The sequence below is a fragment of the Canis lupus genome, chromosome 33 (genome assembly GCF_048164855.1).
Source record: "Canis lupus baileyi chromosome 33, mCanLup2.hap1, whole genome shotgun sequence".
In the NCBI taxonomy this organism is placed as follows: domain Eukaryota; kingdom Metazoa; phylum Chordata; class Mammalia; order Carnivora; family Canidae; genus Canis; species Canis lupus.
The window spans coordinates 34,347,350-34,924,065 of record NC_132870.1 but is presented as its reverse complement, the minus strand read 5'-3'; the positions used below and the strand labels follow the sequence as shown (position 1 = coordinate 34,924,065).

At 34.5% G+C, this 576,716-nt stretch overlaps 1 protein-coding gene and 2 pseudogenes across 1 annotated transcript; 1 reads left to right on the top strand and 2 right to left on the bottom strand.

Annotated features, from left to right (window-relative positions):
* Window positions 1-35,972: 35,972 nt before the first annotated feature.
* On the bottom strand, window positions 35,973-37,324 carry LOC140623605 (tubulin alpha-1A chain-like; annotated as a pseudogene).
* Window positions 37,325-196,771: 159,447 nt separating this feature from the next.
* Window positions 196,772-482,495, top strand: LOC140623592 (bifunctional heparan sulfate N-deacetylase/N-sulfotransferase 4-like). The gene is given in 15 exon segments (XM_072810036.1): window positions 196,772-197,291; window positions 229,733-230,315; window positions 230,317-230,947; window positions 338,852-338,939; window positions 349,182-349,336; window positions 377,112-377,297; window positions 379,214-379,342; window positions 441,508-441,690; window positions 458,242-458,338; window positions 463,492-463,615; window positions 465,499-465,673; window positions 471,721-471,891; window positions 472,821-472,930; window positions 476,425-476,527; window positions 479,067-482,495. Coding segments are annotated over 14 exon segments (2,610 nt in total). The 5' UTR covers window positions 196,772-197,291; window positions 229,733-229,977; the 3' UTR covers window positions 479,187-482,495.
* LOC140623961 (cytochrome c oxidase subunit 7C, mitochondrial pseudogene) lies at window positions 399,142-399,509 on the bottom strand (annotated as a pseudogene).
* Window positions 482,496-576,716: the final 94,221 nt, after the last annotated feature.

The window sequence follows — 576,716 nt, the reverse complement described above, 5'->3', positions numbered from 1 at the left end:
CACAATGATTTTCAAATTTTAAATGTTGCTAATAGAAATCCAAAGGGTATAAATACGTACTGAAAGTACTTTTTGTTTATAAGGTGTTAGGATACTCACTAGAAAGATTACTTTTAAGCTGGAACAAGTAGTTAGCAATACTGCAGCAGTTAAGAACATAGCTTCTGGAAATTTATATTGGATACAAATATTAATTCTGCCACTGTTATGGACTGAATATTTGTGTTCTCCCAAATTCAAATGGTAAGACCCTAACTCCCTAATGTGGGGTCATTAGGAGTTGTGGCCTTTTGGAAGTGATTAGGTCATGAAGGTAGAGCTCTCGTAAATAGGATTGGCATCCTCATAAAGGAGACCCCAGAGAGCTTCCTGCCCCTTCTGCCATCTGTGGACATAATGAGAAGATGGCCATCTATAAACCAGTAACTGGGCTCTCACTTCACCAGATAGCTTGCCCCTTAACCTTGGGCTTCCCAGCCTCCAGAACAATGAAAAATAAATGTTAAGCCCCCCACCCCATATATGGTATTTTTTTTTGGTAGCAGCCCAAGCAGACTAAGACAGCTGCTGATCAGTTGGGTGATTGTCAACTATTTCTTAAGTCACTGTGCCTCAGTTTCCTTATCTATAAAATGATAAAATGATAATAATTGTTTCATCAGTTTCTTTGAGGATTAAATTATTTAACGAATGTAAAGCACATAGAGCAATGCCTAGAAGCCAGTAAGGGGAAAATATTATTATGAAATAGAAGAATCAAAACAGAGAAAAGCAGGTCATTTGAAGAATAGGAATCATTGCTCTTTTGCTGCAGCAAAGTATGAAGTCTTAGTAATAAATGAACCTGGGAGTACAGGGAATATGAGGAAGATGTTGACAATCAAAACTTAATTGAATGTGCAAAGAGAGCTAGTGAAGGTATTTAAGCCTCAAATAACAAGGTGGTAGTAGTGATTGTCATAGGACTGTTAACCTCATTTAAAAAAAATGATAATTACAAAATGAGTTTTTTTTCAGTCATATAGTTTGAGTATAATAACTGATTCTTACAAACAGACTAAGATACAAAAGGTATATAAAATATAGGGTACCCTGCAAATCAAACTGCAAAATCACAAATAGGAGTAAATTGCAACATGTTTCTTAATATCAAAATCTCTAGCTCCGGAAGAAGTAATTCAACATTCTGACAATACAAAATGCAAAGATGCCCAGTATAAAAATATATGCAAGACCCAAATGCTTACAATCTGTAAAATCCTAAATTTAAAAGATGATATCATTTCAAGGGGCATAGAATACCTAACCTAGCCTTTAGGAAATCCCAGATATATTGGCAAGAAGGTAATGAGTTGAGACAATCATAAAAAATAGAAAACAATCTTTTAACAATAGATCTTCTAAAATTCCTGATTAAACTTAAAAGACTGTTTATTTATTGAATGTCATTTTAAAATTAATAATTGAATGTTTTTCCATATCCTGAAGGAGGACTAGGTCCACATTAACTATAGTCAATAGGAACATATATTATTTATTAGTCATATTGGATGTTCCAATCATTTGGCAGCCTTCAGGCATATTTCTAATGGAAAGAAGGATACTACAGGGTTTCAAAACAGTCTTAATTTGCAGATTTAAGTATAGAAATTCAAAGCAAAGTTGCCTACAATGGTTTTATTTATACATTCATCTAATACTACTTAAAGTAGAACTTGTAAAAATACATTTATTTCTATGTTACTGTTCATATAGCCAATTTAACAATAATAGGAGCTAAGAAAATTCAAGGACCAATTACATCCTGAATGTCAGTCACCTGGGAAAGCTGTAAGTTATAGGCCTGCAGGGTAAATGTCAAGTGAATGTTTGGAATGTAGCCATATCTGATTAGCAAATCTGTTTTCAGCATATTCAATTGCTGGACATATGTAATTTTCCCCATATTCCTAAAACATAATGATAGAAAATAAGGTATTCTACAAATCCTAGACAATTAAGGCAATGAGGGTAAGGATTCAATTCCAATTAGTAAGCACTTATACCTAAAATTGTGAAATCAACGGGCTAAATTTTGTCAAGATTTTATAAAATATCCTTTACAGCTGCATCAGATCTATATTTAAATATTCTAATTTTCTCACATATGCTGACCATATTTATGATCAGATACTTGCCATACCTACTTAGATTGCAAACTGCTTATTGATATGTCTTCTATTCTAAACTGGATTTTTAAGATGTTCACCAGTTAGGTCATTATTACTGGAGTCTATAGTTTCCCTTTGCCTTGTGCCTTAATTCTTAAGAGTCAGGAATTCTTAATTAAATGAATTAATGGATTGATTAATAGATATCTAATTCTTGCTTCTCAGCATGAAATATGCTTGCACAATAGACAACTTCATGAAAAATATCTAGAAACTTTTCTAGACTTAGAAAGGGAGAATAGGATTGTTGATGCATTGAAGGGATGTATACTGATAGGCTTTTCACGGGAACCAACATAAGACCTACGAATAAGATTGGTATTGTTCAAAAGTGACACTATTAATTTTGTCAAGAAATCTTGATAGGCTTCAAACAAGCAGTAAATGATTGGCTCTTTCCTATTGACAGTGATAATAAGAAATATTAAAATATATTAACTCTAGCAGTCAAGATTTAACCATTTGTATGCTGTATTGCAAAATTATCTTTGGTGCAGTGTTTTTATGAAGATATTAGAAGTGTAAAAAGATTGCTGTCACTCCATGAAAATACCTTGCAAAGGGCAATCTAGTTATTTATGGATTATTCTAAACTGTGAATCTCTAAATGGTAATCTAGTTCCTGACATTAAATTCTCTAATGAATGCTATGCAGTTTTATAACTTCTCAAAAGGCTAGTAAATTTATATTCTTATATTTATGATTTAGAAAAAATGGAACAATGCAGAAAATGTATTTAGTATGATGATAATATTTTTATACAGGAATATTTTCACTATTGTTGCATAATGTAATCATCCAGAAATAGCATTTGTTAGGGTATTTCACAAATATCTTCAGTTTTTTCCTTAAAAGGGGGAGAAAGAAGAAAAAGAAGAGGAAATGTAATAGCAGTGACATTTCTAGGACTTCACTCCTCCATGTACACTGAAAAAGTGGTTGCTGCCCTGAAGTCATGGGTGGGCCCATGAAATATGCACATCACATCTTGAAACATAATGCGTACCCTAAAATAAAAGTCATACCTTCCTCAATCCTCTGTCTTATTTTAAATGAGAAAATAGATTTAATTTTTGTAGTCTTCTATTTACCCCAAATGAAAGATCTTTTTGAAATAAAATTATATTCAAGTTTTTCTATTTTTCTCCAATCTATCCTTTAAATATTGTAAGGTAACAAAGGCCATACCAATGACTATGTCAGGAGTATCCTTTGTGATTACAAAAGTCACTTCTTAGTAGTAATATAGGTAAGCTACCCCTAATGTACAATATAATACATTTGCTTGAAGTATCTAAAATCAATACAACTTTATTTTACATATATGAAAACTAGCAAATAAGAACATTCGCAGAAGAAAATAAGCTAAGAATGATCAGTTGATGAGTTAGGAAAAAATCTAAATTCAACCTTAACAAGACTATCCATGATTCTTCTCAGGTCCCAAAGGTAATATTTATAAATTAGTTCTGCCAAGATTCTAGCACTTGATAAGAACTATACAGCTTTACCTCAGGAGGAAATAGAGAGAGGAACATGGATTTTTAAAAAGAATCATTCAAAGGACTGAGCACAGATCAAAACTGAATAACAGAATTTTATTCATATATTTAGAATAGAAAAAAAAGGTTTCAAGAAGAAGTAACCTCAAAAATTATCTTGCTTTTTCTTCTAACAGATCTGGCACTGTCACAAATAAGTCATTTTCAGAAGATGAAACTGGCCTAATTTACCATAAAAGAGAGAGAAGGAAATTTATCGGAGAAGTCTTATAATATACTTAACCTTTTCATAGTTAACATAATATGCCTTCATATATTATGAAATCATATTTATGATTTTTTTTGAAAAATTGAAGAAATATGCATCATTCTTTCTTCTCCATAGAGGTAAATTATTTGTACATCATCTTTATTAATTAAATTCAGTTTAATTCTTACTCCTCTTAAATATTTTTAAAGTCCCCTTCAATTTCTGTGCCCTGCCTGCATGGTATGTGAAAGGTTCTTAGAGCATCAATCTCCTAACTTTACTCATTAAAAAGTAAGTTACTTTTGAATATATCTTAGTTATTTATAAATAAGATGCTTATAGTAATATATGGCATACATAATATAGCTAGATAATAAGGAAAAGAATAATGGGATGAGACAAAAATAAATGTGATAAAATTCTATTATTTTCTTCTCACAACACTGAAAACCCCCCTTTGAGTGTACATATTGAAAGTAAATAGGTCATGAATATTCATGTATTTAAGGATGCTTTAAATCATCCTATCCTTGGGCAGTCCAGGTGGCTCAGTGGTTTAGCACTGCCTTCAGGCCGGGGCGCGATCCTGGAGACTCGGGATTGAGTCCCACGTCAGGCTCCCTGCTTTGGAATGGAGCCTGCTTCTCCCTCTGCCTATGTCTCTGCCTCTCTCTCTGTCTCTCTCTGTGTCTATCATAAATAAATAAATAAATCTTAAAAAAACAGAAATTAAATTTCAAAATATAGACATTATTACTCTCCTTCAAATCTAACTTTCTATAAGTATCTTCTCATGTTGCCCAAAACTAGTAATAATATTTTAAATAGTATCCTGTCACTGGTCAAAGTAACTTAATAAAATTAAAATAGATCTTAATTTTATTTTACAAATCAGTGTTTAACAGGTACAGATAAGTGAGTTATTTGTAAAACAAAACTTTTTAAGTTACTCATTTTCTTCTTTTTTAATTTTCACATTTTCATTAAATACAATCACATCTTTAAGGAAATAATAATGTTCTTTTTATAGTCACAATGAATTGTGTATACTCTCATTTTTTGAAAATTGCGATAAACATTTTTTAGTGGTTAAATATGAATGAATCTCTCATTTCTAAAGAAGATTATAAAGGTAAATTAAAAGCAGAGTGAAAAGTAGTCTCAAGCATATGTTCGGCATGCATTCACCCTATCTTAAATAATTTAAATTATATGTATAAATTTTTATTTTATATAGTATGCTATATTAAGTACTTATGTTAAAAAAAAAAGTACTCATGTTATATTTTGAAATTGAAATACGTTATTGGCCAGAATTCTAGGCCATTTGGATTGACAACACTTTTCTGATAAGTGTGTCTGTTTGTTGATGTTGTTGTTGTTGTTGTTGTTGCTGCTGCTGCTGCTGCTCCTTTGGGAGCCAAAAGTCATTCAAATATTAAGTTTTTAAGAGATATCTATTTAATACCTTAACCTATTGCTTAAACCATAAGCATGAATAGAGCCTGAGGACAAATGAAATACAAGGCAAATATTCAACACACTGTACAGATAAGTAAGCCAGGTCAAAGTATAGCTATTAATGACCAATACCAATCCTCATTCATAAGTTACATGTTTCTTATTTCCACACCTGTAAATGTATGAATTCTAAGCAAATTTGACAGGTAAAAATTCTAAAACTGGCTGAATTATTCATCTCAAAGTATGCTAAGGGTTTATCATAAAAAATCAATTATTTAACGATTAACTCCTCCCTCAACAGCTTTGTCCTTTGCCATTACCTGCTATTGTCTTGCAATAATGGGTAGTAGAAAATATATCTTTACTTTTTATATACAATATGTTAGCAAGGACCATAGAATTCTTGAATGTTCATATTTGAAGGTTTTCTGGAATGGAAGAATTGTGTGAATACAGTGGCTGTTGATGATGAGAAAACAATGCAGTGGCAACAACTGTTGTTTTTAATTATAATCCTGAATTTATTAAGAAAATGTATTTTAAAGGCACCTGGGTGGCTCAGTGGTTGAGCATCTGCCTTTGGCTCAGGTCATGATCCTAGGGTCCTGGGATCAAGACCCATATCAGGCTCCCCGCAGGGAGCCTGCTTCTCCCTCTGCATATGTCTCTGCTTCTCTCTCTGTGTCTCTCCTGAATAAATAAATAAATAAAATCTTTAAAAAAAGAAAAGAAAAGGAAAAGAAAGAAAATAAAATAAAATGTCTCTTAAAATATTTAAAAGAGAGAAAGCAAACAGAAAAGTGAATGATAGTAAGGCAAGTAAGGAAAAGGCATAGTTAAGTCTTTTTATTTTAATTTTATAAAATGTAGATTTATAAAATTAATTACAAGCTAGAATTTTACCTACTTGGAAAGTATTTTTAAAGTGCACTTTTGCAATCTTCTTTCTACTGTTGCATCTAATAAAGCACATGGAAGAATAATTATATTTTATACCAACATATCTATTACAACCTTCCTCCTTGGGGCGCCTGGGTTGGGAGAACAACTCTTGTTTTCCACTCAGGTCATGATCTCAGGGTCATGAGGTCAAGCCCCATGTTGGGCTCTGCGCTCAGCATGGAGTCTGCTTGAAATCCTGTCTCCCATGCCCTTTACCCCTCCCACTCATGCACTCTCTCTTTCTCTCTCTAAAATAAATTAAACCTTAAAAAAAGAAAAGAACTTCCTCTTTACAGAGTCCTTATGAATTCTTGCTATTACCACTACCTTTCCTTGAACTATCCTTCTTTACCACCTATGTTGACATTAAGAAATACTATTAAACAGGCATACCTCAGAGATGTTGTGGGTTTCCACAATAAAGAAAGTATCACAATAATGGGAATCTAAAAACTATCTTGGTTTCCTAGTGCATATAAGACATTGTTTACATTAGACTATAGTCTATTAAGTGTGCAATAGCATATGTCTAAAAAAATGTATATACCTTAATTAAAAATACTTTATTGCTAAAGATTGCTAACTATGATCTTAGCTTGCAGTTAGTTACAATCTTTCTGCTGATGGAGGGTCTTGCATCAATGTTGATGACTGCTTATCAGTGAGGGGGCTGGCAGCTGAAGGCTGTGGGTGGCTGAGTCAGTTTCTTATAATATGACAAAAATAAAGTTTTCCATATCAATTGACTTTTCCTTTCATAAATGATTCTTTTGCAGTATGCAAAGCTATGTACCACTATTTAATAGCATTTTTACCCACCGTAGAACTTCTTTCAAAATTAGAGTCAATCTTCTCAAACCCTATTGTTGCTTTACAAACTAAGTTTATACAATATTTTAATCCTTTGTAATTTTAACAATCTTCACAGCATCTTCAACAAGAGTAGATTTTGCTTCAAGAAACCACTTTCTTGGATCATTCATAAGTGACTACTCATCTGTTAAAATTTTATCATGAGATTACAGCAATTCAGTCCCATCTTCAGTCCCTAGTTCCTCTGCCCAAGTCTTGGACTCCTCAGTCACTCATAAGGATTGGAATCAACTTCTTCCAAACTCCTGTTAATGTTGGTATCTTGACCTCTTCTCATGAATCACAAATATTCTTAATGACATCGAGGATGGTGAATCCATTTCAAATGTTTTTCAATTTACTTTGCCTAGAGCAGTCAGAGAAATCACTGTGAAAGTGATAGCCTCACAAAACGTATTTCTTAATAAAAGACTTAAAGTCAAATCGCTCCTTGATCCAAAAGCTGCAAAATGGATCCTGCACTAGCAGCTATGAAAACAGCATTAATTTCATTGTATATCATCAGAGCTGTTGGGTAACTAGATGCATTATCAATGGGCAATAAATATTTTGAAAAAAATATTTTTTTCCCCGAGCAGTCAGTCTCAACAGTGGGCTTAAATGATTCAGTAAGCCATGTTTTAAACAGATGTGCTGTCATCTAGGCTTTGCTGTTCCATATATAAAGAACAAGCAGAATAGATTTAAGGGCCCTAGTTTTGGGTTATGTTTATGTTTTTTGCATAGTAAATGAGCACTGACTTCAACTTAAAGTCATCAACTGCATTAGCACTTAGCAAGAGAGTCAGCCTGTACTTGAGGCCTTGAACCTAAGCACTGACTTCTCTCTATGAGTCCTAGGTGATATCTTATAATAAAAAGCTGTTCTATATACATTGAAAGTCAGTTGTTTAATGTAGCTATCTTTATTATCATAAGCTAGACCTTCAGAACAACTTGTTGAAACTTTTATATTGGCATTTCCTGCTTCACCTTATATTTTTATGTTATAGAGATGGCTTCTTTACTTAAACATCATGAACTAACCTCTGTTAGCTTTCAACTTTTCTTCTGCAGCTTCCTTACCTCCCTCAGCCCTTACAGAATTGAAAAGAGTTAGGGCCCTGTGCTGGCTTAGGCTTTGGATGGCAGGAATGTTGTGGCTGATTTGATCTTCTGTCTAGAACACTAAACTTTCTCCGTATCAGCAATAAGGCTGTTTTGCTTTCATATCATTAATGTGTTCACTGCAGTAGCACTTTCTAATTTCCTTAAAGAACTTTTTTTTTTTTTTTTTTTTTTTGGTACTCACTAATTTGGCTAACTGATGCAAAAGTCCTAGCTTTTAGCCTATTTAGGCTTTTGAAATGCTTTCCTCACTAAGCTTAAATATTTCTAGCTTTTAATATGAAAGACATGTGACTCTTCCATTCACATGAACAATTAGAGAATATTTTAAGATTATTGATTGCTCTAATTTCAATATTGTTGTATCTCAGGGAATAGGGAAGTCTAAGGAGAGGGAGGAAAATAGTGGAATGGCTGGTCAGTGGAGCAGTCAGAACAAACAAAATATTTATCTATTCCAGTCACCATCTCATATGGACATGGTCTGTGGTGCCCCAAAACAATTACACCAGTAGCATCAAAGATCACTGATCATAAATCACCATAACAGAATATTAATGAAAAAGCTTGAAATACTGTACTACCAATACTATGACAGAGACATGAGGTGAGCAAACACTGTTGGAAAAATGGTGCTGATACACTTGCTTGATAAAGGGTTGCCACAAACCTTCAATTAAAAAAAAAAAACATTTACAGAGCACAATAAAGCAAAGTGCAATAAAATAAGGTTAAAAAGCCTCTGCTTTTGAATCATAGATTTGAATTACAGTCTTCCCTGAACCCTGCAGCCCACTGAAATCTCTTCTTCCTTAAAACTTCTTTATCTCTTATTTCTATACCAGGCAAATACAGCAAAATGTACTTAAAACTTGTTTTAGATTTTTAATGTCTTTTCATTTGTTTTTAAGTAAAATTGAAGTTCTTTTAAGGTAAGTATGTCATCTCACATTTGCATGCGTATATGTGTATATGTATATACATATAAGAGAACTGGATCTAAACTTTGCTAAAATAAATTTTAATTTTGTTTTACTGGTTATTAGTTTTTGACAAATAGTTTCACATCTCTGAGCTCTGGTTTTCTCATCTATAATTTCAGAATATGTGGCACATTGGTGGTTCAGAGGGTCAAGTAACAAGGTAATAGATTAAGACAACATTTTACTTTATGCAAGTGATGAATCACTAAATTCTATTCCTGAAACCAATAGTACACTATATGTTAACAAACTAGAATTTCAATAAAAACTTGAAACAAACAAAAAACAAATTTAAAAAAGAGCACTTTGATATTAAGTAGATTATCAATAAGCTATTGTCAAAATTCACATCTTACTGTATATTTAGAACATGGTAAATTGTCCATATATGTACGGAAAATATATAAATAATAGGGTTTTCTGTTTGTATACTACATTTATATTTTAAACCTAGGATTGATATATATATATATATATATATATATATATATATATATCTTATTTGATGCTCAAACTTCATAAGAAAGGTTAAGACAGCTATTTTCTCCATTCTGCATAGTGCAGTTTTGAATTTCGTGTGATGTAGTGTTTTTTCCATACACTTTTATAGAATGTGAAAACTTAATTCCGTATCTTCTGATTCTTAAATACAATATTTTGTTACTTACATGTTGAATTAAAGTATAAATGACTTTTATTTGACTATGTAAAACTTGCCCATTTCTTCATAAAATGAAAAAGTCCTATGAATGCAAAGCAGTTTGTTCTCACCCACTGTGAGTAAGAAGCATACCTTTTAGTTCATTAATACTGTAGTTCCCAGCCTATATTTGACTCAGTTGGCATCAGTAAATACTTACATAGCATTTGCTGGAAAACTTAATGAAAGCTCAATTTTCTTGATTTATTTGAATTCACTAAGAGAGAAGGAAATATATTATCAAAGTAAAATCTTATCTAAATGCCAAACTTAATTAAAATAGGCTGCCTTGATCTCTCTATAAATCATATAACTTCATATATTTTGCTTATAATTTAAACAAATAATTGGAACTGTATTTCTGCTTATTCAATATGTAAGCAATTTGTATGGTACAACATGGGTAATTTGTAGAAGGTATGATGTTATTTTGTTAAGAAGAATGACTATATGTTTATGGGTTTTACTTTTCATTTACCTTACTTTGTTGCAAAATTATCATGACAACCACCTAAAACAAAATAAAGGAGAAAGGATTTCAGCATTTGCCATCACTACTATAAGAATGCAGGAGAAAAGCTAATGAGAAGCTGAGGTAAAAAACTGCCTTCCTGGTTCTGGATGTGGCATTGGTTTCTTGTATGTGGTAACATTACAGGAGTGGATGAGTATAGGATTATGAAGAGATTTATGAGGTTAAATATCCCTTTTTTTCTCATTTAGCTTGAAGATGATATTATATTTTCACAATATAATAAGAAATTGTAGTTATTAAATTATACATAGTTTAAAAACCAAAAACTTATCTATAAGGTAGAACTAGTCAAGTCCATAATAATTATGCTGTTTATCACAACTAAGTTATCAACGTGCTCGCTCCAGCAGTACATATACTACTAAGTTATCAAGTATATAGTTTGATTTCTATGAATGTATATGTGCACATTCCAATCCTGCATTTTAAAGTCAAAATATTCTTCCAAATGCTGGACCATTGAATAATGAAGAACATAAGTATATCCTCCTTGATACTTGCCTGTTTCATTTTAAGCATTCACATATCCTTGCATAATTATTTATGTGTCATATATTCTAGATATCCATGTTTTATTTTTTTTCATCTAAGTCCTCTGGTTAATCAGGGCAACAATTAAAATGGGTTATCTAGGACTGAATACAGAAATACAAATGTGCAAGTACCACCCAGAATACACTGAAATTATCACTGTTCTTGACTCCTATACTGTAATATCAGATACTGTTCATTGACTTTCAATTTGTTAAGAACTCTAACTTTACTATTAGTACCTGTCACATACAACTCACTGCAAGGAGTAAATCTTGATCTGTCTAAACCAATTAGAGTGGTGTGATGAGAAATGCTTAACAGTCATCTCCATAGACTAAAGGAGAGGAAAAAAAAAGACTAAAGGAGAGAGAGAGAAATAGAGAAAGGGGAAAAGAATCCTGATTTGTAGTGATTGTTTTGGTGTAAATATCTCCACCATGAAATATTCTAAGCTACTAACATGATGTCACTGAATATGGAGTTATAAATTGATGCACACAATCAGTCTCATGAACTCGTTCAAGCCATGGACCAATTGATCTCTCAGGCTGGAGCTGGTTCCATGTAGGAACCTGGTTTTAATTTAGATGTATAATCCAGCGTTAGCTAATAAAATGGAAGTAAGGATCTCCTTAACTACCCTACAATCCCACTCACCTTCCCAAAAATATCTAAAGTACTTTGTTCCATGCTTACCCATCCAGATCATTATGAAAATCGAAAGACCGAGAAGATAGACACAGATTTACATTTAAAACATGCATACTTGTAACTGAGTGAGCTTCCATAAATAAGATCTATTCATATTCCATTGAAAGCTATTCATATTGTCCTATAAATTTTATTTTTAAAATTAACAATACATCTTGAATACTGAAGATTCTTCCATATTTAGCAATCTGATGTTTAAAAACATTTTATCTTCAAAAACCTGCTTGACTTCAAGCACCTTATTTTTATTACCCATAAATTTTAAGTTATCTTTAACTCTTTATTAAAAAAAATAACTGTGCACATTTGCTTCCTATTTGCTATTGAGGGTCTTGCTTTTTCAGTTAAGTTGTAAATATGTTTGGTATCTAAAGGATATAAACTCTCCAATATATACAGCAAATACTTTTGCTCAGTTTATCTTTCTTTTTTTTTTAAGATTTTATTTATTTATTCATTAGAGACACAGAGCAAGAGAGGGAGAGCCAGAGACATAGGCAGAGGGAGAAGCAGGCTCCATGCAGTGAGCCTGACGTGGGACTCGATCCCGGACCTCCAGGACCACAACCTGGGCCAAAGGTAGCGCCAAACCGCTGAGCCACTAGGGCTGCCCCCAGTTTATCTTTCTTAGAAAAAGGCACAATAGTTAAAAAAAAAAAAAAAAAAAAAAAGCTACAATAGTTAAATGTTGCAATTTTTTTCTTATTAGGTGTCTAGCTTTTATGGACCTGCTTCTAACATGAAACAAGTCCTACATACTAAAATAATAAAAATAGTAACATGGATCCCCCAGCAATTTTATAAATATTTATATTTTTAGGGCTTGAATAGTTATGCAAAATGAATATTCTCACCCCATGATCTCTATTCAGGAAGGGGATAGGGAAGTGCTGAAAGTTAAGGTGAAGCACAATCTTGAGGTAGGGATGGGGATATTTCCTGAATTTGTGCTTGCTTTGTTCTATCCTGAGTCGTCCTTCACATCTAACAGTACCTCATATAAGCTGTATCAAATTGGCTGTGATAAAAAATGTTCTTTTTCATTCAAGTGTATATAGCACCTAAGGACATTCAGTAATGTACAAGGGAGGCTGGAGACCATGAAAATAAAACTCCCCATCTTCATGGTCTTTGCATAAGCTTAATCTTGGATTTCATTTTTAGGTGGAGACTCCCCAGTGGTAATTGTTTTCTCCATGGGAAGGTGATCTCAAAAACTTTTTTTTTTCTGTCTATTTAAAGATGTTAACATTGCTGTTTCTCCCACTTAGTCAGCATATACCATTTATTCTTAGTATTAGAGCTTGGGAAAGAGCCTAAAACCCACTCTGCTAACCTCAGGCTGATTTGTGCTTTTACTCCAAATTAAACCACCACATCTACTTATTGCACAAAGGCATAATCAGCTATGGCTGCTGCTTCTCCAATAACAATGTCATGGTTATACTGTTCCAAAATAAAATTTCTACCTTCCTTTGCCTCTAGCTGTCCCCATTGTTTGAGCTTATTGATTCTTCTTCAGTTGTTCATACAGAGTGTTGTTTTGGCATAATGCCTATTGACCAAATTGCCATATTAACTCCTCAAGTTCCCTCTCTTAGTTTTTATTCTTAACGCATTCACTTAAAAACAAGAAAGAGAAAAAGGAAACTTCTATGAATATCAAGATACTTTTCTACACCTACTTTTGGCTTTAAGTAAAAATGTTAATAGTGAAGAACTGCCATAAAAAAACAATTAAGTTTTTTTTAAAACTTAAAAAAATGTCTGTAGCTTTTACTTTTAGCACATCATACACATTTTTAATGCCCTTCTAGTTTCATGAAGCCTTGAGTCCTTTTTACAGAATAAATGAATGTGATTAAAAAAAAAACTATAGGGGCACCTGGGTGGCTCAATCAGTTAAGTATCCAACACTTGATCTCAGCTTAGGTCTTGATCTCAGGGTTTTGAGTTCAAGCTCTGCATTGGGCTCTATGTTGGGTGTGAAGGCTACTTAAAACAAATTACATAAGGGCGCTTAAAATTTACATAAGTGTATATTTTATTGTTTTCAAAAAATATATTCGTAAAATGGCTAAGGCAGACAGGTTCTCTTGAATCACTCCTGTTTGGGCTTAAAATAATCTCTAAACTGACAGAAATGTCCATTTGCCCATCATGTATGTGCTTCTATTTTCATTTTAAATGAAATCCCTTCCAATAGGCCTTTTTTGAGTGATCCACTGAACAGTGTTCTCTATTTATACTTAGTACTGATGACATACAGAGTCAGTACCATTGGTATAGTGGAAACAACATAATACTTTTTGAGCACCTACTCTTGTCAGACAAACCTCTAGGCACTGGATCATATATGTAGAATGGATATAGGTCATGAGCTCTCCCTCACACTACTTGGGGTATATGCTCTTTTTAAAGCTTATACAACCTTAAAATTTAACTTTTTTCCTGTAGGAATATTTATCTTTCCTAAAGAGATTCTATGACTTCTTATTCTTTTTAGATGTTACAAAAGGCATCACAGAAATAGGGTCCCCAGGGTAGACAGGGTACCTATTCTTCTTAATCTCCTAACTACCACAGTGCTTAATATATAGATAAACATTTAATAAGCGTTAGTAACATAGGTTTGTTTGTATGCTACAAATGCTCCCTACATCAGCCACATAAAAGAACGATTTATGCAGGTCTTTGTAAGAATGTCCTTGGAGATCTTTTAAATAAAGTTTCAGTGGTTTGCAGGAGGAAAATGTGATCAAGCCAGTAAATAGGATGTGATATGAGGGTGCTGTAAAATAAGTATCAAAACAGGAGTGAAGTCAGTAGCCAAAGAAATCAATCCAAAGAATTAAGAACACAGTAAGCCAAAATAAATGTGCTAATCAGTGTTTTGAGGCTATAAGAACTAAAAAGAAAAATACTGGTTATGATTTAGTAGCAGGATTAGGTCCTAAAAGAGACTTAAACTCATAGGAATCATAAATGTCAGCTGGTGCTTGGTGTTACCTATACTAATCCTGACGCATCTGTCTTTCATTCTTCCTCCCAAGTTTCTATTTATTAGTCAGAAATCAAATGGAATATAAAAAACTAATTTGAGGATACTCAACTACGAAGTGGTATTTACATTTAGAACTTCTTCCAGAGTTCAAGGAACTCCATGGGAAGTTAGTGCATCTTACTACACAGACCTAGCCCTAGATACAAATTTGAGATGATGTAGATAGAGTGAGCAGTAACTAAGGGAAAGCTGAAAGAGGCAGAGAAGTAAAGATTTGCTGTTTCTCCCCTCTGCCAACAAAAAGGACCTGTTGGGCTCTATTTATTGCATCTTCCATGTAGTCTTATTCTGCCCTTGTGCAGAACACACAGTGTTAGTTTACTTGTAAATGTATTATTTTCTTAATATGAGAACCAAGGTATATCAAAATGACTTAGAACAATGGTTCAAATGAGGACCTTGCTGAAATTTTCTTTCTGCCTCCAGCTCTAAAAAGCAATTAATGTTCTTAAAGCTTCTAGTAGGCTCTGCTGACAGCCATGGTATTGATTTCAAAAGGAGGAAAATTAAATCTGCTATTAAGTGTACATGTACTAAGCTATCCCAAAGTAGAGATTATCTTTGGAAAATCTTTGCATTAATATTATTTTCAAACATAATGTCAGGGGAAAATATGTGACAAATACGTTACACAGCATACAACATAAGTATAGTTAAGAATGTATAGCACGCAGAATTTCTCTATAATTTCCTATGTTAAATAAGTGAATAATTATCTTAGATATTATATATCTAGTTTGTATTTTTCACTAAAGGAGCCAAAAATTAAGACTCTGAATATAGGCTGATAAAAATATCTATCTCTTAACATTAAAGTATGTGAATATAAAGAATAAAACTAGAGGTTGTCATACTAAACAAGCAAGTAATTTAAATATATCCAGACACTTTAACTACAGATTTAAAAATAGCCAAATATGTCTTATATCCACATGTGTTATAACCTTAATTTATATTGTTGAGATTCTTACCTAGAATGTATTAGACAAGATACTTAATTACAATTAGTTCTCTTTACCTCAGTCCACACACGCAAAAGGTGAAGAATTTGTGCCAGAATGTCTCAAAGACTCTTTCCAGCACCACAGTTCTGGTGTTCACCATTCCCTACTTCTGTTTCAGTTTTCCAATATGTTAGTGTGCAATAGTGCAAAAGAGGTCATCTTATAAAGAGTTAAAAGGACAGTAAGACTCAGCCCTGCCATTTATAGATCTGTGGAATTGGTTCACTACTTGAACTTTATATGCCTAATTTGAAAAACATGGAATTAATATAATACCTACTCCTTATGTGAGTAAATTAAAGAATATATACAAATTACTTAACAGAATGGCCGTCATTCATTATATGCTGGATATGTGTTAATTACAGAGCTAAGAAATTATAGGCTTCATATGGATGCCAAGTCGAAAAAAAAATTGTCAGGAGATATTAATGCTTTTGAGTTTCAAATTCACAATAATTTAATGCTCTAAACATGCCAAATTAAAATTTTTAAATAATCATCTACTTTATATCAACTATAGAAACAAAAAGGTTCATAAACTTATGACTGATAGATTTGAATGAACACATACACAAACACACACACATACACACACTTACACACTGACATCATACAAAGTTCCTAAGAAGAAGAGATGAAAAGAGAAGAAAAATCAAGGAAAACAAAGTAACAAATTATGAAAACAAAAGGGTGCCAAATTCACCACAGGAAAGGCTTAGTATATTAGTAACTAATGGGAACAAGCATCTAGTAGAAACATTTCTAAAGAAAAAGAGATAAAGTAGTTCAAAGAAGTAGGTCAAAGAAAAAGACAAAAAGATGTTCACCTCAAAAATACATTAAAAATGAAAAGTAAGACAAGACTGAATAGCCAAAGAAATCTTGAAAAAGAACGCAAAGCTGGGGGCCTCACAATTCTGGATTTCATGCTTTATTACAAAGCTGTAGTCATCAAGACAGTATGGTACTGGCACAAAAACAGACACACAGATCAATGGAACAGAATAGGAAACCCAGAAAGAGACCCACAACTATATGTTCAACAAATCTTTGTTAAGCAAGAAAGAACATCCGATGTAAAAAGTCTCTTCAATAAAAGGTATTAGGAAAACTGGACAGCAACATGCAAAAGAATGAAAATGGACCACTTTCTAATACCATGCACAAACATAAATTCAAAGTGTATGAAAGACATAAATGTGAGACAGAAAACCATCAAAATCCTAGAGGAGAACACAGGCAATAACCTCTTTGACATTAGCTATAGCAACTTCTTACTAGATATGTTTCCTCAGGCAAGGGAAACAAAGGCAAAAATGAACTACTGGGACTTCATCAGATAAAAACCTTCCAAACAGCCAAGGAAACCATCAACAAAACTGAAAGACAAACTTTGAAAAGGGAGAAGATATTTGCAAGTGGCATATCTAATAAAGGATTAGAATATAAAATATATAAAGAATTTTTTAAACTCAGCACCCCAAAAAACAAATAATTCAATCAAGAAGTGAGCAGAAGGCATGAACAGACATTCTCCAAAGAAGACATACAGATGGCTAACAGACATATGAAAAGATGCTCAACATCACTTATTATCAGGGAAAAAACAAATCAAAACTACAATGAAGTATCCCCTCACACCTATCTGAATGGCTAAAATTAACAAGACAGGAAACAACAAGTGTTGACAAGGATGTGGAGAAAAGGGAACCCCCTTACACTGTTGGTGGGAATGCAGACTGGTATAGCTATTCTGGAAAACAGTATGGATGTTCCTCAATAAGTTAAAAAGAGAATATCCTAAGACCCAGCAATTGCACTACTAGGTATTTACCCAAAGTATACAAAAATACAGACTCAAAGGGGCACATGGACCTGAAAGTTTATAGCAGTATTATCAACAATAGCCAAATTATGGAAAGAGCCCAAATGTCCATTGACTGATTAATGGATAAAGAAGAGGTGGTATATATATATGTATATGTATGTATATATGTATATATATATATATGAATATTGCTCAGCCATAAAAAAGAATGGAATCTTGCCATTTGCAATGATGTGTATGGAGCTAGAGTGTATTATGCTAAGTGAAATAGGTCAGTCAGAGAAAGACAAATACCATATGATTTCCTTCATATGTGGAATTTAAGAAATGAAACAGATGAACATAGGAGAAAGAAAAAAAGAGAGAGAGAGAGAGGAAGCCAAACCATAAAACAGAATCTTAACTATAGAGAAAAAACTGAGGGTTGATGGTGGGGAGGTGGCAGGGGAGGGGCTAAATGAGTGATGGATATTCAGGAGGGCACTTGTGATCAGCACTGGGTGTTGTAGTAAGTGATGAATCACTAAATTCTACTCCTGAAACCAATATTACATTATATATTAACTAAATAAATTTAACTAAAAACTTAAAAAAAAGACAGCAGTAATATTCTATTTGTACATTTCAAATTGAGATAGATCATAAACTTATAATGATGTGCTACTTAGTATGGATATAGAGGAGAAAACAACAAATAACTATCCAAAGATTATAATATCACATGTTGCTTACTATAACAAATATAAACAAGTTTAAAGTAATATATAAAAAACGAAGTAACGTATGTAGTTTATATAGTTATATACCGAGAGTATTAGTTTTAGAACTCCTGAAATAAATTTGGATAATTTTCATGTTAAATTTGATGGTAAACTCTGAATCTAAGAAAAGAAATAGATAGTCTGTGTATTCCCATTGGGCAAATCTGGGTAATTTTTTGATAAGCAGCAAAAGCTCTAGAAACTATGCTTTATCTTTTACTCAGAAATTCTACTTCTAGGAATGTATTACATAATTATTATTGTCTTCATAATGCCTAATAATTATTGAGCTGTGTCATATTAGAGAGATGTTAACCCAATCCTCACAACTCAATGAGACAACAAGCATTTTAATCTACATTTTCGGTTAAGGAAACTGGGGTATAGAGAGATTAAATAACACAGCCCAAGCTATTTAGCTTGAAAGTGGCTGACCCTCTATTTCCACAATCTGCATTCTATCCCCTAAACTATGTAATTATGTCCAAGAAGAAGTATTTCATTATTATTTTAAAATCCTAATTGGGGAATAGAATAATGCCATAAAAAACTGAGTAACATAAGACTATTTCATGACATGGCAAAATAAAATGAAGGATCAAATTTAAAATATCATAGAACTACGACTCTATTTCTGAGTGGTGGGCAGAATAAATAGACAACAAACAATAGTGTTCATTTCTGTTTGTGAGTTATAGGTAATTTTAATTTTTGTTCTTTTTGTTTCTATTTTTTTTTAAATTTTACTTATTTATTTTCCTTGGCAGGCACAAGAAAGGGGAGGGGCAGAGGGAGAGGGAGAAGCAGATAACCTGCTCAGTAGGGAGTCCCATGTGGGGCTCCATCCCAGGACCTAGTGATCAGGACCTGAGCTGAAGGCAGATGCTTAACTTGAGCCAGCCAGGTGCCTCTGCTTATATTTTCTTAACATATTCTACAATGAAACTTTGTTATTGTAATATAAAAATGTGTTTCCCTGCTTGTTTTTATGCTGGCCCCTTTTGAAAGCCTTGAGGAACTTAACAAATCAGTTGTATCTGAAAGGTTTATTTATTTTGGCTAAAGCATTTTCAGTGAGTGGGAAGTAGACACTTGATTGCTACTATAAGTGGGTAGATAAGGAATAATCTATTATTTTAAGTAAGATTCACATGATCAAAATTATCTTCACTTTTACCTCATTTTCATTGATTTTTGTGTCTGTTTTGTGTCTAAAATGTGATTTTCACATTTAGAAAAGTGACTTATGTTGAAGCTACCATAAATTACCCAATATTACCTTAGAATATGAATATTTGTAGGATTTCAATAAGCCAAGATTCAAGAATTTGATTAAAGCTATTTAAAAAGTTGTAACACATTGAATATTTCTTTCATCTATTTTTCAAACATTCGACATCTAAATTCCTGCTTTGATATTCTCAGATATTAATGTCTTTTATTTTTTCCCCTAATAGGTGAGTTTTGAGTTTGTTTTTAATACCAAACGGTGAACAAAATTTCTTTCACTTAAATATCAAAGACCTTAAATAAACATATGTGTTTCACCTTCTATAACTGTTTAACCCCCCAGGAAAGGAATGCTGATACTAAAGAATTCTAATTGTGACTGTAAATTCCCTGTGATGTATTCACTGAAAAGCAATAGTAGTACCTGCAAAGTTTCTTAAAACAAACTACGTAAATGTTTAATGTAACTGGGAATGGAGCAGATTTTTATAACACATGCTATGGTTCCTTCTAACATTTCCTCTCACCCAATTGTTGCCAGAGAGACAAGTAAAATACAAGCTGCCAAATATACAGTTTGTTATTAAGAATTCTCTGAGTCAGAGGTGAAGTCTATTAAAGTACCATTTTAAGTATCATTGAAATAGGCAATTTTTTACCAAAATAGGAGTTTGCTCCCACTCTACTGTTCATCTACTACAATCCTATCTATTTAGTAAATTGTTTGAAGTGAATTAAATTCATCATTTTTTATGGTATTTCTTGTCTTCTGTAGGCTGGATTTGAATTCTAGTGTAGATGTTAAAGTGTAGACTGTTACGTGCCACAACCAGAAATTCTGACTCAGTAGGTCTGAAACATATAGCCAAAGAAAATACTTCAAAGAAAAGTGGTCCAGAGAGTACAGATACAAGACTACAAAGACCTAAACTGACTTAATAGCAAATGTGACTTTGACCTAGTTACTTAATCTTTTTAATCTCAGATTTTCATTTTTAAATGGATATGATGATAGTATCTATTTCATCTGGTAGTTATGAAGATTAAGGAACTATATGATAATCACCTAAAGAGTGATAGTCTTCCATATAACAGCATAATTACTCAAAAATGTATTATCTGTACCCTTATTATTTTTGTTATTCACAAGTAAAGCACTTCTATATAGTAAAATCTTCATTCACTTTTTAAAATTTTGACTCTATTTTGATTTGCATTATTCTAAATTCAAGGTTAAATTCTGATTTGGTAATGATGAATAAAGATTCGATTTTATGTTATTTTACTATGGGTAATTCTCATTTAACTTGGAAATGCTAGTTTCTAACCCTGTAATAAATTTTATTTTTGTCTTGATGTGCAGTAAAAAGTTTTACACAAGGACAACTCTGCTATGAATTTTCTTCTATCTAGAAAATGTGCATTTTAATTTAGTAAAATAAAGAAATAAAACCAGGAAAATCTGATTATCTGAAGACAATCCTGAGGAAACAAAGTATTAAGCAAACGCTAATATGCAACCTATAAGAAAGATAATAAAACCATGCATTTAAAAACAGCAAGCATATAAAAGTAGCACTGCATTGAACATACTGGATATTATAAACTTTATTATAAATCAAAGACTAGCTTTATAACTTTGCCTGGTAAAGATATGTCTTAAATGCTAGAGGTATGAAGTCTATAAAATTAAGGCAGAATCACAGCAGATCAGAATGGCAAAGAGAAAAATCATCATCCTGAACCATAACTAGTTATGATTTCTCATTATACAAATGTGCCTTGAATTTCCCCATTACCGGAAGGTTATTACACCCAATAACTATTGACCTCTAGGTCACAAATTAAAATCAACCAGATCTACAACTCCATTTAAATTATAATGTACCTCTCATTTCCTGGAGGAATCTCATCATGGAGATCATAATTGCAAATTGGCCACCATACACATTAGAAGTACTTAGATTTATTTTAAATTAAAAAGTAGCATCTAGTATATTCCATCAACATAATAGAAGGTTGCTTATAACACATTTAAAAGACTTAAGTCTGAGCATCTACTTACTTACTCTTACAAGTATGTAAGGTATATACTTTTAGATGAATGTGCATAGAAAACAAGTATTGTAACAAATGCAATCACCTTTATTCTCTTGAAATAGATTCTTAATTAAAGTATAGTAATTATAATAGTTCTACTTTCTATAAAATCTGTCTTTGGCCAAAAGAAATAAAAAGACCAAGACAAATTTTATTAAATAATAATAAAAATGAGGCCTTCTAATACCTCTATTTGCTAATGAAATTTTATGTGATTTGATTTCTTTAGTAATGGTATATCATTTTAAATCCAAAATAGTTACTTCTTATAACTAAGCAAAACAATGAGACTTGTACTAATATTCTAGAAACAGTTTCCAGGTGGGAAATTAAAGAGCCCAAAAAGTAGAAAAAGCTACCTGTTTTACAAGAGTTCCACAAAACAAACATCCAATGAGGGTAATTACCTGTTGCTGTCTTGAAATATCTTCAAAATAGGGACCTTTTATCTATTATACTTTAGCGTAGGCCTCATAGCTCATATATCAGGTAATATTTTCTAGCATAACTTCATCTTGTGGGAATGTAAATTTATTGGGTTTCACCACAATGTTAGAAGGAATACAAAAAATTATTTTGCCAACTTCAATCTAACCTAGGCAATTTCCTTTTTATTATTTATTTGAGAAAGAGAGTGAATACAAGCAGGGGGAGCTGCAGAAGCAGGCTCTCCCCATGGAGCAGGGAGCCTGACACAGGGCTCAATCATAGGACCCTGAGATCATGACCTGAGTTGAAGGCAGAGGCTTAACGTACTAAGTAAGCCACCCAGGTGTCCCTAACCCAGGCTGTTTACATTGCTTACTTCCCCCCCTTACTGTGAACACTGTGACATCATGACAGCTCCTAATGTACCTAAATTGCTGGTGAATTTAACATCAATTACTGGTGTCAGGTTCACATACACAATGTATTTAATAAGGTTTTAGTGTTTGTTTTTTATCTAAAACTGTAAGATACAGATAACTTTCAAAAAACGTTTAATAAATGAATTTGAGGGCAGCCTGGGTGGCTCATCAGTTTAGCGCCACCTTTGGCCCAGGGTGTGATCCTGGAGACCTGGGATGAAGTCCCATGTCGGGCTCCCTGCATGGAGCCTGCTTCTCCCTCTGCCTGTGTCTCTGCCTCTCTCTCTCTCTCTCTGTGTGTGTGTGTCTCTCATGAATAAATAAATAAAATATTTTAAAAATAATAAAATTAAATGAATTTGAAAAAATTTGTTATTTTAGATTTAATATGTAATAAAATGCCAATTGTGATAAAATCAACTTGTAAGTTCAGTATACATTGCTTTGATTGCATGAAGTAAAGAACTTAATTTAAAGATTAAGGAAAAAAACACTGCTAAGATTATATATATATTTTTTAATATTTTATTTATTTATTCATGAGAGAGAGAGAGAGGCAGAGACACAGGCAGAGGGAGAAACAGCCTCCATGCACCGGGAGCCCGACGTGGGATTCGATCCTGGGTCTCCAGGATCGCGCCCTGGGCCAAAGGCAGGCGCTAAACCGCTGAGCCACTCAGGGATCCCTGCTAAGATTATTGTGTAATATTATATATTACTTGTTCTTACAAGTTTTAAATTACTCTTTTTAAACCATTTTTTAAAAAAATATATTCTTTTTGTTATGATTACTTTGGTAAATAGTCCTATTCATTAAAAACAAACTACTACTATTGTAGCTCAGTTTTAGTCACTCCTTATTTGTGAGGCATATAATTAATGAGTGTTAATATTTTTAGTATGATTCACTGGAATTCTCTCTGTGCTACTGGATCTCTTCTACAGGCATTTAAACATACTGTATTTTTTCCTCTAAGTTAAATATATATATATATATAGAGAGAGAGAGAGAGACAGAGACAGAGACAGAGACAGAGAGACAGAGAGACAGACAGAGAGAGAGACAGACAGAGAGAGAGAGAGAAAATATCCTCTTTTTTAAGGCCTAACCAAACCTTTGCCCCCTGCAACTATGATTCTATGGATTTAGTCTTTATATTTTAACTTCTTGAAAATATTGTATTTGGGATTAGAATTAACTTAAACTAACAAAAAAAAATACATTTGCTTTTAAAAAACTGACTTTGAGAAAAAGTGGAACCAAAATCCTGATTGCCATCAGGACTATCTTACTGCCTTTTTTCAGCTTTTCTCTGTCTGCTGACTTCTATAGTTATCTTCCTTTCTCCATACAAGATCTGCTCCTAAGGTGATCTATGCACATATATATATTTTTTAAGATTTTATTTACTTATTCATGAGAGACATAGAGAGACAGGCAGAGGGAGAACCAGGCCCAATGCAGGGAGTCCGACATGGGACTCGATACCGGGTCTCTAGGATCACGCCCTGAGCTGAAGGTGGCGCTAAACCGCTGAGCCACCAGGGCTGCCCAATTCATGCACATATTTTACAAGAACAGAAAAGAGTATCTTTTACTTCAGCTCCAGTTAGTTTTAACTCTGATTACCATCATTTGATTCACATGTCTATTCCTTATACCAATAACTGTGACCAAGGGAAAGGAGCATTTATGATTGGTCTAAGTTAAATCAAATGCGCATTCTTGTGCTAGAAGCATAGGGGAATGGAGACTGGGAAGCACTAGCCTTCAAGCCTTCTCTTTTCTACACATTTTCCTTGACAATTTGTCCACTTTAAATATCATCACGAAATTAGTAATCTCAAATCTGTATTACTAACTCAGATTTCACTATTAATCTTTAAATCAATATTTAAATGACTTGTGTTCATCTTGATCAGAAAGTTCCCATGCATCTCCTATCAGCATGTCCAAAACCCCATCCAAACTTGCTTCTGCATCAGCCATTTCTTGCTCAGTAGATGACTTCATGAGTCATCTCGGTTTTTTTTACTAGAAACACAGTAAACCTCTTTGAAAACTGTATTTTGTCTCTTTATTAAGTCCTACTCAATAAATATTCTTTAATATTTCTCATCATTCACCTATCTACATCCCTGTTAGATATTCCTAGTTCAGACCAGCACTCCATCCAGATTGGGCTACAAAATGAATCACTTACTGATCTTACCACCTTTAGGCATAATTACCTCTAATGCTTTCTACAAATTGGTATTTCATCAAGGCAATAATTATAAAATATCCACACAATCATGAACTTCATACAACTAAATACTTATAAAAATGTCATATTTACCTCATGCTAATTAATAAGATTTAATCCATCCTACATACTATCTCACCATAGGAGCACAAAATTTGATGATGTTATTGGAGGATATCTATTCTCAAATTAAAGAGAAAGTCCTAGAGATCATATAAAATGTAACACTGGACAGAAATAGGTTCATATTTACTCCTATTAATAGGCGTACATTCCAAACCAATATGATTTTTAAAAATTCATATCTTTCTGAAACATCTCTCTCATCAATCCTACCATCTACATTGCAGGTATTCTTTGAACATTTCAAGGACAAGTCTGCTTCCTAGTTTAGAGGGATGCGATCAGCGTCTCTCCTTGGATAGATGCTTCTGCGTCCTTACATTCCAAATCTCAGCCCCATTTCTCCCACACTTGTCCAGGAGCCTAGGCTAAAATCTCTAATATCTCTGAAAGGTCTTAAGTCTGTTTTGTCTGGAATAAAGAATGTTTAAATTATTGATTAAATGCCAGTATTTAAACACAGGTGGTTTCATATAGAAATCTGGACTTACAATTTCTTTTCAAAAATTGAACATCTGGGAACGCCTGGGTGGCTAAGCAGGTTGAGCATCAGGTTTCAGCTCAGAGCATGATTCTGGGATCCGGGATCGAGTCCCCCATCAGGGTCCTTGCAGGGAGCCTGCTTCTCCCTCTGCCTGTGTTTCTGCCTCGCTGTGTGTGTCTCATGAATAAATAAATAAAATATTTAAAAAAATTAAAAATAATTAAAAAATAAAAATTGAACATCTGGATATTTCTTTTCAGGTTAGACAGTGCCTATCAATTTTTACTCATTTTTTATACTTACTTGCCTTTGTTGGCAAAATGTTTTGAATAGAAATGAACACACCATGATATTCAACTGTAAATGTTTCAGTGTGCATCTCTTAAAAAAAATAAAACAAATCTAAGAGAAATTTTTCTATATAACCACAATATCATTATTACATCTAAAAATTAGCAATAATTAATCACAAAATATACATACTATATCCAAAATCTCCAATTATTATTCTAAATATATTTTACAGTTAATTATTTAAATTGCTTATTCATTTCTTAAGCATGACCAAGTCTACTTATTTAGCTTATTTACACTATTCAGGTTGGCATTTGAGTTTGTGTATGTGATTTAAACTTCAGAATGGAAGAAGATATTTGCAAAAGACATATCTGATAAAGAGTATCCAAAATCTATAAAGAACTAATAACTCAACACCTGAAAAACAAATAATTCAATCAAGAAATGGGCAGAAGGCATGAACAGACATTCTCCAAAGAAGACATACAGTTGGCTAACAGACATATGAAAAGATGCTCAACATCACTTATCATCAGGGAAATACAAATCAAAACTACAATGAAGTATCCCCTCACACCTCTCTGAATGGCTAAAATTTTAGTATATGTGCTGCCGAAGCGAGCACTGAATGGCTAAAATTAACAAGACAGGAAACAACAGGTGTTGATGAGGATGTGAAGAAAAGGGAACTCCCCTACACTGTTGGTGGGAATACAAACTGGTATAGCTATTCTGGAAAACAGTATGGAGGTTCCTCAAAAAGTTAAAAAGAGAACTAAGACCCTGCAATTGCACTACTAGGTATTTACCCAAAGGATACAAAATACACAGACTCAAAGGGGCACATGGACCTGAAAGTTTATGGCAGCATTATCAACAATAGCCAAATTATGGAAAGAGCCCAAATATCCATTGATTGATGAATGGATAAAGAAGGGGTGGGATGAATATATATAAATATAATAGAATATTACTCAGCCATAAAGAAGAATGAAATATTGCCATTTGCAGTGATGTGGTTGGTGCTGGAGTATATTATGAAGCAAAATAGGTCAGTCAGAGGGACATTTGGGTGGCTCAGTGGTTAAGTGTCTGCCTTTGGTTCAGGTCATGATCTGCTTGGTCCTGGGATCAAGTCCTGCATCAGGCTCCCCATAGGGAGCCTATGTCTCTGCCTTTCCCTCTGCTATGACTCTGCCTCTCTGTCTGTGTCTCTCATGAATAGATAAATAAAATCTTTAAAAAAATAAAAAAAAATATCAATCAGAGAAAGACAAATGCCATATAATTTGAATGTAGAATTTAAGAGATAAAACATGAACATTAGGGAAAAAAGGAGAGAGACAAACCATAAAACAGACTCTAACTATAGAGAACAGAGGGTTGATGGAGGGGAGGTGAATGAGGGGATGGGTTAGTGGGTGACGGGTACTAAGGAGGGCACTTGTGAAGAGCACTAGTAGTATTACGTAAATGATGAATCACAAAAATCGACTACCAAACCCAATATTACACTGTATGTTAACTACCTAGAACTTAAATAAAAACTTGAATTAAAAATATATATTAGGAAACAATTAATTTTAAAAATGCCTTAACTCTTCTCTTTGAACTAAAGAAACTATTAAGACTTCAAAATCTAAAAATCTGACTAATTTAGGTTCCTATTTATTGTGGGGATGGTAGAAGGAAAGTAGAGTTGGAAAGAGGAATTAAAAACAAATTTAAAAGTTCCCATTTTTCATGATTCTTTTTATAGCAATAAGCATAAATTAGTAACTCTAAAACATTTTCTGACACATATCAATCTTTTTTTTTTTTTGACTGTTTATTTTATGCTCATATTGACCTAGAAAGGAGGGAGATAGACTCTAGACTTGGGAAAAGGAAAATCAGTCAAAAAAAAGAGATGCAGAGAAACTTACCCCAAGTCCTGGAAGAGGAAGAAGGAAGGCTTCCATCCATTCTGAGCCTTCTCATGGGTCTGAGAATAGAATAAAAATCTCTGAATGTGACTTAAACGTCACATCATAATTTGTCTTCTGCTTATATACCAATTCTTTTGCTGTCATTCCACCTAGGTTGAATTTTTTACTTCTTGAATGTATTATGTTCTCCTCAACTCTGAACATTGCCAGGAACACTTTCTCAAGCCTGAAGTCTTAGATGAAATGTCACTGACATTGGAAACCTCCCAACTGCCCGTCTCTGGGTCAGTAACCCTCAAATGTACTTCCTCAGAGCCCTCTACCTCCACTGACAGTTACTGAACATGGTCCACCATGATGATTAATTATCAGTCTTATCAATAAGACTGCTTGCTCTGTGAAAGCTAGAGCCACCTCTAGCCCATTGAGATTTTATGTTCAGCATCTTGCATGGTCCTGAGCATTTAACACATATCCAGTGAATGAATGAAAAAAAATACAAATGTATAGTTTTATTCTAAGACAATTTTTTGAGCATTTAAGATGGGTTCCTCAGATATACTGTAAAATACATTGCACACACTCCAAATCTTCATCTTATTTTTTCTTGAATGGTGCTTCACTGCCATAAATAAAGGCTAGATTTTATAGGAGAGGGAGGGAGAGAACTTAAAAGAATGATATCTTAGCAGATCATTAATGAATTCTAGTTTTGTTTTTGCACATTGTCAGCTGATTATGTATTTCCTGACTATATTTTTCTCTTGTTCCACCAATAAATCACAAGAATCAGAGTTCATTCCTTCCATATATCTCATCAAAGGGAAGAAATTTTTAACAATATTATTGCTAAAAGATTTATTTGGGACTACAAGAACTTAGAAACAGTTAAGTGGCAGAAATATAGCTTCAAATAATTAAATTCAGCAAAAGATTACATAAAACAATCACCAGCACAAAAGCAAAATTTATGTCAAGCCAGTACATAAAACAATTAGTAAATAAATAAGCAAAGACTATAAACATGTCAAACTCTGATCAAGAACTCAAGCTCTAGCTCTGGTCAAGAACTTCTGTATTTGGTGATGTCCTTGCCCAGAAATATGAGATCTTGTGCAAGTATCTTACATGTTTTGGTCTCATTTCCTTCAGTTGTAAAATAAGGGTTTGGTAGATACACTTTATTCTATATTGAAACATCTATATTTCATTTCCTCTATCTGCTTCAAACTCAGTATACTGGAGACAGCACATTTATTTGACTTAATGGTTAGGAAATTTTCCCCTTTTCTTAAATCCTCATATACAGAAAAAAATATATACCACTCTTTTTTTCTCATTGTCTCATTTGAAACCCATACATACATACATATGTACATACAAATGAAAATGCTGAAAGCATTAAAACTTTTTACACATGAAAATGCTGAAGCATTAAAACTTTACACATGAAAATGCTGAAGCATTAAAACTTTAGTAAACTGCCTAAATATATGTTGACTATTAAGGGATAAAGAAGCCAGGAACCCACGTCTCTGATTCCTAAGCAAGTATTCTTTTCATTCCAACTCATTACATAATCATGTCTATTTCTGAGGCTTCTAGTTTGTAATGTATAATTTAACAGTTTTTACCCCAGAATGATCTATAGAATGTGTCAAATATGAATGATCAGCCAGTTCCTATATTTGGCTGGCTGTGAACAATGAATGATGCCCTAACAACTGGCAAAGAATTAGGAAGAGTTTACTAGCTGGCACTAAAAATTAATTAAGATTAGGACACATGTATACTGAAGTGGTTTTAAAATATGACTACAAATTCTTTGATACCTTTCCCGGTCAGAGGTGAAGTCTAATTCTCTCCCCTTGAATACTGGCTGATCTTGGTGATACATATTCTAACAGAATACTGAAGAACTGACACCATGACTTCTAAAGTTAAGTTGTAAAAGCTTCTACATGGATTTCTTTCCTAGAATCTTGTTCTTAAAATCCGCCTCTAATGCTGTGAGAAAGTCCAGGACACATGTAGAGGACATGTGGAAGTGTTCTGGCTGACAACCCCATCTGAGGTCCGAGCTGACAGCACAAACTGCCAGACATGAAAGTGAAAACGCTTCCCAGATAACTCTAGCTTGGCTACCAATCTTCATGAGAACCCAACTGAGAGTTGCCTAATTAAAACAAATCATCCTCAAATCATGAGATTTTGGGAGTATGTTATGCAACAAAGATAATTGAAACATACACATTTTATCTAAAATTAGCTTTTTTATTTTTCTCTCAATCATGAGCACAAGCAGACAGATATTAACATTAATCCTCACCTTCCCCTATAACTTTAGGTTCCATATAGTGTATATAGTGATACAATAAGAGCTACTATAATTAAGAATTTAGACATTGGAATCAGATATTCTTGGGGTATAGTTCTGACTCAGGTATGTCTGTCTCATTGTGTGATCTTGGAAATATTACATAATCAAAGACTCAATTTCCTAATATTCAAAATTTATAAAATGCCAGAACTCATCTGTTTTTCTAAACTTATAATTAATATTAGTCATACAAAGTGTCTGACATAAATGCTAAATCTGTCAAACTGTTGATTAGAGAATTTACAGTGTATTAACTTTGATCCCATCTTTAACACTGTAGCCCTATATACAGGCTTGCCCCCGTTCTCATATAGTCCAAAGGCCAGCTATAGATGCCCCTACCAAAAAACCATTGAAGTCACTTTCAGAAGGATTTTTTTAATTAAATTTGCCAATATAGAGTGTAACACCCCAGCTCATCACGTCACATGCCCTTCTTAATGCCCATCACACAGTTACACACTTCCCCTCCCACCTCGCCTTCAGCAACCCTCAATTTGTTTCCCACAATTAAGTCTCTCATGGTTTGTTTTCTTCTCTGATTTTTCCCCATTTAGTTTCCCCTCCTTCCTTTATGGTCCTTTACACTATTTCTTATATTCCACATATGAATGAAACCATATGATAATTGTCTTTATTTAACTGACTTAGTTCGCCTAACATAATGCCCTCCAGTTCTATCCATGTTGAAGCAAATAGTGGGTACTCATCTCTTCTGATGGCTGACTAATATTCCATTGTATTTATAGACCACGTGTTCTTTATCCATTCATCTGTCAAAGGACACCAAGGCTCCTTCCACAGTTTGGCTATTGTGGACATTGCTGCTATGAACATTGAGGTGCAGGTGTCCCGGCATTTCACTACATCAGTATCTTTTGGGTAAATACACAGTAGTGCAATTGCTGGGTCATAGGGTAGCTCTATTTTTAACTTCTTGAGGAACCTCCACACTCTTTTCCAGAGTGGCTGCACCAGTTCATATTCCCACCCAGTGCAAGAGGGTTCCCCTTTCTCCACATCTTCTCCAACATTTGTTGTTTCCTGTCTTGTTAATTTTTGTCATTTTCACTGGTGTAGAGTGTATCTCATTATGGTTTTGATTTGTATTTCCCTGATGGCAAGTGATGCAGAGCATTTTTTCATGTGCTTGTTGGCCACATGTAGGTCTTCTCTGGAGAAATGTCTGTTCATGTTTTCTCCCCATTCCATGATGGATTATTTATTTTTAGGGTATTGAGATTCATAAATTCTTTACAGATCTTGGATAGTAGCTCCTTATCTGATATGTCACTTGCAAATATCTTCTCCCATTCTGTAGGTTGTCTTTTAGTTTTGTTGACTGTTTCCTTTGTTGTGCAGAAGGTTTTTAACTTGATCAAGTCCCAATAGTTCATTTTGCTTTTGTTTCCCTTGTCTTTAGAGACATGTCTTATAGGAAGCTGCTGTAGACGAGGTCAAAAAGGTTGCTCTCTGTGTTCTCCTCGAGGATTTTGATGCATTCCTATCTCACATTTAGATATTTCAACCATTTTAAGTTTATCTTAGTGTACAGTGTAAGAGAATGGTCTAATTACATTCTCTGCATGTGGCTTTCCCATTTTCCCAACACCATTTATTTAAGTGACTGTCTTTTTTTCCACTGGATCTTCTTTCCTTGCTTTGTCAAAGATTAGTTGACCATAGAGTGGAGAGCCCATTTCTGGGTTCTCTATTCTGTTTCATTGATTTATGTGTCTGTTTTTGTGCCAGTACTAAGCTGTCTTGATGATCACAGCTTTGTAATGAAGCTTGAAGTCAGGCACTGTGATGCCCTCAGCTTTTTCTTATTCAACATTCCTCTGGCTTCTTGGAGTCTGTTGTGGTTCAGTACAAATCTTAGAATTATTTGTTCCAACTCTGTGAAAAATGTCCATGGTATTTTTATAGTGATTGCATTGAATGTGTATAGTGCTCTGGGGAGCATAGACATTTTCACAATATTTATTTTTCGAATTCATGAGGAGATTTTTAAATCTAAAGAGAAGGTATACAAATGGAAGAGTTGACTATATGCATCAAACTTAACTTGATTTTCACCATAGCCAATTTATTGGAGGACAAACTTACAAAAGCATTTATGTTTATTTCAAGACTAAAAAGTAACACCTTTAATAATACAGAAACGATAATAATGACAAAGTACACTAAAATGTTATTTAGCACCATACAAATATTTTCTTTTCACACTTTCCAAATGTTAGATAGAATGTATATAATAAAATATCCATTTGGAAGAATCAATTTTATGGAAACAAGTCAAGTCTGGAACTAGTTTTACTTTTTAATACTCACCCGATGTGAAAAAAAAAAGGTAAGAAAGTTCTGAACAAGTTTAAATATTTCCATTTACTTATGAAACATCTTGATATAATGGGCAAAACCCCTAAAGAAGAACTTTACAAAGCTCATGTCATGAATGTACAAAACTCTCACCAGATTTTCTTTACTGAAGGAACATTCAAGCCTATGAGAATTGAATTTGCCAACTTTATTAAAAATTGAGATGATTTAGGGATGAATTCCTTAACTCATTCATATCGATTAGCTTGCACTCTCAGGTTTAATTGCTCTTGGGATGAAATAATGGAGATATTTGTAAAAATTCATATTTGCTATTCTTCAATTTTTAAAAGCATATTTTAATAGCTACTTATACCTATTCAAAGTTAAGAGAAAATATTTTTCCACATCAAATATGGCATAGGTAAAGGCATTATTTCAATCCTTCCTAAAATAGATCTGCAAAAACAAATGCTTCATGAAAGCAAGAGGTTAACTTTGCTGTCCATGGCATGAATAAAAAGTATTCAAGGAGTTTTATCCTCAGATAATTGAATTGAACACACAAATACTGCTTTTATCCCATGGATTTTCTAACAGGCAAGACAGGCCCAACAACTCTATGCTATTCATTAAAAATAACAATCACCTTACATTACTGAGTAAAAATTATTTGGTAGCTTGGATAAGAATGCCATCTCTCAAAGGCAGAGGAAATAGATTCTAATAGATCCTAAATTACTTTTTTCCTTTGAGGAATTGGGAAGAAAAGTCTTTTATCAGTTATGATAGTTATAAATGTCTGGCTTGTATACAGTGGTTATTTAATAGTACTAAATTTTGGAAAACATACTTTTCTGGATATTTTCAGTGTTTCCACTGATTCCTTTGAACTACTACTTCTTATCCTACACTTAGGATCATTGCTTTTTTTTCCACAAGACTCAACTCACTCAGTTTCCTTTCTTGTACTTCATGTCTCTGATTACCATGCTCCATTAACATTTAACATAACTTATGTATAAATTATGATTATATTTTACACTCTTGTAGTATTTTTAATCATCTCCCACTTGGATTATGAACTCCATGAGAGTGATATTTCAACTTTTTCTTTATTTTTTAGCTTTTTCTAAGGACTTAAATATTTTTTCAGTAGGAGGATGAAGATCATTTGTGAAGTCTGGAGGAAGATCTACAGTGAAGAGAAGAGGACATCAGAGTATCAAATGACTCTCTAATCCACAGATATAAATCAATTATATATTGACTATATATATTTGGGAGGTTACCACAGATCAAAACCGAAATCTGGGCAGGTCATGGAGTATGCAAATAGATTTAGGCCACTTTCCCAGGAAAAAGTTAATGAGAAAGATGCTAGATTGAATGCAGAGAATAGTGAAATATGATCTGGTAATTAAGTAAACACAGGCCACCTTCAATAATAAAAGGTAAACTTAAAACACATTCTAGAATATATGATCTCAGGATAGATTTCAACTAACAATTAGTTGAATGCTTTTTATATTACCAAATGTTAAAGCAGGTATACAGAATTGTTAAAGGACCCAGCTGAATTTAGGATGCCAGCATAGTCTATAACATTTACACTAGAATATTTATGATAAAGTTTATAGGACATTATCTAAAAGGTAAACTTTATTTGCAATTAGCAGTAATTCTTGGTGGGGGGCAGAGAATTTATTTTATTTTATTTTTTAAATTTTTATTTAAATTCTGGTTAGTTAACATACAGTGTGATATTGGTTTTAGAAGAGAATTTAGTGATTCAGCACCTACATATAACTCCTAGTGTTCAACAAAAGTGCCTTCCTTAATACTCACAACCCATTTAGCCCCTCCCCTGCCCAGCTCTCCTCTAGCAACTCTCAGTTTGTTCTCTATAATTAAGAATCTCTTGGGGATCCCTGGGTGGTGCAGCGGTTTGGCGCCTGCCTTTGGCCCAGGGCGCGATCCTGGAGACCCGGGATCGAATCCCACATCGGGCTCCCAGTGCATGGAGCCTGTTTCTCCCTCTGCCTGTGTCTCTGTGCCTCTCTCTCTCTCTGTGACTATCATAAATAAATAAAAATTAAAAAAAAAAAAAAGAATCTCTTATGATTTGCCTCCTTTTTTCCCCCACTTCCCTTATGTTCATTGGTTTCATTTCTTAAATGGTGTGAAATCACATGGTATTTGTCTTTCTCTGACTGACTTATTTCACTTAGCATAAGACACTCTAGCTCCACCCCTATTGTTGCAAATAATAAGATTTCATTCTTTTTGATGGCTGAGTAATATTTCATTGTGTGTGTGTGTGTGAATGTGGATATATATATATATATATATATATATATATATACTCTTCTGTTTTTAAAGTAACCTTATTCAGTTGCACTGGTGCAGAGATATGAATTTAAACAAGGCTATGGTTTCACCAAGAATTTGCACAAGTAAAGAAAGAAGGTATGGAATTGAGGGAATATACAAAGAATTGATTATATTGATTAAACAAATTAAGAAGGCATCAAGGAGACCAATTACATGGGGGAAATCCATGATGAGAAGCATTGTATACATCTCATTCAACATGTTAAAGAGTTAACTGCCCATTGTCTGTGGGTTGTCCTGCAGAAGGACCATCTCCTGAGACATTGGAGTTTGATGAGTATCTATCTGAACTCCAACTGTGGTCACTTTCTCTGTTAAATGCCAAGAAGCCTCCCTAAACCACAGTAGAAGTAAAGTCCTTAATCCCCAAAGGTATAGAGACACTAATGGGAAAATATCAGTATAGGTACTTGGGCAGGGCTAGGAAATGCTCTGCCCCATCTACCCCCTAACACCTGCTTCTAATGTTTTCTGACTCATTTTGATAAGATTATGCCATGTGACCTAATGATAATTTAATTGTTCAGTAGACCGAGGAAAAAAATCAGAGAAAATGTCATTCTGTATTCAACTTATTTCATAAATCATAATTGTCAAGAAAATAAAAACTGAATAGAATTAGACTTTGAAAAGACAATTTTATAGGTTCTAAATGGGAAAAAAAAGACATTATCCTATAGCCAAATTCAAGAAAGATTGATCATCAAAGATAAAATTTTGACATTGATAATTTAACCAAAAATTAAGGCAGCACATACACTGAGTTGTTAATCAATGGGTTTATATCTCTATAAAACGTTCTTAAATGATGGAAAAAGTTAAGCAAAATACAAAAAAAATTGCATTAAACTAGAGTAACATTGTCTGGTAGGCTAAAGAATAGAATTGATCTTTGAGAAATAACAATAAAATAATTACTTAGGACAGAACATAAAAGAAAACAAAGAGACTGAGGTGAGGTAAATAAAGAACACCATGTCCTTTTTGTTTGTTCGTTTGTTTTTTATTTCTTTATTTGTTTTTAAAACAGGGAATACTTTATTGAAACCCATCAGAGAAATGTAACAAAGTGTTTTTTTTTTTTTTTAAGTATTGTGTTTTAAAGCATAGGTCAATAATTGTATATGAGAGTATACACTGCTTACATACAAATTAACTGATCAGAGCCCAACTTTTCAATGTTCAAAACAGAATACGCTTCCCTGTAAAAGCAGCACCTTTGTGACATTTTTAACTTTAGTATTCCTCTCCTTCTTTTTCACCCTCTCCTTCAATAGAATCCACACCAACCTCCTCATAATCCTTCTCCAGGGTAGCCATGCCCTCACGGGCCTCAGAAAACTCTCCTTCCTCCATGCCCTCACCCACATACCAGTGAACAAAGGCATGCTTGGCATACATCAGGTCAAACTTGTGGTCCAGGCAAGCCCAGGCCTCAGCAATGGCTGTGGTGGTGCTCAGCATGCACACAGCTCACTATACTTTGGCCAGGTCTCCACCAGGTACCACAGTAATAGGCTGAAAATTAATGCCCACTTTGAAGCCAGTGGAGCACTAGTCCACAAACTGGATGGTACGCTTGGTCTTGATGGTGGCAATGGCAGCACTGACATCTTTGGGAACCACGTTGCTACTGTACAACAGGCAGCAAGTTATGTATTTATCATGGCGAGGGTCACATTTCACCATCTGGTTGGCTGGCCCAAAACATGCATTGGTGATCTCTGCTACAGAAAGCTGTTCATGGTAGGCTTTCTCAGAAGAGATGACAGGGGCATATGTGGCCACATGGAAGTGGATGTGGGGATAGGGCACCAGGTTGGTCTGGAATTCCATCAGATCAACATTCAGGGCTCCATCAAATCTGAGAGAAGCAGTAATGGAGGACACAATTTGACCTATCAACCTATTTAGGTTAGTGTAGGTTGGGCGTTCAATATCGAGGTTTCTACAACAGATGTCATAGATGGCCTCGTTGTCCACTATGAAGACACAATCAGAGTGCTCCAGGGTGGTGTGGGTGGTGAGGATGGAGTTGTAGGGCTCTACTACAGCTGTGGATACTTGGGGAACAGAGTAGATGGAGAACTCTAGCTTGGACTTCTTGACATAATCGACAGAGACATGTTCCATCAGCAGGGAGGTGAACTCAAAACCAGTTCCCCCTCCAAAGCTGTGGAAAACCAAGAATCTCTGAAGACCCGTGCACTGGTCAGCCCGTTTCCGAATTCAGTCCAAGACAAGGTCAATGATCTCCTTATCAATGGTGTAGTGCCCTTGGGCATAGTTACTGGCAGCATCTTCCTTGCCTGGATGAGTTGCTCAGGGTGGAAGAGCTGGCAGTAGGTACCAGTGTGAACTTCATCAATGACTGTGGGTTCCAGGTCTATAAACACTGCGGTGGGCACATGCTCGCCAGGGCCTGTCTCACTGAAGAAGGTGTTGAAGGAGTCACTCCTCCCTCAATGGTCTTGTCACTTGGCATCTGGCCATTGGGCTGAATGCCATGTTCCAGGCAATAGGGCTCCCAGCAGGCATTGCCAACCTGGACACCAGCCTGTCCAACGTGGATGGAGACGTATTCATGCACAGTTGCTGCTTTGTGGCTGCTGAGCAGATGGCAGAGAAGAAGAGGAGAGGTTGTTGCTTCTTACAGCACGACTCTTAGGTAGTTGATGCAAGAGAACCTGTGCGTCTTTTTTGTTTTTTGTTTTTTTCCTACAGAAAAATTGTCTGTAAATGGTAGGTTCCCATCTGTCTGTAATATTGTGGAAAATCAGATTAGTTTACATTCTACTGTATAACTTCTAAGAACACAATCAGTTTTGAAATATTTTTCATGTATACCCATTCCAGTTCATTTTCATGGCCATTATTTTGGCCCAGATAGTGATCACTTAGTTCTTAGCAACAGAAATCAAGTGGAATTTGTCTCTTTTCTCCACAAACAGCACTTCTTCACTAACACAAGAAATATTTGTAAATAAATGCAGATATTTAATAGTCTGGACATGGGACATGGGCTAATTTCCTCACGCAGCACGATGAAAACCACCATTCCTTTCTACATGCACAGTATAAATTGTTAATTGTCTTTGGTCAGCTGGCAAGGTCCCCCAAAAGGTTTCCCTTTTAAAATTGCTTTTTCTATTCACTCTTTTTCAATCTATATTATTCAGCTAGGGAACTACCTTTTGGCTTCCTACCATTTTCCCATAAAAATCTATTACTCAAGCCCTGTAGAAAGTGTTGCTTCTATTAGTAAGGTAATGTTTTCAGGACAGTATCTTTTCAAAGGAGATAATTTATATAATTGTCCTAGACTGTCAGTTTTGTCAACTGCAGGAATGCTTCATAATTATTTGCCAGTAGAAGATCCTGAGAATTATGTAGAGAAATTTTGAAATGAGCAAAATACACAAGTCTCAGAGAACACTGCTATTTAGATTATTAGCTCAAAGGAAAACCTTGGAAAAGTAGATTTATTACCATGCTCTCATTACTAGATGGATTGGAGATAACTGTAATTCATCAGACTGAAAATGTAACTTCTATCAGCTAATTATGCAAATAACTAGTAAGATTAACTTGCAGGTATATTCTTTGAAATATTCAAGTTTGATGGCAAAGGAGGCATAAGCATTAATAACCACTCATTATTATTACCAAATACACCTATTTTCCTGATATATGACTAAATAATTAGGATATTAAACTATGAGAGATATAAAAATATTAGAAATGTAGCAATATCTTTTATCTTTTGAAAACACTTTATGTAAGCAGTATAATTATCATTGTCTGCTAATAACAGTATTGTCATTTTCTTTTTATCACTTACCTTGTTCTTAAAAAAATTTTAGAAGGCATGTAATGTTTCTTTAAATAAACTATAACTCAGTGAAAGTGACATTATAGCTGACTCTTTTGTCATCTCAAAGCTCATATGATTCCTATGTACACTTTTCTTATTAGTTAGCTTTATCCTGGAAAAGAACAACCAATTCATTGAAACAAATGAGTGAAAAATTGCTCATTCTTCCTGAACTGTCAACCAAGGTTCTCAAAGTTTAGAAAAGATTAAAACAAATAGGCATTAAGAAGAAAAATCAGTTATTATACTTGAGATTTAGATTCAAAATATTTCAGTATTTTGCAGACATTCAATATATTTCTCTACCTAAAACTTATGGTTTTCTGTCCCAACAGTGTATACTTTACTATAAGTTATCGGAAACAATACTGTTGATTATTATAATGATGATAATGATGATGGTGTATTATTCAGATGTTTCCAAATTTTCTCTATATAAATCTCTCTTGTCAACAGAAGTTGAAAAACTATACTGCTGCTCAAATAAAAAAGTTTTCATTTGGTTTTGCATAATATTGAAAATAGCACACAAGTCTGTAAATGACTGTATTATTATTGTTTTACTTTTTTAATTTAAATCCAAATTGCCAACATATGGTATAACACCCAGCGTTCATCCCATCAAGGACCCTCCTCAGTGCCTGTCACCCAGTTACCCCATCCCCCCATCTACCTCCCCTTCCACAACCTTTTGCTTCTTTCCCAGAGTTAGGAGTCTCATGGTTTGTCTCCCTCTCTAATTTTTCCCACTCAGTTACCTTCCTTTCGCTTACAATCCCTTTCACTATTTCTTATATTTCACATATGAGTGAAACCATATAATGTTTGTCCTTCTTCAATTAAGTTATTTCACTCAGCATAATACCCTCCAGTTCCATCCATGTTGAAGCAAATAGTGGGTACTCATCTCTTCTGATGGCTGACTAATATTCCATTGTATATATAGACCCACATCTTCTTTATCCATTCATCTGTCAAAGGACACCAAGGCTCCTTCCACAGTTTGGCTATTGTGGACATTGCTGCTATGAACATTGAGGTGCAGGTGTCCTGGCATTTCACTACATCAGTATCTTTGGAGTAAATCTCCAGTAATGCAATTGCTGGGTCGTAGGGCAGGTCTACTTTTAACTCTTTGAGGAACCTCCACACAGTTTTCCAGAGTAGCTGCACCAGTTCACATTCCCACCAACAGTGCAAGAGGGTTCCCCTTTCCCCACACCCTCTCTAACATTTGTTGTTTCCTGTTTTGTTAATTTTTGCCATTCTCACTGGTGTGAGGTGGTATCTCATTGTGGTTTTGACTTGTATTTCCCTGATGGCAAGTGATGCAGAGCATTTTCTCAAGTACTTGTTGGCCATGTCTGTCTTCTTTGGTGAAATGTCTGTTCATGTCTTCTGCCCATTTCACGATTGGATTTTTTGTTTCTTTGCTGTTGAGTTTGATAAGTTTTATAGATCCTGGATACTAGCCCTTTATCTGATATGTCACTTGTCACATATCTTCTCCCATTCTGTAGGTTGTGTTTTTCTAGTTTCATTCTTCTGCACACGGATGTCCAATTTTCCCAACACCATTTATTGAAGATACTGTCCTTTTTCTAGTGGATATTCTTTCCTGCTTTGTCGAATATTAGTTGACCATAGACTGGAGTGCCCATTTCTGAGTTCTCTATTCTGTTCCATTGATCTGTGTGTCTGTTTTTGTGCCAGTAGTATGCTGTCTTGATGATCACAGCTATGTAATACAACTTGAAATCTGACATTGTGATGCTTCCAGGATTGGTTTTCTTTTCCAATATTCCTCTGGCTATTCAGGGTCTTTTTTGATTCCACCTAAATCTTAAGATTATTTGTTCCAACTCTCTGAAGAAAGTCCATGGTATTTTGATAGGGATTGCATTGAATGTGTAAATTGCCCTGAGTAGCATAGACATTTTCACGATATTAATTCTTCCAATCCATGAGCATGGAAAGTTTTTCCATCTCTTTGTGTCTTTCTCAATTTCTTTCAGAAGTGTTCTGTAGTTTTTAGGTATAGATCCTTTACCTCTTCAGTTAGGTTTATTCCTAGGTATCTTATGCTTTTGGTGCAATTGTAAATGGGATTGACTCCTTAATTTCTCTTTCTTCAGTCTCATTGTTAGTGTATAGAAATGCCACTGATTCTGGTATATTGATTTTGTATCCTGCCACATTGCTGAATTGCTGTATGAGTTCTAGCAATCTTGAGGTGGAGTCTTTGGGTTTTCTATATACAGTATCATGTCATCTGTGAAGAGGAAGAGTTTGGCTTCTTCTTTGCCAATTTGAATGCCTTTTATTTATTTTTGTTGTCTGATTGCTGATGCTAGGACTTCTAGTACTCTGTTGAATAGCAATGGTGAGAGTGGACATCCCTGTCATATTCCTGATCTTTGGAGAAAGGCTTTCAGAATTTTTTTTAATTTTTAAAGTAATATCTACACCCAATTTGGGGCTTAAACTCAGAACCCTGAGATGAACAGCCACATGCTCTACCTACTAAGCCAGCCAGGCACCCCTGTAATTTTTTTTTATTTTTATTTTTGAAACTTGTTTTTTTCCTGTTATATCAAACGTGAAATACAATAGAAAAATAAAAGTTTTAGGGGTGTAGCAAGCAAATGAAGCAGAAACTCCCAAGAAAATCGAGGTAAATGAAATAGGTTCATACTTATGGTACATATTTGATTTTGTGTCATTTTTATAATTTTACTTAAAGCTTTTAACATATTTCTGTAATATTAAAAAATCAAATTTAATTAAATTTAAAAAATTAAAATAGAGACTGTGGAGTTCTGCTTAGAGACATTAAACATTGACAGAGAATACTAAGTATTTAATTTACCTATTCTTGTTAGGTTTAATCATTTCCTAATACTCAAATTTCAAGGTTACCAGCCATCAAATCCTTTTCTATAGCCTTCAGGACTCTGTAACTAGTAATCCAGAATCTTTATTAAAGTATATGTACCGGGATCCCTGGGTGGCGCAGCGGTATAGCGCCTGCCTTTGGCCCAGGGCGCGATCCTGGAGACCCAGGATCGAATCCCACGTCGGGCTCCCGGTGCATGGAGGCTGTTTCTCTCTCTGCCTCTCTCTCTCTCTCTCTCTCTCTGTGACTATCATAAATAAAAAAAAAAAATAAAAAAAAAATAAAGTATATGTACCATTTTTTGTCATCTGTATTCAATTTCCCCCTATGCAGATTGGAAGAAAAAATGTAGCATCATGTAAAAAAAAATATATTGTTTTAGTTTTTCAAATGGAGACATGGCAGGCTGAATATTTGAAAAGGAAATGTATTATACAGAAGGATGTTGAGCTGTGTTCTCCAGTGAAGTCTAAAAGTTCACAGAATTTTATGATTGCTATTCTGCTAGTGCTCTTTGACCTTCACATATAGTTTCATGATCTTTTCATTAACCACTCATCCTCTTTTATTTTCTTTTGATATGAAAGTTTTTTTTAATTAATGTGAATAAAACACCAGAGGAATTATGCTTTGGTAATAATAATAGTGAATAAATATAATCTTTATTTTTTAAAAGTGCATTGTTGGTCAACAGCAATAATTATTATTCATTAAATATTTACAACGTGTTGGCCACTTGAATAAACACTTAATATACATCATCTCATTGTCCTTTCCAGAAGAAATATTTCTCATTCTACAGATGGAACTGAGACTGAAATTACAGGTGTTATAGAGTAGGCAATGAAGCTAAGATTTGAATATCAGTTTGCCTGATACAAAAATCCATATTTTGCCAAACAATCCTCACTATATTTTTCTTAGTAATCTTATATTTTGCTATTAATAAACACGTGCAATTGAAGTATATTCATTCATAATGGAAATGATTAGCTTGGTATTATTTTATACAAGAATAAAATTAAAATTGAGAAAATTTAAGTTCTCAAACTTTTAGGTAAGTATAGTAACACCAAATTTCTTTTCACTAGCTTTAAAAAATAAAATCAATCTTATACTCCAATGTAATTACCATCTTAAAAATATATTGCCAAAACATTTTTAGCACATACAAAGAAGGAAGATGAAGAGTATAAATTACAGGCACACAGTGATTATCCCAAAATCCTAGTGCTGAAAAAATGAAGCTTAATACCAGTTAAGCTGTCACTAAGTCAGAGTTATAAGTATAGTCAGGTAAAATTCTTATAATTGCTTATAATTTTCAGAGTTTTGAAAACAATTTCTTGGGCAGATGTTTTTACATTGTCATAAATGTTCCTGTCTCTATTAAGTGTTGAAGATTTTCTCTGGTTTATACACTAACATATTAATCATTTCCAGTCTTTCAAGATGACTACCTGGTAACATTAACATACAGATATATAGTGATCACTACATTATTATGAATTCCTTTCACCTGATACACTTGAAAAAATCAAATTAGTCTCTGTTACTTAGTATGGTGCATTGTTCAAAAAATGAATTTATCATTAAATCGCTGGCCTTGAAAATTAAGTATTAATTGAAATTTGACTATTAGAAAATTATCTCAGAGAAACATCATTTAACATGTAATTCTCTTAAATTTATGACATTATGAATGAAATACTGGGCCAAAGCTTGTTTATGCCAATGGCACAAGTTACTGTCATTTCTATTTCTAAAAGCAGTGAATTCTTATCAAACCTCCCTTGTCAAATTTTATTTTAAATTATCTTTCAACCAAGTATAAGCTATTTAAGAGTTAATTATCCAATTATGGCTACTCTGTACCTTTATTTTTGTCTGTTTCCACGGGGCTTTTTTTTTTTTTCCTGTGTGGAGATCAAAATTCCAAAGTCTATAGACTATGGGAAAATAAAATTACAGTGATTATTCAGTTTTATTAATTATACCTAGTTTTAATGAAAAGTTTATGACAGAAATTATTGATAGTTCTGAAACATAAGACTGGAACCTTGTAAATTTAATTTATTCTGGTTATTTATGGGCCAGAATAATAAAGGATTGTGTGATGATATCCTAAACTAAAAAGGTAGTTAATCCAAAGGAATAAATACTAGTTAATTAAGAAGGAATGATAAATAAACTATTCTCTATGCTATGATTTACTCATCACCATTAACTTCAAAACATAATCAATATAAAAGGACCTAAACAGTAGAAATCTAGAAGGTATCTTATGTAAATATTTTTATAAAATACATTTTTTCCAAATTAGTTCAAAAATAAAGTGACCTAAATATTTCTAAAGGAAGCAAATATTAGTTCTGTTGAATCTCCTACTGTTTTGTTTGCTGGGAAAAAATTTTTTTCAATGTTCTAAAAATAAATAAATTCTACCTATAAATGAAATATCAACACTGGTTATTACTTGAACATTTTATAAGTTTGCTGATCTTCAAGGTTTTTTTTTAAAGATTTTATTTATTTATTTGTTTATTTGTTTATTTATTCATTCATTCATGAGAGAGGCAGAGAGAGAAAGGCAGAGACATAGGCAGAGGGAGAAGCAGGCTCCATGCAGGGAGTCTGATGTGGGACTCAATCCCAGGACTCTGGGATCATGCCCTGAGCCAAGGCAGGTGCTCAACCACTAAGCCACCCAGGCATCTTTATTTTCACTTTTAAAACACACACACACACACACACACACACACACACATATCCCAATAAACTCTACCCCTTCAGTCTCAACTTAAAGTCTTAAATCCCTACTTTTCTTCTCACACCACATCTGTTTCATCATGAAATCCTATTGACTGTAATTTCAAAACATATTTAGCTTTTCTTATCACTTCCATCTCATGACTTTGGTTTAAACCATTATCACTTCTTGCCTACATGATGGCACTATTTTAAAAAATAGTTTTCCTGCTTTCAGTTTTAAATCTAAGGAGCTTGGAACTCACCACTCTATCCTAACAGATGAAAGCTAAACACACCAAAAAATCAACAAGTCTTCTTGGATTTGTAAGAGAGAAGAGGACCCAGGGAAAATCATGGCCTCAACTGGACTTCTTAGTATTTATCCAAAGAAGTTGAAAGCTTATGTACACACAAAACCCTGTACAAGTCTGTTTCCAACAGCTTTATTCATAGTTGCCAATGCTTGGTAAGAACCAAGATGTCCTTCAGTAGGTGAATTTATAAACTGCAGTACATCCAGGAAATGGGATATTATTTAGTGCTAAAAAGAAATGATCAAGTCATAAAAAGAAATGGAGGAACTTTAAATTCATATTTTAAGGGAAATACTCATTCTTAAAAGGCTATAAACTGCATGATTCTAACAATATGACATATATTTTTAAAGACTTTATTTATTTGAGAAAGAGAAAGAGAGAGCATGAGTGAGGAAAGGCAGAGAGAGAGAGGGAGAAGTAGATTCTGCTGAGCAGGGAGTCCACTATAGAGCTAAATCTAAGACCCAAGGATTATGACCAGAGCCAAAGGTAAACAATCGAATGAGCCACTCAGGTGCCCCAGTGACTTTTTGAAAAAGGCAACAATGGAGATTATAAAAAGATCAGTAGGTATCAGAGTTTAATGGGAAAAACTAATTTCTTATGCTTACAGAGAAGCAAAAATATTATGACTTCTTTACTTATCATGAACCTAAGGTTTTGAAGCTTCATTCATGCTAAAAATGAAAAATATATCTAGCAACCCAAGGTAGTTCTGTTATTTATGGAGGATTTAAACTTTTTGAAGAATTGTTTAATTCAGGTTTCTTCTCACGATTTTCTGCCTTCTCCTCTTCTTCCCAAGTGTGATCTACATTTTGTATAGGGCTAAGAATGCTGCAGTGAGTGTTAAATCTAACCCTATGATAAGAACCTGATGAGTCAGCAGGTATTTGGTGGTCTACAGTCCATGTTGGTAGGATTCAAACGTACAAATTTCACTGCACTCTTGGCATTTGTATGTCCTATCATGGCTATTGACCACCAGATTGTTAACCTCTGGATCCCCACACAAACTTAATATCTTTTGTGAGTTTTCCCTCAAAGGGAACACAGAGCTTTAACTCTGTTGTGCTCTAGTCTTTCAGCCAATGGAAATGTAGTTCCTTTGGGGTAAAAATTAGCTAGTACACATATGCAATCTTCAACTCCTTTATTTTATGTAAACTATTTATTTTTACTATCTTGGGCTATGATTTATAGAATGCTCAAACATCATTTTTTTTCTAAAAAGCCCAGTTTCTGCATTTTTAAGTCCTGATGTTCAAAACTTTTAGTCATTTGTATGAGTTTAAAAATGTGTCTATTAAGGAAAAAGGTGAGGACTAATTTAATTATCATCTAAACATTGTATCCAAGCTGAGTAACTTTAAAACTCTGTTTAATAGAAACTATCAGAATCCCACACACAACATGGAATTTTAACTTCATGATAAAAATTAAATGATTTTGCTAAACACTATTTGTTAATTTAAGAAATAATCAGTATGCAGCTACTGCATACAACAGTGTTAGTCAATAAAGTACTGCCTTCGTCAGAATTGCATTCTAGCCAAGAAAGACGGAATAAACAAGATAAATAAAAACAAGTAGGGTGACAGCTAATAAATAATGAAGAGCAGCAGAGAGAATAGGGAGGGTTTTTATTCATGGTGGGGGTATTTAGGTGAAGATATATCTGGTCACATATTTAGATAAAAGAGGGTTTTCTAATTATTCAGGATTATGGAATTTTAAAATAACAATTAAAAAGACCTGTGAAAAAATTACCTGGGATAACAAAATTTAAATACAATAAATTTTGAATTCATGATATCTGCCTCCAGTCTTCTACACAGTTTCAAGTAGAGGAACACTAGAGTTCTTACCTTCTTTGGTATGAGAGAAGATAGACAAGGAGAGGATGAGGACAGTGGAAAACCAACCACAGGACCAGGTAATTTAATCCAGACTGAAAAATGGCATCTGGTTGCTCCAAAGCATGGGCCACAGGGGAGATTCAGCAGGCAAAGCCAGAGCAGCTGGTTTTAATAGGCTACTTAGTCCATTCCGTCAGCCTCACAGTGATACATCCCTGAAGGTTATGCTCTAGATCTCTTTGGACCCATCATGCTGTGTTATGTTGAAGCTTTACTGGACTTATGTTAAAGCAAAGGATATATTTTCATTTACAGCAATATGGAGAATTTATTAGAAAATAAAAGAATTTATTCAGGTTAAACTATTATTGTATGCGTGTATATAAACATACATATATGTATACATATATACACACACAGACTCCATATATACACATACACTTGCACACACTATACATGAACATATATGTATTTGTGTGTGTGTGTGTGATCTGCAATGAAACAGCAAGATCTAATCACAAGAAACAAAAATATTTCTAGTCCTGCTGATGAGTCAGTAGATGAAGTATCAGGAAGTAATTCTTTAAATATTTTTTAACTATCCATAATTATACATCACAAATCCACATATGCTTCTTTGGCCCTGTACTCTAAATTTTGATTTTTCTCCTCCTTATTTTCAATTCAAGGAGAAAAAAGCAAAATGACTTGGGGTGGGAATGGCAAAAAAAACAACCAAAAGGGAATTATTCTTCTCCTTCAAATTTGTATAAAATTTAAAACTAGAATGTTTAAGATTATCTAGTTTAAATCTATTAAAAAGTAGATCTTTTGTTCCTGGAAAAAGAACGAGAAATCATAGAGGTCCTAAGGTTATGAAGCAAAACACTGGCATTTGATGTGAGAAACAAAGGTAGAAGAAAAATTAGTAAATTTCCTTACTACCTATAGCTCATTGACATGTCCTTGAAACAGGCAGAGTGACATTCCTCTAGGGACTCAACTGCCTCGATGTTACTACTTTGCTAAGGGCAAAAGGCAATCTTAGCCTGACCCCCAGGACCCTGTAAGTCTATTTTAACATATAAAAAATTCCTTTAGAAATTTCCTTTATCTCTAACCACACTCCCAAGGTATATCCTGGCAATCATCCCCCAAGCATATGATCCACTGATATAAAGGGTCTCATGACTAAGGTTTTATTAGACACTAATAAATGACCTTTTCCCAACAATAGCTAGCCCCCTCAAGGTCCTGAAAACCTTCCTTCCAAAATTCTGTAGAGACTTATGTTATCGCTAACCCCTGCCCAATCTGGAAGTATGTAATGGGCCACTCTTCATGACCCCGATGCAGCTCTTTCTGCCCATGGGTCCTGTCCCTGTGCTTTAATAAAATCACCTTTTTTGCACTAAAGACATCTCAAGAATTCTTTCTTGGCTGTTGGCTTCAAACCCTAATGTCTTTTCCAACATCAGTATTCAAGCCAGGATCCACATTTCCTGATTCCAAAACAAGTTCTCTTACATCATACTAACTATTAAAAAAATAGAATTTAGAATGTTACCTTCTTTATAAGCAAAATACAGTAATTAAGTTAATAATTATAATTTCTCTTAACTTTAAAAAGAAATAACTCAATGAGAGATGACCCCTCTTTTCATATAATAGGAAGACCAGCAACACAATTTTCAGGACCCGGAGCAAAATGAAAATGTAGCCCTTTGTTAAAAAAATATTAAGACTTTCAAGATGGTGAAAGCAGAGAATGAAACTAAGCATAAATCCATTGTAAGCTCAGAGTTCTGTGGAATAACACAATTTATATTATATCTTGAGGCTGGTCCTGTATATCAATATTGAGGAAGGCATCAGAAAGAGGCAAGCATATATTTGATGAAAGATGGTCAAGAGTCTGAAGATTGAGAGGGGGCACCAATCAGACTTGGTGATTGGGCAAATACATTTTATGCATGTTATCTTTTTTCTCAAAACCAACGAATCAATGTCCTCCAGCCTCTCCAGTCCCTCTGAGGATTTGGTGAGGAGGCCAGTTAATCTCTTTCTCAGGAGGAGCCAATGAGCCTATATTTCTCTTCATCCACTGTCATCCAGTAGGAAAAAAATACACAGAACTTAACTCATGGTGTCCTGGGAGCAGTGTTAGGAGACAAGTGTACGTAGTTGTCAATTTCTACTCTGTCCACTGTATTCGTTACACAGTTTTACAAAAATGTAATTTCTGGACAGGAAGGCACATAATTCAGGCCACGTAGGTAATCTATGGAATAATAAAAATATTTTTATTCATTTTGCTTATATAGGGATTATAGAAAGTTGGAAAAAGTAAGCATTAAAAAGGTAAACACCAATGCTAAAACTGTATGCTATTCAAGAAAAAATTTCCTCAAACTACTTACATTTTCTATAATTTTATTATTTTATATACATAGTCCCTTAAGGTATAACCTTTGGATAAATAAAGGGAAATGCTATTATAATAAGAATGACTTGACACGTTACCACTCTTGATGCCATAGCTCTGCTAAGATTTCCCTTACAGATTTTTTTTTCATTACTTTTTTTTGGACTCTTTCTTTTTGATCATTTTACATAGGGAAATCTGGTATATCTGTCCCAGGAAGTCATCCATTATGAAATGTAAATATTAGTGTGCTTTATGAGAGTAAAAATAAACAATAAGAGATTTAGCAGCCATTATCTTGGCTTTTACACACAAGACGATTAAGAAACTAGAAGGAAATTTAAAAGGAACTGAAAATACTGTGCCTAGAAAAAGCTCAATAACAAATTTTCTAAGCACCTGTCTAAAGAACTTGGCTTCTGTAAGTATAATAATAAAGTAGATCCAGAAACTTAATTATCATTAAAATAATTCAGAGTGTAAATTCTTTAAAGACTGAACCTTACATTTTTGATATGCAGAACACTGTTATCATCTGACAAAAGTTATGCTCTCCACATACAAATTAGCATATCCTCATAAATACTAAAACTCTTTAAGTCAAAGACCAGTCCATGGCCCAGAACACAAACCGTCAACTTTCTTTTCAATAGATCACTAAAATAACCTATTGCTCTAGTTTAGCTAAGTTCATTAGACCTTATTATTAAAGGAGAATACATCTTGATAGAATCTTTGCAGTTTCAGAAAAGGAAATGTTAGCAGAGCATATAAGGTTTTGGAATCTGGGCTCTGGTGGTTTAATAGTATCAGATAGGAGAGACTGGGAAAGTATGTTTTCAGGACTTTGTAATCTGGGCTCAAGAGAACTATTTGGATGTAATTGTTTGTGACATAATAATTTAGAATCGGTCGGTTGGTAAAGTGAGTATTAATATATAAACAGTTATCTGAGTATATGAGTAATCTATTGTCCTAATGAAAGACATATTTACCTAGATGAATAAACTGGAAGTACAGTTTGACTTTTCTAATAGTGCTAAGATAACTGAATTACGTGAATAATTTAGTCTTCAAAATAGTTTTAAGTGTTAAAGTATCATTTTCATATGTTAAAAACAGCTTCCATTAATAGAATGTGCATATTAATTATTTAACTCATTAATGAATTAATATGGTGACTCTACAGCATTTAAAGAACCAAAATATATAGTCCATTATGAAAGGCATTTTTTAAAAAAGAACATTATAAAAAGGTTGCAGCATTAAATACAAACCTAGTAATGTTTATAGGCCCAGAGTTATCTTTTCTACCAAAAAGAAATTTATAAGCAGACATGCAACTTCATAGTGACTGGGCTCTAATAAAATAGCAAATAGTGGGTAAATTCTCTTAATGAAATAAATACATTTTAGGTGTTCTTGGAACTGTCATAATATGAGCACTTAGGTGGCTCAGTCTCTTAAGTACCTGCCTTCAGCTTGGGTTATGATCCCTGCATCAGGCTCCCTGCTCAGTGGGGAGTTTCCTTCTCTCTCAACTCTTCACCCCACTCGTGTTCTCTCTCTCTCCACACTCTCTCTTTCTCAAATATATAAATACAATCTTTAAAAAACTGCCATAATACATATTTTTAATTTTCATGGGTATTTATAGTTTTTCTTTAAAGTTTCTCCATTTTGATCAGAAATAATCTTAAGTGGCACTCAAATTTAACAAGAAGGCTGGTCACATTTTGGTTTGTTTTGAATGTCTACAACTAAAAGGATTAACTATGTAAACCTCCTTGAATGCAAACTGTTAAGACCATAGAATTCATTTCTATCCTGAACTTCTATTAAGAAATACAGTATTAGACTTTTTAAAAACCTCAAGTATTACACCTGCAGTACTTGTTGATTTTGAAGAATTTCTGTATATTCAAGGTGTTCAACACATACTGAGGTTTTTGGCTTGCCAGTAAAGTGTCCAACGACCTTTAGGTATACAACAGGTTAGCAGGCCAGTTTTCTGTCTGTTTTTCTTTTCCTTTTTTTTTTTAAGATTCTATTTAATTATTCATGAGAAACAGAGACAGGCAGAGACATAGGCAGAGGGAGAGGAAGGCTTCCTGTGGGGTGCTCAATTAAGGACTCAATCCCTGGACCCCAGGATCATGACCTGAGTCAAAGGTGGATGCTCAACTCAACCATTGAACCACCCAGGTACCCATCCTGTTTTTGTTTCAATTATATTACCTTTGCAAATCAAAATACAACTTATTATTTAAAGAAGGGTTTTCAGTTCTGATTCAATAGATTTATTATGAAATACGACAAAGAGTATATCTTGGTAGTATAATTGATACTGGTTAAATAAGGGGAAGGGACAGATTTTTTTTTAAAGATTTTATTTATTTATTCACGAGAGACACAGAGAGAGAGAGGCAGAGACACAGGCAGAGTGAGGACCAGGCTCCACGCAGGGAGCCCAACATGGGACTCCATCCTGGGTCTCCAGGATCACTGCTTGGAGAAGGTGGTGCTAAACCGCTGAGCCGCCGGGGCTGCCTGGGACCGATTCTTATTGACTGTATGCAGACAACTACATTGCCATAAAAACTAAGGATATAATTATAATAAAATATAAACAAAAATATTTGTTTCCGAAATCTGAAATCAAACACAGTGGGTCATGAGCAAAGGAATGATAGACTCAGTGGTTGCAAAACAAATATTCCTATACCTTCTAATTGTTCTACGAATACTGGTGGTTTTGTTTTTGTTTTTGTTTTTCCTCCTTCTAGAGCCAAACAATTTTTTGGCAGAAAAAAAGCCAGAATGTTAAAGGGCAAATTCAATGTGATTGACTCAATTGTACAAGAAAATCAGGAAGTTAACTTAATGATTAACTTCCCATTGAAGCTGAAGTTGAACTTGAATATTTCTTTTAACTGCCTGCGGGTATAGAGCTTTGTAAAAGATTGGATTTGTAACCAGCTGTGAGTTTTCAAGACAATGTTTAGGCTAAATGAATTAGCAAATACCTTCAGCCAGACAGGTTAATGTATGTGTCTAGGAAGACTGCAGCATGTTTAATAAATACATCGTTGTTTTTTTTTTTTTTTTCCCCCTCTACTACATTTTGCTTGTTTCATTGTATCTGACTTCTTTTTGGAAGGAAAAAAAAAGTGCATTTCTGAACTAGATACAATGGCTCAGTAGAATTTTTGATAATATATGACTTAAATACACCCTATAAGTCTCAAATCTAAATATGAGATAATGCCCATAATTTCTGTAAAATGTTAGTTCTCAGACTATTCCAATGCTTAAGGTCAAATTAACTACATATGTTTAGGTGATTTTTATATGACCCTATAGAAAGTAGACTTAGGAGCTATATTTAGTAAAGCATAGCCATTGATTTTCCAAAGCCATGATAACCTATTTCTCAAGTTAATGATATTTTACATCTTCCCCCTAGCCATTTATTTGGTCTGCACAGATTGACAGAATTTTAGGACTAAAACTACTTTATAAATCATAAAACCCAAAGCCTTTCATCTACATATGAGGAAATAAGACCCAAGGGTTTACATGACTCATTCAAGATTCTTAGTTAGTGTGTAGAAACTTGAGCCTGTGACTCCAGGCTCTTAATCCAATATTCTTACCACTGTTTCATTCTGCTGTAATGGAAAGATTACATTAAAAACTTTTGCTCAGGTACATTCATAAAGAGTATCTTGACATCACAAATATTCAATTTAATATCATTTTATCCATTTGATTAAGAAATTAAATGAAAGTTGACTTTATTTTTCACATTATCCAATATTATAGGTGCTAGTCACCTGTAGCAACTGAGCACTTGAAATGTGTCCTGCTTAAGCAAAGATATGCCATTAAGCGTAAAATACACACTGGAATTTTAAGGCTTAAGATAAAGAAAATAATATAAACAAACTCATTAATAATTCTATATTCTTTATTTAAGTAATATTTTGGGTATATGGACTTAAATACAACATAATAAAATTAATTTCATCTGTTTCTATTCTAATTTGCCTACTAGAACTTTTAAAATTACATATGAGGCTCCTATTATTTATCTGTTGGGCAGTGCTGCTTTGTCCAACGATAAATTTTGACACCAAATTGATGAATTTAATTTTGTTGACATCTGAAAATTATACCTTTATATTCAACTAATTAAAATTTCTATTTAAATAACTTTTTTGGCAGGATGATCCATTAGTAACCATTTTTTTAAAGATTTTTTATTTTATTTTATTTTATTTATTCAGAGAGAGAAACAGAGAGAGGCAGAGACACAGGCAGAGGGAAAAGCAGGCTCCATGCAGGGAGCCCGATGTGGGACTTGATCCCGGGTCCCCAGGATCATCCCTGGGCTGCAGGCGGCACTAAACCCCCGCACCACCGGGGCTGCCCCCATTAGTAACCATTTTTAAAAACAGTTTTATCTGAAATGAATGACTTTATAAAGCACTAATATTTACATTGGCATTTAACTATGTTCACCTTCAGTCCCTTATATTTTGTTATTTTTACATGTATGCATTAAGTCTTGGTGTAGCTATTGCAGTTCACATCCCTCAAGAGAAAGGTCCAACAATCATTTGTTTGTGGCTCACATTACTCATATAAGAGGCCACAGGTGGTAGATAATTAAATATTAACACCATAAGCTGCTGTAAACAGAATGCAGAGAAGCTAGTTGCGGATAATACTAAATAAGTATCAATACATTCTGACTCAGTCCAGTAGGAGAAACAGATTTTGGCTCCGAATATAATCTAGATGTTATTCTTTTTAGTTAAATAGAGTAGAATGAAATCGCTCCCCATTATGGTAGTAAGAACAGAAAAAAGGAGATTAATATAACCTACAGATGTTGAATAGAAATATATAAGCATCCATGGATACAGAGGCTACTTGGTAGGATTGTGAGGCAATTTCCCCTCGATCTCTCAGTTTCTGCACTATCTGTTTCTAATTCTTTCAAGACCGTTTTTATAATGAACAGTTCGGAAGACACTGACTGTTTCCCTCTAGAGTAAAGAGAATGCAACCCTACTGCTTATTACAGTCAAGTTCCCTAAGACTGTGGTTACTCTCCTCCAAGTGCAGGTATTACTTGGTCTTCTTAGTGTTTCCTTGCCAGAATTGGCACTTGGGGCATTGCCCAATGGAAGTTGATACACTGGCCAAAGACATTGCTGTAATAAATTCCTTTGCTTCTGACTTGATAGTTTAATGTTTTTGTTTTTTAGAAACTATGAAACTGTTTGGTAGATTAGGTTGTTAGCTTGCAAACTGAGTAAATTCTCAGACTTCCACAGTTCTTGTCAGGGAGGTAGTATATACACACTCTTATTTTGCTTTTTTTAAATACTGAAGAACTTAAGACAGCACACATGTGCTTAAAATAAATTGTGTAATTTAACAAAGACTCAATAATTTTCCAAAGATTATGAAGATCTTTTAGAGGAAGACAATATCCCAGCATATGAATAATAACAAAAAAGAATTTCCTCAGAACTGAAAAATATAACAAGAAAAATTCAGATAATAACTAAATAGAGATCTCTCCTTTAACAAAACTGGCAAAAAGATATCTCCAAATCTTTCCCAAATAAAGTACTTAAAATTCATATCAATCTTTAACTCTGATATTTTTATTCTACAGTCAAATAAGTATGTAACATTTATCTCTATATTATATAACAAATTTAAGTATATATTAAATAAAACATGCATACTTATATATTAAGCTATATATAAATATATAAAAAACACATATACTTATATATTAAACTATGTAATAAATATAAATGAGTAGCTTTATGTGATAATATGAATTCCGTAATTCAAATAGGTAGTTCTGTTATATCTGTTACAGTTTTTAAGTCCTGAGGTAAATAATTTTTTGCAATATGCTTAAATAGAGATATGTGAATCATGTGGACTTCAAACATCATAGTCAAGATTCTGATGCATAAAATAGGCAAAACATTTAAGTAACACTTTCTTTATAGATGAGACAATGTCTTCGGCCATGAATACCATATCTCAGTAGTATGAAATGACAATAAGCAAAATATGTCTGTGTTGGTCATGGTAAGTATTATTAATTACTATAAAAAAAACAGCTCCAGCATCTCAGTAATTTAATGTAGTCAGAGATTATTTTTCACTCACTCTGGAGTTCAATGGCAGTTGGCTTGGCCTTTGGGAGACTACTTCACAGATAATTTAAAAAATAAGGCTCCTCCCTTAAGTGGCTTTCAAAGACCTTGGGATAATCACTAGATACTTGCATTCTGCCAGAAAATGAAGATGCTGAGATAATTTGAGAGACTATGTGAGAAGCCTGGGTGGCTCAGCAGTTTAGCGCCTCTTTTAGCCCAGGGCGTGATCCTGGGGACCCAGGATTGAGTCCCACCTTGGGCTCCCTGCTTCTCCCTCTCCCTCTGCCTGTGCCTCTGCCTCTCTCTCTCTCTCTCTCTCTCTTTTTCTCTCTCTCTCTGTCTCTCATGAATAAATAAATAAAATCTTTAAAAGAAAAAAAAAGATGTATTGAAACCAGAAAGTTATGTATAGTTCCAAAAACAAAACTCTTAAAATAATGCCACAAAGGAGGTTTCTTTTGTTTTGGTTTTGTTTAAGAGCTATGATCAGTTCTTTTTTTTTTTTTTTTCTTTTTTTTATTGGTGTTCAATTTGCCAACATTTAGCATAACACCCAGTGCTCATCCTGCCAAGTGCCCCCCTCAGTGCCTATCACCCAGTCACCCCAACCCCCCGCCCAACTCCCCTTCCACTACCCCTTGTTCATTTCCCAGAGTTAGGTGTCTCTCATGTTTTGTATGACCAGTTCTTATTATTTTTTAAAGATTTTATTTATTTATTCATGACAGACACAGAAAGAGAGAGGCAGAGGGAGAAGCAGGCTCCCTACAGGGAACCTGATGTGGAACTCGATCCCGGGACTCCAGGATCATGCTTTGGGCCAAAAGCAGGTGCTAAACCACTGAGCCACCCAGGCATCCCATTAGCTCTTATTATTATTTTTTCCATTAGCTCTTATTTTAAAGTCTTCTGAGAGTCAAAGGAGTTTCATCTATATTTATTCATTTGTTGTCAAAATATACTCATATTTGAACAATTTTTAGAAAGCAAATATTTCAAGCATTCCAGCAATTCTCAGATATACAAACTGATTTAAAAAATCAGTACTCTGTGGTTTTATTTTGTTTTGATTTATCTCTGAAGAAAACAAACTATTTTACATTAGGAATAGCATATCTCTGGAGAAATCACTTAGTAACTACCTTTGCAATTATTTATGATACAAGTATAAACCCACATTCTACAAAATAAATTTTAATAGAATTTGTATTTGTAGCATTCATTTATTGTATGTAGCAATGTGAAATTTAGAAGTAACATTTTAACAGGCAGATGAAGAAAAGTGTTTATGATGGAGAGAAATGTAGGAGACAAGAAATTCATGACTAAGAGCAAACCAGAAAGTGGTAATTTATATAATCCTGTACAAACCAGTAAGTGTCAGCAGACCTCTGAACAGTGAGCAATTAACATGTACAAGGTAATTTTAAGATTTTTTCCATGTTTTCTTCTCTGATAATAAATTTGCATTGTTTTAATAATGACTAAATATTGATTCAATATACAGAAGGCAAGGAAGCTGAAATATTTCATTATTTTTATTTGAAGATAATACTAAATTACAACTTGGAAACTGTCTATGGCCCAGAGGGAGTCACTGCTTTTGGGTTTCACTGATAGTCAAAAGAAATTAAACATCAGATGTAGCTTTATAAAAACTAACAAATAATTGGACTTATTTCAGGAATAAGCTATTGAAAGCAGTATTAAGACTAGATTTTGAAATCTTAAAAAAGTTATGCCTAGGAATTGATGTTTACGTATATTGAAGTTATAGGAATATGTCTTTGGATATTAACTATGCCCAATATAATAAATATATCCTTATTAGTTTTTATAACTCTGCCCATGCAGAAATCAGAGCAAAAGTCAATGCTCATTCTCAAAACCAAAACTAAGTACAAGGTTAGTTTGTTTTGGAGAAGTAAATCACTGGATTAAAAAATACAAAGGTACTTCTGTATAGGACTTTTTGTATGAAAACAAATATTCTGTATTAACCAATAGAGCACTAACATCCTCCTCAACTTGAATAACTTTAGACTAGGTTTCTTCCTGACTATAGTCCTCTGATCTCTCTTTTTTTACTTTAGAAAACTTGTCATTGAAAATTATTCTTGTGCCTCATGAGATGTCTTCTACAACCTAAGGATGTCTTTCTCAAGAACCTGGAAGTCATCTCTTTGAAATGTAATCCAAAAAGATAGGGTCCCTACTTCCAGTCTCTGTGGGAGGGTAGGACGCTAACTTTGATGAGCTAATTAGCAAAAACAGACAGCCTCATCACAGAAACCAACTTCCATCCCTAGTGTATTCCGGTACTTTTATATTAGCTCACCCCATCCACTAAAAATCCCCTTGCCTTTTGTTTCAGTGGAATTGAGTTCACTCACTCTTCCCTATTGCAATAATCTTGAATAAAGCCTTCCTTGCCTTTTTAACTCTGGTGCAATTTTTTTTCTTTGACAGTTCAAATCCTCAAAAATAGTTCAGTATTAATGCATTATTCCCAAATGCCCTTTCTGTTGTTTATGCCCCCAGAATTGGTTTCTGGGATGAAGACTTATGTCAGGCTCACTGCTCAGTCTCCTTTTCCCTCTGCCCCTCCACCCCCCTTCCTGCTCTCTATTGCTCTCTCTTAAATGATTAATTAACTACATCTTTTAAAAATTGTTGTTTTCTAAAAAAATGTGGGAAAGGTAAAATAGATAACATAAGGCAACAACTATAGTTATGTTTTCAATATATTCTAAGAAATTATTGAGGATAACTTTAGCTAGCTGCCTTACTATGTGTATGAGATTTGAGAATCCTATGCTACAAATAGTATGATTAAACCCTTACTTTTAACACCACTATTGGCAAAAATCTCTAGGTAATGTTGAAATTATGTATTAACAATAAGAAACTAAAATTCCAAAAACACAGTACTTGAGAAGTACAATTTTACTTAAGCAATAGAATTGTATTTAATTGAAAAAGAAAAGATACAGATTTACATAGTATTACTAACTAAATCTCAAGATAAGAAAAAGTATAAATGACACAGCTGATTGTTTAAAATAGAGATAAGGCTAACAATGTCTGAAGAACCATCCAGAATGCAATTTGCTGGAGAAGAGCCCAGAGCCACCTGATAGGACAGATGTAATTGAATAATCCTTTCTCTAGTTTTTTTATAAACCATTATTTTGAACAAGTCTAAGCAAGTTTTTTCCCCCCATAACTTTCTAAGTTTCTAGAAACATTGTGAGATAAAAGAGTAATAAAAAGTAAAGGTGTTAGTAAATTAGCCATTGACTTTGCTTAATTATAAAGGATTCCAAAAAGAAAAGGAAATAAAATAACCATAAAGTCAATATCTACTTAATTAAAAAATGCTAAAGGGGTTTTTAACTCTTTGTATATAGTATTTGCTCTGGTTTTCACATGATGAAAACAGTAATAGTTCCTTGTTCTGGGCCACTAAACATTGATTGCCAAGTGTTTGACTAACAAAGGGAGCAGTTTTAGGATGGCAGTAAAGAGGTAAAGAATAAGTAAGCTATTAATAGTCATTCTCTGGAACAAACATCATTCTGGCAAATTCAACCTAAATCAGAAAAATGTGCAACCAAAGGGAAAGGCAAGAAAACACACATGTCAAAACACAGAACTCTGACATTACAGACTAAGCAGAATGAATGAATTACTACTATAAACAGTGATGTGATAGCTCTCATAAGCATAATGCTGAGACAAAATAAACTCAAAAGTACATTTGTTCTAAACAGATATGGAGTCATATTGTCAGCAAAAATATGCACCAGAATATCAGCGCAGCACAATTTATAAGAGCCCAAACCTGTAATCAACCAAATGTCCATCAATATTAGAATGGATAAACCAATTGTGCTATCCATGCAATGAACTACCATACAATAAAGGGAATGAATAAACTACTGCTACATACATGATGTCAATTGGATGAAGCCGGATACAAATGAGTACATACTTCATGATTCTATTTGTATACAGTTTATAAGGGGCAAAATTATTCTAACATGAAAGAAATCAGGACAGCAGTTACCTCTATAGGAGAATGACCTAAATTGTACAAGAGGGAACTTCTGTATTGTTAATATTTTCTTCTTTCTTGGTCTCAGTGAGGTTACTTGAGTGGTTTATTTTGTGAAAATTTGTTGAATCAAGCTCTAATGATGTGTACACTTTTATGTTTATTTTTTTCAACTTTAATTTCACTTTTTTGTACACCTTAAATATATAATGCTTTTATTTAGCATAATTTTAGAATAATCTTAACTTGAAAGGAGATGTCTTTTCACAAAGCCAACTATGTAGGGGATCCCTGAGTGGCTTAGCGGTTTAGCACCTGCCTTTGGCCCAGGGCACGATCCTGGAGTCCCAGGATCGAGTCCTGCATCAGGCTCTTGGCATGGAGCCTGCTTCTCCCTCTGCCTGTGTCTCTGCCTCTCTCTCTCTCTGTCTACATCTATCATGAATAAATAAATAAATCTTAAAAAAAAAAGCCCACTATGTGTTACAAAATGGGTTTAAAAATAGGAATTAGGGGATCCCTGGGTGGCGCAGTGGTTTGGCGCCTGCCTTTGGCCGGGGGCGTGATCCTGGAGACCCGGGATCGAGTCCCACGTCGGGCTCCCGGTGCATGGAGCCTGCTTCTCCCTCTGCCTGTGTCTCTGCCTCTCTCTCTCTCTCTCTCTCTCTCTCTGTGACTACCATAAATAAATAAAATAAATAAATAAATAAAAATAGGAATTAATTCAACTTTTATGATTAAAGAAAAATTATTGTTCGCTTAGCCTCGAATTTTTTAAAGATAAAGACAAAATTGTAACAAAGCAAAAGTTAGAATTTTACAATTCATCAGAAAAATACTTAAGAAATTTTGAGGTTGTCTTTACCTCTATTTAAATGCTATTTTTGAGTATTATACTTAAAGATCCTAATTGTTGATTGCTTATCTTGTGCTATACAGTTTAATAAGAATCACAAATATTATCTAATTTCCATTCACAATATTTCTAGGCTATATATTAAATAAAGAGGTGAAGACTATAATTAGATTCTTTTTGATACTGAAACCAGTCTATACATGTACTAGGGGAATACGTACCTTACTCAACATTTTGTCTGCCTCTAGTACTTCCATGGCACATAACAAGTACTATATATCTACTAAAAGCCAACTAAAATAATGAATGCACTAAATCATTAAATACTTCACAAATTTTTGGAAATCTCTTTACGGGAGGATATAAAATCATAGCATCTCTAGTGTTTCCAAATGAAAGAGTTAAGGGTCTTGGAGGGGGATGATTGTTTATTCTATTGAAATTGCATCATCACTGGCTGATAAGTTTAGAAAGGATTGAGGTTTACCTAGATCTTCTATGTAAGAATCTCAAGATCTCCAAATAATAACCATTAATACTGATTAACTTTAATTTTCATAGCATTTATAGCCTTTATTAGTCTAACCTCACCTTTTTATTGAGCCCACTGAGAGATGAAATGCCACTCACCAGTTTATTTTTCAAGCATAACTGTATATATAAAATATGATCATGCCTCTAGAGAGAGGCATTTAAATGGAAGTCAATAGATTAATTTCTCTCTTTTAAAACAAAAGGAGCATTTAAGAAACAAAACAGATCAACACAGGGAAGGGAAATAAAAGAACAAAAGAAAGGGAAGCAAACCGCACGAGACTCTTAACTATAGAGAACAAACTGAGGGTTGGTTGCTGGAGCAGAGGTGAGCAGGAGTTGGGGTAAAGGAGTAATGGGTATTAAGGAGGGCACTTGTGTTGAGCACTAGGTGCTATATATAAGTGATGAATCTACTAAATTCTATCACTGAAATACTGCATGTTAACTAGCTAGAATTTAAATAAAAATTTGAAAAAAAAGCAAGGTAATTCACATTGATAAAATATAGTCATGATTATATAAAAAATAAAATAATAAAACAGATCAAAAGGCTTGTTGTCAAGAAACTTGCTAATAATTTCCTAAACTTGTAGACAAGAATAACTCCTGATTTATGTTGAATAAGGAGAATTTGTAGAAAAAAATTAAAACAAAAGGAGCATTTCTAGTTTTATAGAGCAAAGACATGGACACAAATGACAACACAGTGAACATGTCTTAAATACTTCACTGTATTTAGAAAATAAAAGCAAGAAATTAATTAGTATTTCCTAAAGTCTGATTATTCTAAAGACATAAACACTTGCATTTCCAGGAGCATTAGCCACAATTATTTTGCCTTTAAAAAAAAAAGTTAGCTTCAGGAACTTTCGCAAAACACTTGTGAGAAAACGGTGTAAAAAACACATTAGTTATTTCCATTGGAAAATTTGCTAAAACTGCTAAGTTAATTTATTAGTAATGATGGAAATGCCACAGTACTTTCAGACATCATTCTTTTCTCAAAGTATCGTTCAGGCATTTGATGTTACCAGAATCACGGATACCAGGAAGTCATGAACACCAGCTGCCAGATGTTTTCATTTGCACTTGAGAGCACCTGAGCTTCATGGTAACAGATTTTTAGTAACATATTCTTGAGGAGAACTTTGTTTCGCAGAATCTATTTTCTGAATTTGAACCTGCAAGTGAAGTATTGATGGAATCCTCCATAACTGAACATTTTTTGAATATATACAACGAATAAAAATGTTTCTGTGTTCCTTTATTTTTCTCATAATATTATGTAAACAACAAGCCACTGGAATCTACACCTTTAAATAAAGAGATATCTAGTAATGCAACATTATACGCAAGTATACTTTCTTTTTTTAATAATAAATTTATTTTTTATTGGTGCTCAAATTGCCAACATACAGAATAACACCCAGTGCTCATCCCGTCAAGCGCCCCCCTAATTGCCCGCCAGCCAGTCACCAACACCCCCCGCCCTCCTCCCCTTCCACCACCCCTAGTTCATTTCCCAGAGGTAGGAGACTTCCATGTTCTGTCTCCCTTTCTGATATTTCCTACCCATTTCTACTCCCTTCCCCTCTATTCCCTTTCTCTATTATTTATATTCCCCAAATGAATGAGACCATATATTGTGTGTCCTTCTCCGATTGACTTACTTCACTCAGCAGTTCCATCCACGTTGAAGCAAATGGTGGGTATTTGTCGTTTCTAATGGCTGAGTAATATTCCATTGTATACATAGACCACATCTTCTTTATCCATTCATCTTTCGATGGACACCGAGTCTCCTTCCACAGTGTGACTATTGTGGACATTGCTACTAGAAACATCGGGGTGCAGGTATCCCAGCGTTTCATTGCATCTGTATTTTTGGGGTAAATCTCCAGCAGTGCAATTGCTGGGTCATAGGGCAGATCTATTTTTAACTCTTTGAGGAACCTCCACAGAGTTTCCAGAGTGGCTGCACCAGTTCACATTCCCTCCAACAGTGGAAGAGGGTTCCCTTTTCTCTGCATCCTCTCCAACATTTGTGGTTTCCTGCCTTGTTAATTTTCCCCATTCTCACTGGTGTGAGGTGGTATCTTGTTGTGGTTTTGATTTGTATTTCCCTGATGGCAAGTGATGCAGAGCATTTTCTCATGTGCCTGTTGGCCATGTCTATGTCTTCCTCTGTGAGATTTCTCTTCATGTCTTTTGCCCATTTCATGATTGGATTGTTTGTTTCTTTGCTGTTGAGTTTAATAAGTTCTTTATAGATTTTGGAAACTAGCCCTTTATCTGATATGTCATTTGGAAATAACTTCTCCCATTCCGTAGGTTGTCTTTGAGTTTTGTTGACTGTATCCTTTGCTGTGCAAAAGCTTCTTATCTTGATGAAGTCCCAATAGTTCATTTTTGCTTTTGTCTCTTTTGCCTTCGTGGATGTATCTTGCAAGAAGTTACTGTGGCCGAGTTCAAAAAGGGTGTTGCCTGTGTTCTCCTCTAGGATTTTGATGGAATCTTGTCTCACATTTAGATCTTTTATCCAGTTTGAGTTTATCTTTGTGTATGGTGAAAGAGAGTGGTCTAGTTTCATTCTTCTGCATGTGGATGTCCAATTTTCCCAGCACCATTTATTGAAGAGACTGTCTTTCTTCCAGTGGATAGTCTTTCCTCCTTTGTCAAATATTAGTTGACCATGAAGTTCAGGGTCCACTTCTGGGTTCTCTATTCTGTTCCATTGATCTATGTGTCTGTTTTTGTGCCAATACCACACTGTCTTGATGACCACAGCTTTGTAGTACAACCTGAAATCTGGCATTGGGATGCCCCCAGATATGGTTTTCCTTTTTAAAATTCCCCTGGCTATTCGGGGTCTTCTGATTCCACACAAATCTTAAAATAATTTGTTCCAACTCTCTGAAGAAACTCCATGGTATTTTGATAGGGATTGCATTAACCGTGTAAATTGCCCTGGGTAACATTGACATTTTCACAATATTAATTCTGCCTATCCATGAGCATGGAATATTTTTCCAGCTCTTTGTGTCTTCCTCAATTTCTTTCAGAAGTGTTCTGTAGTTTTTAGGGTATAGATCCTTTACCTCTTTGGTTAGGTTTATTCCTAGGTATCTTATGCTTTTGGGGGCAATTGTAAATGTGATTGACTCCTTAATTTCTCTTTCATCAGTCTCATTGTTAGTGTATAGAAACACCACTAACTTCTGGGCATTGATTTTGTATCCTGCCACACTGCCAAATTTCTGTATGAGTTCTAGCAATCTTGGGGTGGAGGCTTTTGGGTTTCCTATGTAGAGTATCATGTCATCGGCAAAGAGGGAGAGTTTGGCTTCTTCTTTGCCAATTTGAATGCCTTTTATGTCTTTTTGTTGCATGATAGCTGACTTCTAGTACTATGTTGAATAGCAGTGGTGAGAGTGGACATCCCTATTTTGTTCCTGATCTTAGGGGAAAGGCTCCCAGTGTTTCCCCATTGAGAATGATATTTGCTGTGGGCTTTTCATAGATGGCTTTTAAGATGTTGAGGAATGTTCCCACTATCCCTACACTCTGAAGAGTTTTGATCAGGAATGGATGCTGTATTTTGTCAAATGTTTTCTCTGCATCTAATGAGAGGGTCATATGGTTCTTGGTTTTTCTCTTGCTGATATGATGAATCACATGGATTTTTTTATGAGTGTTGAACCAGCCTTGTGTCCTGGGAATAAATCCTACTTGGTCATGGTGAATAATTTTCTTAATGTACTGTTGGATCCGATTGGCTACTATCTTGTTGAGAATTTTTGCAGCCATGTTCATCAGGGATATTGGTCTATAATTTTTCTTTTTGGTGGGGTCTTTGTCTGGTTTTGGAATTAAGGTGATGCTGGCCTCATAGAATGAATTTGGAAGTACTCCAGCTCTTTCTATCTTCCAAACAGCTTTAGTAGAATATGTATGGTTTCTTCTTTAAACGTTTGATAGAATTCCCCAGGGAAGCCATCTGGCCCTGGACTTCTGTGTCTTGGGAGGTTTTTGATGACTGCTTCAATTTCCTCCCTGGTTATTGGCCTGTTCAGGTTTTCTATTTCTTCCTGTTCCAGTTTTGGTAGTCTGTGGCTTTCCAGGAATGTGTCTATTTCTTCTAGATTGCCTAATTTATTGGCGTATAGCTGTTCATAATATGTTTTTAAAATCGTTTGTATTAGAAAAATTAAATAAAATTGTTTGTATTTCCTTGGTGTTAGTAGTGATCTCTCCTTTCTCATTCATGATTTTATTAATTTGAGTCTTCTCTCTCTTCTTTTTAATAAGGCTGGCTAATGGTTTATGTATCTTATTAATTCTTTCAAAGAACCAACTCCTGGTTTTGTTGATCTGTTGCACAGTTCTTCTGGTCTCGATTTTGCTGAGTTCTGCTCGAATTTTAATTAACTCTCTTCTTCTGCTGGGTGTAGGATCTATTTGCTGCTTTTTCTCTAGCTCCTTTAGGTATAAGGTTAGCTTTTGTATTTGAGTTCTTTCCAGTTTTTGGATGGATGCTTGTATTGCGATGTATTTCCCCCTGAGGACTGCTTTATATATCCCAAAGATTTTGAACAGTTGTATATTCATTCTCATTAGTTTCCATGAATCTTTTTAATTCTTCCTTAATTTCCTGGTTGACCTTTTCATCTTTTAGCAAGATAGTCCTTAACCTCCACCTATTTGAAGTCCTTCCAAACTTCTTGTTGTGATTTACTTCTAATTTCAAGGCATTATGGTCTGAGAATATGCAGGGGACGATCCCTATCTTTTGGTATCGGTTCAGACCCGATTTGTGACCCAGTATGTGGTCTCTTCTGGAGAAAGTTCCATGTGCACTTGAGAAGAATGTGTATTCAGTTGAGTTTGGATGTAAAGTTCTGTAGATATCTGTGAAATCCATCTGGTCCAGTGTATCATTTAAAGCTCTCGTTTCTTTGGAGGTGTTGTGTTACTATACTATCGAGTATAGAAAGCGCTAGATTGAAGTCACCAAGTATAAGTGTATTATTATCTAAGTATGTCTTAACTTTGGTTATTAATTGATTGATATATTTGGCAGCTCCCACATTCAGGGCATATATATTGATGATTGTTAAGTCCACTTGTTGGATAGATCCTTTTAGTATGATATAGTGTCCCTCTTCATCTCTCACTACAGTCTTCGGGGGAAATTTTAGTTTATCTGATATAAGGATGGCTACCCCTGCTTTCTTTTGAGGACCATTCGAATGGTAAATGGTTCTCCTATCTTTTATTTTCAGGCTGTAGGTGTCCTTCTGTCTAAAATGAGTCTCTTGTACACAGCAAATAGATGGGTCCTGCTTTTTTTTCTCTTTCAGAGTTACTATTGAAAGACATGAGTTTAGTGTCATCATGATATCTATTCAGTCCCTGTTTTTGTGGATTGTTCCATTGGACTTCTTCTTAAAGGGGAATTTTAAGAGTCCCCCTTAAAATTTCTTGCAGAGCTGGTTTGGAGGTCACGTATTCTTTCAGTTCCTGCCTGTCTTGGAAGCTCTTTATCTCTCCTTCTATTCAGAATAAGGGCCTTGCTGGATAAAGTATTCTTGGCTGCATGTTTTTCTCATTTAGGACCCTGAATATATCCTGCCAGCCCTTTCTGGCCTGCCAGGTCTCCTTGGAGAGGTCTGCTGTTAATCTGATTATTCATCCCCATAAAAGTCAGGGATTTCTTGTCTCTTGCTGCTTTAAGGATCTTCTCTTTATCTTTGGAATTTGCAAGCTTCACTATTAAATGTCGAGGTGTTGAACGGTTTTTATTGATTTTAGGGGGGGATCTCTCTATTTCCTGGATCTGAATGCCTGTTTCCCTTCCCAGATTAGGAAAGTTTTCAGCTAGGATTTGTTCAAATACATATTCTGGCCCTCTGGCCCTTTCGGTGCCCTCAGGAACGCCAATTAAACGTAGGTTTTTCTTCCTCAGAATGTCACTTATTTCCCTTAATCTATCCTCATGATGTTTTATTTGTCTCTTTTTTCCTCAGTTTCCCTCTTTGCCATCTACTTGTCTTCTATGTCACTCACTCGTTCTTCCACCTCGTTAACCCTCGTCATTAGGTCTTCTAGTTTGTATTGCATCTCATTCAATTGATTTTTAATTTATGCCTGATTAGATCTAAATTCTGCAGTCATGAAGTCTCTTGAGTCCCTTATGGTTTTTTCTAGAGCCCCCAGTGGCTTTATAATAGTGCTTCTGAATTGGCTTTCTGACATTGAATTGTAATCCAAATTTTGTAACTCTGTGGGAGAGAGGACTGTTTCTGGTTCTGTCTTTTGAGGTGAGGTTTTCCTTCTAGTCATTTTGTTCAGTGCAGAGTGGCACAAAATAAGTTGTATTGGGAAAAGGAGAAAAAGAGAGAAGTGAAAGATGGAAAGAAAATGGAAAAAAGAAAAAGGGAAGAAAAAAGAGAAAAAGAAAAAGAGAGAGAAGAAAAAGAGAAAAAAAAGAAAAAAGGGGTGGGAGCAAACAGAAATCAAAAGTAAAAAGAAAAGAAAAACAAGGGGGAGCATCCTCTGATTTTGAATACTTAAATCCCTAGCCTTCCCCTGGAACTTTCCAGGGCTGCTTGGTCAATAATTTGTTTTTCCCCTGTGGGTCTAGTTGGTCTTCTGGGGGAGGGGCCTGCTGTGCTTTTTTCAGGTGTTAGCACTTGGGGGAGCTGCTCAGGCTCCTGCCTGGTGCAGGGCTCAGTGAAAGTCCTTTAACCTGTTTGTCCAGTGAGGCACTGTGAGGCTCAGTGGGGGGTTGTTTACCCCGTGAGGCCCCAGGAGGAACAACAGTGGCAATGGCCAGCTCTGGAGCCCTGGAGTCAGCCCCCGCAGGAACTCCGGAGCTCTCGGTCTGCAGGGCCTGGAGGCTCCGGGGCGGGGCCGCTGATCTGCTCAGCTGGGGCAGGAGCGTCCTCGCTGTCCTGGGCCCTCCCGGCCTCTGCCTGTCCCGGGGGAGGCGGGATCCTGGGCTGTGTCCCGGCGCCCAGTGCTCCCGGCCTGCGCTGTTGGATTCGCGCTCCTGCCCCGCAGCCCCCTCCGCGGAGCCGCCCCCGAGCCCCCCCGAGCTGCTCCGGTCCCGCAGCCCCCTCCGCACGGAGCCTCTTCCTCTGCCCGAGCCCCCCGAGCTGCTCCGGGTCCCTCCGTGCGCGCTGCAGCCCTTAGGGAGCTCGGCGCATCTCCCGGGGCGCAGGTGCCTGTTAGTGTCCCCGGGAGCCCGAGGGCATCCCCGCCCTCCTGGGTCCTGCTCCACCTCCCCGCGAGCCCCTTTCCGCCCGGGAAGGTCGGTGCAGCTCCTGCTCCTCCGGGACGGGGCTCTCCTGTCCTGGGGACACTCGCCCCGGCCTCAGCCCGGCTCCTCGCGGGGCCCCTCCCCCTCGGAGGCCTTTTGTTTCTTCCCTTGGAGGCCTTTTGTTTCTTTATTTCTTTTGTCCCCGTCTTCTACCTTGATAGAAGCTGAACTCTTCTCACTGTAGCATTCCAGCTTTTCTCTCTTTAAATCTCAGGCCGAGTTTGTAGATTTTCAGGATGATTGAAGGTTATCTTGGTAATTTGGTAGTTACAGGGGACTTGGGGACCCTACTCTTTCGCCATCTCGCCCCGCCTCTCCCAGGTATACTTTCTTAGGTCAAGTCACTTTTGTTTTAGTTAAGAGATGCTAAGACGTATTCCAATGTCAAAATACATAGTTAGTGGCATTTGATATAATCTCTTTCATCTTCCCACGAAACACATGACGACAAATAAAAACAGAATTCTTCAAAAATTATGAGCTATCTTCTGTCAATTAACTTGTCAGAAATAATAATTGGCTTAGTGTTTGTGAGAATATGTTGATTTGAATCAACAAAGGAAAGTATTTTGCAGAGCCATGAATATCCTGTATAAAATTGTTTAGGGCCATGTTGCATTTTGAGACAGAAAATACTCTTAAAATATTTTCTAAAGAATTAGCTTGTCTCATATAAGCTACAGGTCTTTGCATTTCTTTGTTGGTGCTATAATATAGTGATATCCAATGGGGCTCTGAAAATATCAATACTAAACACCACTGTTTGAAATTTTATATAACCAATGGAAGTACTTTCTCTTTTCCTCCCAAGACTGTATGTTTAAACTCCCACAAGCAGCTTGAGAAATTACACTTTCCTCCAATTCCAAGAATTGGAGACTGAAAATGCCAAGAGACTGTATCAGTTGTCAGCTGAAAGCATTGGCATTTCTTTATTCTTAGGTCCGTCAAGGTTCATGAATAATACCTGAAAAATGCAAATCAATAAAAATAGAGTTAAGAAAAAATGTATAGAAAAAGGGATATTTGTCTTTCCAATGTGGTATGTCTCTATTGGCCTCAACACCTTTTAGAGGGAGTATCCTGCAGTGGCTTAGCATGACAATTTTGAAGGTAGTGCAGCTGTGACCAAATTTTGAGTCTCTCTTCAACTGATGAGTGATCTGATTTGCTAATTCTCAATTTTATCATATTTTATCATATTTTCAGTTTGTATGATATAAGAAATCAATGGAATAATTAGTATAAAACATTTAGTTCAATACACATAGTAAGAACACAGTAAATGTTAGCTATTATTATGACTATTAGTAACAGAATTATAACAAAGCTCCAAATTATAATATTGAATTTATTTAGGGTTTGACAAGAATATTCATTGTAATATTATAATATATATCAAATGACTTTCTTTTCCCCTCTGTTATATTTCTCAATCACTGGCCCCTATTCTTCAGTTAAGAAACATTTCAAGTTCTCTCACCTCTAGATTATTATGTGCTTGTAGCAAAAAAAAAATAATAATTTTCCATTAAATCAAAATTTGAAAATATGAAATTTAAATTGAACATTTTTTTTCTTTTTCTGTAATTTGGAAGTGGGAGGTTCCAAAAATTCTCAATATAATTAAAAAGAAACACAATAATAGGACCCAAGATCAGGCAGCCCTGGTGGCACAGTGGTTTAACACCGCCTGCAGCCCGGCGTGTCATCCTGGAGACCCAGGATCAAGTCCTGCCTCGGACTCCCTGCATGGAGCCTGCTTCTCCCTCTGTGTCTCTGCCTCTCTCTCTCCCTCTGAATAAATAAATAAATAAATCTTAAAAAAAATAGGACCCAAGACCTAATAGACAAATGGAAAACTATTCTCCCTATAGGACAGTATGGGAAAGAAGACAGAAAAGCATGAGCAGTAAACAAGAAGGTAGTTTCGCACATATCTAGGCCAAGGTGGGAAAGTATATGAAATCTCTGTTTTGTTCAAAGGATAGAATCATGCTTCTTATATTCTTTGAAAAATATCTGCAGTAGTAATCTGATTTTTTTAAAGTTCTGATATACTTAGTTAATACACTAATACAGAGGATGTAGCTCACACACCTACATTTCAGATTCCGGCATCCTCCATTCCAAAAACTACTCAGCTATCCTTAATAGAAATTTCCATTGAGGCATTAAAAAATCCTATCAGCACACATCATATAACTGCCTTCAAGAAAGCAACAGGACTTCAGAAAAATTTGCTTATCCACTCTTCCATTGTTGTGAAACATCATCCTTTATAAGAAGGATAAGATTTATCCTTCATTTAAAAAATAAATTGTCCCTATCGATTTTCAATAATATTTCAAAAAAAAGGAGAGAGAAATAGAGGGAGGAAGAAAGGAGAAAGACCTGGCAAAATTGAAGAAATATTATTTGCCCATTTAGTTAAGTATTATTCACAAATTAAATGATCTGAAAATAGTTAATGTACTCCATGTAAGGTGGTGGATAATAATATTGAAAAGTAAGTTTACACTGTACACTGAGTTGGATCTTGTATTTACTAACTGCAATAGTGGGAAAGTTACTTAAAATCCCTAAGCTTCATTGGTCTCATAAACAAAACAGAGTTAATACATACTTCCAAAGTTTTATGTAAGAATTAAATTATACACAAAATGAAAATTATATTGTAAGTAGTCAATGAACTGTAGCCATACTCTGAAGCTCTACAGTCACAGGTGTTGATCATGGTTTTAATTCCTTTTGTAAACAAACAGTTTGAATTTCCATGCTCCTCTAAAAGACAGATTACCAAAATATTGTACTGTTACAGTTGTTTTTGTTACTGAAAAGTGAAACAGTTTGTTTACATAACTCCCTTCCTCCATTAGATATAATAACTTAATAAATGTTTCATTACTATTTACATAAACCAATGATTTAGTATGCATCCCATTTTTGCTGTATTGCTGATTAAGAAACTGAAAAACAGAGATGTGATATTTTGATACGAGAGTTCTATTTTCCTCTGCCTAAATTATTCCCAGATCTCAAGTTAAATGAGTAAGACAAACCATTTTTACTTGTTCATCTCACTAGAAAGTCATTCAATGAAGATAGTAATGTACCACTGATTTGGAAATATATAATAATAAACATTTTAGGGGAGGGTCTGAGAGGGAAGAAAAAAATAAGACTAATTCTCAAATAGCTCCAAATCAATTCTATATCAGTCAATCAAAGGCTGAAGAAAATTACTGTTCCCCTTATTGCAGAAGAAACACTTTGAAGGTTAGAAATACAAGAAACCTAAAAATCTTTATCAGGACCATACCACAAAAAAAGAGGAAATGAAACAAAAGAAAGTAATAATTAGATACTGGGATAAACCCTAAAGAGGCAAAGGTAGATCAAACAAACCTTCAAAGGGAGAATATAAAATATAGATATGTTTATAAAATAAAAATATAGTTTTCTGCTAAAATAATTAATTATATTGTTCTGTCCTACTTCTTTTATTGATTTACTTGTAGCTTGTTTTCATTATCTAATGAATTTAAATTTCTTTTCTTAGGAAGAGCAAGAAAAGGAAACAAGGATACCAGTTTAAAGGGTACTGCAATGCTTTTGATTCTGGAACAAGATGAACTAGATGCATGTCTCTCTATTCTCCCTCCTAAGTACAGATAGTAACTCTAAATATTATACATAAAGCAAACATAAGAAGACTTTAAAAGGTGGCAAGCAGAAAGCTGACTGGCTAGGGATCTCAGCATCAGAGCAACACAGTGGTAAGTCTACTCAGCTTTCTTTTTACCTGTTAAGCCCAGACCTGATGCTAGAGAAGCCAGTATGCTAGAAATCTCAGGGAAAAAAAAATCATTCAGGAAAAGGCTCTCTTTTTAATTTTTAAAGGAACCGCCATATTATTTCTATTGCTTCTGCTCTAGCAATCCTACTTCTGGATATTTATTTTTAAAAAAATTGAAATCAGTATCATGAAGAGATCTCTACATTCCCAAGTCCACTGCAACACTATTCACAAAAACCAAGTTGTGTAAACAAACTAAATCTCTACTAACAGATGAATGGATAAAGAAAATGTTATTTTAAATATTATATGAATATTATTCCACCTTCAAAAGAGAGAGAAGGAAACTGTAATATGCAACAACATGCATGTACCTGGAGGACATTATTCCAAGTGAAATAAGCTAGTCACAGAAAGACAAAAACTGCATCATTTCACTTATATGAGTTATCTAAAATAGTCAAACACATAGAAACTTAGAGTAGCATAGTGGTTGCCATGAGTGGGGTGGGAGAGACGGAAATGGGGATTGAGTAATCAATGGACATAAACTTTGAGTTAAACAAGATGAGTAAGTTCTCTATTTACTTTGGCATTGTAGCTATAGTTAACAATACTGTATTGCACACTTAAAAATGTGTTAAGAGGGCAGATCTCAAAAAAAAAAAGAGAGAGGGCAGATCTTATGTTAAGTGGTTTTGCCACAATGACAAAAAAATAGTACTTAAAATTTTAAAAAATTAAAGTCTTCTCTCTAGAGAAAAGGATCAAGAAAAGGTAGATTAGCAAGACAAAAATCTTTTAAATAATTATTCTACTTCAGCCACAAGTCTTGGACAAAATGGCGAACTCACCTTCACACATTTCAGCAAAGGCCCTTACCCCTTACTGAGGTGATGTAAAAGTCAGATAAACCTTGCTGGTTTATTTCAGATAAACCTACCTGACATTTCAATTCCATGAGGCAGAAAAGAGGCCACCCCACACAGTACTGATGGAGGTCATATGGAAACAGGAACAAGGTGTCCATCTTCTCTCAGCCAGGATGGTCTCAGTGGAGGCTAGAGGAGAATTTGAACTTTAACTCCACCCAGCAGTATTAAGGTATTCTCCCAGCTCCCTGAAATATCAACAAAGGCTGGTTAGGAAACCTTGACTTTTATTCCCACAAAGTAGTAATGAAGCTCTATCTTCTTTACCCTATGAACGTGGTGCCAGTTTTAAAATAGATGATTTAAATAAGATCCAGAGCCTCATAACAAAATACCCAAAATATTCAGTATATGACATAAAAGCCCTCATCTTAACAAGTACCAGGAAACCTCAAAATGAATGATTAAAGATTATGGACAACAATGAGTTAACAGAAACACTGGTAATGTCCAGCAGCCAACATAAAAATAATCCATGTCGCAATTTTGAATACTGAAAAAAATTAAAATAGTCTCCACAATGCAAAAGAAATAGGATCTAAAAGAGAACCAAGTAGAAATTTAGAAGTGAAAAATACAACATCCAAAATAAAAAGTTCAAAGGATGGGCTCAACAGTAGAATGAAGATGAGAGACGAAAGAATCATTAAACTTGAAAGTAGAACAATAGAAATTATACAATATTAACAACAGAAAGGAACCTGAAAATAAATGAGTAGGGCCTCGGGACCTTTGCAACTCTAACCAAAGATCTAACATTTATAGAAAAAAAGCCCCAGAAGGAGTTAAGACTGTGAGGCTCAAAAAGAATTTGAAGTAAAAATGACTAGAAATTTACCAAATTTGGCAAAAGACATAATCTACAGATTAAAAAAGCCGAGGAAATCAAAAGCAAGATAAACCAAAATAAATTCATCCTGAACCACAATAATGAAACAAGGATGTCTTTATATATCTTAAGAACATCAAAAGAAACATAAAGTAATATTATAAAATAAGTCTATATACATAAATTTGACAACCTAAATGAAATGGAAGACTTAATACAATAGATATTTCCCCCCAAATGAGATATTTTAACACAATTCCAATCAAAATCTCAGTGTATTTGTATATACAAAATCTCATTATATTTGCATATACTGGCAAGCTTATTCTAAATTTATATGAAACACAAAGGAACTAAAATAGGTAAATACTTTTTATAAAGAATAAAGTAGAATTAATCAGTAAATCTAATTTCAAGACTTATTAAATAGTTATAAGCAAGAATGTGGTATATCAAAGGTTTGATACATGTATCAATAGAAGAGAATAGAGAACTCTGACTATGGGATACTATTTAGCAATAAAAAGGAGCAAATTATTGAAATATACAGTTTATATAGATCGCAAAGTTAAATTGCTCAGTTTGTTCACTTAAGGCCAACGTACAAAGTTCACATACTGTATAGAGATGAAAACCACATTCATAATTGCCAAGGGCTAGGTATGGTGTGGGATGGGTGTAACTATAAAGGAGTAGCACAGGGATGAGTGGGCAGCTCAGCAGTTGAGCTTCTGCCTTCAGCTCAGGGCATGATCCCAGAGTCCTGGGACGGAATCCCACATCAGGCTCCTCGCAGGGAGCCTGCATCTCCCTCTGCCCATGTCTCTGTCTCTCTCTCTCTCTCTGATGAATAAATGTCTTTAAAAAAAAGGAGTGGCACCAAAGATCTTTATAGATGAAATAGTTTGTGTCTGATAATATATGGATATTCTGAATATTTATATAAACATGTGATAACATTGCATAGAACTATGCACACATATTTACCAATGCTAATTTCCTCATTTTGATGTACTATGGTTGTGCAAAATATAACCAGTGAGGGAAATTGTGAGGGTACATATGCATAGGAACTCTAAGTACTATTGCTATTAATTTCCTACGATCTCTTTTTCAAAATAAAAAAAAATAGATAAATTATCTTCTCACAAACTACTGAGCTTTTTTCAATAATAGTAGTTATGAAATTTTAAAATTCTCTATGACATACAAATACATTTTCTTCACTGAAGGGTAAATCTCAAACATACGAGCACTTTTCTATTCCATAACATATTGTGACTTACTACTCTGCAATCAGAATTTAAGCTGGTGAGCTAAGAACCAAGGTTCTATATGTATTTTGAATTAAGATGAAAACACTGATATTATTCTTAGGCATTCTTACACATTAATGAACATTTTAGTGATATGCCTTGAATACAAACTTCAGAAAAGAGGGCACCTAGAGAGAGAAAAAAGTTAGTGTTTTCTTTTTAAGTTTATCTTGATATGAGATGATATTTCAATTATTTTAAATTTATTAAGACTTATGTTAAACCCAAGAACATGTAGAGAATGTCCATTTTGCATTTGTAGGATTCTACAATTACCAATTAAGTTAAGGTGGTTAATAGTGTTGTCCAAATTATTTATCTTTATTATTGCTTTATTTATATTCTTTTGTCTAAGTGGTCTCCCAATTGTTGAGAAAGGGGTCTTAAGTTTTTCTAATATGTTTTTGAATTGTCTATCACTTCCTTTAATTATGCTAATTTTTGTTTCATGTAATTTTAAGGTTATTAGAAAAACTAATGTAATAAATATTATGCCTTTCTAAAGAATTAACCCTTTTATTATAATGAAGTATTCTTCTTTATCCTGGTGATAATCTTTCTCTTGAGATCTGTATTATATCATATTTTTTTTAGGTTTTTTAAAAATTTATTTTTTAAAAGTTAATATATACATAAAAGGAAACTGAAAAACACAAGAAGCAAAGAACAAAGTCATCCATAATCACAAGCAGTTTGCAGTTTGACTTCTAGGTCCCGTGTGTGTATCTATCTACACAAGTAAGCATTTTAAGTAAGATCGTACAGTTATGTATCATGCTTTTACACACCATGAATATTTATCATGTCAAAGTCCCCAAACTATGAGTATTTTGATAACCAAAAATACACCAACTCCATCTGAAAAAAAAAATCATATTAATATAGCCACGCCTGCCTTTGCATGCTTTGTGTTTATGGCAAACCTTTTCTTACCTGTTTACATTCAAACTATCTTCATTTCTCTATTTAAAATGTGTATATTGAAGATAGCTTATAATTTCATCTTACTTTTTTATATTTAAATATCTGACTTTTAAATGGAATGTTTAGTCCATTAACATTTAATGTATTTAGCGATATGTTTAGATTTAGATTTCCTACTTTTGAAGATGTGTTTTCTGATTACCAGCTTTGCATTTTGTTCATTTATTCTTGCCTTCCAGTTTTTTGGATTATTTTTAAGCAATGATTTGGATAAGCTTGTCACTGTTTTAATCAGTATGATAATTCAGAATAAAGTTGAAGAAGTCAAACAACTGTGTATCTGGCACCACCAATTTCAAACAGGGTTAAGTTCACTCATTCATTCTTTTAGAAAGCATTTCATATTTTTTCATCTTCTTGGAGTTAAATGGGAATGCTTAATATGATTTTGTATTTCATGATCAATTTTATTCAAATTCCCATTAAATTTCTCAAAGTGCCCTTTTCTAATATCATGTCACATATCTTCCTGTTAAATACTTAATTTATTGGCAAAAGCTGTATAAGTGAACATTTTGGACACTGACTCCACACCAACTGGATTCAAATTCTGGCTCTATAATTAACTAGCCTTGTGAATGTTGTTATTTCACCTTTTCTGGCCTCAGTTTCCTTCTCTGATTTATAGACCAGGGTATAGTTGCAGAAATCATAATCTGCTTACTATTTAAGAAGAAAAAAAAATTAAAAAGAAAGAAATCTATTATAGGGTTTTAAATGACATAAAGAAGTGCTCAGAAACTGGAGAGCTTAGTTTGACCTCTCAAGAAAGCCTTCCAAGACACTCTTGTAAAGCTGGCTTGGTGAGGGAGCTAGCCATTGTGACTAGCTTGGCAACATTCAACTTAGGGGCTGTTTGGACACTAAAGCCACTTAACAGAGCTTTTACAGAAGAAAATTTAAGTACTTTCCTCAGAAGGTTCAAGAGAGTTATGCTGCTGCCACTTTTAAGTGGTTACTTTACTTCTCACTAGGCTATGTGAGCTTGAGGAAATCTTTATAATTTATACTTTATATTTTCAAGCTTGAATTTATAGAAATTTAAGCTAATATAAGGGAATAAAAAGGTAATGAGAGTCAATTTGCCTTATCTCTTTCCTATGTATACTGGCCATACTACTACTACTTAGTTACTACGGTTGTCTAATGACAGCAAACATCCTAATGTAGGTAACATATAAGGTATATTGCCTGGCACATTGTTTTTGCCAGAGTCTTTTCATTTTAGATTCAAGAGATAGTACCTTTCTTATTTCTTTTATGGTTGCACAGAATTTTCAAAAAAGAAAAATGGGTTTCCTAAAAGTATAAAGATACATTGAAGCTTAAAATAAAGACCACATTTTTACAAACTCAAGTAGATTCATTGTAGGCTTAATTTTTGAGATAGAAACATAATTTATCTATATAGTTTTTACTCTGGGAACACTTCATAAGGAATGAAATAAGATAGAGTTTTCTAAGGTCCTTATATTTTTGGATGCTATTAAAATATATATTCTACAGTCTAGTAAATATAACTTCCAAATAATAATCTATATAAGAAAATAAAGTTCAGTTTCCAAAGAAATAGATAGAATTACATAGAAAGAATAAAATGAAAGGTACAAATGTACAAAACATACCTAACAGTTTTGGTCAAGGCTAGAAGTCAACGGAAAGAAGCAAATTTCAATGGACAATTAATCTTCAATAAATTTTCATTTAAAAGCAAAAGATTTTCTAAAAGGGATTTTAAAAATTAGGGTATGATGTTTATGAGATGTTCCTAAAATAAGTAAAAGAAAACACTGAAAGAAAAAAATGGAAGATTTTTTTTTTCCTATATGTACAGGAAAATAATAACAAAAAGAAAGTTGGTATTTATTGTTATATAAAATAACTCAAGAGAAAGCAGCATTAAGGATATGATTAAAGATTCAACTCAATAAGCAAATATAACTATTTTAAACTTTTCTTAGTAAAATTGCCTTATCTTATATATAATAATATGCAAAACAGGAAGAAATGGACAAATTCACCATTTTTACAGGATCTTTCCAATTAAGAAAACTCAAGGTAAAAAAAATTAGGAAAGTAAGAAGCATCTGAATAATAAAATAAGTATGAGTTATTGGACATATACAGAACCTTTGACCTAACAATAAGAAAATGTAAATTATGTTAAGCACACGGGCCATTTATAAAAACTCACTATAAACTTGGCAATAAAAACAATCTAGAAATGTTCAAAAATCATTGTCACACAGAACACTTACTCTGTTTGCAATGCAATTAAATTCAAAGTCAATAATGACAATATAGACAAAGAAAACAACCATCCCCTATGAATCTTAAAATCATATTTCTACCTACCTCTAGTTTCAAAAAAGACATTAAAACAAAACAAAACTATACATTAAAACTTGTAGGCTCAAGCAAAACAGTAATAAGGCGGGAATTTATAGCTTAAAAGCTATACATTAGAGAACAGAAATGTTAAAACTAAATAAGCTAATGATCCACTTAAGAGGTGTGAAAGAATTCTAGAATAAACCCAAAGAAAGTAGAAAAAAGTGATGATAAAATAAAGGTACTTCCTATTAATAATGTAATTTCTGTCAAAAAAAGTAGAAAATAAAGATAAAAATAGAGATCTGAAAAAGCAAAATCAGTTTAAGAAAATAATGAAACAATTGAATTTCTCATTCAATATTTAATAAAATATGAACAAGCTAAAAGGAACAAATTAAAAAGTAGCCTATGAACAAAGCAGATATTATTCAACTAAAAATAAGTTATGCTGTAATTAACAAATAATACCAAATCTCAATAGTAAACAATGGGAAAGAATCATTACTGTTCTGGTTAAATTCCTCATGCTGTGTTTATCAATTTTAAACTTTTGTTCTGGAACTTGCTAGTTTCATAGCTATGGAATTAAAAGTATAGTGATCTCATGCTAACTCTTAAAACTGTTCATCACACATTATATCTTTTCATGTTCAATTGACCTAAGTAAGTCACATGGCCAAGTCTATTGTCAAATGGGCCAGGAAATTAATATATTATAAATGATACAATATAATATTAATATAATATAATAAGCATTTCTACATATATTGAAACATATAGAGAGTCATTCCTCTGGGGCATAAAGAGGAAGCTGGTAGGAATTAGGAGCAATTGTTTTGAACAATTATTACCAAGTAACAAAATAATTAAGAAAATACTATGAAAATGTATATAAAAAGCAACTTGAAAATATAAGTGAAATGTATATATTCTGATAGTATGTAATTTAAAAAACTGATTAGATGAGAAATAAGTCAGGCTTTTTACATTGGGTATCATAGGCTAGCCCCCAAAATGGGGTTTTGCTTTTGTTCTCCACTAGGATCAAGCTTTTGTTCCACACAATAGTGCCTTTTGTTCTTCTGTTTAATCCATAATTTGGCTCTCTGCTCAGATACCTGCACTGGAGTTCTATAAAACAAAATTGCCCATTTTTTATTGCTGTTTCCTAAATGTGTATTCCTTGAAAACTATGAAATCAACAGCAGCATAAAGATAAAAACATTAAAAAAAAAAGTTAATTGGTGGAGGCTAGGGACAGTCACAAAGAGACGGTCTTGCTTGAGCTGAATGGAGGTACATACACACACACACAAAAAATTATTTAGGAAGGAAGTAGAAGATCATCACTAGCTGGGGGATAAGAATGCATAAGAAAGTTTAGAAGGATAGGTGCTTAAAATAAAATACTAAGATTTTGATCCTCGACAATCTATTTTACTTGGATTAATAAAGAAACTGTAGTATGACCCTGATTAAATAGATTCACCATCTAAAATTAAAAAAACTACCAATATTTTCTAATACATGGTTTTATAATAAGTGTATTATTTAAACTCAATATACTGTCTCTACCCATTAATTGGGGCAAAAAATAATAGCAGTAAACTAATGATTAGCTTAAATTATAGGATATACCGTTGTCATTCTGATAAACTTTTACATGTTTGAGAGAAAAGAGCTAAGCTCTACTTTAGATAAAATGCACTCCAGACACACCTGTGGAAATATAAAGGAATCATGCATTATAAATTTACAGAAAATCACCATTTGTGTAGAAATGAGCATAGAAATCTTAGTCACACACACACACAAAAAATCTTAGTCACCAGGTGGTCACAGTATTGCCTTCAATAGCTTGTGGATAAGCTCTATTTTCTCTGCTTTTAGGAGTCTCATATTACTAAAAAATAGGAAATGAGCATGAATATCATCTCTTTTTTTCTTTTTTCCTATACCCATGAAGATCTTTTTGTTTAAGACAATGATCAGATACAGTTGAATTTTTTGTCAAGCCTTCACATGTAAAAAGACCTGGTAGTCAGAGACCACAAGGTTTAAAAATAATAGGTATATGTGCACACGCTCACTCAGTTCACACTACCTACCAGGAATGGCGGATACTCCTTAAATAAGCTGACAGTTATTGTAAAAAGAAAACACATTTAGACTCTCAGAGACATGAAGTTGTTAAAGGAGAAATTGTCTTATAGAAGGAGATATGGAGTTGAGTAAGATTTGGTTTGATTTAAGAGAATTAATTTGGGAAATGAGGATATCACAAGGTCCTGGATTCTTTTTTTTTTCTTTCTTTCAAAGATTTTATTTTATTTTATTAATAATACATTTATTTTTTATTGGTGTTCAATTTGCCAACATACAGAATAACACCCAGTGCTCATCCCGTCAAGTGCCCCCTCAGTGCCCATCACCCATTCACCCCCACCACCACCCTCCTCCCCTTCTATCACCCCTACTTCATTTCCCAGAGTTAGGAGTCTTTATGTTCTGTCTCCCTTTCTGATATTTCCCACACATTTCTTTCCCTTCCCCTATATTCCCTTTCACTATTATTTATATTCCCCAAATGAATGAGAACATACAATGTTTGTCCCTCTCCGATTGACTTACTTCACTCAGCATAATACCCTCCAGTTCCATCCACGTTGAAGCAAATGGTGGGTATTTGTCGTTTCTAATGGCTGAGGAATATTCCATTGTATACATAAACCACATCTTCTTTATCCATTCATCTGTAGATGGACACTGAGGCTCCTTCCACAGTTTGGCTATTGTGGACATTGCTGCTATAAACATCGGGGTGCAGGTATCATTGCATCTGAATCTTTGGGATAAATTCCCAGCAGTGCAATTGCTGGGTCATAGGGCAGGTCTATTTTTAACTCTTTGAGGAACCTCCACACAGTTTTTCAGAGTGGCTGCACCAGTTCACATTCCCACCAACAGTGTAAGAGGGTTCCCTTTTCTCCGCATCCTCTCCAACATTTGTGGTTTCCTGCTTTGTTAATTTTCCCCAAACTCACTGGTGTGAGGTGGTATCTCATTGTAGTTTTGATTTGTATTTCCCTGATGGCAAGTGATGCAGAGCATTTTCTCATATGCATGTTGGCCATGTCTATGTCTTCCTCTGTGAGATTTCTCTTCATGTCTTTTGCCCATTTCATGATTGGATTGTTTGTTTCTTTGGTGTTGAGTTTAATAAGTTCTTTATAGATCTTGGAAACTAGCCCTTTATCTGATATGTTATTTGCAACTATCTTCTCCCATTCTGTAGGTTGTCTTTGAGTTTTGTTGACTGTATCCTTTGCTGTGCAAAAGCTTCTTATCTTGATGAAGTCCCTGTTGTTCATTTTTGCTTTTGTTTCTTTTGCCTTCGTGGATGTATCTTGCAAGAAGTTACTGTGGCCGAGTTCAAAAAGGGTGTTGCCTGTGTTCTCCTCGAGGATTTTGATGGAATCTTGTCTCACATTTAGATCTTTCATCCATTTTGAGTTTCTCTTTGTGTATGGTGCAAGAGAGTGGTCTAGTTTCATTCTTCTGCATGTGGATGTCCAATTTTCCCAGCACCATTTATTGAAGAGACTGTCTTTCTTCCAGTGGATAGTCTTTCCTCCTTTATAAAATATTAGTTGACCACAAAGTTCAGGGTCTACTTCCGAGTTCTCTATTCTGTTCCATTGATCTATGTGCCTGCTTTTGTGCCAGTACCACACTGTCTTGATGACCACAGCTTTGTAGTACAACCTGAAATCTGGCATTGTGATGCCCCCAGATATGGTTTTCTTTTTTAAAATTCCCCTGGCTATTCAGGGTCTTTTCTGATTCCACACAAATCTTAAAATAATTTGTTCTAACTCTCTGAAGAAAGTCCATGGTATTTTGATAGGGATTGCATTAGAAGTGTAAATTGCCCTGGGTAACATTGACATTTTCACAATATTAATTCTGCCAATCCATGAGCATGGAATATTTTTCCATCTCTTTGTGTCTTCCTCAATTTCTTTCAGAAGTGTTCTGTAGTTTTTAGGGTATAGATCCTTTACCTCTTTGGTTAGGTTTATTCCTAGGTATCTTATGCTTTTGGGTGCAATTGTAAATGGGATTGACTCCTTAATTTCTCTTTCTTCAGTCTCATTGTTAGTGTATAGAAATGCCACTGACTTCTGGGCATTGATTTGGTATCCTGCCACACTGCCAAATTGCTGTATGAGTTCTAGCAATCTTGGGGTGGAGGCTTTTGGGTTTTCTAAGTAGAGTATCATGTCATCGGCGAAGAGGGAGAGTTTGACTTCTTCTTTGCCAATTTGAATGCCTTTAATGTCGTTTTGTTGTTTGATTGCTGAGCCTAGGACTTCCAGTACTAAGTTGAATAGCAGTGGTGAGAATGGACATCCCTATTTTGTTCCTGATCTTAGGGGAAAGGCTCCCAGTGCTTCCCCATTGAGAATGATAATTGCTGTGGGCTTTTCCTAGATGGCTTTTAAGATGTCGAGGAATGTTCCCACTATCCCTATGCACTGAAGAGTTTTGATCAGGAATGGATGCTGTATTTTGTCAAATGCTTTCTCTGCATCTAATGAGAGGATCATATGGTTCTTGGTTTTTCTCTTGCTGATATGATGAATCACATTGACTGTTTTACGAGTGTTGAACCAGCCTTGTGTCCCGGGGATAAATCCTACTTGGTCATGGTGAATAATTTTCTTAATGTATTATTGGATCCGATTGGCTACTATCTTGTTGAGAATTTTTGCATCCATGTTCATCAGGGATATTGGTCTGTAATTCTCCTTTTTGGTGGGGTCTTTGTCTGGTTTTGGAATTAAGGTGATGCTGGCCTCATAGAACGAATTTGGAAGTACTCCATCTCTTTCTATCTTTCCAAACAGCTTTAGGAGAATAGGTATGGTTTCTTCCTTAAATCCTTGATAGAATTCCCCTGGGAAGTCATCTGGCCCTGGACTCTTGTGTCTTGGGAGGTTTTTGATGACTGCTTCAATTTCCTCCCTGGTTATTGGCCTGTTCAGGTTTTCTATTTCTTCCTGTTCCAGTTTTGGTAGTCTGTGGCTTTCCAGGTATGCGTCCATTTCTTCTAGATCGCCTAATTTATTGGCGTATAGCTGTTCATAATATGTTTTTAAGATAGTTTGTATTTCCTTGGTGTTGGTAGTGATCTCTCCTTTCTCATTCATGATTTTATTAATTTCAGTCTTCTCTCTCTTCTTTTTAATAAGGCTGGCTAATGGTTTATGTATCTTATTAATTCTTTCAAAGAACCAACTCCTGGTTTTGTTGATCTGTTGCACAGTTCTTCTGGTCTCGATTTTGCTGAGTTCTGCTCGAATTTTAATTAACTCTCTTCTTCTGCTGGGTGTAGGATCTATCTGCTGTTTTTTCTCTAGCTCCTTTAGGTGTAAGGTTAGCCTTTGTATTTGAGTTCTTTCCAGTTTTTGAATGGATGCTTGTATTGCGATGCATTTCCCCCTTTGGACTGCTTTTGCTGCATCCCAAAGATTTTGAATGGTTGTATCTTCATTCTCATTAGTTTCCATGAATCTTTTTAATTCTTCCTTAATTTCCTGGTTGGCCCTTTCATCTTTTAGCAGGATGGTCCTTAACCTCCACGTGTTTGAGTCCTTCCAAACTTCTTGTTGTGATTTAGTTCTAATTTTAAGCCATTATCGTCTGAGAATATGCAGGGGACGATCCCAGTCTTTTGGTATCAGTTCAGACCTGATTTGTGACCCAGTATGTGGTCTATTTGGAGAACGTTCCATGTGCACTTGAGAAGAATGTGTATTCAGTTGAGTTTGGATGTAAAGTTCTGTAGATATCTGTGAAATCCATCTGGTCCAGTATATCATTTAAAGCTCTCATTTCTTTGGAGATGTTGTGCTTAGAAGACCTATCAAGGGTAGAAAGAGCTAGATTGAAGTCACCAAGTATCATTGTATTATTATCTAAGTATTTCTTCACTTTGGTTATTAATTGATTTAAATATTTGGGAGCTCCGACATTCGGGGCATAGATATTGAGGATTGTTAAATCTTCTTGTTGGATGGATCCTTTAAATATGATATAGTGTCCCTCTTCCTCTCTCACTACAGTCTTCGGGGTAAATTTTAGTTTATCTGATATGAGGATGGCTACCCCTGCTTTCTTTTGAGGACCATTCGAATGGTAAATGGTTCTCCAACCTTTTATTTTCAGGCTGTAGGTGTCCTTCTGTCTAAAATGAGTCTCTTGTAGACAGCAAATAGATGGGTCCTGCTTTTTTTTTTTTTTTTCTACTATTTTTGCTTTATTTTTTATTTTTTATTTTTTTTATTGGTGTTCAATTTACTAACATACAGAATAACACCCAGTGCCCGTCACCCATTCACTCCCACCCCCCGCCCTCCTCCCCTTCTACCACCCCTAGTTCGTTTCCCAGAGTTAGCAGTCTTTATGTTCTGTCTCCCTTTCTGATATTTCCCACGCATTTCTTCTCCCTTCCCTTATTTTCCCTTTCACTATTATTTATATTCCCCAAATGAATGAGAACATATAATGTTTGTCCTTCTCTGACTGACTTACTTCACTCAGCATAATACCCTCCAGTTCCATCCACGTTGAAGCAAATGGTGGGTATTTGTCATTTCTAATAGCTGAGTAATATTCCATTGTATACATAAACCACATCTTCTTTATCCACTCATCTTTCGTTGGACACCGAGGCTCCTTCCACAGTTTGGCTATCGTGGCCATTGCTGCTAGAAACATCGGGGTGCAGGTGTCCCGGCGTTTCATTGCATTTGTATCTTTGGGGTAAATCCCCAACAGTGCAATTGCTGGGTCGTAGGGCAGGTATATTTTTAACTGTTTGAGGAACCTCCACACAGTTTTCCAGAGTGGCTGCACCAGTTCACATTCCCACCAACAGTGTAAGAGGGTTCCCTTTTCTCCGCATCCTCTCCAACATTTGTTGTTTCCTGCCTTGTTAATTTTCCCCATTCTCACTGGTGTGAGGTGGTATCTCATTGTAGTTTTCATTTGTATTTCCCTGATGGCAAGTGATGCAGAGCATTTTCTCATATGCATGTTGGCCATGTCTATGTCTTCCTCTGTGAGATTTCTGTTCATGTCTTTTGCCCATTTCATGATTGGATTGTTTGTTTCTTTGGTGTTGAGTTTAATAAGTTCTTTATAGATCTTGGAAACTAGCCCTTTATCTGATATGTCATTTGCAAATATCTTCTCCCATTCTGTAGGTTGTCTTTGAGTTTTGTTGACTGTATCCTTTGCTGTGCAAAAGCTTCTTATCTTGATGAAGTCCCAATAGTTCATTTTTGCTTTTGTTTCTTTTGCCTTCGTGGATGTATCTTGCAAGAAGTTACTATGGCCGAGTTCAAAAAGGGTGTTGCCTGTGTTCTTCTCTAGGATTTTGATGGAATCTTGTCTCACATTTAGATCTTTCATCCATTTTGAGTTTCTCTTTGTGTATGGTGCAAGAGAGTGGTCTAGTTTCATTCTTCTGCATGTGGATGTCCAATTTTCCCAGCACCATTTATTGAAGAGACTGTCTTTCTTCCAATGGATAGTCTTTCCTCCTTTATCGAATATTAGTTGCCCATAAAGTTCAGGGTCCACTTCTGGATTCTCTATTCTGTTCCACTGATCTATGTGTCTGTTTTTGTGCCAGTACCACACTGTCTTGATGACCACAGCTTTGTAGTACAACCTGAAATCTGGCATTGTGATGCCCCCAGATATGGTTTTCTTTTTTAAAATTCCCCTGGCTATTCGGGGTCTTTTCTGATTCCACACAAATCTTAAAATAATTTGTTCTAACTCTCTGAAGAAAGTCCATGGTATTTTGATAGGGATTGCATTAAACGTGTATATTGCCCTGGGTAACATTGACATTTTCACAATATTAATTCTGCCAATCCATGAGCATGGAATATTTTTCCATCTCTTTGTGTCTTCCTCAATTTCTTTCAGAAGTGTTCTATAGTTTTGAGGGTATAGATCCTTTACATCTTTGGTGAGGTTTATTCCTAGGTATCTTATGCTTTTGGGTGCAATTGTAAATGGGATTGACTCCTTAATTTCTCTTTCTTCAGTCTCATTGTTAGTGTATAGAAATGCCACTGACTTCTGGGCATTGATTTGGTATCCTGCCACGCTACCGAATTGCTGTATGAGTTCTAGCAATCTTGGGGTGGAGACTTTTGGGTTTTCTATGTAGAGTATCATGTCATCGGCGAAGAGGGAGAGTTTGACTTCTTCTTTGCCAATTTGAATGCCTTTAATGTCTTTTTGTTGTCTGATTGCTGAGGCTAGGACTTCCAGTACTATGTTGAATAGCAGTGGTGAGAGTGGACATCCCTGTCTTGTTCCTGATCTTAGGGGAAAGGCTCCCAGTGCTTCCCCATTGAGAATGATATTTGCTGTGGGCTTTTCATAGATGGCTTTTAAGATGTCGAGGAATGTTCCCTCTATCCCTACACTCTGAAGAGTTTTGATCAGGAATGGATGCTGTATTTTGTCAAATGCTTTCTCTGCATCTAATGAGAGGATCATATGGTTCTTGGTTTTTCTCTTGCTGATATGATCAATCACATTGATTGTTTTACGGGTGTTGAACCAGCCTTGTGTCCCAGGGATAAATCCTACTTGGTCATGGTGAATAATTTTCTTAATGTACTGTTGGATCCTATTGGCCAGTATCTTGTTGAGAATTTTTGCATCCATGTTCATCAGGGATATTGGTCTGTAATTCTCCTTTTTGGCGGGGTCTTTGTCTGGCTTTGGAATTAAGGTGATGCTGGCCTCATAGAACGAATTTGGAAGTACTCCATCTCTTTCTATCTTTCCAAACAGCTTTAGGAGAATAGGTATGATTTCTTCTTTAAACGTTTGATAAAATTCTCCTGGGAAGCCATCTGGCCCTGGACTCTTGTGTCTTGGGAGGTTTTTGATGACTGCTTCAATTTCCTCCCTGGTTATTGGCCTGTTCAGGTTTTCTATTTCTTCCTGTTCCAGTTTTGGTAGTTTGTGGCTTTCCAGGAATGCGTCCATTTCTTCTAGATTGCTTAATTTATTGGCGTATAGCTGTTCATAATATGTTTTTAAAATCGTTTGTATTTCCTTGGTGTTGGTAGTGATCTCTCCTTTCTCATTCATGATTTTATTAATTTGAGTCTTCTCTCTCTTCTTTTTAATAAGGCTGGCTAATGGTTTGTCTATCTTATTAATTCTTTCAAAGAACCAACTCCTGGTTCTGTTGATCTGTTCCACAGTTCTTCTGGTCTCGATTTCGTTGAGTTCTGCTCGAATCTTTATTAACTCCCTTCTTCTCTTGGGTGTAGGATCTATTTGCTGTTTTTTCTCTAGCTCCTTTATGTGTAAGGTTAGCTTTTGTATTTGAGTTCTTTCCAGTTTTTGAATGGATGCTTGTATTGCGATGTATTTCCCCCTTAGGACTGCTTTTGCTGCATCCCAAAGATTTTGAACGGTTGTATCTTCATTCTCATTAGTTTCCATGAATCTTTTTAATTCTTCCTTAATTTCCTGGTTGACCCTTTTATCTTTTAGCAGGATGGTCCTTAACCTCCATGTGTTTGAGGTCCTTCCAAACTTCTTGTTGTGATTTAGTTCTAATTTCAAGGCATTATGGTCCGAGAATATGCAGGGGACAGTCCCAATCTTTTGGTATCGGTTCAGACCCGATTTGTGACCCAATATGTGGTCTATTCTGGAGAAAGTTCCATGTGCGCTTGAGAAGAATGTGTATTCGGTTGAGTTTGGATGTAAAGTTCTGTAGATATCTGTGAAATCCATCTGGTCCAGTGTATCATTTAAAGCTCTCGTTTCTTTGGAGATGTTTTGCTTAGAAGACCTATCGAGTATAGAAAGAGCTAGATTGAAGTCACCAAGTATAAGTGTATTATTATCTAAGTATTTCTTCACTTTGGTTAATAATTGATTTATATATTTGGCAGCTCCCACATTCGGAGCATATATATTGAGGATTGTTAAGTCCTCTTGTTGAATAGATCCTTTAAGTATGATATAGTGTCCCTCTTCATCTCTCACTACAGTCTTTGGGGTAAATTTTAGTTTATCTGATATAAGGATGGCTACCCCTGCTTTCTTTTGAGGACCATTCGAATGGTACATGGTTCTCCAACCTTTTATTTTCAGGCTGTAGGTGTCCTTCTGTCTAAAATGAGTCTCTTGTAGACAGCAAATAGATGGGTCCTGCTTTTTTATCCAGTCTGAAACCCTGCGCCTTTTGATGGGGTCATTAAGCCCGTTCACATTCAGAGTTACTATTGAGAGATATGAGTTTAGTGTCATCATGATATCTATTCAGTCTTTGTTTTTGTGGACTGTTCCACTGAACTTCTTCTTAAAGGGGAATTTTAAGAGTCCCCCTTAAAATTTCTTGCAGAGCTGGTTTGGAGGTCACATATTCTTTTAGTTGCTGCCTGTCTTGGAAGCTCTTTATCTCTCCTTCCATTTTGAATGAGAGCCTTGCTGGATAAAGTATTCTTGGTTGCATGTTCTTCTCATTTAGGACCCTGAATATATCCTGCCAGCCCTTTCTGGCCTGCCAGGTCTCTGTGGAGAGGTCTGCTGTTACCCTAATACTCCTCCCCATAAAAGTCAGGGATTTCTTGTCTCTTGCTGCTTTAAGGATCTTCTCCTTATCTTTGGAATTTGCAAGCTTCACAATTAAATGTCGAGGTGTTGAACGGTTTTTATTGATTTTAGGGGGGGATCTCCCTATTTCCTGGATCTGAATGCCTGTTTCCCTTCCCAGATTAGGAAAGTTTTCAGCTAGAATTTGTTCAAATACATATTCTGGCCCTCTGTCCCTTTCGGCGCCCTCGGGAACCCCAATTAAACGTAGGTTTTTCTTCCTCAGGCTGTCGTTTATTTCCCTTAATCTATCTTCATGGTCTTTTAATTGTTTGTCTCTTTTTTCCTCAGTTTCCCTCTTTGCTATCAACTTGTCTTCTATGTCACTCACTCGTTCTTCCACCTCGTTAACCCTCGTCGTTAGGACTTCTAGTTTGGATTGCATCTCATTCAATTGATTTTTAATTTCTGCCTGATTAGCTCTAAATTCTGCAGTCATGAAGTCTCTTGAGTCCTTTATACTTTTTTCTAGAGCCACCAGTAGCTGTATAATAGTGCTTCTGAATTGGCTTTCTGACATTGAATTGTAATCCAGATTTTGTAACTCTGTGGGAGAGAGGACTGTTTCTGATTCTTTCTTTTGAGGTGAGGTTTTCCTTCTAGTCATTTTGCTCAGTGCAGAGTGGCCAAAAGCAAATTGTATTGGGAAAAAGAGAAAAAGAGAGGAGAGAAAGAAGGAAAGAAAAGAGAAAGAGAAAAAAAAAAGGGAAGAAAAGAAAAAAAACGAGAAAGGAAAAAAAAAAAGAAGAAAAAGAGAAAGAAAAAGAAAGGAGAAAAAAAGGGGGTGGGGGAAGGAAACAAATCAAAAAGCAAAACAAAACAAAAACAAAAAAAAAAAAAAAAGAACCACAGGGGAGTATCTTCTGATTCTGTGTTCTTTAAGTCCCTTGGCTTCTCCTGGAAGTTGTCCGTCTAGCTGATCTTCTGGGGGAGGGGCCTGTTGTGCTGATTTTCAGGTGTTAGCAGTTGGGGGAGCTGCTGTGCCCCTGCCTGGTGCAGGGCTCAGTGGGGGTTGTTTACCCCCTGAGGCCGCAGGAGGAACAGCCCCAGTGGCGGGGCAGCTCTGGAAACCTGGATTCAGCTCCGGAGCTCTCCGTCTGCAGGGCCTGGAGGCTCCGGGGCGGGGCCGCTGTTCTGCTCAGCTCGGGGCAGGAGCGTCCTTGCTGTCCTGGGCCCTCCCGGCCTCTGCCTGTCCCGGGGGAGGCGGGATCCTGGGCTGTGTCCCGGCGACCTGTGCTCCGGAGCTTGCGCTGGTGGATTCGCGCTCCCGGGCCGCGCAACCCCGTCCGCGGAGCCGCCGCCCGAGCCCCTCCGAGCTGCTCCTGGAACCGCGCAGCCCCCTCCGCACGGAGCCTCTTCCTCTGCCCGAGCCCCTCCGAGCTGCTCCCGGGGCCGCGCAGCCCCCTCCGCGGAGCCGCCGCCCGAGCCCCTTCAGCTGCTCCGGTCCCGCCGGGTCCCGCCGTGCGCGCTGCAGCCCTTAGGGAGCTCGGCGCATCTCCCGGGGCGCAGTTGCTGTTACTGTCCCCGGGAGCCCGAGGGCATCCCCGCCCTCCCGGGTCCTGCTCCACCTCCCCGCGAGCCCCTTTCCGCCCGGGAAGGTCGGTGCAGCTCCTGCTCCTCCGGGACGGGGCTCTCCTGTCCTGGGGACACTCGCCCCGGCCTCAGCCCGGCTCCTCGCGGGGCCCCTCCCCCTTGGAGGCCTTTGTTTCTTTATTTCTTTTCCCCGTCTTCCTACCTTGATAGATGCGCGAACTCTTCTCACTGTTGCATTCCAGCTGGTCTCTCTTTAAATCTCAGGCGGAATTCATAGATTTTCAGGATAATTTGAAGGTTTTCTAGGTAGTTTGGTGGAGACAGGTGATTTGGAGACCCTACTCTTCCGCCATCTTGCTCCTCCCTAAATGTGAGCTATTTTTAAAATTATTTCCAAAGCATTAATTCCGACAGAATTTTCCTTGGCTGAGGACTCCAGGACGTGGACTCGCAGTTGCGCAGGGAGCTCTCGGCGGCGGGATATACGCAGGTAGGTTTAACTGCACGTGAGAGCTCAGAACCCAACACACAGCCGTCCTGGTCAGGAGGTGCGCGGGCAGGAAGACAAGTCACACGCTGCTTGCCGGGAAACTGGGTCAGAACCAGACAAGAAATACTCTGAATTCCTGCCCAGAAGGCCTGGGGTGTCCAGGCCGTTTCCACTCTGCTCGGGTCCTGCTTTTTTATCCAGTCTGAAACCCTGCGCCTTTTGATGGGGTCATTAAGCCCGTTCACGTTCAGAGTTACTATTGAGAGATATGAGTTTAGTGTCATCATGATATCTATTCAGTCCTTGTTTTTGTGGACTGTTCCACTGAACTTCTTCTTAAAGGGGAATTTTAAGAGTCCCCCTTAAAATTTCTTGCAGAGCTGGGTTGGAGGTCACATATTCTTTCAGTTCCTGCCTGTCTTGGAAGCTCTTTATCTCTCCTTCCATTTTGAATGAGAGCCTTGCTGGATAAAGTATTCTTGGTTGCATGTTCTTCTCATTGAGGACCCTGAATATATCCTGCCAGCCCTTTCTGGCCTGCCAGGTCTCTGTGGAGAGGTCTGCTGTTACCCTAATACTCCTCCCCATAAAAGTCAGGGATTTCTTATCTCTTGCTGCTTTAAGAATCTTCTCTTTATCTTTGGAATTTGCAAGCTTAACTATTAGGTGTTGAGGCATTGAACGGTTTTTAATGATTTTGGGGGAGGGCGGGATCTCTCTATTTCCTGGATCTGAATGCCTGTTTCCCTTCCCAGATTAGGAAAGTTTTCAGCTAGGATTTGTTCAAATACATATTCTGGCCCTCTGGCGCTTTCGGCGCCCTCGGGAACCCCAATTAAACATAGGTTCTTCTTCCTCAGGCTGTCGTTTATTTCCCTAAATCTATCCTCATGGTCTTTTAATTGTTTGTCTCTTTTTTCCTCAGTTTCCCTCTTTGCCATCAACTTGTCTTCTATGTCACTCACTTGTTCTTCCACCTCGTTAACCCTCGTTGTTAGGACTTCTAGTTTGGTTTGCATCTCATTAAATTGATTTTTAATTTATGCCTGATTAGATCTAAATTCTGCAGTCATGAAGTCTCTTGAGTCCTTTATGCTTTTTTCTAGAGCCACCAGTAGCTGTATAATAGTGCTTCTGAATTGGCTTTCTGACATTGAATTGTAATCCAGATTTTGTAACTCTGTGGGAGAGAGGGGACTGTTTTCTGATTCTTTCTTTTGAGGTGAGGTTTTCCTTCTAGTCATTTTGCTCAGTGCAGAGTGGCCAAAAACAAGTTGTTTTGGAAAAAGGAGAAAAAGAGAGAGAAAGAAGGATAGAAAAGAGAAAAAGAAAAAAGAAAAAAGGAAGAAAAAAAAGAAAAAAGAGAAGAAAAAGAGAAAGAAAAAGAAAGAAAGGAAAAAAAGGGTGGGGGAAGCAAACAGAAATCAAAAAGAAAAAAAAAAAAACACGGGGGAGTATCTTCTGACTCTGTGTACTTTAAGTCCCTTGACTTCCCCTGGAACTTGTCCGTCTAGCTGGTGTTCGGGGGGAGGGGCCTGTTGTGCTGATTTTCAGGTGTTATCACTTGCGGGAGCTGCTGTGCCCCTGCCTGTGCAGGGCTCAGTGGGGGTTGTTCACCCCGTGAGGCCGCAGGAGGAACAACCCCAGTGGCTGCAGCAGCTCTGGAGCCCTGGAGTCAGCCCCCGCAGTAGCTCCAGAGCTCTCGGTCTGCAGGGTCTGGAGGCTCTGGGGCGGGGCCGCTGATCTGCTCAGCTGGGGCAGGAGCGTCCTCGCTGTCCTGGGCCCTCCCGGCCTCTGCCTGTCCCGGGGGAGGCCGGATCCTGGGCTGTGTCCCGGCGCCCTGTGCTCCGGGGCCTGCGCTGTTGGATTCGTGCTCCTGCCCCGCAGCCCCCTCCGCGGAGCCGCCCCCGAGCCCCCCCGAGCTGCTCCCGCCCCGCAGCCCCCTCCGCGGAGCCGCCCCCGAGCCCCCCGAGCTGCTCCCGCCCCGCAGCCCCCTCCGCGGAGCCGCCCCCGAGCCCCCCGAGCTGCTCCGGGTCCCCCGTGCGCGCTGCAGCCCTTCGGGAGCTCTGCGCATCTCCCGGGGCGCAGGTGTCTGTTACTGTCCCCGGGAGCCCGAGGGCATCCCCGCCCTCCTGGGTCCTGCTCCACCGCCCCGCGAGCCCCTTTCCCCCGGGAAGGTCGGTGCAGCTCCTGCTCCTCCGGGACGGGGCTCTCCTGTCCTGGGGACACTCGCCCCGGCCTCAGACCGGCTCCTCGCGGGCCCCTCCCCCTTGGAGGCCTTTGTTCCTTTATTTCTTTTTCCCCGTCTTCTACCTTGATAGAAGCTGAACTCTTCTCACTGTAGCGTTCCAGCTGGTCTCTTTAAATCTCAGGCCGAATTCGTACATTTTCAGGATGATTTGAAGGTTATCTAGGTAATTTGGTGGGAACAGGTGATTTGGGGACCCTACTCTTCCGCCATCCTGCCCCTCCCTCCAAGGTCCTGGATTCTATTGTTAGTAAATGTCTCAGCTCTCCAGAGTTAAAAGTCATGAATACTATTTATCTTTCTTGTCTGTGTTTGAGAAGTAAGTGAATATCTCACCTTCATGTACAGATTGTAGCAGCTTTGATATTTAGCAAGAGCTTTTGCCTGGCTTTCTGACAGTCTAAAAACAATCCCTCATTTGTTTTTTCCTTTTTCTTTCCTCTCTCCTAAAGAACCAACACAGACCTGTAACTAATCCATAGTAGTAAAATTTAGGTGTAAATATTTCCTTTTGTCAACACATATTATTCTTCAGTGTATTCTCCTAAGAAATGAAAGTTATCTGATTGTAGGGACTGTGCCTTTCTATTTATTATGTTCAGGACTCAAAATATATACCAAATATGAGCACTGAAGATTATGGTAATAATGCCTGGAAAATTCTTCGAATACTCTAATGAAATTCATTATTGGATTACAAAATACTTAATTGAAGTCATCATCATTACAATGGTTGATTCCTTTGATGTATTGCCTCTGGGCATGATTAAACATTTAACAATATCGGTCTTACATCCTAAGATGTGAAAAATGCCTAATCATTTGTTCAATAGTATAAGGATTATTTAGAATCAGAAAGCTAAGAAAATGCTGTCTGCATATAAATTAGTCAGACAAATTTATTTTCTAATCATAATAGCCTTCTTCATTTCAAAGGAATATATACATAAAAAAGAAAGAATATGTGCATTTTTTAAAAGCATGCAATTAAATTGCTGAGAAGAAGAGCAGAATAGTTTAACAAGAAAAGCACAGATTTTTAAGTCTCAGAAGACCTGAATCCCACTCTCAGATCCTCTACCCTTGCTGAGTGATTTTCAGAAGGGCATACTGTCCTTCTGGGTCCAGATCCCCCTCTTGTAGATAACAATCTCTAACTTTTCTCCCAGCGGTAACCTTCTATGTTCTTCATGTAATACTACAAAACAATGCCACCTCAATATTGAGCTAAAGTAATATAACACAGGGTATTTATTTCAAGGACTATTACAACATTCCTGAGAAAAGTTAACCTCAATGTGATCATTCTTAAACACTATTCATAATTTTAAGAAAGGTTTTAGGATACAAACATCAAACTAATAAAAATAGTGACTGACTGAGAGAAAACCTCAATGTGATCATTCTTAAACATTATTCATAATTTTAAGAAAGGTTTTAGAATACAAACATCAAACTAATAAAAATAGTGACTGAGAGAAAACCTCAATGTGATCATTCTTAAACACTATTCTTAATTTTAAGAAAGGTTTTAGGATACAAACATCAAACTAATAAAAATAGTGACTGAGAGGAAAGGTTAGGAATTACCAGTGTTTGAACATTAGATACATACATTTTATTTCTCATAATATGAGTAACTAACACTTACTGAGCATCTACTATGCTAAGCATTGTTCATACGAAGTGTGTACTAACATTAAAAGCAGTTTATAGAACTGAGGTGCATACAGATGAAGTAATTTTTCCAAGTTCAAACACCAATAAGTGAAAGTCAAGACCAAAACTCAGACAGTAGAGCTACAGAACCCACATATTTCCCCTGAACTATGATACTATTCTTAATGTGAGTGTCTGCCTGTACTCTCCACACACAATCAAAAGCCAGGTAGCAAAAACACGACTGATCATTACACTTAACAAAAAAAAAAAAAAAAAAAAAAAAAAAAAAAGGTACTTATTTGTTTGAATTTTGCTCCAGGCAAATTATTAAGGTTTATGTTACCCTCCCATTGTAGCAGTACTTATATAAATACTAATGCCCATAACTCTAGTATTTAAGTTAATAATGAACAAATAGTAGAGATTATGTAAAACACTGAGATCATTTTTCTTTAAACAAGAATTAACATTTCATAGGTCTTTGATATTTGATCTAAGTTTTCACTTTAAAGATATACATTTTCTATAAAACACTAATAAGATCTGAGAATATAGCTTCATTTAGAATCAAGTTATGTTATTCCTTTATGTCTGGTGCTTAGCAGTCATAAGGATGGTAGCAGTCATAAGGATGGTGGTCATAAGGATTCTATGAGCCTCTATCAATGGTTATGGAAATTTTAACCTGCTCACTAGAGGAAGTTACCCATCTGGAAAGAATTATTTCATTTAAGCTTGTTCTCAGTTTAGCATGGCACTTCAGATTTCTAGAAGATATTTGCAGGCATATATCCATGTCTAAAGGGAGTTATAGTTGGAAATTATACAGTGTTATTTCTATATTTATCCCTAAAGATTATGAATTTCTACATTTAAGAATGTCAATATAAGGATTTAAATATACCTACCTAGATTAATATATAAGTGGGATTTTAAAAACTTGATCATAGTATATTTTTAATATTTCATGACAATTACAATGTCAGAGTTTCTCTTTTTAAATGAAAATAGAAGTTTCTCAAAGGTGTGATTAACCTTCTATTACTGGTCAAAGTTAGAGAAATAAAAAGCTATTATTATGTTCTAAAACAGTTAGGTTGGAATTATAACAGAAATAAAAATATAGTTTAAAGAAGGATTAAAAACTAGTTAATGACTCCATCTACATTTATTGGTGGGATATACATCTACATTTATTTTCCTCTTTTTACAGATATGTGTGAATGAAAAGTGGAAGAAAAATAATTTAAATTTACTTTCTCAGTATGTCCACCATTATTATAATTTAGCAACATCAAATATTAATATACTGTTTTTTTAAATAATTGAAAAAGGAGTATTAAGAGTCACTCCTATAAAAAGGTCTCAACAATAAAATCATACCAAGGTTAGTCTACAAATTATCACTGGTTTGTTGTGATTCTTCAGGCACTTGTGAGCTCTTACTGTCAATGGAAGGAAGGGCAATTGTTAACACTATTACAGAGGGAAAATGATTAACACGTTTATGTGTATGCGACTTATACATCTCATAAACTGTGCTGCTAACCTCTATTTCCATACATTCATTATTTGCAGGGTAAGGTTGATATAAATTTTAATCTTATCAAGAATACTGTCACAGAGGAGCTAGTGGATGGCTCAGTCAGTTAGGCATCTGCCTTCTAATCAGGTCATGACCTCAGGGTCCTGGGATGGAGCCACGAAGTTGGGCACCCTGATCAGCTGAGAGTCTGTTTCTCCTTCTCCCTCTCTGCCCACTCATTCTCTCTCTCTCTCTCTCAAATAAATAATAAATAAAATCTTAAAAAAATACCATCACAGAAATATCTATAGTAGTGGTTGACCAAATATCTGGGTACTATGGCCTACCCAAGCTGACACATAAGCCATCATTGGAAATATCAACTGGAGTTGGAGACTCATGAAGTATATGAAATGATGCAATTTGTCAAAAGTATTAGTAACTAAGAGGAGCAGGTTTAAGAGAAAAAATAATGTTGAATTTGAAGGTCTTACAGGACTTGCTACAGGGCCGGTAAAACCATATTAAAACCCTAGTAATACTGAATGACATTACTAACACATGAAAAGCTTCCAAAACAGTGGAAAAGAGGCAGAACAGCCTATAAGGGACACTACAAATGTCTCATTAGAGAAACAGCCATGGCCTAAGGTTGAATGGTGTTGTAGGAGTGTAAGTGGTCATATTGCTACCAGGACAGCAGTCAAATAATGTAAGTGGGAAATACATCCTAAGGTTTAGTCACATGGAAATCATTATGTGAGGAACTGAAGGAATCAGTAATGTAGCTGTTTGGTTTTGTTTTGTTTTGTTTTTAAAGAATCAGAATGGTATAAAGGAATGTGGGTCACAAAGAAGACTATAGGTTTAAAGATGGGAGTTACTCAACAGTACTTGCAAAGTAAGGATAATGTTCCAGTAGATCATTAAAAGCTAAAAATATATGATATTGAGGAAATTTTTCCTACTTCCCCAACAACACTATTCTGTTCCTCTACTCATGACTTTAGATCACACTGATATGTGTTGAGTCTTAGCTCTAATCTCTTTTACCTTGATCACGATAAAATTAAAATTCTTTAAGTATGAATTTTATGTCTCAGAGTGGCACCAGGCTTGGAACTGAATGAGTGATTAATTAATGCTGTTCTTATAATACCACAGCTATAATAGCTGCTGTTCACTGACAGTTCTTGAGAAGCAGAAAATTAAGAGGCTACATCAAAGACTCCTCCTGAGTGCTGAGAACAGGTTAGAGGTTCATCCTTATGTCATCAAGAAATGCATCAAGCTCCAACTAAGATACAGACATAGACTGGTGAATTAGAGTATGGTTCCAGTCCTTAAAACATATGTGTATTACACATAGTCATTTCAAAAAGTAGTGAATTACAAACAGGTAAATTAATAAGTTTATATAGGTGGTATGGAGGAAGTAATCAAGTTTCTTCAGGAAAAAAAAATAACATTTGGGTTGTGGCACTGCTAGTTCTATTAAATAATTTGTTCATTACTAAATATAAGAAAATATTGGCATTAATTATCTAACAGTACAACAATCTCCCCCAAAATATTTCAAAGTAATATATAGTATTCACAATTTTCATCTTTACCTTAGCTATTTAAGAGTTTCCTTATCTTATAGAATCCATCTTTTAAAAAAGAAAAAAAATCTGGGCTTCACAAAAGGGTGGAAAATTTGATGAAAATAGCTCAGTCTTTTGTAACCAAATCAAAATTATAAAGTGAAAAAAATTAGTAAATTTAAAAATATATATTTAATAATATCAATAATTGTTAATAATTGAGTATTTAGAAGATAGAAATCAGTGTTTTCATGTATAAGATGGAATTAGTTTAAGTAAAGGTAATAATAAAAATTAAAGTAACATTTAATTACCATTGAATATAACTGTATGTAATTAATAGACAAACAGACTTCATTTCGGTATAAGAATAATTCAAACACAAATAAAGTGACATAAACTATAATAGTCCCCTGGTCCCCATCATAATAGGAATAGGATATGGAATGATACAAAAATTAAATGCTATATTCTGTTAGTAAGTTATAATACCTATGGAGGTATTGTCTGTATTATAACATCCATCAAAGACCAGAAAAAAACAGTCTTAGACAACAGAAAAAAATCAGTATCAGACTTTTGGAGAAACTTCCTAATAATATAAAAATATCTAACAAATAATTGGAATTAATTAGCAAGGGGTAAAGTAGCCTTAGAATTTCCCAAGTCTCTCTCTGCTAGTAACTGCCTGCATAATTTCAAAGTAGAAGTATCAAAGGTAAAAGATAACATTTACCTGTCTACTGGCCTTACAGTTATTTCTACATTTGGAAAAGAATAAGTCTGTATAGTTTCAAGTCATATTTTTGCACCAGAATAATTACCAAGTAAAGTGATATTTAACCAAGCTTCATTTTAAAAGTCTACTTTCACTGGTATAGAATTAGATTACATAAGGTTCAATATTTTATTTTCTTCAAATCGTTAGTTCAAAATCCTCTCTCATTATATGTAATTTATTCCTTTTTTCTTTCATCTCTTGAGATTCTTGACAATTTAGTATCCAAAATCAAATTATTTTTTGAATATCCTATTTTAAGTAACTCAAATATGTAAATAGTAATATTTGTAATATAAATATATTTTGCTACTATGCATAACAATATTAATGAAACAAATTAATAAAGTACAACATAGAAGACAGAAATACCATCATACACCTTTACTATTAATCACTGACAAATCTTTTATGTATACCACTATAATCAAATTTATGAAATTATTTCTTTCAAAAGAATGCCCAGTCTAGAAAGAGTTACAGATGAACCAAACTTTTGTTAACATAATGATAAATGTCTTGATGAGAGTAAAGAGGGAATGAAATATATGAGGTAACAGAAATAATGTAAGATATAAATTCATAAAAAAATAGCTGTTTACCTAAATTCAAATCAATAATTGCTGAAGCAAACTATAAGTACATTCCATCTAAAAAAAGGAGTAAATAGCCATGAAAATATTAAAATTTAAAACAAAGCCAGAAGGATTTAAATCTGATTGTACCACTTACTAGCTGTGAGACCTAGAGCAAAATGTCTAACCTCTCCAAGCCCCAATATATAATTATATCTTCACCTGTTGAAAAAAATCAAAATATAAAATAAAACCTACCGCACAGAAAGTCTTTGACGACTAATACCTGGTATACAATAAAAACGGCTAAGTAAATGACTTGCTATATAGAATTATGAGAAAGTTGCTTTCTTGCCCTTTTCTGATTCTTCATGTCTCTCCTATCTCAAATGCAAAAGTATAGCAAAAAAAATCAAGACAGGTGTGTGTGTTTGTGTGCCTGTTTTTGTGTATATTGATAAATATTTCTAGACCCTGTGAAGCTGGTTGGAGTTGGTAGCCTTTTATATTTTTTAGTGAATCATCTGAAAGTGTTAGACATTTTAACAAGTGAGTTGTACAGGTATATATCCCAATTACCAGTATATCATACAGGAACTCAGTAGAACTTTTACATATTCAATCAAATTCCCTAAGAAGTATGGAAAGCAAATTGATATAAATTGCATTTCTAGCTTTTGAAAATGTAATAAAAGACTAATGAATACATGCCACAGAGATTCACAATATAATAACAGTACTTCCAGTAACAATGCACTATAAGAGGTAACTAAAGTCAGTTTGTGCATGAATTTAACAATTCTCTTATGTGTCTAATCCTGCTAAATTTAATATCATTACAAATATATTATTCAAACAGTGAAGGATTTGGATTCCCTAATCTAATTCCCCCATGGTTCCTGAACTACATTTGTAAGTACTGGGCCTTTCTGTTTTTTCCCTAATTCATTTATGATGTAATACATAATAGAGTTCCTTAAATTTCAGAGATAGGAGAGTATTAAAAGCAAAGGTTGTACTGGTTTGGGTGGAACTACCTCAAAGGAAGAAAGAAATTTTGTTTTAAATGTATACTGGTGACCAACAAATAGGGAGCAAATATTACATTAATATAATACTATAAATAAAAATATATGATTATATATATATATATATATAAAATCATATATATAAAATCATTTATATACATAAATATATATTAATATATATATTAATATATTTATATATTAATATATATATTTAATCTATTAAATAATATATTTAATCTACAATAGTCACAGAGAGAGAGAGGCAGAGACACAGGCAGAGGGAGAAGCAGGCTCCATGCACCGGGAGCCCGACGTGGGATTCGATCCTGGGTCTCCAGGATCGTGCCCTGGGCCAAAGGCAGGCACCAAACCGCTGCGCCACCCAGGGATCCTTGATTATATACTTTATATAATCTATATATAATCAATTATAGAAAATAGTTGTGTGAAAAAATCATGAGCTATTGTGGGCATCATAATTGAAAGAACTATTTTTATTCATCAGGTAAATTTGTGATATAATTTCTTCACAAAAATATGTATCTCTTATAACCATGCAGAGTTAGATTTACTCTCAGAGGATATCTTAGTCTGGGAAATCCTGAACAAGTGCTGGGAAATCTGAAACAATAACTTAGAAGCAGGTAGTTTTTTTTTAAGTTCATCTCAGGGAGTAGGAGTTAAAGACATGAACAGCTGAGGAGAGGAGAAAAAAAAACAGTAAAAAAACAGTGAAATAATGTACACTGCTATGGACAACTGAGGTTCAGTTCCAACAAAGATATTCAAACTAGGCTACAGAATGTCTCCTGAAATTATTCACCTGAGTTTAATGCATCTGTTCCTATCACCATAGTGGTTAAGGGCTGTTTTCAAGAGCACTAATTGCTTTTTTTTTTCAGATTATTATTCAGAATGTTGGAATAAATCCCATTTATGTCTACAGCTCTGGAGAAGCCTTAAAAAAGTTATTATTGGCACCAGATGTATCAAAACCCTTGCAGAACTGTCCACAAAGTCTCATCTAGAATTGTGTGTGAGACAGAAGATTCAGAGGAAGGTAAACCAGGCATCTGATACTGTCTACCATTTGCACCATTTTAGTCTTTTTTGTCACTGTGTTTTCAAATTAGTGGCTGACCATTTTTTATATGCAGTACAACAGACTATATATCATAGCTACTGAGACAAACTGTGTTCGCCAGTGTGTTATATTTATCATTTTCCTCTTCCACCATACATTCTACATTTTTCTTACCTTGAATCAGCAATTCAGCTGTTCTAGATTTCATGGTGGGTTGATTCCTCCTTAAAGAGTCCTACAAAGCTCAAAACTCTTTATTGCTTTACCTTGTTAGAGCTATGGTCACTGCAAAAGCATGCAAATACCAAGAGACAATCTAGCACATCCCCTGATCACTGGATACATCCCACCCTGCCACCATTATATACCAACCATTCTTGCCAAATAATCTAAAAACTTTCAGTAATGTGTCATGCCTCTGAATTTTTGTAGAGTTTATTTCCCATAGGCAGCCATCCACATCTTAGCGTAACGTATTAAATATAATACCATTTCCTGCTCACTGGGTCCAATTTTCATGATATAATTTAAAAAGTGAGCCACTGTAATGTTCTGCATAATGTCAAGATAATCAAGGTACTGCAAATTATTTTTGAGCAGAGAAAAGAAAATAATGTTAACCTAGCCTTAGGTCAAGATAGCATACTCCTGTGTTCTTTTCACAAAAGGCAAACAACTTCAGGATAGTGAAAAGAATGTGTTTATCATATTATTAGTAGCATACTCAGTGTCCAAGGCTGTCTTGATACATTTAGGTAAAGATACCTCTTTGACGGCTATGAATGTGACTGAAGCTAACAACTGGTTAAAATTATGATAATCCACTACCATTTGTTACAATCTATCTTATTTCTGCAACACCAACATAGTTGAAATAAACATAGATATATCAGAGACCACAATTTCAACTTCCTTAAACTCTATGATGGTAGATTAATCTGTTCCTGAGGTATGTCACTGCTTCTTTATTTTACTATTTTGTCTGGTAGGAGTGGGACAGTTTCAGTGCCTTCCAGTTGTGTTTTCCTAGGATAATGGCTTTTACTTCATTGGTCAGAGAGATAATGATTTTTGCCAGCTGCTAACCCATTACAAATAGTCAGCTACTTGTATCATTTCTAGTAAGAGTAATCTTTACATATAGCCCTATAACGAAGTTCTTACCTTAAATTCCAGTTTCTGTAATTTGGAGCCTATCCTGTCCACCCATGTCTGAAAAGCAAGTCTAGGTAAACTCACAGATGTGAGTATAAAGGTAAAAGACATTTCTGAAAGTTAGGATATCCAAGTTTTAGTCTTGGATCTCCTCCAAACACAGATGTTTACTTTCAGGCAGATCACTTAAACTTTCATTTTAGAATTTTAGCTACCAAAAGAGGAGGTTGGACTAGATGATCATTTAATCATTCATTGTAATACATACCTCACAACAATGTGATAAAAGAGGTTTTGTCAAATACCTACAATATTAAAGTCAAATGTCTAAACACTGCTAAAGTAGAAAAGTGTTGCTATATATTTAAATTCAACCATTGCCATATAAGGGATTAATATTAACAAATAATTAATATTGAATGTTTATGGTATTAGATGCTTTACTTTGATTACCCATTTTATTCTCTGACCAAAACTGACATTGACGTTTTTTATGATTCCCCTATACAGATGATAAAATTGAGGATCAGAGAGGACAACATGTCCAAGATTAATCAAATAGCTAGTAATTATGGATTTGAACCAATGCAATCCATCACTAAAGACCATGCTCTGAACCCCGGATTATGCAGTCACTTTTAGTTGTCTATTAAATAGCCTATTATATAGTCTATTAAGAAAAACTGGAAATGTCCAAATCTGTTTAAGGAGTTTTTTATTTGCTCAACTCTGCCAAAGTGATGACTCTGGTAGTTCTAGTAAGGGGAAATTTTTCTTAATTTGTTATTTATCCAGTTAGTGTTCTTTACTGTGACCATTACTAAATACAAATATTGAAAAAAAAAAGTGACATAAAATATTTCCACAGAACTTTCTGGAGCTTTGTGGTGGAGATCTTAACTTCTCTTTTTTGCAAAAGTAGGAGAGCCAAAGAGAGAAGGGTAGGTGGGGGAAGGAAGCAGTTAAAAAGAAGATCTTTGCAACCTCTCCAGAATGTCTTGATTACTTCTCATCTGGTCTAATTTTTCCCTGATGAGAAGCTGTGCTTGAGAGTAATAAGTACAGCATGAACTAAATACATCACACTTGACTGTCTGCATAATGGCAATGGTGGAAAGGAATCAAATGGATTTAGGTTTCATCAACCTGCAGCTATTGATTTTTCAGCTTTCCATGAACAGCAGAATGGAGTTAGCAAAAACCACTTTTTGCACTAAAAAGAGTGAACAGCAAGGGAATACCAAGCCATACTTGAATATAATGTGCATTTCTTAAACAGATTGCAACTCGCCTCTGACTTCTTCAACAGTAATTGCACACCTCTACTTCACAAATAGTACAGACAGGTGTTTTGTTAATGCTACACTACTAATAAATCTGAAGTTACACCATTCATCATATATTTAAATTTCATTAAACACCAGCAGATCTTACCTTTCTTTATAAAGATACAAGGACTCTGAATGCCTACATGAATATTTTTAAATGCCTCACTGCTATCAAAAAAAAAAAACATTAGGTATCTAAGTATATGTATGTATGTATATGTATACATAATACATATTTTTCCATTATAACATATTTTGAAAAAATAATTTGGCCATTTTCTGTGATTTTTTTTTAAGACACTGTATGTAAGCCAACAGTGAAATGGATTTGTGTTTTTTTTTTTTCATTTAATTTTTTTTTTTTTTTTTTGGTTTTGAAAGGGGAAAAGAGCCTTTTGTTTTTGTTTTTGCTTCTTTGTAGGTAGAAAAATTGTAGGTAAATGTCATTTAAAATATGCGTGGCTTTGTGAAATTCACCTCTGTCATTCCTTAAATCTTTTTTTTTTCTTTTCCATTAAATCCAAATTATTTCATTTTAAGAAACAAGCAGGGCCATTCATCTATTAGTTTCAAGCTTATCACATGAAATTAACCAGGATGTGAAGTAATTAGAAATCACCTCACCCTGGAAAATGGGATAATGACAGAGTCCTTGAATCAGTAAAGGTTAAAACTGCATGTTTAGAGCACCTTTGTATAAATCTGAGATAGGCTTCTGATTAGAGATATTGTATGAATGGCACTACAATTAAAATTATACTTAATCTAGCAGAAAGTTTATCTTAAGCACTGTGGCCTTAGAATTGTATCATGTTGGTATAATAATTTGACAAAAAAAAATACATAATGCCCTTTCCTCAACTTTTTCTTGAGTTCAAACATTTTTCAAGAAATCACTTAGTATTAGTCATAATATTAACATACAATGCATATAAATTATCAGGTACAATGCACTAATATAAAGAGTTGTGGCAATTATGAGCCGTTTAAATAGGAAAAGAGGACATCCCTGGGTGGCTCAGCAGTTGAGCCTTTGGCTCAGGGCATGATGGAGTCTCGGATCCTCCTTCCTGCGTGGAGCCTGCTTTTGCCTCTACCTGTGTCTCTGCCTCTCTCGCTGTGTCTCTCATGAATAAATAAATAAAATCTTTTAAAAAATTAGGAAAAGAAGTTAAGCCTAACCACCTTATCACATGGCCAAGTAAATACAAATAAAGGACGCAAAACCTGAAACTATATAAGTAAAAGCAAATTATCAGTCTATATTCTTAAATTTGGGGTTGGGAGTGTCCATCTAAGCATAATAACAAATACAGAAATAATCAAGAAACTGGCTCAGCTACCACAAGATAGACACTCTCATTATATTTTTTTTTAAAGATTTGTAGGGCAGAGGGAGAAGCAAGCTTCCCACGGGAAACCAATACAGGACTTGATCCCAAGATCCCAGGACCACAACCTGAGCCAAAGGCTGACAAACATTCAACCACTGAGCCACCCAGGTGCCCCGACATTCTCATTATAAAAACTTATGTGGAATAATACATAAAAGCTATTCTATTCTAATTAATAGACTAAAGGTATCCATTTATTAGAATAAAGGTACTGGATTTGTGACAATCTCTAGGGACATTCTAAATACAATTTACTAATCTTTAGTTTCCTGATATTAATAACATTCATATATCTCTACTAATATCTTCTTCTTCCCCAATAGAAACATGAAAGCATTTCTTACACACATTTTTCAATTCCTGAATGGTGGTAGAGGCCAGAAGGAATTCTAACTAGCTTTGCTACTATCATCTATCTTGGTAGCAGCCTCCACCCCAAACCATTCTGTGTACTACTGGTCTAGCTACATAGATTTGCACATGAAAAGATTCCACAAAAAATTAAAATAAAAAAATTAAATAAATTTTTAAAAAATTAAAAAAAAGATTCCACAACATGAAATAAAGGAGGATTTCAGTCGAATGCAACACAAGAAGCTTATTAAAATTAGTAAACTTTTAGATTTCTGGAAATGTGTCAAAGTAGAGATAATAATGAAAAATTAAAGTAACAAACTGAAATGAAAAAGTGATTAGAATACATATAGAGATAATGTGCGAGCAAAAAGGTAATTAACACTCCCAAAGCCATATTCAAATCAAACTTCAATTCATAAAGAACTAAACACTCCAAAAAATAAAATCAGAAAACTGAAAGAAAATTTGAGAACTTCTCATAGTATATGAAGTAAAGAAACAAGAGGATAAAAACAATAATTAGATAAGAAGTTCCTAGAAATAGAGCAGAAACAAAATCAAATTAAAACAGATATTTTAAAAAATAGTGATTTTAAATTAAGTAAAACTTGTAAATGGTAACAACTAATTGGTATTTCACAAAACAAGTAAAAATAGGTCAACACCCTTGAAATAGGTAGATTTTGTTTATTTTTTAAATCAAATAATTTAGAAGCACTGAGACAAAACCTAACTAACCTACTAAAAAAGAAAAGCAAAAGAAAAAATAAGTAACTTAGGAAAAACAAAAATCACAGTGACCAAAGATTTCTCAACAACAAAATTTAGTGGTGGATGGTTATTCTTGTTTTCTAATATCGAAAAAATTTTCTAGGGCATCAAGGAAATAAGGTAGAGACCTGAAACTTGAAAAGATAAGATAGCACATTGAGGGCAACCTGGGTGGCTCAGTGGTTTAGCACTGCCTTTGGCCCAGGTTGTGATCCTAGAGACCCGGAATTGAGTCCCGTGTTGGGCTCCCTGCTTCTCCCTCTGTGTCTCTGCCTCTCTCTCTCTCTGTCTCTCATGAATAAATAAATAAAATCTTAAAAACAAAAAAAGATAGCACATTGATATTAATACTATGTAATTCATAAAATACAATTCACAAGTGATATTTCAAAAAACACAACTAAAAATCATCACATGAACCCTTAAATAAGTTTTGTCTAAATAACTGGTATAATTTTATAATGTAAATATTAAATGTAAACATTAAATCTGATAACATCTGAAAGTGAAGAAAACCACAAAATTGCTGAGAAAAAGAAATCTAGTAAACTGTAATTATGTATATATGTATCACATACATACACTTATGTATATATATGCATATATATGTGTATCTCTCTCTCTCACATACACATACGTAGGAAGAGGATGGAAGAGAATAACAAAGGGAAAAATTGCTCATCTTACTCAAGTTACTGCTAGCTACTTCCAGGCAAGGTCTTGTTCCTGTAAAGTCTCTGGAAGACTCCTTCTTTTTTACCTTGATCACAAATCTTTCATGACTAGAACGTAAGCCATTTAAAAAGACAATTAGGGAAAGGCCAAGATAATATTATGGACATTGGCCCCCTTGCACTTAACTAACAGCAACCATGACATACTTCCAGATTTATTTTTCATAAGAAAAATAAACTCCTACTTCTAAAAGTAAATGTAATTTGATCTAAGTTACTTATAGTCAAATGCAATTTTGGGACGCCTGGGTGGCTCAGCAGTTGAGCGTCTGTCTTCAGCTCAGGGCGTGATTCCGGGATCCAGGATGGAGTCCTGCATTGGGCTCCCTGGGAGGAGCTCGCTTCTCCCTCTGTCTGTCTGTCTCTCTCTCTCTGTTTCTCTCACAAATAAATAAATACAATATTTTTAAAAATGAAATTTCAACTCCTAAGACATCACTAGATCTTTCCTCATTCTTAAACTCATAATAAAAATTGAATTAGCACATCACATTTAGCAGTGAGTGTAAGCAAAAATGACCACTAATGAAATTTAAACATCATGTACACTACCTATTCTTTCTAGATTAAAAAAATATATATATAAATAAAAAGTCCATAAAATAATAACAAAACACTGAAAGCATCAAGAACAGAAATCACAAAACAATATAAAGCAGTTTATTAAAAAAATGAAAGTGGAAACTCATTAAAAAGGTTTAAAAACCTTTGTCGATGTTAAAGATCTATATACCCATTACATACAAAACATATAAAACTGAGAAATAATAAGTAACATTTGAATAGTTTCATCAAAGAAATCCAACAAATTAATGTAAGATTAGTTATAATAAACAATGAAGTGTATGTCAAGGCAAAAGCATTAAAGAGAGCAATACATACAGGAAAAGGATTTGCTGAACTACCTAATTTTCAATACATATAAATCAGAAATTCTTAGAAATATAAATATAAAGGAAGTACAAGAAGCACTAATAAAAGACCCATAATCTTTCAAAATAAATGAATATATATATATATATACATATTGCCCTCATAAAAATGTAGTTTACACACAAAATGAGTAGAAAATATAATAATTGTTTTTGCCTAATCCCATTGCCATAAACAAAATGGCAATATAGGAGAATTGATAATACATTTAGTATATCTAAATATGTAAGATAGCTCTTATTTTTAAAACTTACTTCCTAAACAGATTAAAAAAATAGACCATGAAGAAAATCTCAATAAACGCCAACGAATATAAACTTTATCAGTCACAACTTCTTTCAAAAAGTAATAAAATTATAGTTAATTGACAAAATTTTTATTAAAAAGATTCATTTGAATAATAAAAAAAAATAATCTAAAAACTTGGCTCAATTAGGATAGTCTAGATTATTTTTGAAAATGAGAATTCTTTCAAATGTCTTAGGATGTAGTCACAATTGTTTTCTGAGATAAAGTCAAACACTCACTTTAAAAAATGGACAAAATTGGTCAGCCCTGGTGGTGTAGCGGTTTAGTGCTGCCTACAGCCCAGGGTGTGATCCTGGAGACCCAGGATCGAGTCCCATGTCAGGCTCCCTACATGGAGCCTGCTTCACCCTGTGCCTGTGTCTCTGCCTCTCTCTCTCTCTGTGTCTCTCATGAATAAATAAATAAAATCTTAAAAAATGGATAAAATTATTAAACATTAAATTAAAAAGCTGAAAATTTTGATAAATGCAAAGAAAGAAAAGTGGAAGAGATAGACAAGTTAAAGAAAGATTTTATAAATTAGAAAAAGTGAAACAGAAAATAAACTACTTCCATATATATTTCTCTGGGGGATAAAATAAATATATGAAATTATTGTAAGTTTAATTGCGTCACTACCCAATTAGGAAAGATTATGACTAATGACACCACAAATAAAATTTTCAAATGCAAATCGTACTAAAAATAAGCCTGGCTCCTAACCTCCAAAATGTTAGGGAGTATCGCTCTTTTAATGGCTACTAAGAAATATGTCATTAAGGTGTTATCAATAGTCCCTTTTCAAACTAAGATGGCACTGGAATCTCAAGGCCATGGGCTACCTGACTAGGCTCACAGAAGAGAACACTTTTTTGGGCTCATAATATTTATAAAAAAACATTTTGTTTGCTATTATAATAGTTATGCCTACCATGTTTGTTCTAAATATGCATTCTGATAATGACAATTTACCAAGTACCCTGGTCAGTTTCCTATAAAAGACAGCCCATAAAAACCCTCAGTGGCAACCCTGTCAAGACCCCTCTCACTTTTGAGAGCTTTCTCTGTATTTTTGCTTAATAAACTTCTATCGCTTTGCTCACTCTCTGTTGTCCGCAAGATTCATTCTTTGACTCAGTGAGACAAAAACCAAGCTCTCCTGTATCAGTATTGGCATACAAGCAGACACATTGAGCAGTAGAACAGATCAAAGAGACCAGAAATAAATCCACACATAAATGGGCAATTAATTTATGATAAAGAAGCCCAAAATGCACACTCAGGAAAGGACAGTCTCTTCAATAAATGGAGCTGATAAAACTGGACAGCCATTTGTAAAAGAATGAAACTACATCAACTATCATACATCATACACAAATTAACTCGAAATGGATTAAAGAGTTGCATGTAAACCAGAAACCATAAAACTCTTAGAAGAAAATACAAGCAGTAGACTCCTTTACTTGGCTATGATTTTTTGGTTCTGATTCTGAAAGAAAAGGCAATAAAAGCAAAAATTAGCAAAAGAGACTAAACCAAAAAGCAAAGGAAACCATCAACAAAATGAAAAAGCCACCTACTGAATGGGAGAAGATATTTGCAAATCATGTATCTGACAGGGGTTAATATTCAAAATATATTTTAAAAACCTCATACAACTTAATAGCAGAAAAAAAAACAAACCCCAAAAACATATTTAAAAATGTGCTGAAGCTGAATAGACATTTTTTCCAAAGAAAACATACAGATGACCAACAAACACATCAAAAAATGTTCAAGGTCACTAATAATAAGGGAAATGCAAATAAAACCACAATATGATATTACCTCACACTGGTCAGAAAGGCTACTATCAGAAATAGAAGAAATAATGAGAATGTAGAAAAAAAAAATCCTGTCCACTGTTGGTGAGAATATAAAAAGGTCCAGCTACTGAGAAAAAAAAAAAGTATGAAGTTTTCTCAAAAAGTTAAGAATAGAACCTCCATATGACCCAACAATTCTACTACTGGGTATTTATCCAAAATTCCCAAAAAGCTTTGAAAAAATATATGCAAGTTATTGCATCATTCATTGCATTGTACTTTGCAATAGTCAAGATATGAAAGCAATTGAAGTGTCCATATATGGATGAATGGCTCAAGAAGATGTCACACACACACACACACACACACACATGCACACAAACACAGAAATGCTATTCAACCATAAAGAACAAAATCTTGCAGTTTACAAAAACATGGATGGACTCTGAGGACACTTTGCTAAGTGAAGTAAGTCAGAGAAAGACAAGTGCCATATGTCCTCATTTATATGTAGAATTAATAAACAATAGCAAAACCAAGTTTACAGATACACAAAAAAGATTGGTGGTTGCCAGACATGGGGGAAGGGAAGGGACAAAATGCATAAAGGAGGCCAAAAGGTATAAAGTTCTAGTTATAAAGTTAAAAAGTCATGGGATACAATGTACAGCATGGTGACTATAGTAAATAATACTGTATTGCATATTTGAAAGTTGCTGAGAAATATTAAAAGTCCTCATCACAAGAAAGCAGTTTTTTTGTAACTATATAATGATGACAAATGTCAATTAGACTTCTTGTGGTGGTCATTTCTCAAATATACAAATATGTTGCAAGCTTAAAACTAATGTTATATATGTCAATGATACTTCAAAAATTAATAAATATCACTACTATCTGTTAAAATTTGATATACACTGCAAAATACTACCTGCCAGTTCTCCTAAGAAAGAGCTAGATTAAACCAAAACTCTGTCTTGCTTCTCTATTGTTTGAGTGTCCTACCTCTGCAGGACTCATTTTTTTTAGCCTAAAGCCATGATGCAAAACATTTTTTTTTTGCAAAAAAAAATTTTAAGTAATCTCTACTCACAATGTGGGGCTTGTACTCACAATCTTAAAATCAAGTCACAAGCCTAGCAAACCAGGCACCCCCATGATGCAAAATATTATCAACTTTACCTTTCAATGCATTAATTAAACGTTTTTATTTTGTCCAAGCCCTCTTTTTTTCTCATTACTCTTTGGGCAGAGCATTTATTTTAAGGATAAAATGCATTCTCATATCTTTATATGGCAATATAATAATTTAATTTAAAAATTTTAACTTTATTTTCTACTTTATGCACTAGTTTCCTCTTATAAATTTTTTAATTTGTTAGTTATGGTCACTCTCTTTTCATGTTAGTGGCTTTCCTCAAACATGATAGTCCTTTACTGTTTGGTCCTATTACATTTAACATCGAGACATTTGAAATTGACAGGAAGTTCTCTATACAAAATTTGTTAATTGGAGGCCTTTATTGTGGGAAGAACTGCAGGGAGTCTGTCTTTCATGGCACCTTCTCATTTCCTGTTGCAGGGTACATACTGGACTACAGTGTTTATTCAGAGGGGAGATGGGAGAGGCTACTGCAGTTCTACTTTTTACTAAATCCTGTTCATGGTGCCAAGCCTGGCCCTGTCCTTTTCTGTGCTGATAGTTCCCAAGTTTTATGTTTCTCTAGAAAACAAACCATGTTTGGGACCAGAGCATGTATTGGATTTAAAGTAGAGAGTGTAGATCTGATATCTACCAGAATTTGGTAAGGTCTTCAATTAATTTTTAGCTTCTTCTTGTCTGTTTAAGGGAATAGCTGGTAGCACCTTACTGTAGAATCTTTCAAGAGTCCTGTCAACACTGAGAGAGGATCACATGGGGGTCCTCCTTGGAGGATAGACATGGAACTGTAAGGCCATTAACTTTTATTAATGGTCTTATAGTCTCTTCTGAGTGGAAAGGCAATTCATATAGAGGTATTAGAGGCTAAGAGTACTCAGGTAAAGGAGAGCAGAAGGCAGTAGGAAGAATCACATCAGTCTAACAGTTTTTCATTTTAGATATCCTATGACTTTAATTGTTCATTACTCTTTTGCGATGAATCTTTTAGTGAAGCTTTTATTTTGGAATCCTGAACTCTTTTGGAAACTTATGCATGCCCATTAAAATAGGTATCTCATTCTATTTGTTTGATTTGGGAATTCGTACTTTCAAGTGCACTTCTCAAATGAATGATCTCATCTAATTGGAACGTTTATGTAAAGGTCATTGTAATTCTGGTACCATGGTTCTTAGCAAAATAAGCAGATGTGCCCGGATGAGGTGCAATCAATTCTTTGAAACTTGAGTATTCCATTTCTTTAGCTCAGCTTTGGGCTTCTTGGTACATACCTAAGACAGACGTGCCAGTGGGTTGGGGATTTCATCATATTTTACAGTATATCTGACAGCACAGATATTTTCTTGAGGTTAACATGTGACCTACTGTCAATCCAATCCATTCTGTGACCAATTTATCCTAATATAGGAGTCTTATAGGTGGAAGTGCTCTAACAACTTTTAAATGCTCAGCCTCTGGCCACCAATTTTGTGGCTTTGGCTTCTGAGATTTCCATTAGTAACAAGTTATTCCTTTCAAGAGACGAAGTCCTTACAGTGAGGTTTTAATACTCAGATTTATGCCTACTTAGATTCTGATGTAGTATTGATCAAAGCAGTCCAAATTTCCTACCTTATTTGCGAAAGACCTCCCCTCCCCTTGCAGTTCATACTGGGGACTTACTTTGAGGCTTGAAGGCTCCTAACAGCTGCCATTTTGCTTTCTAAGATTCAGGAGTGCCCATTATTTTCCCTTGTTGAAATAATTCTCCTCAATAAAACTAGACCTAATGTTTCTGGTGGCCTGCATGAAGTTCCTAAGACTTGTCAAGTCCTCCCTGAGGAGCTTACCTTATTGATGAGGTCAACCACAAACCCAGATAAGTCTTGCTATTAAAATCTGGATTCTCTCACACCCCAATTTTTCACTCAGTAGATCAAACAAACTTCAAACGTTCATAATGCAAAAAAAGTGGTAGTAGAGCAGGGAAAAGCTTACCAGAGATCCCCGTAGACAACCGAACCAGCCTATGGGATGGTTCCTTCACCTGCGTCTAGCAGCAGTGCTCAAGTGCTGAGACTTCAGCAGCTGTCTTCCCACCTCATCTCCAAAACTTTCAAGCGACGACCAAACAATTTAGTAAGGAGTTTGACGCGCTTCATTCATTGGAAAACAACCAGTGGGTTGGGGGAGTGTGGTGCCTCACACGTCGAAGGGCAGGCTTCCAACTCCTACCAGAGGATTTGCGGAAACGTGCATTTTGTTGAGCCTCAGAAGAGGGAGGCCGCGCTGAACAGAGCAGAAGCAATTGGCTGCGAGGTCCTATTTTCCAAGGCAAGGCAAACTAACTGAAACCGAGCTGGAGGTTTGGGATTAGTGTGTGTTCGGTTTCCTTGAGAGTGACGCTTTTCCATAAAGGCAGGCTGATTTAGGTTTGGGTTTGTGACATGGGCCACTGGCGCCGCCTGCGTTTTGTCAGCTCCCCCCCCCCCCCAGAGTAGCTTCATCAGTTGTAGGGAAGTGACCTGGGAATGAAGAGTTCAAATAGTGATTTGTACACCATCTCCTAATTTCAGCTCCCCATCTTATCCCTGCTTCTTCAGTAACTAGTTTCCAAGAACTGTGGAATCTGTCATTTTTCATGTCAGCCATGCCCCCTGCAGGCATTGTGTTTAAATGGGCTAAGGGAGGAGCTTTGCTTCTCTCCACTGCAGAGATTTGCTCTCTTGTGCTCTTTGACCTTATGGGTCTTTATACACTTAGACTTGCTACTTTAATGAGTTTTTATAAAGAGATAAATGTTTGTGATCCGTCAATCCTCCTTGTCTAACCAAAAGCTTCAGAGGCAAGTTAGTGAGTCAGAAGGATATGATTCTTAAAAATACTGGTTTTGTGATGTTTGAATATGCATGACCAATACAATTGGATGAATGTATTTTTAAAAGTATTTTTTATGCATTTTATCTTATATAATCATGGATTTAGTTAATGTGAATTTATGAAAGACCCTATGTAGGTCAAGAAAATTTTGTCTTGCCTGAGGCTTTATTATTTAATCCATCTTTTATTAAAATATAGCACCAAAATTTGGAAAATAACTATATCATAAGATTTGAAATGACTCATAATATTTTTTTCATTTTACCTTATTGCTGTTATAAACTATATGTTCTTATTAATTAATGTTTCCACCCTTAGGTAAAACGAAGAAAAAAATTGCAATTGATGCTCAGTTTAGCTGATTTAAATTTAATTGAAAATTTAAACCTATGCACTATAATAATTTAATTTAAAAATGATTTTGGCTCCATATTTATATAAAGGAAATATAAAGGGAAATACTTTCTGAGTATATATTTTTTTAAATTACTATTTTTTTTTCTAAGTGACTGAAGCCATATTTTTTTCTGAGAGCAAATAAGCTTAGACCTCAAAGGATTTTCTTCGGAAGTTAAAAGATCCACTTAGGAAGTGAAAACCCACAATGCTCTAATGGAATTTAAACATAGCAAAACCTCTTCTTCCCCCATACTATCATTAACTGGTATGAGGCTTTTCTGATGAAGTTTAAAAGGCTTCTTCAGTAAATTCCCACAAGCAAGCCAAAGTAAGGACAAAATAGTAATCTGAATCTTGGAGCTTTAGTTTCTTGTTTGATTTTCTTAATAGTTCTGTCTTACTGTTAGCCAGTTTATTGTTTTCTGTAATTTGATTCTGGAGGTAAAAACAATATTGTTGTTTGTTTTAATATTAAAAGTCAATAAGGAGGGAAACAAAAAATGCAGAATATGAAACTTTCTAAAAGACATTTCTGGAATTCACTGACAAATAACCTTTTCTCATTATTATATGCAGGAGTGCCTTTCCAACAATAAAGATCGCATTTCTGAAATTATTTGGTGGGAATATTTTCAGTTGTGAGTCTTAAGAGTTTTGGGGAATATTTTGTTAAAATAGAGCCAGATGCCTAAAATAAAATGACAAAGACAACATATAAGCATGGAAAGATCAATAATGTGTTACATTTCCTTAAAATATTAAGAATCAGAATAATTTAATTTGTAATTACTTTTCTTTATTCACTATAAACTTTACAGGATGATCTTGCCATAAAGCATTCATAAAATGCTAGAAGCTTTCTTTTTTCCCAAAGAATATGAATATTGGAACTTTCTTTTAGTCATATTTTATTTTCTGAAACTATAGCTCAAAATCTTAGACTGCAGCTATTCTGATCCCAGAACTGTAAAGCCTTTTGAAATAGAAAAAAGGTGAAATAAAATTTCATTAAGGTATTAATAAAGAAAACTAGGTAGGTAGCATTCAAACACAGTTCCACGCAGAGAATAAATAGCTTGAGCTATACTATGCCATAACATTTTCTGCTGTCTCTTACACATAGACTCTTCCCAAGACTCAGTTCCTAAGACTAGTTTAAAGATGTGACTTTTCTTCTACTCAACTTCCTTTAGTTCTCCTAGGGTTTAATTCTCCTACTCTTTCTACTTCAGCTTCTTAAGTCTTTCAAGAAGGTCTAAGGTACGTTGTGGTAATAACAATCCTAAATTTTCATTGGCTTAACTGTATATATATTTATTTTCTTTCTCACACATCATTGAGGATGTAGAACACATCCCAGAGCATCTGTACTGATAGTTACTCAGAATTCAAGCATGCCTCGAATTATAGCACCTCCTCATCAACATATGTTTTCACAATCCTGGTGCAAGGAATGGTCAAACTAAAGAATTTGTCACTGACCTCCAACAGAAGATGCCTCACCTCTTTTCACATTAGATTGGCCAAAACAAGTCACATGATCACTATTTAATTCAAGGAAATAGGGGAAGTGCAATCTTTTCCTGCCCAGAAATACAGAAGGACCGAATTTTGGTGAACATTGGTAATATCTACGAAGATTCTTTTTTTTTTAACTGCTTATAAATAATATTAAGATTTATATAAGTTAGAATCATAATTTTGTGGTTGGCTTAAAAATACAACAAAATAGATATATAGAGTTTTGCATCAAGGAAGAATTATGGTAACTATAACTTTATTCATACTCCTGCCCTCATGCATTTATAAATTCTTCAGTATTTTGTAGGCCCATAGCACTTTCTATAAATAAGAAACCTGGAAGAATAACTATTTAAATTCCATCAAGAAAAAATATTTTCCTCATGGAAACTAAAGTAAAATTGTATCAAATTATCTCCTTTGGTCTCATGGTAGCCAATCATTTTACACTAATGACTACATTACATTTTTCCTTGACAAAAGGATTATTCCAGAAATATTCCAGCGTTTTTTTTTCTTCTAAATTCTATTTTTTTCTGAAATGTAATAGATTTGGAAAAGAACCTAGTGCTATTCCAGTTTAAGATCACAATGTCTTCATTTTAATTATGCTTCATTTGTATCAAATTTAGAGGATTAAGAGTTCCCTATATAAACAAACTTTTAAATAAATGATTGACTTACCTTCTTGCATCATCAAGATTTCACTATTTATTGGATTATTCATATCAGCCTATAAAACTGCTCTGTATTCCAACATTATAATATCCTTTGGTCCTCACTTCCCTAAAACTAGTATCTAAATTTCATGCTTTTCTTCATACCCAAACTTCAAAAGTTATTTATAATCACCACTTCCTCACCTTTGATTCACTATTTTTAATGGTATCTGTTATTTTGTTTGTTTTCATTTTTATAAATATAGAAAATACAAGGAAGAAAGTAGTATTTTTTATACCTCCCTTAACCCAAACCAAATATTATTATTATTTTGTTGTCATTGGTATTACTGTCACATTGTGATTTAAGAATCTATGGTTTCCACACCACTGTGCTGTTCTTGTTTTGTATCCAATCAGGTTTCAGTATTTGTGTGAATTTATTTTAGTGTCCTGGGTCTGTATCTAAGCTCTCTCCTCAGTTCCCTTTGTATATGTGTTTGTTTATACTTGAATTAATTACTATATCTTTATAGCTGCTTTTTACTATCTGGAAGGACCAGTCTTTACATATTTTTCTTTTTCTAGAATGCCTTTTACCACTTTGGTCCTTGGCTCTTTGATATAAATATTAGAATCATATTGTTAAACATAAGATTAATGGAAACAAACCAAATTAAGAATTTTCCCAGAATTACAGTCTATCAGTTTAAGTTTACATCATAACAGTGTTGAGTCAAATAGTTCTATTTCTACCACTTTTTTCAGATTTTCCTTAATGACTTACAGTAAAGTTTTATAATTTGCATCCTTTAAGATTTACACATTAAAAAAGATTTATTTCTATTGTTTTCACTTTTTATTTATCTTAAGAAGTGTGTTATTTGCTTTTAGATTTTAGAACTGAACTGAGTATTTTAAGACTTTATTTATTGGAGAGAGAGAGAGCATGAACAGGAGGAGGTTCAGAGGGAGAAGGAGAAGCAGGCTCCCCCCTGAAGAGGGAGCCTGACTTAGGGCTCAATTCCAGGAACCTGTGATCCTGCTCTGAGCTGAAAGCAGATGCTTAACCAACTGAGCCACCCAGGCACCCCTAAATATGAGGGTTTTTTAAATTTTAAACCTTGCTAAACTCTCATTAATTCTATCAATTTATCAGTAGATGCTGGGGAGATTTTCTCTGTAGAGAATTATATCTTACATATATAATTAAAAACTTTTCATTCCTTATATCTACTTTGTTTTTCTCTTGTCTGCACTGACAAGGACCTCATCATTATGTTTTATTAGGAATACTGATGGTAGGCATCCCTATATTGTTCCTGATGTTAGAGAGAATACTTCTTTCATTTTTTTTCCTCGATCAAGTGTAATATGTGCTAATTATTTTTGTATGTGTACTTTACTAAGTTAGACAAATAATTTCTATTTTTTTTTGCTAAAAATTTAATAAAGAATAAATGTTGAATTTAATTGCACATTTCCATTGTTTATCAGGATAGTAATAAGATCCTTACCCTTTCATTTGTAATTTGTTAAAATATATTAATCACTTGAAGAATTTTGAATTGTATTATTTTCATTGGACTTGATGCCAAGTAAAGATTGGCTTTTGATTATGAATGCACAGGGGAAGTTTTTCTCTCCACCCATTATCAAGGTAAGATTTTTAAGTTTTCAGTTTGTCTTTTTACGTATGGTTGGATTTAATTTCCATTAAGCTGTGAAGATTCTGTTTTATGTGGAGTCTCCAATCCAATTCTGCATCATAGATTGACTAGAAACGCCCTCCATGCCCTCCACACTTTATGCATTCTTTAAAGCAGAACCTCAAGATACCAGTTTGGCAGGAGCTCTGGCTGAAAACTAGCTTTGATGCTCTTGAAATAAACTTCCAGGCCCAAAATGGAACCACTTCTGCCCTGGATGCCATATCAGCAAACCAAACCTTAGAGAACTTTAATGCCCTTAGAAACACTCAGTGTGACCACAAACTTGGTATATCTGGTCAGTCAGTCCCGAAGTCAAACCTGAAGCCAATTTCAGGCATTCGCACCCCAAACAAGGCTGACTATGTGGACCCAGTCAATCAGATATTTTCTATTTCTCTCCTCCTTCTTCTTTATTCTTTATCCTACAAATGCTTCATGCCCTCTGATCCATTTTGCAGTTCTCTAGAGGGAGACTATCTGCTTCATAAAGTGTTAAAGTTTGTTTGTATCACCTAAGTTGTTTTATTCAATAATATTTTTAACAGTTTTTGGTGACTAGGAATGGGATCCAAAGCTGACTGCAAACACCATTGGGCCAAGGATATCCACAGGAGAGGTGCCTGCTGATCCCTTTCAATTCATTGTTCCTTCTGTTCTTATCTAAGGGTCTTGGGTAAGTCATCCACAGATTTGAAGTATATATAATTGGAATTGTATAGTACAATTCCTTTTTATGTCTGATTCTTTCACTCAGTATCATGAATTTTATAGTCAGCCTTGGTGTTCTGTATAGCAGCAATTTGTGTATTCTCATTACTAAGATAGAGACAAAATATATTTATTCATTCTTCTGTCAATAGTCTTTGGGCTGTCTCCAGTTACTAGCTTCTATGAAAACTCATACGTGTTTTGTTGAATATGCATATACTTAACTGCTGAGTGTACTTCAAGGAATGAAATTGCTGTGTCACAAAATAAGTGTCTATTCTGCCTCAGTAGGTACTACCAAACAATTTTCCTATTTGTTTTTACTATTTTATACTCCCACCAGTGGTATATGCAAAGTCCAATAACATCAAGTTCTCAGTGAAGCTGGGTATTAACTCTTTTTGATTTAATATTCTGGAGGCTGAGTAATAATTGCAATGCATTTTAATTTGCATTTCTCTGTGGTTAATGAGGTAGAGAACCTTTCTTATGTTGACTGGCCATTTGGATATCCTCTTTTGTAATGCTTATTCAAATTACTTTCTAAGTATTCTGTAGAGTTATCTATTTTGTCCATTTGTACAATTTCTTATATATAGTTTATGTAAGCCTCTATTAAATGTACACATTGCAAGTATTTTCTCCTTCTCTGTGTTATTTATTCACTTTCTCAAAGATAAACAGAAGATCTTAATGTTAATGTATCTGTTTATCTTTTTTTTTCTCTACAGTTAAAGTTTATTGCCTAGTTAAAATGTCTACCTAACTACCACAAGGTCATGGAAAGATCTCCTATGATTTCTTGTGTAAGATTTCTTTTTTCTCCTTTGATATTTGCATTTATTTTCCATCTGGAATTATTTGATATAATGCAAAATAAAAGGTAAGACTGATTTTTTTTTCTTACATATGTATCCAGTTGACCCATAGCCATTACTGAAAAGATCATTCTTTCCTAATTTTACTACAGGATAAACATTGTTGTATGAGGTCACTTGATGTTTTTGAGTTTGTTTCTAGTGTTTTACTCTCTTTTCCGTTGGTCCATTTTTCTATAACTATACCAAAACACATTGTTTTCATTATGGTATTTATGCCTGTCTTGATTTTGCTTGCACAAGTCCACAGGCTTTGTTATTTTCTTCTAGATTGTCTTTCCTAGTTACTTTTTGATATGTTTTTCATAGTTAGATGCAATTTGCATGTGCTAAAATGTAAAAATCTTATTTTCAGTTTGATGAGTTTTAGCAATTGTACATATTCATTTCAGAATCATCCAAAACAAGCTATAGAACATTGCCATTACACTCCTTGCATTATTTTGATGCTAATTCCAGGTGCCATAGTCAAAAGTATTTTAGTATATATCTATAAAATAAAAGGGTTCTTAAAAACTAAACCATAATACCATTTTCATTCCTAAAAGTATTATCTATAATAATTCCTTAAAAATATATAATTTCAAAGATTTGATTTTCATTTAAAAACATATCCTGAAATTATTAACTATAATAACTCCTTAAAAAGATCTAATTTCAAAGACTTGACTTTGAATTAAAAACACACTTTCTTCACTTAGAGGTCATGTTCAGAGAGTTACAGCCAGAAAGATCCTGTACAATAACACAATCAACTTTTCTCGAGATCAGTTCAACTGTGGTTAAAATGAAGACCTGCCCTGCCCTGCCTCAATCATAGCATGAGATAGGAAAGACAAAATATATGAAAACACTGACAACCATAAATTGCTATGTATGTATATCAAAAATTGTCTCCACCAAACCTTTCATTTTATTAAGCTGAGCAAAAACCAAGGAGGTTCAGTTTACAACCTTGAGTTTCTCCTCTCCTTCTTTCTTTTTTTTTTAAGATTATATTTATTCATTTATTTATTCATGAGACACACAGAAGGAAGGCAGAGGCATAGGCAGAAGGAGAAGCAGGATCCTTGCAGGGAGCCTGATGTGGGACTTGATCCCAGAACTTCCAGATCACGCCCTGGACCAAAAACCACTGAGCTACCCAGGTGTCCCACCTCTCCTCTCCTTCTTTCTTGATGAAGCCACTTCTCTCTCCTTGGGCAGAGGCCTCTCCTTTGGTTATGGAGAACTCCTCTTCTGTGTCTTGTGGCAGACTTCTCATGAGGACATCTATCTCTCTTTTTTCCTTGCCTGCTTCCTGAAAATTGATACAGTCAAGTTCACCATATTTCCCACATATCATTTTCCCATTTTTTAGCATCACTATATTTTAGTGATATCAACATTTGCTTCCTTTACCCAGACACAGAACTCTGATAGTATTAGTGAAGGACAAGGAGAGGGTGTTCCTTTCCATACAATTTATCCCTTTGGGCTTTTTTGTTTTGTTTTCTTTTGTTTTTTGCATTTCTCGACTGTGTGTTGATATCTTTTGTCAAACTTGGAGTATTCTTAGCCATCATTAAATGTTATTCTGGTTTGTTCTCTTCTTCCTTTTCCCCATGGAACTCAAATTGGAAGTACATAGAGTCATTTTTTTTCTTTCTCCTCATGTCTCTCATCTCTTTTTTCTGCTTTCTATCCTTTCACTCTCCACAGAGTTTAGTTGGGATATTTTCTGTTGACCTTCACTTAAAGTTACTAAACCTCTTTTGCTGCATCCAATTTGTTGTTAGACTTATCTGTTTCTTAATTTGTTATTGAAGTTGCACATAGTAAAAATTATGTGATTCTTTTATGTTTATAGGTTTCACTTCTCTAATGAAATTCTTCATTATATCATCTATTTTCTTAAATTATATTTAAAGTACGCCCTTAGTAAATACAATGTCTAGATCTTCCTCAGGCCACATTTTGTTGCCATTTATTCTTCTTAGTACATTGAGTACTTTTTGATGATTGTGGATATTTTGCATTAATAATTTTAAAAACTGAACAATGTGTATTTTGACTCTGAAGAGGATTCATGTTTCCTTCTGTTGAATAGGTAGAGTGGGGCTGAATACCTTAATCCAATCAAGAGCTACCCATGATGTTTTTACTAAAAGCCCCTCTCCTTGCTATGTCTTTCCATTCTACTTTTAGTCTCTTCAACATTTTAAGATCGCCAACAATTACATGTTTTTGAGTAATTATCACTTTAGCTTCTTTGCTTTTTTCTCTCTGCAGCTTAAGAATTCAATAAATCCCCCAAAGAAAAATCACAAGATTTTGCCTCATTTTCCTATGCCTCAATTTTGTGAGATCTTGGCCTCTGAAGTTTTAGCTGTCATTGTAGTTTTAACCTCTACTTTTTCTCCCCAAACTTATGAAATTGGTGAAAGCTCTGCTAGTTTTTCATTCTCTTAGTAATAGCACTGTGTCTGACCTCATAGCTTTTTTACCTTCTCTAAGAATTGGCAAATGCACTGTGCTTACAACAGCTTAAAGAACATTAGTCTACATCTCTTTGCTTCCCTCAAATCCTTGCTAGCAATTCTAGAAACAGATTTTTCTTTTGCATTTTAGCTGGCTTTATTTCCTCTAAGACCTTTTAAGATTATTACTTTTGGTTTTTTTATGGACTAATCAGTGTGGTAGAGGTAGGAAATTTAAATTGTTGAATAGAAGTGAGGATATTAGGTATTCTATTGCCAACAAAATGAATATAATTCCAGAAAAAAATTACGGCTTCCTATACTTATTTTTACCTTACTTATTTCTTGGCCATGTTCTAGATAATTGAGATTGATATATAAAAAATACACCTATTAAGTCAACTTGTAAAATTAATAAATAGAGATTAGATAAAAAATAATCTACCCCAGAAAAATACTTTCCTTTTTTGATTTGTTTTCATTTGATTATATTAATATATTTTGAATTTCATGTCAACACTATTTAAAATAATTACATATATTTTAATAACATAATTCAGTACTACTCCCCAGTTGTTTTTCTTTAAATTTCTAAATTTTTTTCTGCATTCTCCAAATTCTGTCTTGATCATAGCCTCGCATTATAGCATTCTCAAAGTTCCAGAATCTGGCATAGATATTTAGGTCATTTATTCTGACTAATTTTCTCTGCTTTTCATTGGCCATCTGTTGAAGCATGGTATATTGTTTTAGGTCAAACTCAAACTTTACTTCTTTTTAGAACCTTTACTGTCCTTGTATAAGAAATATAAAGGGCATCATGCTCATATACATGCTTATACATTTTTACTGAATTTGGGAGAGGGTATATTGTTGGACACGATTTTTTAAACTAGATCAGCTTTTTTATGGGACCCTCATAGCATGATCCCCATAGAAAAAAGTTTTCAGCATAGTACAGGTGTTTAGATAAAGCAAATTTACAACTACTCTCATTATTTTCTTCAACTATCTTATATTCAATTCTTCGGCCATACTGCCACATTGCTCTAAATTTCCAAATATCTTTCATAATATAAAATTCCATCTACCAGCCCTAATTTGTATGATAATCTTTGCCATTTATTTTCTCAATTACTTTCTGATGGGTCTTTCAACATCTATATGACTTCCATTTTAATATCCTGTGATACATCTTTTATTTCTTTTCAACAGGTTAAACACATCAGTCTCTTTCCTTTTGTCAGACATATGAGTCAAAACTGTAAATCAAAACAGAAAAGAAATGTCAGATAAAGAGGTTATAGTAACATAAACCATACTTTATAATAAACATGATTGAGAATAGCAACTTAGAGCAAATAATTGACTGAGAGATAAAATGGAACAACAGTCAAATAAGATTACATATTATGCTATAATAAATTGTTCTATTTTAGTGTATGTGAAATTATCATTAGCATTTCAGAAACAAGTAGCACTATTTTAAACCAGCAGGGTAGCATAAATGACATCTGTTTACAATGCTTGGCATATGCATCAATAGATGCTCAACAAATTTCAGGATGTTATTTCATTCTTCCCTAGGTAGAATTAAATGTTTTATTAATTTATGTTCCTAGCATTAAATATCTTCTATTATGACACCAGCCTGGAAAATCTGTGAATTCAGGAGTCACAACCGGCATATTCTCCCCTGTATCCAAAGTGTCTGTCATGGCATGTGTGTCCCTTAAGTATTTGCTGAATAACATACAGCATTTCTTCACTAATTAGGAATTCCCTAAGCCTAGAAAGGGCTTGATAATAATGAATATACAACTAATATTTATCAAATTCATTATTTCAAATCACAACATCTATTGAGCCTTATTGTCTTCCATAAACCATGCTAAACTGAATTGGAATCATGAGAAAACTGAAAATATATTCCCTATGACCATCCTGTTTGCCTATTCTCTTCCTTCCTAATGCTATCATTTAACATTTTTGTATTTCAAGAGAAATAGTTATTGGAGACAGAAGTTTAAGAAGGCTATGAGACAGTACAAATCCCTCTTGAAAACCATTTAAATTTAAGACTTTTATTCATCTCTTATTCATCTAGTGTGTGTGTGTGTGTGTGTGTGTGTGTGTGTATCATGTCTTCTTTCTCTGTTCATCTATCTGTATCACTTGGGTTGCTTCCATATCCTAGCTATTGTAAATAATGATGTAATAAACAGAGTGTTGCATATGTCTTTTTGAATTAATGTTTTTGTTTTCTTTGGGTAAGTACCCAGTAGTGGAATTACTGGATCATATGGTATTTCTATTTTTAATTTTTTGAGGAACCTCCACACTATTTTCTACAGTGACTGTACCAATTTACATTCCTACCAGCAGTGCATGCGGCTTCCTTTTCCTCCAAATCCTCTTCAACAGTAGTGTCTCACTTGTCTTTTTTTTTTTTAAAGATTTTATTTATTTATTAGAGAGAGAGAGAGAGAGAGGCAGAGACATAGGCAGAGGGAGAAGCAGGCTCCATGCAGGGAGTCTGACGTGGGACTGATTCCGTGTCTCCAGGATCAGGCCCTGGGCTGAAGGCCGCGCTAAACCGCTGAGCCACCGGGGCTGCCCTCACTTGTCTTTTTGTTTCTAGCTGTTGTGATAAGTATAAGGAATATCTCATTATGGTTTTGATTTACATTTTCCTGATGATTAGTGAGGTTGAGCATCTTTTCATGTGTCTGATTGCCATCTGTATGTCTTCTACATTAGAATACTTTATATCTTTAATTGAGGATAAGATCAGTGCCTGGTTATCCAAAACATGCATGATTATTACCTATATACAATGACTATGCAAAGAACATCCTTTAGGCTTACATACACAAAATATGTAAAGTGTGTTATTTTTATTTAAAATAAAACACCAGGGGATCCCTGGGTGGCGCAGCGGTTTGGCGCCTGCCTTTGGCCCAGGGCGTGATCCTGGAGACCCGGGATCGAATCCCACGTCGGGCTCCCAGTGCATGGAGCCTGCTTCTCCCTCTGCCTGTGTCTCTGCCTCTCTCTCTCTCTCTCTGTGACTATCATAAATAAATAAAAATTTTAAAAAAATTAAAATAAAACACCAACAGTGTAGGCTCCTTAGAATTATATGCTTTTAGTTTTATACAATAAATTCATGTCAAAACATAAACTTTCACCACATTTTTAATTAACAAAATATGATATTCTTTTGTTGATAAGCTTTTCCTTTAAGCAGAGGAGTGGTATAAACATGTCTACATTACAAAATAACTCTTGCAGTCTTGTAGAGGAGAAATTATTTAAGTGGAAATTGAGAGCCAGAAATGAGGTGGGATTAGAAAGATATTTCACGAGCAAATCAGATAAAGTTAGTGACAGACCAGATGCTAGGGATGGGGGGATTGAAGAGCAAATAATAGGTTTTTAACATTGCAGGAATCAAGAAGAGCACAAGAATGAGTTTAACTAGAATAGAATCCACAGGTATAGACAAATCAGAGGATATAACATGCCTCCAATCATCAGAGTTGAACTAACATGAAAAAAGTAACCCAAAATACTAAAGGGAATGAAAATACATTTTTTGTAATTATATATAAAACTTGAGATTTTCTACTGCTATTTTTGTTTTTTAAATTATAGTAAAATCCATACTATTGTAGAATGCCATTAATTAATTTATATTTACTGAATTTCTACTTTTCCATTTAATATCCCTTTCCAGTCCCACTCTGGTTAGAACAAACATAGTCAACAGTACCAGAGGAATTAGAGGCCCTGTTCTTCAGGGGCACGTGGAGTCCCTTATTTTGTCAAATTCAACAGATCCTCTTGACTGTTCCTTGACATGTGTGATTAATTGCCAGGAGTCACTTTATTCTCAGCATCTCCCTCACCCGTGTTGCTCAGGCTCTGCTCTCCAGCTGCCACACTGCATCTCTCAGAAGAATTGAAATATGCCTTTATATTTAAATTTAGTCCTTGTGATCAGACTGAGCCTGTCACACACCTGCCATCCTCACCTAATAATAGGCAAACCTGAGTGAGTACTAGGACTCCTAGTGTATATTCAATGCACTATCCATTGTGAGAAAATACTGATGTGTCTCCTGGAGCCTGCATTGATGCATACATTTGTTTTCTCTCATGCCCACTCTCCTTGCCATCTGACAGTTCATTAAACCTGGTTTTTGGTTAGGTAATGTTTGCTATGCTTTCTTATATATTTACGTCAAATGGAAAATCTTCAAATTGAAAAACAAACTCCAACTTTCAAGATTCTTGTACCTAAAACTACATAAACCAAAAAATAGACAACAGAAAGGTAGTGAGAGTGAAATTAATAGTTACTATTTTAAATGGTATCTCGGAGCATTATATTTCCTGTATTTTGAAAAATATATGTATTTTAAATTAGCCAAACTGTCATGGGACAATTTCAAGAGCATGAAAAATGAAGTATTACTAGGATCCAATCAATGCTTTAAAAATTATTTCTATTAATGACAGCTTAAATGGATGTTTATACAATATGAAAACACAATGTTTTGTATTTGGCACAGATACCCTCATTTAATTCCAAATGGAAACAATATTCTTACTTTCCAAGATGCTAGTGAAATTTCCAAATTAGAAAATGGTATTCCTCCATTTCTAAACCCAGAAATGATACCTGATACCATCAAGCCTACTCATTTTGCTTACTTTTTAATATTGAGTTCAAGAGAAGGCTAAACATAGAAGAGGCATCTTAGCCTCCATGTTTTACATTTATTTCCTTTTAGTAACCTTTCGAAATTAAGTTTTGCACATTCATTCCCTTATGTATATTTCCTACCATATATCCCGGTGAAAGCCATGGTGTCAGTGACAACACCTATCTTTCTCTACAAGAACACCTGAAATTCTCTCTTGAAAGAAGCTACTCTGAATTCTGTGCTACAGTTCCCTCTTGTAGCTCCTTTTTTTCTGCTCAGCCACTACTGGGGCTAAGTAGAGGAAGATTTTCCCCTTCCCGGCTTTCATCATTACACAGATTCAGATTACTCTCAGGAAGAAGACCAAAAGATCAGTGTTGAATAAGCTGCATTGAGTACTCTGATTAGACTCAAATATAATGTTCAAGAGTCTATTTGAATCTACAAAATATATTTTTTAATCCATGGTGCTTCTTTCAGAATAGATAGAAAGCTCAGATCACTTCCTATTTTTACATTAATTAGAATAAAGTAGCCTCTGCCAAGCAAGATTATTCAGATACCTTTCCCAAATTTCAGGTGCATTTTTTCATGTGTTCATTCATTTATCTTTTTATTTGTTTATTAGTTTATTCAATCATTAATGATTTTTTCCACAAGCATTGATTTTAAGTGTGAATACAAAAATAGTCAGTCTTTGGAAATGATATATATTGGCATAAAACCAATTATTGATAATTCAACTTATATTTTAATAGACCAATCTTATAAGCTAGTTGAAAATTTAATGAATTATGAATATTTCTAAAGTCCATCCTTGAAAAATGTCTCAACTTAAGAAATTTGACTCTGTAAACTAAACATGTTTTTTTTTTTTTCTGATAAAATAGTTAAGAAACTTCATGTTAGATATTGATCTTTTGGATTTTCCATTCATAACACTTGAAAGATATGTTTGGTAGCACTTTGTAATTCAAAGTTATTTATTTCGGGGATCCCTGGGTGGCGCAGGGGATCCCTGGGTGGCGCAGCGGTTTGGCGCCTGCCTTTGGCCCAGGGCGCGATCCTGGAGACCCGGGATCGAATCCCACATCGGGCTCCCGGTGCATGGAGCCTGCTTCTCCCTCTGCCTGTGTCTCTGCCTCTCTCTCTCTCACTGTGTGCCTATCATAAATAAATTTAAAAAAAAAAAAAATTAAAAAAAAAAAAACAAAAAAAAAAACAAAGTTATTTATTTCATTGAACAAGTGGGGCTCTTGTGGCATAATAGAACACAAATATATTTTTCTTCTTTTTCTATTCATTTAAACCTGTTCTGTGAGAATAGAACTTTCCTGTCTCAGATGAAATATTTGACAGGTTCTTTAAATCTTTGGTTGGACTCAGTTTTCATTTAAATGAGAAGGATCTCACTTGAATAGTTAAGAAGACCAGTTCATCGTAATAATTAAAAACTAAGAACTGAATTCAAAATTAAATCTTATTCCTCTCAACAGAGTGAGATTTCCAGAGGGGAAGCTTAGAGAAGGAAAGGGCTGAATGCATGGTTTCTTTTCTATTTCCTGCCTAGGTCACTACCCTCCCTTCCCCCCCACTCCTCACTAGGCTGTGGTGGGCTGTTTTACAATTAAAGGACGTGGGGGGATCAGTGAGAAAAGAGGTAAAGGGCAGAATTTTGTTACTTGACAGTTATTGATGTTATTTGGCATTGAATTTCTCTGTACTTTGCAGGTCTTTAAAGCTCTTTCTTTAAGCACATTCACAGTGCATTTTTACCTGGCTAGTCATTTATAATTCCCTCATAAGTTCCTGATTTTGTGATGTTCAGTTCACTCAGCCTTTCTCTGTTGGAATCCCCTTCTTAACCTTCCTCCTGTCACTTTTGGGTGAAATTCCTTTAAGTTAGCTTTAATGACTGACACCTACTATAAGCTAAATGCTTGTGCATCCTTTATTCTGGTAAACTCTGGAATTCAGTTTATTCCTCTTAATTTGTAATTACAATAACTAACCAGTTCTACTCTTTTCCCAGGCATGGGTCTGACACAAATATCTATGTCCCATCCGTCTAGGGTGTTGTAACAAGTCAATACTTTTTTTTTTTAATCTTAGGGCAGACTAAAGTTCCACTGATAACCAACAAATTGTTTTCACATATTATGTTTGATCAAATTTAAGATTGCACTGACTTAAGATGTGCAGGTAGTTTATATTCAGCCATTAAAAGACAACATCAGGTGAAATACATGCCATGATTCTAAAGATGTTAGAATGTGAACAATGGTTTGTGTTAGAAGGGCTGAAAAATGGTTTTTGGCTTTCAGAAGTGGAGAAATTACTGCTGACAATAGATTAAACATAGTCCCATTGCTGTTGTGGGAAAGCAACATTTTATTGCCACTGTGGTCTGTGGATTTTTCTACAGATTTTGACAAGTTTGACATAGAGACGCTAAGAGAAGTAGCCAGCAGTAGAAAGGAGTTAGAGGTGGACACAGCTGTGTCCCCTAGACTGAGAAGTGAAAGATCTCTAGACAGGTGCTGATGGGTTCACAGTTCTCAAGTCAGCCTCTTGCCAAAAGTCATTGAATCTTCTTCCCCCTCAAACCTAATGGCTTGGCTCACTCCTTACACTTCCTCATTATCTTTTCTGCAACTTTTAAAAGTCACTTTTCTGTCAGAAGCCAGGCAGGAGTTATGGGAACTCCAAGGAACTGCCTCATGGTGACTGCCCCTGAAGAAATCTGGGTGGTTTCCATTCTACCTCCATCCTGAAAAGGGGAAGTTAAAAGGACTTCATCGGGGCATACATCTGATACTTCCGTACCAAAGTACTCATTTTTGCATGGTGAATTCATGCCTGCATTTCAATTTCTAAATTTTAAAGTATACTTATGGAAATGTTGAATCCTTTCAATTGTTTGTTTGGATATTTACTAATTTTCTGGAAATTGATAATTTTGGAAGAGGTGCCCTGTTTTCATGGGTCTATGTCTTCTTAAAACTACTCCATCTTGCATTAGAAGAAATTATCATGTCAATCTCAAACATGTTTTAGTTGCTCCAACTTCTTTTTTTAAGCTAGAGGATATATCACCTCTTTCATAAGTCCTACTTGATATTCCACTACCTAATTTTGGAATATAATAGTAGTGAGCACATCCTAGGGAGAGGGATAGGTTCTCATCCAAATGTGAAATAAAGTCTAATTTCAATAGCTTTGTTACCTTTATAACATTCCTTATGCAGTGGTGCATAAGGGGGCATTCATGTTTTTTTATATGTTGAAAATACCAGTACATTTATTAAAAAACAGCATATTAGTGATTTTTATTCAAGTTCAATTTCTAAAAAAGGGAGTTCTTACAAACAGTTTCTCCATATTGATTGGCCTTTGACAGAGTTCTATATTATAATTCCAATATTTTCATGCTGATAATGATAAAATCCTAAAGCCCAGAGAAACACCTTCACAAATAACTATTAAATTGGGTATTAATATATTTATATTACATAAATACAAACTAAATTAATTAATAATACTAAAGTAGAAAAATGTTTTTAAATTGTCCAGATTTTGGCTCCACAAGACCTTATAGAAATCTGCTGCCCTATGTTGAACTAATTGAAAATTAGAACAAGTAGTGAATGTAAATAATAAAAGCTGTCCAGAAATTTCATAGGTTATGATAATTTATATATAAATGAAAATGCATAAAGTACAAATTTATCCCAGGAGCATGTTAGAAGTAATTTGCAAGCTTTTTATTTTTATTTTTATTTTTAAAATTTTTTAAAGATTTTATTTATTTATTCATGAGAGACACAGAGAGGTAGAGAGGCAGAGACACAGGCAGAGGGAGACGCAGGCTCTATGCAAGGAACCCAATGTGGGACTCCATCCTGGGACTCCGGAATCACACCCTGAGCCAAAGGTAGATGCTCAACCACTGAGCCACCCAGGCGTCCCTTTGCAAGCTTTTTAAAGAAAATTTTCAATTACCTTACTGCTTTTTTGATTCCTCTATTCAGGCAGCTCTCCTACTTCCAAGACATATAGCTCTATGCTCTCTCATAGATATTCAATAAATACTTGCTTTTTTTGATTCTCCTTTAATTAAAATGAGGAAGAAGGCTCAAGGAACCTTGGTGCTTCTGAGATTAAGGGTGATATTGGGGAGAAAATGGCTAAAATGACAATAGAATGTTTTAGTCTTTTGTAAGCAATGGGTTAAGGGGATTTTCTACCACCAAGCTCAAGATACTTTATCAGATTGTGATTAATATTGTATGTACTCATTCACTAAACAATTAATTACCAGTTCTTTAATAGTTTTTGAGCTGGGTGCATATACGCATGCATGTGTTGTATAAACGCACATGTTTTGAAGAAGAGAAGTTAAGAGAGGAATGATAAGAGGATGTAAATAAAATCTCCAAGGCAAATTTAGTCAAAGTGAGGGGAAATCAGCCACATAAATAATTAAAATATGTATATTAAAACAGTGAAATAGAAATAAGTAACATGTGCTTTGGGGGCATAATACAGGGTCAAATGAACAAAATCATCATGACCCAGTAGAATGCATCAGTACCCATGGAATATATTCCTATATTGTAGGAATTTGAGAATGGCATTAACTGTTGCCCAAACTTTTTTTTTTTAATAAATAGCTAATGTGGCAGAAGTCTGCTAAATTAGAACTGCAATCCCTATACATGAGAAGTGATCGATATGAAATCAAAAAAATTGTAGAATACCGAGCCTTAATCAAATCAGGGCACAGAACCTATAATCAAGAATTGCTGAGCAAATCAACCTATTATAGAAAAACAACATTTTTTAATGTCAAAAATTTTGAGTTATTTCAGAAGGAAAATAAGGAAGAAATATTTAATACCATTTACTCATCCTTTCAAAAACTACAATGGATATTCATAAGGTAACTGAGTAATCATTAAATGGATTGTTGGCTTCAGATAAAAAATACTAAAAATCAGTACTATTCAGTGTTTAATATGTGTCATGTATTACACCATTTGCTCCTGACAATTCTGTGAAATACATAAATTAATATCATCCTTATGTTACAGAAAAGGCAGTTGAAGTGTTTGAGTAACAACATTTCTGCATTCCTGAAGTCTGACTCCAGAGTCTTAACTTTTATATTTTATACTGTCTATTTAGAAACAGGATACACCTCATAAAGATAAAGCTGACAGTTTTGTTAAAGATGATTCCTTAGTGATCAGTACTACTAATCATCTCCTTTGATATCTTAATACATTTTCTAAAAGAGGACATATACTATGAAATCCTCAAGTTTGAAAGTAACCTGAAGTCTTCTGAAATTTAGCGATAAAATAAGAACAAAAACAAATAATTGTTTTATCATTATAACCAAGGAGATGATTTTCAAACATTATCACACAGAAACACACACTTGATTCTACAAGGTTATAACATGTGCATGAAGATGCAGAACAAAGGAGGGACAGATAGAAAAGAAAGCAAGCTGTGTAGCGAAAAACTGGGATAGAAAGGGGCTAGCAGAGGGTTGTTTTTTTGTGTATGTGTGAATGTGTGTGTACATGTGGTGTTTTTGTGATTGCTTGTTTTGTTTTGTTCCCTGCTCCTGAATTTTGCTGGAAAACTTTGATGAGACAAAATAGTGCTTAAAGATTAATTTTCTGTGGAATATGTTATATGCTATTTTAAAGATACCTACAATAAAGATATTCAGAATTCCCAGGGCTTTTTGAGTTATACTTGTAATTTAATAATTTTTAAATGTGACACCTTGGAGATTAGCCTTTATGGTGACTAGTTATAACTGGATTAAATATAGATATCTATTATTTATCTGTCTAGCTATCTTCCTACCTACTTATCTCTCAAGAGAGAAAAATATTGTTTAGGGCATACACAGAAATATTTTATATGGGAGTGACTCTAATATAAAGTATTTATGAAATTAATGACACACTTGTAAAGTAAATTGAATGAGTTCTAGATAACAATATAAGAAAATATCTGAAAAAGCATTTTAAATTGTATGATAAGAAAACAGGCCTAAAACTCAGCATCAATCTTAAAGGCCAATGAAATGATTTCACAGAAAGGCATTAAAAACTCAACAGAAAATTTTCCTCTAGTTTTATATAAAAAGCTATGTGGTTATGATCACTATGCATCAAGAAGGATATGATAGAACCACAAATGGGCAATGAAAATGAACCAATATATAAGGAAGGAAGATTATATCAGGAAATAGTAAAAGGAAGAACTAATTTAAAATGAGGAATTAAAATGAGGGAGAACATAATTCCAAAATTAATTAATCTCCCATTCTTCTAGTAAGAGAGCAAGCACCTTTTCTTTTTCCTTTGAGAGCAATGTCCCTGACACTCAATTATCAGTTCATGCCATTAGTTTGGGAAAGACCAGGGATTGGCTTATGGTGAGTCCTCCCAGAAAAATCCATCCAACTTAGTCTGAACCAATGAAAGTCAATAATGAGAAATTGGTAGAACTATTGTGAAAGATACATTCACTTTCGTTGAGATGGTTTGTTAAATTAACAAAATACATTTTAGTAATTTTTTGGAAGATAGCCCGCATTAGATTGAGCCTTCAATTGCATGGGTCTAGCTTATGGGTCAACTGGCAGTCACATCTTCTTCAAGAACTCCTCCAACATTCCAACCTTGTGACCAGCTCTTCCAATCTCAAATGCCACCCCCTCTTCTGCAGTGTATCCCTGAACAGTCAGCAGGGGGGTTTCACTAACATGGAGGTGGCTCATTGGCAGCTATTTGGCTGCACTGGAGGCAGACATCACAACAACAATATAGGAAACACAAGTTAAGACAATAATTCCCCAAATCGGTGACAATTTTTCCACCAAGAGCTTCGTGATTCAAACCATTGATTTATTAAGTCTCTTAGGCTGAGGGTTAGATCATTCAGAGCATTTACTGTGCCCTCATGTGATTTAATAAAAATGACACATTTGCAGACTGATCAAGTATGAATACAGAACACTCTGTTTGGATAATGGCACAGGTGCCTCTTTGTGAGGCAGCAATAAAGTCCAAGGCTATCCTATTCTAGAGGACTGCTTTTCTCATTTAGAGACATTTTAGTGTTTATTAAGGAGAGGTTTTGTTGGCTATCCTTTAAGGTTTGCTGGATGAACTTAGTAAGGGCTTCTATGTGTGCCATAATGATCTCAAAGCCAATGGAGGGGACAGTGGCCAAATGATTGTACAGTGGAAAACAGAATGTGCCCACCTGGCGTTGAGAAGAGAGAGGTTGGCAACTATTACTGTGGGTGAATTCTCCCCTCTAACCCAAGGAAAATGCAGGGTGCAGTGGTTGAACCATGCTGATCAAAGCCATGGCCAAAGATTTGTGCCACACAACCATTGAGAACCTTTTGGGTCCAACCAATAAATACCTGGGCAACGAGACCAGTTAGTGCCAAACCAATCACTGTCTTTTATTATGACAGAATGGCTACACAGCTCCAGTAATATCTATTCCATATTCCTGGTACAATTGGGTTGGTTCTGTTTAGAGAGAATTTTCTGTTTCTGACAAAAAGGATAAAGTACAGATTGTCCATAACCCAAGATAAGCCACATAAATCTTTTTTTTTTTTTTTTTTTTTATTTTTTTATTGGTGTTCAATTTACAGAATAACACCCAGTGCCCGTCACCCATTCACTCCCACCCCCCGCCCTCCTCCCCTTCTACCACCCCTAGTTCGTTTCCCAGAGTTAGCAGTCTTTACGTTCTGTCTCCCTTTCTGATATTTCCCACACATTTCTTCTCCCTTCCCTTATTTTCCCTTTCACTATTATTTATATTCCCCAAATGAATGAGAACATATAATGTTTGTCCTTCTCCGACTGACTTACTTCACTCAGCATAATACCCTCCAGTTCCATCCACGTTGAAGCAAATGGTGGGTATTTGTCATTTCTAATAGCTGAGGAATATTCCATTGTATACATAAACCACATCTTCTTTATCCATTCATCTTTCGTTGGACACCGAGGCTCCTTCCACAGTTTGGCTATCGTGGCCATTGCTGCTATAAACATCGGGGTGCAGGTGTCCCGGCGTTTCATTGCATTTGTATCTTTGGGGTAAATCCCCAACAGTGCAATTGCTGGGTCGTAGGGCAGGTCTATTTTTAACTGTTTGAGGAACCTCCACACAGTTTTCCAGAGTGGCTGCACCAGTTCACAGTCCCACCAACAGTGTAAGAGGGTTCCCTTTTCTCCGCATCCTCTCCAACATTTGTTGTTTCCTGCCTTGTTAATTTTCCCCATTCTCACTGGTGTGAGGTGGTATCTCATTGTGGTTTTGATTTGTATTTCCCTGATAAGCCACATAAATCTATTCTAAATCTGAACATAGCCATCCATGGCTCTAATAGTGACTATTTTTAGGACCTTTCCCATCAGCAGTTTGATGGGCTGCTTTGCAGGTTTATCAGCAGAAAAAGAATACCCATGCTCGGCATCACTGACAATGTGTGTCATAGGCCAGGTCTCTGGAACAATATTGGTAATATCAAAAGAATTTAAAGCTAGTCCTAGCTTGTTCTTTCTTAATGTACTGCTTTAGGACCTTCCAGCTCCCTACCTAGAGTGGTGACACCCACCATGGCAGTCCTGACCAGCTAGAGAGAAATGGCTTCCCACGTACCTAGTAGTTGGATTGCTTTGTTGGGCAAACATGTGGAACCGCTGTAGAAAGGCATTTCCATCAAGTGCCTACACTGCACCTGGACACACAGAATCAGCAGAAGTCGAAGGTCAAAAAGACAGCTATTTAGTGGGAACTTGTATGAAAAAGTCTTCCCTTTATGTAAGAATTACAACTGGAGCTTGATCCTTCAATGTTAATGTGGCTTCAGCTTTAGGAATTTGACCAGGTTGTACTTTTGGGTCAACTGAGGCAGCACTGGCAGGCATAAGGAGCAGGCTGAGAGTGGGATATGCCAGGCCAGGACTCCCACTTTTCTCCCCTCTTTCAATGGTGTGTATTTCATTCCAGGTATCATGTGCTTCAACCGGTCCAGTTTGCAGCAGAATAAAGGAGAGATTGAGTAGTTTCCCCTCTTCTGGGGGTGTAAACTAACACACCCAGTTTGGTGGAACATCGCTTTGCAAATTGTGACACCTACTTTTTCACAAGTGTCTAAATCTTAAGCCTCGGCATCATGTGCCCTTGAATTAGGCACACTAATTCATTATCCTCTTCTCCCTCATCTGGGGCCGTGAAGCTAGTATTGTGTGGACAATCACATGCCCTTCTCTAATCTCAGCTCTTTTTCCAATTTTCTAACTTAAATTTCAGCCTCTGGTTGAGCATTGTTTTCCAGTCAAACTGCCCACAATAAAGGCCAGTGCCCTCTGGTAACTATTTATTTTACTTCTTAGCCTAAGTGTGCTATGTGCAGTGCTCAAACAAGTGCATTAAAGCAGCTGTCATTTTCAGGGTATCCCCATACTCAATGAGATAGTCCACAAGCCATGTCTCCCCATGTAGACATGGGTGGCCAATGTGAGATTTCCCCCACAGACAATCCCTTTCCCAAAGCCCACTTCTTCAGTTTCCTGACTGGATTGCCAGTTTCACATTCACAACATCCTTGGGAATCCCTGGGTGAAATCTGAAACTGGCCCCATACACAGAGAACATGGAGAGACTAAAGAAATTCCCATTATAACATTTTTCATTCATATATGTCAGTTGCTTACTATGTGCAAAGTACATTGCTTAGCAGGAGATATAGAAATATTCCAGGCAGAGAGAATATTTCTCTTCCCATAAATCATATTCTCTGGATAGAAAATATACAGATATATAAAATATTATACATTGTTGTAACCATAAGTAAAAAGGATGATAAAAAGGTGTTACCCTGGGAGGGAGAAACATTAGATATACTGAATGATCATAGCATTCATCTTTAAAAGGTGACATTTTAGTTGAGACCAGAATAAGAAGAAAGGGTCATCATGAGATCTGGGGAAAAGACATTCCTGATAAAGCCAAGCAAAGATCTCTAGACACATAATCACTAGGAGACAACTGCTTTGCTTACAAAGTGATTTCCAATCCCTTCTTTTCTGATACAGTCTAGAATGTTTTCACCCCAAGCATAAGTCTTAGCAATACATATATTTAAAACTAATTTTTAATAAATTTAAGTACATGAGAACTATTATTTCCTGTGATTTGATTCTCTGGTTCAGTTAATGCAGCCTGAGATTACATTAGCCTTTTTATCAGTCAAGTTGCATTATTGATTCATATTAATGAAGCACCATTTTCAGTATAATTTTTAAAAATAATTTTTACTAGGCAATTAGTTTCATCAACATGGCTCTTTTTCCTTGCAGTCTTGGGAATAACTAAAATAAGGAAATGGGACTTTCACAAAAGAGTTATATTAATAGTTGTAATTAACACCAAAAAGCTTTAATTCAGTTGCTATTATGAGTCTTGACAAATCTTTCCATTTTCACTCTGCAAACAAATTCTTGATTTAATAGGTGTTTGCCTGCAGGCTGACAATAAATGGAGATGAGTAGTCTTTCTACTTAGAATCCATAGACATTGTGCCTCTCTGAGATGACTCATTCCTTGTTTTCTATAATTGTCTTTTCTACACTGCTAAGATTCACCATGCTCCCTCCTTTGGCTGTATGCAGATTTGTATTACTGGCACTCACCAGGCAGTCACTAGAACTTTCAGTAATTCTACAAAAGTGAGAAATATATGTACATTTTTAAATTTGGTAATGGTACTTTCATCTCTTTCTGGTATGGGACTATACCATATATCTCCAGCTTCATCATTTTATCTCAGAGAAGGTTGGTTCTAATTTTCAAAGGTCTAATTTCCTCTCTAACCAATCTACAAACTTCTTCCTCTTTAGGACTTGTTATGTCTCTGTGTTTTTCTGTGAATAACTTCCTATGAATAATCCACAGTAGAATTGAACATTGAGACTGACATTAACACTCCTCTCGAGGTATTTTTACAGAAAATAATTTATCTTCCAATATTTTCATTTTCACTCCTTCTCAGGACTCACGTTTAACCCTCAGAAACTTGTATTCTAACTTTTATTTTTGCCTTTGTAAGTGCATATTCAATCAACTATGTGCTGTACACTTGTATTTTTGCCTTTGTAAGTGCATATTCAATCAACTATGTGCTGATGATTGAAAATGGATGATTCTAGTTCAGAATTTTCTCCAGAATTTTTGGGACTAAGTCCAATTTCCTAAATCAATATTTTAATATTTCTACTTGGATGTTTTTCAAACATCTTGAACCTAAACCTAAAATTTTAAGTAATATTTGATGACCTACCAACTAACATATATTTTTATTTATTTGTTTGTAGCATTTAACAAATACTTACATAGAATTTACTAGACTAGGCTCTGGATGGCTGCAGCTTTCACTCTTCAGATTTCTGCCTATTCATCTTCATTCCTCACTACCTCATGTCTTAGGAAATAAATTTTTTAGAAAAGAGAATGAAAGAAAAGAAGATAAGAAGCTTCTCCCTCTGCCTGTGTCTCTGCCTCTCTCTCTCTCTCTCATGAATAAATAAATAAAATCTTTAAAAAATAAGTAAATAAAAAATAAATAGTAAAATCTCTTGTTTTTAGTCAATCCAAAGGTAATCTGACTTTAGAATGCTAACTTCCACTAATTGAACTCACAAGATACTGATAGATAAGATATACTACTAATTTATTTTTATACTGAAAAATATTAATACTAAGGTAATATAAATTAAAAAGTAACTTGAAATAAGTTATTAGCTAGGCATTTCTATAGTATAACTAATATAAGACCTGTAACTTTCTTAATTTTATCATTACACAACTGAGGCAAGATTTGGGTCTTACTAATTTTGTGTATGCACATACAAATTCATAGAATGTGAGAAAATTGAATTCCCACTTATTAGCCATAGAGAATATTAAGAATTTATATTCAATTAGAAAGAAGTTGTTCTGTATTTCTATCTAATTTTCAAATAAGTTTTGGAAAACTTATTACAGTTTGTTCTGGAATGTTTTTAAGTCTTTTACATTTGTGTGTTGTGGTATTCAGTTGTCTTCATCACATATACAGAGAATCTTTGTAATATCCTAAAATATGGATCCCAGTTGGAGATGTGGAGCATGTAGGGAGGATAATCCCTGCAGTTGCAGAAGATACGTATTTCTTTGGGGAAATAATTCACAGATTATTCCAGTTCTCTTTTCTCTCCAGCTGAAAACCAGTTACTTTGACTGAATTACAGAGCATGAATGCTCACAAACTACATTATTTGTTCATTTCAGAGAAAGAAAAGAAGAGTAGAAAAGAAAGGAAAGAGGTAAGGAAAAGAGAGAATGAGAAGAGATTTGAAGAAGAAACAGAGAGAAGGAAATGAGGAAGAGAGGGAAGTGTCAATAAAAGGAGGAAAACAGAAGGAAGGTGTAAATTAAAGCAAACAACTTGCTCTTACAACTTTAAAGTATTTAGTCATCAATAAAAATAAATTTTGTAACAAAGATATTGAAAAAGAGAAGAATTTAAAACAATCCCATACAATATATTTTATCTTTATTAAGTATATCTGAATTTTTCAAATAACCACTGGAAGATTCATTTATCTAATGGCAATCTCTTCCTTTATATCACAAAACATATGACATGCTTTGGTAAAGCATGACATATTAACATGCTTTACCAAAGCATGACAGCCCTGGGTAAAAAGGAGTGGAGGGGTTTAGTTTCCTGGAAATCAGCCTTTACTTGGTATGACAAAAATATCTAAAAATGCAAAAAAACTGTATTATTTCGTAAACAGTCTGAGATATATATTTTCAGAAAGCTAAAAACAAGAGAAACAACCATGAATCTTTATTTTGCCTATTTAGACTCTCTTTATGTCTATGATATAATGTTCCTAAATAAAATAAAAATTATTTTGTGGATAATATGTTGGCAAACTGGAAGCCCCTGTGATATTAATGGTTCTATCAGAACTTCTACTAAAAATGTTTCTGATTTTAACTGCATCAATGTATAGTTAATAGAACCCTGCACATCTAAATATATATCCAAAACAGCTTCCAGCTTGAAATTCAGGTATCACCTGTATTAGTTTAGGATTTACATTGTTAATATTTAATTTGGCATTTGCAGTAGAGATGTGCTGAGCTTTTTGGTATATATTTAGTTAAAGGAGTCAGCAAACCACAGACAGACACCTATCTTGTGGCTGTATTGCTGTCTTTATTTCAGATAAACTTTTCTCATATCAAATTAATACCAAAAATAGATAATACATTTTAAAAATTAGGTTATGGGGAAAAGTTGTTATAATGTTAGGTGTTACCATATATGTTATATGTTTTTTTTTTTTAATTTTTATTTATTCATGATAGGCACACAGTGAGAGAGAGAGAGGCAGAGACACAGGCAGAGGGAGAAGCAGGCTCCATGCACCGGGAGCCCGACGTGGGATTCGATCCCGGATCTCCAGGATCACGCCCTGGGCCAAAGGCAGGCGCCAAACCACTGCGCCACCCAGGGATCCCTTATATGGTTTTTTGTTGTTATTTAATGTATTTTTTCTATCTTAATCTTAAAATGGTGATAATATTCTAGCAGTAAATATTTAAAAGATATTAGGCATACACAAAGCTATAAATTGTTCATTTTTCCCAAACAGTATTGTTGTAATAGTGGTAATGACCACAACCAGTCTAAAAAGAAGAAAGGAAGCACTACTTTCATAAATTCATAATTAGTTCTAGCATAAGTATGAGCTTTTTATTTATATTCAGATTTCATTTTTTTTAAATCTAAAATATTTCTTTGTCTGAGATCTCTTTTGCATACTTAGTGTAGAACATGTGTTCCTTAGGTAATCTTTCTGATGAATTTTAAGCTCAAATAAACACAGCAGAGACAATACAGGTTTTCCATTGGAAAGAATATAAGCTGATACCATTAAAACTTAGAAGAGATGGGAGTAATGCACATCTCAAATGTAAAGGAACAGAAAACATTACAGAGTCATTTAATACAATTTAATATAAAATTTACTTGATATTTAGCCCAATATATCATGTTATGCTCTACAGATGTTTTAGTAAATTTTCAATTATCGCTACCAGAGCATGTTATTATATAGCCTCATATTGCATATAATAAAAGCATATTCAAGTGAAATGAATGATTTATTTGCAAAAAATTGGACTGTACCTAGAAAGGGTGTACATGAAGTAGAAGAATATGCTGAAATCTGCATGTAGGAAATGAAAGAGTGTATTCTAATCCATCATTGATTTGGCTGTGAAAACTATGAGCTGCTTCTTTTATGATGAAATGATAAAGGTTTTTTTTTAAAGATTTTATTTACCTATTTATTTAAGAGAAAGAGAGAGAGCAAGTGAGAAAGAGCACATGAAAACAGGGGCAAGGGCAGAGGGAGAAGGAGAAGCAGGCTCCCTGTTAAGCAGTGAACCCAACACAGATTCGTGGGTCAATCCCGGGACCCTGGGATCATGACCTGAGGTGAAAGCAGATGCTTAACTGACTGAGCCACCTAGGTGTCCCTAAAGGTTTTCTTTTCTTTACTTTCTTTTTTTTATTTTTTTATTTTTTTATTTTTTGGATCCAGGGAGTTTACTGCTGGCTCGTGTAGTATTGGCTTTAAATATAAGAGATACACTGATTTTTAACAAGAACTTACAGGAAGAAAAATTTGTGTGTCTGTGTGTATAATATATATAATGTATATACTATATATATATGTATACACATATATACAGGTGTACACACATATACACATATATATTAAAGATTTATTTATTTGTTTAAGAGAGAGAAGTGTGCGTATGTGGGTGGAAGTGCAGAGGGGGAGAATCTTTAAGCAGACACCACGTTGAGCATCAAGCCCAATGCTAGGCTTGGTCCCAGGACACTGTGAGATCATGATGTGAGCCAAAACCAAGAGTGGGTCGCATAACTGCATAACTGAGCACCCAGGCACCCCAGGAAGAAAAGTATATTTTAATAAAAGTTGATGGATAGAACTTTTAAAATATTTTGTCAGTGTCATGGATAGGAGCCCGGACTCTGAAGCCAAACTATCTGGGTTCAAATCTCTGTAACATCCCTTGCTAAGGGATGATTAGAGAAGTTCACCTAACTTCTCTGCTTGTTTCTCATCAGTAAATATTGTGTTGAATATAAAAGCAGTTCATAAATGAAAAGTGGCTAGCACATAGAATGTTCTCAGTGAATGCTTATTCCTGCAAAAGTGTGCCTATGTGTGTATGCGTGCCTATGTATATCTGTGTGTCTCTGTATATGTGTAACAAGAATAAAGATATTATAAAGAATAAAGATCCTAGAATATTTTCCCATTTTTCCAATGTATGAGCAAATATTAATTAGCTAATCATACAAATTGGGGGGGGGTGTTCTTTTCAGATACAAATACCCAGGAGCTGTGATTTAACCTCTGAATCTGAACACTAAGATGACTACCCATTACATAAGTATGAATGCAGTCCCATTTTTTTCCCCGGAAGAGTATTATTTCAAATAATGGAGTTTTAAGATCTTACAATAACATATTCTGTGTATTTTTAAATAGTATCAAACAAAAGGAAAACAATTTTGCAAAGCATTTTACTTTTACTGAGATGAATAGGGCAAAGAAAACTTTTTTGCTTGCTGTATACCAATTTTTGATTAAAATGATATGGAAAATACTATTAAAATTTCAAAGTTAGAGAAATGTGCATGATAAAAAGGGTTTTTTATATGAAAATGTAAAAACACTAAAGGGCCAAACAAGTATTACTTTTTTGTTCAAAATTAACTACCTGTTTCCTTTTTTTAAACCATTTGTGGGAACCTAATAAGATTTCAGTAATAAGTTTAATAGAATTTGATCATCTCTCTATATATATGAAATGACAAAATAATGAGTTACATATTGATTGTTTTTATTAAATACACATATTTCTTTCAAAATAACATTATATTATGCATCTTCTTTGACCTCAAATATTGACAATTGGCACCTGTTTGAAAAATATCAGTTTGGAAGGAAAGTCATTACAGTATATTATATGTAGTGATATATGCCACAGTAAATATTTGTACATTTTATGGAATCTTATTTTTGCAAGCATATTTAAATTACAGTTTGAATATATTGTGAAATACATGGATACTGATTGTCTTACTTTACAATTGCATGTATCTGCAATAATACTTCAGCTGATAAAAGTTATAAAACAACAGCTCAGTAGCTTAACTGTAGTAAGTTATTTATACTCCAAAAAGCCAAATGACAGTGACTGCAACCACATAATTGATGAGTTAAATGAGTTTTATGTTCCCAAAACAATTTTAAAGCTGAGTAACCCAAATTTATTAGCCATATCCAGATGGAATATAAAGTCAATATATTGCTGTTTATGTATCAAGTCAGAGAAAATTATTAAGGATGATTTCAGCCATGGATAGTAAGGGTGGGGGACCTTGGTTAAATTCTGAGGCTATAATTCAAGGAAATTTTGGTAGCTGCAAAGCTAGTGTAACAAATAAGATAACTGTGCTGTAATAGACTTTAGCTGAATTATTTTCTTGACTTAAAAAATGTACAACTGGAGTTGAAGTAGCAACTACATAAAACATTTCAAAATATAATTTTGGAAAGAAGTATTTTGCTCAGGCTTATTAGCAAATAAGATTTCATATACATGGAACTTATAAAAATATATAAATAGATATTTTAATACAACTAAAATAGAAATGAGCTATTGACAATTACATAGAAACGATTCTGTTTTAGCACCATTTTATTGTAGGAAATTGGAAAGATTTATTTTTCTGGAATGATAAAGTACTAAATGGCTTTAGCTGAGAACATAGCTTACATCTTGGTCATTAACAATTATATAAATATGAATGTAATCATGAAATATCAAAAGATATTAAAGTGATACATGCAAGTGGAAGATTAAAAATACATATTTTTATAGTCATTGGGGGTTTCATTCTAATATTAAATTATATTAGATATGCTACATGGGACCCAGCCTCAAAATCTCAAGTTATTCACTGCATAATGTTGGACAAAGATGCTTAAATCTTCAACATAGTATATCCAAGCATACTTTACCTCAAATCATACCTACATAGCCAATCCATACATAATTGTCAAAAAATGTGAAGATTGGGGAATCTTACCCTACAGCAGGCCAAAAAGTTAGCTTCAAATGATATCATGAATGCTTGGAGAACATATAAGATGCCTGGTCAGAGAAAAAGAACTATATTACATATAATACTAAAGGCAGGATTTGCATCAACATACGTGTGATAGTTTCTTTTGCTCCACAATCCCACAGGGACCAAGCAGATGAGCCCACATGGGCCTACGTACTGGATTGTGTTTCAGGAAAGGAGTGATGAGCATAAGCTTGTTTACCCTTTATTTTAAAAACAAACATTAATTATATTTTATTTATCTATATTTATTTATTTATTTTATTTATCTTTATCATACTAAACAATAAGCATGTCTTGCTTTTACTGTAGAAGACAACACTATACCTATCTTCAAAGGCTGTTCACTATACAAACTACCATGATAAGATAATTCAGAATAAAATGGCAGCCAATGTCTCACAGCAGGATATGCAGAAATATAAGGAAACTATGGGAAATTGTCTCCCAAAAATAACAACTACCATTCATTTATTTAAAAAAAAATGTATTATGTAGTATTATACTCCAGAGACTCTTCTAGAAATTCAGAATATAGTGATAAATAAGGCAGACCAGGTCCCTTCTCTCATGAAGCTTAACTCCTAATAAAACTAAAATGAAAAAATCAGAGTATTTCAGAAAGTGATTAAGTTAGTGATACTGAAAGAAATGATATCTGTAGGAAACTATATAATGGGGTAAGGGAATACTTCTTGACATTACTTTTGAGTTGCAACCTAAATTCTAAGGTCTAGAGAACTAAGAATCATGACAGATGGAAAAATTAGTAGCAAGGCCCTGAGGGTTGAATAAAAATAAAGAGAGTTATATTAATAACTTTGAGATTAGAAATATGGAAAAGTTCCTACAAAATATATATTAATTTTTTTTCAAGAAGAAATATAGAGCATAAATACCCCTATAGACTTTGAAGAAATTTGTTCGGTACTTTTAAAAAATCTTCCATGAAAGAAATGTATTTGACAGGCTAGTTTTAGGAATATTTAAAGAAATGTATCTGAGAATTCTAATATTATATTAACTTCCCAAAATAAAAAGGAATAAAAAAAAACAGGAAAGAAAGAGAAGAACATTCCCCAACACATAGTGTAAGCATGGTGTAAATTTAAGATCTGAATCAGAGGAAAAGTATATAGAAAGGATATTAATGACCAATCTTATCCAGGAACAGAGAATCTAAAATTATAAATAAAATATTGGTGAAGAAAGAAGAGGCTTTCAAGATGAAAGAAGTGGTCAACTTGTTTTATTCTATTGAAAACTCAATAATCATGATTAAAATTCTTAACAGTTCATGCCTGTGACTTTAAGCAAGCACACTGATATTAATGACCAATCTTATCCAGGAACAGAGAATCTAAAATTATAAATAAAATATTGGTGAAGAAAGAAGAGGCTTTCAAGATGAAAGAAGTGGTCAACTTGTTTTATTCTATTGAAAACTCAATAATCATGATTAAAATTCTTAACAGTTCATGCCTGTGACTTTAAGCAAGCACACTTTCAATGAAAGGGTTAAGAAGAAAACCCAATTAGCATGGTTTGAGGAAGAGATAACAGGTATCAAGTGAGATCATGCATATGGAACCAGTTCTTTCATTTTAAATTGTTAAGATGCAGTTCATATATCATGTCCTTTCTGAAACTTTTCTTAACTCTTCTGCCAGAATAAAATGTTCATATTCCTATTTTAGCACCTATCTTTGTTGTTAATAAGAAGTCACTCAGTAGGCGTTAGGAATATTGAGGGTAGTTACCTTTTCCTTCTTGTCTTTCCAACAAAACTGCATCTTTGTATATTAAAGTGATTAATAGAAATTTTACTAAGCCAAATTGAGTTAAATTGAACTATAAAGTAATAATCAAATTCATCGAATTTAATAATTATATATGTCTTATATAATGGATTCACATTATTCTTAAGGTCTAGATTCATTCATAATCAGTGATATTGTTAGCACTATGTCAACTACTCCAGATATTTTGGGGAAAATATAGCATCACATTTAGATATGTGTTCAAATGCAAGGACATTAAACTCATCATTATGATGTTTTCCTAAAGATCATGTATTACTTTGAGTTTATTTAAGCTGTCAAAATGAAACAGCTGGAAACTATATTCACACTACTTAAAAGTGTTAAAAATATAGTGTAGGGGAGGTGAGTGTGTAAGTACCTTCAGATAACATTTTATCTGAAGTTCATTGAAGCCAGTATTGAAACTTGAAGGAAACCTAAATATAGACCTGAATGTGATTTTCTCTGTCATAAAAAACATGCTTTTTCTGAACCTTTTTTTTTTCTGGGTTCTCCAGAATAGCTCTTGCTGAGATTACTTGTTCTCACTTTTGTATGATAAAATGTAAATCCATGAAGATGTGTGATGTTTATTTTGATTGACCATAACCCATAACCGTTAGAGGCAAAAACCAAGGGATGCTTATGAAGTGAAAATGAATGTAGTTTTGGTTTGACTATCATCTCCTCTTTACATTCCTGAACAAAGCTCTATGAAAGTGTAACATTTGATACACATGAAACTTCATTAGCCAAAAACAGACCCTTGATTTAAAGAAACGCATCTTATGATGTCTGCTTTTTATGTAGTTTTTACCTCACTATATATCAAGTATAAAAATGATGATGACTTGCTTGTAAGGAGATTGCAAAGGAATGCAGATTTCTTTAGCAATCTAGGGAAGTATTGTTGTGGATATAGATATGCCTTGATATAGTTTCTTCCGTAAAGTACCTGAGAGAAATTGAACTGTGCTACCTGACCTGTGCTTCCATTTCATAGTGAGTTTGGCTTGAGTTGCTTATCTAGTTTGGGATTATACATTCAAGAAAAAATATTGGAAAAATAGACTTATAGACTTAAAAATGTCTCAGTTATTATTAGTTGAGGTCTGTATTAATAAAAATTTAATCAAGTAGTGGGTTGCAAATACTAATTAAATTCAGATATACAGGTATTCTAATTAAGGTTTAAGAATGGATTCATGGTGTGCCTGGGTGGCTCAGTGGTTGGGTGTCTGCCTTTGGCTCAAGTCATGATCCCGAGGTTCTGGGATGGAGTCCCACATCAGGCTTCCCGCAGGGAGCCTGCTTCTCCCTCTGCCTATATCTCTGCCTCTCTTTCTCTGTCTCTCATAAATAAATATTATTTTTATTTATTAAAAAAATAAAAAATAATAGTAATAAATAAAATAAATAATAATATAAATAATAATAAAATAAATAATAATAATAAATAAAAATTTAGGATGAATAATTGAACTCTACCTCTGAAACTAATGATATACAGTATGATAATTGAATTTAAATATAATAAAAAATTTTAAAATAGAATGGGTCATGTGGATGAAATGCTGGAATTGACAGTAACTTGAGTCATTTTTACTTCAATCTCATTTCTCCCTGTATTTTCTGTACCATATCTCTTTTTCCTTTTTTAGCCAACCTCCTCAACCTCCTCTGTTTGCTGTTTCCAATAATATATCTTCTTGAACTCATTTGGATATGATTTTTATTCTAACACTTCCTGAAAAATAGTTAATTATTCCCACTCTGCAAAATCCAACTGCCATTTCTCATCCCTCATATTTGATTTATTACCAACATTTGACACTCCTTTATCTTTGAAACATTATATCTGCTTGTTTTCCAAATCCATATTTTCCTATGTGGTTTTTTTTTTTTCTTTTCTTAACTGGCTACTTCTTCTCATTCTCTCTTAATGGTTCTGCTTCATCTCCAGTATTATAGTGCCTCAGCATTATACCTTTAATTTTTCTCTTTTCTATCTTTATTAAATCCCAATTTTATAGTTTTAAGTAAAATTTTATGATAATGACACCCATGTTTATATCTTTGCTCTAAAATTTTCTCTTCAACTCTAGATTCATGTTCAACCTCTAAATGTTTCTTTTGATACTTACATGCATTTTAAACTTAAAATTCTTAAAACTTAACTTTTAGTTGTTAATCACCCCTTCCCATCATCACTGCCCAAACTGTCTCTTCCCATAATCTTGCCATTTCATTAATGACAGACATCCTTTCAGTTGTTCAACCCAAAAGTTTGGGTGACCCCTTGATGTTTCGTTTTCATTTCATCTCATTTCCAATTTCCAGAAAACCAGTTAGTATTTTCTTTAAATTATATCCAGAATCTTACCATATTCCACTGTTTCTGTTACTACTTCTCTGGCCCAAACCACCAATATATTTGTAACATATTATTGTCATTTCCTTGAAACTATCCTCCCTTTCTTTTTCCTGGTAATGTTTCATCTGTTCATCCACACAGCAATAAAATAATTCTGTTAATGTAAGTCACACAACACAGGACCTTTCAGTGGGGCCTCTGTTTCACTCAGAGTTAAATGCCAAAAATTTTAGAGAAGTGTATATGCCAACAGGAGATTGCCACTCCCACTAGCACCACCACCAACACCTTCCTGATTTAATTACCTACTAATAGACATTTTACCAAATTCAGTTCCCTGCTGGTTTAGGTTCATACCAGGTATGTTTCAGACCCACTCTTCCTGTACCTGGAATTTTCCTTCCCTGCAAATCTATATAGATCCTTAGTTCTCCCAGGTCTATATTCAAATGACCTTTTACTTAGTGAAGCTTTCCTTTGCTACCCTATTTAAAATGATAATGTGCTCCATCCCTTGTTTTACTTTTCTTCATAACACATATAACCATCTAATGCATTACTTACTTTACTTATCTATTTTGTTATTTTCTATTTCACCACAATGCAATCTAAGTTTATAAAATTATATTTATTTCTGTAAAATTGTGATTTTGAACATTTTAAAGACGTCTTTTTTTGGTATTCTGGTATTATTATATTTCAGTAACAAAGCAGACTTCTTCACGTCATTACTTGATACTAATTAATTTCTGCTTCTATATATTTTCATAATTCTTGAAATTAAAAAAGTCGATGTTAATATGGAAAATCAACATCTTTTAAATTTAAAACATGTCTCATAATTTCTTTTTATAAAATAGAGAAAAAAAAGAAAAAAAATAGAGAAAAGATATTTTAGAAAGGAAAATTCTTTGGCAAGTATTTTGATTACATATTGTGTATTTTTCTGTAAAATTATATAATCATCCTTGTTATTAGAATGCTCATAACACTATCTTTTCTACTATGTACTCAATATTCAGACAGTATAAATAAGAGTAACTTCTAAGTTCTCCTTGATATATTTTAGAGAAGCCCTTAATAAATATAAATTACTTATTCTGAATCAGCCAGTGCTAGTAACTGTTTTAATTAATGATTTGAGATGTAAGACAACTATGACATAGTAGAAACAAAAAGTACATAATGATGTACCAATTTTTTAAAGCACTGTGGGGATAATGTAAGTTAAATGCCCTGCTGGTCTCACTATTCCTTCTATCCAGTGTGTCTCTGACACTTCATATTTCTACTTACTTGTGAAAGATTAGGTAGCTTTATTTTGCATTGTATGTCAGAGACTCTAAATTTAGAAATTGTACCCACCTTTGCATAGATAATGCAATGAATGGTACTAAATATAATATAGTTACTTAGAAATAGTAAGGAAGAGTAGGAAATCACAGGAGCAAAGAAATCAGGTATAAAGACTTAAATAATTTCTAGTGCTTTGTTTATTGAATGGCAAATAATATATTATTCAAGTGAAATGCAAAATCAGGAAAAGAATATTATTATTGAGATTAGGATAGCAGCTATTGAATATAAAGGTAGAAAGGAAAAGCGAAAATAACCCAAGAGCTCTTCCTTTACCATTGAAAACCCAAACATTTCAGCAAACTGAATATAAATAAAAACAGAATGAGACCTATCCATTATTGTATTATTTTATATATTTACATGCTTATATTGGTATAGAATATAATACTTTTGTATATTATAAGAATAAACTCAATATGAGGAAGAAGGCAGCTTTATTATTTAGGAAGCTAAATAATGAATGTCACATTCTTAGGCATTTCTGTTCTCCTTTAGGAACTTAGAGACTGACATTAATAGTTATTTCTCTCTGTTCTTGGGTCTAGTTAAACATGATCAACTGTGCTTGATTGATTGTCTTTGATTAACAATGTCTCAATTTCCTTAATTATAAATACTTATAATAACCTTCTGCCTTAGAGGAATATTCTCCTATTTACTAAGAACCAAAGAAATCCCAAGTAAATTGATTTATCAGGATAGAAGTCAAAACCCTAGATAGAAATCTGTGTTGAATGATTTTTCATGAATGTTGCTGTTTCCCTGAAGTTATCATTATGTTTTAATTTTATTCTAGACTGAAGAGACTAGAGGATCCTTGGGTGGCTCAGAGGTTTGGCACCTGCCTTCGGCCCAGGGCGTGATCCTGGAGTCCCAAGATTGAGTCCCACATCGGGCTCCCTGCAGGGAGCCTGCTTCTCCCTCTGCCTGTGTCTCTGCCTCTCTCGCTGTGTCTCTCATGAATAAATAAATAAAATATTTTTAAAATATTTTTTAAATAGACTGAAGAGACATCATAAAATGGTATTGAAACTTCTAGTAAACATTTTATTTTCTTTTAGTTAGACTACAGTTTCATGTAGTGTAAATGCTAAGTTGTTTCCAATATGAGGAATTGGAGATAAAATGTATATTTGACACTTAATGTAACTTATCAGCAGAGGAAAACAAAAATAGGTACAGAACTACATCATTTGTCCTATACACTTGATGCAATTCTGTTCACATGTTCCTACTGTGATTTTCCCATATCCTGTGAGAAATACTATTCCTAACTTCAACACATACATACCCAAAGCTCCAAACTGACCATTCTTAATACTGGAGGCAAAGGCAGGAAATAAAATGAAGCCGGGGACAAAATGAAAACAGATGAGGTGATTGGAAGAAAGAAGAAAGTAGATGGGAAAACCCCTAAGAGTTCTAGAGAAGTCTCATCCACCAAGAGAAGCCATGGAAGTACTTTCCTTATAGTAATGTTTTATGACTGAGATAGGAAACAATAAATAAGCAGATCAACAAAATTAAATATAAAGTAGAATCAAATCTACAGACTAAAGAAAGAAACAATTTAGGAAAGAAATATTTGTAATACAAAAAGATGTCTCCAGAAAACAATTTTCATGGGAAATTTCATATGAAACTTTCAAAAAAAAAGGATACAATAACAAAAGAAAACTATAGAAAAGACTTTGATAAGGACTTTGCCATATGTATGACAATGACAAAGGAAATGTCTCAGTATTAATCAAGTAGGAAAAATGGTTAAGTAATCTTAAAAAGTTAGAAAGCAGTTCTCAGCCTCTGTCTTTCTGGCAGTAGTTTGATTCTGATTCAAGAGTAGCAAATAATATATTAGAGACATAATTTGATGGCACATACATGCTCTGTTTTTCATCTGTGATTTAGTGCTAACGGGCCTTTTTTTTGCTATTTTAATTGAGATTTTTATGACTTTTAATAAGCTGAGCATACTTTTTTATTTACCGATTCTTTATTTGCATTTCTCCATTTTTGTGTTACCTATTGAAGATCTTTGTCCAATTTTTTTATTTTTAGTATTTTTATTTTTTGCTAATTGATTTGGAGGAATTTCTTATTCTAGATACTAGTCCCATGTAATTTTTAAATGTGGCAAATAATCTCTGCATAATGGGTCTTTTCTTTGTTAATTTATCAATATTTAGAATTTTATATCAATTTTTACCTTGTGATTAGTACTAGTTGAATACTAACCAATCAATCATCTCCCTGAGATCCTATTTTTCTGATACTTTTCATTTTATTACCTTTATAGTTAATTCCATCATCATTTGATCTTTTAATCCAGCAGAAATCCACTTTTATACAATTTTTTTCTCCTTAATCCAGCAGAAATCCACTTTTATACAAAATTTTTCTCATTATGTTAATAAGGTTTCAAAACACTATTTACTACAGAATTCATCCCTAATTAATTTACTATCTATATGATATATAAATTTCCCAAATATAGAAGTATCCATATTTGAACTGTTTATCTTATTCTATTGGTCTGATCTTGTCTATTTCTAATTAGCTAAGTAACCTAGGTTTAAGCAACTATTTACCTGGAATATTTAGTCTTTGTATATGTAAAATAAGAATAATAATTCTTACTTGGGGAATAATCCAGAGTTCCTACTTTTTTTTTTTTTAAGATTTTATTTATCTATTCATGAGAGACACACAGAGAAAGAGAGGCAGAGACACAGGCAGAGGGAGAAGCAGGCTCCATGCAATGAACCTGATGTGGGACTGGATCTCGGAACTCCAGGATCACTCCCTGGGCTAAAGACAGGTGCCAAACCGCCAAGCCACCTAGGGATCCTGAGTTCCTACTATTGTTGAAATGTTCTGTCCATCCTGTTCCTGTCCCTCATTTTCTTGATCTCCAAAATTTTCTGTCCATCTCTGCCCTTTATAACTTGCTCCTAACATTTCATGTGTCCTTGCTTAGATATAAACCCTTACAGCATTTCATTATTTCATTCTTACTGCTACTATCTCTTGACAGTTTTCTAAAAGTTTTTGCTCTTTATCTTCCCAAAAAGCAGAATGTTATAAAGGCACAGATGCAAATATCTTTGGGAGCTGGGGTGGAGAAAACTAGAAGATTCTACTGCATAAGTTTCTCTCACTACATTTTTCTTCATTCTCCTCTTCGTCTTTCATTTTACTGTCAACGTCATCATTAATTCATGCCTAGCCACACTATTTTTTTCCACACTTAAATAAGTGGTTAAAAAGTTGCACAAGCAGTTAAGCCCAGATTCAGACTCTGCCTATTTCTTCCTTCTCCAGACTGAGTTCAGTTCTACAGAGAAGCAAATCAATTTTTACCAATACACCATTGCAAACCTTGAAAAAGGCTATTGTACGGTGATTGTGCAAGGAACACAGAACATTATCCAGTTAAGTTTATTAGTACAATAGTGTAGTGAAAAACTCTAATTCTGACTTGGGCTTGAATCTCATTTCTGCCACAGTCTGACTTTGGATAAAGTATACAATTCTATGAGACTCAGTGACACAACTGCAAAAGTGAGACAAAAATGACAACTACTTCGTTGGTTTGAGGTAAAATTGGAATTCAGGTGTGCATGTAAAATGCTAAGCTCTGTTAGGTCCTTAATTAGAATTCAGCAAACTTTAGTTGTTTTTCTTTGAGGAGGGGGCACAGGTCACAGGGGGTGTTTTGTTGTGTTTTGCCATAGAAATGTTATATGCCAGAGTTTCAAAATCAGAAATGTGAGTCCAGTTAATCCTGGGATATCTAATCTCTTTAATAATTGGCTTCTGCCCCAAACTACATTATGGTCCCCTCCCACTTACTAGCCATACCACTCTGGGCTTCTGCCATCATTGGATCACTGCTGCCTTTCCTTCTAACTCCTTTCAATTGCACACTCTCAGTTGTCAACTCAGTTGTTTACAAAAACCCACTAGACCCCCCGCCAGGACTATCTTTCATTGCATGCTTCGATAGAAACTTCACTTTTCCTATATGGTAATTCTTTTTCTGCATCCATGGAAAGAGAGCAACTCATTCTTATTCTCATTATTTCTGGTCAGAAAAGATATATAACATTCTTCCTCCTGACTTGTGTTGCTTCCAAACCACTAATTTTCCATTCTCATAAAAAGCAGTCGCTTTTAGGCACATGCCAAACAACTTTACGGCTTCCTTGCCCTCCTTTCATCATCACTTTTTGCATTTACCAAGGACTTTGGCACACAAAGATGATGTGATCCTCTCCTCAACTAAATATAGCAACATCTTGGCATATATTTATCTCTGGAATTTGAAAATATGATATGTCTTGTCTGTGCTCTGCTAAACATCCTGACTTCACAATTTCTTGACCTCTCAATTTCCAATAATTTTTTCTCTATATATTGTCTGTAAGCCAATCCTACAACTAAGCTCTGAATTTTTTCATTACCTATTTACCTTTAAAAATGGTTTGAATCTCAATATTTTTCTTTGAATGTAAAACCCAACAATTTTAATGCTTAAAATTCTTACTTCTAGTTCTTTGATTTCACCAAAACCATCAATTCCATCTTAATTCCAGTCCTTTATAAAATATCCGACTTCTTAATAATAAATGCATTCCAGTATGACTATTACAAATACCTAACTCCTAAGCTTTTACCCTGGTACTCCTAAGAACACAAAGAATATGAGTCACCCTTGTAAATATATGAACAATATAAATGCTATCCCAACAATGCCACAGAGGTTCATGCTAGCCCTGCTTCAAGACCATAGTCTGTCCTTGTGTCAATCCTCTGTCTAGTCTCCAAAATCCATGTTTCCTTATCTCTGATTTCTCTTCATATATATCTCCCTATCATGCTACCCCTGTTCTCTTGTCAGGAAACTTTGCCTCCAACTTCCCTGGGATCAGTGAGTCAATTCTGCCACTTAGAAATTCTCACCAATAATCTTACTTTCCTATCATCTACATTGTGCTTTCTGCTCTTAGTGGAGAAATGCACCCTTATTCTTGTTTAGGGTGATCTTTCTCTTGTGCTTTGGGGTTTGTTCCTTCAGAGATCTTGAGCTATATCCATTGTCTCCTTTTCTTATTTTCAAATTCTTACTGACTTTACTTTCAGAATATAAAACATGTTCAAATCATTGTGGGTTTTTTTTTTAAAGATTTTATTCATTTATTCATGAGAGACACACAGAGAGAGAGAGGGAGGCAGAGACACAGGCAAAGGTAGAAGCAGGCTCCATGCAGGGAACCTGATGTGGGACTTCATCCCTGGTCCCCAGGATCACACTCTGAGCTGAAGGTGGCGCTAAGCCACTGAGCCACCCCGGCTGCCCTCAAATCATTGTTTTTATTAAGAAAATCACAAAAAACATTTTTAGAGACTCCACATTTCCACCCATGTATTACTACACTATAGACTTCCTCTCTTACACCACACTTTGTGAGAAAATATAAGGTGTGTCTTCTTTTTATGGCCTGCCTTTCCATTGACTCCTCCAGAAACCAATAGAGTGTGTCACTTCCTACCCAACTGAAACTGCTCTTGCTAGGGTCAAAACAGTACACAGTGCCAAACATAATGGGACCTTTTTTTTTTTTTCTTGACCACTATGAACATTGGGTGATACTGACCATACATTCCGATTTAGAATAACTTTTTTCTCTGGCATCTGACACTCCTGTTGATTGTAGTTATGTTTTGTTTGTTTGTTTTCTCCTATCTCTAGTCACTCCTTTCCTGCCATGATTTTGGATTATTTTTCTCTTTGTCTTAAAACACAATATGACTCAACTGCATTCTTCACCCTTAGCTTTTTTTCCCTTTAGACATTTTCATTTGATGACTTCATCCAATCTATAGGGTCTCTAAGAAAAAAAAATACTAATTCACTTATTTAACAATTATTTATTAGGGAACTATAACATACCAAAAACTTGTTTAAGGAGTGGAAGCATAACAGTAAACTAAATTGAATAAAATCTCCTCCTAGGGTTTATACTGCAGTGAAGGATATAGATAACAAACAGAATTATTTTTTTCTATGAAACAAAAAAAAATGAAGTAAGATGAAAATGACAGTGGCTGTCAGGGACAGAGAAGTTTTTGAAAGAAAAACTTATTAAATCATCTTTATATCCCAGTAGTCCAGTCATGGTCCCTGGCTTCTGTATTACCTCCTATGTCCTGGGTTGTCTTTGTTGCTAACTCAGCCTGACATCTGGTGTGCCAAATGTCAATATAGAGAAAACCTTGGTAATCAATGAAACCACACACTATTATAAAGTAGGGTAAGCAAGATGCTATGTTAAATTTATAAGATCAATGTGAATTCATAATCAGAAAGGAAATTTTTTTAAAGATCCATTACTCATAAAATTGCCTCAGTAGCAGCATAAGGGACAGATATCCACCACCAACTCACCTGTGAGCCTCTAGCTCTCTGCTTATATTCTCCAATTAAGGAAACCAAGACTTCTTTGAAGGTACCTAATTCTTTACCTTGGGACTGTAATAAAATGAGGAAAGGCTGGGAATATCCTGTTGCCAAAAATGTTAGAGAAGTAAGTGAAAGGACAAGAAGGCAATTTCAACAGACTTCTATTACCCAAATTTGTACAATTTAAGCATTTAGGAATAATATTACTTGCTATTTTACTATTGTTAATTTATTTAAAATAGACTTGAGTCTGAAGAAGGCCATAGGTTGATAAATACATCCAAAAGAGTTACATTTTATAGTTTCCAATAACTACAATTTGTAGTTGTATGAAAATAAAGGCAGAGTTATGGAGAATATATACTATTATTTTTTAAAAATATAGAATCTAATATAGATGCATATTTTTATTCTACTTATTAAATATTTGTTTATAAAGTATAGCTATATACTTCTTTTGAACTGTGTAAGCAAAAAAATTATAGCCCCTTACTGTACTTTCCTTGTTTTCATGTCCTACCCAATTTTTAGGAAGCTAGACATTGATACCTCACAATTTTTTTCATGTACATTTATGTATTCAACAAATATTTATCAAGTGAGCATTATTTGACAGATACTCTAAGGCAACACAAAATCCATGATCTTATGCAATTTCCATTCTAATAGAAAAGAAATAAAACTGACAGATTGAAAAGGAAAATATGTTAGGTCATGTTAACTACTGAGGTAAAAAATAAAGAAGAAAATGGAGTCATGAAATGCCTCGAGTATGCAAAATTTAACACAGCATAGTTAAGAAACTGCTCACTGAAAAGGTGATGTGAGTAAAGACTTAAAGGAAATAAGAGAGGTAGGCTATTAGACATCAAGTAAAGAACACTCTAGGCAAAGGGAACAGCAATTGAAATGGCCCTGAGGCAAGACCATGCCTGGATACCAGGTATGAAGAATATTAAGGATCCAGGATGACTATAGCAGATATAACTTCAGAATATGACCTCATTTGGAAGTTGAATTCTTTCAAAGGTAATCAAGTTAATATGAGGACATTAGAGTAGACTATAACCCACTATGGCCATTTACAAATCAAGGAGAAAGTCTTGGAATAGATCTTTACCTCACAGCCCTCAGAAGAAGCCAACCCTACCAGCGTAAAGGAACTTTCCCTTGTCTGGGAAATTCGTTTTTGGAATGACATGAGTTATAAACATACCAAACAGGAAAACAAACTCATGTATACCAATTTTGACTAAAACAGAAGTTTTTAATGTACTAATTTTTACATTTTCTTTTATGATAATGATTATTCTAAACTTCATTTTTTCTAATTAATATCTTAAGAAGCTCATCAATTTGCCACACAATCTAATCTAGAGACAAAATTGAATAAAATTATCTGTCTTCAGCTAAAAAAGATAGTTCCCCATGTTAAAAATTAGTTTTTTAAGTTACATTTACAAAAGTGTTCATTCCAGCATAGACTCACTTCTCCCTGCTTCTCTCTGTTAAGGACTCCTGTGAATTTAGGAAATAGTGCAAGAGACAACCAAAGGAGAACTTCAGAAGTTTGGAAGAGGAAGGCAAACTGGCTAGAGACTTCAGGATTGGAGGAACAATGTAATGACAGGGTACTTTATGAGTCCCTCACATAATAGAAGAAGATAATTCAGGGCCAGCATTTATTATTAGCCTATAAACAGTGAAAAAAGTCAATCCAGATAGGTTCAGTCTTTCCCCAATTGAATGGAAGTCCTGCTGATAACACAAACAAGCCCAGCAGCATGAAAAAGGAAGATCAGTAAGAAGGTGAAGATGGGCTATTATGCACCACAGGCAAGGGATTGCTTCCCTGATAAGCTCCTGACTTTGGGGAGTATCCTCCTTTCCCCAACCAAAGTTTCCTCCTTTCCCTGTCAAGAAGTTATGGGTGGCTGGGGAGCACCAGGAAGGGAGATTTCCCCACAATTAGCCTAATTTATCCCTTTCATCCTCATATACGGGAGACTCCCCCCCCACCCCACTTAAAAACACCTGGTAGCCTAGCCTAAAGAAACTCCTCCCACCCTCCATGCAATGGCAGCAGGAACCACCAAAATTGAGCACCACTAAATCTGCTAAACTGACTAAAGTAACCACATAAAACCTCTGAAAATTAAATTATCCTTATAGCTACAGACTACAAAAGTAGTTCAGAACTTATTTACTAAAACTCAACAGATGACTGCCTGATAAATAAAAGATTCAAATAGAACCCAGTAGCTCATACTATAATAGAATGTCTAGGATACAATTGAAAAAACCATCGTTGCAAGAAATAGGAAAATGACAAATATAATGAGAAAAGATAACTAATGAGAGAAGATAACTAATGCCAACACTGAGATGAATAAAATATTTGAACTATTTGGCAAGTAATTTTAATCAGACCTCATAAAAATACTTCAATAAGCAATTACAAATTCTCTTGAAACAAATAAAATGAGGGAAGATCCTAAACAAATAGAAATTATTAATTTTTTAAAAACATGGAAATTATAGAAATCATAAAATACAATACCCCAAACAAACAAAAATCTTGTTAGATGAGTTCCATAGTAAAGAGGAGAGATGACAAGTAACAGAATCAAGAGATGACAGAGATAATAGATCAATAGAATTTAGCAAATCTGAACCAATAGAAAATTGGGAAAATAAATAGATCTTTAAGGGCCCTGTGATACAGTGACTAAAATTCCAACATTTGTATATTTCGGGTTCCAGAAGGTGATGAGATAGGAATATGGGGCTGAAAGAGCATTCAAAGACACGTGGCTGAAAACGTCCCAAATTTGGCAAAAAGACATAAACATGGATTCAAGAAGCTGAACAAACTCCAAAGGAAGCAAACAAACAAATATTTATGGACACATTAAAATGAAACTTCTGAAAACTAAAGACAAAAAACTGCCTTAACTAAAGGCAGTTAAAAACTGCTAAAGAGAAATGTCACATTGACTAGGAGTAAAACAATACAAATGATGGTGGATTTCTCATATGAAACCATGGAGGCTGGAAAGAATTAATGTATTTTTCAAATCCTGTGGCGGGGGGGGGGGGGTGGCAAAAAGAACTGTCAGCTGCAAATTCTATATGCAGTGAAACTTCTTCAGGAAAGAAAGAAAAATTGATATTCCTGGCGTCGGAGCAATTTCCAAATTCTTAGCATATTTACAATGAAAAAATTAATCTCCTTTCTCTTTCAACTTCCAAACCATGACAAGAAAACTTGATCTTTTGCATAAAGTTCAAAAAAGATGTGTGAAATTTTTCTTCCAAATAAAAGTTTAAAAAATACATGAAATTGATCATACCTTCCCCTAATAATGAATGTGTATTTTTCTGCTATTCAACTGTTACAAACAACTCAGAATTTCGGTGACATAGAACAGCAACCACCTACATCCCATTTGTGTCACATGTCAGCAATTATGAATTTAGTCCAGCAATGCTCAATGGAATTCATATTCCAGGATCTAGGCTGAAAGTGCCACTACTGTCTAGGATATGGCTGTTTTTATAACAGAGTAAGGCAAAAATGTGCAATCACTCTTAAAGATTCTCTTCATACAAAGTTATGACACATGTATTCATATTTATTTGGTTAAAAAAGGCTCATGGTCAAGTTCAATGTCAATAGGACAAGATAGTATGCCCCTCCTGCAAGAGGCACTGAAAGTCATGACAGTGTATAGAGGTGTATAATCTTTTACTGGAAGGGAATGTTAATGATATAAAACAATAATAAATTTTCCATATATAGCAATAATTTTTGTAGCAATGATTTTATAGAAATTTTTATTCTCCAGTGGTTATGAAATATTTTATAAAATCTCATTCTTGGAACTCACTATGCAGTCACAGTGCTCTAAAGGACATTCTGTCTTGCATTTCTTAGAGGGTAGTGAATTGAGTAGTGGTCATAAATACTCTTCAAAGAAAACAAACACAACCAAATAAATTTGGGAGCTGCTACTTCTTAAAGATTGCTATTAAACTGGAAAACCCTTGATCTATATATTTTAGTGATAACATTTCAAGTATCCTACTTTGATTTCTACAGTGGTCACTTAACATCTTGGGCCATAATAAATATCAAGCTTTTATACATATAGTCAACATTTTACAAAACTATAATGGCAACGTTTTTATCAGCCAGCAAATCAAATGAAGTCTGTGTCAATCCTATCTATAATGTGAATCAATCTAGAAAGAGATTAAAGTGAAAAAAGATAAAAAAGGAGCAAAAATCATAGTTTATTAACAAATAAACTGAAGTCATAGTTTATTAAGAAATACGACTAGTTCACATGTTGCCAGTAGGTAACATTTGAGACCAATCAGCATTGTTCACTATCTCAAGGAATTTTTTTTATCCATGGGAATTTTCTTCAGTTACTGCTGGGCTGGTACATGGGCTTTTTTTTTTTTTTTTACTGGACTATTGTGTTAAATAGAAGAAAAGACACAAAAAATGTACACCACTGAAGTTAAATGACTTCCTTAGTCACTAAACACAAGCTAGGTAGAGAACTGAAAATAGACCCCAGATCTCCATGATCATAATTGCATCACTAAACCACACTCTCCTTTGGTTGAAAGCCTTAGAATGATTAATAAGCTTATGGGTTAAAGTGCACAGAAGAAACTTCCTTTGTAGACCAACAATAAGGAGAAGTGTTCTCATTTTATTTTAACATCTTAGCAAACCACAGATAAATATATTAAAATCACATTATGGTAGATGACAAAGAGCTTTCAAAAATAAAGTAAGAGATTTGATACTGACTTTTACTTCAGTAGATTTTAACAGAACAATCCTTTAAGGTTCTTGACTTACATGCTGATGTTGTTGATAATATTATTTGATTTTTATAATTCATATATCCACTAATCTTATATATAAGATTATATAGGCTATTTGCCTAGGAAATTTGAAAAATTAGAAAATAATTAAATGTTACTGACTCTTCCATCTACAGAAATCAAATTATTAATGTGATATATTAATTTTAATTTGTTCCAGTAAAATATACTTTTTTACCTAATATCCACAGCAAGAAATTAATTTTACATTGTGACCTTCCCCTCAACACATAATTTAATGTAATTTTATATATAATTTACATATTACTAAAAGCTGAAGCAATAGTTACTTTTATTACTTGAATATATTTTGTTATTTTCTGTTTTATTCAATTCCCTCTCTCTGGCCCCCCCCCTTTTCTGTCTGGCTCTCTCTTTAAGTACTGGACAAAACACTTTGTATTGACCCAATGTAGTTTGATCAAATTTAAATGAATCTACGTAAAAATTATTCAAATTGGATCAAAGATTTACACAATGTATTCTTTCCACTGGTGTTACTATACATAGATAGTGAGATACTATTTTTTTTAAAACCTAGCCAGGGGCACCTGTGTGGCTCAGTCAGTTGAGCATCTGCCTTTGGCTCAGTGTTCTGGGATCAAGCCCAGCATAGGGCTCCCTACTCAGCAGGGGAGTCTACTTCTCCCTGTCCTTCTCCCTCTGACTTTGCTAATGTTCTTTCTCTCACTTACTCTCTCTCTCTCTCTCTCAAATAAATAAATAAAATCTTTATAAAAAACAAAAACACTCTAGCCAACTGATCTCCAAATTCCTAGGTAGACAAACACACAAAACTATGTATCAACTCTTCCCCTACTAGTAGCATAAAGGAAGTTTGTTTTCTCTATATCTTTTCTTCTCATTAGCTACAAAACCAATCATGATTTCACTTTTACCTTAAAAATTTCAGTGAAAGAGTTCTCACCAAGGATACAAATTACTTCCATACCAAACATTCAATTGACAGGGTTTTTTAAAAGATTTTATTTATTTATCCATAATAGACACACAAAGAGAGGCAGAGACATAGGCAGAGGAAGAAGCAGGTTCCCCTTGGGGTACCTGATGAGGAACTCTATCCCAGAACCTTGAGATCATGACCTGAGCCAAAGTCAGACACTAAACCACTGAGATACCCAGGTGCTCAATTGACAGTTTTCAATCCTGATCTTACTTGCCCTCTCAGTAGTATCTGACAGTGTTGATGCTTCCTTCTAAAACCCTCTTTTCTTTGATCTGTTATTATGCCATCCTCCCTAAAACTTCATGTTTGGTCTCTTTTGTAACAATACATACTAGGAGTTCTTCAAAGCTGAATCCTAGGCTTTTTTCCTTCTTCTTTTCCTTCTCCTCCTCCTCCTCCTCCTCCTCCTCCTCCTCCTCTTCCTCCTCCTCCTCCTCCTCCTTCTTCTTCTTCTTCTTCTTCTTTCTTCTTCTTCTAAGTCAATTTGCCAACATATATCATTAATTGCAGATGTAGAGTTCAGTAACACACATCACATGCCCTCCTCATTCCCAATCACCCAGTTACCCCATCTCCCCACCTACCACCCCTCCAGCAACCCTCAGTTTATTTCCTATAGTTAAGAGTCTTTCATGGTTTGTCTCCCTCTCTGATTTCTTCCCATTGAGTTTTCCTTCCCTTCTCCTATGATTTTCTGCACCATTTCGTATATTCTACATGAGTGAAACCATATGATAATTATCTTTGTCTGACTTATTTCACTCAGCATAATACCCTCCAACTACATTTAAAAAATTTTTACTTTCAACCTGGAGCAGAACTTAAGGCATCATTTTTATGAAAATATTAAAATTATTTATAAATTTATATTTCTAACCTGGATATTTCTTTGGAGTTTAAAACCAGTATAGTTAACTACATTATGCCATCTCTTTCACTTACCATAACCTTATTTGATATAGAAAACCACTTATTTGATATATCAACACTCTTCAATTCAACCTATCTGAAATCAAATATGACCAAATTCTCCAGTCCTATTCCCCATCAATTTTTTTATTTTCCACTATTGTTTCAGTGAATGTCACCAATATACATTCAATTGTATACATTAGAAAGTCACTATTTCCCTTAATCTTAATTCATCCCAATTAATTTTATCATTTAAATATTTTTCAGTCCTTAGGACTTTTATCCAATATGCCACTGCAGAGAGAAACCATGGTCTCTTACCTGGTCTGTTATAACAGCTTTCTAAAATATCTTCTGGATCTACTCATGCCCTCATCCTATTCATTTTCCACCCTTGAAGTACTCCAGCCAGAGTATTACTTGTAAGAATATGTATCTGAAATTGTGAGTTTTCTGAAAAAAAAAAAATCCTTAATAGTGTCCTATTGCTCTTAAAGTCCTAAATTCCTAGAGAAGCATAGAAAATCTAACATGGCCCAACCCCCCATGTAGCCCTCCAGTTATACTTAGTTTTGCTCCAAGCCCTTGTCCTTTGTTTCTCCTTGCACTTTATGCTGAAGCCACACAGGATCATTTGTAGTTCATCAAAGATAATTTGTTTCTTCTCATCTCTTTATATCTGTCATTATTAATATTGATAAAGAGGGGTTTTTGATAATGAGTTTTAATATTAACTTGTCTTACCTAATTTTTACTCAAACATATTTCACTTCAGTTATCACTAGGTCCAATCCCTTAACACAGTTCCATCAGCCTATATTTCTTTCTTTCAACATCTCTCACAAGTATAACATTCTAATTAATGTCTGCCCATTCCTACTCAGCTGTCAGCTCTACAAGCGCATGACCTGTTTCCATTTTTCCTTAGTATTGTATCTCAGAGGTCTATTAGAGGTGTTCACTATATGTAATTGTTGAATATATGAAAAAACTCTATCAAAGACAGTTACTTAGGGGAGTGGATTTCATTGTTACAAGACAACATGTATATTGCATGTTTTAAGAGTATTTTAGCCATAAATTGGCAAACATTAAATGATATAGATAAATATGCTTATGAAATTTGTTTCTTTGGGAAATTGTCAACAATTAGCTAGGAACCCACATATATAGTGTACTTTGAATAAATCTTTTTCAGGAATTTTTCTAGTTACAAATTGTTTATCTTTAAATTTTTTTCTCTTAAGTTTTAAAAATTTTAATTCTAGTATAGTTAACATATAGTGTTATATTAGTTTCAGGGGTACATTATAGTGATTCAACAATTCTGTACATTACTTAGAGCTCATCATGAAATGTGTACTCATAAATCCTCATCACCCTTTTTACCTCACCCGCTCCCCACCTCTCCTCTATCAGTTTGTTCTCTTATAGTGAAGAGTTCTTGGTTTGGTGCTTGCTCAATCTCACTCCCCTACCTTTTTTCTCCTTTACTCATGTTTTGTTTCTTAAATTCCACATATGAATGAAATCATATGTTTTTTGTCTTTCTCTTACTGACTTGTTTTGATTAGCATTATACTCTCTAGCTCCATTCATGTTATTACAAATGTCAAGATCTAATTCTTTTTATGTCTGACTAATATTCCATTGTATATATGTACCACCTTTTCTTTATCCAATCATCTATTGATGACACTTGAGCCACTTCCAGAATTTGGCTATTGTAAATAATGCTACAAGAAATTTAGGGGTGCATGTATCCCTTTGAAATCATGTTCATGTACTTTTTGGGTAAATACCCAGTAGTGTGATTACTGAATCATAGGGTAGTTCCATTTTTAACTTTTTATGGAATCTCCATACTCTTTTCTACAGTGGCTGCATCAGTTTGCATTCCCACCGATAGTGTATAAGAGTTCCTTTTTATCCACATCCTGTCTCCAAGTTTTATCTCCTCTACTTCTTAGCTCTGGTTCTTTAAGTAAAATGCTTTGGCACTGATTCTGCCATCTGTAAAATAAACAGAGTAACAATATCTATTTCTGTAGATGTGTTATGAAAAGGAATGAGGCCATTAATATGAAATGCATAGAATTGTGCCTAGCAAACTCTTACTTTTTATTCTATTATCTGAGACCTTCATTATGTACATAAGGAAGGTGAAGGTAGCAAAATTATATTATGGAATTATGATTGGTTTGTGATGCTATTCATGAAGGGACATGGTTTCCTTTTTACTTTCTTCATACTTTTCTTCTTTCTTTCCCTAAATATTCGTTGAATTCCTACTTTATATGAGGAAGCATACTCCTATAGTTCTCTATGCCAAGAAATATAGTTGCTTTTCTCATACACTACCTAATATAGTAAAATAATATAACTTCAAACTCTAAAGTTAAATCAATTCATAGAGTTGCCTTTGTATTATAAATGTTCACTTTATAATTTGGAAATTAACAGTTGATGACAGTGAATTTTATTAATTTTCTTTCAAGATTTTTCTTTAAATGTCACTAATTTTGCTTTTAACTCCTCTTTGAGTGAATTATTCCATTTCCTCATTATCTGAATCATTAGGAGAGTTTAAATGAATATGTAGCTTCAATTTTCCATTTTGCAGTATCAGTCTTTTTTCCACTTACTGACTTAAAATAGTTTTTGTTTTGCTTTATATCATTGATACTTCCAGAAAAATTATACATTATACAGTGTATTATCTTCTGTTTGTGTCTACATGCCCATTGCACTTTTATATTGTATTTTCTTAGAAAGTATTCTTTGCTTATGATTTCTATTTTATAAGATTCTTAAACTCTAAAAATATTTTTAGATCTTCCTTTAAAAATGATATCATTGGTTATTATTCATTTTTACTTAATGAGCAACAAACAGAAAAAATATGCTTTTCTGGCTGATTACAATTAAACTGAGAAAATTGAGATTTGATCCAGGTGTTTGAATCAGGAGACTAGACTTAATTTTGAGGGGTTATGCCTTGTCAAGTGTGGAGGCCATTTTGATCCTTTGAAATTAGGAGATGGATACAGAGATCAGTGGAAAAGAATAGAGAAGCCAGAAATAGACTCTCAATTCTATGGTCAACTAATCTTCACCAAAGTAAGAAAGAATAGCCAATGGAAAAAAGACAGTCTCTTCAACAAATAGGTTTTGGGAAAATTGGACAGCCATATGCAGAAGAATGAAACTGGACTATTTTCTGACCTTCTACACAAAAATAAATTCAAAATGGATAAAAGACCTAATGTGAGACAGAAATCCATCAACAGCCTAGAGGAAAACATAGGTAGCAACCTCTTTGACCTTGACTGCAGCAATTTCTTGCTAGACACAACTCCAGAGGCAACGGAAACAAAAGCAAAAATGAACTATTGGGACTTCATCAGGATAAAAAGCTTCTGCACAGAAAAAAAAAAATCAACAAAACTAAAAGACAACCTACAGAATGGGAGAAGATATTTTCAAATGACATGTCAAATAAAGGGCTAGTATCCAAGATCTATAAAGAACTTATCAAACTCAAAACCCAAGAAACAAACAATCCAGGCATGAAATGCGCAGAAGACATGAACAGACATTTCACCAAAGAAGACATACACATGGCCAACAGGCACATGAAAAAATGCTCTGCATCACTTGTCATCAGGGAAATACAAATCAAAACCACAATGAAATACCACCTCACACCAGTGAGAATGGTGAAAATTAACAAGACAGGAAACAACAAATGTTGGAGAGGATGTGGAGAAAGGGGAACCCTCTTGCGCTGTGGTGGGAATGCAAACTGGTACAGCCACTCTGGAAGACAATATGGAAGTTACTCAAAAAGTTAAAAATAGAACTATCCTATGACCTGGCAGTTGCACTACTAGGATTTTATCCAAAGGATACAGAAATAATGATTTGAAGTGGGCACATGCACCCCACTGTTTATAGCAGCAATGTTCACAATAGCCAAACTGTGGAAAGAGCCTAAATATCCATCAACAGATGAATAGATAAAGAAGAGGTTGGATGTACACACACACACATATACAAAATAGAATGCGTATGGTACATTGGAATATACATATACAGTAGAATGTGTACATACACACATAGTTACACACACAATATAATGGAATATTGCTCAGCCATTAAAAAGAATGAAATCTTGCCATTTGCAACAATGTAGGTCAAACTAAAGTGTATTAAGCTAAGGGAAATATGTCAATCAGAGCCAAATAACTACCATATGACTTCACTTATATGTGGAATTTAAGAAACAAAAGAGATGAACATAGGGTAAGGGAAGGAAAAATAAAATAAAATAAAAACAGAGGGGACAAACCATAAGAAACTCTTAACTATAGGAAACAGAGGGTTGCTGGAGGGGAGGCAGGTGGGCAGTGTTCAGGGTAATTGGGTGGTAGGGATTAAGGAGGACACCTGTAGAAATGAACACTGGGTGTTATATGCAACGGATGAATCACTAAATTCTACTCCTGAAACTAATATGTTAACTAAATTGAATTTAAATATTTTTTTTAAAAAGAAGCATTCATATTCTGATACCATTAGATTTGAATATAAACTTAATTCCCCTCTTGTTGACTTAAATTTCACTAAGCAGCACTTCAATTATATATATATTTTTAACATTTTATTTATTTATTCAGAGAGAGAGAGAGGCACAGAGACACGGGCAGAGGGAGAAGCAGGCTCCATGCAGGGAGCCCGATGTGGGACTCGATCCCGGGTCCCCAGGATCATGCCCTGGACTGAAGGTGGCCCTAAACCCGCTGAGCCACCAGGGCTGCCCGCATTTCACTTATAAACTGGCTTCCCACTCTGACTAGGAATTTGTGAATTCATAAAATATCATTTCTTTGAGTTCAGCAATCTGTGATCACTCTGACAAATGAATTAATTGCCAGGGAATTATCAAATCAGATTCATGTCTTACCCTAACAAAATTATATTTCAGTGTAAATGCTATCTTGTGAGATAGTAGCTGAACTGGGCATCTGCTCTTTGTAGAAATATTCTATGTATCTATGATGGTCTGCTCTTCATTTAGAGCATCACTGGCAAAATTATTTCTATGTACAATCTACTAAAAATAGCTAAATGACCACATTTTGTATCACTGTTCTACATTATGAGAATGTCCACTAAAATAAGAACTCTTTGTTTTGCAGGATCAAACTCCTACTTTGTACCTGGCATTTTTCATCATTTGTCTTGGATTATAGATTTAAAAATTAGAGCTCAAGACTAACAATTATGTCAATGTCATACCATAAGTATCAAATTCACTATGAAGCCAAGGACCAAACTACCTCCACAGTATCTGGGAAATATTTGAGCAAAGAAGGCCTTAGTGTGTAAGTTCATGAATTCCCAGGGAATTACTTTGGAAAACAACATTACAACATTTATAGGAAAATATGAATGCATTCTGTTCTAGTTCTTACTTCTGATTCCAAGGTGAACAAAGGGTGTATAGAATCTCATATATATATCCTTTCCAGCTCTCTCTGTCATCACTCCAGTTGTAATGAAATGTTTCTTTTCATTCTTAGTTTTGTTTATTTTCCTTAAAGATTATTTTGGTTAGCAGATTCTGAATCCTTTATAAAAGAGTTAAACAAATTTAACAACATTCATCTCGAGTAAAAATAAGCTAATCATATTGCTGGTCCAAATGAAGGAGAACTGAGTATCAAAGTGTCTGTCAATATCAAGTTTTGATGGAAAGTTACAGCTTGAAAAACAGAAGTAGCTCATTCTTAGTAAATATGTGTGTGTATATGTGTGCACTATGTGGGTGTGAATTGGGGATGGTGATGGATGATTTGTTTTGTCCCAGTGGTATAATAGGTGACAACTGGTGAAATGAGAGAATCCTATAGCAAAAGTAAAGTGATATGTTCAAATTCATATTCCGAGACTATTTTGGCTTAGAAATATTTTTTGTTTGGTGCTCATTTTTTCTTTTATGATGTAAAATGTAGGCATTGAAATAAATAATTCCACAGGTATAAATATTTGTAATGAATATATTATATTAATATATTTTTAAATATATTTATATATTTAAATATATAATATTTATAAATATTATATTTTTATATATATTTTTAAAGGAAGGATTCTGAATGCCTTCTGCAGCCATTTTTGTGACATTATTTCTGAACATCATTGTTCAGCGATATAGACAAAACAATGCATTAAATGTCAGGGCAATAATAGATAATTATTAATTATTTCCTGAATATAATTTTTCTAAAAGAAAATATTGAAAAATGAAAGAAACATGAAATCTGGAAGCAACTATAAATGAATCCTGAAAGAAATACGTCAAAGCATCCAAATAAACACTGAGAAAGTAAATGAAGGAAAATTCCCCAAGAGAAAAACATAAATCAGCCATTCTGTGTAACAAGGATTAGAAGAATATTCCAAAATTAAAACTACTAGATGAAATTCCTTTTAAGGTGATATCATCTTAGGGATCCTTGGGTGGCTCAGTGGTTTAGCGCCTGCCTTCAGCCCAGGGTGGGATCCTGGGGACCCGGGATGGGTCTCCTGCATGGAGCCTGCTTCTCCCTCTGCCTGTGTCTCTGGCTCTCTCTCTCTCTCTCTCTCTCTCTCGTGAATAAATAAATAAAATCTTTTTTTAAAAAAAGGTGATATCACCTTAAAAGTGACACAAAGATCAAGTTTCTACTCTTTGGGATTAAGTAGCAACATTTAATCTGATTAAAAGTTTGCCGAATCACTGATCTGTACAGTAACTGTAGGCTAAATATTCCTCTAGGTTTCATTAAGGCATGAGCTGGCTTAAGTAAAGGAGTAAAGGGAATAAAGTAGAGCTTTTCTTCAGGAAAGAACAAACTTAGAACGTTAAAAGTGGAGTGCGGTGTATTATATGTTAATGAGAGACATAACAAGAAAGTCAGTGAACTTCTAAGTCAAAGAAACACTTCTACTCCAAGATTTAAACGATATGACTAAAGCACAGTGAATCTTTGCCTGGAAAAGAATATAATTTGAAATAACATAAAATAGTAACATATTTTTCTTAAATATATATTACCTTTATTTTGCTAAGTGACAAAATTTGTTTTTAGTATTGAATATTACAAGTTTTTGTAAGCAGCAGATCATGAAGAATCCTTGTCTTCTAGCATGCCACTTTAAATAATAGTCTATTCAGTTAGTACAACACTGATAACAAAATTTCCTGTCCAAAATATACAACTTGAAAAATCTTATTTTTGTAGGATTGGCTGTTCCATAAAACTGGCGAGAACTCAGATTTCTTTCTTTGCCCTCACTTGGTCCTAATTAGTCATGCATATACAACCACCACAGGTATGTCAGTCAGGGACTCACCTCAGTAGAAGACTAGATCTTGTCAGGGTCCCTGTGTGAATCACAGATAGCTCTAAAACCTGCAATTTGATTTTTAATTCTGCCAGCATTCTTCTGGAATGTTATCTCATTTTTTTTCTCCCTAGTTGTTAATTAATTAGCTCGTTAATTAATAGTTAATTGACTATTACTAGTAATACACTACCACAGGATCTAGGAAAAAAGATGGATCGGATACAGACCCTGTAAACCCCAGGGGTAGAGCTGTCCAGGATAAAAGAGAAGCCCATGCAAAAACACTTTAAATGTAATACATCAGGGTGATCCCTGGGTGGCTCAGCGGCTGGGTGCCTGCCTTCAGCCCAGGGCATGATAGTAGAGTGCTGGGATCAAGTCCCACATCAGGCTCCCTGCGTGGAGCCACTTCTCCCTCTGCCTGTGTCTCTGCCTCTCTGTGTGTGTCTCTCATGAATAAATAAATAAAAACTTTTTAAAAATAAATAAATGTAGTACATCTAAGAGGAAACGTCTGATTGTCTTTCCCTGAACCCATCCATTCCCCAATGCTTACACAGACCAAAAGTATTCATCCTTATTTACCTGTTTTTATAAATGGCAGTGGTTTATAACATGAGAATATTGGGAGTACTTATTTTACTGGGTTATTTTGAAAATTAAATAAATTTATATGTAAAATTACTTAGCATGCTCTTATTGTTATCATTATTTGATATTTATTTGAAGACTTTTGATTTTGGTGTTTTATTTCTTTTGCTAAAATTTCCAAATGGTTAGTCTGTTGTTTGCACCTCCGTTTTGGTATACTTAGTTAAGGATGCTGTCGAACATACTGTAATGCACAGAACAGGCTCTCACCACAGTTGTCTATCTTCAAATGTCAATAGTGCTAAGGTTGAAAATCCTATTTTATAGTGAGGAAGGTGTATATATTTACACACATAATTTCAGATTTCTCATGACCTACTGAAAACACCATTATTCAAAAATTGTTTTGTTTTTAATTACATTAGAAGTCATCTTTTAATTAATCAGCTATGTACTTGACTTATATTCCTCAATTATAGTAATTCAAGGATAGTTTTCCAACATGCCTGATCACAATCATACTTTATAGATTTTCTAAATTTGTTCTGAAAGTTTAATACATGTCTTTGGTTTTGAATTTTATTAAATTGTAAGTTATCTTGAGAATTGCTTGTTATTTAATCATCAATTAATAGCTATTTCTATATTAATAGTATTAAAAACGTGGCTGACAGTTTGAAAATTAATGATTTGGAGTGACAATGTATGTTTCCCCTGCTCAGGAATATCATTCTTTGCAAAACAAATGAACAACAAGAACAACAAAAAGGTGTCCTAAACTACAAAGCACTTTTTTATTTCTTTAACTGTGCTTGGCATATTTAAAAATCACATTCTTTCCTCTTGTAATATTCTCAGGTTCTATGACTCTGTTTACTATCTTTACTTGCAACCTTCCCTTCCTGAACCATACAAACCAAATACACACACCTGCAACACAGAGTGAAAATTTTCTGAAGTCCTACATATTCCAAGATCAAGAGCATTAAGACCCATTCCCCTTTATATTTGTTCCACTTAGAAGAAAGTTATAGTTTTTGAGTAGATAGAGAAAAAAAAAATCAGAAGGGAATTCAGGAGAAAGAAGAAACAATCAGTCTCAGAAAGTCATTTCTGCACAGTGAAAGTAAGAGTGAGCTTCCCAGGATTTGTTGTTAGTGCCCAGTCTGCTGCACACATTATTATATTTATATTAACCTTGAATGTGTTTCTTATAGCCCCATTACTTTTGTAATTAGTATAAGTTTATCTAATATTGACAAATATTTCACCTCTGCCCTTACTCTAACAGGTTGTTGCAGTATTAATGGTCCCAGGCACTTGGAAATATATGGTGAGAATAAACTTATTATTTATATCTAAAAAAACAATTATTCCCTTATACTGTCTACATTAACATAAAGCCCACCACCATATTCCCATCCTCTAGGCTTACAAATGTGCTTTTTTTTTTTTTTTCTCCAAAAACAACTTCTATTCTTTACCAGATTATGCTGATTTTTGCCTCTTAAAATACTCCTCGGGACTTATGTGGTCATTCACAATAGTTTCCTAAAGTTTCCATCTGTCTATATCCAGGGAACAGCCAACAGTGGGAAGGAAGATGGGAAGATTAGATGAACTATAAAACTGGAAACATTGGTAGAATAAATTTCAACTTAAATGCAACTTAGAAACTCTTGTCAATTCTTGATCCTACTTTTTTCCTTTCTTTCTTTTTTTTTAAATTTTCACCTTTGAACTAATTTGTACTAAAATATTAACTATCCATTATCTCAACCATTTATTTTAATAAATGACTAAAGCTCATATCCCTTCTCTGACTATGAAAGGTTGACCAACACCAGTTTAATCCAGCTTCTATTCAGGTATTAGAACAATCTTCTAATACCATTTTATGAGATCTGGCTCTACAAAAGGACAAATAATGTCTCTTCACTTTTTTCCTTCACTTTTATCATGTAATATAAAAACCAGTTTGTGCTCAAACTTTTCATCCACATGTTTTCTGACTCACAGCTTCACCTCACAACACCTATTTCAATATTACTTCACCTGAATATGACATGCTAACCATATTCATTCACAGTTTTCTAGAATGCAATATGGTGATGCTCACAGTTGAAGAAATGGAAATTCCTGATCTTTACAGGTTCCATTTGCTAATGAGGCCCTTTCTTTTGTCTTTATGTCTCACCATAGTAGTGTTTTCTTGATTCATTTCCTCTATGATTTATTCTATGTAGATAGCATACTTTTCTGTTCTCTACATGTTCTTTTCCTCCTCAGTTTCTGTGTCTTTTGCACTCTCATTTAGATCTCTAAATCCTGTGGGTCTTTTATCAGTGAGCACATCATGTTTTATTTGTTATTTCTGCATCTTGTCTCTGGCTAGCATGGATTAAAATGACCTTATTAGAGGTGCCTGGGTGGCTCAGTTGGTTAAGCGTCCTACTCTTTATTTCAGGTCAGGTCATGATCTCAGGATGTGGGACTGAGCCCCACATTGGGCTCCATGCTGGGCATGAAGTCTGCTTAAAATTCTCTGTCTCCCTCTCCTCACTTCTAAAAAAAAAAAGAAAAAAGACCTTATTAAAGGAAAGCTAAGTAATGAGAGTTGGCATCACCTAGTGATTAGGAGTCCTATATGGTAACTAACAATGTGATTCTGAACATAGACTGCAACATTATGTTATGAACATAAGCGATATGGGAAAATCCTTAAGATTAAAATAAATAAATAATATTTTTTATATTATAGACATTTTATTTAAGAACTAAATATACAAGAAAGGCAATGGAAAAACAACTTCCAGTGTTCTAAATAGGCACAATACTGCACTGCAACTTGATGAAACAACTATAATTATATACAACTCCAATATTAGATTCAGGAATATAAAATTCTAGCACATATTTCATTGCTATTCTTGCTACAGCTATTTAACAAACCTTTATAGTGGATTATGATACTCTTTCTTTGTAATGTAGCCTGAGTAACTTCTATCCTTTCCTCATAACAATTACTACCAATTGATATGTTTGGAGACATGAAATAAAGTGTATTCACCATAAAATAAAATATTATATATATTAAAATAATTTAAAAATAAAAATATATAATAAAATATAATGGAATTGAATATAAGCCTCTGTGAGAGAAAGTCTCTCACATTCTACAGAACAAATACAAATCTTTGATTTCATATACCTATTTTCTTTTATCTATGGTCACTGGTTCTATGACCTAATCTCTATTCATTTAAATTTCAGTCCTAAATCATGAGAAATAATAAAGGCCATAGTACTTTGATGTTAGGATAATATCTAATGTTAATGATTTGAAAAGTGAATTTTACAATACTAAGAAGAATAATTTCTTAATACACAATTCTCTGGTAAAGATTTTTTTTTATTAGTTTTTTTCGGCACCTTTTTGGGGAACATTTCCAGAGCAGTGTTACATAGATTGACTGATCAACATAACAGTGCAATAATCCAGAAGTTCAAATGTCTTCTATGAACAAATAAACCTCTGTTCATAAAAAGTAACTCTCATAGCTATTGTAATAAATGTCTATGGGGCTCCTGGGTGGCTTAGTCAGTTAAGCATCTGCCTTTGGCTCAGGTCATGATCCTAGAATCCTGGGATCCATCTCCCTGATCGGCAGAGAAGTCTGCTTCTCCTTCTCCGTCTGCCCCTACCCCCTGCCTGTGTGCTCTCATACTTTCTCAAATAAATAAATAAAATATTTTTTAAAATTGTCTGTGTACCCTTTAAAGTAAGTTTCAGTGCACAACAGCCCATTTAATACTTATTAAATAAAAGGAGAGGTATCCAAACTTTTGACCCTTTAAATCCAATACTTTTTGCCATGGAAGTAACTATATTATATAACAGAGACAATTCTTTGGCAGGGAATTGATATTTGATTGAAATTCAAGTTATTACTCTTATTCAACAAAGACCTAGTATTTCCCCAAGGACTACTCTCACACAATTTGTGAAACTGTAAAAATAGCTTCTTCAAATTTGTCATCAGTTTTTGTAGAATGCTAAGAGTTTGTAGAACTTTACATATAGATCTCTTTAATGAACATATAGTTCCTGAAATATACTACTACATATGTCATTAGTTTTGATTTTAAAGACTAGAGGTCAGAATCAGTCTCTTAGAGAATCCCGTGTAATACATTTGAGTATATACAAGAGCAGAAAAGTCTATGGTCATATAAATATATGTTTTGTGTTATGATTATTTTAAAAGTTACATATGAGATTCCACGGAAGTTTGAATGTTTAAGAAAACCCTATTGATAGCATAATTTTTATAGTTCTATGCCTATGGTTTAACATTTAGTGTCAGTGGGTATCTGTCATTGTCTTCTCTGTCCTATATCTAACCTACCTTCTAAGTTTGCCATGTTAGGAAAAGATAATAAAGAAAGGAGGGGAAAAAAGGAAAGAGTACAATCCATGCAGATTTACTAAATCAGAAACCTTAATGTAGAGGCAATTTCTGTGGCTTGTGACTATGAATTTTGACTACCATATCATCTATCCAATTCTTGGTCATCCTTAAAGACCTCTCAAAGAATAGAGGAAATGAGTTACTTTGCTCATTTTCCCAATTAACATTTATAGCTCTCATCTCAGTGTTATAAAGCAATTGTTTTCAATAACTTCTCAATGCCACCTGTAGTAGTCTAACTGTATTATGATCTCCTTTACAGTGTTTGTCTCTGTTAGTGAATTTTGGGTACTTTGACAATCATTTATCTTTGTCTCCTAGTTAACTAGCATAAGACTCAGTCCTCAATGTAGGTTTTCTGAAGTGAGCTAAAATAGAGATTTGATGGTACTTTTATATTTACCATTAGTTATTTTATGCATATGTGATCAAATTTTTATCTGATTCCTTTTCAATATCTGAACACACACTAAAGAGAAAGCTTAGTGGCAGTACTTATGAGTAGTTGCAATGATGAGGGAAAGGAAGCAAAGTAGGAAGGAAGAAGATACAGATCATTTTCTTGGGAGATTGAACACATAAATTCGATTACATTAACCTCAGACTCTAACTAGCTGAGTTAATTGGTCATAAAATATTCTAGGGGTTTAAAAGTCGATAATGAAATAAAGCCTAACCTATTGGCCTGTACACATAGGCATGCCTAAATAAAAGCCTCTAAAACTATGACTCTGGGTAAAAAGAAAAAAAATTAATAAATCTCTCAAGCCCTGTCTGTATAGCTTTAGAAGCTAGTGCATAGAGAAACTAAAATAAATGAATACTCCCAGTGCCCATGTAGATGATAGAGCAGTAGTTCACATTCCACATTTCCAGTGTGTGTCATTGACCTCAAACTCCAGAGCAAAGTGTACCCCTTTAAAATGTGTACACAATGTTCAAGACTTCATTTGTCATTATGAAATATGTGATTTGATTTGTCACTGTGTGTAGCCTGAGATATCCATAAACACAGGGTTTGTTGCTTCAGACATCATCATATATAATGAACACAACTTGGGACTCTAGGGTATATTATTTGTATAGCTTCATGTGCCAGAATTTATAGGGTATTCAGGATATCCTATACTCACATATTCTTGTTCCCATAATATATACCTCCATTCACTGGTAGATACAACTTCATATGCCAAGTAATTCCAGACCAAAATTTTCTACTTGAAGAAATGGAAGCAATAAAAGAATTTCATGAATAATATGCATATACTTATCTTATCCTACCTTATCTTATAAGGTCCTATTTAATAATACCAATTCAAAATGGTATAGCACATGCAGACTAAATATATAATGCATTTCCAGCATGATTTCATATATTTTAGAATGTTCTTCCAAAAAAAAGAATGTTCTTCCATAATTGACTTCCATAATGAACTTCCAAAAATAAAACAATAAAATTTCAATCTAGCAGACCATGAGAACATTGAGTACTGTGATTTGACTGTATTAACTTTTTTATTTTTATTCAATTTGATAGCTCAAATTGAGGAAATCCTGCTAATGATCAATGAAGCCAACTTTCCTTAACATATGATGTTCAAGAGCAAAATGGGTATAGAGACATAGAAGAACAGATATCACTGCTGTCATGTAGCTATTATTATGAGATATGCTTAAACCCAGATGTATCAACATGTCATAAAAGAGGATAGGGAAGATCAGAGCTCACATAGCCTTTACCTGAACTAACAAAGTTGACCTTATTATAGACTGAAGATCTGTTATACACACAATGAAAAAATATTTTATATATATGTATTAATTACATGTAATTAATATATAACATATTTATATATAAAATAAATCAGTGTTCAGTACTTGTGTACAGAAATGAATAGAATCCTTCAACATTTATCCGATACTTATTGCATACCTTGTAGATCTCAGATATCACAAGCAGTGTGTTGCATATTATATGAGTTTCCTAGGACTGCCTTAACAAAGTACCACAAACTAGATGATTCGGTGTTGTTTTAAAACAATGGAAACACTGTTTCACAGTTCTGAAGACCAAAAGTCCAAAATCAAGTGCTGGCAGGGCCATACTCCCCCTAAAATCTATAGAGGAATTCTTCCTTCTATCTTCTGGTGGCTTGCCAGCAGCCTTTGATATTCCTTGTCTTGCAGCTACGTAATTTCAATTTCTGCCCCCTTTGTCATGTGATGTTCTCCCTGTTTCTCTTTTTTCACATGATCTTCTTACAAGAACATCAGTCATTTTGAATTAGGGGCTCACCCTACTCCAGCATGACTTCATCTTAACTAAGTACTTATCTGCAAGAATCCTATTTCCAAATAACGTCACATTCTGAGATTCTAGGGGGCTAACACTTCAACATCTCTTTCTCAGGGGAGACACAACCCTAAACGTATGTGTTCTCTGATTTCATTCTATTTAGACATATTTTTTAGCTCTGTTTATCAATATTTTACTGATATAAAGGAGCTCTAAGGTTAAAGAAAATTAATGGACTTCCAAACAATAATTTGAGGAGTTGACATCTGAACCTAATGTTTCTAATCACAAAGCCAGTGAGGAAATTCTCATGAAAAACAGCTAACTAAAATACAAGACATAGTTAAATCAATGCTATTAAATGCAGTGGAAACCAAAGGGGTAATTAATTACTTCTGACTGGAGAGATCATGAAAGGCTTAATATAGGTTATTACAGTTGAGTTTAACCTTTATAGATGGGTTGGAATTTATTAGGGAGAGGAGAAATGTGTAAGGGCTTGGAGGTCTTTGAAAAGTGTAGAAAGATCATGGTATTTAAATCAATTGTCTCTTTCAGCTGCAAGTAACAAGTCTCAGAAAACCCCATTCAATCTCACTAAAACAAAAAGGAAATTTATTGGTCCATGTAGTTCAAAGTCCAGAAAAAGTGCAGGAATCAGTGTTAGCCTAATTTATTGGATCCAGTTCTATGGATTTCACTTGAACTCACCTTAGGTATGCTGTCCTCCTACAGACTTTCTTTTCAGGTCTTTCTCTTGTAGTGGCATAATAACAATAGCTATTTCCCTGTACTCTAAGACTTCAAAAAAAAGTCTCCTGGCATTACAAGAATCCTGTGTTTGTACCTTATCACACATATGTCCACTCCTGATGCAATCACTGTATGTTATAAGGGAAAGCACGAACATAAAGAATTTAGGGATGCCTGGGTTTGAGTGTTGGAGCATCTGCCTTTGGTTCAGGTCATGATCCTGAGGTCTGGGAATTGAGTTCTGCATCAGGCTCCCTGCGAGGAGCCTGCTCCTCCCTCTGCCTATGTCTCTGCCTCTCATGAGTAAATAAAAACAATATTAAAAAAAAATTAAAACAGGGCATGGAACAGCATTAGTGTTATATAGATGTTAAGTTGCTTTTACTAAGTACCCATACTTGATGATACAGAGAACCCTAAATATATCTTTGTCATTTATACCCAATATATTGTACACAGATTTCATCATTTCAGTGAGTATTTCTCTTTCTTTTCTGAATTTCTTAATAGCAGACTATTACATCTTATTCATTTTATATCCCCTATGACTATTATGTTGTTGTATAGCATGTGTTTGTTTGTTAAATGAAACAATGCTAGATAGATGTAAAAGGTATTGAAATTAGAAAATAAACCAATTTGTATAAGAAGAAACAAAATAAATCCACTATAATATTCACCTTTTTATATGTAAATATACACTCTTTATTATTAATTTGAAAGAACAAGAAATATTGTACTGACACATTGCCTTTAATAACTCGTTAACTCAATGGAACTTCAGTAACTTTGGGTGGTGATGTGAAGTTTCACTCTTTTTTTTCACTCTTTTTAAAGTAACAAAATTAGAAAGTACTAGAGATTTGCCATCTCTTTTTTGTAGTAAAGAAACATACAAAAGGACCATATTTTGAACAGATAAGATACAACTTTAATAATCATGTTCCTTCACATTATCCAATTTGACACAAGACACTATTTTTGTCATTGCCTCAAGATTTCTTTTCAATTCATTATGGAAATAACTAGCATGGAGTTTTCTCTGACTGATTCCCTTCTCTGTTATTCCAAATAACAGATCTTCTTTGTAATATTAATTCTAACATCACTTTTCTGAATATTTATGAGCATACACATTATTTACTAGAAATTTTTTTCTCTCAGGTATTGTATCCCTCAGCAATATTTACTAAAAAGGTTCTTGTTAAAATCTTTAGTTTAGAACTGACAGTTCTTTTATGAAATAGTAGGACAAAGTTTTGGACATACATTATTATTACCTCAGCATTGAATAGGAACTGGGAAATTTATTGGGTATTTTGTTTTGTTTTGCTTTTCTATGAAATACAAATCCAGGATGATTTTAGTAGGCAAGATTCAGTAGGGAGTAGTGAACCAATAGGATTGCCAACCTTCCTTTTTGGTGTTCATTCATATTGAATATCTCTTTAACCGGTCCCAAAAGGTATGCTTCTCCCCTTTAATAGATCCAGATCAAACTTAGACAAAATGGTCTTTCCTTAGTTTCATTTAAAACAATTCTAATAATGGTTTTTTGCAAAAGCTTATAAAATAAAAAAATAATAAAAAATAAAAAGTTTTCAAAGACAATTTTTTTTTTATCATGGTTACCTCATTTTATACAGTTCCTCTGAAATATCAGTTGTTTTTTCCCATCATTGAGTAGATGTCATGTCAGTGATAATGCACCTGGCTTTCTCCTGTCAAAATGCTGAGTTCCGTCTTATTTTTCACAAAGAATCTTTTCCTAAATAATTTAAATCTTTCAAAATCAAATTCAGAGTATCTAGTTCCATCCACCAATGCTACTTTTGTCTTTCAGAGGTTCTTCAAAATGCTGCTTGATGATCCATAAAACACTTTTCTAATAAATTAATTGAAAGGTAATTATATAATGCTAGATATCCTCTTCAAGGTGTATGCAAATATTAAGGCTACATATAATATGAAGTTCCAAACAATGGTAGGGGGCCTCTGTGCCTCATTAAAAGTGTTAACCAATGATAATCAAGGAGAGCACTACTTTGACAGTTATGTTGTCTCAGAGGAAAGGATGAAATTTGGACATTCATAAGATTTTGCAGAGGAAGAGTGTGGAGATTGGATGGGACTTGATTTGCACTGGGTAAGGAGTTTAAGATTATTAGATACATTATAGTGATGATTTTGAGACAAAGAGTTAAAAGAATCTTGGAGACTAAACAGTCCTTTGATGTTACCTAATAAAAAGTTACACTTTCATGTTCATTTAAATGAGTCTTTGCTCATTTAAATGGGTCTTTTGAGAAGTCCCTGAGACAAATAGTAAAGTCGTTTGCAACGTTTATCTTACTGGGCAGAAATTTCCTGGAATAGTAGGGTAATAATGCTGTATTGTAGACAGTAAAGTGTTTGGATATAGAAATTCTCATGTCCTAAGGAAACATGTCCAAACAAGCTAACATCCAAGGTCCCTTTTGTTTACAGAATCAAACCTAGGAATATCAGGTTTTCTGAATCATTAGACTAGGTTTTATTCTACCACAATACATTCATAATTTCATATTTTATGCCGACAAGAGATTAGGTGATATGTTATTTCAAATTTAATTGACTAAGAATAACATGTGAGTATGGAGTCAAATTAATTATAATAGAAATATTTCTTTTGTGAGAGAGACTGCAGAGGTGACCAGACTCCATAGGCATTGAGTAAGGACATCTGTATTCAGGAAAACATAGTAAATATGCCGCCTGCAGCAAAATGTGAGAGACCTTTGAATTTTCACTGAGAATATTCATTAAGACTCAATTTAAGCATTTCCTATGCATCGAAGGTGCTATTTCATGCATATACCACAATATTTTAAAGAATGCAAGGATGCACTAAAAAATAACATAAACTATGTATTATGAAATATATAGCCAACATATTAGTTTTATAAAGTAGTAGACCTATAAAAGTATCCTACTAAGAAAGGATTTTAAAACATTTCTTGGGCACCTAGGTGGCCTAGTGGTTGAGCATATGACTTTGGCTCAAGTCACCATCCAGAGGTCCTGGGATCCAGTCCCACATCCAGCTCCCCACAAGGAACCTACTTCTCCTTCTGCCTATGTCTCTGCCTCTCGCTGTTTGTCTCTCATGAATAAATAAATAACATCTTAAAAAAAATAAATTAATAAATTTCTTTCAAAATTGTTAACATATATATATAGATATAGTATGTTCATATGTTCATTAAAGCAAATTTTTAAAAACCTCTTCATAATGAGGGGCGCCTGAGTGGCTCAGTTGGTTGGGCATCCTACTCTTGACCTCAGCTCAGGTCATAGTCTCGGGGTCCTGAAATCAATCCTCACATCACACTTTGTGCTCAACATGGAGTCTGGTTGTCCGTCTTCTGCTCCTTTCTGCACTTGCACTCTTTCTCTCCCAAATAAATAAATAAATAAATAAAATCTTAAAAATAAAAAACCTCTTCATAATGATTAAACTCTAATGTGTCATAAATACTTTTCTCCAAATATACTTTACAATGACATTTCAAATTTTTATAACATCATCTGCAATCATTTTAGAGTCGCATTTTATGATGAATAATCCTAATTGTTCACACTTTTAATTAACTCTTCTCTGCAAACCAAGTTATTTTTAATTGAGAAAGTATTCTGTCTCTGGATGTTGAAATACCTCCTAAATGAAAGTTCTTTTCTATTCCTTTTTTAAAAAGAGTGGCTAATATTTTGAAAAGTACAGTCTTTTGATCTTTTTCAGGGTACTTTTCTTCAACAACTTTTTTTCAAAGAGAAGCTGTCACTATTGATTATTTTGTCGGTTTCAACAACTCTAGATGTTTTAGTATGGTAGTTTACCATTTTATCTCATTCCAATATAAAATTTAAATGTATTCAATGAAATAGAAAAGCCAAAAGTTCTTCCTACAATTCAAGACACTGCAACATACAATTATATAATTCAAAAATTCAATTTTGTACACCCTATGAGATCACATAATTTGATCTATTCAGTAACACTCTTGCTCTTGTAGAGCTTAGTTTTAAAGTTTTCCTTTTGGTAAATTTTGTAGTTAGTAATTGTATCAGTAAATTTTAAAAATTGAGGAATTTTTGGTACTCCATTCTTGAAACACTCAATATTTAAGTATTCTGAATGCATTAGAAAAAAGATTCAAAAAAAAAAAAAAAAAAAAAAAAAAAAAAAGAAAAAAGATTCAAACAAAATATGGAGGACTAATTCATTAAAAAGTTAAATACTATTGTAAAGCATTTAAGTTGATTTACAAAATCATTCAAAGGCCTGAACTTCTCTAACATTTGACTAATGACATAGACAGTGAAGAGAAAAAGCACATACTACTATGATAAATTTACATATATATGTAATATATGTGTAATGTATATCAGCTATCAGCTCCCTTACAAAAATACTATAGTTCAGTTACTCTAACTACATATATACATACACAAACATTTGGAAGTCATAATAAGTACACATTCTCTTCACATTTGGAAAATATTGGATGTTGTTAGGAATTGTGAATTATGTGTGCACACAACTAATTTAAAGCACATTTAAATTTCATTTTAAACTTATTTTAGTAAAAATATTGCTCTACCATGATCCTTTGTTCTACCAAAATTTGCACATTTAATTGTAAAATAAATTACTGTTATCTTCAATACTGAGTTTTAATTGAGTTTATAACATTTACAGTAAAATCAAATGTCACATTAACTTTCTTCTTTTAAGTTTTTATTTAAGTTTTGATTAGTTAACAGATTATGCAATATTACTTTCAGGTGTACAGTATAGTGATTTAACACTTCCATACATCATGCAGTCCTCATCACTAGTGTACTCCTTAATCCTCATCACCAATCAACCCATCCCCCATCCAATTCCCTTCTCAAATGTCACATTAACTTTCTATAACTTTACTTTGACTCCAAGAATTGGAAAGAAAAAAATTGAACCATTGATAGATTTAATTTTTTTTCTTTTTTCTTTTAAATCCCTGAATGTGTGTGTGGTGCCTAAGTGGTTCGGTTGGTTGAGCATCCAACTCTCGGTTTTGGCTCAGTCATGATCTCTACGTCAAAGGATGGAGCCCCAACTCTGGCTCTCCTCTCAGTATGGGAAGTCTGCCTAAGATTCTTTCCCCCTCATTCTTCCTTCTCCTCTGCTCCTCCTTCCACCAGCACTTTCTTTCTCTAAAATAAATAGATTATGATGATGGATAGATAGATAGATAGATAGATAGATAGATAGATAGATAGATGATAGATAGATAGATAGTAAAATCTTAAAAAAAAAAATCCCTGAATGCTCTGTCTTCAAAAGACATCATTTTAACCATTTTAACTTTTTATGTTATTATTTTTCTTCTAGAGGGCCAATACTAACATCTCATTTCATACAGAAGAAAATTTTCATTGAAAATGATAAAGGTCAGGGCACCTGGGTGGCTCAGTGAGTCCTTGGGGTCGTGATCTTGGGGGGTCCTAGGATCGAGTTCGCATTAGGCTCCCTGCAAAGAGCCTGCTTCTCCCTCTGCCTGTGTCTCTGCCTCTTTCTCTGTGTCTCTCATGAATAAATAAATAAAATCTTTTAAAAAATGATAAAAGTCAATTTAGGAAAAATCGTATGATCTAAATGAAAGTACATTTTACAAAATGGTGTGTATATACCTTACTGGAGCTCTGTGTGATAAATTCTCATCATGGGGGCACATTCTAATTAAATTAACTATAATTTTTTAAATAGATCCTAGAGCTAACATAGCAGATTTACAGTGTTTGTCTTAATAGGAAATGATACCACAATAGTCTTAGTAGATGGTAAATGTTGACACTTTATCGACATTCTTTTGAAAAAGTTAAAATACTTTTTTCATTGTATATTGAATTTTTAATCTCGTTGCAGAAGAGCACTATTGCAAAATAAAAAAAGCATTTTCAAGTAGTAGTAGTATAAAGAGTTGCACATTATGACATAAAATATATTGCAAAACCACTGTAGCAAGAATATTTTAACTATTCTCTATAATCTCTATAAACCCCATGGTAGGGCTCTTTATTTTTTATTACTCAAAATATATATCATATTTACATATATATATAAATTCTACTTCCTACTGATCTGTCTGGCATTCTGGTGGCTTCATGCATCTGGCTGGCTTCAGCATTCTCCAAGGTATCTCAGCAGCATAAATTAGGTTCTTGACTACTTGTACATACTCAAGCACCTTCATTTTATCAGCAAATATTCTGAACGCTGAGCTGAAACAAGAGGTGGGAGTTAAATTGAGACTGGAATAGCCCAAGAAAAGACAGAAAAGGAGTGTATTACTACTAAGAGTCTCTCATATTTCGCTATGTTTTGAAGTAAACTTTGCTTTGCATGTATGTCTGACATGATATAAGCAGAGAATACGGTAGAAGCTAGCATAGCAAGTGGGAGTCTACCAAACTCATGCTGGCTTACTGAGCTATTAATATTTATATTTTGGTTTAAAGAAAATGAGAAATGCAGGAAAATGCTAAGCCAGGAATACAGGAAGCCCAAAAGCAGGAATTAACTAGAACTCTTCCTGTTACACCAGATTTTATAGGTTTACTTATAGGATTCTCATATGACTAGATATATTCTTGTTTCTTTTTTTTTTTTTTGCTATTGATTTATTCAATTTATTGATTGTTGTCTGGCAGGGCTTTTCCTTCCTTTTAAAGAATTGCCTCTAAAATTATCTTAGTAATGATTTAATGTTTTGCTTTTTTTCCACTGTGACATTGTTCTGTGTTTCATAATTCAGATATTTTGAAATATAAGTCATTGCAAGATTTAATACAGTGTTTTGAGTAAAAGAGTCAAAGAGTCTTGCCATTTTAGCAAAACTGGCTGCTGCTTCTCTTTCCATTTGAATAGCATGAGGTTAAAACTAGGCTCAGGATCTGGAAATATTCAGTTCAAATGCCAAACTTACCAACTGGGGCAACCTAGATACTTAACCCCTCTGTGGTCCAATGTCTTCATTTGTATTCTTATCAGGCAAGTTTTTCCATGAAGATTAAGTGGCTTAATAAAAGTGAATTGCTTAGAACATACCAGGTTCATTCAATGCACTATAATCATTATAACGAGGTACAGCATCGTTTCTATTCTGTTCTTACTTGCTCCTCCTCTCCCTTTTCTCTTACGATTATTCTTATTCCTCAACTCATTGTGGGCTATAAAAGTTGACATTTACATTACCCATGTCCTTTACTAGGTCCTATTCCAGCTTGACCATGATTTTGTTTAAAAATCTGAATGAAGGAAGCTCAAGCCCTATGAAGGTTCAGGAAACAGTGGCTGCTCTTACTGTTACTGCTGCTGCTTGATGAGATTAGTGGTGACACTAATACTGTTGCAGTAATTATTACTACTTGTCATTATTATTTGGGATATTATTATTCCTATTTCTTAGAATCAAAAGATGAGGGACTTGATGTGTACTAGCTATTTGTCAATATATCTTTTACATGAAAGTATTAAAATGTGTTCAATTAATTTAACAGGACAAGGCAAACCAATAGCTACCTTGTTGAAGTTAGGAACCAAATTCTGAGGCTATTGTTTGTTTCTCTGTTTAGTAATTTTTACTGAGAAAAGAAAAATGATCCTCTAAGTATGAGTTAATGAAATATTAATCTGTCTTACTTTAAGCAGACTAAATCACTCCAACATGAAAACTTGTGCCCTTAGTTAAGAATGCATTTTAGTATAGTTAAATATACACTCTTCACAATTGTTCCTTTACAGAAAATTTGTGATCCTCTATTCTTTCATCAGTCAAAAAAACTTTATCTATAAATTAAGGATTATTTTGCACCAAAGCAAAAAATGTGTTTTTGTTTTGTTTTGTCTTAACTTTTTTTAATGAGCATTTTATTCCATATTTTTACTGGGGAAAAAAATCCTACTGAGTCTATGAGTAATATTTTGCCTTTGAACTCCATCTTTACTTTTGCAATAAGATAATAGCTGTGTTAGGAAATATAGAATGTATTTATTCGATTGGGTTCAGCAGAACTAAACAAAAGAAAGACAAATTTTGAAACTTAATCACATTTTTAAAAGTATTATTTAAAAAAAGTCTTAAAAATAAAATAAAATAGAGTCTTACTGTAGATAAAAATCTTTTTCAAAATCATATAATAAATTCTAGTGATGAGAAAATGTGTGATCATTTTTCTTGCTTCAGGTTACATAATCTATTTATTGAGTAGACTAAAGTCTCTGTGAAATGACTAGATACAGAAAAGAGTAAGTTTAGGTGTCAAATAACTCTATAAAATAAACTACCCAAAATTCAGAAGCTTAAATATACATTTATTGTAAGCCTTAAAATTGTGCAAATTTGGATTTCTAAGTGTTTATCTGAAACTCCATAATTGTAAAAATTGTAGTACTAAAGTGATTTAATTACTATATTATCTATTCTATTATTTATGTAATGAGGGCAATGCTAATATATAACTCAAAGCTCCATTTATTTTCATGTCCATTACATTAATATAGTTTGCCTCTGTCTCTGTTCTGTATTGCTCATGAATCAGCTGTAGTAGCTAGGTTCTGCTAGTATGGACCAGGCTTGTTTATACACCTACAGGTCAGGTAGGGGCACTGCTTTGCCCTGGACTTGGCTAGGACATCTTAGCTGAGCAATGTTGGTCCACATGCCAGGCAGACATGCCTTTCTTATAGTAGTAAGGGAGTTACAAAAGAGTAAATGGAAACATAATGCCTCTTAGGCCTGAGCTTGGAATTAGCATATTACTTTCTCTTCAGTCTGTTGGTCCAAACCCCTCATATAGCAGAACTGAAAGTAAAAGGATGGGAAAATAAGGTAGTCCTCATATTGGGAGGAACTACAAAGTCTTATTACAAAGGGCTTTAAAACTGGCAGAAATAAAGAAGTAGGGTCAATAATGCATTCCACTATGTTTCCTTCTGAATTTTGAAGCACTGATTTTTTCCCTCATTTCACAAAAAAAAAAAAAAAAAAAATATATATATATATATATATATATATATATATATATATATAGCTGCACATTTCACAAAAGAAAAGCATTGTTTGTTTACTTTAGAGTTAGGAAATACTGTCACTATAGACATTATGCAACTAAAATGAGCTTATTAGTGGCACTCTAAAATCATTCTAGCCTTATAAGGTAGCAGTAAGATTTCTATGATGCAATGAGGTATATTCTTTCTGTTTTCCCACAAATAAGAATGAAAAAATACAGAGTGCTTCCGTCCATGTCTTTTTTAGCAACTCATTTCTCCCTGTAATTGGAAGTTTGGGATTTCCAAATGTTTGCCTATAGATTTATAATTGTAAACAATTAAAGTCCTAAAGAGTATTAATATATTAGTTATTCTGTTGTTCTCTACATTAAGAGGCCAGTGTTATTAATGTATAATTGAAAGCTCCATTTGTTTCTATGTTCATCTGTTAATCTAGTTTGCCCCTTTGGTTCTCTGTTCTCCAAAGAATAGCATGATCCATTGATAGTCAGTTTGTGAAATGGAAAAAGGTATTAAGGTTATAAAAATAGCTAAATGGAAAAATTAGGTAAAAGCTTCAATTATAAAAATATGGAGATTACTTGATCTTTTTTATATTCAGTATTGTACAGATATATAATGAATCCAGATTTGTATCTTTCAAAAGCAGGCCATGGCTCATTACATGCATTTAATAGATTGAGGTAAGCATTTCAAAATGTTTGTGGAATGGAATGGATGGAAAGGAAAGGAAAGGAAAGGAAAGGAAAGGAAAGGAAAGGAAAGGAAAGGAAAGGAAAGGAAAGGAAAGGAACAAAAAGCATCAAATTCATTGCAATTAGTTATAGTATGAATTGTTTTATAAAACTCTTGTTCCAATTTTGTGTATGTATGTGTAATTTGACAACCAGTAATAGCATGGGTGGATATGAAAAATTCTCTCAAAAAAGAAAAAGAAAAGAAAAATTCTCTGGTTCTCAAATCAGAAAAATAAATTGCATGGTTTAATTGAAAATATACAGAAAATTAAATCTTACAAATTTCCTTCATTTTATTTCCTTCATTAGCATATTTCAATGACTGTGATTCCCCACACTGCTTAGTTTTTCTAAAGCCTAGCCTTAAATCCTTCTTGCTACAGAGGCCTTTAGACCAGTTCTGATACTAGGTAAGTTTTTGCATACAAGATATTTGTAGAGTAGATATTGAAACTTGAATCCTGCCAAATTTTTGCAAGCTTGCCATATTGAAATATTGAGAGCTCGATTCCTCTCTCATCTATATTTCAACTAGTGTATTACAGAGTATAGGGTTTTAGATGGCCACCTGAAAGGCTACCAATTTACAGATTACATAAAATTCCATTCTCTAGACTAGATCCATTCAGAGAAAGTTTCTGGTATAGTGAAAAGGTAACAAGGCTAGGAATAGATGAGTCCTCTTGCAGATTCCAGATTTGCTGCTTGTGTCTCAATGTTCTAACCTGTACAAAGTTGACAATACCACACTAATCGTAGGATCGTTTAGATTCAAAACAATCTATAATATAGATTGTTTGAAGATAACATGATTTTGGTATTCAATGTATTATAAAAGCAAGCGTATTGAAACAAGCTTCTGTGATGGCAGTGACTGAGAAATCAAGTTTAACCAATAGCCTCCTTCCATATATCACCATAAGAGTAAAGACAGAAGGGCCAGAGCAGATAGTGATTAATGCTGGAGGAATACCTTCTTCCAAGGTGATCTGGAACCATAAGATAGGGATATAAACTAGGTTTTTAGAAATCGGGGACAATTTTTTACTTAATTGCAAATACACACACATACCCTTCATAATTCCATGTACTCCATGTACTCCATATCACCACGTGTATTAAAATCTATAGATAATTGGATGTTTAATGTATGCCTCCTTCACTGCTTTCAGTATAAGCTCAATACAGATTAGCGGTTACTATAAAAATCATTTGAAGGTAAATGCTTTGAATTATAATTACATTTAGCATCTCTGAGGGGAAGGGGATTTATGGCAAAGCAACCATAGCTAAGTATAACCTTGCATACTCCACACCCCATCCTTACACTATGGTTATATCCCTGGTTAGTTTCCACTGTTATCTCCCACCTTACCTGGGGTCTCACTTATGTACTACTCTTTCACTACACAACAGAGATTTTTTTCGGTGATTCAGCGATGTTTGATTTGAAATATAGACATGGCTTTCATCTTATTTGTAGTTTACCTTTCTTTTCCAGGCATTGAGGAAGGCATTATTTCAATAATATTTCTACTAGACTAAATGACTATATGATAGATTGCAATCTACTATCTAGATTCAGGGATTGAGTCCAATTATAGGTGAAACTGGAGGATATTCACTCAAGTAATCTACCAGTAAGCAGGATACCAAATGAATTTTCTTTGCTTTTGATGAGTCTCTGCTGTTTTTGTGTGCATCATTTTATATATTAGTCAGAGTTTGAGGGGAAGTACAGCATCAAATTTATAGTAACAGCAGTTTTCTTTAAAGCATATCAACAGAGATGAATTGGCAGATTCCTGGTTCACCATCTTTTATACAATATTGCCCTCTATGGGAACCTAAAATATTGAAGATTTTAGCAGGGTGGTATGTATATTCTTTGATACATTTCTGTGGTCGTTACATGCTTCTTTTTCCCACCTTGATTTAATTGCTGAGCTTTTCCCTACCCTCTAAAGGATATAAACAGCTGAGATAGCAAACAAACTATCATTTCTTTATTATGAACTGCATTTATAGTATTATTTTACTTAATTTGCTACAAATCATTTTACTTCACTTTATTTATCTTATATTACATTCAAGTATTTGTTTTGTTCTTTTAGTAAAATCTCTCTGTCTTCAGAGTACTGCACCTATTCCCAGTAAATTTATAATCATTTTATGCATGATAACCCATATTCAAAAAGGGAAAACTTCAATTAAAGCCCAAAAATAATATGATACTTACTGTAATAGAGGAGATAGATCACATTATATGGTGAAGCACTTAGAAATGACAGTCATTCTTTTGATTCTACAAGTACAAATTAAATTAAATATATATAATGCAAACATTTAAAGAAGACTTTATTCTTACTAAAATATTTTTATTCATGAATAATATTAGTGAGATTTCAATTATATGTGTTCTAAAAAGGAAAACTGATCTGTTTTTTTTTTTAATTTTTATTTATTTATGATAGTCACACAGAGAGAGAGAGGCAAAGACACAGGCAGAGGGAGAAGCAGGCTCCATGCACCGGGAGCCCGATGTGGGATTCGATCTAGGGTCTCCCGGATCGCACCCTGGGCCAAAGGCAGGCGCCAAACCGCTGCACCACCCAGGGATCCCTGATCTGTTTTTTTTTAATCCATGAGAAAATTGCTTTATAATGTATTTTTGCATTTTTGTTTTGAAATTACTTGTAGCTTTTTCAATTTGTGAAATATAGAACTCATGCAATGGTTGTGTTGGAAATATATTTGTATGCAAGACCTTAGTGCTCCCCTCTCCTCATTTCCTAGTTCGTTCATTCATTCATTCATTCATTCATTCATAAGTTTGGGTGTTTTTTTTAATTTAAGGGCAAATATACACTCTGTACTGCTCCAAGTATTAAATGTATAAGTCTCAAAAGAAAAAAAAATATGATCTCTGTCCCCCAAAAGGAAAGACTATTGCTGAGATTATAATTGGGACTCAAAATTAGTGTCTTGGCATAGTGTACATATACAGTTGTCAAATCACTATGTTGTACAGTTAAAACTAATGTAACCTTGTGTGTCAAATATACTTCAATTTAAAAAAAAATAATGTGTGTCTCTAAGACAGATAATGGTGGCAATATATAGTTGTATACCTAACCGCTAGCTGGGCTACTGCAGGGCTTACAGGTCATGGGGTACAGTCATGGCCTGACTGTGGACATTATAACTCATATGTTTACTTGCATCACCTTTCAACTATATAGGAGACTTTCAAACATTTCTGGCTAGCCTTCACACATCATGTTCTTATCTTACACATTTGCACACAACTAACTCTCTCAACACCACCTCCCCTAAAAAACATTGCTATACTGAAACCAAATAGGAGAATGAGTAGGAACATCCAGTGAATTATCCCAGTGATGATAATTTAGAGTGAGGCACTGGAGCTAACAGGACAGAAACTGATTTACGAAAGCTTGGTGAAACATTAAGATTTCCCATGCTGATCAGAGCATTAGTAGAAGTAGCTCATAAATGAGATGCCTTTCCCCAAAGGACTGGAGCAGACAGAAAACAAATGATATTGGGATACCTAAGATAAAAAGAATTTGCTAACAGATGAAACAATATACCCTATATGACTAAAAGAGTTTTTATAAATGTATCATCATGATGCTAGGATTGTGGTCCACAAGTACGTTTCTCACTTTGAACATTAGACTTTAAGTTAGAGGATATAAAATGACTTGATTTGTAAGGCCTAACTCAAAAGGAAATTATCATTAAACCGTAATGAAATTTCGGCAAACACATTACAAAGAAAAGAAAAAGACATGAAGAAACAAAGCAAAACTGCCTATTGTAGATATCCCATTCATACTGAAGCACTTTGTGGTATTTAAAGATTCTCCTCTGATAAGAGACTCCCACAGGAATTGTAGCCTAATTAATGTACTTTATAAACTCTAACCACCTTTGTGTAGCCTCAAAAAGAGAAATTCACTGAAAATTTCATAGCAGGAATCAGACCATGGAATAATTGTAAATTTAATATTCTACTGTCTTCTCTCACCTCACCCAGGACACCACTAGTGTGCTCCCTTTCATTACACAACAAAGATTTTTGTGATTCAATAATGTTTTGGCCAACATCTGCTATTTATTAAAAATAATGTTCCTTTAGGCGCTTGTCAGCCAAAGTGGAATTGGATGATTTAAACTTTTTTTCCCCTCACTTGGTCTATCAAGCTTTGCATTGTCAAAGGATTTATTTGAAGCATTAACATGCTGATTTCTCTCTTGCTAAAACAATGCACTACAGTGATACTGGCAAGAAGATTCTTTCTTCCAACCTGTGGTTACCATTTTTTTCCACTCAATAGCTTGCCAACAAGATATCCAGATGTGTAATAAGATAACATTTATGTCTGTGTCTGGAGTGCTTGTTACATAAGTAATGCTATATAACATTACTTTTTTTTTTTTTACTATGTATATGAGTTCTATGGAGTAAAGCTGACTTTCTTCTCCTTTCTCATAGGAGTTTTTATCTGAGTAATTACTTGCAGAAGGGTTTCTTTTTTCTGAAAAAAAAAAAAAAAAACAGAAAGTTTTTGTTTTAGTCACTCATAGCTCAATTAGAGGCTTTTCCCCTGAAGGCATAAACTTTGAACATAGCAGTTTCTTCTATTCATGCTTTTTCCTTTAAAAAGTAAGAGCCTTTGTGTGTTAGCTGGGACAACTAGAAAGTTGCTCATGATAAAAAAAGAAAAGAAAGAAAAGGGGACAGAAAGTGGTACAGTAGTAATAGAATCCTGCATGCGTAAAGTTCAGTAATTTAAATTGTAAATTAAAGACTTGTATTTATTCAAAATTGTCATTTTTGCAGAATAGAGGAAATGAAAAATAAAGGAAAAAAGTTTATATAGAAAACTCTATATAAAACTATAAAATCTTCTGTTTATTATATGTACGTGTATGTGAAGGGTATTTTTAAATAATAATTACAAGGTACTTGGAGATATTTCTTTAGCATTTTCTTTGCAAATTTCTGTTTATTTTAAATGAATGGATTTAAAACTTGACTTTAGTAACAACAAAAAAGAAGTTAATGAGAAAGAAAATGAATAGGAATTTTAGAAATTGTTAAATTTGCTGAATATTTCTTATCTTGTATTTTTACTAGTAGATATAATTACCCTCTGACTTTGACTCTAAAAATGCATTGACATATAAAACCAAAATAGGAATTTCCCTTTATATAATAAACATGCTTAATTCTGTTTTCTGCTTCTTCTATTGAATAGACATTGATATGTACTTTACATGCTTTATGTACATTTTAAGTGCTATTACAAAATAGTTTTTGGAGTTTTTCATTTTTAAAATTTCAAAACCATGCATATGATACATTTTTTGAATTTTCAAAGAAAGTCAGTTGAAAACAGAAGCTTAGATAACAATTGAATAAAAAATATGGAAAACACAAAAAATGTATTAGTTCAACAAGTTCAACTCAATTTAATAAGGATCATTTATGATTAGTATATGCCTCGACCTATGTCATAATAGGAAGAAAAATTATATTGCACTTCATGGGTGTCAAAAGAAAAATAATAGAATTCAACTAAAATCATTCAGGTAAATGCATTGTATAATGTATATTATTTCGAGCTAACTGGATAGATGCTACATCTGACTTATGTGCAAGGTCTATAAATTGTGAACACAGGTAAAGTTATTAAAAATTGCTTTGAGAAAACAATTCTTCCCTATCTTCTCTTGCATATTACATTTCCTCCTAGAAATCGCAAGGTCATTTGCTTCATTTCTCCAACACAATACATTAGGAAATGATAAAAGTCATTAATTTCATAAAGAAATGTTTTAAATCATTAGAAAATACAATATACAAAGGAAATTATGAGAAAACTATTCAAAGTACTTTTGGGATTATTTTATTTTTATTATTCAATATGGACAGTGTGAATTTTTCCAACTTTCCCTAGATGTACGAAAGAAAGCAATTTGTAGTTGGTTTCCATCATTTATACATCTGTACATCTGATTGGTCCCTCTGCCCCCAAGATTTATTTTATTTCTAAATAAATTATGAGAATAGACAGTATATTCTTTCTTTTCCTACTATGTACTTGAAATCAGAATCTCAGAAATTTTTGGTTTTCGCAGATATTTATAGTATTTTATGTTAAAATTTTATGTTGAGAATATCTTCCAAAATATTACACATGATTCTTTTACATTCTCCAAGTGTTTTCATGATAATGTATGTTTCTTTGGCTGCAAGCATTGTTTATGGAATAATATTGGAGAAAAAACTGGTCAATAAGTTTCACTTATAATCAAATACCAACTGTGGTTATCACCAGTGCTGATGATATAAATCCCATTCTATATTTTAATGCCATGGTTTTGTGATAAGAATCATTGTGTTGTCATTTAGTTGCAATAACTGAAATGACTCTGAAAAAGTAGCAATCTTTATTGAGTTATGAAGTAGATATATGTTGATAGGATAAAGAACTTAAGTATTTTAAAAAAAAGTTTTTCTTTTCGTTGTTGTATAGCTAAAACAAGAATGATGACTAAACTTAAAGAGGCATTTTTAGTGTGAGAAGCTACATAAAATGGAAAATGTTCAATTAGCTTTTAAATTTATTTTATTTTGTTTCTCAGCAGTTAGTATTTGGCATGTTGCTGTTCTAATAGTAATTATTTTATTAATACATCATTGAAATATTTAGCTGCAATTTATCCATTTTGAATTTTGATGTGTAACACTAGGAAGATTCTGATTTGATCTTCCAATATATTTGCATTCCAAAGATTCTTAAAACATAGTAAGTAGTTCCTAGACTCTTCCTTGAGGAATTTTAAAATATAAGTTTTTCCTTTATTATACTTTTCGCTTTTGCATCTGAAAAAATTCCTGACACGTGGTCTATGGTTCAGTGATGGTCTTTATAAGTACAAAATAACTGGTAGATATTCTTTTTAATTTGCTAGAATTTTTTTTCTGTCTTCTATCTAGAATATGTGTACAGCTACCTGACCCTCAAACCCTTATACAGTATAATAACACCAGTAGCTCTGAGTGCACTAATATCATTCATCCAAAGATCATATCATGAATAAATGCTGTGTTTTGAGGGACACCCCCCCACAACTAACCTGCAACATACTGAAAGGGTCAATCATACTGTCCCAGTAATCCAAGCAGAAGTCCTTATAATCAAAGACACACTTTTACCAGAAGGACTCTTTGGATTTGAGAAAAGTTTGTAGTTTCGTTATCTAACCTATAAGGGGTTTGGGTTGAGTTTTCATTAGTACATCTTATTCCACTAATTTAAATGGTGGAAACTAAAGAAGGTACCAAAGCCAGAAGAACTCTGGGAATCATGTAACCTGAAATGAAGAAGTACATTCAAAAGCACTTTAATCAAATATGTATTTGAATGAAGTTCAAAAAACTTTACATAAAACAAATAAATGTAATTTATGTTTCTGAGTAAATATGATTTGGAACAAAGAGCAGTTAATCTTCATATTTTATTGCCAAGTAAAAGAATGAGACATGGAAACAATGATTTTTTGTTCGTGCTGGGTATAGAAAAGAACCTTTCCATAATAATCGAGTAATTTACCTAAACTAATGAAACCATCTATATAGCACACACACACATACACACATACACACACACAACTACTTCTTTTCTTCTACCATTTATTACAGTCTAAAATATTATTAATTTTAGGAGTCTGTAGCTTACTAATATTTCTCCAAGTTTCGTACTGCTCATCATTGGCTTTTATTTAATTCATAATTCATGCATTGACTGGCACACATTTACCACAGAAAACCCTGTCTTCAACTTTTCGTTTTTACCCAGTAGAATCTTTTGGTACAGTGTCATAGCTGCAAAGTGGCATTTTACTCTCCAGTTTCATAGGAAAGAGTCCAACTGTACAATGAAAGATTATGCAAATCCTCAAGGAGCATCTAATCAATCACCTTGGTGTGAGAGGAATGCAGCTGATCGCTGAATTAGCTTCTGTTGGAATGTATTCATGTGTAACATCCCACTGACTGCATGACATCACAACAGCTCCAGGTCCTTGAAAGTCTTGAGGATGATTAGCTGAAGGAATTGGCTGTTTCTGCCAATCATAATCCGGCAGGGCTGCCTTTATAGTTCTGGAGATGTGAGAGAAAGAGGGAGGGAGGGAAAGACCGACTACGGCTAAACAAGAAGCACAGCAGCAGTAGCAACAGCAGAGCAGGAGCAGCTGGTATTCCGGTGATTAAATAGTTCTCTTAGCCTTTTTGCTGTACTCGGTCCGCTCCCTGGTGTAATTCTCGTGTCCAAGGAGGAAGCTGCATTTTAACGGTGTGCTGAACAGAGGTTTGAATCATTCCAGCTGGCTGCTTGTTTTGAAAAGGACAATGTGTGTATAAATAAAAAGAGACTGCTGGAAGAGTTCAGATACTAGGATTGGAGCTAAAAAGCGCTCTCGGAATATTGTAGAGGCAGATTGAACGGAAAGCTCCTTCTAATTAACCTGGGGCCGAGTGAATCTGAACGCTGGATATCTCACTTTCTAACTCTGGATAAATTCAAGTTAGGATAAGAAAAAAACAATTGAAATGCTTCTCTAGGTAAGTTATTGCTTAATTTACTGAAACTGAGGTGTGTACAATAAATGAATGTGTGTTGCTTAGCTATGTAAACAAGTTGAGCACAATAAAGTTTTATTTGTGAAAGATTTGTGTAGAAGCAGGTATTAGTTTTAGACCAAATTCAATTTCTCTTTTCAGCCTGTGTGTGCTTATCTGTCATTACTCCTTGTGGAAGTTATATTTGCACTATAAATGGAAAATACAGTCCTGCCTAAAAAAAAAAAAAAGAGATAGAACCTGAAATATTTTAAACTGTTGTCAGAACATTTGCATAATAAACAACTCACTTGATAACAATTTTAGCCTTTCATATTGAAAATACCCATTTTAAAAACTCAGCATTCAAACTGTGTGGTTATAAATGTTTCCCTGAAAAGTGTTACTGATAACATGGCATTCAGATTGCTCAAGATGGGAACTCCTCTCTTTGGGACCTGAGATTTATAGGCATGCTCTGTTCTAATGGTCTGTTTTAGAAAAACAGCTGTCACAGACATTTGAAATTGTATGATACAGTCATAAATTGCTTTTAAAGGAATAGAATGCTTTCCTATGAGGTCCTATTAGGAAAGAAAAAATAAATTTTTGGAATAATGTATGTCATATGCCATAAACATAGACTCCCAGGAGCACAAAAAAGCTTTATGCTATACCTGTAAATACCTCCAAATTCCTCATTCACGGAGAAATTGGAAAATACATCTTTATTCATCCCTTCCAATATCTATTGAAGAAAGCCAAATAAAAAGGAAACCTTAAACCTGTATTTTCTTTATAATTTGTCCCGATAGATAAGATATTGGATTTTTCAGAGTCATCATCAAGGTATTTTCAAGTGATGCTATAATTTATTATGATAGGTTATATTTACTATGAGTTCTAATATAACTCTGAAAAAGTTTCAGTAGTTTATACTTTATATGTCTTTTTCAAACTCACCTTTTCTTGCTTTCATGTCTTCTATCAGAATGTTTTTCATCAACTTAAGATCTTTAATGTTTAAATTGCATGCAAAGTTATTGATATGTTTTCTTAGTGATTTTAGTAATTCATTTTCTCCCTAAATTCATGGCTCAAATGCTGAGAGTTTCTTGCCACTAAAGGAAATTAATGAAGACAAAAGTTACTGTAATTACTTGAATTTATCCAAAGCTAGGAGGCAATTATTTCTTTCCCCAGATTTAAAATGTTTTTGTTTATATCAAAATAATAATTTTTATTTCTTCTATTAAAAATATGTCAATTAGCTTTTTCCAGATGCCAGGTTGGTGCTATGTTGGTCATGTTTTTTTCATGAAACAAATGCATGTAGAAAATATAAAGTCTAAATAGTTTTAAACCTTCAACTGGAACTCATTTAAAAAATTAAGTGATTAATAAGAAAAATATATTTGCTACTATCATTTATCTCAATAGAAAAAATGGGTATTTAATACTATTTAACATCTGCTGTGACATTTTTATAATAACAAATCCTGTGAATATTTACCTTATGATTAATATCATATAGCACTTATGATAGACGTGTCATGATAAGCTAAGAGAATTTTAGAAAGTGAACAAACATTAAGTGGAATAGTCTTTTTTTTTACTGTATTTTAATGACAATGATCATAACTAAGATTGATACTTAGAATCCTTTGAAAAAATTATGATGTGTATGACTTAATAAATATAGCATGAAAATCACCTTTAGAGAGAAAATACAGATGCAATTTACATACTCCGACATCATTCTCAAATTTTTTAAAAATACAACTAGCTAGAATTTAAATAATAACTTTTTAAAAAGCCAAAAACTTCATAAGGATTTTAACATTTGTTTTATTTTCAATAAACTTGCAAATGTATATAAATTGCATTTTGTTTTCTGCCAACTGAAGTTATTCTCAAAGAAACTTATCCATTTAAATGATTTTCCCTGAATACCAAAATTAAGTTAATTACACTATTTTATACATAAATATTTAAAATCATAATTTGGAATTTGCATATATGATAACCAAAATAAAAATACATGTTTATATATGTATTCACCTCAAAAAAGGACAATCTTTTATATTTCGTCTGAGTATTAAAACCCGTTATATCTATTCTCTCCTCCTCCCCAAATATCATTCTGTGATTAGATTTAAAATAAAGTTAATTTCTTAGTTCAAGTCTCAGTGCTAACCTTACTTCTTAAAGATACTAAAGAAATGCTTCTGAACCAGTGAAATATTTGCCCTCAATAGGTCTAATGTTTATATGATCCCCTTGCACATTCTGTTTGAGTGGGAAAGTGCCATTGAGAATAAAATCCAAAGATCAAACTTTCTGTGCTCCCTGAGTAACAAGTACTCAAGGAGGAGAACAGAGAAGCATTTAGCATGCTTTGTTCAAACTAGAAGATTCTAGCTAATGCTGCCTCCCCAGATTAGGAAAGCAGCTGGGGAAACTTATAAAATAAAGCTAAAATATCAGCCCTGGCTAGAAGCCAAGACAGAGAAGCTGTGCACCCAGAAGGCTAATTCTTTCTGGGCTAAAATTCATTGCTAATACATTATGTTTAAAGTCTAAACTGAAGTGTGACTTTTTTCCCTAGTACAAACTGTGGGACATTAAAGAACAAATACACTTCCTGACTAGAGTAAAGTTTTTAAAGTAATGAAGTTTTCTTCTTTGTAAAGTTTGCTCTAATGAAAACTGGAAATAAACCTAGCAGAAACTCCTATAAAATACGCTTTGTACCTAAGAGCAGAAGAATAAATAAACATGAGATACATCATCTAACCATCATCTTAGTGATAGCAGAGTGATCAGATATGCCGCCTATGGTTACATGTCCAAAGGAAGAAGGAGGAAGTTTTTATGGAAATAACTTGGATAGTAAAATTTACAGTAGAAGTAGACATACTAAAACTGTTGAAGAATATACCTTTTGAAGCTAGACAACAAAAGAGAAAGTTAACTCTCAGCCCTCATGTACTCCAAATAAGTAGGAAAAGGGGAAACCATGTTGTCTGTTGATTTATTTTAAGTTTATGAAGTGAGAGAAAGAGGTCAGGTGTCAGACATAATGCTACTGCCTTCAGCCATCTTTGAATAACATTTAGCCAATGTTTTCTTTAACACTTCAGGAAACTTTCAACTATGCTGTTACAGAGAGTGTTAAATGCACTCTTTTTTAAGTTATTTCAGCAAGCCTCAGAAGTTAAAGGTGTCAATTGCAATGCAGAACTTTTATAAATACAGTCCTATTTCCAAGCTTCCTTTATCTCAATTTTCTAAGGAATGCTATCACATCCTAGAGTTGACAAATCTAAAGTGTCTTTTAGAGTAATATTGAATTGATAACAGATTTTTCCCAAAGTCCAAAATAGTCTGATAATGAAATCCAAACACATCAATGGCTTTGTATATTTCAAGACAAATAGAGTTTTTCAGAAAAATATGAATAGTGGGGCACCTGACTGGCCCTGTTGGTAGAGCATGCAACTCTTGATCTTGGAGTTGTAAATTCAAGCCCCAGTTAAGTGTGGAGATTACTTAAAAATAAAATCTTAAAAAGAAATGTGAATAGTAACTTCCTCTTCATTCCTACACATGTAAATTTTTTCCTTGATGTATTTATTTCCTTTACCTTCGTATAATTTCTATATTATATTCATGATTATCCATATAATTCAGGCCATGAAAAAATCATAACAAAACAACCTGAATGTCACAAACTAAATATTGCCTTTCAAGTGATTTATTAAGGAAATTTGCATATATAGACTTATTTAGAAATATTTTTTTCAAGAGATATACCTAAGGATACTTCATTAATGATAATAGTATTTATCATTAATACTTCATTAATGATAAATGATAATCATGAATAATTAATTAGAACTAAGGAAATATGTGAAAAGAAAATAAAGGTTAAAAAGACTATGTTTGAATGCTTGAGAACTTAATTTGATGATGTACTTAGAGTATCATAGAAAACAAAAGTGACAATTTTTAACTCCATTAAATTGCAAAATTGAGACTTCTGTACCAAACTCAATTTTTACACTTCTTTTAAATTATTGTTTTAAATATTTGAAGTGCTCAATAGACACCTTCAGTAAGCCAATACACACACACATACAAACAGGTATGCACAAACACTTCCTTTTTTTCTTCCAAATTAAAAGACAGTCCCCTTTTCAAACATTCTACCATCAGATGAACTTGTGCTTTATTTAAAATAACCTCTTCATTAAAAGCCTTTAATGGAATTTATCTTCAGTCATAACCTTGTAGAAGTTGAATGTCAGCTGACCACATTACGTATGTTCAAGCAAAAAGTTAAGTGTAGATATTCTTCCTTCACCGCTGTTTAACTGCTCCTTTCTTCTTTTCTTTCTTTTTTCCTTTTTCTTCTCCTTTCCCTTTCCTTCTTCTCTCTTCCCTTTCTGTTTCCTCCTTTCCTCTTTCTCTTCATTTTCTTCTCTGTCCTTTTATCCTTATTTATTTCCCCCCTTCCTCCCTTCCCTAATCATTTTCTTTCTTCTCTTTATTCATTTTTGCCACAGCAGCTTCAATGCTCCCTTGCAAAGCCCAGGAGCAAATCACTCATGTTTAGCATGAAGGTGATTATCTAATGGCCCAGTTTGAACATGGCAATGGGTAGGAAAAATGCACATTAAAAGTAGGTTTACTATGCTGAGCAATAAAAGAAAGGTAAGATGGAATGGGAAATTCATGTCAAAGTAGTAGTGATATCAACCTTAAAATATTGACTGTTCTCCCACCTGTGAATTTCCATTTAATTTACTAAATTCTTTAAATAGAGTTCTTTTTCTCTCTGAGTATTTCCCTTTCATTGCCAGTGTAATCTTTTTCATGCAGCAAATGCAGCATAGTGGCAAAAATATAATAATAATAAATGTAAATAATCCTTGTACTTATATTTAAATCCCCATAAATCATTTTTTATATTTAGTAGTTTAAACATAGTAGCATTCATATGCAGCCTAAAGGCTGACTGCTATATTAATGGAAGAAAGAGAGAGAAGAGAAAGCTATTTTGCACATTAACATGCTTTGGCTTGACTCCATTCCTGAATCAGAAATTCAATTGTAGACTGCTGATCCACAGAATTTGTCATATTTCATCAGACATCTTAAAAGAGTTCTTCTTGAGGTACTGAATAGTCTTTCACACCTACGTAAAAATCACTTAAACTTCAGAAATAAATATAGCTATACTAAGGATTAATACAAGGAAACAGATGCAGAGATGCATATGCTCTTGTGAACACATATAAACGTCCTAATTCTATTCATTACTCTAAAGTGCAAATGAATAATGAGAATTAAAGTTTAAATTTTGTTTCCAACTCAATCTCTCTCTAATAGTTATGCCAATCCAACTGAGTTTTTGCATGCTATGGTAAGTAAAACAATACAGGCTATCATTTAAAAATTACACTTAATAATTCATTTAGAGTATTATGGTTCCTGATTATCTCAGTTTGGGAAGCTGCTTTCCTTGGAATAGGGTATTTTCTTAATAACCACAAAAATGATGTTCAAATTACTCAGTCGAGGTTGAACTCAATTTAGTACTTAAGCTACTCTATTTTTCCATCTGGACATATTTTTCACTTTATACAGAGAAAATAGCTTTTCATTTTTGTTCAGTAATGTTTATAATGATAATGATAATATTATTATCCATTATGTTTAATATATGCCAGATACCATTCAAGATATTAGTGTGAAGAAAACAGCTCTCAGAAGGGCTTATATTTGGGGTGAGGGCAGGGTAACAAGTAGTAAACAAAGATGGTATGAGAGGGCTATAAGTAATATGAAGATGAATAAATCAAGGTAGTGGGTTAAAGGGTGTTACTGAAAGCCATAGAGCTGGTCAGTAAATACCTTTTTGGTAAGTTGACACTCAGAAAACTTATTTAAAAGCTATATGCCAAACTGAGATATTACCTCAGTCTTGTAGAAAACATAATGAGGAGCAACGACTTTCTGTAATTTGCTAGCTGACAAGCTGAATTTTTATTCTACTGATTGATTATTAACTTCAATTCTGTGAAATTGGTAGAGGTTTAGGATATGGCACACTATTTAGTGTTACTTTCTCTGTAATGCAGAAAGACCATCAGTTTTAGAAGATGTAATTCTTAATTCACTTCTACTCTTTACATTCCTCAGATATTTAAAAAGTAGTAAGTAAATATCTCAAATTATTGTATTTTCCTTATAGCTTGAAAATTAATGCTATTTTTGAGATTTATGTAGCAGAAGACCTAGTCCTCTGTTTCATTCTCACAAATCAGTGGATATAAGAACCAATATTCCAAAATCACTTAGGTGGCTGGAACAATAGACTTATATTGCTATTATATAAGGATAATATAATTGTTGAAGTTTTTTTTTTAAATCACCAATTACAAAAGTATTTCAAAATCAACAAGAACAAAAAATATAAGGCTAATACAATGCTAATGCAAACTTAAAATGAATTAATGAAATCAAATTACCAAAGTTGAGAAAACAATGATCGGCAATCTTGGCAGAGGTCTGACATCATGCAGCCTATAGGCCAACATCAGGTTCCTGCCATCTCATATTAGAAGCATTCTTCTCTGACCTTCTTCCCCCAGGGTGGATCACCGTCCCTGCTCCACCCTCACAATTGTATTACGGTACCTATTAACTTAAAATGTGAGTACTATATATGTGTTAGCATCCCTAGTTAACCAAAATATTTCAATAGCAGGATAGTTTAGGGAGTTCTTGACCTACAAGCAAATAGCAAGCATTTGATAAATGTAGAATGTGAGGCATGTTGTATGTGCAACAGTTGAGGAAACAATATTTAAAGGAAAAAAAACTATTGAAGAACAGTGTAATTACTTTTATATGTTGCAGATTTTTTTATGAAAGGAGAATTTGTTTTATATTATATGACACCAGTGGAGTGACATATGAAAGATATTGGGAGATTGTTTCTATGCAAAATCAGGAAGAACAATACATCCTAAAAATCAGTGAGATTCCAGTCAATCAAAGCAACCACCACAGGTTGCAGGGCTACTTATCCAGAAGACTTTTTGGAAAGTATTTCTGCCATGAGTAGGAGATGGTTACCAAGGTTTCTTATGTTTTTCATTGTGTAACTATAAGAAATGAGGATGAAGATTTTACAGTGTCATGCTACCCACCTAGAAACAAACTCTAGCAGTTGGTTTGAAGACTAGTCAACAAATGTCAAGTAAATAATGATTGAGTAAAATTGCATAGCAGGAAAGTATTACTCAGGACCTGCTCTGGAATGTAAAAGCAACTTTTCCCAAAAGTGTAATTTTACAAGGTATATAATCTGTTGAAGATAATAAAATAATTATTAAGTGAATTGACTTTTAAAAATTTAGACATATCAGTTTTGCCGCTCTTTTGAGCTAGTCCAAGGAAATTTCTACAGATTAGATGTATGAATAAGAAAGATACTTGTAGCTTCTATGAACTTCTAAATGATAAAGAATATAGAGATTGTTTGGCTAAGTTGTGAAGTGAAAGTAAGCCCTAAAGAGAAGAATTGCAGTTATGTAAACAAATGTGGATTGATTTAAAGATGAGTTAGCATCATGACATAATAGAAGGCAGGAGGTAATGTTGAATTCCACCAAAGTTGGATTCTAATTCTAGCTTTGCCCTAATGTGTAATATAACCTTGAAAAATCTTATTAACTCTTCTGTGCCTCAGATTCATGATCTGTGAATAGAGATAATAATACCTACTTCATAGAACTGCTGGAAAAGCTAAATGTGATAATAAATATGAAGTTCCTAATACAAAGTTGGAAACACGAGAGGTGTTAAATTAATGGAATTAAGTATTAATTACATGCATCAGTACTCTGACTTTGGCCTGCAAGGTAACATTTTGTACTGATTTAAAGCAACCCCTAGTGACGAGTATTGACTATTTCCATCCCCATCACTCGTAAGTAATGGTCTAAATCACCATTCTGCACTGTCTTTCCTGTATTTTTATTATATGTGAATATTAATAATATTAAGTATAACTTAAAGATCAGGGATCATTGACTAACATTTTAATCTGATTTATCACAGTTTCAAAAATTAACTTACACTCGAATATCTTAAGGAAAACAGACATAAACCAGAGGAAAATACTGTCAGAAGAATAAGTCTTAAATAGTTTGTCTTGATTTTCTGGCATGCTGGTGTAAAGAAAAACATGGGATCAGAAGATGACAAGAAAGCAAAGGTTCGGAAACTGAAACTGCATAGAACTAAAACAAATACAAATGTTACTTAGTTTGCTATTTTATCTAGTAAAACACTAAAAAAAATTTCGTGTGGTATCTATATTGATATATTTTCTAGAATTATTACAAAAGTTACTTAATGAATGTTTTAAAAGAATGCTATAGACTGAACCAAAAAAAAAAATTCACTTAGAAAGCCTCTGTTAGAAAATCGTTGGGGTTATAAAATGTAGAAAATTTTGTTGACCTTCAAAATATCTTTGGGGAAAAAAAGAACAGGGAAAATGAAAAAAAATGATTTTGCTTTACATGTGGAAATTATGTAAAATGCAGAAACCACTGCTACAACATTTTACCCAACTGTTTACTTCAAATTTATTGAACAGTTTTCTAACCAAGTGCTTGTGCAGGTTTTAGGTGGGCAGAATGTTCATTCCAGAGGCTTCTCCACACCTCTTGTACTCATACAGTGAGAAACACAGGAGAGCTTGTTAACTACCACCTCCCTCCCACTCATGGCAAGAGCTGCTTCCACAGAAACCTCTGGACAATAGATTTAACTTCTCTAAATTACTAATGTTGACTCAGACTGATACAAAAAAAAGATACAAATTATATTTTAAGTTTTGCCACAAATGTGTTGGTGTATCTTAAATTGACCTTAAAGTTTCCATATGTAAAACCAGACCACTCCTCCTATTCTTTTTTTCCCAAGATATTCTTGGAGATCAGCAAAATGTTTTACATTTCACAATTTCCCAGTATTTTCTATGATACAGGCTTGCTAAGTGAATTATTTTGGTACAGTGCCTAGCATCGTTTTAAAGCATTCATAAGTAACTTTTGTAATAATTCTAGATTCCAGTCATCAAGTATTAAAATAGGAGCATCTCAAGAAACATTGCCTCTGACAAGTAGCAGAAAGCTTGAAATCACTCCAAATCTCTCCCCGTAGGTTTTTATTATGTTTTTCCCCAAAAACTTTCAGAACTGTGTATTCTGGATTAGTTTTGAGTGGGAAGAGGAAATTCTATATGGCATATATTTACATGTGATCACCCGTATTATATCTGGTTGATGGCCAAGCTGGTGTTTTATTCTACGGTATCAAAAAGTTAAAATAACATAAAATATGAAGCAATTAGATTAAAAAAAAACAGCAAGCACAGGTTATCAGTGAAGTTGAGTGGAGTATGTCCCTTTGGTAAATAATTATCTGACTCTTGTGCTATGTAAAATTACGAATGCTCTGAAATAAGAAATAAGTAGAAGATGGAAATAGTAACTAAAAGATTCATAAAATCTAAAGTTATGAGATAAATTATCAACAGAAAATGATTAGTATTTCCATTTCAGCAGTGTTCTTTATAAGTCTTGTGGAAGGCAATGAAATTCTACTTTTTGATATTTAGGGTACCAATGCAGAACAGTGGCAATGGAGGAGATGTAGGATCAATCAGAAAATATTGGTTCACATTATCTGTGTGAAGTTCAACAAGTTTTGCCTTCTATGCATTGAATTTTCCATTTATTCATTCCTTGAGTTCTTTGAATAATAATTTGATAATTGGTGTTTATATCTGTTTATAAGGATATATATGTGTATAAATATATATACACACACACATTATATATATATACATATCTGTTCTTACATGAGATAAACAGGGCCCACTTGAAAAGGGTTTATTTTTATAACAAGAAGCTCAAAGTCAGTAGTATATAAATTTACACAGTAATATTCTGCTAATGAGATAATATAACGGAAAAAACAATCCTCACTAAAATTTCCTATAAACTAGATAATAGCCATCAGTTATACTGTCCCAGACCAATCTAATTTTTCTCCAGCATTTATCTATTAACTTAACTACATTAAAAGTCTAGGTAAGAAAGTCGGTGGTAGGGAAATGACTGTTGAGATAAATGAATTTTAAGGGATACTAATCTTTTGTTACTTCTGATGCAGGCAAATCCTGTGATAGTGGCCAAGCAATAGCTTTCCTAAATTCAGTAAATTAAAACATCAAAAGTGTATCTTCTAAGAGATGTTAGACTTTAATGTAACTTGTGAATGTAAGTGTAGTAGTATTAGTAACACATTATATTCATGGAGACAATTAATATAATTTTTGTAATTTGCAGTTTAATAAATTTCTTTCTGATTTCTTGAAGTTAAGCTTCAATGTTAAATATTAGACATAATTATTTTTCTTTCTCTGTTACTCAGTAATAGATCAAGACATACATTTCTACATTGTAATTTCATTCATTTATCTCTATATCTTATAGTTTCATTGTCTGTAAGAACATGAGGGCTAAATGAGCATTTTATGTTTTATGGATAACTGCTTCTGTGATTGTCTACTGAGACAATTGACAAAGACACAGATTCATGCTAAATATAACAATAGTTTTTTTAAAAAAAGATTATTAAGCTAAAACAAAGCAATTATCAGTTGATGGTAATTATTTTATTGCTGCTGGCTATAAGTTGATTTAACTAAATTGTATAGAGATAAGTGCAGAAAATGAACAATGTATTGGGATTCTAAGGGCAAAATTGGTCATCACTCCCCTGCCTGAGCCTGGATCTTGGTTTTCTCTCTCTCTTTAAAATCTCTCCTTCCTACTCAAAATCCAACTCTCTGATTTAAACAAAGGACTTCCCTCTCTAGATCCTTTCCAAATAACTTTGGTCCACATGATTCTCTCCTTTCTCTGAAATCTCATAGCATATTCTTTCTTGGCTAATAACCATGTACTCCTCATGAAAGCAAGTTTGTGTTCCTATGAACTCTCTCACTTTTTTTCTTCATTTTACTTGCAGGTATTCTGAACTTTTCACCATGTACCACTTTCTCAACTCACCACTGGGCATTTGCTAAGGTCACTAAAACCAAGATCAATTTTCAGTTGTATTACTTGACTTAAAATAGCATTCAATTCTTGCTCAGAAATATTTGTGTACCTTTGCTTGAAGCTTCCATGGCTCTCTTCCACTAACCACATTTTATGCAGTTTAAAGGTTTTAATGGTATACCTCTATCGTTTTACTCATTCCTTAGCTTTCTCACTTGATATTATAGCTTTTTCTACTCCTTAACTTATAATTCCAGATCAGACCTTAAATTCCATTCTGATATATTTAGCAGCCTAGGAGACATTCCTTTTTAATATTTCACAGATATTTCAAAAAATATATATTACATTCTACTCATTTTCTCATCCCACACCCCTGGTACCATATGACTTTGTACTTTCCCTAGTATTGTACTTATACTCTATTGTAATTGACTTTGTATTTAAATGTGTCACAGAATAAATGCTTATTGCTTTTGAAGAGCAGAGGTAGTGTTTGTCAGGTAGCTAGTACCTCTGGCACTTGATAAGCATTAAAAAAATATTGAATGAATGACGGAAAACCTGAAGCCTTGGACTATTTTTACCCCTCTAGATCCATTCAATCACCAAGTCATGACACTTCTAATTCTTATGTGACAGGATAAAAATAATTCATATGAGAGTATTCACAACTTTGTCCCTCTAACAAACAGTATAAAACTATTTATTTTTCCCCTTCCTAAAGAAAAGGATATCTTGCTTTTCAAGTGTGAGGTTAATTAATAATATATATTTTTAATTTTTTTGGTATATTTTTTATTGGAGTTTGATTTGCCAACATATACTATGTTAATTGATAATATAATAAGGTCTTAGAGAGAAGGGATAAGAGAGGAGGGAGAAAAAAAAAAGTGAAGCAGGTGGCAGAAATAAAATTTTGTCATGTGAGAATTTCCAGAGTAGCTTTGGGGTACAGGGGAAATGGAGATTAAATAAACAAACATTTTAAAAGTTCTGTTTTGTTTTATGAATTGGAACTCTTTAATGTTGTTTAGAAAATGTGGGTAAATAACAGAATTCCTTTAAAATAAATTACTGTGGCTCTTGTTTTGTACTTATTAAATGGTTCCAACAAGGCTACCCACAGAGGGCTGCAAAATTATAAGACCTGAAAAGCTATATATAAACATTATGAAACTGCTTTTTCTTAAAAAAATTAACTTTACTCTTTAGAGCATTTTAGGTATTCACACACACACACACCACAGATACACATGCTAGCCTCCTCCACCACCAACATGCATCAACAATTGATGAACCTACATTGACACTTTGTTATCACTCAAAGTCCATAGTTTACATTAAGGTTTACTCTTGGTGATATATATTTTCTGGAGTTTGACAAATGTATAATGAATGTATCCATGGTTATAGTCAAAATAGTTCTACTGCCCTAAGATCCTCTATACTTCATCTATTCATCCCTCTCTTCTCCTCCCATACCCCTGACAGCTACTGGTCTTTTTTACTAACTCTGTAGTTATGCCTTTCCAGATATTATATAATTGGAATTATACAGCATGCAATCTTTTCAGATTGGCTGCTTTCATTTGGTTTGATTCCTTCATGTATTTCTGTGGCTTGATAGTTCTTATCTTTTTAGCCCTAAATAATATTCTATTTTACAGAGGTACCAAAGTTTGTTTATCCATTTACCTACTAAAGGACATCTTGATAGCTTCCAAGTTTGGCAATTATGAATAAAGCTTCCATAAATAGCTCTTTTTAGGTGTTTGTGTGGACATAAGGTTTCAATTCTTGGGCAAATAACAAAGAGCTCAATTGCAGGATTGTATAAAACTATGTTTAGCTTTGTATGAAACTGTCGAAGTACCTTACAAAGTAGCTATGCCATTTTGCATTACTGCCAGCAATTAATAAGACTTCCTTTTGTTCTACATCCTTCCCAGCATTTGGTATTTTCACTGTTTTGGATTTTAAGTAGTCTAATCACTAGTGATAGCCATATTGTTATTTTAATTTGTAATTCCCTAATGACATATGATGAGCATCATGTTTTTACTACTTATTTGTCATCTGTGCATTTTCTTTCAGGAGGTATCTGTTCAGGTCTTGGACTCACTTTTTTAGGTTATTCATTTTCTTATTGTTGAGTTTCAAGTATTCAATATATATTTTGAATAGCAGTCCCTTATCAGATATGCCTGTTTTATTCCAGTGCTTAGCCTGTCTTTTTTATTCTCTTAACAGTTTCTTTCACAGAGAAGTTTTTAAATTTTTACTTAACTGAAGTATAGTTTATCAATCCTTTCTTTCTTGGATTATGCCTTTGTGGTATTTAAAAAGTCATTACCGAATTCAAGATCATCTAGTTTTTCTCCTGCTATCTTTTAGGAGTTTTATAGTTTTGCTTATTTTACATTTATGATTCATTTTTTGTTAATTTTTGAGAAGTGGATAAGGTCTGTATATAGATTCTTTGTGTGTGTGTGTGTTTATGTACAGTTGTTTTAGTACCATTTGTTGAAAAACTATCCTTTCTCTATTAAATTGACTTTGCTCCTTTGTCAAAAATCAGTTGACTATCTTTGTTGGATTTATTTCTGAGCTCTCCATTCTGTTCTATTGATCTATTTGTGTATTCTTTTGCCAGTACCACACTGTCTTGATTTCTGTAGCTTAATAGTAAAATTTGAAATTTGTTGTCAGTCCTCTTTTCTTCTCCTTCAGTATTGTATTGGCTATTCTGAATCTTGCTCTGAACTTTGCTTCCTATTTTTAAATCTCTGTTTGTATTTTCTTAAGTCTTTATTGGAATTATTGTAATATTTTTTTTCTTTTTAGAAGGCTTATTTATTTATTTGGCAGAGAATGAGAGAGAACGCATGCCATCAGGGGAGGGGTTGGCAGAGGGAGAAAGAATCTCAAGCGGACTCTTCACTGAGCAGGCAGCCTGACTAGAAACTGGATCTCTTGACCCTGAGATCATGACCTGAGCTGAAATTAAGAGTCAGATGCTTAACGGACGGAGCCACCGTTGGAGTCCCCTATTGTAAATAAATAAAGATCTTCTGTCTCATGGCTCTAACCTGTCCTCTTACTCCCTCAAAACAAAACAAAGCAAAACTTACTAAAAGACAGCATTTACCATGTCATTCTCCAAATTAAAGTATTTCAATAGTTGTCCAATATTTAAGGCAATTGAAAAATCCTTATTGTTTTGAATGAGGCCTTTTTATTTCCTGGTACCTGTCTTCTCAATTGAGTTTCCTGCCACTCTCTTTTAAAAATGGGATACAGACACTGAGAATAGAAAGGAGCAAAACAGAATCAAATCTCTGATTCAAATGCTAAATTCTAAAGAAAATGATAGACAAAAAAGTAATATTCTATACTAACATTGTTAATAGTATAATAGATTTTTAAAATCACACACACACACACACACACACACACACACACACAAAATAAAAACAAGGAGGCTGAGCAGCCCTGGTGGCTCAGCGGTTTAGTGCCGCCTTCAGCCCAGGGCCTGATCCTGGAGACCTGGGATCGAGTCCCACGTCGGGCTCCCTGCATGGAGCCTGCTTCTCCCTCTGCCTGTGTCTCTGCCTCTCTCTCTCCTCTCTGTGTATTCTCATGAATAAATAAATAAAATCTTTAAAAAAATAAAATAAAAAAATAAAAATAAAAATAAATAAAAACAAGGAGGTGCCGGGAGAGAGCTTGCAATCCTGCACTGAGAGATTAGAAGCAGATACACTGAAACTATTACATTTAAGTGAGACTTAAAGATATGATAGTATATGCTATGTTTATATTTGGGGGACAAGTATTTAAAGCAGAGGAAACAGCAAGTGCAGAAGTACCAAGATTGCTATCTGAAGAACACAGCATGTTCAGAGAACATTGAGAAGGCCCGTGGGATTATAGAGAATTAAGTGAAAGATAAATGGAAGATTAAGTAGAGTTGTGTAGAATATTCTGTAAATTTGGCTCTTAATTACTAAAATGAAGGAACCACTATGGGGGTGAGGAGTTGATCTTGGAAGAGACCTAGCCTGATATGCATTATAAAGTGATTCCTCTGGCCAATGCATTAAAAATAATGATTTGGGGAAATGGCAGAGGCAGAAATCAATTAGGAAGATATTTTAGTAATCCAGTGGATATATAATGCTATTTTGGACTATGGTAATAGCTGAGAAGATGTTAACATGTGTTCAGATTCTATATGTATTTTATAGGTAAAGCCAACAGATTGAATGTCTAATACGTCTGGCGGGAAACAAAGAGAGAAGTCAATGACTAACCTCAAGGGGAGTTGTGTGTGTGTGTGTTTGTGTGTCCTTCAGCAGATAAAAATAATGGAGCTATCATTTATTGAGCTGGAGGACCTATGAGAGGAATCAGTTTGGGGTTAAAGAAAATAACAGGTAATCAGATTTGGTCTCCTTTACATTTGAAATGTCCATTAGATTACCAAGTGGAAATACAAAAGAGGTGGTTGAATATAGAAATAGAAGCAAGTGAAAGATTTAACTGGAGATGTAGATTTTGGAGTCAGCTTATAGATTTTAAAACCATGAGACAGTGTGAGGTCACCAAAGAAGTAAATCAAAACAAAAAATTAATTCCAAGAACTAAACCCTGGGGAACTCCACATTTGGAGGATGGGGAGATGGGAAGGACCCTGCACATGTAACTAAGAAGTCATAGAAAAACAAAAATCCATGATTTCCTGGAAGTTGGGTAAAGATAGTTTCTGTGTGAATGAGGGGATAATTAGTGATGCAATATTCTGCTAATAGGTAAATTAAGATGGACAGTGAGAATTGAAAATTGGATCTCTCAACATGGAATTTATTGTGTAGATCCTAGGTGGAGAAAAAAAGAGCATGTCATTTTATGCATATTAGCTTTCAAGAGGGAAGAAATGGAAAAATAACTTATAGAGTAAATCATGAGAGAAATAATAGAATGTTTATATATACTGTCATAAATATTCCATAGACAAGAAAAACATTGTGGTCACATGACACAGATAAAAATATTACTGAAGCGATGTTTTACGGGGTTGGTGATAAAGCCCGGAAAACAGTGCACAAGTTGATGGTTGTCATTAGGTAGAATGGACAACTCATCCAGTAGAGAACATCTACTCAAATGAGTAAGTAAGTGTAGTACCAAGAACTTACAGAAATTCGTTTATGCTTGCTATTGTGTTCTCTGTGAAATAGAAAACAAGATCAGTTGAGAGTGAGGGAAAGGAAAGAAGTGTTGGAAGTTTGAAGAGGGGAAAGGGGGACATAGTCATGTAGAAGAAGAGATATTTAAGCAACTAAGAAAATATAGCATAATTGCCAGCAGCATTAGAGACCCACATGAAGCCACTGATTATGAATTTAAGAGAAGAATAGTCAGTTTGGTAATATTCTATTAATTTTCAGAGTTGCAGGCACAGATTTGGTGAATTGTGGGATTTAGCCAGTGTTGTTTAGATAAATGTGCATCATAAAATAAGAAGGGAAAAAAATAAAATAAAATAAGAAAGGATAAAAAAGTTTGAGAATATATGAAATGAGGGACACCTGGGTGGCTCAGTGGTTGAGCATCTGCCTTTGGCTCAGGGTGTAATCCGGGAGTCCGGGATCGAGTCCCACATTGGGCTCCCCATGGGGATCCTGCTTCTCCCTCTGCCTATGTCTCTGCCTCTATAGCTCTCTGTCTCTCATGAATAAATAAATAAAATCTTAAAAAAAAAAGAGTTAGAGTGGTATGGTCCAATAAGATGAAAAGTTGGAGGTTTTTAGAGAGTAGGAAAAGAGAATAATCTAAAAGTGACAATAACGAACAAACATGGCATCTAACCAACCTCCTGACCCAATAGTAGAACTGTATGTAAAAACATAACTATCACCAGAGGGCATGAAGGTCCTCAGGGGAGAGCCAGGTTTTAGTTAGAGCTAGAAGATGAAGAAGACTTTCAGAGAAGAGTTTCACTATAGGGAAATAATTTTGCTAATAATTGACCGTATATTCTGATTAGCACAATGAAAGGTTTCAAGAGGTCAAGAATATGGTGAATGGGATCACAGGAGTATTTCTAAATGGATAAGGAAAACCCTGTGAGTCCTGTCTCATGGTGACTGACATGGCCAAGAATAAATGGCATAATTAGAGAAGTTGTGAGGGTCCCAGAATGATGAGTTCAGTCCTGAAAAGCCCAACATTGATAGCAATAATCAGGCTTTAAGAGTTGGATGGGGGCTGGGAGAGGCGCCTGAGTGGCTCAGTTGGTTAAAGTCTGCGCCTTTGGCTCAGGTCATCATTTCAGGGTCCTGCTCAGCAGGAAGTCTGGTTCTCCCTCTGCCCCACACCCACCCCCTGCTCATGCTCAATTCTCTGTCTCTGAAATAAATAAAATCTTTTTAAATAAAAGAATTGAATGGGGTGGGGGGCATTCAAAGAAAGGCAGCTTTCTGGTGGACAGTTAACTGTCACTGCCATAATTTTGGAAGCACTCTATCTAATTAACATTGCACTTTACAACTACTATATTATATTACTTTGCCATAACAGTGTTCCACAAACTGTTCTTAAACAACAGAAATTTATTGTCTCACAGTCGTGGAGACTAGACGTCTGAGATCAAGATGTCTGCTGAACCATGTTCTTTCTGAAGGCACTGGAGAAGAATGTGTTCCAGGCCTCTCTCCTGACTTCTGGCAGTTCTTCAGCTTTGGACAGCATCGCTGCAGTCTTCACATGTCATTCTCCCTGTGCCCATGCCTGTATTGAATTTCCCCTTTTTGTAAGGATACCAATCGTATTGGCTTAGGATTCGACTCTAGTATTACATTACCTTAACTAATTATATCCGTAATTCCAGTATTACCTTATCTTAAACTAATTATACCCACAATAACTCCAGTATTACTTTACCTTAAATAATTGTATCCACAATAACTTTATTTCCAAATAAGTTTACATTCTGAGCTTTAGAGGCTGAACCTTCAACATACTAGTTTTAGGGGGACACAAGTCAACCTATAGGAGCTACTATCAACTTTGCCAGGCTATTTCATTCTTTTTTTATAGACTAACAGGCATTACTCTTTTTGTCATTTATCTTAACAAAAGATTGGAATTATTTATTCCTTGAAGCTTTGTAGGACCTTCTGGCAAAGGAATCAGTGACTGGAGTTTTTCTTTATGGAAATTTTTTTTTTTTTAAAGTTGTTTTTTTTTTTAAATTTTTATTTATTTATGATAGTCACAGAGAGAGAGAGAGAGAGAGAGAGAGAGAGGCAGAGACACAGGCAGAGGGAGAAGCAGGCTCCATGCACTGGGAGCCCGACGTGGGATTCGATCCCGGGTCTCCAGGATGCGCCCTGGGCCAAAGGCAGGCACTAAACTGCTGCGCCACCCAGGGATCCCTCTTTGTGGAAATTTTTTGACTGTTTATTCACATTCTTGCATTTTGTTTTATTCATTTCGAGGCTTCTCTTATTTATTTTTTTCAGGTTTTTTTCCCCAATTACTTAATTTACAGTGTAATGTTAATCTCATGTATAGAATTTAGTGATTCAACCCTTACGTACTATACCCAGTGCTCATCCTAAGTGCTCTCCTTAATTCCCATCACCTATTTAAACAATCCCCAACCACCTCCCCTCTGGTAACCATTAGATTGTTCTCTGTAGCTTACAGTCTGTTTCTCGGTTTGCCTCTTTCCTCCCACTGCATGTTCATTTGTTTTGTTTCTTAAATTCCACATATGAGTGAAATCATATGGTATTTGTCTTTCTCTGACTGACTTATTTCACTGTCTAGCTCTACCCACATCATTGCAAATGGCAAGATTTCATTTTTTTTTTATTGGAGGAGTAATATTCCATTGTGGAAGGAGGCTTCTTTAAAATGGATTTTATAAAGTACCTTTTAAAAATATTTACTTAAATTCATTTAAAATTAAAATATTTTCTTATAAATTCATCAGTAATTTTCTTATATATTTTTAATGGTTAAGCAAATGTAGTATCTTCTCTTATTCCTATCACTTATGTGTGATTTATCTCTTTTTACCTTAATGTCAGCAGAGGTTTGTCAAATTTATTAGCCTTTTTAAAAGAACCAGCTTTGGCTTCATTTTTCTCTTTACTGTCATTTTTATCTGATTACTTTCTGCTGATGTTTGTTATGTCTTTTCTTCTATCATTTTGTTATTATTTTTTTATTTTCTAGCTTCCTGAAAGGAATGCTTACCTTATTATCTTAGTAATTTTCATATTTTTCTCTTTTCAAGTATATACTTCTTAAATTCTAAATTTCTCTAAACATGTACTAGGTTATAGTACATCTCTCTATCACTTTTAATCCTTTGAAATTTGTTGAGACTTGCTTTGGAGCTCAATATGATAAAATTTTGTAAATATTTCCAAGCTTAATACATATTCTACAGCTATTGAATATCATGCTTTAAGTATGTCTTTTAGGCCAAGTTTGTGTATCATGTCATTTAGGACTTCTTTATCCTCACTAATCATCTATCCATCTTTATTATAACTAGTTTATATTCTAAAAGCCATTTAGATTAACTCACATTTCTATAAATTCTTCTATCTTCACTGTTCACAATTTGAACATTCTTCCTGTGTTTGAGAAATTCATGACCTTATGAGTTTCTTTAAACTTTACATAACACCTAATTATTTCCTAGCCTCTCTGGGAACCAATGGACATGTCCTTAGCAGACTCTGAATAAGAAGCTAATGAGGTGAAGAAACAGGTCCAGAGATGATTCCCTTTAGGTTAGGCTGTTTTCATTCACAACGGTGTTCCAAAGGCATCAGTAGCAGTGTCTCTTGAAGAACTGCCCACATTTCAATATTGACAATGAAGATTGTGCAATATTTGGTTATAGCCACTTTTTCAAAATGGACCATAATGATTTGGGGGGATATATATATATAATAGAATAATAATATAAAATATATATAAACACACACATAAATATATATATAATCATAACATAAGCAGAACGATGTGACTAAATCTAATTAAGAACTATTTTTGGAGTGCATTTTCAATCACCTTGATGTTTGCATTCCAGTAACAGTTTGCAACACATTACCATCTTACTCAGTACCCATCTATAATATATTCTGTGATATATATATATATATATATATATATACAGAGAGAGAGAGAGCGCACACGAGAGAGAGAGAACATGATTCCTTAGTTCCTAAAAGTGCTTTTTTCTTTTTTTTAAGAAGTTTTTTTTTTTAAGATTTTATTTATTTATCCATGAGATATACAGAGAGAGAGAGGCAGAGACATAGGCATAGGCAGAGGGAGAAGCAGTCTCCATGCAGGGAGCCTGATGTGGGACTTGATTCCGGGACTCCAGGACCACTCCCTGAGCTGAAGGCAGATGCTCAACTGCTGAGCCACCCAGGCATCCCAAAGTGCTTTTCTTTAACAAATTTTTAATGACTAATTTAGGGAAATCAACTTTGGAGAAAAAACTCAAAATATGAATGGAAATAAATTTTGTTATACATTTGTACATAGTACTCAGGTTGATTAATTTGAGGATATTTCATTGCATGTACAACCTCCTAATGATCTTTGAAATCATCTGCAAAGCAGCTACATATAAGAAGGTATTTTTACAGGTTCTTAGGTAAATGATAAATTATAATGGAAGTGCATAATGCTACAATACTAAGATGTAACAGTGAGCAGTAGAAGTTACTGTCTAGAAATCCTTCTTTACAAATATGTCATAATTCCATTCTAAACAGAAATTATAACCACAACTTAAAATTTTTTGAATAGTGTTCTTATGTTTTACAATTTCATATCAGAACTGAGAAGCTAGAGTAAATTGGGATACAACCTAAATCACGGTGTACAGTTTTCTCTTTTATATAGAAGTTTATTCATTAATCATTTTAGGTTATTTCTTTACTCTTAAGATATTAGAAAGAGTTCATCATTTAAGTAGATTCAAATTTTTAGAAATCACGTTTTGAGGCAAATGAAATTAATGTGCAAATATGTTTGCATAATAGAAAAATGTGAAACTCTATTTCACCCTCCCTGCAAAAAACATATTATTGTATTTTCTTAATAAATAAAATATATTTTAGAGAATATGGTAATTTGGAGACACTAAATGGAAAAGCTTGCTTTATACACCTTTGAATTACAGATATTATTCTTCTATTTCCTTACAAAAGATTTAGATCTTAAAAGTTCACCAAAATTAGCAAGATATTAAGCAGAAGTGATATTTCATTCATCCCTTTCTTGGGCATAGCAAAAAGAAGAAGAAGAAGAAGAAGAAGAAGAAGAAGAAGAAGAAGAAGAAGAAGGAGAAGAAAGAAAAAGAAGAAGAAAAAGAAGAAGAAAAAAAAGAAGATTTCAATTTAAAAAATAAGAATTTAGAAACAGAATCTTACAAGCAATATAATATTGTTTGTTTAATGCAAATCTGAGAAAGAATTGATTAAATGGATTTGAGATAGAATTGTGACATATTTGATGTTTTAATATTAATAATCACTGATATTTCTCTGAAGTCAACAGTAGGGTATTTATTCTGAGAGCAAAGTTGTCTCTGAGCTCTGTACTAATCTAGTTATCACTTTCTGTTTTTTGGTAACCCGTCAAAGAGAGGAAGTGCTGTCTAGTTTTGTAATAAAAGCAAGAAAATATCGCCCTCTAGTGTTGAAAAAGCTAGGCGAGCAAAGGATTGTTTAGAAATACAGAAATAGTGCATTAAAAAAAATAATTTAGTTTCTCTTTTCAAATAAATGTGATATAGCCTTATAAAGGTTAACACTTTGAATCCTAGAAAGCAAATGTCAAATATGATTTATTACTTCATTTGTGTTGCCTGTATTATAAAAAATATTGGCTGAGTTGAGAATAAATTATTTCTTTTTAATATATTACTTTTTTGGTGATTTTTTTAAAAGATTTAATTATTTATTTATTCGTGATAGACAGAGAGAGAGAGAGAGGGAGAAGCAGGCTCCCTGCCGGGAACCCCATGTGGGACTCAATCCTGAGACTCCAGGATCATGCCCTGGGCCAAAGACAGGTGCTAAACCTCTGAGCCACCCAGGGATCCCCTTTTTCGGTGATTTTAATTACATTATTCTTATCATGGTTTTGGGTGAGCATTTTAAAGCTTTAGGAAAGATAAGATAGTTATAATACTTTATTGGCAGAGGTGACTTTATAAGCTCTTTATAGCCAGACTCTGTGCCTAGTGAAAAATCTTTTTTCTGTTCTCTGAAATGCAAGATCAAGGATTGAGTGAAAAGTTCACAAGAAAAAGTCTTCTAGAAAATAATATAAGTATAAAGTTAATGATTGAAGTTGAAAGAGCAAGATATTTATCATTGTAGTCACAAAATGATAAACTGAGGCAAAATATATCCTGAGGGACAATATGCCAATATTAACATAATCGAAATGTCTCCAGACCACCACTGCGTGTGGGTACAAATGGAGGTCAATGGTAACAATAGCCCACATATTATTGGCTTTTCCTCTTGTCACACATTCATCTCAGTGTCTTCAGTTTTACTGTGCCTTTCAAGGGCTCATCTGTGATTGCCAATTGGTAGGTTCATCTTGGCTTTCTGGCCTGTCACCAGTCTCCTTACCCAGAAATCACTGAATGTGTCTCAGCAAGGCCACTGCTATAGGCACCCACCGTGGAAAACAGTTTTGTACATGCAGAACCGCAGCTTCCTAAATCCCAGTGCTCTATATGCACTAGGGTCTTGAACAAATTCTGCAAATCAACCTAGGCAAATGGTTGGAAGTGTGCTTGCCACTCCCTGAAGATTTAAGTTGAACAGAGATGGCAGGGCCTATCTCAGGGGTAGATGAAACTTTTGACTTTGAGGATCCTGCCATTCTTTTTACTCTGAGTATTTTATTTTCCTTTTAGTAACAGATAAATATGAATTTTGCATTTTTAAAGAAATATTCAAATTTGGACTTATCAGAAACAATTGATGCATTATAATATTCTAGTTATAAGTGAATTTGAGGACAATTTGGTTGTAAGTGATTTTCCAATTTTCAAAACCTTAGACTTGAATTCTGAGATCCAATAGAACTGAAAATCTGGAATATCAATTTAACTTCCTAAAGAACTATTACAAAATATGGAATATCAATTAAACTGAGTTATGATTATTAAAATTTTACTATGTCTGTAATTTAGGGTAGAGGGAGGAGCTTAGTGTGAAAAGATAAACTTAGTATACAGACTAGACTATTGAAAATTGACCAACAGTCATCTTGGGAAGAAACACAAATCAGTTAAATAAAAATTTAAAATTATAATAAAAAATATATGGAGAATATACACTTCTGTTATTTAGAAGAAAAATATTACCAGGGACCAGCACAAACAGAGAAAGCTTATTATTTACCAGATTAATAAATTTTAGAGTTGAAGTAACCTTAATGTTAATAAACTCACTCCCTTTTAAAATTTTCTACTTATATGTTTTGTAAATATTTTTATAAAGATAGTCCATTTTTTAACATAATACATTGTTCTTATAGAAAATTCAAATGATATAGAAAGATATAAGAAAGAGATGGTCTATGCACTTCCTTTAGTTTTACCAAGAACCCTGCTAAGTCAATTTTATCAAAACCTCCCATCTTCAATATCTGATCACCTTTGATATTCAGATTTCTTATCCTCCACTATCCTCCAGATGATGTCTGAATACCCTGGCCTACCTTAAATAAGAATCCTTTTAGGTAAGTTTAGCCAGAACTCCCCTAACCCTTGATATTTTCTCTTAATTTCCTATCTGCTGACCTCCACCTTGTTCCTTGGCTATAAATGCCATCTTACCCATGCTGCATTGAGTTGAGCCCAATTTCTTTACCCCACTATAAAACCCCCATTGCAGTCATCCTTATACCTATCACAATAGCCCTGTATAAATTTGACCTTACCTCTTAACAAGTGTCATTGAATATTTTTGTCTTGAGTATGTGGTATACAGGGTGGTCTACAAAGTGGTCTAGATTCCATTCTGAATAAATCACAATCCCTGACTTAATGGAAATTCATTGATAATTAGATTGAAATACCCTGTGACAGAAGCTGTACTAGGAGAGCACTATGGAGATATACCCATCTAAATTAGCTTTTGCAAGATCAGAAGTGATTTTTCTTGAAATGATTTTATCTAACTTATATTTCCTAAAATGAATAAGAGCTGATCAGACTTAGCAACAGCAGAGACAATACTGGTCAATCCAGAACTGCAAATTGTTCAACATGTAAAGTGTGGGAATGACAAGATAAAAGAATTTTTCAAGAGAATCTCTTTCAAAAAGCTTGACTATAAAGGTAAAGAGAAATATTAAGGCAGTTGCTTGGGTTGGGGTGACTGTAGCTGTGATAAGAAATTTTATGAAGATGGATGTATGTTAAACTGTTTAAGAAAATTATACCTGGAGTCTCAAACTAAAATAAATACAGGGCCAAGCAGATAGACTAAGACTAGCAAGCAAATGGTGGAGACTAAAGCCATTTAAATATCAAAATATTTTAAGTACCAAACAAAACATATGTAGATGTTGTTTATAGTCATTACTAACAAATGGTTATTCCCAGATTTAACTAAGTCCTCAGAAAAAAGTTTGAAGTTCTAGAAAAGAGGTAGGGGAAAAAGGATTGTCTTTATAAACACACACACACACACACACACACACACACACACACACTTCCATTCATCAGGAGGCAAATAAATAAGGTGAGAATTCCTTAGGTTTGGGAAACATTGATGGGAGTCAGCTTGGCTCCCAGGGTGTTGTGCAGTTTGTTCAATCCTCACTTTCTATTTTCTTTGTAAAGTAGATATATGATATCTACTATCTATATCTATCATATGATAGTGAAGCTATCAGGCTTAGAAGTTACTGAAATCCTGAAAACATGGCTATGAATAGAAATGAAAAAGCAATGAGGGATATAAGAAAGGTCTCATCATTTTCTCTTTTTAAAAACTAGTTATGTTTTTTAAGTTACATCATAGGATAAAATTATTTTTCTGTGATCACATCCTCATAAAAACACATAAAAGCAAACACACAACTAACATAAAAAACAAATTACATATAGAGAAAGAACTGGAAAGAAATACATGAGAAGTTTTTGTTAAGCAGTGTTTAAATTTTTACTTTTCCACGTTTTCAATTTTTTCATGCTTGTGACATACAATATACACAAATTTTGTAAAGAAAAAAACTTGGCAGTGTCAGTTTTTAAAAGCTTTTTTAACACCACCTTTATAGATGAGACAATTTATAGAAAAAGAGCTTCTTTTTGAGACAAAATTGTTAATAAGACTATATCTAAACAAGGAAGCATACCATATATTATATTTCTTTGGTTACTTTTAGTGGTTTTGGTATAAATTGCTTATATGGAAAGAGAAAATGGAAATATTGTTACATAGATCAACTGATGGATACTCACCCTCTCCATATTAAATCTAATTTGCAAAAGAAGTTAAATTGCATACTTTAAAAGGAAAGGAAATGAAAGAAAGGAAAAGGAAAGGAAGAAAGAAAGAAAGAAAAGGAAAAAAGGAGAAAGATAGGAGAAAGAAAAGAGAAGAAAGGAAAAAAGGAAAGATTTTTGGATATGAAAGGAAAACAGTAAATAAGGGAAGAAATTAAAAACAGATGAAAATAAAAGAACTTAGGTAATTTTTATGATGATCTGAGTTACAGTTGAATTTACAGAGGTACCTGGAAAACAGTGTACTCTTAATAAAGGTTAATACTTTTATGTGTTGAATGGATGCTGGATGAAGGCCTTTGCTTCTTCACTAAGAGAGAAAATAAGAGCATATCCAAAATACAACTGAATTTTAGACACCCAAGTTGGTCCTAGTTTGATTTTGATTTTAAGTACACTTAAAACACAGGGCTTGAACTCACAACCCTGAGATCAAGACCTGAGCTAATTTCAAGATTCAGAAACTTGACTGACTGAGCCATCCAGGCTCCAATGGTCCTAGTTTGATTCTGAATATCCCAGTAAACATTATCCCCAAATGAACACAAAAATGAAATAAATGTCACAGATCTATCTCAAAGTCATCCCAAAGTCTTAAGGGAATCGTCTGGATTTTAGGGACCCTTAGAACAGAGACAGGCATTCTTAGGCTGTTTAATGCTATTTAATTCTGGACTACAGATTCTGGAGATATATTTTAAGGTTAAAGGTAAAATTTATGTTACCCTAAAATTTATTGTGTTAAGGGTAAAATTTGATGCTGAAATCTTGACTATAGAAATAAAGAGTTCTATGCAACAATTCCTTTACTAGACCTCTCCACTTGGTCATAAATAGCATTTTTGCTACTATACCTTCAAGTTTTATACGACAAAGCAGAACAGATGTCCAGTTAGTATTTTCCTTCTTCTCAAAGTTCTCATGTTTTTCTAATAAACACGATAAATAGATCTTTTCATTCAATAAAAATCTACTCTTCTTTTTGAAAAATCATGTTGTTTTTCTGCTTTAGAGAATAAGACCTATGAAAATGGTAAATAGGTGATAGATAGATGATAGATAGATAGATAGATAGATAGATAGTCAATAGATGGATCGATCCAGGATGTGGTGATAAAAGAAATTGACATTTATTCTTCTATTTATTGAATTGCTTTCATAATCTTTTGAAGTACGAATATAGCGGATAGCTCAGAGGTATGTGCCTAGTATAATATTATGCTACCATATAATATAGTGCTAGTAATTTATTTATTTATTTTTTAAATTTTTTATTTTATTTTATTTTATTTATGATAGTCACACAGTGAGAGAGAGAGGCAGAGACATAGGCAGAGGGAGAAGCAGGCTCCATGCACTGGGAGCCTGACGTGGGATTCGATCCCGGGTCTCCAGGATCGCGCGCCCTGGGCCAAAGGCAGGCGCTAAACCGCTGCACCACCCAGGGATCCCAGTGGTAGTAATTTAATCATTATGTTTGAAGTGACACTTTTGGGAGTTTGTAATGATAAAAATGCACACTTTGGGGCCTAAAATAAATTTATATTATGTCATTGAATTCAAGAAAATATGAAAAGTATAAAAGCTCAGTAATAGTCAACTGGTTATGTATAAAAGTAGGTAAGATCATTATTTCAGAAGATCATAAACTAAGCATACTACTTTGATTTTGATTAAATATAACAATTACTCATCACTTTATACCTTCAATCTAAAAAAAGCTGCATATATAGGTATGGTTGTTACTGAAAATATCACAATATTTTGAGCCCTGGAAGCTGAAAGAAGGTTCAACAGTCAAACCATATGATATTAACCAATTAGTCTCAAATTCTGTTTAATCAGTAATGGATATTTTCAGAAAGCACTCAGAATCTTAAGAGAATAAATTCATCTTTAGCTAAAGCCTCTGAGATATTTATGATTCTCTTAAAACCAGGTTAAATAATTTGAATTAGCTGTTCCTTCTGGAGTAATGTTTTTCAAGCATATTTGATTCTGACCCAGAAAAGAAATAACCTTCACTGTGAATCCAGAAACACAAAATCATGCACACACAAAGCTATCAAATACACGTTCCTAAAGTACTACTATCCTCATTCCACGAAGTACATCAATATTTCTATTCTGATCTATTTCATTTCTATTTATGTGTTGGTAAACAGTAATCTCAGGAAAAAATGCATCTCTCTTGAAAGATGTTCATAAATTTTGGAATTCTCCATAAAGAGTGCAAGTACCATTAATATAGGGGAATAAATGGTTAAGTGTCTATATAACACAATTTTTAATTAAAAAAATCACTGCTTGGCAGCCCTGGTGACTTAGAGGTTTAGCGCCACCTTCAGCCCAGGGCGTGATCCTGGAGACCCTGAATCGAGTCCCACATCAGGCTTCCAGCATGGAGCCTGCTTCTCCCTCTGCTTCTCTCTCTCTCTCTCTCTGTGTCTCTAATAAATAATAAAAAAGTCACTGCTTTATTAATACAAAATATGAGCTGTTCTTTATAATATCCCTAAAATCAAAAAGAAAACTTATGAAGCATGTAGAAATGAGATACCTGATAAAATACGTTCTCTCTGCCCCATGTATCATGAAAAGTCAAAGTTGAACTATTGAAAATTCTTAGGTCATTTCTACTTACAACACAGTTTGTTTTGCCCTAATCTAATTCACCTCTAGATTGTTTTCTGCATTTTTGGTAGATATTACTGGCTTTTAGTATTTGAACTTTTAAAATTGGAGTAAAACTTGCTGATATCCGGGTTAAATTATTCAATTATGCTAACTGCTAAGTTTTGGGTTTCATGTCTCAGTTTTTTCTCACCAGTGCAATGGTGGAACATAGAAGAACCCTGGTATCAAAAATCACCCACAGCGTGATCTCAGATCTTTCTTAAATCCTCTAAATCTCCATTTCCTCATTTTATGACTAAAAAAATGATGAATGCAGAAAAAAAAATGCAGCATAGTGACTGTCAAGTAGTGGCCACTCATTAAATGCTGGTGATTGTGTTTTTACCAATTGTGGGTTTGTTTGTTTGTTTTACAATTTCAGCTGAATTTTAATGAGCTTCTGTGATAATCTGTATAGCAAATGACACCACCTTCAAAAAAGAAACATACATTCATTGTGATTCCTTGCTTCCAGCTTATTTCTGAATTTCTTTTTCCAAAAAAATAGCAAAACTGTCATAGTTTCTACAGTTGTTTTATTTACTAATTTCTCTGCTACTGCCAGAGATTACTAGAAATTTTCAATGATTGAGAACGTTTGGTAAATGGGTTTCGCAGACTATTTTTTTTTAAAAAATCTATAAATACATTTTGAAAATCAAAGAACATTTTTAAAAATTGATGTAATAAATAATAATTTTTTCATGTTATCTAATCTTCAAAGAGAGTGAAATATTGTGAGAAATATTTATTCCACTACCACTGAGGTGATGAGTCCCACTTGGAAGGGTAGAAGAAAAGGAAAAGAAAAGAAAAAAGAACAAGGAAGACAGCACCTAAAAACTTCCTTTCTTTCCTCACCAAAGCCTGTACTTACAACCCCACTTTTGGGGGAGAGATTGTCACAAAAAAATAATGAGTATGCCTCCCTTTCAAATGTTTAACAATAAACTTGTTAGGACATCTGAAAGGCAGATTTAGCAGACTTGGGATCAAAGGTGTTAACCTTTGAATTAACACTTGGTATGGTAATTAAAGAAATAGAAATTCTTCACAAATGCTGTTTACTCGGTCACCCATATACTTGTCCATTCATTCTATAAAGAAAGAATTCATGGCGTAAGGGGAAAACAAGGCAAGAGTCTCCTTTTGTTGCTAACAGGTCTCAGATTCATCTTGCACAATGCATTAGATTAAGTTAAAATAAAAACTTTAGTATAACCATTAGACTCCTTAAGAACGCATGGCACATCTTTTTAGACTTTTGGAAAAGCATTTTAATGTCTTCAACCTTTATCCTTAAATGAATATCCCTAATTTTATATGTCTCATTTAATATGTGTCTTTAAAAATGATCTCAATTTTATTTGACCTTTCCAAGGTTCTTAAATTGTTGTTCCTACCCTACATGCTGCCTTGCTTTTTTTTTTTCTTTGTGAGTGGCACAACACTAGCTAAGTGCATAGTAAACTTACTTTTTCTTCTTGTGTTTCTTCTTTACACTCACACTACTAACACACTCGTAACACTTCTGACTCTAGATATATGGATTTTCCCAAAACAAGCAATGCATGCTTTGTGACACAAACTGGGTGTCCTACAATTCAATTCAATTCTGATTCTGCCCAGAAATGCAGACAAGTTAAGGGCTCAGTCCCAGGAGACTGACCCCACCCAATTCAGATGCCAATTCCAAGTAGTAGATCCCAGGTTTTCCATAACTGCTTTCTGACTTTGAGACAAATCAAAGACCCTCATGACCTCACTTTCGATTCAGATTCAATTGTTTGCTAGAAAGCTCACACAACTTGGAATCATTTACTTTCATTTACCAGTTTGTTGAATGATAAAAAGTATAGATGAACAGTCAGACGAAGAGAAATATAAGTAAGGTACAGTAGGGGTCCGAAGTGTCAGAGTTTCTGTCTCTGTGTATCACTCTTCTGGTTTGTGGGTGTCTTCACAAACCTGGAAGCTCTTCAGACCCCCAAATATTGGGAATTTTAGAAAGGCTTCATCATTTGGTCATGATCCATCATTGACCCAATTTCTGGTCCCTCTCTTCTTTTTGTAGGATGGGGGCAAGACTGAAAGTTTAAATTTCTAAACAGGGGTTGGTCTTTCTAGTGACTACCAGGAGCCCACCAAACATTGCCTCATTAGAAAATAAGATACTGTTATCACCCAGGAAATTCCAAAGGCTTTAGGAGCTCTGTGTCAGGAATCAGGGTCAAAGACCAAATATTGAAACAAAAGATGCTCCTAGTGCTCCTATCACTTAGGAAATTACAAGTGTTTTAGGAGTTGTGTGCCAGAGGGAAGATATGTATGTTATGTGTGTGCGTGTGTATAATTTTTTTCTATTAGTTCACAATAAGAGAGTCAGACAAATCACAAGCTACATTACTTTGACATCCCAAACTATGCCAAACCATCCCCTATCTCAAGCATAGAACATTAGTAAACATCTTTGGTATACCACCTTTTATTTTCCAGACTTCTTCACTTCTACTCTTTAATTTTTGTTAGGGAAGGATAAGTGGGAGGATTGAATGTAAAAGATAACTCCTTAGGTTAAAACACACACACACTCATACTCACATTCAAATTCACATAGCTACAATGGCAATAATATGTATCTATCATTTTTCCAACTCTGAACATATTAATGTTAAATAAATGTCACATTTAAATTTTATTTATTCTTTTGGTTGGCAGATTCTAGTTCCATATGCTTTTTAATTTTTTTCACTATTGCATATTAAGATGAGCTGTTCTAATATGCAAAACTGACATCTCATCCTTTGTGTATTCAAAAATAAAAATCACATCTTTAATGTCAGAATAGATAAGGATTTAACAAACTATTAAATTGTCATACATTTAGTTTCTTTTAAAATTCCTACTAAATTTATTTTTAAAGTATTAAGCAAACCCCTAAGGTATGTGGATTAAATAGATTTCTGCTCTTGTGAATGATGGGAGTTGGAAGGGTGGGGATGGGGCAATTCCATGTATGCTTAAATGTTTTTTTTAATCAAATATACGAGCTTGGAGAAGTCTAGTCATAGACATAATACAAGACTGCATAATTTCCTTTGGCAAATTACAAATTTCTTTCAATATTTATTATATATATTGTGTAACTTTTAGTTTTAAAATGTACTTTATAAACATTTTCAGATATACATGAAAACTGGAGGATATGGTATAATTGATTTATATATTTTAACCAAACCAATGACTTTTTATTGATATATTTCATTTATTTTCAGTAAAATACAATTTAATTTGTTTATAGGGAATAAAATTTTGAAACACTTGAAAAGTTTTTGGAGAGCAAATAATTGTCTTAAAGAATTATATTTGATAACAATATTGTAAGACCCTAACATGGAAGTTAACTTTCCTTTAAAGTAAATATGAAGTCACTAGGAAGATTTTTCAAATTGATTTACTGTCTTTCATAAGCAAAATTTCAAGTCTCTCTCTTTCTCTCTCCATATATATATCTATGGTTCTATATGTAAATATATATATATATATATAATATGGAGAATTAAATTGTGTGAAGAAATTGTAGAACTTCAAATTATGGATTTTTGAGATTATTTTAATTTTTTTCCAAAATCTAAGACATAAACACACATATTTCCAGTGATTGAATTTTATTTAAATTGCCAACTAAGAAAAATGTATTTCAGAACATAAAACTATGGAAGAGAAGTAATGACATAATATTATAAAGTGTAATCATTTAGTCCAATAATCTTATATATATGTCTATATATATAGATTAGATAAGATTCTATATAGATCAAATAAGATTCTATATTCCTGAGAACATGAAGAAATTCACTCTAATAGTAAAAACCTAGACTGTAAACTTTAAGTTATTAATATCTTATCTTATTGACATGCTAAAATTCTCTTTGATATGTATGTTTCTAATATATAAACATCATTATCATATAAATATTTATATCTGTATTTGCATCTTAGTCATTACATTTCTCCTTTTTTTTCAGATAATGTTTAAAGGATTCTGCATCAATATTTGGTATTGGACATATTCAAAATCTGTTCTTCAACTTTTGATCTGCTCTATTGTCTTCCAGCTTTAACTTACTTGTGATCCCTTCAAACATTTTACATGGTTTGCAATGGTTACATGAACTTGCGGGAAGTGATATTTGCACCATCTCATACTTTATTCACTATGACACTTTAGGAAAAGAAATCAGAAAAAGCTTCCAAAACAGTATTTTAAAAAATGAATCTTATCGTGAAGCTTCGGAGAAGTTTTCGAACATTGATTGTTCTCTTAGCTACCTTTTGCTTGGTGAGCATTGTAATTTCTGCCTATTTCCTCTACTCTGGCTATAAACAGGAAATGACACTTATTGAAACAACTGCAGAAGCAGAATGTGCTGACATCAAAATCCTACCATATCGGTCACTGGAGCTAAAAACAGTTAAACCTATTGATACATCCAAAACTGATCCTACTGTCCTCCTATTTGTGGAGAGCCAATACTCTCAACTTGGCCAAGATATCATAGCTATCCTGGAGTCTAGCAGATTTCAGTACCAAATGGTCATTGCCCCCGGCAATACCTCCTCTTACAGATAATGGCAAAGGGAAATATATTTTAGTTATTTATGAAAATATTCTGAAGTATGTCAGCATGGACTCATGGAATCGAGAGCTTTTAGAAAAATACTGTGTGGAATACAGTGTTAGTATAATTGGTTTTCATAAAGCCAATGAGAACAGCTTACCAAGTACACAATTAAAAGGCTTTCCATTAAACCTTTTCAATAATCTAGCTCTAAAGGACTGTTTTGTCAACCCTCAGTCTCCTTTGCTGCATATTACCAAAGCCCCCAAGGTTGAGAAAGGTCCTCTTCCTGGGGAAGACTGGACCATTTTCCAATATAATCATTCAACCTACCAGCCTGTGCTTTTAACTGAATCACAGACAGAAAAATCCCTTTCATCCTCACCTAGCAAATCACTCTATGCGACAGTGATTCAAGATCTGGGACTTCATGATGGAATTCAGCGAGTTCTTTTTGGCAACAACTTAAACTTTTGGCTACACAAGCTCATCTTCATAGATGCCATCTCCTTCTTGTCAGGGAAGAGGCTGACACTGTCCTTGGACAGATATATTCTTGTGGACATTGATGATATCTTCGTTGGGAAAGAGGGAACAAGGATGAATGTCAAAGATGTAAAGGTAAGAATATTTATAAATAACATCTTAATTTTTATTTCACTAACTGTGGTATTGACAAAATATAATTTTGAATATTTTAGATTCATAATAGCATGAAATATTCTGATGAGGTATGTTTGAAATTAAAAAGGCATTTAAAATTTTTTGAACTAGGCCTTGACTACTCCTCACACACATACCAAGATGCTTCAGAGGGGAAAAAACTAAAATATCCCAGAAAAATATTTGAACTTAATCTCCTAGTCTCTTCTTAGACCTTACTTGTCCCGGGTGGAACCCTGTAGAACTGGTTCTCTTATTCTAGCATATGTTGCAGTTTGTAAGAGTGAGATTAGTATAGTCATAAAATTTGATCTTTCCATTAATCCCTTTGCCCTCCTTGGGTTTGACAATGGTGGTTGAAATACAAGATGGAGAAGTACCCTAAGACCTTTTGTAACGTCAGGTGAGCATAGTGTTTGTTTATATGAAATGTTCATACACTTGTAAATATAGATATAACCAAAACTATAGTTTTACAGGGAAACTGTATTGGACTTGAATTAAAAAATCTTCCACTATTATCTCTTTTATTAATTTATCATATTGTTTTGGGTAACACGACAGTGTTAGCACTTCTAGTTATGATCAAATTGACTGTATAACAAATTCACCCTGCAATTGCTATTAGATAATAAAAAAGCCAGATATGGTATACTAGGTTAAGTGGGTAATCTGAGAATAATTCCTTCTTTTTCATCTTGATTCAATATTTTCATTTGTGCCTGTCTTGTCCCATACATAGCCAAGTTCATTCTTGAATGAATAAATTTAGCAAACATATGAACAGAAAAAACAGGGAACAACTTAAAATTATAAGAGAACTATAGATTGCTAAGATTATATCATGTTTTTTAAACTCTTGCTTTTTTATCCCCCAAAGATGAAACCTCAATACTACTTCAAAATAACAGCATTTTTCCCATCCTAACACCTTACAACCACTATAGTAAAATATGATTAAGACCAATGATATAAGTTCACTTTTTAAAAATGTTCAAAATACATGTGAATGGTGAACTTTGTTTTTAATGAGTCACTGAATGAAGCATCACTTGACTGGTACCCAAATATTTCATTTTGGATTTTGTTATAAAAGAATTAAGTGATGCCCCTTGAATTCTGTCTAGATTTTTCTGATTTTTTTCTTTTTTGTATTTACTATTTCTTTAGTTAATATAAGTTCTAGTTTTATTTCGATTTCAAGATCATAAACTTAAGAAGAGATTATATGCTTCAAAATCTTCTCTGAGTGATTTCTATCCTGAAATCCTAAAAGGAGAGGGTTTTCTAATTTCAGTTTAACAAAGTATGTAATTTAAAACATTTTTATAACTCTAACAAATTTTTTTTTCAGTTTGAATTCAGCTGTTTCACTTACTCTCAATAAAAACAAATAGCTACTCACCACTATACAATATTCACTGGTGACTTCTTAAGTGACATGACCCTGAAGAGAATAATAGAATACTGAAATTTAACCAAAGTTAGAACAACTTCACAAGCACAGGGAGGGCCAGAAAGGTTGTATGTGTATATGGATATATATGTAGTTTGTGTATATGTACATATGTATCTTACTTATGTACTCTTCACACACACAAACACTGTCACTTTGAAGAAAATACTTTTTTCTGCCCTTCTTGATGTTGATTCTTCCTCAGAACTGCTAATCAAGGAATATCAGAAACTTGATTGAAGCTGAGGATTATTACCCTATTGGTTACTTAAAAGTCAAGAGGAAATACATTTTTCCAAACATAAAAATTCTAGTCTCAGTCCTTGGCATTTGATTTGTATTTTGACCTTTTTTTTGGATTAATATGATTTTATAGAAAAGAATTTTAAATTATGTGTAGAAAAGTTCTCAATACTCCCATGTTCTTCACCCTCATGTTCCTTTTCTGGTATTATAACATTTAATCATACACTGGTAAAAATGAAGAGAAATCCACCCTCTACCCTCCCTCAAAGTCTTCTTGAGTTGTCTCCCATCCAAGTACTAATTAGGCCCGACCCTGCTTAGTTTCCAAGATCAGACAAGATCGGGCACATTCAGGGTGGTATGGCCGTAGACATCCTTGAATTTTCTAAAGCAAGAGTATTCCATGGCCACTGAAATTCTTCTATATTATACTGAAATAGAGAGTAGAAGTGTCCTGTTCCTCAATAGAACATATATGGGAAGGCTGTAAGATCATGGTTGAAAATTCTTGGTTATGTATATGATTGGACTTTCCCTCGGCCAATCCCACAATTAAACTTGGAGCATATAGCTGGGAGCGTTTAACAACAAATTCAAGCACAGTTTTGCCTGTAACACCACCTCACTCTGTTGACAAAAAATATATTAGCATATTTTAGCTTGCACACATTTTCCCATTTTGAGATAGAGATTCTGGATCATACCACTAAAGAATTAACACTTTTAAGGTGCAGCATTTGATGCAGTGGAAAGAGCATGAGTTTTGTTTTGTTCTGTTTTGTTTTTTATTGAACTTGAAAACTCATATTCTTTTCACTACATGGTTCTATTTGACCTAAGTTACCATATATCTAGCTTCTTCTAGAAACTTACATACTTTTTCTGATTTCATCATGCCTTCTTCCAACCAAAGCCATTGAGATAGAAATTAGTAGTTTCATTTCCAAGGCAAGCAAAATTAAACTCAGGCAGTTGCAGTAACTATCATCTAATTGTTGCCAAAATTTTATCTTACATACAAAAATTCAAGATATAAGAGAAATATTATTCATGTATATAATCTTCTGGAAACATTATATTTCAAAAGATTGTAAAATATTAGCTATCAGTAAAGTCAGAGAATATGGTCATGTTTTGACCTGGTAATATTTCTGTGTGGTCTTAGAGGCAATCACAAAATACTCCTGTACATCTAAACTTCTATTAGCAGGATGACCTTGGGTTATTTAGGATGATGTCTTATACACTTGAACTTATTCTTTGCTAGTTTTGAAAACAACTATCACTTTAATTACATGTATGTAATGTTCATTCCAAATGTGGTAACAGTTAAGCAATAATGCATTTAGGGAAAGCAAAAATAATAAAGGGCCATCCTGATTATTAACTTTTTAATTTTAAAAAGCTTCTTGCAGCCCACTGATTTGATTTCTATCGAAATCCCTTACCCTTGGTTGGAACATTTGCTATAATCATAAATGTTTGGTAAAATTAAGGTAATATGTTCTTTTTTCATAGTGTCCTAAGAGAGAATAAATATTCTTTCCCAATGAAGGCTTTGGAAATATGAACATGGTGAATATAAGCTTCCGCATGGGCAATGAAATCAGTTTTATTATTGATGCTTACCAATAATTTTGGCTCTTTAATCAATTCTGTTACCTGTTGTTACTTTCTCTGTTCGCAAGAAAACATTATTATTACCATTTTTATGTGTCTTTACATTTCTTAAAGAAATATATATATATTTATTTATTATTGAGCATCTACTATATATAAGACTACATTAAGACATCATCTGCCTAATAAATCTAAACTTATTTTAAGGTTATATATGGTCCAGTTCAATTTACCTTCTCTACATTTTTTCTTAATATTTCTCAATACACACTGCTCTTTTTAGGCTAGCCGATTGTCTATTCCTCAGCTATACCTTGCTTGTGTATACCTTGACCTCTTTTCTCAGTTTCTGTACCTTGACTAAAACATGTTCTCTGAATCTACCTGTATTTCAAAAGATATCTTTTGTTCCACTTCTCATGAGAATGGTCCTAGTGACCCCAAAATATGGTGATCTCTCTTTAAATTGAGTCTTTGAATAATCATTGGCCTTAACCCTCATTTAGCATCCTCACGTATATGAACCAACTCCTAAAATTAGACAATGAGACAGTTTTTCTTATACATGCACATATGAGAAAGTACATAGCAAGGAAACTTAGACATGATTTGAAAACCTTTCTTTGACAATTATTATACTGTCTTTAACTTCTTGGTGAGTGCAGGACTAATTAGTCATAGAATTGATTTACTACATTAAGAAAAATAAGGGTAATTTTGAGGTTTGTTTCAAAACAAGAGACGTGTATATTTTAAGTAGGTGGCAGAACTAGGAAAAAAATATATGTATTGTAAACCTGGAATCAAAACAACAACAATAACAACAAAATGAGGTCAGCAAGCTAATTAGTTTCTTTTTTTTTCCTTTTCTTTTTTTCCTCCCACATGGTGTTTAAATGGATCTGTACCTAGACTAGTGTCAAAGCTTGATCCTGATAAAACAGTTTAACAATATCTCAACCTGGATATTTTCATGCATTTATTTGACTACATGTTTCCTGAATTGAAAATCATATGTTCAAAGATTTAAAGTGCAAAAAAATTGTGCAAATTGAATGACTTAAAGAGGAAAGAAGTTAATAGTTATAAAGGAGAGGAAAAATAAAGGATCTTGCAATACAGGCAAATGAATTTTGATTACTTCCAATAGCTGTTTGAAAACCCCTTTTACACAAGAAAATGACATAATGAAAATATTTGATAAGGGTTTTTTTCTATTATTAAGTGAATATTTAAATAAAATCTCAGTTCAAACTTCTGTAGGAATTATCACATTTAACAGGGATCAGGTTACTACAAATAGGAAAGAAGAAATCTATCATAGAAGAAAAAATTTAAATCTGAATTAATCATTTGGGTAAGGGTTGAAGGAGAAAAGGAAAAAAATCTTATGATTTCTTTAAGTCATGATCTAAGAAAACAGGAACTTACTGGTGCTATGAATATCAACACAGAAGATGACTGGTAACATTGGTAATTGAAAAGATTAGTTTTGTAACATTTTATAATTATAACTGAAACAGGTTATTATATCTGACAAATTAATAGGGAAACTTTTTTATAGAATCCTTAATATCCTAGATTGAATGCATCACTATGAAAAAGAGAACTGAAGAGTAAAAATTATATGTGATAAATGGAATCCATTTTTGACACATATCAACCAGTGTAGATTCAGCAATGCAGAATCCAGGCAATAGGGATTCAGTGGATTGCCCAGCCAGACAATCAAGCAAGCAGCATCTGAAAGTTCTTTGGCAGTTTTTAAGTGAACAAGACACGCAATCAGTAAGTATAACTTAACAGTTAGGCAATGGCCCAGACAGATGGGATTAGCTTTTATCAAAGATATTTTGCAACAGACTGAAGGTACCCAGTCCTGGGATTAGTCTTTAGGCAAAGAAAGTCTTTTACCTGAGAAAAATAGCACAGCAGGCAGGGCCCTACTTATAGAAGAGTAGGTTGTGACAACATATGATAACATGGTGTTCAGCGTTCAGCATAGCGGACATGACAAGGAACTTGGAAGGCATAATAATAACACTGTACAGATGAGAGGAGGAACCATCAGCAAGCCTTACTGAAATTGCAGCCCTGACACTGACCTAGAACTCCTTAGTCCTTAGGACTCTAAGGGAAGGACTGTGTTTAGTATCTCATGAAACTCTTAGATGCCAGCTGCAAGAATTAGATATACTATCTGAAGGTGCTCAGTTGGGTTCAAAAAAAAGCAGGCACTATCAGAGGCTTATTGAAAGAATGATTCATTTTCTATACAAGCATAATTAGAACCACCGTGTCAATTAAAGTATTTTGTAAGCTGAGTTTGGCCTGACTGAAAAGAGATGCTCTATATAATGTATTTTATCAAAGTTAGTAGTGATCTCAGAAAAACTCAAACAAAACTTGAGTTTTGTGTACAGGCTTGGAAGAAGACAGCCACCATGTAGATGTATTTAATAAAAATTTTTCTTCTGGGCAGCCCGGGTGGCTGAGCGGTTCAGTGCTGCCTTTGGCCCAGGGCATGAACCTGGAGACCCGGGATCGAGTCCCATGGAGCCTGCTTCTCCCTCTGCCTATGTCTCTGCCTCTCTCTCTCTCTCTCTTCTCTGTGTGTGTGTCTCTCATGAATAAATAAATAAAATCTTAAAAAAATTTCCTTCTTTTATTTATAAGCTCAAAGTAAATGTCTTAGATTTTTTTCTTTTCTGAACTTTTTATTTTTCATACATTTGACTGTGAAAATGGAAGAAAAAACTATCTCTTCCAAAAAAAGATTTCTTTATGGAAGTAAACAGATTCTCTCCTTAAAAAAAATACCAAAGTGATATAAAAGTACACTTTTAAGTGATAATAATGAAAAAAAAAGAAATACATTTAGTTAAATGCCTTTTAAATTGGACATTTAACTAAAAACATTTACATGTTGCCTATTAACTTCATGTAATTTAATTCAATGACCAAATCATTATATATTTCTCACCTATGGGCTTCATATGTCATTTTTTATTATAGAGTTACACAAACATAAAATATTTAGTTCTTGATTTCATTAGAACAGGCAGGACATGTTCACAATTACCTACATTACAAGGTAGAATGCGATATATACCATGACAAAATGTGCACAATGGGAACAAAGGGGCTATAGTATTTCTTCTAAGAATTAGGGAAATTTTATGGAAGAGGTAACATTTGAGTCCTCTTGATGGTAGACAGAACACTAGCAAATCAATAGGGGGGTAATATTCATGGTCGGTGGATCAGCCCAAGCTAAAAATATCAGGAGAGTTTTGGGAATGGTAAGCTATCTGTGTTTGGTTAGATAATTAAGTAAGAAAGTAAAGTAAATGTTATTGAATGCTGAAGATGTTGGTTGTGGCCATATTATAGAATTTTGTTGACAAAAGGATACTATTTGAGTCACTGAAAATTTTAAACTGGAAAGTAACATGATCAGACCTGGGACTGAAGAAAAATATGTTGTTTGAACCAGCAATATGTTTTTTGTGGAGTCCTGTCAAAGAACCTATTACAACAATATAGAAATAATAATTCTTCCATATTTTTAAAAATAGGATTTATTTAGCATATTAATATATATTAAGCACTGTACTAATCATTAACAGGCAGTATATCATTTAATATAATAACACTAGGGTGGCTGCATGACTCAGTTGGTTAAGCGTCTGCCTTGGGCTTAGGACATGATTTCTGGATCCTGGGATTGAGCCTCGCATAGGGCTTCTGGCTTAGCGGGAAGTTTGTTTCTGCCTCTCCCTCTGCCTCTCCCCCCAACTCGTGCTCTTTGTCTCTCTCTCTCTCTCTCTCTGTCTCTCTCTGTGTCTCTCTCAAATGAATAAATAAAATCTTTAAAAACAGTACAACAACACTAAAAGGAAATATTTTGCATATTTGCAGAATGAGTAAAATGAGGTTTGGCAGTATTAAGATACTCATCTAGCTAGTAGGTAGCAGAGCAAACAAACCCAGACTGTCACAAATGTCTAAGATTTTTTTTTTTTAGGAAACAATGATATAGGTTTGGGTTTGAATCTCAGTGCCAGCAGTGATCAGTTAACTCTGGCCATGTTTACTAACCTCTCCAATTCTCAGATTATAGAAAATAATTTCCTGGGTGTATACATCAACATATGCAGAATCAGGCAGAAAGAAAGGTGTTAGGAAAATGAGGAGTTTGATTTAATGTCTAATGATTTAATACGGGATATCCAGATACGGGCATAAAAAAAAGCAAATCTAAAATTTCAGACACTATCAGAGGTGGCAGTATAGATTTAGAAATCATCAAGCTTAATACTTGCAATCTTAGTGATGATCACTAAAGGGAAATGAATGAAAGAAGAAAATAATTTGAATGCATCTTTTGGATATCCTGTAATAAACCCAAGATTAGGACAAGTTAGTTTCTTACAGAGGAAAATTGTTTCGTGTACTAAGATAGCCATCCTGACAGCCTTTTCAATTAATTACATGGAAGAAAGCCTAAACCTCAATAAATGCTCCTCAGAGAAATAAAATTGTCCTCAGAGAAATAAAACTAAAGGAATGCCTAACTGAGAACAGCACAGTGCTCATTCAACAGAGAAGGCACAATTATTTATCTGGAATTTGGCATTTTGAATTATTTTTCCCCTCTTATTAATAACCTCTTGATGAACAAGAATTGCAATATGATCCCCTCCTAACTTGATTGTGAGGGGCACCAAATAACTCTTTACCATAAATATTCCTGAAATGTCATGTCTAGGGGTTGAGTATAAAAAGAACAAGAAATTTAAATCCTCATTTTCAGTTATTTTGCCCAAAAATTATATCCTAATGAAAGACTTTTATTTAGTTTTCATGTGTTTATTTCTTTATTCCAAACATGTTTGCTTTTTTGTTGGAAAGCAAGGGTTTCAGAAGCATACTTATATTTAAACCTGGTTTTTGGGTATCAATTAATTATTACATCTTTAAATAGCACATTTTAAAACAAGATCTGTTACCAAGCCAGAATAATTTTTAAAGATTTTTTATACAAATTATATTTTAATTTAAAATTGGACATTCCTGAATTCATTTGCACTCAAAACAGTTAAATAGTAATAGATACAACACTAACATGAGTGCTCACTTTGGTTAATTTACAGTATGAGATAATTACTGAGCAGAGAACAATCCCTTGATACACCAGGGGAAGAACACAATTAAAGTCCATGAGCTCCATTTTGCTACTTAAGATGTAGCAATTGTCTCCATGGGAAACAGAAAATGTTAGAAAATATTTTGGTAAAAGCAACCAAGCTAGCCAACTCTCAGCAAGGTATAAAACAACCCTGATTAGAGTTCTTAAATCTCATTCTTAGTGCCTAAAAGCCCTGGGGATATTCATAGGGATATTTTCTGATTCATTTTGTATATTTTGTCATTCTCTGTGATGATATAAATAGTGATTAATGCTAAGATTATAATGAGCCTCTTTAGCTAAGGCCACCATGTTTTTGTTATGATCATCATCAGAAGATACCACAAAATGGTTTCATTTCTAAAGAATAACTATGAGAAAAACAAAACAAAACAAATACTTGCTCCTTTTATACTCCCTATAGAAATATGCAGTGTGTTCTGAAATAAATTATCTTGTAATAAAACATCTTGGTTATATAATCCTGAGGCAGCTAGAATATTATTCTGATTATTATTATTATTTGGATAATGGATTAAACTATTTAAGTAGTTATAAGCATTGCATTTTATTTTCATTCAACTCATAATTTTTCATGTCTACTCTGAACTGAGCTCTCTAGCTTTTTGCTGGGGTTGATAACTTCCACCTGCTACTTTCTTTTTTCAAATATTCTTCTGCTGTGTTTCTTTATTATACATTTGAAACATTTAATATATTCTAAAGAGTGTATATGATGAATATTATTTAAAGGATGATAAAAAGAACAGCTTTATCCATACCACTTAGCTTAGGATATAAAACATTACCACCACCTTTCCAATAACATACCATTTTCTTTCAGGTTCCTCCTACATGTGTGCTTGAAAAGGGTTTATCTTCTCCAGGTTCAGAGATCTAGTAGTCTTTTTTGCACAAGATTGTTAATTGTGTTGCTCAAATCCTTTGTATCCTTTCTAAGTTTTTGTTTGCTGATCTGTGTATATTTTATATGTTTGACCTGTGAGAGGTATGTCTATATCTACATTGGTAGATATACATAGCTACATATGGTAAACTTTCCAGTATTATTGCTAATGCTTTCAGTTTGTGGTCTATATATTATATAGCTCTGCTTTTTTGACTTTTTAGACATTTATTATCATTATATCTTTCTAATGAATTAAAATCTTATCATTATTATCGTGACATGACTTCCAACATATCTGAAACAATTTTTCATTTTTTACTAAGATTTTTTTGTTTGTTTAATATTACTAGAGTTCTACTTTGGCAATTTTGCTGGCTAAATTATTATGTGTGTTTTTAGTACCAACTTTTCTATGTTCTATGGGCTTAGTTATGTTTCTGGTAACAGAATAGAATTCCGTATTGTTGATGTTTTCTTTTAATATAGTCTGACAATCTTTTTTAAACTAGTGAATCTAATTAAATCTCCAAAAGATAACAGAGATGTAATACTCAAAGAATAATTGCTCTCTTTCAAAATCAATTAATGACAACACTTTCCAATATAGAAAGCTTTCTCACAAAAAGCTGCCACAGAATAAACCACAAATAAGTCCCTACCTAGCTACATTATAATGACACAAAATAACATACAACCAATTATTCGTCCTGGAATGGGGAAAAAAAAGAAAAAGAAATTAGAAGCCAGATTTAAAATCATCTAATTTTAGGGATGATAGCCTTCTTTTTGCAAAACACAGAAACAGAGGGCTGGTTTTGTTTTTTCGTTTTGGGTTTTTTTGTTTGGTTGGTTTTTGGTTTTGGGTTTTTTTTGGCATAGAAGCTGAATGATGGGAAGATACTTCATCTCAATCTTAAAATTCTGCTTCAAACAAATATGATCTAAATACAAGTTGCTTGTTTTCTGGACATGAACATGTTTCACTAAAGGAAACTTATTTTGGGTGGGAATAAAACTATTATCATTGTAGGTGAAAATAATACTTCAAACATTAATTTGAGGTAAGAATTAAATCCTGACCCTGTTGGTCTTTAACTAGAATTTTGAGTTGTTGTTGAGTTGTTGGTCTTTAACTATAAGTTACTTAATCTTATGTGCCACACTTTTTCCTCATTTGTAGAGTGAGATCTAATAAATAGAACATATTCAACAGATAGCTATGGATATTAAATAATCTAACTGAATAAAATTAAGAAAGTACCTGACATTTTGCAAAATAAGCTAATTTTCTTGATAATGGAGTTCAAGAAAATGATTCTTCTGATTTTTTTCAATAATTTGATTACTATATTTAACTGTTTCTGACATTCATAGTTAGTTTCATTATTTATCATCTCAGACATTACGGTATGTCTTTGAATTCATATCCTCATATTTTATGAAGTGTAATAATCTAATTTTATTTAATTTATTTTTTAAATTATTTTTTAAAAGATTTTATTTATTTATTCATGTGAGACCAGAGACACAGACAGAGGAGAAGCAGGCTCCATGCAGGAATCCTGATGTGGGACTTGATCCCGGGACTCCAGGATCACACTGGGCTGGCGGCAGGCACCAAACTGCTGAGCCACCCAGGGATCCCATAAATTTTTTTTTTATTATTAAACCATAGTTAACATACAATGTCACATTACTTTCAGGTGTACAACATAGTGATTTGACAATTCCATATGATTCAATGCTCACCATGATAAATCATCACCTGTCACCAAGCAATGTTATTAAAATATTGACTATATTCCCTATGCAGTACTTTTCATCCCCATTACTCATATATTTTGTAACTGGAAGTTTGTACCTCATAATCCTCTTCCCCTACTTTGTCTGTCTCCTTCCACTTCACTCTCCTCTGGCAAGCACCAGTTCATTCTCTATATTTAAGAAGCTTTTTGTTTGTTCATTTGTTTGTTTTTTTTAGATTCCATGTGTAAATGAATTATATGTTATTTTTCTTTCTTTAACTTATATCACTTAGCATGGTACCCTCTAGGTCCATCCATGTCACAAATTGCAAGATTTCACTCATTTTTATGGCTGAGTTATATTTCATTGCATATTTATACCACATCTTTATTATCCATTCATATGACAAAATCTGAAAGTAGTCAATATTAGGTGTTTCACCTCCTTTTATTGAAAAATAAATCTATAAAAAAAATCTTTGCTTTCAGAAAGATACTATGTAAAACAAGTACTTCTAGTTGTTTATAATAAAGTTGTGGGAAGTATATTTCATATAACTTTTATGATGCATTCAATATGATTGCAAATACATGTAATGAGTAAAGAATGTATCAAGTCAGAGCACATACTTTTAAGTGAAAAAAAAAGTACTCTACTCATTTAAATGTTAGAGCACAAAAATAAAAATAGCTTCCGAAGTCTGTATTCCATAGTTAAAATTTGCAGTTATTTCTCTAAGATTAGCTAATGTCAAGGCATAGATGCTATTTTAAAATTTTTAACTACTTTATTGAGGTACAGTTGACATGTAAAAAGCTGTACATATTTAATTTATACAACTTGATGAGTTTGAAGTTAAGTATACCCTTATAAAATTGTCACCTCAAAAAAGGACATAAGCTTACCCATTACCTACCTGCCAAAGTTTCCTCCCACTTCTTTTATGATTGGTACCAGTGTTGGTCTTATCTTGTTTTATGGTGGTAAGAGCACTTAGCAGAAAATTTACCCTCTTAGCAAATTTTAAATATACAATACAGTATTATTATCTATAAGTATTATGCTGTACAGTAGATCTGCAGGACTTACCTATCTTGCATAATTGAAATTTTACACCATCTGGCCAATATCTGCTCATTTCCCTCTCGCCCAGCCCTTGGCAGTCGCCATTCTACTCTCAGCTTCTAGGAGTTTGAATACTTTAGGTTCCACATATAAGAGATATCATACAATATTTGTGTTTCTGTGTTTGGCTTATTTTACTGAGCATAATTTCTTCCAGGTACATTCATATTGCTGCAAATGTCAGAATTTTCTTTTTTAAAAGACTGAATAATATTATATTGTATGCATTACCACATTGTCTTTATGCATTCATCTGTTGATGGGTATTTAGGTTGTTTCCATGTCTTGGCTATTCTAGATAATGCTGTGGTAAATGTAGGAGTACAGGTATCTTTTCAAAATCCTGATTTCAATTCCTTTGGATAAATATCCAGAAGAGGATTGCTGGGTCATATGATAGTTCTATTTTTAATTTTTTTGGGAACCTCCACACTGTTTTCCATAATGTCTATTTGACCACTTTTAATAATCCTTTGATAAACTGATATATTAAGATAGTTAAATATTATAATAATTACAAAGCAATTCTAATCTAAAACAATGAAATAAATTGAACTTACAGAACATATGTGCAAAAATACTGCATTTACATAAAAGTAAATGTTTGAGAGCTGTAAAGCCAAGCTTTCCTGGAATTTCTAAAGATACATAATTGAAAAGACCAGCACAATTTGTCAAGCATCCATTCTTTTGATTGGAAAACGAATGGAATAGAAATGAAATATAAGTGCTTTTTATTTACTTCAAATAACTCTTACAAATAATATTTAGTAAAGATATTTTATATACAAATGCTTTATGAGATTAACACCACACATCTGCTGCATCTATTTTTCTTTTTAAGATGCAGTTAAACCTAAAAGAAGGTTATGATGAACAAAACACTAAATAAATATAAATTAAAAGGAAACAGGGTTAGTGAGATGGCTCAGTCAGTTAAATATCAGACTGTTGGTTTTAGCTCAGGTGATGATCTCATGAGTCATGGGATGAGACTCACCTCTGAGCTCCTGTTCAGTGGGGAAGTCTACTTGAATATTCTCTCCTGACAGTCTCCCCACTCTCGCACACACTCACACACTCTCTCTCACTGGCTCTTTAACTCTCTCTCATAAATGAATAAATAAATAAATAAACAAACAAAATATTTTTTAAAAAAGGAAACAAATTTTGCTTTTTTAAGAATGTATATGTAAAGCTTATATATATAGTAAATATCTTCTTTTTCCTTGAATAATGTAACTTTTCTTTTTTAAAAAATCTAATTATCCATCTATATATAGTGCCAATGTTCAATTATTCCTCAACTAATTTTCAAAAGGAATTAAACTCAATAAATTATTTTATAATGTCATTTTTATTTTATCATTTTTATTAATTTAATATTTAAGAAGAGACACTATATACACACACAATAAACATTTCATATATAGGGTGAAATATGTGAAAGTTGCATAAGTTTTTTTACACTCACTATTATTTTCCCAACGTTAGCTTCATTTCACATATGAATAGAATATTCTGGGATGCCTGGGTGGCTAAGCAGTTGAGCATCTGCCTTCAGCTCAGGGCGTGATCCTGGAGTCCCTGGATTGAATTCCACATCGGGCTTCCTGAATGGAACCTGCTTCTCCTTCTGCCTATGTCTCTGCCTCTCTCCTTCTCTCTCGCTCTCTGTGTGTCTCTAATGAATAAATAAATAAAATCTTAAATAAATAAATAAATAAATAAATAAATAAAATAGAATACTCATAACTTTTAGACTATTTCACATGTTTTTAATAATAGAGCAATAATCCAAAATCTTATTTCTATTTATTCAGTAATTGCTTTAAAATACTAACTTAAAGTTAGTATTAAAGGTTAGTATTAAAGGTAAAATTTCTTTTATGTATATGTCATAGTTTCCCTAATTTGCTTAATTATTTTTAAAAACTTCTCATTCTTAAAAATGCTGTTAGACTTATAATGAAAGATAAATAACATTTTGAGTGTGTAGAAAATGTTGCTATAAAATATTGCTGCTAGAGAAAAAAATGCATCATTCATTATTATATAAACTCCCAAATATATATCATCCAAAAAATAATATTTATTATATACCTAAGATAGACCCTCACAATTTACTCTCTGTTACTCCTTACCTTCAAGACATAAATTTTAAACTATAAGCTGTGTTTCAAATGTTAAACTCCTATGTCGAGTATTTTAAATGAAATTTTAATTTCTATATGTATAACTATTTTAAATTTAAATTTTGTTTTTAAATTTCTCAGAATGTCATAAATAATTAATTTGAATGCAATTAAAGCTTTTATGATGCTTAAAGAAAACCACCTTGACCTCCCAAAATAAAAATACTTTTTGTGTTTTCACAGTGGGAAAGAAGTAGTAGTAATTTACAGAAAATATAGTAAATAGCTCTTTCGAAAAGTTTTTCCAGATTGAGATGTACGAATGTCACTGATGAGAATTGTTCATACTAAGGCCAATACATCCTACTGGAAATTTTTCCCAAATGGCACAAGACCTAGCAAGCTTTACAGAATGAAGTAGAAAAACATCGATTGACAATTATGTATCATTACTCTGGAGTATAAGTAAATTCCACTTGAATGATTTGAGCACCAGATAGCTACCATTTGTTACAATATTGTATTTGTCACTTGCTGCATAGGATAGAAACAATATAAACTTTTCTTTATGGGATTTATGGGGAGGTACTGGGGAGTATTTGAGGAAACACCAGAGACAAACTTGAAATGGCAGGATTTTAGAGGTTTCGTGGGACTAACTCTCAAGGTAAGACATTTCAAGTAGTTCCTATAACATAGCTTTAGGGAGAGCCAATCTAGAAAATTGGGCAAGTTCCAGGAACACTATTATAAAATTTTAAGATTTCTTGTGGCTTCTTCTTGTGTGTCTTTGTAGAATTTGTTTTCCTTGGTTACAACTAGTTTAAAAAGTTAGAAACCTTTTAAATAGATGTGACTAATTTCTGGGGATTAGTAGACAATGGAAGGACTACATTAATATACCCCTATTTTTTTTTCTCATAGCAAATTCTTTTTTTTCTTTTTAAAGATTTATTTATTTATTTATTTATTTATTTATTTATTTATTTATTATAATAAATTTATTTTTTATTGGTGTTCACTTTACCAACATACAGAATAACACCCAGTGCTCATCCCGTCAAGTGCCCCCCTCAGTGCCCGTCACCCATTCACCCCCACCCCCCGCCCTCCTCCCACCACCCCTAGTTCGTTTCCCAGAGTTAGGAGTCTTTATGTTCTGTACCCCTATTTAAAGAAAGAAACTGGGACAAAACACAAGATTCTTAGATTGGGAAAAAATGGGTGAAAAGAGAGATTGTTTATGTAAAAAAATTCCTACCAAGAGTTTATAAGGAAAAAAATCATTGAATTCTAAAAGTTAAATAATGTTTTCTATAGCTTTGACATTTTTCTATAGCTGTCCTTGATGTATCCACGCCTGTATTTATTCTTAGCTTATTGCAAAGTCAAATGGATCCTTTTGTGATTTTCATTATAAAATATTATATCTTAGTTTGGTCACATGTGTACCATATGTAACCCCTTCCTTAAAGAAGGTAATGGCATGGTGGAAATAAGACACGATGTTGCTTGTAGGTATGTGGTTGGTGTACCTTGAGCAATGAGGCAAAATGCAACTTTTATTTCCTAGGATTATATTTCTCATTCTAAACCCAACTTAATATTCCTTCCAATCAATTTCTAGTCTCTTCACTTTGGTTATGATCAATTTTCATTTTACTTGTTATTATAACCTCACTTGTTCACTTATTGTTATAGTATATAATCAATATATATTGTCATATATAATCATTATAATGATTGATTTGTCTGTTTTGTCTTAGTTGTTGAGGGATGAAGTTATTATACTTTGGAGGATTACTCTTCATCACACTAAGAGTAGTTTTAATAATTTGCTGTTCAAGCTATGTGCTATTAAGAAACAAAGAAATTCTTTATCTGTGACCTCAATAAATTTGAGTGTGTGTGTGTGTGTTTACAACTTAAGAGTACTGTCTATACTGTCTGATACTCGTTTGATTCTCTGAAAGCATTTTTGAAAATAAAAAAAAAATTCTATCTGCTAAGTTTATATAATTTATTTAAGTCTTTCTATTCCGCTTAAAAAAAGAAAAAAGTTTTGGAGTTCTTGTAGACTAGAATTTCACTTTATAACATTACTGTTAGAAAAAAAGGGAATTGAAAGGGATATTGAATTAAAATAGGTTCTGAAAATGCTACACTCAAACATTGTTGCATGTACCACAAAATAGGAGAAACTAGTTCAAAGCTTTGTGTTTTGCTATAGAAAAATGTATCTCAATTGCAGTGTCTTAAAATGTAAAAAAAAAAAAAAAAAAGGAAAAAACTGTGTGGAGGGATATAGTTCAACTATGTTTTAAAATCTCAGAACAAAATAATAAAATTTCACAAAAAACAAAAAGAACTGTTTTCTATGTTAGAAAAAAGGAACATAGAAAGATCAAATATCTTACTAGGGTATCTAGCTCATTCAAACTTAAAAAGTGGTCATATAATGATTACTTTGAAAACCCTTGTTCAATAAACCCATCACAAAAAAAATGTCAAATATATGGCATTTGGATTTGCGAGGGTATTATTGAAGTTGTTTTGCTATTCAAATGCAAGTAAAAGAATAAGCGTTTAGGGCAATAATGCAGTTTAACATCATTAACATTATCAAGCGGTTTTTAAGTGGTACTATTAGTGATAGTAATGGCTCAGGTGAGTGGATAGCTATGTAAAAATAAAAGTATTATTTCCTATGCTTAGGAAGAAGAAAAAAGGTAGGAAGTATCCCTTGTGTGTGTGTATATATATATCTATATATGTGTGTGTATATATATAAAATAATGTATACATATAGAAGTTAGCAGGCAAGTGCATATGTGTGTATTTACACATATATTTATATATGTATATATGCATATATGCGTATGTGTGTATTTACACACATATGTAAATCTACAATATGTTTTTTCTTACTAACTTCATTAAGTACTAATATTCCACACTTTTTTATGCACTTTGCAACAGTGATATATCATTGGCATCTCTCTAAAAGACTTCAAGCAGCAAAAGAGGAATCTCATATCTGTCCATTCTGTTATGTTTGTGCCTTGTAAGTATGTGTGCATATGTGTATGTGGATGTGTAGTTATGTAGAGAATTTCTAGCCACAGGGTTGCGTGGGTGGCTCAATGGTTGAGCGTCTGCCTTTGGCTCAGGTCGTGATTCCGGGATTCTGGGATCGAGTCCTGCATCAGGCTCCCTATAGGGCACTTGCTTCTCCCTCTGCCTATGTCTCTGCTTGTCTCTGAGTCTCTCATGAATAAATAAATGAAATCTTTAAAAAAAGAAAAGAGAAGAAAATTTCTAGCCACAGACAACAAAACTGTATCTGTATCCAAATCATTCATTCAAGCATTGTGGCTGAATTGATATTCTTATTAAGTCAGCTAAAATAATAACCTTTGAGAACTAAATTGAAATATTTAAACTATTGATATTAAATGTAAGCTGCATACTTATAAGCAACTGTTTTGGGAAACAGAAATTATTGGATTTTCAATATTTGTAATTTTTGCCAGATATTTCATAACTTTAGCATAGTTTTAGTGTATTCACTGGGGTTGGATAATTTAACTGAAAGAGGAATGAAATAATGACACTATAGTAATCAGTAAAATGAAATGTTAAAATGAAAATTTTTAACTACAAAGCAATAGGTAAAAAAGCAACCATAGTAAAAAATTATCTTTTTTACTAATAATACTCTGTGCAAAGCATTATTCTTAGTGTTCTACAGATTTTTAACTCACATCTTCAAAGCAATCTAGTTCATAGGTGCTTCTAGTACTACATTTTACAGAAGAAACAATAGATATACACCGCAGTTAAATAACTTATCCAAGGTCATATCACCAAAAGGTAGCAAAATCGTTCTTTGAATTCTGGAAGTCTGGCTTCAGTCTTAACACCTACTAACTACATTACAATACCTCTCCATATTGACTTTTGATATTGAGTTTTTCCACTGATCATTATATTTGTAGATTTTTTTCTCTCTCTGTTTTACTTGAACAATTTTTTTTTGTAATTTGTCCTCACTGGAACATGTGACTAGCAAATGGAAATTTAAGAAAAGAATCCATTTATAATTTGTTCCTTTGCCAAATTCATCTAATACCTTCTTATTTTTTAACATTTTATAGTGAAGCTTAAATTAAAAATTAGCCATTAAATTCACTTATGATGAGCATTAGATTTTGATAAACCATACAAATGCACACATATATGTATATGTTTGTATATTTAATAATACCCATAAAATGATTTTTTCAAGCTCTAAATATTTGACTCCATGTAGTTAGTCTATAATATAATATGAGAAAGAAGGAAACCTTTTCAGAAACATATTTTATCTCCCTCAAGTCTACTTTGTTTTTTTTTTATTATTATTATTTGTGGAAAAAACACAAAGTCCAAAGTTTGAAATGGAAATGAGTAAATTTTTAGCTTAACACCTAAAACTTCTTCTTTTCCTTTATGTGGACTTACAACTTTTATGTAGAGATTTGAATTTTCATCTTAGAAAAGAAATTTAAAACTATTTTAACTAATCAAGAATATGTAACACGTATGTGTGTGTATTCTCAGTCTTATAGCAGCTGCAAACTATTTAACTTCTTTTAAGACTATAGATAGGACATATAAGTGAGATTTAGCTCCAAAAAGCATGTTTCTGCTAGTCTTTTAAAAAATTATTCATCAGTCAGTGGTACCTCTTTATGCTCACTTTAAAATTTTTATCTAATTACAGTAAACAGACAAATACAGAGTACTATATATTAATGTTTAGCTACAAATATTAGCTATAATACAGAAACATTTCGAACTTACTTGAAATCTGGCAATTACTTGTGGTCATAGAGTACAACAATATTTAAGAGGTGGTTCTCTATACAGATTAGATTAGATTAGATTCTCTATATAGATTAGCCATGGTTGAGATTCAAAGGAATTGGGATTCTGCCAATAAAATATATTAATGAAATTCCTAGCAATCAAAGTACAATTTTATATGATTAGGGCTAGAACACAGGAATAGCTGGAACAAGATCTCTAGGCAGTTGTTGTATGCAAAAAATTTACCTTTGTATGCAATAATTTCAATGTATTATAAAATATGACAAAAGCATCTTACAAATAAAAGATGAATTGTAGCTATTAGAATGCTGAAGAGAATTGTGATGAAAATGATCAGATCAAATTTTATGGAGAAGGTGGCATTTGAACCAGGTCTTCAATGATTTAAGGGAATGCCACCAGCGAACAGTCCAGGCAAAAGGAATCCGTTAGCAAAATTCTGAGATAGAAAGGTACAATATTTATCTGGTGTGGCTTGTTCCTATATTTGTGTAGAAAAAATGAAAGGGAGACTGAAATGCTATTTTGGTATTATTTAAATAGCAAATGTAGAATATCAGAGGACACATAAAAGAGTTTAGGCTTTATTCTAAAATAAATGAAGAATCATTGGATGTTTGCATGTTTTGTTTTGTTGTGCTTTAAGCAGGAAATTGGCCAAAATTCTTTATTTGAAAAACAGCAGTGCAGGATATATGGGAAGAGTTGAGGCAGGAGACAACCCTTAGAAACATGGCTCAGGGAATTGTGGCAATAAATCAGAAGACTTTAATAAGACCTGAATTAGCCTTCTGTCAGTGGGACTAGACAGGAGAGGATGAATATAGAAGACATATGACAAATAGAAATTTACCACTTTAGAAGGAGGATAAAAAACAAAAGAAGAAAAAGTATAATGGAGGTGAGTATCTCAAAGGAAGAGAAGAAACATTTTTAAATTATTCTAAAAATTGAACTAGGGTCATTTTAAATGTTGTTGATGCCATTTAAGAGAGAGAAAAAAACAGCATGTATTTTGGGGACATGGTTGGGGAGTAGTAAGCAAGATAGCAAACCACAAAATAGTAAATATTACTGTTTAAAGAATAAAAAGGCAGTAAAATAATGTTGAGAAAAACTTAGGTCAGTTCCATGAGGATGCTGTATATTGATCTGATTATTCAAGAAAGGTTAAAGGAGAGATGAGAAAGGCCTCCCCATGGAAACTGCAATAGGGAAGGAGGGTAACGATGAATGATTTTGAAGTCTTGTGGGAAAGCATTAAAAGTCACAATTGAAATTAGCTAACGCAAGCAGTGTCTTTATATTTAGCTTTGCTCTTACAGACAGACCTACAGTAAGAGTGGTGTAGCTTTGCCAGGAGAGACTTTCAAAGAAGGCTGTAGTATACTGATGCAGGAAGTATATCCAACATGATATTATATCCTAAAATGGAGTGTATCTGGGAAGCTGGGAAGCATGAAGTACTACTTCACTCAAGTGGTGGGTCTTACAGCAGAGTGGCCACAATAAAAACTGGAAAGAAGAGATAAACCTGAAATATTTGATGGGCATATTTTTGAACTTAGTGAGTTGACTCTATGGAACAAAGACAGGGGACTCACAAGTTAACTTTAAGTTTACATTAGGAAGCTAGGAAGTGAGGTAGAAAGTAGTCTATTGACACAATAGGACTGACACAACAAAGGAACACAATTTGAGAATATTTTGATTTTAAGCAAGGAGACTTTGTACAATATAAAGCCTTCTAAAAGAAACATTTGCCTAATTTTGGAAACATGTATTTATAAATTAACAAGAGAGGAAAATCAATGAGAAAGGTTTAGAAACGCATCTGACAACTTTCTTCCTATTATTTATGAACAATGTGAAAAGTTATACTTTGAATATCTATATTTTTTCAAGATTTTATTTATTTGTTCATGAGAGAGAGAGAGAGAAAGGCAGAGACATAGGCAGAGGAAGAAGCAGGCTCCATGCAGAAACCCCAATGGGGGACTCGAACCTGGGACTCCAGGATCATGCCTTGGGCGGAAGGCAGATGCTCAACCACTGAGCCACCCAGGGGTCCCTTGACTACATTTTGAATGTATATGTTGTGATAGGTATTTTACATTCCCTCTAACCTTCTCAATAATTGTAAATTGGTTATATAATTATGTGAAAAATAAGAAAAATGAGACGCTGTAAGTATTGAGTGGTTTATTTAAAACCATACAATGAGTGGGTGACACTGAAACAGAACGGAGCATTCTATCTCTACATCCAGATTGTTCCCTTGCATATTGCCACAATTTCTTGATTTTCCCAAAGTACCACATAGACAGAGTACTTATTTATAACAGATTTTGATGGAGAGTTGTGATTTCAAAGGAGTCTCTACTACAATACTACATAACAATAAAAACAAGTAAAATTCAGTACTGCACATCCAACTTTACACAAAGTCCTTTAACTACCTCCCTATCTGAAATTAACTTCTGGCTGATATTTTTCTGCAAGTCCCTCATGGATTACAATATTACTGAGACTTTTCTTCCATTCCCCTCCTTCTTTCCCACTTCACCTCCCTTCTCAGTTTCCTTTGCCTTCTTATCCCCCACTACCTCCTTCGTCTTTTTCTCCTCCTCTCCTTCTGTTTTTTTTTTTCTCCTTCCTCCTTTCAGTTGCTTAGGTTCACTGGAGACTGCCAATTTGAGATGATCTGTTATAAAGGACAACTTCAGCAACTCTTTGTTTAGCTATTTCCTCTTGCCTTCCAATCTACTCCCACTCGCAGGCTGACGTTGTTGCCCAGGTGTACTTCCATTACTTCAGAGAATAAAGATCTATTTTTTTTTATAAGCAGAAGCATCAGCCTCTGGGATTATGTACTTCTGATTTACCTACATATATGTCATCTTGGGATAAGTAACTGCAGTACAATATACTAATACTCTTGCCTTTTGACAATATATTAATACAAAATAATAACTCTTATGTTGACAGCCTCCTCATTTAGCAATACATATTCATAAACACTGAATATATTGATGCCTTTCCTATTAGGCAGTATATCATCTGCTATAAGACAGTCTGTTTGGCTGATCTATTTGACTGCATTTTTCTCAAGCTTAGATGACCAACAGACTATGATACATTGTTCACTAAACCACTGACTTAACAATGTAATTTGGCCAGATCATTAGTAATTATAGCAACTCCAAGAATGACAGCCTGCTATATTTGAAATTAGGTTTTAAGTCTAAAGTAAATATTTATGTGGTCATATTTATTTGTTCTCAGGGTTTTTTAAAAATAAATTTCTTTAAAAATGTGTGTGTGTGTGTGTGTGTGTGTGTATATAGAGTAGAGGTAGATATATATATATATATATATATATATATATATATATATATATATATAGTAAACCAGGAGTATTTCATTATAACCATTTAAAACATTTGTAACTACACATATACTAATATGAAAATTTAAGACAAGTCTATTTTTATTTATATTAAAGTCCTTAGGGAAGTAAGTGCTGCCTGAAATATGTAATCTATGAAGAGTATCAATTCCACTTAAATTAAAAATTTAATTCCTAAAAGTAATTTTATCATAAATGTGTGTGTAAATGAGACACACAAAAAGAAAGCATAAATATATATATATATAAATAATCTGAAATGATGTTGCTTTTTCTTTCAAATTTGTTGCTATTTATTGTTATCATTAGAATTTACTGCAGCATAGTTTTCCAAATTGAGATTTCTGACTGTAAGCATCCAGAGACATGAAGAATTTCTTTTTCTATAAATTAAATTTCTTAAAGGAAAAGCAATTAGTTTTTGGAAATAAAGAAATCATATTAATATTGAGATCCATGGTCTTGGAAGTCTATAAACTATGCTTAAATCATAGTATAAATATTTATTCACTGAGCATGACCAGAAATATAGCGAAGAGCTTGGTTTTATGGTGATACAACAATTTCTAATAAAAGTTGTATGGCACATTGTGAAAGTGGCATTCTATCATAAACTGAGTAGAGGGAATCTGATTCTAAGTTTATTTCCTATGGCCAATGAAATGGCCTTTCAGAATGCTTTATGAAACTACAAATCATTTGAGCTGCTCCCTGGCTGAGAAACTTAAATTAAATTGAAAAGAACCTCCAAGACAAATCAAGAGTCTTTTGAAACTGAGTTAACCCTATCAACATAACCATCACTCTTACATGATTACAACTAATTTAGAGGTCTACGGGGGTTTCTTTACTATTTTTAAAAAGTTTAAGTCAATATCATATATTTTTTAAAGATGTTATTTATTATTCGTGAGAGACACAGAGAGAAAGAGGCAGAGACACAGGCAGAGGGAAAAGTAGGCTTCACACCGGGAGCCTGATGTGGGACTTGATCCGGAACCCCAGAATCATGCCCTGAGCTGAAGGCAGATGCTCAACCGCTGAGCCACTCAGGTGTCCCCAAAATCATAATTTTAATGCAAATTACTATTCATTGTATTTTTAGTCATATACTTATCAGTGTTTTTCAAATTTGAATGTTTTCTGTGTCCTTTTTAAAGAAACACAATTATGAATCACAATGACAATTTAAATCATTTCTATATTACAACAAAAAATTGTTAATATAAAACTATATATAAACTTGTTATAAAAAAAACTTGTTATTTATCATAATATATAGTTACATATAGTTATAAATAGTAACTGTAAAAAAAAATAGTAACTGTTACCCAATAGTTAGTACCAAAATAAACTATTTTAAAGTGATAGATGACATTGTTGCTTAAATTAAATGTTACCCACAATATCAGTAATTGAATAGTGTGAATATGGTACTATCTGCTATGCAAAGATTCATTTGAGTTCAGCTTGCTCAGACTTTCTCTTGACATTCATTACTCCTTCATTTGTATATCCTGTTGGCCTTTACTTGGTGTTATTCCATCACTTATTAATTATTCCTAGGTTCTTTCTCATTAACTACAGAATCAAATAAGTATTACTTCTTTTTACAAATTACATTAAAATCGAGGACCAAATTAGGCATTAATATCACCTGTACTAGGTTATAAGGTGGAAGGTTAAACAAAACCATAAAATCTGCTTGGATTTAAGAACTGACATAAATGACAACTTGATTTCAGGTTAAGCTTATTTTTATTTTGTTTTACTTCCAAACAAACAAAAAAAAAAGTGAATGGATTTATACAAGTCAATAACATAGGTGTAGAGATACAGCTTCCTATTTATTCATGGTCGTGTACAGACATTTCCAATGGGCAACATAACTGTAATGGAATAAGGAAATGTCCAAGTCAAAGGTCAATTTGAGTTTTTGGGTTTTCTGAATTTTATAAAGCAGTCAACCAATAGGAAGAGACTACATCAAGAATCAAGAACCTAAGATTTCCAGATAATAGTCACATTATCTGAGGATAATGAGGATATTCTTGATTTGTAATTGTCAGGTCTGTACCATAAACCTCGTTGCAGGCCATTGATGGCCTTCGGTGTTTCTCTAGATAACAGTCTACAAAGGAAGTTGTATGCATCCTATTAGAATACCAAGAGAAAAACATCAGTGTTTCAACTCAGGTTTTTATCTTACCTTTATAATAATTACAGACTGTAACATATCTGTTTAAGTCTATATAAAAGCAAAAAAGTTGGTGAACATAGTTCCATTTGATCTGAAACATGCATGATACTTTTTAAGAAATTATTAAAATAAAATGCAAAATTGTGTATTATGTAAGTAACAGAGAATTTATATGATCACTACTATAAACCCAAGGACTCCAGTTTGAAAAATACTGCTCTAGATAAATCCAGTAAATCACAAAGAAAATTATTCAATTCAACAACTTTCTGTCAGATATTCCTTTTATTTTTTAGTACAAATCATATGTAAGTGTGTGACTTCAGTGATTTCTTGCCTCACAGTAGATATAAGAGGGTCTGTTTCTTTTTCTAGTTCTATGATTCTTATCTTGGGAGTGAACCTGCCATGTCTTATCTTTTTATACCATTTAATATGTTTTAAATAGATCATGCTTTCAATATTATAAATATTTATTTATTTTTAAATGTTATAAAATGTTTAAACTTAATAATTTTTGTTATTTTTTTCCTTTTAAGAAACTCATAGTGACTTATTACCATTCAAAGAAATTCAGTGGGTAACATAGAGATTGAGTAGATAAAAGATTCTTTACTAAGAGCCAATATGTTAAGATCCATTATTGTTTCTATATCTGAGATAATGAAATTAGGAAACATCAGATATTAAATAGATATCCCCCCAGTGTAAGAAGTAGCAATATCACTGTCAAAACAGAGTAGTTATGGGAGGCTAAAAAACCGGCATGTTGTTAATTAAGGAAATCAGAGGTTCAGAGACAGTTTTGGGAGGACCACATTATCTCGATTCATATTTCTTCACTCTCTTCCTCAGACTACTTTACTTTCCCTCACAGTATAAGTACATACTAGGATAGTAGTTATTATAACAATAGTTTTGATAAATAGTACACGTGGTTTTGCATTTTCGGGAAAATTTTTATTTTCTTGAGCACCATTTTGTATGTGACTGTGTTCATTATTTAAGTGTCAAAGCTATCCAAGCATATTGTAAAGTAGTCTGGGAGTGCGGAGGATAGAATTTAATGGTTGATTAAAATTTCCCAAAGGAGACCATGGAAGAGAAAAGGAGATAGAATTAGGGCTCAGACAATAATAAAATGTACTGAGTACTGAGACAATTATCTTATCATTTTTTCATCTTTGTTGAGATATAATTGGCATATAATACTCTATAATTTTATTTTATTTTTTTAATAATAATAAATTTATTTTTTATTGGTGTTCAATTTGCCAACATACAGAATAACACCCAGTGCTCATCCCGTCTAGTGCCCACCTCAGTGCCCACCACCCAGTCACCCCCACCCCCGCCCTCCTCCCCTTTCACCACCCCTAGTTTGTTTCCCAGAGTTAGGAGTCTTCCATGTTCTGTCTCCCTTTCTGATATTTCCCACTTATTTTTTCTCCTTTCCCCTTTATTCCCTTTCACTATTATTTATATTCCCCAAATGAATGAGACCATATAATGTTTGTCCTTCTCCGATTGACTTATTTCACTCAGCATAATACCCTCCAGTTCCATCCACGTCGAAGCGAATGGTGGGTATTTGTCGTTTCTAATGGCTGAGTTACTATATAATTTTAATATGTATAGCATATTGATACAATACATTTATATATTGCAAAATGATTTCATTACTCACATCAGCTTTTTAAAGATTTTATTTATTGGGGCACCTGGGTGGCTCAGTCCATTAAGTGTCTGCCTTCAGCTCAGGTCCTTATCTCAGAGTCCTGGGATCAAGCCCCACGTAGGGCACCCTGCTCAGTGGGTAACCTACTTCTCCTTCTTACTCTGCCCTTCCTCCATTATTCATGCTCTCTCTCTCTCTCTCTCTCTCAAATAAATAAATAAAATCTTTAAATTTTTATTTATTTATTTACTTACTTGAGAGAGAAAGAGAGAGAGCACACGGTGGGAAGAGCAGAGGGAAAGGGACACACAGACTTTGTGCTGAATGTAGAGCCTGATGTGGGGCTTGATCACACGACCTGAGATCATGACCTGAAGACTCTTAATCAATGCTTAACCAACCGAGCCACCCCGACACCCTGACTCTCATCATTTTTAAAGGATAAGTCCATTCTATTTCAGTGCATTGAGTATATCATGTTTTCCTGAAATTCCACTGCTAATTCTTTACTAGTAATTAGCATATTCTTCAATTACTATCCCAAATTTCTTTGTGAATCAGACAACAAAATTCTGTTTAAATTGCCTATTTTAGCTATTTCTGTTGGGTCACTGACACTGAGAGAAATGTGTTTTTCATTCAGTTTTCCCTTGAGTCAGTAAATGAATCTCCTATAATGTATGGTGAAGCCTCCATTTACTGGTGGTTCAGGACATATTACGCTGGCCACCCTGATTTTTCCACTGGGTTCTAGTATAAATAAATGACCTTATTTCTTTATATACACTTGTATATTGTTTAAGTAGTACAGGGACATTTTGACATAAAATATTCTTTGTTTTCCTTTTAGTTTACAGCTACATTTACTACCAGCATTAATGTGAGGCTTTTCCTCACAGCAATCACAACAAAGTTTTCAAATATTATCGTTATTTCTTAAATACCTTTCTCTAGGCAGGTATTTAATACTCAGGCTAATTGAGTTAGAATGAAATTGCTAATGCTGTGCAATGTTTATATCATTCACTATTTGTTTGAATGAATAGGTGAATGAAATTTTAGATTTATGTGCCTTCTATAGAGTTGGAAAAAACTTTATAGGGGTAAAATGACATTTAAATCTGATTACCTGGGATCCCTGGGTGGCTCAGCGGTTTAGCGCCTGCCTTTGGCCCAGGGCGCGATCCTGGAGTCCGGGGTTCGAATCCCACGTCGGGCTCCCGGCATGGCTTCTCCCTCCTCCTGTGTCTCTGCCTCTCTCTCTCTGTCTATCATGAATAAATAAATAAATAAATAAATAAATAAATAAATAAATAAATCTTTAAATAAGTAAATCTGATTACCTGAGGTGCTTGAGTGGCTCAATTGGTAAGTGTTCAACCCTTGATTTTGGCTCAGGTTATGATCTCAGGGTCCTGGAATGGAGTCCCCTGTCAGGCTCTAGTCTCAGTGGGGAGTTTGCTGGAGATTATCTCTCTCTCCCTCTGCCCCTCTCTTGCCCTCCCCTCTTTCTTGCTCTCTCCAAAATTAATTAATTAATTAAATTTGGAAATAAATAAATTTGTACCCATTGACAGTGCTGGCTTGTGGAACAACCACGAATGACTGCTGATTTTAAAAGAAATCCTAGAATTTTAGTATACATGTTGCCAAAGTGAGCACTTAAAAGAAAGACTAAAGATGGAAAAGTATTTAGGTTTAGATTCATGTAAAATTTCAAACCAATCCTTCAATGTTTGAGAAGCTAAAGACCAGTTTCTGGGCAGCCTGGGGGGCTCAGCGGTTTCGAGCCGCCTTCAGCCCAGGGCATGATCCTGGAGACCCGGGATGGAGTCCCTGATGGAAACTGCTTTTCCCTCTGCCTGTCTCTCTCTCTCTCCTTCTCTCTCTCTGTCTCTCATGAATAAATAAATAAATAAATAAATAAATAAATAAATAAATAACATCTTTAAGAAAAAAAAGACCAGTTTCCATGTATAATTCACAGAAATATATACTTTATATTAACTTAGGTAAATAATATGTAGAGGCTCTAAAATTTGAACTACTCTTGGGAATACATTTAAAACTAAATAAAATCATAAAGCAAATAAGAGTATAACAAAACTAGAAAATATAAATAATAACCTACTATTGTCAGGAGCAAAGTAAACAAAGGAAGCCAATGAACAACTCCTGGTTTAGTAAAATGCTTTAAAAAAGAATTTTACCTACAAAAATTGTTTGAAATTATAAAAGTATATTCTTATTTAAGTAAGCTTAGAGATACTTAGAACAATTTTACTGCAATGCCTACAATCTAAATAAAATGCAATATGTCACTCTAAGAAATCCTTTTCCATTGATTAATCAGAGGATTTGTTTCTGGAATTGGATTCTCTGAATTGCAAACTCATAATATTTTTCTGTTCAATGCATGTACAACCTACTTATTTCTACAGTCATAGGAATTTAATGTAGTGTGGCATCTCACATTTTAGAATTGTGGCTAGTCACAGTCCTTTTGAGAGGAAACATGCAAATACAGACAATGAATCCTTTATGATTCTCACAAACTGTGCATGTCTCCTCCCAGTAGTAACTGCTAAGATTCATAGATTCAATAACCAAGCATGATTAAGATATTACAAACTATAATTCTACTCGATTTGTTATTGAAAATGAAAACAAAGTTTCCCATAAAATGACATCATTATTTCTTTGAAAACTAAAAGTATGCTGAGATGCCTGGGTGACTCAGCAGTTGAGTGTCTGCGTTCAGCTCAGGGTGTTATCGGATCAGGGATCAGGTCCCACATTGAACTTCTCACAGGGAGCCTGCTTCTCCGTTTGCTTGTGTCCCTGCCTCTCTCTGTGTGTCTCTCATGAATAAATAAATAAAATCTTTAAAAAAAAAGAAAACTAGAAGTATACTTCTAAAGCGTGGCTGTGACCATAACCATAAATATCATAAATATCTCTGGGCAGCCTCTGAGTCATTTCATTCTATTAAAAATCAAGTGAAGACTGGTGTGTGTGTGTGTGTGTGTGTGTGTGTGTGTGTGTGTGTTACTACACTTTCAAAGCAACATATGCCAAATAAGCCGATATAATTTATGGTAGATTAAGTAGACTCATACAGTTTATATACTTCTGGAAGGTCACTTCGCAATATTTGCAATTGATGCTTTCAGAGTAATTTCAGTAGTGGTGATGTATATTTACAAGTTTGAGGAATGTGATTGTCTAGGACATTGACATAGAACAGATCCAAAATATTATCATGAGGGTCTTTCCTGCACATGAAGAGTAAAACTTTAAGAATTCACTTCATTTGGGGAAGCCTGGGTGGCTCAGCAGCTGGGCAGCTACCTTCCGCTCAGGTCGTGATCCCAGAATCTGGGATCAAGTTCCCTAATGGACTCCTCCGAGGAGCCTGCTTGTCCCTCTGCCTGTGTCTCTGCCTCTCTCTCTCTCTCTCTCATGAATAAATAAATAGATCTTTAAGAAAAAAAAAGAATTCACTTCATTGGTATTCTCATTGGAAGAAAATCTGAATTTTACAGGAGTTGGTAGGAATATGTAACATGAAAGCAAATTATTGAAAATAAGTAACTTCAAGAGGGATGGAAAAAAAAGCAATGATCTCGATAATCTGAAAAGTCAGATTTTGGTCCCAGCTTTGACAGAATTAGGCAAAACCCTAAAATCACTGGATCTCAGTGTCTTAAACTGTAAAATAAGTGTAATAAAGTAGAAGTACTATGATGAGCTATAAAATCTCCAAGTCCACAATCTGATTAGTTTGTATTGTTGTAACAAAAATAGCATTAAGCATATATTTTACATAACTTCAGTTTTAAACTTTCCTTTTCATTCCATCACCTTATATTTTTCTCTATTACCCTAACTCCAAAAACCATTTACCTCTCTGTCCTTATCACTCACATGTTCTCATTTCCCAACTAATTCACTATAGTCTTTTTGATTTTGTTTTTGTTTTAAGTAGGCTCCACGCCCAGTGTGGGGCTTGACACATGACCCTGAGATCAAGAGTCATATGCTCTACTGATTGAGCCAGCCAGGCACCCTTAATTTACTACAGTTTTGTATACACTTTCAATTTCTGCCCATATCTCACAGAGCAAAACTCCAGCCTTGTTTAAGTCTAACTGTCCAGTTACTCTACATAATGACTTGAGCTATTAAAATTCATTGGAGAAAAACACAAGTACACACATTTTTAATCGATTACCTTTCAAAAAGCTTCTTAGTACAGCCTGATCATCTCTACCTAGGGCACAGTTCTACCAAATGGCTGATCTATGTGTAACCCCAAAGATATTCCTAGCAGGAGTAGTTTAAGATAATCAGTGACAACTTCCTCAAGAGAAGATACCTGAGGTCCTGACGTCTTACTGGTCTCCTTTTCCACTACCCCTTGCATATTTAGCCTTTTCCCGAGTTTCAAAAGAAAAAGCACAATGTCAGTTTTACCATAGTGTGCTCCTGAAAGGGTATCATCTCTGAGTTGCAAAACAAAAGTCTCAAAATATTGGTATTGATAGAGTACATTGCTCTAAAGATGAGGCAACAAATCCTATTTCAAGTCAAGTGGTTCCAATTACTACTTTCAATAAAAATAATTCAACATGCTCAATCATGGTGATGGTGGGGTGGGAGACACAGTAACCATAAAGAGGCCCTTCCTTAATATTAAAAAACTCTATTTTCTACAATTTTCCTCCTAAAACTTTGATTCCACTCAATTTACCATACAAAAAATATTATCCTAGTGTAATTTATGTATGGAAATCTTTTGTTGCGCATACTTTCACATAACTCTAGAAAAATGTAGTAACTTGAAATTCATACTGTGTTCTGTTTTCTTTTACTATGAAATTCTAAGTCTTAAAAAATTCATCTGGATTGAATTTGGCATTATCATTAGTATGATTCTGATCAAAATGCAATGATCCTTGATAAGGAATTAATAAGCATAAAATATATGATTGAAATGATGTCTTTAGGAGTTGAATAAAAATATTTTTCAGAGTTTGTTTCCATGGATGAACTTGTCTTATTTTAGAAAGGGACTAGTTCAACACCAGTTCTCTTCCTATTCTTTTTGCTCTTATAAATGTAAATGCTAAAAGCCTTGTATATAATAGTAACTGGGAGTAGATGTTGTCTTTTAGCAATTAGTCAATTCTTCTAATTTCTTCCAAATTAGATGCACATGAGGGCACATGGGCTCACACTCCACCCCCAACACACACATACATACACATATAAATAAAGCCCACTTAGCTATCTCTTATTTTTTAAAAAAGGTTATTTTTAAAGATCTATGAGATAAAAAGTTGACCAGGTTAGATGCTTTTAAAATTTTCAGGCAAGAAATGATAAAGCTCCTGTTCTATAACCGGATGTATACCTAGTCATTAGAGGCTGTCCCTTAGTAAGCTACTAGAAATAACTCAAAACTACTTTTCCACATTTATCCGATAACTACTTTGCACAGTAAAATTTCACATGATGGCATTAGTTTAATCTCAGACACTCAAAGAGGGTGGGAAAATAAAAATATTGTTAATTTTATTACAATTTAATGCTGCATTATTTTTCATAAGACGCTTTATTGGAAATTAGAGAGAAAGAGAGAAAGATATATAATAAGATAAAAAGACAGATACATAGATACATAGCCATCATTATCATGGAGCTGTAGATTTGGCTCAACATACCTGACATTAAACCTAAAAAAAGGAAGCATGGTCTTTACTATCGAGCCTACCAGCCAAATCAGACTTATTTACTCTCAGAAAAAGCTTATCCCCATTAAACTAAAAGAATGTGTTTTTAGTAACTACCCTGAAATAAATTAAGAATGTATTTTTATAAAATACATTACAAGCAAATCAATCAAATTTAAAGTCGAACATCACTAGTATAATTATCTCTTTTTAAAATGTTATAAGATCATAAATAGATATGCTATTTTCATCTCTTATGCTTAAAATAATGCTAATAATGTATAACTAGAATATAATTTATGGAGCAAGGCAAGGAATATGCTAAAAGCTACAGATTTTTTTTTCTTGGCAAAAATGTGGCTTTCTATCTGGTGTTTGGCTTTGGGGAATAACTAATAACAGTGTTATAAAAATCCAAAAATAATGCTATTAATTTCTATTAGTTATGTAAAAAATAAATATATATACCACTAAAATATAATGAGTCTGACACCTAGCATATAATTTTATTTTAATAGGTTTTTATAATATTAAATATTTTACAAAATGAAAACAATAATTGACTCTAATTGGATGAGTTTGTGATATATCTGATAAAAGTAGTTTTTAATTATCTTACTACTATATCTGAAACATAATCTTATGAATTTTCTCCCAGTGGATTTTATCTATTTTATTTTGTAAATTTTAAAAGTCTTGAAAAGTATTCCAATTACATTTAAAAGAATGAACATCATTAAGTACTTAAGCTGTTAGAATGGGCTTTTTACTCCAGTTAAAGGTACATACTTGGGATGAATTTTCAAACAACGTGAGATATATTTATTCAAAAACACGAAAAAGAAGTCCATTTTAGAAGTTAGTATTTCATGTCACTTTTCTCTTTGATTTGCTCTCGGTGGACTTTCCCTTAAGTGCAATGAATTATTTGACAAAAATTCAGAAATAAAATATATATTAATCAACAGCTGTCATTACTCCTATCATCCCATGTTTCAAATTTCTTTTTTCTTGAAGACTTATTTACTTATTTATAAGAGAGAGAGGAGAGAGGGGGAGAGCAAGTGAGCATACAGGGAGGGTCAGAGAGAAGGAGAGATGCAGACTCTGCTAGATGTGGAGCCCAACATAGGGCTCAATTTCACTACTCTGAGATGATGACCTGAGCCAAAATCAAGAGTTGGTGGCTTCACCAACTGAGCCACCCAGGGGCCTTTCAGATATCTGAATGGAGAAATAATGTCTAAAATGTAAGCTTAACAGATTACTTTTAATACCAAATATATCTCTATATCTATCTAATCAGATACATTCATAAATACCAAGCAGGGAAATATAAGAAACTTAATGTGTTTATGATGAATCATTAATAATTAAAGGAGGCTATCATGAAATCAATATTATGAATTACCCCCTTTCTCCACCCCCACATATACCCAAGAGGTTTTTCACCTTGGGAAAATGTATGACAGTAGGACACAGTTGAGGTAAGGGGTATTGCTTTCTTTACTGAGTGGCAGAAGGACTACTATGAATGCAGAAAAACACTAAACAGATTTATAGTTAAAAGAATATATGGAAGGTAAAGATCTGGACAGTGATATCTAGAGATTGTTTTTTTTTAATTTATTGTCATTTTATTTTTTTAAATTTTTATTTGGAAATTTTATTTTATTAACTAGCTAGTTAATATATAGTGTAATATTAGTTTCAAGAGTAGAATTTAATAATTCATAACTTACATATAACGCCCAGTGCTCAACATAAGTGCCCTTCTTAATACCCATCCCCCATTTACCCCACCCCTTGCAATTTTTCCTCTATTAACCCTCAGTTAGTTTTCTGTAGTTGAGGTTTGCTTCCCTCTCTCTTCTTCCCCCCTTCCCCTATGTTCATCAGTTTTGTTTCTTAAAACCCACATATAAGTGAAATCATATGATGTTTGTCTTTCTCTGAATTATTTCACTGCATAATACACTCCAGTTCCATCCATGACATTGCAAAAGGCAAGATTTCATTCTTTTTGATGGATGAGTAATATTCCATTATATTCTTCTTCTTCATGCATTCATCTGTTGATCGACATATGGGCTCTTCCATAGTTTTGCTATTGTGGACGTTGCTGCTATAAACATTGAAGTGTATGTTCTCCTTCGAATCACTATTTTTGTATCCTTTCAGTAAATACCTAATAGATTAATTGCTGGGTCATAGGGTAGTTCTATTTTTAACTTCTTGAGAAACCTCCATACTGTTTTTCCAGAGTGGCTGCACCAGTTTGCATTCCCACCAACAGTGCATGAGGGTTCCCTTTTCTCTACATCATCAACATCTGTTATTTCCTGTGTTGTTAATTTTAGCCATTCTAACAGGTGTGAGGTGGTATCTCATCATAGTTTTGAATTGTATTCCCTGATGATGAGTGATATTGAGCATCTTTTCATGTGTGTGTTGGCCATTTGAATGTCTTCTGTGGAAAAATATCTATTCATGTCTTCTGATCATTTCTTAACTGGATTATTTGATTTTTGGCTGTTGGGTTTTGTAAGTTGTTTATAGATTTATCTGATATGTCACTTACAAATATCTTCTCCCATTTCATAGACTGCCTTCTAGTTTTGTTGATTATTTCCTTCACTGTGCAGAAGCTTTTTATCTTGATGAAGTCCCAATAGTTCATTTTTGCTTTATTTCCCTTGCCTCTAGAGATACGTCTAGCAAGAAGTTGCTGCAGTCGAGGTCAAAGAGGTTGCTGCCTAAGTTTTCTTCTAGGAATTTGATGGTTTCCTGTCTCACATTTAGGTCTTACATCCGTTTTGAATTTGTTTTTGTGTATGGTGTAAGAAAGTAGTCCATCTCATTCTTCTGTATGTTGCTGTCCAGTTTTCCCAACACCATTTGTTGAAGAGACTTTTTTCCATTGGATATTTTCCCCTGCTTTGTTGAAGATTAGTTGACCATATAGTTGTGAATGGGTTCTCTAGAAGTACAGAATTCTTGTTTAAGAGATTTTTTGACAAAGTACTTAGGAGCAGGACAGTAGGGAGGGAGGATAGGGCAGGGTTGAGTATGGAAGAAAGGGATTTTAGCTAGAAACTATCTTCAGCCTATCTCCATGGAGGATCTCTGGCACAAGCTGTTTCAGTGTCATTTGTCTGGGGTGGGAATGGGGACGGGAGCCAGTTCTGCATAACTGCCTGGGCAGTAAAGCTCCTATTTTACCTAGGTTATAGGCGATTCTCCAAATAAGGGAACAGCTGCGGGCTATTAGTAGACAGTACTTCAGCAGTTGGGAGATAAAGTATCTTCTAGTAAAGATGATTTGGGCAAGGCACCAAGAGATTTACTTCAACTATCCATAATCCCCAATCCTTTGCCATTTCAAGGATCAGTAGCCCTATGTGTAATTAATTGTTCATAGGCTTTGCAATAAAAACTCTCCCTTCACTGTCTCATATCAATTTTTCCCTTTAAGTAAGACTCCTCACACTTTCACTCTTGCTATTCCACCTTATACTAAGTATATTAAGGTATCTCCAGTATACTAAGGTATCTCCACCTTAGTCCAAACAAAATGAAACACAAAAGTACTGTAAACAGGGAAGGCAAATCCATATTAGGAGCAGATGTCATAAGCAAAGATACCCCTTGCTCCCTCCAGAGGAAAGTGGTCTCAAGGAATGGTAGAAGATCAATTGTTCAATGTCAGTCTCTATGTCTGAGGGGTCAGGCATTCAGCAATAACAAGATCTAGGACACCCTAGTATTCCCTACTGAATAACTTCCACAGCTAAAAGCATGTCCATTTCTTTCATATATTACCCCTATGGAAATTACACCATTGAAGCTGAATTCCTCTAAAAGATCTACATTCACTTATATCTATATCCTAGGGGACACTACTAACCAAAGACGATTTTTAATTTAATTTTCTGGTGAGGTTTTTTTTCTTTGTTTGTTTTATACATCATAGGCAGCATGATTTTGGACTTCAAACATACATAAGAGTTGGCTTATAGCTCTAAATTCTTCTACAATCCAGGCAAATTTTCCCTACTACCTAGGCAAATTTACTTGTTCCCTTTATATATACATGGGTTTATTTTCCCTTTACCCTTAGACTTTGCATGTAAAAACATAGGTCTCATTTATATTTCATTTTCTTATTAGACCTCATTAGAATTTTTCTATGAGTAGAATTGGCAAGTTGTAAAGAATGCACACGTTCATCTTTATGATTAGTGCCAAATTGTTTTATAAAATGATTCTACCAATTTGCATTCCCACTAGGAGAGTATAAAAGTTCCCATGGCTATGCATTCTTGCCAACATTTAACATTTCCAGACTTTAATACTTCTGCATCCAGCGACTGTGAAATAGCATCTATTGTAATCTAATTTGAATTTTCATGATTACTAATGAGTTTGAGAATCTTTTCATATGTTTATTGGTCAGTTTTGTGAAATGTGCTTGGTGTTTTGTTTTGTTCTGTTTGCTTATCTTTACTGTTTTCTTTACATTTATACATGATTATTTTGTATTATTTCTATAATAACTCTGGTATATGGTATTCTTGGCAGTTTAAATCCGCTTTCTCCTCTTCCTTTCTTCTTGCTGACTTTTAGTCATGGTGACATGTTTCCTTACATGTTTGAAACATTTGATTTTGAGTTTACTCTGTGAAAATGTAGGGGGACTAAACTGGAGGCTGCTTCTCACCAGAGTGAATTTGAATTTTTTTTCTGCTACTGAATTAGTAGTTATAATTGACATAGAATATTTTAACTCTATCAAGGCCCTTGATTTAATTGGAGAATCTCTAGTTTACCTTCTCCATCTTGCCATGGCTTCAAAACAAACTTGTTTCCTTATAGAACACAAATATGGGTATGTGCCTCAATGGAAAAAGCACCCTTTACTATTCATACCCTCCACTACTCACTTGTTTCTTCTTTATTGCTACCTAATCATGTTTCAGTTTACAATTATGTGTGTTTCTTTATTATTCCTAAATCTTTAAACTTTCTTCTCTTAATTTTGGTAAGCATACCTATATAAAACATATATGCCATTGTAATTTATTCTAAATATTGTTAAATTCTATGGGGAGTATCTGCAGTATATCTAAGTTCATCATACTATTAAAAGGATCACTCCTAATTTATGTACTATTTGATTCTGAAATAAGGGTTCCAACTCCAATTCTTCTCATACTTTAAATCAGTTTCTTTCCAACTATGGGGCATAAAAATAATAGAAGGTTGTAAGAAAGATGCATCAAATATGAGAAGCAAGTTATTATTTTGAATATATTAAAATTATACAAAGCTTTAACGAGTCAAATAAAAATGCATTTATTTGTATGTAGTCATGATAAAAGCTTTGAAAGTTACCTCTCTAACTTACTTTCGAAAGCCACTCCTATAATATATTTTTTGAACCCTCAATCTGTAATTTCTTCCCATTCTGAAATATCATAGCCTTTTGATTATATTATTCATATAATACTTTGCATAGTCAAGTTTTTAATTTTCTTTTTTATTTTATTCAACATTAATTCCATTAGTAACATGTATAGTCATTCTTGGTATCATTCAAATCAGAGAAAGATGCAAATTTAATATTTTTACCCTATTTATAGATAAGGAAACTGATGTGCAAAGAGACATTAGGTAGCTTGTCCATGGTCTCACAGTTATTTGTTGGTTGATCCAGGATGCTATTCTAGTTCTTTCATATCTGAAAACCTATATTCTTTACTATCTTTATGTAGCTTTAAGAGGTGACTTCTGACTTCCTTTTTCTGCAAAAGTGATGCCCCATGATGGGAGCACCTGGGTGGCTCAGTGGTTGAGCATCTGCCTTTGGCTCAGGCCCTGATCTCAGGGTCCTGGGATCTAGTCCCGCATCAGGGTCCCCACCCACACAGGCAGCCTGCTTCTTCCTCTGCCTATGTCTCTCCCTCTCTCTGTATCTCTCATGAATAAATAAACAAAATCTGAAAAAGAAAAGATATGCCTCATGATGGCCCATGTATATTAACTGCACAAATGAATGTATCTTATATACAGGTAGTAATAAACAATTTCTGGTGAGCTAGACATGCATGTAATAGTTTATTTCTTCCATTCAATAAAATCTGTGGAAATGAAAGTACATTTTAGTGATAACTTTGAATCACCTTTGTTTTTAAAGTGTACATCTTTCTTAAACCTTAAGTACTTTGACTAATATTAAAGTATTCTTTTAATATCACTGCCAATTGTTAGACACATTCTAGTGTATCAGTAGAAGACCCATAACTGAGAACCAGTACTTTAAAGTACATATTTATTGGAATTTTATTTTTATTTTTTAATTATAATTCTGTTTATACATTGTCTTGTTTTTTAAAAATGATTTTTAAAGTTGATAGGATATTTCTGGTTTCTTTGTGTTCAAAGACACAAAGAGTAGGGACTGCTTTTTATATGTATGCAGTGGTTAAACAAGTAAATCTGCATTTCCAAACTTTGTACCTAGGCATCATAGAGCAATGCAGTAAACTCCCAGGAGTGTCACAAGATCTTTTAAATATTTGAAAGAAACATAGGCATGTCTGTCAGGCACCACATATCCTTCTATTATTATGTTTTGGAAACTAAATACATGATAATGGAACTCTAAGATCTTTCTTTTGGTCTAGAAACACCATGAATTAAGTTACTGAGACACTAAAGCGTTGTAAATGGAAAAAAATTAATAACCTCTGACACAGAATCTGGAACCAAACTCTAAGTCTAAATTGCAGATCTTACAGTTATAAAGATTCCCAGCATATAATAACTGCTATAAACTGTTACATAAATTTAGTAAGTAAATCATCATATCTCTAGCATCCCCTTAGAAGTTGGCATATAATGGACACTTGATAAATATTCGATGACAATGAATGCATGACCAAGTAACTAAGCCCTCTCACAAGAAGCGATTACTTCTTGAGGAAAAAATTACCACTTGTTTTTTATTTCTTAAGTTACACTCACAAATATCCTAAGGATAAAGTCCTTACTGAGTCTGTGTTGAAAAAATTCAAACCTATAGGCAGGGACTCAGACCATTTCACAAGTACATAATGTGATATGTTAGGAAGAAATACATGGAAAACACCAAATTCTGGTTATAATGATCAGTAACATTCTTGAAATGAAAAGGAAATAGATATCAAACTCAGTGATTAAATTAGCTTCAAAACAAGACATTTAATCTTTTTTCTTTACATTCATATTTCAGCGATACACTTTCATTCAAAGGTAATCCTTCTCAGAGAATGTCATTAGCTAGGCTGTCAGCACATGGCTAACCAGAAATCACCTTGAATTGATTTGCATCATAGTCTTATTTAATATTGAGGAGTTTTTTTAAACCTGTTTGAATTTTCCTTCAATGAACTGGCAAAATTCTCTTGGAAGGGTGAGGCACTTAATAAATAATCACATGTTCTAATAGAGTTAGGTTTAATAACTAATAATGAGACCCAAGGAAAAACAACCATTTGTTAAATAATTTTTCTAATACCATGTACATTCTATAAATTGAGAACTGGATCTAGAGATAAGATGAGACTCAGATTCAATATTTAAGTAAGACTCCTTCAAAAAAAGGAGATTGTCTTATTTTATCAGAAGCCAGATAATGTCTGGCTATCTCTCTTTGTGAGGTTGTAACAGCTGTTAATGATCAATGCCTGGCTCAATTAATTCATTTGGTGTTATAAAATAGTGACATTGTAATTCCTTATTTATTCATTAGCTGGAGTACCTCTATAAAGAAAACAGCTCTACTATTTGCTTGCTAGTGGTAGTGTCCATAAAAGAAAGGTGAGATAAATGCTTGTTTTCTGGTTTTGGTTTCTAAAGTGTTGATTAATTGGTATTCTCCAACTATGGACAGTTATTTGCTTTTTGTTTTTAGTTTCCTTATGAGCGAATAAATTTAAGCATATACATGTGTATGTATATGAAAGTTCATAAATATATATGTATACCTGCTCTGAGAATGTTCATTGTTTTAATATAAAATGCATTATCTAAGTGTCATATAATTAACTCAAGATGAACTACAAGTTTTTCTCTTTCATATATTATCTCCTTTCTCCAATGCTGAGAGGTGTTCAGTGACACTGAGAGTGACTGAAGAGCACAAATGACTTATTTGCCATATCTCACATTATGCCATACTCCCAACATTATTAGAATAATAAAACCAATGAAACTATTAACAATAATTTTTGTAGTTCTTGTTCTTAAGGTTATTCCAGTGGAAATATACAGAACAATTACTTTGCTTAAAAGGCTCTTTGGACAGTACCTACTCTGTGATTATACCTCTAAATACACGTTTATACTTCATTTCTTTCATTTTATTTTTGCTATCTATAGGTGACCTTTTGAAAATTAATTTTTACAATTTTTGTAAAATTATTAGATGCTTTCACAGAAAACTTCACTAAACAAGGTATATTCAAAGAAGTCTGGCTTTTATCTGTATCCTCTCTTCTATCAATCTCATGTAGGTTACCTTTCAAAAGCTAGTTTTTATTTATCATTCTATTTTTTAATGTAAATAGATACATATATATTACTCATACATCATCTTTTCTTAGATAAAAGCTATTATACAGGGTGCACTTCTCTGTACATTGATTTTTTTTAATAAAAGAACCTAGGAATCAATCCACAGTAGTGCAGAGAGATACAGCATACTGTTGAATTTAGTTTTGTTAGGAAATGTGAATACATTTTCTTCTATTAAATGAGTTTAACCATTTATATTTATTTATACAATCAGTGTGGATATCTTTGGTTTTGTTATATCATGTACATATGTGTACATACACACAAACACACTTTTTATATCAATGCATTTGCCCTATTTTCATTTCTCCCTTAATTTGTATTCTACTACTAACAGATTTTTTTTTCCTCAGTATAGAATTTGTCCACACTGGAAGCTTCTGTAGGTGAGTTTTGAGGTTCGTATGCCTAGATCTCTCTAGCTACCATAAACTTTACAGTGTTTCCCTTTGACTCCTCTATGAAAAGAACACATAAAAACCTTTCCAGCTCAGCAACGGTTCTATAATCAGCACACAGTACTTTCCTGAGGTCACTGTCAGGGTTCTTTTCTCAGGGTTCTTCTCTCAGGTATTTCACAGACCCGATTACATTCCTTTGCTTCCTCTTTTATAGATGCTAAATTACATGGATCTTTTACCTCTAAGTAGTTTGACCCTACATATATGTTTTTGTGGGATTCCTTGGCATATATTTTCACCTACTTTTGTTTCAGATGTAGTCCATGATTTTTTTTCTCTATAATTTTGTGTTTATGGGAAATTCAGAAAGATGTGTTACCATCTCCGATTGACTTACTTCACTCAGCATAATACCCTCCAGTTCCATCCACCTCGAAGCAAATTGTGGGTATTTGTCGTTTCTAATGGCTGAGTAATATTCCATTGTATACATAAACCACATCTTCTGTATCCATTCATCTTTTGACAGACACCGAGGCTCCTTCCACAGTTTGGCTATTGTGGACATTGCTGCTAGAAACATCAGGGTGCAGGTGTCCCGGCGTTTCATTGCATCTGTATGCTTGGGGTAAATCCCCAGCAGTGCAATTGCTGGGTCGTAGGGCAGGTCTATTTTTAACTCTTTGAGGAACCTCCACACAGTTTTCCAGAGTGGCTGCACCAGTTCACATTCCCACCAACAGTGGAAGAGGGTTCCCTTTTCTCCGCCTCCTCTCCAACATTTGTGGTCTCCTGCCTTGTTAATTTCCCCCATTCTCACTGGTGTGAGGTGGTATCTCATTGTGGTTTTGGTTTCTATTTCCCTGATGGCAAGTGATGCAGAACATTTTCTCATGTGCTTGTTGGCCATGTCTATGTCTTCCTCTGTGAGATTTCTCTTCATGTCTTTTGCCCATTTCATGATTGGATTGTTTGTTTCTTTGGTGTTGAGTTTAAGAAGTTCTTTATAGATCTTGGAAACTAGCCCTTTATCTGATACATCATTTGCAAATATCTTCTCCCATTCTGTCGGTTGTCTTTGAGTTTTGTTGACTGTATCCTTTGCTGTGCAAAAGCTTCTTATCTTGATGAAGTCCCAATAGTTCATTTTTGCTTTTGTTTCTTTTGCCTTCATGGATGTTATCTTGCAACAAGTTACTGTGGCTGAGTTCAAAAAGGATGTTGCCTGTGTTCTCCTCTAGGATTTTGATGGAATTTTGTCTCACATTTAGATCTTTCATCCATTTTGAGTTTATCTTTGTGTATGGTGAAAGAGAGTGGTCTAGTTTCATTCTTCTGCATGTGGATGTCCAATTTTCCCAGCACCATTTATTGAAGAGACTGTCTTTCTTCCAATGGATAGTCTTTCCTCCTTTATCGAATATTAGTTGACCATAAAGTTGAAGGTCCACTTCTGGGTTCTCTATTCTGTTCCATTGATCTATGTGTCTGTTTTTGTGCCATTATATGTTCTCATTCATTTGGGGAATATAAATAATAGTGAAAGGTAACATAAGGGAAGGGAGAAGAAATGTGTGGGAAATATCAGAAAGGGAGAGAACATAAAGACTCCTAACTCTGGGAAACGAACTAGGGGTGGTGAAAGGGGAGGAGGGCGGGGGGTGGGGGTGAATGGGTGATGGGCACTGAGGGGGGCACTTGATGGGATGAGCACTGGGTGTTATTCTGTATGTTGGTAAATTGAACACCAATAAAAAATAAATTTATTATAAAAAAATAAGATAAAATAAAAGGGTATTTGAAAGGCATGAATTTATTATTAATTCTCAACTATATATTGACCTACTGCATACCCCTTCTGCTCTTGCCCTTGTACATATAACAATATATTGTTCACACACAGCCAAAACAATAAAAGTAAATGAGAACATGAAAAAAAAAAAAAGATGTGTTACCATATTCCTAGAGTACTGCTTATAATTTAATCTTAAAGAGGAAAATCACATGCTAAAAAGTTTGTTAAAGGTACGCCTGTGTGCTCAGTGGTTGAGTGTCTGTCTTTGGCTCAGGGCATGATCCTGGAGTCCTGGGATCGAGTCCCACATCAGGCTCCCTGCATGGAGCCTGCTTCTCTCTCTGCCTGTGCTCTGCCTCTGTGTCTCTCATGAATAAATAAATAAAATCTTTTTTAGAAAATAAAAATAAATGAAAAATAAAATGTTTGTTAAAAGGTTCTTTTTAAAAATAAATAGTCATAAAACTTTTTAAATTATTGTTCTAACGTGCATAATTGACACAGTGTTACATAGTGATTCACTACCGTTTTATGTTATACTCTTACAGCAGGTGTAGCTACCATATCTCACCATAAAACACTATGACAGTATCATTGACTGTAAAAAACAACAACATCATTGACTATATTTCCTGTGCTGTGCCTTTTATTTTTGCGATTTATTCATTTCATAACTGGAAGCCTGTACCTCCTTCTCTCCTTCACCCATTTTGCTCATGCCTCTACCTCTCTTCCCTTTAGCAACCATGAGGTTGTTCTCTGTATTCATAGGTCTGATTCTGCTTTTTTTGTGTGTGTTTATTCATTTGTTTTGTTTTTTAGATTCCACCTATGAGTTAAATCATATGGTATTTGTTTTTCCCTGTCTTATTTCATTACCCTCTAAGTCCGTCCATGTCATCACATCCCTGAGCTATGTTAAACCATAATAATATATTTAATTTTCCTATATGAATATACAATTAGAGATTAGGTCCCTAACTTTTTAAATATTTTATTTATTTGTTTATTTTAGAAAGAGAGAGAGTGAGCGGGGTGAGAAGCAGAAGGAGAGGGGAAGAGAATCCGAAGGAGACTACATGTTAAGTGCAGAGCACCACACAGGTCTCAATCTTATGATCAAAAGATCACAACCTGAGCCAAAAACCAAGAATTGGATGCTTAAGGACTAAACCACCCAGGCATCCCATTAACTTTGTTTTTAACTTGTAGAATATTAAATTTAATGAATGGATGTTAAGCTACTGTCTCCTTTGGCAAGCCTAGGTTGGCTTCCCTAGCTGTCTTCTCTTGCATAAAATCAGAGAAATTTAGGCTTCTTTGATGGTTTCCATCATCTCTTCCTTTGCCTCGGGTACTGGTTTCTGTTTTACCTTTTCTCAGCTTTCCTCTTGCCATTGCCTTTGAAGTTAAGAACAGATCTAATTGTAATGATTGTTCTAGCCAATAACTACATAAAAAAGACTGAAGAGAGAGAAAGAAGAAAACATAGGAAAATTGAAATGGTTATTGGACTTTCTAAAATTTATTGTAGTAATCCTTGTTTTTAGTTTCTTACTCTCATAAAATGATTAAAGAAAACCCCACTAGAATTCATTTATTCACTAAACAAATATTAATTGAACAGATATATGTAAGGCAATGGTGCTTGATTCTAGATTCACAAAATATAGTCTATTCTAGATAGGCAAAGTTTTTACTTCTGACTTTTTCCTCAATTTTCTGATTTTGCCTTCAGATGCAGTCAAAACATGCATTTATCATAGAAGTCACCTAGAAACTTACCTCAAATTTCTGTCTTTGATGACCTATTTATTTCACTGGATCATTCTCCTATCCTCTAGTTGCTCTCTTTGGACATTTTCTTACAAATTTATTTCTTCTAATTTAAACTTAGGGTGCTGCAGCTGGCATGATATTGATGTCTTATGCTGTCCAGTACTTGCATCAATACTGATGACTCAGAACTAAGTTACTAAAATTACTAGGATTCTAACTTTGGCCTTCAGTATTGGCTATTTACTGGGAGTTATTAAAGCTAATTACTTATTCATTAATCACAAAAATATTTGTTGAACACACACAATGTTCCAGATATTAAATTTATGCCCTGAAGATATGTTTTTTTAAAAATAGTCCCTGGGATCCCTGGGTGGCACAGCAGTTTGGCGCCTGCCTTTGGTCCAGGGCACCATCCTGGAGACCCGGGATCGAATCCCACATCAGGCTCCCGGTGCATGGAGCCCTCTTTTCCCTCTGCCTATGTCTCTGCCTCTCTCTCTCTCTCTCTGTGACTATCATAAATAAATAAAAGTTAAAAAAAATAAAATAAAATAAATAAAATATAAAAATAGTCCCTGATCACAAAGAACATTCTGGAAAGACATATATATATCATATATACATATACCTACATATATACATACACATAACAATATAGGAAGAATGACCAAAAAACAAAATGCTCCTACAGGGGATTTTCATGATCTGTAGACAGATACCACAAAGACAAAATTATATATTTCTATTTGCTATGGATTTATAGGCTCGACTTTTGATCCACAAATTAGCAATCAATGTCCAATTCAAAATTCAAAAGGCACACATAATCTTATTCTCTTTCCTTAGTGGCACATTTTGTTCATTTACCTTGACTTCTCTTGCTTTGACTCTATTTCCTTGGGTCACTAGTCTCTTGCAATGTTCACTGTGCTATAGATTACTGTCTCCTCTCCATCTTTTTTTTCTTTCTTAAAGGATCATTAATGGCCACCATTCTTAACAAAGGAGAAACAGCTTTTGGATCACAGCCTTATTGATCTTAATTAAATCATCTGATTCCTCTTTTCATGAAAGCTCTTAGTATACACATCCTTTCTCTGTCCCCTCCCTTCCATCCAACTTTCTCTCTCCTAAAACACATAATTCACCAAGTGAAATAATAGACAAAAAGTTGTTTACTGTCTTATGTATTTTAAAGGTTTTATTCTTATATTTTAACTAACTTTTGCTTCATATTCCACGTCTTCTATTGCTGATAAAAATATTAGTTTGAAAATAAACAAATATGAAGGATATTATATAATTGTGTTACCTATTTGATACCAATATCAGTTTTTTACTATTTAATAATGGTTTTGTTTTAATATCTTTATACTTAAGAACATCCACAGATAGATATAACACTTAGGAAGTAGGTTAGTCATGTATAATTAAAGCATATATTTATATTGATGCCATATATTTAGAAAAGATACAAAAAATTGCAGCAAAAGTCCTGGGAAGGATTTGGTTTTGAATTCTGTTATATTACCACAATTTTATTAATTTTATAAATCCGTTGTTTAAGAATCTACATACATAAAGAGGAAATACATAAGGATTTTTATTTTCATTCATACACTGAAATGACTAGGTGAAATAATAAATAACTTTATAAATTATGTACATTTACTATTACTAGCTTTCCTTGTTAGAAAATTTAGATTATGATATGTACATAAACACACATAATTACTATATTTAAAATTATAGATATGTATTGTTTAGATTAAGTCTCTATTAAAAAAACAGTTTACAGATGTAAACTATTGCAACCAGAGATGTTTATATTAAAATAATAAGAAAACAAACAGAAAAGTTGTTGTTTCCTTGGAACTTGTGTTCAAATATATGGTAAAGGGATATTTGGGTGCCTCAGATGGTTAAGTGTCTGCCTTACCTGACATGATCTCTGGGTCCTGGGATGGAGCCCCAGTCAGGCTCCCTGTTCAGTGGGAAGTCTGCTTCTGCTTCTCCCTCAACCCCCACTTGGGCTCTCTCTGTGTGTGTGTCTCAAATGACTAAAAGCCTTTCTTTAAAAAACAAAACAAAACAAAAAAACAAGAAAGCATACCTGATTATAAAAAGCTTTACTAAGAAATGTTATATAGTAGTCAACTTAGAGAAAATTTTCTAGTCTGATGAAAATATCATTCTCCTTTGAGAAGTAAGATTTTTGAAAAAGGAAGTCCAACTGGCATTTACTTTTCTGTTAATTCTGTGTTCCCCCATTACCTGTTAAAATTGGTATGTAATAACCAATCAAAGAAAGCAGTCTAATCATTTATTTGAATTTTGTTTCCAAAGATGACTACAAAAGCTTAGAATCTCAATTATTTTGGCCTGCCTACGATGACATAAGATAAATCCAAGTTATGCTCTCATTATCTTTTTATATCCTTACTGGTAATGACATTCTCCATTGTAAGCAGAATTCTATAGTTTACTGTCGTAGAATGGATTAGACTTTTTTGCTACATCTTTGGTATGCAGTCGATAAAGGAGCCACCGAGCAGGGAGTCAGAAGTAAACATAGTACTTCTATTTCTATATGTGAGTCATATATGTATTGTGTCAGGATGTTCTTACTCTTTAACTAGTAGTTCAAGTAGGTACACATACAGAATAAAAGTCAACTGATTAAACACTTTATTAGGTTATCTTAAAATTGAAACTGCCATATATTTTAAATAGCATGGCATGTATTTTAATATCCAAATTTAATGTTGACTACAAACTAAATTTCCACAATTTAGTTATTCATTACTTTTCAAAATTGTCAAACATGCCTTTTGTTTAGCTATTCTATAGTTTTTGTGTCCCATTACCCATATAATTTCTGCCATTCTGTGTCCCTACCTTACTTTACCTTGAAGAACCAACTCCAATCCATGTAGACTTTACTATTTCAATCATCACCTTTATCTTTTCACAATTCATAAATAGGCCTTGTTTTCTGTTCTGCATCACATCAATAAATAATACCTAGAGAGATTCCTTGTTTTCTATTTTTTATAGTCTTACTGTTTAAGTTAAACACAGTCTTTTAATGATATGGCATTTCACTTAATGGGGTGATATTAAATGTATGTTAAACAAATTAAGGTTGCAAACAAATAAAATAACAAAATAATGGGTTATAATTTTACTATTTTCTGCAACTGAATATAAGAGTTTGGGGGGAAAATAAGAGAAAAATTAAAACCGCCAATAATTCAACCAACGAAATATTATTGTTTGAGTCCTTTGAGGAGCAGACACCAAGCTGGGACTGCACATGCAAAAGATTTATTAGAGGGAAGGAAGATGTGGAGAATGAAAAGAGCTTTCAAATGAGATGCTGAACTAATTCCTATGAAAGAGGCAGAGAATGAAGGAGAATACATTGGAAAAGTTTTAGACTGCAAAGCAGCTCTAAGAAAGTTTAGACTAGACTGATGAGAAGTCTTGATTTAAAGACACCTATTGGAGGTGTCATGTGTCTCTCAGGAATAGTCCTGAAGAAGCACACCTGCCATGTTTAGTAATCAGGAGGAGCAAGCTGAGGTGAAGGTATGAAAAGTGTGAAAGGCAGTGGTGGAGCCAGAGGGCCCACAACTGGGGTCATCAATCAGTGATATTCCCATAAGGGATTAAAATGCACATTTTCATAAGTGTCACAATTTTATCAGATGATATTTTAGTATATATCTCCCAATCATATTAAGGTATTTATATTTAGAATACAGCACTAAACTTTTTGTATCCTGCATATTTCCGTTTTCTATTATACCATGAGTGTTTCAAATGTGATTTAAATTATTGTAAATACTTTTTAGTTGCATAATATTTCATTATTGTTTTAATTATCTCCTCTTCACCCTATTGGTGAGAGAGGGATTCCCACCTGGGGTTGTGAAGATGGTTGAACACATAAAACTTGACATTGGGCAGATGAGATGGATAGCAGTTTATCAGTCATTTACACCCACAGTCAAGAGGAAGAGGATACCACAGACTATGAAGGGCCATTTGGGGGTTGCACCTAAGGACAGAGTGAATAACCAGGGATTGGGAAGCAGGCTTTGTCGTATCAAGAGAACAGGATCTCTCTGGTCCCCCTTTTTGAACAGCTGAAGGCTGGGAGGGAACTGAAACCTGCTTCTCAAGAATGAGGAAGAACTGTACTTGGCCGCTTTGAAAGGGAAGAATTTTGGCTTAGGGGACCTTATCTATGGGAGCAAAGTGCAGAGGGGAACTTGCAGTTAAGGCCATTGAGGCCCTCCCTAAATTACCAGATGTCAAGGCAGCACATGCTATTGAACATTAATGTGCCTCACACTATAATTATTTGAGCCAATAAGATTAAAATGTTAGTACCAAAATAAAATTAACATATTCCAATATTGACTTTTTCAGTTTACATCTAACCTAAAATTTTAAATAATTCTTCAACTAGCATATTGAGAATAATTTCTTTGTGTAACTTAGATTAATCCTAAAATAGCTTTTTAGAATTTATTAGACAAGAAATAAAGTTTTAAATGCTTAATAAACATTGTTCAAGTTCTATCCAAAAGACTGAAAATTTTTCCACTAGTGTTATGAAGTGCAGCTTTTCTATATCATCATCAATAATGAGTATTATTACTTATTTAGTGATAGAAGTAATAATCCTAATTAATGGTAAATCCTGTATTATTAAATATATTGAATTGACTTGTGGGAAAAATCTAATGAGAGCTCCCATTCCATACAACGTATCAAAATAACTTACAGTTAGATTTAAAAGTTGGATATTTTAAAAAATAATATAGAAGAAAACATATCAATAACTATGAAGAAATGCATTTTTAAAAAATTGAATATACACTTAACTCCTTAAAAATTGATAGCATCTTTATGTTAAAAATAACAGGTCAGTAAGATGGAGCCCCTAAAATTTCCACCCAGTAGATAAATTGACAAAGAGAATACTGAGACAAAATAAAAGATTAAATGTATATGGTAAATAGACATTTGAAAAAGATAAGTTTACTAGTAATAGAAGAAATATAAATTCAGCATGTTTGCTAACAAAATTAGTGGCGTTTTATAGCAGCTAAAGAGTCATGAATGTTGTTGAAGAAAACATCTTTTGGGAAACGATATGGACATGATTTATCTTTCAACTAATGAATTTGATTGTTTTTGGCCAAAGATCAAACTTCTAGAACAACAATGACAAAAATTCTTATCTATCATATGCTTTTGCAATGAAGTAAACTTCAATCAGAAGACTTAACCTATGACTGAAAATGTAATGTGTCTGAGAAAATTTCATAAACATCCCAATCAAAACCCATGCATCACTGTACCATTTAATTATACAGTTGATAACTCTACAATTTTAACTCTAATTTTTGAGACAGTACAGAAAAAACACCAAATTCTTTTCAATCTGGGACCAACATTATTTTCTCTTTTTATATGGTTTGAGTGAATACTGTACAACTTGTACTCTGAAACTTATCAAATAACTCCAGTGATAGAAAGTACCTTTTAATATAATGTTATGTAATTAGCCTATCAAAGTATTCAAATAAACATTTATGAATGGAGATGAGTTCCTACATAAAAAAATTAATAATGATGTCACTGAAAAACAGTAAATTTAAAGCAAAATAAGAAAATTATAAATGCAGTCAGTACTACTGTTGATTAAACTTCTTTTTCAGATTGTTCCATGACTGTCATTTAAATTATTTAAGTAGAGAATTCAAATTCTTACTAAAGACTAAGAGGCAGATTGCATACATTAGCATTGGACGAACTTTTGCTTAGACATGATTTGACTCTGTAAAGTCACTAAAAAGTTTCAAAATCTACTTGGAAATTTCCAGAGATGAGCAGCTTATCACTGTATAATGGATGGGATTTCCTTCTTCATTCGTATCACTAAATCTTCGATCTCCAGTGATCTGGATTCTGCTCTGGAGTTAGAGAAATCTATGATGTTCCTGGTCTTTAGACACCTTCAAGTACAATAAACATTAAGACTTTTTCGGGATAACAAGAGTGACAAAATATTCTATTGTGGCTTTTCTTGTTTTCTTGAGATCCATGGACATTAAATGCCAACACATTCTAAAGAGAGGTGTTGGATGGTGGGTGGACTTTTTGCCCCTTTCTTACATCTCAGTTATAAAAAGGTAAAGAAAAATCAAAGGAAGCCGTTCAGAATGATGATTTATTTACAGAGATGCATACTCAGAATCTTTTCTCCACTCTCTTTATTTGGAGAGAGAAATATTGACTTCTACGCCCAAACCTGCATGCTTAAACTGTATGAGTGTGTTCAGAGAGCCCCAGAATTATTATGGAACCTGAGTAGTGGATAAGGAAAGAGTTCTTTAAAGAGCTTCAGTAGGGCTTATTGGGGGTCAGAACAGAGAAAGCTGTTGCCTTACTCTTATTTGCAATAATGCCAAGGGATCAGATTGACCAGAGATGCCTGTCAGAGTAGAATGAAGAGAGGGTTTTTAGTGGGAGGAACCACACTTACAGAGTATGTGGCACAGGCTAGACCAATTTTGTAAAAATTCCACCCAAGCAGTGAACTGATTTCAGCAATTAGTCCCTGCTAGTCAAATAAAATCTTGGCCCTTTCCCACCCACCTATTCCCCGGGCCATGGAGATGCCAGAAGCAGCATGTTCTGGAGAGGAGATATTAAAGGACCAGATAGAGCAAAAACAAATAAGTAGACAGCTTCTCCCTTCTCGCACTGCCTTTTCCCCATTAAATCTGATCTGGGGAGAAGAAGAGATACATTAAATCAGATAGGGAATCAAAGCTTTTATTTAATGGGACTGGATTATTTTTTTGATCTCTGAAAATTAAACTATTTAACATTGTAAACTCAATAGGTTGTAAGATATGCCTGAGATCAAAACAGGGATAGAGAAGCAGAAACTCATATAAAGGGGATAATGACACTGTGAGTAAAATAATTCATTCAAGTAGTTGTATTGACCAAAGTTGTTTAACTATCCCTTACAGAATATGGTATCAAGATTTCTAAATATCCTTGTAACACTTTTCTGAATTACCTATCATTTCTCCATTAAAGTGTGAAACTCAATACTTGCCTCATTGTAGCACTGTCGTGAAAGGAATATGACACTGTTTTTTATTCATTCCTAGTCGCATGTTCTTTATTATCTTATACACTTCTTTTGAATTCTAAGATCTTTGGACAACTCTCCACCTGACCCTTTATTTTTCTTACTTTAATTTAAAATTTTCACTATAATTATTTGCAACTGTATGATCATAATTACATTTTTAGTGTCCTCTATTCATTCCTTTGAGTTGGCTTTACAGTTAACATCTCTGATCATTGGATAGCAATAAAAGTTTCCTATTTTATTGTTTTGTACTCAAAAGACTGACTTGTCTGTCAGAATTCTGTTCTTTCTCCAGTAAATGGAGGATGACAGAGCTACTATGACTTAAGATTTCTGTCAAGATGACATTGCAAGTAAGCATTTTTATGGAGGTCAGGAGTAAGTTCAAAATAGCTATTCCTCTTATAACTTCTAAGTAAGACAATCGACTGCAAATTAGATTAAGAATTTATTGAGTGCTCAGCATTAATAGAATAAAAATTGTGAAAAGCATCCAAATAGATACTGCTTCTGATCAGACCATATTTTGTGTATTTTTATATTATCATTTGTGTTAGGAAAATGTCTCTGTCATCTTCTGGCTTTCTGGTATCTTCTAACATATTTCAGTAAATGTATTACTTCTGCTTCTCTCTCCATTTATAAGCATTCAAAGATATTCTTTTCAACTCCCTAACTTATGGATTTGTGAATAGGAATGTTCCTTCTTCACTGTCCCTCTTCACTGCATAGCAGAAAAGAGTAATAGCAATAAAATCACATGATGAAGTAAAATATATTAACTTCCTTGTTTTAAAAGAAAAAAAAATACTAGGTATACTTTATACTCACTTATTCCTATTTTATATATATATAAAAAAATCAGGATGCCTAGACGTCTCAGTGGTTGAGTCTGCCTTTGGCTCTGGTCATGATCCTGGGGTCCTGGGATCAAGTCCTGCATCGGGCTCTCCGCAGGGAACCTGCTTCTCTCTCCCTCTGCCTATGTCTCTGCCTCTCTCCCTGTGTCTCTCATGAATAAATAAATAAAATCTTTAAAAATAAATAAATAAATAAATAAATAAATAAATAAATAAATAAATAACCCATCTCTGACTTCTCATGCTTTTCTGGTTCCAGCTGATTTCCTTTTCTTCTTCTTGTTGAGAGTTCTTTAAACAATAGTCTACTCTTGATCTTAACACTTCTCTTAATCACATTTGTGCTGGATACCTTATGTATGCCTCTCCAGATCCAGGCTGACCTGTATGGATTATATGAACTATCTTGTTCTACAATGTTCAATTGAGTTTTGCCAGTATGAGACACATGTAGAATCTTGGCAGAAGGAAAGTGAGATAAAAATATCCATTTACCTGTAGGGTTGCTGCATTCTGGGTGAGTATCTTGACTGGACCTTCTCTCAGGTGGTCTCTCTAGACAGAACTCCTTTTTTCTCAGTTCTGGTAATCCTTGCCACCTCATTATTCATAAGGTTGGAAGTGATAATGGAGCCCTGCTTTTAGGTCCTAAACTATTGTATTATCCTTTGTAGTTTATTTCTATTTATTTATTTATTTATTTATTTATTTATTTATTTATTTTTTGACCAGGAGGTAGGCAGAAGAAGAAAGAGAGAATCTTAAGCAGGCTCCACACCCAAGGCAGAGCTTGATACAGGCCTTCATCTCACAATCTTGGGATCATTACCTGAACCGTAATCAAGAGTGAGATGCTTAACGGACTGAGCAACCCAGGTGCCCCTACTCCCAATTATGTTTCTTTTTTTTTTTTTAAGATTTATTTATTTATTTATTTACTTATTTATTTATTTGTTTGTTTATTTATGATAGACATAGAGATAATGAGGCAGAGACACAGGCAGAGGGAGAAGCAGGCTCCATGCCGGGAGCCCAACGCGGGACTGGATCCCCGGACTCCAGGATCGCCCCTGGGCCAAAGGCAGGCGCTAAACCACTCAGCCACCCAGGGATCCCCCCAATTATGTTTCTGAATCACCACTTCATAAAATTCTCCTCTAGTTATCTTAATTTTAAGGACTCTTTCTGCAATAATTTTAACAAATAATATGTTCAGTTCTCACTAAATGTCATCTGGCTTCTACCATATCTGTGTAATGAAGCTACTCTTTCTAAGTGTTCTAAGTACCACCTAATTTCCATTCCCAGTTAGTCTTTCTCAATTCTTATTTTATTGACACCACTACATTTTACAGTGGTAATCTCCTGATATGCTGTTTTCACAAATTCAGACATACAATAGTTTTCTTGTTTTCCTGTAGCTTCCTGTCTTCTTTGACTCATTTTTTTTGTATCTAATATCTTCTCTTAATCTCTTCTCAACAAGAGTAGTGTTGCTCCCAGTGTTTCTAGCTCAGTCCATTGTTATTTGTATTTTGCACCTTCAGGTTTGAGGTTGATCAATAGAGTTTCAGAAACCACATATAGATTGATATATTCCAAATATTTATTTGTACCCACATCTTTTCCCTGAGATTCAGATCTTAATACTAAGACACCTTAGGTCTCACCCCTGGCAATCCTTGTCCAAAGTGTACCCAGCAACTCTCCCCTTTGGGTTTTTACTCTGTGTTTTTAAAATTATTATTCTTGAATAGCAAGTTCATCCAACCAGACTCATGCTAAGAATCCTGAGAGTCATGTCTAATCTTCCATGACCTCTAACATCTAATCAAGACTTACTACTGATTATATTCCCTAAATATCTCTAGGGAATTTATGCCCTCCTATCTGTCTCTACTATAGGTGCTTTTATATGAATCATTGAGATAATAATTTCTTTCACTCAGGGTTATTGTGAGGAGTCAGTGGGTTGATACATGTGAAGCTTTTATAACAGCGCCTGCCAAAAAAGTTAAGTGCACAAAACTGGTGCTTTAGCATGATGTTAAAATTTAAGTTTCCAGCAAGAAATCAAGGTATAATAGATATCAAATTATAAAATCAGATGGGAATATGAAGGATTTGCAAATAGTCAAAAAACATATCTATGATATTTGAAACTTTTCTCTCACTATGAGACTATAAAAAATATCAAAAGAGCAATTTGAAAAAAAACATTTTCAAAAAGATCTTATGAAACTCATCCTCCTTCCCAAGAGAAGATAGAATGTAAGTAGCTCTTTTTCATCTCAAACACATAGAGATTGCACTTTAGGGAGACAACTCAGAGTGTTTGATATGTTTTACCTACAGTTTTGAGACATATTGCTCACACCCAAATGAGCAATCTAGAAATCTAAATCTAGAAATCACTATATGGGGTGACAGACTGCTTTGGGAGAGAAGTTAAGTGAGAGCAGGGTTTCACTTTCCATCTCAGATGGCAAAGGATGCATCTGTGTTTCAGAGGGAGCAAATATAAGATCCAGGGACAGAAAAAAAAGGAGTCAGTAGGTTTTTAAGTCCTATCTAAGAGGAGCTTATGGGACTATATGTTAAACTCGCTAGAAATGAATGACCAATGGGGAAATAAAATACCTCACTTACATAGCATGCAGAAGTGCAGTGAGAATATCATGGCATTCGCAGCTTTGGAAACATTCAAGAAACCTGTAAAAATACCCCAACAGAGAAGGGGTCAGCCAGGCTACCTCTTTTCTCTACCACCCTTCTTTTGAATCTGGTTGTGACTTAAACAGCAAACTAGACTGCAAGAAATGGGGCCTTAGTGGAGAAAGGAAAAGCTGAAATACCTCCTTTTCAACACAAGTTGTAGACTGAGGTAGGGCAACAGAGAGTTTTAGCTTAAAAGATTGACTTGTGGGGCACCTGGGTGGCTCAGTTGGCTGAGTTCCAACTCTTGGTTTCCACAGGGGTCCTGATCTCTGTCTGAGTTAGGTTGGGCCTCCTGTCAGCCTAAGTGGGACTGGTTGTTCAGCAGGGAGTGTGCTTGTCTCCCTCTTCTTCTCCCTCTCCTCTATCCTTCCCTCTTTGTGCTCAGGCACTGTCTCTCTAAGATAAATAAATAAACCAAAAAAAATTGATTTGTGATTAATGTGATTAATACTTTTGTCTGAATACTTTTAATTACCAAGTGATGAACCTGTGAAAAACCAGAACCAGATACTATCTAGGATAGAGCAGAAAGTCAGAAGACTGCTCATTTCCTTGCAGTGCAAGGAACACTAGACCTATTGTATTCATTTTTAAAGGATAGTGGAACAAAAATAAGTCAGGTTTTGGGTATGTAGTATACTGGGTACTCCAACTATAAAGGTACACTAGCTCCTATTATTATTATTAATGATGATGATGGTGATGGTTACTTAAGGTTCCTATCCTCTCTATTGTAAAGCTGTAACACCCTCATAACTCTTTACCAATTCTCCTTTGGTTCCTTTTAAATTCATTTTCCACAAAATTGCTAGAAGAATCTATCTAAAACATGAATAAATCAAGTCCCATATAGTGCTACATAAAACCTTTCTGTGGCTCCTTTTTCTATAAACTTCTTGCCATATGGTACCCACCACATTACTATGCCTGCCCATCTCTCTTGTGGCACAGAAGATATTTGAGATGAAAATCTGAATCACTGAGGGGGGCACTTGATGGGATGAGCACTGGGTGTTATTCTATATGTTGGCAAATTGAACACTAATAAAAATAAATGTATAATAAAAAAAAAGAAAATCTGAATCAAGGCAGAAAACAAAAACATGGTGAATGAGGAATGGCAAGTTTCTCATATCTGACTTTTATTTGGCTGGCCTGGAGAAGCAGGACAGTAAACCTAAGAGGTGGTGAGGGTCAATATCATGGCTCTTTCTTTAAACTGGGATTTATATGAAAACCAAGTTCTCTCTCTCTCTCTCTGTCTCTCTCTCTCTCTGAAATATAGTTTTTTTCCTACAAGAAATGAGACTGAGAAAAAGTGTCTGAGTGTGGTTGTATGTTTATGAGTGTGTGTATGTTTGTGTGAGTTTGTATGTTGGAGGGATGTTTTGGGAAATCTGTAGAAACTAGAGCTCAAATACATTTTACTGAAAAGTTAACCTCCATCATATTCTCTAATATGGACAGTAACAATCATGATTTCTTCTAATACGTCTCTCTTTAAAAGCTCTGTACTGACCCAAATCAATGAGTTTCAATAAAAATCAATTTCAATAAAGTCAATGATACACTGTTACACTACAGAAAATTAACTTCAGGTTTATATGTATGCAATCAAATGGAAAACTGGCTACCCCCCAAAATTGAAAGACAAATAGAGTTTTATTATCCTAGAATTAGAGCTAAGAATATTAGAAGATAAAGCACTCTATATTATTTAATAATATGAATAGAAACTCATAAGTAGTAATTTTTAAGACTACAAAAATCACTTCAATGGCTTGTCAGTATTGCCTAAGTGACACTTTTATAGAAAAGGATAAGCCTGATAGATGTTGTTTAAGAAAATAGTGTGGTGTATAAGGGATCTTTGTAGAATTTACACAATTTTCACCAATAAAGTCATATTGTCTAAGCATATACCTTGGGTAAACATGTTTTTAGAAATATATACAAGACGAGTAACCTTGAAAGTAAATAAACCTAAATTCAAGCACCACTTTAAATTACATCCCTGTGTACTAAATTCTGGTTCATCTGTGGTGATAAATAGACACCACAGGGTATGTAAACGCTAAAAATATAATACATCCTATTCATGTGATAGCAGGCCAATAGGATTTTTATAGAGTGATTCTCCTTTGATTTTTGCCATTATGTAGAACAAATAAAGAGGTAGTAACTTACTAATGAGTTTAAATTTTCTCTGAAAATCAAATTGTCAGAAACTTTCAATAATATTTTTCAATTTGAAGTTTGTATTTTGTTTTTTCATGTTTATGAGATAAGATTGTCAGTAAATAATCTATCTTTGCCTCATCAGTGTCATTCATTCTCCACGTAAGAGTACTGAGCTAACAAATAAGATCAGATTGACTTTAATTAGATCTCTTACTCAGCATCACACTTTAAAAAACAATTTTGAAGATATAGGCAATCAAGAAACCCATATGAAGTGGAATATGTTCTAGGCTATCAAAGCTGTGCTTCAGGTTCTTCTCCCATGTTGGACTTGCTACTCTGGTTCAATAAGATGGGGTCCTTAAAGGACATTTTGGGGGTAACTAACACAGTGGAAAGAAGTTAAATTATGAAACTTACCATTTCATAAACTTAGGGTTTCATACCTTATGTGAAATTCTCCTGGAGAATTAAAGGTTTTGAGTTTTGTTAGTAAAGATAATAATTTTCAGGCAGTGTCAGTGTGTCATTCTCAGGGCATTTTAGAAGCCAGGTCTCTTCCTGTCAGCTATCTAATCAGTTTATTTACACAAAGATATAGGTGACAAGATTAGACTGGGTTACCTGGCTTCTTTCCTCTTTTCTGGGGATGTCCTCGATAAAGGGAGAAAATACATCATAGGTCCGCTGCTCTATGTCTTCTTTTTCTAGGTAATATATTCTATAAGAGTGTTCACATAAATGTATAATTCTTATCTGAAGAAATTTACATTTTTAGAGTTTTTTTTTTAATTTTATTTATTTATTCATGAGAGACACAGAGAGAGACAGGCAGAGACACAGGCAGAGGGAGAAGCAGGCTCCATGCAGGGAGCCCAACGTGGGACTCGATCCTGTGTCCCCAAGATCAGGCCCTGGGCTAAAGGAGGCGCTAAACTGCTGAGTCACCGGGGCTGCCCAGAGGATTTTTTTTTTTTTTAAGTGTTTTACTTAGTGGTACATTTGTTTTGAGGGAAAACGTAAGAAGCCCATTGGATACGGTAAGTAATTTGTCCATAATTTTATATTTAGCATAAAAGATATAAAAACATGCTTTTAAACATAGCTAAATGAAACCTAGATATTATATAGGTGATGAATCTTCCCTTAACCCAAGTTATTTCACAACCTTGTTGATAAGGAAGGATTCAAGAGAAATGATAAGTGAGAACAAGAATTGGGCTGGCTACATGAATATTTTGACCAAAAAGAGAAAAGAAAAAGAAGAAAGAGAAAATAATCTTGAAGAGAGAGCTACACAGACAAAAATAGAAGTATTCTCTTAAAAGTAATTATTACCTTTAAAAACTAGCAGTTGTTTTCTCACAGAGAAATATTTATAGGGATTGACACATGTTTCTGAAATAAAATTTAAATTTTAGAAGATCCAAGTTTTCATATTCTCATAACTTTTATTTTCTATTGTATTGACTGACATATTTTTACTAAGCATGATAGATAATAAATCTAATAGCAAGTTTAAAGCACTTTGTTAGCTCCATAATTTATTTTTAAAATATTCTGAATTTTGCACTCTTAAAAACAATAACACACATCTGTTACATATGCCATTTATTTTAGTTACTGGTATTCATGCAAAACTCTGAATAGCATACTAATTGATAATGGAAGATTTATAGTCCATCTTGAAATAACTGACAAATCACTTATTTGAATAGAATAATTATAAAAACACATTCCAATAATATTTTTATAAATTTATTTTTTTTAATTTTTATTTATTTATGATAGTCACACAGAGAGAGAGAGAGAGAGGCAGAGACATAGGCAGAGGGAGAAGCAGGCTCCATGCACCGGGAGCCCGACGTGGGATTCGATCCTGGGTCTCCAGGATCACGCCCTGGGCCAAAGGCAGGCGCCAAACCGCTGCGCCACCCAGGGATCCCTATAAATTTATTTTTTATTGGTGTTCAATTTGCCAACATATAGAATAACACCCAGTGCTCATCCCGTCAAGTGCTCCCCTCAGTGCCCCTCACCCAGTCACCCCATCCCCCCACCCACCTCCCCTTCCACCACCCTTAGTTCGTTTCCCAGAGTTAGGAGTCTTCCATGTTCTGTCTCCCTTTCCGATATTTCTCACTCATTTTTTCCCCTTTCCCCTTTATTCCCTTTCACTATTTTTTATATTCCCCAAATGAATGAGAACATATGACGTTTGTCCTTCTCCGATTGACTTATTTCACTCAGCATAATACCCTCCAGTTCCATCCACCTCAAAGCAAATGGTGGGTATTTGTCGTTTAATGGCTGAGTAATATTCCATTGTATACATAAACCATAGCTTCTTCATCCATTCACATTTCGATGGACACCGAGGCTCCTTCCACAGTTTGGCTATTATTGTGGCCATTGCTGCTAGAAACATCCGGGTGCAGGTGTCCCGGTGTTTCATTGCATCTCTATGTTTGGGGTAAATCCCCAGCAGTGCAATTGCTGGGTTGTTGGGCAGGTCTATTTTTAACTCTCTGAGGAACCTCCACACAGTTTTCCAGAGTGGCTGCACCAGTTCACATTCCCACAACAGTGTAAGAGGGTCCCCTTTTCTCTGCATCCTCTCCAACATTTGTTGTTTCCTGCCTTGCTAATTTCCCCCATTCTCACTGGTGTGAGGTGGGATCTCATTGTGGTTTGGATTTCTATTTCCCTGATGGCCAGTGATGCAGAGCATTTCCTCATGTACTTGTTGGCCATGTCTATGTCTTCCTTTGTGAGATTTCTCTTCATGTCTTTTGCCCATTTCATGATTGGATTGTTTGTTTCTTTGCTGCTGAGTTTAATAAGTTCTTTATAGATCTTGGATACTAGCCCTTTATCTGATTAGTCATTTGCAAATATCTTCTCCCATTCTGTAGGTTGTCTTTTAGTTTTGTTGACTGTATCCTTTGCTGTGCAAAAGCTTCTTATCTTGATGAACTCCCAATAGTTCATTTTTGCTTTTGTTTCTCTTGCCTTCATGGATGAATCTTGCAAGAAGTTACTGTGGCCAAGTTCAAAAAGGGTGTTGCCTGTGTTCTCCTCTAGGATTTTTTTTTTTTAAAGATTTTATTTATTTATTCATGATAGTCACACAGAGAGAGAGAGACAGAGAGGCAGAGACACAGGCAGAGGGAGAAGCAGGCTCCATGCAGGGAGCCCGACGTGGGATTCGATCCCGGGTCTCCAGGATCGTGCCCTGGGCCAAAGGCAGGCGCCAAACCGCTGCGCCACCCAGGGATCCCTCCTCTAGGATTTTGATGGAATCGTGTCTCACATTAAGATCTTTTATCCATTTTGAGTTTATCTTTGTGTATGGTGCAAGAGAGTGGTCTAGTTTCATTCTTCTGCATGTGGATCAATATTACCCAGGGCAATTTACACGTTTAATGCAATCCCTATCAAAATACCATGGACTTTCTTCAGAGAGTTGGAACAAATTATTTTAAGATTTGTGTGGAATCAGAAAAGACCCCGAATAGCCAGGGGAATTTTAAAAAAGAAAACCATAGCTGGGGGCATCACAATGCCAGATTTCAGGTTGTACTACAAAGCTGTGGTCATCAAGACAGTGTGGTACTGGCACAAAAACAGACACATAGATCAATGGAACAGAATAGAGAATCCAGAAGTGGACCCTCAACTTTATGGTCAGCTAGTATTCGACAAAGGAGGAAAGACTATCCACTGGAAAAAAGACAGTCTCTTCAATAAATGGTGCTGGGAAAATTGAACATTCCAATAATTTTGATTGCATTTCTTAATTTTTACCCATTTGTGAAAAAATAAAGTCAAAATAATGCTGCTGAGATTGCTTACAAAGAAAATACTATCAATTTTAAAACATATAATTAAACACTCATAAGTACATCAGCCCCCAAATCATTTATGTACAAAGGAGTTTTATAACTAATGCTGCTGAGATTGCTTACCAAGAAAATACTATCAATTTTAAAACATATAATTAAACACTCATAAGTACATCAGCCCCCAAATCATTTATGTACAAAAGGAGTTTTATAACTAAAATTAAATTAACATATTCCATATTGTCCTGAGGATTTTAATTCTGTCTTCTACTAGAAAATATGTCTGCTAGTTAACACATCATACTAGTTAATGTGGCAAAATATCTGCTGTACAATATGCAAATATTGCAAGTTGGGTTAGGCACTTAAAAATCAGTACGTCAGGAATGGGGTTGGTTATTACACTCAAAGATTATCATTTTTTAAAATATTTTTTTATTTATTCATGAGAAACAGAGACAGAGACACAGGCAGAAGAAGAAGAAGGCTCCGTGTGGGGAGCCTGATGCAGGACCCGATCCTGGAATCACGACCTGAGCCTAAGGCAGATGTTTAACCACTGAGCCACCAACATTGGTGAGCCACCACTGAGCACCAAGATGCCCAAAGATTATAATTTTTAAAAAAGATTTATTTATTTATTTTTGAGTGTGAAAGAGAGTGCATGTGTGAGTGGACACACACACACACCAGGCAGAGGGGTCAGTGGGAGGGAGAGGAGGAGAATCTCAAGCAGATTCCCTGATGAGTGCTGGGACCAACTGGACTTGGGACTCAGTCTCACAACCTTGAGATCATGACCTGAGCTGAAATCAGAATTCTCACACCAACAACTGAGGCACCCAGGCACCCCCATATCTATCTTTTTTTTTTTTAAAGAAAATGATTAGTTTAATTTCATTAATATTACTAATTAAAATATTTCAAGTACAAGATATGTTTAGTGGTATATGCATGCTTCAACAGAATTTAACTAAAAAAAAAAGCAAAAAATCTAGATCTCTATTTTTAAAGATTTTTATCTATTTATTCATGAGAGAGACAGAGAGAGAGGCAGAGACATAGGCAGAAGGAGAAGCAGGCTATTTGAAGGGAGCCTGATGAGGGACTGGATCCCAAAACCCCGGGATCACAACCCGAGCCAAAGACAGTCGCTCAACCACTGAGCCACCTAGGTGCCGCCAAAAAAATCTAGATCTAAAGAAAGATGTGTGTTGTGGTTCAAACACATATATCCATATCTCTATTTCTAACTCATAATGTCATACCTTTATTAATATGGTAGATATGTATTAAATTTTTATTTTCCAATTTTTTTGTGGAAAAAGACTTCTAATTGTTATAACCAAACAACTATGTCCTACTCTACACCCCTTCTACTCTACACTCCCCTCTGTGTCCCCAAAATTAGGAATAGGCTATGAAGTTGGGCACAAAGAACGTTTGCTTTGCTTATGGATGATCTCTAATTCAAAGAATTTGAGAAGCACTGTTCTAGATAATACTTTCTTAAATAATTGCTTTATTATTCCTAAACATCAAGACTTCCATGGTATAGCTAGCTCTCTTTTAAAATGGATTCATCACTTGTCATTTGAATGTTTTAGTATGCATTCCTTTGGAAAATAAAATGGTTTCCTTTCAAGGGAGTGAATTAAGTGGCAAGAGAAAAACCCACACCTGATGTTGGCCAGACTAACCTTCTGAGTAAGTATCCACCACTTAAATGCAGAAAGATAATAATAATGAGGATCTAAGTGTGTTTGGGGAAAGAAGGAATGGCCAAAGAAGGAATTCTCTTGAGAAAAGAGTATTATACATAGAAATGTTTCATGACGAAAGAATATTATATGGTTATTTATCTGGATAATATGTTTGGTGGGTAAAATAAAGAAGAAAAATATATGAGTTGAATAAAAATGGCTACGAAGTATAATTGAATTCTATAGAATTTGAAAGTATTATTAAAAAAGAGAAAATAATTATCCGTCCTTCCTTTTTCTGTAATAGTATGCTGAAGTTTTAAAAAGCCAATTTTCTTTATTAAATAGTATGCTCTCCCTTAATTATAATTAGTAATATTTGACAGTTTTTGCATGTTTGTTATATTTGAGTGACTTAATTATAACTAAAATAAATTTTAAATTAAAAATCAAGTAACTGGGATCCCTGGGTGGCGCAGCGGTTTGGCGCCTGCCTTTGGCCCAGGCGCGATCCTGGAGACCTGGGATCGAATCCCACGTCGGGCTCCTGGTGCATGGAGCCTGCTTCTCCCTCTGCCTGTGTCTCTGCCTCTCTCTCTCTCTCTCTCTGTATGTGACTATCATAAATAAATAAAAAAAAAAATCAAGTAACTAATTGAACAATAAAATTTACTTTTACAGAACAACAAATCCCTAGATTCTGTTAAAGAAAAACTATTTCCTAATTTTAAGATATCTATTTCTTTTAATTATTCAGAAGTCTTATGTTGATAGTTAGCAATACTTCATTGCATTTTTGAAAGTTGCTAAGGGAGTAGATCTTAAAAGTTATCACAAGAATAAAGTTATCACAAGAAGAAATGTGTAATTGTGTGAGGTGATGGATGTTAAGTAAACTTATTATGGTAATTATTTCATGGTAAAAACATATATCAAATCCTTATATCAAACTAATATAGTTATATGTCAATTATGTTATTCAAGGTTCTCCAGAAAAACAGAACCAATAAGGTAGACAGATATAGATTGATAGATATAGATATTATAAAAATAAAAGAAATAAGTATGGAACATGGGAATTCTTCTACGTTGAGAGAATATATTGAGAATATATTGTAGAATTCTTCTACATTGAGAGAGAATATATATTTGCATGTGTATTTGTGTGTATGTGTGTGTATGTGTATATATATATATATATACACACACATATATATATGTGTGTATATATATATATATAAACATTGTGCATATGAGACACAAAGGGAATAAGGAATTGATCACATGATTATGGAGGTGTGAAGTCCCATTATCTAGATACCCAGGAGGGCTGATGGTGTATGTTCCATTCTGGCAGGCTCAAGACCCAGAAAGTGTTGATTTTTCATTTTGAATCTGTGGGCAGGAAAAGACTGATGTCAGCTCAAATAGGCAGAAGGAGTTCCCTTTTAGTTGATTTTTTCTATTCAAATCTTTAAATAATTGAATAAAGCCCACTCATAATAAGGAAGGCAGTCTACTAAGACTACCATTCAAGTATTAATCTCATCCAGAAATAACCTCACAGACACACCCAGGATAATATCTGAACAGATGTGTGGGTACCTATGATCCAATCAAATAAAGGTAACACAAATTTCAGTTAATTGAGCTATTTGTTCCATAAATATGAGGCCCTACACTAAGTATGATGGCAAATACAAATATCATAGGCTAGTCTTAAATCTAATCAGAAATATTATGCAGCAATAATAAACTCATGGCAAATGTTATCAAGAGGTATAAATAATATGCTCAAGGCAGATTGTGTTTAAACACAGTCTACATGACAATACCATTATTTCAAGCTTGTAGCTTAGGGAAGCAGAAGTAACATCATTTCGACTCATAGGAAAAATCAATATTGCTCTAGACCTGGAATTATAGTTTCAACTTGAATATGTGAATATGAAGCATAAGCAGAATGTCATTCTTCAAGAAGGATGTGACATAGATGATGTCCATAGAAAAATTTTCTCATGTGAACTTCATTTAGAATGACTTGGACTTGGGTTGCATAAAGGAAAATCCTGAGAGATAGGCCAGTAAAATAATGTGTAAGTCAAATATTAGAGGATTGTGTATGCCAGATAATAGCATTTGAATAACCTTTGGTACATAGTATGTAGCTATTGAATACTTCTTAATGGATTAGCATTGACAATGAGCTAGTATTGTATTGATAAGAGTCTAAAGTAGTTAGAGGTAATGAAAATATAAGTAAATGGATCGTGAATAAAACTCTTGGAAGTCATAGTAAGTAGATGTTGAGAGAGTGGAGAATGACCTTGAGCTGTTTAAACAAAGTCAAGCATTAGAAATGATTGCAGCATAGGAGAAAAGGGAAAACTGGAAGGAGTGCTGATTTTGAGATGGAGATGAATTAAAGTTTAGATATATTAAACTTGAGGTAAAGAAAGACATTTGACTTGAGAGGTTCATTAGGCAACTGACAAGTGGACTGTGGCTCAAGAGAATTCCAGGTTGAATGTGTATTTAATGGACAAATACAATGTGGTGATAGTTAAAATACATTTTTTTAAAGTAAGTGAATTTTATGGGAATGAAAGAAATTAGTATGGAGCTTGGGAATTCTTCTACATTGAAAAGTTAAGAGAGCCCTTGCAATAGAAAAAATACAAATAATAGTAGGAAGCCTACTCTATTCGATACCATGAAAAAAATGAAAAGAAAATTTTAAAAATATAATCAAAGAAAATTTAAAATGGGAAAAAGATATATTCCTAGGTTTTGTCGATAGCAATGGTGTTGAATTTCTGATAGTGATAATTCTAGCTAAATTATTGGAGGGAAATCATTAAAGATAGCTTATTTTTTAAAAAAGTTTGACTGTTATAAAATAATATTCCAAGAATAATACTCAGAGCAATAAAGTTCTGTTGTCAGTTTTTTTTTTTCAGGAGAAAAAAATTAATAGTATTCTTTATATATTTAAGTATAGTTTTTTAAAAAGACAAACACAAACAAAACAAAAACAAAAAACCCACCTCAATTTAAAAGTAGGAAATTCAATTACTTAAGTGAGATACAATAATTCATGATGTGCTTAATAACTTAGCAAAACTAAAATAGTCAGCAAAACTATGGTATTAAAATATATTTGGATCAACGTTTATTTTAAGAATCATAGTGTGGGATACCTGAGTGGCTCAGCGGTCGAGCGTGTGCCTTTCCCGAGATCCGGAATCGAGTACCGCATCAGTTCCCTGCAAGGGGCCTGCTACTCCCTCTCCCTATGTCTCTGACTCTCTCTCTGTGAATAAATTAAATTCTAAATAAATAAATTCTCTCATGAATAAATAAATAAATCTTTTTATAAAAGAGGATCATAGGGCAAGCACATACTGATATAAAATATTTCTTTTACTTAATTTGGGTGAAAAAAATCTAGTAAATCACTTAAACTCTAGTGTTGGGATGATAGTTTTATTTTGTAACCATCAAGTAATAACTCCTTTGATTTAGGGTGACATTGAGCCATAATATCAGGTAGTGAAAATTTAAGATGCTGATTCAATTTCCCATCAGATAACCCAGCCATTTATAAGTGAACGCTCCCATATAACAGTGATAAATGTAAAAACAAAAAGTTTTAGTGGTTGTAAAAAATGGTCTCAGGAATATTGAACTTTGATAAGCATAATAACTAGATTATAAATTTATAAATTATCATTTGTTTTATGATGATGTCATTGATAGTTGGAAACAATCAGTGTTGCTTTTTAGTTTGTTTTTTGTTTTTATTTTGTTTTCTGAAATAATGGATTTTTTTATAATAAATTTATTTTTTATTGGTGTTCAAAATACCAACATACAGAATAACACCCAGTGCTCATCCCGTCAAGTGCCCCCCTCAGTGCCAGTCACCCATTCACCCCCACCCCCCGCCCTCCTCCCCTTCCACCACCCCTAGTTCTACCCAGAGTTAAGAGTCTTTATGTTCCGTCTCCTTTTCTGATATTTCCCACACATTTCTTCTCCCTTCCCCTATATTCCCTTTCACTATTATTTATATTCCCCAAATGAATGAGAACATATAATGTTTGTCCTTCTCCGATTGACTTACTTCACTCAGCATAATACCCTCCAGTTCCATCCACCTCGAAGCAAATGGTTGGTATTTGTCGTTTCTAATGGCTGAGTAATATTCCATTGTATACATAAACCACATCTTCTTCATCCATTCATCTTTCGATGGACACCGAGGCTCCTTCCACAGTTTGGCTATTGTGGACATTGCTGCTAGAAACATCAGGGTGCAGGTGTCCCGGCGTTTCATTGCATCTGTATCTTTGGGGTAAATCCCCAGCAGTGCAATTGCTGGGTCGTAGGGCAGGTCTATTTTTAACTCTCTGAGGAACCTCCACTCCGTTTTCCAGAGTGGCTTCACCAGTTCACATTCCCACCAACAGTGTAAGAGGGTTCCCTTTCTCCGCATCCTCTCCAACAATTGTGGTTTCCTTCCTTGTTAATTTTCCCCATTCTCACTGGTGTGAGGTGGTATCTCATTGTGGTTTTGATTTGTATTTCCCTGATGGCAAGTGATGCAGAGTATTTTCTCATGTGCATGTTGGCCATGTCTATGTCTTCCTCTGTGAGATTTCTCTTCATGTCATTTGCCCATTTCATGATTGGATTGTTTGTTTCTTTGCTGTTGAGTTTAATATGTTCTTTATAGATCTTGGAAACTAGCCCTTCATCTGATACATCATTTGCAAATAATGGATTAGTTCTAAGACTCTGGTACTCATTCTATGTGGCCATTAAATTCCCTTTCACTTTATCCACTTCATTCTTGTCCCTCCCCCCGACACAAGGACTTTTTCTCTTTTTCATTTTGCTACTTATGTATCTTATTATAAATTATTGTATAAATTATTACAATTATTAAAATTTAAAAAACTACATATGTTTATTGTAAATATGAAAAATTAACACTAGTCTATGTATCTGCAATGCTATTTTTTTTTTTAATTTTATTTATTTATGATAGGCACACAGTGAGAGAGAGAGAGAGAGAGAGGCAGAAACACAGGCAGAGGGAGAAGCAGGCTCCATGCACCGGGAGCCCGACGTGGGATTCGATCCCGGGTCTCCAGGATCGCGCCCTGGGCCAAAGGCAGGCGCTAAACCGCTGCGCCACCCAGGGATCCCTGCAATGCTATTCATATAGAACCAATGTAAATGTAATTATCATAAGCTAAATAATGTTATTTCTTATTACTGTTCTTAGTGGTTTGGTTCCATGTGAAATAAAGTTCTTTTACCTTCGGAAGATATATTGGAATAAACAATGAAATAAGTTGTACAGTATTTCATAGAGATAAAATATTTTAAATATGTTTAATGGACAGTATATTGTTTATGATTTGAGATAAGTAGAAATTGAAAAAATAGGGGTTTTTATGTTTATTATTACCTGGAATTGCTATCTTTCTTACACATGAAATTCTTCACTTAAAAAAGATGGTATCTAAGTAGACAGCAGTAGTCCTTACAAAAAATGTCAGTTTATTAAACTATCAATCATTTTAGAAAAACAAGTATACATAAGGATTGCAGCATGAAGAAAAAAAGTGATGCCTTAATGTTTGTCTGAAATTGCTGTAAAACTAGAAGGTTGATGTGCATGAAGTATAATAAAAGGTTAAGAAACAGACTTGAATGGAGTATCTGAAGAGTTAAGTGATAAGACTTTTCTCAGACTATATAAATATAGATAAGTACCAAAATGGCATGACAGCTGTGAAGTGAGGTTAAAATAACTGTTTAGGGTGCCAGTAGACATGTAACATAGAGATGAATACAAACTATTCAACAGACAAGGAAGTCATAGAGTGGGATAAGATAAGCACATTATATCTGACTACTAAACTTCTGAAGGCAAATTGAATGAAAATAGTATGAATGATTCTATCATTCTATCATTTTCCTTTTTTTTTTTTTTCATTTTTCAGTTGCCAGTTTCCCAATATTGTGGTGATTGTGGGAAAGGAAAAGCTATGTGATTAGACTGCATAAAAAATTAAAGTATGATCAATGTGAAAAAAAGAGCCCTGCAACATAGGCTTCATTGATTATCTTTTTTTGAATTGTTCAATTCTGAATTAGTGATACACCCCAACTTTATATTTAATCAAAATGGTTGCAGAATAGTTGCAAATTTTCCTGAGCGAGGATTCATTTCTTGTTTGTAAGTAAGCAAAGCCCATAACAGCTTCACTTTTAGAAACAGTGTGGAAGAACTTTGGATTATGTTTGAAAGAATGAAGAGTTTACATAGTAGCCATCTTATATTATCTGAAATTCTAAGTTTATATTTAGTCAGCCATTTAAGATATCAATGTCACAAGGAGCCATCTGACAAAAAGAAATAATAAATAGCAAGCAATCTCTCTTGTGTTAATTGGAATGATGGAAAAAAAGAGTTTGAATGGGTATGACAAAATACTTTATAATAGCTGAGAATATTCCAAAATTGCTGAAAGATATTAACTTCATAATCAAGAAGTCAGGCAAAAAGGAAGGAAGAAAGGAAGGAAGGAAGGAAGGAAGGAAGGAAGGAAGGAAGGAAGGCCAAAAGCCAAACCAAACCCAACAAAAACTCTATGTAGGCACATTATGTCTGAGCTACTGAAAACCAAAGTAAAAAGGAAAATACTGGACAGCCTCGGTGGCTCAGCGGTTTATCGCCGCCTTCAGCCCAGGGCCTGATCCTGGAGGCCTGCTTCTCCCTCTGCCTGTGTCTCTGCCTCTCTCCCTCTCTCTCTGTGTCTCTCATGAATAAATAAATAATGTCTTTAAAAAAATAAAAGACAAATTTTAATATTGGACAAACGTTAGATCCAACCGTATCCTGTTTATAGGAAATTCATTTTAAGCATAAAAGGTAAAAGGTGGAAAAATAGAAGTATAGTAGCTTTAAGCAAAGAAATCTGTGTTGCCAGATATAAACAGTGATTTTCATAATGATATAAGGGCCAATTCATCAAGAAAAGAGCATACTAATCTTAAACATGTATACAAATGATAATAGAGTTGCAAAATATATGATGGCCATATAATTAAAAGCAATGGTAAAATGCACAAATCTATAATCATAGATGATGATTTTAACACTTTTCTTTCAGTTCCCAATAGAAAAAGTAAATAAAATTTCAGCAAGGATACAGAAAATTTGAATATTAACAAGCAACCTGACCTAATAGATATATATGGAACTCTACACTAAACAACTCTGTAATGTCCATTCTTCTTACGTATACACACCATTCACCAAGGTACACTATATACTGAGCCACATAAAAATATTTCTATAATATTTTGGACAAAACAAAAAGGACTATTTTCTCAAGAGAAAGGAATTAAATTAGAAATGAACAACAAGATATACAGAAAATCTTCAAATATTTCAAAGTTAAATAGATAACTTCTGAATAACTCCATGAATCAAAGAAATCACACAGGTAATAAATATTTTCAACTAAACGGTAGTAAAAAAACTATGTATCAAAATATGTAAGTTCAAGCTAGAGATGTGTAGAGAGAAATCTGTAGCTTTAAAGTCTATAGAAACTAAGAAAGGTGCAAATAAATAATCTAAATGACAAATTTAAGAACCCATAAAAAAAGAGCAAATTAAACCCAAAGTAAATAGAATAAGAAATAATAAAAATAAGAATAGCAATTAATTAAATAGAAATGGAAAATAACAGAAAATCAACAGAGTAATGCTGGTTCTCTGAAAAGATGAATTCAATTGGTTAAATCCCTTGCCAGACTGATCAAGAAAAAAAGAAAAAAAAAAAAACTATCAATTTTATTTCATATAATCACAATTGAAACTAACCCTAATATTCATCTTCAGGAGAATTATGGTATACCCATTCATTGGAATATTAGTAGATAATAAAAGTAATGAACTACATGATTTCATAAAATTGACATAAATTTGACATAAAATTCTGAAACAGATAAAACTAATCTATAGTAACAAAAAGCAGATCAATGGTTACCTAGGACAGAGTGGGAGGTTGATGAATGAGAGAACAAGGTAGGAAGATAAAAATGAGTTCCTTAAACAGTAGCCATTGAACAGTCCACTTAAAATAGTTGCCTCTTATTGTGAGTTATACCTCAGTGAAGTTGATCTTTAAAGGGCAAATATTATAAGGCAATAGAGATAAGAAAGATGCTTCTGAAAAGGCAGGAACTGATTGAAAAAAGACACAAGAGAACTCAATGGAGTGAACTAATTGTTTTTTATACTGTTTTAGATAAGTGCTTACACAGGTATCTTCAACTGACAATATTCACCAGACTGAATATTTATTTATTTATTTATTTATTTATTTATTTATTTATTTATTTTTTATTGGTGTTCAATTTGCCAACATATAGAATAACACCCAGTGCTCATCCCATCAAGTGCCCATCACCCAGTCACCCCCACCCCTGCCCACCTCCCCTTCCACCAACCCTAGTTCCTTTCCCAAAGTTAAGAGTCTCTCATGTTCTCAGACTGAATATTTAATATTCATTCATCTCATTTCATTTAAATTATTTCTCAGTAGAAGCCCTATCTAAATAAAACAATTTCAGGAGATCTCTTATTTTTATTTTCATTTTGTTTTTTGTATTGGTTCTCAGAGCCAAACTGAAGCTCATGACATGAAAAGTTTTCTAGGTCATCAATATATATATCATAAAATATGCTGAATTTTAAATATATCCTATAGCTCCTTAAATTCTAATTCTCTCCTATCCTTTATATCTCACTTCATTAGTAGATCATGTGCTTGCTTTTGTTTTTATATAGTATATAAATTTTAAAAGTAATTTTTCCTTTTCATGTGTCCATTTCTCAAGGTTTTTTTAAAGATTTATTTATTTATTTGAAGAAGAGAGAGATGAGCAGAGAGAGGGGCACAGGGAGAGGGAAAGAATCTCAAGCAGACTCCCTGTTGAGTTTGGAGCCTGACAAGGGGCTCCTCCCCAGGATCATGAGATCATAACCAGCTTAACCAACTGAGCCATGAAGGGGCCCCATCTCAACAGTTTCTTAATATGTATATATTGCTTGTTGATATATGTAAGAATTAGGAAGCAGGTACTTCGTATCCTACAATCACTCTGAAAGTGAATAAAAAATTCCTTATACCCTCAATTAGTCTATTTAAAAAGTAACCAAATAATATCACTTTATATAAAAATTATAAGGGAATAGTATGGCATAAAGAGTAAGTTGCCTTCTTGCAAGGTGATAGGAAGCAGACAGGAAAAAGATATAAAAGAATTATATCTTGAAGGGTTAATACTGATCTCCATACAAATATTTTATAAATGATTTTGAAGATGACAGTCCAGCTGCAAGTCTTCTCCTAATTCAATTCTCTCTCTTGTTTAATTATGTTTTTGTGAAATAATTCTCAAAATTTTAAAGAGAGCACAGCATATTAAAAACACTGTCATATGTATCAATGACTCTCATTTGTCCAGAATAGGTAGTTTAGGAGCAAGTAAGTGGCTAATTCAGTGAGTTTCATGAGGAGTATTTTCCCCTAGGAATCCTTACCACAAGGTTACTCTAGTAAATTATTTACTAAAGCACTGAAAGATCAAGGAAATTGCTGTGACCTCATCGCAAAACATTTGAAGCTCCGGAGTTTATGGGAGGACTAATAGGCAAATTACATCAGCCTTAAAAAATATAGCATACCAGCTGACATCCATATGTAGGAGTACCAGTGTATATAACTGCTTGAGGCAAGAGTAATGGCAACCCACTGTGTTAACTATATGCGTGTGATATTTTTGTTAGTCCAATACATAAGTAAGCTGTTTGTAAGCTCTATAAAGCTGTGCCCTATGTCTTCCAATCACATAGTGTAATTGTCATTTACTATTACCAAATAAATATAGAAGGTAAATTAAGTAGAAGCAAATGCAACAACTTCTAGTCAAGATTACCATCTAAAATTTTAGTTGAAAAAAGAAATAAATTAAATAAAATAAAATTTTAGTTGAAATCTGGAAGAATTCTTGAGTAAATTATGAGTATAGGTAAAGGGAAATTTTTCTAAAATATTAAATTTATGGATCTAGACTTAGTCAATAAATTTACTCATTGAAGAACCACAAAATCATCTCTTCAACACAGGCTATGAATATACTATGTCACTGGTAACTCTATGGAAATAAAGGAAAGATGAATGATATACTTACGATATAATAGTTTTTATTATGCCCTCTTGAAGTAGGTTGCATTTGAAGTGTGTATGATGAAAATTATGGTTAAAAAAATGCCTGAAAAGACAAAATTTTAATTCCCCCCAACTTACCTTGTCCACCCAGAAAGATCTATCAGAGGTTTCCATATTTCTGAGGTTAGTTTTGAGTCCGAATCAGTAATTCTTTTCTGGGTCAGTATTCTAAGAAAAACCCACTAAGCTCTAGGTCATTCCCTAGGTCTCTAATTAGATTTAAAAGAAAATTAAGGACTTTAACAACCATCCTGTGATGAGTTTAGAAGTTAATTTTATTTTAGATCCTCTGAACCCCTTGAATCCCAAGGCTAGTCCAAGCACAGAGCCAGCTTTTATTCAGGACTAACTCCTTACAGGAGTGATACAAAACAGAGGCCAGATAGTAGCCAAGTGAGGTGGTCTTTGCCACAATCACATTTATCTCTATAGAAATAAGAAGAAATGCTTAGATGTACTGGTTGTGTCCTGGACAGTCTTCCTGTTGTTCTTATTATCTGAGGAAATGTCAGTCAATTAGGTTTTCTGCTTTGTTTTTTGTTTGTTTGTTTTGTTTTTGCATGGTAAATTATTACCTGTGCTTTCTATGTCATCTCCCCAACCTTCTCTGGTACCCTGCTCTATCAATCTTTCATCTCTTTATTATGTCATCGTTCCCTTTTTTTCTGATGGAATTTTCAACTCACCTTAGTTTCCTAGGACTTAAACAAACAAAATCATTGTTAAATCCACATATATCTCTAGTTCCTGATTCATCAATTTGCATCTTTTCACTGCTACACCACAAAATTGCTGCCTTCCTTTGCTTCTCACTTAACTCCTCAATACCATGTAGTCTGTATCCATGCCTCTGTCATTCCACTGAAATAGTTCTCGTTATTTTCCAGTCCTATCGATTGTGAAAGTAAAAAGTACATGTTTCTATCACCAATTCACAAAAATAGCAATAACCAACCTAAACATTTGGAATGTAGAACCAGACAGCCTATATATTTGCTAGTTCTGTAACATTGAGATAGTTTATTTAAACTTACTGTTTGAATAAACTAGCTCAATTACTATGTAATAAAATGCAGTGATAATAGAACTTCCAAAAGTGTGATTATGGAAATTAAATTATTTAGTCTGTTTGAGGTAATAACAACAGTGTCTGGAGTATTTTTATTTTCTGAGATGTAAGATGGGAGATTATAACAGTTCATTTCATGCAGAGTGTCTGTGAGGCTTAACACTGTAACCAGTAAACAGCATATTAGTAAATTTTCAGTAAAACCTAAGCATTTTAAAACTCTCAAAGTTGTAAGGTATGATCACTCCTCCTCCCACCATTATCATCTCTTGTTTTTTTCTGGCTATTTCTTACCAGTCTCCTTTGCTGCTTCTTTTCCTCCATTCATGCTGTAACCGTAATTATTCCCAGGGTGCTCTAATTGGAATTTTGCTTTACTAATTCCATATACTCTGCCTGCAAACTTTGTTCAAACTTATGATTTCAACTTTACCAGACCTGCGACAACTTCAGACTTTCTGCTTGTGTAGCTCTTATATATACCATTTTTGGGTATCTCAATTTGAATATCCCTTAAGGACTTCAAATTCATCATGTCTCAAAATAATGCCATCATCGTTTCCCACAAACTTCTTCCACTGCCTATGAATGTCATTCTTACTCCTTCACATATTCAAAGCAGAAACTTGGGAGTTAAATTTGCTATCTCCTTCTGACCCCCCAGCCCCACCATCTATCTAATCTGTACCTAGTACCTGTATACTATACTGACTTGATGTCTCCTCTATTTATTTCTGAAAATCTAAACCCAGTTCAGATTTTCCCTAGATTATAGCCAGAAGCTTCTAACTGCCTATGGATGGACTGGCTTAGTTTGTCTATCTGCAACAAATGTTATCTGAATGTTCATTATTCCCCTGATTAAGAACTTCAATTGCACTCTCTGGCTTTTAGGATAAAATACAAATCCTTTAGTTTGTAGCATAAGACATCATCATTTCCTAATCAACTGTTCCTTAGTCATATAGAATTTCTTGTGGTTTCCTGAATATATTTTTGTGTCCTCTCTCTCCAAGCCTTCCATATTCTCTTCCTCTTCTCAATTCCAGATTTCCCCATCCTTTCATCTAGTTAACTTGTACTTAATCTTCAGATCTCACTAATTTCTTTGTCACCTTCTTTAGGAAGATCCCAGTCTCATACAGAAACCCCATTCATACTTAAGATTACTCTGAATATTGTAAATCATGTACTGTACTTGAAATATCAATACTCTTGTCTTTTTTTCACTGGACTATGAACTTAATAGGAACAAGGGATTATCTCCCATTTCTCTTCCTCTTTCTCCCTCTGCCCATTATACTGGCTTCCTAGCTGTGTCCTAACCACCTTTGACATTTTGTGTCAAAAGGATATAAGTGCTACTTGTTCCTTCTGCCAAATATATTGCCATGACCACCCAATTTAAAATGAAATCCTCTCCCAGAAGGCCCAAACACCTTACCTTATTAACCTCTATGACATTATATAATTTATTCATTTGTTTCATAGACTGTATTCTCCATCATAATGTAAGCATGAAAGAAGGTCATTTGTTTGTATTATTCTCTATTGCATTCCTAGAACCTATTTGTATTGTTCTCTATTATATCCCTAATGCCTAGAACAAAGTATATAAAGTATGCAAATCAATGCAAATCACGAATGGGGGGGTAATAAATGAATTATTCTTCCTTTTAGGCTATGCAGCATCAAACATATAATAGGTATTCAATGACTCTTCCTAGAGTTATAAATTTAAAATTTTAAATGATTTGAATTTAATAAATATAAGCAAGTAAAAGAGTCCTTTTTAAAATTAGTGGAAAAATTCCCCCATTATGGTAAGATTGAAAAATAGTCAACCTTGTAAATTTAGCTATATTCTAGTTTGATCACAATCAAAATTAAATTGATTGCAGCTTACTTTTCCTGTGAAAGAGGTTAAACTATTTCCCACTCTTTCTCCTACCATCAATTTAGAGGGAATCCTCTGAACTTTTGTCCAATTATTCCTGAAAAAGATAAAGTATTAAGCACTGGGGAAAAACCATAGAGATCATATACAACTCACCAAACTAATACATATTTGTTATAGTAGTATTATATGTTCAAATAGTACCATAATTTAGAGTTGACCAAGAAGGGGTGGTTAGTGTGAAAGCAGCAAGATGAAAATACATTTATACCAATTCCATGCTTGAGGCAAGCTTTACCTACAAAATGGCAAATAGATATACATTTTGTCCACCACTGCCAGGAAAGCTCGTTGCATTCATTGCATATAGTGCATCCAAAGCTGAGGGGTTGAGGGGTAAAGTATTAACAAGTACCAGGTGCAAAAGAAGTCTACAAAATCTCTTTACCTTGCAAAAGGATGAAAACTGAATTGTACTGTTTGGAAGACTAGACCTTTTCTAAATCTCCTCTGAAGATTATTATATACCTACTATTTTATAATTAGTAACACATTTTGAAGCCAAAATATGTATTAACATTGAAGGGTGATCATGATTAAAAAAAAAAATAACCTCTATTTTTCGTTTGTTTTAGTGGGCTATGGCATTTATTAGTATAAAGTATTGATTTTTTTTTCCATTGTTTTTAAGTTATTATTTTATTTTAGCTACTTAATTAAAATAAATAAAAGCTTAGGAGACTAAATCCATAGAGATAGACAAAGGTAAGACATGCATTTAATTTCCACAAGTAAAGGTGGCCGCATATCTATAAGTAAGGACAAAATAGAGCCTTGCTATAATGAGCTGCCTAGTAGCTAGGGATACATAGACACAACTCTTTTCCCCATCCAGCTTCTTACTTAAACTGACTATGTGAAGAGGCAAAATCCATTTAAACATTTGTGCCTTATTGTTTGTATTTATAAAATAATTATAAAAATAATTAACATTTATTAAATCCTAGTATCAATTTTTATACTTCCTTTATATCATCCCATGGTAGCCCCACAACTTTAAAGTACAAGTTATCCATTTATTCTTTACTAGAAGAAGAGACAGGCTATATAAACACTGTAAGACATGCCCTATCTGATGGAGCTCCTGAGTGCTGGAGACGGGTTCATACCTTGTGCTGCTCATCCCCTTTCCAATTTGTAATGCTGCCTTGGGGCATGATGATAACACCTGCCTTGGAAGTACACACAGTGGATGTGGAAATAAATTCATTTTATGAAGTAAATTGAAAACTAAATTGTTATTGAAACTGGGAATCATTTTAACAAATACTTATTAAGAAATTATTTATTAAGCAACTGCCCAGTTGAGGGATGCCTTGAAAATAAAGTGTACTACTAGTTTCAACTCTGAAGGAATTTGCAAGTTGCTATACACATAAGATTAATATATCAAGGAAAAAAATTCGTGAAATTTTCTTATAAATATGTAACTAAATTCTAAATCTAGGACTTCTATAAAAGTTACCTAATATACATAATTATTGTTTTTTGGCAATCAGACAGGATCAGACTCTGGTTATCTTTTTTTAAAAGATTTATTTATTTATTTTGGGTGAGGGACAGAGGGAAAAAAATCTTTAAGCAGACTCCCTGCTAAGCCTCGAGCCCAAAGGGCCATGGGGCTCAATTTCATGAGATCACAACTTGAGCCAAAACCAAGAGTCAGACATTCAACTTAACTGGGCTATCTAGTTGCCCCAAGACTCTGGTTATCTTAAGCCTAATTGATTCATTGAAAGGCATATGATAGTTCACATATTTGAATTGAAAAGCTGAAGGGGAAATTAAAAAAAAACAACAACACAGATTTCATTACAAGGAGCAAGACACCTCTGGTAGTCTAGACCATGCTCTACAGCATCATTTTGATGGATGAACCAACTTTAACTTTTCTCTCTTTGGGTCACTCCACTGAATAATCATATTTCTGGAAGAGAGTCTGGTTAGTCTAGTTTGAGTGTGCCCATCCCTTGGATAGGGCAGGGCAGGCATTAAGAGTCTCAGTAAAATATCATTAGTGGACAAAAATTAAGGTGCTGTTACCAGTATAAGGAAAGTGAATGATTTGCAGGGAAATTTAAAAAGACCACTCTAAGGAGAAAAATCAAAGATTATGATAGGTGGAAGACTGCAATAAAAGCTTCAGAAGAGATGTAGGTCTTGAAAGACAGATAGGGGGGAATCCCTGGGTGGCTTAGCGGTTTAGTGCCAGCCTTTGGCCCAGGGGGCGATCCTGGAGTCCCAGGATCGAGTCCTGAGTCGGGCTCCAGGCATGGAGCCTGCTTCTCCCTCTGCCTGTGTCTCTGCCTCTCTCTCTCTCTGTAGAATAAATAAATAAATAAATAAATAAATAAATAAATAAATAAATAAATAAATAAATAAAAAGATTGGATGCAGAACACTTGCTGAAGGAAATGAATTTTTGCATAAAAATTAGTGTCACACTAAGACTATGTACAATGAAGATAAAGCTTTAAGTCTCTACCTTAAGGACTTTGGGGCTTGTTTTGTTTTACTTTGCTTTATTTTTAAAAGAATTGCCAAATCAGTCTACTTTGAACTATATTTCAACAAAGTCCTCACTACATACATAGAAAGGAGTTTAAAAACTCTTAAAATCTTTTGTATCATGAGTTGATTATTGGAGATACTTGATTTCTTAACAGACTTCTAAAAAGCAGATATTCTCATGAGGCAATATAGAAGAGAAATGAAATATTAAATTCCTGGGAAATCAGGTAAAATGTTAAAATTGAGAAACATTATTTCCCCACATTGTAATTTATGTCAATTAGCTTTACTCTCATTTTATCATCCTTTAGACTTGGCATAATAGTCAAAAAAACTTCCATTTAATGTCAGTTATATAACTGCTATGATGTTTTAGATGTGAATTAGATTAATAAAATATACTTTTTTAAGCAATTACAAAATTTAATATTTTAGAACATTCTTTTACATTATATGCTGTAGCATCACAACATAGTATAACAAATGTTCATGACTGTTGATTTAAAAAATCAGAAGTACATACTTAATTACTGATTTGAATGTATTCTAGAGTATAATGTTGCCACATAATGTTAGGTTGGTGAACTGAGGATTGATAAAAATAGGTCTTTTCATTGATCACCTCCACCAGACCTTCCAAACATTATATACTTCCTTCTAGTCCTTATTATAATGATTCTTTTCCTACTGCGGCCCATATTTCAGAATAATCTTCCTGGAAAATCTTTGTGATTACCTATTGTCTAAAAAATAACTTCAAACTTTTAGCTAGAAATTAAAATAAAAGAAAGAACTCTCAGAGTATTTTACTATATTGTGAACATGCTATGGCTTTTGATAACTGTGTCTTTTTGAATGCATTTATGATGTTTTAAATATCCATTTGACAAAATCAGGTATCCATAAAATTTCTTTAAATGAATGCACATCCAGATAATATTATAATATGTTTTTAAACTTATCGTGATAATATTAATAACATTTTTTATAGAGCACTTTCTTTATACCAGAAAATAATTCTAAGTATCTTTTCTATGTAGTATCTCAATTATTTCTCATAAGAAATTATTGGATAGATACAAATATTAGTCCCATTTTACAAACCATAGAATTGAGAGATGAGTGAAAATCCACATGGTCACATGGCTAGTACTTAGGAAACCAAGATGCAAATCTGGAGATCCTGCAAGGCTTTGACACAAGATCACCTATAATTAAATCCAAGTTTTGCCTCATACCAGCTGTTTTACTTTAGGCAATATACCTAACTTCTGGAAGCTTCAGTTTCTTCATCTGTAAAATGAAGTAACAGTAACATAGTAATAGTAAATTGAATGAGTTAATATGTTATTAGAACAGTGTTATTAATATGTTATTATTAGAACAGTGCTTAATAATTGCTCAATTGAGGTTAGTTTTAAATTACCTATTAATTTCTATGGAAGTAAAACCTATATTTGCAAAAATGAGCAGATGATTAAATATCTTGATAAAACACATAAATCAAAACTATTGATGTGTTGATCTATTCATTCATTTGCACACATGCGTTAAGTACATAGTACAAACCAAGAACTGTGCTTGGCATTGGAGCTATAGCAGTGAACATAATATGCATTGACTCTGCCTTCATGAAGCTTATTCTCTCAATAGTTTATGATTATAGGAGATAAGCAAGATAGATGCATTCTCAGGTTGATTTGGTTTTATCCCATAATGGAAGGAATGGTAAATCATGCCTTATTACAAGGCATGGTGTTTGAGGTGACTCATTTAAGAAGGGAAAGCCAAATTTAAAGCCAAGGCCTCAAAGAGATTTTTCTTTGCCAACCAGAATCCCTCAACCAAAGGGGAGAGTATGTGGCATGAGGCAGTTTCCTAGGCAAATAGAGGAAAGACAACACAATACTCTGTTGATGAACTCTGAGAGTAAGTTAAAAAAAAAAAAAATGCTCCGATTGCAAAACTATAGTCAGACCACAAAATTTCTTCTATCAGCAATGTCACTTTGATGATATATCTGAGAGCAATGAGGCTTAAAAGCCTGAATTCTAGCACTTATGTTATGAGATTGCTTTTAATTCTTGCCCAGAACCTGCTTTCTTTTAGAAACAATGTTTCCCTAAGGCCTTCATCAAGGGGGTGAGGTATGTGCTACTCCAGAGTATCTGCTATCCAGGGAATAGTTAATGGAGTTGCACAATAGGAGCCATGACCTCTAGGTCTCTGCACTTTGGGGAATCCATTTTCAACTTAGATTCTAAGCTGGAAGTGATTCTTTCCATTAAAACAGTTTTTAAAAAGCCTCTCTCATAACCACAGCATGCAAGAAAAAGCTGATCTCTAGAAGAGGCTGTACACACAGGATGTTCACTTTAGAAATAGAATAAGTTTCAGCCATTCTTGGATTTAGCAAAGCAAATAGTAAGCTTTGTGAATAGTTGGAAGAATTCTGAGACTAGAGGACATGATAGGAAAGCAGGCAAGGGATAAAAGCTGCTGGTGGAAATGATTAATCCCCAGGCCTTCTAAGTACAGAAATCCAGTCCAAAGCAGAACGATTCCATTAGCCACACTACTTAAGTTATCATCAGAGGAGGAAAACCAGAGATGACTATCACAACATATTGTAGATGCCTATGAATCGTAGACCACATATAATTTCCAATATAGAGTGTCATTTCCAACAAATCCTTTAATCCTCTTCAAAAAGATGCAAGTTTAAAACCCTTAGAACCAGGAGGAGATTTTACTCCTCTATTAAAATCAGAATTTGGATGGTTGGAGTGGGTGAAAAAGAACATCACTTACATAATTCTTTCATAATGAGTCATATTTCTCTCTGGGAATATTAAGAAAGCTAATGGAGTATTTGAATCCATTAATTCAATCCAGTACCTGCTGGGTCTGTACTATTGGTAAGGTACTGTGTTTATTTATATAAAAAATATGAAGGTAAATAAGATTCAGTTTCTTCTCTCTAAGTCCTTACTATCAAACAGGAAGTTAAGAAAAAATCCACACAAGATTTAATTCATTGATACAACTTTCCTCAGAAGTAATATTATGCTTACACACTCAGATTACTTGTATAAAGAGGGAAACATTGTTTCCTACCTTACAAAAAAAAAATCTGTCACCAAACAATTAGAACAGTAACATGCTTCATACTTTTGAGAGCCTATTTTATGAATTTTTATATTATCACCTATTTAGCAGATACATTTTTCCTTTAGGAACTTGGAGAGTATCTCCATCTTTGTTTCTGTTTCTATCTCCTTCATCTATATTGATGGCTACATATGCTAGATAGGGAAAGAAAAAAGAGAAAGAAAATAGTATGGCCAAAGGAATTATCTCCTAAAAAGGAATCAGGAAAAGCATCATGGAGGGTTTGGATTTACAAATGGATTTGGAGGAAGAAAAGTTTTGTAATAGAGCTATGGTGGGAGTGAAAAGTGTCCCACATAAACAAAAGCTCAGAAGTTGGAAAATGAAGCATATTTGCTAACCAACAAGTCATATCATCAACCTGGATGATAGGGAAAAAGTGAGGAACTGAAAAAGGATTCAGGACTGCCTCCAGGGTCCCTATATTTAACCGACTAAGTAAAATAAAGCACGGCCGGGTCAGGTAGCTGCCTTGTGGATACCCAAAGCATCTGTTCAGTAGAATACCTTGCAGCACCATTTCTCATTAGGAATGCGCTGAAGTAAAAACAAGTAGTTATTTCTTCTAAACATGATTTCTCCCCCATTTTGGTCTATGAAGCCACCAATGAACATGAAAGGAATTCTCCAGGGTCATTTTCTAATTTAGCCCAAATAAAGAGATGCACATTGGCAAGTAATTTGAGTTCTCAGTTTAACTCGTGGAGGGATGCATACTGAATGAAAATTGGATTTTTAATATTAGCATGTTTGAATAACCTAAGGAGTTTGTCCTAATAAAAATGAAGAAAGTTTACTCAATTCAAGGCTGATCACCTTTCTGACAGGTACCAGAGGCCAGGGTTGGGATAGGCTGACAAACTTGCTCCCAAAAGCAAGAACCTCCAGACTGAGACAGGACCTTGGAAACAGAGATGAGAGGTAAAGATTCAGTTCTCATAATGCTTCTTATTGTTACTATTATGTAAATATGTTCTTATCCTAAAAAAGGTGTTCTCTGACATAACAGTTTTGAGTTAGATAGGAGTAATAGCATTATGGTATAATAGAAAAATGAGGAGTCCAAAACCTGAATCCCAATCTCCACATAAAATGAACTTCCAATGGGAATTTAAGCAATCTATGATCATCCTAGTTTTATTTGTTTTTTAAGATTTTATTTATTTATTCATGAGAGCAGAGAGAGAGAGAGAGAGAGAGAGAGGCAGAGGCAGAGACACAGGCAGAGGGAGAAGCAACCTCCATGCAGGGAGCCCGACGTGGGACTCCATCCCGGGTCTCCAGGATCACTCCCTGGCTGAAGGCGGCACTAAACCGCTGAGCCACCGGTGCTGCCCCTCATTCTAGTTTTCTACTCCTTCATACATAAAAAAATTATATGCACAAGGCAGATTTTTATGATTTACCGCATTTATATCTCATTAATTTTTCAAGGTAGGTTTTTTATTCCCATTTTATTTTATTTTTAAAAATTTTATTTCTTCATTATATATATAGAGAGAGAGACAGAGAGAGACACACAGAGAGAGAGACAGAGACACAAACAGAAGGAGAAGCAGGCTCCATGCAGGGAGCCTGACATGGGACTCGATTCCAGGTCCCCAGGATCAGGCCCTGGGCTGAAGGTGGCCACCCAGGCTGCCCTTATTCCCATTTTAAGGGTAATAAAAACAAGATTCAGAAAACCCACTTTGTCAGAAAAACAACCTAAGTTTCTACTTTAAATCTTTGCTGAATTATTATTTTAATGCATCAAGAATCAGAAGTTTTTTGCACAATAACAAGAGATTATAAGAGATTGTTATCATAGAGAAATTTTAAAAGATATTTGTAAAAATCAAACACAATGTAGGAAATAAATAGAAACAAAAGCATTTCAACTAAAATGAAAATGAACGGGAAGAGAAGTTTAGAGAATTCAAATAAAATTCACACAGAAATGTTAGGATCACTTAACATCTTTTAGCCTCTGATCATATTTGGAGGCCCACAAGAAATGCATTGGGAAACACGGAATGATTGCCCTCATCTGTCTAATGTAGATGCTTATTCAAATTAATGTTGGATTTCAATGTCAGAATTTCAGCATTACCCGAAAGAGATATCAAAATAATTTCACCTTTTATTACCGCTGAATGAAAATAGCAAAAGTATAAGTTTAGTGGAAATGAATCAGTATAGATTATTATGAATCTAATCTCTTCTTAATTTAAATAAAAATATATGTCAACATATCATTGTAAATGTTTTATGTACCAATTTCATGCTCACAACTCCTTTAACAGTAATGAGATAGCTTTGACCATCCGATTTTATTGTTTAAAGAGATCATTCATAACTGCTTAACTTCCTGCCCAGTTTAGATGAAATTAGAAAAAAATTAGAAACAGTAACTTAAATGCTTCTTTGAGATTCTAGAAGAGGAACTGTGTGAATTAGAACAGCCAGTTCAGCACCCATTTTGGTCTCTAAATTTATACTCTGGTACCACTTCAATGATCTGTAATAGTTACAAATCAGACAGAATTTCAGAGACGTCTTGAAGTGACCTATTCTCAGAAAAGCAGATAATTTATTCAGAGATTTTTCTGCTGCTGCTCAAGAAATCTGTGGAAATTTTTATGGTTTTCTCCATTTAGCTTGGAATTTTCTGGTTACTTAGTCACGAATACCTGGTTAGTTCTATGTTGTTGATTAATTAACAGGAAAAATTAATTAACTGTGGGTTTGTTTTTTTAAAAACTCTAGGGGTCTGTTTTTTACAAGATCAAAGTGTCCTACAAGTTGCAATTTTATTGTTGTATCATCTGATTATCTAACCCAACAGGCTCAAATATCCAGCTATATAAAATAACTCAGTAACTAAGGGAAACAGTGTATATTTGAACAGGATTCCCTATTCATCTCAGTCAACTGACGGTAATTGCAGCTGCACTGGAAATGTCTTCACCCTGGGGCTATGAAATTTGAACACCTAGCTCCCTGTAATTGATTTCCATCAGTTCCAAACAGGGCCATCATTCATCCTGTGCATATTTATTGAGCACTCTATGTTCCAGGTACTGTTTTGGCCTTATGGGATACATTAGGGTACCAAGAAAGAAAGATTCCCTATCCTCATTTGAGCATGTGTGTAGGCAGGAGGGGAGAAGGCAGTTAACATATATAATAAATAAATGAATTATATGGTATTTTGAAGATATTAAATCCCATGGAAATTAAAGAAAATGTAGAGCAAGTTAAGGGGTACTGAGTGGAAGTTGGAGGAGCCTGCATTATGAAATAGTGTGGAGGGGGCTGGCTCTCAGAGGAGGGGCGAATTGATGGATGTCTTGAAGGAAGTGCCTGAACTATCAGTATTGCTTCAACAAATCAAAGATCCTGTTGTTTTTTTTTTTTTCATGTGAAAAACAAGAAAGTCATTGGTAGCCAAGTACAAGCTATTCAAAATAAATAATTACATGAAATAAGGCAACATAATTCATATTAAATTTGAAATGACAATGAGAGTGAATCACTCACCAAGAGTTTCTTTCCAAGAAAAAGATATTGGGCCACAGTTCTTTTGTTTTGAAATAATAACTTCATCAGATTATCTTTAATCTATTCTATTTTTACAATATTTTATATATTTTTAATATATTCTAACACATATTGAAAATTAATGTTCTAGAAGAGAGGAAGGAGTCTGCAGTATCACAAAAGGAACTGACACAAGGGTCCCCACACCTTCAAAGATACCATATTAAGACTGACAATAATCAAGGACGTTTAAGGGAAAGGCAAATAACCCAAGTATATATGTACATTTGCTTTGTAGAACTAATATAATGATGTATTCCGTAACCTGAATGAGTTCAGATGATGGTTTGTTGCCACATAACAACAGCAGCAACAATTTGCAGTTATCGGAAGCTTATCATATACCACACTTGGTTCATATTCCAGAGCACTGTATGCTACTTCAATTACTCCTCCCAACAAGTTTACAAAGTTTTTCACATCCCCATTTCACAGATGAGGGAGTTAAGCATAGAGTTTAAATGGTAGAGTTCATTTTTGAACCCAGGCATATTGACTTCAGACCCTGGGGCATTAACTATAATGTGACTCTGACTCCTGTTGAAGTTTTGACAGGCACTACTCCAATGTGAATAAAATACAAGGCAATACATTAAGATGTGTGTGTTTGGGGTGGGGGGGTAATAGGATGTTGACTAATATTCATCTAAAAGTAAGAAAGATAGTTATCTAAGATATTATTTGATAGAGATGAACCCCAATATCCCGCTAGGTTGATTCTCTGGCAGCCTAGTATCTCAAACAGTATCCACAGCATGCTTGGGGGAGAAATGGGCATGTCACAGTGTGCAGGGCTGACAGTAGCACCTCACTGTTTTCTTCAATTCCATTCTTTTGCTGTATATTAGAGTTTGTGAAGTAATTTAAAGGAATTTACTGATTTTTTTAAACCTAGTTTGATTAAATTAACCTTCATAGATAAAGTTAGTATTTGAAAGTTCTTCCAATGAAGAGACTGCCAATTAAGCATAATACTAATAACTCAGACAGCAGGAAAACGGCACAGGAACATTTCTCCCACTTCCTCACTGCATACATTGTCATTCAAGTCACACTACTGAGATTTCAAACAAGGATGTCTAATCAGATCTGACCCATTCAGTCACATTCCTTTACATTAAGACATTATCATTTTTGTTAGCACCAACAAAGGTGCTATGCTTTTAATAACAGGAATAAAATATTTAAAATAGTGTTCATGTCATTTGCTTATGTCCATTTTCATATTTTATAAAGCACATAAATTATAGGAATGCAAGTACATAATGTACCAAACTAAATATTCATGTATTAAGAATATATTCTCAAAATATTTGCTGGTAATTGTGAGGACACAGACCTAGATCATCAAAACAATTACCATTACAAATGAAGATGGATTTTTATTTTAAAAATCAACACTAATTTACTTCTGCAATTGACATACAAATTAATAGGACTTACACATCCATATGTATAACTTCCAAATAATGTCCCTAAATGTCTAAATGAATCTTACTGTTTTGAGCTTAGTTATAATTCTGATTTTTTCTGTTCTTTTATAAAAGGTTATATTTGAAATATATGCAGGCATTTATGCAAGAATATAAGTTTAATTCATTTTCAGGGGATTTTAATTCAATTAAAATATTTAATATTGACTTAATTGATCACCATCCACACTAATACTTTCCTTTAACTTCATTATCTTTCTGTCAATGGGCTCTGGATAGTCTCAGAAATTTAGGCATAAAGCTTTCTCTTTTGCTTCTCTATTTCTTGACATATAAGAAATTGATAAATCCTATGTTTTCTTTTTTCTATAAGGTGTTTTCATTTGTCTCTTCCTTTCCATTCATTGCTACCACCATCTAAGCTCTTAAAATCTAAGTAGATACTATTTTCATGACTTCTTTTGTGTTGGTCTCCCTGTCATGCCCAAACCCTATCTAACAGCCATGTTGATCTATTCACAATTGCTAGATTATTCTATTTTAAATATTGAAGTTTTTAATTTTTTTAATTTTAATTTTTCTTCAAAAACCATTATTAAGTAAATTTTCCTACAAGGCTCATAGAACCTCTGCCCCACCTATTTTATCTTGCACCCTCTCTCATTCTGCCTATTGTCTGGTAAAAGATAATAATGCCAAGCCTCTTTTGAACTTTTATTGCACTTTGCTGATAAAATACTTACGACACTTTTTCTGCTTATTATTATAATTAGTCAGATACATGCTTTTCCTCACATTGATTACCCTTGAGGGTACAGAGCACGTTTTACACACTCTTTAAAAGTCTCTAGCAACTTCTAGCATATTTGCCTGCTCATAAGTACTCAAAATTAATATTTGATGAGTAAAGGTACTCTAAAATAAAGCAATATTGTCCTGGTTTTTTAGAATGGACTTTAACATGTTTCAATCCCTTAGAGGCCATAATATTCTCTGCTTGCCATCGATCAGCATATCAGCTAATAGAAAGTTACTATATATGTAGAAGCTACTTAGACACATCCCCAAAGAGTTTCAAGAAATTTGACAGTATGTCATTTTATGAGAAATGTGAAAATGAATTATATTTTTATAGCCAGTTTGTAGGATGTCATTTAGCATAACCTGGTTTTCTCTAAAATCAAAAAAGAGAAAAGAAATAAAATTTAAAAACAAATTATAGTAAATTATTCACCTTTGCATATCTTCTCTCTCACATTTCCCAGAATTGTTTTCTTCTTTTTTTACAGTCAAAAATTACATTTTCTTCAAAATATGTTTAATCATTTACCTACTGAAATCTTCTCCTATCAACATTACCCCTCCACTGTTTTCTTTATTTGGATTCATTAAGCATTTGCACTGGCTTGCTCCTACTATATTATCCTACACTGACTTTTATACAGTTTTATTTTGTTTGTTCAAAAGAAAGTTACTTATTTTAGATGTAGAACAATTATTTTATTTATTTTGGTTCCTACTAAGATCATGGAGTTGTTTCACATATATTCTATATACTACATGATACAACTTTTATTGACTGGGAATAAGAATATGATTTTTAACAGGTAGAACACTATATCAAAAAAGTCAGAACATTCTTTTTGAAATTGTACCAAGGTATCTTAACAAATTAGCATGGGTGTGGACCAAATAGCAGGGTCAAAGATGTTTTTCAAAAATGAGTTAGGTGTAGGATCATACTTTAAAAATTTCCTTAAGATTTGCCAATAGACAGTGTCCATAGAAAAGAAGACAAGAAATAGACTTGAGCACTTATGAAGGATGAATAAAAGCTAAATTAGTAATCTTTAAATCCTGAATTGAGATGGTGCAGCCAAAATTAGGGGAGCAATGTCTTTAAGAGGTTCACTTTAAGAACAAGCTGTAACTTTTTTTTCATAGAGGGAGAGAGGGAAGGGCAGAAGGAGATGGGAGAGGGAGAGAGAGCCTTAAGCAGACTCCATATCCAGTGAGGAGTCCAATAGGGACTTGATCTTAGAATTCTGAGATCATGAACCTGAGCCGAAATCAAGAGTCAGATGCTTAACCAACTGAGCCACCCAGAAACCCCAAGATGCAACTTTAAATAACTACAGAACCACTTAGCAAAAGATAGAGTTTAGGAGTAAACAGATTTCAAGATTAATATAAACCTATATAGACAGTGGCCTTCACCACTTGGTTTTGAAAACATATACATATATTTTTTTTACATTATCTTAAACTTCTCTGCCAAAAAGAGATTTGAAGAATACATATTTTTTCAACAAAATCAGTGTAAAAAGCAGCAGAATATGTGTCCGTTGGAAGGCATCTACCAAGTTGGAATTAATTCTGAGACAGTTGCTTTCTATGTCTTATTCCTCAACTTACTCACTACTACATTTAAAAATAGTCTTATTTAAAACAGAAACAATAATGTTGAGGTTAGGGGGCAAAGAAATACCCAGATAAGTTTGTTGCCTATCTTTTTCCTATCAGATAATGAAAAAATCATGAAGAAAATTACCAGTTCATGTTATTGTCAAAATAAATGAGTCCTAGACTTTTTAAATTGGGTCCAATTTAGTAGTGCACATCTATGTTCCCATATTCAGAACATCTCTAGAATCCTAGCATATAGATTACAGTAATGAACAGAAGGGTTAAAACAATAACCCAGAATTACCAAAAAATGTGGGTACTTTGCAGTGTGAGTCCCATTTCTTATGCGAAAGTCCAAGTATTTACTATCTACATAGCATAGTATGGCACTAAATTATTAATATATAATGTTAATTAAATACTACTTCATTTATGTGAGCTTTAACTCTTTCTTTTGGAACATTAAATTCTGTAACTGAAGTGGGTATTTCCTTTAAGTAAACTATACATAGCTCAGTTCAGCTATCAGTAAGTAGGTGATGCCACCCATAGCACAATAGCTGAAGAATTCCTTTTTTTTTTTTTTTAGATTTTATTTATTTATTTGAGAGGGAGAGAAAGAGAGAGAGAGAGAGAGCATGACAGGAGGAAAGGGCAGAGAAAGAAGTAGACTCCTCGCTGAGCAGGGAGATTGATGTGGGACTTGATCCCAGGACTGACACTTAACCAACCAAGCCATGCAGATGCCCCTGAAGAATTCCTACAGGAACTCTAAGGAACAACAGATTTGGGATCTTAAGATTACATTTGAGAGCCTTATTGAGCTACATCACTTTCTTTTCCATTTTATTTCAACTGTGAAATAAAGATAACAATATCTAGAATTGTTCTGAAGTTTAAGTGAAATACTATATGACAGCCTTTTGAAAATTATGAAATGCTCAAAAGATATTATTTATGGCACAGTGTAATCTGTTTTCTCAAGTTAAAAAAAAACCTTTGGAAACAAGTTTTCATTTTTTTATTCTCTTCTTTTTCAAATCTTGATTTTCTCCTCTGTGCGTTGGGTAAAAGCCAAAATGAAGAAAATTGTCAAAGAGAAATTTTAAAGCCAACTTTACTGTGTCTTAACTGGGTATCTTTGGCTTTGAGGCTAATCTATATTAATACTTATTGGATGACTCCAAGTATAAAATTGGCCATCTTTGATTTTAATTAAACACATTTGGAAAATACATAAAATAGCATTTAGAGAAATATATGAAGTATTTTAATACAATACAGTATTTTAAGCTCTTTAAAGACAAAAAATATTTCCTATATTGTCTTCTTCCCACCTCATTTTATTCTGGTCCATATTGCAGTGCAATGTACATAAAAGATTCTCAGTAAAAACTGATCTGACTTTTTGTAATGAATCCAGTTACCAAATAAATTTTATTCCAAGCATGAGCTATGAAAGAAAAAATTAATAATTCCGATTTAATTAAATTTTGAAACTTTTGCTCTACATAAAACACTGTTAAGAAACTGAAGAAATAAGCCTGAGAGATAATACTTATAAAAATATATCTGATAAACAACTTATATCCAAATATATAAAGAATTTTTAAAACTCGTTAATAAGAAATCAGGCAACCTAATTAAAAAGTGGGCAAAAAGATTGGAACAGATAACTCACCAAAAAAGATAAACAGATGGCAATAACACATAAAAAGATGCTCAACATCATATGCCATTAGGGAATTGCAAATTAAAACAATGAGATATCACTACCCATCTACTAGAAAGGCCTAAGCCAAAACAATGACAACAGCAAATTCTGAAGAGTATGTGGAACAAGAGGAATTCTAATTCATTGCTGGTGGGAATGCAAAATGGCACAGTCACTCTGGAAAACAGTTCAGTGGCTCCTTATAGAACTGAACATACTTGTACCATACCATCCAGGAATTGTACTCCTTGGTATTTACTCAAATTAGTTGAAAATTTATGTCTACATAAAAACCTGAACATGAATTTTATAGCAGCTTTACTCACAATTGCCAAAATTTGGAAGTAACCAAGATACTTTTTAATAGGTCAATGATAAATATGGTACACCTATCTAGATGATGGAATAGGTTATCAAAAATTCAACTGAATAAATTTAAAGATAAAATTTGCTTTATTCAACAACAAGTTATGAATTGGACAGCATCTCATCTAGCAATAGAAAGAGCTCCATCAAGCTGTAAAAAAGCAAAGGTTTTGAAAGGTAGAAAGGGGTAGTAAAAGGAAATTATTAGCAAAGGATGCATTGTTTTGGGCAAGGTTGTCCTCCTAAGGGAAACAAAAGAGAGTCTATCAAGAGGATTACCTCAGGAGTACTGACCAGGTAATTCGAATTCAACTGGTAAAAGTTACATTACTGGAAGACTTTGAAGCTGCAATAAGGTTAGGTATCAAGTCTTGGTTTGCCAGCATGGCATTTAGCACAAGTGACTCCATTTGGGGCCTGCTGTCTCCTTTTTAATAGATATTATTCAGTATCAAAAACAAGTGAGCTATCAAACCACACACACACACACACACACACACACACACACACAACCCATAGAGAAATCTTATATGTATGTCACCAAGAGAGAGAAGCCAATCCAAAGGGCTACATACTGTATAAGTCTAACTTAATCACATCCTAGATAGGCAAAACTAGCAACATAAAAAGTTTAGTGGCTGCCAGAAGGAGGGGGAAAGAATGAATAAGTGGAGTGTACAGAATATTTAGGGCAGTGAAACTATGCCACATGAAACTATAGTGATGGTTAGAGGACATTCTATTTTTCTCAAAACCCCTTAACTTGCCACACAAGGAGCAAACATCAGTGTAAATAATGGACTTTAATTAATAATAATGTATCAGTATTCATTCATCAGTTGTAACAAATGGGGGATCTGTGTAAGGATATGGGAAAAAGGGGATATACAGAAACTCTCTGCTTCCTAAGTTTTTCTGTAAACCTGAAATGGCTCTTGAAAAAGGATATGGATCTCAAACCAAGAGGAGCCTAAGGAGATATACAATTAACTGTAATGTGGTATCCTGATGGGTTCCTTGAAGAGAAAAAGAAAATCGAGGGAAAACTGAAAGAAATGTGAATATAGTATGGACTTTAGTTAATTACGATTTATCAATATTGGTTCATTAATTGTGACAAATGTACCAAGGTAACATAAGGTTACAGTAGTATTGCTATGTGGAAACTCTCTGTACTATCTTTGCAAATTTTCTGTAAATCTAAATATACTCTAAAATAAAAAATGTTACTGAAATATTTTTTTAAGATTTTATTTATTCATGAGAGACACACAGAGAGAAGCAGAGACATAGGGAGAAGCAGGCTCCTTGCAGGGAGCCGGATATGAGATTCAATCCCCAGACTGGGATCACTCCTTGAGCTGAAGGCAGATGCTCAACCACTGACCCACCCAGGCATCCCGGTTACTGAAATATTTATTGATCATATGCTCTAAGTCAGGAACAATGCTAGAAATATTTTTAAAGCACACAGATTTTACACATAAAGTTATTAAAGCTTTATGTTTAAATAAAAGTATAAGGGCCTCTGGTGTCTCAGTCAGTTAGGCATCTGACTTTGGCTCAGTGGTGATCTTAGGGTTCTGAATCCAGCCCTGCATCATAATCATTATTGTTGGGCTCCTCTCCCCCTGCTTGTGTTCTCTATGTCTCTCTCGCAAATAAATAAAATCTTTGAAACAAAGACAAGTATATTAATATGTTATTAAAAATTTAAATCTTAAAGAGCAATGTACAAAGCTAAACAATCCATGTGTGGAATGTGTATGTCATCAGAGCAAAATGAGAATATTTTGGATTTTAATGTAACCACACTATTTATTAAATGCAAATGTTCTGTTTAATTGTTACGCTCACGTGTCTTGGTTTCATTTATTTTAAAATTTACATAAGTAGCAAGTTGTTCATAATATAGGCTGTGACAGAACTATATATCATTTAGATTCACCTTTCTCCTGTGGTTAGAGATATGCATTGCCTGCAAATGCAAATAACAACTGACATCCCTAGGAATTTCAGTTTAGCAGCTAGTATCTTCTAAATATATGTATTCTTTTACCTCATGCTAGGGCAACATATTCCCTAAAATATTGAGTTGCCTTTGCTTCACGTTCTGTGATGAAATAGTTGAGATTAGTTTTTCTTGGCTCAATTAATATGGCATGTGTTCTCTGGACTCCTCAACTCATTGGTCATGCGAAAGGCAAATCTTGCTCTTGCAGCCGTATTGATCCACGTGGCCCTTTTGGTTAGGAGTAAAGCCTCTTTAATTACTTTGGCTGACTTTCATTTTTTACAAAGTCTTAGGCACATTAGCTATCATGCTGTAGTGTTCTCATTTGTCTTAAATTTAAATGCACCTTGGTCTCCTGAGATTGATTGACTGTCTATATTCTTGGGAAACCACCGCCTACCCCAACCTACACTAACTCTGTTTAGCTTAGAAGTCTGAAATAGCAATCTCTCATCTTATCCCAGAGCTTGATAACCTCTTCCTTTTCCTTCACCAGAGGTGTTTTGACCTTTAATTAAAAGGAAAATTTGTTGTCTTCCTTTCAGAAGACAGCAAATAATGAACTCATTAAAATGAGGTTAGTGTTCAGGCCTTAGAGCAATAAGAGTTGAAGTCTCATTAGCAGCTAACAATGCAGAACACAGCACATAAATAAACCTAATATGGCACAGCCAAATGCCTCCGTGCATTAAATTTGAGCAGAATCAAATGTTTACCGTCAATGATGTCTAGGGCATGAAGTTTTAATGCACTTAATAAAGGAAAGCAAATTGCTTCCTATTAGCCATGAAATGTTACCACAGAAAATGCCCCTAAAAATGTATTATGTAAATGTGGGATATGTTAGTAATTAACAAGGATATGTAGAAAAATATCTGCCTTGCTTAATAGATGCAGCAATTAGGAAGAATAAAGATGACTCGAAATCTCTAAAGGTAATTCTAGAGATTAATGTAAAATAATGCAGAATGTGAGAGTAAGATTTTTTTAAGAGACTTTATCTCATATGTGACCCAAGGTGAGAGATATTTGCAATGTCAAACTAGACTCACTTAATAAAATGAAGCTTCCCTGGAGTTGATTAAATATATTCTGGGAAAGAGATTTCTTAAGAACTTTTTTTAAAGAGCTACTATACTTCATTTACAAAAGCAGAAAGACTTTGTTTCAACAAATTCTAATACTTTGTAAGTTATTTTATAATGTGAAATGATACATAGTAAAATAATAATTAGGAGCTTTATTTCAACAGTTCAGTGAACATGCTGAAAGTATAAATTCTTAACAGCATCTATATCTATGCCACAATATTTACATAAAAAGATTGGTAATGATATGCTCTTTATTCTTCATGTTTCACATTCCTTAAATAGGATTAGATAGTTGTTTCCATATTACATTTCCTCTGCATTTAGCACATATATAATAGGGTTAGATAGTTGTTTCCATATTACATTTCCTCTGCATTTAACACATGTATAATATACTCCTTAAAGTAAGAATTGTTAGAACAATTTTTTTACCTGATAATTTTTTGCATCATTTTTTTCCTCTAAAATATTTGAAAAAGTTCACTTTCATTCCACACTTCTTGAGTTCTTATGAAAACCTAACAATGGAAAAATATTGTTTGGGCCAAAAAATTTAGTAGATTAGGGACACCTACTTAAATAGATAAAGCCAACTCACCCAGCAGGTTGAATGATATTGGGTAAATGATACTCTGAGAATTTTGAGGAAATACTTCACTTCTGGAGAATAACTGCCAATTTCATCTGATAGCTCAAATCTGGACAAATCCAAGAGGCATTACATCTCACATCCAATCATTTCACAACTTGCATTCAATTCATCATTTGATATATAGTGTCCCAGAACCTCTATCTTCAAACTATATCCCAAATCTGATCATTTCCCTCCTAGTTCACCACCCACTCCAAGATACTCATTTCTGAAGTAGGGTAGTTGCTTCTGTCTTCTAAATGCTTCTTTCTTCCATCTTTGTCTTACCCTTACCTGCCTAGTTCTTCGTGCATTAGCCAAAGATTCAAAGTGTGATGAACATTGTATCCCTGCTTAAAACTCTCCAGTGGCTTTCTAGTACACTCTTCCTACTATACGATTTTATTATTTGTTTATTGTCTGTCTTACCCACTAGAAGATATACTCCCAAAGAATGTACTTTGTTTTGTTCAAAGCTGAATCACTAATACATAGGACAGCTGGAATATATTAGCTACTCAAACATTTCTTGAATAAGTAAATAAGATAACATATTTCATTTATTTGAGAATCTTTCTTAAAATTACAGCAAAATTTCCTTATTAAAAATATTTGAGATGTGGGTAAGGGCAGTCACAGAACCATTTACATGGAAAATATTTTGAATATTGCCTTCTTTCATTGGGAAGTGAGAGCTGTGCTGGAAAATGTTATCATTAATGCATTTTTGTTTTTTGTTCTCCTTCATGAGTATCTCACTAGTTCCCCTTCATCCACAGGAAAGCAGAGTTGGTAGACAATCAGATGATGTCAAGCCTGTTTTGTTATGAATGTGAATTATAATTAGGCTTTAAATAGGATTGAGCTTGAGGAGGTGACAACTGAATCTCACAGGAGCTTTTGAAACCTTTAAGTCTTTGTCAGAGGGAGAGATTTGCCAGAAAATGATTTGTCTACTAAGTATAGGAAAAGCCCACCTTAAAATATATACGATAAATTGCAATATGTTTTGGTGATAATTTTTAAAACCAAATCAAGGTTCTGTATAGATAATGACATATGTTTTCATATTTATACTAAAGCCTAAAAATAGATGTATCTCTCCCTTCCTTGCATTCTAATGAGATGATTCTATTTCATCTGAGCTTAAGTAATAAATAAGCTTCAATGTTTCAAATATATATATATATTGACTTATGATTTGATATTTAGCCTTTGGAAATGATTTTTATGATATGTATTTCAAAATTTATGTATCTATGTGTTTGCTAAATGTTCAGCTATGTATCTCATGAAAAAATTTCAAATGTTTATACAGTTGATCATGAAAATTGAAAGGATAAGAGTGTCAAATTAAAAAATCAAGAACATCCCCTACAAATGTGCATACAACATATTCATATAATTTTATTTATATAAATACATTTATCTATATACAATCTAATTTCACCATTACAATTTTAATATGTGCACAATATATTAGCAGAGCCTAGCACCTAGGAGACTACTTGAAGGAATGAAGTGTTCAATAAATGCTTGCTGAAGTTTAGTTTCTTGTGGAGACAAAGTTTTTGTTTACTTAAAGTCAATTTGGTAACTACAGGTAGTTGTATTTATTTGCAATTACATTTTTCTCATTTTACCTGTTAATAGACTCATATTTGTCAAATACTGAATTTATGCTGTCCAAATGAAAAATGAATGGTCATTGTATTTTCAATTATATTTTCAGTAATAAATTTTTTGTTTGTTTTCTAAATGATCAAGGGGATGTTCTTGATTTTTTATCCAAGTCTGTCAATATTATTTTATCCTTTTATCCAAATATGTCAATATTCTAATATAAAGATATTTTTAAAGTCTAAGCAATTTAGTTATTATGCACCATATTAATAAACTCTAATAATGATTTTGCTATTAGATATAGCCTGTTTGTTCATCTATTAGCCCAAATATGTATTTAAAAACACATATCCTTTTTATTCTGAAAGAAGACAGATTTATTCATTGTGAGACATGAAACATATATTTATCAGCATGCCAGCTATTCTATATGTGTTATGCAATATATCAGTACCTAACAAAGTCAATGATTTATCTTTGTTCAAATCACTTATAGTATACCAATTGAATATTTATTGCATTACACTATTTTTATCATTATCAGCTATTCTTACTTGCTATTGCTTGCTTTGCCCTGGTTGTAACTGCAACTTGACAGAATTCAATATATGAATATAGCAATGAAAATAGTCTTCCGGTTTTTTTTAATGATTAACAGAAAGACAGTAGTAAAGTTAAACTGTGTGGTTTATAATTTCAAGCATAGTATAAATGAAATATCTGTCATGAAAAGAAAAAGTTTGGCAACTAGAAAGGTCATACAGACTTTAAACTGATATTCATTTACATTTAGGGTAAAGAGAAATTATGAATGAAACCACATAGAAAAAAAGAAGAAACCATACCTTTCATAATAAAAATTAGATAAAAACCTACAGACATCCTTAGATACTTGTAATAATATATCCCTTGTTCTTGTGAGAGAGAAATGATGGAAATCGACAATTTTTTATTTTTAATGTTGAATGAAATGGCTGTAGACATAAAATTTGAAAATTAAAATTCTGAATACCTACTATCTACAGAATTCCCCTTCTATGGTTTCAGGGCATTTTTAGGAGAATTATTATATAACCAACATAACTGCCGAGACTATGCCAAGAATTCTGAAGCCAGTCTTCAAGATTTGAAAAATCTGACATAGAGTGCAGATGTTTCCAAGGTCCACTGACAAAAGGGAGTTGTATATTATTGGGAATAGAAAGTATACTTTTTTGCACTCGAGAAACATTGTGGAATTGTTACAACACAATATGTAATCAAATAATGACACAATATAGCTAATAAGTGAATATCTTAGGAAAGAAGAGATTCCTAAACAGTATGTGAGCAGGGAATATTTCTAGAGATGAAATTAGAAAAGTCAATTACAATACCAGCCAACAATCATTAAGTAACTCCCTGTGTTGTATAAGTATTACTGTAAGCCCACCCTGCACTCACTCTGGGTGAAGAGAGAGTATAGGGAATGAGAAGTGAAAATTACAGATGTAAGCAAAGGCAGAAATAAGAGTCCTGAGAAACAATGCCAATGTTTGATGTTGATTAAGGAGATAGTTGCTTCGGAAACTTTCATTTTTTTAAGACCTAAAAAATAAAGTGAGAATTAAACCTAGAGACTCTTCAATCTTTAAAGTAAAAAGTATTTTTGTTAATGAAACAACTTAATAGTTGCCTTTAATAATTTCTCAACAAGAATAACATGCTCCAAGAAGTAATATCATTTTTATCAAAAGTATAATTCTTATTTCCAAGCATCTTCCACAATTTTGTAATATTAAGAAATTGATCTGAAGTTCTTTAGGGATATCCTGTAGTAATGGAAAAACAGCCTTTTTTTAAGATCACTTACAAAGAGCTAAGTTATTATATGAGTAAATGTACACACAGAGTCACATTTTATATAAAATCACAACTATTTTATTCTGCAACTTACACTGGATACTAAACAGGAAACTATAGCATGAATCCAGGAAACACTTCTACTTCCAAAGAATTAGCCATCCACTTAATGTTTTTTCCTAAAACAATATGTATCAGATTTGGGCAAGTGGAAGTATGTGCTACTGGCTAATAGTTCAGAGAAATAGTTAAGGTATATCATATACAACATTTTTCCTATCAAAGAGTCAGTGTTAATGTGAATTAAGACCTTCCCGAGAGGGGTATAATATAGTGTTACCCAAACATTTTGAACATAGAATTATTCTTCACAGAATTGTTAAATTTCGTAGACCTAATGAACCATGGATCATAGTTTGGAAAATACTCCTCTGTACTCAGGAACTTTGTTTCATTGGTCGTCTTCTTTTATACAGTAAAATCATTCATAATGACTCAGTATTCAGCCGAAGCTTCCATACTCCCAAGACTCCAAGCCAACTCTGAAGGGGGTGATTTTGTGTCTGTTTTGGAGCTTCCATCGTACTACACAGCAATTCTATCAAGTTGGCTCCCCAACATAGGAGTCAAAATTATATAGAGTAATTCACATTACATTTTAAAATTCCAATATGTGGAATCTAAGATGTAGTGAAAGAGAAGATAAGGGAAAGGAGGGAAACTAGGTGGAGAAAAATTAGAGAGGGGGACAAACTTATGAGAGACTCCTAACTCTGGGAAACAAACCAAGGGTTGCGAAAGGGGAGGTGGGTAAGAGGATGGGGTGACTGGGTGATGGGCACTAAGGATTACACATGACAAGATGAGCACTGGGTGTTATACTATATGTTGGCAAATTGAATTTAAATAAAATATTTTTTAAAAGAATTCCAAGCTAACACAAAGAGAATTTGGACCAATTCAGTGTAGATCCTGACTGAGAATCCCTGAAAATATGTTGGAATTATAAACTACTTTCTGTCCACCCTCACCTAATAAAGATTTGACTTTGTTATTTTGCTTGTGTTGTGTGCACATGTGTATGTTTCTCCCGGCTGACTCCTGATTACTCCTGGAGTAATCGACTTTCAGTCATTAAGCTTACAATGACCAGTTTCATTGCACATCCCCCAAAAATCCTAATATAAGGTAGTTCTATATCACTACTAATCTATCATCTACTTAAATACTGCTTAAATACTACTTAAACACTTGTTTTTTAGAGAAAATGAGATAGGCATTTTTTGTCAATATTCATAAAAGGCTTTTGAAGAGAACCATGAGCAATCCATGAACTCTGAAATTATATTTTTATCTTTTTATAACTCAAAAAATTTTGTAGTCCATGATAGAGACTTTGAGCAAAGTTACTTATAGGAAAAGTAAATTAAACAGTATAATTAAAGAAGAAACTAACTTTTAAAGGAGAATTCCAGTGGTTCAAATAATAAGTGTATAAATTTATAAATTATGTATAATTTATACATAATGTCTAAAACTATCTATACATTTATACAAGTGTATAAATTACCTGAAGGATATTATAGCTCATATTTGATGCAAATTTATTTATTTCAAAATTCCAATCAACTAAGTAGAGCATGGAAAACATGGAAACAGAACAGAATCCACTCATAGTTGGAGATGATCTACATGTACTGAAAATGAGAATACAGTTGAAGAGACTTTGGGGCTGATAAGAACTGGGCAGTATTTCACCTTGCTTAAGGAAATTTTCTGACCCCAGGGAGAATAACAGACTACTAGCTAGAAAGCAGGAGCAGAAGTTCATCTCACATATTCTCAGAATGGACTAAGGTAAAAATGGCTTGGCATTCTGTGAACACGAAGCTGCCCAGGACACTTTGCAGTAACAACGTTTAGGGCACAGAAAAATCCATTTACACCCACTGGGAAAGGAATCAAAGTCACATGGACTCTTTTGCTGATGCAATCAAATAAAATTTACAACACTATAAACGCACTTCAAATTTAATGATTTATATAACCTTCATTGTGTTCTTTGATAATCAAGCAGAAAATGCAAACTCTTCACATACGTGACACGAGTTAATATTATTTTGCAAGGTCAAACCAATTTTCAGATTTTCTCTTCTCTTTTGCCAGTATCTTTAATCAGCATCAATGTTTAACCTTCCAGTATGCAAAAAGCACTCTTTATGCTATGAGACTATTCCCTTTACCAATATATACACTCCTTGTGCAGTTAGTTCCTGAAGTTTAGCCTCCAATTATGGATAACAAAGGTTTAAAAACAATGATGCTATGCTCTAGGACTTTCACCTCTGTCTTTCCCGTTAGGAGTATTGTAGAGGTTTCAACAACACAGTTATCCTGTTGTGAGAAAGAATGTTTAGTGTAGCAGTGAAAACAGTGTTTTTTCCCTCCAAACCTTTCCCAACTCTTCCCCCATCTCACTGAATGTCAGAAATCTGAAGCATTAATGAAATCTGAACTCCACTTCACTTCCCAAATCAATCCATCAAAAATTACACTATTTCCTTCCTTCCATTCCCAGTATGCCCAGCAGAAGTCATGCCTTAATTTTGTTCTTACTGGAACTACTGCAAAAGCCTCCTCAATGATTTTCCTGATTTTGCTCCAGTTTTCCCACAATTCCTTCTCAGCAAGTAGCCAGAGAATTGATTTAAAATGTAAATCGTTATCTCATGCAAGATGAAATAGAGTGTGGTGTGTTAAGATGCCAGCCAGGGTTCTTCCTGACACTGAGCCTGTTGTCACTGCTCAGTTTGCCGGGAGCACATTCCTCCAGAGCCCTGATTTGGGCATGGCTGGCCTCTCATTTTTTATGCCTCAATTGAATTGCCACTTTTTCAGAGATGCTTCATAGAGCACATTGCCTATCCTGTTGAAATGTAGGTACTCTGTGTTAGTTTTAATAATAGCATATATTATAACACTATTTTTGCGTGACTAACTATAATTTGCAACTAAATAATTATTTGATTGATTTTCCATGTGTATCATCTATGAGCCTAAATAGAACCTAAGTTCCACAAGAATAACAAGCTTGTCCATTTTGTTTGCCAGATATTTTCCAACTCCATAATCTTTTGTAGCTTATTTAGCCTCTCTGTGCATTATCTTCCTCATTTGTAAAGTAGGGTTAATTAAGGGATCACAGGGAAATTTAAAAAGATAATTCCAGTAAAGTGCTTCTCACTGTAACTAACACATAGTAAAAGTAAAGTATTATTAGTAAATAGTAATAGTATTTACTATTTAGTATTCACTACTTTACTATTTAGTAATAGTAAAAGTAAATTATTATTAGCATTCTTACCCATGTCCCTAGTACCTACAAGAGTTCCTGTCATATAGCAGAGTTTCAGTTAATATTGTTTCCAATGAACGGATGAATTAATAATGGCACAAGGAAGAAGAGAATCCAGAGGGTGAGCTTCAGATCCCTGGTTTCCCAGAGATGTAGACAAGATTGAGAGATGGGAATGCAACACTTGAGTGATGTGTGGAAAGACAAGAGGGTAATTGCTCTGAACTGCCATAGAGTTTTTCTATTGAGCAAGTTGTTCTTCAAATTGAGTGTGATTTCCACAGAAGAAACCCCAAACTCTCCTCCCCAGAAAAGGCTCCCACATTTCTTCAGTATTATTCTTACAAACGTTCATTCATTCTTCTTTAGTTAACTCATCCATCCCACAATCATAGCCGAACTGTTCAGTGTAAAATCATGTGGAAGTCTTGCCATGTTCGTGTGATAAATTTCTTTCAATGTATAAATTATATCAGACAGTTTCCACCTTGAGTTGAGTGACAGTAAGAGTTTATTTTTAAGAAAGGAGGGAGAGTAGGTTTCTGAAGAAGTGGGGATTGCTTCCAAGGGGAAGGAGATGAACAAGAAGGGAGGCAGAGTCTATCAAAGGCAAATTTCAAAAGCTTCATACTTTTACCCTTGGTCAGCCCTGTTCATCTTCATTTGTGCATTGACAAATAGTCTGCACAAAAGTTCATGGAATCGTGAGTCATTTCATCCTGGGTGGCCACAAATTTACTGTAGTGGGACCTGAAGTTATTAAGGTTGGACCAAGTGTAAGGCAAGCATGATCAATTTTGGCCCTCTCCTTGTGTTGTGGGTAGGCCACTTAAACTTTTCATGAAGCAATTTTATCCATCCAGGTAATAAATATAGAAGTAACCTCTTCGGATTCCCACTGGAAATCAATGCAAGCCTTACACCAAGATCTTGTAAGATAAATAACATACCATTTTTATGAATTACTACATATATTTAAAAAAAAACTATACAAGACAGTTAAAGGAACAAAAGCTAACATCTGTATTTAATTTGTTTAGATTTGAAATTTTGAAAGCATAAGGCTATATCAATATACATAAATAGTCATGTCTTATTAACTATGTATATTTAGAGTAAGGGTTAGCCTTTTTTTGTTACAAAATTTTATTTATTTATTTGAGAGAGAGAGAGGATGAGAGAGAGAGGGCATGGGCAGTGGGGAGGGGTGGAGAGAGAAAGAGAGAAGCAGACTCTGCTTACTGAGCAACAAGCCCAACATGGGGCTCAATCTAAGAACCCAGAGATCATGACCTGAGCCGAAGGCAGATGCTTAACCTACTGAGCCACCCGGGTGCCCCGCATTGGTCTTATATTAACCTAAATATCGGAGTAGATTAAGACTTATGCAAAATACTTTGAAATTAGTGTAAACAATGCACTAACAGTATTTCCCAACGTTCCTTGATGGTTATAATCTCCAATTTGAAGTTATAAGAATCATTAAAACTTCGGTTTCCTGGGTTCTATTATTTTATTCTCTAACTCAAAATTCCCAGAGCATGGGCCTGGGAAGGTTATTTTACAAGTATTCTGGTGATTCATTTGATATGGGCAACTTGGAAACAATTGCTTATGCCATTTTTAGAGCCAACTGGGGTCTATGATAAAGTACACAAGCCTGAACCCTATCACATTAAGACTAAACCAGTAACTCATAGAATTCACAATATCTACAGCTACATGCTATTTCCTAAGCCTTGCAATTTGATTTTTATCTCTAATTAAGACATATTACTTTTACTTTATAAACAAGCTTTTCTAAAGTAAATTGTGTCTTTCTTCCCTTACCAGTAAAAGACCATGGAAATTTTCTTTCCCTGAATTTTGGAAATCAAAGAACATTTTTTTACACTGAAGTAGGCAGGCTTTGAACCTTCTAGGATTTGCTTTTTTAACCATTTGTTTTGTTTTGTTTTTACTTTTTTTTTAAAGATTTTATTTATTTATTCATGAGAGACACAGAGAGAGAGAACCCAGAGACATAGGCAGAGGGAGAAGCAGGCTCCCTGAAGGGAGCCTGAGGTGGGACTCAATCCCAGGTCTCCAGGATCACGCCCTGGTCCAAAGGTGGCACTAAATCGCTGAGCCACCCGGGCTGCCCTGTTTTGTTTTTACTTACAGAAATTATCAATTTACTCCCACATTAATCAAAATTACATATTGGGAGAATATGACTAGACAACTCTATTTCTTTCAACAATGGAAAGGACTGTCAAATTCTTCATAGAGTTAATTAGCAGCAGAAAAAAATCTTTATGGCCTCGCTTCTGTGAGCTTGTCTTACTAGGCAATCTATAATATAAAATTATAAAATATCCATGATATAAGTCTGCTGGTGAAATGTAGTATCCTATTCATATTTTTCTGATATCATTTAATGGTATAGTCCATGAACTGTGTTTATCATTTTATCATCAGGAATATGTTACTAATAAAAATAAATGAAATTAATTCAATTGAATGCCTTCCATATATATAAAAATATATCTAGCAATACAGAATACTTAAAAATAAGTAAGCATTGATTGACCTGAAGGCACTTATAGACTAGGAGAAGTAAGATATAAACTGATGTAGTAAAGTGGAAATCAATGCAAGTCTTCAGAAAAATAATTTGGGAACTTACTTTGGGAGAGGAGAAAAGGAAAAGCTTTGAGACATCAGGATAGGCTTCATACAAAAAGGTGGCATTCGGGCAGAGCTTTGAAGAATGGGTGGGTTTGGGGAATGGGATGGGGAGCAGCTAGAGACTAACTAGGCAAGGGGAACATAGTGAGAAAAGGCGTGGAGAAAAGTAGGTAATGGGAATAGACCCAGAAGACAAGGTGATTTGGGGGAAATAGCAATGCATGTAGCTCAATTGGAAATGAGGAGGCATCAGTAAATAATCCCTAGTTGGCTGGAAGAGAATGACATATTGAGTGCTCATTTACAGCCTTTATTGAGTTCCTACTATGTGCCATGCACTTAGCTAAGCACTTTGTATGCCTTATACAATGTAATCCTCACAATAATAGTGTGAAACAGATGTTAAGCATTATTCCACTTACAGATAAAGGACAGAAGTAGAAAAGTGAAATGACGAACAAAGCTAAGCCATTAATTAAATGGCCTCCCTGACCCCAAGGATGAAGTGCATTTACTGCCTTTGGGATGTTAGCATGATTACAGAATGTAAGGCAAAGCGAAGGAAGATAAAACTGAAGGATGGGAACAGGTTAGAGACCACAGTGTTTTCAAAGCCCAAGAAAAAGACAATGTGGGTGTTCCTAAAGTGGAAGCAAGTTGATTGAGGGAAAAGCAGTTTGTTTGATGCTTATTTTATTGCCCCTAAGAAAACGTGTGGGCCCACTTTATCATAAGATAAATTAAAATTCTTTACTACATCTATCACAGAATGCTCTAGATTTCTTTTTTAGAATTTATCATGAGTTGTAATTACACATTTGTCTGACTTTCTGTTTAAAATCTCTCTCCCTTTCTAGGCACTGAGGTCCTAGGTTAAGGGACTATGCTTGTTACACCCAACACTGTATGCAATTACAATATGTATTAAGTGAATTTAAGAATGGATAGTGGAGAAATGCAGAATAATGGCTTCAAGAACTCAGAAGTAGAGAGTTGGAAGGGAGTTGGAGTGATAAGGAATACAGGGGAAGAGAGAAACTTTTTTAAAAAAAATTATTTCAAGACATGGAGGCCCAAGGATTGTGCATTGAATAAAGTGAGAAAGCCAGAAAAAGGAACTTACCAAGATAAAAAGATGCATGATGTTTTCAATTTAAGTCTGTATTCCACAGGATTTACCAATATGCTCAACTAGTTCAACAGACTTTTTGACTCCAGCCTCTTTTTAATATTTCGTTTGTTCTTTTGAAGAACTGTTAAAAATACATTTTATACAACTGAGCCAAACTAATAGGTCTATTTTTTCTTTTTTCCATTTAGTTCATAATATTTAAACAAGATTGGCCAAGATTCACTCAATGTAACTGTAACCATGGATAACCACTGATAATATAGTTACCAATCTTTTGGTTGTTTTCTTTTTTTATTTAATCAAACTAATTTGCAGGAAAGCCTTCTTAATTCCAGGGGACTAAGTAGTTGTACAGTTTTTTAAAGCAAATGCTTAGCCACTGTGACTAATGCTCAAAAGAATTGTCTATATTTCTATTTACCTTAATATATGGATAGCAATGACCAAAAATTGGTCTTATTAATACCTCTGGTTTTTTATTAAAAAAACATTTTATTTATTCATAAGAGATACACAGAGAGAGGCAGAGATGTAGGCAGAGGGAGAAGCAGGCTCCATGCAGGGAGCCTGATGTGGGACTCGATCCCAAGACCGTGGGATCACTCCCTGAGCCAAAGGCGGATGCTCACCACTGAGCCACCCAGGCGTCCCCAATACCTCTAGTTTGATATGAGTTTCTCATTTTCATCAGAACAAAGTAAGTCCCTTTTAAAAATCTGTTTAAAAACTCAAAAAGCATTCTGAATCAATAAGCAGACTAAACAGCCCTAGGATAGGAGAGTTCTGAATTATAGTGCATATGTTGGCATAGCAGTTGAAGGATTGGCAGCAAATTTACAGGTCTAAGTCTGACTCTAAGATTACTATCTGTGTGTTCTTATCCTTTCTACAAATAAGAAATTAACATAGAAAAATTCCAAATACAGAAAATAGGGACATTTTGCCACAATTGGAAAATGTTTCTTTATGGAATTGGCTATTTCCTATCTGTCCTTGCCTTGTTCATATCTCAAGATTTGCAATCAACACCCTTTAAATTATACATCTTTCTTTAGTTTGTATAGTAAAAAACCTGATCTTTAAACTCAATGATTACACCTTAAAAAACAATAGGGGAGGTAGCACAGTTAAATAAATACTAAATTGCAACTCAAACAAATGTTACCTTCCTATTTCTTACCAACAAATGCAAGACTTGTCTACATCCAACAACTCTGAAAAATATCCCCCAAGGAAAAGAAGTGTAATAATCTGAAATCAAGAAATGTCTCACATGAAAATGAAAAATGATTTCAGTGCTGTGTGGTTAGAGAATTGCCTCTCAGCAGCTTATAATGTGCTTAGGACTTAACCGCTTCATAATTTGGTGAACTTTAATAAAAATAACAAAAGCTATTATAATACCTGAAATATGAATAGCATATAACAGTACCCATCAAAAACCCCAAAAACAAGAAAGCCCATATTATTTTGTTTCACTCATGCATACACATTTGAAAAAGAGGCATCCCAAAGCTTCATATTTATTTTTCTAAAATCATGTTAATTTCTTATTTATTTCAGGCATTACTAGAGACTCAAAATTTACTGCGCACTCAGGTTGCAAATTTTACCTTCAACCTTGGATTTTCAGGGAAGTTTTACCACACAGGTAAGAAGGAGCTTTGTGTTCTCAGGCAGCTACATATAAATAGGAGAGAGGATTTTAAATGTTTCATAAGTAGGAGAAATAGAATATCCAGACTGATTATGGGAAAAACGTGGGTACATTATATAGCCAAATCCAAAATCAATGAGCTTGTTTACTTTGGCAAATACTGTTAGAATCAAGGGCAGAGGAAAAGATTGCCTTTTTCAACTCAGTAAAAGAAGCCATGATAATTATTCTGAGTGTGACTATGCATCTTGTCGCTCAGCATAGTCCAAGTAGAAAGCATAGTGATTGTGATGATGATGATGATGATGATGATGATGATGGTGGTGATGGTGGTGATGATGATGTCAATGACACTCCAATAATAATAATAGTGGGTAGTGTTTTTAAAATGTCACAGAGTCAAGGTGACAGACATTTTTTGTACATATTACTTTCCTTTGGAAAACATCTGGTGATAAGAGAGGAATTTTATAGCCTCAAAGAAAATTAATACATGGTCATATTGCTTAATTTACCTTCCTTTGCAGGATCTTTCCCTAAAAATATTACAATTTGGTCCATCATACATTAAAACAATCATAATAAGGTTTGTATTTCTTTCCATCTCAATCCAGTCACAGTTGCACTTCTGCTCAGTGTCAGCTTCTTAACAAATTCTTAAAATGTGATTAGTGTTCATGCACTACTCCATGTTCTGATATTTCTCACTTCTTTACCCATCTTCACCTTCAGAATATGACTTTTATTTTTTGAGTATCAGCATTCTAATGTCTGGTACTAGTATCGAGAAAACTATGTGCAGAGAAGTGACTTTCTTATAATAATGACAAAAATAACACAAAATGGTGTGTAAGAGCCTGTATTAAGGCAATACCTACTGTCTGCTCCTATTTCTGCATTTGTGCTATAAGCCAAATACTTTATGACTTTGCACTGTTGTTACTTCATAGTATCTTAGTGAAAACATTTCATGGTATTCTCTATGCATGCATGCATGTTATTGACATTTAAAATATCCCGTGCAAAGGTAGTCTTTAATTATCATAAATGCAGCTCATTTACACAAGGAAGCTTTTTAATGTTTAACCAAGGAGGCTCAGCATGGTTTATTAGAATATTGAAGCAGTGACGTCTTATTGGCTTTTCTTTAATGCTTTTTCCCCTCCCGATTTAAAACATGTAAATCTGTTTAAAGTAATAGAAGGAAAATTAGTATTTAGACCATTTGATAAATGATTGCAAATGATTGCATATTTTAAAAGGACATTTTGCGGAAAGAGATTTGGGTCATCATATCTGCACAGGCAAAGCAATTCCAGCTTACAGTTTTGAAAATAGACATGGTTTTGTAAATCTTCTTCAAAAGCCCCCTCAAGAAATGAGTTCAGACCTAAGAAGCTCTGACTCTGAAGTTATAAAGCAGATAACTCTAAAGGCTGTATCTACTCATGCAGGGGAAAAATTATGGGATTATTTAGAGTTCACACACAAACAATACTATTTTGTCTTAAATAGCTATATAGTGCAAGTAAAGCCATTCTTTTGGTTGAAATATATCTGGATAACTGCCTTAGCTCTTTTATTTACTTTTCATATTCAGAACTATTAAAGCTGTCAGACATTCACAGAGTTAATGTTGATAGCAGGTTATAATACTTCTCATTTCTTTTTTACGATCCTGAACATGTACACAATACACATCCACTAGGAAATGAGCAACACACTAGTTAATATCACAGGGATAGTTGTTGGAGGAAGATATAAAAAAAAAAGCATTTTAATTATGCCTCTTAAGAGAGCTTATTGACTCTTTATTGGCTCTTTATGTTGGTACTAACCTAACAAATATAATGGAAAAAGCACTCTATTCTGTTATGCTGTGGTGATAGTACACTTTACAGACCAGGCAATATACATAAATTTGTAAATCCCAGAAGTTTTCTTTCCTTCATATAAAGATGAAACTTTTGTTGATTTGCTACTTTAAGTGTAGAATCATTGAAAGGCATTCATACTGTATTTCAAAGGTGCAATCATATTATATTGAGTACTTATTAATTTACTCAGAGATATGAAAGTTTCTTCTAGAGTGGAATTAATATTGGTGATGCCCACTATAGGGAGGGCTCACCTCTATGTTATCTAGTCACATTCTTATATGCAGGCTCAACTATATGGAGTAAAGTTTGCAAATCAGGGAAGTGCTTTCCTTACACTTGCACTCCACTGTGATGTGTAACTATTAGAAGATGGCCTTGTCACAATGACTATCTCAGCTCTCTCCCAGGATGTTCTGATTTTCCAATGCATGAGGATGCTGATTGATGAACCTCATTGTTTTGAAGACATTTAATCACATATGCCCAGCGTAATAATGATAGATTCTTCATTTCTTAGACTGTTCCACTTATTTGTATTTCCCATGTATTCTTTCCTGTTCAGTTTCTCTGCCCTTCACATGCTAAAAGCAATCTCACCCAAAAGGACAGATCGCTAAGCTTTCTCTAGCAGCCAGTCACGCACAGGTGCCAAATTGAAAGAGGAAGGACATACTGTTGATTAAAAAGAAAAAATAAAAGTGCGGAGTTGGAAATAAAATAAAATGTTTTAGTCTGAAAATATGTAAAGCTTGATTGGAATTGCACAATGAAAACTCAGAGAAAGAAGACATCATAGCATTAAGATGTCTTCTAGGGATAAAGGGCTACAAATATTTTGTGTAGGGCATAATTTCTAGTGATGAACATTGCTACTCTTTATAATTAATAATAAATCAAATAGGATTCAATCAATTACTAATGGATATTTGCAAATTGTATTATTATTGGTTTTTTTTCATGGGAATTCATTTGACAAAATATAGACCCTTTATATAAAACTATTAACTTTCAAACATGAAATTTTTAAAAATGTATTACATCCATTCACCTTTGTTTGCTTTTTGTTTTTGATTTTCTGTATAAAGTATTGGTTCAGAGCATAGAAACAGACTGCTTTCGTTCAAATCCAGACTGACACTTACCAGGTTTGTGAACATAAACAAGTTACTTCAACTTTCTGTGCCTCAGTTTCTGCATCTCCAAATGAGAATAATATTTCTCTTATCTAGAACAACACATAGCATATTCTACGCGTTATGTGTTTATTATAATTACTTCAAAAAGTATTCTTGAGGGAACTTCAGAGGCTCAAAGTATTCTTGAGCCCCCTGGGTGGCTCAATGTTTTGAGCATCTGCCTTTGGCTGAGGTCATGATCCCAGGGTCCTGGGATTGAGTCCCGCATCAGAATCCTCACAGGGATCCTGCTTCTCCCTCTGCCTATGTCTCTGCCTCTCTCTATATATCTCTCATGAATAAATAAAATCTTTTAAAAATTAAAAATAAAAAGCATTTTGTATAAGATCAAATTTTATTAAAAAAAGTAAACAATAATGCACATCACTCGATTTTCTAACTTTGAAATTATGGTTACATACATACATTTATTTATGTATTTATTTACTTGCCTTTAAAGAGAGTTTGCACTGCAACGTGGGGAACACAATTATCAACTGAAATAATACTGTTCTTATATACAGAAATAGCATTTTTACAAAAAGCTTTTGTGTATGTGCCTTATAAATTATTCAGTAAGACAATGCATAACAAACATGTATACAATGAAAAGATAAACTCTACTTATTTATTGATACAAGTAACATTCTTAGAAATATATTTTCTACCTGTCCCTTTGAAGGTTTTACATGCATGCAATTTCCTGAACACATTTTCTGAAGTTAATATTTTTTAAAAATTTTAATTTAAAATTTAGTTTCAGGTGTACAACATAGTGATTTCACAATCATACATGGGGTGCCTGGGTGACCCAATTGGTTAAGCAACTGACTCTTGATTTTGGCTCAGGTCATGGTCTCAGGGTTGTAAGATCAAGTCTCTCGTTGGGCTCCACACTCAGCACGGAGTCTGCTTGTTCCTCTCCCTTTGCTCCTCCCCTGCTTGTGCTCTTTCGCTCTCCCAAATAAATATATAAAATCTTAAAAAAAATTTTTAGAAGTGAAAGTCATATACATTATAATATGCTCACCATGAAAAGTGTAATTTCCATCTGTCACCAAAGTTATAATGTTATTAACTATATTTCCTCCACTATACTTTCCATCTCTATGACTTATTTATTTTATAACTGGGAGATTGTACCTCTTAATCCCCTTCACCCTGTTTCACCCATATCCCACTCCCCTCCCTTCCAGCAACCACTGGTTTGTCCTCTTTGTATATGAGTTTGTTTCTCCTTTGTGTTATTGTTGTTGATACTGTTGCTTGTTTTATTTTTAGATTTCACATATAAATGAAATCTTAGGATATTTGTATGTCTTTGACTTATTTAATTTAGCATGATACCCATCCATGTTGTGCCAAATGGTAAGATTTCATTCCTTTTTATAGCTGAGTAATATTCCATTGTGTATGTATACCACATCTTCTTTAACCATTCATCTGTGAATTTATACTTGGGTTGCTACTATATCTTGGCTCTTATAAATAATGCTGCAGTAAATATAAGTATTCATATATCCTTTCCAATTAGTGTTTTTGTTTTCCTTGAGTAAATACCCAGAAGTGGAATTATTGGATTGGATGGTAGTTCTAGTTTTAGGTTTTTGAGGAAACTTCCAACTGTTCTCTAGTGGCTGTACTAGTTTACATTCCTGCCAACAGTGCACAAGGGTTCTCTTTATTCCACATCCTTACCAACACTTCATATTTTTTATGTTCTTGATACTGGCCATTCTGACTGGTGTTAGGTGATATGTTATCATGGTTTTGATTTGCAGTTTTTCCCTGATGATTAGTGATATGAGCATCTTTTCACATGTCTGTTGGCCATCTGTATGTCTTCTTTGGGAAAATGTCTATTCAATAACTCTGCCCATTTTAAATGGATTATTTGTGGATTTATTTGGTGTTGAGTTATATGAATTCTTTATCATATGTATCCTTTGCAAATATCTTCTCCCATTCACTAGATTGCCTTTTTGTTTTGTTCTTGGTTTCCTTTGCCGTGCAAAAGCTTTTAGGCAGGATGTAATCCCATCCTGCCTAAACTCATTTTTGCTTTTGTTTTTCTTGACTAGAGAAACATATCCAGAAAATTATTGCTGAGATTGATGTCCAAGAAATTACTGCCTATGTTTTCTTTTAGGAGTTGTATTGTTTCAGGTCTTATATGGAGATCTTTAATTGTTTTGAGCTTATTTTTGTTTATGGTGTCAGAAAGTGGTCCAGTTTCATTCTTTTGCACATAGCTGTCTAATTTTTCCAAAACCATTTATTTAAGAGACTATTTTTACCCTAGTATATTCTTCCTTCCTTTGTCATAGATTAAATGATCACATAAGTATGGATTTCTGTCTGGGCTCTCTATTCTATTCTATTGATCTATGTGGCTATTTTTATGCTAGATCTATAATGTTTTGATTACTGTAGTTTTGTAGTATAGTTTGAAATCTAGGATTGTGGGATGCCTGGGTGGCTCAGTGATTGAGGATCTGCCTTTGGCTCAGGTCATGTAATTCTGGGGTCCTGGGATCAAGTCCCACGTCAGGCTCCCCACAAGGAGCCTGCTTCTCCTTCTGCCTATGTTTCTGTCTCTTTCTCTGTGTCTCCCATAAATAAATAAATAAATAAATAAATAAATAAATAAATAAGTAAATAAATAAATAATAGATAGATAGATAGATAAATAAATAAATAAATAATCTGTGATTTTGATACCCTCAGTTTTGTTCTTCTTTCTTTTTTTTTTAAAGATTTTATTTATTTATTCATGATAGACACACACACACAGAGAGAGAGAGAGAGAGGCAGAGACACAGGCAGAGGGAGAAGCAGGCTCCATGCAGGGAACCTGACATGGGACTCGATCCCGTGTCTCCAGGATCAGGCCCTGGACTGAAGGCAGCGCTAAACTGCTGAGCCTCCAGGGCTGCCCTTGTTCTTCTTTCCTAAGATTCCTTTGGCTATTTGTGATCTTTTGTGATTTCATACAAATTTTAGGTTTTATTAATTCTTGTTCTGTGAAAAATACATTTGATATTTTGATAAAATATCACTGAATCTTTAGATACCTTTGAATAGTTTGGATATTTTAACACTAGTTTTCTAACGCATCAGCATGGTATATCTTTCCATTTGTTTGAAATTTCTTCATCTTCTATTTCTTTCATCAGTGCCTTATAGTCTTTAGCATACTGGTGTCACACTTCCATGGTTAGGTTTATTCCTAGGTATTTTATTATTTTTGGTGCAGTAGTAAATGGGATTGTTTTCTTAATTTCTCTTTCTGCTCTTTTGTTATTAGTGCATAGAAATAGATCAGATTCCTATATATTGATTTTAAATTCTGCAGCTTTGATTTTATTAGTTCTAGAACTAATAGGTAACTATAGGTAACGTTTAATTAATTTTGATCACCACACAGTTCTTTTTAATTATCGTAATATTTAAAATTAGTTTAGTGCATACCAACCTTTATGGAAGCATGCCAGAGTCAATATGCAAAAAAAAATACAAACATCTTTTTACCATTTAGGAATTACAATATTTCATACATAATGAGCAAATATAAAGCAGACATTTGTACAAAAGCAATAACGCAGACACTGGAATTTTATAAATTACATTTTAATGTTGCCTTATGCAAATTAACCTATAGCCCAGATCTTGCTAAATTATTCTTATATTGGCAGACTTAAAGAACTTACAGAAATATGCTATATCTCATAACAAGATCCTCCACAAGTGATGACAAAAAGTGAATACTTTGATATTTTACTTCTGAATTTAAAAACTTCCTATTTGTTGAGAATTTAGAGAGGTAAAAGGGAATAACTGTTAAGTGAGAACAAAAAAATACTATATTTTTAATTAATAATGATGTAGATTTGAATCTAGATCAAATTGGAAATATAAGGTTAAATATGAACAGAAATTCTATTTATTTATTTATACATTCATTCATTTAAACACAAATTCTTTAATGGATTGTAATATGTGTTAAATATGTTGATGTGTGAACTACAAATTATATCCTCACATATAATTTAGGCAAAAATTAGGTATAGAGAAATATGTGTCAATAGCATAGAAAAATATGCGTTTACAGGGATTCAAAATTTTAATATTTTCATTTAGTTGGACTTTAAAACATTTGAAATTCTGCTTTGGTCCCTCAACATGACTTGATATCATATTATTCATTAAGTTATTTCTAGTGTCACAAGCTTGCCTCACATGGCTTTGAATTATAAGACCTATTATATAAAATAAGAGAAAGGCTGATGGGAAATTAATCTATGAAGTGAAAAAGAAAGGTTTTTAAATATCTTATTTTAAATATCTTATATACTCCCAACCTTGTGATGAGTGTTTATAAATTAAGACAATCTCTAGTATAAAAATCACTAACATTTTATGATCAGTCATGCATCTGTTTATGTCAATAGTTTGCAAATTTCCTTTAAATTGAGTAATTGATGTCCTTCCTGGTCAAGTGTACATTTTGTGCTTCCTGCTACTTTCAATAACAATCAGTGAAGTTTAAAGTGAATAGAAGCATTTCTCAAACATTCTGTATTCAAAGCACAACAGAAGGATAGGAGAACTATCAATTCATTCATTGCATGTGACATAAAGTAATTCTTTCTAATCTGCACCTCAGGGGGCTACATTATGGCCATAAGAGAGAAACACTTGGTTTAAACATTTCATGCTTAAAATCTATCTGAGGAAATGATAAACTTCTCTTCATTTGGATTTCAGTGTTTGATGTTCTCTATATTAACAAAAGTCAATGAATTGCATGTCTACCGTACTAATAATTTTAGCTAAAGTTAACAAAAATTAAGGATCCTGTCTGCTCAACTGATTCATAAGATTTTATCACATTCAAAACTTCTATTTCTTTGCCCTTTGTCGAGTAGCAATTGTTACAAGTAGTACGGTGCCAAAACTCTGATTAGCCTGATGGTCCTTTACCTTTTAAGAACTATGGATTATGAACAGCATCCCAGAAATAATGCATATACATAAATCATGCAAAAGTTGGCATGCACCTCAGCAGACATATGAAAGCTCTGAAGTTCAATGACATTATATAAATATGAACTGAATTAAATTATTCACCTATTCACTGCTTTGGGGAAGTGGCACAATATAGTGTAAGTTAAAGGAATCCAATCTCTGACCTTAAGAAATTAATAATCTAGGCAAACAATGTTTTCAAGAATTTGTAAAAATATGTAAATTTAGAACACTAAGGATAAACCTGTAGATATTATTTTTAAGAAGAGATCTTGATATTTATGAAGTGCTTACTACCTGCAAGTCAAGATATTAAGTACTTTAATAAATCAATCTCAGCAGTTTAGCGCTGCCTTCAGCCCAGGGTGTGATCCTGATGTGGGATCGAGTCTCACATCGGGCTCCCTGCATGAAGCCTGCTTCTCCCTCTGCCTGTCTCTCTCTCTCTCTCTCTCTGTGTGTGTGTGTGTGTCTCATGAATAAATAAATAAAATCTTTTTTAAAAGATAAATAAATATATCTTTTCACAAAGACCCAGTGAGATAGATATTTGTATCCCCATTTTAAACCAGGAAACCAAGATTTAAAGAAGTTGACTTGTCCAAGGTCACAAAGTCAAGTAAATGGCAGATGTAGAGACTCTACTTCTGTGTTTATTGATACCTACCAAATTACACTTTAACCATTTCACAGCACTATTTACTACATGATCAGTGAAATCTTTATTATGGGACACATAAGTGAAGCATTTGGAGAAGATTCTTTAAAAAAAATACCTTTAATATTTATTTGCTTAGTATTAAGTTAAGCAGCCATTGGTAAAACATACTGTATTGTGGGAAAATAAACCAAATAAGTGTACCTCACACTCTAAGCCAGAATCTGTTATTCTACTTCACTTAGTTAAGTATCTAGAGACCAAATAGGAATCAATTCTTACATTATTGATCCAGAACATTTTAAAATTAGACTGCATATCATAAAATTGTGCAAAAAATATGATATCATACAGTAAGAATACTTGCACTTATCTGCAACAAAGTGAATTCCCTGGGAAGTAAGTTGTAATTTCCTTTTTCTTTTTTCACTTGTGGCATGACAGATGGTTTTTACAATGCCTTGAGCACTGTTAACAAATTTTCTTAATAGAGGATGAAAACTTTATTTTAGTTTCAAGTTCTCAAGTAAATGTTCTACTGTGTTAATAACTTCATTGTTTAAGTTTTATGAAATATTGACATTAAAATAGGAAATGTATATGTTCATAATATTCGTGTTAGAAATGTAAGGATACAAAAGTAATTGTACAGTGTTAACTTTTAAAAACTAAGTAGAAAAAGATTTAAAAGAAAAATACTGAAATGTTTCCACTGAATTGACTCTAGATGATGATCTTTGTTTCTGTTTTGGTTTTGTTTTGGTTTTGAGCTCATCTGTGCTTTTTTGTCGCTCATTTAATAAGCATATATTATTTTTCTTTTTTTAAAGATTTTATTTATTTATTCATGAGAGACACACACAGAGAGAGAAGCAGAGACACAAAAGAGGGAGAAGTGGGCTCCATGCAGGGAGTCCGATGTTACTCGATCCGGGTCTCCAGGATCAGGTCCTGGGCCAAAAAGGCAGCGCTAAACCACTGAACCCCCCGGGCTGCCCATATATTATTTTTCTAATCAGGAAAAATTTAACAAACCTCATCAGTTGAACTTTAAGCTCAAATTTAGACTCATATGCAAGAATTTTTTAGAATAAAAAGAATCACCTGTGATCAGGTTTCCCTTTTGCATGCAGTAAGGAAGAGAATTATCAGCTAGTAATTTTAAAACAAAAATAAATTGTCTCAAATGAAGTCTGTTTATTCAATCATCACCATATGCTAGCAGTTCAATAGTGTCAGTACAAAATACCCCTAAGTTCCAAATTAAACAACTATCTGCACTTGGGGCTACCACACCTACCCCAATTCACCCTAATCCCCAGCCACATTGCCTTTGATGTAATTTAGATTATGGTCATTTCTTTTTATTATTATTAAAGCAATGCAAAATAGGATTTAATTATCAGTAGTAAGAAGAATAACAAAAATCTGACAACACAATCTTAAAGCCAACATAAAATATTCATTTAAACATTTTTAACTTTGTGTTTTACAGGGACTGAAGAGGAAGATGAAGGAGATGACCTTCTGCTTAGGTCGGTAGATGAGTTCTGGTGGTTTCCTCATATGTGGAGCCATATGCAGCCTCATCTCTTCCACAATGAGTCATCCTTAGTTGAACAGATGATTCTCAACAAGGAATTTGCACTGGTGAGCATATTTAATTGCAATATTTTTCAAACTATGAGTTTTGATGTATCAGTGGATTGTAAAATCAACTTACTGGGTTGAATACAACAGTTATAGAAGATATCAGAGAGTACATCATACATATTAGGGTATATAATGCTTTGTGTTATTTTTGTTTCATGTATATATATATAGCCATGATGTGGTATTAGATGTATTTCAAGGGGATCCCTGGGTGGCTCAATGGTTTAGCACCTGCCTTCATCCCAGGGCATGGTCCTAGAGTCTTGGGATCGAATCCCACATTGGGATCCCTGCATGGAGCCTGCTTCTCCCTCTGCCTATGTCTCTGCCTGTCTCTCTCTCTCTCTCTCTCTCTCTGTGTGTTTGTGTGTGTCTCATAAATAAATAAATAAATAGATAAATAAATAAATAATCTTTTTAAAAAATTAAAAACTAAATGTATTTCAAAAACTATGTAATTGTCGGAAAGTTACTGACTTTGTTTTATAGAATAGTTATTCTTGTACCTATGAGGAGGAAATATAGTACCTTCTCCATTGTATTCCTGATACATTATAATTACCTCTCAAAAAGCATTTATTGTAAGGAGAAATGAATGGATGGATAAACTAAATCATTAGAGCGATGATTGTAAACCAGTGGTTTTAAACTCTAGCATGTATCTTTTTCACCTAAGAGACTTTTTAAAACACAGAGTGCTGGGCCCACTCCTAAAGTTTCTGTTTCAATAGATTTTCAGAGAGGCCTGAGAATTTGCATTTCTAACAAATTATCAGTTGGCCCTTAGGCCAAATCTGGCCTGCTGTTTGCTTTGTAAAATTAGGTAAATATTTCCTTTCAAAAAATAAACTTACCTTGAGTAAGCATGCTAAATTCTCTCTTTGCAGTTACCTTGACAATAAACTGTTTATCATTTGACTTAAACCTCCCCTACCTCACTTGCACCGTGAAGGCGTGCTTTTTAGGTATGTGGGTTATATTTCATAATGGCTGATTTCACCTGTTTGTATAATTTCTTTTTTTAAAAAACCATGCCAAAAGTATTGGGAAAGACTCAGACATAATTGCTTTGTAATGAAATGTTGAAAGCTATTTAGAGTTCATTCAGAGCAATTACATTTGTTTAGTCAGTGTGGCTAGATGCTAGACTGAAGCCTATAAATACATTTTGTAAAAAAATGATCTTATTATATGTTGCATTGGCAAAATATTACAACTAAAATGAAGTCTGTTAAACACACAGACTGAAATGACATTGTTCTTCTCTGGAGTTCTCACCTCCGTAAAGCTTCTCAGGACTCTTCAGGTAGTGACTTTCAAACCCATCTTGAGCTGGGTGTGACAACATAGGATGACAATCAGTGTGTTGTCCAGAGAGCCAGGGAATGTATCTCTTTCCTCTTAAATTATTATCTTTCCACATCCAGATGACACTGCAAAACCATAACAGTATCAAAATGGAATAGGATAATGGAAAACACTACATGAGATATTGGCAGGCTATATTTTAGTCCTCACTGCAGGTAACAATTTCTAATACAGATGAGGTCTCATTTATTGTCTTCATGCCTCAGTTTCCTCCCCTGAAATAGTAATGATTCCCTTTTTCATTCTCTTAACTACAAAGTTTTTAGATAATTAATTTACATCAGCTCATCTGCCAACCAAAAGCACTAGACCAGATAATCCACTGATCAATTCCATTTCTAAAATTCTGTGATCAGTGACATCAGTCCACAAATTTGGAATGAACAACTTGAAATAATCATCTAGTTGCAATTGAAGCAATTATGGAAAGAGATTTTCAAACTAAATGACCAATTTAAACTGAAAAATATCAAAAGTGTTTAAATCTCTCTCTTTTTTATTCCAATCTGATATTCCTTGGTATGACCTTGGCTGGCAGAGGGGTTATCAGTCAAAAGCACAGTTATTCTCACAACGCTTACAAAAATGATTCAAATAACATATTAATAGTTTTATATTGATGTTTCAAGAGCAGTTAAACAATCAGAATGGTTTTATTTGTAGTATTTATCTAAATTCTGTATGGATAGAGTTCATTTTCTATTGTAATATGTCTAAAAATCAAGAGAGAAATATATTGCAATACTATTTTTTTACTGCTCCATCATTTTAGAAGAGCTTTTATTACTGTAAAGCATTGCCATTTCTTTTGTCAAAAGCATTTTTTATTGAAGTATAACTAATAGTGTTATATTAGTTATACTTTATTATTCTAATAAATACTATTAGTAACTATTATATAATTATATATATATTAGTATAACTAATATTAGTTATACTAATAAAGTATAAATAAATATAAATAAAGTATACTTTATACTAATAAAGTTATATTAGTAGTGTTATATTAGTTTCAGCTATATAATACACTGATTCAACAATTCTGTACGTTATTCAGTGCTCATCACTAATAAGAGTACTCTTATTTCCCTACATCTATTTCACCCATCCTCCCACCTACCTCCTCTCTGGTAACTGCCAGTTTGTTCTCTATATTTAAGAGTCTGGGGTTTTTTCTTTTTTGTTTTTCTCGTTTTCCTTTGTTCATTTTGTTTCTTAAATTCTTCATGAATGAGATCAAAATGGTATTTTTCGTTCTCTTCCTAACTTATTTCACTTAGCATTTTACTGTCTAGTCCATCCCTGTTGTTGCAGATCTCATTCTTTTCTATGGCTGAACAATATTCCATTGTGTATATATACCAAATCTTTATCCATTCATCTATAGGTAGACACTTGGGTTACTTCCATATCTTGGCTCTTGTCAATAATGCTGCAGTAAACATAGGAGTACATTTTTTTTGAATTAGTGTTTTCATTTTCCTTCAGTAAATACTCAATAGCAGAATGGCTGAATCATATTGTATTTCTATTTTTAGCCTTTGAGGAATCTCCATACAGTTTTCCACAGTGGCTACACTAAATTATATTCCCACCAATGTGCACAAGAGTTCCTTTTTCTCTACATCCTCATCAATGCTTGTTATTTGTCATCTTTTTTAATCTAACCATTCTTACAGTTTGTGATATCTCATCATGGTTTTGATTTGCATTTCACTGATGATTAATGATGTTGAGCATCTTTTCATGTGTCTGTTGGTCATTTGTGTCTTGTTTTGAAATTTGTCTATTCGGGCACTCTGCCCATGGTTTGATCAGATTGGTTTTTTTGGTGTTGAGTTGTATAAAGTCTTTATATATTTTGGTTATTAACCCCCTATTGGATATATCATTTACAAATATCTCCTTCATTCAGTAGGTTTCCTTGTTGTTTTGTTGATGATCTCCCTTGCTGTGCAGAAGCTTTTTGTTTTGGTGTGGTCCCAAAGGTTTAATTTTGCTTTTGTTTCCCTTGCCTGTGGAGACATATCTAGAAAAATGTTTCTATGGCTAATGTCAAAGAAATTACTGACTATGTTTTCTTCTAAGAGTCTTATGGATTCAAGTCTCACATTTAAGTCCTTAAGCCATTTGCATTTATTTGTGTGTATTGTATAAGAAAGTGATCTGGTTTCATTGTTTTGCAGGTACCTGTCCAGTTTTCCCAACACCATTTGTTAAAGAGAGTACATTTTTTCCATTGCATTTTCTTGCATCCTTTGTTGTAGATTAATTGATCATATAATTGTGGGTTTATTTCTGGTCTGTCTTTTCTGTTCGATCAATCTGTGTGTCTGTTTTTGTGCCAATATTGTACTGTTTTGATCACTATAGTTCTGTAGTATATTTTAAAATTTGGGATTGTAATACCTCCACCTTTGTTCTTTCTCAGGATTGCTTTGGCTAGTTGTATTCTTTTGTGCTTCTATATAAATTTAGGATTATTTGTTCTAATTCTATGAAAAACGTTGTTGGTATTTTCATAGGGATTGCATTAAATCTATAGATTGCTTTGGATAGTATAGATATGTTAACAATACTGGTCCTTCTATTCCATAGGCATAGAGTATCTTTTCATTTGTTTGTGTCATATTCCATGTCTTTTATCAGTGTTTTATACTTTTTGGAGTATAGATGTTATACCTCCTTAATTAGGTTTACTCCTAGGTATTTTATATTTTTAATGCAATTGTAAATGGGATTGTTTTCTCAATTTATCTTTCTGCAACTTACTTATTAGTGTAAAGAAACTCAACATTTTACTGTATATTAATTTTGTAATTGTAATTCTGTAATTTGTGACTTGGCTAAATTTAATTATCAGTTCTGATAGTTTTCAAAGCACTATTATTTCTAAATCCATTTAACACCATTTATGTTGTGGTGTGAATTCATGTGTGTATATATAGAAAGTTATGTGTATGTATATGCTTAATCTATGAGCACATGTGTATAGAGTATGTGAATGTGTTTGTGTGCATATATATGCATGCATGCTTATTACACGAACATATATGCCTTGTGAGAGTGTGTATGTTTGTGTAGAGGGTGTTAGTTGAATGATAAGTATAGTCAACCAAGATATGTTAATTTTAAGATACTATGCTTATAGGGCAATAAGGCAGGCAGTAATATTTTTTGATTCTTTCTTTTAGTAAACCATACATTTTTGCTTTCATTCTGTTGCTTGAGCATCTCACTAACTAGAAGCAATGCTTCAAAGATGACAACAGGCAAACAAAAACCCAAGAGAATGAGAAACATTGGCTAACATTAAGGTGCTTGATGAAAATGTTACCAGAAATCTTTCCTTGCTCAACCCATACCTCTTTCTCAAATCTAGAGATCAAGAATGCCAGAGTTACTTATTTTTATTCCACAATAAATGTATGGGGGTGGGGAAGAAATTAAGAAACAATGTCTCCAAGTTTTCAGCTTTGTGTACAGACTCATTAACATTTTCAAATTAATAAGGCCCATTTCTTCACTAATAGTAGTAGTAAACCATAAATATCCTGAACAGATAAAAAAAATTATCTTCACTGATAACTTTTAAATAATTATCTGTTTTTCTTGACATTTTGTTAAATAATCATGCATCTTATTTATGAGTAAATAAGTTAAGAATTATTGAAATAGGGGCACCTGGGTGACTCAATCAGTTAAGCGTCTGCTTTCAGCTCAGGTCATGATCCCAGAGTCCTGAGGGTAGGTCTTGTATTAGCTCCCTGCTCAGTGGAGAGTATGCTTCTCCCTCTGCCCTTCCCCTGCTCGTGATCAATCTCTCTCTCTCAAATAAATAAATGTTTTTTAAAAAAGAATTCTTGAAATAAAAGCATACGTTTTTAAATTCTACTTTTAAAATGCTACAAATTTTTATTAATTCTGCTTTTGTTTTCATAATTAGGCAGAACATAACATTTCTGATAAGAAAAATGCTAACACTTAGATTGTTCTCATAGAAACTCAAACTTATCAAAGAGTAACTAACTATGGAAAATATTTAAGTATTACTTATGCAGGGGTTTTAATTAAAAAACAAAAAGAATTTAATGTTGGAATTCATAACACAAAGGTATAAAATTGAGAGAGAGCTGCCTTTCAATAGCCAATATGCCTATATCTTTACTAAATTATGCAGTATACAGACTTATGTTGTACAACAAATACAAGATATCAAAAAACCCTGATAATTATAGTTAATAGGGTATTTCAAAGATAGAACATTTAGAGAAGGTAAGAATATTTAATCAAAAATAAATTTGTGACCAAATATTGACTTAATGAAAGTTCACTAGGGAGCGAATAATGTTTTTTGATGGCTCAATAATGAATAAGGCAGTCTGTGCACTCAGCAGAATAGACACTTACATAAGCATGAAAACTTTAAATAAAATACAAAGAAGCAAAACATCCAAGCATAGACAAATTTGAAACATGTTTGGCAAACTGCATGAACTTTTGAGAGATCCTGAACTTTTATAACCTAATCTCAGAAATGAGATTCCATTATTTTTACCATATACTATTCATTACAAGATAGCCATTAGGTCCAGCACATCATCAAAGGAAGGAGAATTCAACAAAGTAGTGAATACAAATAGGAAGAAATCATTGGAAGTCATTATGGAAACTCGCCTTTACATCTAACTAGAAATAAGAAATACAGGGAATCCTGTATGATAGATCACATTTATTCTTTCATTAATTTAAAAAATATTTTCATATGAACTAAAACATTAAACTCCAAATCTTTATTCTAAGGCTTAATGCCAATTACATCCCACTAAGCCAAAAATGTTGATTCATCAAACACTTCTCTTTCTCTCATCCCGTCTATTGCCTTTAGTTGAAAATATATTTAGACACGTTGAGTTCTCATCACCTCTTACTACTAATGACTTAGTCTAAATAATAATTGTATCTTTTTATCAGCTTTATTGATATTTATATTAACATACCATACAATTCACACATATAAACTTCAGTGATTTTTAGTATATTCACAGATTTGTGCAAACTTCACCAAAATGCATTTAAAAACATCTTTATTGGGGCAGCCTCGGTGGCTCAGCGGTTTAGCGCTGCCTTCAGCCCAGGGCCTGATCCTGGATAGCCGGGATCGAGTCCCATGTTGGGCTCCCTGCATGGAGCCTGCTTCTCCCTCTGCCTGTGTCTTTGCCTCTCTGTCTCTCTGTTTCTCATGAGTAAATAAATAAAATCTTAAAAAAAAATCTTTATTAGGTAACGGGGTGATGGGTATTAAGGAAGGCACACAATGTGATGAGCACTGGATAGTATATGCAACTAATTGTGGAACACACAAATGCACACACACACACACAAACACATTCTTATCACCTCAAAAAAAGTCTATACCCTTTAGCAGTCACTCTCTCTTTCTCCAACTCCCCCAATCCTGGGAAATTATTAATTTACTTTTTATTTCTACAGATTTGTCTTTTTTTAACATTTTATTTTATATAAGGGGAATCATAAAATATGTGTGTGATCTTTTATGATTAGCTTTTTTCATTTAGTATAGTGTTTTGAGGTTCGTATATGTTGCAACATGTATCAGTATTTTGTTCCTTTTTAGATCTAAGTAACATTTCATTGCTATGTTTATTTTATTTAACAATTCACTAGTTAATAGATATTTTCTACTTTTTGGCTATTATCTATAATGCTGCTATAAATATTCATTTATAAGTTTTTGTGTGGACATATGTTTTCATTTATCTTTATATTTACCCAGGGGTGGAATGTTGGGTCATACGGCATCTCTATGTTTAACATTTTGAAAAACTGCCAGACTGTTTCTAAATTGTCTGTACCACTTTACATGCCCACCAACAATGCATGAGGATTCTAATTACTCTGCATCCTAGTTAACCCTTGTTATTAACTGTCTTTTTATTGCAGACATCTGAGTGGGTGCAAAGTAGTATCAAATTATGTTGTGATTTGCATTTCCCTAATGGAAATGATGTTGAGCATCTTTTCATATGCCTATCAACCTATTGGAGAAATGTCTATTCACATCTTTTTCCACTTTTTAGTTGAGTTAGTGGCCTTTTGTTCTTTCTTGCAAGAAACCTTTGTGTATTCTTTATACAAGTACTTTATCAGATCTATGATTTGCAAATATTTTCCCCATGTGTAGATTGTCTTTTCATTTTCTGAACAGTGTTTTTTGAAACATAAAAGTTAATTTTGATAAAGTCCAATTTATCTTTTTTTCCATCTCTTATGCTTTTTGGGTCAAATTAAAAAAAAAACAACTTTGCTTAACCCAAGGTCATAAAAGTATACTCTTATATTTTCTTCTATGAGTTATATAGTATGAACTCATGTGTAGTTCTGTGATAGATTTAGAGTTAATTCTTTATGAAGTACAACTTCATTCTTTCATATGTGGATACTCGGTTGTACCTGCATTATTTATTGAAAAGATTGTTCTTTCCCCCACCAAACTGTCTTGGTACTTCGGTTAAATATAGATTGGATTTAAATATAAAGAAATAATTCTAGACTCTCAATCCTATTATATTTATCTCTATCACTGCCCTCATGCTAAATTTTATTATTTTGATTACTATCTATTCACAATAAGGTTTGATGTTGGGAATTGTGAGTCCTCCAACTTTGTTCTCTTTCAAAATTGTTATGTCTAACCTGGGTCCTTTGCATTTTCATATGAATTTTAGAATCAGCTTATCAGTTTCTGCACAATGGCTGGCTGGGATTTTGACAGGACACCATTGAATCCATAAATCAATTTGAGAAATGCTCCCACCTTAACAATATTAAGTCTTCAATATAAAGTCTATGTACGTGGGCTGTTTTTCCATTTATTTAGGTCTTCCTTAGTTTTTTTCAACAATATTTTCTAATTTTCAGAGTCTGTGTTCCACACCTTTGTTAAATACATTCCTAAGGCTTTTTGATGCTATTGTAAATGGAATCATTATTTACTTTAACTTTCATTGTTTATTTTATACAGAGATATATATATCAATTTATACAATTGATTTTTGTATATAGAACTTGTAACCTTCAAATTTGCTGAATTCATTTACTAGTTCTCGAGTTATTTTAGTGGATTCTTAAGTATAGTTTTTATATAAGATCTTACCATGTGTAAATAGAGATTTTCGCTTCTTTTTCCATTATATGTCATTTTCTTGTCCAATTTCCCTGGGGAGAACCTCCTCTATAATGTTGAATAGAAATGGCAAGCACAAAAATGCTTGTCTTATTCCTGATCTTATGAGGGAAGCTTCCAGTCTTTTACAATTAAACATGATGTTAGTTATAGGCTTTTCATAGATACCCATTACCAAGTTGGAGTTCCTAGGTCCATTTCTACTCAATGGAGTATTTTTATTATTAAAGAATATTGGCATTTTCATACATTTTGAGGGAGGTCTATTCAGTTAATTATGTTATCCCCTTTGTTTTATTGATATATATTACACCATTTGGTTTTTAGACATTAAGCTAACCTTACATTCCTGTGATAAATCTCAGTTAGTGCTGGAGTGTAATGCTTTTTAATTGCTGAATTTAATTGCTAGTACTTTTCTGAAGATTTTTCATGAACATTCATAGACATAGGCATAGGTTTATGGTTCTCTTTTATTATATCTTTGTCTGGTTTTGGTTGTAGGCTAATATTAGCCTAATAGGATTAGTTGACAAATGCTCTTTCTTCTCTGTATTTTGAAAGAATAAGTCCATGATTGGTATTAATTCTTCACATGTTTGGTAGAACTCACCAGTGAAATTGCCTGGCCTGGCTTTTCTGTGTAGAAAGCTTTTTAAATTATTAAATCAATCTCTACTAGTTATACGTCTATTTGTATTTTCTATTGCCACTTGAATCAGTTTTAGTACTTCATGTGTTTCTATGGATTTATCCATTTCACCTAAGTTAGCTAATTTTTTCATAGAGTATTCATAATATTGTTTATGGCTCTTTTAATTTTTACAAGGTTAGTAGTGTTTTTGTTACTGTTGTCTCTGATTTTACCAATTTGAAACTCCACTAATCACCAGCAGCATGTGCTATGGTTTATCAATAATGCCTTAAGGTGCGGACTTTACCATAGTCTGAATCAATAAAGTTCATTCCGTGTTGCAGAAAGTAGTTTCTGAATTAGGTCTATGAGAATCTTTTCAACCGGAGGACTGTTCTTAGCTGTCCTTTTCCTTGGTTCTCTCAAATAAACTTCTTATTTGGTCTATTATTAGCTTGTTGTGAATCTTAATTAAAATAACAACAGTGTTCTCTAAATAACTTATCATCAAAATCTCCATTGTTTTCAAGGTTGACCTTAAGCTTGAACTTTTCCCTACTATATCCCAAATGAAGTCCCTTCTCCTGGAGAGAATTTAGGAGATCTCTCTTTCTTTGACCTGCATCTTCCCCTGGGAAAAATCTTTGCATCCACTGCTCTGGAACTGAAGTGGGTACAATGACCTCCTCTCAGAGTGACACCCAGATTTATGAGCAGGGTACTGGGTTGGGATGGTAATCTCTGATCTTCTCAGTTTGGCTCTCCTGGTTTAAAACCACCACCCTACATTTGAGCTGGAGCAAGAATGAATCATGATTTCAGTATTATTAGTCTCTGGCATCTGAGGTAAAAATGTGGAAGAGTGCTCCAGATCTCTTAGCAGTTATTGCCTAGAATAGAACTTCTATGCACAGAGCTAGGGGCAGGAGAAATTCTCATGGCCTGCCACTCCCAGGGAGAATCACAGCTTTAGACTGGAATCCAAGGAAACAGAAACCCTTGTATTCCTGGCTGCACCTTCCTGGGGTGGGAATTTTGTCATTCCAAACTGAGGCAAGTGGGGAAGGGTGTGGGTTATGGCTCATATGGCATTTACTTTCATTGTTCTTACCAGTCTTGGTAGATTTTCTTGAATAATGTTTCTTCATTTTCTGTACATCCTTCAGTTCATTTTCCAGAGATTTTAAGTGGTTTGGTTTCTTTTGTTTTTTGGGGGTTTTGTTGTTGTTGTTGTTTTAGGAATTTATTTATTTATTTATCTATCTATTATTTATTTATTTATTTATGAAAGAGGAGAGAGAGTACAAGTGGAGGGAAGGGTCAGAGGGAGAAGCAGACTCCCCACTCAGCAGGGAGCCAGATGCAGGGCTCCATCCCAGGACCCAACCCAAGATCATGACCTAAGCTGAAGGTAGATGCTTAACCGACTGAGCCACCGGTGCCCCTAAATGGTTGTTTTCAAAATAATTTCTATGAGTTTTGGTTGTTTTGTTGGAAGATGGTCCACAGAACTCCTCATTGCTAATTTATAGCAATAGTGCCCCACTGGTGTCCAGCTCCACTCTGGGCCCTTTTGAGTCTGTTCCCCTCAAAGCAGCTATAATGACTGTGTTAACTCCTAACTCAGATCCTGTCACATTTTGCCTCAAAGCCCTCCAAACTACCTTAAAACAGCCCTTATGGCCTTTGCATCTGAACTCTTGTTTCATATGCCCCATGTTCCCATCTGATATTTTAATGGCTGATACTTGAAAGTCCCCAGTAATTTCCCCTGATATGTTAGAATTTCTAGAAAGGGTTTTCAAATTAAAACCCACTGTGGTTTTGAAATAATTTGTTTCTTAAATCTGCTGTGTCTACTTTTTTGTATCAGTACTTTAAATCCTAAAACGGGGTCGGCAAAAAAAAATTTAAGTTTGAAAAAGCGTTAAATAATGAAATCAAATATTAATAGCATTTCCTTGGAAGACAGAGCAGTAAAAATTTGCTAACTGTTTAGTAAATGGAATATTTATATGATCTTGAATATATTTAATAATATTTACAGGAAACCTATGATGAGTAAAATGGTCTTAGGAAGAAAGAAAATAATAAAATCACAGTGGGAAGATTATAGAATAGCAGCCAGAAAACTTGAAGCACACTTATATGAGTACTTAAATGATTTTGTTACTGAATACAGAACATTTATTTATAGATGGCATTTTATAACAGTGTAAAAGTGATTTCTGTATATATACCATGTGGCCAGTAGAGATATCTCCTCATTATTATAAATATTATTTTTTCTCTTTATGTTAAATATACATGCATTTCTCATATATTGTTCAAAAATATCATTTATAGACACTATTTATCACTATGTTCCTTTACCATGACAATATTTTGTCCATCATAATTCTTTATATCTTCTTATTAGTACTCTTGTATTTTATCTGGGATTCTCAAAATTATACACCTACAGATTAAACCTTTAATATATGCTACATCAGATGGAATATTTGTATTACAATGTATGAGCTATCCATTTTTCACTGAAGAGATTTAGCATCTGGATGATTTTATTGTTTTAACCATTTCAGAGAGGATTTTCTAAAATATGATACTTACCTCTTTTAAATTAACAAATGCATACTAAGCATCATGTCTCATTTTTCACAAGTCATAAAAGTTTTCACTGTTGATACAAATGATTTTACTGTGCTCCCAGAGTCGGCTAAGAATATGTTGACTATTTGCTCCTAACCTGTGTTCTTAGAATTTTTACATCTACTTTTTCAAGTTTTCTAATTTATGGTTTGTAAGATTAATAACTTTCTCTTCTAGCCATTGTTATATTATCTGAATATAGGAGCTAGATTCCCATTTTATTAAGATGAAGTGGTTAAACTAGAAAACCATTAAGGTTTGTGATAGCTCTAAAATTCTATAAATCTGAGTTGCTCTGAGCTTGGAAATCAGATACAGCAAGCTTCTTAAGGTTGTTTCTAAAGTGACAGTAAAAGCATTCCATTTCTCAAATGAGAAAACTGAGCTAATATGTAAAAGGTCACACAGAACCCATACTCTGCCTGTGATGCCTAATCCAGTGTTCTGTCAATTGCACCATATACCACCTCAAGCAACTGCACCTCTGGATCTCTGGGAGAACCAGACAGTGTCACCTGAGGTAAAATAAACCAACTTATGTGCCCTATTTTTCTAGTGTCCTTTTTTTAAACCATAGCCCAGATAATCAAGGTAATAAATGACTTCTACAAATTTGAAAAACTGTTGAAGAATATAAGACCTGTCTTTCTGTATTGAGAGAAATATATGCTATTGAATAAAAACTTAAAGGTTAATATGGAAAATTGAAGCACACAGGTAGTATAATGATCAGTGTTGCATCAGAAGTGAAAATAATTTTAGTTTTCTTGCAGCTGCCCATTGCCAGAAGATTTTTTTAACCCTTTTTACAAGTAGAATGATGTTAATTAAGTTCTTAGCTAACTTATTCAAGAGTCTCTAAGGTTTTCATCAATTCCTATTTTTACCAAACCTACAACATGAAGGATAGCATGAACTTTTTGCCTGAAAATTAGAATTGGTATTTTATTAGCTATTAATATTCATACTGCTTAACAATGGATTTAGTGGGGTTGGGGGGATGACTTTTGTTGTCATGTTGTATCTTGCTAAATCTTTGACTTGCTTGTCTGGTATTGGCAGGTAGATGAGAGTATTTCCATTAGACAGAAAATCTCTACAATACATATTTATCTATTTGATTTTCCTAGCAGAGGACACAATAGACCCACCCATCCCCCAAATTCCTATTTTAGTTGCAGCATCTTTTTTTGGTCAAGGAGCTATTTTATTTCTGAACGTGTCTAACCTCATAGGAATAAATGCCACCTACAAAATTAATTTTATTATTGGGCAGCAATAATCGAAGGTAATGAACTATTTGTATCATTCAAGATATTTTAAATGTAAATCTATCAAGGCTTGTATCTATCTCTTCTGAATACCTTGTCATCATTATTTTTGGTAAATGTAAAGCCTCGAAACTCATTCTTTCTGCTTTCTGATTTTTATGCATTTAAATAATCTTTTAAGATTAACTAGAGGAGGTCTAATTCTTTTCGAGTGCTGATACATGAAACAATTGAAGCAGAGGATTTCCCCCTAGGAGATAAGCTGATAACTGCTTAAAGGAGTTGCTAATATTTAATTTACTTGCTTTAAAAAAAATAAGTATTTCCTCTAAATATTGTTTTGTTTATATTATACGGAACAGTAAACTATGCACAAAAACAAAAGACAAAGTTATGTTGCTCTGAAGAAAACAAAACCCTAGCTGTTTGTACATATAAAAATCTTTTGTGACACAAGTTAGCTATTGCCCAGTTGTTCAATGTATTAGTTAAGCCCATGCATTGGGCTTCAAACCTATCTTAATTCAAATTCCATCTTTGCCAATTACTAAATCGGTGACCTTCACAAACAAACTAAAATTCTTGTGCTGTTTATTTTCAAATATGTAAGATAGGGATGATAGAAGTTTGTGCCTCACAGGTTTTTATGAGGCTTAAATGATGCATGTACATGTTTGTATATCTATAATGCTTAATGAATTGTTTGGCACATAAGTGTTTCAAAAAATATTTGTTGTCATGACCATCATCATCATCTTGCCTACCATCATTTTCACCATATTTCTTCAAAAAAACATATGATTGTTCCTTTTGAAATAAGAAATTGGTGATGACAATACCATGGAATGATTTTTTCAAGGTTATGTAATATGCAAGTTGGGGACAGATACAAGATATTCTCATTTACCTAGCAGTTCTCCATCTATCCATAATTCAATACTGAATATAATCACTACTTTTAATAATTAAAAGAGACTAGTATCTTAACAAACATTCCAAAAAAATAAAAGAATATGGATGTCAGGAGTTGTATTTTTAAAGAAATAAGTGGGGATCCCTGGGTGGCCAGCGGTTTAGCGCCTGCCTTTGGCCCAGGGTGCGATCCTGGAGACCCGGGATCGAATCCCACGTCGGGCTCCCGGTGCATGGAGCCTGCTTCTCCTTCTGCCTGTGTCTCTGCCCCCCTCTCTCTCTCTCTCTCTGTGTGACTATCATAAATAAATAAAAATTTTAAAAAAATTATAAAGAAATAAGTGAAAAAAATTAGAAAGGGTTGATTCATGTACATGTGAACTCTTGACTCTGAAATCATTGTTCCCCAATTATGTCCAAAAATTTTCAGATACTTCTTCCAGTGTGAAAAAGTAACTCTCTCCTTTCTTTCTTGCATTTGTTCCTTCCTTTCTTCCTTCTTCTTTGCAAAGAGCACAAAATATTAATTTTTCCTTCCTCTTTTTCTTCTTTTCCTTCCTTCTTCCTTTTTCCTCAACAGACAATTAATGAATATGTATTATCTGCTAAGCATTTACTTGATATCAGGAATGCAGAAATGAATGGGATGCTTCTTATTTTCAAGGATTTTACTTAAGTGTAATAAGACAGTGTTTTGGGTTTTTGAGAGAAATGTACAGAGCATAGTATAGCCACAAAGGAGACACTCATTAGTTATAAGGGGAAGTAAAATTTTTAAAAAACAAGACAGACTATTGGAATAACACTTGTGAAGTAAGTGTGGTTGAGGCAGAAGATAGGAGAGGAGCACCTAGGCAGAGAGAGAAATGTATGAAAGAACATTGAGATAATACCCAAATAACATGTTCCACTCTTCTAGTAAAATATATACTGCATCAACAACCACCTATCATTGGGCCTGGAAACTACTGCCTGTGAGAATTGGCCTGTAGTCTGTTATTGTATGATTGGTGTACTAAGGACTGGTTTTATATTTTGAGAGGATTATAAAAAAACGAACTAAGAAAAATGTATGACAGAGGCATTATTTGCTGGCAAGGTCTAAAATATTAACTACATAGCTCCTTGGAGTAAAAGTCTGTCAGACTGTGATCCACACATGTAATGATCCAGAGGAAAGTACATCAAATTGCAATCGTAATGATGAACAGTATTCCATGAATCTGGAATTAACATACATCTGTCCATCAGTGATTATTGGTAACCTCCTGTGCCCTTAGAAATATATTCCTGATAATTCTTACCTTTGCGAATCTCCAAAAGGAGCATAAAATGTTGAGGAAAGGCAGAAAACATTGATTTGGTGTCAGAGAAAGCTTTGAGTTGGGAATTAGGAGAAGATGAGCCTAAGTAGCTCATGTGGGGTCAGAATAGGCAAGAACTTTATACTCTAGGCCTCAGGGCCTCAGGGACCTAAATGCAACTGTCCTGATCCCCTTTGCATAGAACTCTGTCTACCATTTGAAATACTAATTCTCGAGATTCTTCTATCATCTCCCAATGTTCCTAACAAATGTATTCTAATTCATTGCTTTTCTATAGCCTTCTAGATTATTATTCTTGTGTGTCTTTTGTACGAAAGATTAGGAAGTAAACTGCTTAACAATAGGAAATGGGAATTCTCATTTCTGCATTCTCATTTCAGGGGACAGATATCTTTAGTCCTTGGTTGTCACATCCAAATGCATACTTAGTACCCATTTTTAACATTCTTCATTACTGAATGAAACTAAATTTTGCTTGTGGATCCAAGTGTCTGGCTAAAGGACTGATTTTTCACCTTTTATTTCAGGTAGGAGACTATTAACATATTTCTGGCCATTTGTATGTAAACATAAGTTGAGTTATGAGGCTAGAGAAAACAAGGTTAGATGAAGCTGATGCTTGTCCTTCCACCCTTTGCCTTTGCTCCTTTGTTTTGCCTTGTATTTGGTCCTATTGGCTGGAACTAAGTCATCATCTTAAAACTATGAAGGCAAGGCCAAGAGAATAAGAAATCTCACTTCTGGCATTCTTGAACCTCTGAACCAATGGCTTACTCCCAATTTCCCATTATTTCAGAAAAGTAAGCTGCTCTGTTTTTTAAGCCACTGTTTTTTGTTTTAATTTTTATCTTTCTAATACAAAGTTTGAACCCATTCCCTATATTATGCTTTTCTATTGCATTTTTCCTCTTCAGCTGTTTTGACATTCCCCTACATTGAAATTGCCCCATTGTTTAAGATTTGTAGACCCTCCAAAGGAATATTTATGTAGAATACCTTGAAAATAATAGCCCAAAACTTTTTTTTAAGATTTTACTTATTTATTCATAAGAGACACACAGAGAGAGATAGAGATATAGGCAGAGGGAGAAGCAGACTCTCTGGGGGGAGCCTGATGCGGGACTCGACTCCAGGATCCCAGGATCATGACCTGAACCAAAGGCAGAACCTGAGCCAAGGCAGATGCTCGACCACTGAGCCACCCAGGCGCCACAGCTCAAAACTTTTTTAAGAAGTGTTGGTAGTAGATTTTATGCCTCTTTATCAATCAAGATAGCAGTTTTGCGAGTGGATTCTTAGAATGGTCAATAATAGCATAATTAACTTTCACTGACAGATTTTTAATTTAACTGCTTCAATGACCAAACTTGTTTTTAATTATTGAATGACTGTGAAATAATTAAGAGTCAAGATTTTTAAGAATTTTTTTTTACTTAACTCCTGCTGTACTGAATAAACTCCATTCAAATTGGATAATCCATCAAAGGTGCTTGTTACCACATATTTTTCTTTTCTTTTTTTCTCTTTTGCTTGTTTCAATTTGAAAAATTCTTTCAGCTTAATAGTTTCTTTCATACTTTATCTATAGTGTCTGAACATTTTCATCATTCCATGATTACCTCTTTATATTTGACACTTCAGTTCCCTGAAGTCATATCTGCAGTAACTTGAGCAATATGAGAATATGAGAAATTGTTTCCAAGCATGTTGACAGAGGAGAGAGGAAAAACTGATTGATAATATAGGAGAATTAAAGTGCTTGAAGTCGGGTTGTTTTGAGCGGAGAATTGTATCAATGCTTTGATTTCCAAATATGAAATCACTTTAACATAATGATAACAAAACGGAAATATAATATATTGGTATGACTTTAATTTGAAACGTGTCAACATATCTATGGAAAAATATAATAATGTAATAATCTTTATAGGCAGTTACTTGGGATATCATAATTTAAGGGTTTTTTTAATATGTAGGTAACATATATTAACATAAACATACTTTTGGGCTAATGAAATTTAACGTATTTTACATGGTAGTAAAGATTCCCCAATATTGGAAACAATCAAAGATATGAATATTTTAACTCCTAGAGAAGGCACAGGATGTTACAGGGGGGATTTTAAAATGTAATAAGATCCTGTATTTTGGGGGTAAGAGAGGGAATTAACAACTTGAGGGATGGCACATGCCCATACCAAATGTTTAAAGCATCTTTCCATAAATGCATTAGGTTGACATTAAGGGGAAAAAATGACTCCTGAGAGAAATCTCAGCTGTATTCAAAAATAATATTAGAAATATATTCCATTGCTCAGAGAAAGTAATAGTTTATGCAAATCTATATCTGCAAAGCAATGTGTTTAAATTACTGATTCCAACTCATCAGCTATATAACTGTGGAAGGACCCAAAAGGTTTGGAAATGTGTTCAAAATCAGAAAATCAAGGCATTCTAGCCAGCCTTAAAAAGGGCAAGTTGCCAGTCTTCAACATGTCTATTTCACACACACACACACACACACACACACACACACACCCTAGCCATCTCACCTAAAGCAGTGCTTTATTCCATGAACATAGGCAATTGGAGGATTAAATAATAATGATAATAATAATAATAATAAATTTTTAAAAATAGCTAATGGATAGTGTGTATAAATTCTTGACGTACTAAGAATGGAGATAAGATATGGCAAGATAAATTAGGTGTAGTATTTACCTGAAATAAAATTACAAATGAAACATATTGTGAAGCTGCTTTAATTTGTACTAATCAAGTTTATTTTGAGTACCTTCTTTTTGCATGTGTCTGCTTATAGTAACTTAGAAATGGTGTCATAATAGTATAAATAATTCTATTCTTATTTTCATCTGATTTGTAACACATCTAAGAATCTTTAATGTTATCATTTCTTTCAGGTTATATATTTATATTATTATATCAGGGCATTGTCAGAAGCTCTATATACTTAATATCTGGTTCTGTTTCTCTTGTTACTAAATTAAATCTAGAATTGAAACTTTTCCATGTAGCAGAGGCAACAATGAAGGGAAAGCTACTGAAATGCAGTCTGGCATTTCATGAGATATCCTGAAACTACATCTCTGCCACCCTTCTCAGGTTTTTGCTTTCCTCCTTACTCTGCTTATTCCAAGAGCCAATCATCATAAGCATTCCCTTGGATATACACCCTGAACTCCTTTGCATTCTTGGTTCATCATACTGTAAAGCCTCAATTTTGTTTGGATCCAAATCTCTACCTAGTCTATGCCTGTACCCCTGAAACTGAATTGCTGGGGCCAACATTTAACTGTTCTCACTTTAAAGCCATGACCACAGACCTCAAGAAGACCCTCAAAACTTCCCAGAAGTACACTGAAAGTCTTTACTTTGTTCATCATCTTACTCTCCCAGACCACTGTTGCATCCTCTCTACAAACTGCCCCACATCTTCCCCCATCCTCATTCTGAGATGATGATCTTATTTCACTAAAAACAAAACAAAATAATAAATTAGAAGGGAACTTCCAGGGGCGCCTTCCATTTAGCAACTGCCTTCGACTCCGGTCGTTCCTGGGATTTAATCCTGCATCAGGCTCCCTGTTCAGTGGGAGTCTGGTTCTCCTTCTCTCTCTGCTCCCCCCCCACCCCCGCTCATGCTCTTTCTCCCTCTCACTTGTGCTATGTCTCTCTCTGTCTCAAAATAAATAAATAAAATCTTTTTAAAGACTATTTATGTATTCATGAGAGACACATAGAGAGAGAGGCAGAGATAGGCAGAGGGAGAGCAGGATCTATGCAAGGAGCCCAATGTGGAGCTTATTCTCAGGACTCCAGGATCACGACCTCAGCTGAAAGCAGATGCTCAACCACTGAGCCACCCAGGCTTCCCAATAAATAAAATTTAAAAAGAAAAAAAAAAAAGAAATTCCACATGCTCCCATCACTACAACTACTATTTCAACGTGATGATAACAAAATGAAAATATAGGTATGATTTTAACATATTCACAGAAAAAAATGCAATTATAATAATCTTTACAGTTACTCAAGTAGCCATATTATTTAGTAAAACTTTGTGGAATATATTGGTACCACTTATTAACATAAACTGTGTTAATAATGACTTAAGTATAAATTGTGGACTGAAAAAAAAATTATGGGCTGGCATCCTGTGAAGGAAGTACACAATTTTGGCTTCTGCCTTGAAACAATGAATAAAAGAACTAGAAATATGAAGGCCAGATTCTCTACTTTTTGACTCAATCCTACTCCATTCCAACTGTTCAAAAGTATTATTGTTCCAGCAATTCTCCCCTCTCTCCTAAATCATTTCCCTCTCTGTACAAACATACTGCTATTTCTCCCATCTTTAGATAATCCTGTGCTTAGGTTTGCTGCTCCCTCCAGCTACACCATCATTTCTAGACTCTCCATTTTAGCAAAACTTCTTAAAATAGTTGTTAATACTCACTGTCCCCATTGTAGTTCCTCCCATTCTCTCTTAAATCCATTCTGATGTCCCTTCCATTCCCCATCCATCAGAACTCTTGTCCAGTTCACCAGTACACATCTAATATTAAAACCAATGGGTAAGTCTTAGGTTCCCATTTATTTTTTTTTTATTTTTTTTTTATTGGTGTTCAATTTACTAACATACAGAATAACACCCAGTGCCCGTCACCCATTCACTCCCACCCCCCGCCCTCCTCCCCTTCTACCACCCCTAGTTCGTTTCCCAGAGTTAGCAGTCTTTACGTTCTGTCTCCCTTTCTGATATTTCCCACCCATTTCTTCTCCCTTCCCTTATTTTCCCTTTCACTATTATTTATATTCCCCAAATGAATGAGAACATATAATCTTTGTCCTTCTCCGACTGACTCACTTCACTCAGCATAATACCCTCCAGTTCCATCCACGTTGAAGCAAATGGTGGGTATTTGTCATTTCTAATAGCTGAGTAATATTCCATTGTATACATAAACCACATCTTCTTTATCCATTCATCTTTCGTTGGACACCGAGGCTCCTTCCACAGTTTGGCTATAGTGGCCATTGCTGCTAGAAACATCGGGGTGCAGGTGTCCCGGTGTTTCACTGCATTTGTATCTTTGGGGTAAATCCCCAACAGTGCAATTGCTGGGTCGTAGGGCAGGTATATTTTTAACTGTTTGAGGAACCTCCACACAGTTTTCCAGAGTGGCTGCACCAGTTCACATTCCCACCAACAGTGTAAGAGGGTTCCCTTTTCTCCGCATCCTCTCCAACATTTGTTGTTTAGGTTCCCATTTATTAGCAGCATTTGACATTTAGACTCTTTTATCAAACACTTTCTCCAGCTGGCCCTCATTTTGTTGTGGATTCCTGGTATTCCTCCCATCTCACTTGAAATACTCTTTCTCCATGTATTTCCTGGATTTCCTCTCTTCTCCCTGACTTTGTCATGTTAGATGCCCCCAAAGATCTATCCCCAGACTTCTCTATTTATGCATTCATTCTGTTGATGATCTTAATGAGTCTAATGACTTTAAATAAAATTTATGTATTGATAACTCACCAAATTTAGATCTCCAGCTGAACTCTCTCCTCTGAATCCTAAACTTGTTTACTTGAATTTCTACCTGACGTACCCAGTTGGCTGTCCAATGTCAAACATATGTCTTATCTTTCTTCTCAAAATCTGTTTAATTTTTAACTTTCCAGTCTCACTTAATGGAAACTCTACCTTTCTAGTTGAACATTTCTCTCATGTTCTCTATTCAATCAATATTCCAGTCCTGTGGCTCCACAAAAATTCAGGACAAAATCACTTCTCACCAGCTACATTGTCGCCACCCTGATCCAAATTATTATTATCTCTCATGTAAATTGTTTCAATGAACTAGTTACTAGTTTCTAGCTTACTCCCTATCAGTCAGCTCTCAGCATTCAGAATTTTTGTAATTCTGGTAGGCTAGATTTTATTATCCATCTAATGTGAAACTTACTAGTAGCTCCTTATCTCACTCAAGGTAAATACCAACATCCTTAAAAAAAAAAAAAAAAAAAACCAACATCCCTATAGTAGCATAGAAGGACTTAGATGAGCCACATCTATTCCTTCTGTGCAGTGATGCTGCATTATATAGCTTGGAATTGTTCAGTAAATAACTTGTAAGGCTATTTGCAGCAACCCTGCCTCTTGACATCACCTCTTGTGATTCTCCTCCTTTGCTAATTCCACTCCAAAACAACTGAATTCTTATTCTTCCTAAAAAATACCTGAGGATATTTTATTTTTTATTTTTTTTAATTTTTATTTATTTATGATAGTCACAGAGAGAGAGAGAGAGAGAGAGAGAGAGGCAGAGACACAGGCAGAGAGAGAAGCAGGCTCCATGCACCGGGAGCCCGACGTGGGATTGATCCCGGGTCTCCAGGATCGCGCGACGTGGGATTCGATCCCGGGCGCTGCGCCACCCAGGGATCCCCCCGAGGAGATTTTAACTCAGAGCAATGTATGTACTGTCACTTCTTTCCCCAGTTATCTGTATGGCTTAATTTCTCACCACTTCAGACCTCGATTCAAAATATTACTTGCTCTAGGAAGCCCTCCTGAATAATCTATTTAATATTGCAACCCATACCGCTTCAAACCTCCCTTTTTCTCTGCTTTATTTCTTTCCATAGCTCTTAGCATCTTCATTATATTGTACAACTTACCTACTTAATTTGTGTAATCTTGGTCTCATCTCATTACAATATATACACTTCATGGTGGCAAAGATTTGTCTGTTTTGTTGGTTGATTTATTTTCAGCACCTAGAATGGTTTCTAATACATTATGTATGTAATAAATATGCATTGAAAAAAGATAATTGATGAACCAAAATGTATTGAACATTTTGATTTTCAATAAAGTGAGAATTCTAACCACAAAAATTAACAATGCAAATGCCTAATCAAGTACATTTCATACAATGTGAATGAAGACTGTTTTTTCTGATGGTTCCCTTTAGGCAACAAAATAGACCTTCAGCAGAATCAAGAATATTAAAGGGATGAGTTTCAATTGCCCAAAATAGCTCTTCTTAAGACCGGAAAGTTCACACTAAAGAAGCAACACCATTGCTATGCTACTTCTTTTTCAAAAGAAAAATCCATTTGTAACACAGAGCTCTCCAGAGATTTGTCACCATTTACTAGGCTTCAGTCCAAAAAGTGTCAGGATTGACCAAGCCAATTTCCAGGGTCACAGAGTCATTGCTTTTATCACTTATGAAAACAGAAGACAATTTCAGTTCCCAAAACACGGCAGAAAATCAATAATCCTGGGGTCATTCTCAAAGTTGACAATATGATTCCAAGTCCTTATTAAAAGGAAAAATAGATAATGAGATCTATTTTCTTTAGCACCTGTGTAGCTCCCTAGCAGTTGTATATATAGGAGTACAAATCAATACTTTAAGTTCAACAAGATATTGTTTAATGCATTATATTGTAACTGAAGCAAATGAAGTATATTAATTTATGCAGTCATTATATTTATTTTCATTTTATATTCATTTATTAAATATTTATTATTAACTTATTTAATAACATTTTACAAATTTGTCATTTCCTTCAAAAAATATTTATTAAATACCAAACATGCACCAGGCATGTTGCTAAGTGCTAGGGATATAAAACTATCCTAAATGTATTGTGGGCTGGTTTCACAAGCATTATCTCCTGAAACACAAACAGAAGGACATAATGAGGGGAAAAATACCATTTGTCTGGCTCTTCATCATCCCTGTATCAAGACCTCCAAGCACTCTTCATGTTTCTGTCCAACTATTTGTGGGAGATCCGGGGATCGCCTGTATGTCCATGAGCCCATTTTTCTCCTTTATATCTCTGGCTTTCTATGATGTATCAGGTCTTCTAAAAAGTATCTATAGTGACTGGCCACAAAACACAAAACCAGGGTGCTGTTCATGCTCAACGTTTGGGCCTTTCTGCCTTTGCATGTGATGTCTACAGATCTCTTTGCCCACTTATTAGTATGTGGTTATCATTATGAAGGAATATTGCAATGCATGTTGGCACAGAACCATTTGTGATCATCCAGATTAATCCATTGGAGAAATATTCTTTCAATAGAATTTACCTCCCTTCTTTATATTACCTACATTATATGGTTTAATCACATGTTGGTCTGTATTAAATATCTGTGGTATTTGTTATTTAAGTAAACTCGTCTCATATTTATTTTCTCTGTACATTACCACTGGTTGACTAGTACATAAAATTAAACAGTCTTACATATTACATTATTACCTGATAGTATCCAATTAGACAAATAGGCGTTTGCCACAACCAATCAGTGAGTTTCCTTGAAGAAATATTGAGCAGTGCATTAGCAGATTCTCTCTCTGTTTTCCTAGAATTCAAACCACTGACATCTCATCTCAACCCTTTAAACCTTTTGTGCTTATTACAAAGGGGCAAAAACTACCTGTATCAGTCAGGTTTCCATGCTAAAAGCAGAAGCCACCGAGAGTTATTTTAAGCAAGGGGAGTTTTTATTCAGCTATTTAAGTACTTCTGAAAACTTTCGAAGGGCTGATGGAGCAGATTCTAGGCAATATTTCTCCAGGGACTCACAAAGCCAGGCAGAACTGATTCCCTAGGGGAACGACCACATACAAAGATGCCGCTGGAGCTCTGGTAGCAGCAATACACTTTCACAGTCACCCTGCAAATGGGCACCCAAATAGTCTTTCAGGATAGCGTCCTGTTTTTAAGATCTTAAGTGTCAGCATCAGGGGCCAGGAGCTGCCACACTTTAGCTTTTGCCCACATACTGCTTTCTGAAATATGTCCTGAGTACTTCTAATTGGTTGAATGGTGTTTGCATAAAAAATGATAGCTGCAGAGAAGTTTGGGAAATAGAGAATTTTGCTTTATAACCTTGTCCAAGTGAAGATCACTCCAAGTGGATAGGAGCTCCAGTTCAGAAGTATATATTAAAGCCATTTCTCTTTGTCTGTAAAGTGCTTCCATCATTAACTGCTTGGGCAGGAGTTACAGTAGTAATAACTTTGTAGAAGAGCAAACGAAAAATCTATGAATTTAGAAGACTGGGTTATAATTTTGGCTCTGACATTTAGGAACATGAGCAAGTCATTTGCCTTTCCTGGGTCTCAGTTTCCACATTTGATAATAACATCCGGGCCACCTCACATGGTAAGTATGAGGATCTCATTATCTCATTAGACATAAATGTGAAAACACTTCATAAATACTTAACAACTACAAGCAGACATGATCAATAGGAATGATCAAAGAAAAATTAAATGAGACTATTTCAGTTACTATTAGATGTTTAATGTTAAATGCATTTTATTTTATTCTAAGTTTTGAAAAATGGCAGCTCTATTTTTTATATAGTCTGTAGATTAACACATTATGCCATTTCCTAATCAACTGGGAACTTAATGTACCTGAGAAAATGTAATTAAGTTAAACTGTAAATATTTATGGTGTCTTGCCATAATATCATAGAAATATTAGATACTATAAAAGACATTGTTTTAATAAATAATAAATGCCATATTTGAATTAATTCTGTCACTTTATTCTTATAGTTTCAAATGCTTCCTTTATTCACACTAGCAAGTCTTTTGAATTTTGTAATTATTGTAATCCTGTACAGATATAATGTTTAGTTCACTTTTTAGTTGACCAAATCTCTGAGAAGGGTGTTTCAAGCTCTGGACAGTAAAGAATGAAGGTTTCTAGTCCAGCAAGACTCTTGATAACAGAAAAAGAGTTTCTAGGGAATTACTTTTCATTTTGTGTTATCATTTAGATTGAAAAAGTATAAACTTATAATTATCTAGTGTGATTTACTATTTTGATTGAGCTCTGGTTGTCAGTGTGATAAGATGACCTTATGAGCAGTATAACATTGAGCCCCCAGAAATCAATAAATATAATGAAATCCTTTTACTGCCCCTTCCTTCCTACTCACTAAATCAATTGCTTTTTACCTTCTGGTTTTTCATAAAAGTCTACAATTCATTTTACTACCTGTCAAAATTGAAATGTCTTTTTTTTCCTGAGAAAATACCGTTGTTTGATATTTCAATTCGTCCATGATTTTATTTTTCATCCTTTTGTTTCCAGGACATTTACATACTTAACTAATGTTCTAGGCCCCAAATTTGGAATAAAATATTATACAGGGATAGAAAATGAGGACTAGAAGAGTGATTAGTATAGATTATTAGGATTCTTACACTGTTATTTTGCAAATCATGGGACAAAACTATACAAAAACCTTCATAGGAATCATGAAAGAGTAATGAGAATATAACAAATTATTTCTCCTTTCTTGCAAATCAGGAGTACTTCTGTAAACATCAGTCACATGAGTTCTATTTACCACATAGAAGGGTTTCAACACCCTCAACCCTATTTTTCTTTCATAAATAAATTAATCTGCATCTCATATCCAATGCATCCACACTTGACTACCTGATGATACTGATCCTCAAAATGCTTTGATGATTCACTGGGAACATAGAACTAAGCCAAAAGAACTAAGGCTTTTCCCAGTACATGTCTCCCCGTGATGTGTCAAAATAGCAGTAGCTGCCTTCCCCTCTGACAACTTCCAAGTAGTGTTGTTACTGTATGTTTCCAACCTTGCCTTGTATTGAAAATATAAGCTCCTGGGAAAAATAGCTTTCTGTGCTTTTTCTTCTGTACACACCAAGGAATGAATTTTCCCCAGTGCCTAGCAAAAGACTCCGCTCATTTTATAGCATTGATTTCATAATTCAGTCTTTCCACAGAGTCATTTATTGTAATAGATGTTAGAAAACACAAAGTCATGGTGAAAAAGAGGTAAATTTGGCTATACAATGGGAGTTATTCCATGAAAGGAAAAATGATGGAGCCTTGCAAGGTAATTAGGGCCCATCTTCTGAGCTGAGTGTGGCATGTGACTTAGGCACTGCAGATATTTGATCCATTCACCATTAGCTTATTATACCAGACTGAATTCTTTTCTACGCTGTATGCCATATAATGGAAAATATTAATGGCAATTGTCAACAGTTTTGTGTTTTGTTTATTAATTCAATCTACTTTCATATAATACTGTATACATCATTATAACCTCATTGATGAGATTCAGTCCTAGAAGGGGTCTTATGAAACATATAAGCATTTTAGGGGAGAAATGTAAAAAAGGAAAATTAAAAAATTGCCAATCCAGGGGCACCTGTGTGACTCAGTGGTTGAATGTCTGCCTTTGGCTCAGAACATGATCCCAGAGTCCCGTGATCAAGTCCTTCACATTGGACTCCGTGCAGAAAGCCTGGTTCTCCCTCTGCCTGTGTCTCTGCCTCTCTCTGTGTGTCTTTCATGAATAAATAAATAAAATATAAAAAAAAAGAAAAGAAAAAAGAAAACTGCCAGTCTATATCTTGTACCTTGCAATATAATATCATTAGCAAACATTTTTTTTTCCATTTTCTTGTTTTAAATTTGTATTTGTTTTCTTTTAGATTCGACTGTTTACCCAAGGCAAGCATCTCATAGTAAAGTGTATGTTTCATAATAAGTATAGTGAGCTGCTATGAACCAAAACCAAGGGAGAACCTTAATTTTGCTTTTCTTTTGTCTATTATATCCAAAACATCACTAAGTCTCCTATAATATTTGTCCCCTGGCTTTTAATTGGACTACCAATAATCAATCTAGTCTGAGTACCTGTGTTCCCTCTAATCTGCATCATTGCAGTAACTTCCTAATGCACAACCTTAATTCATTTCCTCCCCCTTTTAGTTCATCTTAACATATTGACACTGGGTCTTTCTTCCAAAAACATAGAGCAGACAGATCATTCCCTCCATGATCAGATAGCTTCCTTATCTACACTATTTAGGTGGAATTTATTCCAAATCCCTTAGTTAACAGTAAAAGCTCATTACTTTGTAGTTTATACTTACCTGTCTGGTTGTCTTCAACGTGACACACACATATACACATACACACAAAAAAACCACACATACACACACATGCACACGCACAGAAGTTGCTCTCCATCTCTCATATTTGGGCACTTGCTCAAGTGACACTGCTTTTCTATCTGAGGAAAAACCATGTTCTCTTCCTATCTTCCTCCAAAACTTTCTGTATTCAAAATCCAGAATTAATCTCACCCACATACCACATGCCAAAGTATTTACTATGTCTATGATACCATCAGGATTCTGTAAGATTATGAGCTGCTGAAAGAACTCTATGTTAGTTTTTATATTTCTTGTACTTCACATAGAATTCAATGTATGCTAAATAATGTTTACGAAAATAATTTTAATTGAATTCACTTGGCCACACTCCATGTGATATTCTCTCTTTCTTTTAGGAACATGGAATACCTACCAACATGGGCTATGCAGTGGCACCACATCACTCAGGGGTCTACCCAGTTCATATTCAGTTGTACGAAGCTTGGAAGAAGGTCTGGGGTATTCAGGTCACCAGCACTGAAGAATATCCACATTTGAAACCTGCACGTTACCGAAAGGGCTTCATTCACAATAACATCATGGTGAGCATATGTTGCTTCATGTATTAAAGGCTCTTAATATCTATTATGTGGAATAAATACAAGATATAACTTCTGACCTCTCTGATATGAATATCGTAAGTTCCTAGCATACCATGGTGGTGACTGATCACATATTAACATGTTGTTCAGCTAGTGGCTTGATTCACAAGCATAAGTTTGGTTGCGCCAAATCCAAGACAAGCTCAAAACGATGAAAATGAATTTCGAATAAACCATCCATGCACTTCCTCAACTGAAGTTTTTCTGGAGAACCTTAATTTCTGGGAGTTTCTCCTTGTCTATTTGTTTGGGTGGTCATATTGAGAGTTTTCCAGGCAAAGTGTTGGTCCATAGATCAAGAAAATATCTCCCAAATCACTATACAATCAACAGACAGGATCAAACAAATAGCATATGAAAACTAAACTTACCTACTCAGTTTATTTTGGCTTTCAGACACTTATGAGCATCCTAGGATGTTGTTTTCTTATTATTCTTTCTTTTCCTTGCATTTTCTAACAATGGAGGTGGATATATTTTTTCAGATATATTGAAAAAATAATAATAATCTGATACAAGAATGGAGTATCGGTTGCCATAAATGACAATAGAATCAAATGAATTTTACATTGGGATTTTTTAGTATTCATTGGAATGAAAATGTATGGTAATCTTCACTTCGAAATAAAATAGCCTGTTGTAAAATGTCCATCCCTACTTCCAGTGCCTTATTTTCTCATTGCCTAGATCATAGTAAGGGTTTTTAAACTGTTCTCCCTACTTTATATATTTACATCTTCCTAATCTGTTGTTCAGATTGCTGTTAGAACAATCTATCTCTCTATCTAGTCACTAGCTAAAACCAAGCAAAACATACTAATACACATGCCTAACCACAACCAGTACTAGAAGACCTTAAAAAGCCTCAGATTTAAATAGAGTTATTAATTATGAAAATAGTGGTATTGACATTCATAAAAATCCAGGAGGTATAGAAAGAATTGCTCTTATATAATTTGAATCAGAGTGAAAATACCATTTTTCCCTTTACTGAGTTACATGAACATTTGACTATTCAAATGTTAAATAAAAACATTCATTTTAACCAATATTACATGGACTCATTTACTTTGAATTTAATATAAACTATTTAAAATGTTTATTTAAATGTTAAAATAAAAACATTCATTTTAACCAATATTACATGGATTCATTTACTTTGAATTTAATATAAACTATTACAGAAATTAAGCAAAGAATAGATAAAAATTATAGTTACTCTGTTCAATGGGGTGCATTTCTCCATTAGATAATAAGCAGTTTATTATTCAAAGTCAACTTTTGGAATAAAATTACTTATTTACTTTCTCTGTTGAGACTTCAAATTTATAATAGAATTAACCACAGAATATGCCAGAGGCAGTCATTATATGGTTTGACTACTACTGTGATTAAAATTTAAAATCAGAGTGTAGTAAAAATAAAATTTAGAAAAGATGAAAGTGGATTGTTTTGTATCTTAGAACCTACCATGTAAGATTGACTTCAGAAGCAAGGAGAATAATATCCTAATACCATGAAAAATGTAACTTTGGGAAATCTCTATATTTGAATTAAATTAATCTGAAGAAGGCTTTTATTTTTTGCCAGTCCTTTAACGTAACCCAGTTGGTGGGTAAGATTTATACCATTTTGTGATAATGCTTAGCCTATATGTCCTATAGCATTGATTTGGCAACTCCCTTAATATTTACATAATTACATCAACAGCAAGTCATGATTACAGTAAGATTTGGGCTTTAGCAACCAAGGAAACTCCAATACGAATTGAAAATTTGCAGACTCCAAAGTCATGAGACACCAGGAGACCTCTTAATTAAGTAATACAGTGTGGTCCTTTTCCCCCTTTTCTTCAGGTCCTCCCTCGACAGACCTGCGGGTTATTCACCCACACTATTTTCTACAAAGAATATCCGGGAGGACCCCAAGAATTGGATAAAAGTATCAGAGGAGGTGAACTTTTCCTTACAATCCTTCTAAACCCAGTATGTATTCTATTCATGCTTTTTATAACATGAGAATTTTCAAATATGTGTTTATTTTTGTTTCTATTGCCAAACCTTCACAAGAATAGTTGGTAAATACTAGTCCTACTGGAAAGAAATTAGACTACATCTCCAAGTTACTCACATTTGATTTTTAATTTTTATGATCTTCAGTTAAGAAAGACAGATTTGTTAAAAAGCATCTTTTGAATTTAACTAAATGTAATATAATATCTCAGTGCTGACTTCTATTCTTGAATTGTAGTAAAGACATAATATGCAGCTCTCTAGCCCCAAATTAATATTCACAATGTTATCAGTGAATGCATATAAGTTGAGTTTGCTTCTGGCTCAACATATGAGTAGGCATACAATTCAGTCTCTAAAAATGATTACAATGTAAAATTGCATTGAAAATAGGTAACTAGGTATTATCTTTGTTTAAAGGGTCATCTGAGGCCTATTTTAAAAATCTCCACTAATTCTATTTGGAATCAAAATAGAGAATTTGGCCCCTTTTTCTTTAATCGTGTCCTTTTATCTTTCAAATTTTTGCAATTGCATTTCCTTTTATGTGTATAAAAGTATATCAAGGTGGGGATATATTATAATTAGATACTGTTGAAATTATTTCAGCTTTCTGATTTTTTTCTTCCATTAATGTTCCATTTCTAAGGTCAGACAAAAACAACCCCTCTTTACATCTTAGTACATACAAAAAAAATGAAGTAGTGGGTAATATGCTGTCCCCACCTTATTTAATGTAACAAACTTTCATACTCAGAGAAAAAGATTCATGCATTAAAAAAAAAAAAACAGCTCAGTTGTCTATGGTGAAAGTACGTTTAAAATGAATTATTTAGATAATTTTTCTATGGTATTTTAAATTCCTGAAGAAATTAAATAAAAACTTACATTGTGCAAAAATGAAAACTTGCAAATTGGATTCAAGGAGTAGGGAAGTGGGGGGGTTAAAATGCTTTGTATGAATAAATATGAATAATCAAAAAACCTTTCACTCAAATGGCATAGTTATTGAAAACAAAACAAAATTTTAAAAAGGTCTGTTGTGCTGCGGTGGCACTATACTGGCAAACAGCTTGGATGCTCTATGATCTTTTGCAGGAAACCATTTCTCAGAGCTTGCTTGCACTTCTGTAAACAAATTAGTTAACTAGACAGTCTTCAATGGGACTCAAAGATATTTTTTATGGACATAAATCTGAGTCATTCCAATGTTTTGTGTATAATTCAAACTCATTGACATTTAAAAGATATCAGGATTTTCTACAAGTATTATTTTGGAAATTGAGGTGTGCATGTGAATGTTAATGAATGAAAATGTGGAAAACCTTTCTGTTTACCCCTTTCCTCACTAATTGAAAATTTGATCTCCACAAATGCAAGGGTCATTTCTTCATACCTTTTTCATTTCAGCACTAAACTTTTGTCCCCAAACCTGCACCAACCATTTCCTAAGGGGAAGTGGATAAGCATGAGAGCACTGATGATTGCCTCCCCTAAAATGGTGACCTTAGGCCTGACTGCTATTTCTGTAAATGATTTGACTGCCTGTCTCATTGTCATTAAAGAGATGGATCTAAAACTTGTTTTTAAATTTTGAATTCAGTACCATTCTTCTCATAAAGCATCATTTGAAGATGTATAGTTGGTTCTTTAAATAAAAGACTAGTTGGCATCTAATATTTCTACCTTCAGCACTTGTGAATTCACAAAACAACACTAGTGTAAATTGTTTAAAAACATTAGCAGTGTCACACAGATCAATTTTAATTATGAGTGGAATGTTAACAGTGGGAAAGGGAAGTTTCAGGAGGCTTCTTGTGTTCATTCACAACTGTGCTTGCTTTATCATTGTGAATTGATGGTGAACTCAAAATATGATACATGAGTAAAGGAGAGAAACCTGGATAGACAGCAGAAAGAGCAATGCTAGAGATGGTCAACGGTGTGGATGATATAGGACATTGTAAAATATGGTAATATGAAGAAGCCTCCATCTGGCAAAGAATGGTCCACAAGATGTGAAATTAGGAACAATGTTGGTTAAAACATGGACAGTGTACACCCATAAGCAATCTAAGGAGATATTTCTCCTCGGCTCTCTAGGGAGACAGGTGGCAGGCAGTATATGGTGGTACCCATCAAAATGGGGCTTAATTCCAGACCTGTGTAGGCAGAAGCTACAAGATGTATTAGTCAGGGTTATCTGGAGAAACAGAACCTGTATGGAATGGGAGGGAGATAGACTTATTATAAAGAATTCACTTATGTGATTATGTAGGTTGATGAGCCTCAGGATCTGCAGTCAACAAGCTGCAGACCCAAAAGAACTGATTGTCTAGTTCCAGTACAAGTCCTAATGGCTTACCTTAGGCCTGAGAATCAGGAGAGCTGATGGTGTAGTTCCAGTCCAAAGACTGGCAATATCAAGATCCAGCCAATGTTTCAAACCAAATCTGAAGGCAAGAAAACAAACAATGTTCTAGCTCAAAGACTATCAATCAGGAGTTCCCTGTTACTCACAGGATGATGAGCCTTTTTGTTCTTTTCAGGCCTTCAACCTATTGGATGAGGTCCATCCACATTAGGGAGAGCAATCTGCTTTACTCAGTCGACCAATTCAATTGTTAATCTCATCCAAAACACCCTCACAGACACACCCAAAATCTGGTCATTCTGAAGTCCAGTCAAGCTGACACATTAACTACCACACCCAAATGAGATACTTAATGTGAATGAAATAAAATGGGCCACACTGATAGAGGAGAGGAAGTGATGAATAAAGAATCTTGGAACGTAAGCTTAGGATTTTTTTTGTGCATGTGTCCTATAGAGAGACACCTCAGGTGATGAGCTATCATCAATACACTCATCTGGAGAAAGAAATAGGATGCTTAATTACGGTTTCAGGTTAGATGGTTCTAGCAAGTCTATCAAGGAGTGAAGTTATAGGAATGGAGTGAGGAAAGAAGAAAACAAAGAGGAAATATCATACTGACACCCAGCCCTCCTCCCCTTTGGTCTCTTCTTTTTCTCCAGCCATTACTTAATTATTTATCAGAGTAAAAAATATCTCTTTACTACTCTTTCACCAAAATGATGCTCAAGACAACCTCTGAAAGTTTTTTGATATGAAGGTATGCTATTGATATGAACTAATTAATATGCTAACTCTAAGAATACTTATATTCTAACAGAATCCATTCCCAAAGGAGAGGTCTAGGATTGCATTATTTTAGATATCAAGTCCCTTGTGATAATAAGTATTTAGTAGGAAGCATTCAACATCCATGAAATCACTTGGAGATGACCACTTCTTCTGTTTACTGTTCCAACTGAACATTACAATGTGAAAAAGTGATTTTCATGAGGACTTAGAAGTAGGATAAACAATCACTAGGGTTAGCATCAACTAAAGATTAAAGGCCAATCTAGCTTTAATTTGTTTTTTCATTGATGATTTGCACTTTCACATCACAGAAATACTATAATTATCGTATATTATGACATCTTTCTTTTATGCTAATTTTCTCCAAGGATTTGTTAAATAGTGTACAGATTTCTGTTCATAGCACTGGGGCTTTTGTATGTTGATGAATGGATGAATAAAGATATAGATAACATGACAGAAAGCTAGCAGTGATAGTAAATACTCCAGATAATATTAATGTCTAGTCTTTCTTATCACATTGGAATGATAGATCAACTCTAGCAAGATGAAATTAACAGGAAATAATGAAAACCCCCAAAATTATTTTCAAAGAAAATAGTCATATAATTCCAGCATCATATAAGAATAAATATTATATAACAGCAGATTAAATCTGCCAGCAAATTGTATGGGATGCATCATGACATATTAAGTTCCTTGTTATTGAAGTTACCCAAACAGAAATGTAGGAATATGGAATCTATTACTTTAATATCTCTTTTGATGCTAAAAATCTGTGATTCTACTCTTACCCAACCAGACATGGGTGTATCTCTTTCACTGTAAAACATTAAAAAATATAAAGTAAGTTTAATTTTAAATATTACCAACCAGCATTATAAATGTGGTTATACTCTGTGATCATAAAGTCAGAGGAAAAGAAGAAAGAGTAACTTATCAACATGTATACAAATGCAAGAATGAGACAAAAATGGGAAGTAATTCAGTGGTGGATGTACTAAGGGAAATGTATTGAGAATAAAAAAATTCTTATCATTAGTATACTGAAAGAAATATTACTGCCAGATTTAGCAGAACTGTTTTGAATAGGTCTGGATCCTTCATAGGATTCACGTAAACATCCTATGAAGCTAATAACAGCTGGAAAAAGTATATGAGGGAATGTCCTGTAATCTTCCTCTCTAAAGTACTTTAAAATAGAATCAACAACTATAGAGTTCTTTCTTATTACCTTGGGAGTTCATCAGCCTAAAGGAAGGCGACTGGATTAAATAACCTTAAAAAGTTCCACGTATTTTTTTTTTCTGGTTTCCAAAACTCTGCTCTGCAGTCAAAAAGGCACAAACCTTTCTTCAGAAAGAGATCCATAAATACACAGAACAAACTGGTGTTGCCAGTAGGTAGGGAAGGTAGGTGATGGATAAAGTGGGTGAAGAGGAATGAGAGGCATAGGCTTCCAGTTATGGAAATAATAATGGGGTTGGAAGGCACAGCATAGGGAATATAGTCAATGGCGTTATAATAGCATTGTATGGTGACAGATGGTAGCTCTACTTGTGGTGAGTATAGCATAAAATATAGGCTTGCCTAATCACTATGTTATATTTGAAACTAATGTAACATCGTGTGTTAACTACACATTAAGTTTTTAATAATTGATATCATATCACAAAAGGCGGAGGTAGGGAACATGAATCATACCAAGATCAGGGAAATTTTGTTGTCTAGCTTCCAACTTAGGGATTCACATTATTTTGTATTGTCCCCTCTAGAAAAGACCTGTATCACTTCTGTACTCAGATGTCTCTGATAGTTTTTCTTTATGTGTTTTCAACATTTCTTTTTTATTGTGACTCTAGCTGACACCCTGCTTCTATGCACATTTTAAAATTTGTCACTGTTTTCTGGGGTGCCTGGATAACTCAGTCCAAGAAAGCATGCAGCTCTTGGTCTTGAGGTCATGGGTTTGAGCCCCATGTTGTGTGTAGAGATTACTAAAGTAAACTATTAAAAAATTAAATTAAATAAATCATTATTTTCTCATCTACCATAAAACAGAAAATATAAATTAGAATATATTTTCACATCTTGACTTGCATATGACCTCCTATTACTGAGGTATTAGATCTTTTGATTCAGCAAACTGCAAAGAATAAGGTTTCTTGATTTTCTTGAATACCAACTTGTTTTGCCCAAATGAATCTAACAATTGAAAATTAAATGATATGAGGGCCATTTGAACGGCATTTCAAAAGGATAGCCAGGCATCTATCCACTTAACATTCGGATAACTTCCTCCTATCTTTCTTAGATTCTATCATGACCTCATCACATATTGATATTTTCCTGCACTGCTCCACACTTGTCAAATACTAACATGTATTTCCCTGGTGCCGAATCCTTCCTGTATTTCAATATAATCTTTGTTCAGACAGGAAGAAATATAATTTAATCATGTATGAGGTGAAACAGCTTATACCAGGTAACCCACCATCATTCAAGTCGAGACACTACCCTATAAAATATGCAGCAACTGACAATAATAAAGGAAGTCTGGAGTCTTATCAGATGGTGTCACCAGTAACTATAAAAGCTTGAAATGAGTGTGTTCTACCGGATTTATTTTTTTTAACTCATTTTAATTCTGTGCTACACAAAGAACAATATGAAAATAGAAATTTTCTAAGTTTCTTAACAGATATGCTTAAAAAGATGTTCGGATTCTAGAATGTTTTAAAATGAGAGTACTGAAGCCAGGAAATCTATGTTTTCCAAAAGTTTGAAGCAGTGTCTAGACTTACTAACCTTTGCCTGTATTTTGGCCAGTTGCAAATTCAGATGAAGAAAAAATATGTGCCTGAAAGAGTGGTGTACTTGAAATTGACAGTAGAGTATAATGGAACTGCAATGATATACCTCTCCATGTGCTGTCTGCTGAACTCTCATACACCGAGGCTGCTTAATGAGCTTCCCTTCTTCGTGTATATCAATCTCCAAGTTTGTGGTATCTAATAGCAGGTGCAGTACATTTTGGATTAGTGCTGGCTCTTAAGACAAAGTAAAGAAAAGACAGCTGTAAGGTATAGGAAAACATCAACATGAATAGCCTGAACCAAACTTTAAGTTCTTTTAGTGCTGAAATAATACAGAATCAGATATGTAAGATAAATTCACAGAAACATATGTTGTGTGCAGCACAATATAAAATGCAAGAAACATCCCAAGCCTATTTTAGAGCAGATTATAAAGAATTACTGATTACTGATATTAAGACATCCAAGTATTCTTTGATGATCTTGATTCTGATTTCCTATAAATGCCATGCTTTATAGAAAATCGTAACAATCAAATAATATTCCATGTAAAACAAAGCAGTTGCATAGTCTGTCAAAATATGCTTCTCTACAAAATAATATATTAATATTTCTAACTCAGGGTCGCAGGATATTTTTACATGTGTTCTAGCACTGTTTATTTAAAAAATAAATAAATAAATTGACTTCTAACTGCTCTACTATAGTGAAATATGCCTCTTATCTGGGCAGGGATTTTGAAGCAATTAGTGTTACTGGTTGCTGTGGGGCACGGAGCCTGGAAGAACAGCCACCAACTGTGAGAAGAATGGACCCCCGTAGAGTATATAGATTGTGGAAAATTCTATTTCCACTCACTGAAAGATCTACAGTCACCTTTTTTTTCCCTTTATCTGTTTTTTTTTTTCCTTAAAGATTTGCAGGACTAACCTTTACAAAAGGACATAAATCACCACTTCTGAGGTGATTCACACTCACAGCAGGGACTTTGTAAAATCTGGAGTCAGCTAAGATCCGTGGCCTCACTATGTATGATATTATTCTTTCTATTCACACCGAAAATCAGGATCAGAGTTAGTACAAGGATCTAGAGAATGTGAAGAAATTTTGCTCTTTTCTCATTTAGGGGAGTAGTGCAGCTTTTGTTTAATTTTCCATAGTAGGATTTACATAGAAATTAGACAGAATATTTTTGTCTCCTAAACCTGAACCCTCTCTTTTCATCAAATAAAAGGAAGATTGCTATTATTGTGCAGACATGCTTCTTTCTAATGCAATGGTTGCTACAGATCCTGATGGAATACAATTTACATTCCTATATATTTCTAGACCATGAGCAAATCCATAAAATTGCATTGGTTTTTTTTTTTTTCAATTTTGTTTCCCTAGAAAAATAAATGAAAACAGCAATATTTTATTGAGGAAGTCTATTTCATCTAGTGTAACTGGATAATTTAGTTTTCCCAAAGCATGTTATGAAAGGTGATGGAACAGCTCTTTAGCATAAATAAATTTTCAACAGAAAAAAATGCAACCTCTGATTTATGCAGATGTTAGTCAATAGATAAACCTTTCTTCCCCTCTCTTTATTTTGAAGCTTGTAATATGTAAGTATTAGATGCATAATGCTCTTGACATTCAGGGATAGTTTGGAAGCAAAAACCAGTGAATTTGTGGTGATAAGAAAGAAAAGTAAAACCTCTCTGCATCACTGTTTATATGCCTTAGTGGGTTGGTGGGATAGTAGGAAGGTAAGTGGGTTTTGTAGAACTTCACAAAATTAAAATTGAAAATGTGTGCTATTTTTTGGTTTGTGAGTTTTCACCCCATTCTTGATTTTTATCATCTCTTCCACAAATTATATAACACCTTCAATATATCTTGTTTCTTTTTCTTCATATTTATTTTTTTTTCTAATTTTGTAGTACAGTGAAGCAGAAAGACCATTTGTATCACTTTACTTTATTTCACTTTGTTTACTCCTACTTCACTTTCCCCTGACTACTCCAAGGAGTCAGATAATGTGAAAATAAAAATATGAGCATAAACATATTGACTTTCCCAAAACATATTCGTGTTTTCATATTTTTTTATTTCTGGTGACCAAATTATTTAGTCTCAATTTTCCATTAGAATCTATATGCTGAAATAATGAGTATCTATGTAAATACCTAACTTGCTGGTTTCCATTGAGGAATTAAAAAGAAAAAATCTAATTTTCTTATCAGCAGATGGCCGAAAAGGTTCTATCATTAAAGTTAGCTTGAGTTGATATTTATTTGTCAATTTTTTATTTGAGGTTGACCTAATCTTAAATGTAACAATTCCTGATAAAAATGATTGGAAATCTGGCACTTAATTTATAATTAATTCTTACAATGCCGACTGTTCTTTAGAGGGCAAACCCTCAACTGCTATTTGTATCTCAATCATTTTATTTCTTCTTTTATTCCATTTTTTTAAAGAGACCATCCTGAGGACACTATCAAATAGTTCTAATGTGTGAATATTCATACATGTGCATAACTCAGTCAAGAAATGCTTGGGAATGCTGTCCAGAGGAATTGATATTTGAGTGAGCTGAACAATAGTAAGGATTCATCAGACAAATAAGGTAGCATGGTGGGGCTGTGGAGTGGGAGTTTGCAGTAGGAGGTTTCCAGTCTGAGAGAAGAGACATAGAAAGTTATAGAGGGTAAAATAACCATGGCAAGTTTGGGAACTGTAAATGTTCGGGTTTTGCAGGAGTACAAAATGAAAATAAAGTTTTAAGAGTAGGTAAGAATAAGATCATAAAAATTTCGTATGACATGTCGACAGTTTGAATGTTATTATTCTGTTGTAGGAAGAGAAGGAATTTAAGCAAGAGAGTGACAGAATCAATTATTAATTGTTATTTGTAATTTTAGCTGACATTTCAGGGTCTGTCCTATATAGAGAACATTAGTATATACTCCTTCCTATGCCGACAGTACTTTTCTATCCCTAGTATTCCCACCTCCACCTTACTATTTAATCCTTCAGATTTCACTTCTACTTTCTCTTCCTCACCTGGGCCCTCACAGGTTTAGGACATGACTCAACTGCTATATATACACATGGAGCCACACGCACAAGAGTGCTTTCAGTGGTATCTTTATGTTTTATATTACTTCCTTACCCATGCTATGTGTACCCGCAGGCATGAAGTGTTGGCTTAACAGGTATTTGTTGAATAAACTCATAAGTGAAAATTATAGGATCATAACTGCATGTATGATATACCACATGCTGTTTCACACAAATTGTTAGAGCTGCGTCAGAAGAAAAGGGAAAGGAAGGGAGAATGAAAGAGTAGAAAGGAAAGCACAGGAAGGGGAGAGGTGATAAGGAAAGGAAAGGAAAAAAGGGAAGGGAAGGGAAAGGGAAGGAGTCAAGGATGGAAAGAAGAAAAAATGGAAACCCATTCCTTTCTCTTTCATCAGATGGGCCACAGGAATGTAACTTATCTAGTTACTGAAATTCAAAGGATCTTGTTTTAATGTATTATTTGTATTAATTATAAGAAAAAGTCATATAATATTCCATTGCTTCAGAATTTCTCTGTTTGTAAAATGGGGAGAATAATGTTAGTCCCCTTACTGTTTTACACAGATAATATGAAATGTGATAAAAAAGTAAGTGCTTTGGTTTTTCAGAGAAAATGTAAATAATTTGGATAGAATTCTTACTTGAAAAAGTAGAAATATATATCATTTTTATTATCAAATGATATTTGAGGTGTGTTAGCAGCCCATAAACTCTGGGTTTATTTACAGTTTGAATTTTGCTTGATTGTTTCTCCCTGCTGAAACACATAAATCATGGGGTAAAGACATTTTCTTTTTACCAAGGCTTTTAGTTTATTATATGTTTTGCTTCTGAAAACATTCTTGGTTGTGTTACTTTATTGTGCTTTCTGAGCTATTTTTAAATGATAACATTTCTATCATTATTCTTTCTTCCAGTAAAACAAATTGACCCATCAAATGCAACACTTGCTTGGCCAGGCAAGACTGTTTTTTTAATTCGGTTTTGGTTCCTACCAAAGTACCTCAGATGTTTTTGTCAAAAGTTTCTGGTTTTGTGGTTAGTGTTGTTGATTTTAAGGCCTATATTATTATTATTATTATTATTATTATTATTATTATTAACAATAGAGAGGTTTTCTGGAAACACTGGGTCCATACATTTTTAAAACTTTATAGTGAACATTGTTGTGGAAATCTTGCTCAAATGAGGAATAAATAGAATTATAGCAATCTCTGTGTTTAGTACATAAAAATTAATTATATGAAAAATGGAAGACCTTCCCAATTGTTTCATAATTATAGATAATTTAGATGAACAAATTGAACTCAATAGAAATAAGAAAACCCAATCCCACAGATTAAATAGAAAACTCTAGGCTAGATTTCATTACTTATCACAAAGGGAAAGGGTACTCTTCATGTCTACAATCATTGATCCTACAGATCTGTCTCCATTGAACTTCACATCTAACAGAACAGTGAGAGTTCAATGACCTCTGTGAAGACATTAACTAAAACTAGAGAAGGGGCAAAGAGATTTAGAAGTAAAGAAAAGGTCGTGTTCTTGTAAACGGCAAGTTCACAACTGCCAACATCCTTTAGAACTATGTGAAAATTACTAACTTAAACAATGTAAAAGATTCCAAGCATGAAGCGTTTCCCTGATTTATAATTGTCACTTTTAGCACAATTTAAGGTATCCAATAATAGCATTCAAGGTATAAAGTGTAAGTAGCGGAATTTTGCTCCTTCTTGAAGCTGTTATTATATCCACTTAAATTCTCTTTCACACACAGGTACACATTCAAATCAAATGTGAATAAAAGATGTGACTTGAAAATTGCCATCCTCCTGAAATTTCCTTTCAGAAGTCCATTCTGTAGTTCACTTAAACAACTTGCTCAAGCAATCAAATCTATATAGGCAGAGCTTTCTACATGGACTGAGATGTTACGCTCATAAACATAGAGTTTAGGAATTATGAGCTATTTAGAGAAATAAAAAAGAAACTTAAACATATCACATTGCCCCAAATTGGAAGTAGCTTTTATCCTATCTTTTGCCAAATGCTTCTTTAAAAGTATATGCTATAGCATATAATGACTCTTGAATCTTTAGTGATTCAGATTTTTATTTATTTTTTTATTTTTTTATTGGAGTTATGCCAACATATAGAATAACACCCAGTGCTCATCAGATTTTGAAAAAGAAATCCATCTATAAGCAAGCACAGACATAGTGACTTACAGTGCAAGGAGCCATTGGCTGAACTATGATGGTTTGGGAAATGACTTTCTGGTGAGCAAGCAAACTCCCAGTTAAATAAGGCACATTACTTTTATGACATGTTCCCATGGTAGGCCCTATTATATATCTGTTGAATGAATAAGTCCATCAGTAAGTATTGTCAACACTACCTCCAAAAATATACTCCAATTAGTGCTTATTTTCTTTCCATCTCCAGGATGAGCCTACAAAGACAGTGGCTCCATTATCTCTCTCCCAGACAGCTGCTACCATTCCAGCCACCCAGACTCCATTATTCCAAGAGCAGTCAGGATGATATTATTAAATGCAAAATAAAGCATGTCATGGCCATTCTTAATGCCCTCCAATGGCATCTCATTTAATCTTAGAATAAAACTCAAACTCTGGGCCATGACCTGGCCATCTTCCCTGCAGTAATCAAGTTCCACTCTGCCCTTTACTTACTACACTCCAACCATACCATCCTTATGTCTTTACAGTCTAAATATGCCGAGATTGTTTGCCCCTCAGGACTTTTGTGTTACTGGCACTTTGTTTCAAAATACCGTGGCTTTCAGAAATTTGTAAGCCTAATTTCTTCTGCCATTCATATCTCAGGTCAAACGTCATTTCTTCAGAGAGTGGTTGCCTGCCCTTTACTCAGTACCTATCACTTACATGTCTTAGTTTTTCATAGCATCTACTACTCTCTGAAGCTATCCTGTTGATTTATGTGTCCACCATCTGTCTCTTTCCCCCAATTCTATTTCCTGTCCTTACACAACCAAGGATCCACTCCATATTAGCTCCATGAGTCCAGCAACATTTATGTTGCAATGGAGGATGGAGAGTGCAGGGAGAATATGAGTGGTATAGAGATCACTAAACCACTGTATATTCCTGGATAGATGTCATTATGAGCTGTAGAAGTGATCTTTAGCCCAAGATTTACAATGTTAATGTGCAATTGAAAGCAATTCTGTATATTTGATCACTGTCCGCTTGTTTGTTTTGACACACACAGATGACTTTGTAATTTAGGTAAACAATGTATAGCTAAAGTGCTTTATAATTTTTATGCAAATTTGACTTAAAGTAATATTTTATTTTATCTTAACTGCCTACATGAATGCCTAAAATTAGAAAGACATAACTAGCAATAATTTCCTAAGAAACACAAACATAAATATGAGATATGCAGGTAAAATCTGTAAAAATTCCTGTGATATCCAAGCCATCTTCAAAACCCACTCAAGTATTGACACCCATTATTTTTAATATGATAAAGTTCTCTTTGTTCTAGTTATAGTAAATTGCTAGCTAGTACTTATTCAATGTTTACTATATTTAATATTCTAAATGATTTATGTGTATCAACTCATGTAATCCTTCCAAGAACCATATGAAATGGATGTTATTATCTCCATTTTCTAAATGAGGAAACTATCCAGTAATGTTAATTAATGTAGTATCATGCAGCTGGAGATTGCAGAACTGCAAGTTTAACTTAGGAAGTCAGGTACCAAAGCCTTCACTCTTTTTGCATTACATTTTGCTGTCTTCCTAGTCAGACAACTGTCAAAACAGTAATATAACTTGAGAAAAACCTGTCTCTTTGAGGGAAAATGATCTTAGCAGCAATAACTGTACTCCATCAACTTCTAGGGTTGAATAGGTTTGTGTAATTGCATGCTCACATCAAAGCTGTAGGTTCCTTGATTCACTCAGTAAGCACCAATTAAGTACTATTAGTGTATCAAAGAAGTAAGAACACAAGGGTACAGTCCTCATAGACTGATGAAAGAAATAAATATAAAGTTTGATAAATGCTATTTTAACAAGGAATGGATGATTGCCTGGTTGGCTCAATTAGTTAAGCATCTGACTCTTGATCCCAGTTCATGTCACGATCTCAGGATGGTGAGTTCAAGCCCCATACTGGGCACCATACTCAGTGTAATGAAAAAAAAAAGTGAAGAAAGAAGAAGAAGAAGAAGAAGAAGAAGAAGAAGAAGAAGAAGAGGAGGAGGAGAATGGAAATACACAAAAGGGTGGTTTCCAGGGTCTGAAAGAATTAGAAAAGTCTACAAGGACAATGTGATTTTTGAGCTGGACAGAGTATTTAGAATTTTGACTGACATTGAAGAAGAGGTTGTTTCATGCTGACAGGAAACTAATGAGCTGAAGGCATACATGGAAAGAACAATAGAAACAGGGATAAGAGTGAAAGGAGATAGGAGGTTGGAAGAGGCCTTGGGGCTTTGGGTACAAGTCTTATAGGGGCACTAGAGTAGGTGAGTGATATGATACACAGGTTTAGAAACAAAGTGAATATTCTTAATGTTCAATATTCAAGCTATTCCATCAAGATGGTGATCTTCCTTGAAAAAGGATACTTTTCCTTTCATCAGACCATGAGTAGTTTGTTCCCATGCTAGAACCTTCAAAAAACTGTCCTCGTCTCCATAAAAAAACAAATCTTGTTAGTCCATCGCTCACAAATGGGATGCTGGTAGAAGAGGCCAACAGTAGGTGCTATCCTTTCTTCTAGGCTATCTTTGCAAAATGAACAATCTCAGGACTTCAGAAAATTAGCCTTTAAAAATGATTTTAATACTGTGTAACAATGGAAACACTGCAATTTTGAACCCATAGTCTATGTGGGGTTATTTTCCTATGTTTTTCCTTTTCTTTTTTCCCTCTTTCCTTTTAACTTTCTTTACTTCCCTCTTTTCTTTCTTTCATTTCTTCCTCCCTCCATCCTTCCCTCCTTCTTTTCCTTCCCTTCTTCCTCCTCTCCTCCTCCCACTTCCCCTATTTCCCTCCTCCCCCATTCCTTCCCCCACCCCATCTTTTCTTTCTCTTGTTCTCTTTAATGAGCAACTTCAGCTCATTATTTCTAGAATCACTGTATTACTAGACCAAAAAAACATGTAGTAATATTACATGTTACTGTCCACTAACTTTTAATGCCAACATAATGATAAAAATAAAAGACTTCGGTTAACAACCAATGAAGTAGATTTCAAAACAAACCTATGTTTAGGAAAACACACAGACTTTGTATTACTCCAATTAGTGTCTTCAGTGAAGTGTTTTCTGTATTTAAAAAAGAAAAAAAAAAGAGTCAGTTCTTAAGACTTTGTCCATATCCAAGAAAAATGACTTTTTATCCCATAATCCAATCATGAAAAGAAGGGTTGTAATTTTTTGCATATTTTGACTGTTAATAAGTAGATGATTATAAAACAGGTATGAATTAAATATCTAGTATATTTATCTTAATTTCTAATTTGACGTATTAACCTCATTGCATCCTACCTGGTATCAGTGGGAAGAAAATAGAGAGCCATGAAGAAATAAAACCAAATTCAAGTACAAAGTTCACTGGCCCCGTTATGGCATTGACCAATCTTTTGAGGTTCCCTCCTAGAGATGTGATAGCTTTGTGTTTTGTTTTTAGTAGACTGAACAGAGAGACCACAGAGGAAACGCCTATTTGTGATTGCATAAGAACCCTTGAAAACAGGGTGAGGTTAGTGAGAACATTTGCCTTTAGGGATCCTCTTACAATTCTCTGGCTTTCAGTATTTATACCTAGTGCCTTTGCTAAGCAACATGTTATTTAATTTTTCTTCATTTAAAAAATTAATTAGGATAATGAAGTTTAATATTTTAAGTGAAAATAAAAAAAAAAGATCAACATCTGTAGCAAAAGAGGAATTATAGGAGTAGATAAAAAATATCCCTATTTCCACTTGCCACTATCTTGTTTCCAAGTAACCTGTTCTCTATTCTACGCCTGGCAATGCCAGGAGTGAAAAAGAAGTTAATGAAACATTAAAGGGAAACAAGCAGTTGCTCTTGCTTTTCAAAAGATAGTGATTAAAAGCATGGACTGGAAACTCAAGTACTACTCACCTCAATTTCCTGCCACCTCAGGTTTAACATAAGCAAATTGCGAAACCTGAATTTAGTGCCATGACTGTTGAAGTTTCAAGGAAATACAGAGAAAGGGGGTACTAATTCTGAAAGGATGATTGTTACCTTATTAAAAAGTAGTATTCCTTATAATTTACACAGTCACCCACTTGTATTTAAAGTATTTCAAGGTTTTAAAATATGTTTAGTATTTCTCTCCTAATGGACGGTGAAAAGAAATTCCCTCTAAGCCAGTGGTATCTAACATTTTTTGAGACTTATACCATATCAATAAAAATGATTTTGAACATGTATCCACAAAACATTCATAAATGTTTATTTACATATAAGTTAAATTCATTCCCATTATGCTAACACATTACTATACCACATACATTATATTGAGATACACAATAAATAAAAATAAAATTGTAATATTTTCTTATGGAGATACGTTTATTACCCCTGCTGGCATTCTTGCATTCTGGGGACCACTGCAGTAGTAGATTGAGAAGCTAATTAAGAGACAGAAAAGCATTATAAATATGAAAAACAAATGTTGTTATTTTGTGTATTTTGTATATTCTTCTAACCTCTCTTTAGTATCAGGACCAAATCATGCAATGCCTTATAGGCCATAGAAAGACATTTTATTCTTTATATTATCGTAAGTGTGTTTTTTATATTTTTTTACAAGTATTCTCTTTATTTAAATGTGATGTGAGCCATTGGAAGCTTTTGAATAGGGATCTGACACAATCAGATTATGTTTTGAAAGAAATAATCTGTCTGCCGAATGGAGAAGAGTCTGAAGTCAGCCAGTGTGGAACAAACATACAAATTAAGAGGATATTTTAAGGCAGAAATTAATGCTCGGGCAGGGCAATACTAGTGGAAGTAGTGAGACATAGTTGACTATAGAATACCTTTTATTGATGGATTTGATGTGGTGTGGAAGAAAGAAGAGTCAATAATGGCCCAAATGATTTAGCTTGAAGAAGCAGATGAATGAAAGCACATTTACTAAGATGAGGAATATTGGGAGAGGAGCCAGTTTGAGGAAGGGACTATCAAGAGTACATTTACTAAGAAGCTGAGATTGAGATATACTTTAGGCATCCAAAATATTAGTCATTTGGCTTTGTGAGTCTGCAATTCAGGAGATTATAATAGTAAGATATATTGGCATCAAGATGTCATATAAAGTTATGGGACTGTATAAGCAAAATTATAGATTCAATAACATGCAAAATTTCTCTCTTATATTTGGGAATATTATCTTAGATATTTCTTATTAGTATTGCAAGGAAAATCCTCTCATTTTCTCTAGGATAAAGAACAAGCCACTATACACACACGCAAGCCCCCTCCCTTGAATGACTGTCATAATAGTGAAATATGATAATGTTTTAGGGCCTCTTTTTTCTCTAATAGAAATGTTCATTTCCTGAAATGGCAATTCTGAGAAATTAAAGACATGGATGATTGAGATGAGCTTTCCATTTTTGCTCACATACTACAGTTTATGCCTCATTGGATACCTTTAATTTCCCCTCTATTCCTTTTACCAAGCTTTTGAGTGGGTCTGAAGAGAACGTGCTTTGACATGTTTAAGGCATCCTGAGACAGAATCTGTACCCGTGATCATATCTTTTCAGTGTCCACAAGGTCTCATAGTATCTTTTTCCAGCTCATCTTTCTTGCTCCCTTGCCATTTTGGACGATAAAGAACCAGCTCATAAATGTTTAACAGACAAGATAAGCTAATAAATACAGCTCGAAATATCATCCTCTTACAATAGTCAAAGAATTATCTGTCCTGGAATAATTTCTTATGCCAACCAAGAAGAGCTCTCTATGAAGCCAAACTGTTTAAGTCAAAATTAAAAATAAAATCTACATTTCAAATGAGATATTAGCAACTTTTCTGGCATTTTAATGATACATCTTGCTACTATCTCAATAACCTTTTAATTTCATACTAATGCATAAAATTATCTTTACTAATGAGTAAGGATTTACTCAAGGAAATTGGGGATATCTTAAATTATAAACTTTTGAATGGCCATTGAATTAGTCTAAATTAGAAATTTAGATTTCTAATAAGTCTCAGTGGTTCAGAATTTTTAAGCCTCTAACCCTGATGCCATCCATGTTAGCCTAGATATAGTGATTTACAAATTCTCCTTCCTTCATATGCTTTATTCATAATTGTCATAATAAATAAAAGTAAACATTTTTTTATTATTATGGCTCTTGTTTCCTTTTCATTGAAGAATATAACTAATTAGGAGGTGGTAATTTTTTGATTAAGTGAATTTTGAAAACAATAAATATATAAATTTCTTAAATTATAGGGTTTGGATCAAATTGGCATACTATTTTGATTAAGATATTGGTGGATGGCATGATATTGAGTAATAGAAAAAGAATTGGTCCATTCCAAGCCTTATATTTTGTAACATAAATGTTTCATAAAATTTTCCCTTATATATATTTAAACATAATAACATCAGAACACTTTTCAAGATAGTTAATTAAACAATTTTAAAATATATTATTTAAGCCAATGGTTTACTTCCTTTACTATAATGTGAAAGTAGAAAACAATGTTGTTGAAATTGCTTCAGAATAGTAAAATTACAGACTTTAAGAATTAATTTGTTGTCCAAGAAAAAAGGTTTGAAAAGTTACTGTTTGTGTGGTTGTGTTAATGTGTTTCTGGATTTTGCTCTATTTTTCTGAATCTAGTTATAGTAGAGAGAAAACTTTAACCTTGGATAACAAAAAATTGTCTAACTTCAAATATAATTCATAATTGAAATTGTACCAGTGTCCTGCAGCTGCTATCCAGTTAAATGACTTTATATAACATATTGAGCAATATGGAAGGGTCAAGCATTTTATATTTAACAAACTCTGTGTAATTAAAGAGTATGTTAACATAGTTTTTTACTGTCCCTGAAAAAGACAAAAGCTCACAAGAATTGAATTCAACTGAGTTGATTTAAAATGTATAAAAATATGTTTTTTTCTAATAACAGAAGTAATAAAAACATGCTTTCATAGAACAATGTGGAAAATAAAGGAAAATAAAACAGGACAAAATTCACCTACCTCCCGCCACAATTAACATTTTAAAGTGCTTCTTAAGTATGTATAACCATAGAATATACAGTTTATATCTTGTCATTTTAATTTAGTATTCTAGCGTGAGGATTTTCCCCTGACATCAGAGTTATTTTTTTTTAAGTTGGGCAGTGATAAAGATTTAATTATATCCATATTTAAGTAACTATTGCATGATTATTGGAGATTGTGATGATAGGCCCAGTCACATAAAGTTTTTTAAGGTTCCACCAAATCAGTAGTTTAACATTAGGGGTACGCAGATAATCTAATGTTGTGAGGACTAATTTAGGCAGTAGTTTTGTTCTATGGAAGGATGTAGAACCACTCAGAGCAATTTTTCAAGAACCCAAAGAGACTTTCTTGTAACTATTCTTGTTTTTAAATAATAGTTTAAAAAGTACAGCACCCCTATTCACTGAAAAGTCTAGAGCTCAAATGGAGCACCAGTTTACAATCTATGCTTTACGGCATTTTTCTAACATCAGTATGGTATTCCAAAAGTGACTAAACAAGGATTAAACATTTAAAAACTACCTTTTTCCTGCCCCAATACAAAGCCCTAGGAACAAAGTCACTACATTTTAAGTAACTAGCAGCATTTCACTATCAATAACATAAATTTGATTCACTGATATAAATTACTAATCAGAACCATCTTTTAGTCCATTTCTACTAAAATTCCAGAATAAACTTGAAATATTTCCATATTGTTTTATAAGCTATTACGTTTCATTTCAAATATTCTACTTTTATTTAGTCTAAAGAAGACTAGTATTGGTCAATAGCAAATTTATCATGGCAAAATTTTAGTTTTAGATCACAGGTCTGGAGGAAAGTCTTGGAACTTCACTCTGTATACACTAGTGCTTTTCCTCATGAGTGTCACTCATGAAGAAAACCAATTTTACTGCTTATTTAGTAAAGGCAAATAAAAGTATACTTCTTTTTCAATTAAAAGATTACTATGTGACAACAAAGTTTGTATTTTTAGTAACATAGATTACCAACAAGGTCCTGACCTAGTAATAAAAAATTAAATAAAACCTCAAATCTAAAAACAAGGAACAGGTACAATCACACACATATTCTGACCAAACTAATCCTGAATATTTCCCAAATAAAAAAGCACAATTAGGGATCCCTGGGTGGCGCAGCGGTTTAGCGCCTGCCTTTGGCCCAGGGGCGATCCTGGAGATCCGGGATCGAATCCCACATCGGGCTCCCGGTGCATGGAGCCTGCTTCTCCCTCTGCCTGTGTCTCTGCCTCTCTCTCCCACTCTGTGTGTGGCTATCATAAATAAATTAAAATATTTAAAAAACCCACTTTATTAAAAAAAGCACAATTATTACATTCCATGTTTCAGCAAAGAGGCATTAAAGATTCATGCCAAAAAAAAAAAAATAAATAAATAAATAAATAAATAAATAAATAAATAAAGATTCATGCCATAAGTTTATTTACAAACATGTTGAGTATGTTCAATTCAAGAGTTTGATCCATTTTTCAGGGACTGCACCTCTTAAAATGTTCCTTTTCACATCTGTTTAGTGGATCAATTAAAACATCCTTATTTCTTAAGCAGTTGGTGTCTTACTATAAAAAAAGGTGCAGCAAATCCAGATCCAAAATACAAAGTCATCATAAGTAGTAGCCTCCACTTGTTTTCCACTGAAAATGGCAAATTCTTCCCGGGGCCCTCCTCATCGTGGCTCCTACGGACCACAGAGGTCGTGAACCTCCGGATGCTCTGTCCCAACATAGCGCCGCTGAAGGTCCTGCGAGAGCCGCGGCCCCCGAGAGGGCAGGGACAGCAGCACCACGCCCGCTGCCCTCCGCGACCTTGCTCCCGGCCGAAAGGGCGACATTAGAGTTATTTAAAGTTACACTATGAATGTTATACTATACACTAAAATAAGACTTTGGCATTATTCACTTGATCATTCTCCAGTTGATGTATATTTCTTACCAGTATTTCTCCTTTAATTCACCCTCTATACACCTTATATCTTATGTGAAATAGAAATCTTTTCATACCATTCCTCTCAAAATCATTTAATGATTTCCCTTCAAGTCTGAACTTCTTAGCGTGGATGCACATCTCTTCTCTGTATGAATCCAGTCAGCACTGGCCTCACACCAGGCCAAGGACTGCAACATCCAGCCATGTGGGTGGAACCCTTTTTATTCATGCCTGTAACATAGGGCTTATTATGCTCTTCCCTTTCTCTTCACTTTCTTTATCTTTTTCCTCTCCTCGCTCAGTTTAGGTAAAACATCCTCTTTGAAGACTTCCTGACCACCCCCACACCAGGTCCAGTTAGATGCTTCTCTTCTAAACTCTGCTATTAGCTTGAATCACTGCTAACTTAGCATCTATCATCACCCCTTTTTAACTTCTCTGTTTAGATGGTGAGCAGCTTCTGGGATGTTTGCACATGAAATTCCTGTTTGCTTTACCCATGCAACTTAGTGCGTATATATAAATTTGTTAATTAAAATAAATTAAAACTTTTTTAAAGAATTTTTTTATTTACTAGACATTGGTACTTCTGGTCCTTTGTGTGTATTAACTTAATTTCATCTTCAAAACGAACCTTTGAGAGAGGCTCTATTATTTACCTCTTTTTAAAAAATTAGATGAAGAACCTGAAGCATAGCAAAGTTAAGTAGTTAACCTGCTTAAAGTTAGACATTTAGTAAATATCAGAGCTTTTAGTAAATATCAGAGGTTATGAGAGCAGCCCTCATAAAAAAGACCTTATGCTCTTATTCTGGACCAGATATGTGTTCTTAAAGACTACCAAGGACAAGCATAAGATTTGACTTTAGAGTAAAGCAAACAATTAAAAGAGCAAAGATACATGTTCAATGCCTCCACTTTATGTCCCAGAGTTAAAAAAAAAAGAGAGAGAGAGAGAGAGAATAAGGAAGGGTAATAATTTGCCAGTGTTTCTTAGCTAGTTAGGGTCTTATCATTCTAATGTTCCTCATTCTAATGTTTTTTTTTCTCATTTTAATGTCTTTTCAGACAAGATTAAATGGACTTAGTACTTCTTTTCTATAAAATTAAGACAGCTGCAAAGAAAATAGAATCAAGAATCACTAAAAGAATAAAAAGAGTTATTACTCCTATTTATTGAAAGCTAAAGTTTTATAAAATATGCTAAGACTTCAGTCTAGATATATAGGCTTAATTGTGAAAAATAAATGCACCACAGTCCCTTCAGAAGAGCTGGAGTTCTAGATACATTCAAATGCAAGTCAATTGGAAATTTGTTTCTAGTCTAGACAAAAGCCTATATCTCCTCTCCACACTTAAGGTCAAGGCCTAAAATTAGATAAAGCAAATGATTTTATTTTACTTCAAATACATATGGAGAAATGTAACAATTATGTATTATTTTGCATTTCTGTGTTTGTATTGGCATGGGAATTAACTACAGGACAGAATGGGTTAACCACATCTATTTGTTTAAAGTATGGAAGTTTAGGGCAGCTCGGGTGGCTCAGCAGTTTAGCGCCGCCTTCAGCAGGGTGTGATCCTGGAGACTCAGGATGGAGTCCCATGTCAGGCTCCCTGCATGGAGCCTGCTTCTTTCTCTGCCTGTGTCTCTGCCTCTCTCTCTCTCTTTCTCTCTCTCTCTCTCTCTCCTCTCTAATGAATAAATAAATAAAATCTTAAAAAAATAAAGTATGGAAGTTTAAAGATCCCATTTATAATGGAAAATATGTTACTAAAGAATGCTTATCTGTAGAATAATCTCCCCCAAATATCTCCTTTCATAATAAGAATTGCTGGTAGAGGTGATAACATGATAGAAAAATTATAGTACAAACGTAAAAGTCAAAGGGACTTTTATCATCCAACTCCAGGTATATGATTAAATCTGTTTCTTCCTAACTCAAGCTTTTCTGCACAATTTTTCTTCCTAAGTATGACTATAAGTCTATTTTTCTTTTCAATTCTTCTCCTTCATTTTCCTTCTTAATACAGTTCCTAAATGAAGCCAAAATATCAGGGTCCACTGAGAATAATACTTTTCAGCTTCATATTTTATAGTTAATTATGTTATGACTCATAAAAAAATTGATCCCAAAGTTCATAATTTTTCTTTTTCTAATTTGTCCTGTTCGAAAGCTGCCTTTTCACCATCTCCTCATTAATGTAAACCGATAGTGGTCCTTGTTTGAAAGCACTTCATCAGAATTAGCCTCAAGTGAGTCAGCTGACAGAAGAAATAGTAATAAATGAACATGTGTCAATGAGAAGGCTGTTGAGCAAAAGAATTTAGTTACCTTCCAGCAGAGACCACAGGATAATTTATTAAAGTGTCAGAAGCAAACCTTTAAGGTAAAAAAATAGCTGATACAAAATTCTCTGATTACCCAAAATGAATCTTTAATGTAAGTAAATGGAAAAGAACAGAATTTCAACTGTGCTGTTCACCATTCAAAATTAATTGGAAAATGGTTGGCTTGAAAATATAATACTCTATAATGAACTGATCAAAGAGTGAATAAAATTAATTCTAAGGTTTGTTTATACATAGTAGAACTACAAAAATGAATGCTAATTATCATTTCTAAGCACTTTTAATCATAAAAATTATCTTTAAAAAAATGCATGAAATCAGCTAGATTAAAGAAAACAGCGATGCCTGAGTGGCTCAGCGGTTGAGCATCTGCCTTCGGCCCAGGGTGTGGTCCCGGGAGTCCCAGGATTGAGTACCACATTGGGCTCCCTGCATGGAGCCTGCTTCTCTCTCTGCCTATGTTTCTGCCTCTATCTTTGTGTCTCACATGAATAAATAAATAAAAAATTTTTAAAAATTAGAAAAGATAAAGGAAAACAAAGAAAAGTTCATGAAAACAAATAATGTCTTTTTATATCTCAATTTCACTAGGTCTTTGCCATTTTTTATAACCTAAATGTTAAAAAAAAAGCATCCTTAATCTAAGGCAAAGTCAAATAAAACCCTTTATCTACACTTATAAGGACATTCTGATTAAAAAGTCAGATTAAGTCTTCTCTGTGAATAGCTGATAAATTGATAAGAAATCTCTATTAACACATTATAGAGAGATTCAATTTGTGTGTGCTACATAACAGCTTTAAGAAGAAGCTAAATATTATCTGTATAATTCTATTCAGGATGAATAGTCTACTTAATAAGCTTTATTCTCACAAATTAGCAGTGAAGTAGCCCACGGATGCATAATGTAGGAATTTTATAGGGTGGTATACTAATTAGATTGAGGCTATACATGTACTACAGACTATTTGTAAGAGGAAAAAAAAAAGAAAGAAAGAATATCCATCATGCAACTGTATTTTGGGCAATGCAGAAACTGACTTCACACAAATTATTATAGCCTGTTTTTCATATCTTTGCTTATTTGTTTTCCATCTTCAGTTTGATAGTGTATGTAAAGTAACTTTAAGTCAGATCCCTTTATATTTAAATAATTTTTAATGTGTTAGTTGTGAGAGGACAAATAGTTGAGAAATGTGTGATATGTATTACAGTAAAAAATAATGTCACTTGGGTGGGGAAATAGGGATTACTTCATAGTCTCAATTACTATTACACAGATTTAATGCATGTGGAAAAGTAGCATTTTGTAAATTAAAAAGTTCCTTTCAGGATGCTTGGGTGACTCAGTGGTTGAGCCTCCACCTTTGGTTCAGGTTGTGATCCTGGGATCCTGGAATTGAGTCCAGCATCAGGCTCCCCTTGGGGAGCCTCCTTCTCCCTCTGCCTGTGTCTCTGTCTCTCTCATGAATAAATAAAAATCTTTTAAAAAATCACTTGTTTTTTCAAATAATCCATTAATCAAAGGTAAACATTTTCATATTTAAATCATGAACATTGTGAAAGATATGTGACAGCAGAACTAACATTTTTAAAAAACATTAATTTAATAAGAATTATAATGCCAATCTCAAAGGAACCCTGAACTAAACCCTGCAGAATCTTATTTTATTCCATCAGCTTTGCTTTTGGCATCTATAACCTAAGTGAAAATTCCCAGAGATGTCAATAGTCTGGAGATTCCCAAATACTGGAGAGTTAAGATGGGAAACCAAAGTCTAGATGATAAGTGCTTCAGGTTTAAAGATAGTGCATGTGTTGTTTTTTAACTTTATTTCTCTTTGCTTTCCTTTATTATAAGTCAGCCTAGACTACAGTTTTCTGGTCTGACATATAAAGAGCTTGGAAGTCATCATTCTATCCCAACAACAAATAAAAAGCTGAAAAAACTCAAAAATTAGCAATTCTTTTTAGATGGGTCAGATAAGTAAGGTTCAGCGTAAATCACTATTAGAAACACAGACAAGTGAATAGAATCAACTTCCTGGGGCAAAAACCTCCATGGGAACCAGAGACCAGGGAGGAAAACCTGAACTGTAATTAATAAGTTGCTAGAGGCTCAGTAGGGACAAGTTTGAGGGTCAAATACTCTAGGGAGATGTAGACATAGGGGAGCCCCTACACTTTTGTGAGTTTTGCATCCAGATGCTTGGCCACATTCTAAGAGTGAATATCTGAGAAAAAAACATCCTTTCATGCTGCCAGCGGAGGGAGGAAAAAGGAACAATTTGGAAATACCCCCAAGCATTCTGTTCTTCTTAACAAGGTTTTACTTAAGGAGAAACTATTTAAACAGAGCCTAATCTACAGGATTTTATCAGAGCCTAATTGACCCAGGAAAAAAAAAAAAAACACATAACTCCATGCCAGTCTAGTCATCCAGTTCTACCTAAGAATGGAGAAAGTGGTTGAGAAGCATTTGAGAAATTCACAGTCTGAGACATAGGCTCACTACAAGAGTGAGACCTAATCTTAGGACTATAAAATATATCACACACACATACACACACACACACACAAACATCTGCAACACTTCACCACCACATCAGTTAAGGCCTATTTATAGCAATTCCTTTACCCAGTAGATCATGTCTGGCTATCAAGTACTACCTGTGAATCCATATAGTTTATTTGAAAGTGGATTTAGATTAGTTGTAGATGTATATTGCAAACTCTTCAGCATCCACTAAAAACTGTTTTAAAAAAGGTATAATTGATGGGATCCCTGGGTGGCGCAGTGGTTTGGCGCCTGCCTTTGGCCCAGGGCACGATCCTGGAGACCCGGGATCGAATCCCATGTCGGGCTCCCGGTACATGGAGCCTGCTTCTCCCTCTGCCTGTGTCTCTGCCTCTCTCTCTCTCTCTCTCTCTCTCTCTCTCTCTGTGACTATCATAAATAAAAAAATAAAAAAAAATAAAAAAGGTATAATTTATATGGTAAGAAAGAATAAAAAATTGAACCATAAAAAATGCTCAAGTAAAGCAACAAAAGTCAGAAAAAAAGAGTGGAACACAAAAATAGGAACAAAGAATTAGGGCAACAAATAAAAAACAATAAATATGGTAAATATTAATCCAACTATATCAGTAATCAATTATGAATGTCAACAACTTAAATATACCAATTAAAAGACAGAGATTGTCAGAACAAATCAAACAAGCCCAACTATATGTTTTTTACAAGAAACCGACCTTATTTTTTTTTATTTTTTTAAAGATTCTATTTATTTATTCATGAGAGACACAGAGAGAGAGAGAGAGAGAGGTAGAGACACAGGCAGAGGGAGAAGCAGCCTCCATGGAGGGAGCCCAACATGGGACTCGATCCCACATCTCCAGGATCACACCCTGGGCGGAAGGTGGCGCTAAACCACTGAGCCACTGGGGCTGCCCCAAGAAATAGACTTTAAATATAAAAAAGTGTATACATTAAACGAAATGGAAGCAAGCAGATATCCCATGCTTAGCACTAGTAAAAAGGAAAGTGTGAATACCTACATTAATTTCAAGCAGAGAAGACTTTAAGGTACAGAAGTTTATCAAGAATAAAAAGGGGCATTACATAATGATAAAGGGGCCAATTCTTCAAGAGAAAATAACAGTTCTCAATGTGTGCACACCTAACAACCAAGTGTCAAACTTTAAGAAGCAAAAACTGATATAACTGCAAGAAAAAAAAAATAGATGAATTCAATATCATATTTGGATACTTTAACACCACTTTTCCCTGAAATGGATAGATCCAGCAGTCAGAAGAACAGCCAGGGCATGGTTATACCCAACACCACCAATCAACTGGATATAACTGATACCTAATAGACTATCTAAAACCAGTAGAATACATATTCTTCTCAAATTTACATGGAACATTAACCAAGATAGATTAATTTCTGGGCCATAAAACACACCTTAACAAATGTAAAAGCATATGAATCATACAGTATCTTTGTTCAGACCACAGTGGAATTAAACTAGCAAACAATAACTGAGAGACAACTGGAAAATCCCAAAATATGTGGTGATTAAACTAGATACTTCTAAATAACACATGGAACAAAGAAGAAATCTCAAGAAATATTAGAAAATATTTTGAAATAAATGAAAATAAAAACACAACTTATTAAAAGTTGTGGGATGCAGCAAATAAAGTGTTTAGAGGTAAATTTATAGCATTGAATGAATATATTATTAAAGAAGGAAGATCTAAAATCAATCCTCTAATCAATCAATTAAATCTAAATAAACAAAAGACAAATAAAGTAATGAAAAATCCAGCAGAAATCAATAAAATTTAAAATGAAATAAATAAAGAAAATAAATACAATGAAAAACTAGTCTTTGAGAAGATCAATAAAATTAAAATCCTATAAGGGCAAGAAAAAAAAGAGAACACAAATTATTAAGATCAGAAATAAAAGAGCAGACATCACTACAGACCCCATGAACATTATAAAGTATAATCAAGGAATGCTATGAACAACTCTATATCAACTAATTTGATAACCTAGATGAAACCTTCAATCCTTAAAAGATACGATTTGCCGAAATTCACATAAGAACTAAAATAGTTGGAGAAGATAAATCAGATTGGGAGAAAATATCTGCAAAAGAGACATCTGAAAAAGGACTAGTACTATCCAAAATATATAAAGAACTCTTAAAACAGAAAAGTAAGTAAAAAAAAAAAACAAAAAACCAAAAACACCCAATTGAAAAATGATTCAAAGATCTTAACAGACACCTCACCAAAAGAGATATATGGATGGCAAATAAGCATATGAAAAGATGTTTCATGTCATATTTCATCAGGGAAATGCAAACTAAAACAATAGTGAGACACCATAATGCACTTATTAGAATGTCCAAAATCCCAATGAAAATGTGGAACAATAAGGACTCTCATTCTTAGCTGGTGGGAATGCAAAATGGAACAGCCACTATGGAAAACAATTTGACAGTTTTTTACAAAATTGAATGTACTCTTACCACATGATCTAACAATTGCTCTCCTTATTTTTTTTAAAGATTTTATTTATTTATTCATGAGAGACACAGAAAGAGAGAGAGAGGCAGAGACATAGGCTGAGGGAGAAGTCCCCACAAGGAGCCCTAGGTGGGACTTGATCCCCAGATATGGGGATCATGCCCTGGTCCAAAGGCAGATGCTCAACCACTGAGCGACCCAGGCATCCCTCCTTCTTATTTCTTAAAAGAGTTGAAAACTTATGTCCACACAAAACCTGCACATGGATGTTTATAGCAGTTTTATTTATAATTGTCACAGCCTGGAAGCAACCAAGATGTCTTTCAGTAGGTGAATGAAAGAGTAAACTGTTATATATCCCGAAAATGGAATATTACTCAGAACTAAAAAAAAAAAATTATCAAGGCATTTAAAGACATGAAGAAATCCTAAATGTGTATTACTCTATGAAAGAAATCAATTAGAAAGTGCTACATACTGTATGATTTCACTTATATGACTTTCTAGAAGAGGAAAAACTATGAAGACAGTAAACAGATTAGGGGTTCCTAGGGGTTAGGAAATTGAGAGTGGCAAATAGTTGGAGCACAGAGGATTTTTAGGGCAGGGAAACTATGGGCTTTGGGTGATAAGGATGTGTCACTGTAGGTTCATCAGTTGCAACAAGTTTACCACTCTGATAGAGGATGCTGACAATGGGGGAGGCTATGCATGTGTGGGAGCAATGGGTTTATGGGAAAACTCTGTATCTTCCACTCAATTATGCTGTGAACCTAAAACTGCTCTAAAAAAAAATATCTGTTTAAACCAATCAATTTTTAAATTATAGTTGACTCTGGCAAACTTTTAGTGACAAACCATAACTTTATTTTTTTAAACCATAACTTTCTTAAGAATATGCAAACAGGGGATCCCTGCGTGGCTCAGTGGTTTAGCGCCTGCCTTCAGCCCAGGGCGTGATCCTGTAGTCCCAGGATCAAGTCCCACATTGGGCTCCCTGCTTGGAGCCTGCTTCTCCCTCTGCCTGTGTCTCTGCCTCTTTCTCTCTCTGTGTCTCTCTTGAATAAATAAATAAATAATTTTTTAAAAAAATATACAAACAGAAAATAGTGATCCTAAAAAGCATATAAAATAGCTGTTCACTTGTGTTTTCTTGCAAATAATTTACATCCAATTTGAATAATACATATGCAGCCCAGATGAATATCTGGAATAATATTTACTTTTTCAATACATAGTTGTGTTTTTTTTGTTGTTTTTTTTTTTTTGTTTTTTGTTTTTTGTCAAAAGCAAATAGTTTAGAGACAGGCAATGATACCTTCACCCTCACTTAAGAGGCCATCATAATTGAAAGTCACACTAATCACTGTCTTTGTTATCAGTTTTAACTAAAAGAATACAGGCAAATGATCTCAAGACTGAATAAGGCCAGTACCACAAAGATAAATATTCCTAGTTGTCACTGGTTAAATGGTATCAAAGCTTCTATATCCCTAATAATTTCATCTCATAATTCCATGAATATGAGTATATGGAGTGTTTTGTATCATTCAACTTTTCTTTTATATCAAAATCACATTTATTTATTGTTCTGTTAAATTAAATACAACATACTGGATTCTTAATGCAAATTTGAAGATTTAACTCTTTTGAAAATGAAGAAGCAGATATAGACATGATCTTAGAATTCTATAGTCCTGTTTTAGTCCTTCTCTTATCTCTCTAGTATACTCATTTCTATCTCAATGCATACATTCTCTAATAATTAATGAATTAGTTGTGAGGGGTATAGTGTACATGAATGCATTTGCCTGCATTATCTTAAAAGCTTTAGTATGGATATGAAATAAGGATTTCTTGGTAGTGAAATATACTGGTTACTCAGGCATCATTGTTACACAAAAGGATAGCATTATGACTCTTGAAAAAGAAAAAAAGTAGGACAACTCATACAACCAGATACCAAAGCTTATTATAAGTAAATTTAATGTACCATTCTGTATAACTGTGGTGCAGTTATATTTCAAGGCATACTAAAAAAAATATTAGGGTAGAAAAATTTAAGTAGGCTAATAGTACAAAATTAATTAGTCACAATATATCCAACTATAAATAATGTATGTGGTATTTATGATCAACTCTTATATTCAATACTTAATATTAATTGAGCAATTATAAAAATAAATATGCTGGGGAGTTTACAAAAACAGATAAAACTCAATTCTACCTTTAAGAAGTTTCCGATTTAATTGGGAAAAATGTTAGATTATACCAGGTAAAACCACCTCGCAATTATTTTTGGCCTATAAAGTGGTGATTTCAAATGGTTCACCTAATATAACAAAAATCTCAAATAGTGTACATGGTAAAGGCACTAAGAGAAGGGTGAAGTACTATCATTATTTAAGAGGTGAGCTTGAAGGCAGAAACTTTCCAAAAGTAAAATCAGAAAGGTGAGTACACAGAGGTATACACAAGGGTGTGGAGAAAGAAATATGTTTGAGGAATGACAGTGGCATCCAGTTATATCAGAGTCAAGACCTGGACTTGTAGGATTGGATCAAAAAGGGTCGCAAGTCTTGTCAAATCAGCTTCGGTCCTAATCAGCTGGTAACTAAAAGCAATGAGCACCTCTGAGGGAGAAAGGTGGCTATATGCTTTATGGAGAATATGTGACATTTGTTGGCTGAATGAATTATGAGGGCAAAGATAGAGGTTGAGAGCAATCAAGAGATTCTTCAATAAGCTAAGGATACATAAAGAGACTCTACATTAGAATAATAGAAATGGAAAGGAAAAGACTACAGCAAGAGAAGTGCCAGGGTAGAATCAAAGTCAAATGCCATAAAGATTCCAAGTTGATAGAAATGGTGGAGAAGGTTTGGAGAGAAAAGTAAGTAGTTGAGAAGAATGTGAAATGATCTAAAGACATTCATATGAATAGGTTGTACATCTCAGATTTGGAAATGCCTCAGTAAGGTTTTTCCTTTTTTTTTATTTTAAGTATTTCTGATTCCTTTATTTTAAGATGCTAATTGACTTTTTACAATGAGAAGATATTGCATAGAAAGAGAAAAGGGAAAGATTGTATGCAGAACTCAGAGGACTTTTTAAGTAAAGGATAGAAGAATGAATACAAGAGAAAAAAGAAATGTGAGCTGAGAACTATCCCTGTGGAAGATGAGTACCTCAAAGACAAAGTCAACATTGTCAAATAGGGTTGAAATGTCAAGGGGAGACGAGGACCTCTGGATCTGGCAAATACAATGTTATTAGTGACGTACAAAAGAGAGAGTTTTTGGTCTAGGTCAAAATCAAAGCCAAATGTAAAGATATAAATGAGTCAGGGCTAGGGATAAAATTGAAGGAATTTGAAAAACTCAGTCAGCAGAAGATAGTAGAAAGTTTGCATAGAAGCTCCAGGGCATAAGTAAATTGAAGGCTATTTTAGAATAAAGAGACTAGAAGATTGTAGGCAAAGTGGTAGTGGGGAGTCAGAGAATAAATTTGCAGGAGTATATCTCGGGATAGGAGAAGGGAGTAATTAATAGGAAAAATTCCCTGAGGACAAATGAGAGCACACAGGATTAACTTTGGGTGGGCCAGCCTTGTCTAGTCTATTTGGAGGAAGCAGGAGGAATGAAAAAGATGGGATAAAGTTGAAGTTGTTGAGTTGAGACATTAAAAGAGAAGCTGCAGGAATCCTTAAGTATTTCTTAGCCCTGTTTCTCATACTAAGATAGGATAAAAAACTATCATTCCTCTTGGAGAAAGTTTCTGCATTGTAGTCAACCTCTGTATTTTTTGTGGAAATATTTGCTGGTGATGACTTGAGGAAAAGGTGTTCTGGGGCTTCTCCCAGACCATTTCCTGTAAATGAGTCCTATTCTGTTACTTGTAAGGTGATTCTATATGCAAGGTTTTGTACGTTGATGAAGTTTTAGTAAAACACCCCTGGCTGCCTATTTTTGCTTATTTAAAGTTGCTCTAAGATTTTATTCATATTCTTGTCTGACTTTTAGTTTTCTCAGTAAACTATATTAGATTTGTAAACATTCTTACCACCAAACTAAAACTTGGAAATGGTACAAATGTAGGATTTTCAAAAATAGATGTCAAGAAACGTTAGAAAGCAGAACTTTACATTGTTAACTATTCAAAATTTGTATGCTTGCTTTACAATGACCAAAACAAGTACCAGTGGATAAAAGAGCAAGAGCTCTGGAGTGATAAAAAGCACTGGGCTTCCAAAGAAGAGCTTGAGAAAAGTAGCACAGTTTCTTAAGGCCCACCTTTGTCGTTATTGTACTTTCATTGCACATTCAAAACCACGGATTTTGTGTTTACTATGAGCCAAGTATTTTCCTTCTCACAACAAGCTTATAACATGGGGATCATTATCCCCAATTTGCAGATGGAGTCACTGGGGCTCTGAGAGAATAAGTAAGTTCCCCGAGGCCACTATAGCTACAAAATGATGAAATCAGAAGTTATCTACAGGTACATCTAATGTCAGGTTTTGTTCTTTTTCCCCCACCTAAGATTTTGTCCCTGGAAGGTGCCGCTGTTCCATTTGGAGACAGCACATACATTTTTGAAAGAAGTTTATGATTGATGTTTGCTTTGACATTTTCTAAAGGTCTTTGTAAACCTCAATGAGGATTATCAATTTTGCTGCACCTCTCTTGAGTTTTGCGCTTTGTTCCAAGTGTGGCTTAACTTCAAATACCTTGTTACCTGATGTGAACACAAGTTTTATTATCTCTGCCAGAGTGTTCACATTCAGCATAGACTTTATGGTCATGTGCTTACTATTTGACTAAACATATTCCTCAAGGTCATCTTCAGTCTACTCACTTCTTTGTTTGACTTCTCCTTAATATTTGATAAGCAATAACCAGATATATAATTTGTATATTCATCATCTGCCTAGAGTGAGTCGGACCCAAATCCATTTAAGATGGACTCAAATTAGCAACTTTCATCCATCTTGGGAAAGCAATCTGAAAGTATACCCCCATTTTCCAAAGAAAGGATTACAAATTGAAGTATTAAGTTTGGTGACCAAGTGGGTAGCTGTTCTTTTGCTCAAACTCATGTGCTTTTTTGAGATAGAAAAATCCATGGATAGTTAGTTTAAAAATGTAGATGTGCATGTTTTATACCATGAAGAAAGTTACTTAAGAAAGCATGATAATATCCAGTATGCCTAAATGTAGGTGTGAGGAATTGACAGCTCAGCAGAGATGTATGGATGAGGACCTGGAGGTGGAAATTATGTTTAAAAGAGGAAAGAAAAGGAAGAGAAAAGAAAAAAAAAAAAAAGAAAAGAAAAGAAAGCAAAATTAAAATAGAAATAAATTAATGATTTTGATCTTCAAAAGTATCAAAGTATCAAAAATTTATGATGAGAAAAATTTTTAAAAATCAGCATGCATGTGGGATATAAGATCCAGTAGCTAGATTGTGATGCTGTCAGCTGAGGAAATAAAAAAATGGTTAACTGTATTTATTAGAATAGAGTCAGGGGCTATTCACTGAGCTGATCAGGAAAGCAATAACAAGGCCAACAAAATTAAAAATGTTAAAGGAGGCAGTTTATACCAAATTTGAGAAAAAAATTCAAAGATTAACAAAAAAGTACTACATTATACATAGAATAGTATACCAGAGCCCGGGCTAGGGAATCACAAACTACTGTATAAAGCCCAGTTTGTATTATTGTAATATGTAATCTCCTTTAATTTCAGCTTTTTAAGCAATTAAATGAGTGTTATAAAGCAGTTGCAAAGACTAAAGTATAGGTGCTTTGTGAGTGCTAATGATTAGACATTTTTATTTTTTATTATATTTTATTTTTTAATAATAAATTTATTTTTTATTGGTGTTCAATTTGCCAACATACAAATAACACCCAGTGCTCATCCCGTCAAGTGCCCCCCTCAGTGCCCATCACCCACTCACCCCCAACCCCCGCCCTCCTCCCCTTCCACCACCCCTAGTTCGTTTCCCAGAGTTAGGAGTCTTTACGTTCTGTCTCCCTTTCTGATATTTCCTACACATTTCTTCTCCCTTCCCCTCTATTCCCTTTCACTATTATTTATATTCCCCAAATGAATGAGAACATACACTGTTTGTCCTTCTCCGACTGACTTACTTCACTCAGCATAATACCCTCCAGTTCCATCCACGTCGAAGCAAATGGTGAGTATTTGTCGTTTCTAATGGCTGAGGAATATTCCATTGTATACATGAACCACATCTTCTTTATCCATTCATCTTTCCATGGACACGGAGGCTCCACACAGTTTTCCAGAATGGCTGCACCATTTCACATTCCCACCAACAGTGCAAGAGGGTTCCCTTTTCTCCACATCCTCTCCAACATTTGTGGTTTCCTGCCTTGTTAATTTTCCCCATTCTCACTGGTGTGAGGTGGGATCTCATTGTGGTTTTGATTTGTATTTCCCTGATGGCAAGTGATGCGGAGCATTTTCTCATGTGCCTGTTGGCCATGTCTATGTCTTCCTCTGTGAGATTTCTCTTCATGTCTTTTGCCCATTTCATGATTGGATTGTTTGTTTCCTTGGGGTTGAGCTTAATAAGTTCTTTATAGATCCTGGAAACTAGCCCTTTATCTGATAGGTCATTTGCAAATATCTTCTCCCATTCTGTAGGTTGTCTTTTAGTTTTGTTGACTGTATCCTTTGCTGTGCAAAAGCTTCTTATCTTGATGAAGTCCCAACAGTTCATTTTTTTCTTTTGTTTCTTTTGCCTTAATGGATGTATCTTGCAAGAAGTTACTGTGGCCGAGTTCAAAAAGGGTGTTGCCTGTGTTCTCCTCTAGGATTTTGATGGAATCTTGTCTCACATTTAGATCTTTCATCCATTTTGAGTTTATCTTTGTGTATGGTGAAAGAGAGTGGTCTAGTTTCATTCTTCTGCATGTGGATGTCCAATGTTCCCAGCACCATTTATTGAAGAGACTGTCTTTCTTCCAATGGATAGTCTTTCCTCCTTTGTCGAATATTAGTTGACCATAAAGTTGAGGGTCCACTTCTGGGTTCTCTATTCTGTTCCATTGATTTATGTGTCTGTTTTTGTGCCAATACCACACTGTCTTGATGACCACAGCTTTGTAGTACAACCTGAAATCTGGCATTGTGATGTCCCCAGCTATGGTTTTCCTTTTTAAAATTCCCCTGGCTATTCGGGGTCTTTTCTGATTCCACACAAATCTTAAAATAATTTGTTCTAACTCTCTGAAGAAAGTCCATGGTATTTTGATAGGGATTGTATTAAACGTGTAAATTGCCCTGGGTAACATTGACATTTTCACAATATTAATTCTGCCAATCCATGAGCATGGAATATTTTTCCATCTCTTTGTGTCTTCCTCAATTTCTTTCAGAAGTGTTCTGTAGTTTTTAGGGTATAGATCCTTTACCTCTTTGGTTAGGTTTATTCCTAGGTATCTTATGCTTATGGGGGCAATTGTAAATGGGATTGACTCCTTAATTTCTCTTTCTTCAGTCTCATTGTTAGTGTATAGAAATGCCACTGACTTCTGAGCATTGATTTTGTATCCTGCCACACTGCCGAATTGCTGTAGGAGTTTTAGCAATCTTGGGGTGGAGTCTCTTGGGTTTTCTATGTAGAGTATCATGTCATCAGCGAAGAGAGAGAGTTTGACTTCTTCTTTGCCAATTTGAATGCCTTTAATGTCTTTTTGTTGTCTGATTGCTGAGGCTAGGACTTCCAGTACTATGTTGAACAGCAGTGGTGAGAGTGGACATCCCTGTCTTGTTCCTGATCTTAGGGGAAAGGCTCCCAGTGCTTCCCCATTGAGAATGATATTTGCTGTGGGCTTTTCATAGATGGCTTTTAAGATGTTGAGGAATGTTCCCTCTATCCCTACACTCTGAAGAGTTTTGATCAGGAATGGATGCTGTATTTTGTCAAATGCTTTCTCTGCATCTAAATTGAGAGGATCATATGGTTCTTGGTTTTTCTCTTGCTGATATGATGAATCACATTGATTGTTTTACGAGTGTTGAACCAGCCTTGTGTCCCGGGAATAAATCCTACTTGGTCATGGTGAATAATTTTCTTAATGTACTGTTGGATCCTATTGGCTAGTATCTTGTTGAGAATTTTTGTATCCGTGTTCATCAGGGATATTGGTCTATAATTCTCCTTTTTGGTGGGGTCTTTGTCTGGTTTTGGAATTAAGGTGATGCTGGCCTCACAGAACGAGTTTGGACGTACTCCATCTCTTTCTATCTTTCCAAACAGCTTTAGGAGAATAGGTATGGTTTCTTCTTTAAATGCTTGATAGAATTCCCCTGAGAAGCCATCTGGCCCTGGACTCTTGTGTCTTGGGAGATTTTTGATGACTGCTTCAATTTCCTCCCTGGTTATTGGCCTGTTCAGGTTTTCTGTTTCTTCCTGTTCCAGTTTTGGTAGTTTGTGGCTTTCCAGAAATGCGTCCATTTCTTCTAGATTGCCTAATTTATTGGCATATAGCTGTTCATAATATGTTTTTAAAATCGTTTGTATTTCCTTGGTTGGGTAGTGATCTCTCCTTTCTCATTCATGATTTTATTAATTTGAGTCTTCTCTCTCTTCTTTTTAATAGGGCTGGCTAATGGTTTATCTATCTTATTAATTCTTTCAAAGAACAAACTCCTGGTTTTGTTGACCTGTTCTACAGTTCTTCTGGTCTTGATTTCATTGATTTCTGCTCAAATCTTTATTAACTCTCTTCTTCTGCTTGGTGTAGTATCTATTTCCTGTTTTTTCTCTAGCTCCTTTAGGTGTAAGGTTAGCTTTTGTATTTGAGTTCTTTCCAATTTTTGGATGGATGCTTGTACTGAGATGTATTTCCCCCTCAGGACTGCTTTTGCTGTATCCCAAAGATTTTGAACAGTTGTATCTTCATTCTCATTATGTCCATGAATCTTTTTAATTCTTCCTTAATTTCCTGGTTGACCCTTTAATCTTTTAGCAGGATGGTCCTTAACCTCCACGTGTTTGAGGTCCTTCCAAACTTCTTGTTGTGATTTAGTTCTAATTTCAAGGCATTATGGTCTGAGAATATGCAGGTGACAATCCCAATCTTTTGGTATCGGTTCAGACCTGATTTGTGACCCAGGATATGGTCTCTTCTGGAGAAAGTTCCATGTGCACTTGAGAAGAATGTGTATTCAGTTGAGTTTGGATGCAAAGTTCTGTAGATATCTGTGAAATCCATCTGGTCCAGTGCATCATTTAAAGCTCTCATTTCTTTGGAGATGTTGTGTTTAGAAGACCTATCGAGTGTAGAAAGCGCTGGATTGAAGTCACCAAGTATAAGTGTATTATTATCTAAGTATGTCTTAATTTTGGTTATTAATTGATTGATATATTGGGCAGCTCCCACATTCGGGGCATATATGATTGTTAAGTCCTCTTGTTGGACTTAAGCCCATTGTCATTAAGCCCATTCACATTCAGAGTTACTATTGACAGATATGAGTTTAGTGTCATCATGATATCTATTCAGTCCCTGTTTTTGTGGATTGTTCCACTGGACTTCTTCTTAAAGGGGAATTTTAAGAGTCCTCCCTAAAATTTCTTGCAGAGCTGGTTTGGAGGTCACATATTCTTTCAGTTCCTGCCTGTCTTGGAAGCTCTTTATCTCTCCTTCCATTCTGAATGAGAGCCTTGCTGGATAAAGTATTCTTGGTTGCATGTTCTCATTTAGAACATGAGAATATATCCTGAATATATATATATCCTGAATATATCCTGCCAGCCCTTTCTGGCCTGCCAGGTCTCTGTGGAGAGGTCTGCTGTTACCCTAATACTCCTCCCCATAAAAGTCAGGGATTTCTTGTCTCTTGCTGCTTTAAGGATCTTCTCTTTATCTTTGGAATTTGCAAGCTTAACTATTAAATGTCGAGGTGTTGAACGGTTTTTATTGATTTTGGGGGGGGGATCTATTTCCTGGATCTGAATGCCTGTTTCCGTTCCCAGATTAGGAAAGTTTTCAGGGATCCCTGGGTGGCGCAGCGGTTTGGCACCTGCCTTTGGCCCAGGGTGCTATCCTGGGGACGCCTGATCGAATCCCACGTCAGGCTCGGAGCCTGCTTCTCCCTCTGCTTATGTCTCTGCCTCTCTCTCTCTCTCTCTCTCTGTGTGACTATCATAAATAAATTTTTTTTAAAAAGGAATGTTTTCAGCTATGATTTGTTCAAATACATATTCTGGCCCTCTGTCCCTTTCGGTGCCCTTGGGATCCCCAATTAAACGTAGGTTTTTCTTCCTCAGGCTGTCACTTATTTCCCTTAATCTATCCTCATGATCTTTTAATTGTTTGTCTCTTTTTTCCTCAGTTTCCCTCTTTGCCATCAACTTGTCTTCTATGTCACTCACTCGTTCTTCCACCTCGTTAACCCTTGTCGTTAGGGCTTCTAGTTTGGATTGCATCTCTTTGAATTGATTTTTAATTTCTGCCTGATTAGATCTAAATTCTGCAGTCCTGAAGTCTCTTGAGTCCTTTATGCTTTTTTTCTAGAGCCACCAGTAGCTTTATAATAGTGCTTCTGAATTGGCTTTCTGACATTGAATTGTAATCCAGATTTTGTAACTCTGTGGGAGAGAGGACTGTTTCTGATTCCTTCTTTTGAGGTGAGGTTTTCCTTCTAGTCATTTTGCTCAGTGCAGAGTGGCCAAAAACAAGTTGTATTGGGAAAAGGGGAAAAAGAGAGAAGAGAAAGAAGAAAAGAAAAAGTAAAAAAAAGAAAAAAGGAAGAAAAAAGAGATAAGAAAGAAAAAGAGAGAAAAAAAGAAAAAGAAAAAGAAAAGAAGAGGGGGAGCAAACAAATCAAAAAGCAAAAAAAAAAAAAAGCAAAACAAAACAAAACAAAACACCAAGGGGGAGCATCCTCTGATTCTGTATACTGTAAGTCCCTTGACTTCCCCTGGAACTTTCCAGTGATGATGCTTGGTCAATAATTTGTTTTTCCCCTATCCGTCTAGCTGTTCTTCTGAGGGAGGGGCCTGTCGTGCTGATTTTCAGGTGTTAGCAGTTGCGGGAGCTGCTCTGCCCCCTGCCTGGTGCAGGGCTCAGTGGGGGCTGTTTACCCCGTGAGGCCCCAGGAGGAACAACCGCAGTGGCGGGGCCAGCTCTGGAGCCCTGGAGTCAGCCCCCGCAGTAGCTCCAGAGCTCTCGGTCTGCAGGGCCTGGAGGCTCCGGGGCGGGGCCGCTGATCTGCTCAGCTGGTGCAGGAGCGTCCTTGGGGTCCTGGGCCCTCCCGGCCTCTGCCTGTCCCGGGGGAGGCCGGATCCTGGGCTGTGTCCCCTCCCTGTGCTCGGGGCCTGCGCTGCTGGATTCGCGCTCCGCCCCACAGCCCCCTCCGCACGGAGCCTCTTCCTCTGCCCGAGCCCCCCCAGCTGCTCCCGCCCCGCAGCCCCCTCCGCGGAGCCGCCCCCGAGCTCCCCGAGCTGCTCCCGCCCGGCAGCCCCCTCCGCGGAGCCGCCCCCGAGCCCCCCCGAGCTGCTCCGGGTCCCCCCGTGCGCGCTGCAGCCCTTAGGGAGCTCGGCGCATCTCCCGGGGCGCAGGTGTCTGTTAGTGTCCCCGGGAGCCCGAGCGCATCCCCGCCCTCCTGGGTCCTGCTCCACCTCCCCGCGAGCCCCTTTCCCCCGGGAAGGTCGGTGCAGCTCCTGCTCCTCCTGGACGGGGCTCTCCTGTCCTGGGGACACTCGCCCCGGCCTCAGCCCGGCTCCTCGCGGGCCCCTCCCCCTTGGAGGCCTTTGTTCCTTTATTTCTTTTTCCCCGTCTTCCTACCTGGATAGAAGCGTGAACTCTTCTCACTGTAGCATTCCAGCTGTCCTCTCTTTAAATCTCAGGCCGAATCCGTAGATTTTCAGGATGATTTGAAGGTTCTCTAGGTAGTTTGGTGGGGACAGGTGACTTGGGGACCCTACTCTTCCGCCATCTCGCCCCACCTCCCCTGATTAGACATTTTTAAACCTCAGCTATCCTCTGAATCAGTGACTAGGCAAATAAGTGCTTGTTAGCTTGGTCCGTACTGAATGAGCAGCTTGAGACTGAACTGATTATACTTCTCAGGTATGTTATTTATCCCTGAAATTTCCCTCACTTGTAGTATGGTGTACTTACTTTCTAAGATGAGTGCCAGCTGCAACGAACAGGGGGAGACAGAGGTATCAATATACAAAACCCAAAACTAGAAGGCTGACTAGGACCCAGACAACCAATTACATGAGATCTACCTCCCTTTTCACCATAATGGAGGCAGTAAAGAAAACTTGCGATTGCCTTGTAACACCAAGTGGAAATCCCTGGGTAGACTATCAGTGTCCTTTGTTTACCTGTAATCCAAAAGGTGAAAAAATGAAGTTGCAGGTGGAAAACAAACTCACTATTTTAATAAATGGATTGAATGTGCTCCAGGTGAACAGACGTATTATCTAATATTTGAAGGATTCTAAATGCCAAATTACTTTAAGCTAGATAGTTTGGGATTTCATAGAATAATTATTAAGCAGATCCACGCATGGATGCCTGTTTGTTTTTGTGCCAACAGACAGGCAGTGCTTTACAAGGTTTAATCACAGAGCCTCTTCTGTGTATCTGCAGCTGAATGTCAACTTATCCTTGTTAACCTGTAAGTCAGCGTGAAGCCTTATGGATGTATGTCCAGACCATGTCTCCTTAAACAGTTGTCACTTAAGCACTGACCTCTCATTCAGGTTGATAATATCCTGCATGATTCTTAAAACAATCCAGATCAGATTGTCACAATATTTGCTAATTTCTATTTATCTAGTTTCTTTCTGTATATTACAAATCACATTTAACTTTTGAAATAAAATCATTTTTTACAGTAAACAAAGTGTTGCTGTTGTTCCTTAGAATATCCCAAGATAAACCCAGATAATTCTTTAAAGTCTTTCTTCCTAGATAACCTAGTTTCTCATATAGAACATGATTCTGAATTCAGATTCTTTGAGAACAAACCTTTAGTACATTTAGGAATACTTGGTTTTAAATTTGTCTCTATTGCTGCTGGATGGTCATTTTCTGGGTTGTAATTCACAATGGATTCATTGCTATTATGCACTTCCTAAAAAGAATCTACATGGGCCTATCTAATAGATAATTCCACATACTCACAAAGAGGTATAACTGTTTCTTATCTTTTCTGTTTTTTTTCAGTCCTCTAGTGAGATCTTTTGTTTGCAAGGGGTTCAAAAATGTAAGCCCTTGATACTCACCTATAAATACTCAAAACTTCAGTTTGTTATTTGCCAACAAGCAGACTAGGAGATAAGGACATGAGGAAAACCCAGTACCATGTAGCTGCTGGATTTCTCTCTTTCCATCACTCACTCCTTCATCATGTGTTTCTCATTTTCTTACTGAATGAAGCAGATGGTATCTCAGAGAAAATAATTTTCCGATCAAAAGTGATTAGTTCTACCAAAATCTATGAGGTAATGAGCAAAACCATAAACTGTAAGCACGATAATTTAAGAGGTTTATAGTACGTCACAAATTAGATAATACTTGGTGATGTGCAACCTATTCCATTATTTCAAGTTCAAAACCTGATGGCTTGTATCACAAATATTTATTTCTCTTCACCACAAATTGGGAATGTGAAACCTTCACACAAAGTAGATAATAACTTTCAGAAAAACAGCAAATAGCTCCCAGAAAGTGGTTTCTGCATTCATCTCAAGAGTTCTTTAATGAATCCAGGCACTTTTCTTTATACTTAGAAGAATATGATGTACATTCAATTCCATGTTCAATTCCAAAAATGAAGAAGAAGGAGGATAGTTACATGTACTGACACTTCCTTACTACGTAAAACAGTGAAACATGCCTTATGTGCCGCCCACTCCTTTGCCTATTAATTCATAAATATCTTTCAGTGCTGATTGATTCAGTCATCTCCATCAAGCCTCAAGCTTTCTTAAACAGAGGAAGCTCTCTACTCCTGCTAAAATGGCATGCTCACTGTATTAGTTTGCTAGGGCTGCCATAACAAAATACCACAGACTGGTGGCTTAAACAACAGAAGTTTATTTCCACACAGTTCTGGAGACTAGAAGTCTATGCTCTAGGTGTCAAAAGGTTTCATTTCCTCTGAGACCTGTAGGCTTGCACATGGCTGCCATATCACTGTTTCCTCACTGGTCTTTCCTTTGTGCATCCTTGGTATCACTTTCCTTTTTTTAATGATACCAGTTAAAAATAGATTAGGGCTCATCCTGAAGGCCTCATTTTAACTTAATCACTTCTTTAGAAGTTCTATCTCCAAACACAGTCCCATTCTGAGGTATTGGCGGCTAGGGCTTCAACATACAAATTTTAAGAGGACACAGTCAGGTCATAAAATTTGCTTTTCCCCAAAGAACCTCTGTGTCTCATTTTCATGCATTCCATTCTACCCAGAACAAAGCAATAGCAAGCACTTTTTTCTGAGGTAGTTAAAAAAATTACTTATATTCAAAGTCTAATAGATATTGCTCTTTTTTATTAACTCTTCCTAGACCACACCCATGCCAACACACAGAAGAACTCCTCCCTACTCTTAAAGCAAATATTATCTACTGTATTCATCCAAATCCCTTACAATATGGTACATTGCTTTTTTTCATAATTTTTATCTTACTTTTTTGTTGACACTTTTATTGGATTATATTTTGTTTCCACATAATAATTGTCAATGATCTCTAGTAAATATAACTCAATAAAATTAGGAAAAATGCTGTAGCTGTTCAAATTTCTCTTTTTACATATGATATTTCCCTATTAAGCAGCAATCTCATGGAAATATAAATATGTGTAATAATTTTATCATGAACATAAAGAGTTTTCAAATCACATGAGAGCCTGCAGAATGTGAACAGTTGCTTTTCCTTTAATTTAAAATTTTAAGGGATGCCTGAGTGGCTCAGTGGTTGAGCATCTGCCTTCAGCTCAGGGTGTGATCCTGGAGTCCCAGGATCGAGTCCTACATTGGACTCCCTTCATGGAGCCTGCTTCTGCCTCTGCCAATGTCTCTACCTCTCTCTTTCTGTGTTTCTCATGAATAAATAAAATAAAATCTTAAAAAAAAATTTTTTAAGCTACCACATATTGATCAAGCAGTCTTCCATTTATCTGTCAATTTCTAAATTTTAATATGTATGTTTAAAAAAATATTTTAAGAAAGCTCAATAATGATTTCATTTCATCTTTAATAACCTTTTTCATTTGCAAGAGAGCCACATGGATCCCATTAGTAAAATTTAGAGATTCACAAAGGGATAAGTAAAAGACTGCTTAATCAATAAATGATGGCTTAAAATATTTAAATTAAAAGAAAAGCACCTATTCACATTCTGCAGGCACTCATGTAATTTGAAACTATGTCTTTATGTTCTTCATTTATAGACTTGTATATGCAAAAAAGAGAAATTGTCCTGCACTTTATCTTTTCAACGTGTTTGTAGAACTTTAATCTCATTATCAGTAGAATCTGTATTTGTTTTCTTAATTAACATAAATGTATGTGATTTGATAAATGATAAATTTAAAAATACAAACAACTAGTTAATGAAACCATACTTCAAAATGAGTGGGCTATGGAAATATATGTTTTTGATGCCCTGCTCTTAGCCATGTATATAGCCATTTACTGAGTACCTTCTTCAAAGTTTGAAAAAATGTCAACGAATGACTTCAATTCAACCCATGTGTTTTGTTTGGGAAGTATATTGTTTTTCATTTAAAAAAAAACTATAAATGTATTAGCAAAAATTTATATGAAGTCTTTTGAAAAATGACATGACCATCCATGGGACAATAGAGAGCAAAGTGTGAGCTTACCGAGTCAGTACTAACATCAGCATTCCCTGTTGTCTTGAATGTGAATTTGAACTTTCATCATGCATTTCTTTTTTTTTTTTTTAATTTATAAATGTAGAGGCGCCTGGGTGACTCAGCAGTTGAGCATCTGCCTTCAGCTCAGGGCTCAGGGTGTGATCCTGGAGTCCCGGGATCAAGTCCCATATCCAGCTCCTGCAGGGAGCCTACTTCTCTTGTCTCTCTGCTCTCTCTCTGCTTCTCTCTCTGTCTCTCATGAATAAGTAAACTCTTAAAAAAATAAATACATTTATAAATGTAAACTGTCTTATTATAACTTAATTGCCAACCCATATATGCATCTGAATTTGTGGCACTTATTTTGTCTTATTCCAGGAAGTATGAAGAGTTCAAGATAAAGAAATTTATAAAATTTATGCCTGCTCCAAATGTGCTCAGAATCTAGTGGAAGAAATAATTAATTCATTTCTTAAAATATAGTAAACAATAATATAATGCCATGTTCAAAGTGCAATGGACACTCAGAAGAGCAAAAAAAAAAATCCATTCATATGTTAACCTCTGATTTTTCATTGAAGAAATATTATTAAGAAAACATTTAACTCTTGTTAAATGTGCTGAGATAAAAACACATGATGTCTAGAAGGGTACCAAATTAAAGCAGAGACAATTTTCCGGCACATAAATTATTTTGTTTCAGGAGCAGAAGGGTCATGAATATGAAAAGTGTTGAATTCTGAGGCAATTTGTCATTATTAAAATTAGTGCTCTGTCAACCCAAAATCTCTTTCAACACTCCTTTTGTGTTACTGCAGCTGTTTGTTGAGTTACCAGATCCAAGTGTTCTAGGAGATCCAACAGTAGTGAATGAGGTATACTTTTTAATCTATAATAGCAGACTATCATCTGTAATGGTAGATTGTCAGGATATGACACATGTTAAACACTCAAATCTCGAAGAACTGCTGTGACAGATAACCAAGGATGGGGCGGTTTTGGTACTGGAAAATGGACACTTGACAGGAATGTTTTTGTTCCCAATGCTATTCATGTATTTTAAAATATAGCCTGCTGGCGTGCAGATCAGATTTTGACAGCTTGGAAACTATAGAACATTTCGCTAGTGTAATAAAAATACTGAGGCCAGCAAAACCCATAGTTATATCAGTATACAACTGAGAATAGAAAAGAGAGAAGGGGGGGGAAAGGTGAAATAGAGAGATAAAATTTTAATTTCTTAGATCTTTTATATATATTGTAAAACCACTGTGAAGTTACTATCACCCAGTAGGGTTGGCCCTCAAACCAAACCCATTTTAGCCACCTGGATCACTGTAATCAAAATTTCAGTACCTCTATTTTTTATTTTTTTTTAATTTCTCTGTATTTTATTTTATTTTTCTGGTAAAAGCTCTTATTTTTCTTAATAATAAATTTATTTTTTATTGGTGTTCAATTTGCTGACATACAGAATAATACCCAGTGCTCGTCCCGTCAAGTGCCCCCCTCAGTGCCCATCACCCACTCACCCTCACCCTCCGCCCTCCTCCCCTTCCACCACCCCTAGTTCGTTTCCCAGAGTTAGGAGTCTTTATGTTCTGTCTCCCTTTCTGATATTTCCCACACATTTCTTCTCCCTTCCCTTCTATTCCCGTTCACTGTTATTTATATTCCCCAAATGAATGAGACCATATAATGTTTGTCCTTCTCCGATTGACTTTTTTCACTCAGCATAATACCCTCCAGTTCCATCCACGTTGAAGCAAATGGTGGGTATTTGTCATTTCTAATGCCTGAGTAATATTCCATTGTATACATAGACCACATCTTCTGTATCCATTCATCTTTCGATGGACACTGAGGCTCCTTCCACAGTTTGGCTATTGTGGACATTGCTGCTAGAAACATCGGGTTGCAGGTGTCCCGGTGTTTCATTGCATCTGTATCTTTGGGGTAAATCCCCAGCAGTGCAATTGCTGGGTTGTAGGGCAGGTCTATTTTTAACTCTTTGAGGAAACTCCACACATTACCTCTATTTTTAAATATCACAATATGTACTTTTATATTATTTGTCAATTGTGAGGTTTCAATAGAGGATTTATTCTAATATGCTTTGATTAGCATAAACTGGAGAACCATTCACATCATTTATATGACTTCTTTACTAAAAGATTAGAAAGCAAAAATAAAAACAACAACAAAAAAAACAAACACAGATACTTTCCTGTAAGGAACAAAACCTCTCTAAGCTAATTCAAATCAATAATACAAGTGATATTGATTTCACGCATGTTAAAACAAGTTTTATAATAAACATTACTTCTGTTAAAGTATTTAGATAAAATATTTTTAAAAGGTACCCTATCACTGGAATCCATTAGAAAACTATTATTGGAAAACATGAATATATACATTTATGAGAACTCTCACCTGTGCTATATTGAACCCTGCTTCCTGCAAAGTAAAGGTTCCATGAGAATATCTTAAACCAGGATCCATAATTCTATAGCCACTTTCAGTTATAAGAACATTATAGGTATTTTAAGTTAAAACTTGTGATTTTAAACCAAAATCAAAATTCTTTTCTTCTCCTAGTGCTATGTTGGCTTGTCTCCCCAGTATCTTGGAGTTGGTGTGGATGTGCATATGTGTATGAATGAATGTGCAAATGAATGTGTGTGAGTACATGAGTATACCTAAGTATTTGTGTGTGTGCATGTGTGAATGTGTGTGTGTATGTATGAGTAGATGTATGAGTGTGCAAAGTCTAGTGTCTGCTCTTGGCAGTGTATATACTATTTATCCATGATAATCTTTCTTATTCTGAAGCCTGCTTTTCAGAAGTTAATGTAGGAACTCTACTTTCTTTGCTTTGCATTAGCATGGTAAATCTTTCTCCAAACTTTTACTTTTAACCTAGCTGAGTCTTTATATGTAAAGTGAGTTTTTTGTAGACAACATAGAGTTGGGTCTTTTTAAAAATCAATTCTGACAATCTCTGTATTTTAATTGGTGTACTTAGACCATTTATAATTAATGGGATTACTGATATAGTTTGATTATTATCTACCATGTTTTAGCTACTTTATATTTGTTGCGCTTGCTCTTTGCTCCCTTTTCTTTTTATGTTTTCACTGGTTTTAACTGAACACTTTATTTTTTTTTAACTGAACACTTTAGATGACTCCATTTTATCTTCCCTTTTAGTATATCAATCATACTTCTTAAAAAAATTTTAGTGATGGTTCTGGAGTTTGCAAAATACATTTTTAAGTAACTTAAGACTTTTTAAATAACACTATTCTGCTTCAGGTGTAGTGCAAATACCTTGTGACAGACTATTCACAATTCTTCCCTCTCATTTCTTATGATCTTATATTAATTTTTTTTAATTTTTTTAAAAGATTTATTTATTTATTTATGATAGACACACACACAGAGAGGCAGAGACACAGGCAGAGGGAGAAGCAGGCTCCATGCAGGGAGCCCGAGGTGGGACTCGATCCCAGGTCTCCAGGATCACACTCTGGGCCAAAGGCAGGCGCTAAACTGCTGAGCCACCCCGGGATCCCATGATCTTAAATTCATTTCATTTATTCATAAGGTATAGTTTACTCAATGCATTGTTACTATTATTGCTGTATACAATGATCTTTTAGATCAATTAAGAATAAGAAAAATAAAATATTTTAGTTTACTTTTATTTATTCCTTCAAACACTTTTCTTTTTTATATAGATTCTGAACTACAACATCTTTCTTCTTCCTCAAGAACTACTTTAATTTTTTTAATTAAAATTTTTTTATAGCAAGTCTGCTGACAAAGAATTTCCTCAATTTTTCTTTGTAAAAGTATTTACTTCTCCTTTGTTTTTCAGGGATAATATTTTGGATATAGAAATCTAAATCAGTGGTTTTTAATTTTTCAATATTTTCAATATTTTATTCCATTCTCTCTTTGCTTGCATAGTTTCTAATGAAAAGTCCACTATAATTCTGACCTTTGCATGTCTACAGGTAAGCTGTAGTTTTTCTCTAGCTTTATAGGTATGGTTTATTTGTTTGTTTATTTAATTGGCATTTATCCTGTGTGGCATTTTCAGAGCTTCCTGGATCTGTGGTGTTGTATTTATCATTAATTTTCAAAATTTCTCAGCTACTATTACTTTCAACTTTCTTATACTCTAATCTATTTTCTTATTATGGTACTTCAGTTATGCATATATTATACTTTTTGATATTTTCCCATAGTTATTGGATGTTTTATCTTCATCATTTTTTTTTCTCTTTGCAATTCTACATGGGTAGTTTCTCCTTACTTCTAATGAAGCTCCCTGATTCTTTCCTTAGTTTGGTCGAGGCTATTCATGAATCATCAATTCACTGGTTAACACCAGTTCATCCAGGATGGTCTCAGTATGGCAGGCATTCAAATGCTACCCCTCTCAGGAGACCTGTGTGTATTCATTAGAAGTTCCAGCAGTGACGGTTGGCACCCATATCCCATAGCACAGAGAACAGATGTGGGAGGTCCAAGTTCTACTCAAGTTTTTACACCAACTCCTCACTTGCCACTGAAGCCACACACCCTGAGCTTCTTGCTCTTTGGAATCCCTTGCATGAAGGGAATTCCTCTTTGTAATTATATGCAAAATAAATAAAACCAAGATGTTTTCCTTGGTATCACCTTGACTCAGAAGAAATGTATGAGTCCTACAAAGGAAAACTGAGCTAGAACTAGAAGGAAGCTTAAAAATTCTTCTATATAGTTTTAACTTGAATTCTAGCCTAGGAACTCATTTTTTCCCCTTTTCAGGGATCCTAACTACCCTTTTTATCATAACTCTCCAAAGGTAGGAGAAAGAAAAAAATCAGCATAAGTGAATTCTTTAGTCTTCTGCTTCTCTTTTAGAAGGGCATAGTGCATATCCCCAATTTCATAATTGTCACTTATCAGACTACCTTCTTGCTGTTTAAACAGTTAGAAGGTAAGTGAGTTCTGTGGAGTTAAAAATGTCTGGGTAATTGTCAATGCTTTTCAAAGCTCCTCAGTAGAAAACTATAGGTAAAAGTATTTTTTTAATATGGTTAACTTGAACTATAAAATGAGTTACTTAAAACATAGAAATAAGGGCACTTGGGTGGCTCAGTCATTTAAACATTGGACATCTTGATTTTAGCTCAGGTCATGAGCTCTGAGCCCTAAGATCTAACCCTGCATCTGGCTCTGCACTCAGTAGGAAGTCTGATTGAGATTCTCTCTCTCTCCCTCTCTTTTTTGCCTATCCCTTTTAAATAAATAAATAAATAAATAAATAAATAAATAAATAAATCTTTAAAAAATAAAATACAAAAATGTACTTTAAAAGAATTTAAATGGGGGCACCTGGGTGGCTCAATTGGTTTAGCATCTGCTTTGGCTCAGGTCATAATCTCAGGGTCCTGGAATGGAGCCCCATGTCAGGCTCCCTGTTCAGTGAGGGGTCTGCTTCTCCCTCTCCCTCTGACCCTCCCCCTCCCCCAGCTTGTGCTTTCTCTCTCTCTCTCTCTCAAATAAACAAGTACATATATATTTTAAAATAAATAAATAAAAGATTGAAAATGTTACTAATTTTGGAGAGCACATTGGGGATAATTTCTATCTCTGTCTTCTAATAATTACTAAGAAATATGTTGCTCCCCCCCTTTTCTTCCATTTAATTAATTTGTCAAATCCCTAATTCTATAAGAATTTAATGGTCTTCACCATTCAGGTCCACATCTGGCTCCTAACTAGTACAATGCTAGAGAATATCATGTATATTGAAGTCTGTATAAATTTATATGGTCTTACCAAGATTCTCAGAGCAGCCACAGCAAGAATATGTGCTTACATTTATAACTCCCTCTGGTCCTCTATACCACTATTTTAAAGTTTTTATTTCTTTTAATTCATTCTTTCGTTTTGTTAAAACTGTTCCAGTATCCATCCAGTTGCCTAAGGCAGGAAACAGAGTAAAATATTTGATCTGTTATTGTTTTTAATCACTCACATGCAACCGGACAATAAATCTCATTAGAGATTTATTACCTTTTCCTCATCTTTACGGAGCTATAATTGACATATAATATTGTGTGAGATTAAGATGTGCAATGTGATGATTTGTTACACATATTTCACAAAATTATTACCACAGTAGGGTTAGTTAATGCCTCCATCACCTCACATAATTACTATCTCCTTTTTTGTGGTGAGAACAAATAAGACTTACTCTCTTAGCAATCTGCAAGTATGTAATACAAGATTATCTATAATCACTATGCTGTAAATTAGATCCTAGAACGTATTCCTCTTATAAGTGGAAGTTTGTATCCTTTGACGAAATGTCTCCCCATTTCCCTCACCCCACAGGCCCTGGTAACCACCCTTCTACTCTCTGTTACTCTGAGTTTGGCTTTTTTAGATGACACATATATGTGACATTATATAGTGTTTGCCTTTTCCTGTCCGACTTCTTTCACTTAGCAAAATACCCACAAAATCCATCCATATCATTGCAAACAGCAGGATTTCCTTCTTTCTCTGGATGAATAATATTGTACAATCTCCATGTCTTTAAGGTCAGTTACTGGAAAATTATTGTGATCCTTTAGTAGTGTCATGTTTCCTTGATTTTTTTGTGTTCCATGAAGTCTTGCATCTCTCTCAACATATTTGAAGATAGTCACCTCTTCCGGTCTTCACTAATGGACTTGGAGAAAAAAATGCCATCCTTTAGCTCTGCTAGGGATTCTGAGGCTTTCTCAGTCTTTGTATGAACACACTTGCTCCAGGCTTCTTGCTCTTTGGCTGAATTCTTAAACTTGTATGCCTTCCAATCTTGTAACACACCATGCTGGGTTCTGACAGCCTCTCTTTTGCTTTGGAGGTAGGATGGAGCTAAAGCTCATATTTGTGGTTTCTCTGTGGCTGAGAGATTCTGGCCAGTTTTCTGCATGTGCTCACTGGTTATCTCTTAATGTTTGTTCTTGCTACCCCTTAGGAGTATGCACTGAGAGACAGTCACAGGGTGAAGAAGTGTGTGGGTAAGGGATGCAGAGCACTGAGGTTGTCTGTGGGCTGTTTGAAGGAGTTCTATGGGCAGGTATGTTCAGAGGCTTCTGGACAGGCTTCTTGATAGAGTCTGATTGGTTAGTAGGATCCATTTCCCTTTAAATAAGAGTATTATTTGCCACTAGGCAAGCGTCTTCCCACCTTCCAATCACACAGCTCACGACTCTGTACTCTGGATAAGTTGTAAGGAAACGGGCCTCTTTGGCAGCATTCTGTGCAGATCTAAAAGCCTAGTGCTGACTCACATCACCTCACTTTCTCCCTCAGGAGAAATCATGGGCTGAGAAAATCTCTCTTGGCCCCAAACTGTGCCATTTTGGGGGAGAGATGATGTGGGTAAAGTAAAAGTATTGCTCTTAGCCTGTCCAATGCATCCAAACTTGTGTTTTTTTATTATTATTATTTATTTTTTTGGCTAGCAGTGGTGTGCTGGAACTTCTCCAATGGGAGCCTGGACTTTCACAAAGACTCTCTTGTCTAAGAGAGTATTCTCCTGGACCACATCCCAGAGGGGATAAAACTAGTTTAGAGGCCACCTCAGGGTTTACAGCTAGACCAAAGTCTGCATTCCTATTATCTGATGCAGTACTGAGAGAGACTCCTTCCAGGTTCCTTGGCACATGATATTGGATCCTACAGCTCCCTCAATGTTACTTTTGTCTATGAATATATACCAAATTGTTGTTGGGGTAGGGGACCTCTTATTCATCCATGTTGCTGACATCATTCTTTGAAATTCATTATCTTAACATAACTCGAAACTGTTTAATTTCTCTCCTTTCCCATTGCTACTGTTCAAGTCATCATTATGTATGAATCATATGCCTATAAAAGCCTCCTAATCTCCAATTCATACTATTTTGTAAGGCAATCAGGATATTTCCTGAAATGCATATCTGACTATGTCTCATCCCTGCTCAAAATCCTTCATTGTTTCATTGTTGGTTTTAGTATTAAAGTTCAAACCCTTCAAGAATTTAAAAGATCTATATGAATTGTTTTTTTTTTCCTTTCTCTTATTCCCCCACTCCCTTTTTGGAGTTTGAGTTTCTAAAATGCAATTCTCATCAACTGTCTTTCACATAAACAGATCCTTCTGTCTAAGCTGCGTGACCTTAGCTACATGTCACCCAACATTACTCCAACTCATTTCCTCACCTGAAGTGTCTATAACTTGCCATCTTTCAGATCTCAGCTCCATGGTTCCACTTTTCAAGAACCCTTCCACAAGTCTTAGATCAGTTCCCAATCCCCTGCATCGTAGATCACAGGATTTCCAAATCATGTTGTATTATAATCCAGTATTATCTTTTCTAGATCCCCCATTTGACACTATGCACCTATGCACCTTTAGTCAAAACCATGTATAATTCATTCAAGATTATATCTCCAGTTCCTAAGAGACTGACAGACACTTAGTAGGCATTTAATAAGTTTATGTCAACTGATTGATCGAATAAATGGAGATGACTCCTCTTTTCACTGAAAACTGCCAGACTGTGAGGCTGTTAGTAGATTACATTGATGACTGATGGACGTGTATTCTCTACCCATTAGTGTGTCCATGATTATTCCTAGGGTTATGATCTTGCACTTCAGTGACTTTTATGTGTCACCATTGCAACATGGTTGGAAAGGAGATTGATCTCTTGAAAAGAGATCTCTTTTGAAAAGAGAGGGATGCTAAGTAGCTCAGATGGGAAGCAGTTTTGGTTGTCTGTCTCTCTGTGGGTAACAACGGCAGGTCTTTGCTCAAAATTAGGTTATTCTAAAAGGCAATTACTGCAACATCTAAAACCTCAGTTCTGACTTGACTACTAAAAGGAAAACAAAACACAAATATATGCGATAACGATATGGTTGGGAGCATGAGCTGCCTTTTAATGACTTAGGCCTCTATTAATGTACAAGAAAAATGGAGAGTAAAGCTCCTGCTCATTGAAATATAGCAGGAGCCTTCTGTTCCCTGTTAGAACAGCTGCCCTATTTACTGCTGCTTTGGTGAAGTCACTGCCCAACTTCTTTATTCAGGAAGATCAGTGTTTACACTCTAGTCGGTCTTGAATCAAAACAGTTCTGATTTGTTAATAATTCACTAACTAAATATTATGACTGAAAAACTGGGACACTGGTAAATAATCAGATGCAGAATGGAACTTCTGTTGCATTTAGTCTGATAATGGAAATGGAAAACACAAATAAAAAATGTAATTTAGCAATTCATCGTATCTTGTTAAATGCCAGCTGTTTTCAGGGTTTTAGGATAGCATTTTGTTTTTCCCCTCACGTCTTTAGAATATGGGGAATAATTAGAAAGCAGTTAAGTTACTCCACATTTTCTATTAGCAAAAGAAGTCTATGTTACCAAGAACTCATTTTTTATTTAATGGATATTTGTTGTGCACCTAGTATGTGCCAGGCATCTTATGAAACATTGAGGATACAGCAGCAGTAGAGTGACTGGGCTCAAGAGCTTACATTCAACATGCGAGTGAGGGAAGCAACAATAAATAACCAAACAAATACACAATATGTCAGTGCCCTGGAGGGCAAGGAGATGGGGAGAGGTCTGGGGGTGCTCTTTGATTTAGGGTATATAGGAATAAGGCAAGGAAACATCAGTCCATTGCACTATAACCTTTGAGTAGTGTTTGTTTCTAAAATCTACTCATTGCACTTTTTGAAACAAAGGATTCCATTTAACAGTCTCCCCCTATATTGATTTTTAACTACAGTTGTCAAAGGTGATTCTGGAAGATGAGATTTGCATTTATTAAGAAATAACATGAAGGCTACCAAAGAACTTCATGTATTAGATATCGAATTTAGTGATTTGTACTCTGATATTAATATATATGACATTTTTTGATTTAACTGGAAAACATGTTAATTATAATAAACATGATATATTTACAGTTGATTTCGCCAGAAGAAATACCAACTTTATTTATAAAATATATCTGAGATATAAATCAAATAATTTAAAATTATATTTGTTATGTTAACTATCCTATAAGTTACTTTAGCTGAATATGTATAATGATAACTTTCAAATGTTTTTCATTTTAAAAACTGTTTTAGCATACCTCAATTCATTGAGCAACATAAACCTATAAACTAAGTTATTGTTTTCCTTTTCAGTAGAGAAGTCTGAGATTCAGGGAACTTAACTGGTACAATGAGGCAGAGATAGTCCTCATAACCAGGCATTCTGGTTCCAGATTTCATGTTGGTACTATCCCACTGTAGGCAGACCAAACCAATGTGAATTATACCAGCAACCCAAAATTATTTTCTATATTTTCTGATTTATGCAATAAATGAAGACTCTTGGGATAATATTTTAATCACTATCTCTTAAGTCTTACACTGTTTGGCATTATTTCCTTCATTAAACTTGCTCCAAATTAAAAACAAAGGTCTAATTTTTTTTGCACACCCAAGCAAGTCTTCCTTTTAATAGACAAAGGTATAGGATGTTAAAACAACTAAAAGAATAGTAATTAATTATAAATGCCTGTGGTGGTGCACATTTACATGAAACCACACTGAAAGTCACATGGAACGAGAGCCTCCTTTACTTAGGGAAGTAGCCTGAGCAGGAGATCAATAGCTAGAGTTTAATCTGTGGATATTTAAAGACATGAACTAAATCATTCCTAGTAGCTTACATTCTCCCTGTCCATCTGACCTATAGATGGTAAGATATGTTTGATTTTGGAGATTTTTTGTGCTTCTTTTTCTTTCCTTCCTTCCTCCCTCCCTCCTTTCCTTTCTTCCTTCTTTCCTTCTTTCCTTCCTTCTTTCTTTTTTTCCTTCTCCTTCTACTCCTTTCTAAGAATAGGTCTTAGAGAAATACATTTTGAAAAGTCTGTTAAAGTCAAATGTGTTTCTTTAAGATTGGAAGATTGGAGTTAATTTCTAGTTCTATGACACATTTCTATTAAGAAATAGCTTAATCTTTTGAAATGACATAATAATTTTTCTTCAGTATATATTATCTTGAAATGTTCAGAGCCAACCTTAATTGAAATGTACATGTGTATAGAGATGTAGATATTGCAATATTGGCTTTTATTTTGTCCGTTTCTAAAAATATATAAAAATATGTAAATGAAATGCTATTAGAAAAATTCTAAGAAAAGTATTCTATGGAATGTTGTTAGTTTTACCTTTCAGATTGTTATAAATAAAATCTACTAGGTAATTAAAATGATAAAAAGAGAGAAAGCAGGAAATACAAGGAAGTTAGATGAACTTATTGCCAAAGTCTTTGGCAGAGCCTTATGTGGGAAAGAGCACTGATTCTGAATTCACATGCCCTAACTTTGACCACTGGATTTTCTGGGATTCCCTATAATCTCACAAAGATCACTTGAACCCTTTGGTCCTCATTTCCTTTTTTTTTTCTAAAATAGGATGGTTTTTTAGTACCTAATCAAACAATAAAACAGAAGAGAACATAGGACCATATGACAAAGTTATATAAATAAGTTAAGACTATGATTCAACAACATAGTGCATTAAAGAAGATCAACAATTAACCAATTATTCAGTTTGTGTTACATTTTTTAAAAAATAAAATGGCATATCTCAATAGTGAATTCCAAGCTAATGATGGTCTTTTAGATTGAATGGCAGAATAATATATTAGGTTTGAGTAAATATTCCTTACTTTTGGTATCTAAGAACATAGATGTAAACATTTACCGAGTTATTAGTTGCCCAGGACGTAAAAGGTATTACTTGAGGTGCTTAAAATTATTGCACAAGGGTTATGTTGTGTGTGTGTGTGTGTGTGTGTGTGTGTGTGTGTGTGTGCTTATCTTAAAAAGTGCTGTGGCATGAGCACAGGGCACGCTGCCTTAAAATGGGGTATATTTCTTGTTCTGTGAAGCAATGGTTTCTTTCTATATTTGTCATAACATATTTTCTTTGTGTGTATGTTTGTCATGCGTATTTAAATTGAAAAATATCTAGTGATATCTGGGTGGCTCAGAGGTTGAGCATCTGCCTTTAACTCTGGGCATGATCTCAGGGTCCTGGGATCGAATCCCACATCAGGTTCCCTGCATGGAACCGGCTTCTCCCTCTGCCTGTGTCTCTGCCTCTCTGTCTCTGTCTCTGTCTCTGTCTCTGTCTCTCTCTCTCTCAAAAATGAATGGATAAAATCTTTTTTTAAAAAATTGAGAAATATATTGACATTCAAATTGGTAATGTCTGATACTCTCAGACTGACACTGAGTATCTCCTGTGTGGTTCCAGCCTATATTCAAAATAAAATAAAGACACAAATTGCTTTTTATAAGAAAAATATGAGTATAATGCCAAAGCCTATCTGATGGGCCATCAGGGATGTCTTCCCCTATATTTAATCTATCTTCACATTTTATGAGAACTAAAAGCCTAATCAATAATTTAACAAGCTAATGGGCATATTTTTAAACACAATGGAATCATTCTGAAAAGAGGCACACCAGCAGGGCTACAAAAGCAAAGATGGGAACTAACTGCTAATATTGAGTGCTTATCTTAAAAAGTCTTGTGCTGTGGCATGAGCACAGAGCATGCTGCCTTAAAATGGGGTATATTTCTTGTTCTGTGAAGCAATTGTTTCTTTTCATATTTGTTATAACATTTTTTCTGATGAACCTGTATCTGACTACTCTGTAAATGATTTGCTTTTAAATAGTACAAGGCACAGAACTAATATCCAAATACTTAATGTCCACTTCATGTAAAAATGTATGCTTTAAAAAATGATTTGAAATTCTAATTTAAGACACTGTATCAATATTCTAGCTATGGATATTAACATCTATACAATTTACCATGACATTCTGTTTGTCATACACGTAGGAAAAGCAAGGAAGCTATTGGAAGTCTGCAAATATTTTAACTCAATTTAGAGGAGGTTATTGCTTCAATTTATGAGTAAAAATTAGGCCTTTGTGTTTGTATTTTATTTTTCTCTTTTTTCTTTCTCTGTTATTTTGGATGCTAGTAACTTCTTAAGAGGCAAAGTAAAATGATATACAAAACAACAAATTGTATAACTTGCAACTAAACACTCAGGATGACAGCCACTTGCCCACATTTATATAATACTTTTCCATTTGTCACAATGACAGTACTTTTGCCCATATTTGAGGATTATCCATAGAGTTCAATTATTTTTCTCCAATTCCTTATTATCAAGATTTATATGTTACTGTATTTAAAGCCTCTCTTTTCCTTAGACTGTAGTTACATCATTAAATGGATTTATTTCACAGGCAATGATCTCAGGTTTGGTGGAAGCATATTGCATCTAGCATTCGGAAAAGCTGCTTTATGTTTCTAATGAATAATTAGACTACGAGAATGCTTTAAAGTTTGGTTTTCAATTTTACACTAGATAAAAGGAAGAAATTAGACTTGTTTCATGTTGGTTGTAAGGGAGTAAAAAAGTTGCGAGTTGAGGGAGGGACATAAGTAGAAGTGTCAGAGGCAATGGAGAGGCAACCCAGAGGCTACTTGACAGAAGCCATGGCACCCAGACCTCAGGGACTCCCTGGGAGGCCTGCTGCAGTCAGCCCACTACAGACGTTAGCACTTGATATCTTATTCTTAAACTCATTCATTGAACATGATGTCCTTGCCTGTCTTTGTGACATGAGAGATAAAGCTCTGCTTGTCTGAATCATTGTGGATCTCTGAGCTGCAATCCTGTGAGGTACAGTGAGTTGCATCTATAAACATTTGCACCAGTGGAGCATAGTCATACCTTTTCTAGATGATGCTTTGGGGAGTACTGAGCAAGAGTATCCTTACTGTATAAGTACAAAAATAACACTCTAAATAAATAAATAAAAGGACGGGATAAGCAGAGGCACAAACACCGTTGTGTAAAAAATAGTAGCAATAAATCACTAGCCTGTGAAAAATTAATTTGCTATCATTTCATATTGCACATTCTTTAACTTCCCTTATTTATGCTTTAAACCACATCTATTCCTAATTTATCTTATTCTCCCTACACTCTCTGAAAACAAGCCATTTGTCCAGCAATACAAAAACTAAAATGTTCTGCGTGCACAATAGGTGCTTTTAGCAAGTCAGATATGCACAGTTAAGCTGCGCTTGCAGAATTTCTCTTCTGAAAGTGTGATCAATTGACCATGTACCAGCACTAACTTGTTTCTAACCAGTAAGGCAGGTAAATAGGCTGCGCCGTAGAACAGTGACCACAACCATCATGGCCAGGACACTCTTTCTATTCACAGCAAAGGGACATTAAAATGTAGAAGCATATCTCAGCTTAGAACCACACAACAACTCCAGACTCTGCTTCCCTCTAAAGGCAGATTTTCCATTTGCCCTGCATTAAGTTTGATACTTCCATTTAGAAAGCAAGGCTTGTTTTCTTAAGAAAATTCTGGATAAATGGCTTAAAACTAATCTGGGACAAAAATCTTTTAAAGGCATTATGTTGATACCCCAATGAAATGATAATATACATCTGCCCACAATATAAAAATAATCTTTATGGTACCCTTCAAATAGCATTCTTGTTTATAATTTTGTCAGATTTTAGACACTAGCAGGTGCCTTAAAGTTCCATCTTAAAATAATAATGCTAGAGGGCAGGTGGTAGATTTCTAGGACATTATTATATTTCTTCAGGCATTAAGCTGGCAGCCTGGTTTTCATAATAATTTCAGTCCTGAGAAACTGTAATTATCCTGAAGCACACTACTTACACTGTCTTATTTCTTAATTATAATGGTGACATGAGATAAATGCATACTTATTGGGATCAAATGCATATTATTTTGTGGTGATTATAAAGAAGTGTTCATGACAACAATTGCAATTATATGGTCATCAACTACTGATACTATGTTATGTTCTAGAAACTCTGTAATTAAGTCCTGCCAATAGGACACTTCCTATTTGGAAGAAAAAGAAGAAAAAAAAAGCTTAGAGAGAGAGAGAAGTTGGCCAGTGTAAAAATCACTGACAGACATAGATAGATAACCTGAGTCTGTTCCAATGATTCACATGAATCTCAAATAAGGACATTGTATCAACAAACATTTGGGGGATTAAATTTAAATTTCTATCTAAACAAGCTATGTAAAGAATCTTCTTTGAAATAGCCTTTCTCTTTTCTGACCTTTAGAATAAAAAGCTTTGAACACACCCCACAGGGGAAAAATGGACTGGAAATATGATAGGAGTGATATTGCCTTCAAAGATAAATCTGCAGGCAATCAGTAATATTCTTTCAAATACTATAATTCATCATTTTAAAAGTTTTCATGTGGTCACCTGGGTGGCTCAGTGGGTCAAGCATCAGCTCAGGTCATGATCCCAGAGTCCTGGGATGAAACTCCCTGCTCCGTGAGGAGCCTGCTTCTCTCTCTCCCTCTGCCTACAACTCCCTCTGCTTGTGTTCTGTCTCTCTCTCTGTCAAACAAATAAATAATATAGGGCAGCCCGGGTGGCTCAGTGGTTTAGCGCCGCCTTCAGCCTCGGGTGTGATCCTGGAGACCCAAGATCGAGTCCCACATTGGGCTCCCTGCTTGGAGCTTGCTCCTCCCTCTGCCTGTGTGTCTGCCTCTCTCTCTCTCTCATTAATAAATAAAAAACATTTAAAATAAATAGTATATTTTTAAAAGTTAAAAAATTTAAAAATAAAAATTTTCATGTAAGATTCCAAAAATAATTTATCTTGTCATTCCAATTTAAAAGAAAGAAAGAAAAAAATCTTTAAGTTACCAAGATGCTGCTTACATAGATTTTTCCACTTTTTCTCTAGACAGATGTCTTTGCCTTTTTTTTTTTTTTCCAAAAAAAGGCAAAAGGAAAAAAAAATGATGGATGTCAAACTCTATGTATTAAATTGTTTGGGTGAAGGTGTCAGGTATATCATGTATCAAATCTGGAAATCAAATGTCCTGGGTTTAAAATTCTGCTCTGCCTTTGACTAGATGTGGGACTTGGACAAGTTACTTAACAATACCTCTGTCTTCATCTGTAAAAAGGTACAGTAGCTGTTCCTCTCATAAGAATTATCTGTTAAAGGATTTCATGTATGTAAAGAGCTTAGATTCATGCCTTGCTCATAGTAAGCACTGTATACTTTTTAGGCATTATTTTATGTTATAGAGGGATATGAAGGACAGTGGGCCAAGCTCTCCCACTTTCCTTCTCACCTTCAACCATGGTGAGAAGAATCTCTAATCATTTTAATAGGCTTTCCTTAGAGAATTTGTTTTACCATTCTAATACAGCAAATGGAAAGAAATTTTTTTTTCCAAAGTAAAAAGGGCATTCAATGAACCTGATAGCTTTAAACTTATAACTTATTCTGACAATACTTTGTCAGAGTATTGTTTTATTTTTATTTTTTTAAATTCTGGAACAAGTTATGCCTTTCTATTTTCAACACAAAAGGTATCCTCTTTGGACATTTACAGTTATCCAATGACATGTAGGATCTTGGGCTCAATAGTTCTGCAGTGTATGACCTTTATTGCATGGCTAGCATTCTAATCAGGCTGCAATGACATGATATTGGAATGGTTGCTGCAAACCTGTTTTTATTTTCAAAATAGTTCAAACAACCCAAATAAGCACACCAAGAAACATAAACCCTCTTTAAAAAGTCAATTAGCATCCATAAAAAAGTTAGCCATGAAACACTTGACTTTCTATATTTTGACCTGTGGGTATTATTTTTCTGGTTAATTTCATATGTTATATTTGTTTTAATGTTATTATTTCTAACCTTCTCTTACTGTTACTTTTCTAATGAAGTTAATAAAGTACTTAATTATAACATGTTAATTTCACTGAACTATTTATAGTTCTAAATAATAAGTAATAAAATAAATTTTTGAAATACATGCAAATATAATGAGATTGAGGAACAAGTACAAATACTGTTTAGGGTAGAAAATTATCAATTTCCTTTTTATGACTTGCATTAGCCATCTCTACGTTTAATCTCTACAATTTAGATCAAGAATATACAAATTATCCTTCATTTAATATTTTAAAATTCCAACTACAATCCCTGATGGATTATCAGGAAATATCAGATTATATCTGTGATCACATTCAAAATTTTTGTTGCTGTTTTCAGAGCAATCAATCTGGATTTTACTTCTTCCTAGTCTCTAATATACAAAAATACAATACCAAAATGCTATGAAATTTTTAGAATTAATATAGAGATAGGAAATATTGCAAAATTGGAAGAGTTCTTTGGCTGAATGCAATCAGTTTCCATGCAAACATTAACAATTTCTTTATTGCAGTAAAAAGTCTTCATTAGACCTTTGAGTCTAATTCCAATTTAAAAAAATCTAATTCTAGTTCAGCCTATTTACATATCTAAACCAGATCTGGAGCAATTGTTTTATTTTAGAACTAGTCTAATTCTGATTCTTCACTAGCAAAGAAGATATTAGATTATTGGGTTTGATGATGGATATGTTGATTCTAGAATGGGGAAAGGAAATTAACACTATACTTTTAGTGAACAGTGAAGGGGAAAAAAAACCAATTTGAATTTCCATTTTAATAGTGAGTTTAAGAGTGATTTTAAAATAGAAGTCAAATGTGTGTCTTTTCACTTGTGCTAATCTGTGCAAACTGCCATAGGAAGATACCACAGACTGGGTGGTTTAAACAACAGACATTTATTTTTCTCACCATGTTAGATGCTAGAAATCCATTAATTGAGGTGCCAGAAAATTTAGCTTCTGGTGAGAACTCTCTTCCTGATCTGTAGACAGCAGTCTTCTGGCTGTGACAGAGGGAGAGAGATGGGGGGTCGGGGGAGAAGAAAGAAAACATAGAGAGACAGAGGGAGGAGGAGAGAGAGAGAGAAAGGGAGGTAAAGGGGAAGTGAGATGGAGAAAGGAGGAGAGAGGATGGGAGCAGGGGAGAGAGGATAGAGAGAGAGAGTACAGATATTTCTTCTTCTTACAAGGGCTCAAGACCTATCGGGGCACCTGGGTGATTGAGTTGGTTGAGCTCTGCCTTGGCTCAAGCCAAGATCTCAGTGTCCTGGGACCTAGTCCTGCATCAGACTCCCTACTCAGTGGGGAGTCTGCCTCTCGCTCTCCCTCTACTGCTCCCCCTGCTTGTGCTCTCCTGTTCTCTCTGTCAAATAAATAAATAAAATCTTAAAAAAAAAAAAAAAAAAGACCTGTCAAGATTAGGGTCCTGCTCTTATGACCTTGTTTCACCATGATTACCTTCCTAAAGCCCCAATCTTTGAAAAGTCACATTGGACTTTATGATTTCAACATATAAATTTGGGAGGAACACTGAAATTCAGTTCATAACACCACGTAAAATGATAATTGTACTTCTCATGAAATTACAAGATTAGATGAGGTCCTATCTAGAGCTTCTATGCCATTTTTGAACTTAAGTATGTTATATTTTATGGTCACTTTTATTTATCTTTCAGATCAGCATTTTCATGACCCATTTGTCGAACTATGGGAATGACCGCCTAGGGTTATATACCTTTGTGAACTTGGCCAACTTCGTGCAGAGCTGGACCCACCTGAAATTGCAAACTCTGCCTCCAGTACAACTAGCACACAAGTACTTTGAGCTCTTCCCTGAACAAAAAGACCCTCTTTGGCAGGTAATGCTAAACATTCTCTCTGTAAGGAAGGAAAGAAAACACTGCCTAATTTGTATTAGGAGCTCTGTTGGAGGTATTAAAACTGACATTTAACACAAGGTGCTTTTTTATTCAATAGTTTCATTCTCTTTAAGAACATTTTTTTAATGGATTAAGTGTACTTTTTGTTTTTCTGGGGTGTTGGTTGGTTGGTTGGTTCTGAATTTTTGCTTTGAGAATGTTGTTTTGTTGTTGGTGTCTTCTCGGTGTTAATCGTTTTGACTCCCACTTAGTGTAAGCATTAACTGGCAGTAAAATGATTAGGCACTGGACATCTAGGGAGATAGAAACCAAGAGCAGTCTTAATCTAAGACCCTCTAGGTAAACCCTGATATGTATGTGTAAACACAGTATAAATAAAAAGAGAAAAGCAATTTTTTTATCATGCTTTTACAGATTCTGTCTTTACTATGTCTTCACATTTCTTTTAATCTAGCTAATCTTTCACTAGAACTAGATCTATTGGGAAAAGAAAAATTGCCAGTTTTAGGATTGTTTTTACAAATAATTCAACTTCATGTAGGAGCTACTGAGCTTCAGTATATGAAAATGTAAACTATTTGCTTCTTAGCAGTTATCTAGGAAAATGCTACCTCTCAGTTTCTTGGTTCTTTATGCATTACATTACATTGACCCACACAATCAATAAGCAGGCTGCAGGGAGCAAATCACATAGTTCCCTGCTAAGCAGTTGGTAGAGAAGTAGCATCATCAGTACTGAGAAATCACCGTGAAACAGACTGTTTACCATCCTCTCTCTCTCTCTCCTCAAGACTCTGTGTTTCTCTTTGTTCTGTAGTTCATGTTACATGCTACTCTGTGTCTATACAGTCAGGAATTCATCCATCACATATTTATTGAGCATCTACTATGTGTAAGGCAAAGCGAGTTGCTTTAGGGAATGCAAAGAATAAAACATAGTATTTTCTCTCAAAGTCAGGGAAGGGTTTCCTTGCTATTCTTATTCACTAATGTATATTTCAAAGTGTGCTTTAAAACTGCTACAGTGAGTCATACTTTACTCTGATAATTTATTCAGGAACTGCACCGTTTGTATTTATGTTGAACTACACATTTTAATTCTTTCACCTTTCTAATAAGTTGCTTGACCATCTATATGTCTGGTGTCTAACTTAGATAAATAGATGAAGACATCATTATCATAGTGTATATAATCATACCAAGTAGCTGCTGGATTTCATAAAGGCAAAGTATAAATGGTATTATTCAAAAGTGCTCACGCACTTATAAAATTGATAAATCATTGATAGTAAATCAATTCTTTTCTCAAACATGTTTATTTATGAGATATCTATAATTCATGGTATGGTAATAATAAAAAGTATCCAACTTAACAAAGGTTGCAAACAGTTAACATGTAAAAAATGAGTCAATAGTCCCATGCTCTAATCTTTCTTTTCCTTTAGAGGCAGAAATTTTATTTTAGATGAAGGATTTGTATCTCTTATGGTTGTGTGAGTTTTTTTTTTATTGAGAATTGTATTTATTGGTACCACTTCAATATGAGCGACACTATTCCTTTTGGTAAGGAGTAAATATAATCAAAGATACACCAGCTCTGGGGCACCTGGGTGGCTCAGTTGGTTAAGCATCCAACCCCTGATTTCAGTTCAGGTCATGAACTGAAGGGTGTAAGATTGAGCCCTGTGTGAGGCTCTGCACTGGGCATGAAGCCTGCTTAAGACTCTTTTGCTCCTTCTCCCTCTGCCCTTCCTTTCTCTCCCTCTGTCTCTCTCTCTCTCTCAAAAAAGAAAAAAAAAGATAGAGATACATCAGCTCCAATATGATTTGGTCAATTTGATGATTCTAAATATTGATTGAATTTTTATTAAATATGAAATACTGTGTTAGTTGATTGGGGGTGTAAACGAAAAACAGGAACAGAAAATAAACTATTTCTTAGAGAACTGTATCATTTTGAAGATATAAGAACATAAATGTATATAAAACATTTGTAAGTGCTAACAATTTTGAATAGCATCATAGAGGTAAATTCCTAGGTAGTTCTTAATAAATTATGGAATTAATCAGAAAAGGCTTCAGGGTTCATGAGTTTTTGTTACTGCTGTTGTTATTTATATGTTTAGCAATTTTAATATATATTATTGAAATAGCTTACTATAAAAGTACTTCAATAACTTCGTAAACATTTACTTTCAAAAATCCCACTTTATCAAGTAAATTACATGGTTTCTTTTGATTGAAAAATAAAACTGCAAGAACTTCTCATTAAAGTGCCATATAGTCTCAAATATGTTTAAGAAGGAAAACAAGAAATAGAAAGCAGAAGAGCAGTTAAGTTCAAGAGGGAATTATTCAGGTATGTGAGATTTTGAGAACATTTAACTTATTGAAGCAAGGCTGATAAACTTTGCCAGTCATAAACCAAGTCCATGAGACTGCAAACGGTTAAATAGAGATAAATGCATAATAATGTCTGAGTCCCTTTCCCTGGCGGTTATCTCTTCTTTCCATATTCATATTTATAATGACAAACAGAGCAGCTGTAAGCATTATCATCATGTTCTTTAAACAATATGAATTTAATTTAACAAAAAAAAAGCGTATAAGCATAACCAGCATTAATTAAATGTTTTGTAGCCCACTCATCACAGCCCTACAGAGTTAGGATAGATTAGTATTATGTGTCTGTCATTGTTATACATTATCAAAATTCAGATACTTTTTTGTGTTTCTCAGCACGCCTTATTTAGTGTATTTCACTTTTAAAAAGTAAATCAACTGTTATTTTTCTCTAGATTTTTAATTCACACTTTTTTTATTACTACAAATAAAAATAAACATGAATAATGGTGATCTTCACATCTATTTAGTTTTCTTTGGTTCTTTATGTAAATTTTCATTAGCACCAACTACCATATATGTGAAACTGCTTTGTCACCTAATTAAAAAGTGCAATATAAATATCTATCAATGGATAGCATGGTAAGCTCAACACAGAATGTGCCTGCGTTCTCTTCACTGGAAGCTGATTTTTTCAAAGCTATTAAATGTGAGAATATATGCTGAGGACACATGTGGAACTCTCTTCCTAAAGTTTATCCTACTTGGTGTAGTCCCTAGTGAGTAAGACTCTTTAAAGTATTCTCACGGGTTCCTGTTAATTCATATCCCTTTTTGTTTTGGAAGAATAATCACTATGAAGCATGGAAGAATAGGATTTCCCCTCCCCCCTCTTTTTTAAAACTCTCATTATAGAAACTCAAACCACAACATGGAGGCATTTAGAAGGTCAGATTTTTGCACATTCGCTAATCGATGCTTTTAAGTTCTCAAGCTGTCAGGTTAGCTCAGCCTCAATCTTCACGCAGCCACTCCAGACTCTCACTATCAACAAACATGCCAAGCATGATGTGGATTTCTGCTTGCCTGTGTGACCAAGGGAATGCTCAAAGAGCTGCAGTTTCTTTCTCTACATGCCAGTATCCCCAGGATTAAAGAAGTAGGAAAGAAAATCACAGGGTTCTAACCTGAGGAGGTTAGCACGTTTGTTGACTCTAGCTGTGAAATCATCCAACTCCAGCTTAGAAATGATGAGATTTGGACATCTGTGACATAAACAAATCCCAAAGTCTAGCACCATACACACTGTAGGTTCTATTATTATAATGTCTGTTAAAGGAATAAATAAATTCTACCACAGAGAATTATAGATTATAAGAGCAGGAGAAGAAGTTAGAGACATCCAGCCCAGCATATTTATTTTAGAGAAGACATAGGTGACACCTTGGGAAGTGAAATATCTTGTTCTAAGTCACTAGGATTATTATGGACAAGTCAGGAGTAAAGCTCACGTTTTCTTATTCCGACTCCAGTGTAGTTCCAGCCACACATCAAGATGGTAGTTTTACATTCAGAAAAATAAATCTACTGCTATCATCAACCCTCTCTGTAGGATGAAATTTCAGGCATACCTTGTTATTTTAGAAGAATCTGGTGATGTATTCAGAGTGAATTTGTTTGACCTACACTTTTGAAGTACCTACATAATAGAAAGGTCTTTGCTTTCATAGAACTTACAAACCATAATAGCTCTTAGTTATGTGAACAAAATGATATTATAAGTTTGTTTTCATATTTATTCCTCTTTTCTACTCTCTACCTTATTTATGACTCTATTATTGCACTTACAATATGGTCTTGCAGACACTTTTGCCTGTCATATACCAGCTCATGCAAACTTTAAGATGTGAGAATATGTTTATTCATGCTTGTAACCTAGAACCTAGCACAGTACCATAGCTACTGTCATTAAAATCTCCTGAATGAGGGCAGCCCCGATGGCCCAGCGGTTTGGCGCCACCTTCAGCTGGGGGTATGATCCTGGAGACCCAGGATCGAGTCCCAGTCAGGCTTCTTGCATGTAGCCTTCTTCTCCCTCTGCCTGTGTCTCTGCCTCTCTTGCTCTCTGTGTCTGTCATGAATAAATAAATAAAATCTTAAAAAAAAAATCTCCTGAATGACTAAGTGAAAGCAGAGGTATGTGCACAAGAAGTCAAAGTGGCACACTTGTTTCTTAGAAAACAGTAGGGATCCAAGAGAAGAAGTAGGGATCCAAGGGAAATAACCTCAAAAAGCACATACAAGTCAGTTGGGAAATCTTTGGATACTATCAGAGTAATCTGGATGTGACTGGCAACAAAGAGCACGTATGTGTAAGTTCTGAAGATGAGTAAAGTAATTAAAAAAAAAAGGATTAACCAATAACGTTTATACCAGAAACCTTTTTTCCAGGACAGGTAAGAATAGGGAGATACTAATATTAGGACAATAATCCAGCCATGAGAGAGGGAAACCCTGAGTAGCATCATGGTTGGGAAAAAAGTGGGACCTTTGAAGAAGTGGTAGTTGTTTGTGAGACACTGAGATAAAAGGAAAACTGATCTGCAAGTAATCACCCCACAGCCAGGAAATAAGAGTTCTATAATTTATTATTTTTTATTTCCATTTATTCATCTTTTAGCCTTTCCAGTGAAATAGCCAGAATAGTTTTTTATCACTTCATAGATGGCAGAGTAGAGGCATTGACATTATCATTATCTTACATATTTTTCCCTAATCACACTTTGAATTAATGTATTTGTTATATATATCTTCCTAACTCAGGCTAGTATTTAAACATTTCAAGAATACTTCCCAAATATGTAGGTAATTCCTCATGATTTTATTTTTTTAAGAGTTTTAAAAATTTATTGAGAGAGGCAGGGGAACATGAACACAGTGGGGAGGAGCAGAGGCAGAGGGAGAAGCAGACTCCCTGCTGAGCAGGAAGCCTGATGTGGGGCTTGATCCCAGGACCCTGGGATCATGACCTGAGCTGAAGGCAAATGCTTAACTGATTGAGCCACCCAGGGGCCCCTAATTTTTTAATTTGAAAATGAAGTACTTCCCTATTTGGCTATATAAGGCTATCAGACATGCTGACATCCAGAAATGGTGAAATAAGTCATGGATTTTGCGTTTCCTGTCAAATAGTTGCAAATATGATCTCATCACGTGTCAAATTCCCCATACAAATAACTTAGTGAGGTTTAGTAATAGAAAAACTACTTGTAGGGACACCTAGGTGGCTCAGCGGATGACCGTCTGCCTTTGGCTCAGGGTTTGATCCTGGGGTCCTGGGATCGAGTCCCACATCAGGCTCCTTTCAGGGAGCCTGCTTCTCCCTCTGCCTGTGTCTCTGCCTCTCTCTCTGTGTTTCTCATGAATAAATAAAAAAAAAAATTCAAGGAAAAAGAAAAATTACTTGTAGTAGTGCCATAAAATAAATAATAAAATAAAATAAAATGCTATATATACTTTCATCCTTTCTGAATCAAAATCATTATAAAACATAGAGTTTGCAGACCTAATCCAAATATAACAACAAAAAACCCTGAATCTTCTGTGTTTGTGCCCTATAGATATGTCCGATAACTTATGTTGTACTGGAATACACTATATTAGGCCAACCTATTAATAAGAGTTTTAAAATACATTTTTAACTGAGTTGGCTATCCAGATTCTCTGACAGGATATTCATAAAACCATAAATAATAACACAAGGTACTATATGCAAGAATATGCAGTCATCTGTTTGAATATACTCAGAGTTTCAGAGTAAGCCTCTCATCTCCTAGGGTCAATTTTACTACAAAAATATTTCATGTGAAACTGCCAATGGTATCAATTTATTTAAATCAACATGGGTATAATGTGGTGACAAGTGCATAGATGTTTAAGGTAAATCAGAGGTCCTTTGTGCTTAAAGCAGCTTTCATGGAGCTGTTACCTCAGACCCGCACAGGACCACAGGTCCTTTTCAACCCATTCCCACCCTCAGAAGTAGGCATTTACGCTTCTCTGTCTTCAGACTACTTTAGAAGGAAAGTTTGGTTAAGAAATCAAACTATAAGTGTTACAGGAGTTCTGTGGAGAGAGCATTCATTATAAATCAGTGTGCACTCAGAAAAGAAAGGCTTTTCCAAGGAGTTGATGGCTAGCTGGGTTTTACGTAGTGTGCAGAGCAGAGTCAAGCTTTGTAAAGATGGTGTGTGTCTCAGAGTTTCTCCATAAGGATTTGCTGGTTGAAACACTGAGGATAAACATCCATGGCCTATTAAAATTCCTCATCAGTGTATGTGAATTGTATTAGGCTTAAATGACATTGAGAAACAAAAAATTGAAAGTCACCCGCCTGTGTAAAACAGATTGGAAAAGGATTTTGTTTTAAAGACATGTACATGGCAAAACTTGGTAAGCAGGAGAACTTTTGAAACGACAGCACCAGATAGGAAGCAAGAAGTGTAATTTTAAAAGAAAAGCAAATACATCTTTCATAGCATTCTCCTTTAAACAGTGAGGTCAAAACAGCAGAAGGCAAGCAGAGAGGAAATGAAGAGGAAACCAATAACCTCTGAAACTTTTGTAATTAACAAAATAATCCTATCATGACCACTGGGCATTTTTAAGGTCCGCTATTAAAGTCTAGATATGTCCAAGTTATCTGGAATAGGCACATGAGAGGGGATAATCAATCTAATTGATAATTCCATGGTGTCCTTGTCAGTGAAGGATGTGGAGAAGCAATGAGCAAAGCAGATTTTTAGTAGAGAAAAGGCAATATAGGTAGGAATAACTAGATCTAAGGAGAACAAAAACTATTTTCGTGTATTCTATACAAATATGAACCTCACTGTGATTTTTCAAATATGTATTTTAGCATGATTATGAATTTGAAAATTTTACTTAATTGGAAAGGAAGAATCTGGGTTTTCATCAGAATTTACTCCCCTTTCTAAGACTGGTCCATCACCTCAGGGAATCTTCTCTCCACTTCTCTTTTGTCTACTTAAAAGTAAATCGGCCTCACCTCATCATATATTCTCTGTACAAAACCACCTACATTCCCTTTACCTGGGTTACAGCTGAGTTACATGCATTTTTACCAGACAGGCAGTGTAACTCTAAAATGCCTAAAGCAATTTTAACTGAAGGGTTTTTGTTTTTTTTTTTAAGTTTCAATATATCTCTACTGCTAAATAATTAAAACAGTAAATTATTGTTTATGGCAGTTTCAGATATTCAGGGAACAATCAAATTAGAAAATGAAAGAGTATAATTGCTTTATAATTTCCTGACTTTTGAAATTAAAATAATAGCAATGGAACCAAGTATGAAAGTGCAAAAAGATGCTTTGCTTTTTCTTGGAAAGACCCTTTGACCCTCATAATCACTGTCAAACCCTCTTTCTCTAAATCTCTCTCTCTCTTTCTCTCTCCCTCTCTCTCTCTCTCTCTCTCTCACACACACACACACACACACACACACACACACACACACACGTGCACGCAATATTTAGATGCAGAGACAACCCCAGCTTTGGATTCCAAATTTGAAACTGACTTGCTGTGTGACCTTCTGCAAGGCCTAAATAAAACACCTTGCATCTCAGCCCCCTCAGGTGTAAAGAAGGGATAATGATATCTATCTTGCCAGGTTGCTTGAGGATTAGAAATAATCTATGCCAAGCAAGTGCCTGGAATATAGAAGGTGATCAATAAAGGTTAGATATTAAGTTAACTGTTATTCAAATAATTCAGATGATAGAAATAAAGTCAGAGTAGGACAAATCTAAACAAACATTTTCAGAGTATAAAATAGGTAATGCAAACATCCTGTTAATTAAGTTATGATTAACAGACACAAGGGGAAACATGCAGTAAAAGAGGTGAAAGAAATAAAAATGGGCATCTGGAAGGTCTTAAAATAGCATAACATAGAAGGAATGCAGTTATAAAGACAGGCAATCTGCCTAGATTGAGGTATACAAATGCCACCAACTGTAAAATACGAACAGGAAAAACGGTAGTGTAAATTGAATTGTTAGCAGTAAAAGCATTTCGAACAGCAAGTGTTGTAACAGCATCCAGGTAATTTTGTTTGATAGTTTACTTCTATCAGTATAATTTCTGGGGAAAGCACAACAAGAAATAACTAGTGTCTTTATCTACCAAAAAATGGCATCTTTACCCAAGTTCTGTATGTTAAAGAAAACTCTTTTCAAGTCTTATTTTAAATTTGCCCATTTCTGTGAATGTTTTATTTCACTGGTTTTGCATGCAGAAATCTGAATGGCAAAGGCATGTGTACTACAGTAAAGAAAATAAGTGGCCTAGTTGAACACAGAGAACCAGAAAGATCTCACAAGAGACCCTTTCAGCAGTGGCAGTGAATAATTGTTCAGTTTGTTCATCTACCTTTGCTAAGCATAAAGTAACCATTTGAGCAAATGAATTGAGCATTTAATCTGAGATTTGTTCTTCATTGGGTTATGTGTGAGGAAACTTGATAAGTGTAGGTCATGGGAACCCTTATCCAATGGTTTAATATATAAAATACAGTTGAAAACTAAAGTTCTTTACAGAGGAAGCAGTTAAATAATATGAGAATAATGTTTAAGATATAAAGTGATGACTTAAGGAAATAGCAAAAACTAGCTTCTGGGGCCCCCATGAAAAACATCATTGGAGATTGCAGACATGTTATTTTTGTGGGAATTTTGGAAGTATAATGTCTGCACAGTTCCTATCATGTTAGTTTTCAAACATATATCAGAATCTGTCTATGCCTATTATGAAAGACTTACTGTGCCTGTCTCAAGTCATTCAACCTGTATTTATCAAGCACCTGTTACATATTATATTAGACAGACCTCTTCAAAGAACTTACATTCTACTTGATACAGAATTATTATAAATATAAATGCATTTTATATGTAACATAAAATTACTATAAACACATACTTGAATAGAATAACTTCAGGTACTGAAATATAATGAAAAAAAAAAAATAACCAGAAGCTATCATAGAAAGACAGGAGTGGGAGGAAGTGCTTTGATCTGGTCATCAGGGAAGGCTTCTTGCATAGGGTGATATTTCAGTTCAGACCTGAGTGATGACAAGTGCTAAAACAATAAATTGGATGAATGCAGGAGCCAGACAGGAAGCATACTCAAAAATAAATTGAGTTGGGATTACATAGGGGTCTTTGGGTCTGGTAGGACAATCTATATTCTCAAGTTTGCCTAAAGAAACTCTAAGCTATTTCCCTATCAGGTAAGTCATACATTCCAGGAATCTAGTCACCAAACTGAATTTGTCCTGAGAAGGGGTAGCCATCTTAGGGTCTAGGGTTCTGACAGTAGACCAGGAAGTCTGCTCTCAGGATGGATATCTATAATAAACCAGTCCATCAGCAACAGTATCTTCTTTCTGTTCCTTCAACTGACTAATCTGGACAAAGAAAAAAAAAGGGGGAGTCGCTAACATGGGAATCACATAATAATCACTCTCTTTTACAGAGAACAATTTAATTACTTAAAATATATTAACTCCCTTAATATCCTCAATAATCATGTGAGGTAGATACCATCAATCATTATTTTCTTGATAAGGAAACTAGGGCCCAGAGAATTTAGGAAAATTCTGTAAGACACAGAGCTCCTGAGCTCACACTCTTAACAACCCCTGAGCTCACACTCCCTCCTGAGCTCACAGTCTTAACAACTGGGCTATGCTAGCCCTCTAAAATAAATAGGGAAGGTTATTGGGACATATTAGCTTACAGTAGACTAATAATCTGTGAGATTTTTATTATGGATTGGTAAAAAGAAATAAGAGCATTCCACAGAAAAATAAATTGTGTAAATAAATTTCAAAGAATCAGGTGCAGACATGAGCATATCTATAAAAGTGAATACAGTGTAGTTGAAACATTAAGTTGGTTTGGGCAATTATATTTTTTCTTTTTAATTGAAGTATAGTCGTCACAGTGTTACATTAATTTCAAGTATACAGCATAGTGATTCCACAAGTCTGTGCATTATGTTAAGCTCACCATAAGGTTAGCTACTATCATCCTACACTATTACAATACCATGCTGTGCCTTTTATTCCTGTGACTTATTCATTCCATAACTGCAAGCCTATACTTCTCACTCACTCCCTTTCACCGATTTTTTCCCACTATGCCAGCAGGCAAGCATCTATTCATTCTTTATATTTATGGGTCTGTTTCTGCTTTTTTGTTGTTCATTTTATTTTTTAGATTCCACTTATAAGCAAAATCATATGGTATTTGTCTTTCTCTGATTTACTTCACTTAGCATAATACCCTCTAGATCTAACCATGTTGTCACAAATGTCAAAATCTCATTATTTTTTATGACTTGGTAATATTCCATTGTATGTACATGCCACATATTCTCTATACATTCATCCATCAATGGACACTTAGGTTACTTCCATATTTTGACTACTGTAAATAATGATTCAGTAACCATAGAAGTGCATATATCTCTTCAAATTAGTGTTTTTGTTTTCTTTGGGTAAGTACCCGGTAGTGGAGTTATTGGATCATACAGTATTTCTATTCTTACTTTTTTGAGGACACTCTATACTGTTCTCTACAGTGACTGTACCTATGTAATTACATTCCTTCCAACAGTGCCTGAGGGTTCCTTTTTCTCCACGTCATCACCAACATTTGTTATTTCTTGTTTTGGATTTCAGCAGTTCTGACAGGTGTAAGGTGATAGCTCATTATCACTTGATTTGCGTTTCCCTGATAATGAGTGATGTTGAACACCTTTCCATGTGTCTGTCTATTGGCCACCTGTATGTCTTCTTTGAAAAAGTGTCTGTTTAGGCCCTCTGCTCATTTTTTAATCAGATTTTTTTGCCGTTGAGTTGTATAAATTCTTTATATATTTTTATATAAACATATTATCATAATTTCATTTGCATATATCTTCTCCCATTCAGTAGATTGTCTTTTCATTTTGTTGATCGGTTTCTTTGCTATGCAAAGACTTTTTAGTTTGGTGTAGTCAGAATAATTTATTTTTGCTTTTGTTCCCCTTGCCTGAGGAGACATATCTAGAAAAATGTTGCTAAGGCCAAAGAGATTACTGCCTGTTTTCTACTAGAAATTGTATGGTTCCTGGACTCACATTTAGGTTCTTAATACATTTTGAGTTTATTTTTATGTAGCTACTATCAATTAACAACATGTTAATTCAGAGCATTGCTACTCAAAGTGTGGTCCGTAAACAAATGGGCTTAAACTGTTTGTTGCTGATTTTCCATGAGATAAGAAATTTGTGCCAACATGTAAATCAACTATATCACTGAGCACACTGGCTGCTTCAGCTGGAATTTTGTTTTTTACTTATAGCAGGATGTTCTTATTGAAGTAAGCAGTTCAATAATTCACATTCTGACACAAGTTCCTTACCTTCTTGTAGATAAGTCCTTTGAAACACGTTGACTTAGTGAACAGGCAAGATTACTATAATGATGACATTCCAAACAGTAAATTGACTGAATAAAATAGATATGTATTACTCACTTATACAACTGTCTAAAAAGTGGGCAGGCCACTTAGGAGAGTTAAGACAGCTCTATTCCACATGGTCATCCAGTGCCCCAGGTCAGCAGTTATTCAACATCTCCAAGTCCAAGGCACATGCTATAATTGTAGCCATTTTACAGCTGATAGTTGGTAAGAAAGGGGAAATCTAGGGATAGTGGTTTTATCTTTACATAGATACTTTACATCATTTTGCCTTTTTTTCCTTTGGACTGAAATGATTCATATGAGGAAAGCTTGATTCAAAGTGTGAAACATAGTCTCTAGCTGGAAATTTACAAACTGTGCAAAATAAGGAATGTTTTATAGCTGAAGGACTAGATAGTTTACCCCTCTCTGCCATAGTGAAAATTATGATTAGAGAACTAAACTGAAGCTAGACTATTGAGGATTTGAGATTTAACACTAAATAAAATAATGGCAGAAAATAAAGACACTGGTAAAAATAAAATAAAAATTCAGTTATTATGCAAGAAAAAATGTGAAGTTTATTTGCTTGTAATTAACTCCTTTTATTACAGTTTCTACAGATGAATTCATAGAAAAACCCAAGGTGTATAGCCTAACTTTTCCAAAATGAATTCTCATATAACACAGTTGTCTTTATATGATATTGGTCTTTTTATATTACACTCCACTCTTGTTCCAATGGAAGATGGGGATGGAAAATGCATTAGGATCAAGTCTGAGATAAGAAATTTTGCCAAATGATTTATTGAAGAGATGCTCTCAGGAAAAACCTATAAGGGAAAAGGTGAAACAGGAAAGAGAAGAGGAAACAGCCCATGTGGGCAGAGGAGGAAAATCCATACTCTGAATATGAGTGAGCAGAGGTTAGGATGAATCACTGCCTTTTTCAAAATGGAAATGTCCAATATAATCAATTTTCCACTAAGTGGTAGGATAGTGCTATTTCTGGGATTTAGAACTGGTCTGTTACTGACAAGTCAGATATTCAACAGTGGCTGTAACTAGAGCAGACTTAGAAGAGAGAAGCCCATGAACGGCATCCATCTTGCTATTGTGGCTTCTCAATTCATGAATCCATTACTTCAGCAATGGGTTAACCAAGGATAGAGGTTAGGTGACAAGTGGGAATTTTGGGAACTGGCTGAGTCATTCTGTCCACTTGGTTTTTTAGCATTTCTACAGTGAATACTCTCTGGTGTACATTAATGTGCAGTACAAGTTCATCACACTTTTTGGTCACTGTCATGGGTCCATCCACTTTTCTTTTCCCTAGAATTATAAGCCCTTATATTCCCAACCGGCTCCTTTAAGTCCCTTGCAAATCATGTCACCACTGTCTGTTATAATCTTATGTTGCCCTACTAGTCTACCCATAAAAAAAGGAGATGACCAGGAACATTGCCCAGAACTCTGTTAATAGGAAGTTTTCCCTTAACCACTGGTTTTTAGGAACCTCTCTGAATGGGGCTGCAGTGCAACAGCAGTCCACTTTAGCCCCCTGCCAACATATGAACCAACCTGTCCACTAACCAAGCTTGAGTTTCCCCTCTCTTCATCAGCAGAATATAGGGGGCCTTCTGTGAAACTATAGGAATGAGCTGATATAGAGGTATTATGTCACCTAACAGTAATAGGTGACATAAAGGTCTGGGCCACTCATTTGTAAAGCTTACTTGTAGCCTTTGGATCAGCTTGAGATCAATCCCAGACACACCACTCCCATCTTAAAATGCATTGCTACTGGGTACAAATGAATTTAGGATTTGGTGGATCTGCCAATACTCAGCTTATGATGGCCAGTTATGGCCACACAATTAATTTGAAAATTCACGGCAAACACTATCACTTCTAGGGCTCAGTAGAATACCAGGAGTAGATACCAGTTTGAATGATCTGCTGCAGGTGGCACACCTTACTGGAGAACTTTAGGGGTGTACATTATGATTCTCCTCTGGGGCTTGACCAAAACTCTATTTGGCATCCTTTCATACCATAGATGCCATAGTGCCATAGATCTGCCCAGTTGTATGATCCAAGTGGAAGGGCTGCTTGTACCTCGGTCTTAACTCTTGCAGGACTCTTTCTTGTTCTGGGTTCCACTCAAAACTAGCAATTTTCTGCATCATCCTGTCAATGACACAGAGCAGTATTCCTTAGTGCAATAAAATGCTGCTTCCCAAACCCAAAGAGGCCTATCGAGTTATATTCTTCTTTCTTAGTAGTAGGAGTCACGAAGAACAAAAACAGACTTTTACTTTGGTGGGGAGGTCTCATCATGCTCCAGAACCCTGGATCTTGAAAAACCACCAAAGGTGGTAGGTCTGGTAGATCCCTGAAACTTTTCTGGCTTTTCTTCCACCCTCTGGAGTGCATATGTCTTCCTAAGGCAGCCAGAATACTTGACACTTGTTACCTACCAGGTACAATTAACATCATGTCATTAGTACAGTAGACCAATGTTAAGTTCTGTGGAATGTCAAGATGATCTAGGCCCTTTCAGTCTATATAATGACACCAAGGACAAACAGCTTTGAAAATTATCTTTGAGAAAAATATTAAAATATTATTTTGAGGAAAAAAAATATATAAATAATATTTTTCTCTTCCTTTAGTGCTTTGTGTCTTCTTAAAAAAAAAAAGCTTCAAAGCAAGAAGGGAGGAGACTAAACAAATTAAGTAATGAGAATTCAAATGAACTAGAGGGTTTAATTTGGCATTCTTTAATTGAACTTTGGAAGTTCAACTGTGGTAAGCATTTCTTGATGGATCTCCTATTTTTAATTAGAAAAATTTATACTCTGGGATCCCTGGGTCGCTCAGTGGTTTAACGCCTGCCTTTGGCCCAGGGCGTGATCCTGGAGTCCCGGGATCGAGTCCCACATCAGGGTCCCTGCATGGAGGCTGCTTCTCCCTCTGCCTGTGTTCTCTGCTTCTCTCTCTCTCTTTGTATCTCTCATGAATAAATGAATGAAATCTTTAAAAAGAAAAAAAAAGAAAAATGTATACTCTGTGCTGGAATGCAATGTTGAGAAGTCTATGATTTTACAGCACTTGTATTTGGCAAAATGGTCAAAAGTGTCATAATTAAAGGCAATTTATCTGACAAGTTTTAACTTGAAAAATATTCATCAAAGAAAGATACTCCAAATGGAAAATAACTGTGGAATATTTGGTCTCTAATATTTGAACATTTCAATATGGAAAAAAGCTACAATTGGAAATAACAGAAACAAATTTCCTTTAACAGAATTTACTCTTGCTTACTTCAACTCTATAAAGAAAATATTTCCCCCGTTAAAAATTTAGTGGTCTATAGAGGAGAGTCGATTGAAAGTATCAACATTTTCAAATTTATTAATCATGAATGGAACTTTGAAAAAGATTGCAAGCAATTTTATGGAAAAATAAAACATAATAGGATCACACTGAAAACAATCATTCTTTAGTGGAACTTTTCTGACATGGTATTAGAAAAAGATGTGGTTAAAGAAACTGATTAAAGTACACAAATATGAACAGGGGGCTCCCTCCAGGATCCCAGATCAGTACCTCAACTGAAGGCAGACACTTAACCTACTGAGCCACCTAGGCACCCCTAGTACCGTAATTCTAAAAGCATAACTCATTGGCTTTACTTCTTCAACCATAAATAATTAGTCATGTCATTTGTAATACTTGGATAACAAATATATAATTATAATTATTTTAATGCCTAACATGATTTTAGACAGAATTTAATTTGTGAAAATTATTTTAATATATTATTTAGTTTAACTATAATAAAACCGTTATTTGTCAGTCAATAAGTATTTTTTAAAATGTATTATTTTCATTTAATGGCTCTTTTAATTCTCAAAAGTGTCATGATTTAGATAATAAACGTGGGTCAGTAAAATGAAATGCAAGAAGAATGGAATAGGAGAAGGTTAAGATGGAGATAAAATTGGACCTATGGATATGTTGGGCCTGGCATTTCCTCACCACCATCTATATAGCTATCATACAAATGCAATTTAAACTATTGGTTAAGAGCTCAGGAGGGAGATACAGCCTAGAAATGTTGATCTACATGGCATCAGCTTATAGGGTACGGCCAAACATTAGGATTTGTTAGAATAGTACATAGTATGTGAAAAGAAAAGGAAAAGTTGGCCAAGTCTGGAGTTCAAAAATGAGCCTCTAGCCTCTAGGGAAAAAGAAATAGGAAAGATTAGGGGAGAGCTCAGATATCTGAGAAACTATGGTCAAATGAGATTAAGACAAGTAAAGGCTCCAATATATAGATATTTAACATAAATCCAGAGATGGAATGGAATCTCAGCAGTTAGAACCTAGCCAAGTTTCAGAAAAGGATGACAACAAGATCAACTTAATGCTGAGCTCTAGCTTTGGAGCTAGGAAAGGAAGGAAGGTGCCATTGGAGGTAGGAAAGGAAAGGAAGCTGCCAATTTATAAGGAAACAGGAAATCAGAGAACCAGAACCAAAGCAGAGTCTAACTCCTAGTTCTAGGATATTAGGCAAGGATTTGATCCTGTCAGAACACAACCAGAAGTTCATTACCCAGTAACATTGATTATTCTTCTTGCAGAATCCATGTGATGATAAACGGCACAAAGATATTTGGTCCAGAGAGAAAACTTGTGACCACTTGCCAAAATTCCTGGTCATCGGGCCACAAAAAACAGGTAGGAATACCCAGTGGTGCTGTCTGTATACTTTTTTATTTACTTTTTGTCATGTAACATATTGTCATAGATTCTAATTGGATTAGGTCTTGTTTTGTGAAATATCTAGACATCCGTCCAAGTTCATTATTTGAATTGTCTTTCATCCCTGTGGATCTTTATGCTATGATCCTCAAAGGGATCCTAATGCTGCCTATTAATTAGACTTAAGGACTAAATTTTTAACTATATATTTTAAAACTTTTCAACAGATGTCAAATTTTTGACAACTTTGTGATAATGTATCACAGTTCCAGTATCTGATTTTTAACCCCTACTTTTTTGTAGCTTTGCCTAATTATCTCCAAAATTAAGTCATAAAGCAAGCAATTGGCCTGATTTAAACTTTTTTACACTGTATATCAGCCTTGAATTGATTTTTTTCAGAGCCAGTGTCATTATTACTTTCAAATATTCTGTGTGTGATTTTTAAAAAAATAATTATTAAGTATAAAAATGGTTTGGACTTACTATCTGATATACCTGTGGTTCATCAGGCATTTTTCCCTTAGTATTTTCGCATATGCTGAAGGACAAGTGTATAAGACTGCAGTAAAAGAGAGTGAAAGTATTTCACCAATGAGATGACACTTTCAATTAGAATATTTTATACTTTCTTCAGCATGTGACAGTTTTATACACTTTGCTCATGTCCTGATTAATTAAAGTTTTTATTGAGTCGCTGTATTTTGAATTCACTACTTTGACTAGAAGCATTTTCATCAGTGAGTGCAGAAACCATAACACAAAACCAACAGTCACTATAAATAAGCACAGCCCAGATGAAGATATTTGTAATACACGCAAGTAGATCATTTTAAAGGTTGTGGGCAAAATTTCCAGACTATTAGATATTGGTTGTTGAAATCTTTTCTCCCACCAGTAATATAAATTGTATTACAACAGTAAGTTACACATGTGCAGAGAGGGGAAAAAATCAGCACATATTTTCAGATCTATCACTTGTGGTGGTGTTGTTTAAAATGTACATTAATTTTCTACCAACTCCCTTATAGCAGTGCTAACTCTGGAAAGACTGCTAAAGAAACAAAACATTCTCGTGTTGTAAAATTATGCTAAAAATTTAAATTAAAGACATCTTTTATCATTTGTCACTGCATATTATTATTTCTTACTTCTGCTAGAAAGCTACAGGTTAGTAAGTGTAAATCTAGCTTTCCTCTTTGCTGTTGTATTTATAAAGACTATAACTTACACCTTTAGATTTTAATATTTGACCTACCAGTATGGAAATAACAGTTTTCAGCTGCTTTTGAGGCACTCCCAAGGCAAACAAACAAAGTTAAAATAAAGGAATTGGATGATAATAATATTTTATATACTTTGAAAAATGCTATTCTAATATAAAAATGGCTGTGATAATTTTTAAAAATCTGTCCAGTCATAGAAGTCTAAAGTCTTCTTTTGTTCTCTTTATTGCTTTAGTTGGCAAAATTCCCACTGCTGTGAGAGCTGTAGATTTCCTGGACACAGCTATTGCTAAGAATCTGATCTTCAATGCAAAGTTGTCTTTAAACAACTTAAACATAACCTACATGCCCCTTGCAATAAACATGAGATATAAAAGTAGTCCTCAAACCCCTATTCCCTATTTTCTCAATTGTTGTGAAGTGAGAATAAAAGGAAGTGATGTCCCACTTCTCTGTTGTTGAACCTTGGAAGGAATTTCTATCCACTTACAGTGGGGCAGTGAATGAGGACAGACAGAGAACAAGGTAGGCCTGGGCTTATGGCACTCAAAGATTAAACCTTAGCCCTGGACAGATGGGCATTCTACATGATTCCAGATCAAATTTTGATATTACCAGGCTAGGAGGGGATTTCCAAAAGAGTTGAGTTTAACACAATAATCCTTTTGAAAAATAATATTTTATTTATTAGGGTGTCTGGGTGGCTCAGGTGGTTAAGCTTTTGCCTTCAGCTCAGATCGTGATCCCAGGGTCCTGAGATCGAGCCCCATGTCAGGCTCCCTGCTCAGTGGAGAGTCTGCTTCTCCCTCTCCCATTGCTCCTCCCCTGCTAGTTCTCTTTCTCCCTCTCTGTCAAATAAATAAATAATATTTTAAAAAATATTTTATGTATGTATTTGAGAGAGAGACAGAGGGCACACAAGCAGGGAGAGGAAGAAGCAGACACTTTGCTGAGAAGGAGCTTGACATGGGGCTCCATCCAGGATCCCAGATCAGTACCTCAACTGAAGGCAGATGCTTAACCTACTGAGCCACTCAGGCACCCCTAGTACAGTAATTCTAAAAGCATAACTCATTGGCTTTACCTCTTCAAGTAAATCAGTGTCCCCATTGTCAGTATTATTTTCTCATGACCTGGTTGGCTTACTCTGATAAAACTAAAAACAAAATTCATTGGTATAAAATAGAATGAATGCAGTTTCTCTGAGAGTTTTGCTAGACATGAGGTCTGTTTTACTTCTTCCACAGAATATTTATATCAAAGACAGTGGATAAAAATGAATGTCAATAAGAGATGAAACACAGGTGATAATAAAATGAATATACCTTTTGGGACAGTAAGCCCAGGTTCTATGACTGGTTATATGAATATCAAGCCACATACCTACTGTCCCCAGTTGAAAAGACTTTCTCCTTTCTTCCTGTCAGATGTCTCCTTGATGTCCCTCCTGCTCCTGGTGGCATGAAGGTGTTGTGGCTCAGAACATAAAGGCTTTGACTTTATGTAACCCAGGGGAGATGTGATACAATTCTGTGATCCTCAGGGTGATTAAATATTTGTCCATGTTACTAAATGAGCTTATAATGAATTTACTTTCTGATATTCAGCAATAATTCAAAAATATTCCTTTATTTGTACCCTGGATCCATCCAGTCTCAACATTGCAGGGATATTAAATTATCAATATTCTCAGCTCTCTAGTGTGTCTCAAATTCTCTCTCTCTCTCATGCATGTGCACACACGCACACACACACACACGCACTTCATCAACTAAACATTTTTATGTAGGTCCCAGCCTGAAAGGTATATAGAAAGAACCCTTTTGAATTCGTTATTCCCTTCCAGATGTTTTGGGACACTTGGGGGGATCAGCCTCCTAAGCGTCTGACTCTTGGTTTCGGCTCAGGTCATGATCTCAGGATCCCAAGATGGAGCCTTGGGTGGACTCTGCATTCATTTGGAAGTCTGCTTGAGATTCTCTCTCTCCCTCTTCCTCTGCCCCCACCCCTATGCTCGCTCATGCCCCCTCTCCTTCTAAAATAAATAAATAGATCTAAAAAATAAAAATCATTAAAAATTATTTTTAATCAGTAATTAAATTTTTAAGGGCATTTATTATTTTTACCCTCCCATTTCACTAGGGGCCACTGATTCTGGATTCCTTAACTTTCTTCCATCCAAGGTGGTTGGTCTCCTTGGATCTGTCATCACTTTAACTACTCATGTCCCTGTTCAGGTGTGGTGGTGATGTAAAACTGTGAGGATCTAAGCAGGTGGCCTTGTCATTAATTCTTAAGCACACTACCCTTTGTTCCTGCGAGCTTAAGATAAGTTAAAATAAAATGCCAACTCTCTTGTGATCTGCTCAGCTTTCAGATCCCCAGCTGCCATTGTTATGGTTCTGCCAGCACACCTGTGTAGCTCATTTCCAACTCTGCTATGGCTGGGAAATACAACAACTCCTCTTGGGTCCAACATGTTACAAAAGAGATAATCTCTTCCAGAAGGAAACTGATTTATGAGAACTATGAAAACCCAATCACTTCATGATTCTTTCTACTGTGGTCCCCAGTCTCTGGCCCAAGTCAAATGGAAACAAGGGTCAGAGATTGCATCTGCGCCCTCGGTGACATGTGGGTTCTATCAACCAGTCAGTTCAGACTACTGCCTCAGTTATCAGATCAGATTGCCCCCATTTTGCCAGAGTAGGACATTCAAGAGCCCATTTTTCCAGATTCTTGCCCTCCTCTTTCAACCTTACTGGGAACACTTATACTTTTACTTAAGGGACAGATTGAGAAAACACTTCTTCTTGGAAGCTTTCACTGACTTCACAGGTCTAAGTCACCCATTTTCTCATGCATTAGAAAAGCAATCTGGTCTTCTCTCAATATGGAAACTCTCACTATGTTGCCATTACCTGCTTACTTGACCTAAGTCCACACGTACACTTTTAAGTTGATCAAGGCCAGCAAATGAGTTTTTCTTATCAAGAGTTATCACCAGGGACTTAGAGTAACACCAGTCAGCATGTGTTGAGTAGTTTGATTTAATTTAATTGATTTGAAATAACATTAATTGAGATCCACCAGGTTCAGGTATTGTGCTGGATGCCCTTGATGCTTTATCCACTCACCAGACTTAAAAGAGGGAAATTGAGCCACCAATTTCTGATGTTCTCTCCCAGCTTAAAGCACAGTATCATCTGCTTCAGATGCCCAATTTTGTCATATCTATGTATAACTGCCTATGTGTTTTTTGCATTTATTTGTATGTCATAAAATTCCCGTGGTATCTTATTTCATATTTTTTCTTCAAATAAACTTCTTTTTACTTCAAATAAAATAATTTAAAGCAGGAACTTCATATAATCCTATAAATAGAATAACAGTTATTGATTATCAAACAGAAAAAAATGTTAAAAAAATACACTGAAGACAAAAATAGCTGTATCTTCAGTCTGCTTAACTTGGCCTACGTACTAATATTAAATCAGATGTTTAGGTAAATAGAATCATGAAGACTAATAAAAGAATACGTAGATTCTTGCACATAAAAAGTGCCTAACTGATTTTAAGGAAATCATTTTTTTAAAGCTTTTATTTGTTTGATAGAGAGAAAGAGAGAATGAGAGCATAAACAGGGAAAGGGGAGGAGGAGCAGAGGGAGAGTGAGAAACAGACTCCCCGCTGAGTAAGGAGCCCAACACAAGTTCAATCCTAGGAACCCAAGATCATGACCTGAGCCATCCAGGTGCCCCTTAAGGAAACTATTTTAATACCAGAAGAAAATTGGTCTTCTGAATATTACTTTTTGAGCAAAAATTTTGCAAAAATAGTATTTGTCTCTTCTTTTGTTGCCATGCCATATATTAACCCTTTGCCTCCTTTTTTTTGTTATAGGAACTACTGCACTTTATTTATTCCTTCTTATGCACCCTTCCATTATCAGCAATCTTCCCAGCCCCAAAACATTTGAAGAAGTTCAATTCTTTAATGGCAACAACTACCACAAGGGAATTGATTGGTAAGGAAAATAACAAAATATAAAGACCATTATTAACACATGCTCAATCACAGCAGAGCAATTATAGATGTATGCATGGCATCTACATAATTACAGCATAAATTTGTTATGCTCAATTCTACAATAGTGAATTAGAAATTAATTTATAACAACGATATGTTTAATCAGTGTTGCCTATAATTTGATTTGGACAGTGCAATAATGATAATATTTTCCTGGTAAATTAATATGATTGAATAAAGAAGATTATGGAATATTTTGTCAGAATTATTCATAAGGATATTTAAAATTATACTTAGGCATATTATTTTACTGTGCTTAGAATTTTTTTAACTACATAATTTGTCTTCACAAATTATGCTTGAGTAAACAAATAAGTTGTTTTACTTTATGCTCTGTGACATGTGTCTTCATTAACCACATAGACTATAAAATGTTCTATTATAATATAAGCTGATATTTGTCATGTAGATAATAACATAGCATTTCCAAAACCATATTAATGCTAGCCACACACATGCATAAAAGGAATATTACTTTGCATTTAATAAATTATGAAAAATTTAAAAATCACAATATTTTCCCTGAACTAAAATAGGATAAATCTGATATTAGAACTGATCTTTACTCTGGAGCTTTTTTTCTAGCTATATTCCAATTTTCTAAGAAAATATCACTCTGAGTCCAATTTCCAGTTATATAAGGCAAATCTCCTCTAAGGAAAATTCTCCTAAATGCATGCCTCTGTGGTGTGTAACTTTACGTCAACACCACATATGAACCTGTTCTCAAAAGAGGCCTGTTCTGTTTAAACTCAGCTGGGGTTAGAGTAAGGGAAGGTCAATCCCAGTGAGCAGATCTGGCTTCCCATCATGTATAAGATACACCCACTCTGCACCTAGGATATTACTATTCTACCTTACTTTTAAAAGACCAAATGAATTTTGGAAGTGAATGCAAGTTACTAAAAGCAGAACAGCAATTTTCTCTTATCTGTGAGCTCAAATGGAACACAAATTGTTAAGCAGGAATATAGATGAGACTTTCACCACTTCACATTTGGGAAACATAATAACAAATGTCAAAGAGGAAAATAAGTGTCTTATATGAATTCTTAATTGCTCTCATTATTTATTTCTAGAACATTTGAGGGTTAGAGAAGTGATGAGCTGTAAGGAGGATTACACACATAATTAAAGCCTTGCACTGAGTTAACCTCTGAACATATTGATTCCATAATCTACACACAGAGGAATGTTCTGACAGCATATGGAGGAGTGAACCTACCGAGGCACCACAGGATCAACTGGCAGGAAACATCTTCTTAATTACTCTAGATAGACTATAATGTGTTCACATTGCTGCACATACTACAAATTATGCCGAAGTTAAAAAGGAGAGGAGCAGCTATGCCCTACTCTGTTTAGGATCTTAGAGCTATTCTGACTTACACATCTTTCTCTCTTGGCACTTTCATCTCTAATTAAAAATTTTGCGTTCAAGTTTGCAAACATGAATTTACTATTTTTAAATATTTACTAGGCAATACTGTGCCATTTGCTTTTTGCCAAGGGTAAACTGAATTTTTCTGGATTTGGCTTTTGATAGCAGAGAACATCAACCCAAATCTAAAGGATTTTCCCTCTGTTCTTAACAATCCACCTATTTCATCTCACTCTTTCCCATGCCCTAAATAATTGATTAGAAGAATTGTGCTTCAGGTCATTTTCATGGTCAAAGTGTATAGAATAGCCATGATTTCAACTATTATAACACTAATAATCAGAAATCAATATAAATGAATGTTAAAATGTTCAATTATTTCATATCCGTAGCATGTTAGAGAAAAACTTAGATCTCAGATTATTTTTCTCTGCCTTCAGGTATATGGACTTTTTTCCTACTCCACCCAACATTACAAGTGACTTTCTCTTTGAAAAGAGTGCTAATTACTTCCATTCAGAAGAAGCTCCCAAGCGAGCTGCATCTCTGGTCCCCAAAGCCAAGATCATCACCATCCTCATCGACCCCTCAGACAGGGCATACTCTTGGTATCAGGTATGAAGCAGTAAAAAATACTATTAAAAACATTTGTCCATAGCTTAAATGTAAGCAATGGTGAATATCAAAATAAAGTCTAGATGTCCAGATGTATTCAAGTCAAATGTTAAAGAGCTAAACCAAAAGAGAGAGAGAGAGAGAGAAAGAATAGAAATTATAAGAAATAAAGCTGAATATTTGATTCATGGGAAGCTGGGCAAAGATTTTCAAGCATAAATAGAAAACATACATAAAAGATTAATAGATTGACTAAATAGTATAAACATGTTAAATATTAGTCTATCACAATTAACAAAATAAAAGTACATATCTAAGCAGAGCATCTTTATTAATACATGGTAAATGGTTTATTACTCTGAATTTGTTTTAAAAAATTCTGTAAATTGGTAAAAATAAAAATATAATAACTCAGAAAAATGAGCAAATAAACAGAACGCATAAATAGACATTTCACATATACAAACACACACATAAATATAACTGCTCAACAGTTTATATGAAAAATGATCAATCCAACTAGGGGAGCAACAAAATATAAATCAGAATGATACTCTTTATGAACATCATCTCAACAAAAATCATAATGTTTATTCTCCCTGCTGGCTCGAGTGTGATGGTAAAGATATTCGAACATTCCAATAGAAAGGTATAGAAGGAGATATTTTCTGAAAACTAATTTGGCAATAATTATCAAAATAGTTTTGTAAAGGTCCTTGTGTGTTATGGATCCTCTTCTGGAATCAATCATAAAGGAACTTCAAAGGAGTAGGCAAATATTTATCCCTTTATGTATCACAGTACTATTCAAACAGTAATAACAATAAAAGGAAAAGTTAATACCCAACAATATAAAATTGTGTCATGTTAAAGTGCAATATTCTGCAACAACATTTAATGGTAGTTTTAATCAGTAGAATATTAATTAAAGCATTGCATCCATTTTAATGTGTGGATAGATATTAATCAAATAATCACAAAGATATATAATTAAAAATTTCAAATGCTCTGTGAGGCAATTTGTAAGGTACTAAGAAAGCATTCTCTAGAGAAATAAACTTTAGACTTAAAAGTGAAGAATGAGTCAGTATAAACTGAGGGAGGTAGGAGAGTGGGGGAGAGAGAAAAGTATATGCGGTCCCGTGGGTGGAAGGAACAGTAGCATATTTAAAGACCTAAGAAAACTTCCATGTGGCTAGAGAGCAAAACCTGAGGTGGGGACCTCTGGGAGATGAGTCTTAGGCATACACAGAGGCCAGAACTCAGGTGGGGAAACTGGGCGGCTATCATTCTTCAAGCCAACCGAAAGCCTTTGACAAGTTGAGCCAGTGTGTAACGACCATATTTCCTTTTAGAAAACTTTATACTATAAGCTATTTGAAGAATGGAGTGGAGTGGAGCAGACGACTATTCAGGGAAATCCAGGAGAGGCTGCTAAGAAATAGAGGCAGCATTGGCAGAGACAGTAAATATAGACTGAGTGAAGTATAAGGTATCAAAGCACATGGAGGGATTAAAATCAACAGAACCTGGTGAGGAAACAGTGTCAAGAATGAACCAAATTTCTGATGTGGACAACTGGATGATGAGCATATATTCCCATAAAAATAGAACCACTGAAGAAGGAAACAAGACTGGTTGGGAGGGAGGGGTGCTAAAGATGAGGCACAAATGGTGATCATGAGGTATGGAATCACCATCATACCGAAAACAGCAGTAAAGTCAGCAGGCACTCCAGAGAGAGGTCCAAGCTGGACACTGAAATTCGCGAATCAGAGGCAAAAAGCCACATAAAAATGGTAAAACTGCCTGAGGAGAGAGTTCAGAGAAGCAAAGTATAGAGAAGGATGAGGCAACCAGGGAGATAAGAGAACACAGCCAGAAGAATAGAAGAAAAAAATCTAAGAATGTAATAGCACTGAATACAAGGGGACAAAGTACAACCAAATGGAGGAGATGACAACAGTGTCAAATGGTTCCTAAGAAATTAGACAATTAGGCAAAATAAGGTCTGAATTATTTTCACTGAGTTGAAAGACATGGAGTGAAGTGAAGCCTATAGCGACAAATGAAAAGAGCAAAGCCAGATAGATTTGGTGGAGGAAAAACTGAGTAGAAGAAATAAAAATGCAATTTCAAAGGGGAGAAACAAGACACACGCATATTACAGAGACATTAGAGTGCATTCAAGGAAACTGCTCTATGGGTAGTGATTCGGGGCATGAGATGTTTCCGAAAAAGGAGAGATGGTTAAGGCCCAGGAGAGAAACTGGGAATCAGTCCTGTGAGGATCCTGAGGGGCCAGAGGGAGATGACTACCTACAGGAAATAGCTTAGACGGGAGGGAAGGACTCCATTTCCAGACTCCTCTTTTCTTGTGCAGGGACCCTTCTGGCAAGTTGCTGGAGTTTCTGGGTCCCATTTCAGAAACATGTTTTGAAAGCATAAAACTTAGAATTACAGAGAAACAACTTTCTTGAAATATAATTATCAAACTAATCTTTAGATTAGTAACAAATTTTTATTTACCTAACAATTAAATGGCAAGATCTAATGGCAGGAATAAAACTGCTATAATGTTGAAGTAGGGATGAGCATGAACAGCATTTTGATATATCTGAAGTACCTGTAATGTGATATAAAAATAGCTGATTTTTATTGGTGGTAAAATCTCAGGTATAATAAACACAAAAATTCATTTAAAGACTTTTTTTTTTTGGCAGAAGCAAGTTCACAGACTCTCTGAATTATATCAGTAGATCTCTGGTTAAGAATCTTCCAACTGAAACTTAAGAGATAGAAGAGAGGATAAATGTACATGCTGGCAAATTTGAAGGTCTGAGATAGAGAAACTGGAGTGATTCCGATGGTCTCTCCTTCCTTTGGAAAGTTGAGAATGAGTTAAATCTGATGAAAAAGTGGAGGATGATTTGGGAGACAGCAGTTGGAGGAGAGAAAAAAGGCAGTGTGAAATCTTTGTACAGGGGTGACATAAAGTTGACCACAGAAATGTAAAATTGCCTACGGCAGTGAAGGCCCAATTAAAGGTGATCTTGAATTTATGGTGGCAATAATGTACATGTACTAAAATCCATGATATGAGTACATTTCTGTATGTGTATGTTTAATACATATAAAAATTAATGCCCAAAGTAATTGGACAAAATTTTATGAAGAAAGTGGTCATTCTCTCTTTTCCTCCTTTTTGATGAGGATAGAGGAAAATATAAATCTTGATGATAGCTTATTCCTTGTTATTAATAATAACACTAATAGGAATTCTTGAATATATGAATTATTAAAGGAATAAAACACTACACAAAGACTAAAATCCCCTCTGACTGCCACTCTTAATTTTTACCTTTTCATTATTCATCAACTTGGAGTTGATGCTTCCAAGTGTTTTACTGTAGATTTATACACAGATACCAAATATATTAATTCGCAGAAAATATATAGTACAATTTTATTTACAGTGTTTTAATACAAAATATTGTGTATACCTTTATGTAACTTGCTTTATAAACTCAACAATAAATCTTGTAGGTCTTATTATGTTAACACACATAACAAATTGATTAATTAGTTCCCCAAAAAATCAAGACTAAAAGGAAATTTTTAAAGGACATACAAGTAATTTTTATTTTTTATCAGTTTTTTATTAATTTATTTTGTATACATTCTTTATTTTTTATTCTTTTTTTTAGTTTTTTTTTTAATAAACATATATGGCCAAGAACAAATAATAATGGACTGAAAAATGTAATCCTATACATTGGGATTGCAAGTGGTTGGGGATCCAAGAACACCTGGATTGGGAGCCAGATCCAAATATTATTATTAGAATCCATGAGTCACTGTATTCCTCAAGATATAAAAATATGCCTTTCTCACTTTATGAAAATTCATATTTCAAACTAAGATAAACTCACTTTTAAAAAAATATGACCAAAGTATTGAAATATTAAGCCTTAATTAAAAATTTTGAATGCAAGTACTTGGGGCAAAATGCTGCACATTCTCCTGGCAGAAAACATACAGCAAATTTATATGGATCTTTTTTTCACATAGATTAAACTATTTAAATAAAAGAGAATCTGTGTCTGCTCCTTCAAGTAAATTCTTTGAACATACATACTAGAAAGGAATTATTTTTTCTGATATTTTTATTGCCATATTGCTAAGAGTAGGGTCCCCAAACTGCTCCACATTTCAAAATAATGCAGCCTATTACTTAACTAGTCCTGTCTATTCAGTAAATACCCTAAATCCAAAACTCAGCAGGTGTAATTCAGAGACTCCTACAAATGTCACCTGCCTCTGTAATTTCTACCCCACATTTTTATAATGGGCCTCACAGAAGAGCAATAGTCCTATTTTTCTATAAAATATGTCCCTTTGTGACTTCTGGTCATATTTTTATGCTAAACTTCTTAGTTGCAGGAATATAAAGAAAAGTTGGTGTTAAACTTTTATAAATCAATGTAGGGCAGATTAAGTACAGTTCCATATTATCACTGCCTAAAATAGAAATTTTAGTATTAACATATTAATATGCACATAGTATTTTTATATTTCTTTATTCAAGTTATATAGTTTCTACACATTTTAATTCAATTTATTATGTAGTCTCTATGTATTCAGCATAATGCATATACATATAAGAATTTCAATAAATATACAATAGTGAGAGATCTTCAAAAGTTTCATTAGTTCCACCAATCTATCACTCACTGGTTACTGTTTAACTACTTCTTACTTATCTTTATTTTTTTAATAGTTTTTATTTCTAACCCGCATAGATAACCTGCTGTTACACAATTGTATCAAGTCCTAATATACTCCCATCCTCCATCCTGTAGTTTATTTTCTCTATGTTAAACTTTTAGATATCTTGCAAAATCAACTAATCCATTCCCACAACTCATTCACTTTCACGTTTTAGATCAAGTTCTAATAGTTTCTATGTTGAGATTTTTCTACTTGTAAAAATCTCTGTTATTATATTTTAGCTCAAAAATTTCAACCATTAGAAAGGATCCCTTCATCTTTCATTCAGAACTAATCACTTATTGCTCTGGCTACCAGAGCAATGTATATGACTCTAGTTAAATATATGTCTTTAGTACAGTCTGTTAATCTATTGTCCTCCATACATCTTTGAAGACAGAGATTTTGTTTTGCTTGTATCTTTTGTATCTCCAGAATCTACCTCAGTTCTTTGTCCTTGTAAGGAGCTTAATGAGTGCTCATGAAATTGTATTGACTGCTAAATTCATCTCTCATTGTGTTGGGCTCTTGAGCTTGACTAATGATGGTTTGATATGAAAGACTCAGAGGACCTTGTACCTAAAAGTAGTAATGGATCAGTACTTGGAAATCAGCAAGGATAAGTGGAAATTCTTGGGAGAGCAAAAGGAAAGGACTTTAGGCAACATCAACATCTTTATGACACCTAGACAAGAATTAGGAATACACATCCATTTTCTCTGTACTCATAGCATCTGCCACACAGGGGTATTGGGAAAGTACCAGAACTTGTAGGAGTAGCTGTAATGAAACAATGGGCAGAATAGTGTATAAGTCTGCTCTTGCCCATCTAAATCTCTTTTCACTGGGCTTGACTTGTCTAGTGCCTGATATCTATTCACTTTTAATTTTTAATCAGACCCATGAAGAAAATCCTGTACTCTGTCTCTTGATTGTATGTAAACACTTTAGACATGAGGACAACCATAGGTTTATGTACACATGACTTGATATACATGGAAGGCTTGTACTTTAAATAAGCAATATGTCAATGCCTAGATTTAATATATGTGCTTTTCACCTTATTTTTTATTTTACAATTAATTTATCAATTTCACGATACACATGAAAAATTGTAATTAATTACAATTAATTATCATTTCATTACTTTTTAGAAATAAAAGGCAAGAAAAAAGAAATAAAAGACACACACATGTACATACATCAAACACAAACATGCATACACACCCCCGCATGCATAAAGAAAACTAATTTTACAATTGACTTTCTTGTTAAAGCACCAACGATCACATGAAGATCCAGCTGCCCTGAGGTTTAATTTCTACGAAGTTATTACAACCGGACATTGGGCCCCATCTAACCTAAAAGCTTTGCAAAGGAGATGCCTAGTACCTGGATGGTATGCAGTCCACATAGAGAGATGGCTAACTTACTTTGCTACTTCTCAGGTAAGGTCTCAAAATTAATTTCTTCCATTTATTATACCTTGGTTGTATTGCATTTGACAAATAGAGAATAAAAATAGCATTGCCACAGATAACAATTCATAATGAGACAATCATACCTAAAGAAGATATGTGGATTTTTACATGTTTAATGTCAATAATAGTGTTAAATTTCAAGTGGCTGTGAAACATATTCTTGGGATCATCTTTTGGGTAGTAGCTGGTCTCAAAGTGCTGAGTCCTCACACAGGAGACATCATATGATTCATAGACATTAATTCAACCACTCATAGAACAGCCAGTTAGACAGTAACTTTATGGAACACCAGATGCAGATAGTCTGACATCTGTCCTCTAGGACTCTTAGAAAGGAAGAAGGAGGTCACTCATTAGACTGTCAAAATGGAAAATGCTGTAGCAGCTCCAGGAATGTGGGATAAAACAGGAGGTAAAGACTTGAGGAAACATCCATATTGTTTATATTCATTAGTCTAGATCAGGTCATGACTAAAACCTGAGTTCTTTGTCATAGTTTATAAGGAGAATAGAGAGTAATTTTCATCTCTGTGCCATTTCTAAGTCTTTGGCTCCAAGGTTAGCTCATGGGATTCTGTAGGCTGGATAATTATCTGATTACATGACAGATGGAAAATTGAGTTCCTAGTGAACTACTAAATCAAGAGAGTATCTGTGTTTATTTCTGATTTACAATCAAGTTAGTTAAGACTTATAAACAATGCCAATGGCAAACTTCAATCATTTATTTGGAAGGACACAAGAATAGTAAACATTAACATGTATTCTAAGTAAAGCATATTTTCTTCCTAGTCACACTGACCTAATTGATTAATGTTATACTAGGTCAAGTGAGGCAGCTCAGTCTATTTAATTTAGTTTTGTTCTTCACAAAGTGACTATTTTTGACTTTATAGTTGCTAATTATTGATGGACAGCAGCTGAGATCTGACCCAGCTACAGTGATGGATGAAGTCCAGAAGTTTCTGGGAGTTACACCTCATTATAATTATTCTGAAGCACTAACGTGAGTCTATTCTCATGCTTGATTTCATTTCCATTATTTGCCATCATAAATTATCACTGGTAGGTGTGTATATAGCATCATTAATACTAGCTATGAACTTATACATCATTATGCTACTCAAAGCAGTCAAAGGAGTATCCTCATTATTCATGTAGTGTCTTCCTTTTGAATACCACAAATACTTTATTTTACAAAGTGTTATCCTGTAGGCATTTTATATATCACAAACTCGCTTCTTTGTGGGCTTTTTCCCAATATAAGTTCAGTTAAGTAAATTTTTAGATGCCTACTTTATGCAAAAATTGTCCTAGAAATTCAAGTTACAAAGGTGAAAAAAATATATAGCCTCTTCCTCAAGTAATTCACAGGTTAGAAATGAAATGCTGATGGCCACCAGTAACTCTGAGAAAGTGACCAATATTGAGGGCAGAATTCGGAAAAGAATAAATTCATGTTTTACTTTGTATTTATTAAACTATGTCTAATCAAATGTAATCACATATAATATTCTAGTTATCTATTATTGCATGGCAGACCATCCTCAAACCCACCAACATGTTGCCACACCCATTTTATTATGGTCATAGATTCTGGGGGCTGGGAATTCAGACAAGACACAGCCAGAACAACTTGCCTCTGCTCATAATACCTGGGGACACAGGGAAGAAAGTGAGTATCTGGGTGTGAATCAAATGTCTGGGGACCAGAATCTTCTAGAGGCTTCTTCGCTTCTTCACTCATATCTCTGGCTCTTGGACTGGGAGGACTCAAAGGCTAAGCACAGTGGGATGAGACCTCTTCATGTGGCTTTACCACAGTATAGTGGCTGTGTTCTGAGAGGGAGTGTTATGTTAAGGAAATGTAATCTGATAATGGCCTTCTCTGACGTAGTCTTGCAAGTTGCACAGCATCATTTATACCTCATTTTATTGATTATAATCAAGTCATTAAAGCTAGTGCAAATCCAAAGAGAGGGCAATGGGCCTTCCCCTCTTGATGGGGAGGGACAAGAGCATTCTGCAGAGAAGAATATGGGAGGGAAGATATTGTTACAGTCATCTTAGAAAAATAAAACCATGTGCCTGGGTAACTAAAGATGAGGTAAAAGGTAAAGAAGCAAAATAACAAACAAACAAAACCTCCAAGGAGCCAAAACAGATTTTAAAAGGGCAGGTACTTGACTCCCTCACAAGACCTTAAACAAAGCCTATTAAATTTTAGACAAAATTCTAACAAGCCTGATTATATAATTTCCCAGTTCACAGCAGATTAGAATCAGCAATTAGACAATTAGAGAGGGTAATGGAAGGACAGGAAAAGCAGTAATAAGATTGGGTTGTTCCTTATCCACTCAAACAACCCTAATGAAGTTTTTACCTACACATGGAAATAACAACAATACAAGGCATGCCCCTGTTGATTAAGTAGACAAAGCTTCCTAGAATACGTTTTACGTTAATAGTTATTGATGTTAACATGTCTTCCCCTGCCTCCCTGCAGTAGGTTAGGGAATGGTTCTATCTTGTTTACTACAAATAGTTGCTTATGGTTCAATAAAACTGTAAAATCATACTTTTCAAGAAGAGATTGCAAACAAGTACAGAATATATGGTTTTTAATATGTCTCACATCACAAAAATTAATAACTATAGTGATGTTCAATGTAATAAAAGAAGTCATGTGGTAACCAATTCATGTCCTCAAAGTTGTCTAACAGCTATTTGAGAAAGGCTTTGCATCTTCATTTTACAATTTCATGCCTACTAAAATAAAACCATGAAACAATGAATTCACATAACTTAGAAAAAGTAAATGCCCTTTGTTAGAGTATATAACATCAGTGCAATAAATGAAGCCAAGACAGCAAAATAATGTGGAGTCAAGGTTATGACAACTCTATCTAAAAGAATGACTTTTAATATGGCTCTTCTTCCTCAAGCTGTATTAAGTTCTCCCTCACAACAGCTGCTATGGAGAACAGGGAGAGATTGTAGCCCATCCTGAGACTTCTGCACACCTGAAAGCAAAGGAGATGCTCTCAGTGTGGGTTATAAATATCTTGGCTTTGATGCCAGAACTGTATTTTACCTTAACACAGTTAAATATTCTCATCCTGAGGCAGAAAATGCTGTTTAGGGGCACAGTTATGCCGACTTCCCCATCTCATTTTGCAGAGCATGCCGAATTGTTTTTCCTCTTGGGAAATTAATGAAAACTAGAGAAAGGACTGTGATAGGCAAGGAGCAGATTGAAAAGTTCAGGTTGGAAATGATTCTGTCTTTCTTTTATCTATTTAACCAGTGATGTATTTAATTTTAATTGATAACATGTACTAGGACAACCTGGACTGCAAGGATCATGTCTCTAATAATGGGTTGGGCAGGGAACTGTGAAGAAAATTTCCCCCTCCCCCTAAATGAGTTCACATATGTGCAGAGGCAAATTGCAGGTGCAACGGTATTATAGGAATGGGCCCAGGGCAACAAAATATTCTGCAACTAATTAACTTTACATCCCAGTCAATTATGCTTCATCCTTCTAAAACATCTGCTGAGCAACAAAAATGCAAACCTTTTCAATGTTTTATGCATGCAGCAAGTCCCACAGCAATAAATTTAAATTTTCTCTTCTTATTGGTTTATTCTTCCATTTTTCCTATCTTGTTAGTCCTAAACAAAAGTTCTTATATATCTGAGTTTAAACAATTAGGCCACACATACTTTCTCTTGTACCTTTGTGCAGCCACAGGAGCAAAACATTAGAATTTTCTTTAAGAGTATAGGGACCTGAATTATCCCATAGGATGATTTGCCTTCAACAAAAGAAATGAAGAGTTGTCTAATCTTCCACTCACCACTTATACTGCCTGTGCCTCGTGTTGTCTGAAAAAAGTATAACAGATTATATTTTTACAATTTTAATTTTCTCCTTAAAAAAAGTGTAAACATTTTGAACTTTAAAAACTATTGCATCTTTCCAAATTAGAAGTTTTAATTCATGTTTATATTCACAAAAGTGTACTTACATTACATTCAGTCACTTTAATATATACCATTCTTTGAATGATTTCAAAGAAATCTGTTAACATTTTTTTTGGCAGGGAAATCATATTAATAAGTAAATAATTATCTTAAAAGTCCTGTGTGTATGGGTATATTGGTTTTGATGATTGGTCCTTGATCTTTTATGGATGAATAGGTAAAATATGAAACAAGTTAATAATTTTAATCTAAGATTGGATTAAAGATTTACAGGTATTTTTCTCAGTAAAAATATTCAAAAATATATAATAACATATAGCTTATTAAATCTCAATTAAACTTTTAAATAAATTCAATGAATATTTGTAGAACTAAATTAAATTAAGTTAAAACAATGGATATCCCAAAGTGCATTTTCTGTATCTAATTGGTAAGGCTCTCTCACTAAAAATTCTGTATACAATTTATAATCATTATATTCTTATAATCATTTATATGTTTGATCTTTTGTAGGTTTGATCCCCAAAAGGGCTTTTGGTGTCAACTACTGGAAGGAGGAAAGACCAAATGTCTTGGAAAGAGCAAAGGACGAAAATATCCACCCATGGATCCAGAGGTAATATTTTCTTAATCTTTGAAATACTCTAGTAAAACTCTGTGCATACAACTGTTTCAAAACAAGACACAATAAGTTTACTCCCTTTTTCTTCTCTTTGTTTGCTATCAATGTTTTATATATTTAGAGTATAGATAGACCGACAGAAATCAATAATTGATAGATATTTGTAGGAATTGTTTGCTGTTACGATGCATTTGAAACATAAATACTTATTGAACAATAACTGTATTCCAAATGTATAAAGTGCTTAATGAATTGGTTACTAAACAAGTAATTTTGGATAAAATAAATAAACATTATTACCATATATCAAATATACATATGTAATGTCTATACCATGCATGGGTGCTGGAGAGCCAATAACAACATATGGGTGGGGAGGTTTCTCCACACCACCAATCAATGCTCAGACACCAGCTGGGTACCCAACAATTCAACTCAGTTCCGACAATATCTACCCTGAGATAGCATTAGATCCCACAAGGGCTCAGTTCTATAAGACTGTCTCTCCCCACCCCCAACTTTAGATACTAGTTGTAAGCTCCAGTTGTTACTTGTGCTTCTGACCAACCAGCTATAGATTCAAAGTTCCAACAACTTTCTCCTTGGGTTCAATCCATTCGCTACAGTGACTCACAGAACTCACAGAAACCTTACTAGAGCACATGTTAATCATAAAGAGATATAACTCAGGAATAGCCAGATAGAAGGGATACATAGGGCAAGTTATAGGTAAACCCCTTTATAAGTGAACCATTGTCCCCAGTCTCCACATGTTCACCCACAGGGAAGTTCTCTATACCCAGTCCTTTGTGGTTTTTTATTGGAGGTTTCATTACAGAGACATGATTGATTAAATCATTGGGGTGGAACTTGAAGTTCCAACTTTCTAATCACATGGTTGGTTCTCCTGGAAACCAGCCCTCATCCAGGTAGAGTCCAAGAGCCACTTAATAAACATAACAGAAGATACCTTTATAACTCTTCCATTTAGGAAATTCCAAGGATTTTAGGACCTTTGTGCCAGAAAAGGAAGCAAAGGCCAAAAATATATTTTATATTATAAATTGTAATATCACAGAGAGGTTACAGGATAAAACAATTATTCAGATTTATTATAGGACAGTAAATTAGTTATTGCCATTGACTTATAATAAGATACATAAAACAATGACAAACTACAAAAGAAGGGAAAAACAAATTCTTAGTAAAAGTGATGGCATGAGTAGGTAGACTAGGGTTGGGAAACCAGCTAGCAATCAGCTGAGCCAGGTTGAGTATCTCTCCCAAGGCAAGGTGGGCAAAGGTAAGATGGAAGCGATTCAGGTATCACTATGGAAATAGAAGTACCAGAAGTCCTTAAACTATACCTTTGAACTCAATAATTTCAAAGACGTTTCAGAAATCATTTTAATCTGCCAAGAAATCAGTGTAATGTTCTCACTACTTCTATAAACATCTTATCCAGAATTTGAAGTGTTTACAATCTGGTTTAAGGGAATAAATACCTGGTGGATGGCACAAGACCAAATATGGTTAAGTCCATTTCCACACTGTGCGCAAAAGTTGCCAAAGGAGTTTTATAAAGAACAAGACTCATTTGTGTTAAAATATTGGAAAGGGTATGGTATAACTTTCACCAAACCAAAAATAGTGTTTGAGCCATTGCTTCTATACTTACTTAGGCAAGGAAAAGTGTTCAGCTCTACTATTTCGTCAGAGACCCAAAACAATGTTCATTGGGTTATAATATGAGGTAACATACTAGTGTGTGTGACATCCAGAGAGAAAACCCAGTTGTAAATTTTTTGTTTCCCAGAAATACAAGGGAACATAAAGTAACACTACTGATATATTTGAGCATTAGCTTTGTGCCCATTTATCTAATAAGGGTCAATCATTCCAGTTTGACTAGGAATTTAAGAATCACAATAAAGTTCATTATAATGATTTTTATAATGAGATCTTATAATATTTTTAACTAAAAACTCTTATTTTAAAAGCATCCATTTTTGTGCTGAACAAACATAGAAAATATTTTTGCAAAGTTGCAAGTTATTTCTTTAATCATGAATTTCAGCTCTTACGTTATTTATGTTCCTCTTTTAGGTTATGGCCCAATTTTACAGAAAGGGACCAATTTTAAAGGAAATGTACGTGTTTTTTTCTAGCTTGCTTTTGTAGATTTGGTACTACTTCAAGTCCCTACCTCACTCTTCTTTAGTGTCATTACCTCTCATCAACTTTTCTCCCTGCATAGACTTGACCAATACAACAATCAGTAAGTGCCTTAATGGTATATAAGCCAGAAAAGATATATTCAGACCTATTTTTATTTTATAGCTACAGTTCTGCCAAATCTTTGCAAATTGTAATAATGAGTGATATCTGGAGAATAATACAAAGAGATGCATATTTTATAGACACCTATGTTGTAATAGAATAGTTTAAGAGATGTAGATTGCATAATTGTGTTTAATGAACTAATAACTTCCTTCAAGTTGTATTTTTTGTTTGTTTTCTTTTTGCTTTCTAGTCTAGAACTTTCCTCTCTAATTACTATCGAGATCATAACGTGGAACTTTCCAAACTGCTACATAGACTGGGACAGCCTCTCCCATCTTGGCTGAGACAGGAGCTGCAGAAAGTGAGATAGCACTGGAGACAAGAACCAAGGCTTGAAGGATGCTTCCTTTTACTATTAAGTAGAACAACACACCCCACAACTTTTATCCCCTTACTGCACTTGTGATTGTCAGCAGAGGACTGTGTGAATAAATTTCCTTCTATCTTTTTCATAAAATGAAAATTGTTATATATGCACGCATTGGCAATTACTAGCATCCATCCCTGTGTGAGCTTCTGGGAAGTAATGTGGGGTTTTGTGGCATTATCCAGTTTCCAGTGTGGGGATCGTAACACAGCCCAGTTCCTCTGTTAACTACAAGGTTTCAGAAACTCTACATAAGACTGAGAACCCTGATTAAATGCAAGTGACAAATGAGAATCTTGAGGAAAAGATAAGGACAGAGATATCTGTAAATGAAGTTAGCAGTAACTCAGTATCTGAATTTAAGGGCTTACATTTTCTCTTTGCTAATTTAAAAACAAGTTTTCTTTTGTTGTGAAAAAAAATCCTATGATCCCGGACTCTTATTTTGAGCAGTTATTATTTGTTATATTTAGCCCACATATTTTCCTCCATTACTCCTCTTTATGAATATTTTCTTCTGTCGTTCCTCCTGACTTGCTAGAGAAGTTGTAAAGTTGTAGCTGCCTGTGTTTGTTGTCAATTTTCCTTTTATGGAAGGAAAGTTTCCACATTCACTGATAGTACTATTTTATCTGGCAGGGCAATCCATTCTCAGTGAATTCTGCATTATGGGTCCATCAAAATCTATCAGAAATTTTGGGGAAAAGAAGTAAGAGTGCATACTCTGTGTAGTATTAACTAGTATGTATAAGGCCATCTTTCCATGAGTTCATAACCTTACCATACAAGTAATCTAGGTAAGTCCACCTTGACAATGACGTAGTATTTATATTTTTTTCACTATCTGTGGAAGAAAAATAACTTTATTGATAAGCTATGGAATGAAAACATCAACATGGGTATACAGGTAGAGTGGGGCACTTGTGCCTTCTATGTAGTATTATGTCAATTGTTTTAAAGCATGGAGTTTTATATATGCCAGTAATATACTATTGCAGAAGATTATGTTTTTAATGCCTATTTAAATATATATATATATGTGTGTGTGTATATATATATATATATATATATATATATCATACCTAAAACTTACCTCTTTAAACATTACAAATTCTCTAAACTAAATCCTATTTCTCAGCCATACCACCCAACAGTTAATTTCTAGAGAAGTGATGGCTCTTCCCGTCCTAGAGTTTTAGGTTCCTCTTCTATTTGGAGGTTATTGTCAGGCTGGTTGAATTTTTATCCCATTTTTCAATGAAGATATATTAAGGTTTTGTTAATCTCTTCAGAGTGATACATGAAGGTAGAATTTCAAGAGAACAATAAATCAAATACTTTAGTAACACTACCTGTCAATCCATCCTTCCTCTAGAATAATTTTTCTATAGGCCATAAATAATATTTCTTTTTTGAGCAACTTGAGAAATTATGCTTAACATAATTCAATGTCTTTAAAGGAAACTGAAGATCCTTGTTTATATTTGTTTGGTTTTTGTTGTTGCTATTATTGTTTTAAGCAAGCAAATCAAATCAAAACTAAAAGAGAATCAAGAATTTTCACATATCTTATTTCAGAATTCAACTTTGGATTTATACTTCATTAAAATTTTTGTTTACTGTTGTTCTCCCACTATATCTAGAGGCTCTTGATCTTTTTTGAGAAAACGTGAAAATTTTTCTTGGGCTTGAGTACACTGAAGTCACAAATTATTACTTTGGTTGTTCCTTTGTTAACTGTGAGACTCAAATTCTCAAACTTATTGTTACTTATGTGATCATGTGCTTGAAAGCATTGTACTAGGCACACTATAATCACAACAATTGGATATTTAGATCTCTAACATTTGATTTATTTGTTCACTAGCTTCCTCCAGGTTAAATTCTAATATTTTCTTTTTGAACTAGATATTGACATTTTTTTCCTGAGTGGGATAATCAAAATGGTCTTAGAAAAAAGCAGGAGCTATTTTTCATATTAAATTAAATTCACACAAGTCAAAGTCCAACTCATACCACCAGATTTGTAAAAATTTAACTCATTTTTTGGCATTTTCTCATTTTTTCCTAAGTAACATATACTGTATCATTCACCTCTCTACAGACATCAGAGAGCAAAATTCCCCCAAATTCAACCAGTCTTTTCTCCCTGGTTCATTTCAACCAGTGTGTACCTTTTTCTTATTAAGATTGTCATGAAGAAAAAATAAATTTTAGTTATATAATTCATCTTCATCTTATAGTTAACTACTTAGAGGGACTCTGGGCTTTGGGAATATTATAATAAATCAGGAAAAATTTCAGCTTTAAGAATATCTTGATTTAGCCACTGGCTACTTTGGAATTATTGAGTCAAATTTAATGTATGTAACTCTTTAAAATTTTAAACCAATTTTATTTCATGGTCTTCAATTACATACTTTTTTAAATTTTAAAGAACTTCTTAAGAACTTTAAGCTAGACATTACATTCTCCTCTTTCTTCTTCCAATTGCCTAACTCATAGACATAATCACTGATTACTTCACACTAATAAAGGCAGGAACAATATTTGATTACAAGCCTACATCAAGATATAATGACATGCTTGTCAAATACCAGTCTCTGAAAATTATATTACAAATCTCTCCCGAAACCAAATTTTACTTGTATTTAACAATGACCCCCAAAGAATTAAATAAGCAACGAGGAAGAATGGTAGTGAGAAAAATTTATAGTCCTTTTATTACTGATTTTTTTCTTTAAAAATGCACTTAGTCCATTTAGAGATTTTATTTGCCTTGATTTCAACATATTCATTTATATTTACCTTAAGTAGTTTTTGTTCTTCTATCTTACTGTTTGGGTATGTCATAAAGTGTTCCATTTGACATAAATAATTGATTTATTTTTAGTTACACAGAAAATTTGTAGTGGAATAATGTCTTAAAAGTCTGGTTTGGGGTGACTAGATAATATATGAACCATTTGCTTGATGGAGATACCTCAAAAATAATGCTGACCGACTATTTGGAAAGAAAGAAATCTAGTAGTCTTACATATGGATTTTATCTCAACTACAAGAATACAGCTTAGCCATGGGTACATATATATGCCCAATATATGTATATATATGCAAATGAACATTTGTGTGTGTGTGAGCCAGTGATTTGAATTGGTAAAGCAGAAAAAGAAATTGTTAAATAACGGATATAGTACACGCATAACATATCTTTGATTCTTCTTCAGAATAAATACTATACTGGTATGGTCATTAGAGTAATGTTGTTTCTCCTCTAAATTCTAAGATTTTAATCAATAGATCGTTCTTTTTCCTTTGCTTTTTCTTCCTACCTTCTTTTTCTTCCTATCCTTAATCTATATACATATTCCCTAAATTCCAAACATATAACTAGTATAACCAGGAAGTTATGAGTGTGGACTTTAGATATCTGGGTTTTCATGCCAGTTCTGCCTCTCACTAGCTGTGTAGCCTCCACAAGCTATGGAATTTCCCTGAGTCACTGTTTCCTTTCCTGTAAAAGAAAGACAATAAAGTGTTAACTTACTCATTTGGTTATTGTAAGCATTACTTAGTGTATATTTAAATAACTTAGCACAAAGCCTGATATAGTTATGCTGGAACATATTTGTTATAAAAATAATGTATAATATTCAAATTACTATCTCTTCTTTCATGAAACAAGAATATGTTTTCTACTCCCTTTAATAATAAAACATGTATGTCTTGAATATATCATTAATTACATTTGGTCAAAATGAGAAACTGTCTTCTTCATCACTGTTCAAAAATGAGTTTGTGCTGTTTCCTGCTATTGTTCTGATCATCATTTGGAGCAAGGTAGTTCCATATTGGTCCATCCCTTGAAATCCCTTTCCTCCTACCTACCTCCTTTTCAGTTTATTCAGAAGAGTATCTCCCTTGAACCATTTCTTTATGTCTTTCTTCAGTTCCTTTGCAATGCAACAGATATCCTGTCAGGAAATTCAGATCCACAGGTGCAACTTCCTAAGACCAAAGGACAGTTACCAAAAAATTTGTGAAAGTATAAATATAACAATGAATCAATACTTAAAGAATCATTAAAACTTACAAGAAAATTTCTCTACATTCTCCACGTCTTCATCTCCAACCTCACTTTCTTCCATAAGATCTTTCTATAAAAGATACATTCTATTACTCTTTAATATATTACTTTATATTATACTTATTAATATCAAACATTTTTTATATTTTTATTGCAAATGCACAGTATTTCAGGCTTGAAATAAGACATTTACCTACATAATTTCCATTCAAAAAATATTTTGTTTTTTATATGCCTAAAGTCTTACATATTACCAAAAGCCAGCACATGATTGATACTCAATAAACATTCATTGAAGTACATTGAAATGTGTTGAGGACTACCAGTATACTTAATTATTTGCCCAACTTTAATATATGTCATTATCCATCTTGTTAGTTTACATAATAATTTTGCCTTGCCACACTTTAAGTGCTTCATAACCACATGTAGCTAGAGGCTTCCATATTGGACAACAGCACAACTCTATTCTCTACTTTCTTCATCTACTTATTTTTTATCACATCCTATTCACCTCATTGGTGAGAGAAAGATTCCTGCCTAGGATTCTAAGGGGTAGCCAAACACACAATGCAAAGCACTGGACAGGTGAGATTAACAGCTGTTTCTCTGTTACATACATTCTTAGTCCAGGGAGGAGAACGTTCCACACCATACATTGGACTTGAGAAGGAATAAATAACAAGAGCAGTGAGAGACAAGTTTTGTAGCATCCCGCGAGGTCACCCTTCTTCCCCATTGGAATATGTGATTTGCTTGTTTGAATAATTGTGCAGTCTGGCAGGAAACTGGAATCCACTACTCAAGGATAAGCAGAAATAGCACCTGGTCCACTTGATAAGGACAATCTTGAGCTAGGGTACCTTACCCAAGGAGCAGAGTGGGAAGAGAAACTTGTGGTTAGGCCATTCAAGATCCCCTCATATTAGCATATGTCAAAACAGCACATAATTTAAGTCTTAATGTTAGGCTTCACCCCACACGTCTCACCACTGTTTTACTATAACCTCTCTTCATCTCTCCTATAGCATTTTGTCACAGCCTCCAAACTGGAGCTTTTACTTCTCTCTAAATTTAACACCACACTAGTGATAGAATGGTCTTTATAATTTGTAAATAGGACCATGTTATTCCTTACCCTAAAAACCTTCAAATAGTCCCCAAACCTAAAGGACATATGCAAACTCTGTAACATATTCTATGAAGTTCTTGTATGGTCTGATATTTTGTTTACCTGAGTATTCTTTTCAATTATATTTTTAAAATTGCATTCCAAATTCTACTAACAATCAATGACAGTAGTCCTCTTTATCCATAGTTTCACTTTTGATGGTTTCAGTTCCACAGTCCATCTGCCAGAAGCAGATGATCCTCCTTCTGACCTATCATCAGAAGGTCAATCAATTGTAAGTAGCCTAATGCTACATTACCATGCCTATGTCTTTCACCTCACTTTATCTCATCACATAGGCATTTAACGATGTCACATAATCACAAGAAGAGAGAGTGTAGTACAATAAGATATTTTGAGAGAAAGAAATCACATCATGTAACTTTTATTACAGTATATTTTTATAATTGTTCTATTTTGTTATAAATTATTATTGTTAATCTCTTACTGTGCCTAATTTATAGATTAAACTTTATTATATGTATGTATGTATTATGTATGTATGCATAGGAAAAAACATAATGTATATAGAGTCCATGGTTTCAGGTATCCACCAAGGGTCCTGGAAACTATCTCCCATGGGTAAGGGACACTGCTGTTTTTGCAATTCTCCAATTACCTTGTGATTTTTACATTGCTAGGCCTTTGTATGACTGCTGCCTAGAAAGCTTCTTGTCCCTTCCTCGACTGAGCTCCTGTATGAATTGCCATTGCTGATTCACTAACATAGTACCACTCTGAATATCAAGTAAACTGGCTATGAAGGTGACTCCTTTTGCTTTCTAATTGTTTTATATCTAATGCACAGAAATATCCACCATCCCAACTTTGGGTCTCTGGCTTTAAGTTGTACCAGAATTCCTCCAGTTCCCTTAGCATTATACCACCAATATCTGGGATATAATGATAATATATTTAGAACTATAATCCCAGCAACTGACTTACTAGTCATATTATACCATTATTATTGCACATACCTTGTTTTTTTAATTGTACAAACCTTGTACTGTAATTTTTCATATGTCTGTCTACATGCTAAACTAAGTTATCAAAATGAGAAATATCTTTTCATTTTTGTATCTCTCATACATAATACAGTATCTGGTAAAAAAAAATAAGTAATTGTTAAATGAATATATGCATTACCTTATATCTTTACAGAGGTAGGAAACTGGACTTTTGTCTTGCATAAAATGTAGAATTATTCTTGCAATCATAGCACCAAGATATACATTTTCAGACTGTTGGGTTTAGGAATATTGACTGTTCTCTAAGAGTCTTTATGTTTGTACATCTAAGTCACCTAATCTTATGAATAAGACCAACCAAACAAACCAAATTAAGCATCCCTAGACACATTAGGAATTGAACTACATGGACTGCTGTTCTTTTAGATTGTGTTAAAGATCTCACAGTATCGCTCCCTAAAAATGTTTGTTTATAATCAGAACAAAGCCAAGAGCTGCCTGTTTACAATGCGCTTTGGATGGTGAAATGCATGGATTAGAATTAAAAAGAATTCACCATATTGAAGAGGTTAAAAGGTAATTGGTATTTGATCACTGAGGGCCTTGAGATCTTTTTTTCTGACAAAAACAAACAAACAACAATAACAATAACAATAATGCTCATTGTTTAATCACACATTTAAAATGTTTGTGGAAACAATGCCAAGAAAAAGATAGGTGGAATTGTTATGTCAAAAACATTGGCATATTATTTTTAATTCAACTGGAATTAAAGCATCCCCATATAATATTTCCATGTAAATACAATTATTTCTAGGGTGTTCTTAATCAGTTAAGACTCCATTCTGATTTCTGTAAATCTTACAAGTCTTTTCAGAAATCTAAATGGTATTCTAGGAATAAGACGCTAAAATATACAGCAGAAAAGAGAAACCAAGAACCAATTTGTGAGGATGCAAGAGAATCATGACTGTGTTCTTATGGCTACCAATGACTATTTCTAGATCACATGGTTTGATATAAGAGTTATACACCTATGGGTTGTATAACTGTCAACAGTGTTTTCGAAACAGCAGGAAGTCATTTTCACTGCTTACCTGGAGTAAGAGGTGCCAACTTTCTCCATGGACCAAGCCACACAGATATACAAGTGAGAGTATGCCGAAAGAGGAATTTTTACACTGAATATATTTTCCTTTATTTTGTTTGCTGATGAAGATGTATCATAAGTCAAAGATAGAGTCTTGCATAGTGGTAAGTTTGGGGAGTGGTGGGTTTATTGTAACTCACTTGCTATTTGTGATTCAAAACCAACAGACTTTTGTTTGTCTAGGGTATCTAAAATAGACTCTACACTCTACAGAGTGAAAGCGTAGACATGTTTTCTCTCTGTAGTTTCAGGTACCAAATTCTATATACCAAACTCTCACCTTTACAGGTCTTTTTTTTTTTTTGGTTTTTATTAATGTCCAGGTCAATTGTAATTCTCTCCTGCAAGTTCCCAGGATATTGTCTAGAAATTACAGTCATCCAGATGCCTTTAATCTTTTTGATAAAATTAAGCATATGTAAACCTATAGTTATGTATTGAAGAGATACATAATGTCACCCACAGACAAGATTCTGAAGACACTTGGATCCCATTTTCGTAGAATGGCGAAGCTAAAAAGAAATATGACAATAGACTTTAGTACGAAGTTCTGCCTTTGTCTCAGGTAACACACATACAATATATATATAGATGTCAATCACCTCCTCCCTTAGCCACCTTTAGCCAATATAGGTAATAAAGCAAACATTTAGCAGTTTGCATGATAGTCTCTGAAATGAAAGAATGATTTCCATAACAAGATATTTTTTTATAAATTTATTTTTTTATTGGTGTTCAATTTGCCAACATATAGAATAACAAGATCTATCAAACTATTTTAAAAATTTTAACGTGAAGAAATACAGTACATAATGTGATGCATGGCTCTCTGGACCAGAGTCACAGCTCAAAACCTGGCAAGATCACTTACTCATCCTGTGAGATTCCTCAAGAGCATACTTAACACTCAATGTGCTACAATTTCATCATCTTTACAATGCAAATAATAATGCCTAACCCTTGAGGTTATTATGAGGATTATATGAGTTAAAATATATAAAAGCACTTAGAACAATAACTGGCACCTACCAAATACTATGTTTGCTGTTATTATTACTTTGTACATTATCTACTTGTAAATGTACAATACACATTTTAAAAATATGTACCTAAAAAGTTAGCTTCATGTAAAATTAATTGCATAAAAAGCAAGCATATTTAGAAACATAAGAATCTACAGCCACAAGAGATAGATAATAACAAAGCAATAACAAAGTAATCAATTGTAATATCTCCACTTTTTAAATTCTAGTTCTGTCAATTATTTTTATGTGCTTGACCAAATTATGGAATTCTTCTGAGCCTCATTTCTTCCTGTATAGAGAATTGAGAATAGGGACCTAAAGATAGAGCATGGATTAATGAAACTAAAGTCTAAGATTGATGAATAAAGAAATTATAATAAAAACTGAAATATTCTCATTACATTCAAGTCTCTTGGAAAGAATGGATTTATTCAGAACATTCTGAGGGGATGTGCAATGTAGATCACAATATTTACAAAAAGATAAATTAAGTGCTATTATAGAGGAATGGTAAAAAGAGAGTGCCAGAAGATAGGAGAGTAGAAAATATCAACTTATATATATTTTTTCAATCTACATTCTTAATGGGGTTTAACAATTAAAAATATATATATTCTGTAAACCATAGACCATTGAACTTAACAATATTTATTTATGGTGAGGATTCTTGAATTGAGTGTTTACAACTAAATTTGGCAAAAGTAATCCACTCATTGTCAGTACATAAATTAAAATGAGATAGGATATCCAAATTTCTTATGTGATACAAATAAAAATGGTCTTTAGATAATATTTTTTGAAATTTGGAAAAATTCAGATATTTCAACTTTCAAAGCCCCAAATATGTCGATTTAAGTGAAATGGCTATCTAGGCAACATTTCTTTTATTATTTAAGTGAACAACCAAGAGCAGTATGAATTGCAAACTAATGAAGGTTAGTAAGTCAGCAAATAGTTGAAGGAGCATAGTCAAATAATATTATTAACTAATAAATATCTGTCTAAAAGAAAATTTTAGTGACCCACTTCTCAGTTTTGCCCAAGAAAAGTTTTATAATAAAAATATTCAGGTGAAGATATAAATTAAAGATCCTAATATTACAGTCTTTTGAGAAACCAGCAAATAGGTTTTGAAAAAAATTTATTTTATTGGTCCTAGGTGGAATATGTACTTTTCAGTTCCCTGGGATGCACAGGCAACCATTTTTCTATTACCAGCTGTCTAGATTCTGAAAGTGTTGGGTTTATGGGCCCTGATATGAAATTTATCATTAAGATAACTGGATATAGGATAAAATTGGAAGGCATAAAAAGTAAGTAGTGTTGTGATCTATATTCAGCATGAATAAAGTAATTAAATACAAGTTCATAGTCTTACATCCAAAAACCCAACTGGTCAAGAAAAGTGGTTCTAGTTAAGATTTCTCAAACCAATGTGCTGTAATAGATAAATTGTGGAAGCTTAATAAATCAATCAATACAATCAAACTTTATTTTGCACTTGCCTAAAACCCAATCAATGGGGAGGGAGAGTGAGTAAGGGAAGAAATTTTGCTCCATCTTATCATTTAGAAATCCAAGGATCTGTTATAAGTTTGACATCTTTAAACACAAATATGGCTTCCATCGTCACTATAGACTTTGGACATCCTGCCTTGCAAGACAGAATAAGTGAGAATCAGAATCATTTAGGAGTATTTTATGGGACTCAGAATAATAAACAACATGCTAGTACATATCACATTGGCCACAGCTTGGTGGAAGAGGTTTAGAAATGTTGTTGAGCTGTATGCCAAGAGGAAAGAGAAATAGGTCTGGTAACCTTTCCAGTTACCAAATATCCATCACATGGATATATTTGAAAATATATTCATCTTTCCTCAGAGGAAGATAACACAAAGTCCTATCTGTCACTTCATTCAGTTCAATGTAGAAAATCTTAGTCCCCTGTTAGCCTCTACAATTGGTCTAGACATGGCTTTTGTGGTTTGACAATTCATGTATAAGTTATCTTCTTTCATCACAGACAGATATACAATGATGGGCCCAGACCATAAGAACCACAATAAATGCTCTCATTTGAAATGAGAAGGATAGGAAACATATGGCTCTCAATAAATGGCAAACATGATGCATTTCTGCTTGGAAGACAAGGAAGTGTGAATTTTTTTTTTATTAGAACCCAATTTTTCCCACTCTGAGGATCTGCCTTGATCATTTTTTTTTCCATACTGATGGCTCCCATCTGTACCTTCTAGGAATTTTTTTTATAAAAAAAAAAATCTGGACTTATGATTTCTCTGCCAATATACTTCCCTCAAAAACTTAGTAGGTATCTAACCTAGTTGTGTCCATTCAGTTCCATGATTAGTGCCAGTGATCATCACCAAGATTCTTTCCTACAACTAGTACTCAAATCTGCTTTATTCCCTCATATTCTTGCCTCAGGACTCTCATTTCTCTAATCTTCTCTCAGTCTCTTTCTGTCTCGTCTTTCCTCCAGCCTTCCCTTCCTCCGTCAATTATGGCAGCTCCCAAAGAGCCATCAGGCTTCAATGGAAGGTCATATTCAATCTCATTTTTATCAAAGAACTGAGTGTAATGGGTCTTTGTTGTTGTTTTTTGTTTATTTGTTTTTTAGAGAGGGGATAGGGGTAAAAGGGGAGAGAGAATCTTAAGTAGGATTTACAACACAGGATTTGATCTCACAACCCTGAGATCATGACCTGAGCCGAAATCAAGAGTCAGACACTTAACCAACTGAGCCACCCAGGCACCCCTGTAATGGGTCTTTTTAATTGAAGTTGTCTTTCAACCTTCCTCACAGTTTGAGGTTTAGGAGAATTTAGAGTTTTCAAACTTTTGAGGCTTCAAATATCTGGAGTCTATTTTATTTTATGTTTGTCTACAAACCAGCCATCCTCTGAACATGCCCAACAGGCTTCTACAGTAGAACCTTCACACTCTCTGTTCCCTAAACATCTGCACTCCTCACATCCCCCTTTCTTCAAATCTTTGCTTAAGTGTCACCTGTCACACAAGTCTTTCCAGACCCCCACACCATCATTCTCCCATGTGCTTTCCTTTCTTTATCTTTCCCTACAACTTATCACCAACTGACACATGAATGATCTATCTGTTCATTTGTCAGTTCATTTCCCTAACTATATCATAAGCTCCCTGAGAAAAGGTTCTCTTTTGTTCACTGCAGTATTCTGTATGCCTAGAACTCTCTGGGATTTTGTATTAAGCCCTCAATAAATATCAGCTAAAAAATGAAAAGGGAAACCAAGACGATGAAGGAACATAAAACCCTAGCACATGAAGAGCACATGAAGAAGCTGGGAATATTTTGATGGAAGTTTGGGTGTAAACAAGGAAAATAAAGAATTAGCCAGAGTGAGAATGGGTTTCAAGAACTTATTTATCTTTCAAGAACCTGTGACCAAAAAAAAGAGAGAAGTTATAAAAAGGTAAATTTCTTTTTCATTTTTTTAAAAATTTTCTTCTTTTATTCATGAGAGACACAAAGAGCGAGGCAGAGATATAGGCAAAGGGAGAAGCAGACTCCATGCAGGGAGCCCAATGCAAGACTCGATTCCAGGACCCCAGGATCATGCCCTGAGCCAAAGGCAGAGACTGAACCACTGAGCCACCCAGGCATCCCATAAATTTCTTTTTTTAATAGAAAAAGTATTTTTCTAATAAATAGGGCATGTGGAATGGGCTGCTTTGAAGATGTAATATATAACTTGCACATATTTTTAAGTGTTCAAGAATAGACTGAATTAGAATTTTAAGGGGAAGTCATAAATTAAATCTAAAATTCCAGGCTTATGCTCCTTTTTAATTCTGAAGAGAATAATATTTAATAGTAAAAGAAAGAGAGGGAGATTAAACATTTGATGAGAAATGACAACTAACATTTAGTTAATTGTCTATCTGAGTAGGAAGTCTTCTATTTGTTTACTTACTTAATTTGTTCTTTTATTTAATAATGTAGCTAAATAGGTCTTAATCTTATCAATGGGCTAGGAAAGAACATATGAGCTGGAGACCTCTATCTACTCCAACTTTCTGTAAAAGAGAAACGATCATTCTCATTTCCAAATCAAGTTATCTAGCTTAGCCAGGAGAATATGCGCAAATAAGTATGTCATGGCGTATTTGCCTATGTACAGCCTACATATTTTATATAATATTTATATAGTATGTTTGTGTATATATATAGAACATATATATATACACAATCATATATAAATTCATACAAATATATTGTGTGTATATGCGTGAGTCATGTGTGTTTGAATACACTATAGTGATACAGATATAGTAATCATGTCTTCAATACAGCAAGCATTCAACTATGCCAAACCATTGCAAAGTTTACAAAATTGGAATTTATCATCACTAGGAATGCAGTATTGTTATCTTTTGCAAGCTCTTTCACTTCTAAAAGCAGTAAATAAATACTTTTATTTTGTCTGTAGTATTTTATACTTCACATTATGACACTTATCCCACTTATCACCAAATCCTTTCTTTCTGCTTGACTTTATGATTCAACTTCTCCAATAAAAGTTTTATAGCAGGAGTCTAATGAATTAGACCCTACAGAAAGGAAAGTAAATTGGTCTGTTTCAAAGCTCAAAGCTGCAGCAATAAGTTCTGTGGATTTATTGCAGACCTCTCCACTGCTCCAGAGAGGTGCTGAATGCATTGTTTCCCAGCTTCCTTTACAACTTTTTTTAAAGGCAGAAATGAATCCAGGGATTCACAGAGATGTCAAATAGGAAAAGCCCTATTGGATTCACTAGCATGAGCACCATGAGAAATGATGATTGTGTGAAGCATATAAAAAAAGACTACATTTAGACATTGGTCTTAGAAAGCTTGTATCATGACTAAGCCAAGAAAAACAAGGACAGCCACAGCAAAAATCCTGTTGATCAGGATATCATCAGAGCACTCGCTGCAGTAAGCCTCACCAGGCCAAGCCCCAGGGTTCTTAGAGACCAGGAAGCCTGGAGAAGAGCACGCAAGAAGTTAAGGGGTATAATTTGTATTTCAAAGAGTCCAAGACAAGAAACCTAGAAGAAAGTTCTAAAATAATATAGTTTACTTTCTCAGTTGTTAAATTCTAGAAAAGAATTGTTTTTATTGTTGCTCCTGTTTATTTACCTTGCTAAGAGGAAACCACAGAGAGTTGGAAATGTGACCCTGTATTTACCATCAGTAGACTGACGCTAATTAATTCTCCCAAAGGCTGGGTTTTTGTCACATATGCCTTGGTATCAGATTTATATAAGGAAAGAAAAGGACTCAAATCATAGAATTAATTGATAAAACAAGTTAAAAAAATAGAAAAAATAAACATAGCATTTGCATGATTAAGCAAATGATATTCATTTTAGTTGGTATAAGTGAGTTATTTCTCATATAGAAATATCAAATTATAATTTAGCAACTGATAATTTAAGTGGATTTTGAATGTAAATGAAACAAGTTAAAAGTACAAACGAAAAGCTGCTAACAAGTTACTGTTTTCCTTTCCTTAAAGTTAGTTTGGGCAATCAGTATAGTATTTTTGATCAAAAATGATCATTGTAGAGCTCCACAAAGGAACAAGAAATTTGGGGACAGCAAATAATAGGCAAACTTTAACACACACTGTATTGGCAATATCATGCAAAGGACCATTTTTATGAGTACTTATAAACCTGAAATATATAATAAAAATGCTGTCTATGACACTCAAACATATAACAAAAGTTGTGTTTTTTTTGTCCCTGTGTTATATATTACTGGCAGAGTCATATATGATTAGAAGAACATCTTTAATTTAAGATACATTTATGTATATTGATATTATTTTGCAGCTGTATAATTACAGACTATACCAATTTTATTAAACAAATTAGTTTCTATTCATATTAATAATATTGTGGCAAGCACAATTAATGTATTAGAGTTATTTTATTTCAGAAAGAGGCTATGATGCCAAATATTAACATGACTTCCACTAATTATTTCTGCTAGAGGAATGATGGTACCTAATTATCCCACAATAAACCACTACCCACATGCAAGTGATACTAATTGTCTAAAGTTCTCTACTTGAGGGACACCTGGGTGGCTCAGCCGGTTGAACATCTGCCTTCGGCTCAGGGGTTGATCCTAGGGTCCCGGGATCGAGTCCCCCATCAAACTCCTTGCATGGAGCTTTCTTCTCCCTCTGCCTGTGTCTCTGTCTCTCTCTCTCTCTGTGTATCTCATGAATAAATAAATGAAATCTTTAAAAAAATAAAAAATAAAGTTCTCTCCTTCACTTCCCCTACCTACAGTCTGACAGCGCTATTTTTATCAAATATTATGTAAACTAGGCTGTTCAATTGAAATATTATTGTGCTAATATCAAACTTTATTGATCCCTCTAGCTTTTAGTTTATATTATTGGCATTATTTTTGATTTTCAAAAGTGCTATGTCTCTTTTTACTTGTTTATTCTCTAACACAATTTTAATATAATTTTGTCAAGTATGTAAACATGTTAATAATATTAAGATTTTGAATGGAATTGCATTACATATAAATATAATTTAAAATATCTTTAAATTATTCAGTCTTTCCATAAAAAATATCATGTACTTAAGTCTTATTTTTTGGTATAAAATTATTATGTATATAAAGTACGATTTTGGAGATGTCTTAAAATTAATCCCCAGTTTTCTCCACACATTTGATAATCTAGCTCATATTATACATAGGGGAACATTTTCCCCAGTATGATTTCTAAAGTTTTAGTTTTTGTTATGAGAAAACTATTATTTCCATAGAAGAGCTATGGGAATCTTTTAATTATTTTGTTTTGATACAATCAATAGGATGATTTTCCAAAAATTTTAAATGTTTTGCAGTTGATTTTCTTGGTGTCTTATATAAAAAATTTTTAAGAGAAAAATCATGATAATTTTATGTCTTCTCATACCTCCATATATCATTTTTATTGCAATATTAAGAACTTCCAGGGGTGCCTGGGTGGCTTTGATAGTTAAGCATCTGCATTAGGCTCAGGTCATGATCTCAGAGCCCTGGGATGGAGCCCTGCATCTGCAGCCAGCTCCCTACTCAGTGGGGAGTCTGCTTCTCCTTCTCCCTCTGCCCCTCTCCTCTGCTCATATGCTCTCTCTCTCTCTCTTTCTCAAATGAATAAATAAGATCTTTTAAAAAAAAATAGAACTCCAAAAATGTTGAACATAGTCTTCTAAATTAATAAAAATGCAATTTAGGTAAATTAGGTTCATATGGCTTCATTTCTTCATATTCTCTGGGGGATATATGAACTTATCATGCACTTGCAGGGTAGGCTTATTCAATCTTAGATTTTTTTAAGTTTAATTTCATTAAATATCTCATTATGCTATATGTAGCAAATTTTACCAAGGTTTAATGACTGGAAAGAGATGATGGGATATTTAAAACACAGTATGAAGTATGAATAAGAAAAAAAATATCTGGAACGTTTGTAGCGTATGAGTGATTTCAAATGACCATTCCTAGAAGAACTTGTTTACTTGATCAATTTCCATTACCAACCTGCAATGCCCTGTGAGATCATTTCATATGCTACGAAGCCTACAGCCATTTGACATTGTCTCACTACAAATACTAAAGCAATATATCTGTAAATGGGCATATTTATTTTAACTATAGAATAAAAATATTATCAGGATGTTATAGACAAATCTTCCAGTGATAGGAAGAGATTTTAGAAATGCTTATGTGTGGTCAACCTGGACTGAGAGCCAGAACAGTGTTAAGTTCTCAATAAATATTTGCTAAATTAAATTGTTTTCTTTAATTTTTTAAAAGACTTATTTATTTATTTTTAGAGAGATGCAGGGGAAAGGGGCAGAGGGAAAGAATTTCAAGCAGACTCTTCCACTGGTCAAGGAGCCCTACTTAGGTCTCCATCTCACAACCCTGAGATCATGACCTGAGCCAAAATCAAGAGTCTGATACTCAACTACTGAGTCACCCAGGTGCCTCAAACTCAATTATTTTAATTCAAACCTGTTTAACTTGAATTTGAAGAACACAGTGGCATTTTCAAATTTGCTTTCTATAGTATCTTTTTCTTCAAAAGGAGTTATGCATAAGATTAAATATGATCAAATGAAAGAAGAATTAAAATAATATCTCATTTCATAAATCATGATTTTAATAATGAGATAACAGGCAATAAGAATGTATACAGCTATGGTGTTTTATTATTGAACTATCTCTAATTGCTTTATGACCATTACCATATGAACTCAGTAATTTATTCTCTAAACCTGTTTTTATATTGATTTGCCATCGAGAATATAAAAAATGAACAAACTAAAATTAATTGGTCTATTCTTAAAATATCATTAAGCTTGCTTAATCAGAAAAAAATAAATGTAAGTGATAAAACTGTGCTTATGAACTTCTTTCAAAAAACCTCTTTGGACTTGGGCCAAAATAATATAAATTAAAATTCTTTATGCTGACCTACCAATGCCCAGGCCAATAGATATTGATCTGATTATTTCCAGATGATAAATTTAGGCATGGACTATAATGCCAAATATTCTAGAATATCTCCTCTTTTGAATCAGTTGAAGTATTTTTTATAATCAGACCTTCCCCGAGTGGAAATCAGAAGTGCTTGAAATTGGTTGAACACTTTTAGACAGATTGAACCTCCATCTACCTTCATATACATCAGTGTCATTCATTCAATTAATAGATATCAATAGATGGATACCTTAAATATCCATCCATATCTCTATCTTAAAATGGTTCGGGATTACTAGGTTTAAAAAAAAGTTATAGATTCTGCCTACAAGCTGTTTAGAGTCAAGTGGGGGAAGAGAAAAAATGACTAGTCACTTTACATACAGAATGCTAATATTCTGATAAAATAATACATGGGTTTCATGGGAGAAATGAGAATGAACTTGACCTAGACAGGAGGTGTGGGAACATTTCCTAGAGGAAGATACAGCTGGATCAAATTTTGAACTGTGAATGTGAGTGAAATGGGTACATATGAGAGTGGAGAACACAGGAATTAGAGAGGGCAGGAGAGAAGAAAATTCACAGAAGAAACTCAATGGAATGAAATAGATGGTTATTATATATGTTCAGTGGATTTCTTTCCAACTGGAACATGTGTGTTTATACGCATAACATAGGGGGGAAATTTGATCGTGTTTCAATATCATTTTGGGTCCAAATATTTCTCTAACATGATATAGCAGGTGGCCAACACAAAAACAAATTTTTCTAGGCTACAGCGACACAAAAAACATGTTTTCGCATTACAGTATCTTTTAAAAAGCTTTACTGCACTTGCAGCAATTGGTACCACTTGGAAATTCTGGTCTACATTCCCCCCACCATTCTGATATCTTACACTCTGAAATATAAGCCAACTTACAGGGTACTGCTGTCACATTAAACAATCTGGTTCTGCCCAATTTAACTTAGGAAATTGAGTATTCTATATAATTCTTACCTATGTAAGTAGCAAATTTTTAGACTCTGAAACCACAATGTTTACTATTCCATGCAAACTTAATCAGACATAGCATTCATTTAATAATTTAATCATATGTAAAAAGAACCACCTGAAGTTAGTTACAAGATGAGAAATATTGTACCTTGATTTTGTGTTTTTAAGAAATATCAAATTATTAGAATGGATACACTCTGAGTTTTCCCAAAATGTGATTTTTTAAATTTATGTGTAAAAGCTCTTTAACCAAACTGTCAGCTTCAATATTTTGCAATCAATACACCAACAGCAGTGATACTTTTAATAAAGTATACCCTAAATAAGGCACCCCAGAAAGAAAGTGAAATGTCTATTTTAACTCAATATGGACATAGATAAATATAAAATTAAGATACTGGCAGCATATAAATTATGTGAAATCTTAAAGGGGGTATTCGCATGTTCATTGAATGCACTATATCAGCTTATTACTTCAAAAAATCTATTTTTTGAAAAGTAACAATAGGCCAACAAGTTACCTTGAAGAGATGTCAAGGAATATGAGCACAATGTCAAAACAGTATTTGGAAAAATGCCCTCTTTAATGGTCATCTACAGCTCATTGAATGTGGTTTTTCTCTAAAGTTAAGGGCACTTTTAAAATTTAGTTTCACAATTGATTCACTTAAGTAACAGTAAGTGCATTTTAGATTGATAAATTTGTAATAAGTCTAGACAATAAAAATCTACTGCAGTTTTTACAAACTCAGCCACCTCCAGATGCTTATATGCTCAGGGATGACATTATATTTTTAAGACTTCTTTGTTGCATCTGAAGAATGAAACATTTCTCTGAAGGGTAGAGTAAACTGTGCTTTTATTTATGGAGTTCCAGGTGTATATTTTAAAGGATTATATTAAAATGGAAAAATACTAAAAAATAAAAGTTTATTACATATTGTAGAATATTCATAAACTAAGCATGTATCATTTTAAATGTTTCAATCGCTATAAATATATTATAGGCACTTCAACATTTATTGAGAAGAATTCAATTACTGAGTCTTAACACTGAGTTGGATAAATTAGTGACGGCAATATGTTCTCCGCTCAGCTGATTTAATGAAAAAATAAAACAGTGGTGTGGAATTACTAGATTTTGTGTTTTAAAACCTCAAAATGTTACTGAGCCTTTAAAAAGCTTCTTAAATATGAATAAAGGTCTTTTTTTGTGGTAAAAGAATAGATTTAAATAAACACAAATATATATATGTGTGTGTGTGTGTGTGTGTATGATATTTGGCAAGGATTTAAGGTTTAAAATTCCAACTATTTCTATACTACCAAAAATTATGTATTTTTATAGATCTCACACATTATTTTTGTATAATTTATTTTGAAACAACTTAGTAGAGAATTAGCAAAACTTGTTTTGTGTGGTGTATATGCAAAGCAACAAATGTTGGATTGTTATTTTAAGTATCTAATATCCTAAATCTCTTAATATCAATGCATTAGACTAGGGAGGTGAAACAAAGTCCTTCACATCAGTATTCAAGCTGAGCAGAATGACAAAATACAAACAGCAAGGACAATGAATGACAAAATGTAATACTACTTTACAGTACTTTTTTCTTATAATATTATATGTAAGAAAGCCATTAAATTAAAATAAACTGCATTCAGTAATTGCCTCTATTGAACAATTGAAACAAAGTTGTAGAATAAACATTAGTCTTACATTACATTAGTTTCCTATATTTAGGAAATTGACAAGACTTCAAAATTATTCATTACATTTCACATTCACTTAAATAGATATCTCTAAAAATAACATTGTATATAATACAATAAGATGACATATGACTTCAAATGTTGTATTTGGACTTCTTAGAGTCAATCCTACTTCCAAGCTTTTCCTCTGTTTCTGACTAGCTGCAAAAGTCTTTTATCCATATTGCAATTATTTCCCCTTTCTCTGATTAAAAACAACAATGATAATTATATGTATGCATGTATGCATATATGTGTGATGGATAGAAATAAAGGTCAATTTAGATGTGGATATATAGATATAGGTATAGATATATATTTATAAGTCACTATAAATATATATGTGACTCACCAGAGAAGGTGGAATCCAGCATAATATATTATTACAGTGTATCTGTCACCATCATTCCTTCCTCCTCTCAGCCAGGCCATATTTAGAAAAGGAGAAAAGGTAAACATGCAAATAGCCTCACAAACACTACAACTACAAACTCAGAGACTGAATTGATTGCCCAGTCAAAAACTTGGCAAAAGAAAAGAATAGGCAAACCAAAGAAAGGAAAATGTGAGTGGCTAATATGTGAAAAGATGCTCAAACTCGTGGATTATCTCACTTCATATTCAAATCCATGACTTAAGTCCTGTTATTACACCCTTTTATTGGATGGGAAAACCAGCACTCAAAGAGGAAAGGTATATCAATTGTCAAGGTCACACAGGTAATAAGTTACAGAGTTCTGATTGAAATGCAGGTGCAATACCAGGGCAAGCCTGATTAACTGGCTCAGGATTTTTTTCCCCCATAGGGAAAGCCAAAAAGGCTTCTATTCACAAATACATTCCCATCACAGAGCAGAGTTATTGCCCTATATGAGAGTTCTCATAGAGTTGTCGAACGAGCAAATGAATGCATTCATTAAGGACGAGCGTAGCAAACAATATTCAGTGTAATGAATTTGCCATTAACATTCCAACTATAAGGCTATTTGTTGTGATGAGAGCAGATACATTCCAGGGTATTCTTCTCTGCTGTTGTTTCTTTCTTCTCCACCTTCTCACCCTTCAATTACAAAATGAATTATCTTTCTAACTATAGCAGCTTTATCCCTTTTTTTCTCCCAATCCCAAAATTAATGACCAGCTTTAATTTTCCTCTAGGGGTTAATATTTGTCACAGCAGTAAAGAATGTTTTCCTCCCATATACTTATCATCTTCATCTCTTCCTGTGCATTGTCTGTAATCTCAACTTTGACTGAGACACCAAGATTTCCAAGTCACCAACGTCAAGGAAATGAGGATCAAGGGAGACTATCAAATATCAAGCTTTGATGCCTATAATAGAGGTATTCTGCTACCCGCTGGTTTTGTTCTCCCCGCTGGTTTCTATCTCAAAATAGCTAGAAATTTGGGGCTCTGGATAATTCTCAAGATACGGTGTCTCAGCTGTTCTAAAGTTTATGATGGGATGAATGTATAGAATTTTAGGTAAATATATATTTTTAGTAATCATATCAAGAAAGATATCTCAAGAAATAATAGCTGAATAGAGAATACAAAGGTATTACCTGAGGAATATCCTGGGAATTTTCAGAGGTGATAAATCTCTCAATTTGCAAGTCATACTGAGAAGGTCACAAACAGACAAAACCCTGTTAGTCCATTCGATTTTAATAATTTTGTGTTATTGCCATAAAGCACATTGAATATATTCCTATGATGCCAGAAACTATTTTAATATGTCCTCTCATGTTGTGTTGACCCAGTATTTCCCGAGGATCTGCTGCGTGCGAGGTGTGGGAGCCCGTGCTGGGTGCCTGCTCTCCAGGTGAAATGATTTTCACAGGCACTTAACAAACAAAGGGCGAAATGATTCCTATCCTGTTTCTCAGTGTTCTTTCCACGCTGTCATTTATTTTTGTACAGGAAGTACTTCTTTGTATATTATTATCAACCTTCACTACTTTCTTCTATCTTCATGTCTCTCCTCTCTCAGGAGATCTAAGGTCAAGGAAAATCCAAGAGAACCAAAGGGTGTAGAGATGTGAAAAAGCACAGACGGCAAGGCAGCAGTAATCTAATTTCCCTGCAAGGAGCTTGCAAAATAATGAATGCATATGCAGAAGATAGTCAGCTAAGAGGCAGAAAATTAAACAAACATATTTATGTTATCAATAAAATTTTTTATGGACTTGATGTGATTCACAGAAAAGCGTAGTTTACAAAAACAAACAAAACAACACTCTAGAATGCATTTGCCTCATAAATGTAATAGCTGCATCATACTTGCCTTTTTCAAAATCATCTTACATTCAGGACCAAAATCTCAACTGAAATCCAGTACACATCTGTACTTTGTTCAGACCTGTCTATCTGCTTCTTCCCTGGGACTTGCTTTGGGTTACACAGGATCCCCTTTAGTCACACTCCTTAGCCATTGTTATGTACCTATGGTCCTGCTTGCTCCTCCATCATTTTTCTTGGAAAAATAGCTTTCCAGTTGATCTCAGAAAATACTTTACCCACTTTGTCTTAACCTGAAGAGAACCTACTTGTGATAGACAGCAAATACTTTTCCTTGTTTCTTAATCTTTCAGGGTGTCAGTTATTTTGCAATTTCGGTTTGTAATAAGCAAACTGGCCACTTCATTTGAATATTTCATAGATCCCAAAAATTGCCATGCCTTACCTGTATCTTTAACTGATGTCATTAGGAAACCCTTAGCCCACTTGGCATGTAGAAAAGAGCAACTTACAACTGAGGTGGACCCTGTGACATGTACACCAGATACCCCTTCACTGTTTGGATTTTTGGCCTTGGCTGCTCAGAGCACCATCAGCTGCCAGCCTCCTCTGGAACATTCCAGCTGCTGAGAACTACCTCACGTGATGTCATGCTTCTTTCTTTTGTAGCTCACAGTCAGTGGCTGGTTGATGTAGGAGTATGAACCAGGGCCTTCTCAGCTCAACTTGGAATGGCACCAAAGATGAATCACTCCATCACTCCTTGTGGGTTTGGCCAAAGGGCCTGCGTCACAGCTTGACCACTCTTCCCACTCCTGCTTTATCTTCTCTCCCCCAGATATTGATCTTAAAAACACTAACAAGCATTTTGGACACCAAATTCCATCTTGGAATCTCCTTTTTGGGGAACCCAAGGACACATTCATCCTTCAAGCCTTTCTTCCTCATTCATTAGGCACTGCAGTTTAATGGGAAGTGTTGCACCAGAGTCAAACTGAATGACATCTGTATCCAACTCACACAATTCATTGCCTACCAAAACTACTTAAACATTCTGATTCTCAGCTTTTTCACCAGTAAAATGGGAATAATATCAACTCACAAATTTTTCTGTGGGGATTAAATAAGGTAACTTATATGAAAAGTACAGCATATGTCAAGAAAAAAGAAATAAGCACTCCATAAATACTATCTTACCCACCCTTTTCTTCCACTATTCATTACCTGATTTATATTCTGTGTGTATCCTGATAATGATGCCATTAGCTTTTTTTTTTCTGCAAAGCTTTGCACTTAGTCTTATGAAAAATGGGTTAGGCAAAAAACACCTCAACCCAGTTATAGTTCCAGGTTATTCATTAATTGCAATACTATTCAGCTTTTTTAGGTGATCTGCCATGTGGCTGTGACCCAGTTTACAATAATGCTTAGTAGCATTACTTCCTTGTTTCTATATTGGAAAGAAGATGCCATGTTTTATTAGTCATACAACTGTTAAGGAGTTCCAGCTGCCTGTGGAAAAATGGGGAAAGTAAGCAATGTTGCTCTTCATTAGGTTTTAGGGGCAATGTTACAATGTCTTCTATGAATTGAATATTAAAGCCTTACAGTGAAGATCTTTGAAAACATTATAATTGTATTTCATTAGGATAATATCAAGAGACAAGTTAGAAACTGCCTTCCTAAAGCAAAAATGAATATATGATAACAAACCAATCTCTAATCACAGGCCTCAAAATCTTAGAAAACATCCAAATAACACTAATTCACAGGTATATTTTAATATTAAATACATATTCAACATTCTCAGAAGTCAACTAAAAGAATGGTTATACATAGTCCATTTGGTTCATTCATAATTTGTAGTTATTTACTAAAGAATTTTTCTTACATTTCTGGTAGAGATCTTAACAATCTGTGCTTATTGAGAGACTCAAAATTTCACCATCATTACTAAATTCATTTTTGGAGATATCTCTCTGACCTGGATATACATTTAGAAATGGAAAATTCTGTTATACACTGTATTTAAAGTGTAATGATGAGGTACTTGTTAAAGTGATAGCCATATTCCATTATAGAGTTATCCTTTATTTAATAGTATTAACATCAACCACACTGCATAATTTAAATAGCGAATCTTCTGAGAGTAGAGACTTTAAACTTTCCCCCTTCCAGCTCAGGAGTGATGCGAGATGCATTTCAAATACTGGCTCTTTATTACCACATGGCCTAGTCATACCTTAAGTTACTTACTTCTTATGGTTTCAATTTTCCCATTTATATGATGGATGTAATAGTCAAGTTTGAAAAAGATAGGTAAGATATCTGAATAAGGTTGGTTCCCCAAAAATTTAGCTCCTCCCTCCTCCTATTCCTAATTTTTTTATGTAAATAACTATGGAAAAATCCAAGGTAAATGTTGTTCAGAGGGGCTTACCAGTAGACGCCAACAAGTTCCTCTGCTCAGACTGCAGCAGGAATATTAGAAAAAGGGGAACACTTTTTTGCACCCATATGCAGTAAAATATAAACACAAGCATGAGAAATATACATACTGCGTTGTTACCTTGGCTTTAGATGTATTTGCAATATTTAATTTCATTAAAACATCTAAATCACTATAGTAAATTGTAATATTTTTAATCTTGATGATTATGATTTTCTGCAGGTTTGAAATATGTTTGAATTACATGATTAAAATTCCTTGCATAATTATCTTAAATGTTATATGCACTGTGAGCTGGGAAAAGTCTTGACATATTATGGTGCCATCTGGAAAATATTTCTTCTCCAATATGAATGTAGACTCTGCCTATGAGAAAGTCACATGCATTGTTGGTGTTTATATTTCTGTGAGTGTATTACTTTCCAAGATTTAACAATTAGACAAAAGCCTGGAAAAAAATGTGGAGAATGTAAAAGGGCCCAGATTTGAAATGACTAACATCATTCCTCCCTGTTCTGCTGAAGTCCATCAGCCCCATAGTGTTACATCACCCAGAAAATAGAATGTAGATTATTTTAATTGTTGATTTTTTTATATGAAGTCAGAGGAGTGGAGAATGAGGAGAGAACTAATTATGAGGTGAAAAAAAATCAAATCCTTAAAGATGTAAATAAAGTATTCCAAAAGTGGTTGGATACTCACCCTAAAAAAATAAATAAGTGGCTTATTCTGAGAAATGTAGATATAGACTTAGGGCAGCAAGACTAAGAAAAAGAATGTACTCATTAAGGAAATTTTATAAAGGATACAAATTGTATTTCTCTTCCCTGCTCTGGAAACAGATGCATTTAACATATAACTTAATTACTTTCCCTGTAATATACTTATTTCTGATTATTCTCAAGTCTTCCACGTCAGATATGCATAACCGCCATGAGTTCTAGGGAATATGAGAAGGTTTTGCAGTGCTGAGGTCTACATCTATCTATAGGTTTAGAACTGACCTCAGCTGGGAGAGCGTTTAGTCCTGGGATTCTCTGGTTCCAGGGGAAACAAAGGATATTCAATGATTGGCTGAGACTGGTAGACAAAAAGCAGATGAGAACAGAGAACAGATTCTAACAGACTGCCAGTAGAGAATGGGAGAAAGCTCCTTCCCTGGTCCTACACAGAACTACAGGAGATGAAGCTTAAGGGGATGGCAGGGATATAGATAGAACTGCAGATTTCTCATCTATTTCTACAATTTTTCAAAGTACATAGAGTCCTAAGAAGGTGCTTTCATGAATTGAGGGTAAATGGTAAAATACTGGCTGAGAATGCTTAGCTAGCTTCAAATGCAGTAATCTTCATTACAGATTTCATGGGCTTCCATCTAAGAACTCATTTGGTAAAAGATTCCCGTGACAGAAAAGGAGTGAATAACAGGTTTATTTTTATTAAATTATAATATTTATATAATATAGATAAAAACAAGTAAAATGTATTTTTATGCAATAGCAGGATATGAAGATAAAGTAGTTGAGGTATTTGTCATGGCAGACTGGCATTTTAAAGATTTCTATAACACTATGAAAAAAAGAAAAAAGATCTATAATGCTATGGAAGAGGTTACTTTTTTTTACTTTAAATTTTTTGTCTTTGTAGGATTAAGATAATCAATTCCTTAATGCTTATAAGCAGAGGTTTTAAAAGAATGAAAGGAAGAAAGTAGTTTTGTATTGTAAAGAATTTAAATGTACAGAAATTAATCCCACATTGAAGAATTCATTAAGGTAGAGTTTCTTTCTGTTGGTTCAAACACTTGCTTAGCAAGTAATTAATAATAGGTCAATTGGTCATAATAACAGTAGGACTGCTGAGCCCCCAAGTCTTTTGCATGCCTTTTGGTGAATCCCTGATCTTTATTCCACTGTTCTGAAATTTAATGCTTTCATCCTCCCTCCTTCACTATCTAGACATCGCAGAAATCCCCTTGGAAAGACTTTCATATGTTATAACTTATTGGGTCCTTTTGCTAGTGACAAATAAATGAATATCTATGTCATCTATAACCCATTTCTTCCATATTGCTGCTCATTCTCTGAGATATGTATGGCACAGAGCAAGAGAAATAAACTAAGAGCATGATCTATTCCTTTTTCTTTTTCTTTTTTAAGATTTTACTTATTTATTCATGAGAGACACAGAGAGAGACAGACATAGGCAGAGGGAGAAGTGGGCTTACTGTAGGGAGCCTGATTTAGGACTCGATTCTAGGCCTCTGAGATCATGACCTGAGCGGTAGGTAGACGCTCATCTGCTGAGCCACCCAGGCGCCCCAAGCATGGTCTGTTTCTACTCCTAACTCCTCAGTAACTGTGTCATCAATAAGCCTCTTTGAGATTCTGCTTCCTCACCCATAAAATAAGAATGTTTATTCTTTAGAATATTATTTTCTTTAGATGTTAATAAGCTTTAAGAAAAAATGATAAGCAACATAAAATAGTGTTATTTACAGAGTGACTTTTCAGGACTTTTACTGTGCAAATGCATACTGTAGATCTTTGAAATGGGGCCAAGCTGAACATTTTTCAGCTTTATTTGATCATGAAACCCTAGGTTACCAGAACGTCTTATAGAAGTAGTACAGATTTAGCAAATCTGGGTCTTGACATCCCTCTAAGGGGTTCTAAGACTCTACCTACATCTTCCAGATTGTAAGAGAAAAATATAAATGCCCATTAATAACAAGGTAGTATGAATGGGTTTTCTCAGACATACTTAATCAGAATATCTAGGGCAAAAGGGTTGGGAAGCTAAAAATGGTCACACTGGTGAGAGTAACATACCTAATGAGAAAAGGTAGTGAATGGCTGAACTTCTGTGAAATTAAACCGAAAGCTTAAAACAATGCATAACTAGGACTCCCGGGGGGGGCGGGGGGGCAGTTTAGTACTGGAGCCAGCTCTTGCCCTAAAACCTTTGCCTAGGTTAAGAAGCCAGCAAATATTTGAAACAGGCCAGAGAAAAAAGCAGGAAGATGGCCTCTGTGAGTGAGCCTAAAAAAATGTACCTGAAGAGGGAAATGTGAAGATACTTACCAGTTTTCACCTTTATAATTCTTTTCTTAAAAAGATTTTAAAAATATTTTTGAGTAATCTCTACACCCAGTGTGGGACTCAAACGCATAGCCCCAAGACCAAGAGCTGCACACTCCACTGACTGAACCAGCCAGGAGCTTCTTCACCTTTATAATTCTTAACCACAAACCTAAATGGCTTTGGTGCCAGAATTCACTCTACTTCTGTAGCCTGAAAATCCTAAGAAAAAACTGTGGTCTCAAGTGGCCTTAGTTATGATGGCCACACGTACCTGTAAGAAGTTCAAACAAACCTTTTTTGAGGAACGGCCTGGGGCCAGACTCGGGTGGGTGCTGGCTATGGAAGCTACACCAACTTCATGGAGTTTACCCCTGAAAACACTCAGACATCCACCAGCAGTGGAGGAAGAAGACAGGGAAAGATACCATTTTCTGCCTATTATGTGTTCACCTTTAATTTTAATGTGAAGATGATTTACCACTATAAAATCAATTAATAGAATTCACCATGTTAACAGATGAAAGGAAAATAATCATATTAATAGAGGCAGAAACAAAAGCATATTTATTTATTTATTTATTTATTTATTTACTTACTTATTTATTTTTAGAAACAAAAGCACTTGATGAAAGTCAACATCTACTCATGACAGTATTTCTTCTACCAGATGCAGAGCGATAAATTCTGAACCTGATAACACATCTGTATACATATATGTTCTTATAAGTGCATATATAAAATACTCCTGATAAAGATGATTAAGTAACTAACATCCTATGTCACTGGAATTCATTCATAGTCATGTCTAGTAATCACTGCCCAAATGGCTCATTCTGTCAGGAGTAAATGTATACTAAGCAAAAATAATAGTTTTTTTTTTCTGTAGAAACTCTAAGATTTAAAAACTTGCCTGTATGAAAGCATAACATCTCCCACTATGAGTTCTAGCTAGTTCTAGAATATCATGTCAATAATGCATCAGGTATAAATTCTTATTGTTTTCACTTGAATTTTTTTTTGTTCATTTTTATCTATTATTTATTTATTTGTTTGTTTATTTATTTAATTGTTTAATTCACGATAGACAGAGAGACAGAGGGAGAGAGAGGCAGAGACACAGGCAGTGGGAGAAGCAGGCTCCATGCAGGGAGCCCGACGGGGGACTCGATCCTGGGACTCCAGGATCACGCCCTGGGCCAAAGGCAGACGCTAAACTGCTGATCCACCCAGGATCCCCTCTGTTCATTTTTAATAAGAGTTTTACTGATATCATTCCTACTCCATAAAATTTACCTTTCGTAAGTGGGTACAATTCAATGTTTATTATTTTCACAGCTATGCAACAATCACCGTGATCTAATTTTAGAATTTTTCTATAACCCCCAAAATAAATTCTGTACCCAATAGCATTTAGTCCCCATTAGTCATAACTCTCAGCCCCTGGCAACCACTAATCCACTTTCTCTTTTTATGGATTTGCCTCTTCTAGATATATCATATAAAAGTAATTATTCAATATATGACCTTTATGTCCAGAATCCCTCACTTAGCATAATGTTTCCAAGAGTCATCCATACTGTAGCGAGTATCAGTACTTTGTTCCTTTTTATGGTAGAATAATATTCAATTACATGGATATACATATTTTGTTTATCCATTCAGCAGCTAATGGGCATTTGGGTGGTTTCCATTTTTTGATTATTATAATGTTTGTATTAATACTAGTCTACAAATTTTTATGTGGACTTCTGTTTTCAGTATGTATGTAGGAGTGGAATTTCTGGGTCATATGGCAACTCTATATGTCACATTTTGAGGAAATGCCAAACCGGTTTGCTAAGTGGCTACAGTATTGTACAATCCTACCAGCGATGTATGAGGGGTCCAATTTCTCTGCATCCTCACCAACACTAGTTAATGTCTGTCTTTTTTATTTTAGACATCTGTGAGTTTGAGGTAATACTTCACTGTGCTTTAATTTGCATTTCTCAGATGACTCCAGACATTGAGGATCTTTTTGTTTGCGTATTGGATCATTGTATGTGGCCTCTGGTTAAATGTCTATTCAAATTCATTATCCCATTTTAATTGGATAAGTTGCTTTCTTATTGTTGGATTGTGAGAGTAATTAGTATATTCTGGATACAAGTCCATTACCAGATACATGATTTGCAAATATTTTCTCTCATTATATGAGTTGTCTTTTAAATATCTTATGATGTCTTAGGAAACACTCATTTGTAAATTTTCCTTAAGTCCAATTTATTTTGTGTGTGTGTCACTTGTGCTTTTTGTTTCATATCTAAGAAATTATAAAGATTTATTCCTCTGTTTTCTTCTTAGAGTCTTATAATTTTAACTCTTACAGACAGGTCTATGAAGAATTTTCAGTTCATTTTATATCCGGTATACAGAATGTGATCAAACTTCACTTTTTGCATGTAGATATCCAGTTATCCCAGTACAATTTGTTAAAATCTTCTTTAAGTTTTAATAAATGAGTATGTGCAAATGAAATCCAAATGGGATGGCCCATGCATTTTGCAAAAATTGCCCTTTCAGATGCAAACTAGAACTTATGGATAGAGTGGGAACTTGCCTTGAGTTTGTACTTGTGAAAAGCTGGTGTTCTATTCCCACTGCCAAGAAGCTTTGGGCAAATCGAACCATTTTATATGTAAATTTACCACAAATTAATCAATTTCCCATTGACCAGTAAACTTGTTAACATTTTTAGAACCTTAAATATGGTACTTATGAGCCATTTTGCCTCCTAACATAAGAGACATGTATCCTTTGAGCCACCAAACGTTCTCGCAACCCTGAGTGTCCAGTAACATCCAAGTGCTGAAGATTCAGTGGTGGGAAGGCAGATTGGGCTCGATCAAGAAGGAGCCTAACCAGCGTCCCTCAGAAAGCAATGTGCTGTGTGTTTTTTCCCTCTACAGTGATCCTTAGTTCATTTCTTTTCCTACATTGATGTATTCAGTTATTCCTGAAAACTAAGTGCCCACCAGGAGTCAGGCACAAGCTGGGGAAGGATAATACAAGGGTATGTTAAAACAGATAGTTCCCTGGCCTCCTAGGACTTTAAACTTAGTGATGAAGATGCACATTCATCAGATACACTGGACAAGAAGTATACAATTAAGACATTTGCTACAGAAGAAAGATTCACAGCATTGCTGAAGTCTTTAATGGATGGCTGGATTGAACATTGCTGGAGGTCAGGGGAAATATTCTCAAGGAAATATCCCTTTTTCTAAGACTTGAAAGTAGAATGATATTGAAGAGATTGGAAACACACTGAAAGGGGATCCTGATTTTGCAGACAACAAAGTATTATCCGCAAGTTAAGTGTGTTTGTTTGTTTACTTTTAAGTCTGTGAAGTATGCTTAGATGCTTCTGCTCAAATTTGGGGAGTCATGCTCGGTTCTTTTGTTTTCATTAGCACTTTTGCTATACTTCTAGCTATTTGTTTCTTCTGCATTCCTCCTCTAGAAACCCGCCATTTACAGTCAGTTTAGCTACCAGACAGTACTATGACATTGTGGAGGGGCTTCCCAGCTCAATCTAATCCATATCCCTTCACAAGACTTTCAAAGCCCTCGGAGGTCTGCTGTGTGAAGATCACTGACTAGGAACCAGAATTCCTGTCCTCTTGTCTTATCCAACTCTGACACAAACAAGTTATAAGACCTTTACCTTAGGGGACTTCGGTTTTCTCATTAGATAGCTTTTAATGACCCTTCACAACTATAAAATTAGAAAAATCTATTTCCGGCAACTTTCTATATTTCACCTACATTTGAATCTGGCCTCCCTTCCTCCCATTCCCAAAGGTACTTCAGTTTAGCCTAACTGAACCTGTTTCCATAAGGTAGCCCATCCAGAGGAGATGGATTCATTTCTTGCAGCCGAACACTGTGCTGTCATTTGGAGGATAGTTCCAGGTCTGCCCCTTTCATGAATTTCTCAAGTTCCAAAAGCAGAGTTAGCTTGAGAAGGTAGAAAAGAAAGATGTTTTAATGAATCGCAAGAATTGACTCTCCTCACTCGGTGTAAATTGCAATTCACTTCCTGTGAGTGGGCAAATGACTATTTACAAAGCTATTACAGGTCTCATTAATTGTCATTATTATTCACAGATATCACTGCAATTACCAGAGTGCCTCTGTGAGCTTTACCTTGGAGTTCTCTTTTTAATTAGTCATATTGAGTGTAACTAGCTGACCTCCTTGCATAATGGATAAGGGGAAGGAAATACACAGCAAGGTGATTAAAAACAGGATCTTTGTTGAAAGAAGGGGAAAGGAGTGAATCTATGAGGATCAATCAGCAGCACTTCATCACCAAGCACTGACTGCAGCTTTACCTGCAAGAAACCAAGAGAAATGACATTGTTACACATGCAGGATAATGACATTTTGATGGACTTCCCCTCCTCCAGAGAAGGAGAGGAGAAACTCTGTCTTCCAAAGCCTGGAAATCAAGAATTAAATTGCCAGCAAGACTCATCATCCCGTTATTTAAACATTTAACCCAATACCGAAGTGAAGCATGATTAATAAGAAATCTACCCACGGTATCAATTTATGTTGATGGAACTCTTTGCCAAGTGACACAAGCACACTGCAGACTTTTAATTTATTATCTTTAGGCTGTTTGTCCTTGTGGTTCACTTGAATATGAAGATCAATTTCTAATCGACAAAGTCATAATTTTTGTTTTGCTAATATATTGCAACTGGTTAGTCAGTTATTTTGCAAACAATATTAAGAATAAGCTATTTTATTTTATTTTATTTTTTTTTAAGAATAAGCTATTTTAAAGAAAGATTTTTATTTACTATATAATGTAATGTTTGCTACTTATATTAGTCTTGACAAACTATTATCAAGTACCTTACTCACCGCAGTGTAGTAGTTGTTAAAGTGAGAACAGAATAATAAGAACAACAAAAAAAGTATAATCAACTGTTACAGTGAGTATTGTAACAGGCTAAGAAGGAAGAGATGTATGAAGACTAAGAATGAAGGGAAAATATTACAGAGGAAATAAAGATTGAGCTGGACCTAATGCTATATCTCAACAGATGTGTGTATTAGAGAATGATAATCCACACCAAGAAAACACCAAATAAAAATGTAAAGATGGGAAGACTTTTATTATATTTTTAAGTCTGTGAAGGCCTTATCCTAAAGGGTTCATTTTGAGAAACAGTGAAAAATGTGGAATAGAATATACAGAAAATTTGTGTATAGAGTTTCAAAAGGAAAGAAGAAATATAAACTTAATATGTGATAATAATAATTTAGAATCTTGATAGATCTTTCAAGCATTCTCACAGTGATTGCCTGCAGTGGGCAGGCCAGACATTATCATCTGCCTCCTTCAGTAGATGAGGAAACAGACTCTTCATAACTCAGGAGCTAGTAAGTGGTATCCACACCTTGTCGAGATGATCTGACTTCAGCAGGGATCCTACTGTTCTGTGAGCTTCATAGAACAGTAACAAGATGAATGTGTCAAAGAAAATTAGTCTTATATTCTGGATGAACTGGAGAGATGAGAAGCCAAAAGTGAAGGCAGACAGAGTCAGGCATAGGCTTCAGTGTCTCCCTTGTCCCAGATGGTGCAAATAAATCCACAATAGTCTGAGAAATGTGAAGAGCTAAAGAAGACTAGTTCAGTAGAGGGATAATGCTGAAGCTAACAAAGACTCAAGGTTTGGTTAAGAAGAGAGACATTAATTAGGAAGAATTGAGTTCATATTCATATTTGAATATTTGAATCTAATACCGAAAAGGAAATAGACATTCTTTGTGAAAAGATAAGCTTAAAGACAAAGTTAGTGTGGAAGTAAAAATGATGAAGTAAGGCAGTTAAGGAGCTCTGCAAAAGAAACACAAGGAGCAATGAGGGTTTCCCACTCCACTGTCCCCTCTACCCCTTCCTCATCCTGCAAGATTTAGTTCATGAAATACACATAGCAGAACTCCTGACTCACCTGTCTGATTGGAGTTCTATTCTCTTAGTACCCTAAACCCAACCATACCTCTGTACTGACACTTATTGGATCATTGGAACTTACTGACATACTTGTATTTCTCCCTCTATAGGTCCAGCAGCTAGATCACTGACACATAGAAAGAATGATTAAAAATTGTAAAAGAAGAGAAACAGGTGAAGGTAGTTGAAGGCACAAGTAGTTCCCCTCCGCAACCCCCGAGTTACGATTATTCACCTACAAAGTCTTTGATTTCCTTTGAAATAAGAGCAGACGAGAGTTTTGAGAAAAAGTGGGCATGTTTGCAAAAGTAATCACGGAGAATGGGAAATTGAGCTGATAAGAACATGGCAATTTTGCCAGGTGATGTTAGAAGACTAACCAAAGTAACAACTATGCATGTAGAGTGGTTAATAAAATCTCTTGTTTTATTGAGACTTGTTGGAATGGAGCTAAATGCTAGTGTAGAACAATAAAAGTGCACATTACCTATGTTAAAAAAAAAAAAAAAGACCATGTAGGGAGGGAAGCTGTATCTGAAGATACCACTTCATGAAAATCTGTGAATCTTTGGGATCATGTAAGTTGACCTGTAAACCTTTGGTTGAAGAGAAATGGGAAGAGAAGCAGAGATAATATTATTGTGGGAAGGTTCTAGATCCTCCAATTCAATCTTGGCACAAAGATAAGAGGTCATTGGCGACTTCCAGACACTGGGAAATTCTAAGAGTTCATTTAGCTAATGAGCATAGTTCCTCACAAGTTCTTGTCTTTCTGAAAAATTCTTCTTAGGAGGGAAGAAATCCACTACTCCAAGCCGAAAAGAACGAATTTGGGTCGAAGTAGAATTAGCAGGAATCAAGATGCATCCTCCATCAGCCACAGAGAATTTGAAAATAGAAAAACAAGATTATTTTTAAAGAACTAAACAACTAACAGATAAAAGTGGAAATAGGCAAAATTTCCTTGGGGAGTGTGGGCCTGCAAGGAAATGATTTTATGTTTCTTCATACTGGGACTTTCTGAGCAAATCTTACTGAAACTTGGGACTTGAATTAAAAACAAGTCACCGCAAGTGATTTATGACTGATTGGCTAGTGAAAGACAAGAGGGTTTTTGGTTTGTAATAGGGAGATAAATGGTTTATGGACAAGTCTGTAACCTGAATCAATGAGCCATGGTATCTAATGAAAAGTGTAGTGTATATGATTAGAAATGGAAGGAAAGAACTGGGAGAAATCATACTTTCAAAGTTAGTAGTGTCTTTGGTATTATGCAGGGCCAAGGATCTTAATCAACTATAGCAGAGTTTCTCAAAATTAAGTGGGCAAGAGAGCTTATTATAAGGGCATATATATTTAGAGACCCTTGAAAATCTTGTCTTCAAACCTTCAGGAGTCTACTGACAACCATTTTAGAAAATTTACTTAAGAAATAAAAATTCAACTGTGAATTATTCCTATAAAAATGCAGCTTGGTTCTTAAAACTCATTTTTTATAATTGTATAAATAGAAATCAGAAGTAAAACATAGTCATAGAAATAATAAATCTCCAAAACATATTGAAAGATGTTAGGAGTTTCTGAACAACCATGGGAAAAATACTTTGCATTTAGATATTTTCCTCTTACTAAGGCTAATGCAACAGTCTTTCGTAGAAAGAAGTCCTAATGATTAAAATCATCCAACTCATTTTAATTTTATCTTATTTTATGATTTTAGATCACAATTTGACATTCCACATACACTTGGCTACAGAAAAAAAGTAAGCTCATCAGTTAATGCAAACATCAACATGTCCTGGTTGATATAGCCTATTAGTATAAATTCATAAATTCTCATCCCGTTTTTTAAATTTTATTTTGCTGTGCTCTTGGCTAGTTCTGCAGCTAGGCTAGTGACTCTGCATACATTAACAATTATATTTCCAAGGCTGCAAATCTGAGAACAAAATCCCGAAATGTGATCATCAATCACTTCTTTTAAAGGCTGACTAGCCTTCCTCAGGTAGTGCTGCTCCTTCTCATTGCAATGATGAGACAAGGACAAAGAAACTGTGTGACTTTAGAGTTGATAATAACTGAGAAGATGAAGACGTGTATCCTTGAAGGCAGAAAAACCCAAATATCCAGGAAAGACATAGTATTGATCTCATGATATGAGATCCTGTCATAGAAGGTGCTTAGGGGTTTTTAGAAATATAATCTTTATTTTTTCAATCATAAACGATCCCATTGAGAAAGACAGAAGATACCTAAAGAATGCCAAAAAAAAAAAAAAGTATATACAGTGTGCTCTGATGAGCTCACACTTTAAAATTCATATACAAATCATGGGGAAAATGCATTTTAAGATCAATAAGAAGATGACATATACCAACAAATTTAATGTCCTCACATCTATATTCACTAATGAGTTTAGGCTTTAAAAAATTGCTCCGAACAACAGTGTCAACTCTTGTGGTCAAACTCGAATCAAGAAAGTTATAAAATATGAAGGCTTGCTTTCAGCAGCCTATATGTTATCAATGGACAACATGAGGCACATTTTCTCTGTTATCATGTTTCTATCTACCTTGTCAAAGAGAATGATCTTCAGCACGGTAAGAAGGAAGTAAAACCTTATGTGAATGAGGAGATTGTAAGAGAATACCTTGGCTGTTGTAAATGAATTAAATTCTCATGGTGAGAGGATAATTATATCTCGGGATATAGGGAAATGTGTAAATGAGATCAGTGAACTACTGTTAGAAACCTTTGAAGAGTTTGAAGAATATAAATGATGCCAGAGGCCTGTGGAGAAATAAATACCACTGCTAATTTAAAAACAGGAAAGAAATAGAATCCTTCATCTATTTATTATTTATACATTTATTTATTTTCATCCTACTAATTTCATATAGGCTTTGAGAGTTTTTACACAAAGGCACTGTAGAAATACTAACTGCAATAATTAAATAAAACAGAAAAAAAATTAAATGGGGTAGGGAGGGGAGAGTCCTAGCTGCCCTCCTGGGAAGTGCACTGAAGAGACTCCTCATGTTTTCTCTCACTGGATTCCTGTCTGATGGCCACAGCTAATGAGCTGATCCAGGCTTGGATAGCTGATCACCTTTGGATCATTCAGAATTTTATTTTCAGTAAATGGAAGTTCAGAATGAGGTAAAATGGAGGCTGGTAGTTGTTGGAGCTCAATTATATATAGTTCTCTAAATATAAAATTAGTAAAGTGCCTGCTAGAATTTTCACATCTGGCCTGGATGCTTCTCTTCCAGATACCCAATTACTGAACTTGTCTTCTAATACTCTCCTCCACAGGCCAACTGTTGTAGATAAGAATACCCCAACTTTCAGTGACCTACCACAGTAAAAATTAATCTGCTGCTCACACCATACTCAGAGTTGAGCAAGTGAATAAAGAAATATTTTTATGGTTCGGACCTGGAAGTGTCAGAATCACATCTATTGGCTGGAGCTCAGTCTTATGGCCACACGCTACACATCAGAACAGCACCTCACTGTATGCCCAGGAGTGAGAGAAACAGTTTGATGAACAGCTAGTCAGTCTCTGCCGCTGTCAACCCTTCTGGCCACCAAATGCCTCTTATTCCTTCTCCCACACAGAGAACATACTTACACCATGCTCAAGGCACAACATTCAAAAATCACACAGGTATTACATCCAGCTCACATTCCCAGAAAATGTCAAAAGCTTGGTGCCAAGCCACTATTACACCCTATATTCTTTGTCTAGGCTAGCAAGAGTAGATTTATGATGCTTGCAACCAAAAAATGTTACATAATAAGGAACAACTGAAAACAGACCTTTAGGGCAGTATTCTTTTTAAGATTTTATTTATTTTTTTCATGAGAAACACAGAGAGAGAGGCAGAGACACAGGCAGAGGGAAAAGCAGGCTCCCTGCAGGAAGCCTGATGCTGGACTCGATCCCAGGACCCCGGGATAGCGACCTGAGCCAAAGGCAGGTGCTCAACCACTGAGCCACCCAGGAGTCCCTAGGGCAGTATTTTTAATACAAGTCTGTTCTTGGAATTACTTAGAGAGGCTTGTTTCTTTGTTTAATACAAATGGTCTCTGCCTTCAAAGATTCTGATTTAAACTATTGGGGGTTGGGGTCCTGGCATTGGTATTTTTTAAATACTCCTCAGGTGAGTGTTTTGTGCAGTCAGGCCTAAGAATCATTTCTCTAAGAGAAAAGATGGCATCTGCATGTGTAAGTAACCACACAATGAAATCAGCATACCCAACAGATTGTGAAGAAAACTGTCCACATGGGAGAAATCTACTAATTTTTTGACCCTTGTTGAATCATCTGACTAATGAGCTTTCTTTATATCCAACTAATCTTTCTTTGTATGTACTAATGCTTTGTTGACAGGGTTATGTATCAGAATAAAGATTTTTAAGATGCTATCTGAAAGAACTTGCATTCTGATTGAATAAAAATCATTACGGAACCTAGAGATTACAATCACCTGAGCTAGAGAGAAAAAAACTCAGGCTTAAAAATGCTGTTTAGTATTTGCCTAGGAATTAAAACTGTGTTTTGCAGGGAATGTAATCTCAAAACACCTCCATGGCTTTTCCTCCTTTCTTAAAATTATTATTATTATTTTTTTTTTTTTACTTTTTTTTTAAAACAATGGTTTCAGATGAAAGAAAAAAATTAGATGCAGGGATCCCTGGGTGGCGCAGCGTTTGGCGCCTGCCTTTGGCCCAGGGCGCGATCCTGGAGACCTGGGATCGAATCCCACGTCGGGCTCCCGGTGCATGAAGCCTGCTTCTCCCTCTGCCTGTGTCTCTGCCTCTCTCTTTCTCTCTCTCTCTCTCTGTGTGACTATCATGAATAAATAAAAATTAGATGCAAATTCACTAAACTGGTTGTTGGGTAATTACAGATACTGATTTCCATGTCCCCTCCCTACATGTGAGTGTTCTATCTTGCTATCTGCAGTCCCCACATCTGGGCCCCAGGAAGGTGGGCCTGAAATCCTACCCTCAACAACACTGGGAGGAACCTTTGGCAGCAAAGCCCAATAGGCCACTTGGGTTTTGGACTTAACACTAAGGTGGGAACCTCAGAATAATGAGACGTCCATCCTGAAGTTTTTTTCCTAAATGTTGTTACAAGATCCAAATAGAATTTACAATCACTCCTTTAAAGCCACCTTAAGATTTAAGCAGACTTCCGGAGATTATTGAATCATGACTTTCAGAAATGAAAATGATGGAAGTGGACAAGCAGGAAAAATGCATACTCTTAAACAATGACTCAGACTTGGAGGGAAATGACAAAAGTAAAGTTTCACTAATGCATCAAACTCAAAAAGGGTAAGTTTGATGACATGTGGATAGACTAATTTTATTCAAAGCAGACTGCCCAGTTTACAGCTATGTGGGTATATGTGGCCGTAGTGAAAATGAACACTCAGAAGGTCTTGTCTGTCTCTAGACGTGCAAAGGTATTAGATACACGACAGTAAAATGTTTCATCTAAGCATTGGAATATGAGACAATGGGGTATTTTATTATTGTATCTAGTTACTAAGTGATTTTATTAATTTTGAAGAGAGCATTTTAATGTATGGGTATTTATCAAATTACCTATCTCTGAACAAAAGGCTATCAGTGTAACAAAGATGTGTCTCTGTTGAACTGCCAACTCATATTCAATCTATGGCTACTCTGTATCTGTACATTTAGAGCCAAGCATAACAGAAAAATATAAAAATCCATGTGGTTATTGTCCAATATTGATTAACTATAAATAAGGTCATTTGGGATGTTTGTCTCCAGGTGTCTTCTATTTATTTTTCTAAATTGTAGGAGTATGGATGGATTAAAATTGAACCACTTTTGATACACATATAGATTTGGCATTTATAAGAGCGTAGGTTTAGAGCTTGTTTCAGACTAATTGGCCAAATATGGTAAGACGATCTTTCAAGCTACTTTATATATTTCCATTTTACAATCATTTTATTGTTAATTTTCTGCCTGTCTCTCTCTTTCAAATCTCACTTACTCTTTAAAAGCAAACTGATTATAATCCTTGGCGGGAAAACAGCTCCAAATTGCCAACAATAACAACAGACAGTTTCAAAGTCTTCAGCTTAACTCAAAAAAAAAAACAAAAAACAAAAACAAAAACAAAAAAACACCAAAAAAACAAAACAAAACACTGATCCTACACAGGGCAAAGACATTTAGATTAAAAACTTGCAGGTAACAATGAAAATGAGACACTGGTTGGCATAGAATATAACACTTTCCCAAATTTTTCACTTTGCTTTTTGTAATTTTATGTATTGTGAAGGCTGCAAATGCTTTGCATGTCTGCATTCATGGAAAATAGTTACAGTACCTTTGGTACTGTTTAACTCTCTCATACCATGATGTTAACTTTCAAAGTCTGCGTGTATGAAGTCTCTGGTATCAAAAGAGGCTGGCGGTAAGCACGATGTAATCTGAAGGATTTTCCAGGATGTGCTTGGGTAATCAACTCTGAATTAATTTTCATGATAAAAAAAAAACTATATTTTATTTGGAAATGATAACATGCGTTACATATTCTCAGTAAAGATAAGCTTGTCATGCAGAAATCAAATGTTTTATTGTTATAAAGCAGTAAAGCAACAAGCATATTAAATGTTAGGACAGTCAGTGATTTTCAGACATCATAATTAATCTAGGGTGAAAACTGTGGGAAAAAATAGTCTATATAATGTGAAAAATAAAGACAGGGTCTTTTGGGTTGTTTACCCTCAGAGATATATTGAAAGGTTAAAAGAAGTATTTTCCTGTTTTGTGTCCCAGTTGAAGAGGTATATTTTTCACATGATATAAAGTGACACTCCCTTGTAAAACAGATTAAAATTGAACCTGCTAAATTCGATGTCTCTAAATCACATAGCACTCTAACAATTGAAAATGTCATCTAGTAATCCCCCTTCTCCTGGTGACATAACCCAAATCCCTTCTTATTGGACACAGAAAATGAGAAAGGATTTACAGGTGAAAGATTTCTTTTAAGACCCATGAAGTACTACGTTGTTTGTCTAATGATTCCATAAAAGAGAAGAAAAATGAAAAGAACAAGAAACAGGTGAAATCAGATATTCCCCCTCTTAAACAAAAATGGTCTCTTTTAATTGAAAGTGTGGAGATTTTTAAAAAGGAGTTGCTCATATTACTGACATCTTAAGCCCCACTTGATTAAAGTTAATATATCCATTCCTTAAACAAATATGTTAACTGAAAACTGAATCAGAAGAATAATCATTTATGTGGAAATAAATTAAATATACAGGTTTGAGGTTAAAAGCCTTGCTTATTCAGCTGTGACTATTGGCTAGGTGTATATTAACAAGACTATAAGGAAAACCTGCAACCAGGTTTTGTTTGGTTTTCTCCAGCTTCAGTTGATATATTTTTTTTTTTGTTTTATTTTGTTTGATCCTGTTTCTGCTCATTCATTGACTTCCTAAATGCCCTGACTACTAGAAAAGTTGGTATTTGGCATACTTAGAGTTAAATTTCCTCAGATTCCAGAATAGATATGTACAAACTAGGTGTTGTTGTTGTTGTTGTTGTTGTTGTTGTTTAACCTGAAAACTTTATTCCCCCCATCCCCCGGTTTCTACACCCACCCTCCAGAAAGACTGGAGATAATAATTCCTTCAACAGAGACAAAATGTACCCCAAGTGCTGAAAGAGGGAAGGAAGAGAGATAAGTAGGGAAGGAGCAGGGGAGGCCACTGTGACCAATATTCCCTCCAGACTGTTCCCAAGCTTTCTATGCATCAGTATTACAGATTTTTTTCAAGCAGGTTAGAAGCAATTCTGAACTTGAATTTAAGTAGGAAAGAGATGAACTACAGTCTGTTTTTAAAATTCTACATTTTTCCTTTTATCTTCCATTATTGGAAAGTTCACATGCAGGGTCTTATTGAAATCAATAGCTACTATTCATTGAGCACTGTGTGCAGAGCACCATATTGAATGTATCAGTTCCATCTTCACAATGCCAGGTAGATTTTCTTAGTCTACAGATAAGAAAATTGAGGCTCAGGAAATGCTATGTACTCTGTAAGTATTCAAACTATAAATTGGACACCTGGGTGGTTCAGTGGTTGAGAGGTCTGCCTTTGGCTCAGATCATGATCCTGAGGCCCTGGAATCGAGCCCCATATCAGGCTCTCTGCAGGCAGCCAGCTTCTCCCTCTGCCTATGTCTCTGCCTCTCTCTGTGTGTCTCTCATGAATAAATAAAATATTTTTTAAAAAATACCTAAGAAATTAACCCTGAGTCTTCCTCCTTACTCCATGTAGGTACTAAAACCTTTGTGCCTTTTACTGACTGTAAGAGGTAGATTAGGAGTATAAACATACCCATTTAGATGAGATTTGGGGCAAATGTTCTATACCTGATGAGGCCCCTCTCATCTATGACCTTGGGCAGGTCACTCCAACTGGCCTTCATTTATCTCTGGATGTCTCTTTAATAGCAGTTGTCCCACTGGTATTAATTTGCTTGACGCCAATGCTCCCCTCTCGTTTCAGTATTCACCATTGAGCTTCCCCATGCCCTTAAAGTGTTGGGCAGGGCCTGGAGCTGCGGTTCAGGAAATGCTTGTGGAAATAATTGGTTATAAATCATATCTATAAACATATAAAGATGATTCCAATGTACTTGTGAGAAAGATAAAATTCTGTGTCAGTGGTAACCTTCTAAAGGTGGCAGCTTGGATGATTAGTGGCAGAGAGATGGTCTACTGGTCAGGTACTTCCCTACCTGGTCCAAGACAGGGGAGGCAGAGAATTCCACTTGGAGGGGATATGTGGTGATGCCATCGTTAATGTTTGATTCCAATTCCATTGCCCACAAAGGCCTTTTCTCTCCATTGCTTGAAGGTGCAAAAAGGGTTTCTTTCCTCTCAGTCTCTATGAAGATGAGAGTATAACTTTATCCAGAGAAGCTGATTTCACTAAAGTAGCAGGAATAATAAGGCTGACTATGTTATTAAAAACAGGAAGGTAAAGAAAAATGGTCCCCTTCATCCTTTCTATCCTGTAGTATGTAAAATTTATTCTCTTTCAATTGCAAAAAAAAAAAAAAAAGACAATCACCTCAGTTTTGTATGCCAAATAAATCCTCCATTTGCATCCATTATCCCCTTGGCTAACCATCTCAGGTCGTTTGATCCTTCTGGCACAATAACTTGCCATCTGAGAAATATCATTGTGATAGCAGAGAAAACTGTTGAATCTATAGTGTGCCTGGTCTAAGCAAAAACATAGTAAGTTTATAATTAAAGTGAGTTAAACAATTTTGCTAGAATGGATAAAGTCAATTGATATCTGCAGACATATATATTTAGACAAACATAAGAAGCAAATTGAGCATGTCATTATTTCAAATTGGAAATTAAAAAAATAATAGATTACTCATAAAGCTATCCAGGAACACAGAGAAATTGGTCATGGTGGAAATTTTAACTGTGAAAAGTGATGCAATTAAATATAATTGGACATTCACTCTGAACAGCAAGATGATACTCAGGGCAATCAAGAATAGATTCAGAATTGGAAGGAAAAAAATTGAAGGAAGCACCATCAACATTCATATTTTTTAAAAATGTAGTCAGGCAGTATGCATTAGAGCTTTCAAGTAAAATTACTTTAATGGTTTCATTTGGCCCTTAAATGAAATCTTTTGTTCACCAAGCCTCTACAGTCCCTCCGAACTTCCAAAAGTCATTTGTGTTCCTTAGAACAAAGGGCTGTGAAACAGGCTTGAAATGCTCACAATGGTATTTTGAAATACACCTATTTCTCATTTATTCATCAGTTCAAGTCTTCAATATATCCTACTATGTGTCGGGTAATAGGAAATATGAGAGTGTATGATCTTTGCCCTCAAGATATGATTGTGTAAAGTGATGTGTTACATACAAATTGCTAGATAATCCCAGGAAGGGAGCTACTAACACCCCAGAATTATTAAGGAATCCGTTTTGACCTAAGTCTTGTGGAATGTATAGAAATTTGCTATGTAGAGAAGGTATAAAGCATTCTAGGTCTGAAAAGATCAAGTACAAGGTGGGGGGGGGCAGAAAAAAAGGGGGGGGAGTAATGGGGGAAACTGTTTAGCTATTTGTGCGAAATTATCCACCAAGAAACATTACACCTAAGAATGAATTATCTCAAGAGAAATAAGGTTTCATTAAATGCATACATGGCAGCTTTGATGCATCCACATTATATGCTCTTAAATACTTCCCCACAGAAACCTAGACTATACATATTCTCTCTGTACTAATGAAAGAAGTTGTGATATGTCTCTATTTTAAATACGTTTCTAGAAGTCCTCCACTCTCCACACGATGTAACAAAGTTGGAGATGAAAGGAAATCCCTAGTTTGGAATTTTTACAAGAAGTTATGTACTTTTTTCCAAAGCCAACATAAAGTTTGAGAGTCAAGTACATTTGTTAAGAACTGAGATTCAGGAATCAGAGTGCTTGGATTTGCATCCTCCCTCTGCTGTTTACCTGCTTTGGGAAGTTGAACCAGGTTTTTTAATTTTCCTGAGTCTCAGTGTCCTCATCTATAAACTGAAAATAATATCACTACCACCCTTAAAGGTTGCTGTGAAGAGTAAAAGTGATAATGCTTATCAGAGCTTGACATAGTTCCTGTCCCCAAGTAGATGTTCAGTAGTTCAGTTACAGTTGCAATAACTGTACCCAAGACAAAGAGTCACATGCACCCACAGATGTGCTTGCAAGAGGAGAAGATAATCTGATTTTTTATCTTGAAAAGATCCACTCACCAGAGTTGGCTGCCACAACTTACTTTCTCATACCTAGCTCTTACCTTCACCTTTCCCATACTTTATCATATCTTATGACTTTTTTAAAAAAGATCTTACTTATTTATTCATGAGAGACACAGAGAGAGAGGCAGAGACACAGGTAGAGGGAGAAGTAGGCTCCTGGAGGGGAGCCCGATGTGAGACTCAGTCCTGGGACTCCGGAACCACACCCTGAGCTGGAATCAGATGCTCAACCACTGAACCACCCAGGCGTCCCATCTTATGACTTTTTATTGAAACAAACCACAATGGCCAAGGACCAATGCTTCCTTGATCTCAACAGCGCAGCTTCCCTAACTATCATTGAGACTGCTTATGATGTGAACAGCTAAGACAACTAATAAGGCTGTCCCTTCAATGTGGTCAGCAGATGTACATTAATATATTTTTTGGTTCTCAAATTACATCTCCTGCCACCATTCTCTCTGTACAACATTTTACTCTCTCTATTTTCTGTTATATGTATTCCCCTCATTTACTCTTCATCATAGGGACACCTGAATCCTTAGCTACACTGTATCTCTCACCTTCTCAAATAGCCAACTGCAGGTCCCTCTGATTCTTCCTTTTCCAAACTATCTCTTCTTCCCTTCCCATTGCTGCCAACTTAACTCAACCCCCAGTCTCTCATGTGTGGCCTCTTGGAAGAGCCTCCGATCCTCCAGTCTATAATCCTACCAATCCATCCAACAGTTTATGACCAGAATGCATCTTTGCTCAGTAACCTCCAATGATACCATTAGCAGTGGGATAATGTTAAAATTGCTTAATAAATTATTCGAAATGGAAAATTCAAAGAAAAAAACCACGCTAAGATTTTTTTTTCTAAATAGGCAATAGTTTAAAATATGAGCATGTGGAAAAAAAAAGAAAGACTGGAAGGAAGGAAGGATGGAAGGTAGAGAGAGACAAAGGAAAGAGCTCTTAAACTTTATAGATCAAGGTCAAGCTTACATTTAATGTCATAATAGAGCAGTTACCCTGCTTTTCTCCCTATGTACAAAAAGAGTAAAACTATACATCATTAGAGACTGCAGACCATTTTAAGATCTCCTTTCAGATATATGAACTTAAAATGTTAATTTTTTCCTAAAAATTGTCATTATTAATCAAATCTATAAAAACAAAGTAATTTGTCTCAAGTATATATATACATTATAATTTCAAATTACAGCTTGGATTTAGTTAAGATATCAGTGTATTATATTGGATAATTTTTCCAGTTACATTTCATATACTTATTGTGATTTCACTGATCACTAAAGAGAAATATAGCTCTCTTCTTGCTTACATAATAATACAACACACTTTAATTAAAACAACTTATTGTCTATATTTTGACAGGAAAATCCTCTCAAGAAGTCACAAAACTAAGAAGTTTTCATCCTATGATCAACCCCAAAGGTTGTGTTATGCTTTTTTTTTTGTGCTGCTACTATTAATTTCCCAGATATTTTTAAGTTTCTTTGTTCTAAAAATTCATCAAGATTTGAGCACACTTAAAATTACAGGGGGCATCGACACCAACTAAAGGTAAATGAACAATGAATTTCTTGTTGGTTTTTTAATCACATTTTCAGTTTTAAGTCAGAGAACCCTCAAGTAAAAAATCTAGACTTATCTAGTTCAATTGATTCAGTCCTTTTTTTTTTTTAGAGGTTATGAGTTTTTCCAGTTCTTTTCTCTAACACAGAAACAGAAAAGCTTCCTACAATGGTCAACAGTGGCTCAGAAAATACTGTCATTCTTGTGTCCTCACACAAATTCTATCTCAATAGATTTTATTGGAAATCGGTTGAAACACAGGGCTTTCTGCCATACATATGTACATATCGTACATGTAATGTAACCTTTTTGAATGTATTCATGCCTATCTTCAATTTTACTGTGAACTGTGAAATCCACCTCTTCCTAGAGACCAGAACAAATTTTATGGATCTCCTTATAATCTTATAAATGGTGCACACGTGCCAGAAGTAAAATAAAAAAAGAAGCTGGCCATCTCTATGTGGTTATTTTGGAAAAATGCCCGTAAGAAATAAAAATATATGTTTTTTTCTTATCCCAAAACTGCCTCAGGCCTGCATGCTTCTTCCACTGGTAACCAGTCCCACTTACCCTCAATATTACTAAGGTATTTTTCTGGAAAAACTTTTTCATACCTGTTGAAGCTGTATTTCTTCTTGAAAATGAAAATATTTAATAATTACTTTGAGAGAGTGTTGTTATAAGCAAAAATAAGACAATATATACATGTACAGAACATTATGAGACATCATTTCCATTACAGCCTTAGATGACTTGGCAAAAGCACTAGCAGATTTGTCATTAATGAATTGTTGAAAAATTTGTGCTCAAACAAAACCCCAGGAAGAGAGTCGCTTTTTTATTTTCTCTAATTTCTAATGCAATTGTACATGTTTTAAGAACAAAACAAAGAACAAAAAACTTCGGGCCACGAAAATTGATATACAAATGTATACTTGATAGTAAGCAATTATGACGACAAAGTTTTACCTGAGTATCAATTTTTAATTTCTCTTCTTGGATACAAGTGGACTTATATGTTGAAAGATACAACCCTTTGACAACTTGAAAATCCAAAGAATCCACAGCAGCTGGTTCATAATTTCTCCTCTAATGTTGTTTCTAACTAACCTCCCTGCCATCACCCCAAAATTCATTCCCTCCCTCACAGCCAGACATCATAAAAATTCCCTGCTCAAAATGATGGCTCCAATCTCCTTCAGAATATGAACTAAATTTCCTTGCAAAGCTGCTTGTGATGTAGTCCTGCTTACTGGCACTTAATTCACTGACCTACACCATCCACATGTTCTCTACTAGTGCTGAAAATAAAAGCTGTAGTTCCCCTAAGCACATCATGGATTTTATACATGACACTCCTTTCTGACTCCTATCTTCTTGTTTCCTAACACTTCTCACTTAGGAGTCAGCTCAAATATTAATTCTTCTAAGAATCCCTCCTTAATCATTCGCCTCTTCCTGCCAAAGACTCTGCTCCCATGAAACCCTAGGGAAAGTTTCCTCACATTCATTTGTACTTGTTTATCTGTGTATCTTCTTCATCAGACAGTAAACTCTTAAGAGATTAGAATGCTGTCTTTCTCATGATTGTGTGCTGGTACATGGCCTCCTGCCTATCATGATAAGTATCCGTTGAATTCTACATTCATCAGTGGTATATGGAACAATCAGGAAGCATTGTCCTAAAGGACAATAAAAAGTACAAAAAAGCTTTCTTAACTAATCCAAAAACATTAATACAGAGAGGTGACATTTAATCTGTTTGAATGCATATATTCTTTTAATAGAAGATCTCCAGAGGATAGGGAATGCATTTTAGAAGAAACTTGTAAGCAAGTCTAAAACTTGATACAGATAGTTAGCTAGTGCTAGTCACTAAGTTCAAAATGCCAGTTGACGGGTTTGATCTAAGTGACTATTCACTTCTTTTTACTCCATCTGCCATAAATACCATCTCATACTCACCAAACCTGTTACTGTCAATTTAAGCTTTACAAGGTTTGGGATAAGTCCTCTCAGTAATGAAGAGTAAACCAACTCAGAGGATCTGTTTTATATACGTGTGTGTATGTATGTGTGTATATTTGCGCTTTCTACTGCCTTTTAGGACAGTCCTTCCTGATTGTTCCATATATTACCGACGAATGCAGAATTTGACTGATTCCTTTTTTTTTTTTAAGATTTTATTTGTTTATGAGAAACACAGAGAGAGAGAGAGACAGAGACAGAGACACAGGCAAAGGGAGAAGCAGGCTCCATGCAGGGAGCCTGATGTGGGACTCAATCCCAGGTCTCCAGGATCACACCCTGGACTGAAGGCAGGCGCTAAACCACTGAGCCATCTGGGCTGCCCAGAGTTTGACTGATTCTTAATATGATAAGCAGTGGGCCACATACCAGCACACAGTCCTGAGAAAGATAGTGTTCTGGTCTTCTAAGAGTCTACTAGTATAAATATTATATATATATCATCCAAAGAACATCCAAAGAACAATCGTGGTAATAATAAAATTATCAAAAATGACAGAAGCAATTGGTGAGCAGTGACAATTTTCCAGGTATTATCTGACATGCTTTACAAAGTTGGATCCCCACAACCTGATGAACCCAGTTAGGAGAAGACTATTACTACCATCTTAAGAAGAACCTGAGGCTAGAGAGATGAAGTATCTTACCCAAGGACATGCAGCTAGTAAAGGTGAAACAGCTGGGATTTGAACCCAGAGAGTCAGACAAAGTGCCTGTATGATTTACCACTCTAGGATAGCCTGCATTCTGATTCAATACAATGTCCTTACTGGGCACACTACTAGTACTTAATAATGATGATGATGATAAGTTATGTATCAGCCTCTTGCATCTTCTTAAATCATATTTAAGGCTAGAATTTAATACCTAATTTTGACCAAGGTAGGCAATTTGGAATGCATCTGAATATGTAACAGACATCACTAAATTTTGAATTGCTGAGCTGCCATTAATAGTTTCGGGAAGACATGCAGTTTGCAACATTCACTTTGTTCAACCACTGCTGCTTAGTCCTCCAGTTATATAGCCTTTCTTCATAATGCAAGCTGTTATAAAAAACATTACATTGTGAAGCCTGAAATACCGGCCAGTTGAAAAGAGAATATCCAGCAGGGCTCTTTTTATATATGTTTGAAAGTTTAATCATGTGCTGCTGGGTAGATGTTTGGCCCGTGAAGGTTACACAGTGGTCTCTTAAAGTGTACTATAAAAGTGCTTGTACAGGGGAAAGATCTGACAGGCTGATGGAGCTTCCAACCTCGGCAATTATTTCAGCAAATCTCCATACCATGGACTTTGTAAACCACATGACCCTTTTCATGTCCCTGTTCTATTAATTGGAAACCATGTCACTTAGGAAAAATAACTCCTTCCATTTTCTTCTTCTTCTGATCTTAGCTGAACAGAAAGCTGCGATATGCTCCTGGCCCATCAAGGAAACTGAAATTCAAGCAGCTTTCTGGATTTTAGACACATACACACACAGACACACACACACACACACACACACACAAACACATACACACAGTATTTGATTATATAAAGTTGAGGAGGAATAAAATTTTATTGTATTCAGCTGCCTCGAAACCATCTGTTTTTCTCTCTAAATTTTGGAAATTGCCAAATATTCAATATCCAGAAAACTCTTTTGATCTCCTAGCGAGGCATGTGAATTGTAACATTGATTTCTCCCTGCAATATGTCCCCTATGGGAGTGCTAGTGCGTTACATGATCCTGGTGCCCCAGCGAAGCACTCAGTAATACCCTTGAAAAACCAACGTTGCCAAGATGGGCAGCCTGGTATTAAAGATCATCCCGAGATTGTCATCATGTTCATTTGTGGTCGGCCTGTGACGAAGCAGAAATTCAAGACGGACCCTGAGAATAAAGTCGGCTTTGTGGCATTTGTCAACAAAGCTATATTACTGTTTTGATCCAGATGACTCTCTAGATAAAGGAGAGATGCCTGTAAATCATACAATGGATGTAATTTAAGAAGCGCTGAGCATAAATGGCCCTGAGCATCAAAGAATACTGATTCTTTTTGTTATTGTTGTTCCTGGGATTATTAGTGTCACATCCTTCGGACCATTCTTCCTATTAATCCTATCAGCTGGGAGAACATCTATAACTTCGAAGGGAAAGGAAATCGTGCTTAGCAGCCTCGGGGTCCTGCTGAGAGGGGGAGTGGTGGTCCCTGCAGCAGTCTCTGTCTGTGAGGCCTCACACAATCTTCCAGTTCCATCTATAAGATAAAATTAGTTAATGAAACAAAACAAAAAAAAAAAAAAAGAATTTACAAGGGGAATCTTCATCTTAAAAAAATTCAGAACATTTCCTTTTTAATAGGTTTTATTACTATGCTGCATCCTACCAGTCTTGTTTTTCCCTTGTGCTGTATATTTATGATTCTTTATTGACCTCAGCACTGCCCTGAGAATCTGTTCTATTATTCTCTTCTTTCTGCAAGCCAGAACTCAGGTTGACATCCACAAAGAATGTGTACTGAAAGGTGTGAGCAGATTAGATTCAAAAGTCAGCCATTGTGAGTTTTAGCACATGTTCCTGTTAAAATGAGAATAAGGAGACACTTCTCGTATTTTATTTTATTTTATTTTTTTATTTTTAAGATTTTTATTTATTTATTTATTCATGATAGACACACACAGAGAGAGAGAGAGGCAGAGACACAGGAAGAGGGAGAAGCAGGCTCCATGCCGGGAGCCTGACGTGGGACTCAATCCCAGGACTCCAGGATCATGCCCTGGGCCAAAGGCAGGCGCTAAACTGCTGAGCCACCCAGGGATCCCCCACTTCTCGTATTTTAGATATTGTTATCTGATTATTTCTGCCCTTGTTAATTTATTTGGAGATTGGACTTTGGCTTGCAAATGTATTTGCTGTTTTTGCACACATATCCAGGTTTTCCTAATGCAAACAAAATAATTCCAAATACATGTGAACTTCTGGTAGTAATGTTCCAAATCTTGCACACTTTTTTCCAAGTAAAATATTATCCCACATTGTAGCCTTTGTATGTAAGAACAGACAATGCTCAGGAGGGAAGTGGTGGGTCTCTTGTCATTTAACCTGTTCTCTGTTGGCATATGCTTTACTAACAATATATAAATTCATTTTCTAAAAGAACACACATTGCCTTTAAGAATTTCTTTATGAAAAAGAAGCTTTTACAGCCTTTTATTATTTTTTAAGCAAAGTATTTTTCTTCTCAGTACTAAAGACTAAAACCTGTTAGTAGTGAAGCAGCATATAAGCAATATTTTGTTCACAGGGTCAGAGCATGAAGTACTAAAAATAGCTCTGCTTTGGTTTCAAGCAAACGCAAACTTAAGCTCACATCTGCTATGTGACTGAAGGAAGTTTCTTCCTCTGAGATCCATTTTCTTCATGTCCTGAAAAAGAAACTAATGCTGCCCTGGAAGATGGTTAAGAAATTCAAAATAATGATTGGAAAGTGTCTATTGTCTGGTCTATTAAACTCAAAGTCAAAGCAGGATTACTATTTTAACAATATTGCATTTACTTATTTTTTTTATTTCAATGAACTCTAATTTCTTTGTGATTTCATAGCACTTGGATCTTTTTTCAGCCCTGAATAGATCATCAATAAATCTTCTAACAGTCCCTTCTTAAAGTTATTATACACATCTTCCTGACCATTATCACTTATTTATTAAGAGCTAGAGAATTACTCTCTTGATTTTCTCTTTCTTATTCAAGTCTTAGCATATTCCTTGGTGACTTCAAGGTAAAACATAAATTCATTCTTTCTTGATTGCTTTCATTCTGTCTTTAAATAAATATCTTTTGGATTATAAACCCTGTGTTAGGCTACTGAAATATTATGGTGAACAAAAGAGATGCTTTTTCTGCCTTCATAAACTCCACATCCCAATTCTGAAGCCAGCCAGAAATCACATAGCTAGTGCACCCCAAATAATAAGGATAAATTACAACTATGTTAATACCATATAGGAAAGAAACATTGTCTTTGTGACCATGTAGAGGAGGAATCTGGGAGGGTTGGTGTCAAGAAATCTTTATTGGATAACAATTAAATTGATATGAAATTTGAAAGATGACTGAGGATTAAGTAGATGAAAGGCCTGTTGGGGGTAAGACCAGAAGTGAGCAAGGTAGAAGAAACAGCAGGAGCCAAGACCCTGTAGTGGGAAGAAGCAAAGTGTGTTCAGGTACCTGAGACAAGGCTTGACTGGCTGAAAGGGACACGGGTGGGAAAAGAGGTTGGGAGAGGGGGATTCATGATGTTAAACTGGCACCCTCTCAGATATATTTATGATGTTAGTCTTTATTCCAAGAACAATGGAAGCCACTGAAATGTTTTTAAGAAAAGGGTAGGTGACATGATTATGTTTGCATTTTGAAAGATCTCTCTGGATGCTGTTCAGAGCACTGCTTTTCAAACTCTAATATGCCTATAAATCACAGGGATGCTGTTAAATGCAGATTCTGATTCAGTGTTTCTGGGGGTGGGGCCCTCGTGCCTGCACAAATTCTCAGGTGAAGTGGCTGCTACTATACTTTGGGTAGCAGGAGTTTAAAGAAAAAGTGTGGATAAGAGTAAGATGGGAGGCCAGGAAATCAGTCAGGAAGCGTTCTTTGATTCTTTCAATCAATGTATATTCAGTATTTACCAACTGCTAACCCAGCCCGGCTTCCAGACTATGGGAACAGCATGACTGTCTCAGTTTGTTTTTTGTTTTGTTTTAAAGATTTTATTTATTTATTCATGGGAGACACAGAGAGAGAGGCAGAGACACAGGCAGAGGGAGAAGCAGGCTCCATGCAGAAAGTCCAATGTGAGACTCGATCCCGGGTCTCCAGGATCACACCCTGGGCCAAAGGCAGCGCTAAACCTCTGAGCCACCCGGGCTGCCCTCAGTTTGTTAAATAGCTTACACACTAGTGGCTACTGCACTGTATAGGTAGGAGAAGACAGAAGCTTTGGCTGGAATAGTGGCAAGGACACAGAGCACAGTTAACTGACTGTGGAGATATGTACATGGCAAAACAGGGTAAGAGAGGCGTTGGATTTCAAAGGATGAGAGAGAAGATTTAACAAAAAGGATGTCTCCGTTTCAGGCTATCTTTAAGACAGCCACATAAAGTGCTTATTTAAATCTATGGATTTAGAGCTCAAAATAGAGGTCAAGGCTGCCAGGGAGATCATAAGTTAGATTGTCTGTAGGTTGAATGTGGGGTGTCTTAAGTATATTCAAGTGGACGTGCCAGGTAGCAACTTACCTCCTCCAGTCACTTCTGCTTCCGGCCAGCCCATACCCCTTGTCTTCTACTTTTCTGAGAAAACGCAGATGTCCTCAGATATTTCCTGTTCTCACACACACATTCAGCTGTAGCTGACCTCATCACTTCTTCTGTTTCTAGAGAAGGTGTCTCTCTTCTTTAAAATTAATCTCAGTCACATCCCTTAAATTACTAACATGCTCATCCATTCTCTCACCTGGCAGTCTTGTTCTACTCTCTGCAAAATAATTTCTACCCTGGCAAGTCCGTTTAATCTACAGTTTTTCAGTCCTCACCTTGTTTTGACTTCTCTGCCACAATATTGCCTACTCCTTTCTTCCGAAAACTCTTATTCCTTGGCATCTACTATCTACATCATGTATATTTTCCTTTTACGTCTCTACAATGACTTCTAATCACTTCTGCTAACTCTTGATCTTCCAGGAACCTGATTATATCTTAATATAATGTAAAATTTTATACATTCTTTCTTCTCGTTACACAGTAACACTTCTCATTATACTCTTAACCCAGTGATTCTGCTACCACATTTATGCTTGAAATATGTATCACTAATCCATTCTTTTCTGAGCTCCAGACCCAGATAGCCAGCTGCCTACAGGACATTGCCACTTGAATGATTCCAGGCACCTTAAAGTCAGTATAAATGAAATTCAACTCATCTTCATTTACTGAAATGAGTTTCCTACTTTGTGTTACTGTTCTTGGTAAATGTTCTTGGCCAAAGCCTGAGATTCAGCTAAGACTTAACCTTCTCCCTTCTACTTGAAAACCAAATGATGAAAACCTGTTAATTCCTCTTCCCCTCCACTTCTGCTTTCCTTCAAGATCTCACCAGCCTTCATCATTGAACCAGCCTCAAAAAAATCTCTACATCTTTGTTCTTTCTTCTACTTCATCTTCAGGCTTTTGCCCATATGACCTTTCACTTTATGACTTAAAATTCTTCACTGGCTCCCTATTCTACAAGAAAAATGCCATCCTGTTAAGGCTTTCTATAATCTAAGACCTATACATTTTCATAACTTTGGTCTCTCATAATAATCTCTCTTATATCCTAACAGCAATGAATTCCTGACATGTTGAATTAGACTATTTTATAACAATTTGCTTTCTAGTGAAGAACATCATGAGATCCTCCCAAAAGTCCTCTCCCTCGTCATTTTTGAAAAAATATACTCACCTTTCCGGACTCCATTCAAGTAGCATCTTTTTATCCAAAATCTTTCCTGATCCATCCCACTCCTTTGTGCCTATACTGCACATGGGCACATGTTTCATAGAACATATTTCTATGTTCATAGAAATAGCATTGAAATATGAAATATTTCATATGAAATATGAAATATTTCATATGAAATAGCATTTCATAGAACAAATAGCAACTTATTTGTGTAATTGTTGATATGCCTACATTCACCAAACTGCAAATTACTAGAGAATGAGATTTTATCTTTGTAAGTCTGAATATCCCAATCCAACTCATTGCACAGTAATATAAAGTCAACACAAAATCTAATATAGTAGCACTCCCTTTATCCACAGGGGATGTGTTCCAAGACCCCCAGTGGATGCCTCAAATCAGAAATAATACAGAACCCTATATATACTATGTTTCTCCTTCACATACAGACCTATTATTAAGTTTAATGTATAAACTAGGCACAGTAAGAGATTAACAATAACTAATAATAAAATAGAACAATTTTAACTACTGTAATAAAAGTTATTTAAATGTATTCTGTCTCAAAATATCTTTTTTTAAAGATTTTATTTACTTATTCATGAGCGACACAGAGATAAAGAGGGGCAGAGGCATAGGCAGAGGGAGAAGCAGGCTCCACGCAGGGAGCCCAATGTGAGACTCGATCCTGGGACTCCAGGATCACACCCTGAGCTAAAGGCAGATGCTCAACTGCTGAGCCACCCAGGCATCCCACTCTCTCAAAATATCTTACTGTATGTACTCATCTTCTTCCTGTGATGATGTGGATAAGATGCCTATGTGATGAGATGAAGTGAGGTGAATAACATAGGCACTGTGACATAGTGTTAGGCTACTGCTGACTTTCTGATGCTGTCAGAAGGAGAATCTGTGTCTGGACTGCAGAAGACCATGGCTAGCTGAAACTGCAGAAAGCAAAACCATGAACAGGGGGAGACTACTGTATGTATGATAATAATTCGGTTTTTAACCCTCACCTGCATAGTGCCACATCTTGTCCCATGCCACCATAAACCCATTGTCTTAGTCACCTCCTAATTTTGCATGGAGTTTGTTCTTCCTAAATTCTTTTCCCTTATACATTTAGGTAGCATTCCAAAATCATCGCCCTTTGTAACTACCTATAATGGGAAACCCAATCCTTCTGGCACTTCTATAACAAGCTTGGATATCTAGACATCTGGCTTAGATCCCTCATCTTCACTATAAACCTTAGGTTGCCATCCTCTCCTGGGAGCAACAGCCTTGCCCCCTTCTCCTCACTTTATAAGCATTAGTTGTACACTTGAGCCCTTTTGGAGGGTGTTAATACTCCTATACCTGGCGCAATAATTATACTCATTATTTTGGACAATTTCTTCTGGGTACACCCTAGTTTATCAATTTTAAACTGACTCTAATTTTCCATGTGTGCCTTACACACCACGCAATCAAATAGGACTTCTATTTGTAAAAATTGTCATCTGTTGAGCATTTGCAAAGTGCTAAGTACTCTCCGAAGTGCTTTGCTATGAAATAGGGATGATTGAAGGAAAGAGTATCAAGTCAACTAAAATTTTAAAAAGCAATAGTGAGAGTCAGAGACAGAAAAAGGAAGAGGGAATTTCTTTATGCTTAACAAAACGAAGTTTCCCTATGAGGTTCTATTCCCGTTTGTCAGTGACTAATCCTGCTACTTATAGACATAGTAGATATGAATCAGAATATACTCACATTTTGCTGAATATTTAATATAATTAATGTATTGATCTCTCAGCCAATGCTTACAACTCCCTCTCTGATCTTCCTCCAATTCTCAAGTCTCTCCCTCTTACTCCACCTGTTCCCATTTTCAAATTTCCTCATCTCACTTGTGCCAGGAGCTGGGAGCAGCAAGGACAGAATGGAAGTATCGTTCACCTCATGGTCGGGTGCACATCGGCACAATTGTAGGTAGTGCGTCACTTCTTTGGTTTCATCTGCTCCTCCAGCTGGTGCAGGTACCTTACAGTCTCTCTTGGCATAGATGCCTTCTGAGGTTGGCTTTTATTGTGTGGCCATGAGAATGACCTTTATGTGCCCATATGGGCCGTCTTGCAGCTTACTGAAGGGTAATTCTCTAGAAGCTTGGCTGAAACTTCCCCTTTGTATCCTTGGTGGGTGACCTACCCCGTGTTCTCTGCTGGTGTGGTCATCGAGCATGCTGGGTTGACATATATGTTTATATTCCCATTCCAGCCTGCTGAGGCACTTTAAAAGAAAGCATCTAAAAATAAATGTGTTATTTCTCACAGCTTCGCGTAATGTGCCAATTTGATCAGCATGCTTTATTAATTGAAATAAAGTTATTAATTGAAAATGTTGAGTATTACTGTGAAGAAAATAGGGTTCTGAGACTTCACTGGAGGTGGCTTTCTATGTTAACAACTCATTAAATCTCCAACTTCTGCATCCAATTAATCAACTACTTACAATTTTACCTAATTATGCTCCCATTCATCACTCATTCTCATCCACAAAGATGTTATTAAAAGTCATTGTCAATGTCTTGCAGAAAATCAGGCTCTACATGCCTAAAGAATTGTCTGGTAATCTTAATAAGCAAGGAATGAAGGAGGAAAAGGATAAGGAAGAAATAAACATAGGAAGAAGGAAAGAGAGAGAAAGGGGGAAAGTGTGGAGGAAGGAATAGAATAGCATTTTTTTAAAAAATGAGAAAGGACAACTTCCATTATTGATCTTCACTCAACTCCCTGCGGGTGGTGGTGCTTACTGCAGTTCTCTCTGAGTGTTCACAAATCAAGGGTTTATTAGTCCATTGCGTAAATATGGGTTTTTTTCGTGATTCTCTTTGAAATCATAGAACTCTTCTTCCCTACCAAAATCGTATCTGAGAAAAGCAAAGCATTGACGTTTTGGCTGCAGTCTCAGTGCAGGTACTCGGCCTCTCCCTCTACTTCTTCCTCACCTCCAGCGCTTTCCTCTAGCACTGCTGTCCTTATGGTTTCTGGTAAGAACCCCAGGGCATGGACAACCATAAGGCATGGACAACTGAAGTTTGTAAAACTTTAGATCTTTTTTCTGGAATCACTTCAAGCTCAACAATCTGTGGTGCAGATAGACTACTTTGTCTCCCATTTACGGGAAACCAGAATGTTATTTTCTGCCTCCAATTTTATAGCATTCCTTCCATTTCCCACAAGTCTTCAAAATGTATTAGCAACAGACACATAGACATCGCCTGAGCTAGTTCCCCTGGAGCCTAGGATGCAATTTGTCTGGATCATTTGGAATGCCAAGTCTACTCTATAAATTATTTCACCCCTCTTGCAGATGAATTCTCACCTGATAATCTGTGCTCTCCCCTCTCTGGCTGAAGGATCATTTCCTCTGACAAAGTAGCTAAAACTTTGTGAAGTGAAGGGGTTCTGTTTTTTCCCCTGTCATCTGTTAACATTATACCATCTGTCCCAAGCAGCAGGCTTATACTTACTTTTGTCTTTTCCTTGCTTTTAACATGTCTGAAAAAGCCCTTTGGTACTGTTGACATTTTTCTGAAGCCACATTTTATCCAGGATTATAGATTTTCTGATGTAATTTATATAAGTTTATAGTACTTTTAATACTAGTTCTTGGTCATGTCACCTAATTTCCATGTTTTGTACATGACAAATTCCACTCTAAAACAGCAGAACCTAAGTGTTAGTTGCCGCTCTATCTTACAGACTTGAGCTCTTCAAAATGTTCTTTCTAGAAAGAGCAAAGACACATAAATCCCCCCACCCTACTGACTTTCACTCCCCCATGTTGGGATCCTTTATAATTGGGAATTTTTTGTTTTAGAGCTATCAAACCCTGCTTAAATTCTTTACCTTCTGAAGCCCCAGGATGAAATTCTATAAATATGTTTACTCTTACCTATTTCAATATACCTTTCTGAATTTCCCACTGCACATGTGACATCGTTGCCTTCCCTAGTAACAGCCATCTGTGTCCAACATCTCCAGGTACCCCTTCATCACTATTTGATGGTCACCATTAAGTCCAGAGTACTAGTCCCAATTAGTACTTGTTCTGTCTTCTGAAAAATGAAAATCTCTTTCAAGAATTTTCTTATGGGTTGAATTGTGTCTCTGCAAAAATTTATATATTGAAGTTCTAATCCAAAATAGCTACAATATGACCTTATTGAGAAATAGTGTCATTGCAGATGTCATTAGTTAAAATTAAGTCACACAGAGTAGCATGGGTCTCTTTTCCAATATGACTAGTGTCCTTATTAAAAAAAAAAAAAAAATAGGGAGGAATTTGAGCATAGACACCCAGTGGCAGAGCCCCATGTGAACATGAAGGTGAAGATTAGGGTGACTCATCCATAAACCAAAAAGTGTCCAAGATTGCTAGCAAACCACCAGAAGTTAGGAAAGAGGTATGGAACAGATATCCCCTCACAGCCATCAGAAGGAACCAATCCCTTAAGCACCTGGGACTTCTACCCCCAGAACGGTGAGAAAGTAAATTTCCATGGCTTGAGCCATCCAGTGTGGACTACTTTTTGATTCCACTGTAGCCAACCAATGCAACCAGTTATAAACACATCAAATAGTATGCTTCTAGAAGAATTTGTCCTCCACATGGATCCAAATGATCTGAAAATCCTATTACTATAGGAACTTATATATTTCCTTTGTCAGTGTGTTTTGTTTTGTTTTGTTTTCCTAGAGCCCATCATCCATTTTCTCCATCTGGCTGGAAAGTTTTAGTTTGATCTAAATTTTACTTTCATTTCATTTCATTTATTACATGATCACCTTAGATGGATGAGAAATATGTTTCTTGATATTCAACTTTTGTTTTTACTGAATTTATTGGCACTTTGTCTGTTATTGCCACTCTTACTGTGACATGTTTATGTAAAGAAGACCAGGAGAATAGCATCCAAGAACCTAGGTGCAAGAGCCGGACTGGTGATGTTAAATCTTTGCTAATAATATGAAATTAATCAAGTTTCTTAATTTCTTCAGGCCCCATTTTCCTCATCAGATGATTTAAAAATAAATAGATAGATGATAGATGATAGATAGATGATAGATAGATAGATAGATAGATAGATGATAGAAAATACCTATCCAATAAGTTAGTGGAGATGATTAAAAAGCCAACACATGGGAGAATCTTAGTTTTCAAAATCTATATACTCCAGATTTTCTTCTTTTTAATTTAATCAAGGAATTTTTCTCTTTTTCTTCCCTCCACTTTTAGATTAAAATCCTACGGGTCACTCTTCTTTGACCTCTTCAAATAATTCAATCCAAATCAAGAACACATTCTCATAGATGAAATCATGTCCAAGAAAATAAGCCATGTCTTTCTACACAGCAGCCATTTGTTCACTCCCAATTTTCTTTCTGCTCTAAAGTGATCATTTTCCATCTCAAGAAGAGGTAAAATTGGATTTTCAAGCCTGTTAGTTTTTACCTGAAAACCCATAGCATCTTAGAGATACCTTGCCAGTTGACTCTGGCAGTGGCATTTGTCTCTGTACAAACCAACAAGAAGGTCATTTCAAAAATTCCATCAGATTTTCTGCCACATAAATGGTAATTAGTATGGGAAAATTAATAATTAATAAAATCTTCCCTCCTCACAACAGCCTGGCCACAAAACCCTCATTGAATGCTATAGTCAGCAGCCATTAATTGCCTTGGGCTTTCTTCTTGGAAGCCACTAACAGATTTCCCCAAATCTCCTAATGACTAAAAGTCCTCTTTAATATTCAGGGAAACAAGGGCTGTGTTTTCTCTTAGGTACCTGCATTCTGCTCCAGTGTCACATGGCACTGTTGGTTCAAAGCTTCTCTCTTTTCTCATCAGTTTTTCCAGTCACCAGCAAAGTTTGACCAATTCTGATTGCTTTCAACTCCCTCACAATGTTGTTTTCCCCCTTGTTTTTATTCACTTTACTTCTTATGTGCTATCTAGGAATATTTCAACCCCAAAGAAGAAGTTTTCCTCAAACACTCACACCTTCTTTCCATTCTTTCACCTTCTCTTTTGCTTTAAAATTCAGAAGTTCATAAAATTTGCCCAGTGATTAGCACAAGTCCCCTAGCTAGTTTTCAATCACAAAATGCAGAGATGCAATCAACCATATCACAGACAGTATTGCTAACATTTTTTTAACAAATTTCTGTTTTCTCAACTTTTTTCTTTTTATCTGCTTCTCTCCTCTCCTTGGCAGGCCTTTGACTATTTCTAGAATTTTTTAAAATAAATCAGGTACCAATAGCAATGAATTAAATCAAGAAAATCCTTTCCTAAATTGTCATGCAGCTATGCCAATCAAAGGCAATCCTGACCAGAAACCTCCGTTTCCCCCTTCACTTTCCTTAAAGACTGCCAAATCTGGGGGATCCCTGGGTGGCGCAGCGGTTTGGCGCCTGCCTTTGGCCCAGGGCGCGATCCTGGAGACCCGGGATCGAATCCCACGTCGGGCTCCCGGTGCATGGAGCCTGCTTCTCCCTCTGCCTGTGTCTCTGCCTCTCTCTCTCTCTGTGTGACTATCATAAATAAAAATAAAAAAAAAAAAAAGACTGCCAAATCTATGACAATTTAATAATCCCACTCTTGGCTTCGGAGGTGTACAAATGGACATCTCAATGAGACTAGCAAACTCATTATTCACAGCCACCTAAAATGTGATCCTTGAATGCTAGTGCTGAAAGGCTAGTGGTATAATTCACTAGGTCTCTTTGAATTTTAATTAAAATTATAAAAAAGATTTTGAATTCCAATATGAACTGGAGCTTTCTATATTGACCATCAGATATGTCATCGAAGCTAAAGCTCCTATGTGCAGTAAATGAAGAACTCTGACAATGCTTTTCATTTTTATTTATGAATTTCATTCTATGAACACTTCTGGCAATGAATTTCAAATTATCTTCATTCTTCTTTAGTGGACAACACTACCTACTATTTGTCAATGAACTATACATACCACATTCTAAGAACCAGACTCTGAATGATTTTGATAGGTATTTTTAAAAAATACAGTGTGGGTCAAACCTTTATGTTCAACCCATAGAACCTTCTTTACATGTGTTTATTTACTGCGCATTCTCTTTTTACTGTGCCATGCTTAATTTCTTTACATCTTAAAGGGCTGATATTCAGTATCATTGACAATAAAGCCTTTAGAAAATTAAATCAACTCTTGCTTCCTTTTGTTATTAAATGCCTAAAGAATGTGTCTCTGTGGGAATCACATTACATAGTATCATAGTAATAATGTTGATAATAACAAATACGTTGGTAATAGCACCTAGCTATACAGCACTTACTCTAGGTCATGCACTATTCTATTTATATATGTAAACTCAATTACTTATCACAATAATCTCATAAATAGACACCATTACTATCCCAGTCTTACAGGTGGTGAACCTAAGGCACAGGGAAGATAAGTTGCCACACCAGAATTAAAAGTTGAACATCTAGAACAAGAAATCACAATCTAAGTTAAATCAGCTATTGCCTCCAGATCTACATATGTAATAAAACCTAATATTTGAAGCTTGAAGATTTCTGCTTAAATAAAACCTCACGCTAAATATGGCATATGGAGTACTATTATACACATGGTGTGATGTTAAATGCTGCAATTTTGTTTTCATATTATGATACATAAAAAAGAGAAAAAGGAAGCAGGAGTTCAAAAGCCAAAAGTGATTTATTAGGTACTCAGAAATATAAGCAGTACAGCAAAAGGAGTGGCCTAGAGCAGCCGGGAAGTCTGGATGGCAAAGAAGGTTCTATCTTTCAGCACATATATTATTGGTTGTATTCTCCAATACAGCATCTGTACTGGAACCAAATGCCACAAAATGCCTTTCCATGATTAAAGTTTTCAAATATTTCAGTGTGTTATTGTGTGTGCATCATTGTGTTTTCACAGGATATGCATTCATGTTACTTTATACAGGATATACCTAAACTCATCCTGATTGGCTTTTCCTCAAAGATAGTCACAAATAATAATTCTTTTTACAACAATTATCTTATAACCAACTTTGTTTTATCAAAACATTGATTCCGTTTGATTAGGTATGCTTGTATTCATAACTATGACTCAAAATTCTCAGTAGAACTCTAAATTCTCAAGCCTCATTACACTGTTCATATTAAAGATTTAACTTATTTATATGATAGGTGTGTTATTTAAAGCATATATTCCATATACTCTAGTGAGGAAAAAATCATGTTCTGAAAAATACTTCAAATGCGATGTCATTGTATTTTTCTTTAAACAGCATCTTTTAACATTGCCAGTGAGCAGACGGGTGTAGAAACAATTAACAGCAGAAAAGAACAGACGGAATCTGAATTCAGAGACTTAAACCAGCAGGTAAAGACAGATTCATGGTTTTTTACCCATCCTAGATCTGTAGTTTGGAACAGCAGGTGGAGAGAAGACATGATTCAGGAGAAGTACATATTTTTATTTTAAAGAAATGGTCAATTAAACAGAGCGATATTTTTGAATTGCTGATGGACACGTACTAAATTGACTTATTTAGGAGAATCAGCTGGCATGTTTAGTCTCCATTTTATTTCTCTTTTCCCCCTTCTTAGAAGCATGAAAATCCAATTCTTTTTAACCCTGCTGATTTTTTGACATTTTCCATTTGGCAAAAAAGAAATTTCTCTCTCTCTCTCTGGTGTTTCTAATGGACCTGAAACCCGTGTGATTAACATGGCTTCCTTCCTCACACTAGGCTTGGCATCAATAACGGCTTTCAGAAATAATGTGTGTATCTCCTGAGATCAAGTGCTAATTTCTGTGAGTTCTAGCTAAAAAGCTATTATACATGGTTTCCCTTATTTGGCAAAAAAAAAAAAAAAATTTGGTGCTTGGATCTTTGTCTCTAAATTATTTAAGAAGAATTAAAATTACTATCAAGATCAAGTATGAATAAGAATTAAATTATGAACTTCCTTCTCTTTGGGAGGCCCTTCTCCCCCTGACCTAGGACAAGCAGGCAATGTTTCATAGTTCCTAACCCTGTTGCATATTAGAATCATCCAGGCAACTCTTAAACTAAAAAATATCGGTACCCAGACACCACCTTTTGAGAGTCTCAGTCAATTGTGCAGTACCTGGCATCTGATCAGTTTTTAAAGCTTTCCAAGGGATACTAATGTACAACCAGAATTTAAATCATGGGCTTGCTCTACCTAAACTCATATACTTTTAATGTTTTGTTTAAAAAAAAAAAAAAGGCAGTGGTGGGGCGCCTGAGTGGCTAAGTCATTTGAACATCTCTTGTTCTCAGCTCAGGTCTTGATCTCACAGTTGTGAGTTTGAGCCCCACATGGGGTTCTGCACTGGTTTTTTCTACTTGAAAAAAAAGAAAGAAAGAAAAAGGCATTGGTTAAGTCAATGACTTGGGATTAAGTCATATGAAATAGTTCCATTAAAGTAAAAATGCTTTATCAAGGTAAGGTAGTTATGCTGACTTAATATTTCATGCTTAGCAAATTTCAGCTTCACAATTAGAGTCTAAAGTCAGTTCTGGTAATATGAAATTTCTTTCTGTTAATTCTTACAATCAATTTATCAATAAATAAATCTATGCCCAGAATCTGATCATTTCTGGCCAAGTCCACTATACCCACCCTTATCCAAGCCACCATCCTCTCCTACCTGGAAAACTCTGTGTCCTAACAGATCCCCTTTTCTACTCTTGCATCCCTATGGAACAATCTTTTAAAAATGTAGGTCAGCTCATGCCATCATTCTGCACAAGACCTTTGAATATCTCCCCATTCTGCTTCCACTCAGAGCCAAGACCTTACAGTGTCACAAGGCCCTTCATAGATGGATCTACCCACATCACCATCTGCCACTCTTCTCTGCCTTGCTCATGTGCCTCCTGTTGCACCCCAAACATTATAGGCATGCTCCTATCTCAAGACCTCTGCACTGTCTGTTCCCATTTCTAGAATGTTCTTCACAGATATCTACATGTCTAACTCCTTCCCTGCCTTTGTTTTTCTTAGAACATCATCTCAAGAGACACCTCATGAGCATTATCAATCCTATCACCCTATCTGAATTGTAACTGCCCCCACTCCCAATACTCTGCACCCTGCTTTTTACTTTGTTTAACAATACTTATCAAATTTGAAATTTTACATAATTGGCTTATTTATTTTTATGGTATATAGTCTCCCCCTTTTAGAATGTGTGCTCTCTGTGGGCAGAGCCAATTATCTCTTTTGTTTAATGATCTAATTCAAGGGCCTGAATCTGTGTGGCACGCACTAGCTAGGAAACACAACTAAATGTTTGTTGAATAAATAAATGAGCAAATAAAAACAAACAGCAAACTTGTATCATCATACTTTCTAGGAAATTGATCATTTCTTTTAGGTATGGTAATAGCTTGGTTTTGTAGGAATATTGTCACATTTCTAACTAGTTTTACATACTGACGATACTGTTTGGAGTGCTTCAAAACTTCTGGCATGCTCTATAGGCCCTCAAATTTTTTATGCTCAGAATGAGGTATAAAAAATAAACTATTTCAGGATTAAGAGAGCATTCCCATAAAACTATCCCTTTATCACTAAAATTATTGTCATTTCATCTATATAGGCAAAACTTTCCATTTTACCTTCATATGCATTTACCTTATAAAATATACCCACTCTACCACATATCAAGCAACTTACTTGTCTTCCCATTGTCCTTCATCATATATTGGCAAATCATAATTTTTTTCAGGGCTTTAAATAATTTTGAAGTTGGTAACTTCACCAATTAAAATGTTTTGATGATATACTTCACCTGATTCAAAAGCTTTTGAGAGAACTTAACTTCCAACACAAGTAAGTACCACTGTTGTTCTCCTCCCCATTAATAAATGTGATTCTTTTGTTTTGGGCTAATTGTTCTAACTTGTCATTGTTCAATTCTGTAAATATGAACATAATTTTAGTGCCAGGCACTGTTCTAGGCATTTGGGCTTTATCAATGAATGAATCAATGAATAAATCAATTTATCAATGAATAAATCAGACAAAGATCCCTTGTCTAGCTCACAGTCTTATCTTTTAATTCAGTGACCAACTCGACCATTGGTTTCATCTGAGTGCCTAAAAATCTCTATTCTATTCAGATCTCGACTAGATGCATTATAAAAGGTGTGTGGACACATTTTAAAGAATAGCAAATGTAAATACCACCCTCCTGCTGATAAACATACTTGCTCTGACTGGGGAGGGGTTATGTTGCCCCGAGACACCAGGCTAATGCACACATCTGAACTCCCAACATTTTCTGCCTGGATGACATCCAAAACATTACTTCGATTCTGTGTCTGTCATAATTTCTGTACTTACCAAATGGGAATAATGCTTCACACAGTTATATTAAAATCCTAGAAAGCCCCTACAACATTATTGGCCAATAGCAAGTATTCACTAAATCTCAGTTATTGTTACGTTTAGCAAAGGGGGAAAAAAAGAGCCCAATGCTTTATAACATTGATAAATTGAAAAAAAGTAATTTTTGATGATAAAGACTCAGCAAAAAATATGTTACTGGTAAAGAAAACTACCTATCTCTGATGCCACTGATCTTTTTATTAGGGTTGAAGTCATATAATATGTACTCTAGAGAGAATTTGTGACCAGGTTGGATCACAGTATATTTCCTTATTCTGCTCCCATATTACCTAGCCTTTCCCCTTCCCCACACTTGTCACATTCATAATTACATGATTCACATCTGACTCCACCACTTCACTGTAAGCTGCAGGACAGCAAGAGATGGGCCTTAGCATCCTATAACGTACTTGTTTTCCTGATGAATGCCTCGCACACAACACAGGGCCTAGGACACAGTGTATACTCAGTAGACTTTTTTTTAATTGTAACTCGATCATTAAGACATGTATAATTTGCCTCAGGGAAGGCTGGTTTATATTTCTGAGTGGAGATAGCTTAGGTCATCTTTAGGAAATTTAGGTGCAAATATCCTAGAAAACAAAACAGACCGATAGTAACAGCCTTTATTTTTTCCAGAGACAGATACAAATGTTTTGTATCTGCTGTGATACAAATGTGATCTGCTTTTGTTGATTTGCTTACTTTCATTTTGTTTTTCAGAGAATTGCCTCCATAGAAACTCTTACTTCCAGGAACACCAAAGAGCAGTCTACATCAGCTGAGAAAAATGAAACCAGCATTCCTAAAGCTGAAAGTCAGGTACTGTTATGTGGATACGAGAACAGGCTGAGAGCAAAAAGATGCAGCTCCCAGGGCTGGTGGCCAGTCCTTTCTTGTGCCATTGTGTGGGAGGTTCTAGACCAAGTCCTTCTATTAATTACACATTGAACCCTCACAATAATCCTGTGGTGGGCCCTCTACTATTGCCTCCATTTTGTCTATGAAGGAACCAATCTTAGAAAGATAAAGTTAAGAATTTTCAGGGGCATATAGTAGAAAGAAGGTAAGCAGGGTTTCCAGTCCAAGACTTCCTGCCCCAAGTCATGTGCTCTTGACTGTCACTTGGTCTCATGAAGTCCTTTGTGATCCTGATTCTAACTGAGTTCAAATAAGAACGGTTTTACCTATATTCCACAAGAAGTAGACATGAGAGTCTACATAACCCAAATCCAAACGACTGATGCATTTCTTTCTAGCCTATTTGTCTAAAAAGATACCATAAGGACTTGTTTCATATTTACAACCTAGTTTCAGACAGCAATTTCTTTCTCAAGGGGAATCATTTTGGGAAGCTGTTATCTTAAAAGTTAGAAGGGGAAAAAATAACTTGTAATATTACGAAGTAAAATTCATTAGTGAGGACTGCTTAGGACTTCTTCAGACACAGAAGAAAATAAAATGGCATTAACAAAAATCCTTATTAGCAGGAAACATCTGGAAAATGTTTTCATATTGTTTGCAATATCCTTCTATCACGTACAGAAAGAATTGGTATATATAGACTAAGTAAAGTCATATATTCAATGATGTAAGTGACACTAATAAAAATGCTAGATTAAGTTTAAAGCAGCAGAAAGCTTCTAGTTATTTATCATTTATTAGGTAGCATGAAAAGTGTTAGAAAAAGTGGGCTATTTAATTATATAAAGTTTTTAGGTTTTTTTTGTTTGTTTTAATTTTTTTTTAATACAGAGAGAATGGGAAAGCAGGTGAATGGGGGTTGGGAGAGTGGCAGAGTGAGAGACAGAGAATTTCAAGCAAGCTCCACGTTCAGCATGGAGCCTGACACAGTACTCAATTCACAACACTGAGAGCATGACCTGAGCCAAAATCCAGAGTCGGACCGTTAACTGACTGAGCCAGCCAGGTGCCCCTAAAATTTCTAGTTTTAAGAACTTCACAACAATCTGCAAATTACAATTTTGGATACCATCAGTTCTTAAGATTATAACAGAGGGATATTACATTAGAGTAACCACCTCTCTCTCGGGGAATAAATTGAAACACAAGCAGGTGACTTTTTCTAAATGACTCCAATTGCAAGAGAGCCAGTAGTGTGAAAGAGATTCTCTTCTGCAAAATGTCCCCTTCATTTCCACCCATCAAATGCCCATACCAAAAGCTTTGTTTTTTACCACTGAACTGTTCCAGGAGTTGCTTGCTGTTAAAAATGGAGTTAAATGGTTTCAAAAAAGAGAGCCTGAAATTTTGGTGCAAGTGCTGAGGTGATATGAAATACATGAAAAAAATTGAGGGAAATAGTGAAAGAAGGGAGATGTGAGGGGAAAGAAGATTATTCTTTTGAGAACAGGGCTGCTCCTGTTCTTCAGGTTAACAGCTTTCATGGCCTTAAACTCTTTGGGTGGTCTTACATTCATTTAGAAGCCATACCCCTCAACATGAGGATTACTAATCCATATTATATTGCTACAAGTAAATGCCAAAAATTAATTTCATGTGGATGTACTAGCAAGCACAATAAAGGCAAAGAATTCTCAAACTATGCTTTTGCTTATTTTTTGTACAGTACTACTGATTTGAATCTTCCTTCCTCACATAATATCATTTTTTAAGTCAATTGGGTCCATTCAGGAGTGTGTGTGTGTGTGTGTGTGTGTGTGTGTGTGAGCGTGCGTGTGTCTTCCAGGGCCACCCATTGCTAACCTTCGCTGTCCTAATGTTCTTTCATTTGGATGCACTTTGGATTAGAACAATTGCAAAGCACAAGTGTAGATTGCCAGCAAAGGTGACCTTTCTTTCCTATTAGATTATAGCCTCGTTTCTATGAAAATGAAAGTTACCTTTGAGTATTGCTGTCCTTAACTCTGGTTAGGAGAACCAGATGTATCCCTAGCTTATTGCTGGTCAAGATTTAACATTTAATTGGGCATCTACAGGAATGGACTGAAGTCTATATTGGTTCAAATGTTCTTAAGCTGCTACTGCTTGCAGTTTCCATCGACAACACCAAAATAAAGCAGCAACAAAATAGCCTGTATTGGGTATTCATGGAGAAGGTCACTATACACAGACATGACATGTTCTATTTTGCCAGGTCATGTGGCTGGCTGGCTATTTTTAGAATTGAGTGGTATCAACCTTTGGTTTCTCAGAGAACTCGAAGCAGGGTCGATGCCTGGTTTGAACTGCTGACAGCAGCTCCGGCCAGGTTACTGCTGCACGGTCTCCCCTGCCAGATGCATGACCGTCTTCGTGCCAGCCGCTCGCTCACCGCAGCTGCCTCCTGGTGCTCCCAGCTGCCGCAAGACAGCCTCTGCCAGTCACACGCTGGGACCTCGGCCAGCTCCACAGCAGTCCCCACCTGCCACACGGCAGCCCTACACCCCTTGTATCAGCCCTGCTGTCACGTGCAGAAAAAGCACTCAACGGGACGCCTAAAATTAACTTCCCCGCAGAGTCTCTTTCCCCTGAGCTTAGTGTTTGTGTAGGTGTGGTTTAATTTTCTTCTTTTAGACAGCTTGCATATATTTTTTTTTTGCAAATTCTTTCGCTGGTTCACTGGCGGAGATGCTCTTATAAACTTGTTTGCTTCTGACACCTTTGACCACAATCTCCTTGAACTTAAGATCACTGAACAGAACCAGCTAAATGTTAAGTTTGGAATCCAGATTCTAACAAAGTACGGGAACTTTACATGATCTTCTCCTAAAATATACAAAAGGCATATGTCAGCAAGATAAACATCAGAATTCATACCTTCTGTACTTTTCAAATCCCCAGAATTCTCAGTCTTGAGCAAAGAACTACCACCAAAAAAAAAAAAAAAAAAAAAAGAATTTTTTAGGTAGTGATCAAATATTGACTGAGGTCTAAAATATTAGAATAGATGGAGAGGTACAAAATGCTTAGGACAGGGGCTCTGTTCATAGCAGATTTCGATCTACTCTTGGATTGGAATAACCTTTTACAGAGCACTACAACAGGAAAAACTCAGCCCACCTTTAATTACACATTGTACACCACAGCCTCTGTGTAGATAACAGTGCCAGGTGTTAGGCAGAGGACAGACAATTGGTTGCTAGATTGAGCTATGAAGTCTTCTGAAGAAAGTGGGTCTTGAGTTGGGCTGACTTGATCAGATGAGGAAATTTGTGGTAGAAAATGTGGTGCCTAGATTGTGAAACATCTTGAATGTCCAGGTTATAGAGTCAGAATATCACATTTTCAGCAATGGGAAGCAGTTGAAAGTGTCTTGGGTAGAGGAGTGATGATGAACTTTGGGAGTAGACTGAACCATATGAATTTGCCTGTTTTGTAAGTCAAAAACTTACTTTCGTAAGGTTCAACCTGATACAGAAGACAAAAATGAAGAGAAAAGAACCAGAAAAATTTTCTATCCTCATGTACCTCTTGTTCTATCAACTAATTTACCAAGCTATCCCCTTTACCAGTGTCTACTTTCTTAAAGAGATAAAAAGAATAAGGAAAGGATGATAAGACAGAAGAAAAGGAGAAGAGGACAAAAAGGCAGGAAATCAGAAAGAATCATGGAGCATCTTAAAAGTTCTTTAACAAAGAAAAAATAACTATATCTTCTTGGAAAGCTCACAAGTAAATCTGTACTAACACTTCAGCTAGGTCACAAGGAATAGAGCAATTCTGAAAAATTTATGCATGGACCTATTTTGATTTTAACAACCTAGAACTTGACTTATATATTTCCCTTTCCTCCTCAATTAGCTGTGATTTACATTTTCTAAAAGAAAATTAATTCCTGATTCCAGGCTCTGAACAAATTCTGTCAACTTGTATCTTAATCCATTACTTGAATTTACAATTTAGAGAAAGAAGGAGATATCCATCCATTTACTTGCATTACGTTTAAGGGCAAAATTGAATTTTCTTCAGATGATACCATTGAAATGCCAAGCAATTGGCTTCACAAAATATAAAAACAATGTCCTGCTGCTCTATAATCTTCACAGCTGAGATCCTTTAACTCTCAGCCCACACTTTGGGACCTCTTTACCTACATAGAGGGAATATAAGGAGGCTTGCTGAGGCTTGGAGTCACCAAAATATTATTCTTGTTGTTGATCATGTATAACATTATGTAGAGAGCCTCCCACCATAATTAAAACCTCATGTTGACCCTTTCACTCCTTTATTTGGCCCACACCTTTCTGCTTCCTTCTCTGCAGCCATTCTTCTCCTGGCTAGACACTTTCTCTAGGTCCATTATGGAAAGGAGTGTTATTTCCTTGTCCCTTCCTTACCCCTCTTTTTCTGACATAACTGCAAGGGAACAGAGGAACAATATGATAGACAATGGTAAATTACAAAGACAATACTGGCCATGAGAACTACAATCTTCATTCAAGTAAAACTAGTCTAGACATGTTCTTGCCAATTTTTTATATTATCCTTAACTGGAATAGTGTTTTCCTATTTCCATAAAATTGGGGTCCAATAAAATTTTCTTCCTTCCCAGGAAACTACTGAGTTTCTTTTGTTCTTAGGCAAGAAGCTTCAATCTTGGTCTCTGTAATTCTATAAGACAGAAAATAAAATTGATGAGGGCCTAACTTTGTTAAAATATGTTTAAAAACAGATTCATTTACATGTGCCAAGACCTCTGCCAATGGCCTCTATTTTAATCTTTGAACTTCCATTGATTGTCTGCACCAGTCTTTGCTTAGAGAGATATACTTCATCTGAGATTCACTTTCCAAGTGTCAAAACTCAAGTTTCTAGAGAGTCCAGAAAGGTAATAAAAATGAATGACAGGGAGCCAGTTATAAGAAAAAGAAGGAGCGATAGGGACTGTGATGATCTAGAGAGCCCATGCCCCATCTTAAGGGGACCACAGCACATAATCACTAGTCAATGATTTCCTCATAAAAACTGGGCCAGTGTTTCTAGACCTTTTTATATTTTTTCATACATTTTTAATTTGAGAAACTAATTCAAAATTATTTTAAATATTATACCAGGCAAGTTACAAATCCTCATAAATGTACTTTAAAAACATTCATTCCAATGATAAGTAGAGTTATGCATGCAATTAAGCAGGTCATCCATCCTAAGTGTTGGCAAATATTTCTATAAACAGCTAAAAAGGGGTAACCCAGGTGGCTCAGTGGTTTAGTGCTGCCTTCAGCCCAGGGCGTGATCCTGGAGACCAGGGATCAAGTCCCATGTCAGCCTCCCTGTGTGGAGCCTGCTTCTCCCTCTACCTGTGTCTCTGCCTCTCTCTCTCTCCTCTCTGTGTACTCTCATGAATAAATAAATAAAATCTTTAAAAAAAAAAAGAGCTAAATAGTAAACATTTTCTGGCTTGCAGGTTACACAGCCACTAAGCTCACCCACTTTAGTGAGAAAGCAGCCATATGTACACAAATGATCTGTGGCTATGTTCCAATAAGACTCCCTTTACCAAAAAAGGGTAAGGACAAGATTTGCTGATAGCCTCAGTTTGCTGAGCTAAAACTATACATACCTTTATAAGGCTACTCATTGAGAGTTTTACTGAGTAAATATCTAATAGTCCATATAGTCTGTATATCTCAACTTAAGCGATAAGTTGATAACTTGCCTCAGGTGTTTCCAGTGCATCTGTGCCTGGGGTACTATCATATTTATCAAAATATGACACTGTTTTATAACTGTTAATTGGTTCTGTTATTAGTAGAATATAATCTTAGGGAGAACAATGACTTTGCTATGTCGTTTGGTATCTACTGTGTATGACATATAGTAATCATGCATTAAATATTTCCATTATATTTTCTGCTCCTCTTCCCTAATTAATCTAAATTAGAAACGTTTTACCATTTTATTTTCTGAAGGAGAAGGCAGGAAGCTGTAAGATGTCAAATGTTTGTTAATGCCTTCATCTAGACTGGAATCTATCATTATCAAAATTATCCTTATGTGGGACACCTGGGTGGCTCAGCGGTTGAGCATCTGCCTTCGCCTCAGGACATGATCCAGGGATCCAGGATCCAGTCCCATATCCGGCTCCCTGCGGGGAGCCTGCTTCTGCCTCTGTCTCTGTCTCTTCCCCTCTCTCTCTGTGTCTCTCATTAATAACTTAATAAATCTTTAAAAAAATATTCCTATGAAATGACACATTTAATTGTTGCAGTCTTTGCATTAGGAAATTATGGAACTGACTGTAGAGATTTTTCTGACATAAGGATGAAGAACCAGATTGCTGGATCCACATTCCCTGGGTTACAAATCCTATCTCCACCACTTACTGTGTATTGTTATTAAGTTACATGGCTTTTTTGTTAACTCAAGTTTTCCTGTCTATAAACTGTGACTAATACACCTTTCTTATAAGAAAGTTAGTGGATATAAAGTCCTTAGAGAAATACCTAGATATCCTAAGCACTCAACAAATCTGAAATAATCTTTTCATTGTCCATGCTTGAAATCATCCCTCAGTCTCCTCCAGGATGCTGCTAAATCCACCAGTTGAGCTTTGTCCCGGCCTCCACACTATAACTGCCCTTGTCACACTTAGCGCTGACCTCCATGTTGCTGCATCTAAGGTCATTGCCACTTCTATTAGCACTTTAATACAGGTGATCCCTCCTTCCTTCCGGAAAAATGTTTTTCATTTTACCACAGGATACCACTTTCTCTTGCTTCTTATGCCCAGTTCACTGGCCACTTCTTCTCGACCTCATTCCTGCTACAGGTCTAGTTTCTCATCCTTTGATCTTAGAATGCTCCCCAAGTGCAGGACTTAAATCTCTCCATCTCCACTCATTCCAAAGTGATATCATTACATTCAGGGCTTTAAATTCCATCTAGTTGCTGACTCCCAAATTTATACTCCAACACTGAATTTCTGTGTGAACTGAAAACTAACATACCCAGCAACTACTCAAGCCCTGAACTTGGCTTTCTAATTAGAATCCCAAGTTCAGTATGTCTGAAAAGCAGACTCTTTTTTCCCAGTTTTAGTAAGAAATAATTGACATACATCAGTATGTAAGTATAAGATGTACAGTATGATGATTTGATTCATATAAATTGTGAAATGATGAGCACACACACACATACATCTTCCTTAGTAGTTTTTTCTCTTAATAAATGACAACGATTTTTACCAATTACTCAAGCCAAAATACATAAAACCAAACTTATTCTTCATTCTTATTAACCACAGCCCATACATCTGTAAATCCTCTCAACTCTACCTTTAAAACACCTCCAGGATTCAAAGTTGCTCACCAGTATTTACCATTTCCACCCAATCCAAGCCCTGTTATCTCTCACGTTATATAATCTATACCTTCAGGACTAATATCCTGGTCTTCCACTTTGCCCGTCTTATGGCCATACTCCACATAGGAGACAGTGTAATCCTTTACAGTGGAAACCAGACCATGATGCTGCTTATCTGCTGGAAACTCTCAATGACTCTGCATTATACACAACAAGGTTCAAAATTCTCAGCATGGCCATCAAGGTTTTCCATGGTCAGCCTCTTCTTCTAACCTCTCTTACCTTTATACTCTCCTTATCATTCATTGAGCTCTAACCTCACTTACTATTCTTTGATAACACCAAGAGCACTCTTGACTTAGGGTCTTTGCAATTGGAATTTTCTTTACCCAGAATTCTCTTCTCTCATCTATCCTCAGCTCCTCCACTTCCTTTGCTAGTCTGCACAAATAACACCTTACCAGAATGAATTTCGTGTCTACCCTATAAAAAATAGTACCCCGAGTCATACCCAGGCCTCCTTGTTCTGCTATTTTTCTAAAGAATACTTTTCATATGATACATATAGTATACTGTCCATTCACTATGCATACAGTAGAACATAAGCAATATGAGAATAAGAGCTTTATTGCTCTTTTGATTATCCTATTACATTTTCAGTAATGCTAGATGCATTTACATGCTCAATAAAAGTTTTTCAATGAATTTGTCATATTTATATAATTTATATGTATTCGCCAATATTTGTGATGTTTATTTTTGTGATATTCTATGGTTCTAAGTAATATTGCCTTCCTAGAAATATCAGCCCCCTCCTCAAGTAGATTCTAAGTGGATTCCAGAGGCACATATGGGAACACACCTAGAGCCAAACCAGTGGACTGCAGGCAGTATGCAATTTGGAGACTGCTTCAAAGATGTGAGGACAAAGTTACAAAGTGACATGTGCCAAAGGTCCTGGATTACAGTTGAGAAATAGGAGCCAAGGATCAAAACTTGGTAAAAGGAAGACAAAGTTATAAGAAAAAAAGAATACAGGGATCCCTGGGTGGCGCAGCGGTTTAGCGCCTCCCTTTGGCCCAGGGCGCGATCCTGGAGACCCGGGATCGAATCCCACATCGGGCTCTTGGTGCATGGAGCCTGCTTCTCCCTCTGCCTATGTCTCTGCCTCTCTCTCTCTGTGACTATCGTAAATAAATAAAAATTTAAAAAAATAATAATAAAAAAAAGATTAAAAAAAAGAAAAAAAGAATACAAATACAAACACTAAGTGAGTCTATTTTACTCTGGCAACGCAGACTGCATCTTTCTGCTATGAAGTTCTTAATGCCTGGGCAATGTTCTATTACATTGAATCAAAACTACCACCAAATATCTTCCTAGCCAAAACTCTGCTTTACAAACTTTTATAATGTTAGTGCTTAGTAAAGTATTCTACACATAGTAAGCACCTAATGGTCATGCAATAAAGGCAGTGATAATAATAATTTTTTAAAAAATAGGAGCTTTACAGTCCCGACTTATTAAAATGCATGTGAGATTCTCAGCAGGTGAATGCTCTCAGAAATGTGTTCCTTTAGCAGATAAAGCACTTTCCTTGCATTTTGTATCTGTGTTGAAGTGCAGATTACTGATTGCCAGCTAAGCAAACTGGGGAAACAATCTTTGTGTCACCTTTATTGGAAAAAGCTGTGAAAGGCATAAGGAACTAGATGTCAAAGAGAAAAGAGGATTCTTCTTTGGGATATCCCCAGTGGTGATGACAACCTTTCAACACTATGCTTACTTAGTATTTTCATACCCATCATTTCACTTCTTTCAAAGAATACTCAGTGATGTCTTTAACTTAATAGGTGTCTTCCTGGCATCATGCACATATTAAAAAAAAATCTTCAAATTTCCCTATTATCTCAATAGCCCAAAGAGCTTATTGCCAGCTGGACATATAACTTACACCCAGGCCCCTTGTCCTTACCACATTTAAGAAACTATTCAAACTACAAACTATTACTATGATTTCTGTTCTATTAGTTTTTAAAGCCACTTCAACATTGCAAAAAAAAAATAGCAATGATAACCTCACAGCTCTTCCATTGCTATCTTTTGTCTTCCACATTTGTGCATCAGGTTAACTTGCCCATGGCAATAAGACTTTTGGGGAACAAGCATAAAACAAGGGTGGTCAGTTCTTTCTAATTGGTAATCTTTCAAAGGAAAATGCCAAAAGACAAAGTAAAGGCTTCTCATTCATTAACATCAGAGGGCTTTAACACCAAGTATTATATTCTTTTTCACTCCAGTGCTTAAATTCTCTATATATTCAATCACTAACCATAAGCAATAGTATATGCTGGGAAATTGTAATTCTAGATGTACATTTTATTGTTTTATTCTAATAAGTGTATGACAACTAGTCACTCTTTAAGAATATTTTTGCTTAAACTGGTGACATTTCAAAATACCATGTGAAACTCAATAGTTAGTTGTATCTCATAAGAAGTTAATCATAGATACAAAGAGTAAAGGCAACGTGGGACACCCGGGTGGCTCGGCGGTTTAGCACAGCCTTTGGTCCAGGGCGTGATCCTGGAGTCCCGGGATCGAGTCCCACGTCAGGCTCCCTGCATGGAGCCTGCTTCTCCCTCTGCCTGTGTCTCTGCCTCTCTCTGTGTCTCTCATGAATAAAGAAATAAAATCTTAAAAAAAAAGTAAAGGCAACTTGGTAGTGTCAGATATCTATTATATGGTTCATTTTCACAAAATAAAAAATCTGGGGCTATGCTTAAAGGTAATCTGGAATAGAATAGTTAATAAGAACTTTATTTCACATATTAAGGACGTATATACAGACAAGGCTGAGAATAATCATAAGTGCCCTGATTGTTAAGCTCATGGCATTTTGGTCCACCTTGGTCGCCTTTTGGTGATCAATCCTGATTATATCCAAAAATAAATTCTTATGTATAAACAGAATTGATCTGATGACAACATTTTCTCTGAGGTTATTTTCTATCTGGAGTAAATGAACTATTTATTTTAAATCTATGGCCTTGTCACTATGTTTATACAATGTGTGCTGTAATAGAAATAAAACTTTTTAAGAATCCTGTCACTGCAAGTACATCTGATTCATATCCTTGATAGTCAATTATTTTTTAGCTATTAAGGTAAATTTTAAAGGAGGAAACTTTTAGAAATCATAAAAGTAAGTCTTACATGAACCAATCAAATGGAAATTGGGCTTTGCATAGAAGTTGTTTTCCCTTTTTGATATTGGATTGAAATCAAATATAATTACCTTTCTCCAAAATGGCTTTCTCTCACATTTGGAATTTATTTGATGAAAAAAAGATTTCTAGTCAGTCATAAAAAACCTTGAAGAAAGTGATGAGAAACCTCTGCAAAAGTCTAGAGTAACAGTTTTTGAACAACCCAGGCACAGCATATGCCTGAGAAATGTCTGAAACTTTACTCTGATTGAGTGGAGATGGAGCACTCAGATCGCCAACTTTGTGAATAATTAATAAATTAGTGTAGGAATAATGAAAATTCCTCTTAACCTGAGGTGAGTGGGAAGAAAAATCTCACAGCATTCTCTATTCTCTTCCACCAGGGTCACGGTATTATCAGCATTTTAATATACTGAAACTGGCATAGATAATTTGTTCTATTTGTTCCAAAGCCTAATCAGTTTTAGTGGGATTTACTTTTAAACTATATTTTTTAGTTTGATACTGATTCAATATATATTCAGTGTTCCTAAAGCATGTCAGTAACTTTGACCACTAAGATGAAAATGTATCTCAAATACAAATGATTTTGTTCAGTTGGAAACCATGTATCCTCTACTCTGAGAGAGGCATGGTAGAAACAGAGAAATAAAAATTCCTTCCCTTTATGGTTTAATTGTCAGGGAGGGAAGATTGATATGCAAATCGATAATCATAAACACAGTAACAGATATAGAAAATTCTTCATTATCTTGTTGAAGAAAATAAATAACTTCCCAGAGAATTAGGAAAATTTTAGAGAAGAGTTGAGATTTGAAATGAGTTTTGAAGTCGAATAGAAGTTTTCGGATGAAGTCAGGGAAAGGCACCCCAAACTGACTAAATAATGTGCAAGCAAAGAAAATGTAAAGAACGATGGTCCGTTTATCACCTAGTTTGAATTCTAAATGCTATTACTAAAAGAGTCAAATGTATATAAATAAAAACAAAAGTTACCTCTCATTCACATAAAATAGAATGGGTTCCTGGGTTGACATGTGGCTTTTCTCCACGCAGTGATTCAGATACCTAGGCTCCTTCCTTGTATTGTCTCTGCTGTTTCCTAAGGCATGATTGCTTTCTGCCTCCCCTCAAAGATAGGATGAGAGATCTTGGAGGGTTTTATCTGCCAGCCCAGAAATGGCACACTACACATCTACTCATATTTCATTTGCTAAAACTCAGTCAGCCATATGGCCACAATCAACTCTAAGGGAAGCTGGGAACCATACTCTAGTTTTGCCTTCTGGAGTTAAAGTTTTTTTCTTTTTCAAGATTTATTTATTTATTTGAGATAGAGAGAGAAAGAGCACGAGCAGAAGGGGCAGAAGGAGAGGGAAAGAAGTCTGCCTGGCAGGGAAAGCTAACTTCTCTGGAGGAAAACAAAAACCTCAGTAGCTTGTCACTGTAATACGTAATGTAAGTGTTTGCTTCTTGCTTACATCACCACACAATGAGGATTGACAAGGATGCTGTGCTGCATGCCTTCATTCAAGAACTGCTTTCGTCCACATAGTCGTCAAACCATAGCCCGGGTCCTTAAGGCTTCTTCCTGACCCTCAACAGCAACCAGAAGGCAAAAGGAGAAAGGATCATGCAAGGAGCCAGGTCTTCAAGTAGTGGACATCCCTTCTACCCATGATCCTGTGGGCAGAAATTGATTATATAGTCCCACCTATGAAAAGCCTGGGTAGTAATATTTAGCTGTTTGCCAAATAAATTAAATATTCCTAAACAACTAGAGAGTCTTTGGCCCTCCTGTGTTTTGAAGATACCTTTTGATCTCCACACATAGAATGCCATTGTCACCTTCCCAAAAGAAGACAGCCAAAATCTCAGCCAGTCACCATCTTGAGCTCAGAGTCTAGAATATCCAGGATATATGCAGTGCAAAAGTGCAAATGCTCCTTCTCATGATGCTATATGTACTAAGAAGATACACTTGTTTGGATGCTATATATATATATATATATATATATATATATATATATATATATATATAAAATAACATATAATAATTATATAATAATATAATATAATATATATTATATGTTTCTTTTATATATGTATATATACGGCTCATATATATATTATGTAGATATAAATATAAAGTTATATATACAGTGTAGAACAGGGGCAGAATAATTAGAACAATTATGCCCATTTGAAGAGAGGAAGAATAAGAACAGTCATTTAACTGCAAAGACTCTGAAATCCTTTTGGGCTGACATGGTAAATAAAGGTTCTTTTCCTGGCACTTGGTAAAGGCTCCTAAATTTGTTCCTTCTGGAAGGAACTCAGGAACTCTTCACTTTTCATTGTTGTCCATGTGCCCTGACTCACCCTATTAGAAGGTTCTCCATTTTCCATCATTTTTCACTGGAAAAAAATGCTATCATTTGGGGGTGCCCAGCTTTCACAGCTCATTTTCTGTTGTAGTAAGCTTGATGGCCTAAACTTATTTAATAGTTTGAACATTCAAAGGCCCTTTTCATTGACGTTGTTTCATTGACAACATCGGTCCTTCAAAAACTTAGTGGTAGGCTTCTGATTTATTTGCATCTTGTTACTTTCATATGCCAATAACCATACTCAGAGTACTTTCCTAGACCTGTTTAATTTGTATTGCTCACCCTTAAGCCCTATTTTTCAGCCTAATGCTGTAGATACCTTGACACCAGGTGGAGAAATAGGCCTGGCTGGGAAGACCTTTAATTTTATTTGTCTATAGGCTTGAGTAACTCACTTCAACTGAACAGTCTCGGTGGGTTGGTGGTGGTCAGAGCCTTTTTTCAGTCTCATCTTTTATGCCTCTTAACCATTTGGAGATCAGAATCAATTGATTTTCTGCCTTAGAAAGGCCTCCAAATTACTCCTATTTTGCTTTTTTGCTAACAAACAGGTCAACTATTTTCTGAGCTCTTCTCTTTCTTGCAATGCCTAATCAGACTCATCCAAAAGCAACCAATACCCATATACAATGTTTTTGTCTAGCAAACTCTTTTTCACAGAGGTAGTATTAACAGGCTTGAGGTCTGCCTTTCTAGTTATCATGTTACATTTTAACCAAATATTTTGCCATAAAAAAGAATGAATCTCAACTGTCATCCTGTTACATCTGCTCCTTTGTAGCTCATTTCACAGCCATGGAACCACTGACCCATACTTTAGGTTTTATTATAGCAGCATCCCTTCCCCCACCCACTCAAAATTTGCATTGGTGTGGTAGGCTAACAGTTATTAGAATCGACAATAAAATGTCAATGGATTATCACCCCCCCCCCAAAAAAAAGCCTCTTTTTTGTTTACATCACATCCAATGTAGGTTGCAAGGGGAATACTGCTTCATGTAATCACAGATCCAAACTTCTGTCGTCTCAAGTCTCCACCGTACCTTAGAGGCTTAAAGTCCCCCTCTGTACTGCCCACATCTGGCCTTCAGGGGAAGGAAGAGAAAGTGAGCATGGAGGATTATACAAGACTATAAGGGCCAGGCACGGAAATGGTATAGATCATTTCTTTGTAAACTCTGCTGGCCAGCACTCAAGACATGGCCCTACATTTTAATGCAAAAGCTTGAAACATAATATAAGGAGTGAGATAACATAGATAGTGGTTACAGCTGTAAGTTTCTCCTACAACAAGAAAAAAAAAGGGATTTTTGGTGAGGAACTAGCAGTTCCTGCCTCAGCCTATTTCTAGGATGCTGCACTACTTAGAAATTGAGCTATGCAGGGTTAGCGCCAACAGACTTTTTATAATTTAGGGCCACCAGCTGTGGTCAAGGATGACAAAGAAAAATATATAAGAGGGTCAAATAATTGAACTCCTTTTACGTCATGGTAGAGATTTCTTTTCCATTCTGTACTCAGAATCTACTTGATATTTTTTTTCCACAGTAAACTAACACAATCACATTTATACTATATGAACATTATTCTAGAAATATAGAAAGAAGGAAACTTCCATTAATTGGACTTCATATAGCACCATAAATTACCTAGGTGCAATTTCATTTAACTCTAAGATCAACCTTGTAAAGTAGGTCACTTTATTGTGTCCCATTTTGACAGGTGAGGAAGGTTTAAGACCATAAAGTTTTAATTACTTACTCTGGTAAGTCTCAAAGCCAGTATGCAACCTGAGAAATATTTGACTCCAGAATTCATATTCTTTCACTAGATAAGCTGGCTAATTGGAGATGAGACTAAAGACATAAAGGCATTTTCAAAAATTCTTCTAATATTTCATCCAAGTAATGAAAAAAAGGTATGCATTAGGTCAGCAGTTATGAGGATGAAAAAGCAGGGATGAAAATACCTTGTAAGTATAAGAGACAGAACCTGGGCCCCCACTGAATGTGAGAAGTAATGGAAAGGGGAGAATCAAGGATGTCTCAGGTCTCCAGCTTGGGAGAAAAGACGTGATAGTAGGAGAAATATGTTTAGGGGGAAAATAATGAATTCATTCTCAGCAGTTTTGAGCTTGAGATGCCTGGGTTTATCATATTGAGATGCACACTAGATGGTGGGAAATAAACACCTGAAAATAAGAAATAAGTCAAAGCAGAGATCCTATCACAGTGCTGTGGAACTGTGCTGTGCACAATCATTAGCAAATTCCCCTGTATCCTCAATTTCTCTAGATTTTTCCCTTCACCTTCTTGTTCTAATAAAAGCCCAGGTCTTCTCTGTGAATCTTGATTCCCTTGAAACTTCTAATATTGAGTTTGATTTTCCTCAAATTTGTAATGCCTCTTAAAGTCTTTGCTCAGAACTGGCACAATTTAACTTATCTCCACATTCCTTTGGCCAAAGCAAGTTACATAGTCAAGCCTAATATTTGCTAAACAATAATAAAATCTACCACAAGGGGTCCCTCCTCCTCACTGATTAACTATTTTATCTCATGGATCCCCAAAATTCTGTCTCAGGTTGGTTATGTCATGTCAAGGGCATTTGAATAACACTTGAGAAATGATCATTTCAATATTCTAGTCTCTCAGATCTTTAGACTCCCTACTCTTTTCCACTGAATTTGCCTCCTTCCCATTGTCATCCTTTAGAACTTTTCATTACCAAGAACAATTTCAAGCTGCCTACTGTCCAATGACCTCTTTCTTTAATATATGTTTCCTTTCATGTCCCTCCATTATTCCTGCTCACTACTTTTAATACTCTGATGGGCAGAGTAATGGCCCTCAAAGAAATCAGAGCTCTAATCCCTGCTATGTTACATGGCAAGAGGGAATTAAGGCTGCATATGGAATTAAGACTACTAAAGAGCTAACCTTAAAATATGGAAAGTATTCTGGATTATCTAGGTGGGCCCAATGTAATTGCAAGAGTACTGAAATGGTGAAGAGGGAGGCAGAAAAGTCAGAAGGCATCATCAGAAAGACATAAATAGACATTGCTGGCTTTAAAGATAAGAGGGGGACATGAGCCAAGGAATGGGAGCAGCCTCTAGAAATTGGAGAGGAAAATTATATATATTCTTCTCTATGGCCTCCAAAAATAAGCTCAACCTTGCCATCACCTTGATTTTAGCCCAATGAGACATAGTTCAGACTACTCACATCTGACTTTGTAAAATAATAAATTTGTGTTCCTTTAAACTTTTAAGTTTGTAGTGATTTGCTGTAGCAGTAATAGGAAACTAATATGTACCCCAACTGAAACAATCTTTAACCTCAGGAAAAAAACAGTACTTTGGTCTTACTACATTTTCATGGACTCCTGCTTTCCTCTCACTTCATTTTATTCAATCAATTCACCAGCTTAAATTCCATGGCCAATTATTATAATTATCCTCCTTTCTTGCTCTTAGCAAAACCTAAACACCAGCTCTCAGCTCGCTCTCGGCCTGCTCTCACATGTCAGAATGGTGACAACCAGCACAGGTTGACCACAATCACTTTAAATTCACTGTATCTTCCAAGTGTGTCTCTAATATGACTAGGCTAAAATATTATGTTTCTCTAGTCCATTTACTAATCCACTCTCCTGGATTGATGACAATCAATTCTCTCTACTCAAAACCTTCACATCAATCTCCTCCCATTACTATAGGTCAATGAACCTTGCTTCATTAAGTAAAATAATCTAAAGATTACACCTACATGCTCTCACTATATATGCCCAACTCCCTACATCTGTGCCCTTTAATTTCTTTTCTGTTACTGTGGATGATTAACCTGTGCTTCTAGCTAAAGCCAAATTTCTTACTTGCATTAATATCCTTTACCTACTCAAGGATACTAATCCAGAAATTTTCATGTGTCTCTCATGCTTCAACTTTCTCTCTCTACTGAACTATATTACTCTATATATGAACATGCTATTATTTCTCCTATCTTAAGAATTAAATATATTCTCTTGGTTCTTCTATCCCTCCCGACAGCTTTCCTACTTCCTTCTCTTTTCTAAAAAAAAAAAAGATTTTATTTATTAATTCATGAGAGACACAGAGAGAGAGAGAGAGAGGCAGAGACACAGGCTGAGGGAGAAAGAGCCTCCATGCAGGGAGCCTGATGTGGGACTCGATCCTGGATCTCCAGGATCAGGTCCTTGGCTGAAGGCAGTGCTAAACCGCCAAGCCACTCGGGCTGCCCCTGACTTCCCTCTTTTAACCTTCCAAAAGAGTTATCTACACTCGTTGTCTTCAATTGCTTTTCTCCACAGCCTGCATGCTGTCTCAAATCCACTCCAATTATCTTTTTCCTCAAACATGACAAAATAATAGTTTTTGCTAAGTCATCAATTGCCCCATATTCCAAAATCCAAAGGTAATGATTAGCCATAATTTTGCTTGACCAGTTAATAGCATTTTATCCCATAAATCATTCTCTGTTTCTTAAAGCACATTTATCACTTGGTTTCCCAGTCACCATCCTTTCTTAGTTTTCCTCTTATTTCAGTAATTTCTCCTTCTTCATCTATTTTGCTGTTTCCTTATTTTATTCCCAATCTTTTAAGAGTGCGAAGCCTCAGATTTCATACATTGAACCTCTTGTCTCTCTGCCCATAATCATCCAATGTCATAGCTTGGGCTACTATACTGAAAATTCCTAAATTGATATCTCTACCTAGGAATTCACCACTGAACTCCAGTCTCTTATGACTAAAATTTTCTATACAACATCACCATTTGGATGTTTATTTTTTTAAAAATATTGTATTTATTTATTCATGAGAGACACAGAGAGAGAGAGAGAGGCAGAGACACAGGTAGAGGGATAAGCAGGCTCCATACAGGGAGCCTGAAGTGGGACTCAATCCCAGGTCTCCAGGATCACGCCCTGGGCCAAAGGTGGCACTAAACCACTGAGCCACCCAGAGATTCCTCATTTGGATGTTTAATAGGCATCTCAAACAAACGCCTTTTGATTCCTCTGCATAACACACACACACACACACATATGCACATGTACACACACATTCACAACCTCCTCCTTTTGAACTTTTTACACCTTATATCTCAATCATAATGCCACTCTCATAGTTTTCCAGTCAAAATTTTCACTTTCCAACAAAAACTGTGGACAAAACTGTGGATGATAATTTGACACTTTTCTTTCTACAATATTCATATTCTGTTTGTTCTGCATTCAATTTATTTTCAGAATCTGATTATTTGTCCCTTATATCCACTGCAGCATCCCTGGCCAAAATTTTGTTGAATATGGCAATAACCTCCTAAGTGGCCTCAACTCAGCTACCATCAACTGGTTTCTCCTCCTACCTGGTGAAAGTCAAAACCAAGTCTGGCCCATTTGAGCCTTTGTACAAAACATTGTAAACCAGCCAGGATAGCCAACACAATATTAATGGAGAAGAATGAAGTTGGAGGACTGATGCTACCTGATTTTGAGACTTCTTGTAAAGCTACGATAATCAAGACAGAGTATTAGAGGTGAAAAAATGGACAAATAAATCAATGGAACACAATAGAGAGCCCAGAAATACACCCTCATAAATGTAGGCAGTTGACTATTGACAAAAGAGTGGAGATGATACAATGGAGCAAAGATAGTCTCTTCAACAAATGGTGCTACCATAATTGGACATCTTCATACAAAAACTGAATCTGGACACAGACCATACACCCTTTACCACCTAATCTAAAATGGGTCATGGATCTAAATATAAAACTCAAAACCATAAAACTCCTAGAAAATAACATAGGAGGAAGCTTAGATGACCTTAGGTGATGGTGACACCTTTCTAGATATAACAAAGACATGATCCATAAAAGACATAATTGATAAACAGAACTTCATTAAAATGAAAATTTTCTGCTCTGTGAAAGACAATGTCAAGAAAATAAGAAGACAAGACACAGACTGGGAAAGATATCTGCCAAAGATACATCTGATAAGGGACTGTTATGCAAAATAAACAAAGAACTCTTAAAACTTAATAAGAAAGCAAACAATTAGATTAAAAGTGAGCCACAGACTTCACCAATGAACTACAGCTGACAAATAAGCCTATAAACAAATATGTACAAAAAAGCACAAGGTATTTCACACCATATATCATCAGGGAAATGTGAATTAAAACAATGAGATATGACTATACACCTATTAAAATGGCCAAAATCTAGAACACTGACAACGTCAAATGCTGACAAGGATGTGGAGCAGCAGGGAATCTCACACATTGCTGGCCGGTTTGCAAAATTATATAGCTATTTTGGAGGACAGTTCTGTGGTTTCTTACAAAACCAAACACGCTCTTACCATATGATTTAATAATTACACTCCTTGGTAAATACCCAAAGGAGTTGGAAGTTTATGCCACACCAAACTTGTACATGGATGTTTATAGCAGCTTTTTTCATTCAGAATTTGTTCAGTTTGATTGGAAGCAACCAAAATGTTCTTTAAATGGACAAATAAACTAGTATATCCACAGAATGAAATATTCAGTGCCAAAAAGAAATGAACTTTCAAACCATTAAAAATCATGGAGAAACCCTTAAAGAATATTATGAAGTAAAAGAAATCAATCTGAAAATGATACATACATATAATTTCAACTCTATGACATTCAGAAAAAGGCCAAACCATGAAGCCAGTAAAAAGGCTAATGGTTGCCCAGGAGTTGAGGGGAGGTAGAGATAAATAGGCAGAGCCCAGAAGGTTTGCGGGCCAGTGAAACTACTCTGTATGATACAATAGTGAATATATGTCATTATTTATATTTTTCAAAACCATGGTATGCACAAAACCAAAAATCAATCCTAATATTGACTATGGACTTTAGATGATGATAATGTGTCAATGTACATTCATACTTGGTAAAAAATGTATCACACTGGTGAGTGATGCTGAATAATGGGAAAGGCTATGTACGTGTGAATAGGTGGTATGTGGGAAATTTCTGTACCTTCCTCTCAATTTTGTTGTAAGCCTAAAACTGCTCTAAAAATACAAAATCTTTTAAGAAATTATAAACCTCCCTCCTCTTCTAGTAAATAGAGCCCCATAACAGGGCACCTGGCATAATAAGAGCCTTTTACCATCTATACCTCGCTGATAAGTGTTACACCTCTCTCCACTCCCACTTCACCAGGACTCCCTTTTTTCTTCCTTTCTTGACTTCATTTTTCTCCACTGCATATTATATCTCTCCCATGTTTGTTTTGGTTACTCTATCTCTTCTCCCTCTAGAATGTGAACTCCAGGAGGATAGAAATCTTCATCTATCTTGTCTACTATTGTCTTTCTAGTGCCTAGAAAAATGCTTACTATATTATAGGTATTCAATTATATTTCTTAAACTAATATGCTTTGAATAAGGAAACCTAACATGGGTGAGATATAATGAATCCGATCACTCAGAAGAAATGTTTAGAATGAGAAAAAGGAGCAGTCAAGATAAGGAAGGACACTAAGAAGGAATGGTTAAAATATCTGCCTTTCTTCCAGCTTCCCAAACTCTTAACAAATCCATTGCTTCATGTGATAGCATAAATCATACTGATGATTTTTGAAGAGTTGTCAAATTATTTCTAAAAACATTATGCAAGGACTGTGTGAGTGTGACTCTGTGTGTATGTGTGTCTGATTGGGAAATAGAAGAGGGAAAGAAGTGACTAACAAATTTAGCCTTAATTTCAAAGATCAGAAATTTAGAATTTACTCCAATTGATAGACTAGCATGTATGTTTGAAAAATCTCAGGCTAGAGTAAATAAAGACAAATGCTCAATTTCATTCTTGTTTAATTTTTCTCTGATTGCTAGGAGTCTCTCACAAAGCACAAAACTATAAGTTGTAGAAATAAATGTCAACAGCTAAAAAAGATCAAGGTAATTAGTGATGTAGGAACAAGTTAGGGGCAGATGGGGCTAGGCAGGGAAAGATAAGGGAAAGGCCCCAGAGTCAGGCTCCTACCCATCCCAAGAGAACAGACGAAAGACAGTAAAAAAACAGAAAAAATAAACCTGACTCCCTAGCTCCAAAATGTTAGGGAGTATCCCTCTTTAATGGCTACTGTAATCATAGAAATAGGTCATTAAGGTGTTATCAATAGTCCCTGATCAAACCAAGACGATACAAGAATCTCAAGGCCATGGGCTACCTGACTAGGCTCACAGAAATCCTAGATGCAGAGAAATGTTATGGAGAAGAAATTAATCAGAGAGAAGGGAACATCTTATTTGGGCTCATGATATTTACAAAAACATCTTGTTTGTTATTATGATAGATATAAGTCCACCATGTTTGTTCTAAATATCCACCCTGATAGTGATAAGAAATTTACCAAGTTCCCCGGTCAGTTTTCTATATAAAAGACAGACCATAAAAGCCCTCAGTGGCAACCCTGTCGGGACCCCTCTCACTTTTGAGAGCTTTCTCTGGATCTCTGTTTAATAATCTTCTATCGCTTTGCTCACTCTCTGTTGTCCGCGAGATTCATTCTTTGACTCCATGAGACAAGACCCAAGCTCTCCCATATCATTACCACTCACATTTGAAAAGCAAAAAATAATCTTTTGCCATACCAATTTTCCAATAGAGCATCTAGATTTTGAACCATGTTGACCTTACCAAAATTTCTTTCCTTTGCATCAATGTATCTTCCTGATACTTTTTTTTTTCAGTTTAATTGTGATTCAGTCCACAGGAAATATTAGTAAACTAATTTTTAAAAAGTAACTTCTTTGCTCTCTGTTCTTAACCTCACAGGAAGTAGGCCGTTTGTTTGAATGTGTTTACAAACTGAATATATCCACTACACTGGAACTTCATGAAATGAAAGGCAAAATCATCCAGCTGCACAATTATGTGCATAATTTATCAGATCAGTTTCTTTCTATGGAATCAGCAGTGAATTCTCTGCTCTATACTGCCAATTTTCAGGTTTGTATTATTGTTCATTGCCGTATTACTTGCCGAAATGACTAGCTTGAGTAGCATGACTCTATCTTGTGACACTGGAGTCCAACTACAAAAATGCCAGTTGCCATAAACAGCATGCCCTGGCTGTCCACTCAAATGTAACAGACTGTTCAAGCCAGGTCTTTTCCTTGCCCTTCCCATTTGCCTAACATTTGTCCTGTTCTACTAGCCAACTTGTATAAAATTAATTGCTTAAAAATGGCCAAACGATATTTAGATTATATAGTAAGCAACCTGGTAAATTCTTTCCCATTTAAAATTGTTTATTGAGCAAACATACCATAAAAGAGTTTTGGGGACAAATAACAAAACTTGACAGCAGGCTGAGTATTGGATGACATTAGGAAATTTTTATTTTCAGATGTGGTAATGTTATCTTAGGTGTGTGAGTGCTATTTTTGCAAAGATATACATTGGAAGTACTTAAAGATGAAATGTAATGATGTATGTAATTTATTTCACAGTAGCTCAGCAAATAAAGAATGGAGTTATAAAGTGAAAAATAAAGCTATCAATTCCCAAAACAAAATTGATGATTTTCATTAGTTCTCCTCTTGGCATATATTCTTCTAGCTATAAAATAAGTATTACTATGTAACAGTTATTGAGTGCATATTATGTGCCAGGCACACTGGTAAGTATTTCATAGGCATGATGTCATTTAATTACCCAACAAACTTATTTGTTAGGTAATAATATTCCTGTTTTTAAAATGAGAAAAAATAAATAAATAAATAAAATGGGAGCAGTTCCTTAGAAAGATTAAATAACCGTCCTAGATTATAGTTTTGTCAGTTATCCTCCAATGTGTACACACACACACACACACACACACACCCCAAGAACATGTATATTTCCCTAAAGGCATTCATTCAAATATGATTTGTATATATATAAATAAAGTAATATACAAATAAATTAATATATAAATTAATAAATGAAGTATATATAATATGCAAATAAAGTACACATAAAATATCTGTGTATAAATACATATGTATATCTCCCTTACATATGTATATCTCCCTTACTTCTAATTGTCTTAGACACAGAATCATTTATATTTTGAGAGGAGCTCTAAGGACATTTGGGCTTATGAGCCCAGATTAGAACAATGGTTTTCAAAGTTTTCATTGTAGACCTCTGAGTTCCTTGGAATATATCAGGGTTTCACCTTAGTCAAAGGAGACTCCCATGGGGTAGACTATTCTTTTAATCCATTTTATTTAGCAGGCTGTGTACAAAATCCCATTTGATACAAGTAGTCTGCTACTAAAAAAATGTGTTTGAAAATACATATCTAGATGAATGGATGGATAATATATTCTTTATGCAGTCCTTTGTGACTATTATTTATCTCATCCAAGCTTTTGAATCCTATTGAAAGATAATCAGGTCAATTATACTCTTGGAAAGGACCACAGCATGGGTATGATGCTTTACGGTGGGAGTTAAGTGCAGTGCTGTATGCTTCCATAGTAAATTGCGCTGGGAGGGAGGGAGCGGACCTCCTCTTGTAAAAAGTAAGAATCCTGCAAGAGCCATGTGCTTGACTAGAGGGACTGTTCTCCTCTTCTCCAAGGTGAGGCAATAATACCCACGGGTAAGACTAAGATTATTATCAGACAGCAATTCAGGGTATGCTCTTATATAGCAACAACTGAACAAGCAAGCTTTCACGATTCATAGAGCACGACTGAATAGTTTTAGCTTGGAACGTGTTTATCAGGTACTACCCATTGCCCCTTAAACCATATAAAAAGGTCCAATAGACTACACAGAGCACAAGATCAGCACACATATAGTACATAAGCCAAATGTTTCTGCTCATTTTACTTCATTTTAGAATACTTGTTTGCAGCTCTTTTTTTTCTGCCAAGAAATAGTTGTTGGAGGTAGTTTCTATTAAAACCACTATTGTAAGTGATGAATCACTGAATTCTACTCCTGAAACCAAAATTATACAATATGTTAACTAGCTAGAATTTAAATAAAAATTTGAAAAGAAATTTAAAAATTAAAAATGCAATACTTTTAGTTACCATAAAAAATTCACTATTAGATCCTGGTAATAATACTAATTAATTTCCATGTATAAGATAAGATATGCATGGGACACCTGGGTGGCTCAGCAGTTTAGCACCTGCCTTTGGCCCAGGGCGTGATCCTGGGGTCCTGGGATCGAGTCCCACATCAAGCTCCCTGCATGGAGGCTGTTTCTCCCTCTGCCTGTGTCTCTGCCTCTCTCTCTCTCTCTCTATCTGTGTCTCTCATGAATAAATAAATAAATAAATAAAATCTTAAAAAAAGATAAGATATGTTTATCATTGATAAGGAAGCTTATTGTACAATTGTCTGTAGCAGGGGAATATTCATCTACAGATATAAAATATTGATGGAATATGTTAAAATGGGGAAAGAAAGAGTGACCAGAACATGTCTCTATTTCCTTCCTCTGGAAGGCATTATCTGATGCATTAATAATCCATTCTTACTGACTTTGATTCTCTTGGTAGTATTACAATATAAATCTTTATACATTTTTTAAAATATTTTATTTATTTATTCATGAGAGAGAGGCAAAGACACAGGCTGAGGGAGAAGCAGACTCCCTGTGAGGAGTCTGATGTGGAACTCGATCCCAGGACCCCAGGATCATGCCCTGAGCTGAAGGCAGACGCTCAGCCGCTGAGTCACCCAGGCACCCAAATCTTTGTACATTGTTAACCATTTGATGTTAATCAGTGCAGTGTGACCCTTAATTTATATATTAATTGTCCACAAATTTAAGACTGAGAAAACATTAGTGGAAGCCACAGTCTTAGATTACTATGTTTGATGACAAAAAAGTACAAAGTGTGATAGTGGTTAGTCCTGGAATAGCAGTGCATAAATACAGTTTACAGTTCTTACAGAATATTGGCTTGAGATATTTGTATTTGTATTAAGCAAGAAAACAGCACACATTTCTCATTCAAATCTTAATGGAGGGATCCCTGGGTGGCGCAGCGGTTTGGCGCCTGCCTTTGGCCCAGGGCGCGATCCTGGAGACCCGGGATCGAATCCCACATCGGGCTCCCGGTGCATGGAGCCTGCTTCTCCCTCTGCCTGTGTCTCTGTGCCTCTCTCTCTCTCTGTGACTATCATAAATAAAAATAAAATAAAAAAAAAAAAAAAAAAAAAAACAAATCTTAATGGATTCATAATTTGGGTGAAAAAAATAATTTGGGTGAAACAAAGAGCTGCCTTTTAAAAAATAAGATGGACTATGTTCAAAAACACATCAAATAGTAACAAAAGCAAAACAATACAAAAAACCTTCATAGTCATGAAAGAACCACCTTCCCCACACTCTAATACACTCCTTAGCCTTACTTACTATTTCAGCTCATTTACTATCTAGGGTGCAATCAAAGACTAGCTAAGAATCTGGCAATTAGTATTGATATGTTATTCTGAGAAAATTAAATCTCTCTTGTGTGAATTTGTATCTGAATTTCAATGCTCTCCTTACCAACTTCAAATATGGATGGCATGTCTCCTTTTCTCTCCTCTTCCCAGTTATATCCACCACGTTGGGATCCTCCATAGAATTATTTGTAACTAAGTTATAAACATATACACTTTTACATTTAATTAGACTCTGAGTGAACACTTACAATTTTCATTTTTCTCACTAACGCATTAATCTGGTTAGAATTTCTTCCACTGCCTAATCTTTGTCAAGGGCAGATACTAGCCAGAAATGTCTAGTTTCCTGAGAGGCTGAACAGATAAAATAAGTGTTAAGTTAGTGACCCTCTGTGGTGGGGAAAAGAGGACCTCTCCCTCAAATGCCAAGTTATCAATGGTTTTCAAATAGCAGCAAATTTCAAAGATAACCTGAAAGCACCTTGTTCCTTTTAAGATTATCCCTGCTCCACCTAGAAAATGCTAATTCACATTCGCATTCAAATGTGTTGACAGAGAGACTCAGTATTGTAGGGGAAAATGTGCTTAATAAAATTATACTTAAAACCACTCTACCTCTTCATTGTTCCTGTCTCAAATAACCCAACATCAATATCAAAAAATAGAAAAATACTCTTGCAAAGTGCTTAGCACAGTTGTTGAATAAATGAATGGAAAATTCCATTAATCTGTCTTTCCACATTCTAGTGAATACAGGCTCCCCTTACCCTTTTCCACTGTCTTGATCTCTTTTACTTTTTTTTTTTAAAGATTTTTTTAAATTTTTTATTAATGATAGTGAGAGAGAGAGAGAGGCAGAGACACAGGCAGAGGGAGAAGCAGGCTCCATGCACCGGGAGCCCGACGTGGGATTCGATCCCGGGTCTCCAGGATCGCGCCCTGGGCCAAAGGCAGGCGCCAAACCGCTGCGCCACCCAGGGATCCCTCTTTTACTTTTCATTAAGCTTTCTGCAATAGAATTATAAAGAAAATGGGGATAATTCACATTGCTAAATTTCACAGTGCCCAAAACATTGTATGAAAGGCAAAAGGTAAAAAAAAGAAAAAAAGGGAATAAACTCCCTGGTTGAGACGTTTGTGAAAAAAGAATACTGAAACAGATTACCTAGGGTATTAGAATCTCATACATATATTTTGTGTTTGATTTTGTGTTTGTTAGTGTTTCCTTTTTTATGTCTTTTGTTGTGTTTTCTCAATTGGCTTTGTGCAAGAGACTATCAGACATCCATGCATACAGTCTGAATACCAGCCAGGATAGGTATCCAGTATGAGTCAGATGTATGTTATAGCAGCCAGCTCCTTCATAAAGCACAGAAGTAAAACAAAAGCATAGTAAGTGATTTATTTACGATGACTGAATTGATTAGCAAGAAAATTATTAATAGATTCCATCCAAATGTCCTCATAACTAATTTAGTGCTTTTTGATTTTTATTAATACCATCTTTTTCTGCCTGGATAATAGCAAATACCATATTGTCTTCAAAGGGAAGGCTTTGTGAAATGAAATAGGTTCTGATAGAGTTAATCCATGATTTTAAAGAAGTAACTTATGATTTATTTCAAAATTCTTACCAATATGTGGTTCACTGCATTCTTTTTGTTATAAGCAATGATAAATAAGCTTATGTTAAACTAACTTAGGTATACAAATGAATGGATTAACTCACACAACTAAAAAAAAATCTAATAATGGTTTCAGGTACAACTGGATCCAGGAATCCAGAGCCATTAGTCTTTAAAGCTCCTATCTTACAGATTTAGCAGTCTTGACAGTCTGAAGAGATAGTCCCCTCAGGGTTCTTGTAATCATCCCTGAAATAATCACTGTGGCAGGAGATGGGTTATTCAGACAGCCATGCCTGGCTCACATGTCTGTCATGGGGAGAAAGGATTTTCCCACCAAACTCTATGGAACATCACATTGAAGAGAGGTTCCGTTACCAAAAGAATGAGGAAGTACCCTGAATAGGCACACATATCAAGATGTTCATGGTGGCTCTCTTTTCAAGTTTGTTTGTTTGTTTGTTTTTTTCACTGTGACTCCTGAACTCTTAGTCTACACTATCAAGCTTATATGAATTTGCCTAAGAAGCCACTCATCCCTGTTGGGCAGCACCCACATTGCTGTTGGCTACCAGCAGGCCGGAAGTTTTGATTTCCATTTGACATCAGTGGCTTTCTAGACACAATCATTTGCACAGGCTGTGATTTAATACACCAGCACTAATGGCTCTTTCATATTTTTTAATTGTTAAAACACATCTAATTATATAATATTAGAAAGTCAACCCAACATTGATTCAGCCCAGCTTTACCAAATTAAGAGGGGGAAATAACCAGTTCTCTATAAGAACAACATATTTCTCTAGGTTCCTTTTAATGTCATAAATATAATTATGTATAAGCAAATGATAAATATTGACTTAGTAATGATATCCTGATAATTGATATGTTGATAATTATAACACTGTTTTAAAGATTTTTTGTTTATTTATTTATTCATGAGAGACACAGAGAGAGGCAGAGGTAGAAGCAGGCTCCCTGCAGGGAGCCCAATGCTGGGATTCCATCCCAGGACCCCGGGATCACGACAAGAGCCAAAGGCAGACATTCAACCACTGAGCCATCAAGGTGCCCCTATAACACTGTTTTAAAGGGAAGATGAAAAAATAAAAAATAAAAATAAATAAAATAAAATAAAATAATAAAATAAAATAAAATAAAATAAAATAAAAAAATAAAAGGAAGATGATACAGAGACGTGAATTTACATGAGTTAAAATCAAATGAATTCTTCGATATGGACAATTCCTTAGAAACAGCATACATGACTCTTTTCTATCTCTTCAAAAAAAGTAAAATAAATGAAGTTTATTTTGTCTCAGTATTGTACACTAAAATAACACTGGCACCTTTACTTTGTTAAAAAAAAAAAAAAAAAAAGAACTGGATATTTTGCCGAGATTCAAAAATCAAACTAAGTCATTTTACCTGCAATCCAACTAATGAATGTTCTCATTGTTTTTGCCTGGTGTAATACCTTTGTGATGCTTCTTTTTCAGCAGCTACCAAATCTTGTTGGTTCAAAAATGAATGCATTCGAAAAACGACTTGAAAATGTCACCACCACTTTGAATAACCTTCACAACAGCTTAGAGGAGGTCAGTACTGCGACTACTGTACTTGGTGCACAAGTGAGGATGATTAATTTTTTAAAAGGATAATAATTCAATTTTAAAAGATACACAGTTACTCACCTTGAGTGCAATTGCCTATTTGTTCATTTTGAAGGTGGTTGGCAGGAAGCTACACAATGATTTCTGAAACTGCAAACGGAGGTATATAGCATATCATAATATATTTATTAAGGACTAATGCAAACCACATTGAGTTATAGGAAGGAAAATGTATTCCCCAGTGCTTAGAATTTACTGAACATGAAGAACTCAAATGAGATTGTTTAGTGAGAAGGAGGAGGACTTTCCATACTTACACCCCAAACAAATAAATCACTACTTATATCCTGGGAATGTTTTCAAATAGACTATGTTTAATGATATGAGTAGTATTAATAACTGAGTTTATATTCACATGGCTTTTCTGCTTTACTTTTCAAATGTATGCTTCAGACTAGGCCTGCAAATATCAAATTTACGTTCAGGACATAATCCTAGGGTATCAAGGTCAGTTATCCTTGAATTGTTCTTTTGTATTTAAGATAGCAGCAGAGTTGCTTCGCTGAATGGCTAGCTTGTATTCATCCACAAACAGTACAGAATAATTCCGTGCAATGGCATAAGTGCATCTTTTAAAGCATCTCTATTTCATTCCAGGAAAAAGGGTCAGTGGGCTCTATAGAAAAAAGAAAGCTTTCTTTCCCAGATTTGTCATCTGTTCATGATGCCATTTTGTTGAAACTTTTCTTTGTTTCTGAGTCAGTGTCCTGTGGCTAATTGATCAAATGTAAGTGACTCACAAATATGCCATCTATGTAGCTTTTCTTGGAAAAAGTGCTGCATCAAAGGAATGAAGCAAGGTTTTCAGAGGTTCCCACATGATACATCAGAGATCAGACATATTTAGGTGATATTTAAACAAATTTGCATTGAAATAAGCAAAGGAACAAAATGTAAAAGACCTAGTCTTGAGAGAGCTCAAGGAGGGTGGGGAGGAGCCAAGGTAGAGGGAGAAAGAATCTTAAGTGGGTTCCATGCCTACTTAAATGCAGAGTCCAATTTGGGGCTCCATCTCATAATGCTGAAATCATGACTTGAGCCCTCATGAGCTGGATTCTTAACTGACTGAGCCATCCAGGTGCCCGCACAGATACCTAGTCTTGAACCAGGAGATCTCAGTGCTAATTAGCATATCAAGAGATAAAAATTTATTAAAAATTATACCCAAATATTCATCAAGGTCAGTGATGGGCAAAGCATGTAAAAGAATGAAATCTGAGCAGGAAGAAAAAGAAACCTTTTACAAGACACAAATATTGGTCCTGGTAAACTTAAAAACTTCGACATAACAAAGAAAGCACATAGTGAAGAGAGCTGGAATAAGTGTTTATCAATTGGAGAGAAAATTAGTTCTGGCAAATATCTCATTTCAAATGCTAAAGTGAGTTTATCTTGACTAAAACCAAAATATCCAAAATAAAACAATATACAACAAAAAGAAATTAGAGCTAAATTTATCAACACTCTGGAGGGGACACAACTGGCTTTATAAGTCTGAAAACAGGAAAGAACTCATAATGGAAATGATAGATTAGGAAAAATTAAGGCATTATGTACAAACATTAAAGACAAATAATACAGTAGGAGATATATTTGCCAAAAATGACTCAAACTTTATGGAAATCTTGAAGAAAAAGGTTAAAACACAGATAGGCAAGAAAATACATAAAAATATCTCTTTTTAGTGAAGAAATGAAAATAAAATCAAACACTTTTTACTTAGCAGACCAGAAAATAAAGAAAAATAATCCCTAATAATGATACATAGTATTCCAAAAAAGGTACTAGTAATGTTGTAAACCATTGAAAGTTTTTGGAAAGCATTTTAACAATGCCTATCAAAAGCTGTAAAATATTCCACCCCATTGATTAGTTTAATTTCAGCTCAAGGATCCTATCCTAATAAA